The 496,807-nt window shown below is 44.0% G+C and overlaps 3 protein-coding genes and 1 long non-coding RNA gene across 11 annotated transcripts; 1 reads left to right on the forward strand and 3 right to left on the reverse strand.

Annotated features, from left to right (window-relative positions):
* Positions 1-26,422: 26,422 nt before the first annotated feature.
* On the reverse strand, positions 26,423-97,266 carry GNG4 (G protein subunit gamma 4). 2 transcript variants are annotated; one of them, XM_058696211.1, is made up of 4 exons: positions 96,811-97,266; positions 56,055-56,151; positions 50,825-50,932; positions 26,423-26,826 (listed from the first exon to the last, which is right to left on the reverse strand). In XM_058696211.1, the coding sequence occupies exons 3-4, from the start codon at positions 50,921-50,923 to the stop codon at positions 26,698-26,700; spliced, it is 228 nt and encodes a 75-aa protein (XP_058552194.1). In that variant the 5' UTR covers positions 50,924-50,932; positions 56,055-56,151; positions 96,811-97,266; the 3' UTR covers positions 26,423-26,697. The 2 variants fall into 2 exon arrangements, with proteins under 2 accessions (XP_058552194.1, XP_058552195.1); XM_058696212.1 differs by lacking the exon at positions 96,811-97,266 and adding an exon at positions 96,544-96,719.
* A 10,450-nt stretch (positions 97,267-107,716) lies between these two features.
* Positions 107,717-358,133, reverse strand: LYST (lysosomal trafficking regulator). 7 transcript variants are annotated; one of them, XM_058696217.1, is made up of 55 exons: positions 357,648-358,133; positions 340,207-340,458; positions 288,080-288,228; positions 261,110-261,199; positions 256,345-256,543; positions 241,550-241,640; positions 237,738-239,817; positions 235,290-236,319; positions 233,104-233,265; positions 231,501-231,654; positions 228,611-228,837; positions 228,029-228,095; positions 223,011-223,120; positions 220,782-221,208; positions 217,687-217,831; positions 215,881-216,054; positions 211,930-212,090; positions 210,631-210,821; positions 207,672-207,917; positions 205,117-205,290; positions 204,037-204,186; positions 199,157-199,294; positions 194,815-195,013; positions 192,116-192,247; positions 188,832-189,447; positions 187,940-188,117; positions 185,656-185,825; positions 183,926-184,156; positions 181,445-181,611; positions 180,649-180,801; positions 175,128-175,319; positions 172,758-172,936; positions 171,156-171,362; positions 164,412-164,588; positions 163,574-163,650; positions 163,240-163,428; positions 160,417-160,562; positions 160,232-160,331; positions 158,964-159,025; positions 157,007-157,062; positions 152,501-152,653; positions 149,102-149,346; positions 144,877-144,943; positions 143,045-143,201; positions 139,610-139,750; positions 136,537-136,754; positions 131,631-131,861; positions 129,495-129,684; positions 126,065-126,201; positions 123,072-123,170; positions 117,400-117,539; positions 116,596-116,693; positions 111,690-111,846; positions 110,815-110,886; positions 107,717-109,937 (listed from the first exon to the last, which is right to left on the reverse strand). In XM_058696217.1, the coding sequence occupies exons 5-55, from the start codon at positions 256,534-256,536 to the stop codon at positions 109,799-109,801; spliced, it is 11,394 nt and encodes a 3,797-aa protein (XP_058552200.1). In that variant the 5' UTR covers positions 256,537-256,543; positions 261,110-261,199; positions 288,080-288,228; positions 340,207-340,458; positions 357,648-358,133; the 3' UTR covers positions 107,717-109,798. The 7 variants fall into 7 exon arrangements, with proteins under 7 accessions (XP_058552200.1, XP_058552199.1, XP_058552198.1 ...); XM_058696216.1 differs by lacking the exons at positions 288,080-288,228; positions 340,207-340,458; positions 357,648-358,133 and adding an exon at positions 287,724-287,830; XM_058696215.1 differs by lacking the exons at positions 288,080-288,228; positions 340,207-340,458; positions 357,648-358,133 and adding an exon at positions 287,680-287,798.
* LOC131492572 (uncharacterized) lies at positions 298,612-303,555 on the forward strand. The gene is made up of 2 exons (XR_009252144.1): positions 298,612-298,773; positions 302,229-303,555. It is a non-coding gene; the product is annotated as an uncharacterized LOC131492572 (long non-coding RNA).
* Positions 358,134-369,167: 11,034 nt separating the features above from the next.
* On the reverse strand, positions 369,168-452,388 carry NID1 (nidogen 1). The gene is made up of 20 exons (XM_058696221.1): positions 451,841-452,388; positions 424,372-424,671; positions 422,114-422,340; positions 419,016-419,398; positions 416,040-416,189; positions 413,663-413,914; positions 411,081-411,281; positions 408,481-408,726; positions 407,280-407,423; positions 402,341-402,466; positions 396,181-396,330; positions 394,394-394,516; positions 385,481-385,699; positions 383,159-383,331; positions 379,634-379,760; positions 375,672-375,843; positions 374,532-374,689; positions 372,985-373,108; positions 372,155-372,267; positions 369,168-371,205 (listed from the first exon to the last, which is right to left on the reverse strand). The coding sequence occupies exons 1-20, from the start codon at positions 452,063-452,065 to the stop codon at positions 371,084-371,086; spliced, it is 3,735 nt and encodes a 1,244-aa protein (XP_058552204.1). The 5' UTR covers positions 452,066-452,388; the 3' UTR covers positions 369,168-371,083.
* Between the last annotated feature and the right edge of the window lie 44,419 nt (positions 452,389-496,807).

Genomic DNA, 496,807 nt, shown 5'->3' on the forward strand with positions numbered 1-496,807 from the left:
CTCTTCTAGGATTTTGATGGTTTCAGGTCTCACATTTAGATCACCCATCCATTTTGAATTTATTTTTTTGTATGGTGTAAGAAAGGGGTCTGGTTGCATTCTCCTGCATGTTGCCGTCCAGTTTTCCCAACACCATATGTGGAAGAGACCGTCTTTTTTCCATTCAATAGTCTTTCCTGCTTTGTCAAAGATTAGATGACCATATAGTTGTGGATCCATTTCTGGGTTTTCTTTTCTGTTCCATTGATTGTGTGTCTGTGTTTGTGCCAGTACCACACTTGTCCTGATGGCTACAGCTTTGTAATATAGCTTGAGGTCTGAAATCATGATGCCTCCAGCTTTGCTTTGCTTTTTCAGGACTGCTTTGGGTATTCGGGGTCCTTTATGGTTCCATACCAATTTTAGGATTGTTTGTTCTACATCTGTGAGAAATGCTGGTGGTATTTCGATAGGGATTGCATTAAATCTGTAGATTGCTTTGGGTAGTACACTTGAACAATATTGGTTCTCTCTATCCATGAGCATGGGATGTCCTAGACTAATTTGTTGATCCGTTGGTCAACCTTTAGTCCTTGCACATCCAAAGGCTAGAATTTATAATGAGTTTGAGGAATATGATAAACAGAGAAGTATGGGGATCAAGGCTGGTGGGAGGTGGGTGCTGGAAATGATTAAGAAACCACTGGACATGAAAAAACATGGGCCACCGACTGCACCATGGAAGCAAAGCTCATCTGTCACAAACATCTGTCTTTCTTACTCCTTCCCTTCATCCCTGTTTGCCTCCCTCCTTTTTTTCTCTTCTGACAAATATTTGTTAGGTGTTTATGTATGCATAGTACCACTAAAGTTACAAATGAGAATGAAACAAGCTGATTCTTGTCTTCAGGGAACTTCCACTCTAGTGAGGGAGACACACAAAGAACAAACAAAGTCCACACAGAAAAAGGCTGTGAATTTTCCCCAGACTTGATCAAACTCAGGATATACCGTTGCCACCATGTGGACAGCTACCCTTTCTAGCTTCCTGCCTTTGTGGTCTGCACAGCTAGGTCTCCCACTGAAATGAATAAATGGCAGCACTGCCACCTAATGTCTTTAAAAAAATAAACCTTTAGGGGCACCTGGGTGCCTTGGTTGGTTAAGGGTCCAACTCATGATTTCAGCTCACGTCATGATCTCATCGTTCGTGAGTTCGAGCCCCACCTTGGGCTCTCTGCATGGAGCCTGCTTCGGATCCTCTGTCCCCCTTTCTCTCTGCCCCTCCGCTGCTCACATTCTCTCTCTGTCTCTGTCTCTCTCTCTCTCTCTCAAAAATAAATAAACATTAAAAAAATTAAATTAACTTAAAACTTTTTAAAATAGGGGCACCTGGGTGGCTCAGTTGGTTGAGTGTCTGACTTTGGCTCAGGTCACGATCTTACAGTTCGTGAGTGCAAGCCACCCGTTGGGCTCTATGCGGACAGCCCGGAGCCTGGAGCCTGCTTCGGATTCTCTATCTCCCTCTCTCTCTGCCCCTCACCTACTCACACCCTGTCTTTCTCAAAGATGAATAAACATTTAAAAAATTTTTTAAATTTAAAATAAAATTTTTTAAAAATAAAATAAATCTAAAATAAACATTTTAAAAATAACCTTTATAATTGCACCTAAACAAAATTTTATTTACTTATTTAAAAATTTTTTTTCAATGTTTATTTATTTCTGAGACAGAGAGAGACAGAGCATGAGTGGGGGAGGGGCAGAGAAAGGGGGAGACACAGAATGAGAAGCAGGCTCCAGGCTCCAAGCCGTCAGCACAGAGCCCGACGCTGGGCTCGAACTTACAGACCGCGAGATCGTGACCTGAGCTGAAGTCAGACGCTCAACCGACGGAGCCACCCAGGCGCCCCCTAAACAAAATTTTAATAATGAGCTAGCCTCCCACTGTTGCTCAGAAGCCCTCATACCTGTGGCTAAGTAAACACCTGCTATCGCTGACTTTCCATGAGCTTGTCCTGCACATGGTGTCTTAGTGCATCCGACTGGCAGCCCAGACTCTTCCGCGGGCTCAGTTTCAGTCGTCAGGTGGCATGAATGCCTGCTTCTCCGAGTTGTGCCCCAGAGGCTGATTAGAGTAAAGGCGGCCACACAGAGCCCTGCAACAGCTAACGACAGAGGTGAACGACTACAAAAACCAAGGAAGACCAGCGGCTGGAAGTAAAACGAACTAAGGTGAAGTTAGCTGAAAGCCCCGAGGCTGATTAGAAGGAACAGGAATAACATGGACAGTAAGCGAGGAAGAATGTAGCCATGACATTGGGAAGCAAACCACACTGGGATGCCCAGCAACGTGGAACATCCAAGATCATTTGCTCTGTGACACGGAAGAGGCTTTCCATGTTGTAACTAGCAGTAGGGTTCTAAAGCAAATTAGAAAAAAAAAATTATTATGTTTTACTTTTTAAAATGTTTGTTTATTTTTGAGAGAGTGTGAGCGGGGGAGGGGCAGAGAGAGAGGGGCACAGGGGATCCGAAGCAGGTTCCATGCTGTCAGCACGGAGCCCAACACGGGGCACAAACCGGGACATCAAGACCTGAGCTGAAGTTGGACACTCAACTGACTGAGGCACCCAGGCACCCCTAAAAAACTTTTAAAAAGTGAAATCGATTGTCCTAAGGAGCAAGTTTAAAAAATCTAAATAAAATTTGGTCTCTTTCTCATTAGTGCTCAGTTGTCTTCAATTGACACATTAATTAATTGATTAATTGTCTTTAATTGACACATTAATTGATTTTACATACTAAATCCCTTTTAATGAAAATTTCTGGGCCTTTCCACCTTTGCTCATCTTAAAGCTTATATTAAGATCTGTTCTTAATATTCCTTTTAACTATATCATGTTAAACATGATGAATTTCTCTTAAACACTCCTCACAACCACACATTTTCCAATTAGCAAAATTCCAAAAATTAACACTCTGAGAGTGATCTGGCTTTATACACATAGAAAGGGATTCATTTCTACCCTTGTCTCCACTGATGTTTTCATCTTGTTGCTCCTTGCTCATTCCATTAGGACTCCTGCTTTTTGGAGATAAAAGAAAAAGAAAAAAAAAAATAACATGCTTCCTCATACTTTTGTCTTTTCTATAGGTTAAAAATCAACATTGTTTTTATATTTGCCCAAGACACACTATTAAAATCACTTCAAAGCTTTTTAACCAGAATGTGTAGAGAGAAGCCTTGTGGCAAACTACAGAACTATTTTATAAGAAATTAATTTGAAATGTTAGCAGATTGTGGCATTAGGCTTCCAACGTGATGTTACATTAATTCAGCAAGAGTATCTTAAAATTTTGTTTTAATGTTTTTATTTATTTTTGAGACAGAGAGAGACAGAGCATGAGCAGGGGAGGGGCAGAGAGAGAGGGAGACACAGAATCGGAAGCAGGCTCCAGACTCTCAGCTGTCAGCACAGAGCCCGACAAGGGGCTCGAACTCACTGCGAGATCATGACCTGAGCTGAAGTCGGACGCTTAACCGACTGAGCCACCCAGGCGCCCCAGCAAGAGTATCTTAGAGCCATTCTGAGTCAGAGGACAGGATGGTATTTTGATCTTAAAAGACAGAATGGGAACTCCAAACAGTGATTTATGCACAGGGTTCATCATCCATATTGGTAGAAGCATTCAAGTGAGTTTCCTCTATGAGATTAGTCTCAGATCCTGTCCCACTCACACCCACTATTGGACAGTTTTTCCTTCTGGTTTATATATGAGGTGAATATCTCTTTCCCCTGATGAACCGGTGTTGGGGTACAAAACCTATAATTGCCTCTCCACGGAGACGGCAGGTGGAGATTCCAGCAACCTCACCTGATCTCCGGAAAGATTCGGCAGCAGAAGTCGTGTTCCTCACAAAGTCAGAGGACCTGGTTTGGGGTCTTAACTCTGTCCCTTGCTAAAATTATAACTTTGGTAAGCTACTCCATTTCTCTGGGCCTTAGGTTCCTTGTCTCGTAGAATGTGAAAAATAATGACTGTCTCACAGAATGTAATACTAAGGTGAAAGTACTTGGCGGTAGCAGGTGCTCAGAAAATGTCAGTTTCCTTCCTTCTACAAGCCAGAGGAAGGAAGAGGCACAGAGCTGTATGGGTCAGCTGCTGCTGTGTAAGAAACCACACCAAAACTCAGGGTTCATTCTGGCTCACGCAGCCGCAAGTTGGCTGGGGGCATGGCTGTTGACTGGGAGTTGCGAGGGTGGCTCTACCTTGGTTGTGTTGTCCCGGAGCCCACGCCGATGGGACGGTCACTAACTGCTACGTGTTCGTGTTATGGTCGAGACAGAAGTGCAGGAGGGCTGACCAAGCCCACGCGCGGCCTCTTCTGATTGAGGCTCAGACCTGTTGTGATGTCACTTTTACCCACTGGCCAAGCCTGACGTCCATGGTGCGGTGAAATATTTACCACGTCCAGTGGAAGGAACTGCAAAGCCATATGCAGACGGCATGGACACAGGAAGGATAAGAGTGAGGGAAAGCACACAGTCTCTCAGAGAAGCAGAAACAGCCCCAAGACCTCCTAGCATGGGGACTGGGCAGCCCAAGCCAGGCTAATAAAACGCCCTGCAGCCTAGGAGCAGAGGGACAGTGAGGCTGACACAGCACAGGATCCCCTGCAATGTCAGATGAGTCTGGTCTAAAAAAAAAACCCAAACCCCCAAACACAAGTGAGGATGATGAAAATAACTTCTCTGCTCTAACACGCATTTATCAAGTGACACTTATGGGGAGACGGGTGGTGAATATCTGTTTCCTGTGAACTACAAATTAACCGACACACAGATCCTGCCTCTGCTCATTTTGTCATCCACAAATGTCGACCGGAACATCTGCTGTGTCGCAGGCACTGGGTGGAAAATTAGTGAGGCAAAGACTAGTGGAGAGATGGACTAATAAGCCATCACCAAATGGCGTGATCAGCGCTATGGGAAAAGGAAACCGGGTGTGGCTGGAACACACAGGAGGGGTTAGGAACCTTTGGGAAGCCTTGGGAAGGGGAAGGAAGGCTTCGGAGAGGAGGTGTGACCCCCTAAGGTAGGAATGAGAGTTAAACACGAGTTCTAGATCATAAGAGAAAAAGGTGAAATGTTTTATAGTGGTCTGGCTGGCAAAAAAGGAGAGGGACTCGGGGCGCCTGGGTGGCTCAGTCGGTTGAGAGACCGACTTCGGCTCAGGTCATGATCTCGCGGTCCGTGGGTTCGAGCCCCGCGTCGGGCTCTGTGCTGACAGCTCAGAGCCTGGAGCCTGTTTCGGATTCTGTGTCTCCCTCTCTCTGACCCTCCCCTGTTCATGCTCTGTCTCTCTCTGTCTCAAAAATAAATAAACGTTAAAAAACAAAAAAAAAAAAAACAAAAAAACAAAAAAAAGGAGAGGGACTCACTCGTAATACTCCCTGTTTATATGCCTCTTGGGAAGAAACTCAGCAGTGGTAGACACGGGAAAGGGTCTCTGTTTCCTGGCCACTTCTCACAGATTTAACTCCATTTATTTATTTATTTATTTATTTAATGTATTTATTATTTCTTAAATCTTTTTTTTTTTTTAATTTGCTTAAAATGTTTATTTTTGAGAGAGACAGATAGAGTGTGAGTGGGGAAGGGGCAGAGAGAGAGAGAGAGAGAGAGGGAGACACAGAATCCGAAACAGGCTCCAGCTCCAAGCTGTCAGCACAGAGCCTGACGCGGGGCTTGAACCCACGAACCGCGAGATCATGACCTGAGCCGAAGTCAGACTGAGCCACCCAGGCACCCCTTAAATCTTTTTTTTTTAATGTTTATTTTTGAGAGTGAGAGAGAGTGCGCACACAAGCAGGGGAGGGGCAGAGAGACGGGGAGACACAAAATCCAAAGCAGAGCAGCACAAAGCCTGATGCGGGGCTGGAACTCACGACTGTGAGATCGATCAGGACCGGAGCTAAAGCCGGATGCTTAACCGACTGAGCCACCCAGGCGCCCTGATTTAACTCCTTTCAATCATTCAACAAACATCACGTGCCTGGACCCAGCGCTGCATGGGACTGCAGGGGACGGACGTGGCTGCCGCCCTCCCAGAGCTCTGTCATTACAAGAGAGTCTGACACGCTACCACGGCGGAGGCCTGCACCACGTGAGCCTCTAGCAAGGGGGTGACCCTGTCCGGAGCACAAGGGAAGGCTGGCCGAGGAAGCAGGCACCGGCTAGGTGAGGCAAGGGTGGGACGGCCCATGTGTGTGGGTGAAGCATTACACAGGAAAGTGCAAATCTGCCATACAGAAAACAAGAAAAGCAAATGGGAGAGACAGTAAGCACTTAGCCTGTGAGGCCGAAGCAGAGATTATAAGATGGTTTACGCCAATAACGTGGGAGGCATGTTGAACAGAATGAATGAAGCACGTGCGGGCTCACGCGGGTAAAAAGCACGCAGCAAAGGACAGTGTCAGTTATGCCCAGAAAGAGACAGAAGCTCCAAGATCGACCGTAGACATTAGTAAGGCACAGGCTGCCACTGCCAGGCTGATGGCAATGCCATTCCTACGCCGGCTGTACTTGGTGTCACCTATTCTGCCCTGGGTATGCTCTGCACCCAACATCCAGGTGAAAGCTGAGCGGGTCATTGGCGAGCTAAGCTGGCCGGACGTGCTGCCCGAGTCTTTTGGAATGGGAAGTGTACTGGATCCAGGCACCTTTCTTCTGTTGACCCCCGCCTCCCCGCCACCAACCCCAAACCTGCTCCTCATAACCACATCCTAAGAAGGCTGGTGGGACAAGAGAGGAAAGACCACCAAACACGGTAGAAGGCACGGTTCAGGTGCTGCGATGCCGCCCTGTATCCCACTCAAGGTGTGCCACCCTACCTCACGTCTCCCCCTGCTTCTTCTTGTGTCCTTCAGATTGCTCTGATACCCCACGTGGTCCAAGCTTCTTAACTTGGTCTATGTGACCTTCCGTTCTGTGACCTCTGGCACAGGCTGCCGGGTGGTGAGCTGGAGGCTGCCACTGCATCAGTGATTGCCTACAGGTCATGCTTCGTGAGTTTCTTCCGCGGAGCTCAGCAGCCACAGGATCAAGGGCACCAAGGAGGCTGAGAGTTGTGTTTGTGTGGGGCTGGGGTTCCACTGAAGGGCTCACACAAAGCAGGGTAGGGGTTGGAGGGCATTAGCAAGAGGAGGCTGACGTGACGGACCACGGACTTTAACTTGATTAGGGAGCAAAGTGGGGGCAAGAAAGGAAGTCGGGGATTTGTGCAGGGTGGGGGAGGGGGGACAGGAGGACGAGGAAGGAGGACCAAGAAGAAGGATGAGTCTGGCTGGCATGAGCCACAAGCTAGAAGGATGGGGGGCTGTGGCAGGAGGGAGATATTTGAATGTGTGACTTCAGAAGGGATCCGGGTCACCTATGTATGCCTCAACTTTGTCATATGACCTTGACGTGACTGTACATCTGGGTTCAGAATTGACTTCACTGCACCTCCCTTGACTTTGTACTTCAGTACTTGGCACTCATGCCACGCCTTTGTAAGGACTGAAGATACGCTAAGACACCTTTCGATTTCACCCACCCCAGGGTGGCTAACCCACGACACACAGCTAACTTCTAGCTGTCCCCACACGGTAGTGTGGGCGGTCACATCTTCCCACTTCATCGTATTACAAGACGATAAACGTTTTAACGTACAAACGATTTAAACATTTTACTAACATAATCCGTTTTTTTTTTTTAATGTTTATTTATTTTTGAGAGAGGCAGGGGATGAGCAGAGAGGGAGGGAGACAGGATCTGAGGCGGGCTCTGTGCTGACAGCAGTGAGCCCGACGCGGGGCTCGAACTCACAAACCGCGAGACCATGACCTGAGCCGAAGTCGGACGCTCAACCGACTGAGCCACCCGGGCGCCCCTTGCAACACTCATTCTTAATGCCTACTGCCATCTGTACACAAGTGGAACTTCTTTCTGGTTTTTACTGAGAACTGGGATTGTTGGATCCAGGTGGGCTCTCTCACTGTGATGAGTTTTTACAGTGTTAACTAGACTGGGGCCTAAAATGTCATAGGAACACTCCTGAGGCTTCGAAGGAATTCCGAGCAGTTAAATGTATTGTTACTTCGATGTTTTATCCGGCTCTTAACTACAGCCTTTCTTTCTGTCACTGAGATCCTCCGAGAGGAGGCTAATAGAATATAAAAGTACTTTGAGAGAAGACAGGAGACAGAATGGCCCATGTCAAATAAGTGACTTTTCTGAATCACTTATCTCGTTCATCACAAGTGCACTTCAACACAGCTGTATGATGCTGAGCCATCTACCCAGGAACTGGACATTTCCTCTGTATGATTTCAGCCCATAAATTTAACTCATTAATTCGGCTGCTAAACCACTTAGGGGATTCTGTATGTTGGCCTAAGCCAGCAATTTTGAATGCATTTTTGTAATATTATTATAGGAAGAATAGAATAGCTTTTGGTTTTGTTAACTTCTGGTGTGATCGGTCTAAGTCTGAGAACATTTGTGTGCATTCTATCTTGCCACTGTCTCGTTCTGATATGGGTCCAAACTACAGCACCCTCATCTGAGAAGGACCAGTGTATAGTGTTGCCGTAATATCCAGGGCGCTTGTTAAATTCAACAAATACGGTTACCTTACAGATGAGATGTCCCCAGTGACTTTAACCATCAAAGTGGAGACAGAATCGGGGGCTTCTGCCAGCCTTCTCTGAAGGCCTTTTTGCCCTGGCTGAGTCTAAAATAGCAAACACACACACCACAACGTGCACCTCGGAAATGGTGAGGTCCATGCTTGCTCCTTCTCCCTCTCTGGTCCATCTCAGGGCCACATTATTGCAAGACGTACAGTTTTATTGCGTGAATACTTCGATATTCCCTTTCCGAAGGGAGGACGGAGACTTGTAAGTGAATTGGCACACTGGGTGGAAAGAAGCCAAGAACGCTACCCTGAGTGAAACATGAGGAAGAATGCCTCTGTTCTGGGAGGGAGAAGGGTGGACGGAAGGGACCCTGCCCGGCACACGGCAGGAGTGGGGGAGAAGCACCCTCGGTTGGCGGTAGAGATATATCCAAGGGGACTTGTAAAATCGTGGGGGATGTAAAACCCTCCTCCATCACCCCTATGAAGTCTCCAGCAAAACTGACCTTGGCCACTGGCGCTCTTAGTGTGAATGGAGTTCTTTTTGAAGCATTCAAAGGCAGCCAGTCATCACAATTACACATAATAAATACAAAAGTGGTTTCCAAACTGCAGACCAGGGTCCGCTGGTGCGTGGGTGAAAGCAATGTAGTGTTTCATGCCCAGCATTTAACAAATGAACTACGACAGAATCGAAAAGATCAGGGCAACTTGCACAGAATAAAGGTAAGGTGGTTTTTGGAAAATCTCGTACGTTTGTTAGCACCTGTGGACTGCTATAACAAAATACCACAGGTTGATTGGGTAGCTGATAATCTAGAGAAATGTTCTCACAGTTCTGGAGGCTGGGAAGCCCAGGATGAGGGTGCCGGCATGGCACGGCTGGATGAGGGCCCTCTTCCTGGTTCATAGCCGGTGACTTCTGTTGTGCCCTCCTGCGGCGGAAGGGGCTAGGGATCCCTCTGGAGCCTCTTTTATAAGGGCACTAACCCGTTCATGATGGCTCCACGTGATTTAAGCACCACCCAAAGGCCCCACCTGCTAATAATCATCTTTGGGGGGTTATAATTTCAGCATATTAATTATGACTATGAATACAAAAATTTTAGACCGCCACATTATATAGGTCCTGAGTTGTGATATAAAAGGCTTTTCTCCTTGTGGATCATGGTAGAGAAAGCGAGGAACTCCACACTACAGTATAATGCGTCAATTACAGTGACATTGACACTTATGACACCTCTTGACAGCTCGCTCAGCTCTGACACGTGCCTAGAGTCCTCATAAAAGAATCCTGATGCCTGCTCCCTGCTGCACTGTTCACAGCTGCCCAGAGGTAGAAACAACCTAATGTCCGTCGGGGATGAATGGATATACACAGGATACACACAGGATATATCTCTGGTATATACATACATGGAACATCATTCAACCTTAAAAAAGAAGGATCCTATCATGTGCCACAACCTAGAGGAACCCGGAGAACATTGATATGAGTGACATCAGCCAGTCACAGAAGGATAGATAGTGTATGATTCCATTTAGATAAGGTACATAAGGTAAGCAGAGCCCTGTAAACAGAAAGTAAAACAGTGGGGCGCCTGGGTGGCTCAGCCAGTTGAGCGTCCGACTTCGGCTCAGGTCATGATCTCACGGTTCGTGAGTTGAGCCCTGAGTCGGGCTTTGTGCTGACAACTCAGAGCCTGGAGCCTGCTTCAGATTCCGTGTCTCCCTCTCTCTCTGCCCCTTCCCTGCTCACAGTCTCTCTCTCTTTCTCAAAAAATACACAAGCATTAAAAACAATAAAAAAAAAAAAAAAAAGAAAGTAAAATGATGGTCGAGGGGCTGGGGTGGGGGAGATGGGAGTATAGAACTGTAGTCATGTAGGATGAGAAAGTTCTAGAGAGGTTTTGTACAATAATGCATGTAATCAACAAAACTGTATTGTATACTTAAAAATTGTTAAGAGGGTCGATTTATGTTATGTTTTCTAACACACACACACACACACACACACACACACACACACACACAAAGAAGTCACGGCTCAGTGTTCCCCAGGTTGGGTACTCGCTCCTACCTCCCGTTCTTTCCGCTTCTCTGCTGCTTTCAAGGCCTTGCAGATCTTGTTTTGGAATCTCCGCTGAGCCCCCTTAAACAACCCTCTTTGGCTGAGCCCACCTTGCTCAGGGGGCCGCCTCTGACTTGCTGGCACTGGGCTCCACCCGGAGCCCCGGGGACCGCAAGACCACGGGGCAGGCTGCCCCTCACCGAGGCAGGTGGGAGTGGCATCAGGGAGCCCCGCTCATGCGCCGATGCCACCGACCTCACGCCGCCTGCCCCACCTGGCCGCGCCTGCGCAACAGATGGAAACCCTGGAAGAAGGTGGTGGGTGCTTTGATTTTTTTCTCTCTCCGCTCGCCACCCGCCCGTTGCCTCCCGGGAAGAGGCTCCTCGGGTCACCTGCACGGCCACGTGTGCCAGCCGGGGTCCTTCCTTGCTCGGAGGTTGCTCCCTTTTTTGCCCTGACAAAGATGCTCTCAGTGATCCCACTCTGCTCCGGCTCCCCTGGACAGGTTTTCGACGACGCCTGACTTTTGGACCTCCCGTTGTGTCTGCGTTGTCCCATTTCAGCAAGAATCCAACTAAATCAGTTTATCCAGGACACCCTACCCTCGTTATCTGATCGCCTTCCATAACTGATCCTCCTCCCCACCCCCCAGATGAGGGCTCTTCACCCCGCTGGCCCTCAGCAAGAATCTGCTTACCCCTGCTGTTTCCTCTCAGTAATTTCCATCCACTGTCCCCCAACCTGCTCCTTGGCTGTGCATCCCCACTTGCGCGTGCTTGGGGAGTAGAGCCCGATGTGTCTGAGCCACTGCAAGATCCCATTGCCCTGGGTCCTATCCCCCCTCCCTCTGCCTTGAATAAAATCTGCCTTACCTCTTCAACAACTATCATGACTATTTTCTTTCCTTAACAGTACTCACTTGGTGGGTTTCAAAGCTCAACAGGTCACAGACTCTGCAATCAACCTCCTCAATGTTTGGGGGGGGGCAGTTTTTTTATACAGACGGGAGGGAGGAAGCAGACAGCAGGACCGCTCTGGACTGAATGCAAATCAGATGATGTCACACTCCTTCCCCAAACCTTCTATGACTCCCTGTTGCCCTTCCAAAAAGTTCAAACTCCCTACGTCAGTTTAGCAGGACCCTCATCATCATCACCACCCTCTTCAGCCTGCCCTTTGCTACTTCTCTCCACTTCTAACTCCTTGTCCAGGACTCCAGAGCTGCCTACAGCTCCCAGACCTTCTCTCCCAAGCTTTTTTTCCCCCTGCCTTTGTCAAGTCCTGCTCTCCATCCCTATAGTTCCTTGAGATGGCCAATTCCACGTACTTTTCAAGTCTTAGCAGAAATGGAGCATTTACCATGAAACTAACAAAGCTTGAGCTTCAGGGTCTGTACTAAGCCTTCATACCTAATTTTGTAACCTGGCATTCCTTTTTTTAAGCAGGGCCCCCAAGTTGTGTAAGTCTTGGGCCTCACAAAATCTGAATCTACTTCTGAGTCTCAGTGTAGACAATCTGGTCTTCCTAACTCCTTAAGACGGGGATCTTGATCTCTTGTATGTGTTGCCCACTGATTCCACACCCCCTGGGACAGCCCTGGCTATGCTCCCCTGTGCACCTATGGACTCAACAGTCTTTGCCCTGAAACTCATAGAGAAAAGGAATTTGATTTTTGTCCTTCAAGTGCCAAGGTGCAAAATGCACAGTAGGTAGTAAATAAAAATGTGAATATATGATGCACTGCATAAATTGATTTGGGGAAACGCTGTTTTTTAGGTTTCTCAAGATATTCTACGCATAAACCTCTGAAAGGAATGAAGAGGAGTGGGCACTGCCCAAGAAGGAATTTCAAGGGGCGCCTGGGTGGCTCCGTCGGTTAAGCGGCCGACTTCGGCTCAGGTCATGATCTCACGATTTGTGGGTTCGAGCCCCCCGTCGGGCTCTGTGCTGACAGTTCAGAGTCTGGAGCCTGCTTCGGATTCTGTGTGTGTGTGTGTGTGTGTGTGTGTCTCTCTCTCTGCCCCTCCCTCCCTCCCCGCCCCCCCCTTGTGCTCCGTCTCTCAAAAATAAATAAACGTTAAAAAAATGTTTAAAAAGAAGGAATTTCCAAAGCACTGCCCAGGCATGTGTCTGCAGAGTGCTGCCATTGCATATTCTGTCCTGTTTCCTGGAGCTTGAAGGAATCTCTCTGCACCTGAGGATCTCTCTGAAACAGGACATTTTTACCAAAAGAGAGAGAGAGAGAAAGCATCCCCTCAAACTTAAGAGCTGTCGAATTTTGTCAATTTTTCTTCCTCTGAGAGTTCATTATATTCTGCAAGTTACTTTTTCTTCCCCTTTCTTACTGAGGTCTCATGTTAGAGCACTTGGACACTTGTCTGCTCCTGACCATGACCCTTGCCCAGGTGCAGCCCTGGGAGGGTGGGTCCCCTCTCTGTGTACTTTCTACCCTCTTGGATTCTTGGATGACATAGCAGCTGGGAACATGGGCTCTAAAGTCAGACCTCCTGGGTTCAAATCACAGCTCTCGTATTTACCGATTGTGTGATGGTGTTCTGTGAACTTGAGTCAGTGACTTGATTGGCCTTAAACTTTCAGGAATTTTGCAAGCCTGTTGATGAACTTGAAATTGGCCTTGAGAGGAATAGCTACAACACGGAAATTGGCAAATGCTGCAGATTGGTACCTGCCCCCTTCCCTAACCTAGTTGTTTCCCTGTCTATAAAATAGGAGTCATAATAGTGCATACCTCATGGAAAATTCTGGGGGAGTTAAGTTAAATATGCTTACTTGTGCATGCTGAATGCTCAGTAATTGTGACCTGCTCTTGGTGCTTCTCCCATTTTACACGGTCCAAAGTCTTTCTGCTTCGTGTGTCCCTTTCTGCCATGACTTCAAACACCAGATCAGCCAGATCCAACAGATACATTGGTAATGCCATTTTTAAAAATCACTTAGACTAATTAAGGCCTTAAAACAACTAGCTCATAATTGATAGGAAATGTGTGATCTGATGTTGTTTATGAGGCAGACAGCGATGACGCCTATATTACAAAATTAGAATGCTTCTAAATTTAGCCCTGATTACTTTTGCTATACACATTTCATTTGGCTAGATGTTAGAAAGAGTTTCTTTTCTGGAATAGCTATTCTTTGTCTCCCAATTAAGGCAAAGACTGTAAAGATAGTTTATTATAGCATTTGGTAATTCAGTAAACAAACATGTCCTAAAAAATTAAACAGCTATGTTGAAGTAAAATGTGCTGAAAATTCACACAAATGATGTGCAGCTTAAAGACTTTGGTGAGGGGCGCCTGGGTGGCTCAGCTGGGGAAGTGTCCAACTCTTGATTTCAGGTCATGATCTCATGGTTTGTGGGACTGGGCCTCTCATCGGGCTCTGTGCTGACAGCACAGAGCCTGCTTGGGATGCTCTCTCTCCCTCTGTGTCTGCCCCTCTCTGGCTCTCTCTCTCTCTTGAAATAAATAAACATTAAAAAAAAACAACTCATACCCTCCTAGATAATTCTTTTTAAAAACGTTTTATTTGAAAGAGAGAGAGAGAGAGAGAGAGAGAGCACGAATGGGGGAGGGACAGAGAGAGAGGGAAACACAGAATCTGAAGCGGCTCCAGGCTCTGAGCTGTCAGCACAGAGCCCAGCGTGGGGCTTGAACCCACGAACCGTGAGATCATGACCTGAGTTGAAGTCGGACACTCAACTGACTGAGCCACCCAGGTGCTCCGCCCTCCTAGATAATTCTTAAAAAAATAAAGGCTTTGGTGAGCAAATAAATTGGTAACATATTGCTGTTACCTGAGTGCTAAAAATATAACATATAGAGATTCTGGGGAGAAGGAAGACCCTAAGCGTACGTCATCTCACAGATACAACTAGATAACATCCACATCAGTCTATGTACACTATGACACCATATAACTAAAATGTGGGGGGAGAGAAGTAAAGAATGGGTTCAAACTTGAGCCACGATCAACTTCAGACAGACCGCTTCAGGTGTAAGATGTTATATACAGACCTAATGGTAAGCACAAATCAAAAACCAGTCACAGATATATGAAAAATAAAGAGAGAGGAACCCAAGTCTATCACTAAAGAAAACTTGCAAATCATGAGAGAAGAAAGCAAAAGAAGAAAGGAACAGAAAAGAATTCCAAAACAACCAGCAAGCAACCAAAATGGCCATAAACACATACCCCTTAATAATTACTTTGAATGTAAGTAGACTAAACACTCCCATCAAAAGACATGGCAGTGATGAAATGTATAAAAAAGCAAGACCCAGGGGCACTTGGGTGGCTCAGCCAGTTGAGCATTGGACGCTTGATTTCCGCTCAGGTCGTGATCTCACAGTTCGTGAGATCGAGCCCCACATCACGCTCTGTGCTGCGAGTGGAGCCTGCTTGGGATTCTCTCTCTCTCTTCCTCTGCCCATCCCCCGCTTGCATCCCCCCCACACATGTGTGTGCGCTCTCGCGCTCTCTCGAAATAAATAAATATTTTTTTAAAAAGACAACACCCACCTACATGCCGCCTCTAAGAGACATATTTCAGACCTAAAGACATGCAGATTGGAAGTAAAAGGATGGAAAAGCATCTATCATGCAAATGGAAGTGAAATGAAAGCCAGGGTAGCATACTCATATGGGACAAGATATACTTTCAAAATAAAAGACCATAACAAGAGACAAAGAAAGACAGCACATAATTGTAAAGGGAACAATCCAACAAGCAGATATAATAATTGTAAGTATATGCACGCAACATACACAAAACAGTTAATAACAAACGTGAAGAAACTAATCGATCATAATACAATAACAATAGGGGACTGTAACAATGATCTAAACAGAAAATCAACAAGGAAACAGTAGCTTTGAAGTCAGGCACTTCAGATGGATCTGACAGATATATTCAGAGCATTCCATCCTAAAACAGCAGAATACATTCTTTTCAAGTACCCACAGAACAATCTCCAGAATAGATCACATATTAGGCCCCACTACTGGATATTTACCCAAAGAACACAAAACTCTAATTTGAGAAGATATATGCACCCCTATGTTTATTGCAGCATTATTTACAATAGCCGAATTATGGAAGAGCCCATGGGTCCATTGATAGATGAATGGATAAGGAAGATGTGATATAAACGTATATATATATATATATATATATATATATATATGGAATGTTAGGCATTCCAGTGGAATGTTAGGAATGTTAGGCATAAAAATAATGAAATCTTGCCACTTATAACAACATGAATGGATCTAGAGAGTGTAATGTAAGTGAAACAAGTCAGCCGGAGAAAGACAAATACCATATGACTTCACTCATACGAGGAATTTAAGAAACAAAACAAACAAACAAAGACAAGAAGAGACAAACCAAAAAACACACTCTTAACTATGGAAAACAGATGGTCACCGGAGGGGAGGTGGGGGGGGGGGAATGGGTGAAATAGGTGAGGAGATTAGGGAGCACATTCATCACGCTGAATCACCATATTGTTCACCTGTACCTTAACTACAATGGAATTTAAAAATATTATTTAAGTAGAAAAGTATACTCAAACACTCACCAGCTAAGATACAAATGCCATATTGAAAAATCGTTCACCCTTTTTATATTAATTACTTTAATTAATTACTTTAAAAAAACCTATATTGTATAAAATGTATTTTAGCTATATAGTATGAGTAAGTGGAACAATGTGAGAAATTAGACGTTGCAGACACAAATAATAATAATATTCAATGGCGAGGTTTTCTTTTTCATTTAAAAATACACTATATCAATTGTCAAAAAACTTGCTGGATAGTTTAAAAAATATGTATATATATATATATCTGATTGTTAATGAATTTATCTTGATCATCTGTGAATTTATTCTTTGTGTGTATTTAAATATAAATGTTATGCTGGTAAAGCTTAAACTCAATGTTTTCTTTCTTTTTTTTTTAATTTTTAATTTTTAATTTTTTTCATTTTTTTTTCTTTTTTTTAACTAAGTGCCTGACTTTAAATTAAAATAAACCCTTTTTAATGTTTATTTATTTTTGAGAGACAGAGAGAAAGAGCACGAGCAGGGGAGGGACAGGGAAAAAGGGAAACACAGAATCCAAAGCAGGCTCCAGGCTCTGTGCTGACAGCTCGAAACCGATGCATGATTCACATCCTAAACTCAATGTTTTCTTAAATGAGTGCCTCATTTATCCCCAGTAGGTTTGGGGGCCTTATTTTCTACTAGTCTTCATGATTAATGGAACATGTATATATATCTCAATCTAGCTTTATCAGCATTAACAGTCGTAGGAAGAAAAGTGTTATTTTAGAAAAATGTTTTAATGTTTTTTTCTTTTTCTTTCTGTCATGATTTCTTTGTGAATATAATTTATAGTCAAATTGGTTTACATACAGCACCCAGTACTCATCCCAACAAGTGTCCTCTTCAATGCCCATCATCCATTTTCCCCCACTAAGAAAAGTGTTATTAATGCATAGTTGTTCATAACAAAATCATGACAGATTCTGCACCCAGGACACGTTGTACAGGAGAACGCTTCAACCAAGATATTTAGAAGTTCATCCCTTCAAATGGCTGTCCTCTTCAGAAAACACAACAAAACAAAAATAGTCTGCTTGTATGATGTTTAAAAAATGGCAGATGATGGGGTGCCTGGGTGACTCCGTCGGTTAAGTATCCAACTCTTGACTTGGGCTCAGGTCAGGATCTCATGGTTTGTGGGTTCGAGCCCCGCGTCGGGCTCTGTGTTTGAAGTAGGGAGGCTGCTTGGGCTTCTCTCTCTCTTTCTCTCTCTGCCCCTCCTCTGCTCACTCTCTCTCTCTCTCTTTCAAAAATAAACATTAAAAAAATATTTTAAACAATGGCTGATGCCAACGTGTAGGAAGACAACACTGTTCCAAGGAACATTGAGTTGGAACCCCACGCCATTGAAGCTCCTTCTCTTTCAAGATGCTCCGATATCAACGAATACTTTGCTCCTGGGAAATCTGCCCCTTGCAGCTGAGAACCTTTTGCAAGCCTTTCTCCATCAGTGGGGTTGAGCTCAGTGTCAGCGACAAGTGCCAGGAAAATGGATACTGCCTCCTTCTCAGGCAGGAAAGGACATCCCCAGAGGATACTGGGGCTGCCCCATGGAATTTCCCCCCACTCTTCCCTGCTCCTGCTTCTTCCAGCCTCCTGAGTGGGTTTCCTGAGTCCCATACGGCCAGCTGCAATCCGTGCTCACGTACCCTTGGCCACACCTGAGGAGTTTTGTCCCCACTCTTCCCGATAAGGCTGACTCGGAAAGTGGTACCCATAACCTGGCTGAGACGGTGATGTTCCGAACACTGCCCACTACCTGCTCTGCTCACGACGCTTCTGCCCCAGAGTTTCCAGGCTTGAGTTCTCCTGCCTATTGTATGTCCCAGTTTGCAGGATTAGGGGTCTACGATTGTCTCCACCCCAATTCTTTATGGCACATTCTAGTTCTCCAGACATCCCATGGTTTCGGATCTTGCTCTAGCCAGGCCCGTCACGACTGGGGCTTGGCCCTGTGACCCTGTCCTGTGGCTTTGTTCCAGCTACGAAGTTTTGCGGGTCCCCCATCCCCATGTCTCCTGTCCCCCATGATGACTGACCACCCACTGGGATTCTTCGGCATCACCTGCCAAGCGCCCCCCCCCCCCCCACGCCTCTCTGGTTCCCTGTTCACCTGCCCACTATTTTCACCGGATCCCTAAGTATCGACTACTTCCCACCTGCCCCAAGGGGCGGCAGGGCAGAGTGGTTAAGAGCAGGCACTCTGGCATTAGACTGTCCGGGTCCCAGCCTTGCCTGTTCCTGTCAGGTGACTTTGGCAAGTTGCTTGGTCACTTGATATCTTTGTGCCTCATTCTGCCACCTTTAAAATGGTTTTAATCCTACTCACAGGGTAAGAGGACTTGCAAAGTGCTTAGGAGGTGGGTTGCCATAGCAAAGCATCACAGACTGGGTGGCTTAAACAACAGACATTTATTTTCTCACACTTCTGTAGGATAGAAATCCAAAATCAAGATGTCGGTGGGTTTGGTTCCTTCTGAGGCTGTTCTCTTTGACTTGCAGATGGCCACCTTCTCCCTGTGTCTTCCCAGGGTCATCCCCTCTGTATGTGTGTCTATGTCCTAATCTCATAGAAGGACACCATCATGTTGGATTAGGTCCCTTTTAAAGACCTCATTTTATCTTGATTACCTCTATAAAGACCCCATCACCAAATACAGTCACATTCTGAGGTCCCGGGGGTTACCCCTTCAGCATATGAATTTCCAGGAGACACAATTCAGTCCACAACATCAATTAAGTAATTTGTGCCTGGACACTGCCAAGTTCCCTAACAGCCATCCCTTCCCCGCCATCAGGCTGGGGCAGGTGGGCACTCCGGGCTAGCCTAGCTCGAGCTACAACTCCATGGGGACCTGGCATCACGAAGTATGGGCCCAGCCTTTGGTATCTTAGTCCAGTGTGCATTCATTCAAAATTGCCAGAGGAAGGTAACAGATGGAGAGAAAACAGCTCACCACAAAAAGACAGCCCTTCTTGGTAGTAGTTACAAAGTAAAGTTCCAGAGAGCCCTTAACGGTTCACTTCCTTGGGTGAATACTGGGATCCCTTCCGAGACTCTGAGTGTTTTACCAAATACTTTGACCTCCTTCAAATGAATGTTACCATCACCCCTTCAAACAGCAATCTGAAAGTTTGTAAACTTACACCAACAGACCTGACCACCCTCCGCACTGCCGGTTACGGTGAGGGCCTGCCTTCCCTGCATATCACGAGGTCTCTGCCCCATAAAGCAGTTTCTGGAATGTGCAAGTCCTTGGTTGTTTTCGTGTATTAAGCAGCCTATAGGGGCACTCAGGTGGCTCAGTTGGTTGTCTCTTAATCTTGGCTCAGGTCATGATCTCATGGTTCGTGAGTTTGAGCCCCACCTCAGGTTCTGTGCTGACAGAATGGAGCCTGCTTGGGATTCTGATCCTCCCCTGGTCACTCATGCTCTCTTTCTCTCTTTCTATAAATAAATACATACATACATACATACCAGCCTACGTGCCTGGGTGGCTCAGTCGGTGAAGCGTCTGACTCTTGATTTTTTGGCTCAGGTCACGATCTCACCATTCATGGGATTGAGCCCCACATCGGGCTCTGTGCTGACAGCATGGAGCCTGCTTGGAATTCTCTCTCTGCCCCTTCCTGTCTCATGCTCTCTCTCTCTCTCTCAAAATACATAAATAAACTTAAAAAAAAACTTATAATTTTGATGTGTTAAGGTTTTGGAATGTAATGGATGCCCAGTTACAGGCTGATAAGTTTTTACCTTCTCTTTCTTTCAAAGCATTATTGTAAATGACAGTCTTATTGTAAATTCCGAATCTCTTTCGGTCTTGTTTCCACAATAATTGTGAACAGGGTAAATATAGTTTAGTCCCCTATTTGTTGAGCATGTATTGCATTCCAGACAATGCTAACTAGTCATGCTATCTCACTGAACGCTCACGAGTGGTGTTATCTTCAGTTCACTAGAGGGAATGAGAGCTCAGAGCAACGGCAGGGCTAGTAAGTGACAGAGCCAGGATTTGAACCCGAGTCCCTCTGACTCCAGAGTCAGGTTCTTCAGTACTCCGTTTTTGTTTTGTTTTGCTTTTTTTTTTTTTTTAATCTCCTAAAATAACTCCTGACTTGATCATTACTTGTCTACCAAGCGGGCCCCTCGTTTCTTCTTGCATTGTCTCGTTCCTATGTCATTTTCACCAAAGCAAGATGTGCCGTTGTGGATCCGTACTTCCAGTGTCAGAGACCAGAAAGGGCTCAGATGAAGCAAGTTACTTGATCAGAAAACAGGTAGTATTAAGAGCAGCGTCAGCTGCAAAGCACTGACGTCATCAGGGACAATGGTTTCTTTTATTCTGCCCTAAGGATTGGCTTATTCTTGAGTTGAATGAAGTCTCACTTAAAAGCGAAAAAGAAAGTATAATAAAACATGTAAAGGCTCCAAGTAAATGATAAGAATTTTACCAAATAACTTGGAAAGAAAAGTCAGACAATGAATACTTGTACACGCACCTGGCCATGGTTAATAATAGGTTGCTTTTCTCACTGAAACACTTAAATACCCCCTACTCCAAACAATGGGTATTAGGAGTGAACTAAGTCGACCAACGTGACCTTCGTGGTTCACGAAACAATGTTTCCTTCCTCCTCAAGCCTTCTTTCTTTGCTGACCCAGCAGCACCCTACCCTGACCTTAATTACCACGATGGAACCCGCTTTAGCTGTGCAGGGGGAGGGTGCCTTTTCAGCATGCAGGTGCTGTATGGTTTTTAAACAGCCAGAAAGCGTGACCATTCCATAAAGTCAAGAGTATGCTTCATGGTTTCCTAGTAGCTTTAATTTTATTTTTTATTTTGAGAGAGACACAGCACAAGTGCGGGAGAGGCAGAGAGAGAGAGAGAGAGGGAGAGAGAATCCCAAGCAGGCTCCGCATTGTCAGCATGGAGCCCAATGGGGGGCTCAAACTCATGAAACTGTGAGATCGTGACCTGAGCCGCAACCGAGAGTCGGATGCTTAACCGACTCAACCACCCAAGTGTCCCAAACTTTTATGTATCTTTTCTAATGTGGGATGGAGGAGCTGGAGACTTGTCTCTGAGGCTTTTGGTTTGACTCCAGGCAGAAGTACGGAGGCGTTAAGTCAGGGGCACTGACTGGGATCAAATTCAGCCCCTTAGAACTTGTCTGACTTTGGGCAAGTTCCTTCATTTGAACTAAGCTTCCTCAAATACATATGAGGAATATACATGTACAGAATAAGGGCAGTAAATCTCACAACACCGTGGTTGAGAGGATTAAAAAGTGAACTCCTTGGCTTGGTGCCTGGCAGATGTAAACACTCAACAAATAACGGCTTTCCTCCCTCCCTCCCTTGGGTTCTGTTTCACGGGGTCTTCGGAGGGTTCTTTCAAGAGTTAGCAGCTTCTGGAGAACCCTGAAAGAGAAGCGCTTGGTGTCGAGAAACGACTAGCAGGGACTTGCATGCATTTATGTAGATAATGCTTATGGAGTGCCTCTCATGTGTCAGCGGATATGGTAGGTGTTGGGGCTTCCTGTGAATAAATGCCCTGCCCTCATGGAGTTTACAGTGTAGCTGGGGAAGCAGATGGGCAGAGTGATCACATATACAAATGTAAAAAAAAAAAAAAAAAAGCACTGTATGGAGAGCTCCACAGCGCAGTAAGAACCTATAAACACCGTTGACTTGGTCTGAGGGGTCAGGAAAGCTTGAACCCTCACTGATGTTCAAGCTGAGATCTAAAAAGTAAGTAGACCTGGCAAAGGGAGGAGTGAAGGGTGTACTAGGCAGAGTTAGCAGCAGGTGCAAAGGCCCTGTGGCAGCAGGGATCAGGGTTGGTGAGGTAGGCTTGAATAATGGCCAGTGTGGATGAGCACAGGGTTTGGAGGGGGAGTGAGGTGTGAAAGCCACTCTGGGGAGTTAGTGGAGGCCAGGGCAGGCTGGGCTGATAGAGGCCACTCCTTCAAATGAGAATCCTTGAAGGTAAACGGTTAGAGTAACATCGGTGTGTGGTTAATTACCATACACGGGCTTAAAAATTTTTAAAGTTAGTACTAGTGACTTACAGCTAAAACAGAATCAGGTGTAAGGGTTTTATCAGAACCCGGATGGGATGTTTGGTTCTGACCCATGGGGGTTGACACTGGCTCATCCACACTTATCTCCAGAAACACTGAACCTGGGCACACGCCTAGTTTATGGCCCACTACTGGCTGTGCAACCCGGGGAGGGCCGAGCGGCATGGCCCCCAGGGGACGAAGCTCCCGGGCCAGGGTAGGGAGCCTCATTCTGGTCCTCCATAAAAGATACCCGTGATCTGGCATCTACCCAGCATCCTGAGGAGCTGAAGGAAATGGGAGTGTGAATAAATAGTCTGAGCTATCTCCACGGTCCCTATTCTTTCCAGGTCAAAATGTTAGTTATTGCCATTATTATTATTATTATTTTCATCTCGAATTTGAAGAGTCACCAGAACAAAATTCCTTCGACCTTGGTCTGCGCCCCTCCCGTGGCTTCCTTGGAAGGAGGCTGCTGACAATTCCTGGACTCCGCATTGTGTTCCGTGGGGGCTGGAGTTCCGAATCAACAGGAAGATGTCTTGACTCGTGTAGCGGGAGTCCCAGCGCGAAGCTAGTCTGTGATCACCCTGGGAGTCAACGTTCACTCTCTGCAAGGACACTGGCCACGTGGTAGCTGGGAGCAAAGGAGACAGCGCTGGGGGACCCTCAGAAGCAATCAGAGGCTGGGAAGGGGACCTTGAAGCGGGAGCCCAGTTGAAAAGTCTTACTGCCAAGGAACTGTCTGCATTCTGCTGAAAGCCAGTTCTCTGGCCAGATAGCTGCGGATTAGACGTATTTCAAATTTCAAAATGTTGTCAAATACACTCGTGAATGCTCCATTAATGATGTTCTACCTAAAGAGGAGTAAAAAGTTGAGCGAAGTGTCAAAAAACGAAACAAAACAAAAGAACCCAGTAGGATTGATTGCTAGCCACAAAAACTAAGTTTTTATTGAAGTGTAACATACGTACAGAAAAGCACACAATCAGAAGGGTACAGCTCGAAGAATTTTCACACGCCGGGCACACCCAGGTCACCAGCAACCAGGTCAAGGAACAGAACATCCCAAGAAGCTCCCCTTGTGCTCCTTCTGGTTCCCATCCCCCAAAGAGTAATTAATAGTCCCCTACTTGCAACAGCATAGATCAGCTTGCTGGGTTTTGCCCTTGACATACGGGGTTTTTAGATCATAGGATAGGTACATCCAACCCAGGCTATTTCATGGAGGAATAAGAAATTTAGTGGCTGGAGCTTGGAGGCTAGAAAGGAGCTAGAAAGGGGACCTAGGGGCGCCTGGGTGGCGCAGTCGGTTAAGCGTCCGACTTCAGCCAGGTCACGATCTCGCGGTCCGTGAGTTCGAGCCCCGCGTCAGGCTCTGGGCTGACGGCTCCGAGCCTGGAGCCTGTTTCCGATTCTGTGTCTCCCTCTCTCTCTGCCCCTCCCCCGTTCATGCTCTGTCTCTCTCTGTCCCAAAAATAAATAAAAAACGTTGAAAAAAAAAATTAAAAAAAAAAAAAAAAAAAAGAAAGGGGACCTAGAGGGATGTGGGGGGAGGGGCGCGAGACAGCTTGTGGGACCAAGCAATGGAGCAGGACTATGGTCTACTCAGGACTCTGCCATCCCTGGACACTGTTAGCAGTGGGCACGGAATCCCTGCCCGTCTTAGATGCCTCCCTGCTGGACCACCGCAGATCCCATAAAACGAATCTCAGCATCTTTTCACTGCTGTGCCATTTGCTCTGAGCTTATAGGTCCAGGCAAAGGAGTCCCAGCAGTTCGCGTCAGGTCACTGGCCCCTCCCTGGCCAGTCTGGTGCTGGAAAGGGGGTGCCCCTGAGAGACAGGGAAGACGTCCCCCACTCCAGCATCCACACTGAACGGGAGTTCTACTGCGCCCCACTAAGTTTATATGTAGGGGGTGATCTCCCCCTATAGGAAAGGAGGTCAGACGCTGGCCGGACTGCGATCACAAAGTGACAACTGTGCACTGCAGAGGCACCCCCTTTTGTTCACTCCCCGGTGACTGCTAGCGGGGCGAAGGGCTCATTCACATGTTTGTGTATCTCATAGCCCACGTGCATGACCTTGCCTTTAGGAAGATGGCACTGAGTTCAGGGACACTTTAGAAGGGACAAGGGACAAACCACCCACACTGCCGCAAGTTTGGGAGGAAAAGGTGTGAGTACAAAGGCAAAAAAGCATCTCGCGGAGGAAGGTAAGGAAGAGAGGAGGAAAAGGACAAAGAGGGGGAGAAAGGAGAGACAGTGAAAGTTAAAAACAAAGGAGAGAAAGTTCAGAGGAAGCCTAGAAGCACAGTTTCTTCCTGACCCGATTTAGCCAGCCTCCGTGCTGCCCCACTTTCTCGGTTTCTCTGAGGCGCTTTTATGAATTGTGCTTTGCTTTATCAGGTTAATGATGTTGACACGGACCACGGAATAAAGAGATCCTGGTCGTAAACCGAGATACAGAAGGGTTTGAAGTCTTATCATCACACACGGCATACAACTCCGCACAGTCTGAGCACACAGCTTCTGACCTCACTAGTTGTGTGAGCGAGCTTTAGTGAAATAAAGAGCAGCTGTCAGCAAGAGAAGCGAAGAATAAAAATGTACTACAGCCATTTGCAAGGTGGCAAGTTATTCACTGATCTGAAATTATATTTGGCTTTTTGTGGGCAATTTGACGGTATTCCTCCGGCCGAACCGGGGCCTCGTTGAAGTCCTGCTCTCCTGCCACTATTACATTGCGGCATTTAGTAATTTATTTAAATGATACAGCAGAGCGTCCATCCGTGGAGCACCTCTCCGTGCCCTCCCAGATAGGCAGGAGGAGCAATGACCGTTATCCCCGATTAGCAGGTTAGAACCTTCCAGGCACACAGCGGCTTGCCCCGCATCACACAGCCAGCTGCTGTCAGCCCCAGGGAGTGAGGCAGTTTCTCCACAAGAGGAACGTCACAAACTTGGACAAGGAGCTCTCTATCCCCATGGTTTATTCTCCTCTGTCATTTTTGTTTCGGGCGGGATCTGCAAGTTGGACTCGGGAAAACCAAGAGCCGTCCGGCCTGCCGCTGGAGCATCCGCATATCTATCATCGTCCGTAAGCTACGTGCACCCACATGCCTCCTCCCGGCAAAGATGGGGGGACAGGCGTTGCTGCAGAGTGGGCCCGGCGAAGGTGCCGCACAGCCCGTGGTACAGGCGCTCTGCAGGCCTGTTTACCCGCAGACGGGTGGAGCCGAAAGGCAGCGTGGCTCGGGGGTTCAGGGAGCCCTGGGGCCAGGCTCAAGCCCCGGTGTTCCTGCTTACTAACGATCGCCTTGGGGAAAGCACAGAGTCTGTCCGTGCCTCCGTCTTCCTCTCTGTAAAACAGACATGCCCTCGTGGCGTTTTACGGATTGCCGGAGGACGGAATAAGTGAATACATGTCAACGCTCAGATCAGCGGACAGCGCGTTAGTGAGCTGCTGTCCCTGCGGATCACTGTGCTGGGCCACCCTGGTGAAACCCCGCGGGGCCCCGTGCAGCCCACGTGAAAATGACTGAGGAGGAGCCAGAAAAGGGGAGCAGGAAGGGGTGGCCCATGGAGAGGGGAGCCGGTGCCCCTGGCTGGCCCAGCTGGGGCACATTGACAGTTAAGCTGGCTGCAATATTCACCCGGTGTCTACATTCGTAGGAGGCCCACCTCCCAAGTGGCCCGTGATAATCAGGGGGAAATGGGGACCTGCGTCCCCATCGGGGTTGGGGCCACACGGTCCCAGTGAGACACATATTAGGGAAACCCTTTGACGCTGTGGGTCATTTCCTTCCTAACAGGAGGACGGAAAAGCAGGGAACATAGAACCGGTGGATGAAAAGACAGGAACATTTACCCATGTGTTCTAGTTGGTCAAACTGCTCTCATTCGATAGTGAACTATTTGTGAAGGGGGGATTGCCAAGTACGTTTTTTCTTTCCAATAAATTATCTAATTCAATAAATACGGTAGTATTGAATGTACAATGTATTAGCTCGATGTATTTAAATACGGGAGTGGCTGTTTAGAAAGAAATGCAACCCTTAAACCCATACTTATTTGTTACAAAAACGTCGATTTTCTTTGCCGATGACGCAAATAACACGAGAGCAAGAAGTGGTGAAATCGGACGCAGAGAAGAAAACCGATGAAGAGAGGCCGGGGACGGGGGTGACTGGAACCCCTAACGCTAAGAACATGCGGGCTCTACCGGGGAGTTTCCCGATGCACAAGGAGACGCTTCATAACGAACGGAGTCAGAGAATGGTACAAAAGAACTTCTTCTCTCGGAAGGGGTTTTCTGACGCAGGCACCGGTACGATGAGAGGGTCTTCGCGTACGTGGGCTTCGCAGTAGGCCAGGAGGTCCGCAGCTGCCTGGGAGACCTGCGGGGGACACAGCACAGGTGTCGGTTAGGGGCCAGCTCCCGTGGGTCCGGTGCAGAGGCGGCCGGGTGGACCAGCCCAAGGACAGGCCGCTCCCGACCCGGAGAGACGGGGTCTGTGCGAACCCAGAGGAGACCGGGTTTCAAACGTGCCTGTGGGGAAAGAGATGTGGCCCAGGGATGGCGGACCTACCTCCAGAGAGGAAGGAGAAGCCAGCAGGGAAGGCCCAGACATCCCTGTTCTGTTCTCCACTGCGTGATGAGTGGAGTCCCCAGGCCGCTAGCTTCTCATTACTCTGCAAATCCATTTCTAGGCGGGTAAAGCCGAGTGCTGGCCCTGGGCAGGCCAGTGGGATCGTATTCAGTATTATGATTGTGAATTGTCTGATTGCAATTCCCCTCTCATGACCACATAGTGAGTCACTTCATACTCCTCCACAGAACACATGTTATTAGCATATTTTGTATCACACACATAAGTTATGTACTCTAAGTGCACTTTTCTTATTTATTTATTTTTGAGAGAGAGAGAGAGAGAGAGAGAGAGGGAGGGAGAGCACGAGTGGAGGAGGGGTAGGTAGAGAGAGAGACAGAGAGACAGGGAGACAGAGAGCAAGAGCATCCCAAGCAGGCCCCATGCATTCAGTGCAGAGCCAGACATGGGGCTCGAACTTATGAACCGTGAGATCACGACCTGAGCCAAAATCAAGATGCAGGATGCTTAACTGACTGAGCCACCCAGGTGCTCCTCTAAGCACACATTTTATTTTATCTTATTATCTTTTTATATATAATTTATTGTCAAGTTGGTTTCCATACAACACCCAGTGCTCATCCCCACAGGTGCCCTCCTCAAGGCCCATCACCCACTTTCCCCTCCCTCCCACCCCCCATCAACCCTCAGTTTGTTCTCAGTATTTAAGAGTCTCTTACGGTTTGCCTCCTTCCCTCTCTGTAACTTTTTTTTCCCCCCTACCCCCCCCCCCCGGTCTTCTGTTAAGTTTCTCAAGATCCACATATGAGTGAAAACATATAATATCTTTCTCTGCCTGACTTACTTCACTTACTGTAATACCCTCCAGTTCCATCCACGTTGCTGCAAATGGCCAGATTTCATTCTTTCTCACTGCCAAGTAGTATTCCATTGTGTATATAAACCACATCTTCTTTATCCGTTCGTCAGTTGATGGACACTTAGGCTCTTTCCATCACTTGGCTAGTGTTGAAAGTGCTGCTATAAACATTGGGGTACAAATGCCCCTATGCGTCAGCACTCCTGTGTCCCTTGGGTAAATTCCTAGCAGTTCTAAGCACACATTTTAACTCACAGCGGCCACTCCCCTGTGCAGGGAGTTGCTGTTGACCAGAATGCTCCCTCTCCTCCGTTCCTTCCACTCTTACCTGAAGCCCTGCTGACACGAGGCAGTTGCGCACTGAACTATCCCCCTCGTTCAAGCCCAGGGGTTTTCGAGGACGAGACAAGTGGGAGGCGACAGAGGGCTGAGATACACTGGCTAACAGGAAGATGAAGCTCCCAGCTCATTTCACCCAAGGTCTGGGTCACGTGCTGGGCAGATGAACGGCCTGTGCATTAATGCCTCCTGCCAATTACGTGGTTCCGCCCGCAAGTGCTTATTATGGGCTACAGGCGGGGTAAGTATACAGCAGGCAGATGAGGTCCTTTCCGTACGTTCAAGGTCTTAATCTTCTGTAGAATGTTAAAAACATTCCACAAATGAGTGAAAAAATGTTTTAGAGCCTCCAGTGTATACAAGCCACATACACTCCCTACAGATTTTTAAAACTGACCTAGCTTCCAAATTTTTCCAGAAATTCTTCTTCTTTTTAAAAAACCGTTTATCTATTTTGAGAGAGACAGCGCGAGCAGGGGAGGGGCAGAGAGAGAGGGAGACGATCCCAAGCAGGCTCCACGATGTCAGCACTGAGCCCAGTGCGGGGCTTGAACTCATGGAACGTGAGATCATGACCTGAGCTGAGATCAAGAGTAAGATGCTTAACCGACAGAGCCAACCTCGTGTCCTTTAAGTAATATTCTTAAAGCCACTTCACAGATGAGAAAACTGAGGCACAAGAGTTAAAAAAAAAAACTTGCCCAAGGTCCCTTGGAGAGAAAGCCAGAATTTTTAAAAATATTTATTCATTTTTTAAGAGAGAAAGACACACAGATCATGAGCGGGGGAGGGGCAGAGAGCGAGGAAGACACAGAATTGGAAGCAGGCTCCAGGCTCTGATGCCGGGCTTGAACTCCCAAACCTTGAGATCACGACCTGAGCCGAAGTCGGACACTTAACTGACTGACTGAGCCAGCCAGGTGCCCCGAGAAAGCCAGAATTTGAAGCTAAGCTGTCTGGCCACAGAATTTTTATGCCACAGTAGCCCCCTGATTGATAATCAAACTGTGACTGCCAAGTGGACTGGAATGTTCCACTGGGCCAGCACACTCTCCTTGGAGACCAGCTACCTGGGAACCCACATGACCAAATAATTTATTTGCTTTGCTTCAGCATCTTCTCCATGAAACCTTGCCCCAGCTCCTGTGGGTTGAGCACTCCTACTCACTTTGGTTTGTGCTGCCTCATTTGAATCGATGTATGTCCAAACAAACGCTTGAAAACCTTGACCGTGCCTCCATTTACCTTTTAACGACACGATCCAGCTGGCCTGAAGCTAGCCTGCTAAATTATAATCACAGCTTCCTTCCCCTGGATCATACTTGCTCAGGTGTTTGTCAACAACATCCTTCCTGGGCAAATGGGAATAGTCGAATTTCCAGAAAGCGACCGCAAGGGGGCGCCTCGCTGGGGGCTACTGCATAGTTAAGCGGTCTATCTGTCCAAGGCATTGGGGGAAGGGGCCCCAAACATGTAACTTTGGAGGTACCAGCTTCCAGTTATAAACTAGTCACAGGGATGAAAAGTACAGCACAGAGAATACAAATAATATTTTAATAACACTGTATGGTGACAGATGATAATAACACTTATTGTGGTATTTTGTAATGGATAGAATTGTCGAATCCGTTCCATACCTGAAACTGATCTAACATTGTACGTCAGCTATAGTTCAGTTAAAAACATGAGGCTTTGTAGGACAGCTGGGTGAGGGAGAGATGGGGCTGGGCCGTGTTCCCGTCTCCTATCATTTTATCTGCTGCCACACAGCTCCTTGTCTACACCACCCTGACAACTAAGTTGTTTATGTCTGGCCTTTGCTAGTTTTAAGCAGATCTAATCTAGGCATTTTTCTATCACCTCTAAAGGTGATATTGCACTTATTCCACAATGTTCCTTTCAGGAAAACAGGCTGTTCTTCGATTGCCTCCTTTTGCTGCTGTTGTTTTAGGATCACAAATGCACTTGCTGAGTTATAACTACACTCCTCCGGACGGCAGAGTCCTCTCTGGGCATCTGTACAACAGGAATGAATATGGAAGGTAGCCTGTATTGGAGCTAAGTAGTAAGCGCCCACTTTCAGACCAGATGTGTGGATCTGGGTCGGTTCCATGTAATATTAATATCCTAGAAGCCCTCGTGTTGTTGAAACAACACTCTAAGAGAATGTTACAAGGGGAGAATCAAGGGAGGTTTCTACCTCAGCCGTCAGCCCCCGTATTTCACACAGTGTCCAATGTTCCTTTATTCCTGTATAAACAAAGTATTTGGATAACCCTTGAGTTTGTTATGGGATCTCTGGAAAGATAAACATACGTAACGAGCATCTTAATGAGCCTTACACGTGAAAGGTGACACACAGCTTAATATCTAGGCATTAATTAACCCCAACCTGCTCATTAGGTTGAGCGGGAGGGTTTTCTTAATCCGTCCTAGGTTGATTTTTATAGCTGAAAGTTTCCTTCAACGCATATCAAGTCTGGGCTGCAGCCATTGCCAAATTGCATAAAACATCTGCCATCTTTGAAACAAAAAACCCAAATGATCTGCTTCAAAGAGAAAATTTTATTTGGGTTGGAAATTGAAAACTCCCTTGCTGTTTATGCTTTCTCGTCAAGCCTCACGTCGGCTTTACCTAAAGTCCTCTATTATGAAATGCCCAGAGCGTCTCTGCCTCCTTCGTACCGAACTGTTATAAGACAACAGATGTTGAAAAGAATCGGCAGCCTGGGAACAACTGTGGAATTTTACCATTGCATTTCAGAGTAAAAGAGGTGATTAAAACAGCCCAAGTTAGCACATAATCCTGTTAGTTGCACTATAATTACAAGCTTCAATGATGGGAGAAAATGTTGCAATTACTATAGTCAAATTCTTCGACAAGACGGATGACATAATTACTATTCTGCCTGTGACACCCACTGCATTTATCCTTTGCATCCAAAGCTGAGCACTCACACCTAGTTCTCAGCAGTCCTGGTCTATTTAACAATACTACTTGGAATCAATTTCAAGCCTCTTTGACTGGCTCTGCCTGTTCCTCCCTCCACCCCAAGGAAACAAAGCAGGATTAATTGTCGAGGGCACAGCCAGGTTGCAGCCCCCATGGAGCAACAGTATCTTTGACAAGGTCAAACTTGGTGCACACTCCCAACAGAAGAAATCATGTGCCTGTTTTCCCTAGTGGAACCCTTGGGACATTCTATACCTCACCTCTAAAGTCTGAACAGACACCGCAGGGTGAATCCTTGTGAATCTCGTCTTTCTTCTAATGTTGGGAAGTACTTGAGATCAACACACGGGTTCCCAAGCACACACTCAAGAAATTTCCATATTATGATGCTGTGAATGGAATGTCTGTGTCCTCCCCCACCCCAGGCCAAATGCGGAAGCCTCAATCTCAATGTAATTGTATTGAGAGGTGGGGCCTCTGGGAGGTAATTAGGTCATGAGGGTTGAACCCTTGTGAAGGGGATTAGCACCCTTATAAGAAGAGACATGAGAGAGATCTCTCTCCACCTGCCATGTAAAGTCACAGCATGGAGGTGGCCATCTATAAACCAGGGAGAGAACTCCCACCAGAACCTGACCATGCAGGCAGCCTGATCTCGGACTTCCCAGCTTGCAGAGCAGTGAGAAATGAATTTCTTTGTCTAAGCCACTGGGTCTATGGTGCTTTGTTATAGCAGCATGAGCTGACTAAGGTATTTGGCTTCCAGTGGCTTGTGTTGATCCATTTCATTATAGGCAACACTATCGCTGGGTCCTAGGCCACAGATATAGCAGCTAGTTGGGGATGGGTAAGGTTATGCCTGGAGGATACCAGAGGGAGGAGAAGATGTATGTGTGAACACATGAATAATATAACAGAGAGGCCCTCTCTGAATTCTGAAGTCCAATGTTCATAATATTGGATTAGCTGCTGTTTACTATTATCAGCATAAAGCTGTTTTTTTTCCTCCACATGAAAAGTTGACTGTACATTGAGAGGTAAATCCAAGATGCTTGAACGAGAGTTTTATTTTATTTTTAAAAATCTTTAATGTTTATTCAGTTTTGAGAGGGAGAGAGAGAGAGACAGAGCATGAGCAGGGGAAGGGCAGAGAGAAAGGGAAACACAGAATCCGAAGAAGGCTCCAGGCTCTAGGCTCTGAGCTGTCAGCACAGAGCCGGATGCGGGGCTCGAACTCCCGAGCCGTGAGATCATGACCTGAGCCAAAGTTAGACGCCTAACTGACTGAGCCACCCGGGGGGCCCCTTGAAAGAGGTTGGTACACGTCCTATATGACTCTGACTACTTCTCAGTTTTGACATATCCCGATTTTCCAGAAAGGAAAACATAATTCAACCATTTTGTGAGTTCACCACAAGAGTAATTTATTTGGTGATGGGAACCAGTGAGTCACTGAAGAGGTTTCTGTGACTTACTCAGAGGTGAAAGACGAATGTAACAAGTAGATTCTAGGCTCTAGGGATTCTAGAAAGCCAGAGGCATCTCTTCTAGAAAAAGGACTGGGTTGTGAGTCAAGAAACGACCTCTCTGACGAGCTGCGCTCCGCACTAATGAGCTGTGTCATTCTGGGCAAGACAAAGACCCTGGCACTCAGTTTTCACTCCTGTAAATGGGGATAGCATTACCTGCTGGCTTGTGACTCAGTGACAGAATGGATGCTGTTATACGCACAGTGGGCTCTTACTTCATTGGTCATCTGGCTACTTTCTGGGAGGGCACTGAGAAGCAGACATGAGGAGGTTTCTCCGAAATTGTTGGGGCAATTTGATACCCACAGTGCCCCGACCCAGAATCCTCTCCAACAGGAAGCGTCTTTTGTCTTTTTCAAAAGACACCTTTTGCCTTCTTGTTCTACTATTTAATGTTCTTCTCTTTGTTTTAAGTCAAAGATTTTCCTCCCTTGATCTGATGGCTGTTCTACAGCTGCTCATTCACACCCCCCTCTCTTTGAATTGATTTCTAAATCTGATGGTAGAAAGTTACCGTGTAAGGCGGTCCGGGGGAGATCCGTGGACGTGTCTGGGAGAGGAGGAGACAGCAAAGGAAAGGCTCACAGCTGAATTGTTAAACTAGCAGAAAGTGGGGCAGCGGAGGGGCACCACCAGGCTTCAGACAAGGCACACGGGAAAGGCAAAATTGGTAAGCACTGCCTTGACTTCTGGCTGGGTCATAGGGCATCATTTATATTTATTTTCTTTTAGAAATGTCATTCTTTCAAACTTCACATCATTTATCATCTTAATCATACCCCTTCCCTAGACTTTCTCTGGACCCTGTGAATCAGCTGTCAGTGACCTATCAGAACGCGATGGGCTCCCCGATTTTGCTCTTTTTCCATTTTCCACAGGGAACACTGTGATATTTGAGCCCCGCTCATCTTCTGTTTTAACAATGACTGGCTTTCGCTTTAGAATTTTCTCTTTTCGCTGTGGATAACTCAGCCGTATGTGTTTTATCTTGGGGAAAAAATGGAACCATAAAGAACACATTTTGTTCTTTTAAAAGAACTCACAAGCCAGCAGCACTGTCATGACTCCTAGGAAGTTCTAGAAAAAAAAAAATAAGGGTAAGACATGTGAAAGACGTGGGGCACCTGGGTGGCTCAGTCGGTTAAGAGTCTGGCTTCAACTCATCACGATCCCGCAGTCAGTGAGTTCGAGCCCCATGTCAGGCTCTGGGCTGACAGCTCAGAGCCTGGAGCCTGCTTCGGATTCTGTGTCACCCTCTCTTTCTGCCCCTCCCCAGCTCACGCTCTCTCTCAAAAATAAAGAAACTTAAAAAAAAAAGACATGTGGAGTACTTACCTGTTAGAAGGATTATGAGGAAAAACTCTGGCTCAAATACAAATTTGAAGCAAGAGCCAAAAAGGCTGATTGCCCAATGGAAATGTCTCAGCAAGCCTGGACACTTATTTAGTATTCGGTTCTATTAAATAGCTCTGGATTATCCACGCTGATGGGAGAAACCAGTAGAAAAGATAACCACAGCCTAATTTACACTTAAATTTGGAATATCATTTGTAATTTTTATGCAGTGTGTTTACATGAAAATATGGCCCTATTTTGCATTTGCCTATTGGTGCCTAAGGGAATAAGGAGGAAGATACAGATTGTATACAAAATGAACAGCATACATGCAATCACATTTGTTTAATTTAATTTACAGGAGTAAAAAGCAACCTCCTGGGTCAACACATAAGTTGCTTACGTTGATGGTGTGGTGGAGAGGACCTAGGCGGAAAGAACAGAAAGGGTCTCTCTTTCCATTTACGGTCACTATGTGGTCACCTCCCATGGCACCCTCTGCCCCCTTCACATAGCATCATACCAAACCAATGGTAATAAATTCAGAGGAGGGAGTGTGTAACTGGGTCCTGGGGGTGTGGTAGCATCTCTGTGGAAGGGGTGATTCCTACCAAGAAATTTAATTTTGAGGGGCGCCTGGGTGGCTCGGTCGGTTGAACGTCCGACTTCGGCTCAGGTCATGATCTCGCGGTCCGTGAGTTCGAGCCCCGCGTCGGGCTCTGTGCTGACAGCTCAGAGCCTGGAGCCTGTTTCAGATTCTGTCTCCTTCTCTCTCTGTCCCTCCCCTGTTCATGCTCTGTCTCTCTCTGTCTCAAAAATAAATAAAACGTTTAAAAAAAAAAAAAAAAAGAAATTTAATTTTGAAACCGCTTTATTATCTTTACAATAATAATCCTTATTTGCTCGTAAAATAACCCCCCAAAAGTTCAAAGCTGGGAGCAAAAGTCAACCGCCACTTGGTGACAGCGCTCTGGTGAACATCTTTTTAGGTATCTTACTATTCAGCCTTCACATGCAATTTCAGATGCCGTTGTGTAACATGCTATTTGTCACTCAGTACACACAGATATCTGTCGTTGTTTATAATTAGAGTATAGTGTAGCATTGTCTCTATGTAACTTACTTAACCAGTCCCTACTGATGGACAGTCAAAAATTATAATTTGTTGACACTGTAAATAGTGCTCTGATGAAATTCTTACTTCCCATCATTATTTGCGAGATTGTCTCTGGGTAAATTCCTAGAAGGGAGCATACTGGGTCAAGATAGACACAACGAACATTTTGATACATATTCCAAACTATCCTTCTGGAAGAGTGTATCACTTTCCACTCGACCATCGACCATCGAAAGCCTCTGACTTCTTTGCTTCACAGCTGATGGATGACAATGGATTTCATCAAAGATTAAAAACACTGACAGTCTTACAATAATCAAGATATGGAAGCAACCCGAGTGTCCATCGATAGACAAGGGGATAAGGAAGATGTGGTATAGATAGGTATAGATACATACAAATGGCATATTGCTCAGCCAAATAAAAGGATGAGATCGTGCCATTTGTGACAACATGGATGGACTTAGCGGGCATTATGTAAGAGAACTAAGTCAGTCTAAAAAAAGATGAACACCACAAGATTTCACTCCTATGTGGAACCTAAGTATGCAAAAGAATAAACAAATAAAAACAATCAGCCCTATAAATATAAGGAACAAACTGATGGGTTACCAGAGGGGAAGGGGGGCAAAATGGGTGAAGGGGAGTGGGAAATACAGGCTTCCGGTTATGGAATGAAGAAGTCCAGGGAATAAAAGGCATGGGGGAGGGAACATAGTTAATGATACTGTAACAGTACTATGTGGTGACAGATGGTAGCTACATTTGTGTGAAATGACCGCACATATAGAGAAACTGAGTCACTGTTTTGTAGACCTGAAAGTAATGTAATATTGTCTGTTAACTATACTAAAAACAAAACAAAACAAAACAAAACAAAACAAAACAAAACCAGTCTGGGTCTCAGCGTTGCTTGTTTGTTTTTGAGTAGATCTCAGTGTTGTTTCGAGCGTAATTCTTGTATTATTTAAGGAGGTAAATGTCTCTTCCTGTATTTGACCATGTTTATATTTCTCAATTTTAAACTACCCATTGGTGTTGTTTGTACAATGAAAGAAACAGAGGATATTTTATTTTCTTACTGACTTTTCAGAGAAATTTCAGAGAGGTTTAGAGAAATTAACCCTTTATTACTCAGGTAGCAGATGTTTTTCTTATTTTGTGAATTGGGGGTTTTTTACCATCTCAAATTTTAAAAAATGCAGTCAAGTTTTCTAATTTATGGGGTGCCTGGGTGGCTCAGTTGGTTAAACATCCAACTCTTGGTTTCGGCTATGGTCATGATCTCATGGCTTCACGGGTTTGCACCACACGTTGGGCCCTGTGTCGATAGCACAGAGCCTGCTTGGAATTCTCCCTCTCCCTCTGTCTGCCCTTTACCCACTCACGTTCGCTCTCTCAAAAATAAACTTAAAATAAACCACTTTTACTTTATGAACCACTTTTGTGGTATGTTTGGCCTTCTCAGATGTTTATAAAAGCATTTGCTCCTATTTTTCTAGTACTTTGTTATATTTATTTTTTTTTATTTTTTTAAATGTTTATTTACTTTTGAGAGAGAAAGAGACAGAGACAGAGCATGAATAGGGGAGGGGCAGAGAGAGGAAGACACAGAATCTGAAGCAGGCTCCAGGCTCTGAGCTGTCAGCACAGAGCTGGACGCGGGGCTCGACCTCACGAACTACAAGATCATGACCTGAGCCAAAGTCGGACGCTCAACCAACAGAGCCACCCAGGCACCCCTATATTTGTTATATTTAAATGTTTGATCAAAGTTAAGGAATGAATTGTGTCTAGTGAAATTCATATTTTGAAGCCATCAACCCTAATACGACTATTTGGAGATAAGTTCTTCAGGGACCTAATTAAGGTTATATGAGGTCATAAGGGGGGGCGGGTCCCTAATCTGATAGGACTGGGTCTGTTTAAAAGAATAACAGACACCAGAAAGTTCTCTCTTCCCCTGAGCACAGAGGGAAGGCCATGTGAAGACACAATGCGAAGGCAGCTGTCTGCAAGTCAAGGACGGAGACCTTACCGGACATCCACCCTACTGGCACCTTGATCTTGGACTTTGAACCTTCAGAACTGTGAGAAAATAAATTTCTGTTGTTCAAGCCACACAGTCTGTGGTATTGATTTGAGATACCATCTGGATCCTTTTCCAAATTCCCAGCACACTTGGATCTATTTAGGACTTCCTATTATGTTCTGTTGATCTATCTAATCATAAATCTTTAAGTGCTCTGATTTTAAAACAAATTCTAATACCTGGCAGGAAAATTCTACATATGTTCCTCCTTGCACATATATGCTTAAAAAAAATATTCCTGGATACTCTCACCATTTATTCATCTAATTGAACTTTAGAATAGTTTTCAGTTTGCTTCCTCCAAAAACAGAAATAGAATTTTGATTAGATTTGTGTTGAATTTATGTTAATTTACAGAGAACAGACATTTCTACAATATAGACTCTGCCTGTTCAAGAACAAGAACACTTTCCTTTAATCAAATTGTCTTACCTTCCTGTTTTCAAGTCTTATGCCCTTTTATGTTTTGAGTGTTTGTTAAAAATATATATGTCTTATGGATTTACATATGGCATTCTCAAAATCAATTTCACTAAGAGATAGTTTATTTTTATTTATTTATTTTTTAAAGTTTATTTATTTTGAGAGGGAGAACAAGCAGGGGAGGGGCAGAGGGAGAGAGGGACAGAGGCTCTGAAGAGGGCTCTATGCTGACCACAGAGAGCCTGACGTGGGGCTCAAACTCATGAACCACAAGATCATAACCTGAGCTTAAATTGGACACTTAACCTACGGAGCCACCCAGGTGCCCCAAGAGACAGTCTGAAAAGGTTCCTGAGGCTGACATTTATTTCATACTATGGCCACCACTTTATGGCCCTGTGGTCAAAGAATGTGGTATGAACCATTTTTACTTTTTAGAATGTAGTGGTGCTTAGAGAAAAGTGTTCTTAATGTTTTCTGGATAAAGACCTATACCTTATCATCTATCTGTCTACCTATCTACCAGATCAACCTAATTAATTTTATTATTAATATATGATTACCTCTCTTTTGTCTAATTGATCCACCATGGACTAGGAACGACACACTATACTCTTACACAACTTGTTCATCTTTCTTGACATTTCTTCAAAGTTTGCTTTGTATATTTTTGACATAATTGGACCGTATGGTAAGACTATGTTTAGACTATGTTTTCATTTTTCTAAATTTTAGTCATTCTAATAGTTGTGTTGGGGCATACCAATGTTATTTTAATTTGTCATTCTCTAGTGACACATGATATGGAGCATTTCTTCATATGCTCCTTTGCCATCTGTATATCTTCTTTGGCGAGGTGTGTGTTCGGATCTTTGGTCTTTTTTCTTTTTTTCAACGGGGTGGTTTGTTTTCTCACTGTTGAGTTATAAGAGGTCTTTGTATAGTTTGAATACCAGTCCTTTATCAGATATGTGTTCTGCAAAGATTTTCTCCCAGTCTGTGGCTTGTCTTCTCATCCTTTCCACAGAGTCTTTGACAGAGAAGCTCTTAATTTGAATGATGTCCATCTCAGCAATTCTTTCTTTTGTGGATTTTGCTTTTGGTGTTATAGCTAGAAACTAATTGCCAGACCCACGGTCATCTAGATTTTCTCCCGTGCTGCCCTTTAGAAGTTTTCTAGTTCTGCCTTTTAGTTTGGGTCTATGATTGATTTTGAGCTCATTTTTGTGAAAGGTGTAAGGTCTGTGTCTTGATTCAGTATTTTCCATGGGGTTGTCTAGTTATTCCAGCAGCATTTGTTGAAGAAACTATCCTTTCTCCATTGTATTGCTTTTGCCTTTTTAGAGATCAGTTGACTATATTTATGTGAGTCTGTTTCTGGCCTGTCTATTCAGTTTCACTGGTCTAGTTGTCTATTCTTTTGTTGATATCACATTGTCTTGATCACTGCAGCTTTATAGTAGGTCTTGAAATTGGGTAGTGTCAGCCTTCCATCTTTCTCTTCTCTCTCTCTCTTTTTAATGTTTATTTATTTATTTTGAGCAAGACAGATAGAGCATGAGTGGGGGAGGGGTAGAGAAAAAGGGAAACAGAGAATCCCAAGCAGGCTCTGTGCTGACAGCGGGGCTTGGACCCACAAACCATGAGATCATGACCTGAGCTGTAATTAAGAGTAAGATGCTCAGCCAACTGAGCCACCCAGGTGCCCCTCTTCTCTTTCAATATTGTGTTGGCTATTCTGTTTTATTATTATTATTTTTTAATTTAAAGTTTATTTACTTATTTTTGAGAGAGAGAGAGAGAGCAAGCGAGCATGGGAGCAGGGGGAGGGACAGAGAGAGAGGGACGGAGAGAGATAATCCCAAGTAGGCTCCATGCTGTCAGTGCAGAGCCCAACACATGGGGCTTGAACTCCTGAACCTTGAGATCGTGACCTGAGCCAAAATCAAGAGTTGGATGCTCAACCAACTGAGCCACTCAGATGCCCCTCCATATAAACTTTAGAATCAGCTTATCAGTATCAAAAAAGCCAACTTGCTGGGATTTTGACTGGGATTGTCTTGAATCTACAGATTAAGTTGGGAAGAACCAACATCTTAACAATATTGATCCTCCTATCTATGAACATGGAATATCTTCATTTATTTAGATTTTCTTTGATCTCTTTCATAGGTTTTGCAGTTTTTCCTCATGTATATCTTGTACATATTGTAACCAGTGGTTACAAATGATTGACCTGAAATGGTGAAAGTGAGTGGATTAAACCTGAAGTGATAGCTGTAGACCCTGAAATCAATTGTGTCAAAGTCGATTGGGAGAAAAGGTGTGAGCGACGTGGCTGCTGATACAGGAAAGAGGGTGGGTCCTATTCCTGTTAGAGTTGGAGTTGTGACAGTTTCAAGTAATGCACAGCATAACAGCTCTGGAGAAATTTGGAGAAAGTGGACTATTCAGCTGAAGCAGCTTAGTCTCCAATAACACTCAACTCAAGTGATATTAATGTAATACAATCTAGTAAACCAAAGCCCATTGGTAACCTGGGCTTGAGAAGATGGTTTGTTTTCTAGGTAGAACTGTGTGGTCAAACTAACTGCAAGATTCTGTTAAACATTAGAATGCCCAAAGCACCATCTAATGAAAAATACACAACACGACTAGAATAACCTCAAAGGTTGGGAGTAGAGAAAAGAACAACCACAATGGGTGGGTGTAAGTTCTTCATCAGATTATGTTTGCTTATGATCAACCTATGTTAGGGTCTAACTTTTGTAATGAAAGGTAGTGTTGAAGTAAGTGGACTCTCAGGTCATTCCTATGGAAGAAGTTCACCCTCTGCCTCACTGGTGCCGTTCACAGTATAAGACATCTAGTATTCTTTTGGCTGCTGCTGTTGATGTTTATATAGTCTATGAACTGACATAGATGGGCAGAGATCTCTTTAATCATTTGGTACCTAATGGAGTAAAAATGTTTTCTGATGCCCAAATCTGAAGTCTATAAAGAGTAAAAATTGAAAAGAGTGACCCTATCTCATTAATATCCAGCAGAATTCCAAGACTGAATATTGACCTAGAAACCATAACCTGGTAAAGACTTTGTATACCAGTGATAGATTGTTTTCTTTTTTAATGTTTATTTATCTTTGAGAGAGAGAGAGAGAGAGAGAGAGAGCGAGCCAGGGAGGGACAGAGGGAGAAAGGGACAGAGGATCTGAAGCTGGGTCTGCACTGACAGCTGTTCTAAATAGATTAAATCCATCCTTCAGCGTGACCAATGCCTGCTATGACCCACGTAGTGTGTGGATTGCAAGGACAAGATACTCAGCCCCGGCTTGGATGAAATTTCTGACCCGGTGAGAATTTCCCTAGAAAATGTCTTATAGTCTTAATATATGTTATTATGCATAAATTAACAGAAACTGTGCACATCTGTATCTCCTTTAGTGAAACCCAATTGGATAAAATGAAATAATTCTGCTAAAGAAAAGAAGCACAAATTTGCATTATATTTAACTTTCTGCCTAATTGAGAGTTTCGTTTTCTGTTGCCTAGGACATCAACGACCACTTGGCTACGTGGAGAATTCTTTGCAGAATTTGAGAATTTTTACATAATCTTAGGCTGCAATGAACGGAGATGCAATGCTGTCCAGACCGATATTTCTGCCCTTGGTAGGTAGGGCCCTATAGTTTAATAATAAGACTTGAGGTTCTGCGTTGGTATCCCCACTTCATCATATAACTGTGAGCCAAAGTTTTCTTGTCTGTGAAGTAGGGTGGAGTAGCACCAATATCTCAGGGGTGGGGTGAGGATTCAAGCACTTAATACATATGAAATTAGGGGTACTTGTCCTAAAGGATCGCTTCCTCTGCCTGTACACTTAATGGGCTTTTTCTTTACTGTTGAGATTAAGTAACCTCAGCACTGTATCTGTCTATGGGCTTATTATCTCCTATTATCGTCTTTCCCGGAACACGATGAGCTGTTTGCATCTGCAGATTCAAGTCTTCCTTTATTTAATGAAAGCTTTTTATTTATTTATATATTTTTTAAATGTTTTATTGTTTAATTTTGAGAGAGAGAGGCAGAGTGTGAGCAGGGAGGGGCAGACACACACACACACACACACACACACACACACACACATACACACACACACACACACACACACACACACAGAATCCGAAGCAGCTCCAGGCTCCGAGCTGACAGCACAGAGCCCGATGCGGGGCTTGAATTTATGAACCACGAGATCATGACCTGAGCCGAAGTCGGACGCTCAACTGACTGAGCCACCCAGGCGCCCCTAATGAAACCTTTTTATATTCTACCCTTAAGAGTATTTTCTATGCCATTTGTTCTCTCTACCGGGAACACCAGCATTCAAATCTTGGAATGTTCCTGTCAGTCTTTATTTGTGTCACTCTCTCTCTAACTGCTTTTATCTGACTGTTCATCTTTTTCTTTTGCATTATGTAGGCGTTTCCTAAGCCTGCGCTCTGTGTCAATAATTTGGTTTTCTATAGTGTGTGTTACACTCTTTGCTGCGTTTAATGGTGTTCCCTCTCCCCTGTCAACTTTTTTCCTTAGTTTTTCCACCTCCTCCTTTTCCAACTCATTCTTTTTTCTCTTCTTTGAGCTAGGGTTTCATAGATTCTATATTTGTTTTACATTTTTTGACTATAACACAGTTACCTAAAGTTTTCTTTGATTTTCTGGAAGAAAACTTTTTCTTACATGAATACTTTATTGGTCCTTTGTATGCCATAGCCTAGTTTGAGGTTTTCTGGCAGTATATTTACATAGGTCCATAAAACTTGTATGGAGCTATGTAAATATAGGTCCCTGAAAGACCCCGAATAGCCAAGGCAATCTTGAAGAAGAAGAACAAAGCTGGAGGTTTTTTGATACAGGGAGGAATCACAATCCCAGAGTTCAGGATATACTATAAAGCTGTAGTAATTAAAACAGTATGGTACTGGCACAAAGATAGACCATAGATCAGTAGAACAGAATAGAGAGCCCAGACATAAACCCACACTTGGGGCGCCTGGGGGACTCAGTCAATTAAACATCTGACTCCTGATTTCATCTCACGTGGTGATATCATGGTTTGTGGGACCAAGCCCCACATTGGCCTCTACACTCGCAGTGCAGAGCCTGCTGGGGATTCTCTCTCTCTGTCCGTCCCCCGCCTGCTCTCACTCTCTCTCTCTCATAATAAATAAATAAACTTAAAAAAATTAAAAACACAAACCCATGCTTATATAGTCAGCTAATCTATGACAAAGGAGGCAAGAACATACAATGGAGAAAACACAGTTTCTTCAACAAACGGCGCCAGGAAATCTGGACAGCTACACGGAAAAGAATGAAACAGGTCACTTTGTTACAGCATACATAAAAATAAACTCAAAATGGATTAAAGCCCTAAATGTGAAAACAAAACCATAGAACTCCTGGAAGAAAACACTGGCAGTAATTTCTCTGGCATCAGCCATAGAAACACTGTTCGAGGTAGGTCTTCTAAGGCAAGAGAAAAAAAAAAAAAGCAAAATTAAGCTAAAAGGCACTCTACTAAATGGGAGAAGATATTTGCAAATGATTTATCTGATAAGGGATTAGTATCCAAAATATATAAAGAACTTGTACAACTCAACACCAAAAAACAAATAATCCAATTAAAAAATGGGCAGGGGACCTAACTAGACATTTCTCCAAAGAAGACATCCAGATGGCCAACCGACACATGCAAAGATGCTTAACATCACTCATCATCAGGGAAATGGGAATTAAAACCACAGTGAGGTGTCACACTTCACACCTGTGAGAGTGGCTAGAATCAAAGTGTTGGTGAGGATGTGGAGAAAAAAGAACCCTCACACACTGTTGGTGGGACTGCAAATTGCCATAGCCACTGTGGAAAATGGTACGGAGGCTCCTCAACAAGTTAAAAATAGAAATACCATATGATCCAGCAATTTCATTACTGGGTATTTACCCCAAGAAAACAAAATACTAATTTGAAAAGATATATGCACCCTTATACTTACAGCAGCATTATTTATAATAGTCAAGATAGGGAAGCAGCCAAGTTTCCATTGATAAGTGGACGAAGAAGATACGGTATTTACGTACAATGGAATATTACCCAGCCACACACACACACACACACACACACACACACACAATGAAATTTTGCCATTTGCAACAACATCAATGGACCTTATGGATGGTATAATCAATAAGACCTTGATGGTATAATCAATAAGAAGGTAAGCACCACAACAGAAAATGTGCTCTTAAAGTGGAGCAGACAGCCACATGTAAAAAAATGAAACTGGACAGTTATTTCATAACATCCATAAAAATTAACTCAAAATGGAGTAAAGATTTGAATATGAGATTTAAAAAAATTTCTTTGGGGGCGCCTGGCTGGCTCAGTCTGTAGAGCGTGTGACTCTTAATCTCGGGGTTGTAAATTCGACCCCACGTTGGGTGTAGAGATTACTTAGAAATAAAATACTTAGATCTCGCGGTTTGTGAGATTGAACCCCGTGTGGGGGCAGAGCCTGCTTGGGATTCTCTCTCTCCCTCTATCTCTGTCCCTTCCTCTCTCACTCACTCTCTCTTTTTTTCAAAATAAATAACTTAAAAAAACGGAAATAAAATCTTCACAAAATTTTGTTTGAAACAGAAATGTATTCCCAGAGTAGTGTGCAAAAGCATAAACTGAGGCTGCTTGGAGGCTTCCCTCCCCTCCTCCACTGACTCCCCAGCTCTCTGAATGTGGCGGGGGCGGGGGGATGCAGATGAAGGGAATATGTACCCATAATCAAAATGGTCTGGCTCAAAGAATGGTCTGGTGCTAGGAGAGTCTCGGGAACAGACTTCATTGCTGGTAAGATTTTAAACTGGTACCACTTTTCTTTTTATTTTTTAATGTTTATTTATTTAGTTATTTTGAGAGACAGAGAGAGAACTTGAATGCAGGGTGGGGCAAAGAGAGAGAAAGAAGGAGCAGGGGAGGGGCAGGGAGAGGGGAGAGAGAGAGAGAGAGAGGGAGAGAGAGAGAGAGAGAGAGGGAGAATCCCACCCAAGCAGGCTCTGAGCTGTCAGCTTGGAGCCTGGCATGGGGCTCGATCCCATGAACCACGAGATCATGCCCTAAGCTGCTGAATCAAGGGTTGAGCTGAAATCAAGGGTTGGAAACTCAACCCACTGGGCCACTCAGGGGCTCCTAAACTGGTACCACTTTTCATGGGGAAATCTGATATGGATTCAAACACTTTAGAATAGAACATATCCTTTGACTGAGCAATTTCAGCCCATAGGAATTTATCCTAAGGAGACAATGAAACATGTGCAAATTTTATCTACCAGTGTGGTTGCTGCAGTGTTGTTTAAAAAGAAGTACTGCAAAACTGGAAATAAGGGAAATGTCCAAGGATGGGAGACCAGTTAAATAAATGATTGTACATCAGGTGAGGAAGAGAAGAGACAGTAAAAAATGACATTTTAGGAGAGTATTTACTGACCTGGATGTATCATCACAATACTGTTTGGTGATAAACCAGGTTGCAAAAGGTAACAACCACAATTTTATAAAAAGAAAACTAGGCCAACAGGTAGATGGAAGAATATGGAAATGTAGTGGTTATAAATTATTCAGATTTTCTTCCTTATACTTTTATCTTCCAAAACTCTCGCAAGTAAATGAATACCATTTTCATGAACAGGAAAATGCTGTTCTTTTCGAAATAGGAACTACGGCCTCCCGCACAGGCCATTTACTCACAGTCTCGCTGATATGGAGAAGGACTGTCATCACCTGTCATGATATACTCTCTCTTCTTCCATGTCAATAACCTCCCACACTAATCTACTCCTGCCGTCGTCTTTCGGACCGTTCATGAACCGACAACGTTCTCGCTGCCCTGTTTTTAGCCATCTGCGGAACGCAAGTTGACATAAAACCGGTTGATGTGTCAGCAATCTGCACATCAAGCTTGTGCTGACAAAATTAATCTCAGTCTAATGACAGCCCCCTTGGGGATGGTGAGTACATCCCATCGCTCTTAAAATCATCTGCCACAGGGCTAAGGGCAAATAAGGGAGAGACAGACAGACAGACAATTGAGCATATCGTCACTCGGCAAGTCCGTCAGCTGTTTCCTCCTGGTCCCGTTGGAGAGTTAGGTTTGCTAAAGGGTGTCGTCTACCTCCAGATCCCACCAAGTCACAGCCCCTGGCAATTCCTTTTCCCCCCGGGACCAGCGAAATCAAAGCACCCTCAGCAGTGCCCAGTGGAGACACAGCTTCCACAAGCCTTCCTGGGAGCCTGTGACCCAGCTGGCTCAGGACCTCTGTATTTTCCCCATGGGACAACACCTTCTCCCCAGCTGCTCTCCTCTCGGGCTGACCGGCCAGCTCCAGGGACCATTTTCTCCACTTAAACCTTTTATGCTTTGCTCAGCTTGTATCTGCCACAACTGTTCGACAAATTCTCACTGTTTGGTGATCAATGTCATTTATGTACCTTCCTGGTAGAATTTTGTATAGCGTAAGCCTCTAACGGGTGAGCGAAAGAATAAGGCTATGGGGTATTCTTTTCCTTAGGACCAAAACAGTCTCCAGGATGTCATCTGAATGTGTTCTTTACTTCTTTTGTAGGATCCCAAGTATTATTTTCCAAGACTTTCGCTTTTTGGGAGGCAAAAAGCTATGCTGGATCTTCTGCGTTGAATCTTCTTTGCTCTTGTGATACACGGGGAATATTAGTAGCTGATACAGGTTTTCAAAGACAGCACCCATGTTTGTTGAGAAATGCCCTGATGAGCTCCTAGGTCAGACAGAGAAGAATCCCATGGATGCTGGGAAGCAGGGCTGAGTTGGGGGAGGAACTCAATAAACATTAAATGAAGGTAGAGAGGGAGCTGAGGTGGTGGGGAGGGGGTCTCTGAACCCAACTGTGTGAGGGCCTGACGTCCGGCTGTGGCCTTTATAAAGCGTCCCTCCTATGTCCCCTGCATCATTGAGGACAAAGCCGACACCCGCACAAGTGCTCTTATGCAGGTGATGTTTTTAGGGGACAAACAGGACTTCAAGACCATAGTGGGTATTTTGGCTGCATTTTTCCGCCATGAACTGCCCAGACCTGAGTTCACGCTATTATTTTTTCTTACCTTTGCAACCCAAACAGCTGCTTAACACAGTTACTTTCTCTTCTCTCCTCTCCTTTATTCTCATGAACCGCGAGCGCGCCTTCCTCTCCTTCCACATAAGACACTCCCCCAAACACGGTAAAACCACACAGCCCAGAGGGGGGCTCCACAGTTGCCTATGTACCTTGGCAGCCGTGTCCTTTCCTGCTTCGTGCCCGACACCTGCCCGAGCTCGCGCTGTCCTCCGGTCGTCATCGGAGGCTTCCACCTGGGGGCCAGCTCTGTGGGATGGCAGTCGCAATGATTTCTTCCATGAAGCCTCCAGAGGTTTCCCTCCAGCGTGTTCTTTCCTCTCTCCAGGGCCCCATGAAAGGCACTGCCCAGTCACCTCTTCCGCGTTCTCCCCACACACTCAGCCTGTCCTTTCCTCCTTCACGTGGACCTGGAATTCCCGTCCCTTTCTGTATGAGTTCAGCGAATTGTATGACCCGCTCATCTGCTTCCCTGGGGCTTCCCTCTGTCATTTACCGTCCAGGCTCCCCTTTTCCTTCCCCCCTCCTGCAGTGACCTCTCGTCCATTCTAGAAAGGCCACTTCTTCTCCCTGGTGACTCTCTTCCTCTTTCCTCCCTCCTCAAAGCCCTTATCGAAGTCAGTTCGGAGTGTCCTTGATGGCTTCTCTTTCTCTCCAGATTCCGTCTTTATTGTCTGGCTAATTGATAACAATACGCACCTCATTTTGCCAGGACTTGCATTAACTAGATTTTTCCCCAAAGCCATGCTGTGTTCAGAAGCAAGGGGGGGGTCTAGTGCTTAAAACCACGTGTGAAGGGGCGCCTGGGTGGCTCAGTCGGTTAGGCGAACGGCTTCAGCTCAGGTCATGATCTTGGTTTGTGAGTTCGAGCCCTGCATCGGGCTCTATGCTGACAGCTCAGAGCCCACTTCAGGTCCTCTGTCCACCCCCCTCTCTGCCCCTCCCCTGCTTGTTCTTTGTCAAAAAATAAATAAACTTAAAAAAAAAATGGTTAAAAGGGTACATGTTATGTGTATCTTACTACATTAAAAAAATACATGTTGGGGGGCGCCTGGGTGGCGCAGTCGGTTAAGCGTCCGACTTCAGCCAGGTCACGATCTCACGGTCTGTGAGTTCGAGCCCCGCGTCAGGCTCTGGGCTGATGGCTCAGAGCCTGGAGCCTGTTTCCGATTCTGTGTCTCCCTCTCTCTCTGTCCCTCCCCCGTTCATGCTCTGTCTCTCTCTGTCCCAAAAAAAAAATAAAATAAACGTTGAAAAAAAAAATTAAAAAAAAAAAAAAATACATGTTGGGGCACCTGGGTGGTTCAGTCGGTTGAGCATCCGACTTCGGCTCAGGTCATGATCTCACGGTTCGTGAGTTCGAGCCCCGCGTCGGGCTCTGTGATGACAGCTCAGAGCCTGGAGCCTGTTTCAGATTCTGTGTCTCTCCCTCTCTCTGCCCTTCCCCTGTTCATGCTCTGTCTCTCTCTGTCTCAAAAATAAATAAACGTTAAAAAAATATTAAAAAAAAATAAATGTTGAAGTTTTTATGAGCAAGAAAACACACGTGGTTGCACAGCAGGGATGTGGTTCTTCGGGGCCACCTCTCCCCTCAGGAAGCCCTGCATCATCTCCTCAATGACACAACTCTGCCACCTCTGAAGCAAATCTGACGCGGCTGTCGGTGGCCCCCTGCCTGGAGTTACCACGGAGTCTGAAGATGCCCTCCAGGAAGCCCCCTCCTGGGATCCGGGACCACATTTCCACAGCGTCGTCACCCCAGGAGCCGGACGACCTGCCCCCCCTGAACACCATCTAACAGACTTGACTTTGAGTTGGCTTATGGTTTCTCTTCATTCTTTCAGAGACTGCACATGGGTCTCCAGTGAGACCCTTCGCTGTGGGGACATCTGGTGACTGTCGCAAGTGAGGATCTGTTATTACAGAATTTGTCTTCCTTGCCGGGGTCGGGCTCCCCGGCGTGGCCACCGTCCCGTTGCCCAAACCGGTGCCCGTGGTCTTTCCGGTCTCTGGCCACGGAGCCCTGCATTTGGGTTATAACGTCTTGCTCCCTGGCGTCTCCTATTTCGACTGCCTGACTTCCGCACCCAATTCTTGGGTGTCTGCTTCTCGGCCTCCACCTTTGCTCTTTGCTCCACGCTGCACCTGCTTCTGCGGTTCCGGCTGCCCCCTGGCCTCTGACGACCGCCTCTGCTGCTGACAGGTCAGTTCACCTCCCGGCCCAGGCTTCCCACTCACGCGGCTGTGTGATCCGCGCCTGCGGACCCGGCACCCCCGGGCTGCCTAAAGCGGCCTTCCCCGCCACAACCCGCAGCTCTCTGCCAAGTGCGGTTGCTGGAAATGAGCGCCGGTTAGCTCCCTTCAGAACCAGCTCCCAGCCCCGCAAAGGCCTCCCTGAGCGATAGGACGGGGGCATCATTCCGCTCGTGTTTGTATCCCCGCACCACGCCTCGTGCAGAGCAGGTATTCAGGCACGTTTATCAGAAGAGCGAGGCTCACCAACACCCCCCCCCCCCCACTCCTCTCAGCAAATGTCTGTCCCTGCGGAGCACTCACTGTCTGCGGCGCTCATCGTCACGTCCGTCTCTACACTGGCGGGGCTCTCCCTCCTTTACGGTGGTTTGTTTTCTCGCTCCCTCCTCTAGCCTAGACTTTAAGGGGCGATGCCTCATCTGTAGCTGGTACGAGAATGTGCACGGCGGGGCGCCTGGGTGGCTCAGTAGGTTGAGCGTCCGACTTCGGCTCAGGTCACGATCTCACGCTTCACGAGCTCGAGCCCCGCGTCGGGCTCTGTGGCGACAGCTCCGGAGCCTGGAGCCTGCTTCCGATGCTGTGTCCCCCTCTCTCTCTCTGCCCCTCCCTCACCTCTCCCCGACTCGCACTCTGTCTTTCAAAAATAAATAAACGTTTAAAAAAAAAAAAAAAGAACGTGCAAGGTGGCCCATGATACTGGTCCACTTATGCCAATTTGCATCACGCTGGACCCCCTCCCCGTGTCTTCTATCATCACGTCACTTTCTGTGCACGCCGCTGCCTCCTTGGATAGCTCGAACCCCAAGGCCCCGGGGGAGGGAGTAACTGTCGCGATGGAGGCAGGAGCTGGTGCTAGCTGGCCATAACTGCAGCGTGAGGTGGGGGGAGGGGGTCTTGGGGATGGGAACCTTGGGGAGGGACTGTCTGCTCTGCCAGCGGAAAGCTTTAGGAGTCACCCGTTGCCCCCTTGCAACCTGTCTTCTATGAATCCCGGATGCCTGGGCGAGACCCCTGATTCCAGGTGCCCAGAGGCCGCTGGACTTGAGCCTCCTAGTGTCAGACTCCTGGCGGGGTTCCAGCTCTATCACAGTCAATGGACCCGCATGCTATTTCAGAGCGACGTGCTCTGCCCGGCCTCCTGCAAATCTAAGTGACATCTGGAGAATAGGTGGCTTCATCCTGCTCCAGCTCTCCCAGCACGAACAGACCTACGCTGAGCAGCGAAATGAACACGGTAGGAGGCGACTGGCACCTTCCTTCACTTTCCCCAAAGGAACATTTGACAAACACGATGCACGGTTCAATGCTCCACTCTCGACAGCGCCCCTGTCAAAACACCCGACACTGCCTAACCTCGAAGTCACTGGATCAGGCAGGAGAACTCTGACTGATCTCACCGTTAAACTCTCTCGCTTATTGGCATGACAACAGGGCTAAATAGAGCTGAGACGAGTATGAGTCTATTTTTGGCCATTCCTTACGGAATTCATGCACACTGTGTATTCTGCATCCTTTGGATCCTTGAGCACACTTGGAACTCTGAGGCAAACGCTCCTTTGTAAATGTTACAGCTGCCAAGGCCGGCTGGCCGCTCTGCCGGGTAGCGTGTTAATAACTCTCGCGAGGAAATGGGAGGACCGTTCCGAGCTGGGTTTGGGGCAGGGGGTGAGGCCGGCTCGGGTGTGCTCACCTTCACCCTGTCCATACAGGCTTCCATCTTAAGCTGCTCGACGGCCTTCCGCGCTTGGGAGATGCTGGTATTACTGTTATTCGACATGCCTTCTGTCATTCTCTGCCCCTGCAACGAGCAAAGTCAGAGGGTTGGAAGTGCGGCTTTTCCCCAAGGTCGGGCAGAGCCCTCGCTCTTCTCCCCGCTCCCACCACCCACAGCGTCTCTGTCCACGCCAGGGAGCATCTGTGAGTAAACCCTCCCGGGACGAGCGGAAGAAATGCTTCACGAGGGGGACGGGAGCAAGACCTTAGGCTTTTGCCTGGGGAGACTTTCTCAGCCGTGAGTAGAGGGAGCGGAAGATACTAGATGGTCCCAGCGTTAATCCCCTGACTTTTGTGTGGTACTTTGTTAGCAGTAAATCGTTTCCCTACACATTTGTCCGTTCATTCCCCTAGCAGCCCCGAAGGCTGGCAGAACAAATTAAGTTTGGTTTTGTTGAGTCAGGAAAGTGCAAAACTCAGAGAAATTAAGCCAATAGCTAAAGGTCTCACAGCCAAACTTTGTGGATCCGGAACCCAAACGCAAAGCTTTGAAGCCTAGGTAAGGGGTCTTTCTACAGCTCTAAGTACAAGCTTCCCCTGAATACAATCGCTTTATTATTAATGTTAATTTGCCCTCATTCGAAAAATTTTACGGACTTTATGCTGGGAGCTTTTATTTATTTTAACTTTTAGAAATATTTATTTTTGAGAGAGCACACACATGCAAGCGAGGGATGGAGGAGGGGCAGCGAGAGAGGGGGACAGAGGATCGGAAGCAGGCTCCACCCTGAGAGTTAAGAGCCCGATGCGGGGCTCAGACTCGTGAACCAGGAGATCATGACCTGAGCCAAAGTCGGACGCTCAAGTGACTGAGCCACCCAGGTGCCCGAGTTTGTTTTTAAACAATCACAGACACACACACACACACACACACACACACACACACACACTATCCCAAGCAGAGATCTGTATTTGTAGAAGAAAGAAATTCTCCCTGGTCTGACATGTAAGGGTGCCACATGACTAAGAAAACACTGGAATGCGAACTGTTCCACGAGAAAGCACAGACTTCTACACAGGTGCCCACAGTTCCAGTTGTCCCATCTAATGAGAGGCCACTTGGAAGGGGCCTAATCATTCAACCTCAGAGCTGCAGGTGGGTCGCACAGGTGACAGTGGCTTCCAAAGGCACATAGTGAGGGTTGAGGAGACCCGGCCAGTATCTTGGTGTATAGGCCACGCTCTGTGGGTTTTCCACATACGTGCTAACTCTGTGGTTCAGGCGAGGCATGGCAGCAGCCTCATTTGTCCACAGGCAGTGTTTTGAAAAATAAAGGTTTCTTGTTTTTTTTATGTTTATTTTGAGAGACAGAGAGACAGAGACTGAGAGACAGAGAGACAGAGAGATAGAGAGACAGAGAAAGAGAGAGAGAATGAGTGGGGGAGGGATGGAGAGGGGGAGACAGAGAATTCCAAGCAGGCTCCATGATGTAAGCACAGAGCCCAGCTCGGGGCTCGATCTCATGAACTGTAAGATTATGACCTGAGCTGGAATCAAGAGTCGGATGCTTAGCCGACTGAGCCACTCAGGTACCCCCAAAAGTTTCTTGTTCTAAGATATAGATCAGTCACCTAAATTAGAGTTTAACAGGTAGGTGTTCCTATCTTGGTTGGGAACTTCTACTCAACAAGAAGAGAAGGAGAATAATGAATAGTTGGGGCTTGGAAACCCAGGGGGACAGCCACCTAAACCCTGCTATGTAGAGATGCGCTTGTGTTCTGCATGTGTGTTCAGGTCTGTGTGTGTCCCTGTGTGTGCCCACAGGCCTGTGGTACGTGCCCTGTGCCAGTCCATGTGTGTGTAGCTGTTCCTCTGTGGGTGTGGGTGTTGATGTGTATCAGCGTTCCTGTGTATCCACACAAAAGGAAGAACAGTCTGGTTCTCAACCTTCCCCGGCCTGATGCAAGGAAAAAAGGACCCACAAATCATTGCTCTCAGATCCTGATCCTCTCTTCCCATTCCAGAATTCATCCTTCTCCTTCCTCATATTTGATCTTGGGATTTTAGAAGTTGGGGAAGGCACCGAAGCAGGGCACAGCGATGAGGCCAGGGTCAGCAGGAGTGAAGATGGAAGACACGGGGGAAGGGCCAACCAAGGAGGAGGAGAGGGGCTCTGCACTGGGTGTGTGTGGGTGGGTGTGAGTGTGTTTAAGTGAGAGCAGGTGTCCCTGTGTAGGAACTGTTACTAGCAGAATCAGAGCCTCGTCAGACCCCAGAGCGGCCATCTCCCTCCCTCTGGCCCCTGACTGGCTGCATTTAGAACACCCGAATCCCACCCCACTATTTTCTCATTCTTCCTCTGTTTACAAAGAGGGGCACATTTTCAACTACTCCACTCTGCAACACAGAGGAGAACTCTGGCTGAATGCTTAATATTCAGAAAGATCCCAATGAGCTGTGTTTGGCTTCTTGTGTCCTGGAGATAAAATAGGCTGGTGGGGTGGGGGCTCCAGAACCTGAGATGCATGGACTCTTAACCCTGTCCCGTCCTGCCAGCCCCTCCACCTCCTTGGTGGCCCCTCCTGTGTCCCCTCCAGACCATGTCTGTCCACAGCCCCAGTGTCACCTTCTCACCACAACCTCTGAGCCTTCCTTGCTCACTCTTTTCCTCCCTCTCAGCCTCAAAGTGCTATGTCCTTCCATGGCTGTCTCCTCGGTGACAGCCTTCCCTAGTGTCACCCAGAGCCACAGTCAGCCTAGTGGACAACCCAACTCATGGTCCCTCTCTCCCAAGACTTGTTGTCTTTCCTTTGTCTTTCCCATCTTATCAATCCAACACCCTCCCCACTCCACTCACACTAAGGGGCTGCAAGGTGCTTCCGTGGAAGCCCCCCATGTGCTGGGACTGGTGCCATCACACACAGTCAGCCTTAGTGGGTCCTCAAAGGTGCCCGCCATCTCACTCCCATTCCCGGCTACCTCGTGTTTACTTCCCTTGTTGAGGCATGAGAGGAGATACCCCCTCTCTGGCTGCCTTGACTGGGTCTTGCCATACTGGCCACTGGGGACTGACCCAGGGCAAAGTCAGGAGACTCGCAGGAGTCTCCTGGGTCATCTGGCACTTGTGGCTGGAAGCCCGGCCTCATCCAAGGCTGACACTGCCCGTGTGGTGGGCCCGTCTCTCCTCAGGCTCTGCCCTGTCACCCGCCCTCTTTCTCCTGTAACGTTGGTGTCTCTGGGTGCCCTCTCCTCAGCATATACAAATAGTCTTTTTCAACACATGAAAACAAATAGCCAACAACGAAACGGAAATCCCTTGCTCTCCCCAATTTCCGCTCTCGCTCAAGAAAGAAGAGGACGAATAACTACAGCTGCCCGTAACTAAGAGTGGAGATGCAGAAAATAAGGGAAGAAGGCACTCTTCCTGGGACACAGGATGACAAGCCTGCTCCACTCCACCTCCTCTGCCCTGCTGCCCCTGGCCCTGTCAGACCCCCTTATAGGACGTTGCTCTTACTGCCATCAGTGACCCATACTGTTTCATGTCTGTTCATGCTCTCTCTCCGAGTGGCCGGTAAGCTTTCTCCCAGCACACGTACCCAGGACCTGGACTGTGACCGACCCCCGATCTAGACACCTGTACTTCACAACCTCCCGAGGGGATTCTGGGCATGGGCCACAGGGGGAGAACCATGGCTGGCTTTAAAGCTGCTCCATCGCTCCTCGGCATCCACCAAATTACCTTGTGAGGTGTTCCGTGCACCTTCGGGACTCTCTGAATCAGCCCTTTAAAAAATGTAGGAGGGGCCTGGGTGGCTCAGCCAGTTAAGCATCTGACTCTTTTTTATTTTATTTTATTTTATTTTATTTTATTTTATTTTATTTTATTTTATTTTATTTTATTTTATTTTATTTTTGGGACAGAGAGAGACAGAGCATGAACGGGGGAGGGTCAGAGAGAGAGGGAGACACAGAATCGGAAACAGGCTCCAGGCTCCGAGCCATCAGCCCAGAGCCTGACGCGGGGCTCGAACTCACGGACCGCGAGATCGTGACCTGGCTGAAGTCGGACGCTTAACCGACTGCGCCACCCAGGCGCCCCAAGCATCTGACTCTTGATTTAGCATCAGGTCATGATCTCACAGTTTGTGAGTTTGAGCCCCGCGTCGGGTTCTGTGCTGACAGCGTGGAGTCTGCTTGGGATTCTCTCTCTCTCTCTCTCTCTCTCTCTCTGCCCCTCCTAGACTCATGGGCACACACATTCTCACTCGAAATAAATAATCTTATAAAAAAATTTAATGAATGTATGAATCCCTGGGGAGCTTGATAAAACACAGATTTTGATGGAGTGAGTTGGGGTATGGTCCAACAGTCTGCATTTCTTTTTTTTTTAGAGAGAGAGAAAGAAAGCATGAGTGGGGGAGGGCCAGAGGGACAGAGAGAATCCCAAGCAGGCTTCATGCTCACTGGGATCATGACCTGAGCCCAAATCAAGAGTCAGATGCTCAACAGACTGAGCCGCCCAGGCGCCCCCAAGAATCTGCATTTCTAACAAGCTTTCAGCTGCGGCTGATCCGTGGACCACATCTTGAGTAGCAAGTAACATTTGAATTGCTCAATGTTAACATTGGAACGTAGAGGTCCAGGTCTGATCCTCTAACTTCTCAAATGAGGAAACCTATTCAGGAAGGTTCGATAACCTAATTGTGTGGAACTCCTAGTGAAAGTGGGAGGAAGCATCTCCCTAGTGTGGCTCCCAGCTTGTCCCCTCTCCGGGGCCTAGTATGGCGTCTGGGGGAGGAACAGGGTTTCCCTCTTGCCACCTGGTCTCTCCTACTCTCCCAGCACAGACTCACCCCTCGAGTGATCCTGAACTTTGCCTAACTTAGGACTGAGAAGGCCGTGGGGCCTCTTCCGTGGTCATCCAGTCATCCAGTTCTCCTCCCTTCTCCCCCAACAGGGGGCCCATCCACTCACATGGGGGAGGACGTAAGGGGGTGGCTTCATAAGGGCCCTACATCTGCTACGGAAGGGGGCAGGGGGACAGGATGGTGACAGCTGCTGGGAGAAAGTGACGTGTGAGGACCGGGCCACACACGGAAATCCTGACAGCCCAGGCTCACCCAGGCCCACACGCGCACTGCAGGCAAAGACACCCGCTCTCCAGAGGGAACCCGCTCCTGGACACGACACACCATTTCCTTACCTGCTGAGAGGCGCAGTGACAGGCCTGGGCAGGTGGCAGCAGAGGCTGACAGTTGTCAGAGGAGAGGCTGATGCGCGGCTCCTGCTTTGAGGCTCACCTGGGGATGCAACCAGAGACGGGTCGACAGGTGTGGCAGAAGCCGGCTGTCCCCCAACCGCCCGGCCCCCAGGGCCCTCTGCTCCTGCTTTGCCGCTGTCTCTGCAGCCCGCGGAGTCTCCTTATCAGATCACACGGGAGACGGTGAGCTACGGGCAGGAAGGGAAGCCCCGATCGCACACAGCGGAGCGGGAACACCTCAGGGCCACGGGCTGGCCCGGCTCTCCCTTCCCGGACTGCCGGTCACCCCCAGCCCCACGCGGTGACCCGCTTCTAGCCAACCTCTGCCCAACGGAAACAGTTTAGATGCCTTTTCTTATTATAAAGAGCTAGGTCAATTGGAGGAAAATGTGAAGAGAGAGAAAATTACAGCAAAGAAAATAAAAACCAGTTAGAGTGCCTCTTCCCATTAACATTGTCCCAACGCATATTAGAATAACCTGGTTCCAACCAAAAGACATCTAGCACAGAAGAGATGACTCAATCGGGTGGCTTTAAAGGTCTCTTCAATGCCTGGGACTCTCTGTGGAGAGACGCCTGGCTTGTTGCCTCCCTTGTCTGGGACAACGGGCTCGTCCCCCAGGGGTTTTGTGACCACCCCACCCTACAGCATCCACGTCCCGGGGATCCCCGTGAACCTGCAGCAAAAAAAAGGCTGGCCAGGAATGGGCTGGACTTGGGCGAAGGATGGGTGAAGTCGTGCCCGGTGCATTTTCCCCAGTCCAGGGCTGAGGGTGGATCAGTTCCCACGGTGTTCCCCTCACCCCCACCATCTTCCAAAGGGAGACAGACAGACAGACAAAGCCCTAGAGAGGAGGCCTGCTGTCCTGCAGGGTCAGAGCGTCAAGCCTGCTCCCTAGGTAAGTGGCTTTGCAATTTTTTTTAAGTTTATTTATTTTGAAAGGCGGGGAGCGAGCCGGGAAGGGGCAGAGAGAGAGAGAGAATCCCAAACAGGCTCTGCATCATCAGCACAGAGCCCCACGTGGGGCTTGAACTCACGAACCGTGAGATGATGACTGAGCTGAAATGAAGAGTTGGGCGCTGAACTGACTGAGCCATCCATGCGCCCCTAGGCAAGTGACTTTAAAGCTGGGCTCCAGGGGTCCTCCCTGCCCACCTTCTGGACAGACAGGAAACCCCTGGGATGGGCGTGGGGGGCTGGGGAACAAGCCACCAGACCATCCCAAGTCCCCCTCCAGGTCCTGACCTCTGCTCCAGTTATGTGATCTTTGTCCTAAAATCAGATGTGCCCAGGACCATGCGCTCTACTCTCAGTGTCTTCATCCTTAAAAGAAAAGGCAGAGTCCTCTGAGCGGGTCCACATCACGGGTCCCCACAAACGTCTTGCAATAAATGCTACAGATGGAATGAGGAAAGCTAGGACAGAACCAGAAAAATACGGAGATGATGCTGATATTTGCTTTATTGAGTAGATTAGATATTTTGTACCTGGACACACCCTGTCAAAGGGGTCTAAAGGCTTTGTGCAGCAAATTCTCTTCTCAATTTTTCTTAAGTTTATTTGAGAGAGAGAGAGAGACAGTGCAAGTGGAGGAGGGGCAGAGAGAGAGGGGGAGAGAGAATCCATGCTGCCGGCACAGAGCCTGATGTGGGGCCCGAACCCCCGAAATCGTGAGATCATGACGTAAGCTGAAACCAAGAGTTGGATACTTAACTGACTGAGCCACCCAGGCGCCCCTCAATTTTTTTTTAATGTTTTATTTATTTTTGAGACAGAGCATGAGCAGGGGAGGGGCAGAGAGAGAGGGAGACACAGAATCTGAAACAGGCTCCAGGCTCCGAGCTGTCAGCACAGAGCCTGACGCGGGGCTTGAACTCACAAACCACGAGATCATGATCTGAGCGGAAGTCAGATGCCCACCCGACTGAGCCACCCAGGCGCCCCAACCCCTCAATTTTTTTTAGTGTTTATTTTTGAGAAAGAGAGAGAGCAAGAGAGAGACTGGGGGGAGGGAGAGATGGGGACAGAGGATCCAAAGATCATGACCGGAGCCAACGTCGGACGCTTCACAGACTGAGCCACCCAGGCTCCCCTGTGCAGCAAATTCTCTGGACTGGCTCCATGAAAAAGGGTTCCCTGGTCACAGACGTTTGAGAAATGGCCATTATTTCACTCGTGCCTTTGGAGGGCCGTGCTGGACACTGGCACATAAAGACTCTGAGGAGTCCTGCGGTGAAGAAACCTGTTGCCCGAAACCCGCCATTCCCCAAAGGACTGATTCAGGAACACCCGGGTTTTGTTTTTGTTTGGAATGAACAATGCATCTCACACTTTGTCATCACACACGGCGGGTGAAGGGACCCAGTGAGCCAGCTGGCTGCACTGGCACCGGCTGCCCAGGGGGCTGAGGGGACGGATAACGGCAGCGCACCTGCACGCCATTCTCCGTGCACCTGCTGTTCTCCAGGCCACCGTGGGTAGGTCTGCCTCTCTCGGCGGTCCCTACACTGGCAGAATCAGAAGCACCCGGGAGCTCAGTACCGCCGAGGCCCGGCTCTGTTCCACTCCCACGACCCTGGGCCCCGGTGCTCTTTCTGGGCTCCCCAGGGGATTCTGACACCTCAAGTCCCCAAACCACTGCCCAAGTCCATTGGTTCCGAGACTTTGCTGTGCATGTGAATCACCTGGCGCCTTAAAAGATGAGATGCCGCGGTCACACCCCAGACCACTAAGCCACACTGACTTTCGAGGTAATTCCGGGGTGCAAGCCGCATCTGAAAAGGCACAGCGCTAGTCTGCATCTAAGCTGGTGCTTGTCATACTCCCGTCATGTGCTGCACGCAGATCTCAGACTCTCATGGACAGATCCAGGTGGGTCCGGGAAGGGGACAGACACACAATCTCAGGGTGCACCCAGACCTTTGGAATGACAGCCGCATTTTCACCGGAGCGATTCATGCGCAAAATAGAGTTGGAGATGTTCTGTGCCAGGGCTGGGGTGGGGGTGGGGGGGCAGTGCCACTTTATGCAGGGAGTCTGAGCCCAAGGTGAAGAGACTTGACTGAAGACACAGGAGTCCGTAGGTGGGGGATGGTAACGTCACTCTTCTCCTGACCCTCCCGTTACTATTCGCGGTCCCATCCAGCCTTTTGGGCTGCTCTTACAGATGATTTTGTTGACTCTGGTAGTTCTTTGAGAGACTGTGTATCGAGGAAAGATGATCAATTTCTCCTTGTCCACTTGCCACTTGCATAGCATTTTGTATCGAATGCTTGGGGCTTTCTTCAGATGTCATCCCACCAAGTTGCCCTGGGCCCCAGGAAGGAGCCGTAGACACCTCCCAGTACCACTACTGCTTCTCAAAGCGAGACAAATTATTGGTGCTGACAGGAATTAGCTCCTGACTGGTCTGCTTGATCTGTCACTGAAAAACACTGCTTTTTAATGGCCCTAAATATGCTGCCATGATGTTCTCATGGCTTTTTTCCCCCCCTTAAATAGGAAAAACACATTTATCTGTAGACAAAATGCTGTGGTGGTCTCATTGTGGAGGCCTAGAAAGTTCTACCACGTGGCCATCAGCTGGCTGGGAGGCCCTCAAGGGCAGAGGGTGGTTTTACTAATGTCTGTGTGCCCAGCACCATCCCAGGACAGGCCCACTGTCCACGTTCATATAACCGTGACTCGTGTATATGTGAAAGGACAGGCTCGGGCTTCACAGCAGTGATGCTGATTCTCCATGACTGCTGTGGTTTCGATTCTTAAAACGGAGCCAATTCAGCTCCCAGTTGTGAAGTGTAATGACCTAAAGTCACGCATCTTTGCTGATGGCGTGGTGCTGGGTCTTGAGGGGCAAAAATCATAGTCTCTGTTCTCACCAGGCTTACAGTCCGGTGGGGCGTATCATGCGTTGTTCAAAAAACTGTACTGGTGAATTCATTCTCATACACGGAGGCATGCAATTCTTAGGGGGTGTATAACCAAAGAACTTGACCTGACCTGAAGATCTATGTTGGTTTCTATGGGAGATTCTGAAGCCAGAAGGAGGAATGAGACTTGCCGGCCCCACAGAGCTCAGTGTCTGAGCGGGAACAAGTAAATAAGTAACGGTCATAGTGTGGTAGGTGTATGCGGGGCTGAAGCCATTCTCTCCTTTTCTCATAATAATATAATTGTGGCTGATTCTGAGGGGAGCAGGATGATTCTGAGCTTACCTCCTCCCATGCACACACCAAGGCTGTAACTACATATAGAACAACCCTCTCTGAGGACGACCTAAAGACTGATAGAACAGATCTTCCACAGCTAAAGACATCAGGAGGGATATCAAAGGCATGAAGTCCTCCCTGGGGGGTGAGGAGCTCGAGATCCATACCAGGCACCCCTCTGCCCTGGGGATCTGCACCTCCAAGAAGACAAGCCCCCAATACACCCGGCCTTGAAAATCAGCAGGGCTTAACTCTGGGAGCTGACATGCTACAGGAAACCGAGCCTCTACTGTTAAATCTCTCATGCTCTGAGAACCAGAACTTTGAAAAGTACCTGGGTAATGTGTGAAGGAGATTTATTATTATTATTATTATTATTGTTGTTGTTTATTTGAGAGAGAGAGAGAACGCACACAGGGGAGAGGGACAGAAGGAGAAAGAGACAGAATCCAAGGCAGGCTCCACTCCCAGCATGGAGCCTGATGTGGAGCTCGAGCCCACGACCCTGGGATCATGACCTAAGCCGAAATCAAGAATCAGACGCTTGCGGCACCTGGGTGGCTCAGTCGGTTGGGCGTCCGACTTCGGCTCAGGTCACGATCTCGCGGTCCGTGAGTTCGAGCCCCGCGTCGGGCTCTGGACTGATGGCTCAGAGCCTGGAGCCTGCTTCCGATTCTGTGTCTCCCTCTCTCTCTGCCCCTCCCCCGTTCATGCTCTGTCTCTCTCTGTCTCAAAAATAAATTAAAAAACGTTAAAAAAAATTTAAAAAGAATCAGACGCTTAACTGACCAAGCCATTCAGGTGCCCTGCGAAGATTTATTAATTAATTTTAGGGCATGTGCCACAGGGCCAGGGTTCTGTAGGAACTTTCTCTGGGAATGGAAGTGCTAGCAGGTGGCATTCTTCTTGCCCTCCTTCAGCCTAAATGACAGCAAGAGGAAAGACAACAGTTATATACGAGGGAAATCTCATAGGCTATCAGCTGATTTTCCAGTAGGAACTTTGCAGGCATGATATCTTCAAAGTGCTAAAGGAAAAAAACGTGCAACCAAAAATATTCTACCTGGCAAGGTTATCATTCAGAACTGCAGGAGAGATAAAAGAGTTTCCCACATAAACAAAAGTTAAAAGAGTTTATCACCATTAAATTGGTCTTATAAGAAGTGTTAAAATGACTTGTTTAAGCAGAAAAGGCCATAACTAGAAGTAAAAGAAAATGATCAAGGAAAAAATAAAAAATAAAAAAGATGTAAAATATGATATCAAATATATAAAACATGGAGAGGGAGTAAAAATGTACTGCTTTTAGAATGTGTACAAACTTAAGCAGCTATCAACTTAAAACAGACTGCTATATCTCCATATGGTGTTTTATATGAACCTCATGGTAACCAAAAGCCACAAACCTATAATAGATCTACAAAAAATAAAGAGAAAGGAATCTTAGCCAAAGACTAAAGAAAGCCATCAAATCACAAGGGAAGAGAGCAAGAGAAGAAGAAAGCAACAGAGAAGAACTACAAAAGCAACCTGAAATAATGAACAAAATGGCAATAAAAACATAGCAATCAACAACTACTTTAAATGGAACAAACGCTCCAATCAAAAGAAAGAGAGTGACTGAATGATAAAAAACCCAAGTTTCATCTATATGCTGCCTACAGGAGACTCACTTCGTATCTAAAGACACATGCAGACTGAAAGTGAAGGTATATAAAAAGATATTTCATGCCTCGGAAATGAAAAAAAGCTGGAGTAACAATACTTATGGCAAACAAAATAGACTTCAAAACAAAGACTGTAAGGGTGTGCACATATGTGGTTAAGTGTCTGATTCTTGATCTCGGCTCCGGTCATGATCTCATGTTTGTGGGTTCGAGCCCCACACTGGGCTCCATGCTGACAGTATGAGGACTTCTTGGGATTCTCTCACCCTCTCTTTTTGTCCCTCCTCCTCTTCCTCTCTCTCCTCTCAAAATTAATAACTAAACTTAAAACTAAAAAAAAAAAAAATACTGTAAAAAGAGACAAAGAAGGACATTAGGTAACAATAAAGGGATCAACCCAACAAGAGGATATAATAATTGTAAATGTTTATGCACCCAACACGGAAGCACCTAAGTACATAAAGCAAATATTAACAGACATAAAGGGAGAAACTGACAGTAATACAATAAAAGTAGGGGTCTTTAACATCCACTTAAATCAATGGCTAGATCATCCAGACAGCAAATCAATATAGACCAGTGGCATTGAACGACACATTAGACCATATGAACTTAACAGGTACATATGGAATGTTCCATTCCCCAAAAGCAGAATACACATTCTTTTCCAGTGCACACGGACCATTCTCCAGGATAGATTACGTTAGGCCACAAAACAAGTCTTGAAGAAAAATTTAAGAAGATTGAAATCATCTGAAGCATATTTTCTGCCCACAATGCTATGAAACTGAAATGACCGGTTTCATTATGAGAAAATAGACCTGGAAAAACACAAACACGTGGAGGCTGAACAATATGCTACTAAACAACCAATGAGTCAATGGAGAAATCAAGGAGGAAATTAAAAAGATACTTTGAGACAAATGAAAATGAAAACACAACATTCCCCAACCTTTGGGATGCAGAGAAGCTGTCCAAAGAGGAGGTTTTAGAGGTATAGGCCCTCCTCAAAAAAAGCCAAGAAAAATCTGAAATAAACAATCTAACTTATACCTCAAGGAACTAGGGAAAAAAATCCCCAAAGCTCAAGGTAGTAGGAAGAAAGGAAATAAAGATCAGAGAAGAAATAGATGAAAAAGAGGTGAAAACAAACAAACAAACAAACAAACAAACAAATGGGGCACCATGGTGGCTCAGTTGGTTGAGCATCCTACTCTTCATTTTGGCTCAGGTCATAATCCCAGGGTCATGGGATCGAGCCCCATGTCAGGCCCTTTGCTGAGCATGGAGCCTGCTTGAGATTCTCTCTCTCTCTCTGTCTCTCTCTGCCCCTCTCTCCCACTTGCACTCTCTCTCTCTCTAAAAAGAAAGTTTAAAACAAACAAAAACCAATAAAAAAGGTCAATGAAACTAAGAGTTGGTTATTTGAAAAGATAAACACAATTGATAAAACCTTAGCCAGATTCATCAAGAAAACAAAGAGAGGACTCTAATAAATAAAATCAGAAGGAGAAGTTACAACTAGCATCACAGAAATACAGAGGATTTTAAGAGACTATTACAAAAAATTATACAAACAACCGTATAATTGGACACATAGTTGTCCAAACAAACTGGACAATCTAGAAGAAATGGATAAATTCTTAGAAACATATAATCTTCCAGGACCGAATCAGGAAGAAAGAGAAAATCTGAACAGACCAATTACTAGTAATGAAATTGAATCGGTAATCAAATCAACACTCCTAACAAAACTGAAGGACCTGATGCCTTCACAGATGAATTCTACTGAACATTCAAAGAAGAGTTAAGACTTATTCTCCTCAAAATATTTATTTATTTGTTTATTTAATGTTTATTTATTTTTGAGACAGAGAGAGACAGAGCATGAACAGGGGAGGGTCAGAGAGAGGGAGACACAGAATCTGAAACAGGCTCCGGGCTCCGAGCCGTCAGCACAGAGCCCGACGCGGGGCTCGAACTCACGGACCGCGAGATCATGACCTGAGCCGAACGAAGTCGGCCGCTTCACCGACTGAGCCACCCAGGCGCCCCTCCTCAAAATATTTTTTTAAAAATTTCAAAAAATAGAAGAGGAAAGAAAACCTCCAGATTCATTCTATGAGGCTAGCATTAACCTAATATCAAAACCAGACAAAGACACTACAAAAAAAGAATTATAAAACCAATATCCCTGATGAACAGATGCCAATATCCTTGACAAAATATTGGAAAACTGAATTCGACAATAAATTAAAACGATCAGTTCACCATGATCAAGTGTGATTTATTCCAGGAATGCAAGGACGGTTCAATATTTGCAAATCAGCGTGAGGCACCACATTACCAAAAGGAAGGATAAAAATCAGAGGATGATCTTAACAGACGCAGAAAAAGCATTTGACAAAATTCACTGCCCGTTCATGAGAAAAACTTGAAAACACTTTCAAATCTTGACACAAAAGTAGTAATTTAAGAAATCCTACTTGGAAAACCAAATGCGAGGCATAAATTACAGCAAAGATTCCACCTTGGGAAGCCACGTTCACTTTCTGGGCATAGACTGGTGGCGTGGGCCTGCCAGGTCCCACACGTCCCCAGGAAGCAGCTCACTGGAGACAGAGCCCAACACACAGCCCTGGATCACTAGCCACGCCTTGGCCTTGAGTCACTCTTTCCAGTACTGCGTGGTACCTGTCATGCAGATTTGCTCTTGGGTCCAGTCCCCACGGGTTAGGGGGGCTACAAATAGAAATGTAAGGATACTGCTGTTTTCACCCTACAATCCTATTAGATGCCAGGTGGCACTGCTTTGGGCATAGAAGCTGAGGAGTTCACAAAATCATTTAGTTAAGATCCCTCTTCCTTAGCTTTAAGATAAATCGGTTTTGGATTGCCACAACGATTTTATATACTGAGTCAACATGTTGGAGTGTCCCCCCAATAACGGAGGTCACATCAGCTTCAAAACAAGGGATGTAAAAGGGAGAGAGATCTTTCACGTGAAAGGTCATAACCACTGTAGTAGCAAAGGGCAGAGGCTTTATGTACCACGCAGAAGCGTAAAGTGGTATTTGAGCCTCTCAAGGGAAATTTTGCTTCTTCCCACGGCCATTCCAGGACAGAGCTGGATATCCTGGGCCCTGAGCAGAGAATCGGGTGCTGTCACACCCGTCTTCAGTGGGAGCATGGTCCCCTCGGTCCCCTCGGTAGGGAACAAGGCCATGGCCAGCCCCACCCCTGCTTGAACTTCCACTCTGCAAAGTAGATACGGTGATGGTGGAGCTTGGGGCATTTTACAATCTGGGTCTCAGTTACCCAATTTACATCTTGATTCCCTGACAGCATCTGCCTGATCTGATAACATCTCATCACACCGATGCCAAACAAGCACAGAGTTAAAGGAGCCTTTAGCCTGGCACGTACTGTAATGGACCCAAGGGGCAAGAGATTCTTAGGAGAGCACTCGGAGTCTGAAGGAGGCTGGAACCCGCTGGTCACCAGTCACCACGTGACTGCCCTCCTTATCTGGCCCTGATTAAGGTCAAGAAAATTAGAAAAGGTTGGCAGACTAGCTGCTATATTTAAGGGCATTTGACAAGTTGGTGCAGAATAAACAAGAGAAAGAGAAACCACGTCCGTCTTCCGTGTGACCCTTAATACTTCCCACTCTCTCATCTACGTGGCCACCCCAGCCACCCTCCAATCATTTCTTTGGCTTTGCAGATAGGGTCCCAAAATCTTATTTGACAGGAACAAGCATTAAAAGGGCCAAGAGCTGTTGCTTTTCCACCAGACTTCATAGAGTATGAAGTTAATTCTTTTACTGCCTGCCGGATTACAAACTCATTACTTGAACTGGACCATGCCCTTGACCATGCCCAAAGACTCATGTCCTGTGTGTGGTATCTTACAATATAGAATGAGATACTCTTCATTTGTCTCATGGCGACTCTACTGGTGGGGAGATCACTGCACCAAGGAGGAAGAGGCAGTTGAGAGGTGATGTGGCTGGGCCAGTGTGCTGGTGTCCTAGGGCCATCATAACAAATCACAAACTCGGTGGCTTGAAACCTGGTGTCATTTATTCCCACGGTTCTGGAGGCTAGAAGTTTGAAATGAAGCCCATGTTAAGACCATTAAGACCACGTGGAGCCACGTTCTCTTTGAAGGCTTGAGGGGAGGATCTTTCCTCTCTTTTTCCTGGTCTGGGGCCTCCCAGTGATCCTTGGCATTCCTTGCTTATAAACACATCACTCCAATCTCTGCTCCCATCTACACGGCCCCCAATTCTCCAAGTTTCTGTGTCCCCTGCTTTTCTTACAAGGGCACCAACCATATACTGGATATAAGGCCTTCCCTAATCCAGTATTGACCTCATCTTCACCAATTACATCTCCTAGTTCCGGATAATATCACACTGTGATGTTCCAGGTGGGTGGGAATGGGGAGGGGAATTCAACCCAGTATCACCGCGAACCCAAGACTGTGGCCGTAGGTTTATGATCATTTTTACAAAGAGTCATTATGTTTTGTTCTTTGTAAGACCCATAAGGAAACACTTCTCTGAGAATGGCATGGTGTTTCATGGATGTGTGAAAGAAACTCATCTTGGGGTGACGGGAACACGGACTGAGAAGCAGTCTGTAGAACAAAAGTAACAACCTACAGTCCGTCTCAATTCCCTTACTTCACAAATGACACGACTGAGGTCTAGCCAGTTATTTCCCCAAAGTCAGGAAGCAGCTAATTAGTGAGAACCTCAAATCAATCACCCATTAGTCATTTATTCAGCCTTTACTATGTCAGGCACAACACTCAAGAAATGAGGGGGTGATTCAAACATGGCTGTTGCCCTCTATTTAGTGTGGGAGACAGACTAACAGCAGCATATGCAATCATAGATCCAAGGAGCCACCACAGAATCTGTGAAGGGGAGTGAGGCCCAAAAGGAGAGGATGGATTCTTCTTGGGGTGGACAGGGTGGTAAGAAGAGTGGGAGGGCTTCATACTCACTCTGAACCTGGGAAGGCGAATAGGAGGCCACTAGGCAGAGGGAACAGCATGTGTACAGGCAGGCAAGGTATAGACAAGCCTGGCATGCTCTAAAAGCTGCATGCTTCTTTATTCCTGGAGCCCAGGGTCTGATCACGGAGGGTCTCAAATGCCACTCTAAGGAGGTGAGACCTGAATCAAGTAGGCAGTTAGAATCAAGTGAAGGATATTGAAGCAGAGAGGTAATGAGCTGTTTTTACATTTTAGAAAGATCACCTCAACCTAGTGTGGAGAATGTGCGAGAGGTGAATGAGACACACAAGCAGACCACTTTGGAAGCTCCACGAGTCTAGACGAGAGACCCGCTGCGTGCACCTGAAGCTCTGGCAGGGAGATGACGGGGGGTGATGGAGAGCTAGTACCGGGATGGAGGTGCGGAGAGGACGACATCGGGATCTGAACGCTGGGGAAGGTGGGGAAGGAAGGTGGCTGGCCGACTTTCGGGGAAACTCACCAGGCTCAAAAAGAGAAAGTGGGGTTTTCAGGGGTGTGCAGTGAGCTCACGTGGGGCAGGCTGCACTTGGAGCGACTTGAGGACACCGAAGAGACCATGCCCGGCAGACAGGTGGACTGACGGGGATGCAGCTTAGAAGTGAGCTTGAGCTGAAGATGGACGGAGAGTTGTCGGTCGTGCCTGTAGGGCCACCAGAAGTCCGCTCATGGAAAGGCTCAGAGGAAGAGGGGGCAGGAGTCAGAAGGCAGGGCCAGGTGAGAGCCTTGGCTCAAACCAGCGTGGCAGGGCTGGGCACAGGAAGGAGACCCCTATGCTCATCTCTGCTCTGTTTCTTTGATCTTCAGTCTGTGTTTTCAGAATTGTAGAAGATTTAATACTGAAAAGAACCCACAAATTACTGGCTGTGGCTGACAGGCCAAGATGGCCGGGAGATGCACCACCTTCCGCGAGGATGCCTGGGCCAAGGAGCTGGTGCTGGTTGCGTCCTTTGCCATCGGGGGGCTCGCTGTAATTCTACCCCCCCCTCAGCCCCTTCACCAAATACTCCACTATCATCAACAAGGCCATGCCCAGAACTACCCAGTGCCCATCTGTGATCATGGGAACACGCCCCACCCCCTGTGCCCAGTGGCCCCCTGGACCCCCAGGGGAGGCTGCAGTGGTGGAAGAAACTGTGAATACCTCAAGGGACAGGGAGGAGGCCCCCTCCCCTGTGGCCAAGAAAATGTAAAAAGCGAAAAATACCAAAAAACCCAGTAAGTAACCCAATAAGTTACTCATCATGGACCAAAGGGCACAAAATTGCTAGGACTGTGTCTGAGGCTCCGTAAAGTGAAATTCTGCAGAATGGAGAAGTGACAGCAGAGCTTCTGGGTCACGAAGGGCCCCAGCTATTATGTAGTTGGTACAGAGAGCGCAGTCTTAAATGAGGCTGTTGGCCATGGCCATTGGGTAGAACGTGGAGCTTGCTCTTGGAGAAACAGAGGTAGCCATACAGGCAGCTGGCTCTGGGAACGATCTGAACTATATGCGTTTGAGCCTTGAACAACGTGGGAGGTAGGGGCGCCAACCCTCCGTGCAACCAAAAATCTGCATACGACTTCTGACTCCCCCCAAACTTCACTACTAATAGCCTACTGTTGACCGGAAGCCTTAACAGTAACATAAACAGTCGATTAGCCCTTATTTTGTATCTTATATGCATTATACCCTGTATCCTTACAGTAAAGTAAGCTAGAGAAGAGGAAATATTTTTAAGGAAATCATAAGGAAAATACATTTACAGTACTGTACTGTACCTGTCGAAAAGAATCCACATAGAAGTGGACCCTCACAGTTCAAATTGTGTAGTTCAAGGGTCAGCTGTATGCTGCGCCTCCCACACGATGCCATCAGAAACGCCAGCACACATTCAGTGGGTCATGCTCTTTGATGGGAGAGAAGCAGCTCATGCCGATTTGTCTGTTGGCCTCTCCCAGCCAGACCCTTTCTGCCCCTTGGTATTTTAGCCATCTTTCTAGGGTGCAGGCGAAGCTTCCAGTATCCGAGTAAAACCAGTGGCTATCGTGAGCCCGGATGCACTGCCTCCCTCTCTGGGAGGGTTTCTAGCACAGCCCTCTCGCCTCACTCTGGTGGTTCACTCTAACATGGGCTTCAAATGCCACAGCCTGTGTCCTGTTAGGAAGCAGTAATCTTGGCGACAGGCCAAGCTACCCAATGAAGATGAGGCAGTTCCAACCTCTGGGACCGGTTCCAGGAAACACTATTTCTAAAGACTCCAGCTGCTGGCAACTGCATTTTATCTCTAACCATTTTTTAAGACACCATTTACAGGGAAATGCTGGGATTTCAACGTGAATTTCTATGGAGGTGAAATTCACCTGGCATAAGTAACTATTTCAAAGTGAACATTCAGTACATTCACAATGTTGCACAACACCACCTCCGTCTAGTTTCGGTGCATTTCCATCACTCCAGAATAAAACTCCATACTCATTAAGTGGCTCTCCCCACAGCCCCTGGCAACAGCCAACCTGCTCTCTGTCTCTATGGATTTTTCTATTTGGACATTTCGTATAAATGGAATAACTCACGATGTGCCCCTCTGTGTCTGACCTATGTAATGTTTTGAGGTTATATCCAGGGTGCAGCATGTATCAGTACTTTGTTCCTTTCTGTGGCTGAGTAATATTCCACTGTATGGATATACCACAATTTTTTGCCCTTACTTTGTTTGATGGACAGTTGAGCTCTCCCTACCTTTTGACTATTGTGCTTACTTCTGCTTTGAACAGGCATATGCCTATATTTGTCGGAGTACCTGTGTTGGACCATTTTACATTCCAACCGGCAATGTAGGAGGGTTCCAATTTTTCCACATCCTCACCAACATTTGTTACTTTCCATTTTGGGGGGATTATAATCATCCCAGTAGGCATGAGGTGGGACCTCATTGTGGTTTTCATTTGCATTTGCCTACAGGCTACGATGCCCAGCATCTTTTCATGTGCTTGTTGGCATCATTTACTTTTTAAGAGTGGCCTTAATGTCAAACTTTAAACATTTTGTAACAATCTCAAGTGTACAGAAAGGTTGCAAGTGTAGCACAGAGAATTTTTTTTCTCTGAATCACCTGAGTGTGAGTTGCCAGCTGACTCCCTATTACTCCTCAATCCTATGTGTTTCTTGGGGCACCTGGGGGGCTCAGTCACTTAAGCATCTGACTCTTGATTTCGACTCAGATCAACGATCCCATGCTTCCTCAGTTCAAGTTCCGCTAACCTGGGACCTGAGCGTGCTTGGGATTCTCTCTCTCCCTCTCTGTCTGCCCTTCCCCCCGCCTCATGCTCTCGGTCTCTCAAAATTTATAAAGAAACTTAAAAAAAATATTATGCATTTCCGAAAAACAAGGACATTCTCTCCCATAACCACAATATGACTGCCCCAGGCAGGAAGTTTGCACTGCTCTATTGCTCTCATCTATGCCTCAGACTTCATGCAAGGTTCAAACAAAAAATACCAATAATGTTCTTCACAGCAAAATGAAACCAACCCTGCCAGCACTTTGGTCTTGGACTTCAGCCTCCAGAACCGTGAGAACATAAATTCCTGCTGTGTGAGCCACCTGTTCTGTGGTACTCTGTTGGTGGCCAAGGAAGGCGACTATAGCTCCTCATTGGTCATAAAAGGAAAGCCAACCACTTTGGCCCAGTACGATGCTGACGACCGACCACACTTTCAGACTCACGTGACTGTAACACAACACAGACCAATCTATTCCGAAAGCTAGGACAGAAGCCCCAGCTGGCCAGCACAACAGTATCGGCACATGCACGAGGAGTCCTTCAGAAGTTCCTACTGCAGTTTATACGGTGTTCAGGGATGAGATGTACAGTGGAGGGGCAGGGTCCACCTTGGGGCCACAGAGCCCCGCCCGCGGAAGCAGCATCTCTTCAAAAGAGCTTCCGGGTCCCTGCAGGGACATGCCACTTACAGAAGTCACCAAACACTTGGGAAAGCTCAAAGTATCGTGTCCACATGAGGTGTTTGAAGCTCCTTCACGGCTGCTTCCGGTCCATAAGTAATTTACCAATCAGGGCACGTTTTTACCACGAACGATGCTGCCTGACAATACAGTTGACATATGCTGTCTTATCTGGCTTCCGGAGTAAGCCAGAAGAGTGGCTTCCCAAAGAGGCTCATGTCCTAATTCCCAGAACCTGTGTATACACTATGTAACATGACAAGGAGGAATTAAGATAGCAGATGGAATTAAGGTTGCTAATCAGTTGACTTAAAAAAAATTAACACTTATTTATTTTTGAGAGACAGAGTGCGAATGGGGGGGGGGGGCGCAGAGAGAGAGGGAGACACGGAATCCCAAGCAGGCTCCAGGCTCCGAGCTGTCAACACAGAGCCCGATGTGGGGCTCGAACCCACAAACCGAGAGATCGTGACCTGAGCCGAAGTCAGAGACGTAACCAACTGAGCCACCCAGGTGCCTCTAATCAGTTGGCTTTAAAATAGGGAGGTTATCCTGAATTATGTGGATGGGTCCAATACAATCACAAGAGTCCTTATAAGGGAGAAAAGGAGGTGGGAGAGTCAGTGTCAAAGTCTGAGATTTTAAGACGCTAACTGCTGGTTCTAAAGATGGAAGAGGGCCACGCCTCAAGGAACGTATGGAGCCTCTGGAGGCTGGAAAAGGCGAGAAAACAGGCTTTCCTTCAGAGCCAAAACAAATGCAATTCTGCCAACACCTTAATTTTAGCCCAGCGAGACCCTTTTCCGCCTTCTGACTTCTAGAAGTGCAGTATGATGAATAGATTGTTTTAAGCCACTCATTCTGTGGTTGTTTGTTACAGCTGCAAGGCAGGGTAAGAGAGCTAGGTGGTGAACAAGGCTGGGTTCTTATGCAACCGGGGAAGAGGGTGTGTGACCCTTTCACCCACACCTGATATACAGCCGGCCCCTCCCTATCTCCTTCAGCCTCGCTTCCGGCACTCTCCAGCTGTATTAGTCTGCCCCGGCTGCCATAACAGAGTACCACAGATTAAGGGGCTTATGCAACAGACACTTATTTTCTTACAGTTCAGGGCGTCACAAGTCCAAGGTCAACGTGCTGGCAAGTTGGTTTCTTCTGAGGTGTCTTTCCTTGGCTTACAGACGGTCATCTTGCTGTGTCCTCATATGGCCTCTGTCTTTGTGTGTCTGTGTTCTAATCTTGTTTTTTCTTTAAAGTTTATTAATTTATTTTGAGAGAGAGAGAGAGAGTGTGTGGGAGCAGGGGAAGGGCAGAGAGAGAGAATCCCAAGCAAGCTCTGTACTGTCAGCACAGAGCCTGAAGTGGGGCTTGAACTCACAAACTGTGAGAGCATGAACTGGGCTGAAATCAAGAGTCAGAGGCTTAAGTGACTGAGCCATCCAGGCGCCCCATGTCCTAATCTCTTCATATAGGGACACCAGTCACATTGGATTAGGGCCCATCCACATGACCCCATTAATTACCTCTTTTAAGGCCTTCTCCAAATAGGGTCACATTCTGTAACGTTCTGAATTTGGTGGGGGATGCAACTCAGTCCATAATACTCCACCCTCTGGACCCCCAAAGTTGATGTCCTTCTTACATGAAAAGTAAGTTTACCCCCATCCCAACAGCCCCAAAGTCTTAATCTTCTTCTAAAATCTCATCTAGGGGCGCCTGGGTGGCTCAGTCGGTTAAGCCTCCGACTTCGGCTCAGGTCATGATCTCGCAGTCTGTGAGTTCGAGCCCCGCGTCGGGCTCTGTGCTGACAGCTCAGAGCCTGGAGCCTGTTTCGGATTCTGTGTCTCCCTCTCACTGACCCTCCCCTGTTCATGCTCTGTCTCTCTCTGTCTCAAAAATAAATAAAACGTTAAAAAAAAATTAAAAAAAATAAAATCTCATCTAAATCAAGTATGGAGGAGACGTGAGTTATGATTCATCCTGAGGCAAAAACTCCACTCCAGCTGTGAACCCGTGAAATCAGACAAGTTATCTGTTTCCAAAACACAACGGTGGCCTAGGAGAGACTTTTCCAGGCCGAAAGGGAGAAAGCAGAAAGAAGAAAGCGGTCATGGGCCCCAAGCGAGTCCTCTGAAAGACAGTGTGGTTCTTCAGACTATGTCAAATCCCATCTTCGCGACATTATTTCAACAGAAAAGCTATTTTCACAAGGTGGGAAGTGTCTGACTGTCAGAGAAAAATGACACATTTGAATTGTCCATGTGACTTTTAATTGAGGAAAGGACAAACGCTGTCCTATTTCAGCTCTGAGCATTATTCAAGAATAATGAATTTTCCTATAAACATTCTTCAGCAAGCCACTAACTGGCACATTGGTCTTTTTAAGAAATGACATGATTTTGTTCCAAAGCATCAGGATTTAACTTTACATCGTGTGTGTGTGTGTGTGTGTGTGTGTTTGCAAACTTATTTCCCACCTCATTGGCTTCCTGTAAGATTTTTAGTGGGAAGACAGATCAAATAAGGTTTCTCTGTTGTCCTTGTCTCCATCACGATTCCCTCTCACCTCTAGAAACCTGTTTTTGTCTTGGTCAAGACTGCTGTTGGCAAACAGGCTCCTGACCCTCAGAGGAAGACTGTTAGTAAATTGCAGCTCTTGGAAAATCTGTAACACATTGCTGACCTTCTCACCCTGGGAGAGAGCTGACTTGGGAGGGAGCCCCCAGCAGGACCCAGAAAAGAAGGACCAGAAGGCAGGTGAGGCCCCCGCATGACAAAGGTATTCAGGGATCTTGGTGAAAGGATCTCTGGCAGGATGATCCTGTGCCCTACACACAGCTCCAGGCATGCGGCCCCTTCCCTGGTCTCTCTCCTCTTGCTTAGGACTATACTTCTCTTTCCCACCTTCCAAACCTTCTTTTGCCACCCTCTCAACCTCTTTTAAACAAAAATACTTCGTTTTTCAGAGCAGTTTTAGTTTCACAGCAAAACTGAACAGAAAGTACAGAGATCTCCTGTGTCCCCCCCACCCCGACACCTGCACAGCGTCCCCACCACCAGCACCGCTGACCAGCCTGGTGCATCGGTTACAACTGATGAACCTGCACTGACACATGATTAGCACCCAGAGGCCACAGTTCACACTGTCGTTGTTCATTCTTGGCATTATACCTTCTATGGGTTTGCACAAATGTATAATGACACATGGCCGTCATTAGAGTGTCACACAGAATAGTCTCACTGCCCTAAAAATCCTCTGAGGATGAGGTGTAATTATACCTGCCTTCATGGCACAGTTTTGAAGATTAAATGAGATCATGTGAGTGAGGGGTCTAGAAAACTGCCTGGCACAGTGAGGGGGGGGGGATGGGGGGAGCCTCGGTAAGTGGCAGTTATCAGTACGATGGAGGCACACGGGAGCAGGCTGGGCCAGGGGGCTTGTGATGTGGACCATCTGCTCTCCCCAGGGCTCTGTCAGGAAGTGCAAGCCTTCTGTGTGTGTTAACCTGTCAGGGAGGAAAGCCAGGCTGCCTGGAGTAGGGTGAAGCCTGAAAGAAAACCCGAATCAAGTAACCTCAAACACAGGGATCGTACCGCACTTACAGATGTTGACCTACACCTCCCAATCCATGGAGGAACCGGTGTGGTAGGTTAAACAACAGACACGCCCAAGAGTCTTAGACTTTTGTTTCCAAAGCCTGAGCCTCAGAGGTGGGAAAGAATTCAGGAGATAGGAGGGCAATGCCTTCACCAGAGCAGGGCGAAGAGTGGAGTTGCCCCAGGACTAGAGGGTAACCCTCACCAACAGCTAGCGTGGCTGGGGCTGGGGGTGGGAGTCTTAGGTGGGGCATGGGGGGGGGGTGGTGGCAAGACCCAAAAACAAACTGGCCACCTACTGCTCTGAAGCAGAGAGGGTCCCAGAGGAGAGTGTTGTGCCCCCAGGCAGGACCCGAGGCCAAGAGGCACTCGCCTCACGGGCCAATGCCCAGTTGGCGGGTGTCTCATTGGTCACCTGGTGGACAGATGCCTCGAGGACCAAGGGGGCACCTCTCCCACACCCTGGCCTTTCCTAAGTCCTGGGGAGACCCTGAGGCAATCCCAGGGAGGCTGGGGACACCTGGTAAAAACTGAGACTAAAGTTCCTTGCCAGCCCAAAGGATGCATGCTTCAGTCAAAGTCAAGTTATTGGAAAATCAGAGGAATCACCTTTCTCCCCAGAGTTTGTGGATTGAGATTCACACCAGCCCTATTCACTCTGACTCATGGCGCTGGACGGTGGCCCGTGTTAATGACGGCTCCCCTGCTGCAGGCCCAGCTTCCTGTCCCGTGTGCTTCATTCAGCGGCTTCCCTCCACTTTTGTGATCTGAGTCCTCAGCCTCCTTTGATTCCGGGGCTTCATGCCAGTGCCTGGTCAAGGGCGCCTGCTCTCACCATCTCATCTGGCCTCCTCTGTAGCTCACTAGTCATTTATTACCAGCTGCCTCTTTGAAGGCTTGTTTCCTTGGAATCTTTGTGACTGAACCCGCAGCAGCCAGAGTGCCCTCATGTTAATTATGCCAGTGCCCCCCCGCCCCCCTCACAGAACTGAGCAGGACCAGAAACAGCCATGAAATCCCTCTCTGAGCAGAAATGGCATCTGCTCTATTTGGAAGTGATGAAGTTTAACACCTGCTTGGTATTTTTCACATAGGAGTTCATTAGTAAAATAGGTGAGGCTGATGTTCATATAAGGCAAGAAAAAGCAGAGGCTCAGATCAAGCTGTTTTGATTTTATTTCTGAAACCATATTTAATGTAATGGTGCGTGAACTCTTCTGAAATGTCAAATATGAGAGGCTTTAAAAAATTGGTACCAAACTTCCTCCCTACAATATTCAAAATCAAATACAGTAAAACCTTGGATTGCAAGTAAGTTGTTCTGCGAGCGTTCCACAAGACGAGCAAACATTTCTAATAAATTGTAACTTGATAAATGAGCGACGTCTTGTGATACGCGTAGTACGTGACGCCGACTGTCACGTGATCACAACTGAGGCAGTGGTTGTTCTCTGTCTCTCTGTCTCTCTCTCTCACTGCGGGATTGTGGGTAATCACCTCCCATGCTCGGATGCTCGGTCTCAGGCTGTGGTGTTTGGCAGAAATCAGTGATTTTTCAGAATGTTGGAAGGTGCCGACTGGCACTAATGTATTTGTCGTCACCTCAAAGCACCTGTGGACAGTCCTTTGCTTTTCCAGACAAGAGTGAGCTTACGAATGCTTGCTTCGTTCTAGGTCAGGCTGCCTGCAGATATAGACCCTTTCCTCTGCCACACTATTGCCGGTTACGTGAAATACAGTGTATGACAAGAGTTTATTAATACTGCACTGTAGTCAACATCCATGTGAGCGTATATAATGGCCCCCATGCAGTAAAGGGTTGAAAAGAAAGGAGGCAAGAAGACGATTACAGGAGAAGTTAGGAAGGAAATCATTGACAAGTACGAATGAGGTATGCAAGTGGCCAGCATTGCAAGACTTTATAAGAAGTCTGGATTGACAATTTGCACAATATTAAAGAAGAAAGAAGAAAGAAGGGGGCTAGGTGCAGCCAAAGGAGTCACGAGAATATCAAAGCAATGGCCACGTGTTCTGGAAGATGTAGAAAAGTTGCTTCTGGTTTATATAAATGAGAAGCAACTAGCAGGTGACACTGAGACTGAGAACTTTATCTGGGAGAAGGCAAAGGCCTTGAACACCGACCTTGTAAGTAAACTGCCAGGTACGTCAACAGAAAATAAAGGCTGCAAGGCAAGATGGTTTGATAACTAAGAGGAGAAGTGGCATCCATGCTGTTGTGAGGCATGGTGAGGCTGTGAGTTCAGATGCTAAGGCAGCTGAGGTGTTCACCACCAAGTTCCAGAAGCTCATGGTTTCCAAGCACTACCTGAAGGAGCAAGTTTTTAACTGTGACGAGATGGCGTTTTTTGGGGGGAGAAAGATGCCAAAGAGGACCTACATTACAGAAGAGAATGAAATGTCCAGTCACGAACCCATGAAAGACTGTCTCACCCTCTCGTGCTAACACAAGTCAGGAGTTCAAAGTCAAGCCCCTGGTCGTGTATCATTCAGAGAATCCACGAGCCTTCAAGAAACGAAGGTGCATGGGGTGCATGGGTGGCTCAGTCAGTTTAGCATCCGACTTCGGCTCAGGTCATGATCTCACAGTTCATGAGTTCAAGCCCCACATCGGGCTCTGCTGACAGCTCAGAGCATGGAGCCTGCTTAGGATTCTGTCTCCCTTGCTCTCTGCCCCTCCCCTGCTTGTTCTCTCTCTCTCTCTCTCTCTCTCTCTCTCTCTCTCTCTCTCTCTCTCTCTCTCTCTCTCATGCTCTGTCTTCCCAAAATAAATAAACATTAAAAAATTAAAAAAAAAAAAAAGAAATGCAATGTGCAGAAGAGCCAGTTTAACGTTATGTGGAGGGTCCAACAGCAAGGCTTGGGTCACTTGTATCTTGTTTGATTAGTGGATCAACGAGGTCTTGGGTCCTGCAGTGAAGAAATATCTTTTTGAAAAGAATCTGCCACTCAAAGCCTTTCTGGTCATGGATAATGTTCCTACTCATCTTCCAGGCTTTGAGGATGACTTACTGGAGGAGCTCGAGTTCATTAAGGTCAAGTTCCTTCCTCCCAACACCACTCCGATCCTCTAGGCCATGGACCAGCTGGTCATTTTGTACTTTAAAAAGCTTTACCCCAGAGCATTATTTCAGCGATGCTTCGAGGTGACCGAAGGAACAAACCTTTCCCTCTGAGAGTTTTGGAAAAGTCATTTCCACATCGTGAACTGCCTCAAGATCATCAATAGAGCATGGGATGGGGTCACCAAGAGAACCCTCAATTCTGCTTGGAGAAAACTGTGGCCTGATTGTGCTCTTGGGCATGACGTGGAGGGGCTTGCTCATGAACGGGAGCCACCGGTTGTCGCTGAGATTGTGTCCCTGGGGAAGACCATGGGACTGGAGGTGAATGAGGATGACATTTGGGAGCTGGTGGAGACACATGGCCTGGAGCTGACCACCGACACACTGCCGGATCTGCATCTGCATCGCAAGCAACCCCAAGAGGTTACGGAGGAGATCTCGTCTCCGGGGAGGGGGGGGGGGGGGGGGGGGGGAGGAAAAGGCAGAGGAATCCCTCACTTTGAACGAGATTAGGGAGAGGTGTAAAATGTGGGAAACAGTGCAAATTGTATAGAAAAGCACCACCCAAATAAGGCCGTAGCAGTGCAAGCAATGAATTTGTTTAACGACAATGCAATGTCACATTTCCTCAAAATCCTCAAAAGGAGGCAAAAGCAAGTGTCATTGGATAGTTTCCTTATTAAAGTCGCACAGAAAAGAAAAAGATTCCATTGAGCCAATCCACAGCAATGATTCCGTTAGTGATAGTGAAACTTGTCCTACACGATCACCCTCCTCCGTCTTGTCTCCCTCACACCAGCCACGGAGGTTTTCAAAGGTAAGTGGAATTAATTAATTTCTTTTTCTATATATGTTGTATTTTATTATTCTAAATTATGTTACAGTATTGTCATCATTTTTATGTGAATATTTTTGGACTGTGGAATGAATCATCTGAATTTCCATTTCTTACGGGGAAATTCGCCTTGATATACAAGTGCTTTGGATTACAAGCATGTTTCTGGAACGAATTATACTTGCAAACCAAGGTTTATTGTAATTCCGATCCAAACCTAGAGTTGGCTGCCTGAGTTTACTCTTTGGTGCCTGGAATGTTTCCACAGTCATCGTTTGCTTTCATAATTTTATTTATTCACCACCCCAACTCTTCCTGATAAAAGCTGCTTTACACGTTTTCAGGGTCTCATTCAGATGCTACTACCCTCTCAAACAAAAGTGTCTTGACCTGGCTTGCCGCCTTGGTTCCTGGAGCTGAGCCCCACCCTCCATCACTGTGATGCTTCTAGACTTTTTATTGTCCTCAACATCTTAGACTTTGTACTCTGGTATTCAAACAACGGTGCTTGTATATTTTCTTCCTTTCTAGACTACCAGCTCTTTTGAGAATAGGGAATTTTTAGGCTCATTTTTATAACCTCAGGGAAGATGGGAGTTTTCCACTTAGTACATATTTAATGAATTGAATTGAATGAAAAAAGCAAAAAACAAACAAACAACTCAGCATCACTCCTTTCTCTGAATCAATACCTCAGGAACAGAAATGATGATGGCCTATCCAGAGTCAAATGTCCTCACCTGCAAGGACTCCAGGTCTCAGTAATCCTTTTTTTATTATAATTTTTTTTAATGTTTATTTTTGAGAGAGAGAGAGGAAGACACAGGGTCCAAAGCAGGTTCCAGGCTCTGAACTGTCAGCACAGGGCCCGACGTAGGGCTTGAACCCACGAACCATGAGATCATGACCCGAGCCAAAGTCTGATGCTCAACCAACTGAACCACCTAGGCGCCCCAAGGTCTCAGTAATTCTTTTGAAGGATGTTTATTTCCAAATGGAATCAACCTAGTTTTCTTCCTCCCTAATTATGTGCTCATTATAAAATATCCAAACTCTACAGGAAAATATAAAGTTAACATCACCTGTAAGTTAAATCATTTCAGTAAGACAATAAAGATTTTTGTTTATATTTTCTTTAATTTCATTCCATGAAAAAACCCCAAAGTAGTTCTAATACTAATGACTCCTTTAAAAAAGTCAGTATTCAGTGGAGGAATTTCCAAATTGCTTTGTATTATGGAATATTTCAGACATATAATGCAATTGAGAGAATAACACACAACACACCCTGGTCTCTCTACCACCCAGCTTATGAAATAAAACAAAAATATGGGGCTGAGGTGCCCTGGTACCTCTCCCCAGCAATCACTCTTCTGAAGTCAGTTTATTATTCCTACACATCTTCAGACTTTTTAAAACATATGTACGTATCTCTAAGCAATACGGAGAATTATTTCCTATTTAAAAGTATTCGTAGGGGCGCCTGGGTGGCTCAGTCAGTTGGGCGTCCAACTCTTGATTTCAGCCTAGGTCATGATCTACTGGTTCGTGTGTTTGAGCCCTGAGTTGGGCTCTGTGCTGACAGTGTGGAGCCTGCTTGGGATTCTTTCTCCCTCTCTCTCTTCCCCTCTCCCGCTCGTGGGCTCTCTTTCTCAAAATAAACCTCCAAAAAAAAAAAAAAAAGAAGCATCTGTAGATGGGATACTATGTTTATCCTCCTGAACTGTTTTCCGGAGCAGTTCACTGACACACTGTTCCACTGTTATTTATCCCCCCCCCCCCCCCCCCGCCATTTATCTTTTGTCCTGTTGATGCAGAACTGGTTATTTCCCGTAGTTTGTTATCTTGTACGATAACGTGATGAATGGATCTCTCGAGCAAGAATTTCTGTGGGGGGCATACTAGGAGTAGAAGTGATTGGTATCACCTTACCCGCACTCTTCACTTTTACTCTCCCCTTTCCAATTAAACAGGACGAGAGTAAGATGTTTGAGGCCCCCATTCATTTGGCATTAGCTTCACATAAAGCAAGCACAAGCTCGTAGAAGACGCCGCCACTCTTTATTCAAGAAATTTAAATTTTAAAATTTCGAAAAGATCCTCAAATCACCGGCACCTGCAAGCTGTCAGACACACCCCTTCAGAGCAGGGTAAGCACTGGACTGTGCTGTTGGGGACAGCGGCCCGTGGTCAGTGGCGACCAGCAGATGGGTGCCGTGGCCGTGTCATCACAGTAGAAGCCCCATCGAGGCGGGGCAGCCCAGGGCAGGTGTTGGGTTCATCCTGGGAATTCTGGTGTGAGCACAGGGTTTGGAAAGTCCCGCTCGGCGTGGCCCGAGATGCCAGTTCAAGGCCCCGGTGGGTCTGTCATTAAACAAGGGCCACCCCCCGAGCGGTGTGGGCGCAGAGTGGCGCTTCTCAGGAAGCGTGGCCCTCAGACGTGAGGGACACATCCTACAGGGGAGGAGCTCTGAACCGCTGTCATGGCCAGTCATCCGGCGCTCTGTGGACAGGAGCCTCTGTCAACCGACATCCTGGAAGAGGCAGTCCTGATGCTCACACCCCCGGACTCTCAAATGACTTCCGACCTGACCCTGTTTACACATCCGGCATCACTCCTTGCTTCTACTTCTTCTAAAAGTGGTGACACAGGAATTAATCCTCAGCTAACCAAACGATGGCACAGACTGACAGGAAAACTTCATTCTGGGACGATATCACATCAGAGTTTAAAATAACCCTGGAGACGACCCGGAGGACCACGAGCAGAGGGTCAGCCGCTGTGTGTGAGGCATGTGGTTTCCCAGCTGGACGACGCCCGGCACAGGGCAGGGCTTCATTTACGGACTTTTCATCTTTGTGCCAAGACTGAGCGAACTGAATCTGCCAGAGCTGAATTGGAGAATCCTCCTTCAAGTCCAGCTGGAGCAGCTAGAATGTTCCAATGCTCCTTGGGAGATGAACTCTAGAATGTTCCGAGGCTCCTTGGGAGATGAACTCCTGGGGAAAAGATTTTTTTTTTTTTTTTCCAGATAGGAAGGGTGGATGAGAAGCCAGGACACTGGCTTCTAATCTTATTTCTGTATTTGATTTACTTGTCTGACTTTGAGCAAGTTTCTACCTCTGCATTTGGGGGGCGTTTCCCTTTGTAACAATGTGATCCTCTTGTCCCAAAAAGATTGGAGCCAAGCATGATGCCTCAGGTGGGAACAAAACCAGTAAGACAACTTAACAAATTTATCAAATATTAGACACTGTGGGGCGCCTGGATGGCTCAGTCGGTTGAGCACCTGACTTTGGCTCAGGTCATGATCTCATGGTTTGTGAATTTGAGCCCCGTGTCAGGCTTACTGCTGTCAGCACAAAGCCTGCTTTGGATCCTGTGTCCCTGCACCCCATCTCTGCCCCTCCCCTGCTCATATGTGTGCACGCTCTCTGTCTCTCTCAAAAATAAATATTAAAAATATTTTTTTAATGTTTATTTATTTTTGAGGCAGAAAGAGAGCATGAGCAGGGGAGGGGCAGAGAAGGACAGAGACACAGAACCTGAAGCAGGCTCCAGGCTCCGAGCTGTCAGCAAAGAGCCTGATGTGGGGCTCAAACTCACAGACCGTGAGATCACGACCTGAGCCAAAGTCAGATGCTTAACCGACTGAGCCACCCAGGCGCTCCTCAAAAATAAACATTTAAAAAAATATATTGGACATTGTCACCTGACTTTCTGAGCTAAAACCTTAATGGCTTGATCGTGAAGAAAAAAATGAGCAAACAAAGGAAACCATTCTAGTTTAGAAGAACTTATGACCAATGAATACTTAGACAGTTGTCTCTAAAAGACAAAGAAGGCTGCCATCAAAGGCTGTCACCCACGAACACTGCTGATCACTGGCTACAAACGTTAACAGGATTTCTCCAAGGTGTATATTCACACTTTGCAGACAGATCGATTCGTGTTGCTCAAGTGAGCTATGCATGGAGGGGAATTTTTTAGCAGTAGTGAAAAAAACAAAACAAAACAGGACATATGAAATAAGCCTGCAAGTGATCTGGATTTTTTCCAGGAAAAAAGATGCAGAGTCCGACGTGAGTTTTTCTTTAACGTGTTGGCGGCTTGCTGGTGACCTCTGCAGAGTCGTTGCCCATGGTGAACTGTCCCTAAGTGGTACAGGCGGTGGTGGTGAGTGGCAGGGTGGAGGCTGGAGGTGAGCAGAGAGAAGTTCCGCTTTTTCCAGGACCCCAGGAAGCCCCAGACCACTGATCGGTGGAGCCGATCCGACCTACGCCAGCCACGCCCCACCCCTACATGAAACACCTGAAATGATGTGGACCGTGGTGGGAAATCCCTGAACAACGTGTGAGCAAGAGCGTCTACAGGGGCAGTGGGGGGACGGGGGGGGAGGGGTAGGCGGGGACTGGCTCTGGCTATTTCCCCTTTGAACCAGAAGTCAGCCAGTTGTTGGGAAGAGGCACTTTGAGATGGGGAAAGTCTAATCAAGATAATAAGGCTATAACCAGCAGGAAAAATGTACCCGTGGTCCAGCTCACCTCAAAGTCTCTGTAAGACTGCAAAGACAAGTATCCAAATCTGAGACGCGGATAAAATGAAGCTCTGGTCCAAATGCAGGAGGGAGACTTCCTACCAGTCCCACCAATCACTAAGTGGTCGCCACTTTGCCAGGGAGGGTGGGGGACAAACAGCCAGTCTCAGAACGGCCCTCTATACCTACACAGGGAGGACCCATCCTCTGGAAATTCTCCACCCAGTGCCCCGTGGCAGGAGCAAGGCTGCTTAGTGATTCTTCCTGCTCTGAACCCAGCAGCCGATAAAGGAAGGCAATGTGGACAAAGGCAGAGAAGAAATACATTTATGGTATATTTAGAAAATTTACCGTAACATTTGTTAACAAACCACAGAGTACTGAAAAGAGAAAGGATTCCACAGACCAGGGCTCCAAAGGTTTTAAAGCATAAAAGTCCCTTTTTTTTTTTTTTTTTAAGTTATTTAATTTGAGAGAGAGAGAGAAAAAAAAAAAGTATGAGCAGGGGAGGGGCGGGGAGAGAGGAGAGAGCGAGAATTCCAAGCAGGCTCCACACCGTGAGCTTGGAGCCCTCCGGATGTGGGGCCTGAACTCACAACTGAGATATCATGAACTGAGCTGAAGACAGACACTTACTTAACTGACTGAGCCACCCAGGCACCCCTAAAGGTTCCTTCTAAAAAAAAAAATGCAGTGTCCCTATGGCAGTACTTTTGATATCTATTGACTCAGAAGACATACAGTGATATAAAGAATTCAGTAATACACTAACATTCATTTTATCTTACTGATCTCAAGGACGTCTATGCACACTTGCAAATCAGCAGTAGACAAGCACGTGACATTCTGTACGGAGTCTACACAGGGTTCCTGGGCTGGACCTGCCTTCAAGGACCTCGTGTAGTAGTTCTGGGTACCACTTGGAGGAAGCTGAAGGCTGGGAGAGGGAAGGTAATGTAACCCCAGTTGAACCAGCCAGCTAGTGGTTGAGAATCTCCCCCCACTGCCAGGGGTCCTCTCTCTGGGGGACCCTGGGGTCTTTCCTTGCACGGAGTAGGTAAGCCCGGACTAGGGTGGGGAGAAACCAGCTCTCTGTGCAGTGACAGAATATTCTGATGGACAGGTCTGTGCTTTCTCTCCGCGCTCCCTTGTACCTAACCCTTCCTCAGTCGGCCAGACACATCCATGTTGCCTCAGGGGGAACTCGGATTATTAAAGTAGGGCTAGAAAAACAAAGAAGTATTATGCTTTTTTCCTTCAAAGTAGGTTCTGAAAGCCCTTGCTTCAGGAACAAGTTTTGGAGGCCAACGCTTTTGATTTATAAGAGAGGAAGGCTTGCAGAAAGGGAGGGCTCCAAAGATACCTAGAGAAAAACACCCCAGAAAGGCCAGGATTGACCTGTCCCTAGGACACCTGTGTTGGGAGAGGCGTGGCGAGCGGTACAGAATAACCCAGGAGACCGGAGGACCCATGTGTAAGGAGAGCAGTGAGCACTGAGAAGCAGGCCTGCACCTGCTTTGTCTTTATCACACTGGGAGCCCATGCTTGCTAGAACCTTGTGGCCACTCAGGGGCACGTCATGCATGCTAAGGCCATATTCTCTGAGGGCCTCCTGCCAGCAGACCTGCATATGGCCGTGGGTCCTCCGCAGGATGCCTGCCTGTGCCCCGAGGCAGACTGTCCCGTAGGACATCCTCACGTGGAAGACCCAGGGAATCTCGTGCACTCCCTCCAGAGGGTGGATGCCCCAGCCTCTTGTTCCTGTACTTGGGAGGGGCACATCTGACCCTCCAGATGATGGTACCCTATTTCCCGATAAGGGCGTTTGGGGCCATTTTTGCCCCCTAAGAGGCAATAGAATGCAATAGAAAAAGCGTGGAAGCCCCGAGTTTGCATCCTGGCTCTGCCGTGTTCCACAGCCAAATTATACTCAAGACTCAGTTTCTCATTCAAGAATGGGGAGAAGGGGCGCCTGGGTGGCGCAGTCGGTTAAGCGTCCGACTTCAGCCAGGTCACAATCTCGCGGTCCGTGAGTTCGAGCCCCGCGTCAGGCTCTGGGCTGATGGCTCGGAGCCTGGAGCCTGTTTCCGATTCTGTGCCTCCCTCTCTCTCTGCCCCTCCCCCGTTCATGCTCTGTCTCTCTCTGTCTCAAAAATAAATAAAAAACGTTGAAAAAAAAAAAAAAGAATGGGGAGAAAACTTCATGCCTCCTGCTGTTTCTGAAAAGATCAAGCGGACAGGTGACGTGAAGGCTTTCAGGGAACTATAAAATGCGAATCAACTGTTAGCCCCCACTCCTTTGAAAACCTAAGCACTGCCTGTAAAATACCTGGACCACATATTAAGCAGACGTATCTGGAGTAGCGGTTTCAGGTAAGGTTTATTGTGCCTAATATTTTCTTTTAAACTTGGAACACTGTCTTAAAATTCTTCTGACCACTTATTTCAGTCAAAGACCGAGGGATAGGGATGTGTTATAATAAAGAACTCTTGAGATAAAGAATTGTTTCTATGGAAGAATGAGAATGAATCAAATAAGTCTGAGATAGAAAGAGATGTTTGGAGAGAGGAGGACCTTAAACGCATAAGGATGCTGTGCTCAACCAGAGTCTCTCCTTAATTACCCGGCCATAAAGGAGCCTTGAAACTATGTGATAATGGAGAAAGGCGGGGTTTCCATCAGCACACAGCTCAGTGTGCACTGCTGGGGAGCTGGGTGAGCAGGGACAGGGAGCCGGCTTCGCTTCCAGTGGGCACCCGCCTTCAGCACGGACACGAGGCAGAGAGGCCACGGAGGCCACCCCTCCACTCGGCCAAGAAGGGCCCAAGATCCAGCTCCTGTCTGCCCACCTTGTCGGGGCCATCTTCTGATGCTTCCGGTCCGCCGACAACCCGTGAGGCAGGACACAGGCAAGAGCGGGCAAGTGCAGGACCTGAAGCCCAAAGGCTGAACTTTGAATCCTAGGTCTGCTCCTTGCTGGCTACGTAACTCTTTGGGCACATTTCTTAACGTCTTGCTCTCTCCAGTTGCAAAGTGGGAAGAGGCACGGTTTGTACTAGTTTCCTTTTGCTACTGCAACAAATTACAACAGACTTACAGTTTAAACAACACAAATTTGTTATTTGAGAGCAGCGGGTGTTTGAAAGTGCACAGTGGCAGGAGGGCTCCTGGAGGCTCCGGGGAGAGCCTGTATCCGGGCCTTTTCCGGCTTCTGGTGGCTGCCTGCACGCCTCGCTCACAGCTCTTCCTCCAACTTCAAAGCCAGCAGCCTAGCATGGTCCAATCCCTCTGACACTCCCGTCCTTTTATAAGGACATTGAGCGGGCTGGGGGGAGCCCAACGTGGGGCTCCATCCCCCGACCCTGAAATCAGGACCTAAGCCAAAACCAAGGAGAGTGAGATGCTTACCCGACAGAGCCACCCAGACGCCCCTGCATCTCAAGATTCTTAATCACATCTGCAAAGTCTCTTTTGCTCTGTAAGGTAACATATCCACAGGTTCCAGTGTGGCCATCTTTGGCGGGGGGGGGGTGGGGGGGGTGGTGCATTATTTTTCCTACAATAGTTGTCAAGGAATAAATACTTAATATAAGACACTTAGAGCCTGGCTTTAGTAAACACGCAATATGTGTTAGTTGCTGTTATTATTATTTGCCTGGGCAAAACCTCTCAGCCTTGAAAGTCTTCCCCGCTCAATAGCTGTGACCCAACCCTTTCATCTGGCCAAGTCCCGAGACCTCCTTCTGGAAGCCTCTCCTGACCTAGACTGGGTTGGGTGGGGGTCCTGCTGGATTCAGGTTCTTAATTTTGTGTTGTGTTTTAATCATCCATTTCTTCCAGTAGCTTGTAAATTCTTTAAGACCCGAGACCTCCGTTTTACTCATGTCTGTGTTCCTGCCTGCTGGCACAGTAAGCACTTACAAGTTTCATCAGGGACGAAGGGCCCTTCCTGACTCCCTGGCAAGCGAGGGTGGATGCTGGTTCACGAGCTCCCAGGGGTGCTCAGAACCGTGGAGCTCCTGCATCCTGCCACAGGGGAGCCAAGGGGTTTGGGGAGGGGGGGGGAGTCTGTATTTTGGGGTCATCGTGCTCTGCACAGAGGCAGTTCTTTAGGGCAAACGGCTGGTTTCCCCATCAGTGGAGCACTCTTGCGAAAAGCGGGGAAAGATCCACGCGCTCAGCCTGGAAAGGAAAGCTGGGCTCCTGCAGGTGTCTCGGTCTCATGGTGTTTGTGGAAAGTCACTGTCACACAGCCCCAAGGGGGGTGGGGGTGGGGCAGGCTGGCACAGGAGACGGTCTGGGAAGGCTCAGCTAGTTTGGGTTTTCTGATACGTGGAAGGACGACCCGAGAAGTCATCTGCTTTGGTGGTTTATAAGACTTAAAACAGATTCCCTGGCCCTGGCTCAGAACTGCTGAGTAAGAATGTCCAGGGGTGAGGTGGTATTTCTGCAAACTACCCAAAGTCATTCTGCTATGCCGCCAGGTTGGTGAGCCACTGATGGATCTTCCCCGAATTTTCCAGACAAGCCTGTGCTACAAATACATGGTCCCGAAAACAAGTGTGTAAAACCGGAAGGCACAGCCAGTGCGGCCCATCGTTACGCAAACGTGCTCTTTACCCACCGGGCCACACAGCAAGAATACCCAGCTGTGTCTTCTAACCTACCTGGGTCTCCTTCCTCTGGTTAGCCCCCAGGTCTTCAAGAAGTGGGGTCTTGGATGTGGCCTCTGAGGGGCGCCCTCTAAGGTGACGCCACTCCTCATGGGCTCAAACTCTCCACTGCCTGCACCCGGCACCTGGGGCATCTGGAGCCACTCGGCTCACCAGGCCAGTTGCCGGAGCGGTGGGCATCCACAAAACGGAGAGCCTCGTGCTGTGCGTTATTTTGCCACGCGTCTCTTCCTCCGCCTGGAGTTATACTACCAAACGCTCCTTTTGGAAAATGCAGCTTCCTCACAGGCTGGGGGTGGGGGAGGAGACAAGGGGAGAAGACCCCTGCCCCGTCAAGGAAGGCAGCTGGGCGTGAATAATCTGTGGGTCAATCACACGTTCGCCTGCTTCCACTTTCGCTGCCTCCACACGCATGACACAAGTTCAATCCATGGCCTTGATCTTGGTCTTAATCTTGGATCCATACTGAGTCCTTCCGTAAGCAGCTTATTTAAAATCTACAATGGCCCTTCCCTGGAGTTCTTTCTTTATCTCCCTTCCTTGTTCTAGTTTTCTCCCCAGCATTCACTCACAACTTAAATGCTTACTTATTAACTTACGCATTGAAATTACCTTTGATTTTCAGGCTTATTATTACTGGCCTGATCCTTCTACCAGAATGTAAATTCTATGAGCGCAGGGATATTTCTTGTCTTCCCCTCCGCTGCCCACTGATGGGTCCCCCCAGCACGTCAAAAGTACGGCAAGGAAAAGGCAGTCGGACAGACAGAGTGAGGAACTGTGAGGGAAAAAGACAGAAAACCCCACCACGGGGCGCATTTCACAGCGGACAGAGGTCCAACGAGAAGGCAGAGCAGGGAGAACCAGGGGAAAGCGGAGAGAGGCCGGGGGGGGGGGGGGGCCCTGGATCAACGTGTCAGTTGCCATGGTTACTGTGAAGGAAGGCCTGGGCCCTGCCCTCCCGCCTCAGGCTGCCGGAGCTGGGGGGTAGGTAGAGGGTGACCAGGTTTGGCAGAAGCACAAAACAAAAACTCACCCTGGGAGAGGCACGCTCTCACCGAAGGCTCATAAACTGTAATCCCCGCCATCCACATGCGGCGGGAGGCGGTGCGGTGGGCATCGGATCAAATTCGCGAGCGTTAGGGGGACAAAGAGATCATAAACAAGAGACGGAGCTGTGCCTGGACACAGAAAGAATGAGTCATCCAGGGGAGCGTGGTGGCGGCAGCTGGCTGTGGCCTCCCAGAGACTGGCAGCCGAGCAGCGTCAGGGGCCGCCGGCCAGGCGGTCCCTTCCGAGGGAGGCCAACACGTGTAAACCTGCGGCAGAAAGAGCTTGCATTTCACAGCATCGTTTTTGTGTCGGCCCAAACTTCACATCTGTTCTCTGAAGCCTCCCTACTGTGTCTACCATGACTCAGAACCCCCCCCCCCCCACCCCGGGGCTGTCTCGCCTGGCCCCTGCGTGGCTACCTGACCCCCACCCCCCACCCCAGGCTGTCTCCCCTGCCCCCCACATGGCTACCTGACCCTCCACCCCCACCCTGGGCTGTCTCCCTTTGCCCTCCCCCGCCCCTCGCATGGCTACCTGGCTCCCAGCCCCTCTCTGCCATAAGCCAGCCTTCTGTTCCACGTGGGTGGGACCTCCTCACCTGCCACGTCTCTCTCTCCCCACGTGCCCAGCCCGCTCCCCCCTTCCACTCACTAAACCAGGTCATGCTGTCACCCTGGGCCACCCAGGCGCAGGCCTCTCCCTGCCCCGCACCCCCCCACCTCTGGTCAGACAGCAGTGCCAACTGATGCGAGGGCCTGGGCATCCTGGGGCCAACTGCAGCCGAGTCTTAACGCCCCACACCTCCAGCCTTCTTCCTCTGACCCGCCCCACACAGGGCAAACCCCCCCCCCCCCCCCCCCACCGCTGAATCCCGCCTCTGCTGAACAACTGCCCGGGATCCCCACTGGTCCCAGAACAGACTCCCACAGCTCAGTTGACAGTCCTCCTAACTGGGCTCGGGACACCTTTTCCTCTTCTCCGCCTGCACGCCCCCAACTCTGAGCCTCTGCACATGCTGGTCCCTCTGCCTGGAAAGCCCTTGCTCACTTGTGTGGGTTGGAAAAAATCTCGCTCAGCTTTCCGGGCCTCGGCTGTCAGGCCCTTCCTGCAGGCGCTGCTCTCGGGAGGAATGAATGTTCCTGTTATCACGGTTCACACAGCACGGCTGTCACGGCATTAATCCAGGGGCACACGGGTTGTTTTCACACCTCTATCCCTCCTAGATTATGAGTACTCTCAGGTCCTTATTCATCCTTAAATCATCAGTGCCTGAAATACCTGCTCACACGTTCATTAAATGAACGTCTTAGAAACACATGGCTTCTGCACAATCTCGTAGGAACGTATCTACGGCCCTGAGTCACACACATGCACGGAAGGGGTCCTTCCGCCGTGTCCCCCGATGAAGACGGCTTACAGCAGTAACGCATAGGAAAACCAGGGACAGGCAGGCAACCCCGGGAAGCCTGGTCATGGCGTGGATCGGCGGACCTCTGCGATGACAAATCCCGTGACACAGACAGTTTCTGTTTAGTAAAAAAGCGTGCCTGGGTCCAGGCCAACGACTTAGTTCCGCTGCTGCTGACTATGGCGAAGTTCTAGCGCGAGGAGAGGGTTTGGAGAGAAGCTGGGAGGAATCTGACCCGTCAGGGGGGACAGCGGACCTGGGGTGTGAGGGCTGCTACTCCTGATGCAGGACACACAGGGCTTGTGTCCAGTCTCTTTGCAACAGTTCTGAGAATGCAGAGCCCCAGAAAGATTGCACTGCAGTGCGGACACAGCAAGCCCAGAAAGATCGGCAGGAAAGAGCCCCAAACTCCCCAATTCTGCAAGGTCAACCACCTGGGGGAGAACAGCACCGACACACCAAGCTCTGACTGGAAGGGGCAATGAGGTGAAGCCACTCAAGACAGGGACAGGGTAACAGGGTGGTGGACCCAGAGTGGGGTCTACCCGGGTACCCAGAGTGAGCAGAAGGCTCCAGTGACCATATCTCTGCTAGGTAAAATTCAGCTGAAGAAGAGACTACGTGATGCCAACGAAGGCCAATTTACGTATCTATACCTCACCTTGTTCCAGAAAAAATTCGGCGGCTGACATCACTGTCACTGTCCCTCTGTTATTTTCCTTAAGGTTCAAAGCTTTCGGATTCTCCACTCAGGCTCTGTCATCGATCCGCTCTTGGCCACACTCCATACTCATCACTGCCCTTAAGTTCAGGAGCCTGTGTCTTTCCATCCTCATGACACCTGCTTCCTCTTATATGTACCATTAAACATACACTTGTACTCTCACATCATCTGTCTCTTTAACCAGGACGGAGCCCTCCCTCATCCATGTGGCCCCACAGGTGTCGGGGGTAAATAAACATCTCCAGAGCCCTGGAGCCCCATGGTTGTAAGTGAAGTTCACCGGGGTTCAGGGAAAACAGGATTTTCCCCAAATTAATGAACAGAAGCTAAAACCAAATAGGGATTCTCATGCTTGTTCGGCATAACACAGGATTGGGACTCCAGCCTCCATCAAGGAAAGGTCCCGCTGGCAATCTTGAAGGAGGTTCAGCTCATACCACCCCCAAATGTGCCACTTTGGCATAAGGGCTGTTTTGAGCGGAAGGCAATGAAGAAACAGCAGACACAGAAGGAATTCTCTGGTCTCGCCCTTTCCACCTAAAAGCAAGACATGCATTTCCTTTTGTGAAGGTGTTCTTGCCTTCTATCTCCCACACTAGAAGGAAGAAAATCACCATTATCACTGGAGAGATAACGTTGGCACCAAGATGGATCAGCACAAGGAAATCTTGCTAAAGTAACTCTTATCTTCTAGAAGTTTTCTCCATGTATTTATCTTCCCACAATTTACTGCCCCTAGAACCCCTAGCCCCTTTTCTCCTTTGTCTTGTCACTTTCCCATAACTCATCTCCCTTTGTTAAAATAGTATATATAAGCTCTCAGGCCTAACTGCTTCTTCTGGTTTTCTCTTCTTTCCTGTAAAGCTCCTGTGTGCACGTAGAACAAACCTTTTCTCCCATTAATTTGGCTCTTTTCTCCTGTTAATCTTTCCTGTTGTCAGTTTAATTCACAGGCCCCAGTCACTAAATCTAAAAGGCTGGAGGAAGAGCTTTTTTCCCTTCTGGCCATATTAGAATGGGTTCTGCTGTTGGACCTGGAAAGCAGACCCTGCTGTAGGAGGAGTGTGCAGTGGGGTAGTCAGCAAATGCAGGCTGCCCCAGCCTATATGCTGCCAGATCTCTGTCCCCCCTGCGTGCAACATCCCAGGGACCAAGGATGAAGCACTATCGCCCACTGTCTGCCATCCCTGTCTCTGCCTCTCCAACAGTTTCCAGAACCTGAGCCACAGAGCCGGCTGGGCCACTGCTGAGGCCACCTCCAGCAACTTCCATACCCTGCTCTGCTTTCTACCCTCTTGCAATATTGCAAAAGCAACATTCCCTTGCTTTTTCCTTTCTGTTTCAAATTCCATTTCTCCTACTTGGACCTTCACTCTCACACAGTGTTTTTGGTAAAGATCTCTCAATTTTAATATTTGTGTGATAACCATAAGTAAATACAGTCGAATTTGGGTGGTAGGCCTATGGCGACACATATATTTTTCATATCAACACCTTGTGCTGTGGTTGTAAAGATGTTCTAATATGAATTTTGGAAGCAATATAAATGTTTCCCTTTTTCCTACTGCTATCTCCCTGCCCCTCTTCCTTTGGTGGTGACCCTAGGCAAGGGGTAGAAGAGAAGTCCCCACAGTAGCAAATTAGACATGAAAGCCAGGAGGAAACACAGGCACTAAGGAGAACTGCAGACAAGCACAAACCAGGTGCGGGTTAGTAGACCCAGGGTGGTTGCTCGTGTTGTGCACGCGATCACTGGCGGGGGAACGAACCCACCTGGCCCCAGCGGGATGCTTACAGCATTTCTTCTACCTCTTCTTCCTCAGCCTCACAGCACACACCCCGCTAGGGTGAGCCAACCCAGCCACCCAGGGTGAAATGGTTAGAGAAATCCAAGAGAGGAAGAAATCCGCTCTTTTGTCAAGAGAGCGCATGCGTCGTCCCTGGGCGTGGCTCTCCACGCACACCACCGTTTCTTCTCTTCCAGTGGTCTCAACGGCTCCCCCTTTGTATTTGTATAAGCTTTTCCTTGGTCACCACCACCCACCGAACCCCCTGCCATAACACTCCTGGACAGTTTTTGTTTGTTTTGCTAAAGAGAAACCTTGCGGGTATGGCGCGAAAGTTACACGAGATCATCCATGTGACTCACGGACTCGAAGCCTGGTCCTCCCTCCTTCCACCCCGCGGCCCGCTAACCTGGGCTCCCTCCCGGGGATCGCCCTCTGAGGTTGGGCCACTGGTGACTTGCTTGCAGACACGCGGGAACCTCAAGGCTTCGGGGACCAGTGGCTTCTCCGCAGCCACATATATGTCCTCACTCCGCCCAGGGCAGCGGAACCCACGCCACAAGCCCCGTGTGGGAAACACAGCCGCACTCCCCCATCCCCGCAAGGCCTGCCATTTGTCCGCTGGTTTCCACTAGGAAAACTGGGTGCACACCCCCTGCCATTTAACCTAACAAAAGCTCCTTGACAATTAAAGTGATTTGGAATGTTCCAGCTAGCTTACTGAAACAGATCTCCTCTTAAGTACCCATTGTTTTCTCTGCAGTGAGTTTTTTTTTTTTTCCTTTCAGCAGTAATTCTTGCCTCTACTTCCTTCCTAAATGGAAATTGCATTTGCATTTTTCACTGATGATAATTTAAGTTATCTGGTTTATTCTTCATATGGTTGTAACCAACTGGTTAAAATCTTACAGGAGTATTATGCTAGTTTCTATATTATAATTGGCCTCCCTGTTTCCCTTTTCTGACACTCAGTTAGCTTCTCTGATTTTCAGTTAAAATACCCTTGCTGGCCACTGTTAAGAGGATGTTTTTGTAGTATTCCTGGTGTATCAAAGAAGTTAAATTTCAGGGTGCCTGGGTGGCTCAAGAGGTCGTTCTGACACTTCATTTCAGCTCAGGCCGTGATCTCGAGTTCGAGATCCCGCATCGGGCTCTGCACTGACAGCCTGCTTGGGATTCTCTCTCTCCTCTCTCTCCCTCTCCCTCTGCCCCTCCCCTACTCTCTTTCTCTCATAATAAACAAACAAACAAACAAACTTTAAAAAAAAGTTATATGTCAGTTCCTGGTTTAAGAAAACCCAACAAGGGGCGCCTGGGTGGCGCAGTCGGTTAAGCGTCCGACTTCAGCCAGGTCACGATCTCGCGGTCTGTGAGTTCGAGCCCCGCGTCAGGCTCTGGGCTGATGGCTCGGAGCCTGGAGCCTGTTTCCGATTCTGTGTCTCCCTCTCTCTCTGCCCCTCCCCCGTTCATGCTCTGTCTCTCTCTGTCCCAAAAATAAATTAAAAACGTTGAAAAAATTAAAAAAAAAAAAAAGAGGGGCGCCTGGGTGGCGCAGTCGGTTAAGCGTCCGACTTCAGCCAGGTCACGATCTCGCGGTCCGTGAGTTTGAGCCCCGCGTCAGGCTCTGGGCTGATGGCTCGGAGCCTGGAGCCTGTTTCCGATTCTGCGTCTCCCTCTCTCTCTGCCCCTCCCCCGTTCATGCTCTGTCTCTCTCTGTACCAAAAATAAATAAAAAACGTTGAAAAAAAAATTAAAAAAAAAAAAAAAAGAAAACCCAACAAATCATCTCTCTAGCTGTGTGATAATAAGTCTCTTTATGTCTATCATGTTTATTTACCAATGAAAATACCAAATAAAGGAGGGGGAAATCTGGGCGATTAGAGAATAGAATATGCTCCTAAGGGTATTCTGAGAACAAACCAGGTAATATCTTAAAGACACTGTTTCAAACTTCCATGAAGAAAAAGGGCAATTTGCTGACATGCATTGTTGCATCATTAGGCATTCTCCCCTTTTCACGTAGAACGAAAATGAGTCAAGGTAAGAAAAATGTGATCGTGAGACATGCCTGCAGATACAGAAGAGTGGTTTGTCTTGCAGAGTTCTGTCTTAGCCATGTGGCTGTCTTCCTCACGAAGCAATAGTTGTGTAGTGGTGACAGTGGTGGGGAGAAGTGGCATGATGCATCATCAGTCCTGAAGCCCCACCCCGACCTCCCGGGACAGCTATGGGGCACTTGCCACCCCAGGGCCCAGGGGGACGACAGGGCCCGAGTGCCCACCTAACGTTCTGCCGCTCCAAAGAATGTGCTGAGATATGAGCAGCTTTGGAGACTGCCACTTTAGCTTTAAAAGCTGTAAAGTGCGTATGGGAAAAGCTTTTTCCTGGTTTCTCTGCTGTCTACTTGCACGAGAAATGTCACAGGCAAATGCCAAGCCAATCACCGGACTACTGGGAATGAGCCTTTTGCTGTGCTAGTTCTCAGCCAGCCAGACTTCATCCACAGGTTCCCTTTGGGCAATTTTATTTTAAGGAGGGTGAGGATTGGAGCCCTGTGCTGGCAAAGGAGCCAAGAGGAAGTCCATCCTCCTAAATAGTTATTTCAGCTTAATAACGCTGAGGTGAGACGCCCGGTTAACCAGCAGAGCATCACAATAAACCTTGTACTTACATTAACCCCTACAACATATTAAGTGCTATATCCATCTTTTACCCAGACTGATAACCTAGTCAACTCCACGCTCCAAAACTAATTCATAGTTTACGTCGTGTGTCTCAGGACCGAAAAAGGCTTTCCATTGAACATCTCAGTTGTTCCCACAGTAAGCGTTTTGCAGGGAACAGGGCCAGATCAGATGGCCGTGTGCCTCCCTTCCCCCGCAGCATGCGAAAATCAGGAAAAAGATTTCCCCAGAGCACCAAGGAGCCAGCCACAGAGCCCGGGGCCCCTCGCTGCTGCTCTGAGGCGTTTACCGCTGAATTCTCCTGTCCCACTGTGGGAAGGAGGCCTCCCAGTGAGGACTCATGAGCAGATGACAGGACTGACACGGTTTAATGGGCAACACCAGCGCAGCCCAGGAGGCCTTCTGCTGGGACTGAAAGGGCGGGCGCTGTGCCAGCCTGTACAGTCCTAGGAGCTAACGGAACGAGACGAGGATCGGCAGCGGTGGGGAGCTGGGAAGAGGGTGGGAGACCCGGCGCCCATGATCCACTTTATCACTCGGTCAAACTTTAACATTTTTGAATTTCCTAACACCCTAGCCCAAAATACACGGAAATAAGCAAATCCTCCCAAATGAAGAAGTCTTCTCCAGCCACACCTCTGCCCGCCCCCCCCCCCCCCCCGCCTCACTCTCCCGTTATTATTTCTAAGGCAATTCAAACATTAAACCAAAGCTCCCCCAAGGCCGCTGTGTGCGCGCGCTGCGGGCGCAGCCCGTTTCAGCACCAGCCTCGGGGGACAGACGCCATAAGGGAGGGGAAAACCAAACCCTCGTCTGGTCTACTGTCACCACCAGAACTGCTCTGGGGACAGGTGTCCCAGGGTACTGCGAAATCATGAGGGCTTCTTTAGGCACTCCACAAATAAAACATTTCCACAAATAAAACGACCAACTAGCCGCTCCAGCCCTTCCACTGCGGTCCTCTTCAACGGGGGGGACGTCCCTGCCCGGAGAATGGCAAGCGTTCGTGACCTACATATGGAAAAGGGGTCTCGAGCCTCCCCCCGCCTCAAGCCCCAGAGATCGGGAGACCCCGGGCACCGGGAGACCTCCCGTAAGCGTTCGGAGCGGTCTGTCCAAACCTGCGCTCGGGTTTGCCAACGGCCCGGCCGAGGGTCGTGGGTTCGAGGGGCGCGCTCACCTGCCGGCGCCCCGCCGACGCCCACCTGCGCGGCAGCGCGAAGGCCGGCTCGCTGCGGGCGGCCAAGAGAAGCAAGGTATTCGTTTCGCGTGCTGCCACGGACGGCAGGACCACACACGCACCGAACCGCGTCTCCAGTTGCAGAGACTTTCCCGCCCGAGTTGCCTTCTGGCTTCTGGCTCGCCCCGGGCTCGCCGGAGCCGGGGCCGTGCCGTCCCTTCGCCGCAGACGCACCGGGCCCGGCCCGCCGGCGGGACGCCCACTTACCCGGAGCCGGACGCGCGGGCCGAGGGCGCCGCTCACGCGCGGGCTTTGTCTCCGGCGCGGTGCTCGCGGGGGGCGGCCAGAGCGCGCGGCATCGCTCCTCGGCCGGGCGCGGGGCTGGGCGGGCGGGTGGGCTCCGGCTCCGGCTCCGGCTTCGGCTCCGCGCCCCGGCGCCCGCGCGCCTCGGCGCTCGCGGGCTCGCGGTGGAAAGGCGCGCCCCGCACCGCCCCCGGGGTCTCTGGGCCGCGTCAGCAGCCCCGCCCGGACCGGGGAGGCTGGGGGCGGGGGTGCAGGGGGGCGAGGCCGTGCCCCGCGCGCGAGGGGAGTCACCCAGACCCAAAGTACTTCGGCCCGCTCACACCCGCCGTGCGGGGCTCCCGGGGCGCGTCCGGGTGCGGTGGGGTGCGGAGCGCCAGACCCCCGGACCCCGGCCGCCCTCCCGGCACGGTGGTCACGCCCACTCCGCGGCAGGGTCTCGCCCGGCGCCCGGGAGGGGCCGGGAAATCCCGCCCGCCGCCGCCGACGTCACTGGTGCGTCACCGGGGCTCCCGCGCCAGGGCTCCGCGCACTCCCCGCGCCCCCCGCCCCGCCGCGCTCGCCCCCCGCCCGCTCGCGCGCCCCCGGCCGGGCCCAGCGCTGCGCCCGGAGCGCGCGCGTCGCCTGGGGGGAGGGGGGGGAGGGGCTGGGGGAGCGGGGCTGTGGCCGTGGGGTCGCGGTCCTCGCGGGGTTCCGGCACCTGAACCCCCGCGTCCGCCTCCCGGCCTGGAGGGTTAGTTCCGGGGACCAGCCAGGCTGGGCGCGGCCAGTTTCCATCCGTCCCCAAAGAATCCGTAATATGCCTCCCAGCCCCCCAATGGAGGGCAGTGAGTGGAGAAACGCTTGATACCTGCGAAAATTCACAGGGCATTGTCTCCCTTTCCGGGCGCAGGGTAACGCTGACGTCGCTAAGTGACGGGGAACGAAGGGCCCGCCGAGGCAGCCCACCCTTTGGGGACTGAGGGCGAGCCGCGGGCAGCCCCCATCCCGGCCGGCGGCCAGGAAGGCGGGAACGACTTCCCGGTGTTCGTGGAGAGCAGAAGCGGTTCCCGCGGGGAAATCCAGGGCGACCCCTCGTTCCTTTAGAACTGTAAGCGTTTTGCGGTAGAGCTTTTTTAAGCCTCTTAATTATTATAGCCCTCCACCTCTGGGGGGAAAACAGCGTAATTGCCGTCCATTTTCCGACTGCTGGTGAAATTACGCAAAACGTTTGGAACAGAGAAGCAACAAAGATTTCCTTGGTAGGACGAGGAGGCCGATGTTAGTTCTTTTGTAAAAACTATATAAAATCATGGCTGACAATTAGGAAATAAGTCTTGCAAATCTGCCTTCGCCGCGCTCACCCACCAACAGCAGCCACTCCTTGATGTAAATGACACCAGATCACTTGTTTTCTTAGATCTCTGATCCCCACTGACTTGACATTTGCCCCAGACAAATGTGCGGCTTTGCTGACTCCGAGTGCTTGACAGAACGCGAATGCAGAGTTCAGAGGTGCCCACCTGGGGCCCGCGAACATCTCACAGCTTTTTTTTCACAGCTTGCAAGTGCCCATATGAGGCACAGAATCGAACGATGGTAAAAATGACTAAGCCTGTAAATGCACCTACAGCACTGACCTTTTTTTTTTTTTTCTTAAGTGAGAAAAGGTATATGGGTACTGCATTTAAAATTCAACAAATCGAAAACTGTACTATTTCCACCCCCAAGTTTATTTCTCCTGCATTTCTCGCCTCGACAGCACGTCCTGCCCCCGCCCCGCCCAGGTGGTTGGCTAAGGCAGAATCCTGGTTTCCTACCTTCCCAACCCGCATCTCGACCAATCCGAAGGCATCAGTTGTAAGGGAAAGCAAGATCGACACTTCCGGGTACCTCCCTTCCTTGTTTATCTTTCTAATTGATTACACCATCCCTTAAGGCTGGAGTATGCCCATTTTAAAGAAAAGGAAGAGAGTCAGTGGTTCCAGAGTGGATCCCAAGACCAGCATCAATGGCATCACCTGGGAACTTGTTAGAAATGCCAATTGTCAGGACCCACCCCAGCCCTCCTGAATTACAAACTCTGGGGAAGGGGCCCAGCAAGCTGCTTTAAGCCCTCCGGGGAATTCTGATTCTGGCCCTCTTTGTTTATCACCTGAGACTACTGTAATCACCTACCATCTGGTTCTAGGACCCTGGACCCCCGACTTCCTTTCTCCCAGCTAATAGTCCTTGTTCTCAACTCTGTTGTCCGATGCCAATATGGAGGCGGCAGATTTCTTAGACTGGTGTTTACATGGTGTATCTTTCCCCATCCTTTTACGTTTAACCTGTGTCTTTATTGGTAAAGTAGGATCTCTATTCTTGAAGACAACACAGAGTTGGATCTTGTTTTGTAATTCAGCCTGACAAACTGAGCCTTTTCTTTTTATTAAAAAAATTTTTTTTAAACATTTATTTATTTTTGACACAGAGAGACAGAGTGTGAGGGGAGGGGCAGAGAGAGAAAGAGAGAGAGAGAGAGAGAGAGACAGACACAGAATCCGAGGCAGGCTCCAGGTTCTGAGCTGTCTGCACAGAGCCTGATGTGGGGCTTGAACTCGTGAACCGCAAGACCATGACCTGAGCTGAAGTCTGACGCCCGACCGACTGAGCCACCCAGGTGCCCCTAGATTTTTCTTCAAATCCTTGAGCATTTGGAACGGGTTTATAATAGCTATTTTCATATGCTTAGAGGAATTATATCATTTCCTTCCTTTCTTGATATAGTCCTGTCAAATGAGTTTTCTCCTGTTTTATGTCACATATCCCTCTTTCTTGGCATGTTTAGTAATTTTTAAATTGGATGCTAGACATTGTAAATGTATGCTGTCGTATGCCTAGATTTTGTTGCTTTAAAGAATAGGGATTTTTTTTTTCAATTTTTCAGCTAAATTGCTTACCCATGATCCTTTGATATTTTCTCTAAAGACTTTTAACCTTTATTCTATGACTCTTCTGGGGTCTTCTTTGCATACCTTTATGTTCAGTGAACTCTTCCCCTCTGATTGGTCAGAACTGAAATGTCTCCCCGCCCACTATGAGCTCTGGGAATTGATCAGCTTGTAGCTCCCTGGACAGCCTTTGCTCAGAGCAAAAGTATTCAGCCAGAGCCTCCAGAAGCTCACAGGAACCTGGTTCTTCTTGTCTGGGTGCCTTCTTTGGGCCACTCTGTGTCACAAACTCCAGTTTCTCAGCCTTGCAAGTGCTAACCTCTGTCTCTTCTTCTCAGCAAGACTTCTTTCTAGGCCCTTCTTAGGAACCCCGCCCCCATGGCTGCTAAGTGCCCTCTGGCAGGAGGCTGAGGCAGCCTCTGTCCCAGGGATCACAGTCCTGTGCTGCTTGTATTTCACACTTTGACAACCATGGTTTCTTGTACTATATCCAGTTTCCAGTTGTGTAGGAGGGCAGGGTGAGTCTGATCCCATTTTTCCCCGAAGTGCACGGAAGCAGGAGTTCTTGGCCTGTCGTTTGAGTTCATTCCCCCATCTCTTCACTTTTGCCTTTTGTCTCTGATGCTCTCCTTCAGCCTTGGCTTCCTCCCACCCTGGGCCAAGTCTAGAAGTTTTCTCTTTTCTTCATGATTTGGCTAAATCATTGCTATCTTTGAGGAACCTGATCTAACTGCTCCTCACATCCCAATCTTGTCATTCTGATATGAAGAAGCCTCTACTGGAAAATTTACTTTATTGTATCCTAATCCTTCCTTCCCTCAACCCTCCTTTCCCCTCCTTTCCTTTCTTTCCAAATCTCTCTCTCTACTGCTCTACTCATTCTTTGAGAGCAGATCTTATACATCTTTGTGTCTGCTATATTGTAGAGGCTCAAAAAATGTTAAATGAAACCCCACGTTTAATGGGGCGTCAAGAAAATCCATGTGTTGATTCATTTGCTTAATTTTCAATATTTTTAAGGATCTGGCAAAGGCGATGTGGTGTAGGCAGAGGCAATTTAGGAGGAAAATTACAAAAAGCCTTAGCTTTTGAACATTATTCCTGAATAAAAAGTTTGTAAGGATCAACTAACTGATAGAGTGATCATTAAAAACTGCAACGTTAGTCTGATATGGGGAAATTAAAAGGATTACCAGATTGAAAGTCGGCTTGCTTCTGGCACAGTTCATCCCTGAGTGATAACCACATTTTTGGTCTCTCATAGGCATCTAAGTTAGCTTTTTTTGGTGGCTCCATAAGGACCTGTTGTAATCCTGGAATGTCCATGTGTGTACAACCTTGTCATTCTTATCCTATTTGTACAAGAATTATCCTGAGATGAACATAGAACTGCGATCTACAAAAGCTGAGGGCAAGAAAGGAAGTGAGACACTCTTTAGGGGAAGTCAAGTAAGTTCACTCCAAAGCAAGGAGCTCCTTAGCAAAGAAGAAACTTGAGGAAAGTGTGAAAGTGAAGATAATCCAAGTGTGGGCTTCATATTCTGTGGAAGACATGATCCAAAGATAAGGAAAGGCAACCTAGGACTTGGTAGGTTGAGTTGGGAAGTTTTCTTAAAAACAAGCATAGAAACAAACAAATGTGACACATACTGTCTATCTGTGCACCTACCCATCCCCTTGGCCATCCACCTCCCCCCGACCTCCCACTCCATCCATCCATCCATCCATCCATCCGTCCGTCCGTCCTTTTCTAGCATGCACCTACTCTACCCTATTTCAATGATACTATAAATCGCCCAAAATATTTAAAAATTCCTCTTTTGGAATTACCTGCAGAATCCCAATTTTTTTGTGTGTGTTACCTTGTAATTGTGCTTTGTTTTCAACTAAGGCAGTTATCAAATATTTAATTTATCTGATTCAGCTCTGGATGACTTTTGGTTGTTTTTTAAATGTTTATTTTATTTTGAGAGAGAAAGAGAGCACATGTGCATGAGCAGGGGAGGGGCAGAAGAGGGAGACAGAGAATCCCAAGCAGGCCCTACACAGGGCTTGATCTCACGACCTTGAGATCCTGACCTGAGCTGACATCAAGGGTCAGATGTCAACCGACTGAGCCACCCAGGTGCCCCTAGTTATTTTCAAAACTTACGTATGTTCGTAGGAGAAAGATTTCTCAACATTGAGTATATTCTGAATGGTCAACTGTAATAACTGAAAGAAATCATTCCCGGTAGGAAGTAAAGCAGTGGGGAAGAGGGTGGCTCACATGATAAGCACCAGGATCAGTGAGGCAGATGATGCTGACTCTGAGGGCCAAGGAGCATGGGTGTGTGTAAATACGCACCTGGTAGAAAGGGCTGTGGCAGACACCTGTTCTTTCCATCTCACTACAGGCTGTGAAACATGAGACCTCACAACTCCGTTCTCCAGACCATCCTGGGAAATAAAATAGATGTCTAATTCTTACATAACCAGGAGCACACATGAGTGGGTTTTACTTTCATTTATAATAAAGTATCTATAGAAATCTTGTAATGATATTACCTAATTAACCATTTGTGTTTAGGTCCTATCAACAAATCTGAAAATGATTGCTTGATTTTTCCTAAAATCTCAGAAAAGATAGTTTTTATTATTTATTTCTTTTGAGAGAGAGAGAAAACAGATAGTTTTTATTATTTATTTCTTTTGAGCGAGAGAGAGAGAGAGAGAGAGAGCGTGACCAGAGGAAGGGCAGAGAGAGAGGGAGAGAATCCCAAGCAGGCTCTGCACAATGCAGAGCCTGACATGGGGCTTGATCTCACAAACCGTGAGATCATGTCCTGAGCCAAAATCGAGAGTCAGATGTTTAACCTACTGAGCCACCCAGGCACCACAAGATTTTTTTTTTTTTTTTAATTTTTTTTTCAACGTTTTTTATTTACTTTTGGGACAGAGAGAGACAGAGCATGAACGGGGGAGGGGCAGAGAGAGAGGGAGACACAGAATCGGAAACAGGCTCCAGGCTCCGAGCCATCAGCCTAGAGCCTGACGCGGGGCTCGAACTCACGGACCGCGAGATCGTGACCTGGCTGAAGTCGGATGCTTAACCCACTGTGCCACCCAGGCGCCCCGATTTTTTTTTTTTTTAATTCTTGATGCTTGAAACTGGATTCCAAGGATTTTTAAAGCTTTTTTAACTAAATTAAAATCTGGGAATGAAAAAATGGTTTATTGTTATCAGCCCTCAAAAGTTTTGGCAAGACAAGTTTAATTCACTTTGGAAAGGAGCCCAACGTTGCCACAAAGCAATCTTTTCCAACCTCATCTCTCATTAACTTTGTTCATGAGAGGAGAAACAAGCTTAGCATTTGAGCGAGAATATTAAAGCCCAGCCTCAAATAATCATCCAGTCGTTTTGACCTCAAAGGACACGTTGCATTATTTAATTTCTCTCAAACAGCTGAGTTGCAAGCCAGTGTCCCCAAAGTGGCAGGATATATTTTTCTGTTCAGGCCATATAACACACAATAAAATTAATAGCACCTCCTTCCCAGCTCATTGGACATTCAAGTGTATATATTTCGTATTGGCAAATATAGCTGCCTTTTTTTTTTTTTTTTTTTTTTTTATCGTGGAGCTTAAATTGGACATAACCTGGGGGAGGTATCTGATAAATATTGTCAACACTCCATGTGATGCTTCAAAATGCCAGTTTGTGCCAAACCTAAAACCTCTTTTGCCTCTGACCTTAATCTTGACTTGTTATTTCAAATGGCCATCTACTCCCCTCACTCCAACTGTTGATGCTTTTTGGTTGGTTTTCCTAGTTAAAGGTTTTAAGCCTGTAAAGTTTTGAAGTGCTTTGGCTTCATGGTATATGGAGTGTTATCCTGAGAAGGGGAAGATATTGAAAAATAATGCAGCTGTCCAAGAATTAGGACATATTGGGAACAAATGGGGACATGTTGGCCCCAATTTGGGATAGCTGAAGGGTAATCAGCAAAGTAAGGGTAATGTGAATAATCCAAGAACTCCATAATACTTTCAATCTCCAAGTGTTAGGCAATTGAATTTCTTTCCTCCTTACTCACTTTTGTAAACATTGACTTTATGACTCTTTAATTTTTGACACTTTAATTACAGCGTGTCTTGGTGTGGATCTCTTTGGATTCATCTTATTTGGAAGTCTTTGGGCTTTCTGGGTTTCAATGTCTGTTTCCTTCCCCAGGTTAGGGAAGTTTTCAGCCACTATTTCTTCAGACAAGTATTCTGCCCTGTTCTCTCTCTCTTCTTCTGGGATCCCTATAATGCGAACGTTGGTCTGCTTGATGTTGTCCTATGTGCCACTTAACCTATCTTTACTTTTTATTTTTCTGCTCTCATCAGGTGAGTTTCCCTGCCCTATCTTTGAATTCACCAATCCTTTCATCTACTGATCCTTTCTTGCTCTCCATCAAGTCAGCTATTAAACCCTTTTATTCTATTTTTCAGTTCAGTTATTGTATTCTTCAGCTCTGTCATTTCTGTTTGGTGCATTCTTACATTTTCCTTCTCTTTGTTAAAATTCTCACTTTGTTCATGCCTTGTTCTCTCGACCGTGGTGAGCATCTTTATAGCCATTTTTCTTTTTGAACTCTTTAGCAGGTAAACCACTTATCTCTGTTTCATTGAAGTATTTTTCTAAGGTTTTCTCTTGTTCTTTCATTTGGAACATATTCCTATGTTTCTTCATTTTCTTGGACTTGAAAAAAAATTTTTTTAATGTTTATTTTGAGAGAGAGAGAGAGAGAGAGAGCGAGCGCGCATGAGCAAGGGAGGGGCAGAGAGAGAGAGACACACACACACACAGAATCTGAAACAGGCTCCAGGCTGAGCTGTCAGCACAGAGCCGATGCAGGGCTTGAACTCACGAACCATGAGATCATGACCTGAGCTGAAGTCAGATGCTTAACTGACTGAGTCACCCAGGTGCCCCATTTTCTTGGACTTTCTATATTGGTTTCTATGCATTAAATAAAACAGCCAACTCTCTCAGTCTTGAAGGAGTGGCCTTCTTCTGTAGGAGCTGAACCTTATTGTTCACCCCCCCCCCCCACCAGCTCTTGGTTGCGTCTCAAAAGTTTGTGATTATCTAAGCAAATTACTTATTCTTAGTGGCCTCCAACAGTTGAGGGTGTGCCAAGGCCAGTCGGTGTACCAAGGGAGGATCTCAGACAGCATCTAGATTCAGGCTCATTGGAGGCCAGACCTTCAGGCTGCAGCTTTTAAGGTTCCCAAATATACTTTTTAATGCAAAGACTGAGAGATGGACATTTCTGTCTCCTTCCTCTGCACTGAGCCCTGGATGTTAAGCAGTTAAGAACTGTTTCTTTGCTCCTGTCCTGTTGAACCTATGAACATGAGCCTGTCTACCAGAACCAGTCTATCAAAGGATATGTATTCTGGGCAGCAGCCATAAGGACCAGGATGCTGGATACGTACATAAGCAGCTTTCTGGGAGACACCAGCACCAGGGGGCAGGGCAGAGGGAGAGCAAGAAGATGATGCCCGCTGCTCTCCCTGATCTCTGGAGAGGATTGCAATCTACTCCTAGATGTGTTTAATTAGAAGTCCCCAGCCCCCAACCCACTCTTCATAGTGCTTCTTTCCTCTCTCAGAGAAAGACTAGGGTTTATGACCACGGCCTCTGTGCTGTACCTTGGTTAAGAACTATTTTTCGGGGCGCCTGGGTGACTCAGTTGGTTAAGCGTCCTACTCTGGCTCAGGTCATGATCTCACAGCTTGTGATTCAAGCCCCATGTTGGGCTCTGTGCTGACAGCTCAGAGCCTGGAGCCTGCTTCAGATTCTGTGTCTCCTTATCTCTCTGCCCCTCCCCTGCTCATGCTCTGTCTCAAAAATAAAAATAAAAACATTAAAAAAAAAAACTATTTTCCATTTGTTACAGTCCTGTGAGAGCAACGAACATAAGCCCTACTGGCCACCAGCCTGGTGATCAGGGGGTGTCCCATGGGTGATGGCTGCAAAAACTGGGGCCCCAGTCATGTGCACAACCTCCTTTCTGGGAGATAACCTGGAGGCAGAGCAAGCGAGCGTAGAGATGGTCCTTGCCGGCTTCTGCAGTCCGGTGGCCTCGAGATGTGTGTTGTTAAAGGCCTGCCCCTCGGGATGAATCTTTTAAGATAAACCACAGGCCTCTTTCACAGAAAGACTGGTTGCATTTCAGTTGCTGCCTCTGCACTGTGCCCTAGAGGTTTGGCCATGGTGAGTCCAGAGACCCCTTTAAATTTGCTATAAGCTTGTGGTCCTGTGGATGCAAATCCCATTGTCATCTGAGCTAGATGTTTTGGGGACTCATCTCTCAGGTGCAGGTCTTGAAAGTTAGGGGTGCCAGGTGTGGGGTTCAAACCCTTTGCCTCTCAAGGAGAAGCTTAGGGCTGTGAGTTCTCTGCTATCTGTGGGCGCCTCTCCGAGAGTGTGGTTTATGGTGACATTGTGTCTTCGCCTCTCCTCCCGGTTTTGATGTTGTCGTTTTTCCACCCTGCCCCCCCACCAAGATGTAAGAGTTGCTCAGCTAGTTTTTGCATTTCTTTCAGAGGGAATTTTTCTGTAAGTAGCTATAGATTTGGTGTATCTGTGCAAGGAAGTGAGTTCAGGATCCTTCTATGTCAGCACCCAGAACAGGAAAACCCTGTAGCTCTTTCTTTGAAAACATGGAACAATTCCTCCATGAGAAGCAGATCACCAGGTATGAGCTCAGAAGGGCTAGAATCTCCCTCCTCTTCTTCCACCCAACCCCATCACCTGGCCTTGGCCTTGTGCATAACTGGCATTGAGCCAACACAGTTGAAAGGAAGAGGGATCTGAGACTTGCAGGTAAGGAGGGGACACTGAGGCTGGCTGGCTTACACTGCCAGATGCTCCTCCTGAGTTCTTCTGAAGACGGACATCTAGAAACAAGGGTGCTCTACTCCCGAGAACCCTGAAAACACCTCAGAGGCAAGGCAGACTAGAAGAATGATTCTGGGTTCTTGGGCTGCGGTTCCTTGAATTCACACACCACTTTGCAACGCCCACCGGCGAGGCTGAGAAGCGTAGAGGACGCTCTTTCCTTCACTGGGCCTTTGTTCGTTGATGTTCCAGCCTCCGGCGCTGGTAAACGTGCTGTCTGGAACACATCTGCCCCCATCTTTACCTGTCAAATTCCGATTCATCCATTAGTTTGCAACAAAACTTTCCCTTTGTCAAGAGGCTTTTCTAGATCCTCTTGATCTAAATTGAATTCTTCCTGTTATATTCTCTCAGAGGACCCTACACTCTACCTTAACGGCACTTCCCGTATTTTGTAACTACGGACATCGTATGTTACTGATAGCGCCTTTCTCTCCCGGCCTGTAACCTCCAGGAATGCAGGGAACAGCTGTATCTTCAGCACTTAGCCGAGTGATACAGTGATGCACGCAGTAGGCTCTCGTGATAGATCGGCTGTTGGGGGTGGGAGAGGCAGATATATTTTCTTTAAAAAGTCTGCCTAAACTCTATTTAAGGCTAGTAAAGACTGAAGTAAAATTTCTCATAAAGAAAGGAATTAAGAAACGAAAGTTATTATTTCTTTTTTTTTTTTAATTTTTTTTTCAACGTTTTTTTATTTATTTTTGGGACAGAGAGAGACAGAGCATGAACGGGGGAGGGGCAGAGAGAGAGGGAGGCACAGAAGCGGAAACAGGCTCCAGGCTCTGAGCCATCAGCCCAGAGCCTGACGCGGGGCTCGAACTCACGGACCGCGAGATCGTGACCTGGCTGAAGTCGGACGCTTAACCGACTGCGCCACCCAGGCGCCCCGAAAGTTATTATTTCTTAGTGACATCAGTGTATAGGAGAGCTAAAGAGAGAACATAGATGGGTTACAAAAAAATAAAAGCCACCAATCTGAGATCTGGTTGTAATATTTAAATGGTATAAAGAATAGGTCTTTACATCTGTTTTTATGAAATTTATTCCCAGTTTGAAGTGGCAGTGTATACAAAGATGACAGAGCTTGTGATATTTTACAGAAATGTTTACTACAACATGCACATTATGAAGTGTTTCAAACATACACATATTAAGTTTCATGCTGAATAAATAATCCCCCCAAATTAATTTTTATTTTTACATAAAAATATAATATTGCACTCTTAACAAGACCAGTTATTTTGCATATTTTCTTTTTAAATAAATGATGAAATTCAGCCTCAAAAAAAAAAAAAAGAAGACCGAGTAGCAACCCTATTCTAATAGGGGACTAATTTAAAGTTCTTGGTAGAAAAAATGAAAGCCAGACAATAGCTGCAATTTTTTTTTTTTTTTTTTTTTTTTAAACAAAGCAAGATCACTTCAACGTGAATAGGAATAATTTCATCTCTGCACCTTCCGGACCTCAGAATGCAGACCTGGTCTGTGCAAACCGTGATCTAAATGCAGTCTGTGAGCGTGTCCGGTGAATAACAAGCATATGTGGCCGCTTGTCTCCTGCATCTATGGTGACAGCAGAGACGTTTGAATTGTATTTTATACAGTTTTTAAGCAGAATGTTTTAGAAAGTCTGGAAGTTACAAAAGTAGTTCTGTAAACACCATATGAATTAGATTTCCATAACAAACACGCAAGTTATTCTTAGGCAGGAATACTATTTTTATCCCGTGGTGACATATTACTGAGCCTATTGTACAGTGTTTTCAAAGCCAATAAAGGAGCACCCCAAGTAAAAATAGAGCCGTAATATCTGGAGAGCTAGACCATCCCGAGATTTGTAGGAATTCTGGTTTATGGTGTGCCAGTTTTCTGAGGTGTATACCTAGATGTTTCTACTGCTTCTAGAATTCTCAGGTAGCATTGGTTAGGAGAAACAGTGGAAACCGTTTCCTGTAAGAATTACTCTGCGTCCTGTTGGAAACAAAGTAAGCAGGCTCCTTTTCTTTTGAAATTGTTTTGTGGAAGAAAACACTCCCTGCACATTAAATGTCTTACCTAGAATATATTATTGATATCTGTGCCATCTTTTTGCATAGTGGAGGCTTTCTATTGCAAATTGTTAGGTATTCAGCGCTCGGTAAATGGCAGATATTAAGATAATTATCATTGTGTTTAAATCTTAGTGACTCACCAGTATCTAGTGTTCTGGATTTTAAGGAGTTTTACGAAGAAACAGAATGTGTCTGAAATCAAAGATACCTGTGTTCTTGTTTGTGGCCATCAAAAAATTCTGGTTCTACTTTGAGCTAAGAAGGCAACTGGAAAAAAACTGCTTAACATTGAGATTCATTAGTGGTTTGTTTTAGTATTCACATGTTCCACAGAGTGTTCGGTGCCCAGACACCGACCGAGTGATTTACTTCTCAGATAAAGCACTTATCAAGTTCACGATTCTTATCCCTTTCATTAATTTTCACTTTTTCTTTCTTTTCTTTTCTTTTCTTTTCTTTTCTTTTCTTTTTTCTTTCTTTCTTTCTTTCTTTCTTTCTTTCTTTCTTTCTTTCTTTCTTTCTTTCTTTCTTTCTTTTTCTTTCTTTCTTTTTCTTCCTTCCTTCCTTCCTTCCTTCCTTCCTTCCTTCCTTCCTTCCTTCCTTCCTTCCTTTTCTCAGGGGGAGGGTGGATTATCTTGGCATAAAACTTTTTAAATATAATTTTTAGAGTATTTTATATAAACAATTAGGCTAACCAGTTGACATTCTACTGGCCCTTTTGGAATAACAGAAAAAGCAGAGACCCTAATCCTTTCTTTAGATTATGCTTATGGGTAAAAACTTTAAAGATACGATTTTAATTTATCGTGTAAGACTTGAATCTTGTTGCTTGGGACATACTGACACAGCCCTCTGGATTATCACTAAATTAGAACAAAACTGTTCTCTTAGGACCTTGTGAGGCTGCAGAATATTGTGCAGGTGAAGAGGGCTGATCGTTATTTGGATGATTTGTTTGGTCATCCGTTTCTTCAAGTTCAACCTCCCAAAACCGGGAAGGTCTACAAATCGAGTTTGGAGCTAAAGTGCTTTGGAGGAGCGAGGTTCTCTCTCATTCATCCAGCTGCGTAGCTGCTGAGGAAGGAATAGAACATGGGCTGTTTGAGGCGCTGCTGGTCCTTCCGGCACCAGGCGATCACGGTCCCGTCACTGTTCGCGGTGTACAGATGGTGGCCGTCACAGGAAAACGTGAGGCTGTCAGAAAGAAATCCCGTCTGTACGTTATGTCTTAAAATTGCATTTGCAGACTGGTGATCACACAGGAATCAGTGTAAAGAAGCTAAGATATCTTTACCGGAGCAGAGAGCCCAACGAAATACCTGCTTACAACCCACCGGTTTCCAGTGTAATCCTAATACAGTTTAATTGCCCTGCTGACAACTTTGTGAAGCTCATCCTGACGAGGTGATACGGAAGAAAATCAGGATCAAGCAGGGCAGTGCATTCTGTTCCTTCTCTGCATATTTTCTCTTACCGCCTTGTTTATGCTTTATTACTTAAACAACAAATACTTGAGTATAGGAAAGTTTACAAAAGATAACAGTGCCACATGTTCTCTTTATAGAAACAAGTGGTGATTATTTTAGGGAGATATTTTATTTCCCTGAAAAAGGAAAAGGCAAATGTAGTGCACTGAAAATAAACTAATGTAATAACGTAGAATTTGAATGACTGATTTCCAGTTGATTTTTTAAGGTCAAGTGTGTTAGTACAACAAAGGGTAACTGGTTGTTTATCAGTATTACCAAGTACCTTCCTGCCGCTATCAGTCATCCTTACGGTATTTTCAATAAGAAAGGGAAAGGATATCGTTTCTACAATTCAAAAGCTTCCCTGGGCACTCTCCCAGCATGTCTTCTGTTAGACTGGAGCTCCCAACTCAGATTTGAAGCCCTACGAAGATGTGGACTGTGTCTCCTCTTGCAAAAGGTCTTGGTCAGCTTGGTGTTTGATAAATGGTCAGCTGTTTATGACTGTCATCACATATTTCACATCAGTGTGCTTTAACAACTCTCTAACAAAAATACAGTCACAAAGTATATCATGAAGAATGGTGGGGGGGGGCGGTTACCTTACAATCGGCTTATTTGATTTAGGAAATGTGATTTCTCGCACAGGCTTTAGGTCCCATGTACTCCATAACCTAGAGAGGGAAGAAGTCATCATCTAATTATGCAAACTAAAATTTCCTTCACTAAAAAGTCCTAAATTTTTGTTTATTTGTTAAAAATCATCTGGAAGGAAACACAATAAACAATTAACTGTAGTTCCTTCTGGGAAGTTTGCAGGGGGTGTATGTGGGAGTAAGAAAACTTGGTAAATTTTCACAGACAATACACAATTTCAAAACTACATTACAGCTAAGTTTGTTATTTAAAAATAAAATAGGAATATGGGGCACCTGGGTGGCTCAGTCGGTTGAGTGTCTGACTCTTGGTTTTGGCTCAGGTCATAATCTCACGGTTTGTGAGTTCGAGCCCTGCGTTCGGCTCTATGCTGACAGCTCAGAGCCTGGAGCCTGCTTTGGATTCTGTGTCTCCCTCTCTCTCTGCCCCTCCCCCACTCATGCTCTGTCTCTCAAATATAAACAAACAGTAAAAAATATATATATAAATAAATAAAATAGGAATAAGCAAAGAACCTATATCTGAAGGTGATTTTAAATCTCTAAATATTAAATATTAACATGCCTAGATATGATCTCACAGTTTGTGGGTTCGAGCCCCGCATTGAGCTCTGTGCTGACAGCTCAGAGCCTGGAGCCTGCTTCGGATTCTGTGTCTTCCCTTCTCTCTGCCCCTCCCCTGCTCACACACTCTCTCTCTCTGTCTCTGTCTCTCTCTTAAAAATAAACATTAAAAATTAAAAAAAACCAAAAACCTAATTTTTGAAACTGATGTGTCCTTATGAACAAGAGCAAACAAAGAGAACGAAAACTCCTCTTACCTTACAATTCCATTTTCTAATCCCCCGGCAATCACATTGATAGATACTCCCTCTGGCTGGTTAGAGAAAGCAACAGAACAAATGATCTCTCTGCAGTGGACATGTCCAACGAGGTCCCCATTCACTGTCCAGAGTCTGAGGTCACTGCCTCCACCAGCTAGAACACCAAAATTGTTCGGCAGGTCACCAGAGTGTGGGTGTATCCAGGACCCCGCGCCCTGGGTCCCAGAGGCCTGACTACCCCTACCCCTCCCACTCCCCCACCCCCACTGTGCACCAGGCTTGTTTGTTTCAGTGATAAAATTTACAGGGAAGTCATGACTGAAGTCTGTATAAATAAAATTACTACATTATAAGTCACACAGAGCTCTGTGTATTTACCTAGTGACAATGACCAGTGGGAAAATAAAAATATTAATTTATAATAGAGAGCAACAGGTAAGTTAATCATGTATCTGTGTGTAATTGTAATATTTTAGTATACGAACTGCCAAGTCTGAATTTGAAAGTACCTAGAGAGTTAAACAATCTCCAAAAACAAATGAAAATATTCTGTGGAACCATCTATAAGAAGTGACTTATGTGAATTTGAAGAGAAAAAAAAAGTTACAATAAAACTTAGCTGAGTCAAAAACTACTTCTTAAAGAAAAAAAAAGAAATCTAATTCTCACAACGAATCTTGTAAATCAATGACTTATTAAACTAATTCTCCCTGTTCAAAGACCATGAGTAACAAAACTTTCTGTAGTTTTCCAGAGGCGATCAGTGCTCTCCATCCTCTATAAAATGGGGCTGCAGGTTTGGGGCCTCGGGATGATGAGCCCAGCCTTCTTGGGAGAAGTATTCTCAAGCTGATCAAGACAGAGGTTAAGAGGCTTGATAAAGTTTGGATGCCATAGGGTTACTACACTTGATTTTATCTCTCCATTAGAACTAGCAAAAAAACTACAGAATTTAACTTTCTCCTTTATTAAGGCAATGACAAGATTTCATAGACTTCATATTTTATAGCAAAGAAACAAACTGTGCAAATACTTCTTTATGTAAAGATACGCTGAAGACCTTCAAATACCACAAACGCAACGCCTTCCGTGCCACGGCACCGTTCCCGACCGCCGAGCAGTGGACACAGCCCAACTCCCGTGCACAGATGAACGGACACACCGAACGTGGTAGGGGCACACACAGCAATATTGCTTGGCCATGAAAGTGATGAGGTTCTGATACATGTTACAACATGGATGAGCCTCAACATCAGGCTAAGTGAAATAAAGGACATAAACAAGACGAAGAAGGACAAATGGTGTATGATTCCACTTACATAAAGTATCTAGAATGGACAAATTCCTAGCGATAGAAAGGAGGGTGGTCACCAGAAGCTGTGGGGCAAGGAGGAACACTTATGGTTACAGAGTTTCTGTTGGGGGTGACGAAAAGGTTTTTGAAGTGGACAGTGGTGACAGCTGCTCTACACTGTGGATGTGACAATGCCACCAAATTATTTATTTTTAAATGGCTTAAAGAGCAGTTATCATGTTAAATATACTTATCACATATGTAGAGAAAAACGATGAACAAACGGCCGGGTTTTACTTAAGACTTCCCATTGATTAGGGGAGATTACAGATTCAGTATACGAAAGAAATACACTTGTAGACGATAAACTCATTTTTTCCTTGAGTAGACATTTATTTCACTCTTTGTTTTGAATTTAGTGTTTGATAAAAGATTTGAAGAATAAAACAACCAGACTTCTACTAGTCAGGTTAGAAGATTTATTGAAGGTACCGATGGAGGCGTTGATCGTTCCATGTAATCCATAGCTTCTGCACAGGTTAGTCCCTCAGGACAAAAAATCTAAATGTGGTCCTGGACTCTATGAAATATGGTCCAGAACTTAATAGGCAAAGAATTACCCTAGAGGATTACCCAGCACGTTGGGCTACCACAAAACCAAGTAACTGCTCATCTGCCGAAGACAGTACACAGCCAAACGGAGGCCTTTACTCACTACCGGATGCTCTCACATAGAATTGAATTCAGCACATCAACTAAGAGAAAGTTGGGCACTCCTGAAAAAAAAAATATTCCTCCTATACATCTTCCCTGAGATTAAAATCGATTGGAGAGTCACTGAATACCCTGAATTTCATAATATTGACTCTCTAACGCCATTGGCACCACATGACCAGGCTATGAACCCCAGTTAAAAGGCACGTATGTTGATCCAGTGGCAGAATGATTTTAAAAAATGCAGAAACCATCTGTTAGAACATTTACATAGTTTAATAAATTTCACTTCTCATCACTATAAAAACCACATCCCATAATAAGGACTGGGGAATTATGATCAAGGGTAAAGAGCTTGCATGTGGAACTTCAGCCCCGATACAGAAATTTTATATATGTGTAACGCGTACACACAGAAACGTACATACACACACATGTAACATCTATACACACACACATATATTTATTAAAATTTTGATTTTTAAAGTTACTTGGATGGTACTCACTAAAGGGTGAAGATCTTTGGTAGGCTACATCTGATGACTTTTTTCCCTTCTTGGAATTAAGAATAGAAGTCCAGTTTGGGTTACTACACATCAATTTGGCCTGTCTTTTAAAAATCATTATTTTTATCATGTTCTCTTTATACCAAATTCTTATTATGACTTCTCTTATATATGTACCAAGAGACTTAAAAAAAGTAGAGAAGGTCTTTTTGTTCAAAGTGGGGGAAAAAAAAAAGTTCTAGCCATTACTCTGTTGTGCTGTGTGCTACCTAGGGACACCTGAATAGCCTTCCAGTGAGTTAGTAATTGCAGCAAAAGTAATTTTGTTTCTTGTTCCCATATGACTAGCTGATATAATATCACAGATATAAATCACTACTGGCAGCCGGAAAGCAATTAACTTTACAAAATTCAGCTCCCTAAGGTCAGTCCTAACTTCCAAATGTTGCCAAAACAAGAAAGTAGAGAACTCTATATAAATAATCATTATATTATTCCCCCAGATTCCTTCTTGATAAGACATACTAAAAGCTGCTAATGTACAAATCAAGGAAGAACAATTATCGAAGTCATCAATCATCTGCCCACACTTGGATTATCAACGTCAACTGTTTAAAATCTTTCCCTTCAGTTATGATGATTAGCAAATAAAAATGTTTCCATGACATTATTTTATAACTGGATGCTAACACTGGCAAATGCTTTCATCTGGTACCTTTAAAGCATGACTGAAGATATTACTTTTCTTGAATACAAGAATTAACGAATGTTTTGTAAAATCAACAATAAAACTCCAAGAGGTATCTGTAGCATAATAAAAAAAATAAATATCTGGTCATCGTTCCAGGTTCCTGGCACAGAGCTCCAGAGACCCTTGTAGTTTCCCATCTTTTGTCTGCTAATGAGCTGACTCCTAGGGGGCAGGCCCTACACAGCTTCCGGATGGGGGCTGGTCGCCAGAAAAACCAAGGTGGGGGAGGGGTTAGGAGGTTAGAATTTACAGTACTTCTCCACCTCCAGGGTGGGGAGAGAGGCTGAAGGTTGGGCTCAATTACCTACTGATGGCCAATGATTTGATCAACGGTGCCTCCATAACAAAACCTCCGGGAAACCCCTCAACAGCAGGGTTAGGAGAGTTCCCCGTGTTGGGGAGCACATTCCTGTGCCAGCAGGGGGGGTGCACCCTGACTCCACAAGGACAGACCCTCTGGATCTCACCCTATATCCTTCATCTGGCTGTTCATTTCTATCCTTTATAATAAGCTACAGTAGTTAGGTATAGTGTTTTACTAAGTTCTGTAAGTTGTTTTAGATATTTATTGAACCTGGTGGGGGGGTCTTGGGAATTCCCAAATTTGCTAAAGAACTTCAAGTACTTTGTGTCAGAACTAAATTGCATTGTTGGGGCACCCAGGTGACGGCACAGGATTAGAGAGCTGTTTGGTGTCAGAAAAAAACAAACGGGCGCCTGGGTGGCTCAGTCGGTTAAGTGTCTGACTCTTGATTTTGCCTCAGGTTATGATCTCACAGTTCCTGGGATCGAGCCCTACATTGGGCTCTACACTGACAGTGCAGAGCCTGCTTGGGATTCTCTCCCTCTCTCTCTGCCCCTCCTCCTCTCACACACTCCCTTTCTCTCCAAATAAATAAAATAAAGAAAAGAGAAACAAACAATATAAAACATGCAAGCAAAGGATAGAGGATCACCCACTACAGATATGTCAAAGATCCTCTACACTGAGTGGGCAGAAAAAGACAGTTTGTCAAAGGATCCTTTCAATGTTAAGATCTGCAAACAGAAAATTTATGAATTTTCCAACTGTTCTTTCCTCAAGTTTTACAACATGTATACTTGAAAAAAACCAAAACTAAAAATAAGACCTCTGATTAGGAGATTTAACTTTGTCATGCAAATTTTAAGGCAAATTATGCCTCCCTTTGTTATTCTATAATATTGTTCTCAGGAACTGGAAGAAATATATTCAAAACTGATCACTGGCTGATGCTTTGCACTTAGGAGGAAGGTAGTGAAGTTATCAGTAGTTAAAAAGCAGAAGCCAAAAAAGGATAGGAAAACAAAAGCGAAGAAAATTCAGATTAATTTACGTAATAATAATTTGCTTAACACACGTGCTCAAATGCAATCTTACATATATCAGAAACAGAGTTAAACTATGATAATACTAACTTTTGCATAAATTGGTGCCTAAACTGATGAGCTCACTCTTGGACTCACTGTATTTTAATACACAAATATGCTATTACCAAAGTATTTGGATCTGGCAGGGACCTGAGAGATGTAATCCAACAGTTTCACCTACGATGGAAGGAACTAGCTGAATGCTGTTAGCACAAAGACCTCTGGGCTCTGGTTTCAGGGCTCACTCACCTGAGTCACATACAGTGGCAATGTCACCTGTGGTTTCACTGGCAGAGACGGCTGTGACAGGGCTTTTGTGTCCTGCCAGGCTTTGTACATAGCACAACCTGAAAGACAAAGATATAAATTTGCATATGATCATTAAATAAAATTATATTCTCTTACTTGTATAATTCCTTTCCTCAGTATAAGGACCTTTTACTCAGAAGGCATTCCTAACTTTGTTCTTAACTGATTGTTTGATTTCAATTAGATTATAAAGTAAAGGTTGTATTTCATGTTTAAAATTATTATAATGCAAAAGAGGTTAGAGTGGGAGACAGCCAAAGCATAAGAGACTCTTAAAAACTGAGAACAAACTGAGGGTTGATGGGGGGTGGGAGGGAGGGGAGGGTAGGTGATGGGCATTGAAGAGGGCATCTTTTGGGATGAGCACTGGGTATTGTATGGAAACCAATTTGACAATACATTTCATATATTAAAAAAAATTATTATAATGTAAAGATATTATTAATTTTTTTTTAAGTTTATTTATTTTTGAGAGACAGAGACAGAGAGCAAGTGGGGGAGGGGCAGACAGAGAGGGAGACAGAATCCAAAGTAGGCTCCAGGCTGCCAGCTGTCAGCACAGAGCCCGATGCAGGGCTCAAGCTCACAAACTGTGAGATCATGACCTGAGCCAAAGTTGGAGGCTTAACCGACTGAGCCACCCAGGCACTCTGGTAAAGACATTATTATAGTGCATCTGTTTCACACAGTAAGAACTGAAACATTAAAAACAGCTGCGTTGGAGTTACAGCCCTCCTTCTGTACCTGTTTAAATCCCATATGATGCAGGTGCCATCTCTGCTCACACTTATCATTATACTGTAGGGTTTGCAAACAAATAAGCTGGTTATCTCTTCTGTGTGCCCATAGAGATGTATCTGGGACTCCATTTCTATCTCTGAAGGCTGAAATTTAAGAAATTCAGTAAAGTATAAGATAAAAACCATGACAAAAGTTTTCCTAGTACTGTATCTCAAAAATAAAAAACTGAAGTGACTCAAACATTCAAGCATATCATTTTTCTTTTTTTTAATGTTTATTAATTTTGAGAGAGAGAGAGAGAGAGAAAATGCACAGGGAAGGGGTAGAGAGAGAGAGAGAGAGAGAGAGAGAGAGAAAATGCACAGGGAAGGGGTAGAGAGAGAGAGAGAGAGACAAAGAGACAGAGAGAGAATCCCAAGTAGGCTCCATGCTGCCAGTGCAGAGCCTGACACAGGGCTCGATTCCTTGAACTGTGAGATCATGACCTGAGCTCAAATCAAGAGCCAGATGCTTAACCGACTGAGCCACCCAGGCGCCCCTCAAGCATATCATTTTTCAATCCATTTCAGTTCAACTTTGTCCTAAAGAGTAAAACTGATTAAACATTATCAAAGTTTTAATTGCCCATAATTTCATGAATACGCTTTTCATTTTTTGTCTTCTTGTCTGGTCTTTCTCCAAATACTCATGTATTTTTGTAGGTACGATTATTGCCGTACAAATCATTTTCAAGTTTGTAGTTTAAATTCTCCTGTAAGCATTTTGCATTTTTGATTGTCTTCAAAATGACTTTTAATGGTGTTATAATATTTTATACAGTTAGAATGTCTTAATTTACTTGAGCATTTGTAGTTTTTGACCGTGTACTTTCCAAAGGCATTGTACCAATTCACGAGGTCACCAGCGGTGATGTGCTCCCATACCATTACTTGTCCGTAGTTACAGATTGGTCTTCTACTTGAAAGACTGCAAACTGATGTTCCAAGGTCTGTGTTGGCTCACAGATGCCAGATGTCTCTGCTAGGTTTGACTCTTGCTTTCATTAGACTAAGCTGTTTATCGTCATAAATTATTTCAATATTTTACTTCAAAGGATATAGAAAAGTAGAAAGATAAGTATAAGAGAAAGCTATTTAACTGGCCACTCAGGTAAACTAATCTTAATATTTTATCCGATCAGTTTATTTTTTAAACAGGGAAAAAAATGAAACATTACATAGTTTGTATACTGTTCTGTCTTATTTCCTCTCTCATCAGAAGTTACCACCATCCTGAATTTTGTGTTTATGTTTCCCACGTTTCCCATATGTTCTACCATATGTTACCATAACCATAAACAACATGGTGTTTGGTTTTCGTGTTGATAAACTTTAAGTATGTGTTATTATTCTTTAGGTATCTTTTGCATCTTGCCTTTTTGTTCACCATTGTTTTTGAAACATATCTGTGTTGATATATTAGCTGTTGCTCATCTATTGTAAGTGCTATGCAGTCCAGTGTTTTATGCACATAAAATACATATTTTACTCTTAAAGAATCAAGTGCCCAGGCAATACTAGGCCCACATTCTTTCTTGGAATGACCCACTTCAGCTGTGTGGCAGGGGCTTCTGCTCAGCTGGGACACGTGACCTTCAACCGAACACAATCACAGACAGTCACAGAGACGAGATGTGATTTCCACAAGGGCCAAAGTCCTGGGTCTGAGCTCCCCCGTCTCTCTCTAACTGGGACCCTTCCCACAGGGCCAGGAGTCTGCAGGGCCAAAGGGATGTACCCAGAGCCCTTCTAGACCATGCTTCAGGCTAGTTGGGCCCGAGGGATGCCCCTTCTTGTTCTGCCTGGGCTCTGCAGCACGAGTCTGTGACTCACTGCTCATTCCAGGTCTCTGAACATTTCCCAACCTTTGTAACAATCAAGGTTGCTTTGAACTGCATTTCTCTTATTATAACCAACTTTAACTTTTTCACGTATTCATGTTCTTACTTGTAAATTTGTGTTCCTGGTTTTATGTATCTGTGACTACATTTTAAAAAATCATTTGGAGGAGTTCCTCTACCTGTGGAAGAGAACGAACGACCTGGACCATCCTACCCATCTACAGACACCTTAGCCAAAGTCAAGTCTTGAGATCTGGACACCCCAGGGAATTGTGACCCAGGCTGTAATGCCACATGAAAGGTGGTCCCATGGGACTCATCCTCACTCTTAGGGGGCAGCCCTTCAGGGACCAGCCTTTGGAGAAGGGCCTCTGTGGGACTCCCCAGCTTGCTCAGTCCCTGGGTATTGTTATTGATTCCTCTCACAAAAGCGTCCAATGACAGGGTCAATACTCCAGAATTGACAATGCCCTCAAGGCCAGAGCTCCCCCCTGCTTATTTACATCTCTGGCTTGGGAGTTTTATGATAGTGTGTTAGCTCTTGGATGCTTTCATTGCACACACGTGTGTGTGTGTGTGTGTGTGTGTGTGTGTGTTTGTGTGTGTTTACCCCATGATCATGAATAATATTTATGGGGTAAACACAGCATAGGACCCCTATAGTGGTTGTTGATAATTTTACAGATTTTGCACTTTAAAATGACTGTAAGAGTTAGTGTTACTAGATGATTCCCTGACAGGTCAGAAAATAATTTCCATGAGCAGAACAGGAATCATGGCCTACTTCATTTAAAAATTTCTCTTGAATGGCATAATACTATCTCGGATAAACCTCATATTTATTCTCCTGCCACCACTGATTTAGAGAACAGAAATACAGGTGTTCACTTACATGATGATCATGTGGCCATACTAGTTAATTAGTGAAAAAACGGACTCAAGAGCAATTATTTTAAAATCAGTTATCACTTTTAGCAGACATTCTTCTCTAATCTATAAACAGCTTATAGATAATTCCTTCTAACAAGTCAACTCATGCACCCTTACGTGGAATACATTTTAGAAGACTATCTTGGGAGAATCAACAGAAACTTAAAGGCTTATGTGGTACGGTTAGATATGCTTCACTAGGTAAGGAATGTATTTCATAAGACCCTCTTGAAAATATTTCCTAACAACTATTTTGGTCACACCCTGCATGGCCCTCGGGGAGCCTGTCTTTTGTCGGTGTTAAAGCTACCTCCCATGAGAACATAAATACTTGTAGAACCCCAGCATTCAGTGGGTTGGGAGAACAGAAACTGGAGACACAAGGCATCTCCTGCTAACCACACAGGCACCTGGTCACGATGCAGCTTTCGGGGGTGCCAAAATGGTGAGGGGGTCCCCGAGGAAAAGCAGCAACAACATCGACAAAAACCCATGTTACCTCCCCTCAAAAAAAACAGTGCTAAAACCACATAGCTAACATGCATTTTTGGACATGGTTTAAATAGTAACTGTTAATCTCATGACTTGATTACTTAATACTAGTATCCTTGGGAGAAAAAGAAAACCCTTATAAATAAAGCTGAAAAATCTACTTCCAGGTAAATATATAACTGTGGAAGCGTAAGCAACATAAGATTTCCCAAGCTTCTAGTAACTTCAAAAGCAAAAGAAGCACGTCTTTCTGTATTCACACTGTGACAGCGAGGCCTCCCATCTGCTACATTCAAAGCTATGCTGTGCACAATTACTCCTGTACTGACAATTTCATCTTTTTTTAATCTGCACTACACGCTGTGTTAGTATACAATTAAGATTTTAAAGGATAGTGGGGCGCCTGGGTGGCTCAGTCGGTTAAGCGTCCAACTTCAACTCAGGTCACGATCTCGAGGTTTGTGGGTTCGAGCCCCAAGTCGGGCTCTGTGCCGGCAGCTCAGAGCCTGGAGCCTGCTTCCGATTCTGTGTCTCCCTCTCTCTCTGCCCCTCCTCTGCTCATGCGTGCGTGAGTGCGTGCTCTCTCTTCCTCTCTCAAGAATAAACATTAAAAACATTAAAAAAAAAAAAAAAAAAACCTTAAAGGATAGTAAGAATGGAAGGAAGAACCAAGCACAGGCTGTTCAAAGGGTTGGCAAAAACAAAAGGAAAAGTAAAAAGAGAAGAGGAAGCTAGTTTCTAAACAGGAGTCATGGTGCAAAGTCATCTGAGTGTGCAAGCACGCAACTGCTGTAGCGGCGGGGCTCCGAATATGTTTGGAGGAGAAGGAAACCGAAGGGTGAGCTTTGAAGACACATGTGCTGTCAGCAGTCAATATTAGAGATGATATAAATTAACATCCACTGTAGGCCTTTGGGAACGAACAGGAGACATTCCCAGAGCTCAGATGCTTCTCTGCTTGCTTCCTCATCATTCTTTCTGTTCTGGTACAAAAGAACTTACCCCAGGCCCCTTCTCCCCGGCTCTGACCTCTCCTCCCAGACTTTCAGACCCTAAACTACACATACAAGTATTTTCCACCCCCCAAGTTACCATTCTTTTCTTGCCACGTTGCTGGTTTCCTGTGCCTGAAAAACTCTTTCCTCTTTTCTCTACTTAGGAAACTGATCCTTTCCGATCCAGCTCAAGTGTAACTTGTCAGGTTTCCTGACATCCGGCCCCTCTCTGGTGTCCTTCCAGCCTGGGTGCGAACTGTTCTCGGGGCACATACCTCACTCTCCTGTGAGAACCCGCACGTGCCCATCTCTTGTGAAGAGCCACCCCCACGGCCCACCTGCACCACGACAGCGGCCTCTGGGCTTGGCACACCCGCCTCAGGCTCATACGCCCCAGTGTTGCTCCTGGCAGGTGCACAGTGGGCTTCCTACAATGCTGGTTAGATCAAATTATACCTGCTTCAAGCATTTTAATGGTCCCTTAGGCTAAAAGACAGAAACACTATTATGGTCATATTTATACCCCAAGAATCATGGCAAAGAACCTTAATAAGAGTTTAAAAGGGAATAAACTTGGACAGAGAAGTAAGAGGAACCTAGCATCACCCCATGCTAGCAAGACCAGTTTACCCAGTAAAACATATTTAATAATCTAAGAAAGAAAACTGCAATGGGGTGGGGGTGGGGCGGAAAGCACAAGAAACAAGAAAGTTCTAGAATAAAATAATTACTGAGTTATTACCCTAAACTTGCTACGTACCCTCAACAGCACCACAGAGAGTTGATTCAAGAAAGAACAACAGTAAATTAAAAATAAGTATTGCATAATATGTCTTTTCTTCACTTCACTGCTTTATAATTTAATTTTCAAATTCCGGAAATTCAGCAAATGGCTAAAATAAATTTCTTTCAGAAAGTGGTAGAAATCAAGATGGGCTATTTGGATTTTGCTGCAGTCCAGAGGCTGTAGGAAGGTTAAATATTAGAGGTTCTAGACTTCCAAATTTTACAGAATCCTGTGGTATACTCCTAGACGTTCAGGTCGACACCGAGAATACACGCAAACGAACATCACAATGTGATGAAGAAGTATCATCACAAAAGAGATCATGACTCAAAATGCCATCTGTCTGTGACACCAAAAATAAGATCTTTATAATCATTTTCAGAAATTTTCGTGATCCTAATAAACCTAAAGAGTCAGATACGTGACCTTTTATATTTTAAGAGCTTGTGTGAAGAAAAGACTAAAGAACAAAAGATTAGAGTGCAAACATTTCCAGTTAATCTTCTACAAACGAATTATACTTCATAAGCATTTTTTTCCCCTCACGAACAGGAAAATCCCAAACTAGCCGCGACATGAGCCCCAGGCCTACCGTGCTGCTGGTGAGCCTGTTTGCGTAGGCCGTGATGACACCACATTTGCTCCCAGTAAACAGCTGGCAGCTGTCAGGTACCCAGGCACAACTAGTCACCTTTGAAAGGGGACAGACCAAGGATCAGCGTGTTTAAAAGGCAGGAGAAATGTTTCTACTTCTCTGACAATTATTTAAAATATATATAACCACAACATTTAATGAACATTTTACTTGAAGTGATTAAAAAAGGGCAAGATATAATAACAGAGTATTCTGTAACTTTAAGCCAGATGTCTAAAGGCTATTTCTGAGTATTATAGTATATCATCATCTATGATTTTACATTTTCCTGCGCGCGCACGCACACACACACACACACACACACACACACACAGAGTCATCTGTTCCTCAGAAGTTTAAATAAAACGATCCAGGCTGAATGTGTGTGTGATGTGTGCCTGTGTGCGGTTTTACACATTTACCTGATTTTTACTTTTTTTTTCTTTTTTCTGCTTCTAGTGGGGAAATGGGGTACAGTCAGATAGAGGTATTGCTTCTCACAGTTCTAAAGACTCTTAAATAGGAGGAGAAGGAAAGATAGAGGTGGAGAAGAAAATCTCGGATTATTCCTTTGGGGCTGTAAACCCTTCAGTCCTAACCAGGGAGGCCCTGTTCAAGGCCACTCAACTCTCTGCCTACTGAGTCTTCCTCTGGCTCCGGGCACCAGCTGACCCCCCCGTCCCCAGTGGCTCTGCTCCCCTGCGTCCCTTCTGTAGTCCCACCTGCCCCACAGCCCACGTCCCCTGACACTGCACTGTGCTGAGAAGACAGAGGTCATCAGCCACAGATCTCATCCTCTCCCCTCCTTTGCGCCTCAAGTGTCTCGGGGCTTCTCCTGATTTAGAGAAGAAAGCCCCTTGCTTTGAAGGCCAGCCCCACCCCCACCCAGTGTTCCGCAGAACCTTTGTCTGTACTCTCTCTGAATTTCAAGCTGTCTTTTGCTGGCTTCTTCCCCTGGACCTGTACATGTGCTCAAATGTCCACTACTTTCTTCACCCTGGCTCTCCTTAACCTTCCAGACATCAGCATCCAGTGGATCCAATTTTATTTTTTGAATTTCTTTCTTAAATAGTTCTAACTATTTGTAAGGGTTAATGTTTCATGACTTCTTTCTTAGAGGTCTTCCATAAGAACAAAGAGAAAATGTATTTATTTTTTATATATAGAATAAAACTCACTGTCTTGCAATTACCGTATGGGTCTGCCGAACTCTTTTGTAAACCTAAGTTACAATTACAGGGTTTTAGGAATTTCATCTTCCCTCTGGCTCAAAACACTTTGCTGTTTCATCACTGTGGGAGTTATTTCATCAATTATTCCCAACGATGCTAACACAAAACAAGCAAGAAAATGAAGAATGATGGATCTCCTGGAAGGATAATGTACGATGTGAAATGAACTGTCATCCTTTGGTTTTCTCACTGCATTGTCCAAAGAGTGTTGTCATCTTTCAAGAAAACATAAAGGAAGGCTGGAGACACCATTTCTGTAGTCTGCTTTTAGCTTTCATTGAACACAGTTGGGAATTCAGAATTTTTCATGTTCTACTGATAATAGAAAAGAGAAGAAAACTGACAGGGGACTATGTTTCACGATTCTGAGATCAGTCAGAAGGTGAAGGCAAGGGGATGGCAGGACTCCCATCTCTGATGATGAGGATGCTGATCGCTGATCGTGGAGGTGAGATCGGAGTGTGAGTCCTCAGACAGTAACATCCGGGATGAATTTTCTCAAGCTAAGGAACTGCTGAGGGAACGATAGGTCTCTAAGGATGAAGATAAAATATGGCGCTCTCATCCAGGTAGCCATTTGACTGGAAGTTCTTCATCACACAGTATTTTTCTAAAAGAATCTGGATGATCCTGTTTTGCTAAAAGGGCTTACAACAGTACTCTTTTGTTCTTTAATGATATGCTTGTGTGCCAAACTTTACGTGATAGAAATTAATTTTGTGATGCTCAAATGCTTACGAAAATTTCTAATAAGGTGGTTTTTCATTGTCCTTTCGCTTACTTTTGTTACTTTACTGGTAACCAGATAACAAAAGGTCATGACCTTTTCTTCAGGTATTCTGAGGGTTAAGCAAAGGAGTCACTGCTCTCCTTTCTTTCACCGCCCAAAATCCCCACAAAACAGCTTACTCCATTCTCACGTGCCAGGGAATGAGAAAATGTTAGGACACATAAATAGGCACCAGGTGTTATGTAGATAATGGAAGTCAGAAAATGGCAAAAGAATTTCCCACGGAAAGAAAGTCACAGAAAGAGGGTTTAACGTACAATTTACTATGGGAAAAAGTTGTGGCAGTATTGTGTGCCTGTTTGTGTGTGTGTGTATGTGTGTGTACATATGCAGTATATATACTATATATATATACAATTGGAGACATTTTTACAACAGCTTTATGAGAGAGTAGTGGGGAGTCCCATTACCCCAGTTTCAAAGAGGAGGAAAGAACCTCAAGTTTGGAAAGGTGAGGGTGCTTGCCAAAGGCCACACAGGAAATAGCCAAGCTGGGACACTAACACGGATCAGAGGGCTTTCGCTGGGCCCAGTGCTCCTTCTACCCCATCGCGATGCCTAAACGCCCAGTCTATTTTGCAAAAACCAGGCAGAGAAGATGGCACTCTGACTACAGAAAATGACACAGTGACAAAAGACAAGCGAACACTGAGAAGGAAGCAATGCTGATTTTGTTCCAACAGCTGACGCTGACTCGGTGATTATAACACTGTCTCTGTGAGGTACTGGGGAGAGGACAGAAGCTGGGGACAAAGTCAGGACGGCAATGGTTGGGAAATCGGAGCGCTGGAAACAAGGCAAAGTCCAGCATTGTCAGCTTCTGGGCTGGGTTAACTGCAGAATGTTAAAAACCAGCTGCTACCGGTCTGACTCCCTTTTAAAGCATTGTGTTTAATCAGTATTATAAAGTACTTCATAAAAAAGTTTACCTGATACTGTTGAGAACTTTGTATAAAGTTTATTGGAGGCTCACTTTGTTTGCTCTTCAACCTTAAAATGTTATCAGCATATCCCCAGCTCAGGATGGCTGACCACTGAATGTCGGTACTGTTCATGCTTCTCACACCTGGAGAAGGAGAAATGAAAAGTGTCCGGTTGCCATCATTCCACTGTTACCGGCAGCCCCCCAGAATGGCGGGTTAAAAGCTGAAGTTTACATAGCAGAACATAGTATCTTTCCAGTGCAAATCACCTTTATATTCATAAGATGGACCGATTTAAATTAGTTTTATTCCTTTCATGCTAATGGGATTCTAAGAGCAGAACTCTATTTTTTTTTTTCATTTGTGATGCTTTGGCTGGGATTTGATTTAGTACTAAAATATCTGTTAAGGAATTTTTATAAAAGACAATGATAGTCAGGCTTACTCTATTCATGTTCTATGACACTTGGACTTAAAAAAAACAAAAAAACAAAAAAACTAGGGACGCCTGGGTGGCTCAGTTGGTTAAGGTCATGGCTCAGGTCATGATTTCACAGTTGGTGAGTTTGAGCCCCGCCTTGTGCTCTGTGCTGACAGCTCAGAGCCTGGAGCCTGCTTTGGATTCTGTGTCTCCCTCTCTCTCAAAAATAAATAAACATTAAAAAAAAAACTTAAAAAATAAATAAATATAAACTAGATACTACTTAAATAACTTTGTAGATACCACCTGCTGAAGAATCAGTATAGACAACTAACTATCAATATTAGAAAGAGAACATGGCTACCTTAGAAGCAATACCTGTCCTAGGAAGGGTTCATTCCATCCTGTCAAGTGCAAGGGCTTTGCATAGCAGACTTTGATTTAAAGAGGTTCTGTTTTCTCTTTTTTACAACATAGTTTTATGTCTTTGGGGGATAAAGATTTGGACATTCTGACATCCCTTTTCAGTACTATTCAAAATCTATTCTTGTTGGTGGGCTGAATATAGGTAATGCAGCATAAATGCCACACCCGGTACTGGCCTGAAATTTGGATTGCTCAAGCCCCTTTCGGAGAGACAACGTGCTTTATTTATTGCAGCACCTATATAATGAGCCCACATATAGAGGAATAAAACAAATGAATATTTGTTGAAAGAATCAATAGCACAGTGAAAATGTAATTCACAGATTGGTTTTGTTTTGTCGACTATAATACCAAATGTTGACATCAGTTTTGCAATAAAGGAACTGGAATATACTCACTTCATATAAGCTGCTCTAAATATAAGCTGCTGGGGAAAGGAACCACATTTCGGGAGTCTCAGGGCCTCTCGAATTCCACCATAATGCCTGGCATGCAGTGGGTACTCAGTCAACCAAGTGTTCAGTGAATGAAATACATAATATAACCGTTCCCAGTTTCTCATTCCAGCACTTACAAGAGGCACCACCTTTTTTTTTTTTTTAAAGAAAAATAAACTTCTCCTTTACCGATTAGAATAGTGAAATTTAAATCGCAGTTTGTAAGAAAATGGCTTTTTCAGCATGCACAGGCTTGGACTCAAGCCCCAGAGGCTGATACAGTTGGCTCAAATGGGACCCAGGCAAGTATGTTTTGAAAAAAAGCATCTCAGGCACTTCTGAGGCACAGTTTACAAGTAATTGGCCTATCCTGGGTTTAAGATCATCAAAAGGATCTCAGCTTAGTTGTTACATTGTGTTATGCATGTAGAGCTTAGCAGAACCACACAGTTATTTGATGCAAGGGTGCGCCACACCACGCAGCTGTTAGCACACGACCGAACTCTCATCTGCAAGCTGAGCCCTCACTCCCGCAAGGCCGCTGTGGAGCACTGGGCTGTTGCGTCCCGGGTGCAGCGGCGAGTGCACACGGTCCCTGGGCCCAGGGCGCTTACAGCCTGATGGACATGTACTAAGCACTTAGAAGGAGTCAGGCACTGTGCTCATCATTCCCCGCATTATCTCATTTAATCTTAACAGCAAATTACCTGTGAAGTAAATCTTTCTGTCATTCCCATTTTATGGCTCAAAAGCCAGGATTCAGAAGGTTTAGGTAATTTTGCCAAGGTCAGACAGCTGCTAAGTAGCAGAGCTGGGACACAAACTCAAGGCGCTGTGCCTCCTGAGGCTGTGGCCAGGTCTGTGGCGTCCCCTGCACGCACCTAGATGCCAGCAAATCCCAGACGTGTTTCGCAAGGAAACAAAGCGTAATCTGAACGAACAACAGCTATTAAGGGCACACTCACTAAGGGCTCTGGTTGAAATGGCACAAATAAGGTAGACTGACGACCATATTTGACATATTTTAGTTCACCGTGCTAAGCGGTAACAATAGCCCTTTCTCTTCTGCTCAACGGAGACAAACTTCAATCCACTCTAATTTATTTTTCAAGGGAAATTATTCACACACTTTGGTACTTTAAGTATTATTAGCAGCAAATTAACTTGTAACACACCTCACAACTAATTGTAACATACTCATGAAAATAAACTGCTGATATTACAGTAGGTATGATTAAACAGATTTGCCTTACCCTACTAATTCACTAAACTGAGATAAAATGATATATGCAGCCTCTTATTACAAACAAGCATAAAGGCAATCACTGATTCCATGATACAGACAAGAGTAAGTCTAAAAGAACTGTGGCCCAGCCAGCAGACTTAATTTCCTTAAGTGACCTCTGTCATAACGCAGTGCTGCACGTGCTGGAAGCCAGCTGCACGGACCCCCAGGAGCACGGTATATCAAAAATAATGTTAAACACAAACATTGTGACTGTCAACAGGCGTCTATCTAGGCCACAGGCTGGCTTTTAGGTAAATCTGCACACGCCTGATATGAACAGATGAGCGCCCCAGGCATTCATTCTAGTGCCCAAAGCCCGTGCCTAGTAAGTAGGGAGAGTTCTTTTATAGTGAACGAAATGGTTAATTACGTTAACCATGACGTAATTACAGCCCTTTTCCATGTGTTGCTGTTAGCGAGTTAGGGCACAGAGGCTGAGACAAGAATTGCTTTCCAGGCATACCTGTTTTTAAGACCTATTTTCAAGGCTATCATGACTTCCTTGTTTTGTTTTGTTTGTTTGAATCTCATGACTATACCTTCTGAGGTACTAATTTGCTAGTCTCTTCTGGGATTCAAGGGCCTCAGAAGATATATTTCTACAGGATGCTTTCATCTTGTGAGCATAACCACACGATACTTGTTCTTGGCTTTGACTCCTCCTCTTATTTCAAATGGCACTGCATTTAATCCCTCCCCCCCACCCCCCGCCAGGTGGTATGTTTAATTCCTACTTTGCACTAAATAACCACACATTTGAATGATTTTCACCATGGACTCAAGACTGAGAAATAAAATAGTAGCACAGATGAGCTGGAAACAGTCAAATCTCATGAGAGAGCTACTGAGAATGTTTTCTTTTACCTTGTTCTTTGCTGTATGTCATCAGCAGACAGAAATTTCGGGACAATCCACAGATGGCTCTGGTGGGCAGAGCCTGGAGAGAACCAAATCTTTCTCCGTGGGGCTGGCTGAAGCAGACCACAGGTACTGGAGCACTTGGAGAGCCTACATACTCCCCCCACTTCAAGCCTTTTATCCACGACAGAGGGCTCTAAGAAGAAAGGAAAAAGTCAAGGGTAGTAAATAGAGAATGACTTCTAACTGAAATTCTAAACAAAGAGTAAGCAACCTGATTAGAAGCCCTTTGTAGGCAAGAATTATATTCTACTTTTTACTGCTCTATGCTTAGCATATGGAAATCTGTGTTCCTTGTTGCTACATGCAGGGATGAAAGTACAGATGGGGCCCCAGTCCGCATGCAGCTGGGTTCTAGCTGGGCCGAGGGGCAGACGAGAAACAGACAGACGCACAGACAATATGGCAGGTGGTGAAGCTCTAGGAAGAACAACGGAGAAAGGGAAGAGAGCAGGGAACGAGGGGGTTACTGTCATAGACTACGGAATGAGGGAATTGAGGAGGGGACATCTGAGCAACACCTCAAAGAACTGGGAGAGCAAAGTGGGGCTGTTGTCCGGGGACAGGCCGTCCCAGCTGAAGAGAATGGCGGACACATGGGTCCTCAGTGGGAACGAGGCGGGTGGGTGCCACGTTCCCGCTGCAAGCGGATATACGGCTCAGATCTATGTACCAACCGCAAACAGCTGATTAACACTAAGTATTAGTAGATGAAATCGCATTTATTACTTTTCAGGGATGTACTATTAAATTATTTTGACATGGTAAAATAATGGATTCCACTGAAAGACACAGACCCTGGTAATGATAATTACAGTGATTTGTGAGGCTTCAAAGTCTTAAGGGTTACGTTGACAAATAAACATGAAACAAAAAACACAGCTTTCAACTATGAAACACAACTTTGGTGATCTGGTTTTGGCAAAACATCATACTGATGTTTTCAATTTGAATTTTACTGGTTGTATCACTTTTGTTTGTGTTCAACACACACATGTGATATATGTGAGCTATGAGTATAAAGAATTTCCAGGTGTTCTTTTTTTTAATGTTTGTTTATATCTGAGAGAGAGAGAGAGAGCGTGTGCACACGTGCGTGCAAGCCAGGGAGGGTCAGAGAGACAGGGAGACAGAATGTGAAGCAGGTTTCAGGCTCTGAGCTGTCAGCACAGAGCCCGAAGTGGGGCCTGAACTCATGAACCATGAGATCATGACCTGAGCCGAAGTTGGACGCTTAACCGACTGAGCTGCCCAGGCGCCCCTAGAATTTCCATGCGTTCTATTTGTGTTCTACATTTAGTGATTTAAGTAACCTTATTTTAAGAAGTGACTGTCAAAACAAGGTCTGTGAAAACCATCCTTACACTGGGTCACGGTTTATTGTAGCTGGAGACACGCCGCTTTACGTCACGTCCAGGACCCTCACAACCTCCTTCCCTCGCCTCTTTGCTTTCTGCTGCAAACCTTTACAACGTCTGACAGTTCACAGCCTCCCATCTTATGCTACTTTGATAATGAGAATTTAGCTGAAGGTTAGAATCCATTTTTCTCTTCAGGCTTGTTTGCTCTACTTCTGTATTTCAGAGGAAAAATCATGCCTATTTTCCACTTTAAGAGGCAACACTTCGTCATCACAGTCTGGTGGGGCCAAAGATACACGTAAGGTTCTGCTTTAATTGTGAACCAAACGTTCACGCTTCTGGTCAGTACTTTTGGTGGAAGATGGTAACCAAGACCCTGCCACGCCCACGCTCAGACTATTCTCCAGTCCTGGACGGTTCCCCTCCTCTGGTGTGCGGGTGCCTGTGATGCCCCTGCCTTGTGAGGCTTTCCCTGGGAATAGCCCTCTGGGAGCCGGCCGTCTGAGCGGAGCTCCCCAAAGCACTCTCTCGTGTCACTGACACAGCATCCACTCCGAACACAGCGGCGCTGTTAATGGTGTGCACCTGTGCTCACTGGCTGGCGCACACCTGTAGGCCGAGGCCCTGTTCACTGGGGTGTCCGTGGAGTTGCGGAGAGGGCCTGATATCTCTGGAGTTGGATCAGTTTTTGCCAAATACTATTAAAATTCAAATGACATACCGGGTAGGTAATTTCTTTGACCTGTTCTCGGGTGTCCCTGAAAGCAAACTGTACTAACAACCCCACGGCAGCAGGGAGCTCTCCTTCGATGTTGAGCTTGGATCCGGGTCTGCTCGCATGGGCCGACTGGAACAACTGACGAGGGGTCTGGCCGTAAGTTTTTATCATGGTTTCTAGGGCCCGCCTCTGAACAGGGTCTTCAACTGCAGACACATCCATTCCGAAATACGTCTGAAGAGTAAAAGGGAACAAGAGGTGGTATATACAGAGTGAGATTGGCAACGACACCAATGGGGAAACAACTTGTTTTATTCTCTAGGTAGTAGTTTACTCTTCTCTATTTCAATGGAAATGGCTTTTAATTGTGTTTGATCAGTTAGTAATTATTAATGGTCTTGATGAGATAAGAAGAGAAGTAATCAGTGTTCCTGAATGAGTGAATGAAAATTATGTATCTGGACTGATGGGTGCTAATTGTGTATGTTTATAAAATTGATTTTTAATTTAACCTCAAAGAATGTAAGACTTCATTTATATGCACAGCAGAGGATATCATCAACAAAATGAAAAGGCAGCCTACTGAATAGGAGCAAATATTTGCAAATCATATCTCTAATAAGGGATTGATATCCAAAATATACAAAGAACTCCTACAACTCAACAGCAAAAAACAAAACGAAGAACAACCTGATTTAAAAATGGGCAGAAAATCTGAATAGATATTTTTCCAAAGAAGACGTCCAGATGGCCAACAGACACATGAAAAGGTGCTCAACGTCACTCATCGTCAGGGAAATGCAAATCAAAACCACAATGATATATCACCTTGCACCTGTCGCTAGTATCAAACAGATAGGAAACAAGTGTGGGTGAGGATGTGCAGAAAAGGGACCCTTGTGTATTGCTGATGGGAATGTAAATTGGTGTAGCCATTATGGAAAACAGTATGGAGGTTCCTCAAAAAATTAAAAATAGAAGTACCATGTGATCTAGAAATTCCACTTCTGGGTATTTATCCGAAGAAAACAAAAACACTAATTTGAAGAGCTAGCTGCACCCCCATGTTCACTGCGGCATTATTTATAACAGCCAAGCCATGGAAACAAGCTGTGTCCGTTGATGGATAAGTGGATGAAGAAAATGTGATACACACACACACACACCACACAGGAATATTATTCAGCCATACAAAAGAATGAAATCTTGTGACAACATGGATAGACCTTGAGGGCGTTATGCTAAGTGAAATAAGCCAGAGAAAGCCAAATACATAGGATACCGATTATATGTGAAATCTAAACAAGCAAATGAACAAGCAAAAAATGAAAAAACTGAGCTCATAGGTACACAGAACTGAAATGAGTTAAGGTGGTCAAAAGACACAAACTTCTAATTATGAAATAAATAAGTCCTGGGGATGTCATGCACGGCACGGTGACTATAGTCAATAACGCTGTATTGCATATCTGAAAGATGCTAAGAGAGTAAATCTTAAAAGTCTTCATCACAAGAAAAAAATTCTGTAACTATGCGTGGCGATGGTTGTTCATGAGACTGTGGTGCTCATTCCACAATATATATAAATATCGAATCATTATGTTACATCAGAAACTAAGATAATGTTACATGTCAGTTATGCCCCAATTAAAAAAAAAAAGACAACCAAATGAGGTTTTTCTTTGGACTTGTCTTTCAGTGAGGACTCATGAAAATATAACCAGGATGTTCAATTAAGCTAATCTAAAATAACAGCTTCTACAGGCAGATTAGCAAGTGGACGTACTTTTTCTGTAACCACCTGTCAGATATTGGTCAGAAAACTAGAGTCAAGAGGTCAGCCAAAATCATTTCAGGGGGTCAACGAAAATGACGAGACAAGGTAACTTTCAGCTTATGGCAACACAGGGGCAGAAGAAAAGAGGAGGACCCCGCCCTGCCCCAATTTTCTCAATTTGTAGAAATGAGGACTAGAAGTTCAAAGCCATTTGTATCAGCCTGAAATTATGTGATATCCAATACTCTTTTGTTCTTCGACATTAATATGCTCCAAGAAAGGTTTTGATTCCTCTTCTCCTAAGACAATGGATGGTTTCACAGGAGGGTTTTCTGTTGCTAACTCATGTAGGGGCCAAGGGCAGGCTGCCCCAAGATGGGCTGCTTTGGCATACTGATTATTTTAAATAAAAGTTACTTAAGAGACCGGCTGTGCAAGGAGACCCAGACCCTCCTCTGTCCCCCTGAGAGCTTCCTCCAGTGGCAGGAAGTAAAAAGACATCCTTATCACCAGAGATGGGAAATTTAGAGTGGAGAAGGTTGCATAAACAATTCTTGTTACTTTTTACTAACCTACTACCCCAGCCCAAATTCTGTTTAGAAATCCTTACTAAATGAAGCTCCCAAAGTTAGGTTTTCTTCGTTTTGTCAATCCCTCACAGATTTATTGTCCCTTTGTCTAAAAAGTGTAAAAACTGCCTGCCTGGGTCTTAATTTCATTTTTGAGCCTCTTTGTGCACGTAAGTAAACTTTGGATTTTTTTTTTTTTTTCCCTGTTAAGCTGTCTCATGTATATTTAGTTCCTACTCCAGCAGGAAGTGCCTTGAAGGGTGGAGAAAGAATTTTTCATTCCCTTCACTCACATATGCCATCTTGGGGATGTCTATGGATCTCAGCTATTGAGGCATATTTTCTCTTAGTAAGGAGCCTGGATTTTTGAGGCCTATAGGCCTCCTGTTTTCCTGGACTGAAGAATCAGGACTTTGAACACTAGTATCATTGAAACCCAAGCAAAGTCTTTTTGATTTCCATCCTGTAAGCTCAAGAGCAACACATCTATGCCTTATGCATCCTCGGAGAGGATCAATTTAATCCTGATTTCCTGTCCCTGTGTTTGCTTTGGAGGTTTTCACACACACTGAAACTGACTACAAGTTGGCCAGAGAGAAGGCTGTGATGAGCCGCCGTGTCCCTTCGGCCTCCCTGGGCCGTCTTGGTGAGGCTGTCGGTGGAGGACAGAGCACCGCTCGCTCTCCTCTGCGGGAGGCAGAAGACCGGATGAGAAACAACGCCAGAGTATCCCATTCTGACTAAAACATGGTAGAGAGGGCGGTGTCCTCCATGCTGTCACCCTTTTTAGGACATGAAGCTGGAGAGAAAGGGGGGTTAGGGCAATAATCGGACTGGACGTGGGGTAAAAATTCAGGATTTGTCACAGTCCTGTTCTTTCTTCCTCAGTGTTGGGGAAAAAAAGACTGTGTATAATGTTAAATTATGGAAAAAAATCATTCGTTAAAGTGATATCGAGGAAAAGGCAAAAATGAAGTTAAGTACGATGTTGGCAGCTAGTTCAAGTGTGGTGAAAATTCCAGGCTCTTTACTGTAAAGAGTGCTACACTTTTCTCCTTCCTGCTGTTGTCTCTGAGAGTCGGATGGGGAGCAACATGCATGTCCTTCTTAGCCGTCAGTAGTTGGGTACAGACCTGTCATGTTTTGTGCAGACCCACTTGTACAGGGTAGCTTTTAGCATTTAATCAGGCATAGCCAATTTCATTACATATCTAGACATAACGTTTCTATAAATGCCAAAATAAAATTTCAAAGGTTCTTCAGAAACTAAATAATCTTCAACACTCACCACCACTGCCATCACAAGGGATTAAATACTTGTTATAAGTGCTTATCTAAGCATGGTCATTCTTTTTATTATTATTATTATTTTTAATGTTTATGAGAGAGAGAGAGAGAGAGAGAGAGGCAGAGAGAGGGAGACACAGAATCTGAAGCAGGTTCCAGGCTCTGAGCTGTCAGCACAGAGCCTGACGTGGGGCTCGAATTCACTAACTGTGAGATCATGACCTGAGTGGAAGTTGGACGCTTAACTGACTGAGCCACCCAGGGGCCTCTCAGGATTATTATTTCTAATAGCAAACAGATACTAATTAAATATCTAACAATAGGGGATGGTTAAATAAATTATTGTTATATGGCCATCCTAAGGAACAGTGGTATAATATAAATGGAATGATATATATGTATAAAAAAAGTCTGGAAGGTGGTTTTGATATTTATCTCTGGATAGCGATATCAAAGTTGATTTTTAAACATCTTCCTTTTGCAGTCTGTATTTTATACATTTTTCTAACGAGGCACAAATATTGTTTCTGTATTAAGGAAAAATGATGCCATTTCAAAAGAGAATGCACATGTAGGATAGTGTGCAGGAAAGAGTTAACGTGGCAGGCCTGAGCTGCTCTCCTTGCAAAGACCCGCTGTAAGGCTGGCCCTTGGCTGCTAAAAGGGAACACAGGTTTCAGGAGAGTTCCTGCCGTTTCCTAACTCATAGGAGGGGCTCCCTGTGCCTCAACTGTTTGCACAAACGATGTGCTTATACTGAACACCTGCCTTCCTTCCGGGAGTCTGGGATTTCAGTACGTGTGAGAGAGAGTACTTACATGACCAGCCCTCAATATAAACACTGGGCTCTGAGTCGCTAATGAGCTTCCCTAGCAGACAACAGCACACGTGTTGCTGGAGGAGGTCAGTGTGTTCTTTGTGATCTTCTGGGAGAAGACTCCTGGGAACCTGTGCCCGGTCTTCCCCAGATTTGCCCTATACATCTTCTCCTTTTGCTGATTTTGTTTTGTATCTATCACTGTAATAACTGTTAGTATGACCATACGCTGAGTCTTTAAGTCCTCATTTAACCTGGGGATGGTCGGTCCTGAGGAACCCGCAATAGATAGATAGCGTCTTTTTTTTTTCTTAGTTATTTTTAAAGAGGCGAAATATAAAACCTGAAAAGTCTAGTGCTATTGCTAATTCTCTTTGATTTTAAAGAAACAGCCTAACAGCTAACCCTTCATTCAGGTTCTGCCTTACATAAATGCATATTTTTAAAAAAGCCACTTACAGCAGGATGAAAAACATTGATGGCTTGAACGGAAGCCTTCCCTTTTTGCTTATACCCGAATACCAAGTCAATCCATTGACAGATGTTCTGGGACACATAGTCAGACTCTAGAGCCTGTCGATGAATGAGGATAAAAAGACGGGGATCGTTACGTGCCCAAGGAGGGAGGTTGACGTGATTAACCCGTTCACCGTTCTGACGCACACCAAAATCAAAACCTAGAAGAGAAGAGTAATATTAATGCTTATCTCCCTAAAGCATGCTTCGTTTGGCCTGAGCAGGGTCTTACGAGTTTCCAGAAACAGACATTACGTCCTATCACCAGGAAAAGCAGAGGCAAAGACAATAGTAACATCATTGTTCATTTACTTACTTACCTACTGATAGAGCCACGTGGGTGAATGCTATCCTAATTAAATTTCAGATTTCCAACTTTATCCTTCTACCACTTTATATCATATTGAAAAAAAACAGCAGAAAATCACTGCCCACTAATTTCAATATTCCACTTATCAAAACTTCTAATGTATTACGTGCTCAAATATCTATTCAATTATAAACTTGATTAAAATCAAATTGAGGCTTTGTATAAGCATTTCTTAAACAGTGATGTTAACATCATAGTAAATTTAAGACTTTAGTTAGTAAATATTAGCATTCTGTCATTTAAAAAAAATGCAACTCATACAAACTATGCACATTCCTAAATGAACTGTCTATTAAGTTTATGGTAAGACTAGAGGTCTGTCCAGATATGATCTCTACTAAGCATTCCTATGGACACCAAAATTGTGCCTACACACTGAATAAGAACATTCTTCTATGATGTAGATAAGCTGTTTTCTAATTGTTTGGAAGGGTAAACAAAAATCTTAGAAGTTTTTGTTTTAAAAAACTGTCCTGAAAGAAATGTTGAAGAAATGTTTTTGTGCTACATTTTATGGACAGAAAATGTGGACACCATAACAGAATAAAAATGAAAAAGGATCTCTTCGAAGCTGATTATGCTCCATATAAAATTAAGTTGCTGTCTGCCTCCTTCTAGATCTTGTGAAACCAGATAGAAGGATAGTCGCTAAGTTTGGAAGTATTTTGAAATGATCTGGTGTGCAATATAAACCAAGGGCTTATATAAATTGACATGGAGTGCGGGTGGGAGCCCTCTCCAAAAGCTCAGCTCATCCTACAGACAGCTGCAGTGATTGAAGACAACTGGCCAAGAAACTGCAGAATCTGTGTGAGCAGCTTCGGGAGAAGCAGCAGGGATTTACGGATTTCACAGCAGTGAAAGAGGCACCCGAGGGCTGAGCTGGGGAGGGGCTGAGCAGCAGGGGGTCTGCATAAACCCAAATCATTCCCAACTGTCAAATGCTCTGGGGACACATCACACGGAGCAGATGACTGAAAGTACGATGAAAGGCTGATGGGAATGCTGATAGGAAATGACATGACGTACATTACAGCAAAACTATATTTTCCAAAAATAGCTATACCAGCACTTGCTGTGTTGCATGCTTTTCCCGGATCTCGCTACTCCCCCATCAAGTGGCACAGTCTGAGCCCCTTCCCTCTGAATGTGGGCGGGCACTTGTGACTGCAGTAGGAGTGCCACTACGTGACCACCAATTCGAGGTTGGAAGAGGCCGTGAAGCTCCCGCTCATCTCTCTTGGGACACTCGCCTTTGGAACCCTGAGTTGCCAGGTAGAATGTCCAAGCCCACCATGCTGTGAGGAAGCCCAAACCAGTCCACGTGGAGAGACCACATGGAAAGGCATGGGGATTACATAAAGAGAGATGTCCTTCAGCCCCCAGCTGTTCTGATCCCCTGGCTGGTCCAGCTCCAGTTAACCTGAATGCAGACACCCAGCCAAAACCACTAAAAGCACTGGGCTGAGCTGTTCCTGAATTTCTGACCTCCAAAACCTGTAATGATAATAAAATTATTGTTGTTTTGAGGCACTAGGTGTTGGAGTTATTTGTTATGAGGCCATAGATAACTGAAACATACACAGACAGAGGAAACAAGCATGGATTTAAGTGAGTCCCAAACTGCAGGTGCTGACCATTCTTGGAGGCTTCTCATCTGGGCAACATTATGAAACATGCTCCAGATAACTAGCAGCGTGGGTTTATTAATGATTCTCCAAACAGCTCCAGAGAGGCTAGTTAGTATAGAATAAAATTCCAAAGTAATTTTCCTAACATGAACTTCTCTAAAGCTATGACCATCAATTTCATATATTCCTAAAGGTCACACAAAAATATGGAATTAAGTAATGCACGAAAATGACCCACCAACATCTCTTAAGTGGTTACCTGATCTTCTATTAAAAAACAGGTATGGTTGGGCAAGATTGTTGGGTCCCTGGCATCACAGAAAATTTGATTTTATCCTCTACTATCCCTTTTTGGTATTAGATGATTTTGGTTAGGGTGTTTTATTTCTAACTTGGTCACTCCTCATAAAATTATTGAGATTTTAGTCAACTTACACTGTGCTTTCAATAAATTCATAACTTTAAAAAAACATTTTTTTATGTTTTTATTTTTGAGAGAGAGAGAGAGAGAGAGAGAGAAACAGAGCACGAGCAGGGAGGAGGCAGAGAGAGAGGGAGACACAGAGTCTCAAGCAGGCTCCAGGCTCTGAGCTGTCGGCACAGAGACTGACGTGGAGCTCGAACTCTCGGACGGTGAAATCATGGCCTGAGCCGAGGTTGGATGCTCAACCAACTGAACCACCCATGTGCCCCCATAAATTCATAACTTTAAAAAATAATGAGCATATTATAACCTTTGCAGTCCGAAAAAAGAATAAAGCAATTTCTATAACAAAATAAAAATACATGTTTACAAATACCCTTAACAGTTAAAAGTTACCCATTTTCCACACATATTTAGTCCTTTAAAATACTTAAAATTTTTGAGCTCACTTGGAAATAAAATCATATACTTGACAAATAAAAGTATTTCTCTTATTTGGGGATTCAAATTGTAGGACTTTAAAAAGCTATTTTTATTTTTAGAAAATTATAAAATAAGCACAGAAATATAAATTAGGAATGATTTACACACCTTCACGGTTGACTAAGAATTCTGGAAGATAAAAAAACTCTGGGATAAGTTCTTTGACATCAGTCATGGACTCAAAAGATGAGAGGCGCCAAGTTGTATTTGTAGAATGAAAAGTTCTGTCTGGAATGTCAAAACTTTGATCTGCAAAGAAATACAAGTAATGCAGTTAAGACACAAAGACCTTTTTCCATTTGAAGCTGGTTACAATTAATTTAGTTCTGCTACTTCAAAAAGATGAGAGTGATGGTCGTTTTGTTTTTCTACAGTTTCAAAGAGGTTATTCGTGTTCTTGAAAGGAAATAGTTCTATACATGAGACCGTATTATTTTAAATCTGTATTATGTTTTCTTAGTACATATAACCGAATGAATTTATATCATTTATTTGTTTAACTGATTATTATCTGTCTACCCAAGCAGAATTAAAGTCCCATAACAGCAGGGGCCTGGGGTATCACCCACAACTAGCACATACTAGGTGCCTGAAAATGATCTAATTCTTGAATGAATGAATAAACAAGGAAAATTAAAGTTCAAGTAGGTAAAATAGTTTTTTCCCCATCAGAAAGCAAAATTATTCCTCTACCTTTAATCATGAGGACTACTTCTTTTTTTTTTAATTTTTAAAAATTTATTTATTATTATTTTTTTAATGTTTAATTATTTTTGAGACAGAGAGAGAGAGAGAGAGAGAGACAGACAGACAGACAGACAGACAGACAGAATGGGAGTAGGGGAGAGGCAGAGAGGGGGAGACACAGAATCTGAGGCAGGCTCCAGGCTCCTGAGCTGTCAGCACAGAACCTGACATGGGGCTCGAACTCAACTACTGTGAGATCATGACATGAGCTGAAGTCGGACACTCAACTGACTGAGCCACTCGGGGGCCCCTGGACTACTGTCTTACTTTTTTTCTTTTTTTTTTTTGGAGGGCGGCATTGCTTTTTAGTAATGTTCCAGCTCTAAGCTAAAGAATAAAGTACAGTTTCCTATAAATCCAAATGAAACTAAGCACAGTCACTCCTTTGTTAAGCTTTCCTGGTGCAGACTACTAACAGTCAAGAACTGAGTTTGATTTTGCCTCTTTTCTGTCAACAGTTGTCAGACTTTGTAGCCACAGGGCAGGCCTAGAACATTAAATGACAGCCAAAGGCCAGCCCCTGAAAACACCGGCTGTGTAGGGCTTCTTAGGAACCATGTTGTACCATCTAAAATGTCCTTGAAGTTGCTGAAATTCTGAACAGATCTTTTCATGGAGAGAAGGTCACAGACTGATCTCAGCATCAAGCAGGCACAATTTTAAGAAGATATGTGGAATTTCTTCCCCAAGTCTGAGCTGCCCTGCCCTGCAACCTTTCCTACTACTTTTATTACTTTCTCATCTATTCTGTTGTCAGTTGGCTTTGGAGAAAAAAGAAGCAATCTAAATGGAATCTAGAAAAATTAAAGGCAATCCCTTAAGGCTGCGGTGGAGTCACAGGATCCAGACGAGACACAGCATCTAGACGGAACCGTGGGACCAGAGGAGCACACTGAGGGTTCTGTTCAGATTTTCACTTTCTCTGCTGTTTCTTAACTTAAAGCGACACTACAAATCCCTATAATCTAGAATGTGCACGTACTAACCTAGTGGTTCTTAACCTAGCACTTCTGTCCCCAGGGGACTTTTAGCAATGTCTAGAGGCATTTTTGGTTCTCACAACTGGCTGGGAGAATGCCACTGGCATCAGGGGTGTAGAGGCCAGGAACGGTACAAAATATCCTGTAACACAGGGCAGCCCTCACAACAAAGAATTGTGCAGCTCAAAACGACTACAGTACCACAGTGAAAAACCCTGGACTAAACCAAGAGTCTAGAGATAAATTCAAATGCCAACATAAATCATTTGAAGCTAAAGAGATGAAATTTATTGGGACTGCAGTAGCCTGTCCTTTTTCCAATCATCCTTAAATACAACGAAGAAAACTTAGCATAATAGCAGTGTATCTTTAAGAATCAAGAAATTTTAGTTGATTGGGTGTTTACATTAATAGATTCTTGGGCTACATGAAAAAAAAATGGAGGGAAGTAATAGTTCTATTACACACCTCAGTGGTCCCAAACTACATCAGAAGCATTCTTTTTTGTTCTGACTGCCGTGTTTTAATAATGGGATTCACAAATCAGAACATGTCCAGAAGGATTATCAGAATAGTAACAGGTTTGGAAACTAGAGCAAAAAAGATGGTTTACACATTAGTTTTTAAAACTCTTCCGTAAGTACAGAAAGTAAGCAAGTCTTATTTATTTTTTGTATTCCTTGCAGCAGCTGGGATAAAACCCTGCATACAGGAGGCTCTCAGCCTGATGTCAAATTAACTAAGGGTAATTAGCCTCAGGATAAACAGGACTGAAAGGGAGAGAGGGGACGGGGTAATAATCTTCAAATATTTGAACAGCTGTTGTGTGGAACATTTGTTCTGTGTCCTTACACAGGGAGAAATATAGGAAAGCCCCTTCTATAGGCCAGGTAGAGACAATACAAAAATGCATTCCTCCAAGAGGTTGCATATGAATAAAAATATCTAAAGAAGTTCAAGAAGGGTTGAGTAAGTGAGCGGATGACGATTCCACAAAGGACTGTGGGTGCCATGAGGAACTACAGAGCTCATACCATCGTTCTCATTAGAAACCGAGAGGTAGAGTATGTCCCTATTTGCACACAAGTCAGTAAATGCGTCTCTAAGCGATCTTCCGGCCTGCAGGCTGCCACTTAAAACGCCGAGGTAGATTATTAACTAGAAAGTTACTAAGGTGAAGGTGGCAGTGTGGCTCTCCTCTTAACTGGTTACTTGCAAGAAATTACAGTAACATATTCCCCCAATGTGATAACTTATGTGGCCTGAAATAACTATTAAAGTGAACATCTTTAAAAAGTGAATTTCATACCCATGGACAGGGTAGATTTTATGGTATATGAATCATATCCTAATTTTTAGAAAATGAATGGCATTTTTATAAGCTTGGACATGTCTAATTTGCAGCTAAAATTTGACACATTAGCAAGAGAATTTGGCCTACTACAAATTTTTGGAAGAGAATTTTACTGGAGGGATAAGTAGAATTCGTTTTCCTGTGGTTTTGTTAGTCTCAATACAGTCTCAGCAAGTCTGTCAGGTTTTTGTTTTTGTTTTTTCCTAATGACCCAACAAGATATTTTAGGTAGTTATAAGATAATCCTTACCTTAAAAGTAAGACAGAAACAGAGAGGATGGGGAGGGTGGGTGGGGGATGGGCTAGATGGGTGACGGGCACTAAGGAGGGCACTTGTTGGGATGAGCGCCAAGTGCTACATGTAAGTGAGGAATCACTAAATTCTACTCCTGAAACCAATGCCACACTGTACGTTAACTACCTTGAATGTAAAGTAAAAAAATGCGTTACAAAAATCCTTACCTTGGTAGGCTAAAAACATTTTCGTGAACGGAGGCATCCTGACCAGGAAGTGGAGCACCGTGCCGCTATTGGAGTAGTGGGAGCCGTAGTGGTAGGGCTGCACGGGAGGCATGGGGTCGTCCTCCCTGGCTCCTTTGCGGTACTCCTCCTCCAGGTACTGAAGGAAACAGGGAACCAAGACAGCGTTGGTGGCAAAGTGCTCCAGGAAACGCCGGAAAAGCCTCACCGGTTTTCTTTTCCATCCTCCGCTAGCACCCCTTTGACACCTTTCTCCATGGCTGCCCTCCCACCTGTGTTCGGACCGTGTCCCCCTCGGTGCCCTGCTGAGAGGCCTGGCCACTCAAGAAGCAGATCTCAGTCTGCACCTTCACTCTCATTCCGTCACAGGAAACTCACCTGTTCTGCACCCTGCCTCCCAACTAATGGCTTCTAATGTCTCAGTTGACCAAGCTGTCAATAAATGAGAGCAACTACTGTCACCAGAAACTCTGCATTTTAATGGATGAATTTCAAGCCATAATGCTATGTTCTTTAGAGAAATTCTCCAGCAGTGGAAAAGCAACGGCAATGGAAAAGCCGTATCACATTATTGAAATTCGTAGGCACTGATGTTTAACACTTTATGGCTGTCCTGCAATGTAGTTACACTGAGATAACAAAGAATACAGTGATTTTTCACTACTCCTATCTTCCCATCATGAAGTAGGAAGCTCAACCAAATATTTAATATCTGTCACTATTCTCATCTCCCATAGCTTCTGTGTGGCTCTGATAACAAGGTTGTGAAATTTGGAGTCACTTCTCCTGGATTCCATAGCACTGCCCCCTTTTCAACTGCTGGAGAATCAAGGAGTGGCAGTTATAAGATGCCTGGAGAGATCTTTCTGGAAATGTGACATAAAACAATGTGAATATTAGAAAACTGGTCCAGCTGCTCCTACCTTGATGCTGCTTAAGATAGCAGCCTGTTGGCTAATAGGTTTTTAAAAGGGTTTCCAGCAGAATTCCATTAATGTTAATTTTACAGAACTAGATAATTTATACTCTTTGAAAAATTTTTACATTTATTTTGAGAGAGAGCACGAGCAGGGGAGGGGCAGAAGGAGGGAGAGAGAGAGAATCCCAAGCGGGCTCCATGCTGCCAGCACAGAGCCTGATGCAGGGCTCGATCCCATGAACAGTGAGCTCAGGACCTGAGCTGCAATCAAGAGTCAGACATTTAGCTGACTGAGCTACCCAGGTGCCCTGATAATTTATACTTTTAAACCTTTAAAGTCTGGTAAATTTCTGCTAATAAACCAATGCATGATTTGCTGAATGTGAATAATAAGGAATTATGGTACATTATAAATAGACTGATATTATTATATAAATAAAACTAGGGAATACAAATAGCAGGCACCTGAAAATCTCTGTGATTAAAATTTTTAAAAAATGTTTATTTTTGAGAGAGAGCGAGCACACGTGCGTGAGTGGGGGAGGGGCAGAAAACAAGGGAGACACAGAATCAGAAGCAGGCTCCAGGCTCTAAGCTGTCAGCACAGAGCCCGATGCGGGGCTTGAACCCACGAACTGTGAGATCATGACCTGAGCTGAAGTCGGACGCTTAACCTACTGAGCCACCCAGGCGCCCCTCTCTGATTTTCTTTTAAAAGGAATGTATTTAACGTTTAAAATCATATAATGATTTCCAGTTGTCTGCCAATCAAAGCACTTTAAGAAGGGGAAAACAGAAAAATCAATACTATAAATTTAAAATTAGGTAAAACACCAGTCTATAGAATAAAACTTGAGTTTTCATTTACCAAAATATGAGGAAAAACTAAACCTACCTTGTAGGTGTCCACATAACGATCTTCTTTTTCTTTATATTGCACAGCTATAGGCTTAGAGAGATTTCTACAAATGAAGAGATGATAGAAAAACATGAAATGTTTTGATACTGGCAAGACTGAGCTGCCTACACATCCATATCCCGTAAGTAAATCAGTGACCGGCAAATACTGGGCTCTTAATTTAGTGCTCACACATGTTGCTTTGCAACTAACAGCCATCTTTGAAAATCATGATTTAGTCAATTGATTTAATCATGATTTAAGAGGTCGAATTTTTCTAAACAGATCCATACCAATATTAGGAATTCTTAAATTTTTCTTTTAATGTTTATTTAGTTTTGAGAGAGAGACAGAGACAGAATGCAAGTGGGTTAGGGGCAGAGAGAGAGGGAGACACAGAATCCGAAGCAGGCTCCAGGCTCTGAGCTGTCAGCACAGAGCCCGACACGGGGCTCGAACTCAGGAGCTGTGAGATCATGATCTGAGCCGAAGTCGGACGCTCAACCGACTGAGCCACCCAGGCACCCCAGGAATTCTTGACTTATGAATAATCTAGACAAGAAGAGCTGTCCCTCCTCCTCTCCCCACTTCCTCTACTTCCTTCCGAATCACAGCTGATGTTGCCCAGAGCAGTGGATTCCTGCCAAGCCCTGAAGTTCCTGTGCCCATTTTCCAGACCTACACCTATTAGGCAGTGAAGACAAAAGGGCAGTTTGGACGGGAAATATGATCATGAGGAGATGTTTTATGATTATTAGACTAGTTAGTGAAAATTGAAGAAATGACACTTAAAAATTTTTTTTAAATTTTATTTTAAGTAGGCTCCATGCCCAATGTGGGGCTTGAACTCATGACCCCAAGATTAAGAGTCACATGCTCTACTGAGCCAGTCAGGCACCCCAAAATGACACATGTGTAAAATGATCGAGTGGAGATTTGGAGTGTGAGTAGTGAAGTAAGTATTTTGCTATCTAATTCATAGCTAGGGACCGACACGAAGTTTCACAGCGTAGAGGATGTCTGCACGCGTGTAGGTGTGTCTGTGCTGGTGTTCACGCAGCATCAGGGAGGCGAGAGAACTCTACGATGAATCCTCACTTTAACAAGCCACACAGTCAAGTAGCATCCCTGGGCGGCATTTGAAAGAGCAAGAGGAAAACACCCAACGAAGAGCGGCCTCGCTGGCCAAGGAGCCATCTGGTCTGGCAGCGGGTGCAGCCACCTGGAGTTTCAACATCTGGCTCCCTAACGAGATCAACATCAGGATGTGCCCAAGTTTCAGTAAGTCAAACCAGGTCTGCTTAGCTTAATATATCTATGGGGGGGGGGTGTAATTATTTCCCAGGGATATTGAAATTTGTGATATTAAACACTAACTTTATTTTTGAGAACTTTCTCATCCTAAAAAAAATTGTTAAAAAATAAAACAGTTTTATAGAATTGATGCAGACTCACATCGCAAAATAGGAGAAATCATGTTTAAGATCCAGGCATGCAGTTTTTTTCTAAGTAAATAGGTTTTTTTGAACACATGTAACACTTATTGTTGTGGTTGAAAAATGAGAAATTACTGATGAGCAGAGTAACCCCAAAATTGGCTATAAAACTATTACTCACAGGTAAAACATTTTGGTATATACCTTTCCAGGAGTTTTCTGGGTTATCTGCACATGTATACTCATATTTAGAATAAAAAAAACACTTTTCCCCACCTGTATCATATATTTCTAAAATACCATTTTTAATGGCAGCAACATGAAACAGTTTTCTCAAACCTAGTGTGGGGCATTTAAGTTGTTTCTAAATTCTGGCTACTTAAAAAAAAATGATGTAAGGACTCTCCACAAGGATAAATGCATGCAGGGCCAGGCATCACCAGCAACAAACTGCACAGAGTTCTTGCCCTCGTGAAACTTACTCCCAGTGGGAACCTTTCTGGTAAAGTACACGTTCTTAAGTATTCCTAAGAAAAAAGCCCCAGAAGTTAAATTGATAAAACAGAGTATGCACACTTGAAGAGTTCTTGGGCTACACACTCAAATTGCCTTCCAGAAAGATTGAATCTATTTATATCAGCAGTGTATAAAATGTCTACATGTCCGTCAGGAATGTACAAAAATGTCTGGAAGATAAGTAACAGGCCACTTGCAGTTGCTTAAACTGACAAAGATATAAAACTGAATCTTATTTCTGGAAAACTATCTGAAGTAGGCCTACTTTTCAATAGTTATGATTAAAATACTCTAATATACCAAGTATAATTTGGAGTCAATTTCTCTTTAAATTACATACAAGAATTGTTTTTTTTTTTAAACTAAATCACCAGAATATTTCCTTATCAACAAAGACTATTTGGTTACTCTAAAATGTAGACCATTCAGGAAAGGCAGGATAAATGCTTAATTCTTTTGCTTTACTTATTTGAAATTTTTTTTTTGAAGTTTATTTCCTTAGTAATCTCTACCTGCAACGTGAGGCTCGAACCCACGACCCCGAGATCAAGAGTCACATGCTCCTCTGACTAAGCCAGCCAGGTGCTCCTTAATTCTTTTGCTTCGTTTGACAAATTTCAAAAGTAAGGAATTGGTGCCCATAACTAGGTCCAATGGTGACCAGCAAACTTGTCTGCGGGGGCGGGGGGGGGGCCTTTAAAAAAGTATCATTATTAACTTAAGTGTTCTTTTTATTTAAATGTGTTTTAATCGATTGTAGTCATTATTCTTTCCGATGCTCAGATTGTGCTATCTTTGGCAGTGAGATCCACTTATGGTTGGCTCCTGATCCCTTTACTTCTTTTGATTGTGGTAAAAAACACTCAGTGCAAAATTTACAATCCTAACATTCCCCAAGTATACAGCTCAATGGTGTTGATCATATTTACATTGTTGTTGAACAGATGTCTAAAACTTTTTCATCTTGCAAACCTCTATACCCACTGAGCAACTCCCCCCCTCCCCATCCCCTGTTCATCCCTGACCCCAGCAACCACCATTCCACTATCTGCTTCTCAGTCTGTCGACCTTAGACAACTCACATAAGTGGAATCACACAGTATTTGCCACTTAGCACAATGTCCCCAAGGCTTATCCATGTTGTAGCAGGTGACACTCTCTCCTTCTTAAGGCGAAACAGCATTCCACTGCGTGTGTATACCGCATTTCCCCCATCCAGCCATCCATCCATCCATCCACAGACAGACACTTGGGTTGCCTCCCCTACATGGCTGTGGTGAATTATGTTGCAATGAACTTGGGTATGCAAATATGGCCTCCAAATCCTTCTGACAAGACTGCATTAGTTTCCTTGCTTTCTGACACAACAAATATCCCACATTCATCTTATATGTCTTCTTTTAAAAAATGTGGAGGAAATGAGAGAATAGGAAATCACCATTTTGTAACCCCTAGTGAAATAAATGACTCCACAAATAATCAGCAATGACAGAAACAAGTTCAATGGAAGCCTGAACCTCTGGATCAATCTGAGCATCACTCCAGTGGGATATCATATGTCTCCTGATACGGGGCAATGCGAAGTTCACACCATCACCTATAAAGGATTCTTGCCAAAAAAGGTTGAATCTTAATCTAAGCAAGCCTTTAGAGCTAATTTCCAGTCTCTAGGAAATACAGAGGCTAAAGGAAGAAGCTAAATACTAACGCGGGAAAGGGGGATATCCTACAAGATAAAAGACCTGTTTTGTTTTGGTTTTTTCAACAAATCAATGTTAGGAAAAAAGAGAAAAACACATACAAAAAAACAAAGGCTTATTCTAGACATATGTCTTTAGAGACAGAGCAACGAAAGGTGTTTTTGAGCCTGATATAAACAAATCAACTATAAAAAGACATGTTTAATATACTGGGGGACATAGGAAAATGGACTGGGTATTGGATGACGTCATGAAATGATTGTAAATTTTCTTAGATATGGTAATGGCACTGCAACGTAGCAAGTAACAGCACATTCTCTTTTTTCTAAGGAGATGCGTACTGAAGAACACAGGAATAACAGGACAAGATGTCTGTGACTTGTCTTAAAAAGGGAAAAAAAAGATGATACAAGTTTGGCAAAAATCTTCATAACTGTCGAACTGTGATGGACAGATGGAGCTCATTGTATATTCATTCTATATTGGTGCATGGTTGAAAATTCCAATAGGACTTCAATGAAACAAAGACAGCATATAAACAAAGGTAAAGGTGATGATGTGTTTAGTTACCTGTAGACTGAAGGATCACTGAGGTCAAGGGTCTCACTAACATAGTCAGCAAGTATAAACGGGAACACTGGATACTGCATGAGATCGTTGAAGGATCGGCCGGCATGTTTGTTTAAGTGAGTCAAATATTCAAAATTTGTAATTTGTCCAGTATACCATAAATTTGTCAGAGCGTTGATGTTGCCATATTCCAGGAGATTAGGGAGGTTATTTGTTAGTATACTGTGGTACACGTCATCACGAACCTGCAAAGGAAGGGGAAAACAAGCCAGGTTTTGTTTTAGGCTACTGAACCTTTTCTCCAAAGATTATGCACGTTACTAATCCCAAGTCCACAAAGAAAGTACTCTTTGCCCAATTAACACCAACTGCCGGGGAACTGAGATTCATCTCTGGATCTTCCCCCAAAGGCTGGGCTCCTAACCATTATGTTTTGCTGCCGAAGAAATTAGTTAATAAGAAGGTAAGAAAAAGTCTGTATAGAAAAATCACTCATATACAGATCCTAAAAAAAAAAAAAAATCAATAAACGATGAAGAAGAACCTTCATCTAAATAAATGCAACATGATATCATAGAAAGGGAACGGTCTTCTTTTTCTTTTTTTAATGTTTATTTATTTTTGAAAGGGGGGGCGGAGAGAGAGTGTCAGAGAGAGGGAGACACAGAATCCAAAGCAGGCTCCGGGTTCTGAGCCGGCTCAGAGCACAGAGCCTGATGCGGGGCAAACCCACAAACTATGAGATCATGACCTGGGCTGAAGTCAGACGCTTAACCAACTGAGCCACCCAGGTGCCCCAAAGAGCATGGTCTTCTTAATTAGACAGACGTGGCCCGATTCCTAGCCTAAAACCTTTGTGCTACAGTTACCACATCTATAATATGGGAATGATAATATTTATTTCATGAGAACGAAATAAAACATCCTATGTGAAACAACATATTTGATTTTCACTACTGATTGAAAACTAATATATAAACTTTTTTCTTTTTTTTTTAGAAATTCACGAAACTTGTCACAGAAAAAGGTAATCTGATTTTTTTCTAAGGCAATTAAATGATGATTGGTAATAAATGGAAAAAAAAATAGACAATCCAGGCCTTTACTAAAAACAAATTTGAAATATCCATCTTAAATGTGTATATGCTTCAGGCATAGGAATGAGAGCCACAGATGTGGCTAACCAGAGACAGGACCGAAAGTTAACGAGGAGAACGAGAAAATGTAGCTACGGTCTGGGACAGGCAAGACTGCAGCGTGTTGAAGAATCTACACCTCGAATCTCTTTCACAACAATGTGAATGTACTGAACACTTCGAATGGTTAACATGGTCATTTTATTTTACATATTTTTTTTATCACAATTAAAAAAAAAGAGAAAAAGAATAGGCTCAAGGGAAGACAAACAAAACCGCAAAACCTGTGGTTTAAATCCGAAGGCTGCCAACTTCTAAAGCTAAGGTTGATAGAAGGGAATTTAGGACAGATTGCAAACCAAACTCTGCAAGAAAAGGGAAGCATTCATTCATACGGCAAATATTTATCAAGCACCTACACAGCACTGTATTCAAGCTGCTGCAGTCACAACACTTAACAAAGCACTTACATTTTTTTGGAGACAATGTTGGATGTTATTAAGTCCAACAGAGAAAAACAGAGCAAAGAAAAGGAGACTTGGGGGTAAGAGTGACAAAGGGGTTGCTATTTTATTAAGAGAGCAGTCAGAGAAGGTCTCTTTGATAAGGAGACATTTGATCATGGAACCTGAAAAAGCAAGCAACTGAATCATGTGGATTTCAAAAAGGAAAAACATTCCAGGGACCAGTAAGTGCAAAGGCCCTGAGGCATCAGTGTGCCTGATCAAGGAAAATAAAGTTATTGTGGATAGAATAATAGAAAAGGTGAGTTAGATAACAAGATACCAGATTACTCAGCGCCTCATTCAGCTATTACAAGGACCTTGGCGTTAACCAAGTGGCACAGGAAGTGATCAGAGGGTTTTGACAGGAGGATGGCATGAGCCCGCATACCTTAGCCATTGTGCTGAGAATAGCTTGAAAGAAGGGGGAGTGTGGAAGCAGGGAGGACAGTTAGAGGCCACGGTAATGATTTAGGCAAAAGATGATGGCGGCTTAGACCAGGATGGTAGGCAGCTGTGTTAAGTGGTCAGATTCTGGATGGATTTTGAGGGAAGAGTCAGCAGGACTGATAGAGTAGGTACGGGGCATGAAAGAATGAGAGGAGTCTAGGATAATCCAAAAAGTTTGGGCCTGGGCAATCAGAAAGATTAGAGTTGTCATCGATTGAAATGAGGAAAACTGCAGAGAGATTTTGGGGCACGGAGATCAGAAGTTCGGTTTTGTATACGTTTAATTTGGGTGTGTTCAGGGTGGTATGGCCGTAGACTGTATATGTTAAATTTGAGATGCCAGTTTGACCTCTAGACGGAGATACCAAGTACAGAGCATTCCTGGGAGACGTTCGGGTAGTGATACAAATTTGAAAGTTGTTACAATACAGGTAGGATTTAAAGTCACAAGAGCGGATGGGAAGAGGTCTGTGGCACCAGCCCTGAGACCCTCGGAGAAGCATCAGCAAAGAAGACTGAGAAAGAATGACCTTGAGCCAGAAGAAGAGCTGAGGGAAAGTTATGGCCCAGAAACCTAGTGGGGAGGGTTATTTTTTTTTTTGAAGAGAGAGAAAACAATCATCGGTGTGAAATGCTTGGTCAAGGTCTGTGCTGACAGCTGGGAGCCAGGAGCCTGCCTTGGATTCTGGGTCTCCTTCTCTCTGCCCTTCCCCCCTGTTTGTGTGCGCGTGCTCTCTCTCTCTCAAAAATAAATATTGAAATAAAAATTTTAAAAAATGCTGCTGATAGATCAAGTAAAATGCGGACTAAGAAATACGACCGTAGGGTATAGTGACATGGAGGTTACTAGTAACCCCGACCAGAGAAGTTATAGGTGAGGTAGTGAGAAGAAAATCTGACTGGAGCATTTCAAAAGAGAAGTGGAAGCAACGAGTCCACATGACTTTTTCCAAAAGCTTTTCTAAGTGGCAGCTGAAAGGATGTGGGGGTTCAGAAAGGGTTTGGAAACAACAGAACCTACTCTCAAGTTTAAATTGCTCTTCTGAGGTCATTACGCATTCATTTACTTTTTACAGACAGTCACTTTGGAGAATCTGAATTTAATACAGTTTTGAAGGACAAAAATAATTCTAATATAGCCAAGGGATCGCTGTCATTGGGACTAAGAAATAAGGCAATTTTCATTTGCTGTTAGAAACAGGGAATCAAAGTTTAAATAAATCAAACCTTCGTAAAATCAGTATGAGTCCAGTTACACCGGCCCCATGATAATTTCAAAACCATGTATCTGTTCATAAAGCTGAATGTACCTTGGTGTTATCGAATGCTAACAGGAGTGTCCTGCCATTTGTTAAAAAGATTTCTACAGCATTGTCTCTCAACTGCCACCAACGCTTGTGAACTTCTTTAATTTCTTCATATGTCCAGGAAAATGATGCTGGTTCCAACTCTCCCTGAAGGCTCTGAGACAAAGGAAGGAAATGAAACTGTTTGCTTTACATGAAATATAAATGATCACTGCAATTTTAGATTTTTAAAAATCTGAAAATGAAAATGTCTTCCTTTTGTGGCAAAACCGCAGATAAGATTCCCTGAGCCACCCCCGACCCCTCCCGCCCCAACCACGAAACACTTCAGAATACTGGATAAACGTTAAGGAATTAAAGAAATACGGGCTTTATTTTGTAGGGCAGTTTTAGGTTTGCAGAAAACTGAGCAGAGAGTGTAGAGAGCCCCCATGTATTCCTGGCCCAAACTCAGAATTTCCCTGTGATTAACATCTCCCATTAGTGTGATTAGCCTGGTGCCTTTGTAATAACTACAGAGCCAATAGTGAATACGTTATTCTTAACCGAAGTCCACAGTCTGCATTAGGGTTCAGTCTTGGCGTTATGGTCCCATGGGTTTTGACTGATGTTTACTGAGATGCGTCCACCCTTACAGGATCATACAGAGTTCCCTTGTGCCCCCCCTACTCACCTGCCCCTCCCCCTCAGGCTCCTGGCAGTCACTGATCTTTTTACCATCTCATAGCTTTCCCTTCGCAGAATGTCACGTGGTTAGAATCACACAACATGTAATCTTTTCAGACAGACTTCTTTTAAAGCTGAGCTTGCGGGACGTAAGGGAAAGTGAAATCCCCAGGAGCCAAAAATAACAAGAAATTTGAAAAACAGCAGTGAGGTAGAAGGGATACTGGGGTAGGCTGGCTGTGCGTCCACATGCACACGCACGTATGCACACACCCCAGCTTTAGAAACTTAGTGACTTAGGTTAACATCCACTTGAAGAAAGCAGATGAGGCCTTGGAGTTCTCTGGATCAGAGTATGGAAGTGAACGTACGTCAGAAATCTAAAACCATTGGGGCGCCTGGGTGGCGCAGTCGGTTAAGCGTCCGACTTCAGCCAGGTCACGATCTCGCGGTCCGTGAGTTCGAGCCCCGCGTCAGGCTCTGGGCCGATGGCTCGGAACCTGGAGCCTGTTTCCGATTCTGTGTCTCCCTCTCTCTCTGCCCCTCCCCCGTTCATGCTCTGTCTCTCTCTGTCCCAAAAATAAATAAAAAATGTTGAAAAAAAAAAAAAATTTAAAAAAAAATTAAAAAAAAAATTTAAAACCATTAAGGGACATTTTCCTGATGACAGACAAACACACGTGTCCATCAGTAAAGAGGAATAAGCAGGAGCCTGTCTCTTCTGGCCCGGGGACTGGGTGAAGAATAGAAAACAAGCCTCTCCCTGAAAACTCACATGTGGGTCTGCCCTCCCTCACATGGGTCTGGGTTAAAATGAGCCTATGGGCATGGCCTGGGAGCTCCCCAGCAATGACACATAGTCCCCATGCCTCTGAACCTTCCCGGAAAGGCAAAGCACTGTCCTGCAAATTCAGCCCCACTGACTAAGCTCACAGATCAGCACGCACCAAGTAGCTATGTTCCTCTCCTGTGTGGTGAGCAGAAGGAAGGAAAAGATAAGTGGCCACCAGAAGGCTGGATCTCCCTGACAGCATTGATCCTAGCCTCCCTCAACAGATCTCTACATTTTAGAATGAGGGGTTAGGGGCCATAGGTCCCAGACTTTTTTTTTTTTTTTTTTTAATGTTTATTATTTTTGAGAGAGAAAGACAGAATGTGAGTGGGGGAGGGGCAGAGAGACAGGGAGAAACAGAATCCGAAGCAGGCTCCAGGCTCTGAGCTGTCAGCACAGAGCCGACGTGGGAATGGAACTCATGAACTGTGAGATCATGACCTGAGCTGAAGTCGGCCACCCAACCAACTGAGCCACCTAGGCACCTCCATAGGTCCCATATTTTTTTACCATCACTGGGCCCTTCTCAAAGTACAAAATGAAGAAAACTTTTAAAACAATTTGTCTAAATCTTTTGCAAATTGCAGTTGAATATGTGAATTATGTTACTCAATGCTTTTAATAGAAAAATCATGGTAAAAGCTCCTACGAAAGTTTAAAACTAGTTAGGATTTATCACATCAAATTAACGTGCATCCGAGGTTGGTTTGTTTTCATCATTTTTCCCTTTTGGAAAACTGCATTGACTTTCTCTGTTGTGTTGGAACAGGGGCTCAGAGCGAAATTTAGAAAGCAATTGCAATGACTACCTTATCCCAGGCTCTTCATCCTTCTAAAATCTTATTTGAAATTTTTAAAATTTGAATTGCTCTGTTGTATGTGTGCTATACTATTGTGCTAGATCCCAACTGACTTTTAGAAGTAGGGGTAGTAGATAATTACAAATGAAATTAAACTCTTTAATGAAAATGTAATATTCTCATATATAAAACTGAATTCCTTCTTATTGTGCTTCCATATCCGTTCATTCATTCAGTTCAGCAGATGTTAATTAAGCGTCTACGAGCAAGGTGTTCTGCTAAGTGCTCTGCATGAAATACATCTGTGTAAGATGAAAAGGGGGCACAAGATACTTGTACAAACATTTAAAAGGCAAGACAGCAGGGGCGCCTGGGTGGCTCAGTCGGTTAAGTGTCCGACTTTGGCTCAGGTCATGATCTCAATGTTCTTGAGTTTGAGCCCTGTGTCGAGCTCTGTGCGGACAGCTCAGAGCCTGGAGCCTGCTTGGGATTCTGTGTCTCCCTCTCTCTCTGCCCCTCCCCTGCCTGTGCTCTTTCTCTGTCTCAAAAATGAATACACATTAAAAATATACATTAAAAAAATAAAATAAAATGGAAGACAGCAAATGTCACATAGAAAGTAGAAACAAATATTATAAAAGCAGAGGAAAGAAGGATCTTTCAAACTATTAAAAAACAAGAGTATTTTTAGGAGAGTTTTAAAAGGGGGAAATGTCATCTTTTGGATCCAGAAAAGTGTTGGCTCGTGTATCAACTATTAAGTTCCCTGGTTGCTAAAAAGAGACATCTTGAAAAATAATGTGACCATACTTTTACTAGCTGGGATAAATGCTGTGGCAATTGCTACATAAATCACACTAAAGAATGCCTACTCAATTTTGGGGGCTATATTAAATATTTTCATGACTTTTTTCATATTATTTATTTTACAGCAAAATGTTATGTTTTAGCTCATTATTTTTTGAAATAAAATATGTATTCACTATTAAACCACATGTATTCTTATTTAGTATATCTTTAGGAATTCCTGGTCTTAGAAATTTTCTGAAACAAAAAGCCTATTTCTCTTACTATGGGGATCTCTAAACAATATTTTAATGGTCTACAAACTGATTCAGATGGATAAAAATTTGTGAATATATATATATATGTATATATATATACACAAAATATGTGAGCTAAGAGTCATTTCTGTAATTTTCTGATTTATATCAGTACTTCCAGTAGAATAAAAATTATGATACCAAGACATGTGACTATCAGGATTAGTTAAGTTATTCAATTATACAACATTTTCCTTTCTTTGTGAAGGTAAATATATTTGATAGTGAATTGGGAGTGGCAGGGAGTAGTTTTTTGTTGCTACTGAGAACAGTGATAGAAGGAATAAATTAAATAAATTAATTAAAATAACAGGAGCACTTTATTGTTTTCATTTTCATTTTATTTTTTAAAATAGTTTTTAAAGTTTTTCTTTTAATTCCAGTTCATTGCCATACCATGTTATAATTAGTTCCAGGTGTACAATATACTAATTCAACTGTTCCCTACAGCCCCTGTGCCCATCTCAAGTGCCCTCCTTAATCCCCATCCCCTATTTCCCCCCTCCCCCCCCCCCCCCCCCCCCCCCCCCCGGTACCATCAGTTTGTTCTCCATAGTTAAGAGTCTGTTTCTTGGTTTGTCTCTCTCTCTCTCTCTTTTTCCCCTTTGCTCGCTGTTTTAACAGGAGCACATTAGAATCTAAATCATAATACTAACTGCTATGAGGTCAGACTGTAAGCCAGAGGAGATGGTATGGTCTTTTTAAAAATATCTTTAAAAGAAAAAGTTTGGAATTAAGACCAATCTGCACACCAGAGTGACAATATATGAACTCTCCTAGTTCTTTTTTTTTTTTTTTAATTTTTTTAACGTTTATTTATTTTTGAGACAGAGAGAGACAGAGCATGAACGGGGGAGGGTCAGAGAGAGAGAGACACAGAATCGGAAACAGGCTCCAGGCTCTGAGCCGTCAGCACAGAGCCCGACGCGGGGCTCGAACTCACGGACTGCGAGATCGTGACCTGATCCGAAGTCGGACGCTTAACCGACCGAGCCACCCAGGCGCCCCTGAACTCTCCTAGTTCTACCTGTTTGCCAGTTATAATGAATTTATACATTTTGGGAATTTGTCTAGGTTTATATAGGTGCAAACTTAAGCCTCTACTCACCGAACTTTCAACTGTATCAGAAGCATTATCTTCCACAAAATACATTCCACATTTACCTATAGAAGTAATGGGATATGAGTTTAAAACTATATGTGCACTATTATCATTTTTGATTACAAATATGACCTCTGGAGTCAATTGGCCTGAATTAAAATCCCAACACCCAGAAACAGTTCCTGTCGCTCAATAAATATATAGTTTTTAATGTTTATTTTTGAGAGAGAGAGAGAGAGACAGAGCATGAGCATGGGAGGGGCAGAGAGAGAGGGAGATACAGAATCTGAAGCAGGCTCCAGGCTCTGCACTGTCAGCACACAGAGCCTGATGCGGGGCTCAAACTCATGAACTGGGAGATCATGATCTGAGCTGAAGTCAGATGCTTAACTGACTGAACCACCCAGGCGCCCCTCAATAAATATTTTTTAATGGTATCCATGAGATTTTGGGCAAGTTGTTTAACTTCTTTGTGTCTTTACTTAATAAAAAAAAAGGGGGTGTGGGGTGCTTGGGTGGCTCAGTTAAGCGTCTGACTCTTGATTTCGGCTCAGGACATGATCTCATGGTGGGGAGATCAAGCCCCGTGTCAGGTTCTGTGCTGATGGTGTGGAGCCTGCTTGGGATTCTTTTTCTCCCTCTTGCTCTGCACCTTCCCTGCCCGCACTCACGCACACACGTATGTTCTCTCCCTCAAATCAAAACAAAACAAAAACCCCTAAAATAATTTTTTAAAAGAGGGGTGGAGGAAGCGGACTTTATTTCACAGGGTTAATGTGGGAATTAAATTAGAATGTATGTAAAATGCTTATAACGGTGTTTGGCACTCAGTGTTAAAAAAATGTTGGCCATTTATTATTGGTACTCTTCTTATATGACTAATACATTAATTTTATTTTCTCACACATTAACTGAAGTCAACTTGTAAACAAATTTTCTAGTCTAAGAGGAAGACTTAATTTTTATTTAAACACTCAATAGGGCAGAATAGACCTTAGAAGACAGCCCCCAGTTTTCTCTGCTTTATAGGCTGGCTGTGTTAGCACATGTCCCTACACCACGTATCCAAATGGTGGGAATTTCTCTGGGGCTCCGCCCTGTGTGCCGGTCACCCGTGAGCACTGAGCACTGTTGGCTCAGAGAAGGGAATCACCTGCATCCTTGTGACCACAGTGCTTAGTCCTGGCCAGCCTGAAGCTCTGCATGTTGAGCCTTGGAGACTGTAGCTTCAGTCTACGACTCTCATATTGGAGGGTACGTCAGAATTGCTGGAGGGCTCATGAAATGCAGATTTCTGGGGGTGCCAGAGAGTTTCTGACTCGATAGGCGTGGGCCGGGGCCCAAGAATGAGCATTTCTAAGAAGTTCCCATGTGATGCTGATGTTCTTGACCTGGAGACCAGGCTTTAAGAAAACAACTGGCCTGTAGTATACAAATTAGTTCTTTAAGGGAACAGAGATCTAGTGGTACAACTTTATTCCTTCATATCTTGAGGAAAAGATTTCTCACTGAATGTAATTATACAGATATCCAAGGACTGACAACCTTGGCCTTTCTCTCAGAAGCACAATAGGGAGTATAAATTGTGAACTATCTCAAGGTGGATATATTTCTTATGCACAGGTGTATCTTTTAAAACAGTAGGCATGTGAGTATATCGATAATTCCTCACTTTAAAAATCAAAATTGATATATAATAAAAGGAATGTTTAAATACAAAAATGTGTACTTATGAAAAAAGTCAACTTTATAAAAATTAAAAGGCTATTCATGTGCTTTTTAGAAAATAAGATTGCCACTTCCTGACATTTGTAAGTCATATAATGTTAAGGAAAAATTACCGATGTGATGTTAGAGAGAGTTTATTTGATCCAATGGCATTCTGCCAAACAATGCTTGAAATTGTCTAAGAATAAAATAAGGCAGGGTGAATATGTGTAAAACTCTTCAAAATGTGACTTACCTAGTAACAGCTCACCAGCTGTCTCTCTAGACGGTGCAACGCTGATACATCTTCGATTCACTCTGTCAAAACATATATAAAATTACTATGATTAAATGTTTTGACCAATTTTAGAAAGTATATAGTATAAGCTTTATTTATCTAGTTAAAGATTTCAGCCCAGCACACTAGAGTTTCAAAAGCATGAGACGTCTTGCCTAAACCCACGTGAAAATATTATCTTGTATTTTAACATTCTGGTAGAGGAGAAAATGAAATTTTTAGAGAAGGCTCAGAATTCCTGTGCCATGTATACAGGATATAGGCATTCAGTTTTTTAGAAGAAACTTTAATATTTTGTATTTTCTAGTAATTATGCAAACATTGGGTCATGCCTCTGGTATTTCAAACACATGAAAGCATCCTAGTATTCTAGGAAAAACGGGATTTAGACTCAGAAAAGTTCTTCTCCTCTTTAGACAAGGAACTCACCTCCTTCGAATCTCAGGTTTTCATCTAATAAACAAACGGGCAGGGCAATTATCATTAGTGTCATAATGATAACCTGTCGTTAACATACAAGGACCCATTTAATACTCAACAATACTCCGGTACTTTGGGCGTTATTCCCTTCCTCATGTAACAGATACGGACATGGACACAGGAAGGCTAAGTAACTTGCCCAAGATCAGAGATCTAGTAAGACGAGGAACTAAAATTTGGACCTTCAGTCACCGTTAGATGGCGTCATGCGGAAACCATACCCATTTCACAGAGACCTTAGGACCAGTCAACTGCCAAGATACACACGTGCAGACAAGGGCCAGAGCACGGTGACTGAAGCCCAGTGAGTCCTCGCCATCGAGGATGTCTTTTCCTTTTGGATTTTAGCCATTCGACTGTGTCCTCTCTTGAGCCATATTTAGGGCCTTTCCTAAAACCCCAGCAATTATCTAAAACAAATATTACACAAACATTACAATAAACTATTTAAAAAAAATTTTTTTTAATGTTTTATTTATTTTTGAGAGAGAGAGAGAAAGAGAGACAGAGCGTGAGCAGGGGAGGGGCAGAGAGAGAGGGAGACACAGAATCCGAAGCAGGCTCCAGGCTCTGAGCTGTCAGCACAGAGCCCAATGTGGGGCTCGAACCCATGAACCGTGAGACCATGACCTGAGCTGAAATCAGAGCTTAACTGACTGAGCCACCCAGGCGGCCCTACAATAAACTATTAAAGTCTTTCTGACTCCTTCAACAAAAGAGAGAACATCTTATGGATTCACACTTACCTTATAGACTCACTTGCAGCTTTGTCTTTTACGGTCGAGGAGAAAGAAGAGTGAGTTTTATCTTCAAACAGGAAAGAGAGTGGTGGTTTGACCACATCTGCTAAGGAAAAAAGTAGGTATTATCTTTATCTGATAACTACAGTTATCTGCTACATTTGGATGCTGAGTCAAGAAGTCATTATTACCTTCTGATTTCTGTCTATCCCGAAGGAGATACTTATTTGGAATAGTTAAGTAACATCTCTGTAAACGTCTCCTCTCTCGATTTGGTCCTTCTGTTGGATCCAGTTGCCAGGAAGTTGGATAGTACAGGGGATCATACCAGGCCACTCTGCCAGGGGAAATAAAAGAATGTTTTAAGTGTTTTAATCTATAGTACGTGGAGCTGTAAATAAAATCATTACAGAAATTAAATAATCAAAAGTGATCTATTCAGTTAAAACCCTCAGCTGCTCACGTAATTAGACTAGGAAGTGCATAAACATAGACAATAGAATAAGATAGAAAGCATAGACAATAGAATCATATGAAAAGTAAATGTCCTTCTGCTCCTGAACCCCGGCCTCCTGGTCCCCGCCTGGAGGCACACTCTGCCTCTAGTTTCTTGTTCCTCATAAATTTTTAAAAAGATATATCATGACTACTCTGCTTTAGCAACATGCATGCTTTAGCAGTACATTGGACTTAATATGGCTAGATAAAGAAAAAAATCCATTTCCAAGTTAAGTTTCTATATTTCCCATTTTGCCTACTATCTAACAAATAAATTGGTTCATTTTTGTAGTACAAGCCATATTTCTTAAGATGTTTAAAAAAAGTTAATATTTTATTTTAATTTTTAATAAAAAATGCTTAATTATTTTGAGAGAGAGAGTGCACTTGGGTGCATATGCGAGTGGGGGAGGGGCAGAGAGAGAGAGAGAGAGAGAGGGAATCCTAAGCAGGCTTCACACTGTCAGTGCAGACCCAATGTGGGGCGTGAGCTTGCAAACTGTGAGATCACGACCTGACCCCAAATCATGAGTTGGACACTTAACCAACTGAGCCACCCAGTCGCCCTCAAAATAAGTTAATATTTTAAATGAAAAAATAGAGAACCGTATTGAATATATTTTCAGACATAGATAAGAGAAAAAAAAAATCACCCTTAATCCTACTACCCTAAACATACCACTTTCTGGTAGAAATTATTTTTTTTCATTTTTAAACATTGCAGTCATAATTATTACAAATATACATTTCTATACCCTTTCTTCTTTCACTGGACATACTTTAATCTTTATTGTCACCATGGAAAATGGCTGACTAATGCATGGAGGGGGTGCATCATAATGTAGTTAGCAATTTTGCCATTATCATATACTTGTTTCCAGTTCATTCACTAGCATAAACAATACAGAGATGAAAACCTTTACATTTACTGCCTTTATATATTTTGAATATTTTCCTTAGGACAGAATCACCAAAATAGGATAACTGGAGCTAGAAACAAAACGGTTACAGGATTCCTGATACATGCTGTCAAAGTGTGCAAAGCCACCGGACCTCTGACCATGGGCTACGATATACATTTCTTCCTGCTCTGGGTATTAGCACCTAAAAAACTTTATAACAGAAAAGGTAAAATATGGCTTGTACCATATTTTATGGTGATATGATAATATTTCAAGGTTTTAAAAAATCAAATTAGTCTCTGGCCATATGGAATATTTTCCTGTTTATTAATTCTATTTGTCTTATGTAGAAAAGTGTGATCACATCTTTTGCTCAAACTTTTCAGATCTTACAATTTACTTTTAAGTTGGCATGAGTTTTTAAAACCATAAAAATATTAACTCTGTGGGGGTACCTGGATGGCTCTGTAAGTTAAACATCCGACTTCAGCTCAGGTCACGATCTCATGGCTCGTGTATTTCGGAGCCCCACATCAGGCTCTGCGCTAACAGTGTGGAGCATGCTTGGGATTCTCTCTCTCTCCCTCTCTCTCTGCCCCTTCTGTGCTCTCTCTCTCTTAAAATAAATAAACTTACAAAAAAGTAAAAAAAAGTTAATTCTGATTTGCTGAAAATAAATTTTCGTTTTGTTGCTGTTATAGTTATTAAATACACTGGAAAAAATTAAAGCTCAAATCTATTTCTTTTTTTTTTTTTTTTAACATTTATTTATTTTTGAGAGACAGAGTGAAATAGAGCATGAGCAGGGGAGGGGGAGAGAGAGAGAAGGGGGACACAGAATCCAAAGCAGGCTCCAGGCTCTGAGCTGTCAGCACAGAGCCCGATGCAGGGCTCAAACTCACAGACCTTGAGATCATGACCTGAGCTGAAGTTGGTCATTTAACTGACTCAGCCACCAAGGTGCCCCTCAAATCTATTTGTTTCTTCTTGGTAGTTTGTTCTATTGTGTTTGAGCTTAAAAAGTTATCCATCTATCAGAGTTGATAAATGCCCCATTTTCTTCCCCTTTATAAACTTAGTGAATTTAATTCTTTTGCTCACCTGGAATTTTCTTTAGTGTATAATGTTTAGTCCATTTTAGCACCGCAAGTCATGCTAACCAGTTATCTTAACCAAATTTAGAGAACACGTTAATTTTCCTCTTTTCATGATCTGTGATGCATCTTCTAAGTTTTATTTATTAAAGTCTTACCTAGAAAAAGATCTATTTCCCAACTATCCTGTTTCAGTGATTTCTCTATTCTTCTGCAAAGGTTATATTTTAAAATTAAAGTCAACATATAGATTTTATTATCTGGAAGAGCTAATGCCTCACTTTCTCATTATCCCTGCCCACCCGCCCCCGCCTTGTCCCTAAGAATTAAAAAAAAAAAAAAAAAAAAAAAAGATTCTTACAGGATTATATATAGATTTCATTATTTCATGATGAAATAAATCACAAGTGATTAAACAGAAAATATTTCAACTAATGAAATAATGCTGTGAATCTTTATTCTGAAATGGAAATAGTGTCTGACATCACCATATAAAACAACAAAGGCCCACTCTGCTTACCTATCATGCGTCAGCTGTTGGATAAGCTCCTGCCAGTGTCTGCTGGCACTCAGATCTACCTTGTACATGCTTCTGATATGCTGGATCACCTTTTTCCTCTCAATTCCCTGGGAGAGAGATACTGCCTGGGTGATATCTGCAGCGATCTTAGATATATCCTTTGATTTTGAATCCAGACGCTGAAAGAGACTAAATAAACAAGCAAGGCTGCTCGTAAGTGAAGCCTAAGTGGGACGTTAAAGAGCTATGGAAGCATGATACTTGAAAACTAAAAGTATGTGTGAAATCTAGTGGATTCAGAAAGGCATGACTTTTAGAACACATAAAATCCTACCTTTGTTGGTTATTGTTAACTGTTTTCTGCCAGGTGTCTTTATTCGCACCTTCTTCAGTTTCATATTTCGTTTGTTCCTAAAAGATTTGGATAATAATATGCACTGTAAAACTAATTGTTTATCATTTAACACTGGCACAAAGGCCAACAAACTAATTTCATTTCATTTCATTTTTTAATGTTTATTTATTTTTGAGAGAGCATGAGCAGGGGAGGGGCGGGGGGGGGGTGGCGTGGAGAGAGAAAGAGGGAGACACAGAATCCGAAGCAGGCTCCAGGCTCTGTCAGCACAGAGCCTGACGCGGGGCTCGAACCCACGGACTGTGAGATTATGACCTGAGCCGAAGTCGGATGCCTAACCGACGGAGCCATCCAGGTGCCCCCCAACAAACTAATTTTAAAACCAAGTTAATAAAGGAAAAAAATAATGTCCCCAGGAGACCAGAATATTAAAATACAATAGCCACAAAAATAATTTTATAATTTCCCTTTGCTTCTACACAATCTGGGGCACAGATATTGGGGTGGGAGAATTAAATGGGCTGCCAGACCTAATGCCCCAGGTGCTTGCTTCCTTATTTGTTTCAAGGCGGATGCTTCAACTTGCTCGTCACTGTCAAAATCTTTCCTTCACCGAAAGCTACCGCAAAGGGGTGAGGATGACAACAGGGGATAAAACAGTCCTTGCAACGGCCTGTTTGTTCTCTCATCGTAAAAAAACATCACTTCAATAAAGTTCATCATAAATGATATTCCACGATAAAAAAACCTTTCACTCTTCAACTACATTCAGTGGGATCTCCTTAGAAAACTGTGTCTCCCGATTTCGCCGACTCACCTCTTTGATCATTTTGATAAGGTCTGCTTTTGTTGTTGCACTGGGAGGTAGGTACTTATGACCACACAGTTTTAGAGCATTCATAAGCAACTCCGCTGAGCCCAGTTCTTCCTCAGTCAATTCATCTTGGTGATTATGTATCAACTCTGACAAATACAAAACTAACTTGGCTCCATGCTTTAAGAAAAAGAAACACTTTGTTAAGTCATACGGTATTTTTATTTCTTACATTTAAATTGTTTCATAGTGGTTAAGTTAAATTATATACTAGATCTATTTGGTGGCATTGGGTTTGAATGAAGAAGCTGCAAGAGACATGTTGGGGACAATTGAAAAAATTGGGTTATGCATTGAAAATATGATGACATTAGGGTGTCAACTAATTTTGTTAGGTACGACGATGTTATGGTTATGTAAGAAAATGTCTTTTGAAAAAGATTTCTGTGATTTACTTTAAAATACTTCAAAACAGAAATGATGTCAATATGATAAAAATACTACCAATTGTTAAGTCTAAGTGATGGCTGTATGTTAATACTCATTATACTATTCTCTATTTTTCTTATGATATTTGAAAATTTTCATTGTAAAGGGTAAAGGAAAAAAGAAAGAAAAAGAAAAGAAGAAAAGAAGGAAAAGAAAAACAAGCAAATGAGCTTTGGGGGAAAATTTTTTGGAGGGGATTTGCTAAAGAAATATAGGAAATAATCTTGGGATAAAGGAAACTATTTCTTAGTTCTCAGAGAAAAAAAATGAACTGGAAGGGAAACTCTCCTCTGAACCTTCAGGTGAGAGAATTATGCTTATTTATTCTTTCTCCTTTGATTTCCGGTTGGTAGAATAGAAGTTGGTGAAACTTCCAGAACAAAACCCGTTTTTGGATTAGCTCATAAGCACTCATTACTCCCTAAGGGACACAAAGGTGAAAAACTCTAAAGCCAGTGAGACCTCAGCACTCAGTGGTCTGTGCATGCCCAGAGAAGGGTTGATCTAGGCCAGTCTTTTATGAACTGCCCTATAACCGAAATGAGAATGTTACTCAAGGTAATGACAACTGTCTTTTGTAAAACTACACCTATTTTAAGTGGCCTTCCGTGCTATAGATCTTACACCTAACTGTTACATGTACACTATGTGTTATTTCAACATTAATTATGCCAACAAGTGAAACATGCAGAATTTTACTTTTCACAAATTTACACTGATACGAATACCACTACATTTGGCTTTATGACATTTTAAACTGTGAACAGTATTAAATGTCAACAAATGAACTTGAGAACTCTTACATGGTGGGTGATATTTAAATTAACACACTGAATTGCATCGTGTCATTTCCCAAAAAACGTAAGATGAACATATGCGATGACGGAAATAGCAAAGCTCATTTTAATGCAACATTTTAATTTAGTCAGGAGACAGCTGCTACCCGACCAAAAGAGAAAAAAGAACAGACACTCTACGAGTAAAAGGCCAGAAGAGTTGGCAAATAAAGAGAAATAGTAAATGGCTAGGCTATTTTCCTATGTGTGTCTTAAAGGTAATGCTCTTGATGTAATCTAAAAATAGTTTAGTTCGGGGCACCCGGGTGGCTCGGTCGGTTAAGCGTCCGACTTCGGCTCAGGTCATGATCTCACAGTTTGTGAGTTCGAGCCCTGTGTCGGGCTCTGTGCTGACAGCTCAGAGCCTGGAGCCTGTTTCAGATTCTGTGTTTCCCTCTCTCTCTGCCCCTCCGCTGTTCATGCTCTGTCTCTCCCTGTCTCAAAAATAAATAAACATTAAAAAAAATTTTTAGAAATAAAAAGTTTAGTTCAGTATTCAGTGACATTCTCAAATCACCTTGAAAAACTATAAAAAATGTTTTTATTCATCCTGAATATCCAAAAAAACCACATAATTTTCTTAGACACTTAAGGTGTTTCTAGAATCTCATGCTAACACCTGATCAATAATTTATTGATTGTAGTTCCTGGGTCTAGAAAAGGTGTTATTAGGGATGGATGCAAAAAAGGAAAAGTCTTGTTTTCAGCCCTCAAAATACTGATTTAAGGAAATGAATCTATTGAACACAAATCCTTAGAAAATAATAAAACACTAAAATGTGTGAAAATAAAATTTTCAGGGATGCGTCTAAGAAGGAAGAGCTCTGAATGGACTGAAGAAAGGGGGGAACGTTTTGAAGGTGGGGCAAGGGCGACGGGCATATGGAGAAATTGACAGACGGGTATACAGACGGACAAGGAGAGGAGAGAAGGTCCTTCGTGCTGAGCGGACAGCATGAATAGAGCAGCATGTCAGTAAGGATACATAGGATGGGCAGAGGTTACAAGAGACAAAGATGAGCCGATCTTAAAAGAGGAGGAGCTACAGACTGAGGAGTTAATCAGACTCAAGTAATAACGACAGAAGAGAGGCGTTGGGCTTTAAAAATCAAGCAAATTCCAAATGGAGCTTGTAGGCAGCTCTAAAAGGCACAAGAAGGTCCCTAAACACTGTTATGAAATGATCTCTGTGAGGTACTGTTTAAAGGGCAGAAGAGTGTGCATAGTTCGCTATCTTTCTCTGTGTTGAGAAGGGGGGATGATATATACACTGTGTCTGTGTGTACACCTTCCCTGAGTGTGCCATGTTTCAGCTATGATTTTGGAACCAGATAGACATTTCACATAATTAAGAACGAAGTTGAACAAATAAAACCCAATGGAATCCCTAAAAATGGAAAACCAATGGGAAAAAAAAGAACATCACTAGTTAGGTGAAGTTGGTGGCATAATCGAATACAGAAAATTATTTGAAGTGCTTTTACAATACCATATTTTCATGGTACACTAAGGACAAGAGAATCATGAAGAATTCTTAATCTGCATTCACTGGGCTTGTTATTAGTGATAATGTTGGTCATCTTATTTTGAAAACGTTATATATACAGAGCAAAAAAGATAGAGCAAGTAAGTGTCCTGATGGCCTCAGGAATCAAGATTATCCACATGAATAAAAGGAAATACAAATATGAAATTCAAGAAAATGTGAAAATATCAGTATGAACTCATGATTCATTTTTCTTTCTAAAATAATATGTATTTCCTAGCTTTGTCCTAGCTGAGAAGAAATGACAACCAAGCAGAAATGAAGGTACTTAGTCCCCAGATTTGTAATTTCTAAAACATTTTTAATGCTATTCTTTTTTTTTTTTTTTTCCTTAATGTTTATTTATTTCTGAGACAGAGAGAGACAGAACATGAGCAGGGAAGGGGTAGAGAGAGTGGGAGACACAGAATCAGAAGCAGACTCCAGGCTCTGAGCTGTCAGCACAGAGCACGACATGGGGCTCCAACTCATGAACAGTGAGATCATGACTTGAGCAGAAGCCAGATACTTAACTGACTGAGCCACCCAGGTACCCCTAGATTTGTTATTTCTAAATACCATTATCTCATGAAAAGGAAACAGAGTCTTCTTGGGGAGAAGTCTGCTTCCAGATCTGGGAAGGAATGTGCAAGATGAGTCAGGACATTCTTGTGTTCCAGAAAGCAAAGCAGTTAATCGCATTGACTTGATAAAAATTGAAAAGGCTATGTTAAAAGAACACAACAACTTGAATCTACAGAGGTGTTAATTTGAATATCAAATGGAATAATAACTGGAAAGGTTTGAAACCACTCATAACATGTATGAAAAATACCTGATTTCATAATGACACCTCAAAAATAAAAACAAAGACAAAAACTGGAGGTTGTTAGGGCACCAACTCATTATTCTAAAAATTAATAAACAGGGAAAAGAAACAAGCTTTTACCTGACCCTTCCGACAGACTACATTTTGGGGTCGCCAAATAGATGATAAGAGAATATCCCTCCTTACAGAAGAATTAGTGCTAAGAGATGCTGGTGGAATGAGAAACCCTGAGAGATCACGATTTTACAACTCCTAACAGAAAAGTGGATCTTGGCAACGATCATCAGTGGCAGCTAAAACTATTAGGTTAAAGATTGAGGGTGAACTTTATAATGAATGGAGCAGGCTGACAACGTCTGGAAAACCAGGGCGACTAGACATTCTCTGTCTCCTGCTATGCTGTAATGGAAAATGCAAAGTACTCTTAATAGTCTTTTAAAAAAACAAACACAAAACCAAATATGAAATCAAGAGCAGGAATCCAGTCAAGCCTCTAAACCGGTATCCTAAAGGATACAATCAGCTAAATCCAGAATATGGGAAATTCTACAAAAATGACCCAGTTTCATTAACACATAAATGACATTTTAAAAAATGGTTGGGGAGGGTAATCACCATGGATTAAAAAGATTTAACATACTTCAAACAAATACTTTATGTGGGCTGGCCTTGTCTGGATCCATAATCCAGCAAACTATTACAAAAATTCTAAGAAAATTGGGAAAATTTAATCACTGAGTATTAGATTATTCGATTAGATTACTGTTAGAATGGATTATCGGATGTGATAAATTAAAAAAAAATTTTTTTAATGTTTTTTTTTTATTTTGGGAGGGGGGTAGGGGCAGAGAGAGAGAGGGAGACACAGAATCCGAAGCAGGCTCCAGGCTCTGAGCTGTCAGCACCAAGCCCGAAGTGGGGCTCGAACTCACAAACCGCAAGATCATGGCCTCAGCAGAAGTCAGACACTTAACCAACTGACCCACCCAGGCGCCCCTTGAGTGTGATAAATTTTTTAATTGTCCTTATCAATCAGAGATGTAAAGGTAAAGGTATTCACAGGTGAAATGATTTGATACCTGAAATTTATTTCAAAGCACTACAATGAAAAATTAAAGCTCGGTAATGGTCATGCGGGTCTCTGATTTCTCCTAACTTTTAGGTATGTTTGAAAGTTTCCATAATAAACTTAAAAACCAGGTAAAATAATGTGGTCTTGAGGTGGACAGGAGGTTATTGTAAGGATCTGAGCACAAGAGGTGGAAGTTTGAATTAGGATGAGGCGGGAAGAAAATAGTTAAAGACACAACTAAATAAATGACTGGTCTTGGTGATGAAATGGATTCAAGGGAGAGGAAAAACTCAACCGTGGTTCCAAACTGAACTTCATAAAGACACCACTGACAGAGATGATGTAACAGAAAAGGGGAACGGGGGTGGGGGAAGGAGGACTGTCAACACCCAGGCTGTGTTTTGATGGATGGTAACTCTGTGGAGTATAAAGGCTTGAAGGAACATCACTGTGAATTCTCCACTGAAGGAGACTGTGGGCTGGATGTGCTTTTGCCTTGGGAGAGGGAAGACAATGCCCTGAGGGCACGTGAGAGAATCTTAGCATTAGAAAGACCAGGTACCCACTTCAAAACTATGACCTTTTGGTTCTTGATATATGAGTTTCCCAGGTAGTAAAAGGGATACCTTTTACTGTATGTAGCATCGATTACTGTATTTATAGGCGTATAATTTAATACAGTAAAGCATACAGATATTAAGTGTTCATTTCCGAGTTTTGACAACTGCATACATCCATTTAACCACCACCCCAAATAAGATATAGTACATTTTTATTGCCTCAGAAAGTCTCCTAATGCCTCCTTCCAATCAACTCATTCTCCCTCCCCCTTCCTGACAGACACTACTACTGTCCTGAATTCTGTCACATTATCTTCATTTTGCCTGTTCTTGGACTTCATATGAACAGAATCACAGAAATGTGGGCTTTTTTGTATTTGGTTGTCCTCTTAGTCCATACAATGTCTTTGAGCTTCATTCATAATGGTAGGTGTATCCGTAGTTGGTTTTTTCTTATTGCTGTATAAAGTCTTTTATGTAAATATATCACGATTTGGTTATACATTCTCTTGGTGATTGATAAGTTTGCGGCTTTTAGTAAAAAGGCTGACATGAATATTCTTATACAAGTCTTTTTATGGACATATGTTTTAATTTCTCTTAGGTAAATATCTAAAAATGAAATTTTAGGGTCACAGGTTAAATGTATGTTTAATTTTATAAGAAACTGCTGAACAGCTCTTTAAAATGGTTGTACCATTTAAACTCTCCATCTATCACTCTTTAAGTGTTAGAATTTATAGACTGAAATTCTTTTAAGTATGTCAATTTTGATCATTCCAAATGATCAACACATTTTTAAAAATTTTAACTTACTGCAAGTATTTTTGGAAATATACCACATATACTATTGTTTGAGCTACTCCATTTAGATGTTTCATGGATAATATAATGCTTTTAAAAAGAGAACACAAAGAAAACATTTGAAGATTTAGTTACAAACCACAAAGCATCTTTTAAGAGCTTAGATACAGAATTTCTTAATTTAAGCACTGGAATAAGGAATGGGAAGGAAACAGGGAGGTCAGTCTAAGTTTGGCATAGAGTAGCTGAAGAAAGATCTCAGGTGATACTTGTTTGGTAAGAAAACCATATTTAGGCATGAAAATAGTTTAATGTCAGTTCTTGTTTTGAACAATTTTATATTTCACTACTATGGTTTTTTTTAATGTATGTTTATTTTTTGAGAGACAGAGAGAGAGAGAGAGAGAGAGAGACAGACAGACAGACAGAACATGAGCAGGGGAGGGGAAGAGAGAGGGAGACACAGAATCCTAAGCAGGCTCCAGGCTCTGAGCTGTCAGCACAGAGCCCAACATGGGTCACAGCCCATGAGATCATGACCTGAGCAGAAGTCGGACGCTCAACCGACTGAGCCACCCAGGCGCCCCTATTTCACCGCTAGTTTTTACTTACGAAGTACTGAGATAACTTACTTGCAGGGATGGACTAAGACAGTCTCGCAGTATTTCCTGATGATTTGGTTCACGAACTATTTCGAAAATTTGCTTTCTCTCTTGAGAAGAGTGGGCTGGTGACACAATATGGACCAGGAGTCGGCCAAGTTGCATTCTGAAGGTTTCCTTACAAGACCATAAGATTTTAGTCCACTGCTGCTTGGAACCACTGGTTTTACTTGAAGCCTTCAAGCAAAACAAGAATGCATTAGGATCAGACTTCCTAAGCAATAATATACTAACCTCTCAGAGCCCTAAAGAAGATCATGGGACATGTTTTTTTGTAGATGTTTTTTTCAGTAGTCAAAATTAGGATGACACGTACATCCCCACAAACGGGTGGTTATACTAACATTTATAACAGCAGTGCTCAAAACAGCCAAGAGATGGAAACAATCCAAATGCCCACCGATGGATGAATGGATAAACAAAACGTAATATAGACATAGAATGAATACTATTAAGCCTTAAAAAGGAATGAAATTCTGACACATGCATCAACATGAACTTGAAAATACCACGCTCAATGAAATAGCCACACACAAAAGGACAAATATTGTCTGAAATATTGTAACTTATATGAGGTGTCTAGAAAGTTAAATTCATAGAAACAGAAAGTTTAACAGTCGTTATCAGGGGCTGGGGGAGGGGTTATGAGGAGCTGTTGTTTAATGGGTACAGAGCAGTTTGGGATAATAAAAAAGTTTCGGAGATGGACAGTGGTAATAATTGCACAATAATGTGAATGCACTTAACACTAATGAATTATACCTTTAAGAATGATTAAAATAGGAAATTTTATATCACTTGTATTTTTTTAAAAAAGAGAGAGATGGATTAAGAAGCTAAAGTCATTTAAATTACCTAGGGCTTAGATGTTAAAAAAAAAAAAAAAGAACCATCAAAAGAACAATAGATTGACTGATTTTACAATATGAAAGAGAAAGAGTCATTATAAAGAATATTAAAATACTGAGTAAAACGGTCGCAAACTGACAACTACATATAAACTGAGCATCAATATGACCATCAATGTTCCTTGACAAATAACCAGACAAGCTGCTTCAACTGTGGCCCATTGGAGGCTAACCTGATCCTGATCAAATCTCCTCTATCTGGTTTAAAACTGGAATCAGTACATTTCAGACTTTATTCTTAGTTTTGGAGCTGGCTCTCCAATTACCCCCAGTCCTGAGGGCCCCAGGTAAATCATCTGGCTCTAAATAAAACCTGCAGACACCCCAATCTAGCTTAGATTTAGAGACTGGCAGAATCATGATTTATGAGTTCCGCTAGAATAAGATTGGCTTTCGGTATCTCTAAAGTGTACAGACTGATTTTTCCCCTGGGGTCGAGCGTATGTAGCCCACAGAAACCTAAGCGTGTCAGTGATGAATGGAGCCTGATACTTGTTAGCATCCTCTATACAATTGTGAAGGTGTCAGATATGTGTAAGCCAAGACATAACCTTCCTAGTAATTCATAATAATAATAATAATAATAATTCAAGAGTAAGCAGACACATAAAACAGCTACTCCTTTTGTGTAAATGAACACGTCCCATGCAATTAATTTACTTACAATAGATACTTTGAATCCTTCTACCAGGTATGTGAATATCTCCTTCTGAAATGGATTGAAAATGGAAGGCTGTTCCTGATGAACATTTTCTTCAGAAATTTCAGTCTGGGAAACTGAGGTCTTGCTTTGAGTCGCATTTTCTGGAGTACTCAAAATGTCAATAATGTCTGGATTAAACTCTTTGAATTAAAGGAAAAATAAAAAGTTAGATAACTAGCCATTACAAACGGTAAAAATATTCTATGGAATCACCAATTCCATTGTCACTATATAAATGTGCAGCGAGTGTATTAGACGTAGAAGATACAATATTCTAGAGAAAGTAAATTCATCAAAAACAATGTAGAAATTTAAACCTACGTAAGTCATACAATTCTGAACTAAATATTTACTTTACTAATGAAGATGATTTAAACTGTGAAATTATTAAAGCTCCGAGGTTCTCGTACAAACCAAACATAATGACCATGTGATATTTACATTAGCTGGATGTGCAGAGCCATTTCAGTGCAGGTGCTATACCACTAAATCTGAGCATGTGATAAAAATGGTACAATTTCAGAGTTTAGCCTGGGATCCGGTTGCCCCACGTACAAATTAGAAAAGTTAAGAAGAAGAGCCTTATTTGTATGTATTATGCTTTTCTAGTGATGAACAGTTACTGTGTTCTTCTTCCTGTTTTCTTGGGGTAACCTGAACATTTTTTTTGAATTCCATTTTGACTTATCGATAGTGCTTTTGAGGGTATCTCTCTGCATGGCTTTTTAGTGGTTACTGTAGGTATTCTGTTTTATAAGTAAATACATAAATCACTAGCCCCTAGAAAAAAATGCAAGTTGAAACCACAATGTGGTATCACTAGACATCTATCAGAATAGCGAAAATTAAAAATTGTGACAATTCCAAATACTGGTTAAGGGTGTGAAGAAAAATGCATCACTCATACATTGCCAGTGGGAATGTAAAATTTGACAGTCATTCTGAAACATTTGGCAGCTTCTTAACAAAAACACGCACACAACTTCCCTTATTGCAGGAGAACAGAGACTTACACTCACACAAGAACCTGCATGTAACTGTTTCTAGCAGCTGGCTTTATTTGTGGTAACTAAAAACTGGAAAGCAGCCCTGATGGTCTTTCAAAAGGTGAATGGCTAGGCAAACTCCAGTACATCTGTACTATGGAAAACTACTCAGCAAAACAAAGAAGCAACAAACTGCTGATATGTGCAGAAGCCAGATGACTCTCCAGAGAATCACCCTAAGTGAAAATAGCCAGTCCTAAAAGGCCACATACTGGATGATTCTATTTATGTAAAATTCTTGAAATGATAAAAAATAAATGGAGAAGAGATTAGAGGTTGCCAGGGACTAAGGAAGGGGTAGAGGTGGGAGCAAAGCGGGTGTGGCTATTAAAAAAGCGACAGGGGTGCTGTGTGGCTCAGTAGGTTAAGCATCGAATTCTTGGTTTCTGCTCAGGTCATGATCTTGCGGTTCTTGCTCTTCTCATGGGTTTCAGCTCCACATCGGGCTCTGTGCTAGCAGCACAGAGCCTGCTTGAGATTCTCTCTCTCTCTCTCTCTCTCTCTCTCTCTCTTCTCTCTCTCTCTCTGCCCCTCCCCTGCTCATGCTCTCCCTCCCTCCCTCCCTCTCAAAATAAATAAATAAACTTCAAAAAACCCCCACAAAACAAAAGGCAACAGAAGCACTCGCATGTGACAGAAACGTTCACCTTCTTGACTGTATCAATGTCTATATCCTGGTCATGACCCTCAACTCTAATTTGGCAGAACCCACTGGGGGAACTGGAGAAACGGGATATGGGATCTCTCTGCAATATTTTTAATAATGGTATGTGAATCTACCATTATCTCAAAGAAAAGTTACGAAAATATATTGGAGGTGCTGTCCTGTTTTAAACTCAGTGGTCACTCTAGGCCTGCATTTAACACATTAAGAAGTAGACTTTTATTCAAGACTATTAGTTCCAAATAAATTCTTTAAAAAAATTTGTTTAAAGTTTATTTATTTTTGAGAGAGAGAGAGAGAGAGAGACACTGAGCACGAGTAGGGGAGGGGCAGAGAGGGAGACACTGAATCCAAAACAGGCTCCAGGCTCTGAGCTGTCAGCACAGAGCCTGATGCAGGTCTTGAACCCATGCACCGCAAGATCATGACCTGAGCTGAAGTCGGATGCTTAACCAACTGAGCCACCCAGGCACCCTGCAAATGCATTCTTTTAACAGTGTAAATGTTACAAACGAAAAAATGAATGCTGTTGACAATTCTGAGACCTCATCAGTTTCCTCTTAAATTATTTCCCTTTTAAGTGCATATGTGAGCAAGCACATATTCATCCTCTAGTCCCACCTTGATAAATAATCCTGTTAACTGCTAAAATGGTGAGCCTCTGTAGTCTCTGAGCAAGCTCTGTCTCAGATGCCTGCACGGGGTTCTCCTGGCTCATTCTCCGTTGCATCATCACATGCAGTTCATCGCTTGCCACTGAGCGCATTTTCATCAGGAGAGAGTCAGTCTGAGCAAGGGGAAATTTTCGAGCACCTTCAAGTATATAAATTAAAAACATCAAATGCCAGAGTTAACAGGGATCAAGGAAATTATTTTTGCTGCAACGTTTTGATTAGTGGACCATGAAATAAATCTTCACTAATACAAAGGAAAGAGCATGATTCAGAGAAAGTGACGTTTCTCCCTCGTTAAAGAAATGCAACAGTACTTCTGATTTCAAAGTCCAAATCAGAATATTGAAGCTAGGGACATAGCTTAGTGGGATGGACATCGTTTGGCAAAGTTTGAGTTTTCTGAAAAACCAAAAGAGTTAGAAGGGTATATGTAGGTAGTTCAGAATGTTCCGACAAAACATTTTCAAATACTGTTGCACTTCCTTGTATTCCAAAATAATCAATAGGTTTTTAAAGCACATCGTGTTTCAGTAAGAACATTACTATTTCCAGGTAATTCCCATTGTTGAATTTTATAAAGTAGTTTTGAAAAGCATATATAAGTGAGATAGTGGAAAGCAGTCCAATGAAAGTGAAGAGATCGGAAAGGGGAGTGTAATTCCAGTGCTTTGCTATTGAAATGATTTGGTGCATATGCATCATTTGGAATTCAATCCTACAAAAGCGTTCCCTGAGCAGTATCTCCTCAGATTGAGCAGTTAGGAATGTCATTCCTGTATCATCACTGCACCTGCTCCGAAAGGTACCACACAGGTAGTGGATCCAGGAGGATATGGGGAGAACGAATCTTGATTTAACGGACTGAAGGGGAAAGGCATCGGAAGTTGACCATAGGAACCAAAATGACGTCTTGGTCGGTGAGGAATAATGGAACCCTTCATTGGAATTGAACCTTTGTTTTAAATGATAAAAACATGTATCAATTTCCATAAATAGCTTCCATACACATTACTTACATATGACTAAATTATGATAGGTTTTAACGACTCCTCCTGTAAGATATTTAAATATTTTAATAGCACTTTAGATCGTCCAGTATCTCAGGTACTCAGTATTTATCTATCACTTAATACATGCTGGTGGGTGGGGTTGCATTTGAGACAAAAACAAAGCAAATAAAAAATATTCATATCCAGGATATATTCAAGAGTAATACTGTCAGACTACGTCTTCGGTTTAAGTAGATTCTTCCTGATGTCTACATCTCATGCTGTCTAAGCAGCAGATAATCCTAATTCAGAGGCAGAGCAATATACTGAGCAAGAAAATGTGAGGTCTTCACAACTGCACACTTGAAAAAGAGGGAGGGCATTTCAGCACCGAGCTGGAGTAGCCTCAAATATACTTCTTTCAAAGCCTCAGTTCCCTCATATGTTAAGATGTAGATTAGAAAGTAAAATAGAGCTCATCTCAAAGGTAGATATTTGTCACTATCTGATATTTTATTAAACGTATTTGTTTACAGGTTTATTGACCATTTTCTACAGTAAAATGTAAGTTCCATGAAAGCAGATAAAATAATACCTGACATGTGGATGGTGCCCAATAAATATTTGGTGGTTGAATGAATGGATAAAGAAGGTTGTTGTATGGATTAAATAGTAAATAAAATAATGGATGTAAAACACAATGCCGATCTCATACAAAGCATCAAAAGTTGTTAATGGTTGGTATTGTTACTGATGGCTGAAATATAAAGGAAATTCAATTGTATGTGGATCATAATAACACAATGTATATATTTATATTTATTTCTGACAGTTTATATGTATGTATAGCACTTTAAATAATACCCTAATGCTTATTTCTACCTTCATGAAATAAGGTGATGCATAAAGTTTCTCATAGTGATAAGCAGACAAGTGGGAAAAAAACATATAAAAGAACGTACATTGCTATGCTGTTTGTAATAGCAAAAACAAGTAAAAAGTAAAGTAAAGGGATCAAGGGATTAAACAGTAAAGTAACACAAAGTTGTTTAATAAACACAAAGTTATTTAAACACAAAGTTGTTTAATAAAAAGTAAAGGGATCAAAGGGATTACTGTAAGACAAGTAAAAAAAAGAGAAACTTTTGGTTTATTGATAAAGATTAGGAAACAATTGATGGCAAATCAATATAATAGATTATTATGTGTTCATTAAACATAAAGAGTATTTTTATTATATGGGAAGATGTCTATAAACACATTAATTAGAAACAGAAGGTAGAGTCCGATACCATTTAGTGACATCTCTCTCTCTCATCTATACCAAAAAAAGATACAAAGGCTAAGGAATTTGAGATCTGTTAACTGGGTAGTTGGAACCATTGAGGCTGTTGAGCAAGATAATGGCACACGAGCCAGGCTGTAGAAAGATTAATCTGGCAATCCAAGAGTATCTAAGAGTATGAGAACTTAAAATCTACATATGACAAAATGCTGCTGAAGAAGCTTCGGTCCCATGCCGTGGATATCCTGGCGCTGACAGTCTGAGGAGACCTGTCGATGACCAGCGCAGGGGGTGTGTGGCCAGAACAAGCTGCAGCTGCCGGCTGTCCCCACGAGCCCTGCTGGAGGTGGGGGGGTGGCCGTGGGGCTGGGGTGTCACATGTCTCAGCAGTGTGCAGTAAATGCTAAGTGAGTCTATTTAGGAAAAAACCATCTCCCCAAAACATTGACCACTAATGAGAACAGCTTGCTTCAAATCTTGGAAGGAACAGCTTATTATATCTCAATGATGGACATGACGGCAGTATAAATCCTTCTTAGTAACTTAGCATCGTGAGCGGATAGACCTAAATAGGCTGTTATAACCATGCTGCTCCAAGGCACAGGAGCTCTGGTATCTTGCAGCTTTTGTACCTACGGCATACAAAGCCAATACCCTTTTGACTGAGAATGAAGAAATAAAACACAGTCTTTCCCAAATATCTGTGTAGAACAGTGCGGAAGGAATTACAAAGCAACAGCATAGCACAGATAAAGTGGTATTTTTCAACTGGATTCAGAGACAGGATTTAAATAAGGGCCGTAGTCAAACCACGAAGAATTGGTGGGAGAAACCCACAAGAGATGGTCCTAGAAACACGACAGGGCTGGAATGAGCGGATGTGCTGTCGGACACGGAGGGAGGAGTGTGGGTGCTCCTGTTCCAGCAGGAACTTATTCCAGTGCTTCTATAAAATACAGGAACTGGTCTGGTGCACTTTTAAGGTCTTTTTTTTTTTAATCAAGCTCGAACTCTGTAGGGCTCTACAAACCTCATGCGGCTTACAGCAACTGCATTTACTCAGATACAGCGACAAATTTAAGCTCAGGATAAGAGACCAGAGGAGTCAGGAAAAAAAGGAGAGTAAGGTTTAAAGAAAGGACTAAAAGTCCGTCATGCACTTTAACAGGACTCACACAGACAAAAAATAAAAAAGGACAGGCTTGGAGTTCCGCAGGGCTCTGAGGCTCAAGGTGATAAAAATTCTGGTATCAAAAGAGAGAGATGACAGACTGTTAGAGAAATCACAGAACAAAGAGAGAACAGCAAGAGCACTGCTGTGGCAGCCCTGGCGTGAGCGGATCAAAAACGAAACCACAGATCTAGGTACAAAAGCGCAGAAGAAATGGACATGGGAATGAGAAACGTCGGCAGGAAAGAAACGGCTCCTGTGACTCAACGATACTGGCAACAGAGCATTTTCCTGTATCAAAGGGGGGTGAATTCCATCTCAGCAGTCACTGACTATCTAAGGAACCCTGCAATGGAAAGGTGGTTCGAAAGCCATCGTCTGGCATGTGGTCAGCTGAGCATGACTGCTAGACTTGGTGAAAGGCAGAATGCTACCTAGACAAGAGAGGAGGTCAGTTCAAGAGGAGAGGCTGAGTTCAGATGTCACATTAAAGAAGGATGTACAGGGGCAATAAAGTTGTGTGGCTGTCTTAGAAGTTTTAGTTACATAGCTTATATTTAGCATAATCTAAACATGCTACTGCAAAAAAATGTATATTTAATAGCTTTTCTCTACAAATGAGTTTTTCACATGGTTGTAAAATTTCGCATAGCACTGAACAAAACAAAGTTGTTTAATACAGGTAGAAGAAAGATTTGGATTTAATTTAAAAAAATTTTTTTAATGTTTACTTTTGAGAGAGCGAGAGAGACAGAGTGTGAGTGGGGGAGGGGAAGAGAGAGAGGGAGACACAGAATCCGAAGCAGTATCCAGGCTCTGAGCTGTCAGCACAGAGCCTGACGTGGGGCTCAAACCCACAAACTGCGAGATTATGACCTGCACCAAAGTCAGACACTCAACCTACTGAGCCACCCAGGCTCCCCTGATTTCGATTTAATTTAAAGGCCCTTAAGATTGTAAGGGTGATTAAACTTCAAACAAATTACCAACTACTCTGGGGATACGCGTGTGCGTTTGTGTGTGTATATACATGCTGTATATCCGTATCCATCCATATATATGTATGTGTATATGTGCATGTGTGTATAGATCCTATGTGTGCGTGGGGAGGTGTTTATACTGTCTTTCCGGATCGTGTGCATAAATGTCACAGAAGATTTTGCGGGAAAAATAAGGAAGGCTAACGATATTGACACTTGCCGATATGTGCTAAATCACAGCAAGTCCTGATGTCACATGCACGCTACCCACACCCGAGCCACCGTCTTCTCCCGTCTGGACTGCTGCAGTAGCCTCCTACCTGGACCCCTACATTTCTTGCTCTCCGCTAACCCACTCTCTACACACAAGCCAGAGCGGTCTTTACAAAATGGAAACCTGCTTACGTTAGAACTCCCCCTTAGGATAAGATCGTTAACGCGGCCCGTATGATTATCTATGCACTGGCCCGTGCCATCCTATACAGCCCCATCTGGCATCGCTCTCCTAAATCTCTCCAGAGTATTCCACTCTGGCTAAATGACTTTATTTCAGTTCCCTGAAGCTTAGCCTTTTCCTGCTGTGCAACATTCCTTCTGCCTGGAAAACTCTTTCTCTGACTCTCTACCTTGCTAGCTCCTTTCTCTCACCCTTTACATCTACACTGAAATCTCACTTCCTCAGATACTTCCCTAACTCCTGATGTAAACCACGTTGCCTATTAGAGTCTCTACTCGGATCCTCTACATTTCTCTACTATTTTGTAATCCCCACAAGTGCAGAATCTGTGTCTGCTTCCAATCATCACTGTATCTTCAACATTTACACAGTGCTTGGCACACAGTAGTTGCTCAAGAGATAACTGAACAAGAACAGCACTGAAAGAAATCAGTAGAATGGTTTTTCCAGGGAGGAAACCTTTCTCAAATTTTGTAGTTTAACTTTTTAAACTAAAAGATATTTTAAAAGTGTGAATGGCATCAGAGTACAGGAAAGTCACGCCACCCTCAATTTATAATTATTAAAATATTATTTCAGTACTCACCAGCGATGCTCTTCCGCGGTTGAAATATTGCATGATGAGGAGGAGAGGGTAACCGGAATGTATCTGCAAGGTTTTCAGAGTCATGATTTGCTGTGGTCCTTATAAATTCCATAGCAGCTTGGAGAACTCTAAACTGCAGTGCAACAGCCATACCTGAAAACAGAAGACACTAGAATGTTTTCAAGCTATGTGGATGTTAATTTTTTACACTGAGTTGCTTTTTATTTTCATGCAACATCTAAACTGCCAGTAATGTTTTATTAGACATAGATTTTAAATTTTTGATCAATATGGGTTCCTGATAGTAGTAAACATTTTTAAACTGCCTTTAAAAGAAATTTTAAAGCAAATTTCCAAATGATCACTATAAAAAAAAATTCAATGGAAAAAAACTAGCTCACAAATTTATTTCCTCTTACATCGTCGTCTTAAAGAACAGGCTTTTAAATATATAAGGCCAAACTGAACCAGAAATTGTCACATTTCATAGTTAATATTTGCCATTAAAGAAAACTAAAGAGGATTTTTATTCAACATAAACCTTTTAGTTCTACTTGGTAAAAAAAAAAATCAAACTTTTTTTAATGATGTATTGCCAGCTACTGATCATATGAACGTATCGTTTGTTTAATTTTTGCCACCTAAAAGACTTCTTTTTAAAGCTGATAGATATTATCATAAAGTGAAGGATGAACCTTCAGTAAAATAGCTTCCACAAGAAAGAGATTTGGTTCAAATGACATTTTTGGCTCCTCTATAATCCCAACCCCGGAGATCCATAAAAACAAAATCTTACTTTGTGTCCTCTTGTTTTTGCTATTTTGAAGATAGCCAAGCAGTACGATGAGGTCTTCGATGACTCTAAAATACTGGGGGCCTGAGGAACTGCAGGCATGAATGGTCACTGCTACGAAAAGCTGTTGTATATCACAAGCAAGCAATTTGTATTCATTCAGAGGAACGCTAAAGAAAAAGAACAGAAAATTTAAGGCAAAGAGAACTGGTTTAAATTCTTGTTCTTCCAGCATTTGCTCACCCATTCAGTATTTATTCGTGCCTACTGGATGGTGGGGAGTTTGAATTGCATGCTAGAAACAGAAATGAGAAAACATGCTTTGACTCCTGTCAAAAAGTCTATTGTCTTTTCTTTTTAAATGTTTGTTTATTTATTTATTTTTGTGTGTGACAGAGAGAGAGAGAGCGCGAGTGACAGACAGGCACTGAGAGAGAGAGAGGGAGACACAGAATCCGAAGCAGACTGCAGGCTCCGAGCCGTCAGCAGAGAGCTCGACGCAGGGCCCGAACCCACGAACCGTGAGATCGTGGCCTGAGCCGAAGTCGGATGCTCAACCGACTGAGCCACCTAGGTGCCCTGAAAAAAGTCTACTGTCTTGAAGAAGACCAGACAAGGAAAGAGAGAACTATGAACAGTAAATGGTGGTAAGTGTAACAACAGGGATTGACACACTATACACCATGGGAACACATAGATCCCACATAGACCCCAGGAAAAGTGAAGATTTAGTAGGTGTGAACAGGGACGTTCTGAGATGGCTCCTCAGAGAAGGTGAATTTGAATGCATTACTTCATCTCTCTGAATCTCACACCAAGTTATAGTTATTTTAAGGATTAAAGGAGATAATAGATTTGAACATCTGTTAATCAGTTATAAATAATAAATATGAATTAGTTACTTCTGTCCCTCAATTAAAAAAAATTTTTTTTAATGTTTATTTTTGAAGGAGAGACAGAGTGTGAGTGGGGGAGGGGCACAGAGAGAGGGAGACACAGAATCCGAAGCAGGCTCCAGGCCCTGAGCTGTCGGCACAGAGCCAGATGTGGGGTTCGAACTCACGAACTGTGAGATCACGACCTGAGCCGAAGTTGGAGGCTTAACCGACTGAGCCACCCAGGCACCCCTGTGCCTCAATTTTTAACTTTGATAACCTTAGTATATGATAGTAAGCCTGAATACTTCTCACCATTTATTTTTTCCAAATCAAGCCAAGAGTTGGAAATGGTAACTGTTTGGGGTCAATTAATAGGGTAGCATGTAACGACATTCAGTAAGTTCAAGTTATTAAAACAAAACAACAAACAACACACTACTTTCAGAAGCCCGTAGGCAACTCTTCCCAAGTGTTGTGTTATAACACATGCATTGTGTTATAATCAAGACTACGTATTTTGAGGAAATAAAATACTTTGTATTTCTTATATGCCCAGCACACAAATCCTGAACTGAATAGGTACCCCCCAAAAATTGAACGGAACTCAGTACAAGGAGTCTCTCTTGTACTCAGAGGGCCTCCCTGGCTTCTGCCTTCTCTTAAAGGTTACTGTCTGCCTTCTCTTAAAAATTATAGATAATATTTAATGCCTTAATGTACAGTAATGTGCTTCTGGAGATTTATATTTTAACATTACGCTAATAAAAATGGTATGCTGTACATCATAAATGCAGAAACCAAAGGCACAAAATCCAAGTAGAAATATAATCTCCTCACATATTTTTTAAGGCTGTTAATCAATTTGGTAGGCAGCCATTTGCCAATGTACTTCTGGAAATGAGAAATTAATTTATGGTAGTAGAAAGTAGGAGAGCATCATAGTTCAAAACATAAGTGTTTGAAGGGAGACAGGTTCAGTTTTAAACCCTGTGCTACCCACTAGCTATGTGATCTTCAACAAGGCTCTCTCTCTTTCTCTCTCCAGTCCTCAATTTCCTATTCCTTCTGGGGATAATAACTTTTATAAGACCATTGTGGAAGCGTGGTAAATCTATTTAAAGACAGTTAAATTTATTCAACTTGCCTTCAGGTTCTAAACACCTAAAAGTAGGCCATATACACATCTTCCTTTTCAGTAAACTTGTTGAAAATGATAGAAAATATGCCCCCTCCAAATACAATTTAATTAATCCAATCTAATTAGTTTGGTAGGAAGGATATTCTTTGAAAGTGTTTTGAAAAATCGGATGCTTTAATGTAACCTATTACTAAAGTCTTTCCTTTCTAAAGTATTTGTCAGATGACACAGTTTTGTTTTTATTTTTGTTTTAGTTTTTTGAGAGAGAGACTGAGCGCAAATGGGGGAAGGGCAGGGTGGCAGGAAGACAGAGAATCTTAAGAGGCTCCACGCCCAGTGGGGAGTCAACACAGGGCTTGATTCCATGACCCTGGGATTATGACCCGAGCCCATATCGGATGCTTAATTGACAGGGCCACCCAGGCGCCCCTCAGATGATGAAGTTTTAAATAATGATTTAAAACTTACTTTTCTTCTAATCCATTCAGGGCTGCTACTGTATTACATAACACGTACAGTAGACCATTATCCAATAACATATCTGCTACCTTAGAACAAGAATTTAATATTTGGAGAAGAAGTAGGAGAGCACTATGCAAGAGCATGTTGTCATATAGAGAGGTCTCTATTAGTCCCAGAACAGGAATGACAGACCACTTCTGAAACAGTCCCATGTTTTTCACATCTTCCAGATCAAATCTGCGATAAAGAACACACAATTAAGAGCACGTTAGAAGCAATTAACCACTAAACAAGGAGAAAGGATTGCAGTGTGGGTCATTCTGTTAACTTGATTTTGAAGCTATAAAAAATAAACGTGGAGAGAAAGGAATCTCAACCTGTAAGATCACTGACCTCTCCAATAAAATACAAGTATTGCTAGAAGTCTGTCCCAAGTTTGTAAATATACAACATTCAAATGAAATATGATACAATTTCATGGTTTTTAAAATTTTTAAACTTATTTATTTTGAGAGAGAGAGAGAGAGAGCAAGAGCGAGCGAGTGCGTGTGTAAGCGGGGGAGGAGCAGAGAAATAGGGAGAGAGAAAACCCCAAGCAGGTTCCGAGCCGTCAGCGCAGAGCCCAGTGTGGGGCTTGATCCCACGAACCGTGAGATTGTGACCTGAGCCGAAATCAAGAGCTAGATGCCTCACAATTTCATGGTTTTTAATTGACTTGCTTTAATTTGTCCACAGGCCCCTTATGTGTCCAAAAGAACCCTACTTCAGGGGTCTATATAACAAGTGCACAGGAAGTTATTGTTAATTGACTATTAATAAAACTATTAACAATAAACTAGCATACAATTACTAGCATAATCATGATAACATACAACATACATAATTTATATAATAATTATATACTATTCCATTAACATACAATAATAATGATGATGGTGATGATGATAGTATCCGAGAGACAGTGAACTAGTAAAAAGAGTTCTGGTGAAAGGAACGAACCCTGAGTTCCTGTCCCGAGACTATTTGCCTCTGTGATGGAAGGAAATGTAAGCATTTTGTACCTTATTTTCCTTAACTGTCAAATACGTGTGGTGACATCTGCCCTACTTTCTTCTCAAAGCTCTTGTGACAATCAAGTGAAATACTGCAGAATTGCTTTGACAGAGCTAAAAGCTGTATGCAGATGAAAGTACTGTTGTCATTACTGCAATCAGTAAACTCCTCAAGGTCTGAGTCGGTCTACTTAATAAGCAGAAGACACCTAATAACGAGGAGACACGCATTTCTCACTGCTTGAACACAGACGGGGATAACAGTTGCACTTCGTGGCCCAACCAGGAATTCCAGGTGAGGGATGACTCTTCTCCCAGATGACCTGGAGGCCGAGGGACGGGGGAAGCCTCTCTAAGGGTCAGTCATGTGATCTACTGCTGGGACAATGGGAGCCACCTTCTTTTCAGTTACCCTCCTCGTGTTAACACTACATGTCAAATCCTAAACGATCACCTGCTTTCCTGTGATGAAGCACTGGTTTCTAGTTTGTAACTAGTGAATGAAATACAAAGGCAGAAGTTAGAAACAATACCACATGGAAAATAATAAAGTGATTCACCTGGAAGTACTTTTAGAGGATTTTTTCTAAAAATGACCAAATAACTTTGTTAAGAGTCCGCTTAACAAATTTTATTTTTAAGACAAAAGATCCCCAATGACGGTGGAGGGAAGAAACCACTTACTCTTCATCAAGGCCAATACGTCGACCAAAGAACATTTCAATGAAGCATTCTAACAATTCCTGAGTTCCCCGGTGAAGATACAACTGGTTGGCTAGCAAGGAGAAGCCACGGTTCTTTAGGAATTTATCTTTTTGTTCCTTAGAAGCTCTATTAAAATATGCATCTAATAGCTAAGAAAAAAAAATTAAGACAATTTACATAAGGCACTAAAATTTTATATAATGTACACAGATCAGACAATACTTGTAAGTTGTTATTTAATTTCATATGTATAGAGCACAGAAAGCTAAAAAACAATGCCAACTCCATAGCAAACCAAAAATAATCTTTGTTTCTGACTAGTTTGGAGTGCTCATGCTGACTTTATCTTGGAGACCTTAATACTTTCGTTATGGGGAAACGAACATTTCAGTTGAGCACTGACACCTGGTAGATTGGTAACCTTAGTCGAGTAGAAGTACAAAAGCTGTGCTTTATTCTGAAGGAAACAAATCGGCGAGCCCTGTACTATCCTCTCTCTCCACACGCGTGTGTGTGTGCGTGCACGTATGTATCTCTCCTAGACTTCGACTTCCAGACTTCCGGATGGATTCCATCCTGAGCACAGAGCCCTATCTCCACCCTTCCCTAGCATCTTAAATGCAACGTGTGTAAAACTCAATTACTTATTTTCTTTCCACACTCATGTCTTTCGTGGTTCCCGTCTGAGAGCACACAGCAGTGCCACGCTCCTAGACTTCACGGCTAATTTTATCGGTGGCTCCTCCGGTCCTGATTCCTTACGTGTGATCACTCATTCCAGCGAATGCCTCTCAAACCTGGGTGCGCTCTGACTTGCCGCTTGCCCGAACCAGGAACTCATCATTCTCCCCTGGACTACGGTGCAAGCCTGCTAAACAGAACACTTCCACGTCTCTCTCCCCTGCGATCACTCCCTCACAGTGGTGACAGACTGACTGTTCTTCCCCAAACACACATCTGTTTGCTGCCCTACTTAAAAAGCTTTCTGAGTTTATAGCACAACACAAGATACACTTTTTGTATGGATCCTTCTCTGGTTCCCCCCATCACAATTAACTGCTTTTCCCACGCTCCCATTCTTCTGTATTAATATTCCGTTGAAGCACTCATCACCAGAAGTCCTTACGTTTTACTTAGTGGGGTCTATGTCTCTCTCCCTCACTGGACTATAAGCTCGTTGAATGCGGGGCTTCTATCATTCCACCTTGTATCTACTTAGCAACTAGCCCAGTGTTTTGTACCTGGGATGGAAGCTCAAAAAATACTGGGTTGAATTGCAAGTGATTAAAAAACATCCTACATCAGACGAACTAAAGAAAATGAGAATCGTTACAAGACCCTTACAATATTGGCCTGTTTTCAAACGGAAAGCATTCATATGAAACGCTTATTCATTCGACACTACGCTTCGTCCCTGGTATATACTAGACACAAGCTGCCCGCCCTCATGGAGCGGAGACTCCAGTGTGGGAGACTGAAAGATCAAGCACACAGGTCAACTAAAAAGATAATTACAAGACAAAACGAGGATGCTATGATAGGATAAATGAGGAGTAGGGTGCTAGAGGGAAGCTGTTCGGAAAGGTGATCAGGTCTCCGGAAAGGTGACACCTGAGCTAAAACCTGAAGTAGATGTTTAAGATTTGATACTACACTTCAGGGAAGGTTTCCAATGAACTATGTGTTCCTTATAATTGGTAGACTTAAAAAACATATTGATATGAATCAATATATGGAGGAGAGCTTAAAATTGCATGATAATTCATATAAAAATACGAGAAAGAAGGAACCAACTACGGTTGACCCTTGAACAACATGAGGGTTAGAGGTGCCAGCCCCCCCCCCACAGTTGTAAATCTGCATATTACTTGACTCCCCCAAAACTTAACTACGAGTAGCTTACTGGTAACCCGAAACCTTCCTGACAACAGAAACAGTTGAGTAACACACATCCTGTATGTTGTATGTATTCTATACTGTATTCTTACAATAAACTAAGCTAGAGAAAAGAAAGTGTTATTAAGAAAATCATAAGGAAGAAAAAATTTATCTATAGTACCGTATTGTACTTATAAAAAAAAAAGTCCGCATATAAGTGGACCCACGCAATTCAAAGCTGTGTTGTTCAAGGGTCAGCTGTGTATCAGTTCATTCTTCCTTAGACTAAAGTTTTAGGTCTACTTTAACAGATACATTCAAGTTTTAAATCAAACGTACATTTATTTTTCTGAATTAAAACAACGCATCTAGAATTGGCCCTTACTTTAATAACTCCTTGTTGTATAGCAGGTGATGGGTGGTTCACGAGGACTAAAAGCGTGTCTGCCTGGATGAGCTTGTCCATCACATCTGGAAGCATAACATCAGGCAGGATGAGAAGGACTCCACTGAGGAGCTCGTATAATCCACAGCAGATAGGTACCAGACAGTCTTCCGTTACGCTAAAACAGAGACCCCAGAAGTCTCGTGAACACAGTATCAGGAAGAAAAGCACACGGTGATTTCCTTAAGAACTGTGAGGAGCAGTAGTAATTTCAACATGTGAAACCAAAGGTCACACAATTAAAAAAAAATGTTGACCTGTGACTAACAACCTTGCCATCACTTGTTACCATTTTATTTCTCACCGATCTACTTTAGGCACAGGGTCCACTAAACACCATTCTATTCCACAGCTATGACGTGCAAGAGGGTGGTGGTCACCAGCCGCTTGCGCAAGGGAAACTATCTAGAATGACATAAACAATTTGGCTCTTTGGTCACACTAGCCACATTTCGAGGGCTCAACGGGCACACGTGGCTGGTGGCCCCTGTACTGCACAGCACAGGAGAAACATCCCCACCACCGGGGAAACTCTTACCGGGTGTTGCCACTGGCTGCTATAAATCTTATAGTTTCCCTGAGGAATTTTTCTCTAAATGTAAACCACAAGGCACTTTTTCTTTAGGAGCCATTTATGGTTTAGCCTTTGGTAAAACATGGAATTCAATATTATTTAGTATTAGACTAAAGAGAAAGGTACCTTTCTGTTTGCTATGAATATACATGTTGTATATGAGAAGTGATGTAAGACATTTCCAGAAGGGTAGACATCCTTCAAAGAAGAGCGAAAGAAAAAGTGGGGGCGGGGGGAGCATGCGAAAGCAGTGAGTACCTGTGAGTACTTGCAGTGCGGCTGGAGTTCGGCTCGTAACTGAGAGAAAAGGCGAAGTTTTCCCAGTCATCCGGGTTCCTGTCAAGGAGACTCGGCCAGCGTCCAACGGCTGCGGATCCGTTGTGTGAAGGAAAAGCCAGCCCCAGGCTTGCGACAGTGCTGTGGCTCTGTTGGAATGAGGCCAGTCCCTTCAGGTGATCAGGGCGGCGTGGGTAGGACTCGTCATCTTCTGATTTGGGTTCTGCTCCCAACTCTTTGTGATCTACTCTGACCCCCAGAAATTCCAAGGTTCCTTTTGGGACACCATTGACAGAGGCGCGGGCGGAAAGGGCAGGTTCCGTTTCACACACAGTTTTTGCGGACTCACAGCTACTGATGAATGCATCCTCTTTGTCTTTCTTCAGTGTCCCGGAACTCACCAGAGAATTCAGTTTCTCTGCTTGGGAAGCAATGTAATCATCTGCAATATTTTGTAACGCGTCAATACTACAACCCAAACTTCCATTCAGTTTTTGTGGTTGCACTTGAGGTGAAGCAGTAGGAAATGCTGGTAGGCTTCTAGAACGCAGAATGTTGGCGATCGTCCGTTGTGGGATAATCCTGGAGGAATTGTTTCCTGGAGAGAGTAGACAGAAAAACACTCGTTAAAAATCTACTAAGTGGGACCACTTGTGTCCTGCACTGTCGGTCACAACCACAGCAGTAACCCATTTATCTAGCGATGCTAAAGAATCCACACAGGTTAACGTTAACTACTGCTTAACATTCTTTTTTAAAAAAAATGTTTACTTATTTTTGAGAGAGAGAGAGAGCGTGGGCATGTGAGCAGGGGAGGGGCAGAAAGAGAGGGAGATAGAGGATCCGAAGCGGGCTCTGCATAGACAGCAGAAAGTCTGACGCGAGGCTTGAACTCACAAACTGTGAGATCAGGACCTGAGCTGAAGTCAGATGCTTAACCAACGGAACCCCATTATTGCTTAAAATTCTTAAGTGCCCCAACTATTTTTTCTTTTAACTACTTTTTATTAAAATCTCCCAAAAACGTATGTCTTTTCCTGTCTCCTTAACAAAATACAGTGTTGACTGAATGATGCAAAGTCATTAGGATTAATGGCTCTACTGTCTTGAAATTAAGTTAAACTTAATTTGCCTCAGGCTAGCAGTCACTAGGATGCAGTTTGATACGGTGTGAAAGTGTGGGCTTTGCAACAAGATAGAACTGGATTCAAGTGATGGTTCTGTGAGTTAGGTGGTCTTTTAAGTACATCATTTAATTATTTGGGTATTCGTTTTTACAAATGTAAAAGGAGGGTTCAGAATATCTTCTTTGCAAGGCTGCTTTAAGGATTAAGTGAGATCATATTTGTGATGCTCCCAGCATAGCGTCTGGCATATAGCAGGTGCTCAATAAAGGGAGTAATACCCATGCTTGCTGTTATTACTACTAGACCAAATGGCCCTAGACCGTTTTGTCTCTCATCCATTTCCGTAGTCACTTCTTCATGAGAAGCAATGGCGCTTTGTCTTCCTGTGATAGCTGTCCAGTTTGCTGCTTCTAGTACTCCATGTCCAGGGAGACCAGAAAAATCACTGCCATTCTCAGTGCACGGTGGTAAAGCAAGTGCTGTTCAAGGTGTGGTTTGTGGGCTAGCAGCACGGAGATCAGCACTACCTGCGCGATTGTTAGAAATGCATACTCTTTAGGCTCACCCTAGATCTACTGAATCAGAACACATGAAGGAGGGCCCAAAGATCTGTGTTTGAACAACTTCTCTGGTCATTTTTTTTTTTTTTTTTTCATGCTAAAACTTGAGAAGCACTGATATAGAGTAAACAGGCACTGGGTGAACTGTTTTAGAGCACAGGCCTTTTGCCAATAATAGTTCTATAGCTCAGAAGTTTTTCCTAATTATTTCTACATTTTGGCTGGAGGGCTAAGGCTGCCAAAAGATTCTGTTCAAAGGATGTGGAAAAAATGGGGGCATGATTGTATTTGAAAATGTACATTTCCTATAAAATTCCAAATAAAACTAGTTAAAACACAGCCTTAAAATACTATAATAAAAGGGCATAAAATGTGCTAGCAAATAACTGAAACACTTTGGGAGAGAAACAAAACTGGAAATTAATAGCTATATATATATATATATATATCCCGTCCTATCTATTCTTATCTATTCTTATCTCTACCTAACTTGCACTACTGATTAATTTATACTAGAGCCAAAGATAAGACAGGTTGGGCAGACAATAAGGGCAATGTCTCAGGCTAGAAGAGACCAGCTGTCAGAAAAGGAAAAGATATACAGCCGGTTGGCAACTAGGAAACACGTACCTACCTACTGTTTTCTCTATTAGAGATGAGGTAGTCTGTTAAGAGTGAATTAGGAAGACAGAAAAGTACTGTCTTAAAGATTTAAGCTTAAAGACTTGAATAGACTTGCTATGGAAAGAGAAGAGGGAATTGATTTTGAACTTACTGAAAAACTACAGGGCAGCATTAAAAGGCCAGCTACAGTTGGAGACCCTTGTAAAGACAGGGATTCTCTCTAGCAGCTTTCAGCAGTATGGGGATGGTTAGATGGAAGCAAGGCTGGGGTTTGTAGGTCAAGAATGCCAAAAGGCCAAGGGGACGAGGGAGCTGAAGACTGTGTCCAGGAAATGACTGGCTAATGAGATGTAGGCTGGATAGGGAAAATAGGCAGAAGGGAACACGGGATGGTGATGAAGAAACCAGAGAGGAGGTTATTGTCAGACAGTGGGATCCCGGAGTTTCAGAGGTGGGAGGTGTTCTTGATGAAGTCCAAGACAGAGGCATGCAAATGGTGGATGAAGGAGAAGGAAAAGTACCCAGGGTCAAGGGGCGAGAGGTTGGAGCACCGGATGGCCATTACGGGGCAAGTGAAATTGTCTAAAACGATGTTTGGGTAGAAGGGAGAGAGTAAGCCAAACAGTTTTTGAAGAAAATGGGAAAATAAATCAGAAGCTTAATGAAAGACGAATGACTATGATAAAAGGAAACAGAGAATTCCAGAACAAGACAGCACAAGCCTCATCTGTTTCCTAAGTTTTCTGCAGTATCTCTGGTTATACTGAGTGTGAGCCCTGATCCCAGAGAGTAGTGAAATGGATTCCTTACATATATTCTACAATTTTTAAGTCTAACCTTCCATTTATTTGGTCTGAATGTCAGTATATCATACTGTTACACATGCAAAATTTATTTACCTACAAATACTCAGCTAAACCAGGAAGGGTTACACTTTCATTATTGTTATAGTTACCTTCAGGGGGCGAAGCAGTAAAACCAGATGGGCTTATTACCATAAATCCAGGACTAGTAACAGACTTTCCTCCACTGCTAGAATGTCTCAGGTACATGATTGACTGTACTTTCTCCTGAAAGATCTTGCCATCTGGAATCAAAACAAATTTTTGAAACAGTAAAATTTTTTTAAAGGATGAAACAAAAATACAACTTTAAAAGCAAATCGTTCAATATACATTTTTACAAAAAGACGTTCAAAGTGAAAAATATGGCATAGCTTATACTAACGCACATTTGATATGTAAGTACACGCTATAGTTCTTATTACGTGTAGATTTTTTGACTATTATTTGCCACATTAACTTGTATTTTCTTTGAATTCCAACTACACCTACAGTTACTTTTATATTTTAATAGCTAACTTTACTCCTTGAGGAAAGTGCTATGTCCTGCAGTTTTAAATATCCCCTTCAATATCCAATATGACTCAAAATTGATACCTCCAGCTTAATCTTCCTTTCTGAGCTTCATACGCATGAATTCAACTGCTCGGTTTATTGAATGCACCACAAATGCAACAAATCTAAATCTGAATCCTCTTTCTGTCCTAAATTCAGTCCTCCTGTTTTGTTCTCTGGTTCATTTGGCAGAAGTACCCATTTCTCAAGTATAAGCCTGGAGCCCCCCTTGACCACTACCTTGTCTTTATCCACAGCAATTCAGTCCCCAGGTTCTACTTGATTCTGTTCTTGAACTCTCCTCGTCCCTATCATAATGCTATAATTCAGGCACTTAAGCCTCTCACCTGGAGTCCTGTTGTAGCCTTCTAAATGGTATTCATGATGGACATCTGGTCACCCTCAAATCCTCATAGCAATCAGAATTCCGTCAGATGTCAACTCCTGCCTAGAACCTTCCAGTGGCTCTCTGTTGCCTCCTTACCACTCTACATAAAGTCCAAGCTTCTGGTCTATGAGAATCTTCACATCTGTCTCCAGACCCCTTACTCTAGACCCCCTGCCAGCCTTGTTTCTCCCATTACACTTCGGCACCACTGATTTCTCACAGCTCCCAATCAAGCCATTTGCTTCGTCTGGAAATCCCTTCCCTTCAACTCCTACTCAACCTTTAAGACTCAGAGAAGACATCATCTCCTCCAGGAAACATCTCCTCACTATGCCCTACACTATGAGGAAACAAAATACTTATATCAATTTCCACACAATGTAACTCACTACTTGTTTATGGCTCTTTCACCTCAACTAGCCTGGAAGCTTCCTATGGGACTGGACCATATCTTACTCATCTTTGCAACTACCCTGTTTCCAGAATCTTGACAGTGCTTCGCTCACTAAATTGTGTGCTGGACCTAACACAAAGTCACGTCGTTTAATTTCATTTGGATTTTTACTGCTGTTGAATCATTTTATTCATTTATTACATTCCTAAATGTCTGTTTTACCACCAGTTTCCATGCTAAACGTCCTATCTAGTTTTCTCATAGGTACGTTCTCGCTTGCTTTCTTGCTGCATTACATTTTCCTGGTTCTTTTAAAACTCTGATTATTCCATCCTTCTCTTCTACTAATTACTCTTTTTTATCGTTCTGTCCTTAGCTTCCTTCTTCCTTCTCTGTGTCTACACTTTCATTCAGTGCTGTCGTCTATTCTCAGGGCTTCAAACTCACTTCTATGTTGGTAGTTTATCTTTCCTGGATCTTATTGTAGTAATTTACTTACATCATATTTCTTTGCTCAAAACAAATAGACACAACAAAACAAAACCCTTCAGTCACCCCTAAATAGAATATAAGTTCAAATTCTTTGGCATTTCATTCAAGGACCCTTTTAATATGGCCTCACAGGGCAAAATAAATAAATGGTGGTCCCAAACTATGTATGTATATATATATATATATGTGTGTGTGTGTGTGTGTGTACACACACACACACACACACACACACTTATTTATTTATTTTTGAGAGAGAGAGAGAGAAAGAGTGTGAGTGGGGGAGGAGGAAAGAGAAGGAGACACAGAATCTGAAGCAAGCTCCAGGCTTTGAGCTGTCAGCACAGAGCCTGATACGGGGCTCAAACCCACGAACTATGCGATCATAACATGAGCCGAAGTCAGACACTTAACCGACTGAGGCACCTAGGCGCCCCCTGCCTTTTTTTCCCCCAAGCTATATTTATGGTATTATTTCTCACTAATCCTTTATAGATCCTGCATATTTAGGTAAAATTCATTATTCTTTATTTTCTCTATTTTTTCTCCCTTTAAGTCATTCTCTTCACCTGGAATGCTAATTCTCCAATATACCTGTCAAACTGTACCTAAATTTGTCAGTGTCCATGTCAGATATAGAATCTATTAAATCTTCTCTCTCCACAGCTGCGTGATGAAACCCTCACTCCTTTAAAATTGAATTAGTCCTTCTTTTGTATCTATTAGGTACTTACCATATATTGTTTTTTACTATAGTTATTTGAGTTATTTGTCTCCTCTCTCTTCTTGGCACTGAAGCTCTCTGAAGGCAGAGACCATGTCTGGTTCATTCCATGGCCTATGCCCTGTCCCAATCCCAGTGTGTAATTAGGGCAGTTCTAGCACATAGGAGCCATTTAATGAATATCAAACAAATGTGAATTGAGTGGGAATTAAAAGAACAAAAACGAAGATAGCCAAAATCTAATAAAAATGGTTATACCTACCTATGTGTAAAGAAAAGTAGAAGTTTGTGGGGTTGTGACAAACGTAAGTATTAGTAGGAGGGTGAACTGCTAAAAGGAAATTGAAGATAATTGTCAATAATTCCAAATCTGGAGGAGATCCAAGGACTTCTGCTATAATTTTCACAAATGATCTACAAACCTCTCGGGGCATGGATGTAAGCTGCCCCTCTTTGTGTTCCTGAAAAAATAAAAATCAAACTGTCTTTAGATTTAAAGAGAACCGTTAACTAACATTTTTCATTTAAGCAAGACACTCCTTTTAAGACAGAATTGTGTTGTCTACTACTCTAATCTGACCAGATTTACCATTAAACTGAGTTGCTACTTCCCAATTCAAGCAATCCTGTTGTTAAACATTCATAAAAATCGACGGCAACTTAATTCTAGCTCATTTATCTTAACCAACAAGACAAAGTTACATCAGGGCACTCACGAGCATGGCTCAGGAGCCAAACCGCCTCGCTTTGCACTCTGGCTTCTCCACTCACTAGCTATGGGATTTGGGGCATATTTAATATCTCCATGCCCCAGTTTCTTTCTCTATAATACGGGAAGGATTGTGTTACTTCACAGGGTTGTCATCAGGCCTAAATGACACAAAATTCTGAAGAGTGCTTCACATATAGTAAGCCCCACATATAAATGTTAGCTACTATTCGTTCTATTATGACAACTACTGGCACCCCTCGGTATTCCCACGATGGGATCGGAAGGGGAAATTCACAACAGACAAATCTGGTTACATTCCTGCACCGCGAGCCGGTCTGCAAAGCTCTTTCTCACAACAGCTGTGAGAGTTGCATCCTTCCTTTCTAGAATGTGAAGCTCAAAGTGATTGTAGGACTAACTTTGACCACACAGAAAACATGTAAGTAATGCCACTACAACTCACACCCAGACCTCTGAGCCGTCTCTACTGCGTCATCGATTGCCTGGTAGAGGGAGACCTGGTAGGGTGCCAAGTAATTACTAAACATAAAGACGGGTATAAATAAATAACTTATATCCTCCAACCCCACCAGGAGGGAGCAGTTGGCCTCTAGATCAAGGCCGAGGGAGTTAAACTTCCCCATCTTCCCTCTCCCTATACATGTGATACATCCGAATATATGAAACATCTCCACACTCACTTTTCTTCATTTGCTCTTATGTATTCCTGAATCAGAAAACTTAAAACCTAGATGTTCACCCTGAAACCTCAGATTTGAGCAGAGAACACGGAATCTACAGAAGAAAGCCCAAACTCCTCTGCCAAGATCTCACAAGTGCCAAGTGGCCTAGCCAAGGCAAGCCAAGCACACAGGTCTCTTGCCTTCCAACTCAGGGCTACCTCTGCCACAGCCAAATAGTGCCCCTTGTGCCTTCCGCCATCCTGGTCACCACCTCAGCCCTTCGTTCCCAAGTCTATCCCGGCCCATGTTTCTTCAATCTTGTCCTCTCCACTGACTCCTCACAAATAGTCACTGCCATCTTACACCATTAAAAAAAAAAAAAAAATCCCGTAACTTGAACTTTGGGAAACTTTTGTTAACTTTCTGTTTCTCTTTTCTTTCCCTGCTGAACTTTTTAATCATAATTTATTCTCACTGTGTCCAATGAGTCTACCACACATGCTGCCGAAAGTCTCCGAAACCTGGTCATTAAGAATTTCTATCGGTGGCCCTTTATCTGTCTACATTTTCTTTGAACCTTCCACATTATTTGGCTCTAGAGACCACCTTTTCCTTCCCCCCTCTGCCCACCCTTGGCTTTCACTTTGTTGTTTCCTGGTTCTTCTCTGAGCTCTTCGACTACTCTTTCTACATCTGTCGACAGCTCCTTTTTCCTGTTTCATACATGGAAATGGATATTTCTGGAGGTGACCGCCACAGGCCTTTCTACGATCCTTTTACTACACTGTTTATCTTATAGAGCTCATCCGTCCATCTCCATTGCTTCACTGTGACATCCATGCACACAATTCCCCATCTGTCCTCCTCATCCCCCTCCCCAGTTCCAATCTTGCACATCTACGTGCCCAGTGGTCACGACCACCGAACGTCCAACCATAATCTCAAATGCAGAATGCGTAAGCTGCAGAACTTGTGTGTTCAATTCCTTCTTTGATGATGCTATCATCCTTCCAGATTCCCAGCTTGAAATTGTGCATTATGTGTTTCACTTCTCCTGCAGCTATTTAGACAGAATCAAGCCCTATTAGTTCTCTTTACAATCTCTTTCATATTTGGCCCCTACTTTTACACTCCTGTTTTCATCACCTGAGTTCAAGTTCTTTGCACTGTACTCATGAACTAATGAAATCGCCCACATCCAATAAACTACCAATTTACCTATCTTCCTTAAATACTCTGAGATGTATTAAAGGCAACCATTAAGTTCATTTCTTTACATACTTCCCACAATACCTAATATAAAACTATTCTTTTCTTTTTTTTTTTTTTTTAATTTTTTTTTAATTTATTTATTTTTGGGACAGAGAGAGGCAGAGCATGAACGGGGGAGGGGCAGAGAGAGAGGGAGACACAGAATCGGAAACAGGCTCCAGGCTCCGAGCCATCAGCCCAGAGCCTGACACGGGGCTCGAACTCATGGACCGCGAGATCGTGACCTGGCTGAAGTCGGACGCTTAACCGACTGCGCCACCCAGGCGCCCAAACTATTCTTAATTAGTAACTGTTAATTGGATAATGGGCTCTCTGAATGAAGAAGGGTGAAGAAGTATATTTTTCAGGAAATGGAACTGGTGCCTAGATTTTTCTAGCATTTTTATAAATATATGAAAATGAGAATATATATATAGAAATCCCCAAGTTTACAAGTGTTACTTTTCTGACATGGAAAGACTGAATAAGATCTTCACACTGTCTTGTGTGCTCTTTGAAAATTAGTCAGCAAGTTTCAAAGTGGATATACAAAGAAACTGATTTAGAGAAAAACTGCTGTGTAAATGTTACATAAAATATTCAGCAAGCAAGGGGCCTCAGAGATCACTGTATTATATTCCTGAAGACAATAGTCTAATTTACCACAGGGCCCAAGAAAGGCAATAAAATGTTTTTGTTTTTTAGAATTGATTCATTCAATGAATATTTATTGGATGCCTATTATGTGCCAAGTACTGGGGTTACAATGAGATCAAGAAAAAACATTATCCCTGCCCTCAGCAGGTTTACAGAGGGAAATAAACCATAGTTTCATAAATGACGATGTGACACTAACAAATGCATATGTGTGGAGAGAGAGAGAGAGAGAGAGAGAGAGAGAGCGAGTGGAGGGAGGGGAAAGGGTTACACTAGATGGAAAGAGAAGGGAGGGCTTCTCTCAGGAAGTAAATTTAAAGTGGAGGCATGAAGGATTAGCCTGGCGGCCGGATGGAAAGAATGGGATCAAAAACTTCTCAACCAGAAAAACTATGTGCCCTGCGAGCGAAAAAGGTTCAGGAACCTTTTAAGGAAGGTTTTAAGGAAGAGAAAAAAAAAAAAACCAGGGGGGCTGCCCTGGCATGAGATGAGGCTGGAGTGGTCACTGGAGCATACATGCTTTCTTTAAATATTGCCATAGGTTCCGGATTTTATCCCAAGTGCAATGGAAAGCCACTGGTGTCACCGAAACAAAGGCATTAAAAACAGTATTACCGCTCCCAGGGAACATTAGTACTTATCTGACCTGATCAAGTTCTACTAGAGGCCTCACTGGAGAAACAAATGAACTTGAAAAATATTCTCATACATCAACCAAACTGATAAAAGGACAGCTGTGAAAGCAGAGCCAAAACATCAAACCAGAAGCCAGGCCACAGCACAGACACTACTGGTGAGGTCGGTGCCACTTTTTCACTTAATATTTTGGATACATTTTCAATATGCGAATTCTAGAGATCTTCGGCAAGCTCACACTTAGTCAAACAAAACATACTTGCACTTGTTATTTAAGGAGGGTGGAGTAAGTTTCAGTCAGCAATAATCAAGCCTCAGACGGGCCTCGCTGGCTACTGGACCGCCACTGCGCCAAGCTTGCGACAAGTACCCATTTTGCTATGGTTGATACTCAAATGCCCCAGCATAAAGAAACAAGGCAGAAACAGAGCTGTTCTTCTGAGATTGAGTAAGGAATGACGACAGTGTGAAGACTGAGCAGTAGGAGGCCGGGGGTTGAGAAAGTCCTCTGCCGTTTGCTGAAAGAAGGGAGCCAGGAGATCAGGGAAGGCGGAGAAGAGAAAGAAATTCCACTGAAATCCCACAAAAATTTGAGTTCATAACCTTGAGCGAGTAAATAAGTGATTACAGAAAATCTCCCCGAAGTAGAGTTACGTGGAAAGTACCTGCAAAACCTGACAAGTCAGTAGAAAGTGATGGACCACGCGAGCCTTCAGTAACTGCTTTATATTGAAGACGTGCTGCTGGTGATCTGCTCTGATGAGGACCTCCAGAGCCGCCAGCAGGGCTTCCCAGGCTCCGCGCTGAGAAAATAAACACACACCAGTCAGCACGTGGTTACTGAAAGCCGTGCCACACGCGTTTTAGAAGAAGACACGTGACAGCTCAGTCTACCCGTTGCGTACATACTCAGGGTCAAGGATTAAATGTGTCTGAAAAAGCACATCTTAACATTTACTCCAGACTATTATTATTGTTACTATTTTCTGTCAGGAGGTCATTTCTAAATACGTTGAATTCCATGTGGTATTAGGTGCTTCACTACATTAACCTTTCTGTGATGTTATATAATATATAGTATTTTCAAAAGATGAATTATCTTGAGGGATTTATTCGATACGGAGAAAACACACACATGATCAATATAATAGTTTACTAATAATGCGTTTTCAAAGAGCATTATTGCAAATGCATAAACTTCAATGCTTCTTTGTGTATACAGCATTTAAGTAAGTAACTTTAGAACAAATTGTACTAAATTGAGAAAACTCACCGATAATGTGAAAATTCTGCATTTTAGGCTGATTTACTTTTAAGTCCAAATAACAGAATTCTCTGCATAATTACTGTATATCTTCAAACATCCTTCTAAAGTCCCTTAAAAATCATTCTCCCATGTGGAATCAATCTTAAATTACACTCAATAATGTAGAAAGAGGAATCTTATACAGACAACCAATATTGAAAGATAATCTTCACCTCATTTTGTTATTCCAAATGACCTTTTAACAAAGCCGCTAACAAAAGACAAAATTAACTGGCTTGGGCCACAGGTCTTGCTATTTCTGCTGCTGTTATTTGATAGTAACAAACAATGAAAAGGCCAAGGAATTGAACGACTTAATCATATTATTATAACCCAGGCCTCTCTCCTCATAAGATAGGGCCACGAGGCCCTAAAAGAAAAAGGCATATGAGAACTTGGAACACAAGGCAGGCCAGGTATGAAAACTTGCCTCAGGTCTGAAAAAACAGTACCAAATAGAATGGTGGCAAAGTAAACAACCAACCAAAAACAAAAGACAAACTCAGTTAACAATTCTTAATTAGGACAGAAAATCTTATTTCAAATTCACAGAAGTATCTGTATCACTTTTTTTTTTTTTTTTCAACGTTTTTTATTTATTTTTTGGACAGAGAGAGACAGAGCATGAACGGGGGAGGGGCAGAGAGAGAGGGAGACACAGAATCGGAAACAGGCTCCAGGCTCCGAGCCATCAGCCCAGAGCCTGACGCGGGGCTCGAACTCACGGACCGCGAGATCGTGACCTGGCTGAAGTCGGACGCTTAACCGACTGCGCCACCCAGGCGCCCCTCACTTTTGAATTCAATAAGAAATGTTTTGTTTTTTGATCAACAACTCAAATTAGCATCCTCTTTTGAAATACTAACCACAACAACTGTCTACCTTTAGTTAGGTTCCATCTTCCAGTCTACAACTGAGCTGATTCTTTCCTATACGTTCGTATTTATGCTGCCTTTGTTTATATCTGCTATCACTGTACATTTGCTTTTTCCCCATGCAACGTTACACATATTTTTATGCATGCATATATATATATATATATATATATATATATATATATATGGTTATTATTTAGTCTGAAAGTGAGAATTTATTCAGAATGAGAAAAGAAATCACGACAAATTACAAAGTTTAAAAAATTGTAAGCACCATAAAATCTAGAAAAAGCAATGGTTCAATTAGCTGCTTAACACACTATGAGACTTCCCCATGTATGGCTGCATATTCTTTGATGTCTTCTTTTTTTTTTTTTTCTTTTGAAGAATAATTGACATACAATATCATATTCATTTCTGGTATATAACACAGTGAATCAATATTTATATATGTTATGAAATGGTTACCATGAGAAGTACAGTTACCATCTGTCACTATACAAAGTTGTTATCATATTATTGATATGGCTTGGGCCATAATATATATATCATATTATATCCCTACGCTGTATATAGACATCCCCATGTCTTATTTATTTTATAACTGGAAGATTATATCTTCATATGAGAATGCTTTTGTAATATAATTTTCTATAGGAATATTTAGAAAAATAATTCTGTCCTCTAGGATGCTTGGTCAAAATTTATCTTTATTAATAATAGATTACAAAGGTTTCTTTCAGCTTTCCAACAGATTACTGATAATGAATAAATCTGGGCAGACTACTGCCAAATTTAGGAATACCTGATTTTTTTTTTTTTTCAACGTTTTTTTATTTATTTTTGGGACAGAGAGAGACAGAGCATGAACGGGGGAGGGGCAGAGAGAGAGGGAGACACAGAATCGGAAACAGGCTCCAGGCTCCGAGCCATCAGCCCAGAGCCTGACGCGGGGCTCGAACTCACGGACCGCGAGATCGTGACCTGGCTGAAGTCGGACGCTTAACCGACTGCGCCACCCAGGAGCCCCAGGAATACCTGATTTTTAAAAAAAATCTAAAGGCGTATGCTGAATACCTATATAATAAATTGGTCTTTATGTTTGACGGTAATGTTGTTATGCTCTAAATAACTCTGGAAAATCTATAATCTACACTACAACTAAGGAGCTTATAAGAGCTTATACCAAAAAGATCGTTACAAACTAGGGCAGAAACGAAATAGTCCTATATTCATTCCCTGGCTGGATCCTTGTGAAGACCATCCAGTGGTTGAGATGCTGTGCCTAGACCTAAGATCACACCATATTCCTTAACTTATGCCTATAATGAAGTCAAGGCTTTATAGCCTTTCCCTATATATTCTGATTCAGCTTTATGACTCCTGGGCAACTTGGCTCCCCTACTTAGAAGCGTGTCCATTTCCCTCACCTTGACCTGACTCTCTAGACTCTTAGCATGATTCCCTTTCAGAGTTTATGATAGATGTAAGTTCCCAGTTGATTCAAATGAGCTCCATGTTTTCCAGCCTGCATACTGCTCTTAGCTAATCCCAGGTAGCTCAAGTTCTCATGCTGACCTTCCAGCTCAGCATTACCCATGGCTGCTCAAAACCTTGCACAGGAAATAATCGCCACACTTCCATTAATTAACATTACACTGAAGTAGTAAGTTTGTTCTGTTCTTTAGAAGAATGATTAGATGAATATTTAATTTAGATGAGTATTTAATTTTTTTTTTTTTTTTTTAGAGAGAGAGTACACACATGAGTGGGAGAGGAGCAGAGGGAGAGAGAGAAAGAATACCAAGCAGGCCCCCCACTCAGCATGGAACCCAATGTGGGGCTTGATCCCATGACCCTGGGATCGTGACCTGAGCCAAAACCAAGAGTTGGACACTTAACCAACTGAGCCACCCAGGTACCCCAAGAGACATGCACTTTTAAATATTCATCTAGGGGTGCCTGGGTGGCTCAGTTGGTTATGTATCTGCCTCTTGATTTCAGCTCAGATCATGATCCCAGAGTCATGGGATTGAGCTCTGTGTCGGCCTCTTTGCTGACAGTGCGGAGCCTGCTTGGTATTCTCTCTCCCTCTCTCTGCCCCTCTCCCACTTGTGTGTGCATGCTCTCTCTCCCTCAAAACAAATAAACAGTTTTTAAAAAGTACACATCTCTCTGTGCACAAAGGAAACAATCAATAAAGTGAAAGAAAACCCTACAGAATGGGCGAAAATATTTGCAAACCATGTATCAGATGAAGGATTAATATCTAGAGTACATAGAGGACTCTTAAAACTCAATAACAAAAAATCAAATAGTCTATTTGAAAAATGGGCAAAGAACTTGAAAAGACATTTCTCCAAAGAAAATATACAAATGGCCAACAAGTATATGAAAAGATGCTCATCGTCACTAAATATCAGGGAAATGCAAACCAAAACCACAATAAAATATCGTCTCATACCCAATAGGATGGGCACTATCAAAAAAACCAGAAGATAACAATTGTTGGCAAAGATGTGGAGAAATTGCAATCCTTGTACCTTGGTGATGGGATTGTAAAATGGTGCAGGTCTTATGGAAAACAGTGCAGGGGAACCTTAAAAAATTAAAAACAGAGGAGCACCTGGGTGGCTCAGTTGGTTAAGCATGGGACTCTTGATCTTGGTTCAGGTCATGATCTCACAGTTTGTGGGATCGAGCCCTGTATCAGGCTCTGTGCCATCAGCACAGAGCCTGCTTGGGGCTCTCTCCCTCCCTCTCTCTCTCTTTAAAAAAAAAAAAAAATTAAAAAATAGAATTAATATATGATTCAGCAACCCCACTTCTGGGTATATATCCAAAAGAATTGAAAGTAGGATCTCAAAGAAACATTCACACACCCAAGTCCATTGCAACATCGTTCACAAAATCCAATATATGGAAGCAACCTAAATGTCTATTAATAGAAAGAATGGATAAAGGAAATGTGGCATATACATACAATGGGATATTATTCAGTCTTACAAAGAAAGGAATCTGGTCATGCGCTATGGCACAGATGAACCTTAAAGACATATCCTAAGTGAAACAGCCAATCGCAAAAAGACAAATACTGAATGGTTCCGCTTCTACGACATATCGAAAGTAATCAAGCCCTTAGAAACAGAAAATGGTATGGTGGCTGCCAGGGAGAGGGGCAGAGGGCAGGAGAGCTGGGGGAGTGTGCGACGGGTGCAGTTGCAGCAAAGCAAGACGAAAAAGTCTTAGATACCTGCTGTTCGACACAGTGTATGTAGTTAATACTGTATGGTATGCTTACAAATTGTGACGAGGGTAAATTCATGTCATGTGTTTTTTTACCATTAAAAATAAAAGCACATGCCTTGGCTTTATTCCATATCTTCCAGTCAAGCAGGAGCTCCTCTAGCAGTTTAACATCTTGGATTATAGCATTAGACTCTACATCCAACTTAAACTCTCCACTCTCGTTGACATGAATGATATCCTCACCACAGCAACCTTCAAAAAGAGTCTGTGGAAAATCAGCGTTAATACAAGATGCATTAATAACTGATTAATCTAAAAATTCAACAGAAACATTATTCTTTCCATCTTTGCAGTCATAACATTAAATTCACAGGGAGACTAGTGAAGAATTCAACCTTTCACAGAGTGTCTTTAATTTGTTTTGCAAAACAGTTCAAATAATTAGAAAAACACAAACTGTGAAATATTTATAAATGATTATTCAGTTTCAAACATGGGTAAAACCAACATTCCATTTTATTTATTTATCTTTCTATTTTTCTTTTTTAAATTCAATGAATCTGTTAGGCTTTGAAACCTTTTCCAAAAAGTACTAAGGATTCATGCCATAAATGTATGGATCTTGAGGGCATGGGTGAAAGCAGTCTTTTGCCTTAGTACTAGTACCCTCAGACAAATATTTTCACAATGTTACCAAGTGCTTTTAGCTAGAAAGGTATTTAAGTATCTGATGATAGCTGGATCAAAATAAAAACTAATGTAACCTTAGAAAACTAACTCTCTATCAGCACTGCCTACTGGAAATGGCACAGTACTAGTCATCCAGAGAACTAGGTTCTCTTCCGTAACTGGGAGCTGAAGCAAACAACAGTGTCTCTGTGGGTCTTAATTTCAGCGTTCTACAGAAGCAGGGGCCAGCCCCTAAGGGATAGCAACACTTCATCCAGATCTCAAATTCTAGGAGTTAATTTTTTTCTCTCACTCTTCTCAAATGTTTGAAAGAAGGCAAAAATGTAATTATGTCAATGATGAAGAAAGCCAGAAGAGCATCTTAGTTTGGTTAAATATATACTGTTGAGTTTCCTTCATTTTCTTCAGGAATAACCGAAACATGAAACTCTATTGTCGGAAGACTACAATGAAGAGAAGTATCATTGCATATGAAACTATGAGAATAAATTTTATGAGGACATACCTTCAAAACATGAAAACCAACAATGCATTTTTGTTTAATCAACACCTGATGAATCATGGAAAGTCCATTACAATTTTCTAATTCATGTATTCTCTGTTGGTTGTATTTAATTAATGAGAGGATAACTCTCAGTGCTAATGCTTGAGTTTCTTCACAGTTGCTGAGTTCCACAACCTAAAAAATAATTTATTGAGAGAAAAATTTAACATGTGGGATTATATATTATTATATAACATCAAACCATCAGTTTTATTTGAAAGCTATTTTTTTTTTGCTCACACTTTGTCATCATTTAAGAATTATAAACAAAACCGAAAGACATAAATCCTACAATTTTAGTCTCTTGAATATAGTATAAATGAACGAAAATAACACAACTATATAAGTCAGTAGCGTTTTATTAGCGATTTGAAATGTCAGCAAATGTCATTTCAGTGAATCAACAGATAGGCTGTGCGTTACATGCTGTGGGAGATAACAAAGAAGTAAAGGCATGATACGTGCCCCCAGTGGGGCCTACTATCTAGTCAAAAGACAAGATGTATGTATGAAAACCAGAGATTTGCCTTGTACTTCAATTAAACCAGTGATTTCTGACAACTACTATGTATAAGAAAGACACATCTTACTATCACGATTAAAGGCAAAGAAGAATGAGATAGTATGAATGTCACAAGGGCACAGAAACTACTCCTGACTCTACTCTGCTTGGGTGAGGGAAGTCTAAATGGAGAGAAGATGGCCTGGAAAGACAGTAAAATCCTAGAAAGTAGGAACAGCAGGTGGCTGGGAGCGAGAGACAAGAGACAGGTGAGGGTCTAAAACTCGAAGTTCCCGGTACAGCTCAGAGGCTGCACTTTGCTTATTTGGCTGGATGGCAGAGATCTGGTTCAAAAGGCAGGCTATGCATGGAAGGTTTTTTTGTTTTTTGGGTTTTTTTTAATGTTTATTTATTTTTGAGAAAGAGAGAGGGAGGGGCAGCGAGAGAGGGGGCCAGAGGATCCCAAGCAGGCTCTGTGCTGCCAGCAGGGAGCCTAGAACTCACAAAGTGTGAGATCATGACTTGAGCTGAAGTCAGACACTTAACTGGCTGAGCCACCCAGGTTCCCCAACACATGTAAGGTTTTTAAGGAGACTGGATTTTCTTTTTGTAGCAGAGAAGGAAAAATGCTAAAGAAAGTTTCTAAGTTTTAAGTGTTACAATGTACTTTAGCAGTCTTATTGGCAAGATCCTGAGTGTGTGTAAAAGATGAGCCATTTTCTCTAGGATCTAGTCATTGTGTGAGAGTAATCATAACAAAATTATGTGTAATAACTTGATGAAAGAAAAAAAACCAAGGATATACATTTTGAAACTATAAGTTATAAAAGTTGATCACAGAATGTTGATGAGTTAAAGAGCTTTTCATTTTAAAACACGAAGGGAAAATCTACTCAACTAGATACTGGATGAAAAAAAAAAGTTTGAAAAAGGAAGAAGAAAAAACAGGTTATATGGTGAGTCAATGCTGACAAAACATTTATAAGAATGGTAATGATAATAACACACACTGATATGCCTATTATTGCAAAATTAATCAAAGGTGGTCCCACTGAAGGAACAAAATCCAGTTGGGGAGGCTGTGGAAATTTGCAAATGTTGCAGAAGTTACACTTAGGAATAAAATTCTGAGGAAAGAAGATCAAGCCTGCTTTATTTAAACAAGGATATGGGCCTTGAGGAAGGAGATGATTAGTACCATTTGTACTCCTGATTTTGGATTTCAGCGATCCCTGTAAACAGTCAGTATATATTTATTGATTGTCTACTCTATGTCAGGAAAGATATTGTCCCCACCCTGAGACGACTAAGTAGAACAGATAATTTAAACAATTTATTCTAATATAGTACTCATGACACAAGTCAAACTTTTTACATTTCTCCTTTTCTTTAAGAAAGCTAAACAAACTCAAATTATTTTTTGGGGAGTTACTTGCTGACCCTTGGGTTTTTTTTTTTTCCCATGCAGCTGGAAGCTTGGGAAAAACAGGCTTCACAAACCTTATTTTAAAGAATACATTCCTTGTCAATGGCCATGCCACCTTGAATGCACCCAATCTTGTCCAAAGAACATCTTTCTTCTTTTTGTTACTATAATATGTATTCCTCCTCTCATTGACAATTTAAATCTTATTTATTTATTTGCTTATTTTATTAATGTAATCTCTATGCCTGATGTGGGGCTTGAACTCATGACCCCTACAGAGATCAAGAGTCGCCTGCTCTACCGACGGAGCCAACCAGATGCCCCATTAAATCTTGCATATTTCACATTTAATTGTCTTAATTACATTTCTGGATAATAGAAAACTTCTAAAATCTCCGTAAGTTAAGAGAAATTTTCACCACGTGTGGCAGAAAGCTTGATGACATCATAAACAACATGATTTCTTTATCTTAAAAGTTTAATATAGTTGATGTATAACTGTTTCTGTAATTAAAAATAAACACTGAAATTTAACAGTATTAAAGAAGCAGTTTGGTTTCAGATAAAACTATAATCAGTGATTCTTACCCTGGCAAAGAGAAAAACAAATATACCAGTTCCACCGATCTCGTGCAGGACGCCTTGAATAGTTTTACATTCCGTAGGCCGGAGATTCTTTAGATAATGAGGTTCTAACAAGATGCTCTGAACTTCTTTTGAGCTGAAGGGCCTTTGAGAGAGTTGGGTTTTCGTCTGGCCTTTAAGTCTAATAACTGGCTCATAGATGGTATACTGAGCAGGACAGTTAGTTGTGTAAACAACGGAAAGACTTTCCTGAAACACAAATATATTCCTTTAGCAACTAAACAAAATTGACAAAAGTAAGTTATCAACCAGCAAACAAGCATTTCAAAGTGAGAAGTTACCCAACAAAATGTTCTCTTTGATAGACGGTACACGAAACAAAGATGAATGTGGGAAGCAAGATGGCTCCTCACAAAGGAGATCAGTTTCAATGGCAGTGAACAATTGTATAAACCTTGTCAAGGCTGAGAAGATTCCAGGTTTAACCATTTTAGAATAAACATGAAATTACACTGTTACTACTAAGAACAGCTGAGTCTTATACACCACACTCATTACATACCAGGCACTGTTCTTTGCACTTACAAATATTAACCGATCTTGACAACCTTATGAGATGGGAACTCTGCATCAATGTATTCAAATTTTTTGCTTTGGGGAATGTGTTTGTTCACAGGCTGGCTACTCATTTACAAGTGACTAAGTCAGATCTTTCTACCAGAATAAAATTCCAGACTATCAGCATTCCTACTAAAACTGAATAGAATTTTCAATATTTCTCCCACGCAGAGGGCAGTTTCGATCAGGTTCTGACTCCGGTGGGGCACTCAGGCTTAGGGAAATCATGTACCCTGGTTCAGTGTTTTCTCCCAGAAGCTGTGGGGGCCTTAGGCTGTGATCATTTTCAACCATGGCGATTTAAACTTAAACACAATTTCATCCAGACATCATCTAGCATATTTGCATACCAACTAAAGTGACAACACGGTCTATTGTATATGATATTCTGGGTAAAACAAAATCTTAAACCTGCAGTAGTTTTCAACAGAAAGCTGACAAACGTTCATCTACGTAAAACCACTCCTAACCTGGCACCAGCGGCTTGCCAGACTTTTCGGTCATGAACTCATAATCCCCAAATTACTAAATCAGGCTTAAAAATTTGCTTTCTAAAAAGAGTTGTCGCATCAAATCCTTAGAATTTTCATTTGTGATAATTTATGTTAAATCTTATGACTTCAATATATTCTTTTCAAGCAAAATAAAAGGATTAAGGAAATGTGTGTGTGTGTGTGTGTGTGTGTGTGTGTGTGTGTGTGTGAAAACAAATGGATTAACCAAAAACTAGAGAGTTAAAATTATTATTTGAACAAACACTGGTTGTGTAACTCCTTGGTCTGCCTAAAGCATAGATTCTCAACGTGTGGTCCTGAACCAGCAAGCAGCAGCCAACAGCGTCATCTGGGATTTGTTAAAAATGCAAATTGCTTGGGCCACACTTCAGACCCCTGAATCCAAAAGTCTGGCCCAGCAACTTGTGTTTTAATAAATCCTCTGGGTGACTCTGCTGTATGCTTAGGTTTGAGAAACATTTCCCTAAAGCATGTTTTCTTAACGGTGACACATTTGGGGTAGGATAATTCTGTGCTCTATATAATACTGCCCTTGCATTGCAGAACATTTAGCATCTCTGGTCATCACTCAATCATAATGGACAGCCCAAATGCTCCCAACCCCCCTTTTTGGATACTCCTTAGGGAGAAAACTATTGTATACACAATATCAGATCATAAGTCAAATTCCATACGTATCTACTCTCTATCCGCTTTACCACAGTTACATATTTAACACCACTTAAGACTTAACATGTATTTTACAAAATATCTCTGCTAGAACTTCTCCTTTCCTTTAGTCAAATGTTACAGCTTTAAAATAGAATTTATTTTGATTGTGCAATACACATCTCACTAACAACAGCAACAACAACAACAACAAAATACGTTCCAAACTAGTAGTCTCCTTCAAGTAAAATCTCTGACCTATAACTGTACCTCTCATAAGAAGCAAGAGAAGGAACCCGGTTTCCTGGCCAGATCTACCAGTTTTTAGTAGATCTTCTAAGACTATGAAGGCTCAGCTTTCTAGTTGCTGTAATGAAAAATATCTACCACAAACTCCTGACTATACACTTGAACAAAAAATTACAATAGTGTATAAAAAAACAACATGAGAGCCTCATATAACCAGAGTTAGCAATATTTTGCAAGCAAAATTCCTGGTTGTTACTGATATCAAAGAATAAATATTTTAAAATCGGAATATTTATAAATAAAAATACTATCAATAAAAATTACTACTTATTTATAAGTATGGAAATGAAATGTAATGAGCAATATTTTTTACGCTAACAGATGTTATATTTGCACCATATCATAAACATTTTTCTTGGATGATTAGTACGTATAAACTAAACTAATGCTTCGTATGGAAATATAGTTCTAAGGAAAAGGGAATAAACATTTGAAACCCGAAAACAAATTCTGAGTATTTCAGGTTGCTTTTTTTTTTTTTTTTAAGAAAGAAACATGTTCTTTTTTTCTTTTTTTTTTTTTTTTTTAACGTTTATTTACCTTTGAGACAGAGAGAGACAGAGGATGAACGGGGGAGGGTCAGAGAGAGAGAGGGAGACACAGAATCTGAAACAGGCTCCAGGCTCTGAGCTGTCAGCACAGAGCCCGACGCGGGGCTCGAACTCACGAGCCGTGAGATCATGACCTGAGCCGGAGTCGGACTCTTAACCGACCGAGCCACCCAGGCGCCCCAAGAAAGAAACATGTTCTTAAGGAAAGAAAATGTTGGTAAGAAGAGAAACTTTAGAAATCTAATTCATAGCTAATTACACATTTTATAACCATGAATTATCAGTTACTAAGAAGTTTAAACTTACGAAATGAAAACTTACAATTAAGAGACCAATGTCCACTTCCTTCTTGGTCATAAAAAGTTCTCTGATTTTTTCACATCGCAAAATGTCCTTATTAATATATTTGGAGAAGTCATTCACAGGCTTGCCATATTTACATGGCATTATAGATGTATGGTTGGGTCCACAAGCATATAGATAAAAGGCCTCTTGTGAATCAATCTTAGCTCCTGAACAAGAAAATAAAGTTATTTATTTATCATACTCCAACCAGAATTTTTCATAAAAAGCAAGAAATCAAGAGTTAGTTATATTTGTCAGATTCTTTTATCTCTATAAAATTGATAAAGTCTCACATTCCAAATTGGTGTCATGAGCAAATAACCTATGCCAAGTATGGACGGGAAATGAATTAATATACGTAAAGTTAACTGTGAAGCTTGTGATAAAATAAAATAATAAAATTTCTATTTTTTCCTTAAGATAGAAAAGTTACTTTGGTTTTGTTTTGCCTTTTTTAAATAAATGGAAGCCATACTTCAGTAAATTCCTTTTTAAAATAAATATTAATTGATATCTCATTCCTCCATTCTTCTATCTATTCAATAAACACTGCCTGAATGCTATTATGTGCCAGGTTTAGTGATTATACATTTTTTATTTTTATTTTTAAGTTTTTTAGTGATATATATTTTTGAATCATATATTTCTTTTTTTCCCTAAAATTTGATATTCTTACAGAATATACTAAAATTGGGCTGCCTGGATGGCTCAGTTGGTTAAGCATCTGCCTTCGGCTCGGGTCATTGATCTCATGGTCCATGGGTTCGAGCCCTGTATCGGGCTCTGTGCTGACTACTCAGAGCCTGGAGCCTGCTTTGGATTCTGTGTCTCCTTCGCTCTCTGCCCCTCCCCCACTCATACTCTGTCTCTCTCTCTCTCTCTCTCACAAAAATAAACATTAAGAAAATTAAAAAAAAGAATATACTAAAATTATAAGTAAGAGAGATAATCATTCTAAGTTTACTTGTCAATTCTGTATTTTCCTAGATTATAAAACAAAATTGATTTGATATGCGCTTCCCTTTTGGGGGAGGCTGGTAGGAGGTATGACATACACCCCCGCATTAAACATATATATCAATTCTAAGAAATATCTATATTATAAAAATGTTGAAATATTTTAGAAGTGCATCTTGGTATCTAGGAAATGTAATACTAAGTACAAGTGAAGGAATAGGGATTAATATCCTGGATTATTATCCAGGATAATTTACTAGTTTAATACTTGTTAACCGAAAGAAGAAACTGGAAACGCTTTGAAGGAAAAAAGTATACCGTTGAAGAGGAGTAAATTTCCCAGGTCCCATTTTCCAGCCAATTGCAAAAACTCTTCTTGGGATGATGAACAGTGGCCAATCATGCAAAATGTTTTATTGCTATCAGATGACAAGCTTGTTCTTCTCGGAAGCATAAAGTCCAAAGTAACATCAGGTTTCCTGTGTTAAAAACAAAGTTAAATCAATTACTTCAGTGAGGACTTGAATAGTTTAAAGGTGTAAATGTTTAATAATGGGAAGTGCTTGAACAGTGTTCTCCGTTCAGTATCAAACAGTTGGTGATGGGGAGAAAGAGAGTGGATTCTGCTGTCTCCTGGTCCCCAGTGCTAGCAGTATACAAATTCCAGAAAGAGGGGAGTAGAACAGACATGCCTGATGGCCCTGCAGCAGGCCACGGGAGGAGGGACCGGACACCTGAGGCAAGTTTTCTTTGCCATTTGACCTCTGCACATGCGCCTTCCTGGTTTACAAATACAAACCAACCACCTCCCCCTAATTTTACCAAGAAGTCTCCCACCTTGGTAAACCATTCCTAAAACATCACCTTCTATGAAGCCATTAAAGACTACTCAGAAAAGGAGTATCATTTCTCAAGGTTTGGTTCTGACTAGTCACTGAAATGCAATGCTTTTCTGCATTTTCTATTTTTTTCAATGCTCAGTCATAGAGTTTGGGTTAGTCTGTTGTATTTACAGGAATCCTTCCAAAAGACAGAGTAGGAAAAAGTAAACTGACACTTCCTCAAAGAGAGACACACACGACGAGAGGATTTCATCATCCAGTTGGAAGTCCGGAGTGCCAAGTTCTACCCCTTTTGGGGGAATATTTTAAGCTGCATATGAAGATAATGAAGGTAACTTATAAAGGCAAAGTTTGTGAATAAGATAAAGACTTAGAATATGCTAATGTTCATAGAATTTACCAAGAAATTCTATGTTGGTATGTCAATTTATTTACATTTAAAAACTTTTCCCTAGGGGCGCCTGGGTGGCGCAGTCGGTTAAGCGTCCGACTTCAGCCAGGTCACGATCTCGCAGTCCGTGAGTTCGAGCCCTGCGTCGGGCTCCGGGCTGATGGCTCGGAGCCTGGAGCCTGTTTCCGATTCTGTGTCTCCCTCTCTCTCTGCCCCTCCCCCCGTTCATGCTCTGTCTCTCTCTGTCCCAAAAATAAATAAAAAACGTTGAAAAAAAAAAAAAAAACTTTTCCCTAAGGCTTTCTGTTTTATATTTAACATAAAAATTTAACTATTTTAATAGAAATATTTTCTGATAAAAATGTGAGATAACTTTTTTTTATTGAGGTATAACAGACATACAGCAATACAGTGAGATCATTTCCAGATTGCATGCATCTTTCTTGAACCAAATACATGGCCGTGACCGAAACACTATTGCCACCTATTGGCAGTATGACTTAATACAGTTTTTAAGGGTAAAGAACACTTTGCAAGATGAATTCAACAAATGTTAAGTACCTACTATGTGCCATATATTCCTACCACATTTGTGTGCTGCTCATTAAATAAGAATGTAAACTATTAATAATTTGTTTTCAGTGTTACATACTATTAAAAATGTTCTCCTGAAATATATTATTTATAGAAATTATTCTATTAATTCAGAAAGTGCCATGTTTAAATCAACAGAATAATATATTCGTCCTTGGTCACTTGCTCGTTGCTCTCTTAACAGATGAAATCATCACTTTGTACCAATGGCAAAAAAAAAATTCCTTCAAAGTAATGTAGAAATATATGAATTGACTATGCTCACCAACCATCCACAATGAACGTCTAAACCCTCATTCTGAACATGTCTAGTTAGTTTATGACTCCTATACCTGTCAGGTGGTCTGATTCAGAAAAAGGCCATTGGGGTGGCAAAACACAGGGTTCTAAGGCATGGGCTGTATCTGGGTTCAGGTTTCAGCTGTACCCCATACTTGTGGCATGACTTTACCCGCTCTGGGTCTCTCTCAATTGCCTCATATGTAACATAGAGAAAACAATATACTTTCTTCCTAGTGTTGTCAGGAGGACCAAATGAGGTCATCTGTGTGAAGTGTTTCATACAGTTCCTGGCACATGGTGAGAGCTCGTGAAATGAGGAGAGGGTCCATGAGAAAGAGGCTCGCTATGCACAGCCCTGTCCCCAACTCCAACTGACCTAACTCAAGGTTCTGAAAAAAAATTTTACTAATTGGTTGAAGTCTGAGAACTCCTCAGAAAATATTTTATTTAGAATATGGAAGCTTCAATGACATATTTTCATGGATTTTTTGAAATGAATAAACAAAAACTGAAGCCTTGGTTTTGTTCCCAAAGCCTGTTCTTTCCTGTGGTGGACCCTGGGGAGGGACTCCCCTAAAGCCACTCACAAGCCCCCTGTCCTCTGCCTTCCTCTGGCATTGAGGCTGGACGGCTCTAAGCAGTCAACTTGACAGCCTCCCTTCCAGCAATGAGCCAGCACACAGCTTTCCCTTGGCTTCCACGGGCCTTCCCCTCTGCCTGGAAGGCTCTGCCTCTCCCCTGCTCAGAGCACGTCCCGTCTCCCCTCGAGGTCTCAGCTTAAATAATCCTTTCCCAAAGACGCCTTCCCTGACCTACCTTTTAAGTAGCAAACCTGATATTTTCTGCCTGGGGACCCGTTTGTTACCTCCACAGTATCTGTCATGATTTGGATATAATCATTTCATTGTGTTTGCTCCTTGTCTGCTTCCCCATTAGACTGTGAGTTCCAAGAAGGCATGGAACCCAAGTCTTTTTTTTTTTTTTATATGAAATGTATTGTCAAATTGGTTTCCATACAACACCCAGTGCTCATCCCAGCAGGTGCCCTCCTCAATGCCCATCACCCACTTTCCCCTCCTTCCCACTCCTCGCGCCCCCCCCCCCATCAGCCCTCAGTTTATTCTCAGTGCCAAGTCTTGTTTACCATTGCCCTCAGGCCTGATACAAGCACGCTGGGCACACGGCAATTCCTCAATAAATATTTAATGGATGAACAAATGAATGAATAAGAATAGGCTCATTTATGCTAAGGGCATATGTTATTTCTGTGGTCTTATCTACTTCGAGGGATTTTTAAGAGAATTGGGAGATAATGCATGTAAGGCACCTAGCAAAAGGTGTGCAACATAACAGGTAAGAAGTATTTTATAGTCCATGCGATTAAATCTAGCCTCATCTTGACATGCATAACTTGCCTATCCAGGTAGCATTACCATACCCATTGCTTTTCTTTCTCATTACTGAACTCAGACTCTTCCTTCCAGCCAGCTTGATCCTGTCCCATGCTGCGCCACTATCCAATTCTGTGTCCCCTTTCATGGTTACTACATTCATAAAATACTTCGCAACTCTTACAAATCCAAGATATTTTATAGTTCTCTCTGGCTTATTTTACATTAAGATATTCCAGAACACAACTCTTATTAACTTGACCCACAATTCTCCTGGTTGGTAAAAATCACACAGTATTCCTGAATCTATCACAGGGCATGTTCTAGGACCCCATTTTAATCTATTACCTGATACACACTAGCTTAAATTTTGCTCCGGTCATTCTAATTTCTTTTGAAACCCTGACTTAATTTAGGTCTTAGCCTTATTATCCACTTAATTGAAATAATTCCTTGTGGATTCATTTTATAAATTTATAGGCATGAAAGACCAAACTATAGGTTCTGTTCCTTGATCTATCATATATTCTATATAAACATCTAAATGTCAGTTTTCTGCATGTTCCCTCAAACCCAAGTATTAACTTGCATGAGAGATTAATTTTGTATTAAAGTGATACACAGGAAAAAGTATCCGACTCTGACATAGACTCCTGCATTAACATACAGCACATCGTATCTATAGTTTCCTGTGATCTGCTTCAGAAGCTATGACAAACTAAACTTAAAATTTTAATGGAAGTTAGTATTTACTAAAAACGTTTCCTACCTCTGCCCAGAGATCCATATGGAGATTTTCCCATGGTTATTCTTCTTCCCTTGGGGCTGCTGTAGGTAGGTGAGGACCAAGTGTTGCCATTTGCTGGGGACGAAAATATTCTCCTGTGATTCAACCTGTGCCAGTAAAATAGCTTTCATGTCATCGTTTGAATCCATGCACATACTACAAAAAAGAGAAAAAGTATAGGCTGAAAACATGAAATTTCTGATCTCAATATTTAATAAATGTCTAATAGCTATAATTCCAGCTGTTTGAATTAGATTAAAAATCAGTTCTATTTTTTCTAAAGTGTATTTATTTTGAGAGAGAGAGAGAGAGAGAGCACAGCAGGGGAGAGGCAGAGAGAGAGGGAGAGAGAGAATCCCAAGCAGGCTCTGCACTGTCATTGCAGAGCCCAATGTGAGCTCAGTCTCACAAACCATGAGATCATGACCTGGGCGGACATCAAGAGTCAGATGCTCATCTGACTGAGCCACCCGGGTGCCCCAAAAATCAGTTCTATTTTTTTTTTTTAATGTTTATTTTTGAGAGACAGAGAGAGACTGAGCACGAGGCAGGGAGGGACAGAGAGGGAGGCACAGAATCCCAAGCAGGCTCCAGACTCTGGGCTGTCAGCACAGAGCCCAATGCCAAGGTTCGAACCCACGAACCATGAGCTCATGACCTGAGTTGAAGCTGGAGGCTTAACCGACTAGGCCACCGAGGTGCCCCGGTTCTATTTTTAAACTAATTTGAAAAGTCAGTAGGTCTTTGTTTTACACCATAAAATCTGCTTAGTTATTTTATTATATTATTACCTCAATTCACGAACTAAAATAGATGAAGCTCATTTGCTGGTGTGAATAATTTAGGCATTAATTTTCAAAATTCAATTTGAAAAAAAAATGTATTGTTACTATTTATTAAATGTTTTACTTTATTTATTTTTGAGAGAGACAGAGCAAGTGGGAGAGGGGCAAAGAGAGAGGGAGAGAGAGAGAATCCCAAGCAGGCTCCGCACTGTCAGCACGGAGCCTGATGTGGGGCTCGAACTCACAAACCGTGAGATCATGACCTGATCAAACCAAGAGTGGGACACTTAACTGACTGAGCCACCCAGGTGCTTCTGTATTGTTACTATTTATACAGTCATTGCCCTTTTAGAAATTACAGTGTAATTTTTGGTTCATACAAAAATTAATACACGTTGTACATAAATGTCTAAATGCCAAGATGTACTAGGGGGTCTATCCTACTTGGAGGGATTGCTGAGAGAATTAGGATATAATGCATACAAAATACCAAGTAACCTTTATAACAAAAAGCATATATCCTCTAAATACCATATCTTTGTTTAAAGTTTTATAAAAATTGTATGATACTCATTCAATCCAACTAAAAGATTTGTATACCAGTTAACAAAAGAGGTAGGAAAAAAAGACAAGACTGCAAGAAGAATTGAAGTTTAGCAGGTAATGGCTATTAAACATATAATCTGCATGGAAACCAGCTGTCTGATAATAACATCTTAAGGTGATTGCAATCTGAGAGACTATTTCCATAGATAAGACTTCAGTGAGCATTGGTCTAAAATCTAATTGAGAATTAACATAATCTACTTTCAGAGTTTAGTTATAGATTTTTGGATAGAATAATATATTGTTACAGAGGTGGTATTAATACTTGTTAGAATGTATCTTTTTAAAAACGGTTTTCTGATTTGCTGTAATTATCTTTATTAGATTTCACATCAATGTCTCATCTAAATTATTTAAATACGCGATCTATTCGCAGGGGGTTGAGGAGAATCGATACCGGAAGATAAAAGTGCCGTTGCGGGCATCAGCCCACACTTGCATCATCAGAGCTTTGGATCCCAAGGAAATCATATGAATACATCCTTCTTCTATGAGCTTTTCACCAGGATTTATGTACTCGGCACCTTCCAGTCTGTTGTTCTCTATGATAAAAAGACGTGAGAATAATCAGTAAAGCAGTTGATAAAATGAGGGGAAACGTGAATTTAAAAGAATACAAAGCATGGTTGTTCATTTGCAGTAAATTATTTACCTGGATGTTCCAAACAATATTCCCAAACTTGAGATGTTAATTCCAAAAAAGCACCAGGAGCGAAAACAGTAACTGGGTACACTGGAAGTTATTAAAGTCTTCAAAATATATGATAATTAAGGGCTAATTGTGGGAATGAACAGATCATTGTGATGTCACTGTGGTGACCTATTACAAACTGTGCCACATTTCTCTTATTGATTGGATTCGGTCACTCTGACATTACAGACCCTGGCCCACAGAGCACACACCGTTGTCACATGCGCGGCCAAAAATCATCCTATAATTATTACAATAGCATGATTTTTAAAAAAAATTGATTTTTGAACAATTGTGCTGTTTGAATATATTCTTTGTTTAGACTCCCTGATGAATCATCTTTGCATATAATTGCTAAGTGATTCTGAAACTCTAAAATGTTATTCTTAGGCAAGCTAAGGTAATGCCATATGCTTTGGGCTATCTGGTTATTCATCTTGACTTCAAGTGGTTTCTCACCACACTGAATCCTCAAGCCATCTACACTGTTACTACACTGCCTGACTTCACATAGAGCTATGTTAATGAAGATGCACCAAAATACAAAATGCACGTCCAAGGGCTCAGACTTTCAGAGAAGATGAACACTACCAGCTATTAGACTGCTTATATATTTGTTGCCATTTTCCAACAAGTATAAACACCACCAATCTTTAAGAATATTCCCCCTAAATTCATTATTTTGAGGACTATTGCCCAAGATATGAGATGTATACAGAATTCGTATCTGATGTGCTACTAATGTTTCCATATCAAATCTGACGTTGCATAAATAAAAGACTAGAACAGAAACCAGTGTGTACCCAGCTACTGTAAAGTAGAAATATAACAAATAGTTAATACAACAATCCTCTGAGGTAAATTTTTTTTTTTTTTAATTTTTTTTTTTCAACGTTTTTTATTTTTATTTTTGGGACAGAGAGAGACAGAGCATGAACGGGGGAGGGTCAGAGAGAGAGGGAGACACAGAATCGGAAACAGGCTCCAGGCTCCGAGCCATCAGCCCAGAGCCTGACGCGGGGCTCGAACTCACGGACCGCGAGATCGTGAACTGGCTGAAGTCGGACGCTTAACCGACTGCGCCACCCAGGCGCCCCTGAGGTAAATTTTATTGTCCCCATTTAGAGGGTGACAGAATTGAGGTGTTGAGAGATTAAGTAACTTGCTCAAGGTCACAAAGTTGGTTTAGGGCAAAGGATGTGTCATCACTATAATATCTTCTTCATCTCTCCCTTCAAAATTTTGGTATATATACTATTTTTAAATGTTCTTTTTTAATGTTTATGCAGAACTGTCATTCTAAAATATATGTCTTCTAATATATTTCTACAATAAAAAAAATTGTTTTAATTGCCCACTACTCCACTTTTTCTCAGGTCATTGTGTATACTTATTTCATTTTATCAGAGACTGTCTGCATTGTGATTGCCCCCACTTAAATCTGAGAAAGAGATCTGCACAGTTTACAGTACAGGGGTGGCGCTCAAGCTCTGAATTAGATATAGGTGAGTCTAAATCCCTCCCCATCACTTACCAGCTATATAAACTGGTCATGCTGTTTCATATCATCTGTGGATATGGACAGTGCGAGCACTCACCTTACCGAACCGTTGTGAAGATTAGATTGAAAACGTAAGTAGAAAGAGTGGGGCAAAGTAATGCACATACAGAAAGCACTCAATGTACACGGGGCAGCAGGAGCATCGATAAGATCACATATATGTTGCTTCAGAGCTATCAATCCTTAGTGGCAAAGTTCAACTCACAAAAGAAAATGCTAGAACTATTTGTTTTAAGTCTGGCTTCCTAGGCTAACCCGCAAAAGTGCAGAAGTACGCTATGCTAACAACACGGAAATGTGTCTGGAGAAGTGGATTCCGAGTTCCAGCTGCGTACATCAGGTGACACTTCTCACTCTCCCGTCTTGACAGCATCATTAAGGATTTCTTTTCTATCAGTGTCAGTGGTGGAGGACCTTGCCCGAAGGCCTAGTGTTCTGAAGCAGGGAGCCAGCGGGATGTGTCAGCTTTGCCCCGTGAAGAGCCCCTGCGGCCAGGACCTCCACGTGAGCCCTAACCAGCTGTCTCATCCAGTCATTTCATCCATCCCATGGACCCTAACAATTAGCCGACCTGCTTGGCTTCTCACTACCATAAACTGCTTTTTAACGAACAGGTTCTTCCTGCCCTCGTCATATGAGGAACCAGACCCAGTTTCGTGGCAGCAAAACAGAGATTGGATTGGTCATAGAAAGTACTGGAATAGAAATGATTCTAACCGTGGAGAAAGGCTGACTCACTCAAACGCAATGTGACAGGAACTAGGAGAGGGGCACTGCGGAACGATGTGGCGTGAGGAGGAGAGCTGAGCTAAGAGAGAGAAAGGAGATGAGATGGGGGCTCCTGGGGCCTGGGGAGAAGGGGACAGAAGGACAGAAGAGTGGCTCTCGGGCTTCTTCCTTTACTTCTCTCATACCAGGAATCACCCTAATCCAGTCATGGGACCAGGAAAGAGGCAGGAAATGGGGCTGGTGATCCCCCACGGCAGTTGTACACGTGGGGGTCCCTCCACCACAGCCCCCACCTCCAGCCCCAAGGCCAAAGTACAAAAGAAAGTAGGGTTTTTGAAGCTATCTCACCAGCCAGGCTTTGGGGAGGCAGGGCCTGCCATCACTAAGGCACCTAGCACGAAGAACATGTCCAGCGCCAGTGAGAAATCCCCATGTACTTACAGCTCAACCCAAATGCCCACGTGAAAAAGCTCAGTGAAACAGACAACAGATAACAGCAGGAACATCATACCTGCGCCATCCAAACTACTGTCCCGCAACAGTAAGGATTTGTTTCTTTTCTTTATCTTCTTTCCTTTCTCCATGGCACTCTCCGCTTCGTGGATGCACTCCACACTAAACCACAGTGAGACGCTGAACCCTTCTGACAGGTGTGGCCAGCAGTTCTGCCCCAGCAACGGCAAGTGGACTGGGGCTACGTGCCAGGAGGAGAGCAGCCGCTGGGGGAAACTTTCACTGTCAGACTCTTTCCTGCTCTGCAAACTCTGTGCCCTCCGTAATAATCCCAGGGCCTTACTGTTTAGAATCCCAGGACTCCTTTGTGATGAAACGCCATTGCTTAAATTTGGCGTATGCAGTAAAGGGAAGGTTAGATACTGTGAAGGGCTCATAGCAATGTCGCTTTCAATAATTTTCAGAATACCCAAAAGAAGAACTTCCTAGAGAAAAAGCAAAACAAAACGTCAGGATCATGTTAAGGTACATAATAGTTTTGAAATTCTGGTTATAAATGACAGTCTGTGCTGCCAGATTCTCTGTCTCCCTCTCCCTCTGCTCCTTCCTTGCTCTGTCTCTCAAAAAATAAACTAAAAAAACTTTTTAATAAAAACAAAATAAATTAACTACAGTAATTATATCTGGAATCATTTCTACCAAAGAAAGATGTTTATTTCTAAGTAGACTATAGTTGTTTCTCTCAATTTTACTTTTTATTTTACTTTATTTTATTTATTTATTTTTTGAGAGAGACAGAGAGTATGGGTAGGGGAGAGGAGCAGAGGAAGAGCAAGAGAGAATCCCAAGCAGGCTCCACATTCAGCGTAGAGCCTGATGTGGGGCTTGATGTCATGATCTCTTGGATCATGACCCAAGCCAAAATCAAAAGTCAGACACTCAACTGACTGAGCCACCTGGGTGCCCGTCTCTCAATTATTTTTAAGTGAAGCACAGAACCAGACACCTGACAAATTCTCCAGATTTCTGGATGATATTTCTAACATGACTGACTTCATAAAATTGAGTGGCTCAATTACTTTCCAACTTACTTTACATGAGTTTTCCCTAATCAAATTAATTTTCTTTCATCTGCTTTTGGTAAAACAAAATAAGTGTTTTTAGGTTTTCTTTATAAATTACAAATTTTTTGTTAAACTGAAGTGTAGAACTGTAGAAGAGACAAGAGAGGAAACGAGCATCTAATTAAAGAGAAAAGTAATGACTAAGGAGACAAGTAAAAAAGTAGAAAAGAGTAACCTAGTACAATGCCCTACCAATTATATGCCCTATGCATAAAATAACGGCTAATATTGATGATGATGAGGATGATGATGATGATGATGAGAAATGCACTCAGGGAAAGTAATAGAAACATTTCAGGGTGCCTGGGTGGCTCAGTGGGTTGTGTCCGATTTTGATTCAGGTCATGATCTCAAGGTTTGTGGGCTTGAGCCCCACGTCAGGCTCTGTGCTGACAGCTCAGAGCCTGGAGCCTGCTTCGGATTCTGTGTCTCCCTCTCTCTCTGCCACTCCCCTACTTACATGCTCTGCCTCTCTGTCTGTCTCTCTCTCTCTCAAAAATGAATAAATATTTAAAAATGTTTTAAAAAAGAAACACTCCAAACTACAGTCACCAAACGTCTACATCAGTGGCTTTTAACCTTGTGCTCCATAGAGCCCTCTCAGGGTCCACAAGCAGGAGTAAGGTGGGGAAATGGGCAGGGCTCAGTGACATTTAATCTTGCGTCACAGAAAGTAGCTCCCAGGTTTTCTGTTTGATTTGCATATGCTTCCAGTCAAGGTCTCATTATAAAAATGAGTTTCTCAGCAAAGAACAATCTAAAAGTCACTAAGTTACACCAATGGAAAGAAGTGATACAAGATACCTGAAGAGTAGATACTAATTTTCTAAAAAAAAAAGGATAATCCTTAAAATGGTAACAACTACTCATAATTAAGTTCTCTTTAGTAATTAAAATTACTTGGCATTTCTTAAGCACAACAACTGGGGGTGGGATGAGGTAATGGGACTACGATCCCAACGAGAGGCTGGTTAGCCAAAACTGAAGTGAAACAGTTAAAATGTGGGCAAATAATAAAATGATTGAGAATCTCACACATAATAACATGGAGTTGACTGTATAATAATTACCACAACAAAAGAGAGAGCTTAGTGATTTCCAAATAGTTTTTAAAATATCCTATTAGGTATCCGTGAAAAAATATTAAATTATAGCATATTTACTGTACAAGGAGATTTCTCCAGAAATATTCTCAAAAGAAGGGTTAGCTCTTCCGAACACGTTCTGGAGCTCATCAAAGATACCAAAAGATCCACCAATACTCTTTGGCATGCTAAATTAAAGAAAGATAGGGGGGAAAAAATTAAAGCCAATACAAAATTAAAGACACAGAACAAACAATTTCACTGAAAGGGATCAAATACTAGTTTCACATCTTCAGTGGATTATAAACAATCTAATAATCCAAAAATATGCTGAAAAAATAGCAATATGATTAAATGCAAACCAACCCACCCAGTGACAACCCCCCCACCCCCACTTTTCTTAAAGGTTGGTTAGTTCCCAGTAAAGGTATTATTTAAAGAAGCATAAATTAATACAATATTTGTTAAGTAAGTTGACACTGTTAAATACCATAAAATGGTCTGCTACCTTCTCATCTTGAAACTGTTTAAATTATAAGTATTACTTTCTAATTAGATGACATAGATAAAAGTGTAAATATTAAAGATTATGAAGATAATTAAATATCACAAACTATTTTGAATGCTTTCTTTATTCCATTGTGGGGTTTAGAATAAAATATAATTGGTAGTACATAAATTCACAGAACTTTTTAGAATAAAGTGATTAATTTTTGTAGCACGCATTTTAGTATTCAAAGTACGTTTACATGCATTATCTCAGCTAATCCTCAGCAAAAAAATTCCTACAAATGAAATACTATCTCCATTTTAGACATGCCAGAAATAACCCTGATGTGCAACCTGAGAACAGAAGCCACGTGTAAGCATCATGTTTTGTAGAAGCAGCGAACTGACGCAACGAGACTAAAATAGCACCGACTTTACCCTGTAACACAAACCCATGAAAGGTTGTAGAGTAAGAACTATGAAAACTAGTCACTACAGGAAAGTAATTAAGTATTTCTCCTGCCTTTCCTTTATGAACTCTATCTCAGGGTAACCAAATAGTTGATGACAGCAAGTTTTCTTTAAGTATTCCCGTTTATCAAAGATGAAATCACAGCATGTTACCATTTTGCAGTGCTATGCACTGTGCTATGCACCTAGGCTATGAGCATCCATGGCTCCTGGCACCTCCCCAAGAGAGACGACCAGACATTATGCGCCTCTGGTTGGAGGCACGGACTCCTGCCTGTAAAATATTCTGGTCAAAAAATGGAACCTAGTAGGGTCACCTGGGTGACTCACTTGGTTAAGTGAGCGACTTCAGCTCAGGTCATGATCTCACGGTTTGTGAGTTTGAGCCCCGCGTTGGGCTCTGTGCCGACAGCTCAGAGCCGGGAGCCTGCTTTGGATCTGCGCCTCCCTCTCTCTCTGCCCCTCCCCTGCTCACGTTCTGTCTCTGTCTCTTCAAAAATAAGTAAACATTAAAACACTTTGTTAAAAAAAAAAAATGGAACCTAAATCTGATTAGGTTTCTAGGTCTTACTACCAGTGAAAGGAAATATAAGGGAGAAAGGATCAGGTTAAACAACCTCCCGGGGACATAATCACCAAAACTCAGAATGCAGGAGACGCCTCATGATAAAAGACCTGGCTTCTTTAACGACGACAGCAACAAAATTCAAGGACTGAGAGTAGACATCCACAGAAGAGAAGAGTTGAGACATATCTACTGACTGTAACGTATGAACCTAACTAGGATTCTGATTTTAAAAAACACTATCAAATAAAGTGTTAGATAATCACGGGGGGTGGAAGGGGAGAAGTAATATGATCAAAATAAAGTATATATGGGTGCTTAGACTTTTTTTTAAGTTCAACACAGACAGGTACCAGTTCAAAATGAGGGGATAGAGATATGTATTTATATTTCTTTGTCTACTACTGAAAACTGGCTGAACTAAAAGTACAGAATTACAAGAAGAAAAGAGATCCATAACAGCAATAAAAGGGGGGAGTCCGTGGGCACTGGGGGCACGTCAGACTTAAAAACATTTCTTGAAGATGCAAGAGCAGAGAGATAAGAGAAGCTGCAGCCTAGAATCTCTCTGAATTACGAAGCGGCTCAGAGGAGGAGGAGGAGCCAATCTGTCTGTCTACATTCTGGAGAGGAAGTAAGAATGAGGCTACAAATGCAGGGATTAATACAAGGTTTGTCTGGAAGCACCTACCTCTCTCCTTGACCCTGAATATAGGGCACAGGTAGCTCAGCTTTGACTTCTATGCCCACACCTTGATAACTCTTGAAAGAAACTCAACGGATTGCCGCGCAAAAGCTGAGCTGGAGAGTGGGACGTTAGCACCAGGGCTACCAGTTATCCAAGTACAGTCTGCAGACAGGCCGAGCAGCTTAACCAAGGGAGAGAACAGGGACTAAAATATAACCCGAAAGCTATTCACCAAGCCATGCATCCTGGCATTGGGCTGTGTTGCCTGGATGAAGGGATGACTTTTTCTTAGCACGAAGACACTATTCACAAGCCGTATGTGTGGAGGAAATACTTTTCTAATGTACACAGAATGTCTTATGGGGTAATAGTGGCCCTAATGGCCCCCCAAAGTAAAGATTTCCTTATTATGGTATTTGGGGAACTTCAGTCATCAGGGATTGTCAACAGATTGCCCATTCAGGGAAGGTGCCAAATAGGAAAGCAAATTTACTTTTACATCATTAGCTCCAACGGCTTTCTTAAATAGAAATGGGCAATAAAAGGTTCAAAAAATATTTGAGAATCAGCAACATAAAAGAGAAAAAACAAGATATAAAAGACAAATTGATAAACTGACCCCAGAGAGAACATAAATAATTTAGGGTAGGAAAGATATCTTTCTAAGATGTTAATGACAAGATCCAGATATATATCCAGATATGTGGGTGTTCAACCAACTGAGCCATCCAGGTGCCCCTACATCCAGATATATTTAAGAAGATATTTTATCCTTATGTGAAAATGGAATAACCAAAAATCAAATGAACAAAAAGAAGCTCTTAAATATTACAAGATAATTGCCAAAATTAAAAATTGGACAAAAGGTTTGAATAGAATTGAAGAAATCTCCCAAAACACAGCACAAAAAGAGAGAAGTAGATAATGTGAGAGGAAAGCTAAGACAATGCAAAGTCAATCCAAGAAGGCCTGAGATTACAATGAGGATGTAAAAAAGAAGAGAGCATAAAACACAGAGAGGAGAAAATTATTTTTAACAATACTAAGTCTCAGGGTGCCTTGATTTTGGCTCAGGTCACGATCCCAGGGTTGTGGGATCGAGCCCCACGTTGGGCTCTGCGCTGAGCATGGGGTCTGCTTAGACGTCTGTCTGTCTGTCTGTCTCTCTCTCCCCCACCTCTGCCTTGCTCCCCATCTCGTGCACTCTCAGTGTCTCTCTCTCAAATAAAAATTAAAAAATTTTTTAAATTAAAAAAAATACTAAATTTCTGTGACTGTTAGACCTTTCTAGATATGACACCAAAAGCATTGTGACAAATGCAAAAATAGATAAATTGGACCTCATCAAAATAAAAAATTTGCGTTTCAAAGTATACCATCAAGAACATGAAAAGATAAAGCCAAAGACTGGGAGAAAATATGTGCAAATCATACTTCTGATAAGGGGTTTTTACCCAGAATACATGAAATCTCTTACAATTCAATGATTAAAACCACAAATTATCCAAAATAAAAATGGGTAAAGGACTGAATAGAAATCTCTCCAAAGCTATCCAAGGAAGAAACACAGATGGCCAATAAACACAAGAAAATAGGACTAACAACATTAGCCATCAGAAACATGCAAATCAAAACCACAATGAGATATCATGTCACACCCACTAGGATGGATATAACCAAAAACATAGGTAATGACAAGTGCTGGCAAGGATGTGAAGAGACAAGAATCCTCATATTCTGCTGGTGGGAATGTAAAATAAGTCAGCCACTTTGGAAAACAGTCTGGCTGTTCCTCATCTAGTTATACACAGAGTTACCACTGGACCCAAAAGAAATGAAAACATGTCCATGTGAAAACTAGTACATGAGTGTTCATGGCGTTATTCAGAATAGCAAAAAAGTGGTGATGGTTGCATAACTGTGAATATACTAAAAAACACTAAACTGCATATTTAAGATGGGTGAACTGTGTAGTATATGAATTGTATCTCAATAAAACTGTTATTAAAAGGTAATATAATAGAATTTCTCAGAGCTAAGCTAGAAATAAGTCTTCAGCTCAAAAGGATCCACAATAAAGTGTCTACCACAAGAAATATAAACATACGCATACACTAAACAAGTAAACGGAAGAAGAGGAAAGACTTTTCTTTACAGTATAATCCCAATTAATAAATATAGAAGTAATAATGGGAATAGAAAATAGCTATTTGGCAAATACCACAGTAAACAGCAACTTTACAATGTAGAAACTCAACAAGACACCACTTTAACCAAGCGATCAAAGTCAACATCACAGTAATAAGATACAGATACACAAACCACAATACGACACACGCAAAAGGCACGTAACTTATGAGGCCTATTTGCCAAAAACGCGTAACTTGAATTTAATCATGAGGGAACATCTGACAAACCTGAATTAACGTTTCACGCGTGTTATACTTCTCCAACCAAAATCTAGATTTCTCCAACTAAAGGCTAGGTTTCTATCTATCATATATAATATAACCATTTTATATACTCATTATGAATTCCTCAAACGTCTGTGAGAGCACTGAGTGGAGAGCGGCACTCAGTATCTGATGAAGCAGCAACACGGTGTTTAGACTACCGTTGCTGTGATGCCACTTCTACGTACACGACCCTGAACAACTCACTCAGTCCCTTGGAATCCAGAGCTTGCTCTCTACAAAATCAAGATACTTATACCACGTCTATTCTATTGGGTGTTTCTGGGGAACAAGAGAGATGATGCATATAAAGCTACTTTTGGAACCATAGAGCACTATGCCAGCGAAAGCCATTATTACCAACTCTTCATTTCACATAACAACAAAATAATTTTAAAGCTATTGTGTAAAACTAACAGTTTCAACGCACCTTGAAAATCAGAATCAGCCTGTGTTAAAATACTCAAGAACCCTCCTAAAAGATTTTTCACAGTTCCCTGAAGATTAAAAAAACAAAACATAAGAAATTAAATTTCTTACCTCATGAAAGCATGAAGCAACTGTAATGTCATAATAAATTGACAGTTTACTGTATATACATATATAAATACTTTAAAATAACTGGAAAGAATGCTATGTATATAATTACATACTTTTCACCTAAAGGTGGTGTATACATTTATTTTTTTATACTGTTTTTGTTTTCTGATTTTTCAAAAACAGTGACCATATTAAAATTCAATGTAATTTTAAAACTATCACCCATTCTCAGAAATATACTAGGACTAGTTAGCCAATGACGTTAATTTTTTTATGCTCCTTTAGAGGACCATGGAGTTAAAATATTTTCAGATTTTACCACTCATAGGTAAAAACATACCTGAGGCATTATAAAAGATTAAGTAGTCATCTCAAATAATTTTCAGGCAAGTTGGGTTCAAAATAGAGAGATGAGTAACTGGGGCATGAACATGATAAATACTGATCACATTTAACTCAATGCATCTTTTACCTGTTGTATGAGGAGAAATATATTCTTTTCTTTCTGTCTGATGATTTTCAAAAAACTCTCAAATACATGGACAAGTACATCAAGTTTGGCTTTACCAGCAGAAAGCAAATTTAATTCCAGCATAAAAATCTCAGGATATATTATTTCCCCGTCTGTGAGGTTTTCAAGTAAGTCCTTCGGATTGCCTGATGTGCTGAAAACTTCTACTTCAGGCTTTACGTCTACACCTGACAGGGGAAAAGAAAAGATTGTTTTTATTCCCTAAACACGGAATACATATTTCAAATCTCATTTAACATTTAGGAGATCTTGTGGCAAAGTGCTATTTATAAGAAGATTCTCACGATGCCCTTTCCTACAGGGTGCCTTTTGATTACAGTAAGTATCCTGAATAATCAAGTCTTGTGGATATTTGAAGATGAGTGAGTGGCTTAAAAGTAGTTCTGGTCTTCAACAGGATTACAAATATCAACAGTAAATTTTATAGACATGTGATACAGATTTAACACATTCCTCTGGCACAAGTGGAAAAAACCACTATCCCAAACTTTCTGCTGCCAAAATACCTAAATCACAGGGTGGTTCATTTGCCTGCCCATATATCTGTGAAAATAATAGGCTTGGCTAGCGGTTGGGTGAATCCTATACTTTGACTTCTTCATAAGAAAGATAGACACTGTCACCAAATATTACACTTTGGAAAATTTAACTGATGTGCTCTTAAAAGTGACTGCTTGGGGTCTTTAAAAAAAATGTTCACGTAGTCAAGAAATGTATAAATGTCTATGTGGACTGGAGTTCTTTAAATTAAGATCTAGTTGAGGGGCTCCTGGGTGGCTCAGTCGGTTGAGTATCAGACTTTGGCTCAGGTCATGATCTCCTGGTTGACAAGTTCAAGCCCTACGTCGGGTTCTGTGCTGACAGCTCGGAGCCTGGAGCCTGCTTTGGATTCTCTATCTCTCCCCCTCTCTCTGCCCCTGCCCCACTCATGCTCTGTCTCAAAAACAAATATAAACATTAAAACAAATATTTTAAAAGAGCTAGTTGACAAACCTATAAAAAGGGGGAAGTCTGTCATAAAACGTTAGTACTCTGGTAAAGCCAACCCCATTAAAGCATTATTTTTTTCTTTTCTTTTTTTTTTTAAGTTGTTTTTTTTAACGTTTATTTACTTTTGAGACAGAGAGAGACAGAGCACGAATAGGGGAGGGTCAGAGAGAGGGAGACACAGAATCCGAAGCAGGCTCCAGTCTCTGAGCTGTCAGCACAGAGCCTGACGCGGGGCTCGAAACCATGAGCTGTGAGATCATGACCTGAGCCGAAGTCGGATGCTTAACCGACTGAGCCACCCACGCGCCCCAAGCAATATTTTTTCAAAAGCCCTGCCTCAGAAGGTGGGGGGAGGGGGAAATGGAAAAAAAATTCAAAAGGTATAAATTTGCAGTTATAAGATAAATAAGTACTAGGAATGCAATGGACAACATGATGGCTATAGTTAACACTGCTATACGATATGAACATTTTTTGTTAATGTTTATTTATTTTTGAGAGACAGGGCGTGAGTGGAGGAGAGGCAGAGCGAGAGGGAGACACAAAATCTGAAGCGGGCTCCAGGCTCCGAGCTGTCAGAACAGAACAGAGTACAACGTGGGGCTCGAACCCACAAACCATGAGATCATGACCTGAGCTGAAGTCAGACACTTAACTGACTGAGCCACCCAGGCACCCCTACATTGCTGTATGATAATGGAAGAAAGTTGTCAGCAGAACAGAACCTAAGAGTTCTCATCACAAGGAGAAATTTTTTCTTCTTTCCTTTTGATTGTACCTATATAAGATGATGGATGTTAACTGATACTATGGTGGTAATCATTTCACAATAGATGTAAATGAAACCATCATGCTGTGTAACTTAAACTTACACAGTGATGTATGTCAATTATTTCTTAATAAAACTGGAAACAAACAAGAATAGTTTAATAAATCAAGTAAGCTATATGAATATGTGTGTGTGTGTATACATATACACATATGTATATTCTTTCAATTAGTGGCTGTGCTTTTCTTGTTTTCACTCTCTTTATGGTACACAAATGAATGAACGAATACTTGCTATGCGTCTATCAAGCCCTTTCAGTGGGACATCAGTGATTGTTCCTTTACTCAATGGGAAGGAAAAAATAGACTATGGAGGACAAGCTACTATAAACTTAGTGAGGGCTAGCAGTACATAAGGGACTGTCATAAGACCAACTTTAGAAAGATAGAGACTTCCCAGAAATCTCTTGGCTCCAATCCATCCATTTGTGGTGTTGTTGTTCTACCCAAGTTTTAACCCCAGGGACAAAGGATCGTGTACAATGTAGCTCCATCCTAAGGACAAGCTGGGATGTGGTGAACTAAGAAAAAAGTCTATGCTGCAGCATCTTTGGATTTCACAAAAAGATGTCTGTATTCCTTACGTTATTTAATCTTCATAACAAACTGCTTGAAATGCTCTTCCTGTCAATGCGTGTCTGGATAGACTAACATCTTCAGCAAGGCCCTCTCTGACCACCCCATCACTACCATATCACCCTGTTTTATTTCTTGATACTGTTCACTTCTGACACCTATTGCTTGTTTTTTCTATTGGAATATATATGAAAGCAGGGACTTTCTCTACCCTGTATTCTCAGGCATTCAGTTAATGTTTGTAATACCAAAATGTATCTGTTTTAAGTCGTATATACAAATGCCAGAATTTACTGTTGAGATCAAATAAAACGTAGCAATGCCTCTTTTAAATTGCAAGGCAATACAAAATTCCAAGGTGGTATTATTATAACCATTTTTCTAAGTAATAATCTGACTTGCAAATCCGACCACAAGTACTTCAGTGATTTTTTACCATCATCTCGGGTTTCACTGTCCTCAGGGTTGCTTTCACTGTCTGCTTCATAACCTTCTTCTTCAGCCAAAAGTTTAAGACAACACTGAGAATCCTCAGCTTCTTCCGAAAAATCACCAGGTTGGGATGACAATCCTTCTTCAGACTGATGACTCTATAAGATTGGTGCAGTTAGAAGGCAAAAGTAGTAATATTTGCTCATTTTTAATAATAGAATATTTATTACTCAAAAGTGATTTTGAGGATAGCTTCACTGTTTTCTTTATGAAAAAAAATCTCAGGAATCAATATTAAGCACTATAAATTATGAATTTCATGCAGCAAGATTTTCCAGAATCTCTGGACTTTATTAACACCTCCAAAATGGGGGTCTGTAACAGAGTAAGCTATGGGTCATTTCAGTTTTACTGAAAAAGAAGTCTGTGAAATTTCACACTAGTTGTACAATAGCAAATGACCAAAAACCACAATGAGGTGGAATTATACTTCTTACAACTTTATGCTAGTAAATAAATACCATTTTTCCACATTTGTTCATGGAAAAAGATTTTTCCATAGGATTTTTATAAATGAAATGTTTCATAAAATAGATAACCAGAGTAGACAGGAAAATTGTTCAAAGGGATTAATTTTAAGATTTCAGAATGAGACTATCTACATGTATTCTTGATTCTCAGAAATCAAGAATCCAGCATTAACTTCCTGTGTAGTATAGTGCAACCTGAAATCTTGCTTTTCTCATAAAAATGCTACTAAGATATTCACTTTAGAAAACATTTTCACTTACAGAATCTCATAGTGCTTTATCACTGCAACATTAATAGAAGGTAGATTAAAGGAGGTATTGTAACATTTTCCAGTTAACCAACTGATCCAGGAGCATGATGAAGGCATTAGTAGCTACTTCAGTAAGTTTTTAAAGTTCTGACAAACAGCAACGTAAAATATTACGGCAGAAGATAATAAAATGTCATATACATGGCTAGACTGAGAAATTAAGAGAGAAGTTACATAAAGGACAGGTGCCAATTAATTGAAGGTAAAAGAAACAGGACAGGAGAGGGAAGTAAACTAAATATGCATCACGGTTTCAGGAAAAATATTAAAATAGTTCTTTTAGAAAAAAAATGCCAACATGAATGACTGAAAAACTGTGCTAATTTCTTTGCAAGTACTAGTCATTTTTATGTTGAGTGATTTAAAATGAAAGTGAATAGAGAGTTCTGGAAATATTAACTGTACCAATATAGGATCAGAAAAGAGAGCTGAGTCATCACCATGCCTGAATGATCATTTAATAAACTATCGGTTATACGCGAGACTTAGCAAATCAAATAATACATTTCTGTCTCACTGAGAGCAATTTGTCAGTAAACTGCCAGATTAGATGAAAACAAGCACGTCACATTGCTCTCCTGCTTTTCATGAAATGGGGCACTGAGTGAATACTGTCCATCCCACGTGATGGAGATATGACTCACAGAAGGAGATATGACCAGATCCTGGCCGTGTTCTAACCACATTCATCAGTGGCTGGTCCCATCCCATGCCCGTCTGCCTCTGCTAGTCATACCTAAAAAACACAACTGAATGTTATCCATACCTTCTCAGTCATAGCATCATGGTGGTCAAAATCTACTGAGTGATTCCCCAGTGCGACTCGAAGCAGGGCATCAAATAAAGGCTTTGCTAATTCTGTTTCAATCACCTTTGACTGGGAGAGATGGTCCCTCATTTCAAACAGTATGTTTTCCACAGACAAATTCTAAGGTAAAATAAAGGATATTAAGAATATTAATAACGTGCTTAAAAAATTAAACAATGACAAAATAAATATTTACTTAACATGTACAAAGTTATTAGTACATTTATTTGCAGCAGATATGAAAGTATACTAACTAAATATCCAGCCCTTATACAAATATCCTGTTATAATTAATAACACTTATTTATCAAATGTTTTACTCATCTTATTTCATTCTGAATTTCAATGTATCATAAATTGACTATATCACATACAAAAAAAAATAGTTGAAACTTCAGAGTTTTGATTAACCACCTCTACATTTTACAAATGCCTTATTCTTAGAGATTCCATAACAAAGAAGCACTTATATTCTAATCCCTCCCTCTCTCTCCCTTCTTTACTCCCTCCCTTCTGTCTTTGAAGGAAACTCTTGCTGCTTATCTATGTACCTATATTAGGCAATGAAGCCATAAAGATGGATACGAAACTGACTTCTCCCTTAAGGAACTGCCTCCGTCCAGAGAAAGAAACAGATACAAATTGGCAAGATATCATCATGACCATACTAGAGCTATAAACAAAGTTCTCTGAGAGACAAAAAGAGAGAAGCTGCCTGAGAGACCTGTCAAAAGTGTCCCAGGGGACACCCAGGGGAGGGGTTGTGTGAGATGGACCATAAAGAACAGAGGTAGACAGCACACATACAGAGGGAGAGAGTATACTAGGCAGAAAAACAGGCACAGAAGTACAGAAGTACTACTAAAGAGTGGCATCTTGAGAAGCTGTTGGCTAGCTCCATATGGCTGATGGCAGCATGGTGAAGGATGGCAGGAAATGAAGCCAGGCAAGGAAGTGGAAACAAGACACTGAAAGGCTTTGTGTGCTATCCTAAGGAGTTTGCTCACAATGTAGAAGCATCGCAAGTTTTTAGACAGGAGGAAATAGGGAGACAGGGACTGTAGTAGGGAGAGATGTTGGCTGACAAGTTAGGGATGAGTTATGAACAGGCGACCTGCCATATTTGAAGTTTCCTTAGAAGCAGGGCCTGAAACTGAGGATTCCTTTTTTAGTTGAGAGGTGCTCCCAGGAGAAATCTGTAAGGTCATGAGGGAGGCAGGCTATGTTGCGGGGAAAATCCAGGCCAAGAGGTCATTTCAGAATAAATGCAGAGCCCCAGCCCAATTCCATCGGAAGCTCTGGAGGCTGAACTACACCACAAAGATTGTCCCCACTCTGCACAGCTACATCCATCCATCACTGGCTATGGGCACCCTTCCCAGGCATCTATAGAAGGAGCATCTCCATGAGCCAAGGGCAGTCCTTGGGAGATGAGTGCAGATGTGAGCCCTTGTAGCAGATGGCAGACGGGTGCATCAGCAGGGTAAAGGGGATCTGAGCAGGGCACCAGACAGCATGACACCGAGATTGCAAAGTTTGAACTTTGAAACACAAAGTCCACGATCACTCATGACATTTAATGCATATCTAATGCCTTTCAGGGTTGGTAACTTTGACATACGCGGATTTTGCATTCCAAACTAAACTATAAGCTTCCTGAGGGCAAGAACTGGGTCATGTACTCCTCTGTCCTCCCCAATACCTGGTACTGTGTTAACCATACAGGAGCTTCTCAAAACACAATCTTTGGAAAAACAAAATGACCTTTAAAACAGAGAAACTTAAAAACAAAGAACTTTAAAAAAAAAAAAAAAGGAAAAAAAAAAAAACCAAAAACAAAAACAGGGCACCTGGGTGGCTCAGTCGGTTAAGTGTCCGACTTTGGCTCGGGTCATGATCTCACGGTTGGTGAGTTCGGGCCCCATGTCGGGCTCTGTGCTAACAGCTTGGAGCCTGGATGAAGCCTGCTTCGGATTCTGTGTCTCCCTTTCTCTCTGTCCCTCCCCCATTCGCACTCTGTCTCTCTCTCTCTCAAAAATAAATAAACATTAAAAAATTAAGAAAAAAACAAAAAAAGAAAAAAAGTATTTCTATACACATACATATATATTACATAATAGCTGAACAAAGGACCAAGTTATTACCTGATTAGGTAACTCTAATTCCATCTTTTGCTGACTAGCTCTGATACTATGAAGACAAATGGCCAAAAGGGCTTCCAGAAGTCGTATGCTCTGAAGTGAGGTCTCACTTTCTTGACTCATAAATACCTTTGCTTCCTCAGGAGCAGCTTCAGTAGCTGAAACATGGCCCGTATTTTTGGAAGAGATATGCTGTGACTCTAATTTACCTAAACTGTCGGCACTCTGTTTTGGACTACCCATTCCTGATGGCATGGAGTCTCTTTTCATAGTCAAAGATGATAGATCTTCCTTCACAGTGATCTCAGATTGAGAAGTTCTATTTAAATCTTGGTTTTCATGTACATTTAGGTCTCCTTCCTTTCTTCCTTGCTCTTCTTCATGACTTCTGAACAGTTTCTGTATGATCATAAATATTAATTTATGGCACGCTTGGAAACCACCAAGCCTATAAAACTGTTTCTGGAAAACTGGACTCAACATGTAGATCCAACGACACATGGACCAAATGTCTGCCGCTTGGTGCATGTGTTTGGGAGAAGGCAAGACAAGGCTCTCAGGAGATAAACATGGCGGCATATGATGGAAAGGCTCGCTCGCTGTACTGTCATAGCCCGAAGTATCTTCGGAATCATTGGCCGACTCTCTATCAGATTCTGCTTCTTTACTTACACATAAGAATGCCACACAGAGGAACAGGTTTATCATGTTGATATGAACATCCTGATTAACAAACTTCCGTTTCCTTGGATAAGTGTCTTTGAGGCTGGCATAAAATTTGCTAAGACTCTGAGGAGAATCTGAATAAGCTTGCTGGTTACGAAAGGAAGTACCTGCATTTAAAGATGACAATTCCTTCTGTTCGCCGTCTAGCCCATCAATACCTGGAATTGAAGAATCTTTTTGTTGTTCCCCTAGGCTGATTATCAGAGTTTCAAATGCTTTTAGGGAATGACTTCGAACATCATCTAAGTAATTTAATTCAATTATTTGACTTACTCCATTACGACTTAAAAACAAATCTCTTATTACCCTGTGAGGGAAAAAAAATACACGAGATTTTACAAACAGAAACGTCATTTATACAGAGCCAAATATACCATTTAAATATGTCATTGTTGCACGTGGTATATACTACTCATCCAATTCATCAATTATTTTGCCAACATTCTTCATTAGATGAGGATCTCCAATTACTTTCTACTTGCTTTCACATCCTTCTTTAAACACTGCAATGACTCAAGCATCATTTAGAAAGACTGGATCACATGCATCCCAAGTTAAATGAAACAATTCAGGGAAAAATACTTTTCCCCAAATGGCAGATTCTATACAAGTTCTAAATGCCACAACCACCTCCACACTTCAGATGGACGAATGCTGCAAGCAGGCAGGCATTTGTGTGTCCATTTGTTTGTCTGCCCCATGGTCTATCAAGACGTTTTGTTTTACACCTGCCCCTCACAAAGGGAAGGAACCAAACTATCGAGCTGAAGATTTTCAGCCCTGTCTCAGGTGAGATTCTCGGGACTGGATCACTGGAATCCTAGTAATAACTAATATAAATCAGCTCAGCAAAGATCCAGGGTGTCCACAAATATACCAAAGAGTTACAAAACTTTTGAATAAAGTCAGTTCTTTTTAAACAATGTCAGAATGTCAGAAATTAAAAAAAAAAAAAAGACTGTAAAGATAACAATAGGTTATATTTTATTACGTTTTAAAAATGATATATGCATTAATTTGAAAGGCCAGACTATCAGAAGCTAGCTTTATTCATAAAATTATTTTTTAAGTACTTGACAATCACAAAATCTAAAACACTCATTGGTAGGATTCTAAGTAATTTTATTTTTCTTCTTTTTGCTTTTCTGTATTTTCTATATTTTTCTGTATGCATTGTATACATAATAAAGGTGGCTATGGTATTTGAGAAATAACAATTCCCTTAAATCTACTGCCTTGACAAATAATTAGCATTTTAGGTATGTGCATATTTTACAAAGTTGTAAATAAGTGGGTGATATTTTTAATTTTGTATGTTTTATAAAACATTATAAGCTCTTTGTAAACATTCTTTTTAATGACTAATATTCTATCAAGTAAATATAAATTAATTAATTTAACCTTGCCCCTGCTGTTGGATATCTATGTTGTGTCCATTTTTTTCCCCTCAGCGATATATTTAAACTTCACTTTTTTTCCCCACCGAGAAATTAAAATCAATGGCTCTGTGCTCTGCCCTATAACCACTCCAGTAAAATGAAATAAATAGATCAATCAATCAATCAAGGTAAAAAAAAAAAAAAAAAAAAAAAAAAAATCTGACCTGAGATGGGAACATTCATTCTTTGTTGTTAAACTAAACTTAAATCCTAGGAAAGAATAAAAGGTCAAGACATTCAAAAGCATACAAGAAAAAAATATCTGCACCCACGCGCACATACAAACCTTGATTTAAGCAGAGCAGGCAGAGTTTTTAAGTAAATCTGAAGCACTTCCGGAGGCAAACACTGGTTATGACGGCTGCACACGTGGGCCTGAGCTGAAGTAATGCTAAGGTGTTGACAGTGACGCGCCAACTCGACGCCTCTTTGGAGCACGGGATTAAATATGCAATTATACAGCTTCCACCGAACAATTACATTGCCCTTCTGGATTAAAGTGCAAATGTGATTTGCAATCTGCACACTACGGAACCTGTCTTCTTCAAAAACAAAATTCTGATAAGCCTCTAAGGCGCCCCATCTCCACAGCAGGTCTTCGGACCCACTGCTGGGCAGGATCCCTTGAGATCTGTGAGAGGGACTGGACGGGCTTGGGGAAGGTTCAGCCTCCCATGGGCTTCCCTGCAGTGCTTCCTCTAATTTGGCTAGCTGGTCAGGGTCAACGGTACAAATGTTGCAAGCTGCTTTCTTCATTTTCTGTGGGACCTCGGCTCCTCCTAACTGATCCAGAATAAGTTTGTTAAGGACATTCAGTATGTGCGGCTGGAAATTTTTCAGCGCCGGTGATTTGAACGCATGGAGCAAAGGAATGATTACGGATTTGGGGTCCATGCAACAGCATATTCCGACGTTGTGCACACCAGACAGAACCCGGACGCAGGTGCTGCTCAGGGAAGCCTGCTGCAGCAAGCGCAGGCACTGGTGGGCGCACACCGCGACACAACAGCACCGCTCGGGATAATAAACGTCTCCGTCTGCGGTCTCCTCAAATGGGTTTTTGGAAACCTGGTTTTTAAAAGCCGAGACCGGGAGACCTGAGAGATCCCTGTGGTGGTGCATGAAGTGCGAGTATTCGCACCGTCTGTGCCTTTTTCTTGTGCACATTGAGTGATGGAGTTGCTCCGATTTCACTTTCTTGACAGTGCTCATTATTTTCATCACGCTGCCAATCAGGGCCTTCAAATGCTCTGCGGCCTCCGTAGGAGCTCCCTCTCTTAAAACCAGCCATTCCATTCGAAGAACTGTGGTTTCAAATAAGTTGAATCCATGGTGCTGGATGAATTCTTGAACCAAATCCATGGCTTGACTGAAGAAGAAGGGATTAGAAGCTGCACTTTGAAGACAACAGATCAGGATCTGCAGAACTCCTTCCAGAAGCTCAGGTAAGAGAAGGGCCCTGTGACGGTACTTTGAAAACACAAAGCCTTCTCGAACCTCCTGTAGTGTTCTCTTTCGTCTTGGTGCAAAAGGGTCAGGCTGCTTTTCTAGGCAAGTTCTAATTTTTAAAGCTGCTCTAAGCAATTCAGTTAAGTTTTTTCTAAGATTTTCTGGCATCACCTCTGCAGCACTAATATCCACTGACATAAGATGCAACACTGTTCGGAAAAGCATCCGTTGAACCAAAGCCACCGGTTCCTCAGTCCAGCCTGCAGAAACCATCTGACTCTCCAAATTGTCCCTTAGATTACAGCAGTCCCCAAAGCCCGCTAGGAATTCAGTCAGCGTGGGCACTACAGTGGCCGCTAGAGCAGAATTATGATTCAAGGTAATGTCAAACTTACAAACTTTCTCTAATAAAGATAACAAAACATGACATAAGTCAAATGGGGAATTGTTCATGTGACTGAGAATCGACAAGGCAGCTGGCTCACTCAAAATGTCGGTGTTTGACTCCTGTCTTGGAAGGATCTCCTTGGAATTTTCCAAAGCCATGGTGTCGGGAGGAGTCCGTTCTTTGGTTGCTAAGTGGTCAAGTTTAGCTGTAAGGTGGTCTTCTTTAGGAGACTGTGTTGCAAAATGCTGTAGCAGACGGGGCCTTCTGTGCTTATTCATTGCCACGCTCTTGTCATCTGAATTGGCTTCTGAATCTGAGGTGGAGAGCTGTGTCTTTCTTGCATCTCTTACAGAATAGCGGTGGGTGGTTTTACGCTGTCGTCTGCTTTTTCGAAAAACATTTACTTTTGCAGAAACCTGACCGGATGGGGCACTTCCTTCTAAATATAATTTTTCCTGAGTAGATCTTTGTGAACTTGAGTTCTTTTCTTTGGCCAGGATTATATCAGCTGAGAACGGCAGATTAAAATCTAATAAAATGAAGAAAGAAAATTTAGAATACCTTAATATGTTTTCAAACTCAATTTGTGTAGGTGATTATTCTCTTATCTATCTTCCACTTTAGGAGCTTTTCCTCCGTTAATTTTTACTGGGGCTGATTTCCCTTAGCGATGTGTTATGTCTCCAGATCACTTTCCCCCCATAATTATTTTTCTCATGCTCAGTCCCAGGTAGCACTGGTTCAGGGGATACAAACTGATTTGGAACACAACAAAGGAGAACAAAATTAGGGAAGAAAATCTAATTTAAAAACCATACTTTACACTCTGACATCAACAGACGAGACTCTAGATTATCTAGGATTTGGCACTACTCTTCATATTATATTACAAATCTCCTTCAACAGTCCCATTATTAAGAAACAAAGGCATATTATATTCTCAAAAACAGTACTTAGTCTATATTATTGATATAACTTAAGAACTTTAAGATTTCCCAAAATTATTTTAAAAGCATATAATAGATTATTCACAAAGATTGAGGTTAAAAGAGTTCTTCAAAATATTACTGAATGTGCCTCACAGTGAGCTAGGAACAGGCATCCCCGTTTTGTCCTCAGTGCCTCGAACTGAGGGCCCCAGCACATGGCCCACGCACAATAACTCCCTCTGGGGGAAATGCATAAATCTTCCTTACTAATTAAAAAGTTCAGAAAATCAGTCTTTCCCTTTGCACTGCTATGTAGAAAGATCTATGTGAAAAATATAGTTGCAATTTAGAACAAATAAATAACAATCTCTAAATAAAAGATATCGGCCTTAATTAAGAGAGGAAGGGGAGAGATTAAAAGGAGTTGGACAAATTCTACCGATGCAAAAGACGCAGGCAAGGAAGACAGCTTTCCCAAAAGAATACCAGATATCTTAAGTGCCAGACAATTTGTGAATTCTACAAAATCAGAAGTAAGTAAGAGCAGAGAGTTAGTGAATCAACCAATAAGCAGGATGGCAATCTTACAAGACCTTAATCCCCTGAAGAGAGCTTCATATCAGAAATTAAAATGCATACGTGGCATTAAAATCCAATATATAAAGATTTATTTTTATCCTGAGAGATCACTAAACATTTCACAATTCACATATCCCACGTATCACATAATGGTCAAGAGGAAAACTGTAATTCCTCTACTGAAACATTTCAACGGAGTTTCATACACTTAATATGATATATGTGTGTGTGTAAGTTTTTTCAAAATCAGAAACTAACAACAGATATTGACCTTAGTGAAAGAATTCTACCCAGCCTTGAAACAAAGTATTCCTTCCAATTAACCCTCTCAAAGAAATGTTAAAACAAAACAAAACCCTAAACTAAACAGCAAAAGTCACTGGTCGAGCACTGGTCATAGAAAGCAGTCTTTAAAATAAGCGAAGGAAATTTCATTTCTTTTTTTGAACATTTCACTATCCATTTCTCAGACAGGGTTGCATACCTACATTTACTCCTTCTGCTAAGTGATCTCCTTCCTCATATGTTTTCTAACCGTCATTACATTTGAGTAACCCCCTAAGAAGCACCATGGTTTTTGTATGAGCAGAAATAAAAATGTGTTTGCGTAAAGAACTTCTCATGTCAAGTCTCACACTAATAGACACTGTTCTGAATTTGAACTGTATCAACTGTCAAGGCAGAAGGAGCTTTTCAACGGAACTTTTTTTCCCCAGTGGAATTTTGGTAACGCAAGTGATATAAGAAACATACCTGCTGCCTTCTCTTCTTGAACAGGTATCTTCCATACCAGTGGAAGGAGTGACAGGAGTAGAGTGAGGAGTTCTTCTCTACACGTCAATGCCTGTGTTAGAAACAAAACAGTCCTTCATGTTCTGAGGTCACGAGACATGTAATTCCTAGTGCTTTGTCTTAAATTGAACCAAAAGTTCCTTTTTTCTTAAAAGGTTGCATTTGAGAAGCTAAGAATCAAATTAACTGATCTCAAATCCAATTAAAGTTGTGATACTTTTCAATTTATAAACCTTTCCAATGACAGAAGAATGTAGGAGTATTGGACGGTATTTAGCACACTCTTGCTGATTTTTCCCCAAATAGCTGTTATTACCACCATGCACATTGCAAGAATTCCTCGTCTATGAAAAAAAAATGTGCTAGGTGAAAATGAAAAAGTTCAGCCCTATTAATTAGCAAAGCAATAATATGAAGCTACTAAACAAAAAGTCTTCATGCGGTTAAATGTAAAACTCAGAGAACACAATTTTAAAAGGAGAAACTGACATGATTAATGAAGAACATCTATAAAGAAAGACTTATTAGTGAAGGTAATCTAATGAATATGTATCAACTGCACACTATGTCCACAGCACTGACTGTCTTACCCTTTCTGGAGGATATGGTCCAAGCCCTGGAGAAGGTCCCTTCATTTGGTCCATAAAATATATACACACAAACAGTTAAAGAACAATAGAAGGCATGTGGTATAAGTACCTGGGTGTGGTACAGATACTCGGTGTCGGAGATCAGAAAAAGGAGCAGTCATTGCCAGTCAGAAGTATGGAAGTGGGACTGGAAGCAGAGAGCCAGTCTGGACACTGACGTCATGGGCAGTAAAGGAATTGACAAATGAAGTTCAGATTCCTCACTTTAGTCAGTGGGCAGGGAGTCACAGTAATATAATCGGATTTGCTTCTTAGAAAGACCACTCTAGCCACTGTATAGAGGACAGAATTGGGGCGGGAGGGAGAGGGATTGATTGATCAGTGTTTAGAAGCAAGGAAAACAATAATCTGGATAAGAGATACTGATAAACAGAAGTGCTAACAGTAAATCTGAAAAGGAGACAGAATTGAGAAATTGCAAAGAAGAACTGAAATAACTTACAATTGATTATCTATGAGGTGGAAGCGGGGAGAAAAGAAAAATCTGAAAGAACTTGGAGAATTCTGGTTTGGGCAACAAAGTGACTGGATAGATAGATCTGGAGCTTAAGAAAAAGACGCGAAGTACACAACTCCCAAGTCTTTTGGGAGTCCCTGCAGCAGAAGTCAAGGGCACAGGAGATTTCCTAAGGAGAGCATGAAGAATGACAAGAGTGGACGGATGGCTTTGGAATGCTCACCATTTCAAGAGTGAAGAAGGTGCGGGAGAGAAAGATGTCTGGAAAGGAGACTGAGAAGTAGCGCCCCCAAAGAAATGTAGAACAAGAGAAATCAAGGGAAGAGAGCAGTTCAGGAGAGAAGAGAGGAAACCAGGTCAAGAGCTGTTGTTCTTTAGTTGTATAAAATGATGGCAGAAAAGCATTTATCAAGTAGAGAGTCACCAGGGACCTCAGCAAAGGCGGCATTAATGCAGTGATAAGGGTGCAAGTTAGATGCCACAGGCTGAGAGTCAAAAGGAATGAGAAGAGCAGAGGTGCAGCATTCAGACTGTTCCTTCTAGTGCCCTGGTTATGGAAAGGCTCAGAAATACTTCAAAGGGAAAATCCGAATTTCTTTTCAGGCTTAGAAGACCCTTCGTGACATGATTCCTACTGACTTGTCCAGTGTCAGCTCCTGCCACCACACCTGACCCAACCCCACATGTCCAGCTACGAAGGGTTTCCTGAACACTACTGGTCTGTACTCCCCAATACACCTGCCTCACACGCATTGCTTTTTTTGCAGTTGTCCACTACCGTCCCCCCATCGGCCAAACGCTAACTCATTCTTCAGGCAGGTCTTTAGTCCCTCTGTGGAAAGCCTTCTCTAATCCCCTCCTCAGGAAAGCTACATTTCAGGTTCCTGATTTACTTCTCATACAGCAGTCAACTTGCTGAACTGTTCCTGTCTAAATGTCTCTATTATTCAATCAGGAAATATTTACTGAGCCCCTACCATGGGCCAGACGCTTTGGATGGAGTGGTGAACAAAGAAGACAATATTCACTTTCTCACAAAGCTGATGCTCGGGCAGAGGAGATGGAAAATAATGGGCACAAATAAGAAAACTCCAGACAGAACGCAGTGCTATGAAGAAAATTAACAGGACAGGGATTATAGAGTGATGGGCCACTTGAGTAGATACTTAAATGAACAGAAGAAGGAATCCACGCAAAGATTTGGAGGAAAAGGGCTCTTGGAAGTATACGAAGGGTAGGGAATGAGCTCGGCTATTTCACAGCCCAGCAAGCGGGCCAGTGTGGCTGGAGGGCACAGGTTGGCAAGGTGGCCAGTGCCAGATCCAAGGTGGCCTGTGGGCCATGTGAAGGAGTTTGGAGTTATCTATGTGTAATACGGTCTTTAAAAAAATGTAAACCAATTTTGGGCACATCGTTCCTGTAGAGTCCTCCTAATCTGAGTCTTTCTCTTTAGCAGATGAACTAGTCACATTCTAATAGAGCTTGCAGAAACCTTAGGAGTGTGTGAAGTGCCACAGCCCTTGCTCCAGGACAGGACAGGACACTGGCAAATCCTCATCGCTACGTGAACAGGCATTCCTGCCTCCCGACCTCGGTATGACACATTGTCTGGAACTTCTGTCACTCCCTCCCACTTAGCTAAGGGGTCCCTCACTACCTTCAAGGCCCAGCCCCAGCTAAACCTCTTTTGTGATGCTTTTTGTTCCGCACCAACCCAAGTTTACTGTTCCCCCTCTGGACTGCATGCCTGTATCCCCATTTCACCAAGTGGATTAGTTCTTGGAAACCACGGGCCCTTCAAAAGAATGGGGTTGTGGCAAGTGCAGGTTTTTGGTTTTTGCCATCTCTGCTGGAAGTGCATTCTGAGGAGAACACCCCTCGCCTCTCCGTGGCCCAATAGAACAGTGACTGAACAATTCTTGACTTCATTCAATCACAATAATTTCTAACACAATTCATCACCGGGGAAGCTCTTGGTAATCCTCTGGACCTCTTACTTTCCTAGGCATTGCATATTTCCAGATTTACTTATCCTTTCGAATTCCAAAGAAACCACACATCTAATTCCGTCCTTTTGCAAGTCATAAAATCGTTTTCTCTTATTTTGCAGGCATCCTGGCAAACTAGGGCAAACCAAGCTCTGGTTTTCTCTCCCAAGGTCCTAATTAGTCACAGTGTCCAGAAGAATGGGGTGTTGCCTCACGTCAACCAAGTGGAGAGTTCTCAACATGGCCTATTAGGCAATTTAGGCAATACATGCTATAAACAGATCCATTGCCTGGCTATTCCTGGACTGTCCGATCTATAGAAATCACACCCCTTCTCATTTAATACTTACATTTTTATGTTTCTCCTTCTGCAGGGAAAATGACTGCAACATGTCTTTTTAAAGTTTATACCAATAATAAACAGGAAAAGCACTCTCATGCGGGTGGTACATTTTTAGTTCAATTCAAGAAATATATTTTAAGTGCCTACCAGGTGTCAGGCTGTTCCTTTTACAATTCAAGTGTTTAGACTGGAATATTAATTGCCTACCCTAGTCGTCTAGAAGTAATGGTGGCAGGATGGGAGAGAAAGAGCAAATGAGCCAGGGGAAGGGCTGAGATGGCAAGCCAGACGGATGTCCAGCAAGTCGCAAAGGCAGGTGGGTACCAGATCATGGGGTTCGAGGACCCCAGGATGACAGGCTAAGCTTAGAGCTTGGATTGCATTCAGAATGTGACGGAAGACCACCGGAGTCATTTTAATTGGTATTAATGGTATTACTTTAAATCGGCACTTTGACATGCTAATTAAATTGAATATTCCAGACATAAGCAGAAATATATGTTAAGTCCTTTATTCCTTCTGCCAGAGTGTTATAATTATTTCTAATATATATGTGTACACATACATATATAAGAACATGACTCTATTAGTACTGTAAACAGCATCTTTTTTCTTTTATCTTCTAGCTGTAGAGCTATAGCTAAAGGAAACAGTGATCTTCCGGAGTTTTCTGTACGTATTGCTTTTAAGAATGGCATTTTTGTTACTCCATCTTTCTCACATTGAGCTGTCATTACTTTCATATTCCACTTCACCATTGCATGTTTTTTAATTTTTTTTTTTTACATTTATTTATTTTTGAGAGACAGAGAGAGACAGAGCACAAGTGGGGGAGGGGCAGAGAGAGAGGGAGACACAGAATCCGAAGCAGGCTCCAGGCTCCGAGCTGTCAGCACAGAGCCCAGAGCGGGGCTCAAACCCACAAACTGTGAGATCATGACCTGAGCCGAAGTTGGACGCTTAACCGACTGAGCCACCCAGGCGCCCCAGTATTGCATGCTTTTAAAACATGATATCAAACAGAAATAACCATAAAGAACTATTCTTCTACTGATTCTATTGTGGAGCTTCTTCCTAAAAATATTACTGGTTTTTCTACCCTTTGCATATGGCACCCTCTGAATCTATTTTTTGAGTTTTTGTTAAGAAAAATGGATTAACTTTGCCAAATGCTTTTGATGTCTCAGGAAGCTAAACACGCTGCTTTTTCTCATGGATGTCAAACATTATGGTGATAGTTTTTCTTGAATTATAATGGGTGCCACACTTTTTTTTTTTTTAAAGGACCAGATGGTAAACATCTTAGGCTTTTTGAGTCCTAAATGGTCTCTATTACATATTCTTCTGTTTCCTTTAATAACTCTTTAAAAATTCACAACTATTCTTAGCTTGTGGGCTGTCCAAAAACAGATCACTGGTGGCAGGATTTTGGACTGCAGGCCACAGTTTGCCCAGCCAGTGCCTGGTGTCGCTCCTCTTTCCCTGACAGCAAAGAATGGTGACAAAATGGCTGTATTACTCTTTGTTAAGACTCCAGAAAGACTTTGGGTAGTACCTAGTAAATGTCATCAGCTAGACAAAAGTCCTACTCGGAATCTTGCGAGAATTATTCCATATAAGCTTTATGTGCCCAAAGTAGAGAGGTCTGTCTCAAAAACAGTTATAGATGTGGCTTTTGGGGAATGTAGTGAACACCATTAAAATTCAGAGGAGACCCGTTACATTTTTCAAGAAAGCTGTATTATTGAAAAATACCAACAGCCACTTTTCTCCATGCATGAAGCAGGGTAAGAAAGCTGCACATGATAAGCTATGTCTTACGGGAAAGAGAAGAAACCCCAGAGGAGGGAGCCAAGGGTCCTGGAGAATCATGGAGTAGGGCAGAACCATTCCCTGTCCCAAGAATAGGGGGCATTGACAACACATGCCTGACAGGAGTTCAGGGGGGCAGTGACCGCTACATGCCTCTGGTCACTCTCCTTTTCGAATGCAAGCATCTAGTGTGGTTAACTTGTCCCTCATCATCATTGTAGATGGCTGAGCGTGGCTCTTATGTTCACAGGTAACTAAAGTGCTGCACCTGGAAGCCTCATCTGCATCTAGAACTGACCTGTATCATGAGATCATGAACTTCAAGCCTGATGCCATGATGGGACGAAACTTTGAGAGTCCTGCGAGAGATGGAATGTGGGAGGAATGCTAACAAATGTGGCCAGAGAAGGGGCTATGGTAGATAAAGTGTGGCCACAGACAATCTTCTGAAATGATGGAGTCTATGTTCCCATCCCTTAATTCTGGGCTGGCCCTGGGACTTGCTTTGACCAAGAGAACGTGGCAGAAGTGATGTTATGTGACGTCTCACAGCTTCTCTTCTCACCCTCTTGGAATGCTGGCACAACCATGTTAAGAAGCTGAGTCTCTCCTACTGAAACGTGAGAAGCCATGTGGATGAGAACTGAGGCAGCCGGGCCAGCAGCCCCATCCAAAAACCCTTAGTCTTCTGCCGACAGACCGCACATTCAGAGATGAGCCCAGACGACACCGCAAGAAGCCAAGGTGGTGGTGCCATTTGAGCCTACCTGAACTTCCAACTCACAGAAACACAAGCAAAGCATTGGTGTTTTATGCCACTAAGTCTTTGGAATGTGGTTTGTTACACAGCAATCAATTGACACAGTCATTGCTCCTATCTATTAGCCTGGGTGTAAAGGGAGATAACTCAATGGATTGCCTACTCTCTGTGGCTAGCACCACTGTCTGGTGGCTAAGCTGATACTTTCACTACTCCAAGAAGCAGGCATATCAGCACCCCACTATTCCCTCATTAATGCTGGACTAATCATGCATGGATAAATCTTGACGTGTGTGTAAACAGAATCCGTAGACCTAGATGCAGCAAACTGAAGTTGACTTACTATTATCACCTTTACTAACTTTAAAAGTTCGCCTTATTTTCCTACTGAAATAACTCTTGCTAATAAATATTACCAAAGACTTACTTGTCAAACTTGAAGAATAATTTTCATTGCCTATTTTCTTGTTGAAAAACCTCCCCAGTATTTTCAGAATAAACTAAAGTCTCCTTGATGTGGTAGACAAGGCTTGCCATCACGTGGCCCCTGCCTTCCAGTGTCTTCAGTAGCCAACACCACACACACAGCCTTTGTTCTAACTCCTCTAAACGACTGCTAGGTCACTGAATATGTTCTTTCTCCTCTAGCCACCAGGGTCTACATGTGCAGTTTCTCTGGCCTCATGCTTCCTCCCTCTTTAAATGGCCAATCCCTACTTTGAGGTACCAATTTCTAAGAAGCATTTCCTCGCGACCCGCTCCTCTGCACTCCCCAAATATTTCCACACTGTTTTGTCATCACTGCTTTTTTTTCAACTTGTCCATCTCTTCAAAGGCTAAGAGATCCTGGTGGGGCACCTGGGTGGCTCAGTCGGTTGGATGTCTGACTTAGGTCAGGTCAGGTCATGATCTCGCAGTGAGTTTGAGCCCCGCGTCGGGCTCTGTGCTGATGGCTCGGAGCCTGGAGCCTGCTTTGGATTCTGTGTCTCCTTCTCTCTCTGCCCCTCCCCCGCTTGTGCTCTGTGTCTCTCTATCAAAAATAAATAAATGTAAAAAAAAATAAAAACTAAAATAAAATAAAACAGCCTCTTCAGTTAAAAAAAAAAAAAAAAAGCTAAGAGGTGCTGGTACAGACCGTCTCTCTTCTTTTATCTCTACATCTAGCAGAGGTGCTGGCATTTACTAGGTACTTAATGGTCTGCTGAATAAACCAGTGAACAAATTATGTAGCCATATTTCTAAAGGTCTGATGTGTCTTTTTTTTTTTTTTTTAATTTTTTTTTTCAACGTTTTTTATTTATTTTTGGGACAGAGAGAGACAGAGCATGAACGGGGGAGGGGCAGAGAGAGAGGGAGACACAGAATCGGAAACAGGCTCCAGGCTCCGAGCCATCAGCCCAGAGCCTGACGCGGGGCTCAAACTCACAGACCGCGAGATCGTGACCTGGCTGAAGTCGGACGCTTAACCGACTGCGCCACCCAGGCGCCCCTGATGTGTCTTTATAATACTTATTTTATATATTCCAATGATAAACCATGTATGTAGTACTATGTATTAAAGTGATAATACTACAAAAAAATTAGGAAGAAAAAAGTACTCTCTTACAAAGAAAACAGCTGAAGATTAAAGAAACCTATTATAATTCCTTTTGGGTTTATTTTTTTTAATATTTTTAAAAATATGTACTCAAATATGTGCTGTCTGCACAGAGCCCGACACGGGCCTCGAACTCACGAACTGTGAGATCATGACCTCAGTCACTTAACCAACTAAACCACCGAGGCACCCCTTTTATAGGTTTATTTATTTTGAGAAAGAAAGTACACGCGTGCAAGTGGAAGAGAGGCAGAAAGAGAGGGAGAGAAAGAAAGAGAAGGAGATAGAGAGAATCCCAAGAAGGCTCTGCTCTATCAGTGCAGAGCCCCCCATGGGGCTCGATCTCATGAACTGTGAGCTCATGACCTGAGCCCAAACCAAAAGTCAGACGCTTAACCGACTGAGCCACCCAGGCACTCCAAACCTATTGTAATTTTTAAATAGTGCTTTATTCATAAATGTATAACCTCCTCCAATAAAACTTCATATTTTACTCAGCAAAATAAGTAAAAACTTTATAGAACATTCATAAAGTATGAACATATATGGAAATTATATATTTATATATTGGAGTTTTTTTTTTTTTTTTTTTTTTTTTTTTTTTTTTTTTTTTTTTTTTTTTTTTTGGGACAGAGAGAGACAGAGCATGAACGGGGGAGGGACAGAGAGAGAGGGAGACACAGAATCGGAAACAGGCTCCAGGCTCTGAGCCATCAGCCCAGAGCCTGACGCGGGGCTCGAACTCACAGACCGTGAGATCGTGACCTGGCTGAAGTCGGACGCTTAACCGACTGCGCCACCCAGGCGCCCCTATATATTGGAGTTTTAAAAAGTAGTATTTATACACTTGTGTTGGTAACAAGTCATTGTAATTTTCTATTCATTACATCAGAATTAAGCTACTTATATTTATAACCAGGGTATAGAAGAAATCAGAAACCATTATTATCAATGTTATATGAAAACACGTAGCAATTTTGTTGGAAGGGATCTTTTAAGTCACCCAACTTGAAGTATTTATGTTACTGATAAGGGTATGGAGATCTGAAGAGGCCACCCATCTCATTAACACTGGTGCCAAGGTTAAAAATCTATGATAGGGGCACCTGGGTGGCGCAGTCGGTTAAGCGTCCGACTTCAGCCAGGTCACGATCTCGCGGTCCGTGAGTTCGAGCCCCGCATCAGGCTCTGGGCTGATGGCTCGGAGCCTGGAGCCTGTTTCCAATTCTGTGTCTCCCTCTCTCTCTGACCCTCCCCTGTTCATGCTCTGTCTCTCTCTGTCCCAAAAATAAATTAAAAAAACGTTGAAAAAAAAATTAAAAAAAAAAAAAAATCTATGATAACCCTTCCTTTTTGGGCTGGACAAATTTTCTTTCAAAAAACTTATAAATATCTGCATATCAACTTCAACTATGCCATCTTTAACCATTGAAAAGAATATATTTTTGCTACGTACGCAGACTGTGTTTTCCCCCAAAGAATAAACAGATTAACGTGTCTGTGTATAACAGATCACCACCAAGTGGGGTTTATCCCAGGAATGCAAATGATGGTTTCAACATTTAGAAACCATCAGTGTAATTCACCCACATTAACGGAATTAAAAGAAAATAATATGATGGTCTCAACAGATTCAGAAAAGGCATTGACAAAACCCAATATCCATTCAGGATAAAGCTCTAACAGACTGGGAACAGACGGGAACTCCCTCTTTCTGATAAAAGGCATCTAAGAAAAACCTAGAGCTAATATCATGTTTGGTGGAAATACTGAATGTTTTCTCTCTAAGGTCAGACATAAGGCAGGATGTCCACTCTCATCACTGCCACCTACCTTTGTACTAGAAGCCAGTGCAAGAGACAAGAAAATGAAATAAAAGGTATACAAATTGGAAAACAAGTGAAATTACTATCATTTACAGATGATATGATTGTGCACGTAGAAAACCCTAGGGACTCTACAGAAAACTTTCAAAATAAACATAAATAAGTGAATTTAGCAAAGGCACAGGGCACAAGGTCAATGTACAAAAATCAATTACATTTCTATGAGCAACAAATGACAGAAAATAAAAAAAATTAAATGCAAACTACAATAACATCAAAAAATAATATGCAGAAAAATTTACCAAAAAAATATGCAAGACTTCCATACCAAAAACCAAAAAATATTGCAGGGCAATTAGAAAGACTCAAATAAACAGATATTTACACCATGCTGATAGACTGAGAAACTCAACATTGTCGATTCTCTCCAAACTGGTTTCTCGATTCAATGCAATCACAGCTGAAATCCTACCAAGCATTTCTGCAGAATAAGCTGCTTCTAACATGTATATGGAAATGCAAAGGACCTAGAAGAGTCAAACATTCTTGAAAATGAAGACCACATTGAAGAACTTGTACAACCTAATTTCTAGACATACTGTAATTGGCCACAGTAACCCAAACAGTACAGTATCAGTGAAAGAACAGATGACAGATAAATGGAACAGAAGAGTCTAGAAATAAACTCCACATAAATGGTTAACTGATTTTTCACATAGGTACCAAGGCCACTGGGGGAAAGAGCAGACTCTTAAGAAGAAATGTTGCTGGAATAACTGGGTAACTACACAGGGAGGAGGGGGAGAAAGGAACTGTAGCTCCTGCCTCACACCATACACTAACATTAACTCAACGTGGATCACAGACCTCAAAATAAAAATACTAATTAAAAAGATTCTAGGGAAAAAAAAAAACAACACCTTTGTGACTTTGGGATGCAAGATAAGGATTTCTTAGAATACAAAACATGCTATTCACACAAAAACCCCTGCTGTTCTAAAGGCATTGTTAAGAAATGAAAAGGCAAGCCACAAAGAACATATTTGTAATCCAACAAAGACTTGTATCCAGAATACATTAAAAACAAACAAACAAACAAAGCCCCCTGCAACTGGATACCCCCCTGCAACTTTAAAAATCAGAATAACCTGACTTTTAAAATGGGCACAAAACTTAAACAGACATTTGACAGAAGTCATACAAACAGCCAGTGAACACATAAAATAGCACTCAGCATCACTAGTTTTCACAGAAATGCAAATTAAAATCACAGTGAGATACTAGTTCATGTGCACACAGGATGACTAGTATCAAACAGATTGGCAATGCCAAATATCAGAGAAGATACGGAACAACTGGAATTCGCATACCTTGCTGGTGAGAATGAAAAGTGGTACAAACACTTTGAAAAAACAGTCTGACACTTTCTTATGACGTTAAACACCTACCCTTCGACACAGCAATTGTATGCCTAGATATCTACCCTGGAAAAACGAAAATATATTCACACAAGGGCTTTTTTAAGGACGTTCATAGCGGCTTTATTTGTATTAGCCACATGGAAACGAAAGCCAAATGGTTAAACAACAGGCAGACGGTCGAATGGTGGTATATCCACACAACAGAACACCAATGAGAAACAAAACAGTGGATTACTGATTCACGCACAACAGGTGAAGATCCGAGACGTGAGAGTACATGCTGCCTGATTCCATTTACGTGAAATTCTAGAACAGCAAAACTACACTGAGGTGTTAGAAACTACAACTGTGGTTCCATTGGAGTGGGAGAAGGGGAAGGGCTGCCTGAAAAGGGCATGAAAAGCTTTTTCTAGAGTGGTGGAAACATTCTAGACTTTGACCTAGGCCGTGGTTACACAGGTATCACCCAACTGTATACACTTTACATCTGTATGTTCTTGACATGTAAATTATATGGTAATAAAAAGTCAGTTTGATTCTTTATACTAAATATCTATTAATAAAGTCCTGGCACAAAGGTGGAAGGTAAGGGCTTAAATTGTCTCTCCCCAGAGCACCCAGGAAGTGCTCCTTCGTGAGAAGCACACACAGAAAAGCTGAAGTTCCTATTGAAAGGCACAGCTTTGAATCTAGTGTTTTGATTCCACGTGAAATGATTAAACTTGTACAATTAAATTCCCCTTAAAGATTCAAATGATCATTCTCCATTTCCTGGTTTAAATAATTAAGTGTTAATAAGCCCTATTTTTTATTTATCTTTATTTTTAAATTAAAAAAATTTTTTAAGGTTTATTTATTATTTATTTATTTTTAAATGTTTTTATTTATTTTTGTGGAAGAGAGAGAGACAGAGCCATGAACGGGGGAGGAGCAGAGAGAGAGGAAGACATAGAATTCAAAGCAAGCTCCAGGCTCCAAGCTGTCAGCACAGAGCCCGATGCGGGGCTCGAACCCATGAACTGTGAGATCATGACCTGAGCTGAAGTCAGACACTTAACCGACTGAGCCACCTAGGTGCCCCGATGTTTATTTTCGAGAGAAAGAGACAGAGTGCAAGCAGGGGACAGGTAGAGAGAGGGAGACACAGAATCTGAAACAGGCTCCAGGCTCTGAGCTGTCAGCACAGAGCCCGACGCGGGGCTTGAACTCATGGACCGTGAGATCATGACCTGAGCTGAAGTCAGATTCTTAACCAACTGAGCCACCCAGATGCCCTTTTTAATTATTTTTTTTAATGTTTATTTGTTTTTGCGAGACAGAGAGACAGAGCATGAGTGGGGGAGGGTCAGAGAGTGACGGAGACACAGAATCGGAAGCAGGCTCCAGGCTCTGAGCTGGCAGCACGGAGCCTGACTTGGGGCTTGAATCCACCAACTGTGAGATCATGACCTGAGCCCAAGTTGGATGCTTAACCGACTGGGCCACTCGGGTGCCCTAAAAAGCCCTATTTTTTAAATGGCTATTTATTTGCTCCCTACTTCTACTTCTACGGTTCCTACTTCCATTGCTCTAAATAATTCCAAAAGTGAATGACTGGGGAAAAGGGAACACAAGATATTACCCTAGGAAAAAATATTGTTGAAATTATGACTTGAATGATTTCAGTCATTTAATAATACATCAAAAGGTGTTTTATGACTTAAAAGAGAAAGCATATAACTTTCGAAATAGAAAGTAGATTAGTGTTTGCTTAGGGCTGAGGGGGATGGGAAGGATAGGGGAGTGACAGCTAAAAGGAACCAGGTCACTGTTCGAGGTGATGAAATGTTCTAAAATTGACTATGGTGATGGTTGCGTGTATCTGTGATTATGCTAAAAACCACTGAGTTGTACACATGAAATGGGTGAATTCTAGGATATATGGGTTATATCTTAATACAGCTTTCATTAAAAACCTCCTGAAATTTTGATTGGGATTACATTGTGGAATCTATACACCAACTTGGAAATAAAAAGTATCCTTACACTATTGACTCTTCCAATACGTGAAGATTACATAGTCCTACATTTATTTGGGTCTTCTTTAGTTTCCCTCAATAATGTTTTATAGAATTCTGTGTAGAAATCTGTGCATATTTTATTAGATTTATTCCTGAGTATTTGATATTTCTGATGCTATTATGTATCTTTTAAAAAAAAAGAGAAAGCGCTGAATTGTTCTAATGTGGGGTAAGAAAATGAACAGAGCATGATATGCTTATTATATCACCAAAATTTTGAGATAAAAATCATTACACATGATCTAACAAATAATTTTTTCTAACTTTAAGTTTTATTTTTGAAAAAAATCATACAAAATACAAAAATTAAATTATATGTAGTTACATAATTAATAAATAAAATTTATGAAAAGGAATCAAAATATATAAACCTGAAAATACTCTGGAAAATTTCATGACAGGTGGACCCCACAGTGAACAAATACTTCCTGATATATATGTTAGGCTCCTTAGCTTATTGTGAGAACAGAGGCATTGTTTAATTTTAGTCTCTGTCTTTACCCAATATATGTATTAGCAAAATGCCTTCATAACAAAGAAATTTTAACAATGGTTAAGTTTATATCTGAAGCCAGTAACATATATCAGTGTTTAAAAATGTCTGTCATGAGGCGCCTGGGTGGCTCAGTCGGTTAAGCGTCCGACTTTGGCTCACGTCATGATCTCACGGTCCGTGGGTTCGAGCCCCGCGTCAGGCTCTGTGCTGACAGCTCAGAGCCTGGAGCCTGTTTCGGATTCTGTGTCTCCCTCTTTCCCTGACCCTCCCCTGTTCATGCTCTCTCTCTGTCTCAAAAATAAATAAATGTTAAAAAAAAATTTTTTAAATAAAAAAAATAAAAATGTCTGTCATATTGGTGCTATAGGGGCCTTTTCAAGTTAACTGAAATATTATTTAACCACATAAATTAGTCTCCTGAAAGCAGATAGTGAAATTTTTCTTTCATAAAATACATATTTATTTTCTACTAAAACAAAGCAAAGATATAAATCACATTTGGGCTTCAAGTTAACCCTGTCTGAGTTACTTAATGTTTCTGCACCTGAGTTTTTCATCTATAAAAGAAGATTGGGGGTGTCTGGGTGGCTCAGTCGGCTAAGTGTCTGACTTCAGCTCAGGTCATGATCTCATGATGTGTGGGTTTGAGCCCCGTGTCCGGCTCTGTGCTGACAGCTCAGAGCCTGGAGCCTGCTTCCCCTTCTGTGTCTCCCTCTCTCCTGCCCCTTCCCCCTCACGCTCTGTCTCTGTCTCTGAAAAATGAATAAGCCTTAGAAAAAAAAAAAAAAAGATTGGATGACATCTCCATCTCCCAACTAGCTTTAAAGTTCCGTTAATTCTATAATAAGGAAACAATACAATGCTATATGTTCAGACCATACTTTAAGCAAACACAATAAGGTACAAAAAACTAGACGTACACAAAGCATTCTCTACTTTTACCCCAGAATTAGTAAGCTCCCTAAATATAATTTACACTAAATTTTTCAAAAAATATATCTGACATTTATTGAAAGTGCGAATTCATAATGTTTCTGAATCATACTCTTATATCCTTAGTAATAATCATAGTTATCTCACACTGATATTAGGACAAAAAGCATAATATGGATGAGGCCATCTGAGAATCCTAAGGCCATTTATAACCTGAGACATTTCTGACATTTTGGAAAGTATCCAAATAAATAGTATGTTCATAAATGAGGCTGCTTTTCTTTGTTGGGAGTGATGTGAGAGATAGGACTTTATCTCAAAGAGACTCTCACAAACTATGTAACTCAGAAATCATGTATCTGTAATTAACTACGATATACTGAGGAAAAAAATGATTTGATACAAAATGTTACCTGATCGATGATAGAATTTAGCTTGGTGAGTAACAGAAATCCTCGGCCGTGGACAAGGTAATGTCCAAGGGTTGCCATATGTGTCTCCTCTTCCTCTTCCTCCCTGGCCTCCACCCTCTGGACCACTGCATTGCAAAGCCGGTTGACATCCGTCAGAAATTCACGTGCCAGTGAGTTACTGTCGGTGCTCATGACCGAGCTATAAGATAAATATTACAAAAAAGAAGATTGGAGAAATAAAAATTTACGTTTAAAAACAGGTGTTTTTAAGGCTGTTTGTTTTTAACTAAAGCCTGGCTTTAAATTATCGGGCATTGGTACTTAACCCTATAATATTTTCAGACACAGATCTTATCTAGCCAGGGCTCCTTAAATATTCTTGCATGGCAGCAATTAGTCCCAGGTATGGAAATGGCTGAGCACAACCAAGAACGGGAAGTGAAAGCACCACAGAAGATGCACTAGTGACTGGTGGCAGTTAAGGCAGATCCCCGCCTTCTTCAAGAGCCGCATCGCAGAATAAAAATACACTCATAAAACAGTCTTGCTTTACATGGTTTAAAAATACGAATGGACCTTTTAAAAACTATAAACTGTTTTTCATGTGATGGAGCTGACAATCAGTGATGCCCCCCGCTGCAAACACCAGAGTTCAGTTAACGGAAAGAAAAAGGATTTACCACCAGGTAAATAAAAATTGAACAATTCTAGCAGCTTAAGTTATGCCACTTTGCTTCCTACTACACATTTAAATCAAATAAAGGGCAATGTGACATTTTAAGATGAAGGAAAATAAGGTAAAGCAGACAAAAGAGAGGAGAAACACCAATATAAAGAAAAACGTGTAACTATTTAAAATATTTTTTTAAATCTTGATTTATTTTTGAGAGAGAAAGAGCAAGTGGGGGAGGGACAGAGAGGAAAAAAGACACAGATTCCGAAGCAGACTCCAGGCTTTGAGCTGTCGGCCCAGAGCCCGACGTGGGTCTCAAACACACAAACCGTGAGATCGTGACCTGAGCTGATGTCAGTCGCTTAACCAACTGAGCCACCCAGGCACCCCAAAATGTGCAACTATTTAGAAAGGAAAAATCATGAACAATAAAATCTCCAAAGAACTCCAGAACAGTTTCATCTTAGGGCTAAAGGTACTTTTGAAACAGCCAGTAACCTTTAAAAACTTTTTAACCTGAAGAGGTTAAATTAAATAAGATGCATATTGTGGAGTCTTTCTTCACCCATGGGCGTTGGCAGGAACCTGCCTCAGAGCCCCTGCTGAGAAGGCAGTGGACCATATGACCATGCCTACTGCCAAGGGACAAGGCTGGCATCTGAGCACTAATCAACCGAAGCACACCTGATTCATGGGGCAGCCGATGAACATCTGGCTGCAAGATGTGACTTGTTCAATGCAGCTTGCAAAGAGGCATTGAGCTAATCAGGCTTTCTTTCTTTCTCATGGGAATTTGAATTAAAGGGCATAGCTGATGTGCTGAAAAGTCACATAAATATGGGCCCATGGTGGTTATCAGGAGGTGGTTGAGGCTCAGAAGAAGCCAACTGGGTGAAAATGAACCACCAGGATGCAAAGAGAAGCAGATAAACACAAAAGGGAGAAACCAAAGAAATTCCTAATACTACTTTGGTTCCTGTTCAGTCTTGGGCCTGATCGATTTAATTCCTGGATTCCTATCAGGATCCTAGGTATTATTACAAAGCAATCCTTTCTTTAGTGTAACAAAGATCATTGCTTTTAATATTATTGATCACTAGGAAAAAGAAAAGTATAAAAAAAATGTACATTACTCATTTATCCAAAATTGCAGCAATAATTTCTCTTACATAAATGCTGGTTCTCTATAAGCTTTCATAAGGTAAAATTATTCCATACATCAAATAGTTTATAATAATTTATAATAACACATACTAATTATATATATGTATATAATAATATAAACTAGTTCATATTCAGTCCATAGTTATCCAATTTTATTAACTTATTTCACCTAATCTGTCACTGATTTTAAGGTACATAATTACTTACATAAGAGAAATAATTTTAGTGTTCCACTAAAACAGAAATAAGACTGCCAGTTACCACAATTAACACACTGCCTTCTTATCACTTAGAATTTTCCATACAATATCCCCTTCTGGGCCATCAAGACCATCCACCCTGCACTATCTCCTATGAGACGCACCATCTCCCACTGCTCCTGGGATTTTCTTCCAAAGATGCTGACATCATTCTGTGAGTTCTGATGCAGGTGTTTTCTTTTTTTTTTTTAATTTTTTATGTTTTTATTTATTTTTGAGACAGAGAAAGACAGAGCACGAGCAGGGGAGGGGCAGAGAGAGAGGGAGACACAGAATCTGAAGCAGGCTCCAGGTTCTGAGCTGTCAGCACAGAGCCCGACGTGGGGCTCGAACTCACACACTGCGAGATCATGACCTGAGCCAAAGACGCTCAACCGACTGAGCCACCCAGGTGCCCCGATGCAGGTGTTTTCTTGATCTTACCAGATGGGATCAGCAAAAAGTTTCCGAAAACAACCCGGAAACATTTAAAACTCATCAGATATTGTACCGATGGTGCATGTAACCCAGCTGAAGTACTGATATGAACAGCTGTGACCAAGTTCACTCGTGAGCAGGCACGAACAACCCCTTCGCGAGGGCAGCCTGCCGACAGGGCTCCCTAGACACCACGCAGTGCAAGGCACGCTGCAACTTGAGCAATATTAAAAATGTGAAAGATCTAAAAATTGTGGTAATAATTAGGGTCTATTTTCCAGAAATTAAGATAACACGAATATTTAGTAGTGAAGAAATAATTTCAATCCCACTTCCTAAAAGCACAAGATGCCAGGTCAGCCAGAAGCATTATAATCCATGCGGAAATGTAGGTTATTCCTGATTTTTAAATGTACCTAAAATAAACGCACAGTTACATAAACAGGATCTTATACATAAATGACCTACTATCTGTTTTGGTTCACTCTGGGTGTCCGTTCACCTGCGCGCTCTCCCACTCTTCTTTACGGCCCGGCATCCTGCTGCAGGTGCATATTACGTGTGTTTCATTATACAGATGTACTATTGACTATGCAGCAATCTCTTATTGAAGATTTAGGTTATTTCTCATTTTTATGACCATAAACAGAGCTGCAATGAACATCCTTGCACTACTTGCACATTTATTCTCTATGTCCTTGTGGTGGAAACTTGTCGGAAACATGTATTAGGTTTTATGCATGACTTGTTAGGTCGGCTCCTAGATGTTTTGCAGTTTTCGCTGCTGTTCTAAATGGGATTTTGTTTCCATTATACATTCTAAGTAGGATAGAAAACCGGTTTATAGGAGGCAAATAGGAAGTAGATTTATTTTCATATAGTAATCATATACCCAAACTTCTTACTTTTTTTTTTTATTAATTTCCAGATATAAAACCTTCTCATTTACAAATAACAAAAATTCTGAATTTTTCTATCCAACGTTCACATGCTTTCCACTCTTCTATCTAACAGCTTTAGTTAGCACTAACACAACAACATTGGTAGGGGTGACAGGGGACACTTTTGCTCTGCACATTAAGAAATACTCATTTCTGGGGGCGCCTGGGTGGCTCAGTCGGTTAAGCGTCCGACTTCAGCTCGGGTCACGATCTCGCGGTCAGTGAGTTCGAGCCCCACGTCGGGCTCTGGGCTGATGGCTCAGAGCCTGGAGCCTGCTTCTGATTCTGTGTCTCCCTCTCTCTCTGCCCCTCCCCCGTTCATGCTCTGTCTCTCTCTGTCTCAAAAATAAATAAACGTTAAAAAAATAAAAAAAATAAAAAAAACAGAAATACTCATTTCTTCCGACTCATCTACTAGGAATGTTGAATTTCACTGAATGCCTTTCAGCCACTCTGAATGCCAACTGAAAAGATGATTGCATGGTATTTTAAAAAGATTTTTTTAAATACTTTGAATACCCAGCAAAGTATAAAGGATACGTAACATGAGGTCATAGCCAATACTCAGACTTAGCAAGTATTAAACATTATGCTATGTTCAGATCAGTGTGTGTTTGTGTGTGTGTGTGTGTGTGTGTGTGTGCACGATCATGAGCAAAGAAATCAAACCTTACAGTACAGGAAAGCCACACCCCACCCAACTTCTTCCTCTCTTCAGTTGGTGTTCATCATTTCTATACATGTTTTTATAGCCATAAAATATTCAATATTGTTTTAGCTATTTTTAAAATGTATATAGGGGCGCCTGGGTGGCGCAGTCGGTTAAGCGTCCGACTTCAGCCAGGTCACGATCTCGCGGTCCGTGAGTTCGAGCCCCGCGTCAGGCTCTGGGCCGATGGCTCGGAGCCTGGAGCCTGTTTCCGATTCTGTGTCTCCCTCTCTCTCTGCCCCTCCCCCGTTCATGCTCTGTCTCTCTCTGTCCCAAAAATAAATTAAAAAAAAAAAAAAAAAAAAAAAAAAAACGTTGAAAAAAAAAATTTAGAAGTAAAATGTATATAAATAGTATAGTATATGTATCCTTTATAACTTTGCATTTCCCTCTTAACATTACGTTTGTTCCTTTAAACCATTGTGCAATAATGCCACTGTATGAATACACCACAATTTGTATGTCCATCTCTACTACAGGAAAAGAAAGCTTAGTTGTTTGTACTTTGGGGTTTAATGAACGTCACACAACTATGTAGTTTCAAAGGGTTAGACTGAAACAAGTATTTTGACTGTTAATATCTATTACATTAAATACTTACCAATCTCTCAACACTTCTGTAACATTTAGAGTCCTTATAATTTGAGCTCATGAACTAGATGAAACAAATATTCTTAGAATAAAGTTTCACCTATTAAAAAAAAAGACATACATATTAATGGTAATAGTAAGACACAAATAATTTTAATAAAGCTCTGACACAAAAATCAATGGCCAGTCTTCATATTTGATGTCAAGGAAGCCAACAAATTTCTTGAACCTCAAGAACACACTAAAAAGTTTCTGTAGCTCCAAGAACGGAATCTTGAGACAGGGAGTGTTAGAACGTGATCTGAAGAAGGTGACTTGACCACAGCTTCTTACTCCTCCTCTGCTCCCAGCTCCTTCCAACCTCCAGAGGAATCACCAGTTAACTACAGAGGAAGGAGAATCAGGCCAGGGTCGATCTTGATTGGAGTCAGGGAGGCAGTGGCATACCACCTGCATGCCGTGGGGAGCCAAGTCACTACTCTCCTGGGACAGTGAAAGGCATTTGAGGATCTATGAAAACTCAGAAAAATACTAAAACCAAATAATGAATAAACTACCACTAAACCTCATATCCATGTCGAATTTTTAAAAATGAATTAATCTTTTGTGTACAATACCATGAAGGCTATTTCTAGAATACTAAAGGATAAATTTCTACTCCTGGTGTAGCCGCAAGATGCTTCTGTTTAGTTACCAGTTTTCGCTCTATGGTTTTGACTAGACAGAGGCATAAAAAATATTTCCTTAACATAGCTACAAGGCAACCATGAACATTTATTTTGAATCACAAGTTTTATTTTTTTATTTTTTTTCAACTTTTTTTTTTATTTATTTTTGGGACAGAGAGAGACAGAGCATGAACGGGGGAGGGGCAGAGAGAGAGGGAGACGCAGAAGCGGAAACGGGCTCCAGGCTCCGAGCCGTCAGCCCAGAGCCCGACGCGGGGCTCGAACTCACGGATCGCGAGATCGTGACCCGGCTGAAGTCGGATGCTCAACCGACTGCGCCACCCAGGCGCCCCTTGAATCACAAGTTTTAAAATCAGAATGATCTTTAATTCTTTCAAGATGCTCAAAGCTAGAGAGCTTTCTTAAATTCCCTTCAGCTTGGCAAACAGTACTTGTACCACATTGTTCTAGGCACTTGAGGATAAAGTCTGCAGGCAATGGGATTAGCTGTTCGACTACACAGGGCTTTATGTGATGTAGGAAAAGACACCCTTTCCCAGACTGTGGCAGCCCCACAGCTAGCAAAGTACAGGCTAGATTTCGGTCCCAATCCTCCACTCTGAGCACCAGACATCAGTCCATCAACTGCCAGACCAACTGAAACAGTCCTGGAATGAAGCCTCACTACACCGTCCATACCTGCTCCTGCTGCATCCTGAACTACTAAAAATCATCTCGATATTTTGAACTCTAAAATTACAGAAGGGGAAGTTACTGATCAAATTGTGAGCCTAAATATGGTACTTTATTAATTGCTTTGACTATTACAAGGTGGAGCCATCAGGGATGTTATGCGTGATGCTATGGCGATTCCAGGTAACTCAGCATGGCCATTAGAAGTGGAAGTTGACAGGGACGCCTGGGTGGCCTCGTCGGTTAAGTGTCCGACTTCGGCTCAGGTCATGATCTCACAGTTCGTGGGTTCGAGCCCCACATTGGGCTCTGTGCTGACAGCTCGGAGCCTGGAGCCTGCTTCGGATTCTGTGTCTCCCTCTCTCTCTCTGCCCCTCCCCTGCTCATGCTCTGTCTCCCTCTCTCTCAAAAACAAATAAGCATTAAAAAAACAAAAACAAAAAACAGCGGAAGCTGACAGACAACTGGATCCGTCTGTTTTCCCCTGTTATCAGGGAACACTTCTAGGCCACGCTGAGGGACTTCTCTAATACTTGAAACTGGGATGGCTTCTTTATCTATATTTTACGCAGCCCAGCTTGGATATCCATGGAGTTTCATTCTATCCAAGATTGTCACTCTATCAGCGGGCAGAGTCAGTTGTGCCCCCCACCTTCCTCTACCCCACGATCACACACACAGCTGCACTCCGACCTTTATCATCCCGTATTCTACCGGAGGGCCATAAAGTCTGCAAATACAGCCTTGGAAACTAGATTGAAGATATCCTTAGGGCATTATATGTATTTGCCTCTGTTTCCAAACTACATAAACACCCTGTAGTTACTTATGACCGTCTGACCCACTAGGTCATGAGTTCCTTAAAGGCCAGGAACTTAATAAAAAGTCTTATTACTTTTTGTACTTTATAGCTAACACATCAAATTTAAAAATCGTTATTAGTATCATATTCAACTTTTTTTAAACTTTAAGTTCATTTATTTATTTTGAGAGACAGAGAGCAAGTGAGTGAGTGAGCAGGGGTGGGGCAGAGAGAGAGGAGAGAGAGAATTCCAAGCAGGCTCCATGCTGTCAGCACAGAGCCCGGTGTGGGGCTTGAACTCATGAGCCATGAGATCATAACCTGAGCTGAAATTAAGAGTTGGATGCTCACCTGACTTAGCCACCCAGGCACCCTATCATATTCAACTTCTAATGCAACAATTCCTATAATGCCATAAATAAATAAAACTTTCTCCTAACAATATTATAAGAACTTTTATATTCTTAAAATAAATGAAAAGCATAGCAAAATACCTGTAATCACACAAATGACCTCAGGAAAATAATGTTTCACTTCTTCTTTTCTTTTTTTAATGTTTATTTTTGAGGTGAAGGGAGAGGGAGGGGCATAGAGAGAGGGAGACAGAGGATCCAAAGTGGGCTCTGAGCTGACGGCAGACAGCCCGATGTGGGGCTTGAACTCACGAGCCATGAGAACATGACTTGAGCCGAAGTCGGACTCTTAACCAACTGAGCCACCTAGACGCCCATAAGTTTTACTTTTTCTAATACAGTGACTGGTGAAGTGTAAAACATGAATGGCTGAAACAAAAAGCAAAAACCTGACAATGTATTAGCTATACCTGTTAGTTTTATTTCATCAGAAATTTCATTAATATGGCATTTACTTCAACAAATATTTATGGAACATTTATAACCTGCTGGCTCCTATTTTTGGCACTAGGAACAGTGCAAAAACAAAGTCCCTGCCCTCATGGATTCCAGTGAGATACAGACAGATGGAAAACAAACATATCGTAAAGTCAGGCAGTGCTAAGTGTTACAAAAAAGTAAAGGAGTAAGGGTACAGAGCAACAGGAATGCTACTGTCATAGAGATTCCAGAGCGATAAGGCTAAAGAGGTAATATCTGAGCTGAAGCCTGAATGAAGGAAGACAATGGGTCATGTGAGCATCTGGGGAAAGCAGTCCAGGACTCCGAGATTAGTTTCTGTTTGATGCACTGGATACTGAGTGCAAGAGAAGAAGTTAAAAATTATTACAAAGAGGGAGAAAAGCTACTCATTCCCACTTGCCAGGGACTGAAGTAAGGTGTGGAAAGGTGAAAAAGAAGTGTTCCCCTAGAACTGTTTCTTCTTAAGAATAGAAGTCTCCTTCCCGCCTGCCCCCCACCCCAAAAAGTCCACAAGACTTTTTAAGGCTGTGTGAAGAGCAGCACTGTTTAGTGATCGACAAGACAAACAGGACAGGAGGATGGGACGGAACATAAAGTTCTATTTTCGCTATGCTAAATCTGACAGGTGGCTTGAAAACCAAGTAGATATTTGGATACACCAAACTGGACTCCAGGTGGGGAGGCTGGAACTGGTGAATCAATTTGGGAGTTATCAGCATACGGAAGGATTTTAACAGGACGAGAAGGATGAAATAACCCAGAGCAGTGCTGTCCAACAGAACTTTCTGCAATGACAGGACTGTGGCTAGTGGCCACACTATTGATCAGTGGGGAACAGAAAGTGAGTATAAATGAAGCAGACAAGAGATTCTAAGGCTCAGCCCACGGGTTAGCATCCCCAAGTCGGGAAGCGGAGCAGGATCCAGCACAGGACACTGAGAAGGAGCAGCAGGTAGGGCAGGAGAAAAATAAGGAGAGCGGTGCCTCCCAGAAACCAGGTAAAGAAAGCTCAAAACAGGAAAGATTGACCAACTGTGTCAAATATTGCTGACAGGTTGAGTAAGATGAAGACTGGGTAATGACCACAGGATTTAGCAACATGGAAGTTACTGAAACCTGTCAAAGAGTAGTCTCAGTGGAGTGGCAGAGGGTGGTGAGGAAACGGAGGCAAGGGGGTTAAGACAGCTGTTTTGGGAAGTTCTGCCACTGGGTGGCAAGGAAATGGGTGGTAGCTTGAAGGGAACATGGGGTGGGGAGGTGGTGCTTTTTATTTATTTTTTAATGAATGACATTATGGCACGTTTGTAAGCTGAGATACTATTATAGCATGTTTGCATAGCATGTTTCTCCAACAGGGGAAGGAAAATAAATGAAAAGCTAGAACGAGAGGAGGTAATTGCTGCAGCAGTGAGTAGGCAATATGAAGAGTTTCTAGCACACAAGTGATAGGAACAGGGACGGTTCACGTGATGGAACAAAAAGGATGACAGTACGTGAGTACACGCAGGTAGATTAGCAGCTCTGGCAGCGAACAGACCAAGATTTGGGCGCTTTTGTTTCCTTGATGAAACAAACTGCAAGGTTCCCGGCTGAGAGTGAGAAGTAGGAGGAGGTGTTAACCAATGAGTGGAACAGGGTCAACACAGCAACCCCTAAGAGACTTCCCCCTAGGCTGCCATTAGTAACTAAGACTGAGTTCGGGTGTTCAATCCCTGGCCCTGTATTATGGTGCAATTCCCCAACACGTTCCCGTGCACAGAATGATCGAATGGATGATGTCAAACACCGTTTGGGAGCCTAGATATATCACAGCCTCAGCATCTCCTAACCTGTGCATGTGGCATCCCTGCCAAAGGCGGAAACTGGGCTACCTGGAATGAATTGTTCTTAGAAAATCCCTGTAACCCTGACTGCTCATCTTTACCTTTTGTAAATATTGGAGAATCTTTCAAAATGATCTCTAGAATCTTCTGCGGAAGTAGCATCAAGCTCATCGAAATTTATGTTCATATATATATATATACACATGTATTTATGTTCATATATATACGTATGTAAATATACATATATATGCGTGTATATACATATATGTATATGTACGCATACACATATATGCAAATACATACATACATAATTTTGGAACTTTAGTCCTCCACAGTCTTCTAACAGTTTTCAAATTCACCACAATGACTCAAAGATTACCAGTTTGTCAATGACATTAACACATTTTCTCAGAATCTGAACCTGAGATGTGAACTCATTTAGAGCAGCCAATGGTTCTGGTACAATCTCCTCTCTAATCCTGGGCTTAAACTTTCTCCTATTATTATTCTTACATCCAGTCTTACTAGTCTATGTATAGATCATTCTTCATCATCAAAGAAGTCAGCAACACAACAGAAGCTGAGAATTTTCATTTACTCTCTGTATCCAATTATAGGGTCAGGGTTTTTGTGTATTTTTTTAAATCTTTTTAAAACATTGTGTGTATAGCTGACACACAATATTACATTAGTTTCAGGTATACAACATAGTGATTCAACATCTCTACACTTTATGCTGTGCTCACCACAAGTGTAGCTACTCTCTGGGGGTCAGTCTGTTTAAAAGAAAAAAATCTATTATTTGCTTGCTGTTTTCATCTTCTACATATAAAATGTAAAAGGTCACCCTTAACCTCTTTCAAAACCTCAGCTCATTATTCTCTCTTAGTGTTGGACTCCATCCGCCGCCGCCCCTTTTTCTGAGAGAGAGAGAAAGCGTGCACGTGTCCGTGATCGGGGGGAAAGGGGTGGGAGGTGCAGGGGGGCAGAGAGAGAGAATCCTAAGCAGGCTCCATGCCCAGTAAGAAGCCCAATGCAGGGCTCAGTCTCATGACCCTGAGATCATGACCTGAGCTGAAATCAAGAGTCAGACACTTAACTGACTGAGCCACCCCGGCATCCCTGTATTCTCTTGTTAGACGTGAGATCTGTACCTATATCTACATATTTTTGTTTCGTATCCTTCTTTCCTTCTTCTACACGTATTATTTTAAAATATGAGTTCATCTGGCCACTCTACCTCTCTTTTCTTCACATTATCTCCAGTGGTTCAGTAAAAACTCTGCCTATGGCCACCTTACAACCACCTTCCCTTCTGGAGACTATATCCATGGCATCTTATCTATCTTTTCTTTGAAAAAAGATATGTATTTCTAATTCTCTAAATTCCAGCTTTGATCCATATTCCTCTTCCTGTTTTTTTTACTGATCCATTTAGCTACCATTTACTAAAACACCCACTCTGTGCTAGGCACTAAGAATGCAAAATGTGAAAGTAATTCCGTCTCTGCGCCTAAGAAGGTCCCATTATGGTGGCAAAGGCGAACCAATACACAGGTACTGTATACTGATGAGGGGACACTGAGCCCAATTTGAGTAGTCAGGGAAGCTTCATGATGGACACAATCTTTCAGTAAAAGTTGAGCATGTAAAGGGAAAAAGAAAAGGGGGGCAGAAAGGCATTACAGACAGAAAGAGCAGCTCAAGTCAAGTCCCTGAGAGAATTATGGTTAAGTGTGGTAATAAAATACAAAATGAGAAGCAGGAAAACAAGGATGGAGAGAGCAGTGACCAAGGATGAATAAAAGGACCTCCTGGTGGGCTCAGAGCTCAGCAGAAGTTGAAAACCATGAACGATGGGTAGTGTCACTTTTCTCAGATGTTTGAGATTCTCCCGCAGGGCTTAGCTGCTTGGATCTAACAGTAGATAACACAGATTGTGTCGCTGACACAGAGATGAGAGTTTGGGTGGGTGAGGCAGCAGAAGTAAAAGGGAAAGGGAATCAAGGGTACAAGTGAGAGAACAATCCATACAGTCAAAACTGGGCTGTAGACCGGGTAGGAAAGAGACAGAGGCCAGGTAGATGCTGACCTACAAGTTGAAATACAGGCAACCCACGTCTATGAGATTAAAGAATAAAAAATGAGGGAATTAAGGATATAGGAATTTTGGAATTTTTAGATTTCTGAAACAAGCAGTTCCAGATCATAACATCACCCAGAGTGTGACCCTGCAAGTAGGTGTCTGAAATGCAAGTTAAGGTCACTGCAGTTAAGTAACCATGAGGCTGGATCATGGTTAGCTCTTAAATAAAAGTTCCTCGGTGACAGGGATTTTGTCTGCCGCGTTTACTGCAAAATCGACAGCATCTAGCACAGTATGCGGCACAACCTTTTGTTGAATTTCTTAAATGAACATCACGGATTTTTCCCAGGATTCCCATTATTTTCACCTGTCTAAGGAGCCCTCATTGTGGGTCAAAATTAGGCTCGGAGTTATCAGCTCCCCTGATTATTTCCTTAACCTTCTGGAAATGAAACGGTCAATAAAGGAAGTCAACAGCAGCCCTGCTTTTATTGAGTGAGACTTCCCACAGACATTTGGACAGCCGACTATGATATCTCAGCTCTGTTCTGGTTCTGTGATTAATTTCCACAACCTATTATCCAAAAGATCACAGAATTAAGCCATCACCGTCAGTCTTGTGGATTCTGACATAGTCATTTCCTTGACGTACAGTATAAAACTACTACACCTCCCCCCTACACCAACTCATTACCACAGATATTCTTCAGTTTTAGGCATTTTTTAATACCTTGTCCTTTCTGTTTTAGTCAGTGCTACCAATAACATTACATTTACCACTGAAAATAAAATCTCACGCTCAACAATAGGATAAGAAAGGCTCTCTAGGTCACCAAGTTGCCTCCCTAAGAACCATCAAACCTATCACTAATTCATTCATTCATTCATTCATTCAACCAAAATTTATTTCTTATTCAATAAATACTTACTAATCTGCTTACTCATTATATTTCCCTAGTTCTAAATCTGTTCTGAATAGTCCAACAGTCAGCATTGTGACAGTGGTGCAAATAAAGGCAGGACATTGGGAATCTAGCCAGTACTAGCCGCAACACAGAGCTGTGTCAAGTTGGGCTTCCTTTTCCATAAAATGTCTGTCCCACAGAATTACTGTGTGGATCTTCAAAGATTATATAACATCAGGAAACGTTCTTGGTAAACACTACAGCTTTTTAAATGCTCAGTGCTAGGGGAACAGCAGAGAGTGCCATCTGCAGGAAGAAAAAGATCATCGCCACCTGTCCTCAGAACTGTGTATGGAAATGTTGATGTTCTGCTCTATGACCATATAGTTTCCAAGGAAGCACTGAAAATAAAAGTAGGGAGTACCTGTCTTGTGACTTTGATAGAAAAGGAAAAGAGGAAAAAGACAAGAAAAAAGTTTATAATAATGAACTTTATCCTTATAGCCTCATTAGAAATCACATATTTTCCTCGGGAAATGGTAACATTGGAAGGACTCAATTCCTAACTTTAACCAAATGCCAAAATCCTGGTAAATTCATCTTTATTTTTTTTATTATTAAAAAAATTTTTTTATGTTTATTCATTTTTGAAAGAGAGAGACAGAGCACAAGCAGGGGTGGGGTGGAGAGAGAGGAGGACACAGAATCTGAAGCAGGCTCCAGGCTCTGAGCTGTCAGCACAGAGCCCGACGTGGGGCTCGAACTCACGAACCGTGAGATCACGACCTGAGCCGAAGTCAGATGCTCAACTGACTGAGCCACCCAGGCGCCCCTGGTAAATTCATTTTTAAAATAATATTAAGTGCTTGCCTAAATTTCCTAATTATAATAGTATTAGGGAAATTGCCATTGGAAAGAATATCTTAAAATTTTTCTTTTAAAATGTTTATTTATTTTTCAGAGAGAGAGACAGAGACAGAGTAGGAGCACAGGAGGTCAGAGAGAGAGGGAGACACAGAGCCTGAAGCAGGCTCCAGGTTCTGAACTGTCAGCACAGAGTCCGACGCGGGGCTTGAACCCACAAACCACAAGATCATGACCTGAGCTGAAGTCGGATGCTTAACCAACTGAGCCACCCAGGCGCCCCGGAAAGAATACTTTTAGAAATGTATTATGTACCAGGAAGGAGGAGACTGCTATCAATCACAGGATTATTGTAAGGATTGACTACAATACTATACAGAATAATAAATATTCAGTGAATTCTTTTGAATCAGAACTTGCCACTATTTGAAGCAGACTTTTGAAAATAAAGGCTGGCTGTTATGGACTATTAATCATGCTAAATCCCATCTCTCCAGAGTTCAATATATATTGACTAGAGACTGATTAGTGACTTTCTCAAAGATCTCACATATTCTTTGTAACAAATCACTAAATCTAAAAACCCTTAGGAGAAAAACTTGATAACACTGTACTATTTCATAAGTGACATAAATAAAGGTATGAATATGAACATGTTAGAATCATACATTTTCACAATGGCGGAAAAGTTTAGACATCATATTATCCAACCACATTCCACAGTTAACAAAAACTGAGGCTCACAGGTCCACAGTCCCATGGTTAGGTCCCATGACAGTTGTCTTGGGAGTTACATGATATGTTTAGAGCTAATTAAGTAGAACGAAAATAACCAAGTTTATTAACCAAGACGTGACCCTTCTCCTTCTGTCAGGTCAATTAAAAATTAGACAATGGGCAAAGAAGTTTCCTTAACACTAAATACTATCTCTGAATGTTATCCGGAACTTTGACTCAAGTCTGCTAGGTTTCAATCTACATACCTGGAAACACGCTTCAAGAACCTCTCTACAAACTTCTGTTTGTTGCACTAAGTGCAAATGCAACTAGACAGTAATCCTGCCTCTGTGTCCTATGCTGTTTCCTTCCACCAGTCAAATATCCTGCCACCCCAAACTTCTCAAGGTATTCTATAGCTTCATGTTATCTTTTTGCATATGTTTCCACATTTCTCTTTTACATCAAGAAGTAAATGAACTGGAGAAAAAAAAAAACCCCACAAAACTCTGCTCCTCCTAGAAAGAAGTATTCACATTTTAACAAGAAGTAACACCTTCAGCTCTAACTGGAGTTACAAAGTACGAGATGCATTAGTCACAGAAGTCAGCTCTGATGTAGATGTTCCATATTAAAAACATAGGACTACACTAATCCTTAACCAGTAAATGTGTGTGTGGGGGGGGGGGGGGGGCGGGGAGGAGGAAGAACAGTTGTACTGTTCCTACTTTTATTCTGCATTATGCATTTATGTATTTGTATTATAGAACGCAAAAAGGTGCTGAAATAATTTTAATTTATGTACAATTGCTTAGCCTGATTTAAAAAACTCAATAAAATGAAAATGGCAGTGGTGTGGGGGCAACAGGTGGAAATCTAAGCAGTGGCCCCAGAAAAATGAACATACTATTTTTTTTTTTTTCACATTTCAGGAGTCGACAAACACCCACCTATTCCCCTCCCCCTCTCTAAGCCCACGAAGTCTTGGTTAACACTCTCCATTGTGGCTGCCTGCACACCTGTACCCGGCCCAGAGAGAAGTCATCATGACCCCTCATTCGACAAAGCTGGCCTGGGTACAGCGTAGCAAGGCAGAATTTTGAAGTAGATTGAGAGGCAGCCACACCAAAAGGTACCGAAGTTAAGCCCTTCCACAAGCAGTTCATTTTCCCTACAACAAACAAATGGGGAACCAGATATCTCAGAAGAACCTGGGTTTGATCCTGAGCACCGTAAAAGAATGGAGATTGAGACACTGTAGTTATAGTGAGGTGGCAATAAGAACTACAAAGACTCATCGGGGGAAATCATCTCCTGCCGCTTCACACCCTCCTAGGAGGAATGTGCTAGAAGGTTTACACCAAATGGCTCATACATCTTGAAATCACATCTCTGGATTTTTATAGAATAACGAGAATGATGGTGATGATACAGCTAACATCTAACACAACTACGAGACATGAGGCACTACTGTAAGCATACTACGATAGTAGCTGGTTTATTCCTCATAAGGATGTTGTAAGTACAATTCTCTCCCCACTTGTCACATGTCACAAACTGAAGCACTGTGAGGTTAAGCAACTGCTTCAGGCCACACAGCTACTACGCGTCAGAGGCAGGATACAGACTCAGGCACTCTCTGGATTCTGCATACAAATTTCTATTCTCCCAAGCAAACATCAACTCCTCCCTCCAACAAACCAGCTCTTCCTTCCTCACTCCTATTTCAGTTGATGGGCTCTACCCAGTTACTCAGGGAAATGCTACCAGAATAGCCATTTCATCTGGGGCCCAGTCAGTTCTTCCGTTTGACAGCTTTGCTGGTTTACCTCTGCATCTGCTACTTGCTAACTCTATGACCCTGGCTTACTTGGCTTTCTCTCTCTAAGTCTCAGTCTTATCTAAGAGCATGTAAAATTGTTGCAAATATTCATTCATTCATTCAAGCTTGTGCATGCAAATGGGAGAGGGTTAGGGGAGAAGGAGAGGGAGAATCCCAAGCAGACTCCACACTCAGTGCAGAGCCCAAGGCGGGGCTTGAGCTCACAACTGTGAGATCATGACCTGAGCTGAAATAAAGAATCAGATGTTCAACTAACTGAGCCACCCAGCCACCCCTGCTGTGAATATATTTTATTAATTTAAATTCAAGGTCGCTAACACACAGTGTAGTATTGGTTTCAGGAGTATCCTGTTGTGAATATTTAAATTACATGGGATAACTCACATAAGATGCGTTGCATGGGGAGGGACAGACTGGAGGAAGATCAATAATTATTAGTGATTATGATCATTACCTTGAATGCCTGGATGCCGGAGCATCCACAGGCCCTCATCCCCTCTCTCACTTGTAATACTGACAACCTCTTAATTGGTTACTCTGCCTGGTCTACTTTCCATCCAATCCAAATTCTACAACTGCTAAAAATGTCATTCACGTTTCCTAAAATAATAAATGACACTCCAATTCCTAGGGAATAAGTTCCCAACTCCTTATTATCGTGCTATGTCATTCCCTCCATCTAACCTTTCTAATCTCTCGGCACATCTCAGAACACGTTCCAGCACCCCATAACTCCTCCTAAGGGTGCTCCCTGTCTCAACACTATTTCACTAATGTTGCTTGTCATGTTGTTGCTGCTGCTGCAGAAATTCCTATTCATTCCCAGTTCATTACTTTCAACATGCCTCTTAAGACTCACCGCCTTGTGTTAACGGTATTGTATTGTTTCTTTCCAAACAAGATTATACTCCCCTTAAGAAGGAAAATCAGGTCTCACTTGTTTCGAAAAAAAAATCTTTTTGCCTAATACAGTGCCACAGATAGTAAGAGCTCAACAAACAAACACCAATTCATTTGATACTAACTTTGATAGAAAACATTTTAACATTCAAATTCCTTTAGGAAATTTTCCCACAACTTAAACTCTGAGAAATAAATAGCCACATTTACAAAAGCCTTTTTCTGTTCGATAGCAGGCATTTAAGGTACTGAGGAAAGTGCTACAAAAACAGGTCAAAAACGTTACCAAAAATTTTTTAGATTAAAAACAAAAAACTTTAGCAATAAAATCTTGGATGTTTATTCTTCCTATTTTAAAGATTATAATGCAGAGGACACAGTTTAAAAGTTCTTTAAAATCAATTTTAGAAATAACGGTTTTCCATATCTCCTAAAGAAACAATAAAAACCCAGATTGGGATCTTATCCTAAATGTGAAATGAAAATAATAAAAATGTTTTATATAGCAGCACCATAATCATCAGTTTTTAATATTTGTCTTGTATAAGGTAAAAGAGTTTGCAAATTGTTTCAGAAATACTGAACACAGATATACAGAAGCTGTAAAGACACCACGTAAGTGTGCATGGCAAGAGTTTCCTCTTATTCCTTCATAATTCTTATAGACACAGTGAAAATTAGCTTCCCTTCTAAAAACAATTTGGTCGAGGCAGTCAATTACAGACAAATGTGTTCACCGTTATAAAACGTGGCACATCAAGAAAGATTAGCAGTGAGATCAAGTTGAGACCCAGCTGCTTACTCTGCCACTCTAACCATCCGTGAAGATGGATAGATAGATAGATAGTAGGAGAGAAGGTACTGAGAGTGATAGAGAACAGAAATAAAAAAGGAGTATATATTAAGCAAATGCATTTCAACTTCAAACTATGCTTAATATTTTTTTCTACTACATTGAGTATCATCACAATTTAGTTTCTACCACTGTGGTAAACATGTAGACACGTGTAAAGAAGAGGGGTTAAAGTTATAAATGAATTACATACTGAAAACCAAATGCTATCACTTTTTATAGTATATCAGACATCTTTTGGTTAGGAGATTACTTTCATAAAGTGCATTAAAATGTTCAAGAGGTTGGCAGTATAGTCTAAAGAATACTACACTAAAAACCAAGAGATTTTAGGTTTTCTGTTTTTGCCTCAAACACTCTTTAGAATCTTAGGCAAATGTTTAACCTTTCTGATCCCCATTTTTCTCATACATATTAAAACAAAAACAGGGGCACCTGGGTGGCTCAGTTGGTTAAGTGTCCGTCTCTTGATCTCGGCTCAGATCATGACCTCACAGTTCATGAGATCTGCCCTCACATCAGGCTCTGCACTGACAGCACAGAGCCTGCTTGGGATTCTCTCTCTCCCTTTCTCTCTGCCCCTCCCACGCTCATGTGCACACACATGAGCATACATGCTCTCTCAAAATAAATAAAAATAAAATAAATAAAAACAAAAACAAAATAGATGATTTCTAATTATCTTTTGGGTGTGAACTTCCATGACAGTACAGTATGCAGAAAACAGAAATATAGTAATATAGTAACAGTAAGCATCAAAGTTAATTTAAAATTAAAATTACACATGCTAATGTTTCCTTAAATTGTGCATAATCAAGTTTTATCAAAACTACCTTACTGGGTTTCTATTTTTAAAAATAAAGTGTAGAGAAAATGAATATGTTTCAGTTGTATGGAACATATGACTTCAGAAATATTCTCCGGGGGTGCTTGGGTGGCTCAGTCAGTTAAGCACCTGACTCTTGATTTCAGCTCAGGTCATGATCTGGCAGTTCATGAGGTCGAGCCCTGCATTGGGCTCTGTGCTAACAGCACGGAACCTGCTTGAGATTCTCTCTCTGCCCCTCCCCAAGTTCTCTCTCTCTCTCAAAATAAATAAATAAACTTAAAAAAGAAAAAAAGAGGGGCGCCTGGGTGGCGCAGTCGGTTAAGCGTCCGACTTCAGCCAGGTCACGATCTCGCGGTCCGTGAGTTCGAGCCCCGCGTCGGGCTCCGGGCTGATGGCTCGGAGCCTGGAGCCTGTTTCCGATTCTGTGTCTCCCTCTCTCTCTGCCCCTCCCCCGTTCATGCTCTGTCTCTCTCTGTCCCAAAAATAAATAAAAAACATTGAAAAAAAAAAAATTAAAAAAAAAAAAAAAGAAAAAAAGAAATTTTCTCCAAAATATTTAAATAAGGCTAACAGAAAAAACTTAAAGAACAGTTACCATCTTTGGAAGCATTATTAAAGAGGAAATCCAGAAGACAGTAAAGGATTTTAATCTTTAATAAACTCTAAGTTACAATGCATTTAAGATCCAATAAAGTCTAGACAAGTAAATATTAAAAAGTAGTATAAACGCAAGCTGATAGAAAGACACAGCTGTTCCGCAAGTTACACCAGTAAAACCTCCTTTTACCATCGACCAGGATACACTGAACTGTATACTTCAATGAATCAATACCCAGAAGCAGTAACAATGAGTGATTTTATGAACAGATAAATGTTTTGTTGCCCTTTCAAATAAGCCACATTTATATAATAAAAGAGGAAATCATTCTTACCATTGTTTTAATTTCACACCCATCCGAACTCAGTATAATAATTACACTGTTGAAATAATACGTATGCAATTACAATTATTATTATTCCATCTAAGGAACTCAGACAAATGAACCTACAGAACTAATTAAAATTCTAGTGTAGCAAATCACATTTTGATCAGAGCAATCTTAAAGATCGAAGAGAAAGAAGAAAGGAAAAAATTAATACACTATTATTGCTCTTTAAAAGTTCATAATACTCAAATGAACATATAGAATTGATTTCACTTATGCTAAGTAAATTACTAAAAACAACACACTCAGCCAAAACCCAAATGCTACCACAGATAATTTAAATATATTTAAGTAAAATATATTTCCACTAAGCAAAGACACAGTTAACTTTGAAACAGTTAAACGTAAGAACAAATTCCTAAAAAAATAGCAAATCCATCCCAACAACTATCTTGGGGATTGGACATGGTTAAACCATGCCAAAAAAACCAGGCGTAAAAATAGAGAAAAAACAGAAGCACCTGGGTGGCTCAGTCGGTTAAGTGTCCGACTTTGGCTCAGGTCATGATCTTGCTGTTCATGGGTTAGAGCCCCGTGTCGTGCTCTGTGCTGGCAGCTCAGAGCCTGGAGCCTACTTCAGATTCTGTATCTCCCTCTCTCTCTGCCCCTCTCCCACTTACACTCCGTCTCTCTCTCTCAAAAATAAACATTAAAAAAATTTTTTTTTAAGTAGAGAAAAAATAGGGGCGCCTGGGTGGCTTAGTTGGTTAAGCATCTGACTTCGGCTTAGGTCATGATCTCACAGTTCATGGGTTTGAACCCTGCGTCGGGCTCTGGGCTGACAGCTCAGAGCCTGGAGCCTGCATCAGATTCTGTGTGTGTGTGTCTCTCTCTCTGCCCCCTCTCCAGCTTGTGCTCTTCCTCTCTCTCAAAAATAAATAAATAGGGGCACCTGGGTGGCTCAGTTGGTTAAGCATCCGCCTTTGGCTTGGGTCATGTTCTCGTGGTTCGTGAGTTTGAGCCCCACCATCGGGCTCTGGTACAGAACCTGCTTGGGATCCTCTCTCCCCCTTCTCTCTCTGCCTCTACCCTGTTTGCACTCTCTCTCTCAAAATAAATATTAACTTAAAAAATTAAAAAATAAACATTTAAAAAAAGTAGAGAAAAAATAACCAACAACATTTTTCACAAAACTAAAACAAATAATACTAAAATTTATATAGAACCACAAAATACCCTGAAAAGCCAAAGCAATCTATTTTTTTAGTGTTTTTAAAAATTTTAATTCCAGTATAGGGGGTACAACAAAGGGGTACATGAATCCCTTTAAATTAGTTAGGCAAAGCAATCTTGAGAAAGAACATAGCTGGAGGTATCACAATCTCACATTTCAGCATATACTACAAAGCTACAGTAATCAAAACAGTATGGTACTGGCACAAAAATAGACACATCAGTAGAAGAGAATAGAGAGCCCAGAATAAACCCATGCCTACACAGTCAACTAATCTATGACAAAAGAGGCAAGAAAATACAATGGGAAAAAGACAGTCTTACCAGACGAGTTTCTTATACTATATGTGGAAATAAGTTCAAAATGGATTAAAGACCTAAATGGAACCATAATACCTAAAACCATAAAAATCCCAGAAAAGAGCTCAGGCAGTAATGTCTCTGACACCAGTCACAGAAACATTTTTCTAGATATATCTCCTCAGGGAAAAAAAAAAAAAAAAAGGCAAAATTAAAACTATTGGGGACTACACCAAAAAAAAAGTTTCTGCCCAGTGAGGGAAACCATCCAAAAAACAAAAAAGCAACCAAATAAATGGCAGAGATACTTGCAATGATATATCTGAAAAGGGGTTAACAGTTAAAATATATAAAGAACTTATATGAATCAACACCAAAAAATAATCTGATTAAAAATGGCTAGAGGGCCTGAATACACATTTTTCCAAAGAAGACATACAAACAGCCAACAGACACATGAAAAGATGCTCAACATTATTAATCATCAGAAAAATGCAAATCTGGGGCACCTGTGTGGCTCAGGTAGTTAAGTGTCCAGCTCTTGGTTTCTGCCCAGGTCACGATCTTGCGGTTTCATGAGTTCGAGTCCTGCGATGGGGCTCTGCATTGGCAGTGCAGAGCCTGCTTGGGATTCTCTGTCTCCCTCTCTCTGACTCTCCCCACACCCCGCCCCCACCTCTCTCTCCTCTCTCTCTCTCTCTCAAAATAAATAAACTTAAAAAAAAAGATGCAAATCAAAACCACGATACAATATCATCTTACAACTGTCAGAATGACTAGAATCAAAATGGCAAGGAATAACAAGTGTTGGTGAGGATGTAGAGAGAAAGGAATCCTTGTGCACTGCTGGTGAGAATGTAAACTTGTATGGCTGCTATGGAAAAGAGTAAGGAGGTTCCTCAACATATTAAAAATAGAACTACCATATTATCCAGTAATTCCTTTACTAGGTATTTACCCAAAGAAAATGAAAACACTAATCAAAAAGATACATGCACCCCTATGTTTACTGCTGTATTATTTACAAGAGGCAAGATGTGGAAACAACCCAGGGGTTCATCATTAGATGAATGGATAAACAAGATGTGGTATGCATATACAATGGAATATTATTCAACCATAAAAAAGAATGAAATCTTGCCATTTGCAACAACAGGATGGAGCTAGAGTATAATGCTAAGTGAAAAAACTCAGAGAAAAACAAATACCATATGATTTCACTCATATGTGGAATTTAAGAAACAAAACAAATGAGCAATGGGGGGAGAAAGAGAAAGAGAGAGACAAACCAAGAAACAGACTCTTTTTTTTTAATGTTTATTTATTTATTTTTGAGAGAGAGAGAATGAGAATGTGAGTGGGGGAGGGGGAGAGAGAGAGACAGACAGACAGACAAAGGATACCAACCAGTCTCCTCACTGTCACTGCAGAGCCCAAAGTGTGTCTCAAACTCATGAACTGTGAAATCATGACCTGAACCGAAATCAAGAGTCAGACGTTTAACTGACTGAGCCACTCAGGCGGCTCAAGAAACAGACTGAACTATAGAGAACAAACTGATGGTTACCAGACGTGGGTGGGTGGGTGGGGGGTTGGGTGAAATAGGTAATGAGGATCACGCATGCACTTCTCATGATGAACACTAGAGTAACATATAGAATTGTTGAATCATTTTATTGTACGCCTGAAACTAATATAACACTATGTTAATTATATTTCAAAAATAAGGAAAGAGAGAGAGAAAGACAAACAAAAACCAAAAAGGAAGAGGAAAGAACATTGATATTTCTCAGTATTTATCAAATGACTTCAAAAATTGTCCCAAATATATATAACGTACAATATATGTAAATGATATATATACATATATAATATTACGTTAAATATAATTTTATATACCTTAATATTCTCAAGTACCATAAAAGAGAAATATTACTGTTATGATTTTAGACGGTTGAAATATCCAGAGATAGTCAAGAATGACAGCCAGGAAATTGGATAAGCTATTCCTAGAAACCACATTTCTATGGTCTGGAAGTCTATATTCTTTTTGGCTTCTTAAAGAGAAGAGACTTCTTAAAAAGAGACTTTGCAAAAGAGATATCTTAAAAGAAAGTTCAACCTTCCAAGAAGGGCTTGGGATAATTTAATACAAATAATAAAATAATAAAATAATATTACAACATGTTGTGATTTTCCAGTAAGATGTGAAGAGCGTTTTGTTCATCTATCACAGTAAGTCCATATATTAAGACCTCTATTTTACTTATTTAAAAAGTTAGTCCTCTACAATCTGTCAAGTCCAAGAATGAAAGGAGAAGAGGCCTTAGCAACAAGAAAGTAGCCCGAATAAAAATCCAGCAGGTTGTAGGAGATACAGTTCTGGAATAAGAGTCAGACTGAGGCTCGGTGCCTCCATCTGTGTGCCAGCATCCCCAGAGCTTTGATTCCCCGTGTACAAAATGAGAAGGTGGAATGAGATTATCTCTTGTTACTTTTCAAGCTCTAAAATGTTGCGTTGACAGTGTTTGTGAGATGTGTTAATGTTGTATCTAGCAAAAGAAACTTTGGTCCAAGAACTTGATAAAAATTAGTCCATGAAAATTATAAAAATCATTAGTGTTCTGGGATCAGGAATCCTGAACTAATAAACTTTACGCGCATGCTTCCCGCTCCCCCCAAAAACTGTAGAGAAAAAACAGAATCCTAGAGTTAATCCACAACCTAGATGTCACTTTTCACTATTTCACCAAATTAGGAATTCTCTCTCTTCTTCCTACCTATTCCAGGTTCTGATAAATTGTAGTTACTACAAAGTTTGTCTTACTTGATTTACGATGTAGCTTCCTCTTACTTTCACTCTTAAATTTTTTTTTTCAACGTTTTTTATTTATTTTTGGGACAGAGAGAGACAGAGCATGAACGGGGGAGGGGCAGAGAGAGAGGGAGACACAGAATCGGAAACAGGCTCCAGGCTCCGAGCCATCGGCCCAGAGCCCGACGCGGGGCTCGAACCCACGGACCGCGAGATCGTGACCTGGCTGAAGTCGGACGCTCAACCGACTGCGCCACCCAGGCGCCCCTTTTCACTCTTTTCATTACAACAAAATTACTGACCTTACTAGGAGGCATTGGTTGGAAATCCAGCTCTCTCCTAGTTTTCAACCCCTCATCTCCACTGACTTCTTCACTGTCTAAAGTAAATAAATATAAGTACAAATACAAATACAAATATAAATATAAGTATCCAGATATATCCTGTTGATACCCTTGTCTTTCAAGATTCCTCAAGGGTAATCTATACTTGAAGCAGTCCTCCTACCTGGCCTCAGCTCACCTCTCTGTGCACTGCAGTCTGACTTGTGCTCACACTTCTCTACCAAAACTACTCAGGCCAAGATCAACAATAACCTTCTAGTTGCCAAATCCCACCCAATGGACACATTCCAGTCCTTATCTTCTCTGACCTCTGAGGAACATAAAGCAAATGAGACTATTAATCATCCATTCTTAAATCTCTCTTCTTGGGGCGCCTGGGTGGCGCAGTCGGTTAAGCGTCCGACTTCAGCCAGGTCACGATCTCGCGGTCCGTGAGTTCGAGCCCCGCGTCAGGCTCTGGGCTGATGGCTCGGAGCCTGGAGCCTGTTTCCGATTCTGTGTCTCCCTCTCTCTCTGCCCCTCCCCCGTTCATGCTCTGTCTCTCTCTCTGTCCCAAAAAAAAATAAAATATAAAAAAAAAAAAAAAAAAAAAAAAAAAAAATCTCTCTTCTTTCTGGATTTGTGAGATGACAAATCTCTTCTGGTTCTCCTTCTACCCTTCTGACCACTCCTCCTCAGTCTCCTTAGCTGGATTCTTCTTTGCCAGCTCCTTCATGTTGGGGAGCCTCTGGATCCTGTCCTCTTCCTCACTTCCCATTCTTTGTGTTCTCTTTTGATGATCTCATCCACTTCTAAGGTTTCTAGTACCACCTATATGCTAATGGATTCCAACTCTTCATAGAGACATGAATTCAAACTTCCTTCAGATCTCCTGACTCTTCTAGAACAAGACATACCCAGAATATGTCCAGGCAGTATTATAGGGCTGGAGAGAATAATCTCAGGCTAGTATGCCCCATTCATGTCCCTCTAACTTAGGGATGTTGCTCATTCTCAACATCCACAGCCCTTTTCCAAGATGATAGCTCCTCTTGTTACATATCACAGATATGACTACCCATCTTGATTTGCCTAGGACAGCCCTAGTTTATGCCTGCTGTCCCAGGGTAACTATTAATGACACTCTTTTCATTTTCAAAATAACATGTATTTGGTCAATAAATTATATGATGACCCTACCTGCCCACCTATCCTTTCTGATTTTTCATACGCAACTAGATGAGTGCTTCTTCCTCCCTGGACACTTCACTCCCTAGCTTTAGGAACCCTAGTTCTGTTGTGAAGAAATGTCCCTGTATCCTCTACCTTTACACAAGAGGAGCATTTAATCTCCTCCTCTTAATAAATCACTATATACACCCAGATCCCAGGCCAGGAAGACAAGTCGGTATTATTCTGGTTATCATCTGGTTCTCAAAGTGACTTGTGCATCATTATTACCCATTTTATCTACTTCTAAGGCTAAATTAGAGCTATATTTATAGTTGTCAACTACTGACTTTGAGTCTTTCATCTCCATTTATTGAGAACTTTGTTACAAAAGTCCTGTCTTCCTCTCCACACAAGATCTGTTGTTTCTGAGGGCTTCATTATCCATAAGAAAAAATAATCCCAACATACTAGGATTTAGAGCTCTTTGATTTCCTCTTCTTCAATGACCCCTACTTTGGAGAAGAACAGCATAGTGTATTAAGTGGGCATAAGGGCTTTGGGGCTAGAAAGAATCAGGTACTTCCTAGTTGTGTACCTTTGGGAAAGTTACTTTACTTCACCGAGCACCCATTTCTTCATTTGTAAAATAGAGTCCCTAATGTGTGCCTCAAGGGATAGTTGTGAAAAATAAGTAGGATAAACTACGGAAAGCATTTAGTATAGTGACTAGTATACAGCAGTACTTGATAAATTGTAGTTTTATTAATATTATGATTGTTGCATAAGCACTATTAATCTTGGCTACCCATCATCACTGGCCATACTTTGACCCTTATTATCACTTGCAACTGTTCTGACTCTAGAAACTTAAAGTTAGGACCTCACATCACATGCCTATTTTTCCATCTCTAGTACTCCTCTACTTCCGTTAATCCTACAGCTTACTCATTGAAATTCTTCACCCTCTTTGTTCTCTACATTTATCAGCTCCATCTTGGCTTGGCTGTCTTCTTCAATCAAGCAGGATACCTACCTATGGTTCAGCTCTTCAATTAGCGACTTCATTAGCACCCTCAGTTCCTTGACTCTGTTCCACCCCCTTCCAGGTTCTACATCACAACCCCCCTTCCACTCCCCATCCAGATTTAGTCTAACCAAACATTTTCTGCACTGTTATGGAGAACTGCTGGAGAAAACTGCTTAACCATTCTGATTGGCTGCTCTACTCATTTGTGATTTCAAGGGTGTTTATCACTATTCAGTAATTAGGTTAGTGGTCCCTGGCCAAGTCCCTTTTCCCATCACAACAGTAACTCTTCCCATGAAATATACCCCAATCCATGCTCTTCCTCCTCAATTTCAGCACATAACCTGATTCCCACAGAGACAAGAGATGCTATATTATATTATGTATCTAGTCTCTATTTCCTTTTTTTTTTTTTTTTAAATACTAGGAAGATACATCACTGCTCTTCTACAGGGTAGCCCTTTCACCTGTGCTCTTGTTCCCAACCCTTCCATTTCTGCTGAGGTTATGTCTGATTATCTTCTTTCTCTTGTGACTTCAATTTTTGTGACTTCAATTTTCTTTCCTCTTCAATGGACTCTTTCTATCAGCCCACTAAATTTCCTTGGCTCTTTCATCTTTAAAGAAAAATAAACCTTCCCCAATGCCATCTCCCAGCTCAAGCTTCCCCACTGTCCTCCCTTCCTTACCAAAAGTATTTGAAAGGATATGTCTACTGAATGAATGAAGCCTTTTTTATTTGGGTTAGGCTTTTCTTCTGAGCTCCAGACCTATATATTTTGAAAATTCTAATTATACCTGACTCTGTTCCAACAAAGAAAACAACTAGTCTCACCAAACTGATGTGAACTGATGAATTTCACATCTCCAAATCTGTTCCACCACCTATATTTTCAAAATTAAGATCAATTACCAGCATTACCATCCACCCAGTCAGACAGTCTAGAATCCCCAAAGCCCACTTTGATTCCTCCCTTTCTTTTACTCCGTATCTAGGCAAGTCCTTTCTAACATCTCCCACGTCTGTCCCCTTTGTGTCTTCCCAGGGCTCCTACCATTGAGGACTCCTCATCTGACACTACTTGACAGGGATGTTGTGAGAGTTAAATAAAATAATAAATGGGAACGCAATTTGTAAGATGTGAGGTGCTTAAAAAGATTATTTAATACTATCATATCTTTGACAAAGTGAGCAAGAGGTTAATATGACTTGTTCTTAAAAAACTAACTCTGGGTCTTAATCAGTGCTGTGTTTTCTAATCACAGATTACAAAGCATCTGCTTGGCAATCTGGTCTATAATGTTTCTAGGAGTCATTTAGTGTCAAAATGTTCAATGTATAGTTTCTAAGCTTCACTTTCCCCTACCTCATTTTTCAATTTGAAATATGTGATTCTTCAGGTTTCTGGCAAAAATCTTCTATCCCCTTTACCTTTTAAGGATGAATTGTATCAACATTTCTAAGTATGCACAGTAGTGTTATCATTCATCCATTTCTTCCACTCATTTAAAGTGTCTAGAAGTTCTCTTATTTCCTCACACATTTTGAGTTTCAATTTCAAGGGATCACATTTGAATGGAACAATGACGAGCCTTTAGGAAAACCGTTTGAGTCCTTTCTTGATTAATTAAGATGATCATACTTTAAGCACTACTTTTTCATATTGTTAAAAAAGATTTTTCTTTTTTTTTTCTTCCCCACAATTAGACCTGAGAAGCATTCAAAGTTTCAAAATGTATCAGGTCTCTCTCACTTACTATAAATCAAGGCCAGAAGAATTAAGAGAAAGAAAGACAAATACCGGTGAGAAACAATAGCAAAAGAAAGCAGTATCAAAGAACATATGGTGTTCCCATGGACTGTTTATAATTAGTTATTAATATGACGTCTTTTTATGTACTTTCAGAATATATTTAGGCTGAAAATCCATTTAAAAACATTAGTTTATAGCTTGGGTTCTTTTTTCGGAGGAGGGGGTACCAAATTACTTTATTCGAAGGAATGATACAAATAAAAGAAGTAGATGGCTTGGTACAACTTAGAGAAAAGGGAAAGGTAACCCGAACAGTCATGTACTTGTAGCCTGGTTCTTAAGGGAAGGCATAGACCTTAAACTCTAGAATCCTGATATATTTTTGATACAAGTTTTACAGGCCAAATTCTATGGCCCCAAATACTGCATAATTTGATGAAAAGATCTCCGTTTAACATGTGATGGCCCATTTATTTCAAGCCATCTTTAATGAAACAAAGAATTAGGATAATCCCTGTATATTACTGACTTATTAATAAAGTATTAAAAATACAGGTCATTTCCATTGTAATTTCACAAATGGCCAAGTGAAGCCACGTTTGACAACAAGATTTCTGAGACTTAAAAAAATTCTTGAACTTAAGCCAGGCATCTAAACATAATTTGGGAAAAGCTTAGTCATTTGAGGTGTTCAAGTTAAACACAGCAACAAACTAAAAAGGTACTCTGAAATTCTGGATTATACGGCTTTCTCTACAAAATGAAACTAACAAACAGATGCTCTGAGTGCAAGCAAATAAAAGCAAAGCTACATTTCGTGAAAAGAATGAATAAGTTGGTCCAAAAGAGCTAAAAAGAAAAGGAGTCTGAAAAAGGCTGGCAGTTCATGGGTGAAATACTAAACCCCTGTTAAAGTCAAGATAATGTGAAAAGTGTCTTCAATACAAAGTTACCAGAATCTACTAGCAATAATCTCTACTTGGATATCTCATTTTGTGGTCTTCTAACCAACTCCTAACCCACTGCCCATCTCATAAACCTCATCTCAGTACACGTCTACTGCATCTTTGCACTCGCTTAGGACAAAAACTGTAGTTGTCTTTAAGTCTCCTGTTGAGTCTATCCTCAATTCAGCCAGAAATCAACCTCTCCACCAATTCTACTCTGGTCCAAATGATAAGCATCCGTGGCCTGAATTATGGCAGGGGTCCCTGAGCTGATATCTCTGCTTCTTACCCTCTCCTTCATCCAAAGTCTATTCTTCATCCAGCCACCAGAGTGACCCTTGTAAAGGTCTCATTATATCTCTTCTTTATTCAGAGGGATGAGTCCTTTTCTCACTCAGAGTGTAAGACCAAGCCCGTGCAAAGGCCTCCAAGACCTCACCCAATCTGATTGCCCATTCCCACTCACCTGATTTCATCTGTAGTACTCTTACTTTGCTCACTCCACCACAGCCAAATCTGACTTTGAGCTGTCCACAAACATGCCCAGTACACGCCTGCCTCAAAGCTTTTGCAAGTGGCTTTCCGTCTACTTGAACACGCTTCCCCTAGAGAGGGGTACGGATTACCGTCTCCTTTCTGGTCTTGGGCTCAGACGCCGCGTTCTCTAGGAAGTCTTCCCTGACTACCCCTAGTTAAAACCCTTTTCCAGTTCCTGATCTCTCCCTCTTCCCTGCTTTTTCTCTCTAGTCCTTGACACCGAATGACATAGCACATATTTTATTATCTGAGATCCCCCACTAGAATGTAAGCTCCATGAAGGAGGGGGTATTTATGTGTTCAGAAAACTCTGACACACAGTACATGCTCAATAAATATATACTAAATTTATAGATTATTTTATGGCTTACACACTGCTTTCACGTAAATTAAATTATATAGTAACTCATTTTCTCCTAATTCTTGTCTCCAAATTCTCCAATCTTTAGGCAGTAACAATATGAAGGACAGCAAAGAGTTATTAAAAAAAAAAAAAAGTTGCTGACTACTTGTAAAGCTCTTTAAAACAGATACCCCGTATTAATAACTACATCTATAAAACGAAAGCTCATTGTCAACATCTTTATTAGCATAAGGTTTCTGGGTGTGGAAGTTTAAAGTAACAGCAGATCAGCCAAGAATCATCAGGAAGGAAAGCCCAATTCAGTTTGTCCTATCAATTTGTTAAACAAACCCTAGGAAGAATGCGGGTTGAATTCAATGTTCAAGGAAACGTTGGTCCCTATTAACACCCACGTACTCAACACAAGATGCAACTCCCTTAAAATTTTCTATCTGCTTAAAACAAACCTCATCAACTGCCAAGTGCTGTCACTGGGTGTGTATGGTCCGTTGAGCATCTAGGGAATGTTTTGTTTTGTTTCGTTTCGCAGGATAAGAATTAAGGCTAGAGGGACGGTTCTTAAAGCCTCTGGCCTTATCCCCGCCACTACTAAACAACTCGTTGACCTCCACGCTGTGGTGCCGGTGTCTTCCTGGGTTATTTCCCCGAACAGTTTAATCCTGCCAGAGACCAAGAGGCATCTCAGCCAAGGCTCCAATGATGCCGGAGACAGACAGCAGATGTCTCAGAGGATCCTCTGGAGAGTCTCTCGCCCCGGCAAAGGGTGTCACAGGCATAAGAAAAGCAGCAGACCAAGGCACACGGGGGAGATGACAGATGGGTGAGGACCGCGGGACAGGAGCTCAAGGAGCGACTGGAAGGGTGGTGGCGCGGAAACTGTCAACTCCCGTCCCCGACCTGCCAGTCTGGGCCCGGTCGGGGTGGAGGCAGTGCCACCGCACAGGACAATAAATACAATCAAGCTAGCAGCAAATCGCCGCCAGCCTACTCGACCTCCGCCCCTCCGTGAGCCGGGAAATAAAGTTGGTGGCGTGTGGCCGCTTGCAAGGGTCCAGGGGGGCCGGGAGGAGCTCCCGCCCGCCGCTCAGCTGCTGTCAGAGGCTGCCCGGGCGCGGGGGGGGAGACATCTCGGAGACCCGGAGCCAGAGAGGACGCCTGAGGACGGGCTTGGGGCCGGGTCCCCCGCGCCCTCAGCCGGGTGGCGGCGACCCCCAGACCCCTGCGACCGCCGCCACCCCAAACCGCCTTCCCTCCAGGCCACGGATGGTGTCCGGGACCCCAAGCCCTCTGCCGGCGTCGTCGGCGCGCAGCGGCCGCCTTTACCTGCTCTCTGGCTGCAGCCGCCGCCGCGGCGCCCTTCCACTCACCGGGAGAATCCCGAGTCGTCGTCGCTGTCGCTGCCGCCGCCGCCGCTGCCACTGCCGCCGCCGCGAACTCTCCACCCCCGCCCCCTCAGGTAACCCAGGAAACCGGGAACACCACCCCCTCCCTTCCCCCGTCCGGACCCAGACCCGCTCTCCTGCGCGTGCGCGCTTGCCCCTTCTGGCGCGCCCCGAGCCCCGCCCCTCGCTCGTAGGGCGCCGTCGGCGTCGCAGGCGTGACGCGTGGAGCCACCGAGCCAATAGGGAAGGGAGGAGGGCGGGCCGAGCCTCAGGGCGGGAGGGACGGAGGGGTGGGGCTTGGGGTTTCTCCCAGTGCTGGGGAGGTTTGCCTCTGTTCTCACCCTGCTGGTGCGTCGCGAGGCTGGCTTTGTCAGACCCAGGGGAGAGCGACCATCGTTTGAAAAGCGTCTAGCACTTGCGCAGCGTCCGCTTCCTCCATTTAACAGAGACACTCGTTCTGTCCTCCTTGTGTGGGTTCAGAGGATGGGGGCTGCAAGAAGAAATATGGGAAGGGGTTGAGAGAGGGAGGAAAGGTTACCCGAGAAGAAGCCTAGCCTTCCTTTGGGGCCTGGAAAAAGCCATTTTGCAAAGGTAACGGTACGTTTCTTTCAAAAAACGAAGCCACTGGTGAAGTAATTCAGCACAAATGTGTATTTTTCAATTTAGCTCTCTTCAAACACATTTGTGTAGTGTGTGCGTACTGTCTACATTCTATACCTTAAAATAGCAGTGCCTCCAGCAGGTGGGAGCTGTAGGGTTAACACAGCATGTTTTGGCTGTATCACTGAGTGCCTGGGCCAGCACATGGCTGGTAGGCTGCTGCCGCCAGCAGTTCGGCGTTTTAGAGGACATCCCTGCTCACCACCCAGTCACCGTGACAGCCTTTGTGCGGAATGTTAGAGGTACTGGGGAAGATGGTGAACCGGATTCAAGTCTTACCTAATAATACAAATTACAAGCAAATAGTCTACAAATTGGCAGTGATTGCTTTAGAATCAACAACTCCTGTGATTTTTGCACAGGAATCAAGAACTGGAAATATTCAGGATGTTATATCTTGGGGAAGTAAATAGTTGATCAGTGATGTGGTTGGAAGTAGCTCTTGGGGAAAATTCTGCACTTTAAAAGATCTCCCCACTGAAGTTCAACCTTTAACAGTTCGTACCTTTGGGCAGAGGTTGCCCACTTCCTCTGGCAATCTTTTAGACTGCAAATACTCCAAGGATGGACAACATACGAAGTCACTAACAAATTAGTGAAAGATATGTCTTAGCGAAATCACCACTCATTTAACAAATAATGAGCACCTACTATGTGCTAGGTACCGTGCTAAGTGCTGGAGATACTTTGGTGAGTTTCCCTGAACTAAAAAAGGAAGAGGAAGCCAAACTTGACCTGTTTCACAGTTTTACCCAACAGTGAACCCACTCTTATTTTCACATCTACTTTTACCCGCTAATCTTAAAAACACCTCTTTTTTTTCCTAATGGACAAAGAAGTCATAGAAATAATAAGTAACAATCCAGTTTCTGTTTCTCTTGAATGTACGACAATAGGCGATCATGATTTTATTAAAGCCAAACAGAATGAAACACTTTGTGTTACAATGGTACCCAGTTGGCCCTCAAAGTAGTATTTATTTGTAAAAGGCACAAGGTAATGTCATTTGTGTCTACTCTTTTCTCTGTGTGTCTGCATACTAACTTTGTTCAAAAGTATCTAAGAACCTAAGGATGCCTGGATGGCTCAGTGGGTTAAGCATCTGACTCGTGGTTTCAGTTCTGGTCATGATATTATGGTTTTGTGAGTTCAAGTCCCAGGTTATTGGGATTCTCTGTCTCCTCTCTCTCTGACTCTGATCCTCCCCTATTCACGCTGTCTCTGTCTCTCTCAAAGATAAATAAACTTAAAAAAATTAAAAATAAAAAGTATCTTAGAATCTAGATATTAAGCATACATAATTAGATAAACTTAGTTCAAAAGATTTCAAGTGAACACAAAAAATGTGTAATCAAGTACATTCATAGAAGAAAGATAAAAGAAAAATTAATAAATATATAGAAGGAAGCCTTACGTACGTACGTGTATCACATGTTGAAAAACTTTGTAAGTGGGAAGTCTAGATAATTTGGCTCTAAAATTAGATTGTAAAATCAAGGTTTTAAAAGATGCAGTTAACGTACAGTTGACCCTTGAACAACGCAGGGGTTGGGGGTGTTGACCCCTGCGTAGACGAAAATCCACATACAACTTTTGGCTTCCCCAAAACTTAACTATTAATAGCTTACTGTTGACCGAAAGCCTTACTGAAAACATAAACAGTTAATGAACACATATTTGGTAAATTTATTACATACTGTATTCTTTTTAAAACATGTTTATTTTGACAGAGAGAGAGAGCGTGCATGTGTGCACATGTGCACAAGCAGGGGAGCGGCAGAAAGTGAGGGAGATAGAGAATCCGAGCAGGCTCCACGCTGTCAGTGCAGAGCCTGATGCGGGACTTGATCCCACGAACCTTGAGATCATGACCTGAGCCGAAATCAAGAGCTGAACACTTAACTGACAGCTTCATGGATATCTATAAATCAGACCATGTCACATCTGTGCTAAAAACCCTGCAGTGGCTCCCCATTTCACCCGTGCGAACCCCAAATCCCTTACAGTGGCCCACAGAGCTCTACACCACCCAGATCCCCACATTCTCTTCTCTTCCTGCTCTTCCGTCCCTGAAGACCTACTGTTTATGGAACCTTCCAGACACATTCCTGCCTTAAGGTCTGTGCACTGGCTGTTCCCTCAAATTGAAATGCTTTTTTTTCCCGACAGCCACAGATATAACTCTCTTACCTCCTAGATCTTTGCTCAGATTTCACCTTCTCAGTGAAGTCTATCTCAACATTGTTCTGAAACCTTGACAAGAGGAGTCTCTGTCCTGGGTCCCTCACTTGAGTGTTTGAAATTGTTCGGGCCCACCCCCGCCCCTCCCCAATGCATACGTTAAAGTCATAAGCCACAATGTGACTCTGTTCAGATGTTTAGAGGAAGAGCCTTTAAAGAGGTAGTTAAGGTTAAATAAGGTCACAAGGGTGGGGCCCTCATCCAATAGGACTGGTATCCTTATAATAAGGGGAAGAGACGCCAGAGCTTTGTGTGCATGCGCGCACACACACACACACACACACACACACACAGGAAAGGCCATGTGAGGATATGATAAGAAGGCAGCTATCTGCAAACCAGGGGAAGAGATCAACCCTGCTGGCACTTTGATCCTGGACTTCCAGCCTCCAGAATGTGAGAGAGTATTTCTGTTGTTTAAGCCACCAGGTCTGTAATATTTTGTTACGGCAGCCCTAGCAGAATACTACACCCCCCAAAATAATTTCAATAAGAGCTACATAACTTACACATCTATTACGCTTATCTTTATTGTCTCCCGTATATAGACTTCATGAAGGCAGCACCCTTTGTTCTGTTTATGATGTACCTGGAGTCCCAGAACACTACCTGGAACACAGTAAGCATTCAGCAAATATATTGAATGAACAATGTAATGAAGACAAGGTTGTTCACATTCAAATAAATGTCCAAATAGCTCATTATAATTTTGGCGGAAGTTTGAAACTTTAATGCCCACTGCACTGTACTGGAGCAGAACTAGATTTCTGAAGAAGCGGTAAAGCAATTGCAGGGCTTTCATTTCTGTAAGAGTAACATGGTCAAAATTATGCAGATTTCCACATTTGACTACAGATGGAACAATGGCTATATTAAAAAATTATATATAAATTTAGTTTTGGAGTGCTTTATGTTATTAGGATGTATTTGAATCTTTAAAAAAATGCTCGTTTTAGTAGGCACCCTAAAACATTATTGAAGAAGTCAATTTTTTTAAGATTTTATTTTTAAATAATCTCTACACCCAACGTGGGGCTCAAACCCACAACCCCGAGATCAAGAGTTGCACAGTCTACTGACCGAGCCAGCCAGGGCCCCAAAGAAGTCAATTCTTAACTTATGTCTCTATTAAGTTGTTTAACAATATTCACTCTTTCTTTTTGCAAAAATTATCAAATTAAGTTTTAATAACATTCTTAATGTAATTTTCTCTAAGTCACTGATAGCATTTTAAAACCCTCAAAGTAGGTGTGTTTTACTTTAAAAACTTATGTCGTTACAAGATTTGTAAACATCAAAAATATCCTAAGAGGTGCTCTTTTCAGCCAGTTAAAAGTGTTAAAACAACCCAAATCTCTCTTCTCTGTTGTGGAAACTTCACGCTGAGTTTCTTAATGTCCCACTTTCATGCGTATGTATTTGTGGGCAGCAGTGTCATTAATTCTCATAAAAGCATTTTTTTTTCTTTTTAAATTCTGAATTGTCTTTCTGCTTAAAACAGAAAACATTTGTATAGTAATAAATTCAAATGTTAGGACAAATATACAATATAGAAAATGAAAGTCTTCTGTGATCTCCTCCCAGAAATACTCACTAGTAAGTGATGTATTTGTCCACAGATACACACAGATACACACACACACACACACACACACACACACACAGCCATAAAGTTGTCACCATCATTGAAAAATGAGGAATTTGAGTCCACTATTGAGCATAATTCTTATCCAAGTGATTTACTTGCCATTTCTTATTTTAATAGTTGATATTTGTCTGTCTTAATTCCCAATACGTACCTGTGCTCAACAAGTTTATGATGAACATTGAGTTGTAACCTGCATGAGCTGTTTCTTTTGGAAGAGTCAACCCAGTCTGTCCTACACAATAGGCTATTAAGAAACGTTAATAAGAAATGCGTGTTTGCTATCCATTCCTGTTTATAAAACCAAGGGATCGTAGCAAATTTAAAATCACAAGAACCCTCTAAATCTCACAGCATCTCATTTAGAAGATCAGAAAAACAGAGATAGTTCAAGTTATCCACAGGTTCACAGAGCAGAATATCACTTGACCAGTTCAAAGAAAGAGTTGGAAAGGGCTGGTCAGACTCAAGGTAAGGAACAGGTAAAGACATATATGTGTTTCACTACCTACTCAAAAAAAAAAAAAAAAAAAAACCTCAAAAAAAGATTCTTAATATGTACACTTTCTCTGTAGTTTCATGTATACCACGATTTTGGACCACTTCAAAAAATGTCTCTTACTCTACCTAAAACCAGACAACAGAATCCACTAGTAATATCGTTAGAGTGATCCATTATTTCAGGCTTTCATTCAGTCACTGGGTATTTTCCATGTACTTGCAATGTTCAAGGTTTTGGGATACAAAGGTAGAGGAAGGCCTAGACTGTTGGGGACTCCAGGCAGGTAGACAAGCAATAACAGTAGAGGGTGATGAGGGTTAGGACAGCGTCATGCACTGGGATTTCTCGGGCACTGTGGAGGGACATCCAACCTCATGTCTGGGATCAGAAAAGCCTTTTGGATTTCAGGCAGGCTAATTTTTCCTATATACACCTTTAGTGCCCCCAGTCTAGGACCAAATTTTAAAAATGAGACTAGGGTAGCGAGTTTTTCATAAAGTTAAACTTCAATTCTGAAGACTGTCTTCTATTCTGAAGCTATGGCCTTCCTCCTTTTCATAGAATTTAAATGTTTTTTGTGTGTTTTATTTTAGATTTGAAAGAGACAGAGAGAGACAGAGCACAAGCAGGGGAGGGGCCGAGAGAGACGGAGACAGAATGGAAAGCAGGCTCCAGGCTCTGAGCTGTCAGCACAGAGCCCACCGTGAGGCTCCATCTCACGAGCAGTGAGATCACAACCTGAGCTGAAGTTGGACACTTAACCAACTGAACCACTCAGGCGCCCCTTTTAAAAAAATTTTTGCGTGTGTGTTTTATTTTATATCTGAGAGAGAGACAAAGACAGAGTAGAATTTAAATAGCCTTCCTTTAGGATATGGCAATATTAGCCACGCATATGTTCAATGTCCTTTCTTGACAAATTGATTGGCAATAAAAAGTTGGCAAACTAGTCCCTGAAAGGGTTTGTTGTTTGTTCTTTTCATTGATGTGGTTGCCGTTGTTATTATTATTATTATTGTAGCAGTCTACAGAATCCATGTGTCCAGAAACCACTGACAGCTAGGCCAGGTGAGGCTAGGTGGGGTGCTCTAAGGCCATGTTCCTTCTCAGTCCAGCAGCATCAGCGTTACCTGTGAGAGATCCGGAACCTCAGGCCACAACCCCAGACTTACTGAGTCATACTTGGCATTTCAGCAAGATCCTCAGATGATCTATACACACGTTAAAGCTTAAGAAGCACCATTCTAGGAGAGGGAAAAGCATTATATAGAAACTGGTGGGAGAGATCACGGTGGCTGGAAGATGCTTTCCAAAGTAGAAAGAGTAAAGACCATATTTCACAGAGGGTGAGGGTGATGTTAGCAGGGCAGGCAGGAGGGTGGGTGATGATTAATATTTTCCCTCTGCACCAACTATAGCCAGATAGGTAACTGCTCCATATTTCATCCTGGTCATTTTATTTTATTTTTTTAAATTTACTTTTTAAAAATGTTTGTTTTTCAGAGACAGAGAGAAACAGAGCATGAATGGGGGAGTGGGGAGGGAGGGTGCAGAGAGAAAGAGAGAGACACGGAATCTGAAGCAGGTTCCAGGCTCTGAGCTGTCAGCACAGAGCCCAACGTGGGGCTCGAACCCACGAACTGTGAGACCTGAGCCGAAGTCAGGCACTTAACCGACTGAGTCACCCAGGCGCCCCTCATCCTGGTCATTTTAAACTAAGCCATGTTCCCTATTGCCTACAATGCTCAATCACTTCTTGCAGAACCTCAAAACATAGGTTAAACTCTTGTGGGGCAAATAAATATCTTGGGCCAAATGGGTGGCAGTTAGTGGGATGTTATCATCACGATAATAACAGATCGTGTCGACTCTCCATGGTGGCTGGTGAAGGGTCTGCTTTAATGAGGACCAGACACCAAAGGAGAAAGGCTTACCCTACTCCAGGATGTTGCTACATCATGCGGATGGAAGGAGCCATGCCCCACCCGACTGCTTTGGTATCTAAATGAGTCTTCGTCCTATGCTAACATAAGGCTGCACTGAATGTACAAGAGGCACTTGGTAATTATAAATTAAGATATAAATTAAAGTATATATTTTTTCTCTTTTATCTGCCGAAAAGGGAAGTGTAACGCAAGAGAGTGTGACAGACAAGCCAGACCAATCTCAGATAGTTTTCCTTAACTTCTCTACCTCCCCTTAACTATTGTTATTTTTGTTATCTGTTTGTGTTTTCAAATATACTTTGAATTTATTGCGTTGTGACGACTGCATTCTATCTTTTTGTGTCCATTATGAGCAGATAGAAGCTGCTCAATAAAATTTTTGAATAAATAAGGGCAAGATACAGAAGAATACAAGTAGCTGGGAAAATTTTCTGTGACCTATAGTCAAGTCACATGGTCAACAGTTGTGAGAAGTTATGTGTCTTTTTTTTTTTAATTTTTTTAATATTTATTTTTGAGAGAGAGAGTGAGAAAGGCAGGGAGAGAGGGAGACATAGAATCCAAAGCAAGCTCCAGGCTCTGAGATGTCAGCACAGAACCTGACGAGGGGCTTAAACCCACAAACCGGGAGATCATGGCCTGAGCTGAAGTCAGACTCCTAAGCGACTGAGTCACCCAGGTGCCCCAGTTATGTGTCTTTTATACTTTAGGAGATTGAATTCAAATCCTGATTTTCGTGCCTGGAATCTCAGAGTATTCTATATCTGTGTGCATTCTGACGTGGACTCTTGTTTGCCAGTAGAGCTCTGTTTTACGCAAAGAGAAATCACATTTGTAAAAGTCACATGCTCATTTCCCCCGTTCATCATGTAAACCAACCTGAGAGGTGTAGCACTGTCACATATTTGGAATCAGAACTGAATGTCAATGTAGTGTGGACTCACCTTAAGCCTAAGCTATGTTTACCTATGGGATTCAGACAGTGGCAGATGTGGGGGGTCCCGGTGGGACCTCCAGGAATAGATTTGCTTGAGTGAGGGAAGGGTATTCTGGGTGAGTTGGCACACAAGCTCCTCTAATAACAAAACCTGGGTCGCAGAAGGGAAGGGATGATGGTAGGTACAGCATAGTGTCTGATATTCGAATTTGTTCCCCACCGGCATCCTCGATGTTTCTATAGTCCTGAAATTTCAAAGATGTTTTAAAGGCACCTGCGATTAAAACTGGAAGAGCCTGTTTGTGTAGAATCCCTGGTCCCGGGCAGCACTATTTTCGTATCCATGCAACCACATGGTCGCATCAGAGAAAACAGAGTGGCCCCATGAATATTTGCGTCATGCGTTGGGGCCTGCCGGGGCCTGCAAACCGTTTGTCAGGTAAGACATATTAAAGCATCTTTGTGTGTCAGTGGGGGCATAGTGAGACCACTTCATCAAACGTTTGCCTGGAGTCTTGAAGGGAAGCAAAAACCCTTCTCCCTGACCAGCTTGGGCTGACGTCAGAGCCATGCGGGGACCGTAGGGCCCCGTGGGAACGTAGAATCCATTTCAGCAACCCTTAACTTGTGGTCAGGTCTTGTGTTTTTAACGCAACTATTCCAAGAGCAAAGTTCTGCGAAAGCGGTTTCACTCAGCAGTATAGATGCAGCCCACGTGTGCCATATTATTGAAAAGGAAACGTATGGGGGGGCACCCGGGTGGCTCAGTCTATTGAGCGTCCGACTTCGGCTCCGTTCATGATCTCACGGTTAGTGGGTTCGAGCCCCACGTTGGGCTCTATGCTGACAGCTCAGAGCCTGGAGCCTTTTTCGGATTCTGTGTCTCCCTCTCTCCCTGCTCTCCCCTCCCCCCATTTGCGCGCTCTCTCTTTCTCTCTCTCTCAAAAATAAATAAGCATTTTTAAAAAATTTTTTAAAAAGAAAAGAAAGTGTATGATCTGTTTGGAAGTATAACATCTGATACAGAAGAGGTGTCCAAAACACACAATAACATTGGGGGGAAAACTGCAGACCTTATGTTGGAAAATCAAGCACTGAAATAGAAAACGCAGGCAAGGTATCTCTAGAGTCTAGGAATCTGAGAAAAACGTTTGTCAGGTAAGACATATTAAAGCATCTTTGTGAACTGCAAAAGACCTTAAATAAGCAAGTACTTAAAAATATCTGGGCCCATTGAATGACCCAATCTTCTGGATTTTTATCCATAATTTAAAAAATATCATTGCATCACTTCACATGTGTTGGCATGGTAGAATAGTTTAGTCGGAAAACCCCCAAGGCAACATCCCAGGAGCAGGAAAACTCAGCCTTCGGCTAGATGAGGATTCCTAGTCAGGAGAGGGTCTCACCAAAACTCATTGCCTCCCCGGGTGAGGGGTAAGTGACTTTATGGCAAGTGACTCTGCCCCAATGTGGCCACTGTGCAAGTTGCTACTTGACTCAGATTCTCCTGGATTCTGTGATTTCTGAAAGATTCCCCCCTTTCCATCTTACCCCCCCTCCCCCAACATCAGACACACTCTCTCAAAGAACCAGACACCAGGAACCAACAATAAAAATCGGGATCACAGCCCTGCTTCTGTTATTGCTGTTCATGCAGTACGGGTTTCTTCTCCAGACATTAAAAGCAGCAGCCAAGAATGCAAGGTCAACCAAATCAGAATAACAGATGACCAGGAAGTGTAGCATAAAGCATCATCTTAGGGTCGCTCACCCCTTAGGATAACCTCTCCTGACTGGTTTCCTGCCCAGCTTATACCATTTCTGGAACTCCGCTGCTGACTGATAATTGGGTCTAATGCAGAGCAAGGGTTTCCTGATGGGATACAGACCACACTGTCCTTACTGGCAGGTGTACCTCCGCTCATGGTTGGAAACGTGGTTTTGAGCCCTGCACCTGCCATCTATCATGCCCAGCTTAGCCAATCTAGTGGCCTGAGTTCTTCACACACGGATGCAGCCACCGGGTGAGCAGCTATCCCACCCACCTCGGCTGTCTCTCCACAAAGACAAAGAGAACATTCGCCACGGGGGAGAATGCCCTTGCGGGTATGTGGGGATTTCCTGAAATCTGATAAATTCCAGTCACATATAATAGAGCTGTCTTTGACAATAAGAAGAATCCTTGGCCCCCGGGGACTGGTTTCGCCAAGGGGGTGGGAAATGCTTGTGTGCCAGCGACATTCACCTCAAGTGCCGCTGAAAGTCACCCTATGTGCGCGGCCTCTGGTTACTGGCTCCCCAACCAGGTGCCTGAGAATTAGTGCAAAAGACGCCATTTAAAGGGAACGAGAACGGGAACAAAACATTTGCCTCCAAATGGATAGTCTCTTGTTTTATTTTCTTTAAGTTTACTTATTATTTTTGAGAGGGAGAGAGAGCACGGGGGAGGGGCAAAGGAAGAGGGGGACAGAGGATCCAAAGTGGACTCTACCCTGATAGCAGAGGGCCCGATGCAGGGCTCAAACTCACAAACCACAAGCTCATAACCAGAGCCAAAGGCAGATGCTTAACCGACTGAGCCACCCAGGCGCCCTGATGATTTCTTGTTTCAACACCAGGCATTGCCCTCATCTTTTCCCCTCTAATTAGAAATGCGACCCTTATTTCATACTAAATTCCTTTCTATGTTCCAGGCCCTTCCTGAGCTCTCTAGAATAGAGAAATACAGACCCATAAACTGAAAGCCCTGAAAATGGATCTTAATTGTCAGCAGAAATGCTTCAGAAGAACTACCATCTCAGTTTTTCCCCTTTGATTTAACTGCTATTAGTTAAATCACACAGCAGTGTGCCTTCTATCTTGTATACACAAGTGATTGATTGCATCACCCGAATCCTATAATCGTTCCAAACAGGTAATCTTTGAACCGGCCACGGCTTCAATTTCAGGGAATGAAGTAGGAGGAACGGAGGAAGGAGACTACATCCCACTCAATGTTCATTTACCCGTCTGTGTGGGAAAAAAAATCAGGAGTCTTGCCTTATGGTCCCTTCCCTTCCGGAGAAGTCTTTCTGAAAACACGGAAGAGAGGAATATAGTTGGTAAGATCTGAAAGTAACTTCAGTGGCCAGTTCTTTGAAGGCAAGAACTGTGTTGATTTATGACGCAGTCGACGTGTCATAATTTTGGCACCCGCATCTTAACAGTGGCTCTAAACATGTCTTTGGCAACTGCTATTACAGGCCAGAAATAGCTATGTAAAGTAGGGTAAAGTATTCTACCTGCCGGTGTTCATAAATACTCCTGCCAATTCTGCCCCGATGGAACGCACACACGCTATATAGGCCTTCCCATCTAATTTTACCGAGAGTATTTTTTAAAGAATTTTTTATAATCTTGGCTCGGGGCTTTCTTTATCTGTGCCTATTCTGTAATTCCACAAAAAAATTTTCTCTTCAACTGTCACATTTTAAAATCCCGCCAGCCACTTTCCTATCAGATACCCCTCAAACGTCCCTGTAATTCTGCTTTCTACTCAAAGATGCTTTTTTTATTTTTTTATTTTATTTTATTTTTTTTTAAGACATTATCTGTTTTTTTTTTTTCAACGTTTTTTATTTATTTTGGGGACAGAGAGAGACAGAGCATGAACGGGGGAGGGGCAGAGAGAGAGGGAGACACAGAATCGGAAACAGGCTCCAGGCTCCAAGCCATCAGCCCAGAGCCCGACGCGGGGCTCGAACTCACGGACCGCGAGATCGTGACCTGGCTGAAGTCGGACGCTTAACCGACTGCGCCACCCAGGTGCCCCAAAGATGCTTTTTTTAATCTGAGTAGGAATGATCACGTCTCGCTGTGCTCTACCCTTTAAAGGATTCCACGTAGCTTCCTTTGAGAGATGGATATGAATCCAACTGACCATTTAGGCCTGCTAAAAATGCCCCAGGATGCATGGGGTGCCAATGGCTATGATTATTCAGATGATCTTTGTTGGTTTGTTGGTTGGTTTTGAGGTTACCAGCACGCTTTCATTTGAATTGCTCTTTTCTCCTGAATGGACAGGGACATTTGCTATTCTACTGATGGTGAAATTAGAGCCTAAAGAACTAGTCACTCACCGAAGGGGGCGGGGCAGGGCTGGAAGACAGGATTCTGGCCTCTAAATTCCCAAGCAGGTCACAACCAAGTAATAACGACAAAACATACTAAGTGGATTTCTTGAAAGCATTTTCTTTCAAGAAGCAGCTCGCCAGAGTCTAATTTTAGAGTTCACATGTTATTAGCACTTTCACATTTCAAGGGGTTTGTAACTTCTCTACGCGGGAAACATTTTGCTGCAGGGCAGAGTCAAATATTCTTTTCGGTGTCTTTGCTGTGCTTTAATCATCTAACATTACTCCAAGGGAATGTATATGTGGCTACACGGCCATATTGAAGGTGGACACCTGCCATGCACAATTGCCTTTGAGGAAGAAAGAATACGTGTTAGAATCATCATATGTTCCAGCAATTCCACCTCTAGGCGTATATTCCGAGAACTGAAAGCAGGGACTGGAATATATATATTTGTAACACTGATGTTCATACCGGCAGTAGTTGCAGTAATTAATAAGCAGAGCAACCCAAGTATCCTGGATGAATGAAGGGATAAGCAAAATGTAGTGTATCCACACAATGGAATAGTATGCAGCCTTAAAAAGGAAGTTCTGGGGCGCCTGGGTGGCTCAGTCGGTGGAGCGTCTGACTTCGGCTCAGGTCATGATCTCACGGTCCATGAGTTCGAGCCCCGCATCGGGCTCTGTGCTGACCACTCAGAGCCTGGAGCCTGTTTCAGATTCTGTGTCTCCCTCTCTCTCTGACCCTCCCCCATTCATGCTCTGTCTCTCTCTGTCTCAAAAATAAATAAACGTTAAAAAAAAATTTTTTTTTAAAAAAGGAAGTTCTGACCCAGGCTATGACATGGATGAACCTTGAGGACATCTTGCCAAGTGAAATAAGCCAGTCATAAAGGGAAATGTTTTGTATAATTCCACTTCTATGAGACACCTAGTATAGTTAAATTCATAGAGACGGAAAGCAGAGTTCCCCCTGCCAGAGGCTGAGGGGATAACGGAGAGTCAGTGTTTCATGGGGACAGAGTTTTAGTTGGGGATGACAAAAATTTCGGGAGATGGATGGGATGACGGCTGCACAACCATGTGAATGTACTTAATGCCACAGAACTCTACCCTTAAAATGGTAAAAATGGTAAATTGTGTGTTATATGTAGTTTATCTCACACTCACACACATGCACACATACCGGGAGACGGAACAATTAACCCTGATCTGGAGGGAGAGGGATGGAAACGGCTTCTCAGAGCACATGGCTTTGTTTTGAAAGACGCGGAGAGGTGCGCTAGGTAGGACAGAAGAAAAATGTACTCCGGGCTGAGGGAATAATGCCAGGAAGTAACAAAGCCATTACAAGGTCATATTCAAGGAGCAGCAAATAATCCAGGTGCCTGGGTACTTGCAGGTAAGTTACAGCAGATGAAGCCTCGGTGGCAGAGTGTGGGGGCAGAATCTTAAACACTCCCGCGTGCCCTGCAAGATGTTTGGGCTTTATTCTGCAGGCAGTGGGAAACCACTGGACTCCTCTGTTTAAGCTTGGAGACGTGACCGAGCTTACATTGTAGAAAGATAATGTTTGGCAGTAGTGTGAGGAGTGGATTGGAGTGGGAAGAGATTAGAAGCAGGGACTCTGGTGGGGAAATTTCCGAGAGCCCAAGGGAGAGATCAGGAGGGCCCAGCTGGTAGGATGTGTGTGTGGGGGGGGGGGGGGGGGGGGAGGGGCATTTGGAGAGGACATGGGAACCACAGAGAGGTGGGGAGAGAGGAGGCTTATGGAGTGGAGGGTAGCTCCCAGGCTCCACGCATGGCTTCATCCATACCCCCAGCCAGGCTGACCCACCCACACGCACTCCAGGTCCCCTGGCCCAGAACAGTTGCTCAAGACCCTGCCAATCGTGATGGTAACCGGGGCTCGTTCTTACCTCCCAATCTCTAAAATCCGGACTTCCACACTGTCCTCAGCCCCCTCCCAGTTGGGTGGGCACCGGGGCTCCTCTTGGCTTTCCTGCGAGTCCCATCCAGCCTTCCCCTCCCGCCACAACTCCAGCCGTGGGATTTCTTACTTGTCCCTTCATGATACCCCACTCCGATCCTCAGCTCTGTGCTCACTCCTTCTTCCTCACAGACCAGTCTCTGGCCTCCAAGATGGGGTGGGGGGGGCAGGGAGGGACTTGAAATCTCCCTAGCATAGGTTAGGAATACGATAGAGGCTGAAGGTTGGACAGCAGCGAGGGAGAGAATGAGTGCACTCGGGGAATGCTGCATTTGACGCACCTGAAAATCCACCAGCACCCATTTCTTAAAGGAGCCTTTGTAACTACTCCATGCCCCAAACAATCTCAGTTTGCTGGCCTCCAAGAATCAGAGCTGCAGTCTTTCTAGTGAGGGTCTTTGGCTCACCCCACCGCAGAGGAGTATCTTCGTTGGCCTTCCTTTCCGCACAGTCTCCAGCCTCTCTGAGCAAGCAGCCCGTAGGAACCAGCTCCTGAGAGCACAAGCACTGCCAGCAGCCATCTGCTAATCACCTTCCCCAGTGGCTCTAAAGTTCTCCGCCTGTCCCCAGCCGGCCCACCAAAGCAGCTCACACTCTTAGCTGGCCCTGGGAAGCCTCAGAAACGTGTTAACCTACCTGCACAGTGATTCCCTTCTTCGGGTGAGCAGGGAACTCGTCCCTTTGGTAGTCACACTGCAGGCTAATTAGCAACCATCTACTCTGTTAGCTGCAGTGAAACTGGTCTCCTCCATGCTGTTAGGCGAGCTGAGTCGCTTGTTTGCCGTGAACTTCTGGCTTCCGTTCAGCTGACTTAGGGGAGGATCATTCTCCTGGCATTATAAGAATGCACGCAGTTGAGTCAAACAGCCTGATAGACGGCGAAGGCAAACCCTGCCGCACTGTCTGATGTCACCGGGAGGAAGATACAGGAGCAGATGGTGAAGGCAATAACTTCATGTACCACAAGAACCTCAGAACACAACCTTCCCACGGAAGAAGGGATGAGCTGCCGAAACAGGCAATGCACCGAACACTCTGGCACTATAGCTACTCTGATCAAAGCCGAATCGTCATTGGGAATGGCTGCCTGTTTGCCCTACGCCGCTCTTGCCTTGGGTGATGGAGCTAGGCAATCTCTGTGTTGCCAGGAAAGCGAGTGGCCCTCTCTCCCTCTGGCTCTTTGGCAGGTGGCCACCCTTGCATCACATGGGGAATCTGGCAAATCAAGTCCAATTCCTTTGCAGTATAGCTGCAGCAAGGATTTCCAGTTAGTGATTCCGTGGTGACTCCAATGAGTCACAGCGCCCTGATTGTCCTGCAGAGAAGGAGGGCCTAAGTTTGTCCCCGTGAGGATCGTCATTACTCTTCGTTCGAGAATTCTGCAGTCTTTGGAGCTCAACCTGAGAATGAGAGTCCTGCCTCCAGCCACTGTCACTAACCCTCTGGTTGCAAACTTTCACCAAATTGGTGGTGTAGATTTCTGCCCTTCCTTTGTGCTGACATCTGTCTCTCTCCTTTTTAAATCTGCTATCATTTCTTGTTTAAAGTTTTTATTAAAAACTGCTGTCATTTCGGGTGCCTGGATGGCTCAGTCAGTGAAGCATTGATTTTGGCTCAGGTCACAGTCTCATGATTCATGATCAACTGTATGGGGCACTGTGCTGACATCTTGGAGCTTGCTTGGGATTCTCTCCCTCCCTCTCCCTCTGCCCCTCCCCTACTCATGCTCCCATACTCTCTCTCTCTCTCTCAAAATAAATAAATAAACATTTTTTAAATGCTGTCATCTTTTATTTTCGTATTTTTGTATTTTTTAAAATCTACATCCAAATTAGTTAGCATATAGTGCAACAATGATTTCAGGAGTAGAGGCCTTAATGCCCCTTATCCATTTAGCCCATCCCCCCTCCCACAACCCCTCCAGTAACCTTCTGTTTCTTCTCCATGTTTAGGTCTCTTATGTTTTGTCCCCTTTCCTGTTTTTATATGATTTTTGCTTCCCTTCCCTTATATTCATCTGTTTAGTATCTTAAAGTCCTCATATGAGTGAAGTCATATGATAGTTGTCTTTCTCTGACTAATTTCGCTTAGCATAATACCCTCTAGTTCTGTCCACGTAGTTGCAAATGGCAAGATTTCATTCTTTTTGATTGCCAAGTAATACTCCATTGTGTGTGTGTGTATGTATATATATATATATATATATATATATATATATATATATATACCACATCTATATCCATTCATCCATCAAAGGACATTTGGGCTCTTTCCATACTTTGGCTATTGCTGATAGTGCTGCTATAAACATGGGGATGCCTGTGTCCCTTTGAAACAGCTCACCTGTATCCCTTGGATAAATACCTACCAGTGCAATTGCTGGGTCATAGGGTAGTTCTATTTTTGGTTTTTCGAGGAACCTCCATACTGTTTTCCAGAGTGGCTTCACCAGCTTGCATTCCCACCAACAATGCAAAAGAGATCCCCTTTCTCCGCATCCTCGCCAACATCCGTTGTTGCCTGAGTTGTTCATGTTGGCCATTCTGACAGGTGTCAGGTGGTATCTCATTGCAGTTTTGATTTGTATTTCCCCGATGATGAGTGATGTGGAGTATTTTGTCATGTGTCAGTTGGCCATCTGGATGTCTTCTTTGGAGAAGTGTCTATTCATGTCTTTTACCCATTTCTTCACTGGATTATTTGTTTTTTGGGTGTTGAGTTTGATAAGTTCTTGATAGATTTTGGATACTAACCCTTTATCTGATATGTCGTTTGCAAATATCTTCTCCCATTCTGTTGGCTGCCTTTTAGTTTTGCTGATTGTTTCCTTCGCTGTGAAGAAGATTTTTATTTTGATGAGGTCCCAGTAGTTTGTTTTTGCTTTTGTTTCCCTTGCCTCCAGAGACGTGTTGAGTAAGAAGGTACTGTGGCCAAGATCAAAGGGGGTTTTGCCTGCTTTCTCTTCTAGGATATTGATGGCTTCCTGTCTTACATTTAGGTCTTCCATCCATTTTGAGTTTATTTTTGTATATGGTGTAAGAAAGTGGTCCAGGTTCATTTTTCTGCACGTTGCTGTCCAGTTTTCCCAGCACCACTTGCTGAAGAGACTGTCTTTATTCCATTGGATATTCTTTCCTGCTTTGTCAAAGATTAGTTGGCCATACATTTGTGGGTCCATTTCTGGGTTCTCTGTTCTGTTCCATTGATCTGAGTGTCTGTTCTTGTGCCCGTACCAAACTGTCTTGATGATTACAGCTTTGTAGTATAGCTTGAAGTCTGGGATTGTGATGCCTCCTGCTTTGGTTTTCTTTTTCAAGATTGCTTTGGCTTATTCGGGGTCTTTTCTGGTTCCATAAAAAATTTAGGATTATTTTTTCTAGCTCTGTGAAAAATGCTGGTGTTATTTTGATAGGGATTGCATTGAATATGTAGACTGCTAAGTTTCAGGATATAAAATCAATGCACAGAAATCGGTTGCATTCCTATTCACCAACAATGAAACAACAGAAAGAGAGATCAAGGAATTGATCCCATTTACAATTACACAAAAAACCATAAAATACCTAGGAATAAATCTAACCAAAGAGGTGAAAAATCTATACACTGAAAACTATAGAAAGCTTATGAAAGACATTGAAGAAGACACAAACAAATAGAAAAAGATTCCATGCTCCTGGAAAGGAAGAACAAATATTGTTAAATGCTGTCATCTTTTAAATCTCATATGTATTATGGATTTCTGAGTTAATACTGTTATTACCAAACTCATGTGTATGTATCTATAAAGATGATAAATCACTCCCTTTTATTGAGCATTTAAGCCAGATCCTGGGCTAGCACTGCTTTTAAATGGTGACACCAGCACTTGAATTCAGGCCTGTCTTACTTCCAATTCCATGCTTTTAACTATAGCCTAGACTGCTGATGGGGTGTGTGTGTGTGTGTGTGCGCGCGCGCAATATATGTATGTTTACATAGTCATCATAGAAGATGTGCATCACAGAAGATGTGATATGTTACGTGCCATGTATGTGTTAGGCCCTTGATAAACATCTTTTCAATGAAGAGTGATTGCATTTCCACCCTGTAATGTCTATTACTGTTGGGTCATGTGACTCTCCCAGCCACTCACAGTGAAATGAGTGTAGATGCCTGTATTTTCCATCCTTGCATCAGGTCTAATGTAACTCCGGGACACACACCCAATGGAGCTCTAAGAGCCAAAGGGCCTGAAAGAAAGTTCTTTATCGTTCCAACATGAAAGCCATCTGAATGCAACAGATAATCAAGGCTCCAGGAAAATTCTTCTTAGCTTTGAAAGGTTTGTTAGCTTGTTTCACATTGTGAAACACAAAAAAAGTCCCAAAGTATTCTGATACCTTAAAGATATCCCTCTCCAACTGTGACCTGTGTTTATCATGATGTCCGCAGCCTTATTTAATTCTACCACGGTGTGATCACCTCCCACAACTGGATGGACGAATTAGTGTTTTCCTCCTGAAAGCTTTCTGGAGAAAAACATATCTGGGCCCTGTTATGAACTTAGAGACCCTTGTTAAGGATGCAAATGATTCCTTTGGAAGACCGAGTACCTTTATGGGCTGCCACCATTTAGCTAAATGTTCTTCTGATGCACAGAGTCATATCGATCGCTTGGAAAGTTGATGCAGAGGCCAAAATGCCTGATTCACATTTTCAGTAGCAGCGATCCTCTCTTAGAAGTCCTGATTTTGCCAGATAAACAGGTCAGTTAAGTCAACACACACAGAAGCTAGATTTACCCCAAGATGCTTCCACCTTGAAAAGTCTGCGCAGTTCTGTTCTATGACGATACTGCACTTGGTGGGACTCCGGTAGCATGAAAGAGTTAACTTCCTGAAGGTGTGGTATTAATTTCATGTATTTAGAATTTCTATCCTGCCTAATTCTGAAAGGGCACCGGATAGTTTTCAAACATAAACATAATAAAATACAGGGTTATTTAAGATTGAAACTACAATTGAGGCTCTGTAAGTGGGTGACTATAACCAGTTACTTGAGATGAGCTGATTGTGATATTTAGGCTCTGAATTTGGCCCAGATTCCTGGTAACCAATGCAAAAAGGGAAATAGGACGGATATAATAGGTCAGACCAAAAAAAAAAAAAAAAAAAGAGAGAGAGAGGAAAGAAAAAAACCCACAATGGCTTTTTATCTTTTATCTGATATAAATGATATTAAACTGGCATTAAATTAATTGGCATTAGATTCCAGGAGGAATAAGCCATTTATCCCTAAAGAGTTTTCTGTAAGCCAGGCACAAAGGGACAAATACTGTATGATTCCACTAATATGAGGTACTAGAAAAGACAATTTCATACAGATAGAAAGGAAAATGGTGGTTTCTAGGAGCTGGGGTTGGGGAGAATGGGGGCATTATAATTGAATGGGTACAGAGTTCCTGTTGGGGAAGATGAGGAAGTTCTGGAGTTGGATGGTGGTGGTGGCCATACAACATCGTGAATGTACTGAGTACACTTAAATGAGGAAATTAAAAAAAGAAAGAAGGGAAGCCTCAATGTCGGAGAATGAAAGCCGACCACAGACATTGCCCAAGCTGTGTTCCAGTTAGTTAGTGTACTGGAATTTCCAGTTCAGCCCTGGGGAAGCAAAGTTCTTCAGGTCTCTACACTATAGGTATTCCCAGAATGAATTGTACAGAGTGCCCTTTCTCTGCATCTTGATCCACGCATCCATGCTCCTCTGTCTTGTGCTGGGATCCTCCACACTGTCACAGTATTGTCCCATCACTGCGAAACCCTTGGGGCACTGCGAGCCCTGCGTCAGCCTCTGTGCTGACAGCCCAGATGAGACTGCTTTGGATTCTGTGTCTCCTTCACTCTCTGCCCCTCCCCCACTCACACTCAAAAATAAATAAACATTAAAAAATTAAAAAAATTTTTTTGCCGTAGTTTCTGCAGACGTCTAAAAGATACAAAATGTACGACTGTGCTAAATGCAATGTGGTATCCCAGATCGGACCCAACAACAAAGACATTAATGGAAAACTGATGAAATCTGAATGAATAAACCATAATGCTTGGTTGTACTAATGTTAATTTCTCAGTTTTGATAAACGTACCCTGGTTAGATATGATGCTGACGTTAAGAGAAACTGGGTGAAGCATGGATGGGAACTCTCTGGACTATCTTTGCGATTTTTCTGTGAGTTCAAAATTACTCCAAAACAAAACATTTACTAAAACAACCACCACGTTTTGGACATGAAATCTCAATGACACCTTTCTCCTGTGGCCCCTCCACAGAGGTAATCATTATCTGGAGTATGGCGTATATCATTCAAACAGTCTAACGCAACTGTTGGTATAACTAATGTGTTGGCCAGAAGAAACACCTTTTTTTTTTTTTAATGTAACATTTGAACTTTAGTTTATTTAAGTGTAATTACCATACAGTTTATGTTGGTTTCAGGTGGACAATACAATGATTCAACAATTCTGTGCATTTCTCAGGGCTCATCAAGATAATTCCCTTCATCTATTTCACCCATCCCCCAAACACCTCCCTTTGGTAACCACTAGTTTGTTCCCTGCATCTAAGAGTCTGTCTCTTCTTTTTTCTTTATTTGTTCATTTGTTTTGTTTCTTAAATTCCACATATGAATGGAATCATATGGTATTTACCTTTTTATGACCGACTGATCTCACCTAGCGTTATACCCTCTAGGTTCATCCATGTTGTTGTAAATGGCAAGATTTCATTCTTTTTTTTTTTATGGTTGAGTAACATTCCAGTGTGTGTGTGTGTGTGTGTGTGTGTGCACGCACACACACACGCATCACATCTTTATTCGTCTATCAATGGACACTTGGGTTGCTTCCATATCTTGTCTATTGTAAATGATGCTGTGACAAACACAGGAGTGCATGCATCTTTTCAAATTAATGTTTTCATTTTCTTTGGGTAAATACCCAGTAGTGGAATAGTTGGATCATAGAGTAGTTCTATTTTTAGTTTTTTTGAGGCACCTCCATACTGGTTTCCACAGTGGCTGTACCAATTTGCATTCCCACCAACAGTGCATAAGGGTTCCTTTCTCTCTTCATCCTTGCCAACACTTGTTATTTCTTGTCCTTTTGATTTAGTAATTCTGACAGGTGTAAAGTGGTATCTCCTTGTGGTTTTAATTTGCATTTCCCTGATGAGTAACGATGTTGAGCATCTTTTCATGTGTCTGTTGGCCGTCTGTATGTCTTCTTTGGAAAAAATGTTCGTTCAGATCCTTTGCCTGTTTTTTAATTGGGTTATTTGGGGGGGTTTGGTGTTAAGTTATCTAAGTTCTTTATATATTTTGGATATTAACCCCTTATCAGATATATCATTTGCAAATATCTTCTCCCATTCAGGAGGCTGCCTTTTTGTTTTGTTAATGGTTTCCTTCATTGTACAAAAGCTTTTTATTTTGGTGTAGTCCCAGTAGTTAAGTTTGCTTTTATTTCCCTTTCCAGAAGAGATATAGCTAGAAAAAATGTTCCTATGGCCAATGTCAAAGAAATTACAGCCTATGTTTTCTTCTAAGGTATTTGTGGTGTCAGGTCTCACATTTAGGTCTTTAATCCATTTTGACTTCATTTTTGTGTATGGTGTAAGAAAGTGGTCCAATTTCATTCTTTTGCATGTAGTTGTCTTGTTTTCCCACAGTATTTGTTGAAGAGACTGTCTTTTCCCAGTCGTATAGTCTCACCTCATTTGTTATAGATTAATTCACCATAACAGCATGGGTTTATTTCTCCACTCTGTATAAAGAGCAACACCTTAAAAAAAAAAAAAAGAGGAAGAATTCTAAAGCCTTTGGACTCCAGCGGGATGCCAGGAGTGAGGTTCTTCCTAGACTGCCCCTCCTTCAGGTACCAGCACTTCCAGGAACCCCTGTCCTTAATGAACCCCCTTTCTCCCTAACCAGCCACCCAGCCCACTATTGGTCCTACTATTGGCCTTGTCAAGGAGGTCACCTGTAAGCCATTGCTACTCCCTCCCTGTAGCCCCTTTCACTCAACCCTTGTTTGAACACTGTGCACTGAATTTCCCTGGGCTTGAGGATAAATGAGTAGCCAGTTTCCACCACAGTCTAGGTCAGCAGGCAAGAGTTCTGGGGCTCCACCATTTTCTCTAGTAGACTCAGTCTTCATGCCACGTGCCCGGAAGGCTCTGTATTTATTCAGCACCTGAGCTGTGCACCTAGACCACCACCCTACCCCACAGTCCCTGCACTGAGATGGGGACCGCCCCAGATCTCTGAGGGCCCGCTTCTTGGCTTCTGAGGCTGAGGTATTTCCCTCACGTCTAAAGGTCATTAGAAGGGGTGACAGTTCCGGGACCTTATTCATCTGTTTATTTAAAGATACCCCCGCTGCCCCATGTCTATTTACAAAATGGTAACTGTGAAGGTAGAGATTCACAGAGGCTCTCAAAGAGGAGGCAGAGAAAACCCGCCAGGGAGGACAGGCGGGAAGGCCCGGGGGTTGGCAAGGTTGTGTAAGGCTGACTGGGAAAATTTAAGACGGCAAGCACCAGCCAAAGTCTCTGGGAAGATAAATAGGCTTATCAATTGTTCTTTGACCTGCAGATACTGGTCTTGTGTCAGGAAAAACAGTCCCTGCAGATTTTAGATTCCCAAAAGGCATCCAGGGGAATGAAGAATTCACTTCCTAAGGAAATAGTGTCCTAAATTCTTCCATGTGCATTGTATCCAATGCTCGACTCAGAGGTAGAAAGGCTGCAGACGTGAAATGTTTGTTTGCTTTTTTTTTTTTTAAATCAAATTAACACAAAAAAACATGATATCCACGGGAAGGGAAGTAGGGATAGGAACTGAATCTTTCTTTTATTGCACTTCAGCTCTTCATAGCTGACAGCGCTAACCTATAAAGCAAGGACACCTGGGGCGCCTGGGTGGCTCGGTCGGTTAAGCGTCCGACTTCGGCTCAGGTCATGATCTCACGGTCCGTGGGTTCGAGCCCCGCGTCGGGCTCTGTGCTGACAGCTCAGAGCCTGGAGCCTGTTTCGGATTCTGTGTCTCCCTCTCTCTGTGACCCTCCCCCATTCACGCTCTGTCTCTCTCTGTCTCAAAAATAAATAAACGTTAAAAAAAAAAATTAAAAAAAAAATAAAGCAAGGACACCTGTGTGAGTGCGTAAGTCAATATTTGAGGTGATGTGTTCTTGTTTTCTCTGCTAATTCACCTAATTTCTTTTGAACTCTCTGGGCAGTGTACTGGATTGTGAAATGTGTTATGTAATATGGACACCTAGAAGCACAGTGTTGAATGGGGGAATCACCCTAGATCTTATAGTGAAATAGGATTTTGTGATACATAAAGCTAAGTCGTGTGGTTCTACTCTGTTGGGGGGCAAAAAGTAACAACACCCACAGTTTTATTAACAACCACGACCGTGACTGCTTATGTTTCCCGGTAGGAAAAAAAAAGTTTCACATCTTATGCAGTGATGTGTGGGCAAGATTGCTGTGAACCGCAAGCCAGAGTCCTGAGGCCTGCCCCAGTCCTGCTAAACCAGCTATTTGACAGTGGGCCTCAGTTTCCTCATCTGTGAATGAGAAGTAAAACTCTTGTATATGATCACTGAGAGGCTGCAATGGATATTATTCATAATGTCAGACAGAAAAGTGGACATACACAAATATGAAACCCACAGGACAAGTTTACAGAGGCACATCATATTACGTATCGAGAAGTGTGGCCATCACAGATTTTTAGCCAAAGAAAGTTCTCGCCAAAGATGACCAATGTTGAAACTGGTTGAATATTTATGGGACGTTCGTCTTCTGAATGAGAAGGGTCTGTGTCTTCTATTCTAAATGGTTTTCAGAAAAGGAGTTTAAACAGCTTTGCCTGGTAACCGTCTGATGTTTAAAGAGCCTAATGGTGAGCAAGATAGGCCTTTCGTTGAATCCCCTGGGACCTTGGCTCTCAATCTCATGAGGCGGGGCCAAAAGGGCATGGATTTAGATCTGAAGTTGCCTTGGTTTGGCCACCTACTAGCTTTGTGTGTGAACTTGACCAGGGCTGAATTACCCTCTGCCCCCCTCGCCTTTTGCCCATCAAGTGAGGATGATAATAATGTGTAAAGCTGGTGTCCGTGGAAAGTACTTTATGAGCTGACAAACACAGGAATGATGATCATCCTAAAGATTCAAATTCATAACAGATAAGGTGTTAACATTCTAACTTTTTAAACAATTAATATCATTCATTTGCTACAACTCCGTGCAACCACATGGAAGAATTGCACAAAATCGTGTTGAGTGAAAGAAGCCAGACACAATAAGGTAGGTTGTATATGATTTTACAAAGCAGCTTCCAGGAAGCTGAGACTGTTTTTCTCTTGCTCTGTGTGTTGTTTACATGCGTGTGTTCAGTTTGTGAACTCCTCACATTGTGAGCATAGGATGTGTGCCTTGTTCTGTACAAATGCTCTACGTTAATAAAGAGTTAAAAGTTTTGATTTAGAAAAATTAGATACTGCAGGTTAAAAAAAAAAGCAACTAACAAAAATCTTCAGATTCTCTATCTTCCAGAGTTAGTGAAGGGGTTCAGAAAAAAAAATGCTTCAAGATGTACCACGTTGGCATGTGGATTATTTTGAACTGATGGCAATGAAGAGCCAGTGGACTCAAGAAAAACTCTTACCTCTCTCTAAACTACCCAAAGGAATTTAGATAGGTGGTCTGGCCCAGAAAGAGAGCTGTTATCAGTGACAACTTTTTATCTGAAAGACCTGTCTATAGAGCAGGGCAAACATCTGATTACCAAACATCTATCTTTAAAAAAAAATTTTTTTAATGTTTATTTTTGAGAGAGAGACAGAGTGTGAGTGGGGGAGGGGCAGAAAGAGACAGAGAATCCGAAGCAGGCTCCAGGCTCTGAGCTGTCAGCACAGAGCCCGATGTGGGGGCTCGAACTCATGAACCATGAGATCATGACCTGAGCTATAGTCGGACGCTCAACGGACTGAGCCACCCAGGTGTCCCTCGAACATCTATCTTTATTGTCCTGTGAGCTACCCTCCCCACTTCCAGGGTTCCAGGCCGCTACCCCATTCCTTGGCTCAGGATGTTATTTAAGCCTCAATTGCCTGACTTGCCCATGATTTTTATTGCCTTGGTGGGGTTCTCGTAAATACATAATTAAACGTGTTTGTCTCTAGTTATCTGCTTTGTATCATTTTTATAGTTAGACCAGCCACAGAACCTAAAAGAGTAGAAGGAAAAACTTTTCCTCCCTGACAGTAGCCACTTTTAATATTTGGATGTAGATCCTTCTGGAATTTTTTTCTCTATATACAAACATATGCTACAAAAAAACAGAATCATCCTTTGGTGACCCAGTTTTCTCACTGGGCAATATATTGTAGTCTTTCTGAGTCAGTAAATTATCGGTTATTAACTGCATCATACCGGAGTTTGTTTTATCAATGCCCTGTTTTGCTGTCACAAATACTGATAAACACGACTTGTTCAGACATCTCTGTTCAGTAGCTGGTTTGTCTTTTTTTTTTTTTTTTTAAATATTTTAACGTTTATTTATTTTTGAGACAGAGAGAGACAGAGCATGAACGGGGGAGGAGCAGAGAGAGAGGGAGACACAGAATCCGAAACTGGCTCCAGGCTCTGAGCTGTCAGCGCAGAGCCCGACACGGGGCTCGAACTCACGGACCGCGAGATCATGACCTGAGCCGAAGTCGGCCGCTCAACCGACTGAGCCACCCAGGCGCCCCTGGTTTGTCTTTTAAGGATTCCTAAAACCGAAATGGGGGACCCTAGGAGCACACACATCTTTAAGGCACAGATTTTCTTCTAGAAAGACGCACCAGTTTACATTCCCATCTGCAGTGGGTGTGAACTCCCCTTTTCTCCGACGCTTTGCTAAAAGTGGATGCTATCATCCTTTTTAATCTCCACCAATCAGGAAGTTAGGTGTAACCAAGCACAAAGGTCCACAGTAGGGGGGTCTAAACTCTGACTCTGGGATAGAACAGACTTGGGTCTGTCGTCCAGCTCCAAGCTTTTCCCAAGTTCTAACATGGGGTAAATGATAACATTTCCTAAAGAGAACCGTTAAATGGCTTAACCTCTGACTGTTCTCCCTTCTTTTTCCCCGAACTCCTGTCTGGTCTCATCTCCACCCGGCAGCCTGGATGTTCTCCTGTGAATGTAAACCCCATTCCACCACTGCATTACCCACTTTCTTCATACTCTTCCTTGACCACCGTACATGGAACCCAGTCTCAACTCCTTCATCCATCCCAGCTGAGTCCACCTCTTCTGTGTCCGCCTGCCTCCCCAGCAAATGTTGTCAGGCCTCGCTTTCCCTCGCCCACCTTTTCGAGGCTGTTCTGTTCTCTTTCAGCGCCTGGTACCTCCTGCTCCTTCCTGTCTTTGCTGACTTCAGCTCGAAAACCACATCCTTAGAGAGCCCTTCCCTCCCTCCTTGCTATTTTCTCTCACGGCATCCTGTTTCTTCCTCCGCAGTTCTTATTACTATACGTAATTATAGATTTCTTTGTTCACATTGGTATTTTCTGTCTCTCCACCCCTCGGTAAGCTCAGCGAGAACAGAGACAAGGCCTTTTTATTCCATTGCTGTGTGTTCTGAGGGCTGGCCTCACTAGTAGATACTCAATAAACACTGCGTGAATGAGACAGTCATCCGTTCAGCATGTATTTATTAAGTGCCAGGCATTGTAGTAAGCACTCAGGATACAAAGATGGGTAAGATACAGCATTTCCTAACTTCAAGGAGCTCATAGTCTAGGGAGGGAAGCACATAATCGTAATATGTAGCAAATGCAGTGACTTGTTTCCAAGACAAAGACAGTATCACAGGGACAGGATGTCTAACCTCGTCTGGGAGAAAGGAAGATCCAAGAGGGTTTCCTGGAGGACATGTCATCTGATCTGAGCCACATAAAGCGGAGGAAAACATTATAAGCACAGGAACTGTCTGAGCCCAGATATGGAACTGAAAAGCAACATTTTGCGGGCAGGGAAACAGTCAGCAGTTTAGAAAATAAAGTGCAAGTCAGAAGATGCTGACAAAATATGTCCGAGAGATGGGCAGAGGCTGACCAAGGAGGGCATTGGAAGCTTGGATTTTTAAGTCAGAAGAGATCACTGGGAGTTTTAATGGGGGCGGGCGGGGGGTGGGGAGGTGGCAGATTTTTTGAGAAGGACACATTTGGAGGCAGGGGGACCGGATAAAATACGGTAAGGACCTGACCAGGGGCAGAGGTAACAGTGAAAGAGAAAGAGAGTCGGGGACAGTTTCAAGAACCTTTCAGACGTAGAACCAGTAAGACTTGGTTACTGATTAAATGTGGGACAGTTTGGCCGGGAGGTTGCTGAGAAAAGAGGAGAGTCGATAGCTTGGCAGATGAGGTTATGACAGAATTCCATCAACCAAGAGAACACCTGGGAAGCAGGTTTGGCGAGTGGGGAGGGAGTGAGGTGACACATGAGGTCTGGGATACGCTGAATCCCAGGTGCTTGCGGGAACCCAGGAGGCATGGGCCCAGAGATCAGGGCTGGAGCTCTAGGTTTGGGAGTTATCACCCCCACCCTTGAGGCTGTGTGGAATGCAGTGGGCAGCGGGGCCCAGTGTGGATCCCAGGGAAACCCCCACATTGGTTCTCAGCTAGAATGAGAGAAAAATAGATGCAGTTAGCCACCCCCCCCCCACTAGTTATTTACTCTTTCATGCTTGTTAATCTCATTCCCATTGCGTTCTGACGTCCCCCCCGCTTGGGTGGCCAATCTCTAATAGCTAATAATAGCTGTGACTTGCTGAGCCCTTGCTCTGTGCTGTGTGTATTCCAAGCCCTCTGCTCATATTGATAGCTTTACTCCTCACAAAAGCACTGACTGAGCCACCCAGGCGCCCCTCCAGGTAGCTTTATAAAGAAAATCTGTTTTGGGGCGCCTGGGTGGCTCAGGGGTTACGCGTCCGACCTCAGCTGAGGTCATGATCTCACAGTTCACGGGTTCGAGCCCCGCATCGGGCTCTGTGCCGACAGCTCAGAGCCTGGAGCCTGTTTCGGATTCTGTATCTCTCTCTCTCTCTCTCCTCTGCCCCTCCCCCGCTTGCGCGCGCGCGCGCGCGCGCTCTCTCTCTCTCTCTCTCTCAAAAATAAACATTAAAAAGATTTTTTTAAGAAAATTTGTTTTTTCTGTTAAATACGTTAAATAACGTTCAAAACCGAATAAATGTTGCTGAGTACGGCAGGATGCCACCATTTTGATGTGCACACAATTTCTATAAATATCTCTTGTTTTAGATTAAGCATAGTAGGGAGGAGAGTGCAAATCATGCGAATAACAGTGGCGCTCCCACATGTGTTGTAAACACTCCATGATTGAATCCAGCATCTATGGGACAAGGAAAGCCGTGAGGGTCTCACTCACTTCCCTTTGCAATTCCTAAGGTTGAATAATATATTAGAAAACACTTCTCTGCTAAAACAATATTATTATATAGCTTTATTTTATGTCGCTTCCTTATGTAACTTTAGAGAATAGATCCAAGATTCACTTTATCCGTTAGTCATCTTAGGGAAGGCTCTTTCTGTAAATTTGGTATAATGTCACATTTTCTGAATTTCTTTCCAAAGCTGGATAATGATGACCTGAATGGGGCATTCAAAGAAAAATATATAATCCTAGGAACATGAACATCTTATTGGTGTATCAGTGAAGTAATGGAAATATTCTAGAACTCTTTTATAGGCTTGCTGTTATAAGAGTGTAACGAAGAATTCCACTTAAAATTGGAAGTTAAAACTTTATGTACAAACAAACAAACAAACAGGTGGCTGCCTATTGGCCATGGTTTGTCGATTCGAGTTTTTGAAAATATTGCATGAAAATATAATTTATCTGAAACTTTACTCTAAGATCAGGCATGGGACAAGGATGACCACTCTTGACCCTTTAATTCAACATAGTATTGGAAGTCCTAGCCAGCCAGAGCAATTAAGCAAGAAAAACAAAAAAAGGCATCCGAAGCAGAGAGGAAGAAGTGAAACTGTCTCTATTTGCAGATGACATCATATTATATATTTTTAAAAAACCCTAAAGATGCCACCAAAAAAAAAAACCCCAACACCTGTTAGAACTAAAAACAAATTCAGTAAAGTTGCAGGATACAAAATCAATATACAAAAATAAGTTGTGTTTCTTACACTAATAATGAAGCATCAGAAAGAGGAATTAAGAAAACAATCCCGTTTACAATTGCACCAAAAAGAATACAACACCTAGGAATAAATTTAACCAAGGAGGCGAAAGACCTGTACCCTGAAAACTAAGTCACTGACAAAAGAAATTGAAGAAGACACAAATAAATGAAAAGGTGTTTCATGCTCAAGGATTGGAAGAATTTATATCGTTAAAATGTCCATACTACCCAAAGCAAGCCCTATCACAATTCCAATAGCATTTTTTTCACAGAAATAGAACAAAAAAGCTTCCATAAAACCACAAAAGACCCCAAACAGTCAAAGCAATCTTGAGAAAGAAGAACCAAGCTGGAGCCATTGCATTCATGATTTCAAACTATATTACAAAGCTATAGTAATCCAAACAGTGTAATATTAGCATACAAACAGACACACAGATCAATGGAGTGGAATAGACCCAACACATAAACCCACACATATATGATCAATTAATTTATGACACAGGAGGCAAGATTATACACTGTGGAAAGGACGGTCTCTTCAATACATTGTGCTGGGAAAACTGCACAGCCACATGCAAAAGAATGAAACTGAACCACTGTCTTACTACCACACACAAAATTAACTTAAAATGGACTAAAGACTTAACTGTAAGATCGGAAATCATAACGCTTGTAGAAAAAAAACATAGGCAGTAAGTTCCGTGACATCGGTTTGGAGATGAGTTTTTGGATATGACTTTGAAAGCAAAGGCAAAAAAACCAAATGTAAACAAGTGGGACCACATCAAACTAACCACACAGCAAAGGGACCGTCCACAAAATGAAGACATAACCTACAGAATGGGAGAAGATATCTGCAAATCGTATATCTGATAAGGGGTTAAATATCTCAAATATATAAAGAACTCATACAATTCAATTTAAAAAATCTGATTAAAAATGGGCAGAAGAACTGAGTAGACAGTTTCCCAAAGAAGACATACAGATGGCCAATAGGTTTAGTGTTCAGGGAAATGCAAGTCAAAACCACAATGAGACATCACCTCACACCTGTTAGAATGTCTGTTATCGGGGCGCCTGGGTGGCGCAGTCGGTTAAGCGTCCGACTGCAGCCAGGTCACGATCTCGCGGTCCGTGAGTTCGAGCCCCGCGTCAGGCTCTGGGCCGATGGCTCGGAGCCTGGAGCCTGTTTCCGATTCTGTGTCTCCCTCTCTCTCTGCCCCTCCCCCGTTCATGCTCTGTCTCTCTCTGTCCCAAAAATAAATTAAAAAACGTTGAAAAAAAATTAAAAAAAAAAAAAAAGAATGTCTGTTATCAAGAAGACGGGAAATAACAAGGGTTGGCAAGGACGTGGAGAAAGCAAACCCCTGTGCCCTGTTGGTGGGAGATAAATTGGTGCAGCCACTATGGCAAACAATATGGAGGCTCCTCCAAAAATTAAAAATAGAATTACCACATGATCCAGCAATCCCACTTCTGGATACTTATCTCAATAAAATGAAACCACCAACTCAAAAACAACATTTGCACCCTTATGTTTACTGCAGCATTATTTACAATAACTAAGACATGTAAACAACCTACATGTCTATCTATCATATCATATATCATATATATCATAATGGAATATATATTGTTACATATATTACACACAATGAAGTATTATTCAGCCGTTAAAAAGAAGGAAATCCTGCTATTTCCTGCATATATGATCCTTGAGGGCATCATGCTAAGTGAAACAAGTCAGATGGAGAAAGGCAAATTCAATATGATCTTACTTACATGTAGAATCTGAAAAATAAAAAACCTGACAAAACAAAAAACAAATTCTTTGATATAGAGACAGATAGGTGGTTGCCAAAGGCCAGGGGTGGGGAACAGATAAAGTGGGTGAAGGTGGTCTAAAGGTTCAAATTCCCAGGGGCGCCTGGGTGGCTCAGTTGGTTAAGTGAGGGACTTTGGCTCAGGTCATGATCTCACAGTTCATGACTTTGAGCCCCACACCCACCTCTGTGCTGTCAGCACGGAGCCTGCTTGGGATCCTCTGTCCCCCTTCTCTCTGCCCCTCCTCTGCTCGCACCCTCACATGCATGCTCTCTCTCTCTCTCTCTCTCAAAATTAAAAACATTAAAAAAATAAAGGTACAAATGTCCAGTTATGAAATAAATAAGTCATGGGGATATAATGTATAACATGGTAGCTATAGTTAATAAGACCATATTGTACATTTGAAAGTTGCTAAGAGAACAGATCTGAGGAGTTCTCATCACAAGAAAACAGAATTTGTAACTGTGTGAGAATAGATGCTGACTACACCTATTGTGGTGATCATTTTGTAATATATTCAAATATTGCACCATTGTGTTATACACCTGAAACTAATATAATATTACATGTCAAGTATATGTTCTCAAGAAAAATAAACACAAAATTTCTTACTCTCTTTTGACAGTAATGGAGAGCTATGGAAACTTAGATACTCTTTCCAAATAAGTCTCACAATAAGGCAAAAAAAAAAAAAAAAAAAAAAGAGAGAGAGAGAGAAAAAAAAACATTTCACCCATTAGTAGTGAACTAAAATACCAAAAATCCCTCTTAAAAATGTTGTAGGACATACCCAAAGAACGCCCCCAATTCTACATCTGCCCCAACCCACTCCTGGGACTCTAAACCCGTTCTTCTCATAGTGTAGACCCCAACCAGGGGCATCAACATCATCTGGGAACATGTTAAAAATGCATATTTTCAGGCCTCACACCTCACCGGTTGAATCAGAAATTCTGGGAGGTGGGGCCCAGCAATCTGTTTTTAACAAGCCCTCCAGAAACATCTGGTGCAGGCTGGTTTCCAGAACCACGACTCCAGAATCACATACTCCTGTTGAAGATTCAACTCAGCGGTTAGTAGTGTCCCCCATAGTAGATGCTAGCCATGCCTTGCCCAGGCATCCCCGGGGCTCTGTCACCCTCACCATGCTGTCTGGCCTGAGATGCAAAGGTTCAGCCCCATCGCACCAAGGGGGACTCACTCTATGGAGCAGTTCCAGTTTCCAGAGCTGCCTGGAGGAGTGAGCTTGAAGCCAGCCTCCAGTCAAGACCCATCCCTGGTTGGGTTTCCGCTTGTCCTATCTGTCTCCCCCCACTGCCCTTCTCCTAAGAATACTTCCGCAATGAATCACTTGCTCAAGAAGGCCCCTGCTTCTTGGGAACCCTACCTGTGATAGAAGGGGCGACACGGGAGCGCTTGGGCAATTGGGAGGGAGCTGGTTGGCTATGGTTTCAGGAATCCACAAAAGTAAAGGAGGCACTGAAGAAGAATTCTACTCCTCTGCACAGAGGCTATGGTGATACTGATGACAGCAAGACTGCCTTTCTCCAGAGTAACAAAATGCCTTTGTTATGATTATTAATTTTGTCCTAAATCTCTGAATCTGAACCTTCCATCAAACTTCCTGCCTGGTGACTATCGAGGTCCTCGAGGCCGCGGGCAAGTTCCTTTTCCAGAATACTGTGCTGCCCCACCCCCCTCCTCTGCTCTTCATATCTGAAAATATTGTGACTAAAGGCAGGTGTTCTTTGGTGGCTGAAATTGACCCTTTGTCACCCCCAGGCTGGGTGAGTGTCCTCCTTGGTCTCTGTGGTCTCCTTTGCTTCCCTAAAGCAACACTTGCCATACCCAATGGCCACGTCATTGTCCATTTATTGCTTCATAAGCCCGAGAAGACTCAAGAACTCTGAACATAGTGCAGGCTAACATGGCCTGCTCCCTTGTTGTCTCAAAAAGGAAGGTACTTACAAAATGTTTGTTGGGAGATAAAAATGAGAGAGTAAATGAATGATTCATGTTACCAGAGTGCATAATTTTTATGTGGATGCAAATTTGTTTTCACTCGTACAATGTCCCTTTGCTTTTTTAATTTGTTTGCTCTCTTGCCTCCACGGATGGCAAAGACTATGTCTTCTAGTCCCCTTTCATCCCTGCAAAGACAATAGAACTAGTGTTTGATTGAATACTCAATTTTGAATACTTAATCAGTCAACATGTATTCAAGTACAAACTATTTTAAGGATACTTTAAAGACAGAGATTTAAAAATAAATGAAACACAGCAGTCTTCAAGAAGCTCACGGCAGTCTGATTATTTGTTCTCAAAGAGAGTCTTGTTGAATGCAAAACTAAGTTTGGTTTAATATTTGTTCTGTTTAATATTTGTTTTCGGTGGCTCAGTTGGTTAAGCATCTGACTCTTGATTTCAGCTTAAGTCATGATGTCACGGTTCATGAGTTCCAGCCCCACGTGGGACTCTTCACTGACAGTGTTGAGCCTGCTTGGGATTCTCTCACTCCCTCTCTCTCTCTCTCTCTCTCTGCCCCTCCCCCACTTTCTCTCCCTCTCTCTCTCTCTCAAAATAAGTAAATAAACTTGAAAATATATATATATTTGTTTTGTTATACTTTGTTATCCTTTTCATGGAAATACATTCACAAATCATCAAAAAGTTTCTTCTCCAGACCACATGACCCCATTTTGTCAGCAAAATGGTGGGTATACCAATCCCGCTCTGGCTGTCAGCACGATCAGTATACGCTACCGCTTGGCTCAATCATGGGGATTGAGAGGCAAGGTTGCAGGTTCAAGTCCTACCGAATGTACTTGTAGGGGAGTCAGGGTCCCTATGGCAGGACATGTTTGAATCTGAATCCAAGTCATAGAGGTGGGCAGCCTCACTTTAAAGCATGCACCTTTAAAGTTCTGGCACTCGGTCCCCCGCTCCGTGCTTTGAAATGAAATCAAAGCTTGCTTTGGTCTTGACTTTAGCTTTGGTCTAATAATGGTCTGATAGGTATGTCTATGGCAGCCTTTTTGATTTAACTTTTCCCCTTTAATGACAAGAACACAAAGTCTTTGAGTTTCCTGGCCTCTGTGAGGTGAGTCATGTGTTTTTACAGATACAGAAATTGACGGAGGAATGACTTACATAAGGCAGAAGAGCAACTCCAAGAATACGGTGAATCCTGTGCCACGAGACTGCCCAGAATTACTGGGCCCGCTGCCCGCCTTCTTGCCCCTACACTGTACCAGGCATAAACATTAGCAGAGGAAAACAACGGTGGCCCATTGAGGGGGGAAGAGATAGGCCCCGGTTGCATTTCTGTTCTCCCCATTTGGGGTGAAGAACTACAGTTAATGGGGCTCTTCCTTTTTGCCTGCTCATGTCCCAGTTGGCCTCTGGAAGCCAGCCAGCACTCGTTCTACAGCAAATGTGTGGTGGGTTCTGGGCAAAACAAAATTATAATAAAAACAGAAAAGGCGAACCATGACATTGGCTCTAATTGCCCCCGAGGGTCTTCTTCTCTAAGCTACAAGGTATGCAATCTTATATTTTCCTACTAGGAATGGAGACATTTTACTTGTCAGCCATACAAATTCTCCCACTTTCTTGGGTATAACGGGTGTTAACAAAAGCATCCGTCATAATCTGAACATCAATTTGAAGTAGATACCACTGGGTCTTTTGTACGGTCTCCTTTAATCCTCATGACAACAAATATTTATTGAGCAACTCCCATGTGCCAGACACTGCGTTGAAGACAAAAGATACAAAAAATAAATTGGGTCCAGTCCGGCTCTCCAGAATTGTATAGTCTAGGGTGGAAGATATAATCAAGATCAATATTATAATACAGTATTATAAGAGCAAAGTGGTGAGCCTAGGTTGCTCTGGGAACACATAGGAGGAGACCCTAAACCAGTGTTGGATGTCTTCTTGGAGGAAGTGGTTTCTAAGCACTATTTGATGGAAATTATTATCTCCAGGGATGCCTGGAGCCAGTCGTGGAGTGTCCTATTCTTGGTTTTGGCTCAATCATGATCTCAATGTTCATGGGTCCGAGCCCAGTGTTGGGCTCTGTGCTTTTGACATGGGGCTCCTTGGGATTCTTTCTCCCTCTCTCTGCCCCTCCCCAGCTTCTGTTCTCTCTCTTTCACTCTCAAGAAAAAAAAAAAAAAACAGAAAACAAAAAATTATATATAAAAAAAGAAAAATTATTATTTCCAGAATTATCTTTCAGCCTAATAGAGTTTAGGGAAGACAGAATACTGGCCCCCAAAGATGCCCACATCCTAATCCCCAGAACCTGTGAATAGGTTACCTTATATTGCAGAAGAGCCTTTGCTGATGTGATTAAGCAAAAAATCTTGAGATGGGGAGATTATCTTGAGCTATCTGGGTGGGCCCAATGAAATCACATGTAATCCCCTCTGAGAGGAAGCAAGAAGGTCAAAGCCAATAGTGGGAGATGTAGAAGCCGGAGGTTGGAGCGGTGGCAGGAAGGGGCCATGGAATGTGGGCAGCTTCTAGAAGCTGGAAAAAAACCAAACAAACAAGAAAATGGGTTCCCCTCCAGAGTTGCCTGAAGGAACCCACCTGCCAACACTTGTTTTTAATCTGCAAGACTCATTTTGGACTTGTTCTTGGGGCTCCTGGGTGACTTGTGAGTTGAGCTTCTGATTCTTGATTCCCGCTCAGGTCATGATCTCACAGTTGTGAGATGGAGTCCCACGTTGGCCTCCAAGCTGGGCATGGAGCTTGCTTAGGATTCTTTCTCCCTCTCCTTCTGCCCCTCCCTGCTACTTGTACTGTCTCTTTCAAAAGAAAGGAAGGAAGGAAGGAAGGAAGGAAGGAAGGAAGGAAGGAAGGAAGGAAAAGAAAGAAATGGACTTTTCTAAAACTGTAATAGAATAAATCTGTGTTATTTTAAGCCGCTAGGTTTGTGGCAATTTATTACAGCAGGAATAGGCAATTTGCCCAATGTCACAAACTAGATAGGATGAAGCCATTTTTAAAACCGAGAGTGGTATCCATAATATCTCAATAAAACTGGGGGGGTAGGAACCCCCCAAAACCCAAGAGTGAATACTCCAAAGCATGGGCAGTCCTTCCAGAAAGCTTATGTCACCTTTTAAGAAATTCCTTGGCTATTTGCTCAACATGTTTTGAGGAGCTAGTCTACCAGGCTCCTTCCCTGCTCTCTTGCCTAAGGCACAACGTACACTTCTAGAGACAGCAAAAGTTATCAGATGCTAACATGCTAGAATGCTAGATCATCCATGGGCCAATGAGTTGTTTCTTGAGGAGCGTGGTGGAAAGAGAGCTGGATTTAAAGCTAAGAGACTAAATCTCCAGTCTTGGTGCCCTTAATCACTAGCTCCAAGGCTTGAACAAACCTTTCACATTTCTGGGCCACATATGCAAAACAAGGGCTTGAGCAGAATGGTTTTTGATGTTCCTTTAGTCTTAACATCCTACAATGCCTCAAGACCACCGATATGCCCTATCCATCGTCTCCTGCACACACGCCCTGAAGCCATTAAGCCCCCAATGGGAGTTCAGTCATAGTAACTTGGATGTCAGTTCATTTATTATTTAACCAAGGAAAAGGAAAGAAACTTCTCCTCTTCCCAAGGGGCCAGTGTTAGCAGAGATCGTCTTAAATTCCCTGAGTTTCAAAACTCTGCAGAGCAAGCTGAAAGATTACTTAGCAGCTAGCAAAGTTGAAGGGAATGATCTTAGTGTGTAAGTTCTGTCAACGTGTATAAAGTATTACTTGAATAGTTCCAGATGAACAATAGTTGTAGCTAATTCTGGAAATGGCCGTATTCCATGCCATCCAGTGCCGGAGCCTGAAAGAAGAGCTTGAAATAAGATCTGGATCTTTGGCAAATGATCTTAGAGGCCCCAGTAACACTGCAGTCAAGGCCGTCTCAGATTATGTGTTCAACCTAAACACCAATTTGCTGACACAGAGTGATCCTGAGGCTTTATCTATGCTGGGGAGATACCCTGTGGGTTTCAAGCAACCTAATGATAATACCTGCCATGCCACAGCTTTGCATCTTCGAAGCATGGAAGCCACAGCACAAATTTCCCTCTACCTTTCTGGGCTGGTCCTACGTACAATTCTGTGCATGCTGTTCCTTGACATTTCTCTGCTTTCTGCGCTGTGGATGTCCTGAAACACTCAGGAAAACATACCGACCAACCAACAATTAATAAACCATCGCGTGGCCTTCAAGTACTTTCCTTTCTTGACCTCCCTATCCAGCACTTAACACCCTTGTCATTCTCTTCTAGAACATGTTTCCACCCGATTCTGTGGTGCTTTCTTCTATCCAGTCCTCTCCTCAGTGGCTCCTGCTTAGTCTCTACCTCTGGCCCCTCTTCTTCCTTCTGCCTGTCCACTCTCAGTCTCCCATGTCCATTCTCGGTTCGCAACCCTTCCCTCTGAAGGTCATCTCCCTTGATAACCTCATCCCATCCCACTGTATGATTCGCATCCTGATGTGTAGCACCCTGAGGTCTCAGAGAGGTCACAGCCCTCTCTCAGACCTCAGTTGCCACGTACTGGATTCACACCAGGATGAATCCCACCCCTGCCCCGCAGAACAGCTGTGTGAATGTGGACTAGTGACTTGAGCTTCAGCTTCCTTATCTATACAATGGGGAGAATTGAATGCACCTCATGACATTGTAAAAAGCATTAAAGAAGTTAGTTTTGCAAAATGATTGGCACATGGTAATCACTTGATCTGTGTTCTCTGTAACTTTTATTCGAATGATTGAGCGTTTTAACTTGCATACTCTATTAGCACACTTCTGTTTTTGCAACAACAGCACAACCCCTCTAATGATTCCTATTTCTCTTAGTGGTATCACCTGCCTTCCCATGTTCTAGACTCCAGACTCTGAGGTCAACTTTGAGCCTCTTTTCTCTTTTGCCCCTATATCTAATGAATCACCAAGCCCCACCCCTCAGTTCAAATCTGGCCCTTCCTCTCCATATCTATCCCTAATAGCCTGATTTGCATTGATTATTGTCTGGTTCCCTAACCAATCTTTCTCGCTCTCATGTTTTTCTTACTGCCAACCCATCCTAGACCTGTGGAAATGTTCATCTTGGCACCTAGCTGTAATTACACACTTCACTGGTCCCAAACAAACTTCCACTGACTCACGCATCTTGCTCAATACAAGGCAATTCCTCAAAGTAACATTCAGGTTCCTACACGGTAGGGTTGAGGCTTGGCTCAGACTGTGTGAGGGGGTGGGGAGAGGGCGGCCCTCCGGATGGCATGATAACGCGTCAGCTCAGGGTGGGAGAAAATGTGAGTCACCTGCTTGTTCTCAGTAAGCAGCAGAGAGTATATAAAGAGAATGGGTAACTCCGTGCTAAATAGCAAAAAATACCAAAAGTCACACGGGCATGAATAACATTCAATCACAATTTATCAAGCATTTTCTAAAGTGCCAGATCCTATGGCTGGGTGTTGGGGATGTGGTGAACGTAAGTGATACAGTCTTTGCTCTCAAGGATTTAAGATCAGAGAGACAGACGGGTAAGTCGACGGCCATTGGAACACAGTGTGAACCCCACTGAGCTCTTTGGTGGGAATACAGAAGGATGTCACCCGTGCATGTGGGGGTTGGCGGGGTGGGGGAACCGTCTTAGGAGGAAATGACATCTTAGTTGAGACAGAGGCATGAAGACTCAGTCAGCCAGGTGAGGGTAAAGGGACAGGGTGGGGAGGGGGTGTTTCACGGTGAGGGGTTCCCCTGGGCCCACCGAGACACAGACAGACCCTGCTGCTGTAGGGCTGAGGCTTCACTGGGGGCAGAGGTAAGGGGTGTTGAGAGATAAGGGGTAAGCAGAGAGTGAACTAGGAAGAACTGTCTTCACCATCATAAAAGGGTTGGAGTTTATCCTGGCGGTGAAGGGGAGCTTCTGATCAGGGAAGCGTCTCATCAGACTTTCTTTATTCTCAGAAGCCGAGAAAAGAGCCAGGAGTTTAGTTGGGAAGAGGCTCCGTACATCAATAATTAGAACTCAAAGAATTTCAGATTAATTTCAGTGGTTCTGTTTCAGCAACGATTTCAACTTCAAGACGTTTCATTGGACTCGGTTCTTTACCTCTGACCCTTGCGGTTCATAAGTAACAAAAGTAGTCATCAACTGATTTATGTGCTGTTGTCTAAATAAATGTTTATTAGGGTCATAATTATGGGCTGTCAGGGTCAGAAAGGACCTGCTTGAAAATAAAAGCACGGGTGGACAGAATGGTGGATCCTTCTTTTTTTTTTTCTGGGTGACTGCCTTAATTTAGCTCTGCCTGGCCTCTGTGGCTAACCCCGAGGCGGAGGCATAATGCCTAGAGGGGGACATTGAGGAGGCCTGTAGGCCCGGCCCGGCCTGACACCCCCCTTCTCAGGGAAATGAGGCTATGGTGAGCTCTCCACAATGAACCCAAAGCAGCTTCACTTGGCAAGAGTTGGGAATGAGCGGGAGGGGTCAGGCGTCCCCAAAGAAGGGAACCCAGGCCCCATTATGTAAATAGATACCACCCCCTTTAGCCCAATTTTGAAAGACAGAGATACAATCACCCCTCCAGGTCCAGACTCAAAGGCTGCCTTAATAGAATCTGGCCCTATGCGGTATATGTCATTAGGAAAAAAAATCTATCTTGATGGCTTAGTCATTACAGAAGCGACAGTAGCATAATGCAACAGCCCTGGGAAAGGTTATTAGTCACAGAGTGGAGATGACTTAGATTTGATTACTTCCCACGGGGAAGGTTGAAGAAATGGCTCCCTCAAACCCCAAGTATTTTTTTTTAGGTTACTGGAAATTTCAATGTCACCATTATCCTACAATAACTGGTGTTACCTGTTATTTGTATAACACTGAGATTTTATATATTATAGCTATGATTATCCCCATTTTAGATATGAGGAGCCAGAGGCCCCTCAACAGAGAGGTTAAGTAACTTGCTCAGTGTTGCACAGCAGATAAGTGATGGTTCCAGAGTGAACCCAGCAAATTTCTGACAAGAGCTTGCACTATAAAATATTACTCGCCCATGAAATATCACTGTTGTATGGATGAAATTTTAGAAAGAGAGATAGTTTATTCACTTATTAGATTGGCAAAGACTGGGAGGCTGAACGATGTCCAAGGTGAGGAGGGCTTGGGGAAAAGTGTGCTCGGCTACCCCGTGTAGACAAAGTGTTGGGTATCCATTCTTCCTTTCCAAGCAGGAGTCAGAGGTGTTCAGGTAGCCACCCGTCTCCAGCTCTAGAATGGAATCTGAGTATGTAAGGCCACTGCTTTCACACTATAACATGAACTTTGTTTGGCCAGTCATAGCCCGTGTCTTTCCAAAACATGAAATCGAGTAAAAATACTATTATACTTTTCATCTGGAGTACTGGTTTATGCGAGAAAAAGAAATATCTTTATTATTTAAGCTAATCTGTGTTGGGATTGTTGTTCCTTCACAGCTGAAAGCTCCTGGGTGACTCACTAAAAGTGTGAACTTTTAAAAGTGTGCAATACTTCTGGAGGGCAATCTGACTATATGTGTCAAAATCCAACTAAACATACTCAGTAATATCACTTCTAGGAATATATCTCAAAGAAGGAAACGGCTGTATGGGCAGGGTAAAAGGATGTTCATGCAATCAATATTTTTAAGAGTAAAAAAGAAAGAAACGACCTAAATAATCAGCAAGAAAGATTATACATAAACTATGTTGTATTCCAGAGTCTATGCAACAAAACACTATGCAATCAGCAACATGATGGGATTTAGAAAGCAGTGAATTGTTCACATCCTGTCTCAGCATAAAAGACATGAACAGGAAATTAGTCAAGCCATTGAGTTTCAATGAAAAGTTAAGATGTGTGTGTTTTTCGCAACCACTGATGCATAATTGATAGAGTCAAAGATCATCACTAGATGCTAAAACCATTGGGTAAAAGGTTGTAGGAGGAGGTTGTCACTTGGTCTCCAAGGATCTCCCTTGAGGTTCTTTATTGATTACAATGGGGGAAGTCACCACCATATTGAAGAGATCTGGCAGATGCTACTTAACCAAGTGATGAGACTTTGTAATCCCAACAGAGACAAACGGACCCCACGATGTGATGCGCTGTAAAGTACCGACCCCACTTAGGTCATATTCTTGTCAGAAAGATTTAACCAGAATCTAGTCAATCTACACAAGTTCAGATTATAGGCCATTCTACAAGACAATGGGCTTTGACTCTTAAAAAACTCTGTCACAAAAGAAAAAAATAAGGCAGGAAAGAATATTCTGGAACACCACCGTCCAATAGAAATACGAGAGCCATACATGCAATTTAAAAAATTTACATTGCCACATTAAAAATAAAAGAAACAGGTAAAATTAATCTTAGTCATTTAAAATGGTAATTATTAATTAATAAGTTCAACAAATAATTTTAATTTTATATTTTTAGTCCAATATATTCAATGTATTAACACTTCAATATGCAATCAGTATACAGGATTACCAGTGAGATAGCTTGCGTTAGTTTGTGTGTGTGTTGAGTCTTTAGTACAATGTACATTTCAAGCCACATGTCAAGCGCTCAATAGCCACATGGCCAGGGGCTTCCATATTGGATGGCTCAGTTCTAGATTACAGAGGATTAAAGAGATGTAATAACCAGATGAAATGTGGGAACCTGTTTTGGAACAACAACAAAAATAGCTCTAAGGGAGATTGTGGGGGTAACCGGGGCAATTTATAGACTGCATGTGGTATAGACTGTATTTTTAATATTAGTATATATACATTAAAGTCCTTGAGTAATAACGATGCTCAGTTGTGTAGGAGAATAGTGTCATGCTTAGGAGGTATATGCTAAATTGCTTGGGTGTAAGGTCTGATGTCTGTAACTTACTTTCAAATGGCTTCACAAATCACAGATAGACCATAAATAGACAGCAAGCAGACAGAGATACAGAGAGTGAGCAAGTGTTAATAATTGGTGAATCCGGGGAAAGGATGGTCAGATGTTTGTTGTAATGCTTTTTTTCAACTTTTTGAAGGTTTGAAAGGTCTGAGAGAAAATACAGATTCTAATCATGATGACGATGATCCTACGTAGGCTTTATAGTCTACGGTGTATTTTCACATATATTGTTAATTGGATCCTTTCAGAAGTCTGTGCAGGTAGATACAGATGGTATATTTTATCTTTGTTTTATAGTCAATGAAAACATTTCTTCACGTGCCAGGCACAGTACATACATTTGCTCTTCTAATTTCTGCAGGAGCTCCCAGAGACAGGCTGAGTCTCTCCCCTTCACCAGAGCTCACCCCTGAGGCTCTGGGAGGACAGAGGACAGTCAAGATAGCCAAACAAGAAAGTCCCAGCCTGACCTGACCTCCTTTCTCTCTTCACTTCCTGTTTGTAAGCCCTCTTGGACGGATGCAGAAATGGAAGCCCAGAGACGTTAGCAAACTTGTACAAAGTCACACAGCTACTAAGGGGCAAAGCCAGAATTCAAGCCAGACTTCAGTCTCCCATTCCGGGGCTCTTTTTTCACAGCACCCAAGCCACCTGTGGATCGGCCCTCCTGCCTGAACCTACACTCTGAAGGAGGTTCAGGCTCTGACGGTGACTCACATGAGAAGAAGTCTTGGCTCAAGGGCCCTCAGCACAGGAAGTTAATCGAGCTATTGAAGTTGAGCCAAGGAAAGGCCCATAAGCTCAGAGAGCGCCTCGCCAGAGAGAAGAAGCTTTATCAAAACAAAAGCACAGCCACATCAACTAAATCATCTGACGCCCTGATTAAGAAGCATGAGTGGCCACCCCATGTGATCTGTGATGTGATCTGTGCGCTCCAGCCCCGGAGACAAGATCGGGCACAGATTTCTGCCTTCGGGGTAGGAGGATGGTATTCAGGCAGGATTACATTTGTGGGGCTGGGGAACGGTGAGGTGATGTGGGAGGGAGGGATGGGGCCTTTCAGGCCTCCAGTCTCACAGCTATGCTGCATCTTTTTTTAAAGCAAATATAACTCGGTTTTCAGTGAACTTCAAATGAAATCTAAATTTTTAATGGAAATTAAAATTTTTCATTTAGTTTTAATTATTTGATTAAAAAACCGTGTGCGTTACTGAAAGTCTTAGGCTGGAGAACAACGAAGTCATGTGTCAAAATACTCAAATAAGGAGAAAATAGCAACCATAACAGGAATCTAAGGGAACGGTGAGTTTTGCATCAGAACAGACTCAATGCAGTGAGGACTTCTAAAGAGGGCTTGATAGACTCCTTCCTTCAAGGACCACCCCCTCTTCTCCCTTTGATGAGGGGATTCCAGCAGGGATCCACCAGGTAGCTGTAAAGCAAAGAAGGTCATCTATGGAGGGTTGACCTTGAACCCCAAAGCACTTCTTGAACTGCTAGAAGGGGCTGCCCGGCTGTTCTGGAGATCTCAGGGTCCCGGTATACTGGGGGCAGCCAACCGCTCAGCTCTGGGGAAAAACGTGCACATGGGAGCAGCTGGGCATGCGCCCCAAGCCCCTCCCTCTGACTGTGGCAAGACCTGTGTTTAGGGGTTACACCTGCCTCTTTTCAAATAGCTTCTCAGTTGAAGATTCTGCAGCGACTGTCAATCTAGACCCTGAATCCAGGAATGTTCATAGTTAGTGCTGAGCGCGCATGACGGGACAGAGATTTAATCAGGGACCCGGTTTAGGGTGATGTTGGCAGTGGCGGTGAAGCCTGACGGTAGACACCAAACCCTTAGCAGAGTGGTCCTGGAGGAGAGAGTCCGGGTAAGCAGCCAAGATCCACCATTCAGACAGCCCGCGTGGGCCTGACTGGTGAGTGAATTCTGCAGAACTCTGTCTGCATCCTGAACTGGTCAGGCCTGCCTGTGACCTTCATCCAGGCCTGTCTGGAAGGGACCGGGACAGAAGAGTGGCAAAGCCAGTGGTGAAGGACTGTCCGGAAGCTCTCCCACGTGCTCTCTCTGGACTGGCCAACCAGCACGTCTTCTCCGTCGTTCAGCTCGAATCCCCCCCAGGCTTTTGGTGGTGGTGTTTAATCTGAGTCGTTACCTTGCTGAGCACTAGGACACATAGGACTTATGCAGCCAAGAGCTGACACAAAGGGGGTCCCTACATGGGGTCTTGGTGATCCTGTAGCCCAGAAGGGCTCGCTCTCCCCCTGAGACCCCATACCCCCTGAGTCCCGAGGTGCTCAATCAGCTCCCAGAACTGGGAGAACCTTATGTGCCTGTCTCAGAGCCGAGTCCTCTGAGCTGGAGGTATTGAGAGCAAGGAAAGCCAGAGGGGCCTCAGCCAGTCAACCCGTAGACTTGATGTTGGCCAGCTCATCTTGTGACTTCCGGTATCAAAGATTTCTCCCGCTGAAAGGAAGGGCTGGAGCTTCCATGGCTCAGAGGCACTCAGTGGAATGCTCTGTTCTATTTTAGTGACACAATGGTCACATTATCCTTAAAACGAAGAAAATGCACTTGGGGCGTAATAATACTGCTTCCCTCGCGTTCTGTCCCGTTCTTCCTTCCTGCCCTTCACCGCACCCTCCCCTACTCTTTGCTCTATTTTTATTGATGTGAAATTTATAGAACAAACAATGAACCGTTTTTAAAGCATATGACTCAGTGGCATTTCGTGCATCAGTGTTGTGCAACCATCACCTCCGTCTAGTTTCAAAACTTTTTCATCACCCCAGAACATCCCTGAAGGCATGAAGTGGCCTCTGTGGCTTCCCCTCCCTGTCAAGGCATGGCAGGAACCACTCATCTGCTTTCTGTCTCTAGGGATGTGCCTCCTCTGGACATTTCATATAAACGGAAACGTGCAATATGTAACTTCTTGTGTCTCGTATCTGTCACTTCATGTTATGCTTTTGAAGATCATCCAAGTTGTAGCAAATAACAGTACTTCATTCTTTTTAAAAAATATTTATTTATTTTGAGGGGGGAGGGGCAGAGACAGAGGGAGAGAGAGAGAATCTCAAACAGGCTCCGTGCTCAGCATGGAGCCCAACGAGGGGCTTGATCCCACAACCGTGAGGTCGTGAGCTGAGCTGAAATCAAGAGTCGGATGCTTAGCCCACTGAGCCATCCAGACACCCCCAGTACTTCATTCTTTATGACCAAAGAGTATTCCACTTTGTGGGTGTAGCAGAACTCAGGCAGTCATCCGTTGATGGGCATTTGGGTCGTTTCCACCTTTTGGCTACTATGATTAATGCTGCTACAAACATTCATGCACACATTTCTGGGTAGATGTATGCTTGCATTGCTCTAGGGCCATATGGTAACTCTGTGTTTAGCATTTTAATCAATTGCAAAACTGTTTTCCAAAGCTGCTGCATCATTGGGCACGTCCACCAGTACAGTGGGAGGGTCCCTCGCCCTCTTATCCAGTGAAACAAAACAAAACCAGCAAAACAATCTGCTTATCCTAAAACACGGCGGCTGCCAAGGGCCTCTCCAGAACCAAGTGCGTTTCCTAACAATGATTCACAAAGCAGCTCTGGTAAAAGGTGAGCCTAAAACGAACACACCCAGCTGGTCCACAAGCTGCCCGCAAAGGCGGAAGAAGCTGGTCTGTCCGCCGCTTCAGGGGAAGAGACTCTACTGAAGTTGTTCTGCTCCTGTGCAACCCCCACCCCCCACTACGGTCAGCTGCTCTTTGCCCCCATTCGAACGGGTCCATCAGCAGGTCAGCTTGGCCAGCCCCCCACTGAGCATGGACCGCGTGCCTCCCCAGCTGGTGGGAAGACGCGTGGAAGAGGAAAGAGGTCAGGTGCAATTCAAGGAGCATGCTGCGATGTGGACAAGCCTGGAGCAGCATGAAAAGGGGTGGCATTTTAGAGCTGGAAAGGACTTTGTGATCTCAACTCCAAGTCAGGCACGAGGTCAAAGTTGAAGAAACGAAGGTCACTCCGGTTCAGGGAAGCCAAGGCAAGAAATCGGGTCCTGCTACGTCTGTGTTCCCAGGCTCGTCCTATAAGTCTCACCTGGGGAGCTGGTAAAATGCAGATCCCCTGGCCAGGCCAACCAGACCTGACTATCGGGGGACAGAGGCTGTGCTTTTAGTGGGTCTGATCAGGAAACTTGGGGAAGATGCCACTCATTGTGAAGAAAATGATAAAGCTGATTTAGCAGCAGCAAAGTTGCCTAGTTCTTGATTTCATTGCTGATATCCCCTTGCATTGGAGTGAAAATATGAAGTCATCATGTTTGTATGCTGTGTGGTTTCTGTTAGTCTGCCTCAGGTTCTGATGGTCCCATGATTTAGATAGTCCCAGCCTATGGGACGCACACCTGTGTGCACGCACACGCACGCACAGAATGGATGGCGAGTTGCCCATCTCCTTTAAGCCAGATTATAGCAACTAACCCCACTGTTCTGCACCTCACTTTTAAAAAGGAAAAAAAAAAGAGGGTTCCTGGATGGCTCAGGTGGTCAAATGTCTGACTTTGGCTCAGGTCATGATCTTACAGTTCACGACTTCAAGCCCCGTGTTGGGCTCTGTGCTGACAACTCGGAGCCTGGAGCCTCCCTCTCTCTCTGCCCCTCTCCAACTTGCACTCAGTCTGTATCTCAAAAATAAATAAAACATCAAAAAATATTTTAAAGACTCTGTAGTGGATATTTTTAAAATCCTGATTTCACAGATAAAGAAACTGAGATTCTGTGAGTCTCAGATACTTGCTCAAAGTCATGAATCTAGTCACTCACTGGCTGTTATGGGTTGAACTGTGTCCCCCTTAAAAGATTATATTGGTGTCCTAACCCCCCAGTACCACACAGTGTGACCTTATTTGGAGACAGGCTTTTTCCAGAAGCAGTTGAATTGAAATAAAATCATTAGGGTGGACCCTAATCTAACATGACTGGTGGTCCTTATAAAAAAGAGGAATTTGGATCCAGACGTGGACACGGGAAGACCACCATGTGAAGACGGAGGCAGAAATTGGGAAGATGCTTCTACAAGCCAAGGATTGCCAAAGATGGCTGGCAAACAGCAAGAAGCTACGGGAGAGACATAGAACAGACTCTCTCCCGCCAGCCCTCCTAAGGGACCACCCTGCCAAGAATCGATTTCAGACTTCGGAGCCTCAGAGCTGTGACACAGTACATTTCTGTGGTTTAAAGCCACACAGTGTGGGACTTTGCACGGCAGCCCTACACTGGCGGAACTGAGAGGCAAACCTGGGCCTGTCCACAGCTAATTAAAGTGCACCCATCACTGCACTGCGACGACTTCAAAGAGCCCAGAGTGTAATGGGGGAAAGAAGTGAGCAGATGAGCACCTGACTGTTCCACACAGCTCTGCCCAAAGATCATGAGAGCACAGCGTAGGGAGTGGCTGGGAATGGTTAGAGGTGGTTTCAAGCGGGTGGTGCCTGGACGTGGCCTGTGTACTCAAGTTGTTTCCAAGGTCATGGTCTAAACACAGTACAGCAAGCATAGATCTCAAGACACACACAGATACGCACACCCGTGCGCATACACACACACACACACACACACACACACACACTAATACACACATGAACAGTACCATGGACAGCGGAAAGAGAAGCCCCAAAAGGCAAATACACTTAGTCCAAGCCCCATTCTAGCTCTTGGACAAGTCACATAGTCTCCCAGGTCCTTAGTTACTCCTGTAAAGTGGGGATAATAAATAGTAAACCTACCAACCCCAGAGCGTGGTAATGGACCAGACGTCCATTTATGGTCCATTTATACGGTTCATATGTGGGAAAGGGTGGCTTGCCTTTAGGTAGCGGTTTCCAAACTTGGTTCAGTCCGGCGAGTTGTTGAAATCTACAGATTCCAGGGGCGCCTGGATGGCGCAGTCGGTTGAGCGTCCGACTTCAGCCAGGTCACGATCTCGCGGTCCGTGGGTTCGAGCCCCGCGTCAGGCTCTGGGCTGACGGCTCGGAGCCTGGAGCCTGTTTCCGATTCTGTGTCTCCCTCTCTCTCTGCCCCTCCCCCGTTCATGCTCTGTCTCTCTCTGTCCCAAAAATAAATTAAAAAAAAAAAAAACAAAAAAACAAAAAAAAACGTTGAAATCTACAGATTCCAGGTTGCCTCTCCCAGAGCCTCTGATTCAGTGGCCTGAGGTGCTGCCACGGAGTGCATGGGGAAACACACTCTCCAAGGGACTGTCACGGGCTGCCAGGGAGAAGGTTCTAGATAATTGCCGAACACCCAGGCAAATGTGCTGTTGTGGATCGTGGGTTCAGGGAGCTCACGTGTACTGGCACAACCAGACACATACTTTGTCAGGCCCAGGGAAAAATGAAAATTCAGGGGCTCCTTGCTCAAAAATTGAGGATTGTAAGACAGCAACACCAGAGCATTCAACTCAGCACAGATTCTTCTGAGTGCAGTTCCTGTGCTGAGTTAGAGCAGAAGCTGCTGGAGGCCTCAGTGCTGATGCCCGCATTGGGGGAGAAACAGCTCAGAGGATGCCCACTAAAGCCAGTCTGATGCGGAGTCTTTCGCTTTATTGGCTAAAAGCACCTTGGGATTTTGGAGATGGTGTAGCATGGTCCAGACAAGTCAGCCTAAAAGACAAAGCCAAGGACCCTCAAGGCTCATGTCCAACGATCCAATTACAGGGCCTCCCCCATGTCAAATTCTGCAGCCAGTCCCACGGGTTTCCATTCTGCTATAATTCAGACAGACACACAAGTACAGTAGCAATTGTGCAAATAGTCCCGAGCGGGCAGGGTGCTGCTCACCACATTCATTACTTTTGTCACGTTTCCAACATACTCTTGGTGCCAGAGATCACGGGCCCCTGACTATTCCAAAGGGTCTATTTCCTTTCTGTCGCGTGCAGCAATGCTGACAGGTGAGCACAAGAATGGCAACTCGGTAATTGGATTCACACTCTGATGTTGTAACAACTCCTGCCTGAGAACAGGTCACGGGGAAAACACATTCTTCCACTGAACTCAAATAACCTAAGCAATTTGTTATCCCTTCTCCTTCCGGAGGGGGGAAAAAAAGATGATATAAAGGTTGAATGCATATGTGCATGTATGTATGAATGTATGTATGTATGAAAAGGTGTATGAATGCATGTGCATGTCTGTATACGTGTGTGTGCACGTGTGTAGGTATATGTGTATGTGCAATATATGTATATGTGTGTATATATATATATATACGCATATGTGTATACGTATTTAGGTACATTGTATCCATAAAACTAACAAGAGTTATGGTGACTATGAAGGCAACTTTAGTCAGTCAATATTTATTTGGGGGGAAAATAATGTATTAGAGAGGCTATCAACTCAGTTCGGAGAAAACTATCACCTCGTATGGGGAAAGCTGGTTTCCTCCATGTCTGCTTATGATGCGGGACTTAAATCACCTCTGTACGGACCTCAACCTCCCTTTCCCTCCCCTGCCTCCCCCCCTGCATATTTGCCAAGTCACAAGGTTCATAAAGCATATTTCTCCCTCATGCAAAGAAATAGGGACGGGCGTCTGGGTGGCTCTGTGGGTTAAGCATCTGACTCCGCTCAGCTATGATCTCACAGTTAGCAAGTTCGAGCCCTGCATGTGGGTCTGTGCTGACAGCTCAGCACCTGGAGCCTGCTTTGGATTCTGTGTCTCCTTCTGTCTCTGCCCCTTCCCGGCTCGTTCTCTGTCTACTTTCTGCATGAGGCTGATGATGCCTGATTCAGAGGAACCAGATATTGAGACAAATAGCTCAAGAGCGTGAAAGACACTTGTAGGTCTTTCCTTGTGTTAAATAGAGGGTTGCCTGACATAGAGCCACACCAAGGCCTCACACAGATATAGAGTCAGTAGTATCTCAGGCTGTTTACTATTTTACTTTACCAACATGTCAAAGATGCATCCTGAAAAAGTATGAGGAAACCGTATGCCCATTTATTTTACTTCATGTCAACCGGCCATCATTGGGTTTGGTCCTTGTGTCGTCTAGGGGTACCAACCCTTCAGCAAGAAAGAGAGACTGAAGTTCTGGCCATTTTAGGAGAAAATAACTCATTTTTTGGAGAAGCCTCGAAAACCAAAACCTACTAAATCATGGTCGGTATCACCGCATGTCTAACATGAAAATAGAATAAGAGAGAAAGCAAGACAAAATATTAAGATCCATTAAACGCAACTGCTGGTTTTTTCCTGAAAATCAGACTGGCTGTTTTAATTTCCCTCTCTGACTCTGAACTCAACAAAGGCAGGGCTGTTCCCATGTTTCTGAAGTGCAGGCTGTTGCTTGCAAGATGGACCCTGACGTCTCCAAGCTTGCATTCGACACAGGTAACGTTCAGAGGGTGGAAGAATGAATTAACAGTGGCATGAAGAGAAAGCTTGGGGACTGGGGAGAGTGGTGACCGCCCGACACTGAGAACATCCGTCATGCCACCGAGGTGCGTACTTTACGATGGTTACAATGGTAGTTTTTATCTTTCATGTATTTTATCATAATAAAACAATTAATTAACGGGTGCCTACCAGGCACTGATTCAGAAATGGAAATGGAGAATAAAAAGCTCGAGGCTTCCCAAGTCCATTTTCATAGGAGCCCCATACCATAGTTCATAGGTACCCAAATGTTATACTCAAAAGCACGTCCACTCAAGGGGCGCCTGGGTGGCTCAGTCAGTTAAGCATCCAACTCTTGGCTTCTGCTCAGGTCATGATCTCATGGTTTGTGAGTTCAAGCCCTGAACTGGGGCTCTGTGCTGACGGCTCAGGGCCTGCTTGGGATTCTCTCTCCCTCTCTCTCTGCCCCTCCTCCACTCAAGCTCTATCTTTCTGTCTCAAATAAGTAAATAAAAATTTTTTTTAAAAGGCACGTCCACCCAAGAACATATCCCACATACATTGTGGCAAGCCCATAAGGCTAGTGTCACATTAGAAGAAAAAAATAAATAATGGTGACTAGACATTATCCAAAGGAAATACTCTAAACCAGAAAAGGGGTTCGCAGAGATCGGCAAACTAGGGCCCTCTTGTCAAGTTCAGCCCCATGCCTGTTTTTATGTGGTCTGTGAACTAAGAATGGTTTGCATATTTACAAATAGTTGAGAAAAAAACAAGAGAAGAAAACCATTTCGTGACTGGTAGAAATGAAATGAAATTGAAATTTCAGTTTTCCCAAATAAACTTTTACTGGAAGAGGTCCATTCGTTTAGGTACAGTCCCTGGTGCTTTAGAACTATAAATCTAATAGCTGTGATGTAGATATGGTCTACAAGGCAGAAAATATTTCTTATGTGGCTCTTTAAGAAGAAGGTTGCCAACCCTTGCTCTGGAGGGTGGACAGGACTTTCAGATGAGGGTAGATCGTCCTGGAGCCTTGATAAAGTCAGCGTGCAGAGAGAGGTTCATCAAAGAGAGAGAGTCCAGTCCAGCGCCTCAGAGGGTCCCGCTCTGCTGAGCTGCAAGGCCGGAGGCACAGCAATGCCAGAGAGCACGGGGGATGTCCTGGGACCTAGGCTGCTGTGCGTAACAACACTCCCACCTTCCGTGTGCTTTAACATACCCTCACCCCAGAATCTGCTTCCTGCTTTTTCTCCTTTCAAAGCTTCTGCGTGTGCTCATGATATGTAGATATTTTAGGTGTGCCAATGTTAGTAGAGGAGGGATGGGGGTGGGGCGCCTGGGTGGCTCAGTTGGTTAAGCATCCGACTGAGGTCATGATCTCACTGTTCCTGGGATCGAGCTCCGCGTCGGGCTCTGAGCTGACCGCATGGAGCCTGCTTGGGATTCTCTCTCTCACTCTCTCTCTGTCCCTACCCTGCTTGTGCTCTCTCTCTCTCTCTCAATAAATAAACTTAAAAAAAAAGACAGAAGGGGAGGGATGGAAGCATTGCTGAAGGACCTAACGGATGCCTGATATTTAAATGTTGGCTCTTCAATTCTTCTCTAAAACTCTCCCATAAGGTAGGCATTATTAACCCCATTTTATAAATGTTACTAGCTACATTTCCTTTCTTTTTCTGAGTGATTGCCATAGTCCCTGGCCTTCTTCCATAACCTTTACACACATTAAATCATTTAATCCTCAGGACAACTCTATAAGTAGGTACAATTATTACTCTCATTTTACAATTGAGATCGTTGAGGCCGAGGTATATTCAGTAAGTTGCTCAAAAACAAAACACAGAGCCAGGATTTGAACCCAGGTGCTCAGCTAGACTGTCTTCCACCGCAAGCAGCAGAGAAGTTCTGGATCTCGCTCAAGGAAACACAGGTGGTAACGGCAGAGCGGCATTTCAGACCAAACTTACCCTGCTTCCACTTGTGTGTTCCCCACACTGTTCCTTACCTGATCTTCCTCGTAGGCTCTGGTTCTGGGACATGGGCCACCAGAAAATGTCCATTAGTCAAGAAACCACTAGATCTCTCAATGTCTTCTGATACCCAGCATCGAGGACAGCTGTCTTTGTCTCCTTCTCTAAGAAGAATTTGATTGGCGGTAAAGTGAAAAGCTGTTCTCTTTGTGATGAAACTGACCTTCGGGATCCGAGTTGGAAAAGTGGCTTTTCGGCTCGCTCTTTTCAGAACTGAGATGGATTTGCTGGAGGAGAAAAAGGAGAATATCAACTCAGCTACCATTGTATATAAGGGAATGACTAAGAAGATGAAATTCTTTCCTGATAGATTTAGTTGATCTAGAGAGAGAGAGAGAGAAGTTCTTTTGACTCTACACTGGCTAGGGAGGCTGGGGAATCTCTGAGGGAAATTTTCCATGTGTAATGATATATTCGTAATAATCTGTGATTCAGGTAGCTCGTTCTAAAAAAAAAGGCGTTCACAGTAAACGGCGTAAGGGAGTCCGCAACGGACTCAGAGTGTGCCAGGGACATGAGCTCAACACTCCGTGTTCATGCGACTCCTCTCTGCCTAAAATGCATTGCAGCTTGTCAGCAGCTACTTGGAAGAACAAAATACTTTGAGACGATTTGGAAGGCCAGATTCAGGACACCAAAGAGCAAAAGGAACCTTTGTTTCTTGTTTCTTTAAGCGTAAGGGTTCTGACTCAGCAGGTTTAAGGAAAGACTGGACCCCAGGTGGCAGGAAAGATACCAACCCCTCTCTCTCCTCCTTCACCAACTGTGCTTGCTCCCCACAGCTTTGCTCCCAGCGGGAGCCTGCAGTGTAGACTGGAGATGCCCCAGTGACCTTGCTTTGGAGAGTGAGGGAAAGGATGAATCAGAGGCATTTTGCAGGTGCATGAATTCTACTGCACCAATGCAAACAGGAATGTACTATCACGCTGGCGAGAATGTTCTTGCGAACAGCATCCTGGGAGACCCTGCAGTTTGCCTTTTTTTTTTTTTTTTTTTTTTTAATTTTTTTTTTTCAACGTTTTTTATTTATTTTTGGGACAGAGAGAGACAGAGCATGAACGGGGGAGGGGCAGAGAGAGAGGGAGACACAGAAGCGGAAACAGGCTCCAGGCTCCGAGCCATCAGCCCAGAGCCGGACGCGGGGCTCGAACTCACGGACCGCGAGATCGTGACCTGGCTGAAGTCGGACGCTTAACCGACCGCGCCACCCAGGCGCCCCACAGTTTGCATTTCTAAAGGGAAAAAAAAAAATCTCAGAAGCCAATAGGTGGTGGGTGTGTGCTCTTCTGTCTGTAAGAGTTGGCATTCATTTTAGCTGGCCGCACGGCAAAAAGATGTAACAGCCACCTTTGGTTTTAAGCTTTAATCAATTTCCCTCAACGCTTGGTTCTATTTTGCAAACCCTTACAGAGCAGCTGCTTTGAGCCCGGCCCTGTGCCAGCCTCTGGGAGAACAAGATCAATTAGGCACAGCCCCTGACCACAAGGAGTGCAAAGTCTAGCACCTTCTGCAGACCTCTGAGAAGTCAATCCCAAGGGCCGCGCTTGGGATTGTTGACTTGTGCTTTTGAGGGCAGAAACGCATCTGGTGGGGGCTCACAGATGCATGTCCCCACTCCTCCCAGGGGGCCCTCCTGTCCTCCTGTCCACCACTCAGAGGGTGGAGCAGATCTGAGGGTTCTGTAGTCCCACCCACAAAGAGCTGCTTCACTTTCGTCCCGGTGAAACTCTGGGCCCTCCTGTCATTACTGCCACGCTGCCTCTGAGAAGTACAGATTTCAAAACAGGGCTCATAATTCCTGCCAAAGCTATCGTGCCGACGTCAGGCATCTACACTGGCCTGGGCTGAAGGTTGAGTGCCCTGCCGTTAAAAGGAAAATCAGAGGTGGGAACTCAGCCGCCACCTAGAAGGAGGGGACACACGCCTGCTCACGGTCCCGGGTGCCCACACGTGCCTCCTTCCCGCTGCTTGGACCCAATCACTCATGTGACCCCATCCCAAATGTCCAGAAAGAAGAATCTGTCCTGAGCACCGTGTGTTGAAAACTAAACACGAGCACTTCAGTAGCTTCCCGGAAAGAATATCAGCAGGGCAGTGCGGGCTTTCCTCCGGTTCAGTCATGGGAACACGCCCAGCCCGAGTGTGTGTACTGGAATGATCTTCAGACCCTGATGCTGGAGGAGGGTCAAGTCTGCCATGTTTAGAAAGTGAAAGCCGCAGGCGTCATTTGGCAAAAGTCACCAGTACCCTGCCCAGAGCCTATCAGCCGTGTTCCAAGCATTCCGAGAGCTGTTCTGGAGCTAGTTTGGCAATCTTCTTATGGCAGCAAAAGATAAGAATGCTAAAAACTAAGAATTTCCAAGAATGCGCTGTGGTCCGGGTCTGGCAATGAGGGATTTAAGGGCATTGGCCCACGGGGTCCTCACCACCATCCCCTGAAAGGATTATTATCATTCTCAGTTCACAGATGGGAAAAGTTAAGCAATCTGCCCAAAGATCGTGTGTCCAGTAAGTGATGGAGCTGGAACATGAACCGGGCCTGTGTGACAAAGTGACAGTAGTCACAGCCTGGGAGGGCTCCCTGCCTCGTAGTCCCCCACCTTCCTCCTGTTACCGGCTCGCCCCTGCCGCTCGGCTCTGGGGGCCGGGTGGGGGGTGGAGGAAGGTACAGAGGGGAGAAGTGGAGAGAGTCCAGACGGCCCTAGTCCCAGGATGTAGGGAGGAAGGAAAGTCATTCATTTCTTGGTACTGGGCAGCAAAGTCCCCCTTCCCCTCTCTTTTTGGACCTCAGGTCCATTCAATTGAGACACCTTGGCTCCTGGCCTCCTCTTATCCATTCAGGCGAAGCTTATCTGCTTCATTTTACGTTGTCCCCCCTTTATTCCCTCGCCAACATTCATTCTCACTGACATCTGGTTTACACACTAACCCGTGTAAATATATGTCTCTAGATATACACGGACACCTGAATGCACACATCGACGTCCACGTCCTTAGATACAGGCGTATACCCGAATGTGTACACAGATATACACGTATATGCACATACAGCATCACTTTGCGTATACGTCCTTAAGCCCTACAGATGGCCCCGTGCCATCGATTTTATTCTATGTCTTCTTCCCAGTGACCACGTTTTTAAGTTTTATTTACATTAGCGTTTGTAAACCTAGTTCGTTACTTCCGGTGATGCAAAGTATTCTCTCCCTGCCCTTCTCCCTGTAGCCCTGATATGCATATGCGAGTGTGTGCACGTGTGTGTGTGTGCGCATGTGGGTAACAGCTGTCCGTTGTTTGTTAGCATTGAGAGCAGGGACTTGTTGTTTTTTTTTTTTCAATTCTTATTTGTTTTTGAGACAGAGAGAGACAGAGCATGAACGGAGGAGGGCAGAGAGAGAGAGGGAGACACAGAATCTGAAACAGGCTCCAGGCTCCGAGCTGTCAGCACAGAGCCCGACGAGGGGCTCGAACTCACCAGCTGTGAGATCATGACCTGAGCTGAAGCCGGACGCTCAACCGACTGAGCCACCCAGGTGCCCCAGGGACTTGGTTTTAATCATAGCTACATCCTCAGCAAATAGAACAGTGCCAGGCACAACAGGTTCTCAGTTAATATTTGTTGGGTAAATGAATGAACGCAACTCCACCACAATTTCTTTTCTCCCCAGTGAGGAATACCTAGCGGGTCTCTTACTCTTTTTTACCACAAACACGGAATGGAGGAGAGTCACTGGGTTAGGAGGTGTATTCATGTTGAACCCTCCCTTCCCCCCTCATGCCCTCTCCCCCCGCCCCGTCTCTCCTTCTCTCCTTTCTTTTACATATATATATATATATGCCACTCAATACACACCACTCAAAGTTCTTTGTCTGAGTCCCCTGGAGGCAGAAGAATATTTGTGTTCTTGGAGGTCTCACTTCAATTAGCTATAAATGAAATCTTTCTAAAAGTATCTGCTATTCCTGAGCAGATACACAGGACCTCAGATCACATATTTTTAAAAATTTATTTGGATTTGACAAGTATATATGGAATCCCTCCTCTGTGCAAACCTCTGCGACAGGCAGGGAGGGGCATGAGGAGCAGATCCCCAAAGTAGGGGAGAAGGGGGGGCATGCAGGGAGGAACACATAGCATGAGGGAGGGCGTGGGCGGCCAGGTGCAGACTGAGTGCCTGTGTCATAGAGTGTGGGGCCTTCTGGTCTGTTCTAGAAACCACGGGGTACAAGTTTGAGAGGAACAGGATATTTATAGTCTCCTGGTATCTCCCCCACAAATTAAAAGTAACATCATGTGCCTCTTGGCACGATACAGTAAGAAGATAACATTTTTGTAGCATTTCTGCCAAAAGCTCATAATCTGAACCTAATCACAAGGAACAAATCAGGCCCAAACGAGAGGCATTCTAAAAACTGTGTGGTTCCACATGAGCGACAAAACAAGGCTGAAGAGCGAGCCATCCCAGATTAAAGGAGACGAGTGCGCCATGGTAACTGAAAGCAACATGTGATTCTGGGTTGGTTCCTGGAACAGGGAAAAGCAGTTTCTCTAAAGGACGTTATTGGGTCGATTGGTGAAATTTGAATATGGGCTGCATGTTAGGTCATATATTGTATCAGTGCTAAACTTCCTGAAGATGACAATTGTGTAGCGGTTTTCGTTTTTCTTTTTTTTTTAAGTTTAGATAGAGAGAGAGAGAGTGCGAGCAGGGGAGAGGGGGAAAAGGAGACAGAGAGAGAGAGAGAAGGAGAGAGAACCTTCAGCAGGCTCCACACGCAGCACAGAGCCTGACGCAGGACTCGATCCCACCACCCTGGGATCATGACCTGAGCCCAAATCAGGAGTCAGACATTTGATCGACTGAGCCACCCAGGTTCCCTGTATGGTAGTTTTATATACATACATATGTGTGTGCACACACACAACACACACACACACACACACGCCCAGTTCCCACAGGCTAGGGCCAAATACTGCCATTCACCCAACTCTTAGGTGGTTTAGCAAAACCATCAGTAATGATAGCAAGTGTACAGAGGAAAAAGAGGTGAAACAAATGGGACAGAATATTAGTAATCAGTGGACCTGAACATTTCATTGTACGTTTCTTGCAAATTTTCGGTAAAGGTGAGATTTTTTATTTTTATTTTTTTATTTTTTCTTTCAGTTGATATTTTTAAAAAATGAAACGTTTAAAAAGCTGTCCTAGTGTTAAAGGCAGGGGTTGAAACATGGAGGCAGGTGCAGCGTAAGAAAAATAGAGATGAGCCCGTACGATCCTTGCGATGTGCCGGGCACGTTTTACCTCTCAGTGATCTAATCGTCTCAATCAGCTGCAGGAGGTGTTATTATTACTGCCCCATTTTTTTTTAATTTTTTTTAATGTTTATTTATTTTTGAGACAGAGAGAGACAGAGCATGAATGGGGGAGGGTCAGAGAGAGGGAGACACAGAATCTGAAACAGGCTCCAGGCTCCGAGCTGTCAGCACAGAGCCCGACGAGGGGCTCGAACTCACGGACCGCGAGATCATGACCTGAGCCGAAGTCGGCTGCTTAACCGACTGAGCCACCCAGGCGCCCCTATTACTGCCCCATTTTACAGGTGGGGACACTCACTCAAGATCTCACAGATAGTATGTTGAAGAGCTGGGTTCTGAGCCTGGGAAGGTTGCCTCCAAGATCGTGCTCTTTACTGCTGCTGTGTCAGAATTAAAACCGAGGTATGGGGCACCTGGGTGGCTCAGTCAGTTAAGCCTCTGACCCTTGGTTTCAACTCAGTTCACAATCTCGTGGTTTTGTGAGTTCAAGCCCCATGTCAGGCTCTGCGCTGACAATGAGGAGCCTGCTTGGGATTCTCTGTCTCCCTTTCTCTTCCTCTCTCTCTCTCTCTGCCCCTCCCCTCCTCAAAAAAAAATAAACATGAAAAAAACCTGAGATCAGAGACAAACATATCTTATGATTTCACTCATATGTGGAATTTGAGAAACTCAACAGAGTTTCAAACATAAGGGAAGACAAGGAAAAATAAGATAAAAACAAAGATGGGAGACAAACCATAAGAGACTCTTAAATGCAGAGAACAAGCTGAGGGTTGCTGGAGAGGCATTGGGTGGGGGGGATGGGCTAAATGGGTGACAGGCATTAAGGGGGGCACCTTTCGGGATGAGCACTGGGTGTTAAATGTAAGTGATCAATCACTGGGTTCTATTCCTGAAGCCAAGACTACACTGTATGTGAACTAACGTGAAGAAAAAAAAAAAAAAAGCTGAGATGCCAATCAGACCATCTGGCTTCAAATCCCACATTCATCATGTTCCTGACTGGGGGTCCATGAACAAGCTACTAGCCTCAGTTGCCTAAAATATTTTTTTTTAATGAGGGTTATATAGGGTGCCTGGCTGGCTCGGTTGGTAGAGTGTGCAACTCCTGATCTTGGAGTCATGAGTTTAAGCCCCACACTGGGTGTAGAGTTTTCCTTTAAAAATGTTGAGGAGGGCACCTTTTGGGATGAGCACTGGGTGTTGTATGGAAACCAATTTGACAGTAAATTTCATATATTAAAAAATAAATAAATAAATAAATAAATAAATAAAAAATAAAAATAAAAAAAAAAATGAGGGCTATAAAAGCACTTACCTTATAGGGTTGTTCTGGCGTTACCTGAGGTAGAGCATTGTTAAGGGATCAAAAAAGTGCTCGGTGCATAACGAATGTATCATTACGCGTAACCTTCTGGAACCTGGGGCCCGTAGAGTGGTGGCTCCTAAATCCCACCAAGTGTATGGGTGACTGGGAGTAATGAGACAGAAAGCAGTGACCACAGAGGCGAAGGCAGGTTTGAGTCAGGGAAGTTGTTATGTGCAAAATTCACATTTAGCAGGGTGGATGTTCCACGGGATGACTAGAAACCACTACAGACAACTGTGGAGGTTGGAATTTCGACCCTGTCACTTCCTAGGTCCTTCCTGGATTGTGCAAGTAAATATCCATGGCCAGAACCGTCATCTACACGGACTCCCAAAGGGAGAGAATATTTTTTCTACGCGATAAAACAAACAGCTCATTCACTTTTGGGTCCTGTCTATACTGACAGAAGCCCCTTGGTAAGAGTTCTTGACTCTGTCTCTCGCTGTGTCTATCTGTCCCTCCCCCACTCCCCTGACACACACCATCACACCATCCAGGGTACTTTTGGTCGGAATCCCCATGGATTTGTGTCTAGTAGCCCAAAACTCAGCCTGGCCACACTGACGGCCACTACTCTGCAGAGCATTTCTGTTGGGGATGATACAGGTCCCAGGAGTCCCCACGACAATCACCCCAGAGAACTCTGCTATTTAAAGACAGATAGGTTTGGGGCACCTGGGTGGCTCGGTCGGTTAAGCGTTCGACTTTGGTTCAGGTCATGATCTCATGGTTCATGAGTTCAAGCCCCATATCGGGTCTCTGTGCTCGCAGCTCAGAGCCTGGAGCCTGTGTCAGATTCTGTGTCTCTGCCCCTCCCCTGCTTGCACTCTGTCTCTCTCTCTCTCTCAAAAATAAATAAACATTCAAAAAAAATTTTTAAGATGGCTACGTTCAATGGGCTATTTTTGACTACAGTTGTTCCTTTAGGGATAGAAAAAGTTAAAGTTAGAAGTTATTTGTGGAGACTGTATATATAGAGACAAAGACAGGGAGACAGAGACAGAGAATGAATTAGCAACCTGGAGGTCAAGGTTTGGCAAAAATGATAACCAACAGGTAGCGGTGGTTGGGAAATTTAGACCAAAGTATCCACAGAAAGGGAAAAGACTTGGAAAACCTGAAAATCGTTCGTGTAGCCCATCAACGAAAACCAGTCCAAACAGAGCTAGGAATAGGTCAGAAGAAAGCGAACCCAGGAATATGGGCCTTTTTGGGGCAACCACTTTAGCTAAGTGTTTCCTGTTCTTCTCAGGGCCAGGCTAGGCTGGTTGAGCGTCGAGCCCAGTGTGCTGGGGGCAGGGTGGGGGGCTAGTGGATGGGCTGGGCTGGGGGGGGGGTACCAGGGGCTCAGGTATCCCGCAAAGGAGACACAACTTTGAGAAAAAGCCTATAGGTAATGAAAGCCTCGGACTGCTTTAGTGTGGGTTTAAACTATTTGTAGGTGGCCGCAGTGAAATGTGAAATGTCCTCTGGGGCTCGATGTAACACCCGTTAGTTTAAACCGACATTGTATCTTTCACCGTCCCTTGCCTCCACATTGCCCATGAACTATGACCTCAACCTAGCCCATGTTCTTAAGATTTTTAAGGTGAGCAATCAAACTTAGGTAAACATCCCCACCAGAGAGAGAGAGAGTAACCATGGGCCCAGCTTCCTCCTGAAAGTGCGTGTATATATTTATGTCAAACGTACAATCACAACCCTTGTGTGTTATCGGACTCGCCTATGTTGAAAGAGAATGCTTTGTTGAGGAGGCTGAGTGCCCTGGAAGGAAGTTGCTCAATGTAAGTGGAAACCAAACCCTAGCTTTGGTTTCCTCGGGAAATTTTGCAGTAACTGCTTCTCTATAATTAGTTAGCATGGGCTTGACCAAGGCCTTCAGCCTAGACCCAGCCATCGGATGATAGACACTAGCCACGCACAGATCTCGGAGCCGTCCCACCAGTCGTCTGTTCCGTCCTGAAGCCTGGACGCCTTGGAGTCTTGCGAGTTTGCCTTTGAAGGACCCACCCAGTCTGGGGGTTTGCAGTTGTTTTTCTGAGTCTGCTGCGGATCCAAGAGAAGGAGTGAGGGGAGGAGAGAGGAGGAGGGGCGACGAGGGCTTGGTGCAAAGCAGACTCACTTCCATCTATCACCCATCTATCACAGGCGCACATGTGAAAGGCGGTTCCCTTGTCAATAAAAGGGGGAAAGGAGTTAACAATCTCAGATCTGTTTTTGCTTTTTCACTAATGAGGAAATAAATCCAGAGAGGTTAAGTGGCCCAAGGTTGTGAGTTTACGGTAAGTGGCCGAGACTTCAGGCTTCCCGCCCAGGGCCTGTTCTCACTACTGACCCACTTCCCACCCCCAATATAACACTGAGGACGGCAGAGTGACAGGTGCTGCTGATAAACCTCCTGATGGCTGATTGACCATCCATCACTCATCAATCAGCTATTGATGTCTTATCAGGCCACCAGATGGTGCCTGGAAGGTGCAGAAAGTCTTCAACTCATGCCATCTTTCCCACAAAGAGCCTGATCTGTACTTTGAGACGTGACACATATTCAAAACATGTGAAAGACAGTGCAAAACCAGGGCGGGGGAGTGTGGAGATCAATGTCACGGCAATGAGAGGAGGGAGAACCCTCTTCAAGGAACCTCCCTGGTGGGCTTTGCAGAGGTGAGCCCAGCGCTGAGACTGGAGGATGCCTTCCAGACACAAGGGCAGGAGGGCAGCCCAGGCCCCTGCAGGGACAGTGTCAGCAGCAGAAACTGAGGGGTCTGTGAGGACCTGAGGGGGTCTCCTGGCACGGGGGTATGGTCACACTAGGAGAGATGGCCACTCCCGATCGCCTGGACCTACCGGCTGCCCCCCTTCCCCTCCCGCCTGACTGATGGGCGAATCACGGTGATGCAGTTGCTTGCCAACACCCCCTTCTGGATCCTTCATTACCCCTCCCCCACCGGCCTTCTCCTTGGCTCTTCTAGCCCTTGATCTGGCTTCCCTACCCTTCTCACGGCCACCAGAATTCTCTTGCTAAAGAGCCAATGTTGCTATGTCCTCGCTCTGCTTTTAGATCCAACCAACCCACTGCCTGTAGGATAAGTCCCTGCTCCTTTGCAGGGGAGACCAGGCCCTTCAAGGGCTGGCCACACCTACTTTCTCTCCCCTCTCCCCCCACCCAGCCCCTGCATCCTTGGACCCATGCTCATGTCCTCATAGCCCCTTCCTACAAACAACAGGCATTACTCTCCGTGAGGGTAATGAGAGCTGAATCTTCCATGACTTTCTGGCATAGTTCCTTCAGCCAAGAAAGTCTCTATGACTATTTGCCTCCTGACTTTTCTATTGAGGCGCACCTTGAATGCATCACCTCCTCCATGAAGCCTCCCTTTCTTGCTGCTCAGGTTCCTGGCCCTGAGCTCTGATACCACATTGTTGTTCCTGTTCCCTATTTGTTTAAATATCTACCTCTTCTGTCAGCTGGGCACCCAGGGCCTGATTCTCATTCTGTTATGCCCAGGGCTTGCTATAGCTTATTGTTCATAGAGTGTTCTTTTTTTTTTTTTTTAATTTTTTTAATGTTTATTTATTTTTGAGAGACAGAGCACGAGCAGGGAAGGGCCAGAAAGAGAGGGAGACACAGAATCTGGAGCAGGCTCCAGGCTCTGAGCTGCCAGCACAGAGCCGGACGCAGGGCTCTAACCCATGAACCGTGAGATCATGACCTGAGCCGAAGTTGGACGCTCAACCGATTGAACCACCCAGGTGCACCCATAGAGTGTTCTTTCAACGTTTTTTTTTTTTTTTTTTTTTTTTTTTTTTTTTTTATTTATTTTTGGGACAGAGAGAGACAGAGCATGAACGGGGGAGGGGCAGAGAGAGAGGGAGACACAGAATTGGAAACAGGCTCCAGGCTCCGAGCCATCAGCCCAGAGCATGACGCGGGGCTCGAACTCACGGACCGCGAGATCGTGACCTGGCTGAAGTCGGACGCTTAACCGACTGCGCCACCCAGGCGCCCCACCCATAGAGTGTTCTTAATAAAGATCTGCTGAATGAAGGAGTGAATGAAGGAGTAGAAAAGTATGATAGAGAGGAATAAAAAATGAAGCCAGATTTTCAGGTCACTGGGACAAAATCAGGAGAGGACACTGTGCAGATGTGGCCCCACGGAGAGGCCAACTCTGCCCCAAGAAAGGTTGGGGTTTGCCCCTCCTGCAGTCGTCCCCCTCTGTTACTGAGCACTCCACCCTCCAAGACTGAGATTAGGGCTGCAGAGTGACTGCAGAGGTCACAACAGCAGAACTTTCACACATTTTTAAAAACCTATTTTGATGGTAAAAGCCAAAAAATAACACAGGAAGTCAGGACGAAAAAAGAAAGTTGGCGACGATCCCATGACCTCAATACGATCAATTACTATTGTTTTTTGATGTCCAGTCCAGTCTTTTTCCTTAGGTCTTGTGATGGTTAATTTCGTGTTAGCCTTATAGGCTAATGGATGAACAGAGGGCTGGTGAAACATCGTTCTTGGGGTGTCTCTGAGGGTGCTTCCAAAAGAGATTAGCATGTAAATCAGAAGACTGAGTAAAGATTGCCTCACCAAGGCATGTGGGCATCATTCAGTCTTGATGTAGGGCACAAAGGCAGAGGACGGATGAATGGTCTCTCTCCTCTCGAGCTGGGGTGCTCATCTTCTCCTGACCTTGGCCATCAGTTCTCCTGGTTCTTAGGTCTTCACACTTGGACCGGTACTTACACCATTGGCTCCCCTGTTTCTCAGGCCTTTGGGTTTGGACTGGGATGGCACCATGGGCTTTTCTGGACCTCTCCAGCTTGCAGACAGCAGACTGTAGGGCTTCTCAGCCTCCACAATTCTGAGCCAGTCCCTCATAATGAATCTCCTTCTGAAATCAACACGCTGTACACCTTAAACTTACAGTGTTATATGTCCTTTGGGATGTGAAATGTTGGGGTCGGGAAGTGAACGTTCAAGAAAGGATTCTTGAGACGTCTTCGGTGCAAAAAAAGATGGTTTTATTAAAGCATGGGGATAGGACGTGTGGGCAGAACGAGCTGCCTTGGGGTTGTGAGGGGTGGCTGATTCTACACTTTCAAGTTGGGAGGGGGTTAGCCGTAGTGGAGTCTCCAAGGCATTTGGAAGCAAGGCTTCTAGGACCTTAGGAGCTATTTACTACCGTCTAGTAAACCATTAGTCATGAGACCCTTTAGATGTATATCAGTGGAGCCACGTGTTTGGAAGATGACTGCTAACATTTATCTTGGGGGGAATAGACATAAAGGAAGTTTCCAAAGGGATTTTTATATGTTAAAGAGGACCTACAGGATCCTGGAGAGGTCAGGCTAATGATGTCAAGCTACGGTTGCCTTTTGCCTCTAGCAAAGTATTCACATCAAGGCAGTTGAGCTCCTGGAGGAAGGTCACTCTGCCTCTCTCAAGTACTTGTCAATGGCTGCAAAGGAAATGAAATCTTTTTCTATATTTCTTTTGCCTTTGTTCTCCACATCAAACTGTCTATCAGCAAAGCTGTAAAAAAAAAAACAATCTCTTTCTATGTACCCATAAATCTCCTACTGGCTGTCTTTCTCTGGAGAACCCTACTTCATGTCTATAGTTGCAATTATGGTTTTTTAAGTAGAGCAGATAAGCAGGAAATCAAAATTCTTGAGAACATGTCTTTTATATGTCTTCCAGTGTTCTGCATACAATGGGCGCTCAATAGGTAATTTTAGGCAGACTGGCCTGTATCCTGACCAAAAGCTTTTGTGAAAGGTGATGTCACCACCCTAGCAACCCTTCCAGAAGGAAGCCTGTGATAACATCTCTCCAGTACCTCCAGCCTTCTCTTTCCTGCCTGGAACACCACTTTCCTCCCTTCATGTTGTATTTTTCATTACTCAACACGCCATTCGGTCAACAAACATTTAGTGAGTGCCGGTTGTAGAGTGGGTCCTGGGCTACAGTCCCCATGCTTCCTGCCCTGTGGCTTTGCTGACCTGCAAGCCTGTGCCTCCACCCTCGTGACAATCCTGCCCAGAGCCTCCTCGAGACCCTTTATTGGTGGCTCACCGCTCAGCGCTTATCCAGTTAAACCAAAAGTCCATGTGTACTCAAGTTCCTTCTTTTGTCTGTGCTGCACCCAGAAGCAAAATAATTGTCCAGCTGTCCTGAGAACAGCCAACAGTTGGGATTGTGTCAGCGAGTCTTTGTTCAGTTCCTATAAAGGACTGTCTATTAGGTAATAATCCGTTCCAAATGGAAAAGACGCCTTTCGTAAGGCCTGAAATTAATGATTGCCACATCCCCCTCCAGGCCCACAAACAGTTCTTTCACTACGAAAGAACAAGCTTGACTAACTAGAAAGAGTCTTGAAAACGTCTTTTCTAGCTCTAAAAATCATGGGATCTGGCCGCAGAGACAAGCAAAGGATGACAGTGCATGAGGGGAGCTCCTGTGAAGAGAGGTGAGCCAGGGGCGCCTGGCGTGGGCTGAGCTGCCACGCTGCTGCCCGCACTGCTTTTTCTCCGTGCAGGGAGCATCAGCAAGGGTGGGCTTGCGGAGGGCGACGCCGTCACAGGACGGTGCTTGGACGAGGGCGTCACCTCCACGCAGGCGAAACACCACGTGAGCTTGGGAGGAGCTCGTCTCACATCCCGACAAGAACGGCGCTCACCCGTGGCGGCTCAGCACTCTTCAGCCTCCCCGTAAACTGTCGAGGATGAGGCAGGAAAGAAAGTCAGATTTCGGACACGCCGGCGCTCTTGCCGGACAGGCAGCTGGAACTTTCCGTAAGGCGCACGTGTGTGTGTGTGTGTGTGTGTGTGTGTGTGTGTGTGCTCTCACACGTTGTCACGGGCTGAACTTTATCCCCCTGATATTCATACGTTGAAGTCTTAACTCCCGGGACCTCAGAATGTGACTGTGGTTGGACACAGGGCCTTTCGAGAGGTACTTAAGGTTCAATGAGGTCATCAGAGTGGGCATTAATCCCTCTGACTGGCGTCCTTACGATAAAGGGAGGTTGGGACACAGACACACGGTGGGACGACCACGTGGAGACACAGCGGGAACACAGCCACCGTTAAGCCACGGAGATTGGCCTCGGGAGACGTCAAACTTGCCGAAGGGGACCAGAATATGCCACCCCAGATGTGCCACTTCTTGATTATGTTGAGCTGAAGGCAATGAAGACCTAGCACATTCGGAGGAAAAATTTTCTCTCTCCCTTAACTGCCTGGAAGAAGTGAAAAAGGGGCCTGAGCTAGAACAAGAACAACGGCCGGAGGTAACTTTCTTATCTGAAAGACTTACCTGCGTGGCAGGACAAACGTCTGACTGCCAAACATCCGCTCTTTCTCATGGTCCTGTGCTGTGAATCACCCCCTCCCCTTTGAAGCCCCATAGGATGGCACGAAAGCCTCAGGTGCCCGACTACCTTTGGGTCCCATGTTTTCATGGGGCTCCTGCACGTACAAAATTAAAATAGATTTTCCCCCTGTCGATCTATCTTATGTCAATTTAATTATCAGAGCAAAGAACCTAGAAGGGTAGAAGGAAACTATTTCCTCCCCTACATGGCCAACACCTTGGTCTCTGACCTGTAGACTCCAGATCCGTGAGAATATTAACTCGTATTGTGTAAGCTGCCCAGTCTGCGGTACTTTGCGGAAGCTCAGGCAGACTAACGCACCCACTCCCACACATTCACACGCTCTCACGCTCATGTAGAAACACTTTCACACACTCAGCCTCGCACACACACAGACTCATATACTCATACACCATCTACACAGACATACATCAAACACGCTCACTCACACATATATCCTTATACACTCCCCCCCACACACATAGACGCACACACACACAAATCACACTCTCACATACTCACCCACGCAGACATGCTCGCACTTATCTCAAACACAAACACTCGTACCCGTTCTTGCACAGACTCGCACTCAAACGCACACTCACCCACACAGATACATACTCTCACACACCCACACACGCCACACTTCACCCTCACCCACACTTCCTGAGCCCCGAGACTTGGGCTGTTGTGGCTCGGGCCTGCACTGAGGCCAGTTCCCTTCCTTTGGTCTCTCTCAACCTCATTCCTCTTGCTAGAACCTTCGATCCATCTGGGGCCTTCTGCCTGGAGTCTGACTTCTGGCATTCCGGCACTCCCTGCGTGCCTGGCACTTTGCTTTTCTGTCTCCAACTTTGGCCTGGACGGGAGCAGAGTGGCCGAGATGCTATTGACCGCAGGCAGGGCGCACACACTCTGAGTCTCAAGATTCTTATCCCTAAAATCAGTAAACTAAACTAGCACAGTGGTTCTCAAAGTGGGTCCCCAGACCAATAGCATCAAGGTCACCTGGGACTCATTAGAAATGCACATTCTCAGGGCACCCGGATCGCTCCGTTGGTTGAGCGTCGGACTCTTGATTTCGGGTCAGGTCGTGATCCCAGGGTCATGGGATCGGACCCCGTGTTGGGCTCTGCATTTAGCATGGCACCTGCTTAAGATTCTCTCTGTCTCTCCCCCAACTCATGCACACACACTCTCTCTCTCTCTCTAAAAAAGTAAAAAAAAGACGTGCACATTCTCAGGCTCCACCCACATATACTGAATCAGAACCTCTGAGGGGGTAGAGCCCAGAAATCTGTGTTTTAACATGTCCTTTGGGAAGTTTTGATCCAGGCTAAAGTTTGAGAATCACTGAACTGGAATATCTCTAAAATTTCTGTTTGGTAATAAACCTCCCAGACTTGCTGTGTGTATTGGGTTATTTATGAAATGCCTTCAATGCGCCCATTCCCTTCCAAACATCATCTCTACAATCCCCTAAAGTAGGTGTCACGAAACAGTGTTTTCCGGAGTCGCCTGGTGGCATCCAACTTCGGCTCAGGTCATGATCTCATGGTTCGTGAGTTCGAGCCCTGCATCAGGCGCTCGGCTGTCAGCACAGAGCCTGCTTCTGATCCTCTGTCCTGCTCTCTCTCTCTCTCTCTCTGCCCCTCCCAGCTCATTCTCGCTCTCTTTCTCTCTCTCTCTAAATAAATAAACTTTAAAAAACGATTTTTAAAAAGTGTTTTCCAGATGAGTGACACGAGGCACAGAGAGGCTAAGTAACTCACGAGGGGACACACAGCTGGAGATGAGCAGGAGGAGGATTTGAACTGGGGCTGCCCCACCACGCTCTCTCCTGCCACAGTGACGAGGGCCTGACCCCCTATCAGCACCCAGGGAATGTCATTTTCTGGTGGTCCTATGACCCTCAGGTACCTGCCCTTCACACCTTGACCAGCATTGCTAGTGTCTACCACTGCCTATGTGAAGTGCCTTCCAGCTCCCCTCCATCCCCTCCCCCAGCTCCGCCTTCCTTTGGTTTTCACAGTGGCGAGTGCCGAGGCACCCCAGCACTCCCCGGATCCCACAACCCTCAGAGTCAGCTTGGCTACTGGAGGAAAGCCACTGTCCTAAGTTCCGGACCGTGATGGCCTGGAAAAATGCACCCTCTCTCCTCACTGTCTCTCCTTACGAAGAGAACCTCCTCCTGCGGGTGGCTGTTGAGACCATCAAAGATCTGATCCTCACAAAACCCCAACACCTGTGGGGGAAAACGATGCTTGCGTAACGTTCCCATGGACGAAGCCTGAGGCATGTGGGCATTGAGCGGAAGGTGAGCCCTCTCCCAGTACAGGTATTTGGGGGCGGCTGGACCACCCTGAGGCATACTTTGCTTCTTTCCCATTTCAGAGAGGCTCACCCCGCCCCACCTGGTTCTCTCCCAGCAACAAACATCCTGCTATTCTCAGTAGGGCCTGCTTAGCGGTGCGTCCCCTACCGGGAAGACAGGGATTTTGTCTTGTCCCTGCTGTAGCCCTAGTCCACACACATAGAAGTGTCTAATCAATATCTGTTGATCGAGCGAATGACTGCTGTCCCGTCTACCGGTTTCTACCTCACGGGAGAGCTTCACACACATGCATGCACGTGCCTCAGGGCCGGTGGAGGAGAGGCCAAGTTAGGGCAAGGAGGTAGGACACGGGAGCCCTAACAGAGGGAGGGTGATGATGGGGCAAGAGCAAAGCACAAGGGGCCGAGGGGGAGCCGGGAACGGGTCTTTGCACAGTTGGGACTGAAAATGAAGCCAAGCTGAGGGCGAAGGAAAAGTATCATAAACCGGAAATCAGTCCCAAGACCTGATAAGGATGTTTTTCAGATTATGGAGGAGGTCTGCTCACAAATTATTATTTGTTGTGCCGAGTGCACAACAGTCACTGATGGTCGCCGGCCTGTGAACCTCCAATTCAGTCTGAGTTCAGACCAGCTCGCGGGGATGCCTCGTGGGCAGGGCTAATTTGGTAACATGCAGAGGTGCACCACGGGGGTTTTTGTGGGCTGGACTTTCACCCCAAGTGATGCTAGGTTTAGCTCTGTTTTCTGTCTGCAGAGAATTCCTGCATCACTTGTCCTTTGGGGGAAGCACTGTGCATAATGCGGTACACAGGGTGCCCTGCGCCAGATTTCATGGCAGCGTGACCAGGCTGGAGACTCCAAGCCGTCTGTGACCAGGTTAAAATTCAGTCCTCCCACCTCAAGCCCCTCCTCTTCCCCGGGGCCCGGCCCCTCCGTTTTAATGGGTCCTCTGGTCATTCCCGGTAATTCCGCGACCCGGGCCCCAGCCGTCAGCAGAAGGGCGCGGCTCACCTTCGGTTTCTACGCCGCCTGCGGTGTAGAACAGGTCTGGAACAGGGCTGTCGCTACTGCCCTCTAGACGCAGGCAGTGGTTACAGAGATCAGCTCCGGAACCGAGGGGTGTGGTGAACCAAACTCCAGGCAAGGGAGGCGGCGGAAAACAGCAGCGATCTGTCCGCTCCTTTGCAGCGATAACCTGGTGTGTGAGGTTAAGTTCGCACTCGTTGCGGGCGCGCCCTGCCAGCTGCCTTCCCGTGGGAAGGGCCGTCGGTTGTAAATGAAGACACATGGTTGCTAGACAAACTGCCTCACCAGAAGTCAATCAGGGAGGAGTGGAGTTATCCCAGTGATGGATTTACTCAGTCCTGGCGAAGCCGCGTGACCAGGATGATCCAGCTTCGTGAACAGCCTTTCTATTCAGTTGTTCTCCCGGGTTAGGGGGTGTGTTCGATGTCAACAGAGGCTCTCCACTACGTGCACCGGGGACACCTATAGAGAGGAAAGTTGTAGGCATTACGTTCCTCCTGCTCAGCGCAGCCAGGCGTGTGATGCCTTCTGATGTTCCTGTAAAAGTCATTTTATTAGGAATTAATAACTGAAGGCGGCAGGGGTGGGGTGGGGGGGGGAGCTAGATGGCTCAGCCAGTTAAGTGTCCGTCCAGCTCTTGATTTCGGCTCAGGTCATGATCTCACAGTTTGCGGGATTAAGCCCCGTGTAGGGCTCCACAGTCAGTGGGAAGCCTGCTTAGGATTCCTTCTCTCCCTCTCTCTCTGCCCCTAGCTCCCCTGCAATAAACAGGCAAAAATAACTGTGAAGCAATGAAGGGGGTCAAAGGCACAAACTTCCACTTATAAAATAAATAAGTGCGGGCCTTGTAATGCACAGCAATGTGACTACATAGGTAACAATACTGTATTGCATGTTTGAAAGTTGCTAAGAGAACAGATCTCAAAAGTTCTCATCACAAGGGAAAAAGTGTGTAACTGTATGTGGTCTATATGTGGTGATGGATGTTTTCTAGACTTTATTGTGGTGATCATTTTGCAATACATACAGATATCAAATCATTATGTTGTACACCTGAAACTAATATAATGCTGTATGTCAATTATATCTCAATATAAGGCAATTTTAAAATTTTATTTGAAAAAAATTTTTAGTGTTTATTTTTGAGGGAGAGACAGAGTGCAAGGAGGGGAGGGGCCATGAGAGCGGGAGACAGAGAATCTGAAGTAGACTCCAGGCTCCAAGCTGTCAGCACAGAGCCCAACACAGGGCTTGAAGCCATGAACCGTGAGATCATGACCTGAGCCAAAGTTGAACGCTTAACCGACTGAACCACCCAGGTGCCCCTCAATAAAAAGAATTCTTAAAAATAGCCGTGAAGTTTTGTCAGCCATCTCTAGGCACAGAGTGGATCTTTGACTAGTAAACGAATAATGTGAAAATAATACAGCAAAAGGAGTCTAATCACTAACTAAACCCAAGCTAAAATTCCTGATTCTTCTATATATTCAAAGAACTTGTGAATAATGAGCTAATGAGAGGTGCCTGGGTGGCTCAGTCAGTTCAGCATCTGACTCTTGATTTAGGCTCAGGTCATGATCTCACAGTTTCATGGGTTCCAGCCCTGCATCAGGCTCTGCTCTGACAGCACGGAGCCTGCTTGGGATTCTCTCTCTCTCTCTCTCTCTCTCTCTCTCTCTCTCTCTCTCTCTCTCTCTCTTTCTCTCTCTGACTCTCCCCAGCTTGCACACTCTCTCTCAAAATATATAAATAAAATTTAAGAAAAATAAAATTGACCTCTAAAAACTGAGCTAATGACACATTGCCCCAGGGAAAGGAGGTTTTATCTTTGCTTGAACTCCAGATGTGCAAGTAAATACTATAAAAACCAAATGGGTGACCGACAAATTCTAACTTTTTGAAATAGAGGAATTATTCCTCAATTATATCGCCAGGGTATGTCAATGGCAGGAAGAGGTAAGGAAATAAAAATAGGAAAGGAGTCATTGAGCTCCTGGCTGGGATGATCACAAAACCCAGGTGAAAATGTGACCATAGAAGATGGACTCTCCACAGGGTGGCTGGCTTCTGGGCTCTGAAGGGGACAGTTCAGTGATCTGACCTTCCCCCAGGACAGGGGTGGGGGGTCCGAGGAGAGCCCATAGCAGCCCTTTCTTCCCCAACCCTCAGGCACCTCAGGCCTTCCTGAGACAGTCTGCTTCGCCTAAGGCTATTCTGTTTCATTTCCCACTTTCCCTTTCAGGCCAGGGTCAAGGGAACCTAATAAGCAAATGGTTACAAAACTTCCGGAACACAGAGCTCCCTAACATACAAAACCCAATTTCCCTTAAGAAATGGGCAGCTGTCTCCATTTCTTTTTGGAAAGAGGTGACATATAAAATATTTATATTCATTAAATAGAGTCATTTGTCCTAAAATAACATGTCAGCTTACCTCTGGGCAGGAAGTCTCATCTGCCCACGAGCACGCCCATCTGCTTATACTTAGGGCCATGGTGCCTGCCTGCTGGCGAAAGTCATCAAAAAGATGTGACCGCCAGTTGACCCAAGAGCTGGCCCCAGGCCATCAGAGGCTTCTCTGCCCTCTCCTGTCCTTGGAATGTGGGTCTAGCTCGCCTTTCCTGCTCCGACAGTCTCCTCCAAGGATACAGCCTTGAGATAATGATGTGTCCTTGAGAACACCTGCAAGGTATACTTAACGCAGTTACAGCCTCTCTATGGATAAACTTAAGATGTGGCGGCAAGGGTGGGGATCCATTTGTCTTGCAGCCACCCAAGATGAGCCTCGTATGCAAGTTCCCTTTGCTTATTAAAGCTGCCTCCTAGGGGCGCCTGGGTGGCTCTGTCGGTTAAGCGCCCAACTCTTGGTTTCAGCTCAGGTCATGATCTCATGGGTCATGGGTTTGAGTCCCACATCGGGCTCTACACTGACAGCGCGGAGCCTGCTTGGGATTCTCTCTCCCTCTGTCTCTGCCCCTCCCCTGCTCACTTTCTCTGTGTCTCAAAATAAATAAATAAACTTAAAAAAAAGAGAGAGAGACAGAGTTCTTGTCTTCACAAAACTCGCAGTCTTGGAAGTGGATTCAGAAATGGGTCATTTCAGTGCCTGGTGAGAAATGCCCCGGTGAGGGAAAGTTGGGGACAGTGGCGGTGGGGAAGGCTGTTGGCTGGGGGCGATGACAGAAGGGAGAGGGAGAGGCAGAGTGCCGGGCTCACCTACCCCGGGTCTGCAGGGACCCTGAGGGCAGCACTAGAGTGCATCCCTTGTCCTGGCCAGACTTTTGCAGGAGCACTTCCTCCCCAGAGGGCAGAGCAGGTGGCCCTGCCCAGACCCCTTCCCTCGCTGTCACAGCCGCATCTTCCTCTTTGTCACTTTCACGTGCTACCTTCGATCGTAGACAGGAACTACTGCAAGACCCGCATCAGCCATGGGTGAAGTGGCTCCGGAGATCGGGGACGTGGCTCGTGTGTGCCTCAGAGGCCACCCGCAGACTAAAGGGTACGGCCCATTCCCTGGGGTGTGCACCTTCCCCACCCTCACCCCCACCCCCATCCCCGCCGGGCACAGCACGTACCAGTGACCCCAGGAGGATGGACTCACGGGCACTAAGCTGTGAAGCAGAACCAAGGAGCTTCCCGTTTTCAAGGTTCTGCAATTGGCAACATGGGGGAAAATCTTTCCCCATCTCTCTCAGCTAGAAATTCTTTTCATTGTAAAGACAATGCTTGCTTACAACAAAGCACTTTTTGGAAAATGTTTATTTATTTATGAGAGAGACAAAGGGGCAGAGAGAGACAAAGAGAGAGGGCACAGGGGAGGGGCAGAGAGAGAGGGAGATAGAGATCCCAAGCAGGACTCTTGCTGTCGGCACAGAGCCCAATGCAGGGCTCGAACCCACAAACCATGAGATCATGACCTGAGCCGAAACCAAGAGCTGGACGCTTAACCGAATACGCCACCCAGGAGCCCCATACAGTAAAGCATTCTAGAGACAGTAGAGGACATGGGCCGCCTGAGTGGCTCAGTCGGTTAAGCGTCTGACTTCAGCTCAGGTCATGATCTCATGGTTTGTGGGTTTGAGCCCCGCATCGGGCTCTGTGCTGACAGCTCGGAGCCTGGAGCCTGCTTCAGATTCTGTGTCTCCCTCTCTCTCTGCTCCTCCCCTATTCATGCTCTATCTCTGTCTCTCAAAAGTAAATAAACGTTTAAAAAAAAAAGAGAGAGAGAATACTGATGCCTCATCCCAGACTCAGAGGCTCTGACTTAAAACGGGGCTGACACTGCGAACGGAGGGTTGACTAGGACCACCGGGCTCTGCCATGGGGTTGCTGTTAGACAATGGCTCGGGCTGGAGTCACCTGGGAGGTCTCCTCACCTGAATATCTGGCGGCCGATGCTTGCTGTAGGCTGGGGCCTCAGCAGGGACTACCAGGCCAGACACGTATACATGACCTCCCCATATGGCCTGGCCTTCCTCACATCACGGATGCTGGGCTCCTAGAGACAGAGTCCAATGGGACCAGGAGAAGCTGTTTTACTTTGCTAGATTACCGTCAGATTTCACACGGCAGGCCCTCGTAGTCACGGGCTTCCTTCGATTCAGATAGAGGGAGCATAGGCCCTACTTCTCGGGAGGAACGCCAACATCACATCAACACAAAATCGTAAGAATACGTGGGATGGGAGACAGTGGCACAGCCGTCTTGAAAAATACCATCTGCCACAGGGCGGAGTTTGGACACATTCGGCTCATGACTTGTAGGCCAGTGCTTTCATTCTAGTTCACAAGCGCCTGGTGCAGAACAGGCAGGAATTGACTACATACAGATTAAAATCTTCTCTTAACAGTATTTGTCATATATATGACAAAAGGTTAGTTAGCTTTATTTTTTTTTAATGTTTATTTATTTTTGATAGAGACTCAGAGTGTGAGTTGGGGAGGGGTGGAGAGAGAGGGAGACACAGAATCCGAAGCGGGCTCCAGGCTCTGAGCTGTCAGCACAGAGCCTGACGCGGGGCTCGAACCCATGGACCGTGAGATCATGACCCGAGCCGAAGTTAGACACTTAATGGACTGAGCCTCCCAGGCGCACCTTAACATTTTAACAATAGCAAGTCTTATTCTAGAGAAATGAGTAAGGACACTTTAAGTACAAGGGTGTTAATTGTTATTTACCACAGGAAGGAAGGAAGGAAGGAAGGAAGGAAGGAAGGAAGGAAGGAAGGAAGGAAAAAATTGAAGGGAAAGAAAGGAAGAAAGAAAGAAAGAAAGAAAGAAAGAAAGAAAGAAAGAAAGAAAGAAAGAAAGAAAGAAAGAAAGAAAGGAAGGAAGGAAGGAAGGAAGGAAGAAAGAAAGAAAGAAAGAAAGAAAGAAAGAAAGAGAAAGAAAGAAACAATGAAACATCCTAAATGTTTTTCAATAAGAGGGTTTGTGAGAGTTGATGGTCCTTTCACAGAATATAATACTATGCGGACATTAAAAGTGATGTTCATATGCACATTTATTTAAATAGAAAACAAAAATCCCAAAAAGTATATTTAGCAGGGTCCCATTTTTTGTTACATACATTTTACAAAATACATACAACAAGGTTTTGTGTGTGTGAGTGAGTTTTCATTTCTGGGATAAGAGATCAATGTAAGAATGGGGTGATTGCTAAATGGTGAGCTTTCTGGTGATTTCTTTTTCTTGTGCCTTACCTTGACTTTCTAATTTTTTAAATGTAAAATGTGTTGAACACAAAGACGTAAAAGTAAGATACAGTAAAAATAAATTTGTTTAAAGTATTATGTAAAAAGGCTGGTGGGAAGGATGTGTACAGTGTGGCCTATAGAGCAAACTAGATCCGGACGTGGGTTCTGCTGTGATATTTGGTGGCTGACTGACCTTTGCCAAGTTACCTCACTTTGGGCCTCAGTTTCCTGACTTGCGCAATGGGTAGATAAATTCTACTTCACAAGTAGAATTCTACTTCACAACGCTGAGTGCATGGCCCTGACTGGGTACCACAGTCATCTGTAAATGTTTGAGGTAGATAAGGCTTTGGGAGGAACCCCCCAGGGCTACGTGCAGGGGAGGGGGGGGGGACTGCATTTAAATTGCACAGGCTTGTGCACACGGAGAAACTGCGGCATTTAGATTTCCTTTGGCAGCAGATGAGGCAACTGACCAATATTGGGAAAGTTCTAGAGCAACAACATGGGAAAGCTTGAACACCATCTTTTGGGGAAGTTATCTGGGCCTTCAGGCCTGCGAGCCTCAACCTCCACCCCACCCCCACCAGCCAAGCAGGCACGGAGAGGCTTTTCCTGCCCTCTAGTGGTCTCTTCTGGAACTGCCTTTGAGAAGACCTGCCCAGGTGGGGAACCTTCCGTCTCACTCAGGCTGCCACCTATTCCCAGCTACCCTTCAAGCAAACAAGGAACCAACCACAGAGCCTGTTCTTGAAGACTGTTTGGCCCTTCCATCTCTTAACTCTGGTTGTTGTTGTTGAATTTTCTTTTAAGTTCCGAGCAGGGGGGAGGCGTGGGGTAAAAGGAAGAAGGCCCACCGGGCGGGCCCACTCACTCTGGTGGGAGAACAGCCTGTAAGTGGGGGCGTGGAGCCCTGCAGGGCCGGCCCACTCACTGCCCTGTCCCTCCCGGAGCACACCTCACCCCTGCGGCAGAGAGGGCTGAGGGAGTCGCAGCAGCCCAAGCAGGCCAAGCGGTGGGGTGACGAGGCTGCAGAGTGAGGGACCGTGAGGACCACGGGACCAATGACTCCAAGAGCCACAGAGAGAGACCCCGCGAAGCCAAGCTGCCAAGCGCAGGCCCCACCGCTGGGGGTGCCAGGCCAGCCTAAGATGAAGGGGCTGGGCTGGGGGCGTCCTCAGCAGCAGGTCCATGAGCCACAGAGACTTTAGACTGGGGTCTGGGTGGGGGGAGACCCCTAAGGAAGGACCCAGCGTGACGGAGAAATCACTGAATGGAACCGGAATTCTCCCCGAGTGAGCGGTCTGCCATCGCAGGGCTCCAAGTCTGAAAATCACAACGAGCTATGGAAGAAACTGGACTTTTCGGGTACATTTTTTGGGTACATCTGTATGATTCATACCCACTAGCTACACTGTAACATGTGTCCCAGTTGGACACAAGTGTATGTGAGGTGATCAGGAGACAGGTTTTAACTTTTTTTCCCCCTTTGGAGCGAAACTACAGACAAACATACAAGTAGAGATCACAGCCTTAAGAACTGTATCAGGTATGGTCTCGATAGGCAGGTGCGCTCGCATTAATTTGAGCGAGGTTTCACGTTATGGGTGGGGTGTGGGGAACCAGCCTGAGCTGTTACCTCCCTGACGCCCAGATTGACTAGGGGAGGAAAGGGGTTCTTGGGACCACTGGCGGGGTGTGGGGAGAGGACACCTGGAGAGGGGGCTGTGACCTCTGGTCAAGAGATACATCTGGTCCTGGGAGGGAGTGGGCGGTACAGATCTGTTCTCGCTCTCTTCTTTCCCTCCTCTGCCTCCCAGGAGGCCAGGGGGCAAGGGAGTCGTTATGTCATCCATGTGGTTTGGCCTCTTGGGGTTGGGATCAGGACGGGGAGAGCAGACAGACAAATGGAAAGTATCTGGCATAACCCCAAGCGGCAACAGCGTATTAGGTTTCTGTTGCTGCTGTAACAAATCGCCCCACGTTTTGTGACTCAAAATGCCACCGTGGAAAGTCTCACAGCTGAGTAGATGAGACGATTAGCACGGCATGGCTCAGGTGGGTCCTCTGCTGAGGGTCTCATCTGGCCGTGACTGTGGCATCTGCAGGACTCCACCCCTTTCTGGAGGTTCTGGGGTTAGAACCCACCTCCAGGCCCATTCAGGTTATAGCAGGACTCAGTTGCTTGTAGTCGTAGGACCGAGGTCCCAATTTGCTGATCGCCAGCCAGGAATTGTTTTCAGCTTGTGGAGGTAACCTTGCTCCTCGCTCATAACTGCCTTCCTCCATTAAGACACCAATGTCCAGGCGGGTCCTTCCTACCCTTCAGCGTCATCTTGCCTGCTTTCTGTTTTTGCCTTAGTTGATTCTTCCGCATTCCTCTTCTGGTTTGTTTTTTTTAATTATTTAACAAATATTTATTTTTTGAGAGAGACAGAGACAGAATGCGAGTGGGTTAGGGGCAGACAGAGGGAGACACGGAATCCGAAGCAGCCTCCAGGCACTGAGCTGTGAGCACAGAGCCCGATGTGGGGCTCAAACTCACGAGCTGTGAGATCATGACCTGAGCCGAAGTCAGATGCTCAACCAACTGGGCCACCCAGGTGCCCCCATCCCTCTAAGGGCCCACCTGCATTGTCCAGGATAAAGAATCCCCTGTTTTATGTTCTTTTACATTTTTTTTTTTTACAGTTTATTAATTTTTTGAGAGAGGCAGGCAGAGTGTGAGTGGGGGAGGGGCAGAGCGCGAGGGAGACACAGAATCTGAAGCAGGCTCCAGGCTCTGAGCTGTCAGCATAGAGCCTAATGTGGGGCTTGAACTCACAAACTGTGAGATCATGCCCTGAGCCGAAGCCTGATGCTTAACCGACTGAGCCACCCAGGCGCCCAATAACCCTAGTTCTCTATTTGCAAAATCCTTTCACAGAAGTACCTAGACTAGAATCCTGGAATCTATACAATGTAGCCAACTACAACAGTGATCAGCATTTTGCCAACCTTTGGCAACAAGTTGTTTTCTTTTTTTAATTACAGTGATTTTTTTTTGAAAACTAAGTTTTGGGGCACCTGGGTGGCTCAGTCGGTTGAACGTCTGACTCTTGATTTCGGCTCTGGTCAGATCCCAGGGTTGTGGGGTCGAGCCCCATGTCCACTCTCTCCCTCCCTCTGCCTCTCTCCCCACTCGCTCCCTTGCTCTCTCTCTCTCAGATTAAAAAAAAAAAAAGCTTTATTGATACGTAATTCACATGCCATATACTTCACTTATTTAAAGAACACATTTTATGGCTCTTGGTATATGACATTAATTTTTAGAAGTTGTGATAGAATATATATAACATAAAATTTGCCATTTTAACTATTTTTAAGTGTGTGATTCAGGGGCTGTAAGTACATTCACAGTGTCGTCAGGGCATCACCACCACCTACGTCCCCAACTCTTTCATTACCCTAAATAAAAACTCTGAAACCGTTAAGTGATAACTCTCTATTCCCCCTGCTACCCGCCCCGGTAATCTCTCTGGTAATCTCTCATCTACTTTCCGTCTCTGTGAATTTGCCTATTCGAAGGACCCCACATGTGTGGAATCATGCAATATTGGTTCCTTTGTGTCTGGCTTACTTCACTTAGCATAACGACTTCAAGTTTCATCTATGTTCTTGGAAACTTTTTCCTCTTTGTAGCTGAATATTTCATTGTATGAGTACATTTTATTTATCCTTTCATCTGTTGATGGGCACCTGGGTTGTTTCCATCTTTGGTTAAGGTGAACAGGTGATACTTGTCCATGAACACTGATGGACAAGTATCCATTTGAGCCCCTGCTTTCAATTCCTCTGGGTGTCTACCTGGAAGTTATGATCATTTTCTTCTTCTTTTTTTAAAAGTTTATTTTTGAGAGAGAGAGAGGATCCAATGTGGGCTCCATGCTGACAGCAGAGAGCCAGATGCGGGGCTCAAACTTACGAATCGCGAGATCATGACCTGAGCTGAAGTCAGACACTTACTCAACTGAACCACCCAGGCGCCCCAGAAGTACTGTAATTTTCTATCCAACTTTTTGAGGAACCACAAAGCTGCCTTCCTTCCTGCTACACCAGTCTACATTTCCACTGGCTATGCACAAGGCTTCCATTTTCCAAATCCTCCTCAACACTTATTATTTTCTGGTCTTTTTTGTTTGCCTGCTTGGTTTTGGTTTTGATTTTCTGACAGCCATCCTAACTGATGTGAAGTGACATCTAATTGTGCTTCTGGCTTGCATTTCCCTAATGATGAATGGTGTTGGGCATCTTTTTGTCCACTTATTGGCCATGTGTAGATTTCTTTTGAAAAAAAAATGTTTATTCAAATCTTTTGTCCACTTTTGAATTGGGTTTTTTGTTATGGTCACTGCTGAGTTGTAGTTCTTTATATACTCTGGATACTAACCAGGATTTGCAAATACTTTCTCCCCTTCCATGGGTTGGTTGTCTTTTTGCTGTCTTAGTTGTGTCCTTTGGTGCACACAAGTTTTTAATTTTGAAGACCGATCTATTTGTTTTTCTTTTGAGGTTTGGGCTTTTGATGTCATCTACAAGAAACCATTGTCAAATCTAAGGTCCTCAAGACTTTTTTCCATGTGCTGGCCCCCCAACGATTAAAAGCAGCAGTCAGCAATCAGAACACACAACCCTGATTTTTGGAGAACAAGGTCCTTATGGCCCACCCTGGCCCCAGCAATGCCACTCTAGGAGCTCGGGCTGCTGTCCCTTCTGCCCCACAGTGGGGCTGCATGATGGCGGATGGCCACCACAACTCAGGAAAGGCTGAAATTGACCGAAATTCAGCAGCCTCTTCATCAAGCTCTCCCCGGGGTGCAGCTGTGTTTTCTTACATCTAGAGATCCAAAGTAGTTCATGCAGACAGCTCCTGCCAGTGCAGTCCTTGTCTCAGTAGAGATGTATCCCTGGACCACCCCACTCTGCCATCTGCCTTGATGTACCCTTTAGGTAACTAGGTTTTATGAACCTAAAACGCTGTAAGTTTTAGCCCAAATAGAAGCTGTCCCCTTTAGGAAGTTCATGTTGGCAGGCTGTCACTGGTCCCACGGATGCTGTCATGTCCCACACAGGCCCTCGAGTACCAGTTCCCTTCTGCCTACAACAGCAGCTCTGAGCATCATCACCCCTGCAACTTCTGAGCCCCCCCTTCGCTCTATCCAAGTCAAAGCCCCATTCCCATCCCACCCAAGGGCCAGCACGGAACAGTCCAGGGATCTCAGGCCATGGTCAGTGCCAGGAAAGTGTCTTTGTTCCTTCTGGAGGTGAGGAGAGGGAAAAGAAAAAAACACGGCTCATCTTCAGAATCGAGTTAGGAAACTCCATTGCCTGCGGTTGAAGAACAGTTTTCTAGAACACGAAAACAATGTCCAAAAGGGTGGTTTGGGGTCCCTGGTAGAATGATTTTTTAATTCAATAAGCCCCTAAGTCTTTTTTGGGAAACAAACCACCCCTTGTAATACTGGGGGTGCCACAGATTTTGCAGATTTTTTTAAAAGAGTTTTATTTATTTATTTGAGAGAGAGAGAGAGAGAGAGAGAGAGAGAGAGAGAGAGAGAATCCCAAGCAGGTTCCACACTGTCAGTGCAGAGCCCAATGCAGGGCTCGAACTCACAAACTGTGAGATCATGACCTGAGTCAAAATCGAGAGTGGGACGCTTAACCCACTGAGCCACCCAGACACCCCAAGATTTTGCAGATTATTAAACGGCGATCTTCTCATTGTGAATCAGCCCCCAACATTAAATCTCTTTATTCAAAAAGCATAAAGACTTTTTTTTACGAAAAAATTTTATTTTCTGCGCTGATATTTATACAACTGTAAACTCAAGGAATCATCCAATACTTGTAAAAATCTGGGGGGAACAGTTAATAAGCACCTTCAGTGGTTTCCACAGTTTGAGAATTTACCGTCTGAAAACTTTTAGAAAGAATCTAGTAGAATGAATAAAATAGTTATAAAAATTATACAAAATCATGACGAACATTTGATATAGAGGGCTTGATATGGAATGATAAATATAAAAAGGTGAAACTAATTCATGGGGCTGGGCTGGATAAAAGACCCACACGTTCCCCAAACTGCGTGATTCTCGGGAATGTGTTTGGCTCTCAGAAGGAACTCCGATCATTCAGGGCAAGGCTCGTTCCGGGTCCAGGCTCCATTGCGATGCCGCAGCACATGAGGACAAAGTGAGGAGGGGATATGGGCTGGAGGGGTGATGAGTGTACTGAGGTTTGCAGATAAGGGAAGGACCTCTTCCCCAAGGAGAAAAACAGACAAATTCTTCCACGTCCTCAAGCGAAGGTGTCCTTTGGCAAAATGTGTCGTTTTCTCTTTGGAGAGTTTTTCCTTCTTGCCGTTGCTAAATACCTTCTTCTCCCCTTTCCTCTTGGGTTTTCCACTCCTGCTCCTGACCAACCTCTTTGTGACACTTTCTGCTGAGCCTTCTCTGCGCCCTTACCCCAATCTTTACAGACTCCATCTCCTCATGCCCCACTTTCAATCCAAAATCCCTACTGTTTTGCACCTCGGGGCGGCAGCTGATAAAAAGATAACACTAGCTGCTCGTACGGCCAGGAGATGTTTCTAAACAAACTGTAGAAACATAAACGTGAAATGTGGCGACGGTCCCTTTAATTACACCAATGAGCAATAACGGGTCTGGGTCAGGAGTATAAATACTCACTCTGGCCCTCGTAGGTGGGAACACAGCCAGCAAGAGCCGTGAACAGAGGGGGAAACAAAGGAGACACGGGCTCATGCTGACTGACTGTAGGTTGGCTCTCACCAGTGGAGGTGGGAGATGAAGGCCTATAGACCCGTCACCACTGGCACCAGCCCCCAGTGGGGCCATGCTGCTCAAGAGACCAGATGCTCGGATCCAGGTGCTTTGGGCAAAGTGGGATCGTTTGGTATCCAATGGTGTAATTTAAGGCACATCCAAGAATCCTCGTCCTCAAAACCCGACTCTACGTGTTGAAATTCCTACCACTGGACACTCCTTTGATTGAAGGGCTTGGCCTACCAAGGGCTGCTGCCCAACTGCCAGTAACTTATCTGGGAGGGAATGCTGACGATCGACCATACGTATCCACATGGCCCTAAGACCAGGTGGGTTTTGAACAAAACGGCAGGGCTCGCTCACTATGATGGGGGCCTTGGGCAGGATGCAGGTGCTATAGAACTTGGGAGTAGAAAGCCAGGAGCATGAAGAGGGAAATCAGAGCACCAAGAGAAAAAAAGAGGGGGAGGGTTAACTCCCTCCTTCATTCACGGCCTTGCCCAGGTGGCCCTGGCTGGTGCGTCGGGGAGTTAACAGGATGGTGGGTGTATCAGAGTGAGGCTGAGCTTATAAGGCCACAGGGGGAGGGGGCAGCTCAGGCCTGGGCGGGCCCTGCTCATCACGGGGGGGGGGGGGGGGGCATAAACTGGGGACAGTTTCCAGAGCACTGGGATGGGCACATAATCCGGAGTCAGGGTTTTCTGTCTTTGTGGAGGGGGAAGGGGCTTTCCCATTCCAGAAGCCGGGGGCATATGTTTTGGGGAACAGTGAGGGGAATACTGTCGGGGCTCAGGCTGGGTAGGACCTGGGCCTGATAGCCACCAGGTCGGACAGTTTTCAGTCTGGACCCTTTCAAGTAGGGTGACGCTGAGTACCTGCCGAGGGAATGAGGCCTTCTTGTCTTCATTTCCGCTCGATGCAGTCAACTCCCAGGGTGTTGTCAGGGCAACGGCAGGTCCTGCTTCCGGGGGTGGCCAAGCAGAGGTGGGTGCAGCCACCATTGTTCACCGAGCAGTAGTTGTGACCTGGGAAAGGCAGAGGTCAGTCCAACAGCCATCTAAGAGAAGAGCCCGCCCATCAGTGCCCTTCTCGGTTTCCAGGAGACCAAGTGTGTGGGTGCTTCCAGAAAGGGAATCCTCACGGTGATGGATTTGCCAGAGGGCAAAAACACTGATTTCTGAGTTGGGGACTGTGCGGATTTACCATGAACGTTATCGATGGTCTCAGGGAGGGTCTTCCGGCTCTGGTTGTAACACGCAGCTGGGGTTTTCAAGCACAGAGGGCTCTCTGTCTAGCTTGTCCACTCGGCTTCGCACTGGCCTCGGGGAGGCGGGGAGCCAAGGGGGGTGAGGGAGGGGAGAGGTCTCCCAAGAGGCAACACAGCAGGTCCTGGAGCCAGGCTGCCTGGCTGGCCCTCCTGCTGCACCACTGTGAGCCCTGTGACTTCGGGCTAGTGGCTTCCGTGTCCTTATGCATAAAATGGGCACACAAATAGTACCTACCTCGTGCGGTCGCCATGAGGATTAAGCGAACTAGCTAACACAAGGCACTTAGCCCACCGTGTTCACATATGTAAAGGACCCAGCTCACGGTAAGCACCTTGTCCGTGTCTGTGATTATTATTAGAGGTAATTACTATTGTGGCTGTTAGGCCAAGTGGAGGGACCCTTAAAGCCACAGAGACCGTAACACGGATGTTCCTATCTGGAACCCGGAGACCACATACTTCTAGACCCGGCCCAAGATTCAATCCTTTTCCTCCCCCTTGTCCACCATTTCCAGTTCATTGCCTAATGTTTCCTAGGTATCGACTTGGCTCACTTATTAAACAATGCAGGCCCTCGATGGAAGGGAGTGCGTCTTGCCTGCCATGTGACCAGGGCAGGTGGAGGCCCCACAGGCAGCAGGCAGGGTGGAGGCGTGGAGCCACAGAGCATCCCTGGCCCCTGAACGGCAAGAGCACAGGGGCGTTACCTTGGGGACACTGAGACAGGGCCGTGGTGACACCGTACAGCCGGGTCTGCTTGTGGGGGTGGAAGGTATCCGTCTCTTTGGAAATGGCAAGATCTACAGCAACCACAGAACTCCTACAAAACACCAAAGGGCGGCAAGTAAAGACACATCTGGTGGCTCCAACCTTCTGTCTACTGGGCAGCGTCTTCTGGGGTTTTGGGGATAAACTGGAGGCCGTGAGGGGACACGCTGGGCTCACTTCCTACCCATCCTCCCCTCCTCCTGTGGTGGGAACAAGCCTGCATTTCTCTGGCCTCTTTAAAAAAAAAAAGGACAAAGTTGAGCTAGCTCTGCCCCTCAGCTCTAAATTCCAGGCTGGGAAATCGGCTTTCTCTCCAGATGCCCGTGGCCACAGCTGCTTCCTCCTTTTTGCAGGAAGAGGTGGTCAAGAAGGGGCTGTGGGAATGTCACAGTTTAAATAGAATGAAGTGGGGGCATGGGGTAGGTGGGGAGCCCGCCGGCCAAGTGAGCCTGGGCCAGCTCCTGGGGGAAGAACAGACATGCTCATGAAGTCCAAGTTCACAGACTTGAAGCTGCCCATCCGGGAGCCCTGGGATGGTAAACGGCCCCTCCTGGCCCCCAAGGAGCCCGGCCCTCACCCTTCTAAGCCCTCCCCTCCTGACAGGCAGAAGGGCGAGGCAGAGGGCAGGTATCCTGGAAGGTCAAGCCGAGAGGCCACATGGGAAGGGCCTGGCCTCCCCGAGACAGGGTGGCAGGCTCCTGCTCCCCCGCCACCACATACCCCGCCCCCACCCTCCCCCCTGCCCCCCACGCTGCAACAGCTCACGTACATCTTCCAGTCTGTGTAATACAGATGCTTCCCATAGCTCGTAACAGCGAAAGGATACTGGAGCCCTTCGAGAACCTTCCGTCTGCTCGGCTGCCCGGGCTTCAGACACTCCACCCGACTGGTGCCTGTGTGGAGCAAAGACAAGCCGTTCATAGAAGAAATGGCCCCTTGGTGTCAAAACGAGGAACGGAGGCAAGGGTGACAGAAAGTCAGCCTTACGATGACAGATCCCGGGCAACACACATGACTTGCTCTTCAACAGCAGAAAGCGGTCTCCTCATCCTGCCTTGCCCCTCTCACTGGTCAACACCCACCTCCGCTGGGGAACCCATACCTGGTTCCCATGTGGGCTGGGCAGAGGACCATTCCTTGTCCCGCCCATTCCCAGAGCAGCTGGGGACCCGGTGGGAACGAGGACGTCTTCCAGCTCTCACTCAAGTCCCTACGCCCCCTGAAGCCTCCCAGGCCCTCCCTCCCTGCAGTCAGAGCTCTTAACAACTGCTAACCTGCACCTCGGCTGCAGCCCCGCACAGCCTCCTATCAGTGCCTACACTGGGGCCAGATCACGGCTTGCATTTTGATTTAATTATGCGTGCTTCCCTCCTGTGGTACAGTCCCTGCACCGCCCTCCACACCGGCCCTGAGTATCTGACAGTATTGGGAACAGGGCAGGTACTCCACAGGCACTCGAGGGATGTGCCTGACCTTGCTCCCCGACTGAGCCCACATCCCTCCCCTGAGGGACACCCCAGGCCAGGGGCTCACATCAGGACCCCATGCCTCTCTTCCCTGGCTCCACAAGTCTTGCCTGAGCCCTTGGGGAACAGATGCAAGTGACAGGATGGAAGTCACAAATTGCATAATGCAGAGATAATAATAGGATGAGAACAACTCTAAGGGTCAGCAAACTTGTTCTCAAAGGGCCAGACAGTAATTAATTTAGCTTTTGTGGGCCAAGAGGCAAAATCGAGGACACTATGGAGGCATTTTTTTATGGAACCTTTTAAAATGTAACATTTAAAAACGTAAAACCCAGGGGTGCCTGGGTGGCTCAGTCAGTTAAGCGTCTGACTCTTGATCTCGGCTCAGGTCATGATCTCGGCTCAGGTCATGATCTCACGGTTCATGAGTTCGAGCCCCATGTCAGGCTCTGTGCTGACAGCATGGAGCCTGCTTGGGATTCTGTCTCTCTCCCTCTTTCTCTGTTGCTCTCCTGCTCTCTCTCAAAACAATGAATAAATAAAAACCATTTATAGCACCTGACTCGTACCAAAACAGGCGGCTGGCTGGATGTGGCTCACGGGCTAGGATTGGCTGACCCCTGATTTAAAGATGGAACACTTGCCCTGGACACCGTCAAGCCGATAGAAACCATGCATTTCAGAGCAAAGACAGGCAGCTGATTTTTGTGTAGGAAAATAAAACAGGTATCTTATACTCTCTTCCCCATAACAGATCCCAGCCTACAGTGGGTGAGAATAACTGTTTAGGTTAAAAGGAAAAAGCACTGTTGCAACCCCAGCAGCCAGGCGCGGGGCTCTTCGTCACCTGCGTCCACCCAGCAGAGCTGAGCCGAGTAGGCATCGAATGTAAGCCCGTTGGGCAGGCCCAGATCATCCTGCACCAGAATCCTCCGGTTTGTGCCGTCCATATAGGAAGTTTCGATTTTGGGGCTTTCTCTGTTCCAGTCTGTCCAATAAAGGTTCCTGCAGGAGGAAAAGGAAGGGAAAGAGGAACAACAAAGATGTTATAAGAGGAATAACAAAGAAATAACAAAGATGGATGAGAAAAATTTTATTTAAAAAAAGAAAAAACTTTAAGAGAACCCACGATGAACACATTAAAACCCAGGATGGCTAAAAGGGGTCTGGAGATGATAAGACACCTTTTCCTTTGCAGAAGATACTTGGGTTTGGTTCTTGGTTTGAGTTTGGTTATTCTGGTATTATGACTTCACTTTCCTTAAACGTAACTGATACAGCATATCTCCATAAAGCTATATAAAAGAACACAAAATAACACACACCTGAGATAAACATCTGGGGATTCCTACATGCTGTCACTACACAGGGGTGCATAGTGGACCCAGGGGCTCGGGCACAGAAGTAGATGTTGATAGAGTTGGTGGCTGAGGTGTCTGCCATAGGGGGGGAGGTGGCCAAGCGGCCATAGAACTGGGGGTGTGGTCTCACAGGGAAGGGATCACAGCATGAGGTGCAAAAGGTCTCGCAGGTAAGATTTAAAACTAACTGTAGGGAAAAGAAAAAAAAGCATTGATGTGATGACAAAGCCCCCAGGAAGGGGTCTCTAAGGTGTCCATGCTGTGTGGGTCTCAGCCCCAGGGGTACATTTATGCCACTTGGACACCATTCTGGGGCTGGTACAAGAAGTGTTTATCCACATTCGACTCGAATGGAAATACCCAATTTCTGAGCTGTGAACTTAGAAAGTCCCTTCCTAAAAGATTTACAAGTAGAACATGGTTGATCAAGTCCATGGTCACAGGGAACTGTAATAAATGTTCTGGCATTTCACAGTGCATATCTGTAAGGCACCAGCTGTAGACCTGTTCATCCTGGAACTCATTCACTTCAGGAGACGGATGCTGGCATTAGAGCCTGACATTTGAGAGTATCTGAAAGAGCAGCTGCAAGTCGAATAGATTTACACAGATTTACACAAAGATACCCTCTCACGGAATCCGTTACGATGCCTCTGGGATTCACCAAGTCAGTCTCAAACAGCACCCGGCGCTGGGTCCCATCCAGCTTTGCAACTTCTATTCGATCCAAGTGAGAATCAGTCCAGAAAATGTTGCGGCCAAGATGGTCGAGGGCAATGCCTTCTGGGCTTCCAAGATCTAGAATCAAACACGGCATACTTCTGGGTTTTTAAAGCAAGTTAAGATTAGGTTTTGTGGATTACTCAGTGTTATTCCCCTCCGTGTTCAATCCTTGCACTTTGGAAAAACAAATGGGAACATGAAATGCATGTTGCTGATCAGATGAGCCACAGTCAAAGTGACAATGTCACTCGTTCACTCGGCCGACATCTCATTATGCACCAAGCCCATAATGACGCCTAAGTGGTGGCCCTGGTTTCCAGGAACTTGCAACCAATCTCAATTCAGACTGAGTTTTGGTTTTATGGGAACATGGAGGGAGACACTAGACTTAGCCTGGGGAGACCTGGGAGGGATTTCTGAGGGCGACAACACCTCGTAAAGCTGGCTCCCCAAGGACCCACAGGAGTTTGTCAGGCAAAGATCCTGGATGCGGGCTTCCAGGGAGTGGGACCCGCACCTAAGTATAAAAGAGAAGATTGGATACAGCATGATTTTGTATGGCTGGAGTCCATGAGGACGGGAGAGTGCCCAGAGATGAAGTTAGGATGCCCGTGTTAAAGAGCTTCGAGCTTAACCCGCAAGCACGGGAGGGGGGAGGGCATAGAAAAATGCAACAAATCCATACACCTTGTTCATTAGTTATTGGGGAAATAGGGTCATCTCAGAGGAGTAACTGCAAGAAATCACAGCTGTTACTACTTTTGCACAGGTATCAGGAGTACAAAGAAGGGTGTCGGTGATCGCATATAGCATTCCCAGAAAGTCCTCACTAGGTTTTAAGTAACTGATTTCCAAGCCAGGGCTGCCACAGAGTAAGCCAGCCGCAGCAGGAACCTTCAGAGCCACCGAACTAATGGTTTCCGGACTATAAATAAAAGCAAATGAAACATCAGAACCCCACCAGGGTTTTAGTAGTGTCACTTAGGATTCCCTCCCCTCTACTGATCAGAGAACTGAAGATCACTTAGTATGGCTGGAAGTGTAAGCAGGAGGCAGAAGAGGCCAAGGATGAAGCCATCCTACCCGAGGGATCCTGGATACGAGGAAATCATGCCCCCATGTGTTCTTTCATCAGCGTGGAAATGGTTTAGAACGTCCGCTCTCTCGTATCAGCCTCCACTAGACTCCTAATATGACCATGACCCTGGATGCTGGAAACACCACAGCCCCGTCCCCCAGAAAGGACCCCAGCCAGAGGCAGTTTATTAAGAATTAGAAACAGCACTCAAACAAGATTTTTGTTATTCAAACCAAAAGTAGAGATTTGTAAAGTATGAAACTGTTTCCCACGTCCCTAGAGGTGAAGGGACAGCGAGCCTGACCTCCAAAGACCTCCTCCGACTTTCAGACAAAGGCAGAATAAATCATTCTGGGGGTGTATCTGGAATGAGCACATTCTCGGCCAGGACACCAGTCACTCAGACACACAGACAGAAAAGTGGGAGAGAAAAGGCTGTTCAGTGACAGTACTTTGCAAGATATCCAGAGGAACCCAGAAACTCCATGTCTCTCTGGTTCCTTATCAACAGCTCTGACCCTGACCTCAAACCCAAGAGCAATCAAACCTCCTCCAACCAGGAAAACACTACTTTATGAACTATCATGCCAAAGGGAAGGTCTGGAAAGCCTCCCCCTTTACTGTGCAGTCAGGGCAATTAGGGAAGACAGCAAGGCAATATATTCCACACTGCTGATGTCAAAAGGAAACAGATGATGATCCTGATTAAAGATGTTTGGTTAGGAGTTTAACTCAAGGAAAGAAAGAGAAGCTTAGGATTCAGGCTGCATGAACTAGAGAGGAGATACATACCCCCTCTTCCACTCACTAGGGATGCACCAGCCTGTACCACAATGAAGATTTAAGTGGAAGTTTCTTTCTCCTTTATTTAAATATTTAAAAAATTATTTTTCAATAACTGTTTTTATTTGTAAATAAAAGAAAATTTATTCCCAGTGAGCTTTCTTCTACAAAGATCGCATTCTAGTTTAATTCTGTGTTTTCACAGTGGACTTTTGGCCTGGAATGTTTCTTACTGTGCTTAAAGCTTTCTTGGATAATTATCAGTTCCAGAAGCAACAGGAAATAGCAATGATGACCTATTCCCCTTTTCCACTGGGTTTTGAAGTCAAATCACAGACAATAGCAACAACATTTTTAACACACACACACACACACACACACACACACGATGCAAAAAGGCATTTTCAAAATTCTGCTCATTAAACGAAACCATGAAAACTACCAGACATTATTTAAATAGCATGTCAGCTTCCAGAAAAGGAGTCAGGGTCTATGTCCAAAGCTAGACATATTTAACTCAACCTCAGCCTGGTTCCTGTTGATCATCTTTTGTGAAGGAGCCAAGAAAGGAAAAGAACTGCCCCATAGGCACCCTTCCGGAACATCAATTATTAGAGAAACATTAAATTGGAAGTGGGAAAAGTGACGTGCAGCCCCAAGTAAAAAGAAATACCGAACGAGGCTCATACATTTTGAAACCGTATCTTTGATTTCAGTGTTTTGCAGAGGAAACAAGATGATTTTATACAACTATCATTGGCATAACAATGTCTTTCTTTTTCTCTTTCTTTCTTTCTTTCTTTCTTTCTTTCTTTCTTTCTTTCTTTCTTTCTTTCTTTCTTTCTTCTTTCTTTTTTATTTTAGGGATAGAGAACGCAAGCAGGGGAGAGGGGCAGAGGGAGAGAAAGAGAGAATTCCAAGCAGGCTTCACGATCAGCACAGAGCCTGATGCCGGGCTTAATCCCATGACCCCACCCTGGGAACATGACCTGAGCCAAAATCAAGAGTTGGATGTTCAACCTACTGAGTCACCCAAGCGCCCCCACGATGTCTTTCGATTGAAAATACCTGCAAGTCAGCCGCTGAGTTACTGACTTAGCAACATGTAATATTTGACCTTTTCAGTAAAGGTGAATTTGTACAGACCCTTGGATTTTGGCTGTAATGGTCTTTAATCTTGAGAAAACATATCCACATAAAATAGTCGTGACTTGTTGAATGTAGGCATTACAATAACGCATAGAGTTCTTGACCTTAATCAACCTCTACAAGTTAAGGAATTGAGGTGAAATGCTGAGGGGGAGGCTGTGCCAAAGCGTCGTGCACCTCATTACCAGTAATGCAACTGAAATTTGAGGAATGTCTATGGAAGCCCAGCCCGATTTGCTGCACTCCTCTGACACAGGCCATCAGAACAGGTGCCAGTGGAGCTAAGGTAGAAAAGACATCTCCCCACCACCACCACGATGTCACAGGTTGAAGTGACAACTTTTGACTTGAAAACTGTCTTGGGAATAGACAGCTATCAGGGACGATATTTGCCAATATGCGTGTAACCCTCCCAACTTTATGATCATCTGCCTGTTGCCTTTGGGGAAATCCCAGTGGAGCATACCATGGGGCAGGCATTCTGAGAATCAAGTCTAGGCTCAACAGGCAGAGGAGAAATGCATGTCCAAAGCGGATGGTGGAGTTTGGCCCTTACTGTTCATTAAAACTGGGTACATAAGCTTTTAGAGAAAGGCGTGGGCACTTACCTGTTTTAACTTTATTCATCTAAGGCCAGCCACAAGTCCCAGCTAAGGTGTTCACGATTTAACAATAAGTCCTTGGAGGACTTTCCAGAGAAGGCTGGAAAGGGTGGCGTTGAGGCCAAGGACCCAGTCAGCCTCAAATCACCATATCCTGTATGCAACCATACGCCCACTCCTCTGCTCTCTCCCAGGAACCCTTTGGGCTTCCAGAAGCCAAACCAAGAAGGAAGAACGGTATTTGCTTGCCCACCTTGCCGAATGATGGTGGTTGGCTCTCCGCCATGCAGACTGGCTCTCCCAATGGAAGGCTCACTGATGTCGGTCCAGTAAACCATCTTGTCCACACAGTCGAAGGCCAGGCCAATGATGACTTTATCCTGGAAGTGCAGACCAGCCATAAGAGTGGCCCACTCACTAGCATTTGAGTGACCAGTGATGGTGGGAATCTTCCATGTGCTTCCTGGCATTCAGACACCTTTATTTTATGAAAGGTCTTCAAGTCTTGAGTCCACTTAAAAATGTTTATTACTGAGCTGTAGAAGTTCTTTATATAGTTCAGCTAAAAACTTCTGTCGTGTGTGTGTGTGTGTGTGTGTGTGTGTGTGTGTATTTCCACTCATTATGTAGTTTTTTTCAGTTTCTTTTTGTTGTTGTTGTTTTGGGTTTTTTCTTAATGGTGTTTTTAACAGAGCACAAGTTTTAAGTATTTATTAAGTTCAATTCATGATTGCTTCTCTTACACTTTTTCTACATCATCTAAGCAACCTTTGCCTACCTAAAGATCATTTTTTAAAAAGACAAATATTGGAAAGGAAGAGGTAAAACCACTCTAAGACAACTTGATTGTTTCTGTAGAAAATCCCAGGGAATCTATAGAACTATTATAACTACCAATTGAATCCAGCCAGGTTGCAGGTACAAGGGCAATATAAAATGGTGTTTCTACATACTAGCACAAAATAAAAAATTTAAGAGAGTAATGTTTAAAATAACATTCAAAACAAAGTATTTAAGAACAAATATTTTTAAATGTGCATGATTCTACACTAAACGCTATTAACACATCACAAAGTGAAATTAAAGAAGACCCAAATAAATGAAGAGATAAATTAGTTGAATAGATTGTAACATCTAATATTGCTAAGATATCAACTTCCCCTAAACAGAGTTAAAGATTCAATGCCATCTGTATCAAAATCCCAGTAGGCTTTATTTTTCCCTTTGGTAGAATCTTAGAAGCTTACTCTAAAATGTCTATGGAAATGCAAAGTGAGGCAAAGCAAATATATGAAGAACTCCTACAACTCAGTAACAACAAATGACTCAATTACAAAATAGGCAAAGGATATGAGTAGACATTTTTCCAAAGAAGATACACGGACGGTCCATAAGTACTTGAGAAGATGCAGATATCGCTTGTTGGAGAAACACAAATCAAAACCACGACGAGGTCGCACTTCACACATATTAGGATGACTAGCATTAATAATTAAAAATCTTAAGTATCAACAAGGATTTAGAGAAAGTGGGATCTTTGTACCACGCTCACGGGAATGTAAAATGGTGCAGCTAAGGAAAACAGTATGGCAAGTTTCTCAAAATATAAAGAAAACATACACAGAATTACCATATGATTAGGAAATTCCGGGTCTGGCTCATCCTTAAAAAAAGTGAAAGCAAGGATGTGAACAGACGTTGGTGCATACATCCCCACAGCAGCAATATTCTCAAATGTCCATCGAAGGATGAACAGGTAAACAAAATGTGGTAAATCTATACAACGAAATATTATCCAGCCTAAGAAGGAAGGAAAAGTCTGGCACGGGCTACAGCATGGATGAACCTTGAGGCCATGATGCTAAGTCAAGTAAGCCCCTTCCAAAAGGATAAATACCAGATGGTTCCAAATATATGAGGCACCCAGAGGAGTCAAATCCATAGAGACAGGAAGCAGACTAGAGGTTGCCAGGGGCTGGGGAAGGAGCGAGTTATTATCTAACGGGGACCGAGTTTCTGTTTGGGATGAAGAAAACAGTTCTGGAGATGGGATGGTGGTGACAGTCACACCATCATTGAGAAGTGGTTAGAAATGGCAGAAACAGGGCGCCTGGGCAGCTCAGTCGGTCAAGTGTCCAACTTCGGCTCATGTCATGATCTCACACTTGTGAGTTTGAGCCCCGTGTCGGGCTCTGTGCTGACAGCTCGGAGCCTGGAGCCTGCTTCTCTCCCTCTGTCTCTGCCTCTCCTCTGCTCACACACTCTCTCTCTCAAAAGTAAATAAAGATTTTTTAAAAAAATTAAAAAATGGTAACAATACACAAGACACAAAATAAAAGAACAGTGAGTATCTCTCCTATTGTATCAGTGCCCTCCCCTCCACCGGCCCCACCTCCATTTTCTGCTTTTCACAGCCTCCCTTGACATTTAACCTCTTCCCTTCATCGTGGGCGACAATGACTTTCACAGGGAACCTAGCCCACTCCCGCTACGTGAGCGTGTGCTTGAGAGGACACAAAATGAGAATGATGCTCACCCTCAAAGGGATTTGTGTGTCAGTAAGGCAACAGGACAATACAAAGATCACTTATTCATTCGGCAGCTATGTTCTGAGTGCCAAGCACTGTTTTGGCTCTAACACTGCTGTGAAACAAATACTTCTATGAAACAGGTGGATGGTTTCTGGTCTGGCATGCTTATGTTCCTAGCGGGAATAGATACATCGGATACAGAACATATACACTGACACATAATGTATCGAGCAGTACTGAGTGCTATGGTGAACACAAAGCAGGATAAGGGGGCAGAGAGCAGTGTGGCCAGGGTGGCCAGGTCAGGCCTCTCAGAGAGGTGATGTGCCAACAGAAATCTGAGTGAGGCGAGGCAGTGCACTGCAGAAGGGTCTGGGAGGGAGAGGACTCCAGGCAGGTGCAAAGGTCCTGAGGTGGGAATGTGCGTGGTGTGTTGAGGACCAGCCAGAGGGTCAGAGAGCTGAAGCTGGAGAGTGGGGGGATAGTGGCAGGAAATGGGATGGAGGAGGTGGCCAGAGGACGAAGGAAGAACTGGATTCACTCTGTGTGAAGGGAGAGCCCGTCAGAGGGTTTTGTGCAGGAGAAGAACACGAATCCAATCGAGGCTAATTAGGAGGGGATTTGAAAAGCGTCTTCACTCCTTACGGGACCTGAGGGCCGCCCCCCCTTCCGCCCCACTGCTCTGGCAACCCTGACCCAATCCCGCCGGAAGCCCCCAGGTCTCAGGTCTGGTTTCTTGGCGAGAGGGGGTCAGAATCACAAATGAAACAGAACAGCTTTTCAGAAGCATCCAACCCCTAACAGACAAAAATTCCCCAACTCGCAGAATGCATCTTTGATGCTTTGGAAAGCTCTAAGCCGAAGCTGTTACCGCCTCGGGGCAGATTTGAGGATCCTGAGGCGATGGTCTGCCAAACACGAGCCACTGTACTGAGCAGGAAGGGCAAGGTCAGACCTGGGAGACGCACACAGACCAGATCTGCCAACTCGTGTGATGCCCCACCCGAGGGGTCAGACACCACAGTGGCCTCCCCATGGCCTTCCCGATTCTGCTCCTGCCCTCCCAGCTACACAGGCAGCTCGGGAACACAGTGGCCCCGTCTAGAGACGGACACCTGCGGTCACGTGGAATCAAGAGGCTCCCGCGTCCAGGGGTCAAGCCCCGGTACTGGTCTAACTACACCCTGCTTGTTTTTCCGGGTCGCTGAAGCAGAAGCTGTCACCAAGTGCACGAAGCCAGCACTCACCGGGGCATGAAGCAGCGTCTTGGCTTCTGACTTCTGCATGGTGCTTCCTTCCAGGGGGAGGCGCTCTATCTTCCCGGTCTGAGCAAAGAGTAAGTGGGTCCCAGGTGGCAGAGGGATCACAGCAGTGGGGACAGAGGGTCCGTGGTGAATCGGGGGGGCCACTGTACTCAGACCTAGGTGGCAGGAGATGTCAATGAGCAAAGCCTCTGTGCAGGAGGAGTGCACACAAACACACACACGGGGTCACGCCAGCTTCATGGCACCACAGGCGCACAGCTACTCAATGCCCATTTGTGTCTAAAAGCACAAGTTGCAGAAAGACCTCAGTCAAAGGGCATTTGTGAGGAAGAGGAGGTGGGGCATGAGTCTGCCATTAAAGGTCACTTGAAAAAAATGGCCTGGACTTCCCCGAAATAGAAATAGAAATAATGCGACCATTCACGTCCTGCTTTGGGCACAGGCCGAGGCAGTGAACCCAAACAGCCCCTGGAAAGCCCTGCCCGCAGGGAACTCACTTCCCAGTGGCAGGCACTAAGCTTCCCAATGCTGGGGGGACTAGCAGGGAAGCAGCCCCACGCACCCTGTCCCCGTGGTGGGCGAGGGTCACACCCACTGCCGTGCGGGAACACGGCCCTTCTGGGCTTTCAGGGACAGAAGGAGGATCAGAGACTAATTCGCCCCCAGGTTCCGCCTCGCCTCCTAAATGCTGACCCCGATGCCCAGCACGACGCCCCGGCTCCCCTGACGACAGAGAAGGGTGAGGGGCACAGAGTGGGGGTCAGGAAGCCTGGGTCCCAGACCCAGCCCTCCATTCCCTTGCTGTGTGGATGAGTCATGGCTCTTCCTGGGCCTTCTCTCCCGCTCTCTGAAGAGAGAGGGCTGGACCTGGTCGTCACTGGGGCCATTTCCACGTCTTGCTCCTTGTGCCCAGTCAGTGACATAAACCCATCTGGCTGACGTCTTTACTCTCTCTGGAGTTCATCCCTCCTCTCCAAACTCACTGCCAGCCCCTGAGGTCCGTTCCCTCGAAGCTTCTCACCTGGATTAGTTTTCAGCACCTGGACGGCCCCTCCCCTCCCCCAGGGGCCTCTTACTCTTCTCTCGGCTTCCACGGTCCAACCAGCAATCTGTCTAAAACCTACATCTGGTGGCATCAATGCCTGCTCAAGACCTTCCCCGGACTCCCAGCTGCCCTCGTGATCAACCCCAGGCCCCTCTGCTGGGCGTCTCAGATCCTCACCTAGACTCCCCTCCCACAGGACAGACACCCCTGCAATGTCTGTGAGCTCTCAGCCTGCTCCTGCTGCCTGGAATCGGCCTCTCAACCCCAGCCCCTCCCCCCCAATAACTTGGTTCACACCATCTGCTCTGGAAAGCCTTCCCCAACTAGCCCCCCATGCCCACAGAAGCCAGGGACACCTTCCTCTGGGTCTCCCGGCCCCCTCCTCTCTCACAGAGCTCCTCTCCCTGCCCTGCACCTGTTCACCTGTCCTCTGACCTTCTGGGTGCCACACTGTGACTCCCCCTTCTGGACCCCCAGCACTGACCCCAGCATCTGAAGCTCAGTGAACATTGTCCGGATGGATTAATGACCACTTCCTGCTCACTTAGCAGCCTCTTAGCAGCTTCTGGAAAATATCTGGTAGGGGGTCAATCCCTGATTATTAGCTGTATGGAGAATGGAGATTCAAGGACTGACTGCATCTGATTTTGGTAACTTGTGACAGCTACCACTTCCTACGTTTGAGACAGAGGCAGGATTTTAGAGCCGGGATCCATCCAAGAGACTGTTCTGCTCCTCTGCTGGGTAGAGGCTGAGGAAGCCGAGACTGAGGCCATTCGGGTCCCGAGCCGCACAGCCCCGCTGGGCTGCACACAGGCCCCTACTCCCTGCCCAGCGCCTCCCAGGGAAGGGCTTGGGTCGGCCTCTCCCAGGCCTTCAATGTCCCAACACCACAGACACTGGAAGGCCAGGCCACCACTGCAGGGACTGTGCCCCGGGGGACCCACAGCACACGCACCCTCTGCTACCAACCGAGAATCCCTGCAGCCAGTCCCGCTGGCATCTGTACAGAACAGGTCTGCACAGGAAAGGAGGAGAACGGGTATGAGGAGGGAGGGAGGAAGGACGGAGAGATGGAGGGAGTGGGGTTCATGCGAGGGAGATGGAGAAGAGGGGTGCAGAGGGCAGACACAAAGTGCCACCTGCGTCCTGGGCAAGGCCCCCGGTGACGCTCACGGGCACTGGACCCCCGGTGACGCTCACGGTCCCCCAGGCCCTTCTCAGACACAAGCCCAGCACGGCGCTGCCCTCGGACTTACAGGGGGGACTCATCCCGGGCCTGGTCCTGGTGCCCTCCAGCTCACGGCCGTCGCGATCCACGCACCAGCAGTAGCCAGTGCTGCCGTGGCACTGGGTGGGCACGTAGTGCCCATGCTCGTCACACTCGGGGACGAACAGACCTGGCCGTGGTGGGTCTGCTGCCCCCGCCGCCCCGAGGATGTGTTCTCGCTCCAGCTGGCACCGCGTTTTCTCCATTTCTACGACAGAGACAAACGGAGGGAGACGGTCAGCTGTGTCATCGGTCGGTGCTCACCAGCCGTGGCTGCGGGACACCCACGCTGGACTCGGGCCCCCGGAGGCTGCCCGCTCATCACTGGGTTTTGTTTTGTTCGTTTTCTAAAACGTAAACTATCATCCTGGTTGAGGGATTTGACAGTCAAGATTACGTTTGCGTTTTCTTTTGTCTGCTAAGCACTTTTTGGTTTCAGTTTGTGACAACTGAGGCAGAACGAACACGCCATAAAATTATTTCAAAGTGAGCAATTCCGTGGCATTTCGTGTAGTCACGGTGAGAGGCAACCGCCACCCCTACCGAATTCTGATCCACTGTCCTCAGCTCCATAGGAAACTGTATACCTAGAAACAGAGCACTGCTCTCTGTTTCCCCCTCCTCCCAGCCCCTGGCAGCCAGCCGTCTGTCTCCATGGATGGCCTCTCCTGGACACGTCCTATAACTGGGATCATATCACATGTGGCCTGTTGTGTCTGGCTGCTCTCCCTCGGCACAATGTCTTCGGGGCTCATTCACCCTGTAGCATCCGTCAGTATGCCATCCTTTTAGATGGCTGAATACTATTCCACAGGGTGGTTACACCACATTGGCTTGTCCATTCATCACCGGATGGACATCGCTGAAATTTGCTTTGGGAAACTTTGCTTCTCTGAAATTTGTCCTTTTTATCATGTCAAGCTGCTTGATTATCCACGTCGAGTCGAGGTCAAAGATTTGGGGAGACCAAACACCACAGGGCACATTTTCCAACAACTGTGTTTCATTTTAATGATGAGCTCGTGTTTGGCATGAAACATGGCCTCTTAGCCTTGCAACTCAGACCCCCACGTAGGGAAATACTTGTAGATTTTTGGGAATCGCCGATAAGAAGCTATGGCCTGGAATCAACAACTTCCCAATACACAGAGTTCTAGCTCATTCCGAAGCAGCTGGAGTCCGGCCACCACAAGGGCCAGGCCAGCACTGCCCTCAGCCCTACAGTCTCCATCACACGAGCGATGCCCAGCCATCAGCAACGCTGACTGCTGACAGCCACCCTCTGGCCAAACCCAACTATGTCGGCTGCCTCTGTTTTCCAGGTCTTTCCATGTGCTGTGCGTGGTGGGACACTTCCTCCTTGACCCTGCTTTCCCTTCCTCCCAGTTCCTCCCAGTTACTTCCCCCAGGAAGCCTCGCCAGGCCCTCCAGGGCTGGGTCCTGTGTGCCTCCATAGCTCCCGGGGGGCCTGGGCTCACCTGCCCTGGAGCTATGTCACACTGACAATGACACTGACTCTGTTCCTCGTTTGTCTCCCCAAGCGGATTCTACTGCATCATCCCTCACCTCCACTCAGGAAGCACCTGACAAGGGAAGAGCTCAAGGGGCTCACGGTCCAGAGGTGAGGGGACAAGAAAACACACTGTTACACTCTGTCCTGACAGAAGAGCCCAGGACAGGCCAGATCCACAGAAGACATCTCCTCCATGGGTCTCAAGGGCAAAGGGGTACCAAAGTGCTGTTTTGGTTTGTTTTTGTTTTTGTTTTTGTTTTTGTTTTTTTTTTTTAATTTTTTTTTTCAACGTTTTTAATTTATTTTTGGGACAGAGAGAGACAGAGCATGAACGGGGGAGGGGCAGAGAGAGAGGGAGACACAGAATCGGAAACAGGCTCCAGGCTCCGAGCCATCAGCCCAGAGCCTGACGCGGGGCTCGAACTCACGGACCGCGAGATCGTGACCTGGCTGAAGTCGGATGCTTAACCGACTGCGCCACCCAGGCGCCCCTGTTTTTGTTTTTAAAGAGAGAGAGAGAGAGAGAGAGAATGAGAGCAAAAGGCAGAGCGAGAGAGAGAAAGAATCTTAAGCAGGCTCTCCACTCAGCACAGAGCTGGATGCGGGGCTCAATCCCACAGCCCTGGGATCATGACTTGAGCTGAAATCAAGAGTCCAGGCGCCCCCAAAGTGCTGTTTTTTGAAAATGTATATTTATTTATTTTTAATTTTTTTACATTTATTTATTTTTGAGAGACAGAGACAGAGCATGAGCGGGTGAGGGGCAGACAGAGAGGAAGACACAGAATCCAAAGCAGGCTCCACGCTCTGAGCAAGCTGTCCACACAGAGCCTGACGCAGGGCTCGAACCCACAAACCGTGAGATCATGACTTGAGCCGAAGTCGAACACTCAACTGACTGAGCCACCCGGGTGCCTCCAAAGTGCTGGGGTTTTTTTTAAATGTTTATTTATTTTTGAGAGAGAGTGAGAGCATGAGCGAGGAGGGTCAGAGAGAGAGGAAGAGAGAATCCCAAGCAGGCTCTGCACTGGGGCTCAATCTCAGGAACCGAGAGCTCATGACCTGGGCCAAAATCAAGAGTCAGAAGCTTAACTGACTGAGCCACCCAGGTGTCCCTCAAATGTTCATTTGTGACCGTGTCTATACATGGCCTTCGCGGTGACATTCAGCATGCATCCTGCCAATAAATGTTTAAAGTACCTTTGTCTATGTTGCCAGGTCTCATGTTAGCCTGCCTCATGTGGTTGTTCCCTTGATCGGAAGCAGTGAAGGTGCCTGGAAAGTGTGTGTTAAACCTGGCAAGGGAAAAGTGGGTATTGCTTTCCCTTTTAGCCCTAGAGGCTAATATTAAAAAAAAAAAAAAAATGATGTAGGAAGAGCCAAACAAAGATGCAACTAAGTCATGCGGGTGGGAATAAAATGTTGGGTCCTGTTCACTCTTGGACATAGAACTTATTCACTTCCTCAATACCTCCCGTGCGCACAGGGTTTTAGAGTTCCGGTGCAAGGGGTCTCCGTTTACACGTGTTTCATTTAACTCTCTACTAGGATCCTATGCAACACGCAACTAACTGTATTTTTTTCCACCAAATGAGACCCAAGGCTCAGACTGGTGAAGGGCTCCCCGATCACAGCACGAGTAAGCAGCTCAGCTCAAGCTACAACGTGGGTCTTTGGATTCCTAGCCTAGCCCCCTGCCCCTCTGGACCCACAAGCCCAGTGCATGTACACAATGGGTGGGTTGTGTCAACAGTGACATACACAAGTGAGCTTAATACGCTCATGTAATCATCTGTGGCCCACAGACTCCTCTTCCTTCCATCACCATCTGTGTTTGATGTTGCCTTTCCAACTTGAAACCACACCTGGTGCTCTGTGTGCAATCAACCAAAGCAAACATCTGAGGAAGCAGAGGCAGCTCCATTCTGCGTGGCTGACAGTTCTGCACTGACGTGGTGTTTGACCAACGTACAACATCTCAAGCGATCGGCAACTTTTACAGTGGAACTTTTAAGTGCTGTATCCTGAACTCATACAAAGGAGGGGAAAACCCCAGTTGTGACTCAGGAGATGGAATTTCAAGTATGTTTATGGAAAGCTGTGATGTCGCTGGGTTTCTTGGGATGGCTTCTCAGCCTGGCCACCAGGCAGTGGGAGCTGCTCCAGAGGCCCCAGCCCCCCATGGAGAATTTTCCACTGTGGGCAGGGTGAGGACGGGGTAATAACGATACATTTCCTGGCCCTGTTTCTGGCTGATAAAATGACCACTCAGGCAAGATTCCTTTCACTCATCTAGTCTGATCTGCGCGGGGGAGGAAGCAGTCAAGACCTGCTATTTATCCAGGGAGAAGCAGGAAGTCTGGGGTGACTTTCTCAAGGTTGGGGACAAAGAAAATGAGAGAAAAATGAAAGAGAAGGAGAAATAAGAAAAAAAGTACCTTTTTAACTTTCTTGACTTACATTTCATTCTCTCGCTTGATTACATTTCTTTCTCTGTGTTAATTCACATAGATAACTAGTGCAGCCTCTGATATACTCCATGGGGCTGAGGAACTCATCTGGGGAGGCGCCATTTTTTTAGCCTCTTCCTGCCCCGTCTGCCCCCAAGAGGGGCTGGCTGCTCCTGGGGGCTCTTCCACACACGGAGACTTATTTATAATAAAAATAATCTAACCCAACACCAGAGACTTTCTTTTGGGGCGCCTGGGTAGCTCAGTTGGTTGAGCATCTGACTCTCGATTTCGGCTCAGGTCATGATCTCACGGTTTGTACGTTCGAGCCCTGCCTTGAACTCTGCGCGGACGGTGCAAATCCTGCTTGGGATTCTCTCTCCCTCTCTCTCTGCCCCTCCCCCACTTGCATGCTCGCTCTCTCTCTCTCTCTCTCTCTCTCTAACTAACTAAATAAACCTAAAAAAAAGAATTTCTTTTAAAAAGGGTTTTACTCGGGGCACCTGGGTGGCTCAGTCGGTTAAGCGTCCGACTTTGGCTCAGGTCACGATCTCGCGGTCCGTGAGTTCGAGCCCCGCGTTGGGCTCTGTGCTGACAGCTCAGAGCCTGGAGCCTACTTCTGATTTGTGTCTCCCTCTCTCTCTGCCCCTCCCCCGTTCATGCTCTGTCTCTCTCTGTCTCAAAAATAAATAAACGTTAAAAAAATAAATAAATAAAAAGGGTTTTACTCAATTTTGAGAAAAATTGCTATAGAAAATTCTTTTATATACAAAGTTCAAGGAACTTTTTTGTAAACCAAGAAATTACTCAGTCCTCATGTTCTTTGTTTATAAAACAAAGGAGACGAATTATAGAATTCTAGAGCTGCTTCTAGCTCTGACTGGGAAATGCAAGTTTTCTATCATAGGGTTTGATTGAAGTAAAGTGCACACTGAAACACAAACAACAAGACATATAAAAAATAAAAAGTGTACATTAAGTTGTTCATCAGCTTTCTTTCTCTTAAACTGTATTATCTCCTCGATGTTTTCATCTTCTCTTGCAGCCCTGCTCTCTGAACTCTTGAATTGCCTTTGTGTCTACAGTTGTGTGATGTGTCTCTAGGTGCGAGATGCTGGTAAGTGTGACGGGCGCCACACATGAAGAGATGTGATCAAACATCCATAGGTGAAGTGCCCCTAACCCCCATGTTGTTCAAGAGTCAACGGGACCATCATGGCTTTCAAACTTTCTGGCCATGACCCACAGGAATACATTCCGCTCAGCAACTCGATACACACATGTATACGCACACACACATACTCATCCGTGCAGATACAAGCATCATTCCGTGAAACAGTACTTTTTCCTACTACATATACTCTATATACTCTGATATCTTCTTGATTCTTGTTTTCGATTCCATCTCATTTAAAAGAAAATGGTGCTAGCGATCCATGGAACATACGCAGGTCGTGAGCAAGAGTGCAGAAGCTTGGGGGAAACAAATCAGAATTTCTGGTCTTGCCTGTCACCAGTGGACACGGCAGAAGCTGTTGCCTTAACTGACTCACCCTCGAAGCCAGTTTAATTTTTTCAGCTAGTCCCTTCTGTATACAGTAGGTACCAAATTAAGCGCGGACTGTCCGACGCCCTGCACTTCATTGTGTTTGGCAGTAGGCGTCCGGATGACATTAGTTTTCTCGCCGCTAATATTTCAGAAAGTATTTTAGTCAGCCATAATTTAGAAATATACGATGAAAACCTCAATGTTCATATTCCAGCTGAAAAATACAAAGTCGCTCTTGTGTAACCTCCACAATCCCAACTGCCTGTCTCCTACATGCAGGTAACCCCGTGCTCTGAGTTTTCGTTTTTCATTCCTCTGTATGCATTTTGTAGATTTCCTACATATGTATACACGCATAGGTTTATTTTCATACAGCGTTACATATTTTTTAAGTTTATTTATTTATTTTTGAGAGAGACAGAGACAGTGTGAGCAAGGGAGGGGCGGAGAAAGAGGGAGAGACAGAATCCAAAGCAGGCTCCGCACTGTCAGCGCAGAGCCCCACGCGGGGCTCGAGCTCACGAATAGTGGGATCATGACCTGAGACAAAACCAAGAGTTGGGTGCTCAACTGACTGAGCCACCCAGGCGCCCCAAACTTTTTAACATTCTTACATTGTTTACGTTTTTAACATTTTACTCATTTTAATTGCTGCATATTATTTCATTGTATGAATTGTTCCAAAACTCCATTGGTCCATTCCTCCCACCAACAGTCATTTAGATTTCTTTTCTGTTACAAGCAATACTCGGTGAACATTGGTATGTATTTCTAGGGCACATTCTCTCCTGACTATTTAACTAGATGTTGAATTTCTTAGGAGAACAGGATTGAATACATAAACAATCCTAGCAGACTGTGCTCATTGGTTTTATCCTTGTCCCAGCTTCATATCCCAGCCTGCAGGGATGAATTTGTTTCTGTTTACTTAACAGAGCCTTAAAGAGGGGGCAAGGAATGAGGTTAAAAACCAAAAACAAAACCAAGAGATGAAGACATCTGCTTCTTTTTGAACTGGTGATATGAAGCAAGCTTAAGGAAATAACGGGATGTCAGTGATTTTTAGTAGCTGCTGAAGAGTCTTGACTAAGATCATCACGAACTCTTCTCTATGTAATCTGCCTGTCAGAATCGATGGGCAGCACCAACAGTTTTTACCCACAATTTCAGGAACAAAAAGTTGGCCCTGCCTCAGTTCATTCTGGCTGGGGTTGGCAAACATTTTCTCTCAAGGGCCAGGGTAGTAAATATTTCAGGCTTTGCGTGCCTTATAATCTCTGTCACAACTACTGAATTCAGCCTTTGTAAGATTAAAGAAGCCACAGACTATACATAAACTAACAAGCATGGCTGTGTTCCAATAAAACTTTATTTATAAAAACAGGAGGTGGGCCAGATTTGACGTGTAAGTGGTAGTATGGCGATACTTGTTCCAATCAGAAGGGAACAATGTAGATCAGAAATATGTATTATATAGCCAAATTTTAACTTAATCTATGATTTTTCCCCTGTTAGTTGGACAACTATCCTAAAAACTGGAAAACACCTAGTCCTGTTGAGAGCGGGGATAAATAAATACTTTAATATACTCCTGATAGGAGTGGAAACTGGTACATTCATTTGGTTCTTCAACAGTTATAAATCTGTGAGCACCATCATGGGCCGCATGCTCCACGGGATACCGCTGGACATAAAAATAAAATGCATACGCACCCTACACTCACAGGCTAGTGAAGGAGACAGACATCGAAATCGCTAGTAATTGCTTAAAAAGGTGGTGACATGGGGGCTCCGGGTGGCTCAGCAGATTGAGCTTCTGGCTCTTGATTTCAGCTCAGGTCGTGATCTTGTGGTTCGAGCAGCGCAGAGCTTAACTGGGACTCCCTCTCTCCCTCTCTCTCTGCCCCTCCCCCACTCACGCTCTCAAAAATATGTATTTTTTTAAAGGTGGTGAAATGGATATTTTGTCGAAACATTATATATTTGTGTATTTATATATATAACATATTGACCGTGGCATAACTGTATCTGGCTACAAACAGTAGCAGTCATTAAAAATAAGTAACTACGTGACTCCAGTCTACTGTGTCAAATACATTCTTAATCTCATGACGGAATACCATGTGGTTTAGAGGACTGAATCCAGGCTTGGAGCCCATCAGACAGACCTGGGTTTGAGTCTCAGTTCTAGCACTTACTACGGGTGGGACCTTGATTACGCCTTTATCTTGGTAAGCGTCGGCATTCTCTGCCAATGGGGATCGTAATAGTGTTTGCTCCAAAAGGACAACGGTGAACATTACATGAAAGAGTACGGGGGAAGCTTCTAGCACAGAGCAGGTTCTAACAAACAGCAGCCAATTACACGTATTCACACGACAGCATCTGTCGAGTGCCTCCCACGTTCCCAGAATTGAGTCCAGATCCGGACCCAGGACTATCATTATTCTTATGGTCTAATGAGATGCCACCCAAGCCTTGGGTCAGCAGGTAACTTCAGCAGGTGCACAGTCCAGGTATATGTGGTAATATAGACAATTCTGTGCAGTCCGTGGCCTCCACCTTTCCCCAGTGGTGGCCCTTCACGCGTGCTCCCCACCACCACCCTAGCTCTATTCCCCGACTCCTAGGAAGCTGGGATGGGTCACTTTTACGTGTGAACTTGCTGGGCCACAGGGTGGGGATATGCCAGATACGTGGGTGCCAGATATTTGGTCAAACATTCTAGGTGCTTCTGTGAGGATGTTTTGGATGAGATTTTACCTTCACAGACTGAGTAAAGCAGATGGCCTCCGCCAAACAGTGGAAGGCTAGGATAGAACAAAAAGACTGGCCCTTCCCTGAGTAAGAGAGAATCCTTCCTTCCTAATGACTATGAACTGGGACACTGGCTTTTCTCTGCCTTCAGTGTCAAATGGAAACATTAGCTGTCCTGGGTCTCCAGTTTGCTAACTGTAAATCTTGGGATTTGCAAGTCTTTATAATCATCGGAACCTCCCTTATAATACATTCCTTTACAAACAAACACAGATAGACAGACAGACAGACACACACACACACACACACACACACACACACAATTAGTTCTGTTTCTCTGGGGAACCCTAATATAGAGCAGTTTTTACCTGAACTGCTTGCTTAAGTTACAAGGACGACAGACTTCAGGTTGCCAGTACAGTTACGGTCTGTGTGGCATCCTCTGGAGTTGTGCAGTGCACAATCTGCATGCCCGTCCACTACAGCTGTGCTCTGATATCCCACCTTAACAACTCTGAGGACCCTCCATAGAGACTGCAACTTCCCCACCTCACCTCCTCTCCCAGGTTCAGGGACTCAGGATTCACGAATGTGGCAATGGCTTACCAACTCCAAACATCTCTGACACCTTACCTCCAGGCACACAATGGAAGCCGTCTCCGCGATAGCCAGGTTTGCACTGACATGTGAAGGAGCCGGGAGTGTTGTAGCAGAAGGCATCGGGGTGACATTGGCTTGGCTGGCATTCATCCACATCTGCAAAAGAGCCACGAAGCCCAGGGACAATGACACTTGTTCTGGAATTCATAGTTTATACAATAATTTAAACCACTTCGTCAGCTCTAAGGGACTCTGTTTCTGATCTGGGAACAGTGATTTAAAGTTCACTAAACATTACTCATCAAAACACAATCTCCCTGGGGTGCCTGGGTGGCTCAGTCTGTTAAGTGTCTGACTTTGGCTCAGGTCATGATCTCGAGGTCTGTGAGTTCGAGCCACACATCAGGCTCTGTGCCGACAGCTTGGATCCTGGAGCCTGCTTCAGATTCTGTGTCTCCCTCTCTCTGCCCTCCCCTCCTCATGGTCTGTCTCTCTCAAAAATAAACAAACATTTTTTAAAAAGCCACTAACTCCCCAATTTCTATCTTGTGTATTTGTAAATGTGTTTCACTTTGATGATTAACATTTTCATGGAAAATTAAGCATGCAAAAGGAAAAAAAAAAAAGAGAAGATTCTTTTGCATATTATATAAAATGATCCTTCTCACCACAAATGAGAGCTTCAAAAATGTCTGAGAGTTTGGAGACATTATTAACCACTGACAGAAAAACCTCGGAGACAAGAGAAAATTCACATTTACTTTTCGTTCAGTAACAAAAAGTAAATATCCCAGGTATGCCTGGGTGACTCAGTCGGTTAAGTGTCCGACTCTTGATTTCAGCTCAGGTAATGATCTCACGATTCTTGAGTTCAAGCCCTGTGTTGGGCTCTGTGCTAAGGGTGGAGCCTGCTTGGGATTCTCTCTTCCTCTGTCTCTCTCTCTCTTAAATAAATAAACTTAAAAAAAAAAGAAAGTACTGTATCTCAGAAATTATAATCTTAGAAAAGCTTGGACTTTTCAGAAATACTACATGGTGTATTATTAAGTAACTTTGCAAATCAGGGGATCGGGGTACTTTTTTTTACAGCTATCTTACCTAAAATCATCTTTGAAAAGCATCTTGGCAGCCAACAATGGACTCACCTCAGGTCTGAAAGAATTCTGTGGAGACATTTACTCTCCCACACTCTGCAGTCATTTATTTAATAAGGGGACTTGGCTTTTTCTGGAGCAGAAGGTGAGAGCAGACCAGGAGAATGGCTATAGCTATGTTACCAAAGAAAAAGCTGGACCTCAAGTCCCCATGTATACAAGGATTATCTGCCTTTTTGGAAAAGACAATCTCCTCAGTTCCTACCAGACAGCATGGGTCTAATTGTTGCTGAAGCGAGCAAGTCACAGAACAAAATAGTAGGGGGAGGCTGAGCATCTTCTCCAGTGAGAACAGCTTCCAAAGGAAAATGCATGGTTCACACTACCAGAGACAGACAAAATGCAGCCCATTTACCCAACAGAGTTGAAAGGGTAATTCTCAGGGCGCCTGGGTTGAGCGTCCAACTCTTGATTTCGGCTCAGGTCATGATCTCACAGTTCATGAGATTGAACCATGCCCTGGGCTCCGTGCTGACAGGGCGGAACCTGCTTGGGATTGTCTCTCTCCCCCTCTCTCTGCTCCTCCCCTGCACTCACTCTCTTTCAAAACAAATAAGCAAACTTAAAACAAAAAAGAATAGCTCTCTTAATTTCAGGATGAGTTGGTAATTAGCACATGGAATCTTTTCGGGTTACACAGGGAGAAAAATCAGAGGAACCACATACCTTGGCAGGCTCGGCCGTCCCCAGAGAAGCCCGGCAAACAGGAGCAGGTGTAGGAGGACCCTCCCATGTAGATACACTGCGCCCGCTGTGGAATGTCACAGTCATGGAGGCCCGTCGTGCAGTAGTTGATGGGGCGCTGGTCCACGACAGCTACAAACAAAATGTTGACACGGTGTTTGGAGCGAGGCCTCTGAGTGGTCCCAGTGACCTTCTAAGTTCCCTCTGCATCAGTGGTTTAGTCCACGGAGGGGAATGTGCAAGAACCCCAGACCTCTAGGCATCTTGCCGGGCATCATCCTCCGCTCTCCACTGGGTGATACCCATGGACTTCCTGCTGTCTGCCACCTGGATCCTGCCTCTGATGGTCTTTGCACACGGACACCATGGCTGCTCATCCAACGTGGTACTCACCCTCTCTGTCTCAGGCCACGCTCCATACCAGGTTCCCCCAAACCCAACTTCCCTTTCACCTGGAAGCGAGTTGGAACACCTGCAGGTGTATGTACACACCTCCCGTGGCAGTTCTGTCAGAGCATGTGAGGAGAAGGATCTGAGACTTCCCCACGGCGTCTTTCCCCTTGGCCCACCGGGCAGGAAGACCACGGTTGAACGTGGCTGAAGTCAAAGTCACCCATTTCCCACGAAGGAAGGAGAAATCAATTTTCCCCCGTGCAGTGAGACAGGTGTTATAGAAAGACGGTGGGCTTTGCGGGGGGAGGGTAGGCGTCCCTGGGTTTCTACTAGGTGCATGTGTCCGCCACATGGCTTTGGTGAGATCACATAATTTCTCAGAGCCTCAAGTTCTTCCTCTGTAGGAATTACTTCCTGCATGCCAAGCACAAGGAGGCCCAGTAGATGGAACTCCTGTTTTCTAAAGGGTCCTGCTGATAGAACTCATAGAACGAGGGCTCAGGAAGTGGGTGAGTGACACAGAGGCTAGCCAATAACACCCCACCTTGTTCTTTTCCCTCAAGTTGGAAGTCAAGGGCTGAGGTCTAGGGCATATTTTCAGTGGCTGGTTCAGGTTCTCTGGGGGTTCCCAAGGTACCAGTTAACTTTTGGTTTTAAAGCTCTAAGACCCAGGACAGAATCCTATCCCTCGAAATGGCAGAACAGAACCTCTCCTTCCCTCGAGGGGGCCCTCGGTGTCTGGATTATCCTACAGGAGGGCTTCTCCTCTTTCTCCTGAGTCTTCCCAAGACTGATTCCAGTTTTTCTGGTCTCATGTGCTTTGAGAGTGAGAACTCTGAGCACTGTCAGGGGATACAGAAAGGAGAGGATACTCTTCAAAGGTCTGTGGGAAACGAGAGGTTAGCAAAGTAGTGGTGGATGGAGGAGGTCTAGCCTGTGCACTTGGCAGCTTAGACTCCTGAAGTCAAGACTAAATCAACTCCCATGGGACAGGCGCCATCAAACTGAGTCTTATGGGCCAAAGGGTTGCTGGATTTTAAATTACTGCTAGCAGTCCACAGATATGTCTGGAAAACAGTGACCTAGATGATACCTAACAAGTCCTAACACGTTCTGCTTCCTTGGACCCTCCTGCTGTCTATTCTTCTATTCTCTTCTTTTCTCTAGGGTCCCCTCCCCCACCCCAACAAATCCTTCAGCTCCTGGTGTGAAAGGGGATGCTTTCAACAAATTAGGATCCCCAAAAGGTAGGGAAAATACTGGCCGACAGAACAACCAGGAAATCAGCCTCACTCTGCTTTCTTTTCGCTCTTCCAACAAATATTTATGTCATTTATAGTTTTTAAGCGATCCTTTTATAAATTACGTTTGCCCGGGGCCTCGTTTTGCTGCACCCTTCTCAACAGAGGGGAACCTTGGTGCAAGCACGTATGGGTTTCGGTGTTCTCTCCCCACCATCATCTTCACATATGTATGTGTTTCTATAATCTTCAAATCGTTTCTAGAAAAAGGCAATTTATAACTGAATTTCTTTTTCTTAAATTTTTTTTTAATGTTTATTTTTGAGGGACAGAGACAGAGCATGAATGGGGGAGGGGCAGAGAGAGAGAGAGGGAGACACAGAATCCGAATCAGGCTCCAGGCTCCCAGCTGTCCGCACAGAGCCCGATGCGGGGCTTGAACTTACAGACCATGAGGTCATGACCTGAGCCAAAGTCAGACCTTTAACCGACTGAGCCACCCAGGTGCCCCTTAATTTCTTAAATCTAGAAATTTAAGAAAATTGAATCTCTTAAGTCATGTTTTTTTTCTTTATGGAAGACCATGTTTCCATGCCAAAGCAATTTTCTTCTTAAAGCGGTTTTAAAAGCTGCTTTCACGATTCCAAACGGTTTCATTCTACTTTTTTCATTTTAAAATAATGACACCACTTTAAAAAATGACACACTTTTAAAAAAAGACACCAGGGTGCCTGGCTCTGCTTTCTGCAAAGGCCTTGACCTCGCAGAGCTGGTAACCTCTCTAGAACTCTGATCCCGCCCATTCAACTGATGGGCAGCTACAGGGTGGGATGGTGGGGCAAGTTTGGGAAGGAGAGAAAAATTGGGCCCAAATGGGAATTAAAAATGAACTATAGCTACAAGTAGATGGTACGTTGGGGTTGTACTTTACCAGCTCCTCCGTTTGGGAAGACAACCCTGGGAAAGGAAGGGGCCCTGACCTGGAATGAGCAGAGTAGGTTGGCTGGGGCTGAGCTGCTGCCACAACCCACCCCCCCTGCTCCCCCCCGGAGACACCTGCAGGCTGGCTCAGGCTGGAAATGAGGCAATGAGAGAGAAGGAAGAAGATGCCGGCAAGGGAGGGAAGGACAACTAAGGGAAAGAAGTCATGTGTTAAAAGGAAAACAAAGGGCAGGGTATAAAGGGCTCCAAGTGGGGTGGCTTCACACAGCCTCGAATTACTTCCAGTTCTGAAAATAAGGTCACAAAAATGAAGGATTTATAATAACTTTTCCTAGCAATATGACAGGCAAGGAGAGAGGAGATGGGCAAAGGAAGAGAGGGGAAAGGCAAGGGATAACGATGGGTGAGGGAAGGTTAAGCCTAAGCCTCAGCCTGGCCCTCTTCCTGCCCTGAAGGAGGGGCAGGTGCACGGGGCCATGCACTGGGCAAAGAAACCCACGCAAGGGGAAACCTCAAGTTTCCCCACATTCCACACGCAAAGCCACCTATCCTAGAACCGTGGCCACTCAGAGGGGGTATCTGTGTCTTCATGTAAAGGTGATTTATGGGCTTTTTCCTTCGTGTGAACATACTCTGCACATTCTTTTTCTCTTTTTTAATTTTTTAAATGTTTATTTTTGAGAGACAGAGAGAGTGTGAGTGGGGGAGGGGCAGAGAGAGAGGGAGACACAGAATCTGAAGCAGGCTCCAGGCTCTGAGCTGTCAGCACAGAGCCCGATGTGGGGCTCGAACCCACACACTGCAACATCATGACCTGACCCGAAGTCAGATGCTGAACCGACTGAGCCACCCAGGGGCCCTGTATTCTAATTCACTGCAAAAGTCTGCATGCCGTGGACAAGAGAAAGTCAGAGGTTTACAGAAAATGCCAAACATGGAAGTCCACGAAGCTGCCCCTCCCATAATGGATGCCAGTCCTCATGAAAAGTTCATTTCCTCCCGCCAGCTCATATCCATTGGGCATGGGCCCCAACCCCTCACAGCTGGCAGGGCACAGGACCAGCCTCCTAACCTGTCCAAATTCTTTTCTCTTCCTTCCTTGCTGTGACCAGGAGAAAACTCTTCCTGTGACCAGGAGAAAACACTGCTTATTCCTTATTCCTAACCCAGGCTTCCAACCCAGGACACAGTTTTCATGAGGAATTCTGGGATAGGTGAAATGGCCATGAAATTATGCAGTGATGAGCCAGAGTGATTTGTTTGAATGCGTTTAGGCAGACCTGGTTTTACCCCCTGAGCCATCCCTCCATGCAGTGAGTCTCAAAGGAGCTGAGTAAGAGGGGTTAAGAGCCAAGTGGGATGGAATCGTGTTGGGCCTCCAGGCAGTGGGAGAGTCAGGAAACCTCACAATGCTGGGACCCGTGGAGCACAGTGATCTTCAGGTGGTTTTCACATTTGTTTCCAAGCAATGGGATCCACCATTCAAACAAAATCTCGCCCAGAATCTGATATGTAGAGAAATCAAAGGCTAGAGGTCGGGGTGGAGGCCAAATCTGCCCAGGCTTCCCTGTGTCCTCACTGGCAGCTCCCGAGGCTCCTTCAAGGGCTCCAGGGGACACAGTGAGCCCAGGATCCAGTCTGAGGAGTGGACACCCAGAGACATTAAGTGTCTTCCTGAAAATCCGATGCCTTAGGAGTAGACATTTGCACCCCACCTGCCTTACACCCTGCCCTATCCTCCAGTGAGTGTGCATGGCAGGAATGGTCCGGCACAGAAACCCACGACATCACGCCTCACAGCCATTGGCCCCACGACTGCACACTCCACCACCCAAGTCTGAGCCCAAATGTAATGTAAACGGTGCTGTCGTGAGAAGTAAACCTTGGAGGGGTGCCTGGGTGGCTCAGTTGGTTAACTGTCCGACTGGATTTCGGCTCAGGTTATGATCTCACAGTTCATGAGTTTGAGCCCTGCATTGTCTGCATGGACAGCGTGAAGCCTGGTTTGGATTCCTCTCTCTCTCTCTCTCTCTCTCTCTCATAAACAAACATTTTTTTAAAAAAGAAAATAAACCTTTGAATCGCCTTCGAATCGCCTTCATCTCAAAAAGCATGGAAGTCAAGCCAAATACACAGAAATGGTTGTTCTCTATCGAACAAGAAAAAGAAGTAACCTTAGCAGCAGAGCTGAAATCTTCACTCTGTGCGAAGGGGACCGGCTTTTCTAAATCCACAGATGTTTGGGTCACATTCAAAATTTGAGAACTGCCTGTTCCCTCCCGCCCTCGAGACATCACCTCGCCCTGGGACCTTGGAGTCTCATCTGAGCTTCAAGACAGAGCAAACAGAAAGCACACTAGGGTTTAGTGAACAGCAAGGAAGGGGCGATGAGACGGTTCACTGATGCCATAAAAGAAGTATCTGTTTTAAGTTGGGAAGAAATGTTGAGTTCAGATGGTCCATTCCACATGCTGCTCTCCAGCCCTGGAAATTGCCACAAATCTTTGAACTTAAAATTCTTGGAACCAACAGGTCAAAGTGCGGCAGTAGGAAAAAAAAGCGAAGAAATCTAAACAATCTGGGTCTTTGTGGTTGGCCTATCTCCATCACCACTAAAATCATCACCAACCTAAAGCATTATTAGCCCAATTAATAGCTTTAAGTCACTCGCTTTGATGAGGCTACTACTTGTGGCTTATAAATTCGAAAGCCATGCACAGAATGGTCCCAACTGGAATTTTATTTTATTTTTATTAAATTTTTTTTTAACATTTATTTATTTTGAGAGAGAGAGGGAGAGACAGAGCATGAGTGGGGGAGGGGCAGAGAGAGAGGGAGACACAGAATCCGAAGCAGGCTCCAGGCTCTGAGCTGTCAGCCCAGAGCCCGACACAGGGCTCGAATCCACAAACTGCGAGAACATGACCTGAGCTGAAGTCAGACGCTGAACCGACTGAGCCACCCAGGTGCCCCTGAATTTTAGAGGTAAATCACGAAAAATTCAATCTAAAGCATCTGTCAGGTGCTCCCTCCATATGAATTTCAAGACCACCGATTATGGGATGCCTGGGTGGCTCTGCTGGTTCAGCGTCCGACTCTTGGTTGCAGCTCAGATCATTATCTCACAGTTCGTGAGTTCAAGCCCTGCACTGGGCACTTGTCAGTATGGAGCCTGCTTGGGATTCTCTCTCTGCCTCTCTGTCTCTCTCTCTCAAAAATAACTAAACTTAATAAACAAACAAATGAAGAAACAAGTGTAATTGTTTTAACAGGTATTAAAACAATGGAAAGAATTAAAAGGAAATTTATAAGAAGGAACGTAGTGCAAAAAAGCTTATAAAAGGTGAGGGGACACTATTACGATAGCGTAGACAATAACACTGCTTATTCGTTATACGTAGGACCCTCTGGGTAGTTGGGGGTAGGGAATGAAGTCTGATTCATCTTTGAAAACTGCTTCCCTCAACAACAGAAGCCAGCACTCGCCAACCCAGCCAGGACAACTACCTGGGGCAACACCTTCGCCGTATGAACAAACGTTTTGGAAAGTTACCTACAGAACTTACCCACACACGTCCCCTCTTCTGAAAACTGATAGCCTTCCACACACTCGCAGCGGAAGGTTCCGGGGTGGTTATTGCAGATCGCGTGGCTCCCACACACCGAGGGCTGTTCTGAACATTCATCGATATCTACAACAAATTTTTTCAACAGGCAGACTTTTAAAAACTACTTCTTCAGGGGCGCCTGGGTGGCGCGGTCGGTTAAGCGTCCGACTTCAGCCAGGTCACGATCTCGCGGTCCGTGAGTTCGAGCCCCGTGTCAGGCTCTGGGCTGATGGCTCGGAGCCTGGAGCCTGTTTCCGATTCTGTGTCTCCCTCTCTCTCTGCCCCTCCCCCGTTCATGCTCTGTCTCTCTGTGTCCCAAAAATAAATAAAAAACGTTGAAAAAAAAATTTAAAAAAAACACAAAAAAAACCTACTTCTTCAAATATCACCAGGTATAATAAAATAGAAAGCATTTTGGCCCTTGAAGGGATCAATTTTGAAACAAACTGTTCTATATTCCAAAAGTAGCGTTAGTAAATAGTGGTTTTTTTCCTGGGCATAACTTTCGAGAGAGATCTCAAGGTCCTCCTGCTGTAAACGTGGGCTTCCCGTGCCTGTCCTGGGATTCGCTGCTGAGCCTGGAGTTCACCAACACCAGAATGGTACACACATGTCAGAAAGATGTGCAGACAAGTGTCCAGACCGTGAGTAAGCCTCCTAAGTTACTGAACATATGTAAATATATGCTCCTCAAAAATATTACCTTTCTCCAGTTACGGTTACAAAGCAAAGTCGAACAATGTAAAGCCTGACTGTCAATTTTTGAATGTTACCTAGAGCTTAATGCTCTAAAAGGAAAGCTGTTAACTCACAAGGTTGTAAATGAACTAGCCGGGTGATGTCCTCTTGCATGATGATACCAAAGCCATCACATGGGGTAAAGTAGAACCAAAAAAGCATATGCTTTGGAGCTGGACGTACTGGGGTTCAAATCCTGCCTCCTTCAGTTACCAGCTTGTGTGCTCTTGGGCAAGTGGCTGACTAGTCAGCCTTAGCTTCCCCATTAGTAAATAAGCAAAGTGCTATTGACCTTGAGGGGTCCTTCTGAGGATGACACAAAATGGATGTAAGGCAGAGCAGCACCTAGGATTCTCAAGAAATGTAGCTATTCTAATTTTTAAGGATTCAACCTATACAACCAGCCATGGGGATGGATTTGGCCAATTCTAGGAACGTGGCCCTCGCATGACCTCTCGGCATCGGGGTCCAATCTAGAGCTAATCCCACAGGAAGCCTGGTAGGCCCGGACAAGAAACCGAGCTAACCTGTCATGACCCTGGTTACCTGTCCACTGATGGGTTGAAATAAACACAATCACACAAGGTCTTTCCCATGCTAACCTCATTCTCAGAGGGTACACGGTTACTTCTGGCATTTCTAGAACTCAGATATGTAGACAGATTTCATGACGGCTGAGAACAGACAAGTCTCCTCCACCTCTCACACCCCCCCCCCCCAATGCCTTAAGGTGAATCTTTCACACTTGGGAGACAAAGCTTCATGCATCCACCACCTGGTCAGTCTCTTCACTGGTAAAACAAATGCCCCGCTGGCCTAGTGGATGTGGCACAAGATAAGCATTTTTGCCACACCATTCCCATACCCACGCAAAACCCCAAAACAAATGGTAACAGCTTTTTGAAAATATACTGCAATGAACGTTCCTGCGACACGTTTAAGATACAAGGTCTCACACAAGGGGATGGCTCCAGGCACAGCTGGAAGGTCACAGAACAAAGCCCCCTCCCCCAGCAGCCTCTTCCATGAGACTGGGGTGCGGGCGCGGGGATATTGAGCAAGCGTGGCCTCCACAGCTCCATCCACCAGCTGCTGTTCCAACAACACAGGAGAAAAAAAAAAATCATTCCGGCTTCCACGGTCTCCATGCGTAACCCTCAGAGGACACTCCCAGCACAGATGTCTGGACGCCCTGTACAGACTGCAGGACTCCATGGCTTCAACGCGATTGCCAAAGCACAACGGCACAGAAGCAAAGCTTTTCAATCAAAGGGACAGAACAAAATCGCTAGGGGAAGTTTTCCAAGTTCCATTCGCCCCCGGAAGGTTTATGGCAGGGCAGCTGTGAGTTTCAAAAAAGCTACGTAAGTGATTAGGAGGGAGCTCAATCCCTCATGTCCTAGGTGCTACTGGCCAACAGGATGGGGGCGGGGCTCACGGGATGATGGAGGGGACAGTCCCCTGGCACAACCCACACCCCCATAAAAGTCTGCACATATAATCCAAGCAGGGTAACACTTTTTCTTTAGAGCAAGACTCTAGCAGTTTCCCCACTAGAAGTGCACAGTCCTTAGAGTGTGGAAACTCTTCCTAATGTCTAATTTAAACCCATACCCCCCCCACCCCTTCTGTAAATTGAGGATAGGACTTTAATTCTTACTTTATTGGAAACAGTGCATTGGCGATAACTGTCCCTCCTAAAATCTCACAGTATCTGTTCAGAGTTTATTTTTCTTATTGTATTATCTGGTCAAACTCTTCTTTGGGAAGACATTTCCTCGCACACAGCTCATTCTCTAACCCGAAAGGAAAATGCTGGACTATTCCTGTAGTCACTGCTTCCTTTTTTAGTTTTTTTCAGAATGGCTACTTTTCATGTCTTTTCAACAACTCTAAATTTGCCCCTTTTATAAAGGCCAGGCTCTCTGAGGAGGGGACTTGTTCACTTTGACTTAAGTGTCTTGTGTGTGCTCAAGAGATGACAGGTTATCCACAACCATCTCTACAGACACCCAATCGAGAAACACACGGAAGCCATTCTGCCAGGCACCCGAGCTCTTGTGTTTTCATCTGGAGACCTTCTCCAAACTACCTTCGAGGGTCACTCTGCAGTGTCTCGCCAACACCGGGCTTGTTCAGGATGCCAACTGTCATTATATCCACATCACCCAAACTGAATTACAAAGGATCGTTCTCTTCTAAGTCATTTTGCAGGTCAAAATAATGCATGAAGTGATTTGCCTAATGCAATTTCCTATCAACGGCCTCATGTCTCCATGCATTAACACTGTGAGGCATGTTCTAGTGACCCAGAACAAAAAGCAGCCTGACTGGGAATCTACCCACATTCCATGGTGCTAATCTGCCAGAGCAAGGGCTAACCCCAGAACAAAAGCAAGTCCCCACATGACCACCTGTCTTCCTGAGTGACTGCATCAGAGAGTTTTCTATGATAGCAATAGATTATGTAACGTATGGCTGGTTGTGCCTTGTGAACTGAATTAAGTGCTCCTTCTACAATAAGCTCAGGTAACAAGAGTGGAAGAATTAGCCAGATGTCATGGCCCAGCAGCAGCGGGTTGGGGTATCTCCATGTTTTATTAACATTCTGTTGGCATATGAAGTTGACACAGGGCCATGTAAAGACTAAGGAGGTATATGCTTCCCCCAAAGAAATGAGGGACCCCGTGCATGATGTCCATCACCACCTTCACAGCCCTGGGAGATCTCTGCTCACTCGTGCTCTCTCTCACCCTCTCTCTCTCTTACACACACACACACACACACACAGGACCATGCTTTTTCAAATTCGCCTGAGCCAATTCAGCCATTCAAAACTGTTGGGCTATCTGGGGACATATTGGAAAACTGATGATCTGAGGCGATCAGATCCTTTCCCAGTGGTATGTTCCAAGGAAGGTGAGCCTCCGATTGAATTCTATCCCATGTACAAAGCTATCAGCAGGCTGGTAGCTTTGAAAGTAGACTATATTTGACTATATGAAAACGACTATACAGTCTGTTCTTTTAAGCACAGGTCCTGCTCTCCATGATTTCAGATGCCCCCACGAGGACCTCACATAGAGTTCACTCTGCCACCCTTTCTGTTAAATCAGCACATGAAGCGTGCCATTCATCAGAGGGTTGGATTCCAGACCTAAGGCATTGTTCCCAAATTTCAGGGCTTCTGGGCTCACCAGATTCTTTCTCCCGAGTCATTCAAAGGGGCTGCTCATCTTTCTGGCCAAACACACTTGTGTATGCTGCTCCTGCACTAGGGGGATCTACTTCTAACATTCCTTACGGTCACCAGTGAGCCCTGTGTCACAGATGTCGGAAGCTCTAGTTGAAGCACCTGACTTCCTGGCACTAGCTGCCTCTGCTGTATGGACTCTTCACTGAGTCAGGAATCCACCAACTGGCCCTTGCTACTGGACCTGATACATCACGAACGTATCAGGATCCAGCTGTCTACGTGCATGTATTAAAAATTAAATTATAATGAGGGGCGCCCGGGTCGCTCAGTTGTTTGAGCGTCTGACTTCCGCTCAGGTCGTGATCTCACAGTCCGTAAGCTCGAGCCCCGCACTGGGCTCTGTGCTGACAGCTCAGAGCCTGGAGCCCGTTTCAGATTCTGTGTCTCCCTCTCTCGGCCCCTCCCCCCTCATGCTCGCTCTGTCTCTCTCTCTCTCTCTCTCTCTCTCTCTCTCTCTCTCTCTCAAAAATAAATAAGTATTTTTTAAAATTTAAAAGGCAGAAGCGAAAGAATGGATCTCTAGAGCTGCTGGAAGAAATGAGATGGGGTTTGTGGGGCACAGGACACCAGTAGTGCCTGGGTTCCTTACAGGGACCGTTACATTATTAATGTTAGAAACAGCGCTGACTTCAGCTTCCCTTTAAACCTGTGTGTGGTGTGGCTTTCTAAATTCTACTCTGCTGCTCGGAGTCTGTGCACTGGACCAGATGGAAGAAAGGGGCGGTACCCCTAACGTGACCACAGGAAACCCAGGGTGTGGGGCTTAACCAGGCTCGGCAGGCCCACCGGCGTCTCCCGCACCCACGCTCCCTCGCCACACCCAGCCCTCCAGTTTGCAGGATCTGGATACCCCCTCCCAGCTCGCTTCCCAGCCCACCCACAAGTCAGAATGGACGGCTGTACCGGAGCAGGTCCTCCCGTCCCCTCGGAAGCCGATGGAACACTCGCAGGCGAACTGAACCCCGGGGCCGGGGCGACAGGCCGCGTTGGTGTCGCACCCATGAGTGCCGATGTAGCAAGGATTCTGAAGGGCATCGGGGGAGCCGTCTGTGAAGGAGAGACATTAAAGCCAAGTGAGTATTTAGAAATGCCTGCCGGTTTTCCTCCTTCCACAGAAAGGAAGGCACAGCTGATGACCAGGAGAACAGCAGTGGGTCCTGGAACAAGAAACCAGACTCCTGTGTCACCAGGGGGCAGCATCGGCAAACTACATCCCTCCAGATCCACGCCTGCTTTTGTAAATAAAGTTTTATTGGAAACCAGCCGCATGCATTCACTTGCGAACAGTCAATGGCTGCTTTTGCGCTCGAATGACAGAACTGAGATCCTGTGACAGACGCTGCATAGCTGGCAAAACCTAAAATATTCACATTTTTAAGAAAAAATGCGCCAACCCCGATGCCTAGAGCTACAGTTGTCAAAGGATGGAGAAAGGCACCAGCCCTCCTTGTCCTTTGTGGGGCTACGGAAGGACAAACGTGGTCAGCTGGAGAAGTGACCCGGGTGTGGGGGGACCCCACCAAAAATAACCGACAAAGAGAAAGACCTTAATACCCAACCCCAAAGATATGGAACCCCTGGGGCTTGGAGATTCGGATAATGTGAAGTCTGACGCCGAGATGTCATGCTCGCTCTCCAAATGCCAGCTCCTTCCACGCAGCCAGAAGCATGCGCAGACCCAACCTCAGCCCCAGCAATGTGCTGTCACAGGCGAAGGGCATCGTAGGCGCTGTGCCTGACTTTCATCAGACTTTATTCAGATTTCCTCAGGCTCTGCGCACACATTCCATTCAAGGCTGAGCATGAGAGTGCTCTAAATGCCCTGCTGAAGCCAGCTGTAGCCTTTTGGATGGTCCGCTCTGTGGGGTAACCCAACGGGTTAGCATTCTTCACCTCAAACAGAACAATGAAGAGGCTTTAGGTTAGCAGAACAGAGACACCTAAGCTAAGAATCACAGGTGATGAGATTATTTCGTCTGTCAGGCCATATTTTAGCATATTTTCATCTTCTCACTGAGAGTAAAACGTGAAAAGTAATACGCAAAAGAGCGGAGATAGATGCGCGGGCAGACACGCGATGCCCAATCTGAGCTGCCATTCCTACCCTTCACGGGACCGATGGAGTTGCTTAGCGCATAGCGCAAGATGCTCTCCTCCTGGTTGTACAGGACGAACACGCTGTCCACTGAGAGCTGCTGGGTGTTGGGCAGGGCCGGCCGGGAGGTGTCGTGGGCGCACTCCTGGAAGGTGATGGTCTGGCGCCACTGGTAAGTATAGATGGCGGAAGGGGCAGCGCCATCTTGCTCAGGCTCCATCACGGTGTACTCCCGGGTGGAGGAGGATGTGATCACTGGGATGCGGTGCGGTGGGAAGAAGGGAGACAAGGCAGGGAGACAAAGGAGGCAAGAGGCTTAGTCAAGGGCTTTAAAACTGTTGGCAAGATTGCCTGCCCAGATGAGAGATCAGATGCAGCAGGTTGCAGAAGGCCATGTATTTCCGTGTTCGGACTCGCTTTGCTGCCCAGATTCCCATACTATTATTGGGATTGTTTGCATCAGTAATATGTATCCTTTTTTCTCATCACGTGCTCTTTAGAAGTTCTGAAGTCACCCAGAACCACCCCAGAGAGTAAGGTCTGGTGGAAAGAGCACACGCGGGGAAGCAGATACATCTGAACTTACGCCTTGCACTACCACTCACAAGGTGTGTGATCACAGGTCGGTTACAACTGTAGCCTCGGTTTCTTCTACAACATGGGTTGGGGCGCGAATGACATAATGCGTGTAAAATTTCTGGTCTCAAGCGGGCTACCACTATTAAGATAAACTACCATCTATGGAGCATTGACCACGTGACCGGCAGAGTGCTAACTGCTTCATACAAGTTATCTTACTTGGGATTCAATAAATAGGGGCTGCTATGTGTGACCCTAGATTAAGCAGTTCTCCCATATAAAAAATGAGACACTAAATGGGTTTCAATAACCAATTTTTGAAAAATTACTAAAGTGCTGTGAGCCAACCTCAACAGAGAGGAGAGACAGCCCTCCCCACTCAGAAGAGCCTCCTTTCACCCATATGATGAAACTCTCAACTTCCTATTTAAGAAAAAAAAAGAATAAAAGGCTCTTTATATTTGTGTGCTCTGATGTAGTTCATAACAAAAGCCAGAAGATAAATAAAAGATCAGTGTAAGCTGCCTCCTGTCCAGCTCCCATGTGCTTGTGCTGCCAGAAACACCATCTGGTTGCAGGCTGACCGCAGACTGGGGTCCTGTTCCCCAGCTCTTGTCATCCCCAGGAGAGCCCAATCAAGCCACAGAGCCTTGGTCATTAGCACAACCTTTGTGGATGGCAATTTTATAAGAGCCTTCTAAAAGTTCCTGTTGTTTGGCTCAGCAGTTCTATTTCTAGGAATTGAATCTTAGAAAAGAGTCAGAAATTTGGTCAAGATTTCTGATGGAGATGGTCATTTCAACTCGTTACAAGATGGGAAAATTGGAAATAGCTTAAACTTCAGAAAATACAATGGTTTAGGGGCGCCTGGGTGGCGTTCAGCTCTTGATTTCAGCTCAGGTCATGATCTCACGGTTCGTGAGATCAAGCCCAGCATTGAGCTCTGCACTGACAGCGTGGAGCCTGCTTGGGCTTCTCTCTCACTCCCTCTCTCTCTGCTCCTCCCCCGTTGTGCTAGTGTGTGTGTGCACACACACGCTCGCTCTCAAAATACATAAACATTAAAAAAAAAAAGAAAATAGAATGGTTTAAAGTAATAGCCGTATAATAGTACAGACTCACTAAGCAATGTTTTCAAAGCCCACTGAAAATGAAGATATGATAATGTGATATAATTGCAATTTTACTTAAATAACAACTATATACCCAACTGTAGAATATGTAATAGAAATGCATCGATGTTAAATTTCCTGACTGTGTGATCATTGTACTGCAGCCACGTAAGAGAATGTTCTTGTTCTTAGGAAAAATAGGTGACTTATTTAGGGGATGGAAGATCACAACAACTACAACTTATTCTCAAAAAATATGTATAATTTGTGATATATATACGCATATATATATGTATATATATATGTATATATATATACACACACACACACATATGCGCAATGGAATGGTAAAGTAAAGGTAGCAAAATGTTAACAATTGGTGAAGGTGCATAAATGGCAAATGTAAACTGTGTTGTTTTCAACTTTTTTTGTAAATTTGAAATTATTTAAAACAGGTTAAAATATAGAGACATACATATGTACATATATACATACAGTACATACACATATAATATCCATGCTGTACGTTATATCCCCAGAGACTTATGAGATCTATGTTGAGATATTACATATATATGTTGGGGTATTTTATATATAAATATATACATATGTATATATATACACACACACACATATATGGGGAAAAGGCTGAAAGGAAATAAATGCATTTAAATCTAATAATAATGGCATGGTTTTACCATTATGCTTATTTTCTTTTTTGTACGAATTTTCTACAAGTGTGTACTATGCCTGTAATTAGGGGAAAAGGTGATTTTAATAAGCTAGCACCCATCTATTTCCTGCTCCGAAGCCCAGGAGACAGTGCTGGGGCTGCAGTGGTGGGCGGGCCGGAGGCCAGGACTGCCCCCCAACCCCCTAGCCCCACCCCCATCCTCCCCCACGGCGCTGGCTGCTCACCCCCGGGGGAGTAGTGGTAGAGCTCTGTGTAGGGCTCGATGTGCACCGAGGAGCCGAAGGGGATCTGTGGCACGCGGCCCTCCAGCTCCGTGGTGATGGTCAGGTGTCCATGCTCGTCGATGCCGCTGAACCGCTGCTTGATGACCAGCTTGCCCGGGTGCCCCACGAAAGTCACCTCGGCTTGGCGGGTGAACTCGCCTCCTGGAAAGCAAGGGTAGTCTGTCACCTTGCCATCTGGGAAGCCCCCTCCTGTCAGCCCTAGGCTCACAGTGCTGCGCGGGAAGGAGGCCAGAACCTCCTCTACAGGTGCTTTAGTCTGATTGCTAGAAACGGAGCTGGCGACACGGAGGACAGAGCGGGGATGTCCATGCGGCCCAACTGAGTGCTGAGCATTGGAGAGACACTCCTTCCCAGCCCCACCCCTGCATCTGAGATGGGCTGGCTCAGGAATGGTGCTGCAGAACAGAGGACCAGCAGTGCTAGGTACCGACTGGGTAAACCAGCACATGTCCCCTAACCCCGCTGAGCCTCCATTTCTTGGTGATAAAGGAGTGATCCATTCTGCCTTGTGGACACCAGAAGAGGTAAAGGATGTTAAAAACTGCTTTGCCAAGGGCGCCTGGGTGGCTCGGGCGATCAAGCGTCCAACTCTGGATTTCGGCTCAGGTCACGATCTCACGACTTGAGGGATCGAGCCGCACCTCCAGCCGCACCTAGGGCTCCACGCTGACAGCACAGAGCCTGTTTGGGATTCTTGTCCTCCCTCTCTCCCTCCCCCATTCTCTCTCTTTCTCTCTCTCTCTCTCACACACACACACATACACACTCTCTCTCTCTCTCTCTAAACAAACATTTAAAAAAATTTTTTTAAAAAGTGCTTTGCCAAACGTCAAGCGTTCCCAGATGCCAGTTACAATGATGATTATCATAACAGCTAAATGGTGGTCAGGAAGGGGGAGTGGCCTAGGGCAAACCCTGGCCACTACCGGAAACCACCTGAGGAGCACTTATTACAGGCTCAGGAAACCTCCTTGGTCTGTGCAGGGCAGTAGCCCCAGACAGGCAACACAAATACCTGCCCCCTCTTCCGGCTTCTTCCCTTTTCCACATTTGCACACTCCCATTACAGCAGGGGTGCTGGCAAACGATGACCCCAGGGCTAACTCTGGCAGGCAGCCCTTGGGCCAAGAACGCTCCTTACATTTTTAAATGTTTTTTTTTTTTTTTTTAAAGTCAAAAGAACGATGGGACGCCTGAGTGGCTCAGTTGGTTAAGCGTCCAACGTAGGCTCAGGTCATGATCTTCCAGTTCGTGGGTTCGAGCCCCTCATCGGGCTCTGTGCCGACAGCTCAGAGCCTGGAGTCTGCCTCAAATTCTATGTCTCCCTCGCTCTCTGCCCCTCCCCCACCCATATCAGTCTCTCTCTCTCAAAAATAAATAAGCATTAAAAAAAAATTCAAAATATCACCATTTTAATTAACCCCCCATATAAAGCAACACCAGCATGAAACGCTGTACAGGGAAGGAGTAGCGTCTGTGGGTCTGACTGCAAAGCTCAACTCTGTCTGCCAAGGAAAGAGCATGTCTGCATGAGAACATGAATGAGGTTATAATACTCAGGATATATATGCCTGAGGGGCAGAGAGAAGAAATATTAGGCCAAACATTAGATACCTTATGGGTAGGTCCACCCTTTTCCAAATATATATCCTCTCCTTTCTGAAAATGGCCACATTTCAGCATGTATTTACGCTCCATCACTTTTGGAGGGTTACCCTTGTAAAGCCCAGAGACCCTGCTTTTGGGGTGTTTCCACAACAAAGCCATGGCTGAGGCTCCAGCGAGGGGAGGCAGTGGTGGAGAAAACGGAGGCAGCGGCTAGGTACCTGTGACCCAGAACAACAGGCTTCGGGTCCCGGAAGTGGCCGGAGAAGAAGAACAGAGTCTCCTGCACCCAAGCTGTTCCAGAAAAGGGCCTCTAGCACGCACAGGGCTGCTGGCCTCAGCAGAGACCACGACTACTCTACAGAAACCTTCTTCCCAACCATATGCCCCTGTGTCCAATAAAGACTGAACTTTCCCTGGCACAGCCTCTAAGAAGCTTCAAGGAAAGTCAGGTTTTCTAAGACGCAGGAGGATTATGTTTATCAGGTTTAATTTACCAGCTAGAAATGACAGGTTCCTTTTCTCCAAGCAGATACTGAAGAAACGTCAACTATCAGTTCAGATTGGTTGGGAATCTGGAGGCAGGCTTGATAACCAGAATGAGGGAAACTGTGAGCCCCACACTTTGGGGTGTGAGGATGTATAAAATGACATCACTTGCTCTGCTGGAGACTTCTAAATCCCGCCCCACATGAAATCACTCCCTGATCACAATGCAATTCTAGATAGCTTTAGTTAGTACATAGTAATGAAAAAATTGATGATTTTGCCTCAAAATCTTATTTCTGGAGCCACAAAATGTTCATCAGTAAGGTTTTGCAGACAGGAAGTTCCCTTTGCATTCACCCCCCAGCCCTCCCCCAGGGCCCCAGGCACCATCGTGCAGTCCATTAATTTCAACGTCTGAGATAAATTACCTGTGATGCTGAATCCATTCTTGAATCCATCTTGTTCCACCGCAAACATCCATCCAATGATGCCTCCAACAGGGGCCAGAGGAAGCAGAGAATAGCCGACGGTCTCGGGAATGGTGCTGATGGCTGTGTACGAGCGCCCGTGGTTCATCACCACATAAGAGTGGAGGTCGGTGTTCTCGAAGACAATGGGCACCGGGCTGTTCCCCACCAAAATCCTTCCTTTCACCTTGCCGTTAACTCGCTGCGGGGAACCTGAGCAAGAAACAAAGAAGCCAGCCTTTTAACAAAGAGTAACATGCCTGATAGGACCTGTATCTATAAAGCAAGTTAGATATTCCAACATCTTGGGGCACCTGGGTGGCTCAGTCAGTTGAGCGTCTGACTCTTGATTTCGGCTCAGGTCATGATCTCACAGTTTGTGAGTTTGAGCCCCATGTCAGGCTCTGTGATGACAGCACGGGTCCTGCTTGGGATTCTCTCCCTCCATCTCTCTCTCTCTCTCTCTGTTCCTCGGCTTGCTTTCTCTCTCTCTTCCAATCTCAAAATAAATAAACATTTTAAAAAGAAAGAATTAAATTCTATCAGTTATTGACGGCACATATCTTGTTTCTCTTCCTAGAGTACTAGGGACAGGACTTTCCTACCCAGCTCCTTCACTTGGTCTCTGCAGAGTTTTCTGCACATATTTAAGTTCTTAATGAAGTCTGTTGAGTCACACTAGACAGAGGGGCTTGTACCTGACCGTCATCGCCCATGTTCAGAAGACCTTTCGCTATGTTCGGGATGCCCAAAGGTCACTGACAAGCCAAAGCATACACACACAATAACTACGCACACAAATTGTGTCACTGCACTGGGGAATGCTATTAAGTTGGGACGACTAATATGAAAAAAATGCATCCCCTAAACAATTACAGAAACAGGCAGGAAAGCCAAGTTAAGGAAACCAAACAAATTTTTTCCACCAAACCTTGAGCCAGAAAAATGTTTCCAAAGTAGCAAGAATCCAATAAATATTTAAACCACAGAACTATTATGGGGCGTGTATAGAATATCAAAATATGTAGCTGAACAGTTTGTTATATCTGAGCTTGCAAAACAAGCACAAACTGCTCAGCATTTCCAGCTCCGATATTTGGCATAGAAAGAGCTAAGGAGGCTGCTCTTTAAGAAAAAGTTTTCAGTGTCGATTCTAGAAGCTTGTCTCAGGGTGAGAGAAGTATAAAAGCCAAGCCTAAAACAAAGAAGCGAAGGCACACCATACCTGGGGGGTGGGGTGGGATTTACATTTACAGAAGTTCAAAACATCCCCCTAAATTAACATGAAAAGTACACACAATTTTCTTTCATTGCTTCAGATAGTATTTAACAAAACTCACTTTATCTCATTGTGACCCAGAAGAAAAAGAAATGTTTTTAGCAAATTAATTGATTTTACCACAGCTATGGCTGGGGATGCGAAAAACAGAAACCATTTCAGCAACTGAGTTTTATTTACTCAAATTTGCAAAGCAGTTGGGGTTCCCGGTGAAACACAAGGAAAATGGCCGGTGGGTGACAAGTGAGGTGACTTGGTGTCTGAAGGGGACAAATGTTCAGTATGGTAGGGTTTTTGCTGGTTTTAATTTTATGGCCCTAACCTCCTGGAGGCCTCACTGTCTGACCCCCTAGACCTTCACCGAGAAGATTCTTCTCACCTGAGAACATCAAGACTGGCTGGTCCTCTTGGGTGCAGAGCTCAGAGCTGATGTCCGCCCACAGCTGAATCCATTTTGGAGTCAGCCCCCCCATGGGTCTGGAGCCCGGAATTAATTGGTGTGCCCCTTATGCTCTGCCATCATTGTGCTGTGATTTTAGAGGCATGGGGGAAGGACAACCCAAGGGGAAGGGTGACTGGACTAGACTTTTCCCCACTACAAACTCTGGTCTACAGCTGCCCACGTTGGCCCAGCTGGGGCTTAACAACCATTAGGCCAGTCAGGTCTTCGAGCAGCGCCACACGGGAGGTTGGAAAGAAAGTGAGGGAAACGAGAGGCATTAACGATGCCAGGTCCAGGCCGCATTCTTTCAAAACTTCAGCCTTGGTCCAACACTAGGGGCAGTTGTGAAGATGGGCTCATTTCAAAGATGGAGGAAAAAACAGCGCAGGAAAGAAAGAGACCTCACCGTGCTAGAAAAACGGGCATTCCCCGAGAAATACCCTTTAGGAGAGGATGACAAAGAATGGGAACGAGATCTTAAATATGATTGCCCTACTAAAAAGACTACCCACCTTTAGAGATCTGGGTAAAAGCCAACCTTTCAAAACAAGCACCAAAACAGAAACTCCACTCCCTCCTTCCTCCCGCACAAATCGGAACACACAAAAGCCGAGTACCTTCTGCGACACACTGTCGGCCGTTCCCAGTGTAGCCAGCAACGCAGCTGCAGCAGAAGCCCGTGGCGAAGTCCCTGCATTCCGCGTGCACAGAGCACTGGTGTCTGTTGTTGGCACACGTCTGGCGGGAATCCGTGTTGTAGCTGAATACTGTTTAGGGAAAACACGGCACACCGGTTAGCGTGTGCATGGCGGTGGACCAGGCTGGGTTAATGACACTGTGCGCCCCCAAGCCCTTCCCGTCTGCTGGGGGGATTCCAGGACAGTGCTCACACCTGTAGCTTCTTACGTAGTATGGTGGCTGCAGTACGCAAACCACCAAGGCAAATGGGTCTAAACGGGGTTTGAGACATCGCAAGGGTGAATTATTATAAAATGCTATAATCCTACGTACCGGGTCATGCAATCAATATTATCACTGTATCGATATTAGGCTACTACCACCAAATACAATCTTAATATGGGATCCAGGTAATGTAGCCACGTGGGCTTGACATTTTAGGGCAGATGGTACATTTTTTTTAAAATTTTTATTTATATTTGAGGGAGAGACAAGAGCGTGAGTGGGGAGAGGCAGAGAGAAACTGAGACAGAATCCGAAGCAGGCTCCAGGCTCTGAGCTGTCAGCACAGAGCCCAATGCAGGGCTCGAACCCATGAGCTGTGAGATCATGACCTGAGCTGAAGTCCAACGCTTAACCAACTGAGCCACTCAGGTGCCCCTGAGACCGTAAATTTTTTTAAGTTTATTTATTCATTTTCGAGAGAGACAGAGGGTGAGTGGGGGAGGGGGAGAGAGAGAGAGAGAGAGAGAGAGAGAGAGAGGGAGAGAATCCCAAGCAAGTCCTGCACTGTCAGTTAGGAGCCTGATGTGGGGCTTGAACTCACAACACTCGAGATGATGACCTGATCTGAAACCAAGAATCAGATGATGAACCGACTGAGCCACTCAGGTGCCCCTAAATCTTTTTTTTTTACTGTTATTTATTGTGGTAAAAGAAAATTACACATATAGACCTATCTCATAAAATGTGTCATTTTAATGACCTAAAATATTTTAAAACTTTGTTGCCTCTTTCTTCTCCCCAGGGGAAAACTCAGAAGCCCTTATACTCAAAAGCTGATTTGAAGTAATTCTTTAGTCATCCTTGGTCTAAAGGCCTTTGACCCAAGAAACAAAAAGAATTTCTATTTCCAATTCCTACTTCCCAGGTTCATTTTATTAGAACTATGAACTAGCTCATTAAATTTAATAATCCAGAGCAAATTAATTTGCAATGAACTTCAAAAGCACAAGAGGGATGGACTTTCAGAGGGGATAATGATCCAATTTATAAGTGACTGTTACGAGGGAAGATTAAAGTTTAACCTCAGGTGGATTTGATTAGTCTACACCCTCCGAAGGGAATTTCCAGTGTGTATAAGGGTGGCGTTTGGAGCTGGGAACGTTCGGGCCCTGAGCTGAACACACAAGACGTGACTAATTACTTCAGCTCTAGCTGTGGGCCCAGCTCCCAGTGGGTCCCTTATGGCCTGTGTATCTGTGGGTGACTTTTCAAAGAACACTGGGAATGTACTGCTGGCTACAGGAGACTGACCTTTCTAGTAAAAACAGTGGGATTGGAGGGACAGGAAACATCTGTTCTAGACACATTTGGGGTTCAAGTCTAGGCTTTTACCAGTACCAAGCAATAAACCACCATAAGTTGTTGGTGCTAGGTATGGTGAAATCTTCACAAATGTTATGTCAGAGACACCTAGACAGGGAAAAGCAGAATAAGATTCCAGACTAAACGCCTACAAGTAAATACACCCCACATGTCTGGGGGGATCAGTCTGGAACAAGTTCTACGAGTAAACACACCCTACATGTCTCGGGGAAATCAGTCTGGAACCAGCTGTAAGCACAGAGTGCCATATGCTAGCTGTTAGCATCACCTCAAGAAATCCAGGGCGCAGCGTGTATAGGGGAGCCCTGAGACATGGGCCCATGTCCTCATCATGCCAGTAAGGGGTAATTTCCCCATTTCTGTGCCTAAAAAGTAAGTACTCTTCCCCTGCCGACCAGATCTTGTCCATGCTTTGGGATATTCGAAAAGAACAAACACGTATAAGGACTTGGATGAAACAAATCAGAAGGAGAAATAAAACAGAGTGAATCATGTGCAACGGAGTAGATTTTCCTGGGGACCTTAAAACTTCGTAGTAGAAGCAGGAAAGAGTCGCAGTAAACAACATTTAAAGGCTTGGGCCATCTCATTTATATGAATGTTAATGGATTATGCGTCAGCCTGAAGAGCGAAACATAGTAAATACAGTTTAATTTGAACATCTTTTATAAGACAAATCAAAGCACGCTGGAGCCCAAATGGTTTTCCCTCAGAATGCAGCAAAAATCTGATAGAATGTGGTTGACTAGAAGAGACTGTATTTTAAAACTATCTTTAAAAGAGGGCTCTGTTTGTGTTGCATTTTTAAATCTTCACAAACCAACTCTGAAGCTGACAGGACCGGGGAGGAAAAATAATCAACCATTCTCCTTCCAAAACCAAGAGGAAATAAACGTCAAAGATAAACTGCGTAAATAGCCAAAGAAACTTCGAAAATGTTTTTTCAGGTGGGTGAATACATTTCTGATCCCAGAAGTCACCAATAAGAAAATCAGACTTGCAAAATAATTCCAAAGCACTTTTCTCTTTAAAGCGACAGAAAGGAGTAAGAGGAAACTTGAAAGAGCACCCGCTCAGCAGTCCCCCGTAACCTCAGCCCTAATCCCAAAAGATGGCTTGGAGTCTTTGAAGCCATCAGGCCCATCCACTGAAGCTCTACGGCTGAGAACGGGGTCTGCCTTTACTTCCCCAGCTCACGTCCTCACAAACCACCATGTGAGACACACAACTGACATCCCCCCAGCAGGACTCCTGTCTGGAAGCCCAAGTGTCCAGGAACATACCAGCTGCAACCTCAAAGGCCTTACCCACTCCTGTTTCCTCAACTTCATCCACGTCTATGACCTGTGGGTGCTGCTGGTGAAACCTCTCCCCCGGCAGCTGGAAAGATCTGGTCCTCTCCGTAGGAGGTCCGGGAGGTGCAGGGGGCCTCTCGGTGGGCAGGCGGCGGGGGGAGAGGACCCAGGGCACGCTGTGCATGCTGGGGTCTCCGCTTCTCGGAGCCTCATAGGGGAAGGATGTCGTGCCCACGTCCTCTAGGCCCAGATGTGTCACCGAGTCGTAATCTTCATCATCATATTCTGCTCCGTCGTCCAGTCCGAGGCTCACGTCAGAGGGCACTACACCGCTGGCCGTGGCCGGGCTCCCGATCTCAAACACCCAGACGCCCTGCTGCCCGGAGTTACTGCTCCTAGAGGGGAAGGATGGGCTTCTTAAAAACAGGCCAGCAACCACAAACCGCCCCCACTAACCAAGCAGAAGGAGCCCTGGGGGTCTGGCATCAGCCTGAAACCTCTGGCTCTGCCACGGTGCTCCTAAAATCCTTGTAATCTCTGGAGTGATGAGATGGGCTTTTCTCTGCCAATGAACGAGTGATGGCTGCAACCCTGGGGAGCTTCAGGATGGGGGCGGGACAGTAGAAAGACCAGGGCAAGGTTGGAAGGTTGGAACTTTCAGCCCCACGCCCTGACTTCCAGAGAGGGGAGGGGGTTGGAGACTGGGTTAATCATCAAGGCCGATGAGTTTATCCATCATGCTTATGTAAAAAAAAGCCCCAGGGGCGCCTGGGTGGCTCAGTCGGCTAAGCGTCCGACTTTGGCTCAGGTCACGATCTCGCGGTCCATGAGTTCGAGCCCCGCGTCAGGCTTTGTGCTGACCGCTCAGAGCCTGGAGCCTGCTTCAGATTCTGTGTCTCCCTCTCTCTCTGACCCTCCCCCGTTCATGCTCTGTCTCTCTCTGTCTCAAAAATAAATAAATGTTAAAAAAATTAAAAAAAAAAAAAAAAAGCAAGCCCTAAACGATGAGGTTGGGAGAGCTTTTGCGCTGGTGGGTGGTGTGCCCAGGAATAGCATGGAGGGTTCAAGCCTCCTCTCCCTCCCACACCTTGCCCTATTCATTTCTTCTATCCGGGCTGTTCCCGACTTGTATCCTTTAAAATAAACTGGTGGGGCGCCTGGGTGCCTCAGTCGGTTATGTGTCCAACTCAGTTTCGGCTCACGTCATGATCTCAACGGTTTATGAGTTCGAGCCCTGCATTGGGCTCTGCTCTGACAGTGCGGAGCCTGCTTGGGATTCCCTCTCTCTCTCTCTCTCTCTCTCTCTCTCTCTCTCTCTCTCTCTCTTTCCCCCTCTCTCTGCCCCTACCACACTCTCACTCCCTCTCTCTCTTGAAATAAATAAATAAACGTTAAAAAAGAACATAAAATGAACTGGTGATAGTAAGAAAAGTGCTTCTCTGAGTCTGAGCCATTCTAGCAAATTATCCAACCTGAGCGGGGTGGGGGTGGGGGGGTCAAAGAAACCCCCAATTTATAGAGCTGGTTGATCAGAAGTACAAGTGGCAACCTGGAAAGTGTGGCTGGCATCTGCAGTGGGGCCGGTCTTGCGGGACTGAGCCCTTAACCAGTGGGGTCCGTGCTCACCCTGGGCTGTTAGTGTCAGAACTGAACTGAATTGTAGGACACCAAGTGGATGTCCAGAGAGTTAGAGTATTGCTTGGTATGGGGCGGGGGGCGGAAATCCCACCTATTTGGTGTCAGAGGTGTTGTGAGTGAAAACAGTACAGACTTGGATGATCAGAAATCCCAAGCCTATCAGCCATGGAATCTTGGACAGGCCTCAGTTTAACTTTTTATGTTCCAAAGGTACAGTGAGATGCAAATGAGATTCAGAATCTAAAGGCCTTTTATAATTAAAAAACACAGCAGAATAACCCTAATCTCTCCTCTCCGGCACCATGTTTACTGTTCTTACGTGTCTGTGATTGGAAGTGCTCCTATCAGAAACTACACAAAATGACCAGCTTCTGCAGCGGAAGGAGGGGACAGACGTTCCTTGGTGGGGAACACTGAGCAAGATGCTGGGGTGGGACGGGGGGATGAGGATCCAGAAAGCCCTGCAGAAATAAGATGTGTATTCAATCTGTCTGCCAGGGACTTCCAGGAAAGGCAAGGGTGTACAGGACCTTGCTAGCACCAGCTCATGAGAACCAGTTGTTAAATGTTAGCAATTTTGCAAGCCAGTTATTAAACACAGCCATTGTAAGTAATTAAATTACGTAAACTTATAATTAAATAAATTACATTAAAAAAACAAAGGCAACAAATACTTGAAACTCATCACGTTGATTTATTTTACGATCGCCTCCATGTTCTGGAAGTTATTGAAATCTACTGCATCTGCGTGCTGAGAATGGTTCTCTTCTGAGCCCCATGGTTGAGCAACACGAAATGGGTAGCCGGAAAGCGGCCAATAAAGGAGAATTTACACCGTGGAAATAGGCAAGAAGTATAAATGAGGGCTTTCCTCACCCATATAAAGCCAGTTGCTAAGCAGGCCATTAGGTCAAGGGCAGGGGAGTTTTAGAGTCAATTTGACAATATGATGTTGAAGGAGGGTGTTCTTTCTTCATTTTTTAAAGCATACTGGGAGAGGAAAGATTTTAGTTTCAGAAAAAGTAGTCTGAGCTTTCCCCGCTTCCGCCAAATTCTACGAAATAGCCCAAGACAGCACTATTTCTGGTGTGAGAATTTCTCCTCTGGTCCGTGTGGCGGGAGAAGGTTTTTCTCAGCCCTGGGTTCATAGCAGGAGATAGGGTTTGAATAGCTTTTATTTCTACCTTTATACTTTCAGAAGAGATGGTGGAAATAGTTTCAAATGAGCATGAGATCTAAAAAATAGGAAACCTGCTCATCCTAAGAGTGTATTACTTTTAGTTCACCAGGAAAAAAACACTACCTAATATAAAAAACTACATACAAAGTTTAAATCTGTGGGAACACTTTTAGGTAATGTTCCATAGTGCCCATTATATCACATATCATCCTTAGTAAAATAATAAAATGATCATCTTAATAGTGAAATGATCACGAAGGGGATAATCGAATGAAGAACAAAGAAAGCGTACTTGGCCAAATTTCCAATTGATTCTCTGTCATTGGCAAATATGTTATAAGCTCCATCGCTCTTCCATATAAATCCTTGTACACCTTGACTGAATGCAACCACAGCGGGAACTTGGGTCTCGTCCTTCTTTGAAAATGTCGTGTCGAACTGCAGACCGTCTTCAGGATAAAGGAAAATGGCGTAGGAGCTGGAATCAGAGGAGGCCAGAACAGCCTGGAATGTGTTTCTCTGTGAAGATGAGTTGAGGTTGAGTTACTCAGGAAAATATCGATGGATCTTAAATTGTTCTATTTCCCAGACTACACAGAGAACATCCAGAGATGGCAGTGTCCTCACCTTATTCTAAAAGTATTTTTGTAGCAAAAACCAAGTATTCCAGGATGGCTCCACTTAAATATTTCTGAGCCTTTGTCAACATGAAATTTTCCAATTAATGAACGAATACTTTCTGCATGAAGGTTAGCCAAAAATTACAGAGATGGTACCTCCAGACCTAAATCCTATGTAACTTAGCAAATTCTTATCCATAGAATTTGTTTCCATTGCTATGAAACTTATTCAAACATCATGCTCAACAGCATTTAGCATACATCTGTTGAGCCCAAGCAACACACAGTAAGAAGAATCGTGAGCTCTGGGAGAAAACAGATGTGGATCCAAATCCTTGCTTGACTCATCATGGGTTGTGTGACTTTGGGCCTGTTACTTAAATTCTCTAAGCCTGGATTTCTGAATCTGCCAGATGGAGAGAAAACCATCTACTTCGCAGAAACGATAGGAGATCTGTGTGAAATATGAAGGGCCAGACACAGAGAAGATATTCCTTAAATATTGGTTATCTTTCCTATAAATACATGGTCCCTGTGCTTGAAAATTTCTGGTCCAGATGGCAAGACTGACATGTGAAGAAAACATTACAAAACTAGGGGGCAGGGGTGCCTGGCTGGCTGAGTCAGTAGAGCACGTGACTCATGATCTTGGGGTTGGGAGTTCGAACCCCATGTTGGGTGTAGAGATTACTTAAAAATAAACTCTTAAAAAACAACGGGGGGCAGATTCTATGAGGGAGTTGTATCCAAGTGCTATTGCAGCCGCAGAAAGAAGTGCCCAATGCTGGGAGGGAGGGAGCAGACAAGGCTGTGCAAGTTGGGAGGCTCAAGTACAAGTTCGACACCAGCCGTGGGAGTCGGGGGAGAGGCTGTCACAAGCAGAGAGGAAAGCAGGTGCAAGATATTGGAGGGGGGGGGGTGGGGAGCAGGATGATCAGAGAATTGCTAATAATTTGGTGGAAATCGTGCTGCAAAGGGTGTGTGGAGAAGTAAGGGGAGATTAGGCCCAAGAGGCAGGCAAGGGCTCTGCACAAGGGGTTGGGCATTTATCACTCAAGTGACAGGGACAGACACTTCAGAAATGGCAGGTTTTAAGCAGTTTCCAAGGACGGCACTCACACAGATACAAAAAGCAAACTGTGTCACGCAGGCCCACGACAGACTTTCCCCAAGCGTGTTCTGTGGGATGTAACGGGTCTTATTCGGGAGGGGAAAAAAGAATCTGGCCAAAAGGTTTGGGGACTCCTAAATTTTTTTAAAACATTAAGCCAGTTTCGGGGCTCCTGGGTGGCTCAGTCGGTTAAGCACCTGACTCTTGGTTTCTGCTCAGGTCACAGTCTCACGGTTGGTGAGAATGAGCCCCCACACTAGGCTCTGTGCTGACAGTGCAGAGCCTGCTTGGGATTCTCTCTCTCTCTCCCTCTCTCTCTCTCTCTCTCTCTCTGCCCCTCCCCTGCTTGCATGCTCGTATGCTCTCTCTCATTCAAAATAAACAAATAAACTTAAAAAGAAAATTACACGGTCTTCTTTATCGTAGGACTTTTCAGAGTGAGTCACCAGGAGAGAGAGAAAGTTTTGCATCTCCAAATTTATTTGCCCAGGGGGGGGGCTTTTTTCTCAAGGACTCTCGTGCAGGACTGGGTGTTCTATGGTACACACTTTGGGAACCACCAACCTGGAACCTCCTGTGTTTAAAGGGAGTGGTTTGGGACCTTTCAAGGTTCTCTCTCCTCTGTAATACTGTAAACATTAAATAATGGCGGAGTGAAATTATTTTTCTAAGGAGAAACAGAGGCGTGTCCTGAACAGTGACTTCAGATCTAGAGACGGCTTCTCGACTCACTCAAGTATTTTCCCTCCTTCGAGGAAGACTGAAGTGTGCAAAGCTAACCTGTGGAGTATTTGCATTTGTACCTGGGTGAGCGCTTACCTTGCCTTCCTGGGCGGGGTCCTTGCTGGGCCCTTGGTAAGGGGCCACGGATTCCCAAGTGACAACCACCGCGCTACTGGGCTGGAAAGAGATTTCTGGGAACCCTCTCTGGACACACTCCGCTGCCAGCCGAGTGACAGAGGGGGATAAGTCTTCCCGGTAATAAACCTTCCCAAAGCCATCTGTCGTGTCCAAGTCCGCCAGGAAAGGTGCAACTACTCCGAAGGTCGGTGGGAAGAGCCCAGGGGAGGATTCTTTGGCCGGGGGTTCACTCATGGCAATAATGCCATTTGTGGTGACCTGTACAAAACCAAGCATAGTTACGAGGCATGCGGGGAAAAAAAACCATCTTCCTCAGGGACTCTGAACTGCCACTCACGGAACACTGCCACCGGCACCCCCCCGTCCGTCAAATACAACGGAACTGGAGAAGGGCAGGGTCCCGAACTGTAAGACTCGGGACTGCCCTCCTCAGCAGGATGACCCAGTGGAAGGTTCCAGGGGCGAGAATCACAGGACCTGACTCTGGCACAGACCAGTCACCCAACCTCGGACACGTGTCTTGAACTTCAAATCTTGGGCTTTCCATGCATGCATGCTTTGCCTCTCGCAAAGCACCCCTCACACATAAGCCATTGTGAAAGCCTTCATCACGTTCCCCAACAAACTGAGTAGTCATTACATCCCAGGATTGTGTCAGGTGCTGTGGGTAGTACCCAGGCTCTGCCTTCAAGGATCCCATGATCCACAAGGATATGGGGAAGGATTGACACAAACAGATGACGATATAATAAGTAACGAGTCAATAACTAAATTTGGGGGCACCTGGCTGGCTCAGTCAGTAGAACATGGGACTCTCGATCTCAGGGTCGTGCATTCAAGCCCCACTTTGGGTGTCGAGCTTACTTAAAAAAAGGTAATAATAAATAAATAAAATAAATTGGAAGCGTATCTCTTTAAAAAAAGAAGAAGAAGAAGTACACGTCGGGGTGCCTGGGTGGCACAGTCGGTTGAGCGTCTGACCGTGGTTTCAGCTCAGGTCATGATCTCACAGTTGGTGAGTTCGAGCCCCGCATTGGGCTGTGTGCTGATGGCACAGAGCTTGCTTGGGATTCTGTCTCTCCTTCTCTCTGCTCCTCCCCTGCTTGTGCTGGCTTTCTCTCCAAGTAAATAAATAAACTTAAAAAAAAAAAAAAAGAAGTACATTTAAATGGGACATTATGGTATCATTAATGATTATGTCTGATTTAATCTGTCAAAATAATAGCTAACACTGAGTGTTTATCATGTTCCAGGCATCTTTTTTTTTTTTTTTAAGTTTATTTATTTATTAAGAGAGAGACAGAGAAGCATGAGTGGGGCAGGGGCCGAAAGCGAGGGAGACAGAGAATCCCAAGCAGTCTCCTCACTGTCAGTGCAGAGCCCGACGCAGGGCTCGATCTCACAAGATGTGAGATCATGACCTGAGCTGAAAACAGCAGTCAGATGCTTAACCAACTGAGCCACCCAGGTGCCCCCATGTTCCAGACATCTTATTAACATTTAATCCTTAGAAGAACCCCATAAGACTAGATACTGTTATTTTCCACGTTTTTCTGGTGGAGAAAATGAGGTAAGTTAAATCAATTTGTCCAAAGGTACCAAGTGTCAGCACTGGGATTCGAACCCAGGGAGCCAGACTCCAAAGTTGGCCCTCTTTAATCACTGTGTACAGCCCCCTTGAAATCAGTTTTAACGCCCTACAAAAAGAGCTCAGTGTTCTCATCCAGCTAACCCCCACACTCCTTGGGGAAAAAAGGGAGGGGGACAAAGAGCCCCTTGATGGAAGGCACTTGGTGGTGGGAGTGCTTGGGTCTCCTGCAAAGCCATGCTAAGAATGAGGCTTTGACCCCCTTGCTCTTTCTTGTTAGTGCACAATCCCTATGATGACACAGAACACCGCTCCGGATGCTCGTTTTACTCCAAGAATTTGTGAATAAGAATGCCCTAGGGGCTCCTGGGTGGCTCAGTCGGTTAAGGGTCCAACCCTTGATTTTGGTTCAGGTCATGATCTGGCAGTTCGTAGTCTGAGTTCTGCATCGGGCTCTGTGCTGACAGTGGAGAGCCTACTTGGGATTCTCTGCCTCCCTTTCTCTGCCCCTTTCCCGCTTATGCGTGTGTGTGTGTGTGTGTGTGTGTGTGTGCGCGCGCGCGCGCTCTCTCTCTCTCTCTCTCAAAAATAAGTCAACTTTTAAAAAACTGCCCTAATCAAATGGGAGAGATTTTGCAAATGGCACCTTAGTGTGCTCTTTAAGAGGCTGTGGATCAGAAGAACACGAATGCAAACAAGGCACTCTTTATTGTTAAGGAGTCGATTAGAAGGCTTTCGGCGGGAGGGAGGTTGGGTTTTCCAAGTCACTTATTTCCCCCCACCCCTTCCCTCCTCCAGCCTTCTCCTCCACTCGCTACAGACCTCACTACTAGAGAAGGGGGCGGGGTAGACACTTAAGAAGAGAACTAAAGACCAAACCCTGCAACAGGCCGAGAACTGGGTGAAAAGGTTCAAAGGGGTGGAGCAGATCTGGGCTCCAGGAAGAGAAAGCCACAGGAGTTCTGGGAGTTCCGCGTGGACTTTGCAAAGCCCTCCCTTTACACCCGTCTTCACGGGCTGTTAACTGTTTAGAGGACACAATTTCCAGCACCATCTGGCACAGTGATGATTTTCCAGAGCGTGCTGCTGGCAGGCTGCGGAAAAGGGAGTCAGGGAAGGAGCGCTGCCAGCTCATTTCTCACCCTCTCGTCCCGCCAGCCCATCCACACATCTCCCCGCACGGACATCCCAGCGGGACTTGTGTGTGGGGGCGTGGGAAACAGCTCACTCTCCCAAAGCCTCCAAAAGCTGGCAGTTACCAGCCGCTAGTGGGAAGCGATCACACGGAGGCCACATGCACACAACTTAGTTTTAAAAAGCTGTTTTCTGGTGGCATTTAAGTCAGTCCCACAATTTTGAAAACATTCCCGGTGTCTTTTCTTATCTAGAATCTGGGCACGGGGCTGTTTCTATTATCACAAGGACTGCTTTGGGAATCGAGTGTTTAGACAAGTATCAAGAACACTGCAAATGCTTTGGACACAGACCACATAACCCTCATTAGGATCTGTCCTGCACAATTACTTTTCAGCCATTTTTTAATGGTACATGTGGCTCAGTTGCTGGTGATAACGAAGAAAGATGACAACAGAGTATAAACGTCGTATACAGAACATCCAGAAGTATCGTCTGACTCTTAGCTTTACACTTCTTCCGGGGGGCGCCTGGGTGGCTCAGTCAGTGAAGCATCCGACTTGTCCTTTCCACTCAGGTCATGATCTCACGGTTTGTGAGCTCACTCCCGTCCTCCAGAGCTCAGAGAGGTACAGCCTCTAAGAGAGGTAGCCAGCATAGTCTCCTCCTCTTCTTTCCTCTCTTCCCTCACTCCCTGGCCCCCCATTTCTGTCCCCGCTTCCTGTTTGTGTCCTTCCAAGTGCAGAACATGCTGTGTAATGACCTTATTTACTCATGTGCTAGCTCTGGCTGCTTTCCCCGCGAGGCAGTGTGTCCCCTTGAAAGCCGGGACAGGGTCCACCTTGGTCACTACTGTAGCTGCAAAGCTTCGACAATGCCTGGTATGTGTTAGCCCCGTCCCTTCCTGACTTCCTCTAGAAAATAGGGTGAGGAGATTCATACAGAATAAGGCCTGAATACCAAGGTTGTTCTAGAAATAGTGCCCGAAGGTGCGTGAGTTCCGTTTGTGAACGCATGAAGGATCACGGCATGATGTGTTAACGGAGGTCCTTCCCACTGGTCATTGGTCCATCACACCAATGATTAAAACAAGGAGTCTGGGGGCACCTGGGTGGCTTGGTCGGTTAAGTGTCCAACTTCGGCTCAGGTCATGATCTCACAGTCTACGGGTTGGAGCCCCGCCTCGGGCTCTGGGCTGACAGCTCGGAGCCTGGAGCCTGCTTCGGATTCTGTGTCTCCCTCTCTCCCTGCCCCTCCCCCACTCACGCACTGTCTCTCTCTGTCTCAAAAATAAACATTTTTAAAATTTTTCACTTTTAAAAATAAAAAAATAAAAATGAAAAAATAAAAGAGTCTGTTGGGATGCCTTGGGTGGTTCAGTCGGCTAAGCGTCCGGCTTTTGATTTTGGCTCAGGTCATGCTCTCACGGTTCGTGGGTTCGAGCCCTATGTCAGGCTCTGCACTGGCAGTGTGGAGCCTGCTTGGGATTCTCTCTCTCTCCCTCTCTCTCTACCCTTCCCCCACCTCAAAATAAATAAATAAGCTTAAAAAAAAAAATGAGGAGTGAGGTTTAAAAAAAGAAGAGTCTGCATAAATATAAACTGATAACAAGTCTCCAGATCTAACCACCAGTTTACAGGAAATACAGGGCCCAGAAGAACATGTTCAATGATACTGTAGGGACATGATCAGCAAAATCCAGAGTATGGGACACTGTGAAGGGCAAATACCCAGTTTCTTTAATAAATACATTTCAAGAAAAAAGGCTGTGAGGGGAACCTGTAGATTTAAGAAGTCCTAAGAAACATATCTGCCAGATCTGGGTCCAGTGTCAGACTGATCCAATCTAAGCTGGCCTGGGTCCAGCACGAGGCCTCGGGGGAATAAAATTTTGTTTTAAGGAGGAACAAACAGGTTGACCTTACCAAAGATAATCTTGAAATACAGTGGCCCACAGTGGAGAACTTTTAACCTAGATAAGCTTATCCATTTATGAGGTATCCTACAGAAAAAGGGGTCTCAGCCAAGCACTCACCATAAAAGGTGGAGGGAAAATTATTTTTCCTGCTCAATGGTTTCTGGTGACCAGGATATGACCTGCTGGGACACCCCACTCCCTCCAGAGCCTACAGATGGGATCCTGGGAAAACTAGCAAAAGCCAGCAAACGGTGAGAATTCTCGCCAAAGTCAGCTGTCCCAGATCTCTATCTGTAGCGCCTGGTTGAGAGAGGAAGGTAAAATTTCATGCTGTCCCTTCCTTTCCAAATTCAGATTGGCAGGCAAAAAGACATTTGTAACAATAAGGTCTTTGAATTGTGACTCTCGAGAATTTACTTTTGGGTACCCATTGGTTGTTGATCCTTTCTCTCCCGGGGACAGCTACTGCCTTCTTATTTATCTTGCTTTGTGTCAGGTTGGGGGCCCCCCAAATTTGGCCAGAGATGTGCGTTGCACTCCATTTGCGGCTAGGGTCCTATCAACCATTGCCAGCTCTCAGGAGAACTAAGTCTTTCATTCTTTCCGTTATGTTCGGGGGAGGCTGGTGGTTATCTTGGGCAGGCAGTATCCTCCACACCCTCTTTGGGGATGCCTCTTGTATTCAAGGGATTGTTCAATACTGCCAGGAATATTTACCGTTTGTGCCTGTTGAAACCTGACAAGATATTTGAAAGGATCTTGTTAAGTAGCTCTATGGTCAGAAGTGGGCCAGCCTGGAAGCCGGTCTTCAGAGATGAGAGGAACACTTTTTAGGCCTTCTCACCTAAACTAAAATGAAACCATGTAACCCAGAGGGAAAGAAAAACATTCTCAAGTCTTTCCTGGAAGGATTTACTAAAATATTCCAAAGACCAACAGCTCTAAACCTAGAACACAAGAATCTTGTGATTTCCATCTTGGTTGAAGATCTTCTCCCTGATAAAAAGAAGCAAATTGAAGCCAGTGTAGTTAGATGGGTGGTTCAGCCCCTGGATACCTTTAAGACTATAAGCCAGTTTTCAGAATTAAGAGCAACTGTCCCTATCTTACAAATCTTTGCAAAACCAGAAATGCAGCTCTAGAAACAATTCAAAGTCTACCTATCTCGACCATCTCCCAAAACCCCCCTATTCATCTCAGAATGGCTACAGATGTTGTAAACGATCAGAACTTTGGAATCAGAACCTTTCTGCTTTTCAGAAAATGAAGGAACAGTTTAAGAAGTAATTACCCTAGCCTTCTGATAATAGACAAATAGACCCTAAAACTCCTAGAAGAAAACTAGCTTTCTCCCAAGGTCCCTTGAAGATGTAAATGTTACCACGTTTCTTTGAAATGTAAATACCCCAAGGAGGTAAGTAAAACAAGGCTCACAGTCACCTGAGACAGAAGGGAAAAAGAGGGGAGGAGGAGGCTTTTAAAAATATAAACAGTTAAAAAAGCTCTCTGGACCCAAATCTAGTCCACAGCCTCCATAAGGTTACTTGCCGAGGACAAATACAAATCTCAAGTCTCTTCCACAAATATTACTAAAAAGCTTCAGCCACCTGCCATCTGAGCAGATAAACTTTCCATCCGCCAGAAAGAAAATTTGGATCCAACTGTTCGTCTATAAACTAGTTAGTTTTGCCTCACGGCAAAGCTTTTAAGATAAAAGCCAGAAGATCTCTGTTGGCATCTATGGGTTTACGTATGGATATTATAAATGTGTGATTTTTCTTCTGCTTCCACATAGTAATGCCACGATGAAGTTGTAAAGGGCTCTCTTTAATTGGCTTAAAGACAAAAACACATTCTATAAATCAAGTATGCTCTCAGAAATATGAAACTAACCCAACGGTTGTGCAAGTGATCTAGGATAATATTTGGTACACAGAAGCTAGTTTAAGTTTGTTGGTTTAATTAAAACAGGCTTGTCTTCAGAGTTTCATTTAGAGTTATCAACATTAAATATAGAATACTTTTATTCCACATAGATTTACTACAAGTCAAATAACTACAGATCTCTCTATTACAGAAATTTGTCAATAGGAAAAAATAACTTCAGATAATGGTTAACCTGTTTCATGTCTTGTGAAATTTTCATGGTTTACCTAAACATAACTGTTCAGAACAAGTGAGTTAAATGCATGCAAGTAAGATAAAAGTTTATAAATGAACTTTTCAACAATAATGATGCTTTACGATATGTCTACATAAAACTAGTTTCCAAAATCTTTTTCGTAACTTGAAACCTTAAAGTTATGCTGAGATAAGTTAAACGATGGATATTCACTGAATATCTAGATCGTTTCCAAATAAGATAAAACACTGAAACAGTAATTACTGAACACAGACTTATTTATCATCCTTTGGCTTTCTTTTCTAGAGGAAGTCAAGATTTTTAGGGTGTATTAGTAAACATGTTCTGTGCCACACTGGAAAATTTACGATTAGGAAGAATATACTTCTAGAAATTATAAAATGTATTTATAAATTTGTCAGTCTACAATTGCTTACTTCTTAGTGTTCACCAGGAATTAAGGATTTTAATACTTAAGAATTCTAATTAACATATGTAATTAAAACTACTAGAAATAATAAGAGTTTTTTTTATTTTTAAAAAATTTTTTAAATGTTTAATTTTGAGAGAGAGAGAGAGAGAGAGAGCGAGCGCACAAGCAGGAGAGGGGCAGAGAGAGAGGGAGACACAGAATCCAAAACAGGCTCCAGGCTCTAAGCTGTCAGCACAGCAGGGCTCAAAACTCAGGAACCATGAGATTATGACCTGAGCCGAACACTCAGCTCAATCAACTGAGCCACCCAGGGGCCAAGATGCTAAACTTTATTAGGTTATATTGTACAAATGCATATTACTAATATACGTGCTCTAGAAATTGTGTGAAATTGCTAAAAATCTGGTATGTCCTGGTGTAATGTTATCAGTCCCATTTCCAGTTAATGTCTTAAAATGTTGTAGGTCACAGAAACAACCAAATTTTCTATTATAATTACAATTCTGTTATAATAACTCATCAGATGTTGAAACATGGTCATGTTATGTTTTTTGTCACTTACAGATGTTTATTTTACTCTGACGCTTTCACAAAAGTGCCTCATCATCAGAAAGACAGGGGGAAAGGACTCAACAAATACTCGAGAGTACACGTCTCTGGGAACTTGAAGATTATAAAACTGCACTGGGTACGAATTTCCAGAACTCATGGACAAACTGGATTAAAGCAGGACAAGAATTAATACCATGGGACTGAATGAACTAATGAGGATTATTATTATTTTTTTTTACAAATTAGTCTTTGAGACATTGCTGGTTCCTTAATGTTTTGGTTTTTTTCAGCTTCAAGGAAAGCATTTTTACTTTTTAATTTTGTAAAGTTTGCCTTTGTAAGTATAATTTTTTTTTTAATTTTTTTTTTTAACGTTTATTTTTGAGACAGAGAGAGAGACAGAGCATGAACGGGGGAGGGGCAGAGAGAGAGGGAGACACAGAATCGGAAACAGGCTCCAGGCTCTGAGCCATCAGCCCAGAGCCTGACGCGGGGCTCGAACTCACGGACCGCGAGATCGTGACCTGAGTCGGACACGACCCGAAGTCAGACGCTTAACCGACTGAGCCACCCAGGCGCCCCGTAAGTATAATTTTTTAATGTTAATTTATTTTTGAGAGATGGGGGGGAGAGAGAGAGAGAGCGCGCGCACATGCGCACGCATGCAAGCGAGGGAGGGGCAGAGGGAGGGAGACAGAGGATCCAAAGCAGCCTCCGCTGACAGCAGGGAGCCCAACATGGGGCTCAGAACTCAGAACTCACAAGCTGTGAGATCATGATCTGAGCAGAAGTTGGATGCTCCACCAACTGGACCACCCAGGTGCCCGTACCTTTGAAAGTATACATTAAATATTTACTTTTTATCCCTACCTGGTTCCTCCAGAATGTGGAAACTTAGTATTGTTATTTTCATATCTATATTGATATTTGCATAAGTTCAGTAAGAATCTGTTCTCTCTTGGACACAACGGGAAACATTGGTTATATGACCAAGGCTTTGACTGGTATGTCAGATTTGAGAATGTGCACAGAATCAGATAGGACCAAACAGCTTTGAGAAACTAAAACTGACTTTGCAGACCCAAAAACAGCACCTTGGAAAAACCAGCCTGGTGTCTTGCTTATAGGGTTCCTGGCAGCCTAACCAGGTAAGGACAGTCACTTCCCAGCAGCCATAGGAATCTCAGGATATCTTGGGGACCTCTTGAAGAGAGAAATTCACCCAAATCTATAGGGATTTCAGGTGAAGTCTGATGGTGAGTCTTTGGCTTGCTTGGCTTCTTAGTCTGGAGAGGCTTTTAAAAGTCCAATCTAAGATTCCTTATGAAAAGTTCCAGCAAAGTGGATTTTTAGAGCCTATACAGTCAATCACTATTCTTGCTGCACTTAACGCAAATAGTCTGGTCAAATGTAATTTTTCTTTTTTTTTTTTTTTTTTAAACATTTATTTATTTTTGAGACAGAGAGAGACAAAGCATGAGCAGGGGAGGGTCAGAGAGAGAGGGAGACACAGAATCCAAAACAGGCTCCAGGCTCTGAGCTGTCAGCCCAGAGCCCGATGCGGGGCTCAAACTCACGGACCGCGAGATCATGACCTGAGCCGAAGTCGGACGCCCAACCGACTGAGCCACCCAGGCGCCCCCAAATGTAATTTTTCAATTTATTTTACAAACAGATTAGTCTGACTATGATTATCTTTGATAGAAATAATTTGGGTGATTATTTCAGTAGAAACTGTTAACACAACCTTGTGGATATCATAATTTTTTTTTAATTTTTATTTATTTTTGAGAGAAAGAGGGAGAGAACAGGGGAGGGGCAGAGAGAGAGGAAGACCTAGGATCCGAAGCAGGCTCTGTACTGACAGCAGTGAGCTCGATGCAGGGCTCGAACTCACGAACCGTTGAGATTACGACCTGAACCAAAGTTGGACGCTTAACCGACTGAGCCACCCTGGCACCCTGTAACCTTGTGGATATCAGATTCTACTCCCGTTCATTTGTGTTTGAGGTTTTGTGATATACCTCTAATTTGGACCAGATTCTTCAAGGTTCCTCAAATCAATTCTTCGAGTTTCCTCAAATGTCTGGCTACAACTCTCCAGACTGACATTTCCAATTTTCTCCTACTCTTCTCATTTGGAATCACTAAGAACAAAGACTGCCCTTGAACCTCCATGTAAGGGACTATACCAGGTCCTCCTCACTACCCAGAGAGCAGTCAACCTTCAGGGACTTGAACCTCAAGTCCACATCTCCCAAATAAAAAGAGTTCCTCGAGATGCTTGGAACTGCACACCAGCTGGAGTTATAAAATTAACATCGACAAGGGAGGCTCCTCCCCAGAAGCAGACAGCATCTCGAGGTGGACGGCCCCTCCCACGGTCACAGATCAAGATCTTCACCTCCACTATGAAGATTTGATTCCTTTTTCCTTTTCACTACTTGCTTTTTCTGTTTATGAATGCATGCAAGGACGATGCTCCCTAACCGTGGCACCTACCTCTGAATCTATTGCTGAAGCAGTAACTGCCCAACACAAATCCTTCCTCCCCAAAATTGTTCTCGATAATAGGACAGCCCTTGATTATCTTTTAGCTGAGCAAGGAGGTGTGTGTGCTATGGCCAGCATCACTTGCTGCACTTAGCTTAAGAAAGTGACTCCTTCAGGGTGCCACTGAAGCACCCTGGGTGGCTCAGTCAGTCAAGCATCCGACTTCGGCTCAGGTCATGATCTCGCAATCTGTGGGTTCAAGCCCCATGTCGGGCTCTGTGCTGACAGCTCGGAGCCTGGAGCCTGCTTCGGATTCTGGGTCTCCCTCTCTCTCTGCCCTTCCTCTGCTCACGCTTTGTCTCTCTCTCTCTCTCTCTCTCTCTCTCTCTCTCTCTCTCTCTCAAAAATAAATAAATATTAAAGAAAAAAAGTGACTCCTTCAATGGGGTCTTTCTTTCACTTTATTTGATTCTGACTGGTTTGGTTCTTGGATGCCATGGCTCCAAAGAGCACTCTAGACATTGGGAATTATCCTTCTTATAATAATCATAGTAGTCTCCCTGAAACACTGTGTTTTCTCAGAAGCTTTAAATGCATGTTTACGGCCGCTAGCCACCAAGCAGATGATCTTCCTAAGACTAAATCATCAGAAAAGAAACAAAGAGAATAACTGACTTAAGGAATGTGAGCCCAAAGTCATGACCTGCAAATGTCCCAGATAGATGCAGCAGAAAGGCATACTGACCTATGAATACCACGTGGAGGCCACGGCAAATGGAGGATGAGGCAATAAAACCTGCACAACCTCAAGAGCTGGGAGAAGCATAATGCCTTAAAATCTGATCACATCTCTCAGGCTGAGAGCCTGATCAAAAGGGAAGAATTGCCAGTGGGGCACTTGGGTGGCTCAGTCAGTTAAACGTCTGGCTCTTGATATCAGCCCAGGTCATAATCTCATGGTTCATGGGTTCGAGCCTCACATCGGGCTCTGTGCTGACAGCACAGAGTCTGCTTGGACTTCTCTCTCTCTTTCTCTCTCTCTCTGCCCCTCCCCCAACTTGCATGCTCTCTGAAAATAGACGAACAAACTTTTTAAAAAGGGGGAGAATTGTTAAGAACAAAACAAAACAAAAGAACCCACAAGACAACAAGCCCCAGTGGAGTCGCTTATGCTAAGCTCCACATCACCAAACCAAGACTTGACTTAATTACAGTTTCAGCTCTCCCCAAAATGGAATCAGAAACCAGTCAGTCAGGAATTGCCTGATCAGCACTAGCTAGGTCATCTGCCCTCCAGACAGACCCCTACCATCCTGTAAAAGGAAACGGACTGGGTCATAACCAATCCATTTTCCGCCTAGTATAAAAGTTCCTTGTTCCTGCTCCCTTCTGGCTAGGAAAGTCTTCCATTTTGTACAGCTCCTCAGAGCTCATTTCTACCCGCTAGGTATGGATGCGGTCCAATGCCAATTGATTTTTGTTCAAGTAAACTCTTAAGGTTTTTAATATGCCTCAGTTTACCTTCAAACACAGTTCTTACCTTGGGGCCCCAACTCAGGTGCCCTGACTCCCAATGGCACCAGCACATTCCTTGCTGTAGATTATGTGGTGTCTAAAGGGGGTGTCTCTTGATCAGATGGGGTCCCCACGTGTGGGGTGACGATCAGGTAGAAGCCCACCTGAAAACATCCCCCTGAGGGAGAACGAAGGAGACAGAAGTTTACTGAATCCAACACAAGGGCGTGGTGGGCAGGACAGCAGAGGAGAGGTGGTCTGTAAGGAGGCAGTGGGAGGGGGCTGCTCTTAAGGAGGGAAGGCGAGGCGGTATGGTGATGGATGGAATTCTCCCTCTTTTGGTAACTGTGCCTAATTGTTAGTAGCCCCTTGATCAGAGCCGAGGGCCTGTCTGTAGTCAGCCATGTGGTCAGTGTGTCCCTCTCTGCATTCCATTGCTCAAGCCTGTTTGCCTAAAAGTGGCCTCCACAGATTACACCACAAAACTCTTATGGACTGAATGTATTCCTGAGAAAGGCTGACTGAATTATTGACAGAGTAATAATAATAATAATAACAACAACTGTAATAAATAATGTAATAGTATGGTCTATACCACTTCTTTATTGAAACCAGCTACTTTCAGTACATTGACCGATGTAAATATTGCCCTGAAATCTTATTTACAGTTCACACTGGGAAAAAGAAGTTCCGTTAGCAAAGTTAAACTTCAGCTCAGTGTGTTACTAGCACAACTTAATGCCCCCTTTAAAGAACGTATCTAATGCTTAGGTGGCTCAGTCGGTTAAGCGTCTGACTCTTGATTTTGATCTCAGCTCAGGTCTTGATTTCAGGATCCTGAGTTCAAGCCCCAAACGGGGCTCCATGCTGGGCGTGTGGAGGGAGGGAGGGAGGCAGGTAGGGAGGAAGGAAGGAAGGAAATATCTAGGGGCGCCAGGCTGGCTCTGTCAGTGGAGTGTGTGACTCTTGATCTCAGGATCGCGAGTTCAATCCCCATGTTGGGTGTAGAGCTTATTTTAAAAAACAAACAAATAAATAAAAATCTAAAAAATAAAGAATGTACCTATTCACCCACTCCAAGGAACACACCAAACAATAGGCTCTTCATCCATTTGCACAGCGCAGAACAAGTCGCTTACATCACAAAACACCCCAGGGTGAAATGCCCAGCACCACATGGCTAACAGCTGGAGCCACTTAACGTACAATTGTTTCAACTCAGCTGACATTATGAAGAGGTAGACAGAGCAACTATTCCCCATTTAAAAAAGCACTTCCTGTTTCATGTTTGTTCCTCTTTGAAGACAGACAGCATGAATCAGTGGAGAAAGTCTAAATGCAGACACCCAATAAATAACATGTTAAATTCCTTACATTCAAATGCACAGGGAAGAAGCTGAAACAACCATCTCTTGAGGCTTAAATGAGCCTAGTAGTGATCCCCAGGGCAGAAGGCAGCCTATGATTGTTGGGGAAAGCCCTCTCCAAAACAGATGTGGTTAAGAATACTGGAGGGTAGGCACAAATAAGAAACAAATGCGGTCGTTTTCCAAATGCAAATTGTTGTAATCAGTTGTACTGAGAAGACAATGAAATTGCATGCAGTTGCAAAAGCAAACTCCATGGGTGGGAGAAAGTGGGAGTTTAAGGTAAAATTATTTGGGGTAAAGAAGGGAAAGGCAACAAACACAGACTGTCTGCCAACTCAGGAGTCCTTTACTACAGCTGTCCGCAGTTTTAAAAATTTAATACGACCATACTTCTTTTCACATACATAAAAAAGACAAGCAAATGGGACATAATTTAGTTTAATGTCATACAGCCAGTAAGTGATGGAACCAAGATTTGAACTCACATTTGCTGGCATCCATAACCTCTGCTCTTTCTCTTGTATTTGCTGGCTACTTGGGAAGACTTGTGAGCCACAGTGGACGTTGCAAAGCTTCACGGGATAGCTTCATGGATAAAGACTGGATAGCTAGAAAAAACTAAGAAACTAAAAGGGCCTAAGGAAAGGAAAACTTGATAAAGAAGTCCAGGAAAAAGCCAAGCCCGTAATACAATCGAGGAGGTTGACTGATTTTAAGTCGAGGGCAAAAAAGGGATCTACGGCCTTACCCCCTTCTGTGGTACTTGAAAAGCATTTTTATTCCAGTTACCTGATTAAATCTAGTAAAGCAGGCATTAATATCATCTTCATTCTTCACGTGAGAAAAAATGAGTTTCAGTTCATAGGTCTTGCCTAAGATCACACACTAGGAGTGCCAGAACAAAACTCTTGAGTCCAAACTGCAGACCTTTTCCATTAACCCCACTGAGCCAGAGAAATGGCTCTGGCTTGAATTAGAAATAAAAATAAAAGTCTTCACACATAAAAATAAGGGACAACCTAGGGGTAATAGTTAAGAGATTTGCCAGTGGTTTCAATTTAATCCAGTTAATGTCTAATGAGAGACTTTGGATCCGTTACCCATCTCTTCTGCAGGGAATTTCTACCTGAGATTACCTTCCAACATTTAAAAATGGTCAGGGTCTTTAAATGTTCACTTCTAGTGTGTCTATCAAAAAAGAGGTAGAAATGTGCCTCAGCAGTCCAGAATAGGAGCCAGTCAGGGAAGGGAGAAGGGCTGGACTAAACTCTCAGTCACTGGGGAGAAGCATGCTCTTCTTTGACACCCTAGCGATCAATATCAGAAGTTTCCCTGTGGCAACTGGAGTCCCAGAAACTCCCCTAATTTGGATTACACCAGCCCCTTAATTTGAACGCCAATCCCTTCATTTAAACATTAGAAATGATAAAGAAAGAATTAAGTATCCATCTGCCTTTCCAGAATGGACCATATGTCAATATCACCTCAAAGCCCCAGTTGATGAGGGAAAGCTACTCTTTACAAAGACGTATGCCGGCTAGTAAGTATACAAAGAATTATAGAGGGGCGCCTGGGTGGCTCAGCCAGCTGAGCATCCGACTCTTGATTTTGGCTCAGGTCATGATCTCAGGGTTGTGAGATCTAGCCCTGTGCCTGCACTGAATGCAGAGCCTGCTTAAGGACTCACTCTCTCTCTCTCTCTCTCTCTCTCTCTCTCTCTCTCTCTCCTCTCTCTCTCTCTCTCAAAATAAATAAATAAAGGGGAGCCTGGGTGGCTCAGTCGGTTAAGTGTCTGACTTCGGCTCAGGTCATGATCTCGCAGTTCATGAGTTCAAGCCCCGCGTCGCGCTCTGTGCTGACAGCTCAGAGCCTGGAGCCTGCTTCAGATTCTGTGTCTCCCTCTCTCTCTGCCCCTCCCCCAATCATGCTCTGTCTCTCTGTCTCTCTCTCAAAAATGAATAAACATTAAAAATATTTTTTTCATAAATAAATAAATAATAAAATATAGAAAGAATGATAGAAAAAAACAAGCAAACCAGAAAGCAAACTAAAATACGACTTGGCAACCCTTCATTTAATAGCTGAGTCAGGCAATGATCATCAATGGATGCTAAGCATTAGTTGAAAGGTTGGTGGGAAAGGGGTCCCCTTCATAAGACCGAAGTATCACCCCATAGCTTGCTTGCTGTTCACAAGGGGAAAAAAACATGACTTGACAGACATGATTTCACTGTCATCTCCTTATCAGTAGCAGAGAGTACAGCAATAACCAGATTATCACTTGCCTCCTGATGTTGTACAGTATGCCACAACTTCATTCATGAAGGACTCTTGTTAAATAATCTTTAGCCTACTCTATAATAAAAATACAAATATCCCAAATAAAAAAATGAGTAAAGGACTTGGATAAATGTTTCTCCAAAGAATATATATAAATGGCCAATAAGCACATGAAAAGGTGCTCCACATCATTAGCCATTAGGGAAATGCGTATCAAAACCGTAGTGAGATACCACTTGACACCCACTAAGTTGGGCAGAATCACAAAGTCAGATAATAAGAAGTGTTGACAAAAGATGAGAAACTGGAACCTTCCATACATTGCTAGTGGGCACGTAAAATGGTGCAGCCACGTTGGAAAACAGTTTGATAGTTCCCCCAAAATGTTAAACAGTTACCACGTGACCTAGTGCTGGGAAGAGAAGTTTTCCTCCACCCTTAAAGGTTCTTCTGGCTGGTCTAAGAATTAAATTGACACGAAACAGATTAACAGGAGAAAACCACATTTAGTTTCAAATGTACAGGAACACCACATGCATGGGGCATTCCAAGACAGGAAGGTAAAATGAGGCATATATGTTTATCCTGAGCTAGGGAATGAGATGGAAGAGTAGGGCAATTCACGGGGTGATAAGAGCAGATTTTTCATAATCAGAGGTTTGCCCTGCCACATTGATGGGTCACTCGGGTAAAACTTATCTCTGATAAAAACTCTCATCCTGGGAAAAACCCCCAACTGACATTCATTAGGTAGTTAAGGGAGGTGCAAATGTTTTCAGCCCACTAGGTCTTGATCACTTTCAGCGCAAAATAACCCACATGCTCAAGTGGCATACTTTATGGAGACTTCTTTTGAACCCCTTCACTTGCAATTCCAGATCTCACGACAGATTCAGGAGAACTGAAAGCAGATGTCCACACACAAACTTGTACACATTTACAGCAGTATTATTCATAAACAGTCAAAAAAAAAAAAAAAAAAAAGAGAGAGAAACAATCTGGATGTCCATTAACTTATGAGTGGACAAATAAACAACAATATTAGTCGTGGAAGAATAAAGTACCAATCTATGTTGAGACATGGAGGAACCCTGAAAATGTTATGCCAAGTGAAAAAAGCCAGTAACAAAAGATCACATATAGTATGATTCCACTTGTGTGAAATGTCCACAACAGGTAAATCCATAGAGACAGACAGTAGATTAGTGGTTGCTAAGGATCAGGGATGTAGGGGAGCAGGGAGGAGATGGGATGTGACTGCTAAAAGATATGAGGTTTGTTTTGAGGGGAATCAAAATATTCCATAGTTAGAGGTGATGGTCGCACAATTTCCTGAATATACTAAAAATCACTGAATCGTATACTTTAAAGGGGTGAATTTTATGGTATGTGAATTATATCTCAATAAAGCTGGTATTTAAAAAAATCAAGGAGGTATATAAAATCAGGGGGTAGTTGTATATACACGTATGTTTGTAATTTGTGAATCTCTCTGCAAGGAGATAAAAAAAACAACTCATGGGGCGCCTGGGTGGCGCAGTCGGTTAAGCGTCCGACTTCAGCCAGGTCACGATCTCGCGGTCCGTGAGTTCGAGCCCCGCGTCAGGCTCTGGGCTGATGGCTCGGAGCCTGGAGCCTGTTTCCGATTCTGTGTCTCCCTCTCTCTCTCTGCCCCTCCCCCGTTCATGCTCTGTCTCTCTCTGTCCCAAAAATAAATAAAAAATGTTGAAAAAATAAATAAAAAAAAAAAAAAAAAAAAAACAACTCATGAATAGTGATTGTCTCTAGGGAGGGCAGTATGGGGCTGGAGGCCAGGGTGGGAAGATTTCCCTGTTCTCTGTTTTTACAATTTTCTTTTAACCATTCGCATTGTCTTCCTATTTCCAAAATTAATTTTAAAATAAAATTCTACATGCTTTCTAAAGAAAAAAAATTTTAACCTGAATTATTTTTAAGATTGCCAGTTTTCAGAAAATACAGGGATGGAATAACATACATAGAAATGGTCATTACATTACATTACACAGAAATGGTCAAATGCAGAAGGTGGGGCATTCTACGGGACAACAGGCAGTGATTCTTGAATAGGCTGATGACTCAAAAGGGGGAGGTCAAGATTAAAACAGACTACAGAGATGCAGTCAAATGTAATGCTTGTCTTTCTTTAAACCCATCTGAGTAAGTCTAGCTATAAAGGAAAGCTTTGGGAACATTGGACAGCTGTGATATGGACTGGATACAAACGGATAATAGGGAATTATTATTGATTTTGTTATGTATGATAATAGTAGGCTGGCTATATAGGGAAATGCTCTTTTCATTTTAGGAATGGACACTAAAATAGTGATGTAAGTCACAAGGACTGTAATTTACTTTGGACACATCAGCAAAGGGAAATTAACGAAATAAATAGGGAAAACGGCTCACAACTGTTACATTTAGGTAATGTGCCTATGGGTGCTCATGATATTTTCTCCCTTTTATGTGTGTGTTTGAAACATTTATAATTAAAAATTAAATAAAAGAAAAAAATTTACCTGAGGACAAAAGCAGTTTAGAGACTTGCTCTCTAGGGGCTAAGAACCAACTTTTCTCACAAGTAATGCAGTGGTGAGTGGGGTCACGCAGGGGTGGGTAGTGCAGTGCACTGGCGGGTAATCTGATCAGTGTGAGTGGGGTCACACAGGGGCGAGTAGTGCAGGCAGTGGCGGGTAATCTGATCAGTGGTGAGTGGGGTCACGCAGGGGTGGGTAGTGCAGTGCAGTGGTGGGTAATCTGATTAGTGGTGAGTGGGGTCACGCAGGGGTGGGTAGTGCAGTGCAGTGGTGGGTAATCTGATTAGTGGTGAGTGGGGTCACGCAGGGGTGGGTAGTGCAGTACAATGGCAGGTAATCTGATCAGTGGTGAATGGGGTCACGCAGGGGTGGGTAGTGCAGTGGCGGGTAATCTGATCAGTGGTGAGTGGGGTCACGTAGGGGTGGGTAGTGTCATGCCCTAGTGAGCTTCATGAGAGCAGACACCATGTGTGATGCCACTCATCACAGCTGCCCCATAAACCCAGCCCAAAAGTCTATACAGAACAGGGACTGATAAGATACTGTCAAATTGAAGGGGTTTGGGATGAAGGTAGGGTTCTCAGCTGACACCCAAGAAAGAATTCTTGAAGACGTCTTTGGTGCGAAAAGGCGATTGTATTAAAGCATGGGGACAGGACCCATGGGCAGAAAAAGCTGACAGGTAACTGATTATATACCTTCAGGTTGGGAGGGGGTTAGGTAAGTCTCTGAGGTATTTTGGAAGCGACGTTTCCAGGAACTTGAGGTGCTAGGTGCTGTTAGGAAAATGCCATTTATCACCACTTAGTAAAACCTCAGTCATGAGACCCTTCAGATGGATACCAGGGGCCATAAGCTTGGAGTATGATTGCCAGCATACATCTTGGGGGATTTGAGATAAAGGAAGTTTCCAAAGGAATTGTATGTTAAAGCAGACTCACAGGATCCTGAGGGGTCAAGATAATGTTAAGCCAAGATCCCCTTTTGCCCCAGCAAAGTGTCATCATCAGGGCAGCTGAGCTCCTAGAGGGAGGTCACCCTGCCTGTTTCAAGCACTTGTCTATGGGCTGTAGGCTGTAAGAGAATTTAATTTTTCATTTGCTTTAGTTTCCCACATCACCATGCAAGCCCTTAAACCCCTTTCCTTTGTTCTTGGGTAGCCAGGAGTCTCCGGGGAATATCACACATATTCCACGTGGGGAGGGAGGGGGCCAGCCTGTATTTTTCCCTCGGCTCGCATAATACTTCCTCATCAAAATGAATAAATGCAGAAAGGAAAGGAAGAACGTGCTGTCTTACATGGCATAGTATAAAGACCGCAGAACTCAAGAGTCGGAAGATCCAAGTTCAAGTTCCAGCTCATACTTATGAACTGAGTGAACCATGACAAGTCCCTTAGCTGCACGTGGCAGTTTCCTCCCCTACGATACAAAGCTCATCCCATGATGCACCTGAGCCACCCTGCAAAGCGGCATGTCTCAAGTGAGCTAGCACAGGAGCAGGCCTCCTTGTTCCCACCTTCCAAATGGGTCTGGAACCCACCGCCCTCATCCACACACCGCCTCTCCTCTGGCCCCTGGCAGCAGGCCTCTCTGGCTCTGAAATTCACTCTCTCTCCTCCACCTTGCCCCCCAAAATCCTCTGGCTGGAAGGCAGCGTAATTTTTTAAAAACTTTTAAAAACCAGACTACTTACAAGGGAAAATGTCAACACACACAGAACAGCGTAACGAACATCCGTATACTCATCAATCAGCTCCCACAATTACCAACAGGTTCCACTTTCCGTTTTACCAATTCCTCCCACGCATGAGCATATTTTTTTTTTGAAATCTTTTAAATGAAGTCTCAGACATCAAATTATTTCACCTGTCAATATTTCCATATGTATCTCTTCTAGAAGAGCAGTATGTGTCAAAGATGTCCTTTTATGGCCACTTTGTTTCAATCGGGACACGACAAGGTGCTCCCCCTGGCATTTGGTTCACATGTCTCTTAAACCTAATCTTTTAATCTATAGGCTTCTCCCCCTCACGCTTCTTCTTCTCCCGTGCTGTCTTTTCCTTAAAGAAAGTGGGAATCTTTTAGAAATAAATCATGTGACTCATCTGCTTAGAAATGTCTAACGGCATCCCGCTGATGATAAATGCCTAGGGTTCTTTCGTTCATTCATTCATTCATTCATTCATTCAGTAAATCATAACAGAGCACCCACTATGTGCCACAGGCCACTAGTGGATGGGGGAAATGTGGGTAAATATGGCAGACCCTGCCTTCACAGGGCTCAGATTCTAGTGGAAAAGAGAGCCAACAAACAGGTAAACTAATAAACGAACAACCTGGTTTTAGGTGGTGATGCATGCCATGATGTAAATAAGACAGCACGCCGAAAAAAAAAAAATCACAAACGGGGGTCTGCGTGTGAGCAGAGGCTGCACAACAGGAAGGCGTAGCCACAGAACAGCGGGGCCTTGTGTCCCAGGCAGAGGGAAACCAAGCACCAAGCATGACAAGCTGGCTGTGGTGGGGAGAGAAAGCAAGCTGGTGTGGCCGGAGCCTGGCTGGTGAGAACAGGGTGAGGGATGGGGGCAGAGACACCTGCTGGACAGGGCCACAGGAGGCTTTGGGAGCGTGATGGGAAGTCTGGATGTCGTGGAGAGCGAGGGAAACCTTTCGAGGGTTTCTGACCTGAGGGTGACAAGGTCTGATATAGCTCTCCAGGGTCTGGGGCCACTGCCCTAGCTCACAGTGCCTTTCATTCCTGTGACATTACACACTCCTTTTCTCTACACTCATGGTCTCATGCACAGTAACGTGCACGGTCCTGCCCACCTGCCATTTTCACAGGCCTCGCCTCTACTCAGCCTGTAGTTCCAGCGGGGTTGGGAAGGTTCTCCTGACCCCTCCATCTAGCTCAGGTGCCATCACGGTATCCGGACTTCTCTTTCATAGCACTTGTCACAGGGGCAACTGGTCAATTATGGGTATAATCATTGGTTCAATGTCTGCCTTCCCCAGCAGACTATAAGCTGAGAACAGAAACTGATCTTGTTTCAATCTGTATCTCCGAAGCCTAGCACCATGCCTGGCATATTAGGCAATAAACTGTTTGCTGAGTGAATGGATGGCATTATCTTCACATTGCACTGAATTTTATGAGAAAAAATATCCACTGTCTTGAAATAGAAATGCACATATTCAACCCCTGGTCACTCAAAGAATATTAAAAATCTAAGATAAAACAGAGCTCAGAGATAATCTTGTCGAATCTTTTCATTTTAGAAAAAACAAGACCAGAAACAACATGAGGGTGAGAAATGAAGTGATTTGATCTCAGCTATAAGTTGATCAACAGGGGTACCTGGCTGGCTCAGTCGGTAGAGCATGTGACACTTGATCTCAGGGTCATGGGTTCAAGCCCCAAATTGGGTGTAGAGATTACTTAAAAATAAAATCTTAAAAAAAAAAAAAAAAGTTGATCACCATAATGACTCAGTTTCATTTTAGTCCCAACTGGAAATTAATAATCTTTTAAGTATTCTATTATTCAACCAGGGCCTCTGCTAGACCATGGGGCACCTTTGGGCAAATCAAACGCAGGTGTCCTTTCCTGAGCGGCCCCAGTCCCAGGCTGAGGTTGAGGGCTTGGTCAGCGGCCTGTGGGATGGGCTCCAGCTCTCACTGCCCCCTTGGTCATGGCCCTTGTGCAGCAAACAACCTGTAGACCCTAGGCGCTGGCCCTGGGCTCAACCAACAGATTCATAAACTTCCCATGTGCCAGTAAGCGTGTCCCTTCTATGGGTAACAGCAATGGGAATAGGACCTGATCTCTGGGAGCGGGGCGGGCCACCTCTCGACTAGGATGGGACCCTGAATGCCCTCCTAGCAAACTGGGGCCACTGCTCTGGGCTGCCACCTCCAAGGAAAGTCATGGGACTATGTTGAACATGGAGAAACACCTATTTAACTTGAAGTTTTCTGTGAAAGAGCTTAAAAGAAATGTCAAACACGATTAAGAAGGAGAGGCTGAGGGGCGCCTGGGTGGCTCAGTCGGTTAAGCGTCCGACTTCAGCTCAGGTCACGATCTCACGGTCTGTGAGTTCGAGCCCGGCGTCAGGCTCTGGGCTGATGGCTCAGAGCCTGGAGCCTGCTTCCAATTCTGTGTCTCCCTCTCTCTCTCTGCCCCTCCCCCATTCATGTTCTGTCTCTCTCTGTCTCAAAAATAAATAAAAACGTTAAAAAAAAAATTAAAAAAAAAAAAAAAAGAAGGAGAGGCTGAGGGATGCCTGGGTGGCTCAGTCAGTTAAGCATCTGACTCTTGGTTTTGGCTCAGGTCATGATCTCCGGTTTCATGAGGCCGAGCCCTACGTTGGGCTCTGCACTGACAGTGTGGAGCCTCCTTGGGATTCTCTCTCTCTGCCCCTCCCCCTTCTCCTCTCCCTGCGTGTGCCTGCACGCGCACTCTCTCGCTCTCTCTCTCTCAAAATAAACTAAAAAAAAAAAAAGAAAGGCTGAAAAAGCTGAGAGAAAAAAAAAAAAAACCCATTCAGAAGAGCAGCACAAATGTTTTGAGAACACACACTGAAAATGAAATCCACCGAAAGAACCAAGCAATTAATTTCTCGAGCAGGAGTGCTAAGGTTAATGCAGTGGGTGCAAGCGTTCAAACTGCAGGAACAACGGGCAAGAGAACGGAGGCCACGGCCATCTGGTTAAGTGGATGCTAACTGAGGGGTATGAACCTTGACAAGATTTCCGCCCTGATGGACCAATGCCAACACCAATGTGCAATGCTGGATGTTTCATTGCAGCAAATGGTAGGCACAGGAGTAGCACCACTACCCTAACAATACTGCAAAACCAAGTCCATATGCGGCTGCAAGAAATGACCCATGAAGCTGGCCTTAATGTCCACATGCAACCACCACAAGGTCAGATAGGTTCTGCAGATAGGTAGGTTGCTTCCCAGGGTACAGGATGAGCTATCACAGCCTGGCTCCTGATCAAGAGTAATTTAAAGAACAGGTGCTTCTGTTAATTTCACTTGCTTCTGAAATGTGTTGTGTGTTTATATAGATAAGTTGCACTTCAATTACTCTAAGAAAGCTGTGTATGGCCAGAAAGCTTAAATACTATTTGGATGGAATACTTTCTCCTGCCTTGCTGTACTTCCCAACGCATTAAGAAATACCAGGGAGTTTTCACCTTGACAGATTTGATGATTGGTTATGTGTAAAAGCACAGGGGCATATTTTTGTAGATGCCTTTGACAAAGCTAGCATCAGGTTGTTACATATGAGACCTCTTTTCTCAAAAGTTACATCAACTGTATAGCACCAAAGTACTACAGAATAAAGTGTAGAATAAAGGTTTGGGGCTTTTTCAAAAAAGACACAATCTCTGCTCTCAATGAAGAAGAAAGCCCGCAGTTTTAGAGCACATTACTACATGATAAGCTGTCTAAATACATTAATTCAGTCAATGTTCACAACTCCATGAGAAAGGCAATGATGTTTCAGTTTTGCAGATGAACAAAATAAGGCTTTCAGAGGTTGGATAACTTACCCAGGGTCCACAATAAGTAAGTGGTAGAACAGAGATTCAAGCCCACACGTATTGGGCTCCAGAGACCCCACTCTTCCCACATTACCTACTGATACTCCCGTTGAACAGATTAAGTTATATAAACATTTATCAATATACTAAGCTCCAAACCAGACAATATTGGAGTTACAGAAGAGTTCTAAGGACTGAGGGGTGAATGCAGTCTACAAGTACCGGTCAGTTAGGAAGGAGGAAGGGCCTAGAGAATGGGAGAGAATCTGAGAGGTTAAGAGATGGATAAAGTGGAAGAATGAAAGAATGAGAAAAGGGCCAAAGTGAGACATATTCTGCTGTCTTAGAAGTGTTAAGACAAAGCTGGAAATGAAGCTAGAGTGGTAGGATGAGGCCCTGAATCCAGGTCAAGGAGTCCAGGGTCCTCTGAAGTCAGAATGGAGGGAGGGCACTAAAGAAATTAAACATCAGGGCACCTGGGTGACTCAGTTGGTTGAGTTTCCGACTCTCGACTTTAGCTCAGGTCCTGATCTCACAACTGGTGAGGTTGAGCTCCTCGTAGGGCTCTGGCTGACAGCATGAAGCCTGCTTGGGATTCTCTCCCTCTCTCTCTCTGCCCCTCCCTCGCTTGAGTGCACAAGTGCTCCCAAGCCCCTTCTCTCTCTCTAAAAAAAAAAAAAAAAAGAAAAAGAAAGAAAGAAAGAAAGAAAGAAAGAAAGAAAGAAAGAAAGAAAGAAAGAAAGAAAGAAAGAAAGAAAGAAAAGAAAGAAACAACACAGTTGGAAAGTGTCACTGCAACAGGACAAGAAAGATACAGATTCAAGGGCCTTCTGTGAAGGTGAAATGGGGAACTGAGCACCGTGTTACTCAAGCCAATGGGCAACTCTTCAGTCCTCACCTTTTGTGCCCATTTAACCTTGGTGGTTCACTCCCTCCTCCTTGAGACACTTCCCTCATTTGGCTTCCAGGACTCCACTTCCTTTTCATTTCCTCTCAACTCACTGGCCACATCCTGTCAGTCTCCACTGCTGACTCCTCCTCTTTTCCCTGACCAGTGGAGGCTCCCTTGGACCTCTTCTCTATTTGCATATACTCCCCTACAGGGGTCACTTTAGTTCTGTTTTAAATACCATCTATGGGCCAATGATTCCCAATTTATACCTAAAGCCTAGGCTTCTCTTTTAAATTCCTGATTCACATACCTACTCCATCCCAGACCCTTTACATTAGGTAGTATATCACCTCCTGATATATAATTTACTTACTATGTTTGCTGTTTGTTTTCTTGGTCCCACTCCCCTGCTAGAATGTAAACTCCCTGAAGATAGGATTGTTTTGTTCACTTGCATTTTGAGTGCCCTAAATAGTGCCTGGTACATACTAGGCACTTGGAAGGTATCTGTGGAATAAATGAATAAAAAGAAGGGGTAAGGCAGCCTCAAAACAGTGTAAGAACCCGCATAAGGTACTATGAACAAGGAAAACCAAGTAGTAAAAGTATCCGAGGGGAGGAGGGAGGTGAGTGATTTTCACTTTGCCGCGTGGAATCTGAAGTGACAGACGGGCATTTGGGTGGAAACATCTGGTAGGATTTTGGAATTCTGGGACCAGTGTTTATTATTATTTCTTCATCTGAAAAGAAGGAGGAGCCGTTTTGAGGATTAAATAACGTGAAACTAGCAGGTCCTCTGACACATGTGGTTATACTCACCCGATACTTTTCCTTCTCAGTGAATGTTCATATTCCTAGCCAAGTGCCCAGGACCGTGCAGACCATCTAGCTCAGACACACATCCCTGTCCATCCACCTTTTACTCAGGGCCATCACACAGATGCCCCTGGAGTCCTGGGAACGCAGCCCTCCAATGTCGGCCCTCTTTGAGGATTGCCTCCATTGAAAAACTGCTTGGCCCAGGATCACGCTTCCTTCCAAGGCAGCCCTTACCCGTGACTGATCGCTGCAAGGGCACAGAGGCCGAGCCCTCTCAGGCACACTGGAGACAGCTCGAGACACCTCACCTCCAGAGCTCCCAGGGAGCTAGCCGAGACCTTTGCTGGCGGCTCAGCCTCTGCTCAGTTCTTCACCTCCCTGCCTCCATAAGTGTGGAAGTGAGGAGCCCTCCCCCAAGAGATAACCTGCTGGCTAATCTCCATTTCACAGTCAGCTTCCTGGGAACCCTTGGGGGAGGGGCGGGGGGGGGGGTGTGCAGATACAACCAAGAGACCTCCGGGATTCTTTCTCACTGAAATGCAGAGTAAACCCAAATAGACCTGGAAGGTATGGCTTGACAGGAATCGTTTTTTTCAGCAATAGATTTTCTAGGTCTTTAGAATGTAATGTGGTTAGTCTGATGCCACAAGTAAAGGAGGGCAGGAGGTCTCAAATTTAACACAGGGGTTCTGAACTTGGGGCTCATGCATAGAATTCGGTGTGTCTGTTAAGAAGGGAAAAAGAGAAATTTTATTTTTATTTTCAATAACTCCTAAGCGATATTTTAGCATTTCCTTCCATTATGAATGCAGGCAACAAATCATGGTAGTAGGAACTCTTAATGACCTTGCCACCAATAGGAGTCACTGATATTCCCATTTCACGTTTTAGTCATTGTAGGTGTCCTCAAACACTGTTCACAGTCCTCATGATCTTGAAAGTTCAGTAATTACCTGACCCTCCACCCCCCTTATACCTTATATTTAAAATGGCTAAAAATACACACGTTACTTCATACAATTTCTAATATTTGTATCTGTATTTGAACACAACTGATTTCCTTGGCAATCCTGTGGATGTTATTCTATGTAATTAAAAAATCTTATTCTAAAAAGGGGTCCGACAGGCCTCACCAGACGGCCCAAGGAAGTCAGCCAACAAGGGCAGCACTCTCTGTGGGTGGAGACTTGAAAGGCTCCTTCTTTTTAGGCAAAGCCGACAAGCTCCACGTGGGTGTTGTCCAAGGCACGGTCGGCCCGGGCCAGGCGACGAGCACAGCCATTTCAAGGGCAGGACAGGCTCCCGCCGCTGTTTGCGCTGTTCCCCCCACTTGTGGAATGCGCACAGCTTTATATGAAATCCACATGGTGCGCGGCTGGGGAAGGCGGCGGCACGGAAGGACTTTACCAAGTTGACAGCGTCCCCGGGCCCGGCCAGTTCTGAGAAGGCTCCAGAGAACTAAAGGCCACCTGGGCCCGCTCCCCCTTTGGGGCCCCCCATGGTGACAGTGCTCTGCTACAGGAAACTGGATCATCGGGTCGCCCTGCTTTCCCAGCGCTAAACTCTGGACTGAAACGAGCTCAACTGGAGAGCAGAAACATTGCCAAGACATATCCGGAGTCCACACTCACACATGCAGGCTGTCGGCTAAATTCCCGGGGCAGAGGCCGGGTTTGGCGGTCTTTTCCTGACCCGGCACCTACGGAAGTCCCAGGGCCCGCGCGCCGCCTGCGACGCAGCTCTCGCCTTTGCCCGAGTCCCACCGGACCGGGTCCCGTCCCCAAGGGAACAGGACAATAGCGAGACGCGGACCGACTTCCCGGCGGCGATGCCGCCCACAGCCGCCGGAGAGGAAACTCCGCCCGGGGTCCCGGGGTCCCGGGGTCCCGGGGTCGGGAGGGCGCGCGCGGGGCCGCGCAGACGGGACGAGCCCCCCAGACCCGCGTGCTCCTCTGGCGACAGTGGCCAGGCGGCGCGGAGACGTCGGCGGGCCCGGCGGGGGCGGGAGGCCAGGAGACCCAGCGCCGCGCCCCGCGCCCCTGCGCCCCCGCGCCCAGCGGGTCCCGGTCCCCGCCCACGACGCCCACGTCCGTCCGGCCCCGCGGGCGACCCTGCCAGCCTCGGCCTTCCTTCCGACCCCGGCTCGGCCCCCACGCCCTCCTCCCCGACGGCCCCCTCCGCCTGCCCCGGGTCGCACTCACGTAGACCGAGTTGATGTCGGATTTGTCGAAGAAGCGGAGCGCCCGCCTCAGCTCCAGGGCTGGGGAGACTTGGTCATCCCCAGCCTCCAGCTCCAGGTCCCCATGTCCCGGGCCGAACGGAAAGAGCTCCTGGCGGCTCAGGCAGCCCCCGGGCCCCGCCAGGAGCAGCTGCAGCAGCAGCGCCCGCGTCCACGCAGCCCCGCTCCGGCGGATCGCGGCCAGCATGTTCCCGAACTGCGGTCCCGCAAACCTAGCGGCTCGGCAGACACGGCCGAGGAAGGCGGAGACGTAACCGGACGCCCCTCCGCAGCCCCTCCACGCCTCCCGCCTGCCTCCCAGCGATCCCACCCCTGGAAATAGGGGAGGGGAACAGGGGAGAGGGAGAGGGCCCCGCCCCGTCCACAGGGCGCGCCGCCGAGGCTGCCCAATGGCCGCGAGGGGGAGGGCGTGGGCGAGGGGCGACACCGAAACCCCCCGGCGGTTCCGGCAGCGTCACCCTCGACCCCTGCGGGGTCTTGGGCGCTGGGGACCCTAGGTTCCCGAAACCAGCCCGGTTGCCTCCGAAGAGCAGAGCTTGGGACTTTGCACCACTGTCCCCGGGTCAGGGCTAAGTGGGAGGGCGGGCTACGTGGAAACGCTCTGGATTCAGGAACACAGCCCAACCCAGGGCTGCTCGGGGGCGTCCGGAGGTCGGACTCACCGGGTCACGCCCCAGTTAGAGGAGGGGGTAGGTGCTGGGAATTAGCAAGCAGGGACTGGACCAGGAGCATGTTCCTGAATACATCCATCCAGATTTTCAGCGTTATTGAGTGCAGGCGGGATCCTTTGCCTGGTGATGTGGACGTTCGGCCAAACATGGGGTCCTACCCGCGAGACAAACTCACGAGTGTATAAAATAATTCAGTGTCAGGTGGATGGGGTCCCCAAGTGATAAAGGGCAGTAGGGCCGGAATAATTGCCCAAGGAGAGCTTCCTGGGGGGGTTGGGGGGTGGGAACAAACCAGGTCTTCTGGAAGGGATGGAATTTCATGAGGAGGCTGGGGAAGGGACGTTCTGGAACGTGGAGCCGCGAGTGGATTCAAGGCGCCATCCCCCAGTTGAGAATTTGGAAAAGGAAAGTTGAGAATTTGGGAGGAAGGCTTAATACCAAACCTAGAAATGTGAACTCACTCTAACACTCCCAGGACAACCATTGAGAGTTCTTGACAAAGGGAGATTAAGTGGTATCCTGACGAATGGGTTGATCATTAATTTGGCACTGGGTTGAAATAGAGATGGGACATTCAAGGCTGTTGAAAAGGAAAAGGGAGTGGGGGAGGATGAGAAAGGAAAAGGTGGATATTGAGAAGAATTGAATCTAAGAGGCATTACAATGAAAGAAGGAATGAGACCTGATTTTGAATTTGATATGGGGGTTGGGGAGAGGACTTAAAATTGGGTGTAAGGTTTTGAGCCCGGAGGCTGCCTTTTGAAGTCAGGGGGGAGGACCCAGCACAGTGGGTGTTGGGTATGTATTTGCTGGCAGACCTGTTAAAACCTGGAGGTGTCAACAGGGCATTTTTCTTGCCTGTTGCCAACTAAAATTAAGGACCTAGGACCCAACTTGAAATAATTTTCCCAATAAACAGCAAATTCAGCATAATATAAGGAGCGTGAGTCCTGAACCAGTAGAAAACATAAAAAGCAAATGAAGTCCACTCTCTGAACATAACATCTTTGCTCTACTCTTTTTCCTTTAAATTCATTAGCCATCAGAGAAAATACTAAGTTTCTACAGGTACTAATTGGCTTTGCAACCGCAGTAACCCTCAGGAACAGAGACCCATCCCCATTTTACTCAAGAGGGGCACAGAGATTCAGAGAGGTTTAAATCATTCTGCTAAGGTCACATGGCTGGAAGGCTTCAGGTGATCCAAGCTGGTCCAGGATCAGCTCCAGGACAACCTTAACCACTATATTAACCTTAACCAATACATAGCTTCTGTATGGTATTACTGTGTGTGTGTGTGTGTGTGTGTGTGTGTGTGTGTGTCTTGTTTTTTTTAATTTTTTTTTTAACGTTTATTTATTTTTGAGACAGAGAGAGACAGAGCATGAACAGGGGAGGGTCAGAGAGAGAGGGAGACACAGAATCTGAAACAGGCTCCAGGCTCTGAGCAGTCAGCACAGAGCCTGACGCGGGGCTCGAACTCACGGACCGCGAGATCGTGACCTGAGCTGAAGTCGGACGCTTAACCCACCGAGCCACCCAGGCGCCCCATGTGTGTCTTGTTGTTAAAGTGACTAAGGCTGCTTGCAATCCGTGGCAACCCAGTGGATTTTCCTTCAACTCCCTCCGGGAATTGCAGTGCTCTCTGCCTCTGTTCCCCTGCCCCAAAAGTACTTCCTGACTACTCCATGCCACCCCTAGCTTCAGCTGCTGCACCTCTGGGCTTCCAGGCCCCAGCACTGCCCATTCGAATTGCCAAGAACTCCGTCTGGAGGCTCCTCTTCTTCCTCTGTGCTTACCTGCACACAGCATGAAGCCTGAAAACACCCAGCTGGCTTTTTCCTGCCTGTGCCTCAGACTCTCTCCTCCTTCAAACCCCCACCTCACCTCCTGTTTCGCTTCAGAGCTACGCTGAAGTTATTGCCTGTGCCTGGAATGCTCTCACCCCTCTCACGAATTCTCTCCGTTTTTGGTGCTCAGGCAGCTTCTGAACCTCCTATTGGTTCACGGAATTTTCCTCGGCTAATAGAGGAGCAAGAGCACTTCTCCAGTTTACTGGTTCCAAGTACCAAGACCATTAAGACACAATCCCTTTTGTGCACAGCTCACAGTCTATGGAAGACAGACATACCAGCAACACGGTGGGATGTTAATTAGTTTTAGCAGAATTAATACTAGCAACAGTTGTCTAAGTTAGTAGCTTCAAGTAGATGTGGAGAAATGAGATTTACAGAAGTTAGATAATGCACCCGGTTCCAGAGTGGGAAAGCCAGGATTTGAATGTTTTCAAATTTCAGTGTCTCTGAAACCAAAGCTCAGATTCTGCCACACCCTCCCGCCTTTCTATAAATGGAGAGGTTTCTCCCTCGATTTCCATCCACAAGGTGTATCTGCTCTGTTGTTTATACATAATGTTCATGCTGTATTTACATATGCTTCTGTTCACTTATTTCATCAGTATGTTCTTGCTCAAGTAAGTCTCATATGTACTGTAAACTGTCTGTCATTTCCTATTTATAGCCCTGCACTCAGTGAACACTGCCTGGTGCTGGGGAATGTGACATCTATGCTGTGCTGCTGACTAGGACAATGTGGGCTGGCTGCCAGCCAGCCACTCCTTCAGGATTTCTAGTTTTAAATACATGTAGATGCATAATCTTCATCATAGAATACTTAATTTTATGTAGTGCCCTGGTCATTTCCTAAGTGTATATAATAATTAGGTATTTTTCTCTAGTTGTCTTGAGTATCTTTTCCCCCGATATAAGCTCTTTGGGGAAAGGCTGATGTGTTCTATTCTTTTCCAGAGTCCACAGAGCCTCACTAATACTGTGTGCACATTAATAAAAGCTAACAGTTTGAAAACTCAGTAGTACTTTTAAGAACTATTTGATATCTGCAGTAGCATATGAACCCACAATGACATAATACACCAGTTTTTTTTTATTATCTTTTTTTAAACCTGCCACTTTAGAGACTCATACTTTTTCACTGACTGCTGTCATCTGGATGAGACAAAAGAAAGACAAAATTCAGGAAGCAGGCTGTATCTATAAGAAACCAAGTTAAACTTTCTATATGGTTTATTCAGACAAAAGTCCAGGCAAATGAGCAGAGAAATAGCTTAACTGGCTATTTCACTGAAAAAGACATCTGTTCTAATCTCACTCTCCTGTGAGGTTTGGCCACTGACCACATATGGTTATGGAAGATTCCTTTATTTACTAGATGTTATGTAGAAATAAATGTGTTATTGTCTCAATTCCAGGGGAATTCACCTGATTTGTGAATAAGATGATCACTATTTTAAACAACTTAACCTCAATTATTATCTCAGATAAAGATAACATAAATTAAATAACCATCCTCTAACAAAGGATGATAACTATTTGTGAGAGTATTTTTCTAACTATGTCATGTTCCAAAACAATGTTCATCCCAAGATAATATTATAGGAAACTATTAGGAGATCAATCCAAAAACTTTATGGCTTCTCAGATCCTACTTTTAATTATCTTATTCTAACAATGAGTTTTCACATGTTAATCACTTTTTTCCAATCTTTATTGAGGCATAAATGACAAATGAAAATTATAAACATTTAAGGTGTACAATGTAATAATTTGATATGCATATAATATGTGAAATGATTACCATAATAAAGGTAATTAACATATCTATCATTTCACGTATAGTCACCATGCCGTACATTATATCCCCAGAATTTACGGCATAACTGAAAGTTTATACCCTTTGACCAACACTTCCCTATTTTCTCCACTCTCCAGCCCCTGGCAACTGCCATTCTACTCTCTGCTTCTGCGAAAGAATATTGTGACCCGTATTCATTTTAGATGGCCCACATGAATGTTTCATTGAAAATAATACTGATTTAGGGGCGCCTGGGTGGCTCAGCGGGTTAAGCGGCCAACTTCGGCTCAGGTCATGATCTTGCGGTCTGTGAGATAGAGCACCGCGTCAGGCTCTGTGCTGACAGCTTGGAGCCTGAAGCCTGTTTCAGATTCTGTGTCTCCTTCTCTCTGACCCTCCTCTGTTCATGCTGTCTCTCCCTGTCTCAAAAATAAATAAAACGTTTAAAAAATTAAAAAAAAAAAGAAAATAATACTGATTTAGCTGCAGGAGTCCCACAAGAAAACAAATAGGAGGCATCCGTACTGGTAAAGAAGTTAAACTGTCACTACTTGCGCATGACATGATATTTTATATAGAAAATCCTAAAGATTCCACCAAAAAAACTATTAGATTTAATAAATAAATTCAGTAAAGTCACAGAATATAACATAAATATACAGAAATCTGTTGCATTTTTATACATGAATAAAGGAGTAGCAGAAAGGGAATTTAAAAACAATACCATTTACAACTGCACCAAAAAGAATAAAAAAACCTAGGAATAAGTGTACCCAGGGGTAAAAGACCTATACTCTGAAAACTATAAAATGCTGATGAAAGAAATTGAAGATGACACAAACAAATGGAAAAATATCCCCATGCTCATGGATTGGAAGAATTAATAATGTTAAAATATCCATATGACTCAGGGGCGCCTGGATGGCGCAGTCGGTTAAGCGTCCGACTTCAGCCAGGTCACGATCTCGCAGTCCGTGAGTTCGAGCCCCGCGTCAGGCTCTGGGCTGATGGCTCGGAGCCTGGAGCCTGTTTCCGATTCTGTGTCTCCCTCTCTCTCTGCCCCTCCCCCGTTCATGCTCTGTCTCTCTCTGTCCCAAAAATAAAAATAAAAAAAAAAAAAAAATATCCATATGACTCAAAGCAATCTACAGATTCAATGCCAATTCCTATCAAAATACTAACAGCATTTTTCAGAGAACTAGAACAAAAACTCCTAAACTTGTATGGAACCACAGAAGACCCTGAGTAGCCAGAGAAATCCTGGGAAAGAAGACCAAAGCTGGAGGTATGACAATACTGGGTTTCAAGATATGCTACAAAGCTGTAGTAATCAAAACAGTTTGGTGCTGGCACAAAAACAGACACGTAGATCAATGGGACACTATAGGAAGCCCAGAAATAAACCCCATGATTATATGGTCAATTAAACTATGACAAGGGAGGCAAGAACATACAACAGGGCAAAGGTAATCTCTTCAATAAATAGGGCTGGGAAAACTGGACAATTATATGTAAAAGAATGAAACAGGACCACTTTCTAAACACCACACACACACTCAAAATTAATTACCTAAATGTGAGAACTGAAACTATAAAAATCCTGGAAGAGAACACAGGCAGTAATTTCTGACATCAGCCATGGCAACATTTTTCTAGATCTGTCTCCTAAGGCAAGGGAAACAAAAGCAAAATTAAGCTATCAGGACTACACCAAAATAAAAAGCTTTTGTACAGCAAAAGAAACCACCATCAAAACAAAAAGGCAACCTATTGAATGAGAAAAGATATTTGCAAATGACATATCCAATAAGGGGTTAATATCCACAATACACACAGAACTTATACAACTTAACACCAAAAAGACAAATAATCTGATTAAACATGGGCAGAGAACCTGAATGGACATTTTTCCAAAGACGTACAGATGGCCAACAGACACGTGAAAAGATGCTCAACATCACTAATCATAAGGGAAATGCAAATAAAACCACAATGAGATATCACCTTACACCAGTTAGAAAGGCTAATATCAAAATGACAAGAAATAGCAAGTGTTGCTAAGGACATGGAGAAAAAGGAACTCTCATGCATTGTTGGAAATGTAAATTGGTGCAGCCACTGTGGAAAAAGTGTGGATATTCCTCAAAAAATTAAAAATAGAATTACCATATGATCCAGTAAATCCACTATTAGATATTTGCCCGAAGAAAATAAAATCACTAATTTAAAAAGATGTATGTACCCCTATGTTTATTGCAGCATTATTGATAATAGCCAAGATATGGAAGCAACCTAAGCATCCATCAATAGACAAATGGATAAGGAAAATGTAATATGCATGTGTGCGGTGGAATATTATGCAGTCATGAAAAGGGATGAGATCTTGGATGAGATCTTGTCATTTGAGACAACATGGGTGGGCATACAAGGTATTATGCTAACTCAAATAGGTCTGACTGAGAAAGACAAGTACCATGTGATTTCAGATATAAGTGGAATATTTAAAAAAAATGGATAAACAAAGAAAAAGAAGATTCAGACCTATAAATACAGAGAACAAACTGATGGTTGCCAGAGACAAGAGGGGTGGCAGTTGGGCAAAATGGGTGAAGGGAAGAGGGACATGCTGGCTTCTAGTTACGCAATGAACAATCATCGGAATAAAAGGCACGACATAAGGAATGTAGTCAATGCTATTATAATAATGATTTAATGGGACATATGGTAGCTATACTCGTGGTGAACAGAGCATAATTTATAAACTTGTCAAATCACTAAGTTGAAATAAATGTAACATTGTGTGCCAACTATACTCAATAAATAAATAACTAAAAAGTAATAGTGATTTGTGATAGATATTATCTTTGCCTGAGATTGTCAAATAACATTCAATCTGAGTCAAGTGCAAAAAAAGGTATTATTTCTTCTTAATTTTGTTAATAAATCTTCATAAAGTCCTATTCCTAGAGTGCCTGAGTGGCTCAGTCAGTTAAGTGTCTGACTTGACTTCGACTCAGGCCACGATCTCATGGTTTCTGAGATGAAGCCCTGCATGGGACTCCATTCTGACAGCACAGAGCCTACTTGGGATTTTCTCTCTCGTCTCTCTCTGGCCTTCTCTGGCTCCTGTTCTCTCTAAACAAACAAACAAACAAACTTAAAAAACAGTTCTGTTCCCATGTGGTAAACAATGTAACCAAACTTGAAATTTTGCATAAATTTTGCAAGAATTCAAATTTGCATAAATAAATAAATTCAGCATAAATTGTGATGACTGACTGATTGTAATGTACTTCACTATATGACTGCACTCAGTCATACAGCAAGAAGGTTGTTAGACCATGATGGCTTATTACTTTGTCTTAGCTAATTAGAAGACAAGTACTTACAAAATTATATTTGTAAAAATCTCCTTGTTGGAATGGGATTGATCAATAGTCACCATTTAGCTTCTGGCTCTATATTTAATGCTGAGAGTCAATAACGACTTAGCAAGGTGGATAGGCATCAGATCTGCCAAAATTTTAAAAAATTGTAACACATTTCCTTATAAGATCCTTATGAGATCAAGTGTGCTTAGCAGGCTAAAGTAAGTGACTATGTTTAACTAGAACTTCTATAGACAATCCACGCCAATGGTATAGGCTACTTAGATGCTGCGATTAGAATCCAGACCTTCTGGGGCAAGGTTGCATTATAAAGCGTTCTCTGGATATTTTCTCTTTCTATAAAATAGATTAGACAACTGGCTTCAGGGGATTATTTTAGAGGATACAAAAGACTTCTTCAAGTCCTGATTTACCCACCGGGTTTAATTTTAATTAATTTAATTTTGTTTGCCTAACTTAAGGTTTTCCTTCCAATTAAAATCAGAGGCCACCTAAGTTTGGAAGTTATGTAAAAGCATCTTTTCATAAAGCAGAGAGAATTTCAGGAGACTAGATGTAAGGACACAATTGAGGATGGGAAAATAACAGACTGGGAAAACTGGGTGCTTAAGGCACAATTGGCCTGTTCCACATTCCCCCAGGGTCAGCCAGGTATAGCCATTCAAGTATTGAAGACAAGGCACACATTTGGTGCTAGACTTTTTTGATGGGTTAATTGACCCCGAATAATTTTACCTAGCATTTATATTTATACCTTCAATAAACCTATGCTGATCATGCATTCATCAATTACTATTTATTGAACACTTACTATGTACCTGACACTGATGAACACCTGAGAACAAAATATTCCAGTTGGGGGAGATGAACAACAAAGGAATGAACAAGTAATTAGATACTGTGTGAAGTGCTGATGGGTAAAAGTGCTAATGAATGAAAACGAATTAGGAAAAGACTTGAGAGTAGAGTGATGTGGGTGGGTGTGAGAATAATTTATTTGGGAAGATCAGGGAAGTCCTCTTCAAGTGCTTATTCCCCTTGGAACAGAGGCCTGAAGAAGTGAGGGAGCCATGTGGACAGGATAAAAGAGCAGTGTAGGCAGATGTCTGGATGGGGCCCCATTTGGAGCAGATGTGGGGACCGCAGATGTAAAGTTCCTCAGCAAGAATGGGCCCCTCTGCTCAAAGACCAGCAAGGTCAGATGGGTGAGCAGGAGTAGACCCTTTGGCCTTATTAGCCACAGTAAGGGCTTTTGACAGTAGGTAAGCACCTGAAAGTAGTTCAACAGGCAATATCAAAACTGGAAGTAATCAACCAAATTACCAGAATACTTCCAAGACTGAATTCAACGGCTGCCTCTGAAAATGGTACAAATCTAGTACCAGAGAACCAAGAAGGAAAATGATTCCAGCGTGAGACAAAATGAGACATTATCATTGGAAAGGTATTAGTACAAAGAGCAAAATTCTATTGTCTTCTCACTGAACTTTAGGTACACTCAGTTCTGCTATAATGCTTGTTTCAAAACTGCAGATCTGTTCCAACACGAATGATATATTAGGGTACACTTTTAGCATAATGCGATTTTGCATTTGCTTATGCAAAATTTTGTCTTGGAGAAACACCAGATGACCACAGAAAACTGCACCCACTTGAACTGAGCCATGTAGGAATGTGCAAAATGCATGCCAGCACAGCTCCGGCCAGGACAATGAGCCACGCCCAGTCCCATCTGGGGTTACAACTTTCTGTCTGATTTCAGATATTCCTCCTTCCACTCCTTATGCTAACTTGCAAGCAGCTCCTTTTGCAAAGGTTGTCCTGTCCCCCTGGACCCAGTGATCTTCTCTTTAATTCCTACCCAGCCTACTTTGTATTTTTCCTCTCTCTTCTTTTTCTCCCTTGACTTCATTTCTCTCATTTTTCTCTCTTTTTTGTTCCCTTCCTCCAGCACCCTGACCATAGGCTTGGGAGCCGTGCAAATAATTCTACAGAAAGTTTCAGGTGTTTCTCAAGGGAAAGGTGCCATAGGTGCTTCAGTATGTATGCATTTCTCAACCATTGAGCATGTATCAAACTGAGATAATATGCGAATTTCATGTAGTATTGCTGCTAAAGCATATATACATTATTTCGTATTCACTTTTTTCCAATCAACACTATAGTATATTGATTTTCCATGTTGGGACATATCTTTCATAGTTATTTCATACACACTGCATTTATTAGAGCATAAGTGATCTGACCATTGCCCTACTGTTAGCATTTAAGTTGTTTCTATTTTTTTTGGCTATTATTGAATCACATCTGCAGTAAATATTACTCTTTCTCTCTGGGGATTATTTCCTAAAATCCTCTTCCCCAAAGCAGGATTACTGGGTCAAAAGATGTGAACATTTTTTTAAAAAACCAACTTTATTAAAATATGATTGATAGACACTAACCTGTAATAAGCATGTGAACATTTTCATGGTCCTTGGTATGTCACTGTCGGGAGTGAGGGCAAAGGGAGTTGAGAGGTAGGACACGGACAAAAATCACAACCATCAGTGGGGAAATAAGATGCGTGTCTTTAAACCTTTCTGCAGATCCAGTTCAAATGGATCTTCTGCAAAAATCCTTCCCATATCCCCCCAGAAGAATTAATCTCTCTCTTTCCTACATCCTATTTATCAATGATTTTAATGCCACCTCATCTTGGCTGAGAACTCTTTAGTTTACATAGTATGTCTACAATCTCATTTCTTCTGCAGTGTTTAGCCTCATTTTACAGATAAGGAAACTGGGACTCAGATTAAATGCCTTCCCAAGGACACCTAATGATCCAGAGGCAATGTCAGGTCTTTAAACACAGGGTCCTTTCCATTACAGAGATATGAAAGGACAACTCATATTAATGGTGAACTTTTCATTTTGGCTTTTGAAATAATGCTGATTTCTCCATGCAGCCTCTCCAAGAGGTTGGGCAGCCTCTCAGTTTTTCGAAACTCCACCAGGGACAAGAAAGCACATCCAGCTGTCTTCAGAACAGTGATTCCTGGCAGGGTGGACTGAGAGGTGGGAGGCAGAAAGGAGGGTAAGAGTCAGAATCACCTTCCACAGATTTTGATAACCTGGGGGTGTGCCAGGATCTGGGAAGGGGGTGGGGAGACAAGCACAGCTTACAAAGAGAATCTGGTAAGCAGCCTAGATGGACCATAGTCAATCAAAACTTAAGATCTGCCAACTGTCCATGGGATCATCGTTTCTCACCTGGTTCCATTCGGGACATTCCCATCCCAATGGGATTTCCTGCTTATGGACCATTTAATTCTGATTACAAACTATTCCTACACACACACACACACACACACACACACACACAAAGGTGTAAGAATAAAGAACATTTGAACCAATACAATGGGAGCACATCAAGGAAGGGCATTTCAACCCCTCTTCATTATAATCCTGGGAAGAAATGTGTCCTACTAATGGCTGAGTGGCCCAGGGGGCAAAGGGCTAGCCTAGAAATCATGAGTGCCAATGAACATGAAAACCAATGGGTTGTTAAAAGTATTCTCTATATCTACCTAGTGAAAGCCTGCTGGGAAGTTCCTCTTCCTTCCTTCATCTGCTGCCTGGGATGCAGATGTGTTAGCTGGAGCTCAGCAGTTGATTGAAACCATAAGGTGTGAAACCATGAGGGAGAGTGCTGCAAGCTGCAAGGACCCCAAGGACTGCATGGACCCCCACTGCCTGCACTGGTGACCCCTGGACTTCTCTCATGTGAGAAAAGAATCAGAGTGAAGGGCCAAGTCCAACAAAGGGGATCAATCACAGAGAGTCTCTTGCAGAGTGTACCCCAACCCTTCATAGCTGATGGCGCAAGCTTCCTCTGCAGGGTACATCCTGATTCTCATCTTTTCCAATGCTTGCAGGTTGGAGCTGGACTTTGGCCTGATAGGAGGCCTTGTACAGGATCCGGTCTGGAATGGGGGTATGGTAGAGGGTATGGTAGAGAGGAAACAACACCTACATGGTCACTAACGTATTAGTGCAGGTGCCTGCCTGGAGGAGAGCTTTTCAATCTGCGCATGGGGAAGGATTAGCTTTTATTTTATTTTTATTTTTTAAAAATATTTATTTATTTTTAGAGAGAGAGACACAGAATGCCAGCAGAGGAAAGAGAGAGAGAGAGAGAGAGAGAGAGAGAGAGAGAGAGAGAGAGAGACTCAGAAGGAGGCTCTAGGCTCTTAGCTGTCAGCACAGACCCCAACGCGGCGTTCAAACCCACGAACCATGAGATCATGACCTGAGCTTAAGCCGGATGCTCAACCAACTAAGACACCCAGGTGCCCCAAGGATTAGTTTTTAAATGCCCGATCTGTAGTGGACTGATACTTTTATAAAAAACAACTAAAATGAAAAAATTTTTAAGTGCTAAAACTCATACTTTTAATTACTAGATTGAACAGATATAAAATTGCTCTATCAAATTGCTATAAAACTTTCTAATCACAGATGCTCTCAGGTTGTGTACTTGTATCGCTGAGTACTGGTCACAATCCACAGACTAATTCTGGTCTGTAGACCACACTTTGGATAGCATGGACCTTTTAACCTATACCCAAAAGGAATACCGTGTGTGTGTGTGTGTGTGTGTGTGTGTGTGTGTGTGTGTGTGATGTATATTAATTGAAATGTCTCATCAAGATAGAGTGAATAATCCTATGTTAGATCATTTTTATACTGAACAATGCTATAATAAATGTAAGTAATCTGACAAGGTCACCACTGGTTAGTTTTCACCAGCTTGTTGGAGGCAGTGAAGTGAGTGAAAGACAATTCACTAAAGGTCTTAGACTCCCATAGCTGAACACATTGTTGGACCAATGAATCCACCCGCCCTGCCTCCAGCTTTCTGGTTATGTGAGATAATATAAATTACCTTTTGGCTCAAGCCGTTTTGAGTAGGGGTTTCATTTACTCGTAGGCAAAACTTCTTACAAGTTCTGGATGCTGACCTTCAGTCCATATGCTGATCCTTAAATAATGTGGCCATGCCCTCAGTCGGTAGCACTAAAGGTCTGCTTATAGTCGAGACGTTTGCTGGTTAATAGTCAAGAGCCTGGTTGAAAGGTGTGGTTTTAAGTCTGGGTTTTCCTAGTCACTCTTCTGATAACCTTGGAACATTCTGGAACATCAGAAAGCTGTACACTTTGATCAGGTTGTTTGGACCCATACATGGTTGTTCCCACTGTGTTGTGACTTGGCTTAGATATAGTTGTTTCTGGCTCACAAAAGGGGATTCTGGAAGAGACACCTGTAGGAAACTCACATTTATCACCTGTACCTTGTTGAGGATATGGCTTACAATATTACCCAGAGCCTTAGATTGCCATTAAATCCAAATGCCAGGAAAATCTTCATCTTCCCTAAGGTACTAATATGGGTTTTCTTCCAGAAATTTAACTATTTTCTTTTTTGTTCCATCTGTTCAAGGAACTATGAGGGCAAAATATAAGGTGCAGACCTTATATTTATAACTGCAGACCCTACGTATTAGCTCCTTTAGCATTTCTCCCATCTTGATCTTCCACTCCCATCTATATTATTCTTATTCTCAATTTTCAAATTTGTTGTAATTTTAATTGTAAACCTCCTCAGATCAAACCTGCTAACCCTCTTTTCAATGTCTGACTACAGATTAAATCAGATTACTATGAAATTCAAGGGCAGGTTTGAAGAAAAAATAATTCATAAACATAAGCCATCCTTAAGGGTGTGGCGAGGGCAAAGAGATGATTTTTGGTGATGGAAGGGGGATGGAAAATAGATGTCAGGTGACAACTTAAGCAGGTCCTCTACCAAAGAATTGGAAACCATCTGATGGGCAAATGGATTTGTTACCTACAGTTAAAGCTGTAGGCCCCCTTGGGATGCCTGGGTAGCTCAGTCAGTTAGGTGTCCAACTTCGGCTCAGGTCACGATCTTGTGGTTCGTGAGTTCGAGCCCCACGTTGGGCTCTGTACTGATAGCTCAGAGCCTGAGGCCTGTTTCAGATTCTGTGCCTCCCTCTCTCTCTGCCCCTCCCCTGCTCATGTTTTGCATACCCTCCCCCACCCCCACCTCAAAAATAAATAAACATTAAAAAAATTGTTTTTAAGCTGCAGGCGTTCTTAATACCATACTAGTATTTTAAGTATTTACTTGAAGCCCAGAAGGTGTTCACACTCCCAAGTCGATACACCAAAGCAGGCTTTGGCAAAGGTGAAGAGAATGCCTTCCTTTTGTAAAGTGAGAGGACAGTAGTTTTGAAAAGATTGCTAGAAAAGGAAAACTAGTGTGTATGGGCTGAACTGTATCTCCCCCAAACTTCATACGTTGAAGGCCTAAGCCCCAGTATATCAGATATGACTATATTTGGAGATAGGGCCTTTAAAGAAATAATTAAGTTAACGTGTGGCCATTAGGATGGACCCTAATAATGACTAATGTCCTTATAAGAGGAAATTCGGACACCCAAGGAAATACCAGGAGTGCACAGAGGAAAGACCATGTGGAAAGGCATCACGATGGCAGCCATCTTTAAGCCAAAGAGAGAGCCCTCGTGGGAAACTAACCTTGCTAACGCCTTGAACATTTCCTCCCACATTTCCAGAAATAAATGTCCGCTGTTTAAGCTCCCAAGTGTGCTAGCAAACTAAGACACAGTGTGACACCTCAACTTTCTGAGTTTTCTCAGTCACATCTTTCTTTTTAAGTCTGTGCATTATGACTATGTAAGAACATATACCAAGACAAAAAAGACTGGAAAGAAATCAGCCACATGCTAACGATGTATGCATTAGGATGTATATACGTACACAAATTATTTTTATATCTTCTATTTTTAAAAATGTGACATAGTTGTATTCTTTTTCCTGCTTTAAAAATAACTTATTTCGAAACTGCTTAAAACTCACAAAATAGGTGGATCATTTTTAAAAAGGAATGCAATGGAACTGGAGGATCTAGAATGGATTCCTTTAAAACCACCCAAGTTTGTGTAGGCCTTGGAGGGTATACCCGACACAAACCCCAGTTGGAAGCCCTGCCGATTACATAACTTATTTGACCCATTTTGACCCATTTACTCTTTATATCCCATTCTGCATCCATCTGATAATAACCACTTGGACTGCTTGTCCAGCCGCCTTTCACCTGTTGTCAGCATCTTGCTCATTCTAGGTCTAGATCTTATGCTCTGAATCCCATGAGTCTTGATCTCCCCCAACCCGGCAATGAATAGTCCTACCTTGTCCTACCTGTCTTTTACAGTGTGATTACTCTGATTTGTATCATACTTAGTTCTCTATGTTTTTGTGCTCTCTTCATTGCACAAATGTTTGCTGAGTAGCTACTATGTGTAAGCATGGATCTGAGGAAATAGTAGGGAACAAAACAAAGTCCCTCCTCTCATGATGCTTCTTACAGATGGGAAGACAGATAATAAACAAATGAAAACCTACAGTGTCCAGTGGTGACCCAGGCTGTGAAGAATAATGGAGCAGGGTGAGAAGCCAGAGAGAGGGAGGTGTGGGTAAGAAGGCATGCTAGTTGGATAGGGGCATGAGGAAGACCATGCTAGTTGGATAGGGGCATTGAGGAAGGAACCCCTAATGAGGGGACACTAGCCCAGTGGTTTTTGAAATGTGGGACCAGCAGCATCAGCAGCATTTGGGAACTTGTTAAAATGCACATTCTCGGGGCGCCTGGGTGGCGCAGTCGGTTAAGCGTCCGACTTCAGCCAGGTCACGATCTCGCGGTCCGTGAGTTCGAGCCCCGCGTCAGGCTCTGGGCTGATGGCTCGGAGCCTGGAGCCTGTTTCTGATTCTGTGTCTCCCTCTCTCTCTGCCCCTCCCCCGTTCATGCTCTGTCTCTCTCTGTCCCAAAAATAAATAAAAAACGTTGAAAAAAAAATTAAAAAAAAAAAAAATGCACATTCTCAGGGCCCTAACCTAGACCTAACGAATCAGACACCCTAGGAGTGAGCCCCATATCTGTGTCTTAACAAACCTTCCAGGGCATGCCGATGCTGGCTAAAGCCCGAGACCCACTATGTAAGTCCTTAAGACTCATCAGCTGGCATTTACACGGCCATCTCCGAATTATCTTCTAGAATTCTCCTCTGGTGCAGGGCCCTGCACACATATCAGGTGGTCCATGAATGTCTTTAGGCTGGATGGAGTAAGGCATTTTTCTTTGCTCAAGCTGTTCACCCCAGCCTCCATGAAGAATAGTGATGCTTTTGTTGCACATCCATGATGCCTTGGTTTCATAAATTCTTCTCACTTTTCCTTGCCCTCTTTCAATTCTCCTTCTAATTTCCCTTTACACTATTACCTTTTTACTTTTACTTTGTTTGACATGTACCTTCTCTTTCCTCTCATATTCTCTAATAAACAAGAGACATACCCACGTACTTCCCCTTTGATCCAGGTAATTCTGAAAATCAAATTCCTCCTAAACACAGCCACATAGTTCCTGTTTGAGTTCAACTGAAAGTAAAATCGTAGTCATTCAGTCATTCACTCATTCATTCGTTTGTTCTTTCAGCATCTACTATGTGCTGGACATGGTTTCAAGCAGGGGTAGATAAAATCTATCTGTAAAGGGCCAGAGAGTAAATATTTTAGGCTTTGCAGGCCAAGAAGCAATGTCCTCAACTCTTTTTTTTTCAAGATTTTTATTTTTAATCTCTCCACCCAACATGATGTGGGGGGGGGGGGGTGGTTCTGATCTACAACCCCAAGATCAAGAGCTGCATGCTCTACTGAGCCAGCCAGGCGCCCCAGTAATGTCCTCAATTCCTGAAGCAGCTTCTCTCACCAAAAAGCCAGTAGTGGTTTTGTTTTTGTGTGTATGTGTGGTTTTTTTGTGTTTTTTGTTTTGTTTCGTTTTTTTCAGATTTTAAAATGTAAAAACCATTCTTAGCTTGCTGAATACATAAATACTAGGGTTGGGCTGGATTTGACCCTGGGCTATTGTTTGCTGACCCCTGGTTTTAGACACTGGCGATACAACATTGAATGGGATAGATGAACACGACTTCTGTCACGGAACTTACATTATGGTTGAGGGAGACAGGAAATAAATATAATAAATTAAATAATATGTAAGAAATGCTTAGTGCTATGGGGAAAATAGAGAAAAGTGGGAACACTGGGAATGTGACAGGAGGGAACTACGAATTTTAAATAAGGTGGTGAGGAAAAGCTTCAATGAAAAAGTGTCAATTGAGCAAAGACTAAAAGAAAGTCAAGGAATGATCCATGAGGCTGTGCAGAGGAAGAGTATACCAGGCAGAGAAACAGTCAGTACAAAGGTCCTGAGGTTAGAGTATGCCTGGTATGGGAAGTGGCCAGAGGAGCCAGAGAAAGAATGAGAGAGGAGAGTGGTAGGTGAGGTCAGTGTGTATAGTCATGTGTTGTATGTGTGCATGTGCTTGTGTGGTGTTTGGGATGTGAGCAGAGGAGCAGTTGTTGAAAAAGGGATGTTCAGGAGTACCTCCTGGTCCCTGAACTGTCTTACATCCTGAGCCTGACCCCAGTTTGCTCCTCCCAATTAAATCAGAAAGGATCTGATATCAGCCCCTGTCCAGAGTCATTCCACCTGATTCTCTGTCATGGCTGAACCCAGGCCAGCGGTGGGAGTACAAGCCGCTGAACAGGGCCTCGGTTCTAAGGGAGAACTGAAAACTCCACTAGAACATTCAGGTAACCTCTCAGATTTGAAATGAAGGGAAAAAATAAAGGATTTCCTGTTAGAGTTGAAAGGTTCTGGCTTTGAAAGGACCACATCGGAAAGGACTGGGTGTTTTGGGTGGTTGTTTACAGGATCTTTACTGGAGGAGAGAAAATAAACCACTTCCTAGGAAAGGAAAGACCTCCCCCCCACCCCCCAATCAATGTGCATCATGAGGAAGGGAACGCAGGTGGCTCTGGTTTAGGGCATCCTTAGGCATATCCAGGCCAGCTGTGACTTGGCTTGCCAGAATTCAGGCTTAAGAGGGCGCGCTCTTACGCTGAAATACAAACAGAAATGGACTTTGGGAATTGGGACCCTCGTTAACTCTGGTCTTGATCCTAAGTTATCCCCAGTGGGCCCGCTACCACCCATCCTCCATACCACTGCCAGCGTGAGCTTTCAGAAAAGACAATCCAGTTCCCACGATTCTTCAATTGTCCCCTCCTATCTCTTTTAGTGACTCCCAGAATTATAGAATTCCTAAGCCTGTGAAAGTTTAAGCAAAAATTGAGGGGGCCAATGTTGAATTGCCAATTTTTTATTGTTACTATTGCTTAATGATGGAACATTTTACCACCAAAATACAGGAATGATGTAATCTCAGAGTAAAAAAAGAGTCGTTTTTAATTGAATATGGTTAACCACGAAACATTGGCTTTATATAAACTTGCTTTACTTACATAAAATTCACCTATTTATATGGATAACTATATGTGATTGTACACATATAATATGCAATGATAATGCATGTAATTTTAGACAATCTTACAGATAGAGTAGGCAGTTAGACATGAGCTAGAGGCTAGGATCGTGATAAGTTACACATTAGAAGCCTGGGGACACAACGTCCTGATTTTCAGGCTTCCAAGACCTCAGTGCTAAAAGACCAGGAGCCACAGATGCAGAACATGTACCCTCCTCCTCAACCTTTGTCCCAGGGTAACCTATAGCTTCATTATATTTACTTGGGTTTCGATCTCCCCCCCCCCACCCCCCCCCCCGAAGGGGAAGTTGGCCATGACACTTTGGACAAGGACCTTGTAGGGCCTAAAGCTCCCCCACCCAACTGGTGGGGAGGCGTCCCTGAGATGATTGGAAACAACCTAGCTATGACCCATAACCTGTGCAAACATATAACCCGGTGCGGACGCCACCTCTGGGCCTGCCCGCTCTCTCACCTTGAGAATGTACTGTCCTTAATAAACTGCTTTGTGCTTGCCACCTTCTTTCTGGTTGTCTTTACTTGAGCGTGGATGTCACATAAACCTTTCCTGGGAAATCCAACAACCAAGACCCGAACAAGGCCGGCCCCAGAACAGTGCCTGTGAGCACTAAGCCGAGCGTGAGCTCCGTGACAGCCCACGAGGCCCTCCCCCAGCCCTCACGACCCACCCGTCACGCTAGACGCACCAGCTATTCTGCACCCCTGCCTGCCAGATTCCGGAGCTTCACCCTTTCTCCTCCCAGCCTTTGGGTAAGCTCCTGCTCGTCTCTCAAACCCTGCTCAGTTACCTTATTGGGTTTTCTTTGTTTCTGCCTCTTAGAAAACACACTTGATTGGGCAGGTGCTCGGCGTGCTCCCGGCGGGCCCCGCGCGGCGGCCGCGTGCTCCCGGCGGGCCCCGCGCGGCGGCCGCGTGCTCCCGGCGGGCCCCGCGCGGCGGCCGCGTGCTCCCGGCGGGCCCCGCGCGGCGGCCGCGTGCTCCCGGCGGGCCCCGCGCGGCGGCCGCGTGCTCCCGGCGGGCCCCGCGCGGCGGCCGCGTGCTCCCGGCGGGCCCCGCGCGGCGGCCGCGTGCTCCCGGCGGGCCCCGCGCGGCGGCCGCGTGCTCCCGGCGGGCCCCGCGCGGCGGCCGCGTGCTCCCGGCGGGCCCCGCGCGGCGGCCGCGTGCTCCCGGCGGGCCCCGCGCGGCGGCCGCGTGCTCCCGGCGGGCCCCGCGCGGCGGCCGCGTGCTCCCGGCGGGCCCCGCGCGGCGGCCGCGTGCTCCCGGCGGGCCCCGCGCGGCGGCGGGGGACTTGCCCTGCTCACACTTGCGCGTGAGGAGCCCTGGCCAGCTGTGCGCGCCAGAGGCCGCGTCGCAAGGTAAGGTGTAGTTCTAATCACCAGCTAAGGAGGCAGAGAGAGGGCTGGGTGCCTGCCAGACCTTGGAAAGCGAGGGCCCTTTGGACCAGCTTCCCTTCAGAGACCCAGGGTCTCTTAGCCAACGTGCTGTTGCTGTCAGGCAAGGTTCTGTGAGGGGCTGCCCCGCGCGGTCTACAATGGTTAGCAGCAAACATGGTCACCACCCGCTAGATGCCGGGCAACCACAAATGCCCCCAATTTTGCCAGCTGTCACCAATTGCCCCTTCCCCAGAGAACGACTATGGTGGGGTGATGCAAGCCAAACACTTCTAGTAGGATCTACTGGTGTTTAACTTTCTGGCACCGGCTTGCTAGACCGGACCATAGGAGTCCAAATCCACTGGCAATCTTGAGTAGCACTCGTTGACCTCGTGTTGTGTAGCAGTGAACTCTGTGAAGTGGGCACTGGCATCTTTTATACACAGGAAGAAGGAAAATAGCCTGATGCCCTTAAATCAACTGAGGAAGTCATTGAAGACAAGGCAAGGCTATCCCCTCCTACCTTGGGTCCTACTTTTGAGTCCCCGGAGGTTCAACCAGGGGTGGGAGCCTATTTAAAGGGTAGAGCCTGGACCCAACTCAGGTGTGATCCCAAAGGCCTTCTGTTTTCTGGTTCTAAAAGTGTGAATATTTCTTCTGTATAATAGCATAAGGATATGTCTTTTATAGCACTGGTTAAAAGGTATTTGGAAAATAGCTATGTATTCCTGCTTTTGTACTGAACAGAGAGCATTAATTAGAAAGCCTGGCAACTCCACGGAAAGACCGTTATAGGAGTATTACACTATTCCAATATGTTAGGAAAAAAGTGCTTTTCTGCAACATGACTACTTTTTGAAGTATCATTTCTTTGCCTTAAAAATGCATATTTGGAACCTATTGTATATCACAACCTAGAAGTAATGGTATGCATGCATATTTAAAAAAAATTTTTTTTAATGTTTATTTACTTTTGAGAGAGAGCACAAGCCGGGGAGGGGCAGAGGGAGAAGGAAACACAGAATCTGAAGCAGGATCCAGGCTCTGAGCTGTCAGTACAGACACAGGCACGTGAACTCACAGACCGCAAGATGGTGACCTGAGCTGGTGGGACGCTTAACTGACTGAGCCACCCAGGCACCCCCATGTTTCTTTTTTTTTTTAATGTTTATTTATTTTAAGAGAGAGAGCATGCACAAGTGCATGTGCAAGTGGGAGAGAAGCAGAGAGAGAGAGAGAGAGAGAGAGAGAGAGAATCCCAAGTAGGCTCCACAATCACCATGGAGCCTGATGTGGGGCTCGATTCCATGATGGGGCTCTGTCCCACAACCATGAGATCAAGACCAGAGCCGAAATGAAGAGTTGGACGCTCAACTGATTGAGCCACCTAGGAACCCCTGCATGTATTTTTCTATAAACAATTACACAAGACTGCATGCCTCATTGCACATTGTTTTGTATATTTAGCTTAAGAAACCGGGTTAATGGAAACCACAGTTAGCGGACCTGGCTCTTCTTGTGAGGCAGGACATGGTAACCAAGGCGGGAGACCCCTGTAGCCACACCACTTCTGCAATCTTCATCCACTATCACAACTGCTGAGGGGTCTTGCCTGAAGTCCTACCCAGAGTCTCCTGAGAACACACCTCATCCTACATCAACAGCTCCATCATCTGGATCACAGCACTCAAGGAAAACTGCATCAGGATCCCAAGGGAATGAGAGTGCTGGGTAAGACTCCACTAAAGCCAAGCAAAGGAAAAGAAAAGAGAGTGCTTCAAGCCTGTGTGGTGTTGAGGCTTACGGCGATGCGAGCCAGCGCTGCCACATCAGAGCGGCCATTGGATGCTACAACCACAGTGTGGGTTCCCTTTCCCCATTCACAAGTGCTTACTACAGGAATGGGATGGCTTTCCTGGCCTGTTGATGGGACTGTGACTGCAACAAAGGAAAGGCAATGTTATATTAAGGTGATTTCTATCCCCCTCTTTGCACAGAATACATACAAGTTTACCTTTTCTGTAAAAACAAACAACAAAAAAAAACCCACAAAAAACAAAACAAACCCAAAACATAAAACTTTGGTAATATGTCTAAACAGTGGGGTGCCTGGGTGGCTCAGTCAGTTAACTTGATTTCGGCTCAGGCCACAACCTCGTGGTTTCTGAGATGGAGCTTTGCATGGGGCTCTGTGCTGACCGTGCCAGAGACTGCTTGGGATTCTCTCTCTCCCTCCCTCTCCCTGCCCCTGCCTTGCTCGTGAGTGTCCCCCCACTCAAGATAAATAAATAAACGTTAAAAAAATCTAAACATTAGCAAAGTATGTAACATTCAGAGTATCATAAATGTTGGCATTTTAAAATGTTATACCACTCTTTGAAAAATATTGAGATAAACCTAAATTTAATGGTAGTTTGAAAACCATCAGCATCTATGTTAAATTATATGAGTAAATTAATTAAAAGACAGGAAAAAAAGATTTTTTTTTTTAATTCATGCCCTAGAATAGTATCATTTTTATATCTTTGTTATCATGTTGATAGAAAAAGAGAGTCCTTTTCCCTGACTAGACTCAACATTCCAGGTTTATTTCTAGGTCCTGTCACAGAAGGAGCATAGTGGGTGCTCATGAAATTCATACTAAACTGAACTGATTTTGAGCAAAAATTATCCTGCTCAAAGCAAAGTTTCCTTAATGAGAATGACTCAGACATGAGTCCATTAGATAACAAAACCACCTCCCTGGGGTATTAACATCAAATCCTACATGAGAGACTAAGTAACTATTCTCCATCCAGAAGGGTCCTGAGAAAAAATGATAGGTGTCCATACAGGCTAAAAGCAAATACAGTTTTAGGGTGCCTTGGTAGCTCAGTTGGTCAACTCCAACTCTTGATTTTGGCTCAGGTCATCATCTCACGGTTTGTGGGGTTTGAGCCCCGCATCTGCTTGGGATTCTCCCTCTCTCTCTGCCCCTCTCTGGCTCTGTATCTTTCTCTCTCTCAAAATAAATAAAGTTTAAAAAAATTTTAAAAATATATAATTTTAAATTGTTGCCCACAAAATAGAATCATTTGGTAAGATGATATTCCATAGATAATGCTAAGAAATAAAACACAGCTGATTGTCATATTGTTGGGGGAGGGGAAAGCAAATGAGTAAAACAGCGATCATGAAACTGTTGCTAACATCATCTTTAAAGGACGTAATGTGTTATGGGTAGAGTTTTTTAACCTAACGTGAAAACCTAAAAAGAAAATATCATTTTCTATAAGTAGTCTAACCTAGGTGCAAACTGTAGTTTTCACTTAAAACCTGCTGGCTTAGGGCTTACGTGGGCTTCTGTGTAGTGCGTATGCATTTCCTGTCAGCCAGGAAGCCCTGCAGATAAATAAATGCACAGAAACTCCTAAGTGCTGTTAGTCTTGCAAATCCAGTAACTATGTGGACTTAATATCCTTCATTCCGGTTAGAAGATCTGAAACTAAAACAATCAGCAAGCCACTCTTTTCAGTTCATATATGGTGTGACATTTTGTCTCGGCACACCCCCCGCAGAGTTGTTATGCAGCACAGGAGGGTTTACAAAAGTCAAGACTCATCTTCTTCTAGGAACTAGAGGGCTAAATATTTACAAATGCAAAGAGAGACTGTATGTCTGAGACCCTCTCAAGGGAGGAGTGGTTGACTGAGAGGGTCTTTTTTTTCCCCTTTCTAGGTTTACGTTGAAGATGTATCATAGCAAAACAAATGATGAAAAATGAGAAATGTGTCCAACTGCTTGTTTGGACAACAGCAGCATCAGCTGGCTGGTTTGGCCCATCTGTGGAGCATTTTCAGACTTATTCTGCTGTCTTTGCATCAGATCCATCCTTTACCACTGTCTTGTGATATTAGGGCTCAGCACAGATCAGCTTTCCTGCTGTCTTTGAGCCTGAGCAATTAGGCCTGAAAAGTGAATTTTTTCTTCTTTTTATAAGTTTTATTTTAAGTTAATGACACCACTACATTGTGGTTATTTTTTACCAAAATATCTAGATTTAGAAAAAAACTTTTATAAATTACAAAAATAATGCAAGGCTGTTATAAAAAAATTCAAACATTCAGAAAAGCGTAATGTAAAAAGGAGACTTTTTCCTTTTCCCTCCATATATTCCACATCCAGAGGTAATATGGGATTTGTATTAGGAACATAGCCTCTGGAGTGCGTGTCCCAACTCTGCCACTCTTATTGGGAGACCTTTGGCAAGTTCCTTGGCCTCCTTGTGTCTTAGTTTTCTCATCTGTAGAATAGGGACAGTTACGGAACTCAACTCATAGGGTTGTTGTGAGGGTTAAATTCGTTATTACATGTGAAGTACCTGGAACAGTGCTTGGCACACAATAAGCACTGGATGTGTGAGTTACAGTTCTCAGTAGTGGTAATACTGTCAACGTGTTCTGTGTTACTTAGGATACAGGATTAGCTGCTGTAACAGAGACTCCAAACTACAGTGGCTCAAACACTATAGAGGTTTCCTCCTCTTTCTAGAAGCATTTGGAGGAGTGAGCAGGTAGTTGCCTCTGTTCCACGAAGGAGTCCTTGTCTGCATCAAAGGGTTATCTGTGGGTCCAGCTGCAGGAAGAAACAAAGGAAGTGAAAGACAACCAGCTTCCTTTTGAAGGATGTGACCTTTACTTGTATGCATCATTTCTGCTCACGTCCCTTTGGCCCGAATTTAGACCCTCTGCCAAACCTGCCTAAAGAAGGAGGCTTTGGTCATCCATGTACATGTAGGATTGGGCTACATTGCCCCCTGGGATCTCTATACCCACCCAAGCTAATGTAGTCTTTAGATGCCCATTTAAAACGTACAGGATTGGCAGGAGACCAGAATTCTATTACTAAATGAAATAAAGCAGGGATACTGAAAAACAATTAGCAAGCTCTGCCCCACAAGCTTTGTTTTTTTAATGGTATCATTTCACGCATATTGCTCTACACATAGATTTTTCTCTTAGCAGTATGTTGGGCAGGTCTCCCTATGTCAGTATGTAAATATTTATGTTGCCTGTCAGTTCATTGTATTCCGGGAGCAGAGGTCTCTTAACTCACTGAACCAAGCCTTATTGATGGGCATTAAGACTGTTTTCAATTCTTACTCTTATGGAGTTTCTATGTGCATCCTTCTACGTAGATTTTTTTTGCAGGTTTTTTGCTGGCACTTCTTTAACATAGGTTTGTAGAAGTGTATATGGGCTTAAAATTTTGTTACATACTATAAAATTCTACTCTGAAATTATTGTGTCAATTTGAGCTTTTCCAATAATGTATGATAGTCTTCTTATCTATAGAGGAGAGAACTCCCCTTTAGAGAGACAACCATTTCTATCTGACAGCCTTGTCTGGAGGGACTGTGGTAAGAACCCCCACCCCACCCGTAAATGATAGTCCTGATTTATAGCTGGCTCAGTCTTATGGTACAGAAAAGGGACAAAAGACAAGAGGAAGAAACCTGACATTTATTGAGGACTAGGTATTATTATTATTATATATATGGAAATAGAGACACAGAGCTGTTATGTAACTTGCCTACTTCACCTACCTAGTAAGGCCTTGCTCCCCTCTCTTTGCTACCTCTTTTTGGGAAGCTTTCTTTATGTTTTCTCCTCTTAAATTAGCTTTATTGATGTATTAATTACATGCAGTACAGTTCAGTAACCTTAAATATGCAGTTTGGCAAATTTTAACAAATAGATACAGTCATGTAACCACCATCACAATTATGCTATGGAACATTTCCATCACGCCAAAAAGATCCTTTGTGGTTTTTGTTTTTGTTTTTGTTTTACAGTCAGTCCCTGTCTTCCACCCAGCCACTTCTCCATCTCAGTTTCCTCTTTTGTTAAATTGGCTAATAATAGCGCCTACCTTCTAAGGTGTTTGCAAGGATTAAGTTATTCCATATAAAGTACTTAAAACAATGCCTGGTCCTTTAAGCGTTAAGGATGTGTTTGGTATTCTTCTTTCATGATCATCCTTATCACTTGTTACTGTGTACCTGTAAGTTAACTAAACTTGGTTTCATTGGCACTCTGAGATTTCCTTGCCCAGTACCAAATATAACTGTCTGGATTATACAGAGGAGGCAGCCTCAGGAAAATGGGGGACAAGGGCTATCATAAGGCAGCTACCCCAGCCTTTGATTCTGGGACAAAGTTGTCTAATCCATAGAGGGAGCTATTGGGAGCATTTTTTGCAGATTTGCACTAATATGCCCTTTCATCACAGTGGGGGGGGGGGGGGGGGGGTGGGATTAGACAAAGGTTCAGGAGAGTTATAGCTCTACACTAACCTGCTGAGTTAGTGAGCAAGTATTAAGTGTTCCCATCCACTAGTTCCCACTCAATCTCAGAACATGTGGCTTTCTTTGATTAAATTACATGAATCCAGCTTTTTGCATACCCTAGACATGTATAGCACATTGTTGCAAAACTAGACATGCTTTAAAGTTAATTTGAAATCCATGTATCTTTTTCAATGCACAAGATTGTTGTTAAAGTAGCTACATTACATTCCCACAGACCTGCAACACTTACTTCCTTCCTGGCCAGAGTATTTGACTCACTTCTCAAAGCACTGGCTGTGTGGGGCAGTGTGCCACAGTAGACTGGGAGGAAGCTCTACAGAACCGGAAGGCAACACAGGACATCTGGTCTGGCCTGGCCCCACCACATAATGCTTTCAGGAGACCTGCTGTCTACACGAGGGCTGAGCCCGTGTGTAGCTACCCTATAAGCAAAGACAGAGATGGGCAGAGAAATTGCAAGTGAAAATTATTTATTCATAAAGAAGAGAGAAGATGGAAAAGAGGCAACTAAAACAGAATTGCAGTCCATTACAATGTGGTTTTTGAAGCTCCTGGAGCTTTCTTGTAAGTTCTGTGAGGGCCAGGCTGGTGTCTTACTTCTCTTTATGAGCTGCTCAGCAGAAAGCAGGCACACAGTGGGTTCTGGGTGAACTGTCTTCTCCCTTGGAAGCACTGCGAGTGGACAGTCTCCCTCTTCCATCTGCGACAATCCCCAGGATCCTTGTCCAGCGCTCTTCTTTGTACCCCCTCTGCATGTTGGTGTTCTCTGAGTTTCCTCCTCTTACTACTCTAATACCCCTTTTCAATTGATTATACATCTTCTACTGATTTAAATGTCCTTGTTTGTGCTGTGAATCCTCTAAATCTTCCTCTCCAGCCCCGATCTCTCTACTGAATGCCCAGTGGACATTTCCATTGCTGTCCCACAGACATCTTAAATTCAACATTTCCAAAACTGGAAATTAAAATTCTTTCCCTCAAGTGTGTTCTTCCACCTGATTCTTCATCTGGGTCCGTGACACCATCTTTCCCTACTTAAAGGGAGTAGGTAAAGATGCTTTTTCTAGAAACCTAAGTCTTCGATTTCTCCTTTTCCATCTCCACTCCCCACGCCTAATCAGTAGTCATAATTGTAGCTAATATTGATTGAGCACATCCTATGTGTCAGACATTATACTAATCCCTAATATTTTTTTTTTTTTTAATTTTTTTTTCAACATTTTTTATTTATTTTTGGGACAGAGAGAGACAGAGCATGAACGGGGGAGGGGCAGAGAGAGAGGGAGACACAGAATCGGAAACAGGCTCCAGGCTCCGAGCCATCAGCCCAGAGCCTGACGCGGGGCTCGAACTCACGGACCGCGAGATCGTGACCTGGCTGAAGTCGGACGCTTAACCGACTGCGCCACCCAGGCGCCCCCTAATCCCTAATATTTTAATTTAGTACGCTAACTATATGAGGTAGGTACTCTTAGCATCATTTTATAGGTGAGGAAACTGAGGCACAGATGGCTTGCTCAAGGTCACAGAGTGAATAATAGCTGAACTGAAACTTGGATCTGTTTAATTCTAAAACTTGAGTTCATCATTGCCACTGTGCACCACCTTTGATCACATGTCCTAAACCCTCCTCACATCTGCATCTCTCTCTCCAACCCCTGCCCTGGGCTGGCCTTCTTGATAACTTGCATCATTTCTCATGTGGACTAATGCCACCTTCTATTAATGTCTGCAGTTTCCAGCCTGCACTTCCATATGGCTAATGCAGAGTTCTAAAACTTTTCAGTGGTTTGGCATTGCCTGTAGGAGACAGCCTGACCTCCTAAGAGTGGCAAAAGGAAAACAGAGCTCTTCACCCAGATTTTTGCCATCATCTCTCTGCTTGCCCACACATGTCCTGTATTTCCATCTACTCCATGATGGGTCATGATCTTTCATTTCTTAGGGACTTTGCCCCCTTTGTTCTTTTTTGTGGACTGACCTTTTTACCTACACATCTGTGAATTCTACTTGTCCCTTAAAATTCAGCTCAAATGGTAACTTCCCTATAAAGACATCTGTGATATTGTGCTTTATAATAAGAAATATATTACTTAGTCTTTGTCCTTTTTCTGGCACAGAGCTCCTTAAACCCTTGGAATTTCCTAAGTGATAAGAGTCATAAAGATCTCTTTGTTATTCATAACAAGCTCTTTTCAACCACACTGGGTTTATGTTAATAAGGTGACTTTTTGAAAGACCCTGAGGATGGGGGCTGGATGCCAAATATAACTAGATTTGGAACTTTCAGTCCCACCTCCAGACCTCTGGGGACTCCAGTGGGACTGGAGTTTGGATCAATCACCAATGGCCAGTGATATAATCAATCATGTCAACATAATGAAGCCTCCATAAAAATTCCTAATTTAGAGTTCATTCATTCATCTGATAAACATTTAACACTTGCTCTGAACATGTCTTACACTAGGCATTTGGAGAGCTTCTGGGTTGGTGGACATAGGGAGGTGTTGGAAGGGTGTGGGAGCATCATGTCCCTTCCTCCATACCTGGTGCTGTGTGTCCCTTCCTGCATACCTGGTGCACATATATATTAAGCAGCCTGTTTTCCTGTTCTTCAAGCTATTCTAGAAAACTATCAAACTTGCGACGGGGGAGGTGGGAGGAACCTCTGATTTTATAGCTGGTCAGAAGCACAGGTGACAACCGGGGCTTGCAATTGGTATCTGAAGTGAGGACAGTCCTGTGGGACTGAACCCTTAACCTGTGGGATCTGACATTATCTTCAGGTAGATAGTGTCAGGACTGAGTGAATTGTAGGACACCTAGCTGGTGTTGGAGAATTGCTTGGTGTGAGAACCGCCCCCCCCCACATGTTTGATGCCAGAATTATTGACAGTAGAATGGTAAATAGAGGAGAAACAATGAGTTCCTCCCTTTCGACATCACAGCCCTCCTAGGCACAATGAAATGTTCTTTCCTCTGTGCTATGTTCCTCTTATTTCTTTAATAAGCTGCAGCAATACCTCCTTTATTTGCATGTTACCACAGAGTCCTTGCTGAGAACATACCGTTGCCATGTCCCATCTAAAGAGGACGCATTGCCATCGTTACAAGTGGATTCTTAATCATTGGCCATTTATTCATTCAATAAAGTCTTACTGAGCTCCTTCACTTAAATCTCAGTGCTAAGTACAGGGGGTAGAAAATTAGTAAGACCGGGAACCATGCATTAAAGAGCTCTTAGCTCGTTAGTACACTTTCATTATTATGTACCTTATCTCTTAGGGCAGGGACCAGGTTCTAATCATACATGTGTTTCCAATTCCTAATATAAGGTGTGCTCAGGGCAAGTAAATGTTTGTCAAATGAATGAATGAACCTGAACTCTACTTCTGTTCCAACTTATGGATTAAAAACAGAAGTGAGGAGTAAGGATAAAATCTCTCTCCAGAGCCTGACATCTTGCTTTCCAATGAACATCCTCAGAGGATTCCAAAAACCCAAAGCACACTTCCAGAACCAGCACTTGCAGCATGGACCCCACCCACATGATCCATGTAGGGGCCCCTGGCTTGAGGCCCAGATAAAATTATTGTGATCATGATGCTAATGGATAGGACTTTCATAAACCATGGAAGGGTAGGATTTTGTTTTCTCCTGTGTCTAGAACATATCAACCTTAGTGAAGCCTTTAACATAAAAATGGGACCTCCATGGGGTCCCTGGATGGCTCAGTGGTTAAGTGTCTGACTCCTGATTTCAGCGCAGGTCATGATCTCATGGTTCGTGAATTTCAGCCCCGCATTGGGCTCCATGCTCAGCATGGAGTCTGCTTGGGATTCTCTCTCCCTCCCTCTCTGCTCCTCCCCGACTTGTTCTCTGTCTCTCACAATAAACAAGTAAACTTTGAAAAAAATGGACCTGCAGTTTACGTCCAACCCCTGAAATTACTGCCTTGGTTCTCATGTTCTAAAAACCCAAAAGGAATTACTCATTGGTATTTGTGGGTCATTATCAGGATAAACAGTCATTGTCAGAGGAAGAAAGAGAAGGGTACATGAGGATGACAGTGTGGGTCACAAGCAGAGTGTCCTCTAGATTAAGCCAGTTGAGGGGCGCCTGGGTGGCTCAGTCAGTTAAGCTCCCGACTTTGGCTCAGGTCATGATCTCACAGTTCGTGAGTTTGAGCCCCACGTCGGGCTCTGTGCTGACAGCTCAGGGCTTGGAGCCTGCTTCTGATTCTGTGTTTCCCTCTCTCTCTCTGCCCCTCCCCTACTCGTACTCTCTCTCTCTTAAAAAAAAAAAAAAAAAAAAAAAAAAGATTAAGCCAGGAGTTTCTGCCATCACCATGGAGCAATTTCAGTGTCCACTGTCCCATCTCCAAGAAGGTTGGGAAACCCCAGGAAACATAGAAATAACTCCCAGGACTATAATTCATCAGGCCCCTTGGTTCCAGAAACTAGGCAGAGCTGCCACACTGGTCCAAGCCAGTGACACCGGATAGCCCCAGGCTTGGTCCTAGCAAAGCTCAAACAAGGCTAGAGTATGGAAAAGTAGGAAGAGACGGTCCTTTGTCATCCCTCAGTTTTGGAGAAAACCTTCATGAATCTCAGCATCGTCAGTAGCAATGTGACTTGCTCCTCAGGTCTCAGGTGGAGGCAAGCCTCTGGAGCAGCCCCAGGAAAACTGAGGATGGAGAGGGTCTGAGGGTCTTCCTCTGTGAGTGTGTATGTTTGTGTGTGACTGAGGGTAGGTGTGTGTGTGGGTATAACTTTCTGATCCCAAATCATCCCTCACATCTGCTCTTCCACTTAGAGGCCCTATTAAAGGCCACCTGAGCACTCCTCTGTCCCTCCCCTGCCAACCAAAGGGACGTCTCTCCTCTGTGTCTCCTAGCACACTTTGTCCTGTGATAGCGACCATTTCCTGCTATGCGTTGTGGTCATTTAACTTCTCTGCCTTACCTGACTGAAAGCCCCCTGAAGACTGTACGAGATCCAGTCTGGCTTAGGGCTCCCAGCACATAGTAGGTATTTGATGAGTATGTCATGACACTTGAATCAATCCCATGCTCAGCTGCCAGTGTTCTTCAGTACAGACTTGGAGAGTTTTCTCTCCCTACATCCGTCCCTTCAGCTCCAGAGAGCACCTGCTCAGGCAGCCTGGCACGGGGATGGGAACAGCAGCTGGCCCAGGCTTTGTCCTTACCACTCCACACAACGGAAGCCCCACCTGGCCCAGGGGCTTACAGGGCACCGGGTGACTAAAGGCCCAGCCTGGGAACCAGAGGTGCTGGTCTGTGGGGTCTGGACAACATATCAGCCCTCCTGGAGCCTTAGTTTCTCTTTGGTGGCTAGAAGATCAGCCCCTTTCTACCTTCCTCACAGGGTATTGGGAGGTGACAGCAATGGCAGCTTTTAAAAAGCATTAAGCGAGGGGCATCTGGGTGGGTCAGTCAGTTAAGCGTCTAACTTCGGCTCAGGTCATGATCTCATGGTTCATGGGTTTGAGCCCCATGCTGGGTTCTGTGCTGACAGCTGGGAGCCTGGAGCCTGCTTCGGATTCTGTGTCTCCTTCTCTCTCTGCCCCTCTCCTGTGTGCACTCTCTCTCTCTCTCAAAAATAAATAAACGTTATAAAAAATGTAAAAATAAAAAGCATCAAGTGATGCACTAATACCAAGTAATATTACGATGAAAATAATTTTGGTCTGATCTTTCTGGGGAGAGAAAAGTGTAGTTATCAGTGTCCTACAAATAAGCCATTGAAAATGAATGTGAATGAAGTAAAACTCAAAAGAGGAAGAAGAGAAAAGAATCCTGAGCCTTTCTGAAGCTGCTCCTTGGTGTGGAAATGAAGCCAAGACACTTAGCATTAACAGATCAGGCTCCCCAGGTCTGACTTGCCCAGACCAATGGTGAAGGTCTGTCCCTGACCCAGGAGGCCCGGACTATTGTGGGGAGAAACTTTCCAGCAAAGCTGCTGCTGGGTGTCTGGCTTGTTGGTACACGCAGCTGGCATATCTTTTCTTGTTGTCATTTTTTTTTTTTTTTTTTTTTTTGCTGTGGTTATCTCATGTTAGAAGTTGCTGGAAGTACATTTCTCTCTCTCCTGAGAGAGAAGGTTATGCTGGCTTTGCATGTAGAATCACTTCTCAGTTTCTCCAGACCAGTGGCCTTTCCTTTTCCCATTTTTCTTTCTCTAGTCTTTGGCTATTCTACTAGATGTTAGTATTTGAAGGGAGGGTAGATTGGAGGGGAACGTAAGTAGAGTTAAAATTACATCTGACAGTGGATTTGATAAATGTTTTAGTAGGGGAGAAGTTAGTATTTAACTAATGTTTTATTAAATTTGTTTCCCATATTTTTTCTTTTTTAAAAAAAATTTTAATGTTTAATTTTTTTCTATTTTTTTAAATGAAATTTATTGTCAAACTGGTTTCCATACAACACCCAGTGCTCATCCCAACAGGTGCCCTCCTCAATGCCCATCACCCACCCCTCCTCTCCCTCTCACCCCCCATCAACCCTCCGTTCTCAATTTTTAAGAGTCTCTTATTTTTAATGTTTAATTTTGAGAGAGAGAGACAGACCATGAGCAGGGGAGGGGGAGAGAGGGAGACACAGAATCTGAAGCAGCTCCAGGCTCTGAGTTGTCAGCACAGAGCCCAATGCAGGGCTGGAACCCACGAACCTCGAGATCATGACCTGAGCTGAAGTCTGATGCTTAACTGACTGAGCTGCCCAGGCGCCCCTCCCATATTTTTTCTTATAGGAGATTTTCAAAATTGGCCATTTATCAGAGAACAGAATACAAAATATCCATCGTATCAACTTTAGTAAATTCATACATGGCATGTAAAAACAGGAGCTTCCAGAAGGTGGTGCCAAAGTCTGCCTTTTCTCCACCTCCTTCCTCACTCTTTAGAGTTTCAGTCTGCACATTTCACTCTCAAGAAAATGAAGTTTCTGTATCAGCACAGCCCAGCTCTAGTGAGAGATCCACAGCAGAAGATGTTGAGGGGGGAAAAATAGCCTCAAGAGGTGTAGCCGTGGTTGACACAGCTAAGAACTTCCAGGTTTCCAGATTGTTGATGGATTTTGTGCCAATTTAGGTTTGAAGAAATGTACCAGCAGGTGAAGGTCAGCCTCGCTTCCCATCTGCCACCTCTGCCTCCCACCGACCTCAGGGAGGTCAGATGTTTTGCTTAACAGTGAGGTACTGGGACCCCAGGGCAGAAGAAGGCTCTAAATTTGAGAGTAAGAGACTGTAAATGTAAGACAGGAGATCCTGAGCCCCAGTGGCTGCCACTGTTGTCTTCAGGCTCATGACTCTGCCCCAGGCCACGGCAAGGACACAAATGGAGATGAAAGAAAGGGAAACCATCCAAGTGACAGGATTGTCTCTATGCATTCCCTCAAGTCTGGGGAAAAGGGCTGTGCAGGTGAGGAAACCAAAGAGAGTGAGAAATTGCAAAGCCAGGCTAACTAAACATTGACACCAAGCCTAAGCATCTGTTAATTGCTATCTAGGTACGTGGCATTATGAAAACGGAAAAGAGATGCAGTCCCTGGCCTCCAGGAATTAATAATTAGGGGGAAGGAAAGATTATTCCATCCAGGAGTATGTTAAAGCTAGCTGGCACCTGTGTGCTAAGTGTGGCCATCTGTGTTCAGTAATACCGCGTCAGTAGCTTCATATCAGCGGTGGTGGGAGTATTTACACCAGGGAAGTCAGTCAACACCGCAAATCATGGCTTCCCCTCACCCAGAGCTGAATGTTAACCATTTACCAGCACACAGATTATTTGTCCCACAGCACAAACTGCTTAAATAAAGGGGGAGCGGGACATGCCAAGGCTGGGAAGCAATGGAGAGTGTTGTGGGTTTGCATTCAAGGTCAAGCTCTCCCACTTGTTGACTGGCTGACCCTAGCCTCAGTTTCTATCTGTCTTTGGGACTAAAATCCTATGCTCATTACCAAGGTGACAGGGGTGACCTTGTAAAATTTGTGAAATGATGCATGTCTCATCCCAGTTTTATGAGAAATACAGAAGATAATGAACATTTATTTTTTCAATTATTCAATAATGTTCATTGATTTTTCCTATATGCCAGACATTGTGCTACCTGGGCAGTCATAAAACATAAAAATACTTTGTAGATTATAAGGCTTTTGTACAAAATCCTTTATAAACTAGAAGGTGTCATCCATGGTTTTTTTTCCTCCGCTTTCTTCATGTCTCCCAGTCTGGATACACTCAGGTTTGCCCTATGACACATCCTGCAACTCATTGTACTCTGATGCCTTCATTTAAACTACAACACATGGCAGCCATCAAGAACAATGGTATGGAGACAAAACTGAGCCAAGAAAATATCCTTGAAGTATTTCACTGACTGGAAATACATAATAACAAAATTTGTACCAAATTATCTCTACATGTATATATGAACCCAAGAGAATATACATTAAAATATTCACAGTAGCTTTCTCTAGGTGGTGAGATTGATGATTTTGATTTTTCTTCCTTGCTTAGATGTAATTTTACTTTTTCTACAAAAATTACCCATGTAATTTTTGAGTTAAAGATGAAGAAAAACATTAAAAATTTTCATTTAGCTATTTGTTTTATAAAATATTAAATTTAGATTTGAAAGGAGCCTTAGAGATCTTTACAGACGAGGAAACTGAGGTCCAGGGAGATGAGAACTGAACTAGTTGGACTTCCTTCTCTAAATTGGACATTTTCTCTCCCCTCTTACCAAATGTGTTTGCAGAGCTCTTGATTATTAGTCTGAATCTATGCACTTTGTAATTAGATTCTCATCTTTAATTATCTTTCTGACTTTTTGATGTCTCTCCTTACCCTAGTATGGTAGTTTTTCTTTGACTTGTTTCTTTCTTTTCTTTTCTTTTCTTTTCTTTTCTTTTCTTTTCTTTTCTTTTCTTTTCTTTTCTTTCTTTCTTTCTTTCTTTCTTTCTTTCTTTCTTTTTCTTTTCTTTTCTTTTCTTTTCTTTTCTTTTCTTTTCTTTTCTTTTTTTAATAATGTTCAAGTGGCTGCTTGGTTTCTTTGACTTTTGTCTTTGAAAGACTCCTGAGGTAAATAAGCATTTTATCCTAATCAGTAGCCTCTTTAATTATATCTTCTCACATTTGCCCTTTGGTCTCTACCAACTAATTTTCTCAGAAATTTCCAAGGATGAATCATAATTCCTCAAAGCCATCATTCCTGGAATCAGAATATTTTTTTCTTTATCTGATGTAGGCTCAAGTAAGAGTTCTTGTATTATTAATACAAAGGTTTTTGCCTTCTGGGCCTCAGTTTCCATCTGCTAAGTGGATATTTTCTCTACTCACTTAATGACTATTTCTTACTGAAAACATCTTGGAAAATCTGAAGCCCCTCCAGCCTCAACTGACAGACACTTGACTCCTTAGATTACATCTGAGTGAATGGATCTGGGCCAGGGGTTGTGATGGAAGCTAAAGAATCAGAGCTGCCTCTCAAGATGGGGAAGCTTGGACTGTACATGGGGGAAGCCCAAAGGGCCACAGCCAGGGTCAGAGCAAGTGAATTTGAATTCGACTTTTTTTTTTTAACTAAAGCCTCTTCTCTGACTGATGTCCCACACCCACTTACCCTGCTCAGGCCACCTGTGACTACAGTTTGCTCCCTTTTCTGTGGCCATTCACGAGACTTAAAACACACACACACACACACACACACACACACACACACACACAGTAAATGAATTGATGTAAGCTTGCAGGTTTTCTCTGAGAGTCAAGGGTAACAGTGTCAAGTACAAATATATTTCTGTATATTCTATATATATGTCATATATAGAATATGTAGGTGTTTATATTATAGATATTCTATATATATTTAATATATATAATGTGTAATCTATATAATTAACATATATTAAATTAACATTTATATTTATATACTATGTATGCAAACCACAAAGGTAAGCTGCATATGTAATTTCAAGTTTTTTTTAGCAGCCTTGTTAAAAAAAAAGGAAAATGAGATGTGACAGTAATTTTAGTAATACACTTTATTTAACCCAGTATATCCTAAATATTATCATTGTCACATGTAATGAATAGTAAAAATATATATAATCAAGATAGTTTACATTCTCTTGTTCCTACCAAGTCTTTGAAATCCAGTGTTCATTCCACATTGAGAGTACCTCTCAATTCGGACATTTTAAGTGTTCATTAGGCACATGTGGTTAGTGGCTACACATTGGAGAACACAGTTTGGAGGTGTATCTATATGAATTGCCAAGGTTTGTAAGATGGAGAAGAATATAAAATGGGACTTCCAAGTGCATTTAATCTTATTAAAGGTGTCCCCTCTGTGGAACTGGATACAGGGAATGAAGTTTTATGCAGCTATTTTTGTGTATAAATCAAAACTCCCAACAACCGTATAAGACGAGTAGAGAATGCTTATTTTACAAGTGAGGAAAATGAAACTCAGGTAGTCTAGATGGCTACCTAAAGGTGCCCCAGCGAGCAACTGGAGGAGGCAGGATACAAACCCAGGTCTTTGTAGTGCCAGAGCGCAGAGGTTTTCCCTCCCCCACACCCTCAGTGTTCCAAGCACACAGATGTCCTGGATATCTGGTGGGAGACAAGCAAGTAACCAAGTGTGATAAGGTTGCTCAAGGCCAGTGTGAGAACACTAAGAAAGGGCATCCAGCTCAGACTGGGTCAGGAACAGCTTCTTGAAACCTACTGAGTCTGCTGAGGGTGACGGGGCTGAGGGAAAGGCCACCTCAGAGAGCTGCTGCAGGAAGGTGTCAAGGGTGGCTCTTTGGGGACCGCAGATGTCTCCAGGTGGCTAGAACAGGGCCTCCATGTGCTGTGGCAGATACATGGGCTGAAAGCAGAGAAGTCAGTGAAGGGTATAGAACCAAGGGATTTTACCCCACAACGGCTATGGGGTTTTAAGCATGCGATTGATATGAAGGGATTTGACTTACATGGCCCCACACCCTGGACACAGAATGGAGGGTGAACGAGGGACCCTGCCTGGGTATGATCCCACTTGTACGTTTCTTTTGTAAATTTAAATTTCAAGTCTAACCAAAGGGGGTAACCCCCAGAGGTTAGGACCTGCCCGATCAACAGAATGAAGCAAGAACTCTGGGAGGTGCTTGATGTTCATGCCAGGATTTGGGGCCAGACAAATCTAAACTCAAGTCCTGGCTTTGCTATTCTCTAGCTGTGCCACCTCCGCCAAGACTCAGTTTCTACATCTGTAAAGTGGGAACCACACAGGGACTAACCCGGTAGAGCTCTTGTGAGGATTAAGTGAAACAGCAGTGGCCAAATGTTTAGCAGAGTAGCTGGTACCTGGCCAAGGCTGAATCAAGCGTGCCCGATGGTGTCACTGTTACCAAAGCAGTGACACAGCCAAGCATCTAGGACCATGGGTGGATGGCAGCACACGGTCTTCCCAAGTCACTTCCTGTATCACATGCACCTTGGCATGTAGCCAGGTACAGGATACCTGTCCCATGACTGAGGTTAGTTAAATGATACAAACAATATGTAAAGTACAACTGTGGCCAGTGTTTCAGGGGAGAACTGTGCTCTAGTTAGACGTGAAGAAACGTGCTCAGTGTAGTTTGCCAGGGCTGTGGTAACAAAGTACCACAAACTGGGTGGCTTGATACAACAGAAAGGTTTTCTCCCAGCTCTGGAGGCTGGAAGTCTGAAATCAAGGCATCCACAGCCATGCTCCCTCTGAAGGCTCTAGGGGACAATCCTTCCCTGCCTCTTCCAGCTTCTGGTGGTGGCTGGCAATCTAGCATTCTTGGCTTGAAGCGCCGGCTGCAAAGGGTGCACCTGCATCCCATTAGCAGGTGTGGGCGCAGAGGCTCGCACAGGTGGAGGAACATGGCGGCTCCTGTTCTTCCTCTCCTGTGTCCTGTTTACACTTAGTTCTGCCTTCTCTCCCTCTTTTTTTTTTTTTTAATTTTTTTTTGAAAGACAGAGAGAGAACGTGACCAGGGGAGGGGCAGAGGGAGAGGGAGACACAGGATCTGAAGCAGGCTCCAGGCTCCGAGCCGTCAGCACAGAGCCCGACGTGGGGCTCGAACTCACAAATCGCGAGATCATGACCTGAGCCGAAGTCGGACACTCAACCGACTGAACCACCCAGGCGCCCCTGTCACTCTTTTTAATATCACCCAACATGGAGTCGAATATATTTTAAAATATTTTTGTACTTGCTGAAAAAAATCATCATGCCCTCTTCTCTAGCTATCTGGTGCATGAAAAAAGTGAGTTAGCTTTCAGAATATACATTGCTAATCCTTCCCTGCAATTTGTCAGGAGATATCAAGAAACTTGGAGGCAGGAATTTCAGTCTGGGGACCTACTCTGAGGATAAAGATATGTTCATTAAGATGTTTTCCATGTCAATATAAAACTTCTTTAGGAAGTGTACTTTATCTTTCTTTTAAATAAAACAGCTTTATTAGGCTATAATTGACATGAAGTAAACTGCACATATTTAAAGCATACGGTTTGATAAATCCTGGCACATGAATAAACTCATCATTATGATAACATTTTGTAACTTATTTTTGTCCACTATTTTATGACGTAGAATGTGCATTTTGTCAAGTTATGAAATATTACTTTAGAAAATTATTTTAGATGGATAGGAAGATGGAGGCGTAGGAGGACGCTGGGCTCACCGCGCGTCCTGCTGATCACTTAGATTCCACCTACACCTGCCTAAAGAACCCAGAAAACCGCCAGAGGATTAGCAGAACGGAGTCTCCGGAGCCAAGCGCAGACGAGAGGCCCACGGAAGAGGGGAGGAAGGGCGGCAAGGCAGTGCGCGCTCCACGGACTGGCGGGAGGGAGCCGGGGCGGAGGGGCGGCCCGCGGCCAAGCAGAGCCCCCGAGTCTGGCTGGCAAAAGCGGAGGGGCCGGACGGACTGTGTCCCGACAGCAAGCGCGACTTAGCGTCTGGGAGGTCAGAAGTTAACAGCTCTGCTCAGAAAGCGGGAAGGCTGGAGGACAAAGGGAGGGAGAGCTGCTGAGCCCCTGGACGGCAGAGCTCAGCTTGGCGGGGAACAAAGGCGCTCGCCAGCGCCATCTCCCCCGCCCATCCCCCAGCCAAAATCCCAAAGAGAACCAGTTCCTGCCAGGGAACTTGCTCGCTCCGCGCAAACACCCAACTCTGTGCTTCTGCGGAGCCAAACCTCCCGCAGCGGATCTGACTCCCTCCCGCTGCCACAGGGCCCCTCCTGAAGTGGATCACCTAAGGAGAAGCGAGCTAAGCCTGCCCCTCCCGCCCCCGTGCACCTTGCCTACCCACCCCAGCTAATACGCCAGCTCCCCAGCACCACAAGCCTGGCAGTGTGCAAGTAGACCAGACGGGCCACACCACCCCACAGTGAATCCCGCCCCTAGGAGAGGGGAAGAGAAGGCACACACCAGTCTGACTGTGGCCCCAGCAGTGGGCTGGGGGCAGACATCAGGTCGGACTGCGGCCCCGCCCACCAACTCCAGTTATACACCACAGCATGGGGGAAGTGCCCTGCGGGTCCTCACCACTCCAGGGACTGTCCAAAATGACCAAACGGAAGAATTCCCCTCAGAAGAATCTCCAGGAAATAACAACAGCTAATGAACTGATCAAAAAGGATTTAAATAATATAACAGAAAGTGAATTTAGAATAATAGTCATAAAATTAATCGCTAGGCTTGAAAACAGTATAGAGGACAGCAGAGAATCCCTTGCTACAGAGATCAAGGGACTAAGGAACAGTCACGAGGAGCTGAAAAGTGCTTTAAACGAAATGCAAAACAAAATGGAAACGACGACAGCTCGGATTGAAGAGGCAGAGGAGAGAATAGGTGAACTAGAAGATAAAGTTATGGAAAAAGAGGAAGCTGAGAGAAAGAGAGATAAAAAAATCCAGGAGTATGAGGGGAAAATTAGAGAACTAAGTGATACACTAAAAAGAAATAATATACACATAATTGGTATCCCAGAGGAGGAAGAGAGAGGGAAAGGTGCTGAAGGGGTACTTGAAGAAATTATAGCTGAGAACTTCCCTGAACTGGAGAAGGAAAAAGGCATTGAAATCCAAGAGGCACAGAGAACTCCCTTCAGACGTAACTTGAATCGATCTTCTGCACAACATATCATAGTGAAACTGGCAAAATACAAGGATAAAGAGAAAATTCTGAAAGCAGCAAGGGATAGACGTGCCCTCACATATAAAGGGAGACCTATAAGACTCGTGACTGATCTCTCTTTTGAAACTTGGCAGGCCAGGAAGGACTGGCACGATATCTTCAGTGTGCTAAACAGAAAAAATATGCAGCCGAGAATCCTTTATCCAGCAAGTCTGTCATTTAGAATAGAAGGAGAGATAAAGGTCTTCCCAAACAAACAAAAACTGAAGGAATTTGTCACCACGAAACCAGCCCTACAAGAGATCCTAAGGGGGTCCTGTGAGACAAAGTACCAGAGACATCACTACAAGCATAAAACATACAGACATCACAATGACTCTAAACCCGTATCTTTCTATAATAACACTGAATGTAAATGGATTAAATGCACCAACCAAAAGACATAGGGTATCAGAATGGATAAAAAAACAAGACCCATCTATTTGCTGTCTACAAGAGACTCATTTTAGATCTGAGGACACCTTTAGATTGAGAGTGAGGGGATGGAGAACTATTTATCATGCTACTGGAAGCCAAAAGAAAGCTGGAGTAGCCATACTTATATCAGACAAACTAGACTTTAAATTAAAGGCTGTAACAAAAGATGAACAAGGGCATTATATAATAATTACAGGGTCTATCCATCAGGAAGAGCTAACAATTATAAATGTCTATGCGCCGAATACCAGAGCCCCCAAATATATAAAACAATTACTCATAAATATAAGCAACCTTATTGATAAGAATGTGGTAATTGCAGGGGACTTTAACACTCCACTTACAGAAATGGATAGATCATCTAGACACACGGTCAATAAAGAAACAAGGGCCCTGAATGCTACATTGGATCAGATGGACTTGACAGATATATTTAGAACTCTGCATCCCAAAGCAACAGAATATACTTTCTTCTCGAGTGCACATGGAACATTCTCCAAGATAGATCATATACTGGGTCACAAAACAGCCCTTCATAAGTTTACAAGAATTGAAATTATACCATGCATACTTTCAGACCATAATGCTATGAAGCTTGAAATCAACCACAGGAAAAAGTCTGGAAAACCTCCAAAAGCGTGGAGGTTAAAGAACACCCTACTAAAGAATGAGTGGGTCAACCAGGCAATTAGAGAAGAAATTAAAAAATATATGGAAACAAATGAAAATGAAAATACAACAATCCAAACGCTTTGGGACGCAGCGAAGGCAGTCCTGAGAGGAAAATACATTGCAATCCAGGCCTATCTCAAGAAACAAGAAAAATCCCAAATACAAAATCTAACAGCACACCTAAAGGAACTAGAAGCAGAACAGCAAAGGCAGCCTAAACCCAGCAGAAGAAGAGAAATAATAAAGATCAGAGCAGAAATAAACAATATAGAATCTAAAAAAACTGTAGAGCAGATCAACGAAACCAAGAGTTGGTTTTTTGAAAAAATAAACAAAATTGACAAACCTCTAGCCAGGCTTCTCAAAAAGAAAAGGGAGATGACCCAAATAGATAAAATCATGAATGAAAATGGAATTATTACAACCAATCCCTCAGAGATACAAACAATTACCAGGGAATACTATGAAAAATTATATGCCAACAAATTGGACAACCTGGAAGAAATGGACAAATTCCTAAACTCCCACACTCTTCCAAAACTCAATCAGGAGGAAATAGAAAGCTTGAACAGACCCATAACCAGCGAAGAAATTGAATTGGTTATCAAAAATCTCCCAACAAATAAGAGTCCAGGACCAGATGGCTTCCCAGGGGAGTTCTACCAGACGTTTAAAGCAAAGATAATACCTATCCTTCTCAAGCTATTCCAAGAAATAGAAAGGGAAGGAAAACTTCCAGACTCATTCTATGAAGCCAGTATTACTTTGGTTCCTAAACCAGACAGAGACCCAGTAAAAAAAGAGAACTACAGGCCAATATCCCTGATGAATATGGATGCAAAAATTCTCAGTAAGATACTAGCAAATCGAATTCAACAACATATAAAAAGAATTATTCACCATGATCAAGTGGGATTCATTCCTGGGATGCAGGGCTGGTTCAACATTCGCAAATCAACATGATACATCATATTAATAAAAAAAAAAGGGAAGAACCATATGATCCTGTCAATCGATGCAGAAAAGGCCTTTGACAAAATCCAGCACCCTTTCTTAATAAAAACCCTTGAGAAAGTCGGGATAGAAGGAACATACTTAAAGATCATAAAAGCCATTTATGAAAAGCCCAAAGCTAACATCATCCTCAATGGGGAAAAACTGAGAGCTTTTTCCCTGAGATCAGGAACACAACAGGGATGCCCACTCTCACCACTGTTGCTTAATATAGTGTTGGAAGTTCTAGCATCAGCAATCAGACAACAAAAGGAAATCAAAGGCATCAAAATTGGCAAAGATGAAGTCAGGCTTTTGCTTTTTGCAGATGACATGATATTATACGTGGAAAATCCGATAGACTCCACCAAAAGTCTGCTAGAACTGATACATGAATTCAGCAAAGTTGCAGGATACAAAATCAATGTACAGAAATCGGTTGCATTCTTATACACTAACAATGAAGCAACAGAAAGACAAATAAAGAAACTGATCCCATTCACAATTGCACCAAGAAGCATAAAATACCTAGGAATAAATCTAACCAAAGATGTACAAGATCTGTATGCTGAAAACTATAGAAAGCTTATGAAGGTAATTGAAGAAGATATAAAGAAATGGAAAGACATTCCCTGCTCATGGATTGGAAGAATCAATATTGTCAAAATGTCAATACTACCCAAAGCTATCTACACATTCAATGCAATCCCAATCAAAATTGCACCAGCATTCTTCTCGAAACTAGAACAAGCAATCCTAAAATTCATATGGAACCACAAAAGGCCCCGAATAGCCAAAGTAATTTTGAAGAAGAAGACCAAAGCAGGAGGCATCACAATCCCAGACTTCAGCCTCTACTACAAAACTGTAACCATCAAGACAGCATGGTATTGGCACAAAAACAGACACATAGACCAATGGAATAGAATAGAAACCCCAGAACTAGACCCACAAACGTATGGCCAACTCATTTTTGACAAAGCAGGAAAGAACATCCAATGGAAAAAAGACAGTCTCTTTAACAAATGGTGCTGGGAGAACTGGACAGCAACATGCAGAAGGTTGAAACTAGACCACTTTCTCACACCATTCACAAAAATAAACTCAAAATGGATAAAGGACCTGAATGTGAGACAGGAAACCATCAAAACCCTAGAAGAGAAAGCAGGAAAAGACCTCTCTGACCTCAGCCGTAGCAATCTCTTACTCGACACATCCCCAAAGGCAAGGAAATTAAAAGCGAAAATGAATTACTGGGACCTTATGAAGATAAAAAGCTTCTGCACAGCAAAGGAAACAACCAACAAAACTAAAAGGCAACCAACGGAATGGGAAAAGATATTTGCAAATGACATATCGGACAAAGGGCTAGTATCCAAAATCTATAAAGAGCTCACCAAACTCCACACCCGAAAAACAAATAACCCAGTGAAGAAATGGGCAGAAAACATGAATAGACACTTCTCTAAAGAAGATATCCCGATGGCCAACAGGCACATGAAAAGATGTTCAACGTTGCTCCTTATCAGGGAAATACAAATCAAAACCACACTCAGATATCACCTCACGCCAGTCAGAGTGGCCAAAATGAACAAATCAGGAGACTATAGATGCTGGAGAGGATGTGGAGAAACGGGAACCCTCTTGCACTGTTGGTGGGAATGCAAATTGGTGCAGCCGCTCTGGAAAGCAGTGTGGAGGTTCCTCAGAAAATTAAAAATAGACCTACCCTAGGACCCAGCAATAGCACTGCTAGGAATTTACCCAAGGGATACAGGAGTACTGATGCATAGGGGCACTTGTACCCCAATGTTTAGAGCAGCACTCTCAACAATAGCCAAATTATGGAAAGAGCCTAAATGTCCATCAACTGATGAATGGATAAAGAAATTGTGGTGTATATACACAATGGAATACTACGTGGCAATGAGAAAGAATGAAATATGGCCTTTTGTAGCAACGTGGATGGAACTGGAGAGTGTGATGCTAAGTGAAATAAGTCATACAGAGGAAGACAGATACCATATGTTTTCACTCTTATGTGGATCCTGAGAAACTTAACAGAAACCCATGGGGGAGGGGAAGGAAAAAAAAAAAAGAGGTTAGAGTGGGAGAGAGCCAAAGCATAAGAGACTGTTAAAAACTGAGAACAAACTGAGGGTTGATGGGGGGTTGGAGGGAGGGGAGGGTGGGGGATGGGTATTGAGGAGGGCACCTTTTGGGATGAGCTCTGGGTGTTGTATGGAAACCAATTTGACAATAAATTTCATATATTGGAAAAAAAATTATTTTAATGATTACATAGTATCCTATGGGATATAACTTATAATATTGAAAAATGATAGATGATTGAAGTATCCAACAAGAGAGAATTGTTATTGGCGAGTGAATATACACACACATGCATGCACACACATACAGAGGAAAAGACTGAAAAAAATTTTAACTGCTAACAGTGACTATCTAGGTGGTAGGATTCCAGGTGGCTTTTTCTCTGTTTCTGTTTTTCTATGTTTTATGCACAGAACCATCATAATTAATTTTAAAAAACAAAAATAATTCATTTTTTTCTGAAAATTAAAAACTTAAATGTCTAAAAGTAGAATTTTACACACATCAGTGGGATATATTGTCATTTAAAATGTTTAGGTGGCTCAGTTAAGCAGCTCACTTCGGCTCAG

This window comes from Neofelis nebulosa, chromosome 13 (genome assembly GCF_028018385.1).
Source record: "Neofelis nebulosa isolate mNeoNeb1 chromosome 13, mNeoNeb1.pri, whole genome shotgun sequence".
Classification (NCBI taxonomy): Eukaryota; Metazoa; Chordata; class Mammalia; order Carnivora; family Felidae; genus Neofelis; species Neofelis nebulosa.

Coding starts and splice junctions, on each gene's coding strand:
- GNG4 (XM_058696211.1), bottom strand. CDS start 50,923: ATGACAGAAGGCATGTCGAATAACAGTAATACCAGCATCTCCCAAGCG. Junction 26,827..50,824: donor CCTGTATGGACAGGGTGAAG/GTGAGCACACCC, acceptor TGTCCCCCGCAG/GTCTCCCAGGCAGCTGCGGA.
- NID1 (XM_058696221.1), bottom strand. CDS start 452,065: ATGCTGGCCGCGATCCGCCGGAGCGGGGCTGCGTGGACGCGGGCGCTG. Junction 407,424..408,480: donor CTCCATCGGTCCCGTGAAGG/GTAGGAATGGCA, acceptor TCTCCTTCACAG/ACGGCTCCCCCGATGCCCTT. Junction 385,700..394,393: donor CTTCCATTGTGTGCCTGGAG/GTAAGGTGTCAG, acceptor TCTCTGTCGTAG/AAATGGAGAAAACGCGGTGC.
- LYST (XM_058696217.1), bottom strand. CDS start 256,536: ATGAGCACCGACAGTAACTCACTGGCACGTGAATTTCTGACGGATGTC. Junction 195,014..199,156: donor TGACTTGTCAGGTTTTGCAG/GTACTTTCCACG, acceptor TTATTTTTTCAG/GAACACAAAGAGGGGCAGCT. Junction 180,802..181,444: donor CAAAAACAAGAGGACACAAA/GTAAGATTTTGT, acceptor TTCTGTTTTCAG/GTATGGCTGTTGCACTGCAG.